The sequence below is a fragment of the Leopardus geoffroyi genome, chromosome A2, assembly GCF_018350155.1.
Source record: "Leopardus geoffroyi isolate Oge1 chromosome A2, O.geoffroyi_Oge1_pat1.0, whole genome shotgun sequence".
Lineage (NCBI taxonomy): Eukaryota > Metazoa > Chordata > Mammalia > Carnivora > Felidae > Leopardus > Leopardus geoffroyi.
Genome location: NC_059331.1, coordinates 144,642,814 through 145,197,790, shown reverse-complemented (window position 1 = coordinate 145,197,790; position 554,977 = coordinate 144,642,814). Strand labels below are relative to the sequence as shown.

Below are 554,977 nucleotides of genomic sequence, written 5' to 3'. Positions count from 1 at the left end.
GCGATAAAAAAGTGAGTTCCAGAGTGATAGGTTCAGTGTGATACCACTTATGGAAATTAAGAAGCACTCCAAACCTTGCTAGGTGTCATGTATGAGTAATTCATATGTGATAAAGTATGAACATATGTACGAGAAGAATATCCATCAATTTTAGGATAGCTCCTGCATCTTTGGAGGAAGGAAAAGGGAGACAAAGGGGACTGTACCATGTTCGTAAGGTTGTATTTTTTTTTTTTTTTTTAAAGAAGCCGACATGAACGTGGCCCTAAGTTCACATTTGCTATTTCTGGTGGTGGGTGCAAGGCTTTTGTTATACTACTCCTTATACTTTTCTGTATGTTTGAAATATTTCAAAATTGGAAAAAGGAAAGAAATTTCCCATGGCATTTTGCACACATTTACATGAGCAGTAGCGGATATGGTGCTGTGATTTTCCATTTTCTGTGTCAGAATTTCCCTTCTTTGTATCTCCAACAGACTGCTTGTAAATGTCTTCTTAGTTGCAGAAATATCATCCGGAGGGGCATTTTTCCAGCCAATTATTCCATGCTCTCCTGATCTCGTGACTCAGAGCAATCGATTAGTTGGTCTCCCTCATCCAGATATCTGGAAAAACCAGAGCATTCAAAGTAGGCTTCCCCCAGACCTCCCCAGCACCTCTTCCCGGCGCGGGGGCTGGAGGGCTCACCTCTGTCCCGGAGGGCCTCCTGCCAAATGTCAGCTGCCCTTTTGCCCGGAGGGAAGGCCCAGTGTCTGGTTTACTTTCTTCTTTCTTTACCTACCCCCAAAGTTTCCCTTGCAAAACCTTACTCCTTGGCTACTTTGATATCTCCAGCCTTTTTTATTCCCAACCTCTAGATTCCTCCAGTCTCTCTCATGATCCCACCAGCGCTAACCATTGGCACCGGGGCCTGAGAATGTACATTTCTTTTTTTTTTTTTTTATGTTTATTTATTTATTTTTGAGAGAGAAAGAGAGAACAGGGGAGGGGCAGAGAGAGAGAGAGAGGGAGACAGAATCCCAAGCAGGCTCCACACTGTCCGCGTAGAGCCTGACGCGGGCCTCAAACCCACACACCGTGAGGTCCTGACCTGAGCTGAAATCAAGTCAGATACCCAACTGACTGAGCCACCCAGGTGCCCAGAAAATGTGCATTTCTAATAAGATCCCAGGTAATGCTGAAGCTCCTGGTACCGGGACCACACTTCTAGACCTGCTGTCCTACAAGGCTGAGCACAGGAGTATGGGGTTTGGGAAGGGATTCCTGCATTGTGCGAACTGTGCAACCTTGACCTTAAAAATCCCACTTCCTTCAAAGGAGTCCAGAAGATTTCCTGCTCTAAGAGCAAACGTGGCTTTACATCCTGGGGACGGGCACGGGCTACGCTGTAGGTACGACAAGCCCAGGGTCCATCCTGAGGTGCTGTACTGGCCTGGATGTTCTGTCCCTATTCTGAAAGCCCCCTGCCCACCAACCACTAACCGTGCTGCTTCCAGCTCATGCAACGATCTGCTCCCCCTTCCCAGCCCCGAACCCTGCAGCTAAGGAGCATAGCCAGCAGGAGGAGTACCCACTACCCGTAGGGGCTCTCAAAGGGAAGAACCATGTCTGAGGGTATCCTTGGCAGAACAAGGCCTAGCTGCTGGGAAAGAAGAGACGGGGAAGGAGGAGTGGGAGAAGGAAAGGATAGAGTGGGAGGGTGGCGGAGAAGGGAGGGGCTGGTGGTCGGGCCTAGCAGCTTCCAGGGGACTAGGTCACACCCCAGATTGGGCAAAAATGAAAGCGCCAAGTGACAACTGTCCATGCCCCTGCTACTGACACAAGAGCTCCATTCTGGGAGCACGTTGGTCCTCCCGCTGCGACTACACAGGCCCCATCGGCATGAAGCCACCTCTGGGAAGAACAAAGGAGGCTCTGTAGGCCCCGTGGGATGCGCAAGCTCACGGTGGAGAAAGGCAGGATTAATGCACGGCCGTATTGCCATACACGCTCGGGATATTATCACGTTGGTATATCGGACTGTATGTCATTAGGATTCCAGGGTGCACTTGACATTTCTATTCAAATGGTATTTTGGAGAAACTTATAGGTTTTCATTACTAATAATTTCTCTGACTCCTTCCCAGAGCCTGGCGTTCACGCTCAGCCTGCCCCCACCCTCGGCCGGCACACCCTCCGGTGCCCTCAACGGCTCCCCCTCTCAAGGACCGCTGCTGGGCCCCCATCCTCGCCTGCCGGGGAGGTGGCCTGGGAGGGGAGGAGATGGCTGAGGGGACGAATCCAGCACTTTGTCTCATTTTACAGGTGCAGAAGTAGCAGCCCAGAGCAGGAAGTGGACCCGTGCAAGGTCACTCCGGCAGGGTGGCCCAGCGTGGATCAGAAGGATGCCTCACCGGGTGCTGCTGGGGGACACCAGCCACCTGGAGAGACTTCCCATGTCGTCGCGCGCTCTCCCCCTCTCTTCTGTTCCTTTCTTGACTTTCTTTTGCCCTTTCCAGGCCACTTCCCCCTCTCCTTCCTCCCTCTCCCAAAGGCTCAGCCTTTTAGCAGACTTACTCCTCCACCCCCACATCCTTGTTGACTTACTTCAACCCTCAGGCTTTCAGCACACCTCCCATCTGCTTGGGTGGGTTAGGTAGGGGGCACGCAACCATGGCTGGTTTCAGTCAAACAATGTATTGCCAGATGGACACATACGCACAAATGCAGAGGCGTCACAATGCACAGGCAGCAAGCCGGTGCCTCCCCAGAGCTGACACTCCTAGGCTCAGTCGGGGGCCTGCCTTTCTAGGGCGGTGACCACTCCTTGTGGCCACTCTCTCTTCTCTCCACCATCCCTCTCAGCCGCTACAGCTCTCAGGACTGCTTCTCAAAGAAACTCTGGTTCTGTGGGAAAATCTGTAGACCTTGCCCTCCTAGAGCAGAGTCCAGCCCAGGGTCTCGCTGGTGGAGCGACCTAGAAGCGGAGCACTTTGGAGGCTGTGGGGTGCACTACCTCACTATGACCACACGATGCCACCCTTGAGCTGCACACACATTCCCCACCAGGCATGTTGGGGGGCAGGTGGCCAAGCCAGGCCCAGCCAGCAGCTGGGTGGGAATGGGAGGTCAGGGTAGCACCAGGGGAGGGAGTTTCACAGTCGCAGGCATTGGTCAGCCCTGCAGCCTTTGTCACCATCCTGCCTTCTCCCACTCACGTCTGGCTGCATCTAGGGGGGTCTCAGGTCCCCATACACCCAGCCTTTCTTCCTGAATCCCCACAGTGAACCCACAGCCCCACTTAGGATCCTTCAGCACCTTTGAATTCAGTGTGGGCCACGCACCAGTTCATGTGTTGGTGTTGGCTTAGACTTGCCTCTTGGCGGCTTCTGCATAAGGAAGGAAACTTCCTGCTGCCTTGTTTCTCGCAGGTTGTGGCTGTGGTGTGACCTGTAGCAGGTAGCAGGTCTGGGGAGGCCTCAGATCGTGTCCCCCACCTTGGGCTGCCCAGGCACAGTAGCTCCCCAGGGCTGGGTAGAAGGATTCCAGATAAGGAAATCCCCAGATAAAGAAAGCAAAGACCCTGTGTTCCTTTATTTTAAACTTCTCTACATCGTGTAGGTCCTGCTCTGTCCATCCCAATGTTGTTCTCCCCTTTGGGAATGTTTCCTTGGGCCCTAACCCAGGCCTTGTATGTGGTCCTCGCCCTCTGCTCTGTCCCCTGTCCCCTAGGAGCGTCTGCTCTGTCCCCTGTCCCCTAGGGGCTGACGCCGTGTGAGCCTCCCCAGGGATGGTAACAAGCCCCCAGGCCAGCCGCCCCCCCTCCCCTTTTCCGGGGTAAGCAATCCCACCTCTTGCCCCTAGAGGTCTCTGTATCCCGAAGCAAGCAACAATATTGACTGCTTAACTAAAGCCATGAGGATTTTATTGGAAGGATTTGGGGGTGGTTCGCCAGATTCAGGAGGGGGGCACTTGAAGGTCCAGGCTAAGAAAGGGCGGACGCTAGGCAGTTCAGGGGACGCAGAAGGCCCAAGCTCAGTCTTCTCTTTAGCACAGCTGCCGGGATCAGTTTGTTCCCCGTCTTGCGTCCCTCCATCCAGGATTCCAATTCCCAGGCCTGTCTTGGGTCTCCTATCAGAGGGGGCAGGACAAGGCAAGGTGCTCTGAGTGACAATCTCACCAGGTGTGCCCATGGGGTGGGAGAGGCAATTCCCCAAAAGGAGCCCAGAGGGAGATAGATGGTCTACCAATAGGAGACAGCAGGCTGGGAGCTAAGCCACCAACACAGTGTCCACACCTTTAACCGAGCCACTCTTGTTTTTTCCTTACCTGATGGAACCTCCCACTAGACACTGTGCACAGATAAATGATTAAATGTGTAGCAGAGCAGTGAGGCACAGAGAGGCTCAGCGTTTTTCCTGAGGCCAACCAGCAGCTCTAAGGGAAAGCTAGGTTGATGACTCCCACTTGTTGCTGTCCCTCGTCTGTGACACACCTGGACCCTTTGGGGGGGCATCACCCCTGTAGACAAGGTCTCCCGCAGATACTTTTTGGGGTAAGGGCTTCCTGACTACTGTTGAGAGGAACAGCAAGCCCAGACCGCAAAAAGATCCAAAGGAGACTGCAGCTCTCCTCCGGCAGGAGAGCAGGGGGGGAAGGTGGGTGCACCCCTCCAGGGCTCAGCTGGCTGGATCCCTGGATCCGTGGGGAGGCAGAGCCAGGACCTGAAGGGAGGAGAGGGAAGAAGGGAGCTGAGAGCCCCAGGAAGCAGGTGGGAAGCAGAAATCCCATCGTAATCCCTCCCTCCACCCACCCAAGGTCACAACCTGGTTCTTACCTGGGGTTTGTAGGGGGCCTCCCCTTGAAGATCTGGGATTGCAGTGCACTCCCAGGCAAGGGACTGCTTGAACCTGCACCGGCTCCCCTTCAGGGCCCAAGCCTCCCCGGATTCTCTTTGACCTTGGAGCATTTTAGCCTCCTGCTGTGACTGAGGTGCAGTCAGATAGTCAATCTGACACGGGGTCCTTATGAAGCCTCCATGCTTGCTGAGGGGCGGGCCCATACGGACCAAAGCACCGTCCTTGGTCCACAGCATCAGTGCGCCCAGCTCCCACTGGGGACTCCCCAAGAGTCACAAAACACCAGTCCCGAGAAGATGTCATCTTAGATGAGACCTCTGGGGACAGACCACTTTGAACTTGCAGGCATGGGCCTTCAGTCTGTTCTGACAATGCCTTCTGCTTTCAGCAGATGCTGTTGTTACCGGGAAAGCAGGGCTTGGAGGCAGTTCAAGCTGGCTTAGCCTGATGAAACATCCCCGGCCCCTGTTCAAATGAGTAGCTCCACAAAGGTGGCAGACAAGCCCCTTCCCCCCATCTCAGTGCCCTCCTGCTTCCATAATAAGGGAAGTCAGCGAAACTTCCCAGAAGTCCCTGAGCCAGCCTGGCTTGGTACTTACCTGTCTTACCTGGAGGACCCCCCAGGGGCCGCAGTCACCCAGGCGTGGAGGAAGTCCTAGCACACTGAACCTTGTAGGTCCACAGAATGGGTGGCTTTGCCTGTGGGTCCACTGCAGAGCTCAGGATGGGATGGTTTGTGCTGGGCTTTTCCTGAAGGAGCCGAGGAGGCATTGGGTCCTGCCAGAGAAAGTGGGCCTCATGCCCTCCCAGACTTCCAACCCAGGCTTGTAAACAGAGGCCACCTGGAGACACCGGGCCTGCTCTGCAGGCCGGTCCAGGAGAGAGACCAAAATGTGAGACCGGTGGCCATAGATGAGAGCCTGTGGCCATGAGAGCCTGTGGCCACAGGGCAGTCTGTAGGGGAGAGCACTGCACGGCCAAGGCTCTGAGAGTGTCCTACCTGGACAGGTATCCATGCTGCTGCTGCACGGGTAGGCCTGAGCTTCAGAGAGGCTGGGACTCGAGCTGGCTCTCAGGAGGAAGAGAAGGAGGCTCTTTCCTGCCCAGGGAGCAGGCCTCCCCTTCCTCACTGCTGAGCCACTGGCCTGGGGATTCCAGACTTGGCGGTGACTCCAGGTGGCAGGCAGCTATATCTCGAGGACAGGGCCAGCTGTCTGCTTCGGGGGTCTTCATACGGGGAGAAGACGCCCCCCCCTCCCCACCCCAGCCAGCTTTGAGCTTGGGCTTCTCCGGGGGCTCTCCGCCTCTGCCCCTCTCCCAGCAGGGTTCCCTCGGGATCTCTCTGGGGACTCCACTCCCTCCTGCCCCTCCTGCCCCACTTCCCCAGCTGCAGCCTATGCCAGAACCAGCAAGAGAACAACACTGAGGTGGGGGAGGCACACTTGGTGGGTTGGAGCAGAACCACGCAGGCCTTGGTGACTGGACCACACGCAGGCCCACAGGGAGTAAGCCCAGGCCCTCCCCACTTGCACAGGGCTCCTCCACCCTCTGCCCACCGCCCACCGCATCCTAGGGTGCTCGGTCTTTGGCATCACTGAAGGCCCCCTCCTCCAAGGCTCCGCTGATGCCTGCGTTTAAGGCTGCTCCCTTGTTTCTCACGGTGACCTGAGGAAGTAGATGCAGGTAACACCCCCTTCCAGGGGAGGGAGCTGAGACTGACCTGTTTAACTGCAGCTAGTGAGTGGCTGAGACCCAGCTTCAACTGGACCCTCGGACCTTAAAGCCCATGCAGCTCTTTCTGCCCTTTGCCTCCAGGATACAGCCCAGCTAGACCACTGTGATGGTCCCTCCCATCCCTTCCTTCCCAGTCTCTCCCCTCCTCCCACTAGGGCAGTTTCTGCTGCCTTCCAGTCTCAGGGCAAGCTCTGTACCTCAGTTTCCCCACCTCTAAAGTGGGCATAACACCCTGTGTCTGGGTCAAATGGAAACGTCTCATGCTCCTGCTACCAAATCTTTCTACCTGCTTCCACCTGCCCCCACCCGTGACCCTTGACCTCCTCCCCTTCTGATCTATGGTGAGCCACCTGCTCCTGCCTAACTACTCGCTCCCCTACACCTGAATCCCGCCCCTCGGACCGCCCCATGGATGTCAGCGGGCTATCACCTGCTCCCTACTGGATGGTCAGTGCTCCCCTCCCAGGTATCGCCACCCTACAACAGCCCTCCCGTGGCTGCACAGTTGGAGAGGCTCTAGCTACTGCCCACCTTGAAGGCAAAACTCTTCGGAGTGTATTTGCTACTCCACCGCCCCCCCAACCCTGCACTCTCTCCTGAACCCCTTGCGACCACTTTTGTCTCCAGACCACTCCTGTCAAGGTCATGTGATGCCCACACTGCTAGGCCCTGTGGTTGATTCTCAGAGCTCATCTCACTGACCTACGGACAGCCTTGGACACAGTCGGTCACTCTGTCCTCCTGGAAACACCTTCTTCCTAGGCTCCAGGAATGCCCTCCCTGCACCTACTGCCCCACTGGCCACTCCTTTCTGGTTGCATCCTGAGTGTTGACCGCTCCTCATCTCTCTGCCCCCCCAGTTCCAGAGCATCCTGGGGGCCTGGCGGGCAGCCCTGTGTCTCTGCTCTCCCTCTACACTCAGCCCTAAGTGAGCTCGTCCGAGGCAACTGTGCCTCCCCACCGTGCGCCCCATTTCCAGTCAGTCCCAGGCTCTGCCTCCAAAAGTGTCTCTGAGCGTGCACGCCGACCCCCAACACCAAGACTGGCCGAGATTTCTGATCCCGGCGCCTCACCCCTCTGGCAATAAGCTGTGTACGTTGCTGAGATTCTCACCTTCCCAGGGTCCCTGTTTGGATCTGGAGAGCATGAAGAATGAGATGGCTCAGAGGAAGAGGGTTTCGGCTTCTCCCTCCTGCTCCTGCTTGTGTCATGCAGGCTGTTGGACCAGCTCCTCTGAAATGCTTTGCTTGGGCCTCTCTCCTGCTGAAGGGAGAGGGTGAAACCCACCAGCAGGGTGGGGGTGGGGAGGCTGGAGCTCCTGCTGTCCTGCCGGCCCCTCTGCCTGGCACACTGCCGAGACAGGACCGACCCTTCGCTCAGATTCCTCAATCCCTTTCCTGAATCCCCCAGCACAGGCCTCGGGCCATTGATTTGCCCCTCACTTGTTTACTTGGCAGATGTCAACTGAGTGCGTGCAGGGATGAGCCAACCTGAGCCAACCGTGGACTCTGCCCTCTGGGAGCTCCCAGCCCAGAAAGGAAATACAGATGTGGCCTCCTGGATGCCCTGAGTCCCTCAAACAAAACTCAGCCTGCACCGAGCTCATCGGCCTCCCTGGGAGCCCCATCTCCTTCCTGGGACACCTCTGCCAAGGGCACCGGCGCAGACGGTGTTGGGCAAGGTGGGCAGCGATGGGTGCCTGGGGAGGGTTCCAGGGCTGCGGGGGTGCCTGGGCTGGGTGGGGGTGAGGACAAGGAGCCTGGGAGGCTTCATCACAGAAGCCTTGTGGGAGCAGTGCTGGGGAGAAAGGCCAAAAGTTGTCTTCAGGCTGAGGAGCTGGCAATGCTCCAGCAGGCTGTGGGCAGCCCCTGAGGTTTTGAGTAGAAAAAAATCTGCGAAATGATGGAGCAGGGGGAGGCACGGGGGGGGGGGGGGGTCGGGTAGTCAGAGGCTTTACAACAATTCTGCTGAGAGATAATGGGGACCCCACCCGAAAGGTGGGGGGCTGAGGCAGCAGATTCACCACAACATAATAGGTTGTCTGGGAGGCTGGGAGAGGGGTCTCAGCCACGAGGACGGAGGGGCCAACAGGGAATGCGAGGCGGTTGGATCACTTATAACACACGGTCCGACTTAATAAACAGGTGTGGAAGCCCCACCACATTCAGGGTCACCTTCGACTCTCAAGGTGTACGAGTTGACAGTGACCGTGATATGTGAAGGGCAGAAGGGACAGAGGGAGGCGGAAATAGAAGCTGGAGGACACCCAGAGAGGAGAAACAAAGTGGGGGGAAGGGAGGGGTGCAGGCAGACACCTCTGGCATGCTCTAGTTTGGTGTGTGGAGGCCGCCAGGACACAGGTCCTGCAGCCCCGGCTGGGCCGAGGGGGTCAGCAGGAGTGCAACCTTGCCCGGCAGCTCCGAGGGCAGGAGGGGCATCCGGCCCGGGGAGGGGGCGGGGGAGGCAGCACAGTGCCCTGGGGTAGGGCGGGGTCTTCCCATTTGACAGGTTGGCTGTGGGAGTGTCACTGCGCCCCTCTCAAAGGTCAGCACTAGCGCCCCTTAAACAGGAGAGTTTCAGACACACAAGGGATCCTCACGCAGGCACCTCCACTTCCTCACCCCTCATTTCAACCAGGTCTCAATTTCAAACTGCGAAATGCATTTTGAATCCACCCATGCCCTGCCCCCGTGACCTTGTGGACCACAGTAGCCTCCCACCTACGCACTCCACACCCACTCGCCTCTCCGCAGCTACAGTAATCTTATTTAAATGTAAATTTCAAGTCCCTCCCCTGCTGAAAAAATATCCTTAAGTGGTTTCTTGCCACCCGTTAAAACTCCATCACCTGCCCCTCCCTAGCCCCCAGGGCTCCTCCTGCATCAGTCTGTCCCTCTCCCCACACTGGCTTTCTTCCAGCTCCTTGAACCGCCGAACTTGCCTCGGGACCTTGCCCTTGTCTGTCCCCTCTGCCGGGAGCGCCCGCCCTGCTGCTCCGCCTGGAGGACCCCCGCTCAGCCTGTCGCGCGGAGCCTCGTTATCTCTCCCTCTAACCGACCTTCCCTGAGCCCCCAAGTGAAATCCACTGTGGGGTCTGTTGCATAGCACCCCGAACTTCTTTCCAGCACTTCATGTCCTTTTGTAAATATATATTTATGAGCGTGATTTGTTGTTTGCTTGCTTAATGTCTGCCTGTCCCACTGGACTGTCAACCCCTGAGGACAGACGTCTTGTCTGTCTTGTTGGCTGTTGTATGCCCAGCACCCACAGTCAGCGTTGATGGAATACAGCAAGGAAGAAACGAGGGAGGGAGGGAGGGCTGTGTTTTCCTGCGACAGCTGTCACCACCCCAGATGACCCCCGCTTCCCAGAGAGTTCCAGGAGATGGCATCCTCACATACGCATCCGATCTATACCCACGCCAAGAACTCCGGCTAAACGTGAGGCATTTTTACATTGTGACTTCCTCACCTGCTGAACCACCTTTCATATGTCTTGTTTCATTTTATCTTCATATTTCTATTTTTTATTTTAATTTTATTTATTTTTTTATTTTGGAGAGAGAGAGAGAGAGAGCATGAGTGGGGGAGAGGGGCAGAGGGAGAGAGAGAGAGAGAGAGAGAGAGAGAGAGAGAATCCTAAGTAGGCTCCATGCTGAGTGTGGACCCCGATGTGGGGCTTGATCCCAGGACCCTGTGATCCTGACCTGAGCTGAAATCAAGAGTCAGACGCTCAACCGACTGAGCCCCCCCCCAGCGCCCCTTAGCTTCATACTTCTTGATTTGTCACCTGCTTGGTAACGAGCTGTCCCTTGTCATTCTCCCCCTTTAATATTCACATTTTCCTCTCTCATGTTAGAATAGAAATATTTCTTATTCAAGTTTTACTCATTAATTTATGGACCATTCTTTTTTTTATCAGCGCAGTAATAATATTTTCTGGTCGATTGTAAGTTCTTATTGTCCTCATAGTTTCATTAACCATAAAATGAAACTAAATAGAGTAACAGTTGTTTAACATCTGAGTCTTATTCTCATTCAGGAAATAATTTAGATAAAAATAACTATTGTATACCCTGAATAGTGCATGAATTGAGGTGCTGCAGTTTATAGAATTTCATTCTATAAATAATCTTAGAGTTTCCTGATTTGTTTCTTTCTGATGCTAATAGAAATCCAACCTCCTACACCCACTCCAACCATCTGAATTCTGTCTCCGGGAACCTGGACCCTGAGGACAGGGCCTCAAAATCTGAAAGCCGTCACACCGGGGCTCTCCAGGATCTGACCGCAAGGAGAAAGAACGTTTCTCCAAAGGTCAGATGTCCACGTGTGCAAAGAGATCCCTCTCCTTTGCATTTCCAGGTGGAGACCAGGCCCGGGAGCATCGCCCTCTGAACTTAGCGGGAGTTAAGAAGCAACATAAAATGGCACAGGTGGGAATATGCGGCTCCCTAGGAGGGGTCCGGGAAGTTGTGCTATTCGGCCTGCCTGGAGAGGCCCTTGGAGATGGACTGGGGCTCGGAACTGAGGGCGCTGATGTGTCCAAGTAACTGGGAGCTGTTGGTCAGTAAGTAGAAAAGCTAGTCTGGAGGGAATCTGGAGGCAGGGAAATGGGAACAAGCTCAGGCCAGTTTTCCGGCTCCTGAGGGAGGAGGCCTGCTTCCGGAAGAGGGAGGGCCCATCCCCTCCCTCTGGCTCCGGACCCCGTCACCACACTGTGATCTCCTTCCAGGCTGCCAGGAAGTCTTCTGGTGACCAGCACAGCCTCCTGGGCTGCGGTTCTTGACTCGGCAGTGGGCGGTTGCCACACAAGAGTATGTCAGGCCCTGGAAAATTACTGCCGACCCCTCTCCACCCACGGTCAGGGAATAAACCTGCCTTTGGGTCTTCTCTACTATTAGTGAGCTGGGACCCCCGGCCCCTATGCTGCCTGGGAGGCTGGATCGTGTTTCTTACTCTGCTAAGGTCATACCCAGACTCGGGGCCCAAAGCATAGGCCCATGTGAAGCCCTGAAGAAAAGCCAGCCACTGCCCTGGTCCCCTGTCCCTCTCCCTCGCTTCCCTTCCCTCCTCCCCCCCCCCCCCACCTCACTTGCCTTCTGGTGGAAGATCTCTAGGCCTTTGTCTTCCCCCTTCTGTCCTCACCTCTCTTTTTCTCTGCCTGTCTCCCCATCAAGACTACCTCCCGTGGGAATTTGATTTTCTTCTTCCTCAGGCAGCAAATAAAGGCAAGGGAGGAAAAGGCAGTGAGGAAAATGAAAGGGAAGGTATTTGCCACCTGGTCCCCATCTCAGGTCTACAGGGTGAGCAGACCAGGGCAGCACTGGGAGGGACACTTGGAGCCAGCAAGGCCAAAGTTCACTTGCCATCTGCTGACAGCCACAGCCTGACTGTGGTGTGAGGGAAGGAAGACCGGACCCTCACAGGTGTGGGTGAGGGAAGTGTTTGGCGTGGAGAGTAATGCTGACCCCTGACCTGGGGCAGAGAAGGGGGAAAGCTGGCCTTGGACTTCCGCTGGCAGCACGAGGGAGTCTCTAGGACTGGACTTACCCTCCTGAATTCAACAATGAAACACATGAAGCCACTGCTTTCAGTCACTGGGTGACAGGCAGCACAGGACTGTCCTTGTTGACAAAAAAGACATACATGAGGGGCGCCTGGGTGGCTCAGGCGGTTAAGCATCCAACTTCGGCTCAGGTCCGAATCTCACGGTTTGTGAGTTCGAGCCCCGCATCGGGCTCGGTGCTGACAGCTCAGAGCCTGGAGCCTGCTTCGGATTCTGTGTCTCCCTCTCTCTCTGCCCCTCCCCAACTTGTGCTCTCTCTCTCTCTTTCAAAAATAGATAAGCAGTTAAGCAGTTTAAAAAAAAAAGGAAGAGGAAATTTGGATACACAGAGATACCTTGCTCTGGTATTTCCAGTCTCCATAACTGTAAGCAGTAACTTTCTGTCAAGCCAGCCTGTGGTACTTTGTTATGGAAGCCTTAGCAGAGGAAAACGACACATAGAGAGGGTCCTGGACAGAGAGCGTGGCATCTACGGGGGCTCCCCCCGGAGCTCGGTTGAGGACTGGGCTGCTCGGCACAGGGCGGGACTCCACAAAGCCCAGCAGGGTGGCTGCTGTCCTGAGCTACTATGGGTCCTGCAGGGCTTATGCACGGGGGTTCCAGTCCAGCAAAAACCAGAGAGATCTCAGGAAGTACTTGATCATTCGGGTGTGATTCCAGAAAGGGACCGCCTTAGGGCTAACAAGCACGCCATACTCTAAGACAAAAGCCCCCCCCCCCCCCAAAAAAAAAAAAAACAACACCACGGGAAAGAAAAGTACCAGCCTGGTAGGACCAAGAGGATCCATCTATAATGTCCACTAGGACAAAACTCAACACTCTTTAAAGGAAGAAAACACAAACTAGGCCACCTACAGCGTCTCATCCGTAACGTCCAGCAAACAATAAAAAAAACCATTTTAGATGGGGGAAGAAACAGAGAGCGAGCAGATCCGAATGCCAGCTGGGCTTTGGGGAAGAGTGGACCTCCCGAGGCGAGCCACCTGAGGGGAAGGAAACTTCAGAGCCCACAGAGAGCTGAGGGGGCTGTGGGGAAGGGCAGAGGGGAGAGCAGAGAGGCGCAGGTATTTACCCATATTGGTTAGGAGTTTACAGGTCAAGGGAAGGGATACGGAAGGACTGTAGCAGCCGAAGAGGATGGTGGGTGAAGGCGCTGCTGGGTGGAATGCACTTCTGCTTCTGGAAGATGGAGAAGCAATCCCTGCTCTGCCCACTACCAAGCACCGCCGGGAGAGCGGGGTGGGAAGGCCCCTTGCGAGTGCTTGAGGAGCTTGGGGTTCTCACCCATCAGGAGTTTTCTCAGGAGCTCCGGAGCAAGGGAACCTGCTGAGGGCTCCAGCCTCTACTCGGGGACTGCGGATGGGGGTCCCAGGGTGGGGAGCCCTTGGGTTTAAACCATACAGGTTTTGAGCCATCATCCAGTTATGCTCAGACGTGCTAGGAGAGGCAGATAGGGAAAGGGAGAGTATGATTGAATCTCGGAAAGAAAACGATTTTCGTCGTGTGAATTACTCTTTTCCATGTGCTATGCAGGGCGCGTCCCTAAGCCACCTCATTCGATTCATCTTCAGAATGTAGTTAGCATGTAGGTATAATTATTCCCATTGCACAGGTGAGGAAACTAAGGCTCACAGAGGTCAAGAATCTTGCTCGAGGCCACATAGATGGTGAGTGGCAGGATTAGGGTTCATATCCAGATGTTTTACACCGAGGTCCACACCCATTTCAGGCTCCCTCCCGGCCTCTTAGGTTAGGACTGGCGCGGTGGTTACAGGATTGGACGAGAGGGCTCAGAGGGCCAGGGTATTAGCGGTCTAGAAGGGGCTTCCCAGACATGACCAGCTGGGGAAAAGCAGACTGTGGAGTGAGAAGGTGAAGGAAGCCCCATTCTCCACTTGGAACGAGACCCTGAAGTAATGGTTTTTAAAAATTGGGATCACAGAGCCCTCTGGGAAGATAGAAACCAGACTGTCACCTCAGAAAGGGTGTCTCAGCTTTTCACGATAGTCAGGGGTTCATGGCTCCCCCCAGTCAACCGATCCACGTGGGGGCTGAGCCCAGGACTGGATTTACCGCTGAAGGACTTCTTTTCCCAGCTGCTGCCACCCTGACAGTCCCCATCCTTCTTCCAGAATTGTCCTTGACTGAAGAGCGTTCACCTTGCCTAGTCCTGTCTCCTTCCCAAGGCAAACCGCATCAGCTCCTGACTCGGGACAGCTCTGAAGGGCCCTCCCCTCCCGGGTGTGGATCTGAGAGCACTCCCTAATAAACCTCCCAGGATCAGCTTCCTGCAGAACTCGGCGGGGGGGGGGGGGGGGGGGGGGGGGGGGGGGGGGGGGGGAGCTCCGCCAGTGACACATAGACTCTTTTTTTTTTTTTCCCGCACGTAAGAAATCTGGAAATAGACAGTCACTTGCCCAATGGTACGCTCGGGATTTGAACCCAGTCCGTCAGAAGCCAATCCCATACCTACTATACCCCTCTTTCATTTGTGAGGGGGCAGCCCCCAAAGAACATGCCAGGAAGGAGAGACAGGGCTTGAACCATTATGAAACGGAGACAGAGCTCCTTGGTCCTACCTGGAAGGGTGTTCCATCCCTGTGCAAGGCCACATTCAAGTGTGGACACTTTACCAAGCCACCCAGAGGCTGCCTTCAGCAGGGAGGGCAGAGGGAGGCCCCTGGGCTCAGCGCTTGCAAAATGGGGAAGGCGGTGCCTACAGGTCACGCCCTCTCTGGAAGGCAGGCTGCTGTCCCTCTGGGGACCTGGGTGTATGTATACCCCAACCCTGACGGCATCAGCTGGGGCCCCACTCGGCTTCATTCTCCTCAGGAGGGCATGTCAGGCTCAGTCACAGGGCTCAGGGTGAGTCGGCGTTCTCCTCCCTCCCCACTGCAGCCTTCACACACCCCATTCCTCCTCTGCAGGGTGGCCTTCCAGCCCACCACCCCCCTCCTCGGTGCTGCCACCCCCAGCTCCCTGCACACTCCCCGCACTCGCTGAGACCTCCGTCCCAGCTCCCTGTCTCCCCGTCCACTCCGGCCCCGGCTTCATTTGGGGTGTCCTCAGTTTCCTTGCGGCAGGCTCATTCATCAGGCCAGCCTCCTGGGCTTGGACATGCTCATCCGCCGGCCTTTCACCCCCGGCTCCCCTTGGGCACTCATACCCTCGGCTGGCCCCCAGCTGCCCTGTCCCCACCAGTCCCCCGGCTCCGGGTCACCAGGCCAGCAGCTTCACTGCCCTGCCTGGCCAGGCCTGCTTGCCAGGCCACCTGAACCTCTCCCTGACAGCCCCCGTGTGGGGAGCAGGGGCTCGGGTGCCCTCCCCCATCCCCATGTTCCCCCCACATCAGAACATACTCCCTGTGGTCCCAACATCATGTCCCAACGGCACAGACTTTTTGTAACTGTCAAAAACGTGGCAGAGCATGAAATCAGTTACGTAAGTTATCTGGCTCTAGCCATGCTGCATTCTGTTTGTTTGCGACAGGGCAAAAGTGGAAATTTTTGCCTCAAGGTGGAGACCAAAACAAAGACAAATGATATGGGCCATCTCAGGGAGGGCCCAACTTGTGTATGTCCTCCCAGCTCCTTCCTGTCACCACTGCTGACTTGGGGGACCTGCTCAGCTCTGTGGCCCCGTCTTCTGCTTCCACAGTCACCCCTCAAGAGCCCAGCCTTGTGTGGGCCCCACAATCCTATTCTGCCCGCTCAGAGCTCCTAGAAAAAATAACTACATAATCTTGCAAACTGATGCCACAAAAAATCCAGGTCTTTAACCTCAGGGGGCCTAGGCATCTCACGACGATCCTTTGATTTGCCTGTTTCTCTCAGCGACTGTTCTGGGCTTTCACGATCTGCCTTCAGCCCTCACCCACCAACACGGGAAGACAACCTCACTTCCTTAACCCCCATGACAACTGAGGCCCCCAACCATAACCTGCTCCGTCTGATTTGGCCCTACCTCACCTGCCCTGCCTTCTTTCCCAGCAGCCTCTGCGGGGGCTGCCCCTCTCCCTGCTCCCAGCCGCCTGGCCCCTGGTGTGTTGACCCTGCTGCCTGTGTTCTCCGCCCAAACCTATGGGCCAGTCACATCCTCTTTCTCTTAACTCCTCAAGTTCTTCCTCTCCCCTGGCTGTGTCCCCAAAGCCCAGTAATATGCTCAAAACACAGAGTTCCTTATTTCTGAGTCTCTTGTGCTTCTGTTCTCTTTCCTCCCCTTCTCAGCTAAGCTTTTCGAAAGAGTAATCTGCTGCCTCGCATACCAACTTTAACGGGAAAAAATATTACAAATAGAATCCAGCAGAAGAGTAATAAAAATAGTATAAATGACAAAGTGAAGTTTATTCCAGGAATTTGAAGATGGTCATTAAGAAATCTATTAATGCAGCTTATCTCATGAGTAGATTAAAGGAGAAACTCGTATTATCATTTGGTGGATGCCCAAAGGCATTTGACAAAATATCATATATATATATATATATATGTATACGATACATATACATATACATATATATTTTTTCAGAACCCTCTTAACAAACTAGGAATAGAGGGGTAATTCCAAAGTGGGATAAAAAACAAATCTATACCAGCAACTAATGTCATGCTTAAAGATGAAACACTACCCCACGACTACACAAGGATGTCCTTGATTACAGCTATCACGAAAAACTGTGTGTAAGTTCTAGTCAACTGCAAGGAAAAAAGAAAACCAAGCGATAGAATTATTGGAAAGAGAGAGTCAAAAACCTGATGGACTCTGTAGAAAACTTGAGGATCAGGTGAAAATTATTTTTTAATTATTAATTAATTCTTTTCATGTATTTTAGAGAGAGAGAGAGCTTGGTGGGGGGGGGGAGGGACAGAGAGAGAGAGAGAGAGAGGGAGAGAGAGAATCTTAAGGAGGCTCCATGCTGAGCATAGAGCTCCATTCCATAACCCTGGGATCATGACCCGAGCCGAAATCAAAAGCCAGATAGATGCTCAACTGACTGACTGAGCCACCCAGGCACCCCTCAAGCGAAAATTATTATAATTAATTTTTTAAAAAAAATTTTAATGTTTATTATTTTTGAGAGAGAGAAAGACAGAGCATCAGAAGGGGAGGGGCAGAGAGAGGGAGACACAGAACCTGAAGCAGGCTCCAGGCTCCGAGCTGTCAGCACAGAGCCCGATGCAGGGCTTGAACTCACAAACCGCGAGATCATGACCTGAGCCGAAGTCGGACGCTCAACTGACTGAGCCCCAAATTATGATAATTAATAAGAGAGCTTAATAAGGCAGGTAATTACAAAAGAAATATAGAACAATTTATTGGCTTTTTATATAGCAGTAACAACCAGTTAGAAAATATAATGGGGAAAAGGGTTGCATTCACAATAGCAACCAAAATGTAAAGTATTAGGGAGGAATCTTAACAAGAAGAGTGCAGGACTTTCATGAAGGAAAGCTCTCACACTTTACTCAACAATTCAAATAAACAGGGGGCCATACTTGGCTTCAAGATAAGAAGACTCGATACCGTAAAAGTGTCAATCTTCCTCAAACTCGTCTGTACATTTCCATAATTGTAATCAAAATCTCAATTGTGTTTTTGAATAGAAGTTGATAAAATAAATTTCACATTAATTTGGATGAACACATGTGAGGAGATACATAAGAAAATTTGAAGAAAAACAAGCCTGAATGTGAGCGTCCCCTGACACTTGTCATATCAAACACGAACAAATACATCTCAAAGCTATGTAATTGCAGCAGTAAGGTATTAGTGTCAGAAAGAACAGGCAGATGAAAGGAATGGAACGGAAAATCCGGTTGGTATTCCTAGTTGGTGGGGGAAAGAATGTGCAATTCAAGAAATGGTGCTGGGATTTCATGAAGACTGTTTTCTGAGTGGATGTGACTTACTCAAACGTTAAAAATGTCCATATGTCAAAGACACTAAGTAATTAAAATATTTACAGATGACATTATATGATGACTGGGATTTGTTTCAAAATAATGGGAGGGGGAGTGGGAAGGATACAGATGAATCAAAACCAGCTGAATGTTGATAATGGTTGAAGCTGGGTGATGGCTATGCAGAGGTGCACTTTACTATAAGGCTCTTTTTTTTTTTTTAAGTTTATTTATTTATTTTGAGAGAGAGAGAGAGTGAGTGAGTGAGCCAGCACGTTAGTGGGGGAGGCCAGAGAGAGAGAGGGAGAGAGAGAGAATCTCAAGCAGGCTCCACACTCACCACCGAGCCCCACACGGGGCTTGATCCCACGAATGGTGAGATCACGACCTGAGTTGAAATCAAGAGTTGGATGTTTAACCGACTGATCCACCCAGGTGCCCCTCAGCCTTCTTTTATATATGTCTGAAAATTTCCAAAAGAAAAAGTTTTAAACATTATACACATTCAAATAAAAATTTCAAATAAAAAAATATTTGCAATATGACACACAAATTTCCTAAATATGTAAATTGCTCTTAGAAAGGAATACAAATGCTGACCGTCCCAGTAGGAGAATAAGCAAGGTTTATAAATCAGCAATGACTGCATAAAAGATGTTCAATTCCACTGATAATCAAAGAAATGCAATTCTTTTTTTTTTTTTTAGAAATGAGGTTTGCAGGGTGCCTGGGTGGCTCAGTCGGTCAAGCGTCCGACTTCGGCCCACGTCTGGATCTCACAGTTTGTGAGTTGGAGCCCAGCATCGGGCTCTGTGCTGACAGCTCAGAGCCTGGAGCCTGCTTCTGATTCTGTGTCTCCCTCTCTCTCTGCCCCTCCCCTGCTTGTGCTGTCTCTCTCAAAAATAAACATTAAAAAAATTTTTTAGAAATGAGATTTGCTTTTCCACCTATAACAATAGCAAAGATTTAAAAGATTGTTAGTGCTTAAGGCAGGGTGAGGAGGCCTCTCCCATATGGGGTAGAGGGTGGACTGTTCCAAGCACTCTGGGGGCAATTTGACGAGAGGCCTTTAAAATATGCTTATACGTTACTCAACAATTCAATTTTGAAAGAATTTTTCTTATAGATAGACATATTCACGTTCACAAAAATGTTCATACATGGCTGTTTATCACATTATTGCCTACAGCCATAAAACATTGGAAATGTCCCAAATATTGGTTAATAGTTAGCTTACATGAGTTATGAGACATCCACACATTCAAAATGATGATGTATTCATGATGTCAATATCAGGTTTAATGTTATGTAAATATCATTGTGATACAAATACCACGTTTAATGATATGAAAAGAGATGCTATTGAGTGAGAAAAATCAGATTAAAAATAATGCACAAAGTAGAATACCATTTCCAAAAAAATGTGTCAGAAAAAATGTCTGCAAGAACTTATACCAACTGTTCATTATGATTTCAGAGTGGTAAGACTGAAGGTGCTCTCATGGTTTTTTGACCTCTTTCTGTATTTTCTAATTCTTTTTTTGCGAGAAGCAAATATTACTTTTATAATTGGAAGAATACAATTATTTCTGTTTAAAAAAAATTTTTTTTTACATTTACTTATTTTTGAGAGACAGAGAAACGGAGCACACGTGGGGAGGGGCAGAGAGAGAAGGAGACAGAATCCAAAGCAGGGTCCAGGCTCTGCGCTGTCAGCACAGAGCCGGACGCGGGGCTCAAACTCACAAACCGTGAGTCATGACCTGAGCCAAAGTCGGATGCTTAACCGACTGAGCCACCCAGGTGCCACACTTTATTTCTGTTTTTTAAAAAAGGAAGGAAAGAGGAAAGGTAGATAGGAAAGAAGGAAGGAAGGAGGAAAGGAAGGAGAGAAAGGAGGGAAGGAAAGAAAGAAGGGAGGAAGGAAGGAAGGAAGGAAGGAAGGAAGGAAGGAAGGAAACATGTGTCTTGTGTGTTCTTCCAAAGCTGCTTTGTGTCTATACAAAATATATGTGTTTATCTTTTTAAATGCAAATGGCAGACAGCATGCTTTACAAATTGTCCTGCCCTTGCTTTTTCCCCTTGTCCATACATCCTGGTTACACCAACCCAGGCTCTCATCAATACACATGAGTGGTCCCCCGTCCTTGCCAAGACAACGATGCTATTTTTGATCTTTGCTGAGTTTTAATGGGTAAATAAATGTGATTTTAACTTGCATTTTCCTTATTATAAGTGAGGTTGAACATCTCACATGTATAAGACCAATGAATTTTGCTTTATGAAACTTTACTCTTATCCTTTGCCCATTTTTTCTAAATTTTTCATTTTTATATTGATGGATAGTGACTCTTTCTGCAGAAAAAGTAAGCATCTGTCTGCCATATATGTTTGCAGATGTCTTTTTGGAATTTGTCATTTGTCGTTTGATCATGCTGGTATGTGATTTTTCCATGCAGATGTATCTTACTTTTGCATAGTTGATTTACTATGTAACAGATGTGAGATAGTCTTTTGTCGTATAAGTTCTCTCCCTCCTCCAAGGTATTTATTTGTGTATATATATAATTACATAATACTTTGTGATGCTCCCTATTTTATTCTAGTGGCTTCATGCCTTCAGGTTTTTTTTTTAATTTTTTAAAATCTTTTTTGTTTTTGAAAGAGAGAGTGTGTGAGCAGGGAAGGGGCAGGGAGAGAGGGAGACACAGTCCGAAGCAGGCTCCAGGCTCTGAGCTGTCAGCACAGAGCTTGACCCGGGGCTCGAACTCATGAACGGTGAGACCATGACCTGAGCCGAAGTCAGATGCTTAACCGATTGAATCACCCAGGCGACCTTCATGCCTGTTTTAACTTGTACACATTTGCTGCATTATTTTGATGTAAAGAGTGAAGTAGGAATCAACTTTTACTCATTGAACCGTCTGTCTTTTCCCTTCTAATATGAAATGTTATTTTCTGTTATTCTAAATTCTCACATAACTTTGCGCCTGTGTCTGACCCCTTTATTCTGCTCTATTGATCTGACTGAATACTCTCCAATACCTTTCCATTTTAATTATGTTTACACATGAGGTTGAGCTGATCTCTTCTCAAGGCTCCTGTTTATGAGAATTTCCTGGCCACTTGTGTATGTTTATTGTTCCATATGAATATGAGAATAAGCTTGTCTGGCTTTAAGAAAAAAAATCATCTAGATATTTAAAAATGCAGCATAATTTAGGAAGAATTAACATCTTTAGAATGCTTAAGATCAACATTTCCAATTCAAGAAGGAGGTTTTTCACTCTATTTGGTAAGTTCTCTCATTGTATTCCCCAAAAATGTTTTAAAATTCTTCATATGGACCTGTCCTTTTATTGCTATTACAACTGGTTTTCCCTTCCATTATATTTTTTAACTCCTGGTTGTTTTATATAGGAATGTTATTAACTTACCATTTTATTTATTTATTTATTTGAGAGGGAGAGAGTGGGGGGTGGGGTAGGTAAGAGGGAGAGAGAGAGAATCCCAACCAGGCTCCATGCTGTCAGCATAGAGTCCAAGGTGGGGCTCGAACTCACTAACCAAGAGATCATGACTGAGTGGAAACCAAGAGTTGGACGCTTAACCAACTGAGCCAACAAGTGCCCCTAACTCACCATTTTAATTTTGCATCAGCAATCCCATAGAATTCTTACAATTTGCACTTTTTTGCATTGATTCTCCTGGGTTTTCAAGTTATGTAATCACATCATTTTACGTTACTGATACAATTTTATTTCCTGTTTTCTAATTTGGTGCTTCAGTTCCTTCTCTTATTTAACTGCTTTAGTTAACACTTAATCTAACTGCTCCTTGGTCTAATGGGAATCTTTCTATAGTTTTATCATTAAGCTAGATGATGGATTTGCTTTGAAATAAATAGGAAAATGATCAAGACACAAAATAGGTATATCACAGAAGAGGAAGTAAAAATGGTTCATGAATATATGAAAAGATGCTCAACTTATCCAGGGCATTATCAGCATGGCCTTAAAATGCTAACATCTAGATTTTTGTTCTTGGTCCCCTGCTTTTCTGACTGGATGCTTTCTTTGGACCACCGCCCCAACTGTCCACCACAAGCTGATGTCTCCCAAGTCCATGGCTCCAGGATTGACCTTTCCCCAGAGCATCTATTTGTATATCCAACAGCTTCCTAGACATTCCCATTGGGTTTCCTGCAAGCCCCTCAGCTCGGCACATTCAAAACTGAATCAATCGTCTCTACGACCAAACTTCTGTCCCGTCTTAGGGACATGTGCCACCATCCACCCACCTCTCCCTCCTCCCTCTTCCTCATCCCACCCTTCAGTCAGTTAAGTTCTGCCACAAATTTACCTTCTAAATATTTGTCTTAGTTTGCCTCCCTCCACCCCCTCTGTTGTCCTGATTCAGCGCCTCATAGACTTTTCACCTGGGTTATGTCAATCGCCTCTTATGTGGACCTTCCTTCTCCATGCCTGACCCTTCTAGACCCAGCTTCCAGAATTATTGCTATCAAGGTGTATTTCCAAAACACAAAGTCAAACATGTCATTTTCCTTCTTAAAATGAGTGGCTCCCCCCTGACACCAGGATGAAGTCCAAGCTCCTGACAGGGTCTACAGGGCTTTCGTGGCCTGTCTGGCCCCACTCAGCCATCTCCGATTTCCCCACAGCCCATTTTGGACTCTGCTCTAATAATACCTAAGCCTGTGCCAGCGATCCTAACGACCGCCAACCTCCGGGCCTACCGTGTGTGTATCTTCACTCGGAGCGCGTTGCTCACCACTTACGACATCTTGATTGGAGGGTTTTGAATGAATGAGTGTGTGTGTGTGTGTGTGTGTGTGTGTGTTCAACCAATACATGCATATGGTTAAAAAATCAAATTGCATCAAAAGGCTGATAATGAGTAGAAGACATCACCACAGGGCCACCTCTCCCAAGCCCCCATCCCATTTCCTGAAGGCAAACACTTTTATTAACTCTTGAAGCCATTTCTTTGGCTATTTACTGTCTTATCTCTATATACACATTTATAAAGTTATGTCTTGATTCGTCAAATGCATACATCATTTTACCTTTTTTTTTTTTTTTTCAACGTTTATTTATTTTTGGGACAGAGAGAGACAGAGCATGAACGGGGGAGGGGCAGAGAGAGAGGGAGACACAGAATCGGAAACAGGCTCCAGTCTCTGAGCCATCAGCCCAGAGCCTGACGCGGGGCTCGAACTCACGGACTGCGAGATCGTGACCTGGCTGAAGTCGGACGCTTAACCGACTGCGCCACCCAGGCGCCCCACATTTTACCTTTTATATAAAAGACGAGGGCTCAGTTCTATTATACTGCCCACACGTGGCCTCTCCCATTCTATCTATTCTAACCACCTTTGGTTAAATAGTGTTTACATTACTGCGGCCACATAAACATGGCGATTGCAGACTCCATTAGGATACAAAGATTAAATTTTATTTGGGTGTGTAGATTTTTGTTTTTCTAGGAATTTCTGGCTGTCCTTATTTAATTTTTGTCATGATCCCTGGTAAGAATTTTCCATGCTTTCTTCAGAAATTCTGGCACCCCAGGTAGTTTCCGGAACCTCCCTTTTACCAGGAGACCCCTGCCATGAGCCCCCTGTCCTGAGGCTCCAAGCTGGACACAGCTCCCTGGGCTCACTGCATAGCCACCAGCCTGGGGTTTCTTCTGACTGCTCTCCAGATTGGAGCCACTGTTTCTCTATTTTTCTTTCTGCCTTTCTTGCCTCATTCCCTTTTTTGTGGAGCACATTATTAGTAACTTCCTTAAATGGGTGCTGAGCTCTTATATTTGTGAAAAATGTTTTTGTTTTACCCTGACACTGGACAATTTGTCTGATAGTTGAAACTTGGATTAAAATTACTTTTTCTCTGGGTGCCGGTGTGGCTCAGTCTGTTGTTGAGAGTCTGACTCTTGATTTCTGCTCAGGTCACGATCTCACCGTTGTTGGGATCGAGCCCCTCACTGGGCTCCTCGTTCACAGTGCTGAACCTACTTGGGATTCTCTCTCTCCCTCTCTCTCTGCCCCTCCCCCACTTGTGTGTGTGCATGTGTGCTCTCTCTTGCTCTCTCTCTCTCAAAATAAATAAATAAACTTAAAAAAATTACTTTCTTAATTTTGAAGGTCTGGTTCCTCTGCATTCTGGCATCCAGTGTTGCCATTTGGAATTCTCATGCCAATGAAACATTTGCTGAGATTTTGTATTTTCACTCTGAAGATTTTTGGTTATTCTCTTCATCCCCAATACACTGAAATTTAAAGTGGACATACACTGCTGTGGGTCTGTTTTTATTCTGTGCTCTGGAATGGACTCGGTGAACTCTGTAGAGACCTCTACACTTTTAGGTTGAGAATTTTCCTATATTATTGATCTGAGTTTTCTGCCCTCAGTGTTCTCTATTCTCTCTTTCTGGAACTCCTATTAGTCCAATTCGAATGGCCAGATCGATTCTCTTTTCATTGCTATCATGTTTTCCATCAGTCTTGTTAGTCTGCTTCCTGGGACATTTCCTCAAATTTATCTGCCAGATCTACTGAATTTTCATCTTCCACTTTCCAGAAGGTTTCCTTCATCTTAGCTCCTATTCAATATTTTGTTTTGGCAGCCATTTTCAAAACGTTTTTATTTCCAAGCACTCTTTCTTTGTCCTCCGAGTTTTCCTCTTTGTTCCTGTCTCTGTGGACGTTAATTAGAGGTTGTGTTTGTTTTTAGTTTCTTATGGTTTTCCCATTTCCTCAGGGGTCTTCTCTTTCTCTGTGTTCCCCTCAGTTTCATTCTGCTGGAGATCTCCTTGGAGTGGATTATCTTTATCCATTCATATATTTAAGAACAAGACATTGAAATGTCATTTGGGAGCGGTGCATGCACGCAAAATCAGCCATTTTTCTCAGTGGCTGATTTTGGTTTTGGGTTCCTAGTTAGATCTGGTTGTTATGTGGGGACCCTCATGTGCTTGTTTTCTGAGATCACTCAACTTTCCTGAGAAGAAGCCTCCAGTGCCCTGGCTGTAAATATTCTGGTGTCAGGGGTCAACTGTAATATAAAGAGACTTTCAGTGAATCTCCCTATTGTGGTACCAGATCTCATTCTTGCCTTTTGCTGCACCTGGTCCTTTGGGGACCAGTTCTCAGGGGTTCTCTAGGGGCAAATAAGCCCCTTCTGTTCCACATCCCCTTCCTTGAGCTCTGTAAGCTCAGGCTTTCTCCACTTCTCTTCTGCGCCATTCCATACCTTCACCAACTCTTAATCTTCTAGAATTTTGTGGAAACCTCTCATCTGCTGATGGTCTCTCATCATTGTCTGTTAATATTTTTTAAAGAAACCTTCTCCCGGGGCACCTGGGTGGCGCAGTCGGTTAAGCGTCCGACTTCAGCCAGGTCACGATCTCGCGGTCCGTGAGTTCGAGCCCCGCGTCGGGCTCTGGGCTGATGGCTCAGAGCCTGGAGCCTGTTTCCGATTCTGTGTCTCCCTCTTTCTGACCCTCCCCCGTTCATGCTCTGTCTCTCTCTGTCCCAAAAAATAAATAAACGTTGAAAAAAAAAATTTTTTTTTAAAGAAACCTTCTCCCTTTAAGTCTAGAGGGGTCTTGAGAGAGAAAGGAGACAGAACACGTTCAATCTGCCATTTCATGTGACTGTTTCACCACTGGCTGAGCTCCTAGGGACAACAGCTGTTTCCCAATCATCTCTGTGTCCCCAGAGCTGAGCACAGTGAATGGCATCGGTCAACCGTCTGTAAAATATCTGTGAACAGAAGGGAACCTACTGATCTCTCTGAACCCCTCATGCTTAGTACGCTTGGCCAGGGTAACAAAGTACACAAAAATCATGTCACACACAGAACAGTGAGGTGTTACAAACGTTCTGTCCGGAAAAGAAGAGATGATGGGGGCTTGCAATAGGGGGTTGTGCATCCTACACCCACAAATATCAGAAAGATCTCATATAGAAGGACACTTTCAATGTGGCTTCAGAGGACATGAGTAGGACAAGTGAGAGGGTGTAAGACACTCAATGACAGGTTCAGCTCCTTACATGCAATCACTTTTTTCACCTCCCAGCTCAGCCATCTTTCTGATGATGAGATGGGTTACCTGGAGAGGTCATGGGCTCCCTGACCTGGAAATGTTCAAGCAGATCTGGACAACCCGCAGTTAGAGTTGCTGTAGAGAGAATTCAACTCACTGGTCAAGAGATAAGGCTAGATTTTTAAAAATTCTGCTAGAGTTAAAAACACCCGCTTTTATAGCAAATATTTGATAACAGTCTTTTTACTATGCTGAAATAAAGTAACAGAGAGTAACACCTACTTAAAAACACATGTGTTTGAAAAATCTATACAACTCCCTAATTGAAATACGAAAATAAAAAGGACACACACAATACAGGAATATGTGTTTCAACACATAAACGCTCAGGCATGATGATGCATAATGGAAGGAGACAGTGAGATGTTTGCATCTATATGTAGAATAATCGTGAATGCAACTGATGCCAATGCACACTGACACAGGTGTGTCGTTTCAATGCTCAATTACTGCGGGAGCTTTGCCTTCAGAGATTTGATTTTCCAAACTCACACACGACTCTTGGTGAAGTTCCGAAGCACAATCTCTCCTTGATTTATATACAGAGACCTTCTTAGCAAATTCAACTGTGTTTATATGTAAACCAGAGTTCAAAGATAATTATGATCAGGTTTCTACTGCTTAGCAAGGCATTTGAAAGCCATGGGAGATGTGAGACAAGCCTCTTCTGTGCAGGACTGTCTCTCACGTTGCAAGAGGACAGGCATCTCTGGCCTCCACCCACTTAGTGTCAGTGTGTGCCTCTAATCATTGTGACAATCAGAAATGCCCTCCCTGTGTTTGCAAAATGGCCCCAAGGGTCACCGCTTCTGAACCGCTGGACTAGATCATTGCTAAGCTTCTTTCCAACCCTCTGATCCTCTGATCCCTTCAGGAGCTAGAGGGAGGGCAGGGGACTCAGGCATTCCCTAGTCTCTAGAGCCACCTGGGCTGGTGGATATAGAGCAGCCACTGCTTCTGGCATCCGTGGGGGCTTCCTCTTTGTAAATAGAACTGGCTGAGCCAAGATATCAGCAGCTCCATTAGTCCCCACCCCCATGTAAGAGGTTCACTGAATGGGTGGGACTGACTGCCCCTGCACTTGACCTTCCTGAGAAGGGCAGGAAAACTTGACCCTCAAAATGATGGTGTCAACGCTGTTCTCCACGGTACTCTTGATGCCCTTCCTTACTTGCCCTTCAGCCTAATGAATCCTCAAACTTGAAGGAAACCAGCCATCTCTAGTCTCTCACCCAACTGGGCTACTATGGCTGGGAAATATGCAAAGCAGTGCAGGCTGCTGGGACTACTGCAGATGTGGGTCTCCCCCCGGTTGGTTCTGCCTCTTCTCTCCTGCTCCCCAGAACCTCTGGTGTCCCCGAGGCTGCCCAGGATACTACTTTGTCCTGGCTGTCAGGGGATGACCGGCCCCTGGTCAGAGAACATAGAGAACATTACTGGGAACCACTTGAGTGTCCCTCTTCTCTCACCAAGATGAATTCCTCTCTCTGTTCTGAATCATGTCTCCCCAGGGCCTCTAAGATCCTTCTGGTGATCTTCTCTCCCTCTGCATCTTTCACCACTTTTAGCTCTTTCCTCTCAGCTCAGAAACTGCCTCATCTTTTCCAACCTAAGCAGGAGACAAAAGCCCCTTTGTCCTACTTCTCTTCTAAGCCACCAATCTGTCTCCCCCTCTCTTCCCACTGATGCTGGAGATTAATCTACACTTCCTGTGACTTCCTGCTCAGTACCCTTGACCCACTGCAGTCTGGTCCTTGTCATCACCCTGCCACTGGACCACAGGGTCTCCAATGACCTAATTATCAACTCCTATTTTCAGTCTTCATCTCCTAAATTCTCTGTAGCCTTTTACTCCATGAACCACGTGCTCTTTTTCCTGAATGTCTGTTTTTATTTCTAGGCATCCTCTTAGTGTTCTTTTTCCCTTTCTGATCCATTCTTTCAAGTCTGTCTTTGCTGGATCTTTCCCACATCTCTACCCTCCTTCCCCTTTTCTTTCTTCCTCCTCCTATCTTCCCGTAAGGAGTATGGCCCCGGTGTTCCGTGTATCCCCCTCCTCTCCCTTTCCAACACCAAATGATCTCCCGCTTATGGCTTCAACAACCCTTGGATGCTGTTGACTCCCAGATGTGCAGCCAGCCTCGACTCCTCTCCTTAGCTCCACTGTCAAATGCACAGCTGCCTCTCAGCCTGTCCAAACATGCTTGGCCTCCTGTGTTCTTTATCCCACTCAGTGGTGCCACCTCCCCCGAGCTCCACAAACAGCACACCTGAGGGTCATGATCAACTTTGCTCCCTCCCACTTCGTATGCAATCAGCCCCTGAATCCTGTGGATCCTCTTTCAGAACAATCTCTCAAACCCGGCCCTCCTCTCCACCCTGTTTTAGACTCTTCGGTGTCTTTCTAACAGTCCCATTTGGTCTCCGTGGCCACCAGATTCCCTCTAGTCTAGTTTTCCCACTTATTTTTCTAAAGTTCTCTTTAGAAAACCAGTCTGAACCATGACATTCTATTCCTTCTTACCTAAAGCCTCCACAGGCACCTCCTCGTCCACAGCTAAAGCTGAGGCTCCTCTTAAGGGCACAGAACACTCTTCTCCGTCCTGCACGGCAGCCTCTGAACACGCCTGCCCTACGAGATGAGTCCTTTGCTTCTCAGACAGTGAAGGGCATCCTTTCTTATATGCTTGCGCAGCGTGCCCTTTATGCTTACACGTACCCTCGTGTGCTGACAGCTATGTTCTTGCCTCACCCCTAGCCTCCTTATTTATCTTTGAATGAGAGGTGCCCGGCAGTTGCTAACACATAGCAAGTGCTCTGTGATTACCAGTAAATGGCCGAACAAATGAAGGAGCGGACGGTTTGATTAAAAAAATTATACCCTCATCTGCCTCTTCCTCACATCACTCCTCAGGCCGAATTTGAATGTGCATCCAAATTACTTGTTAAAATGCAGATTCCGACTCAATAGGTCCAGAGTGGGGCCTGAGGCTCTGCAGTTCCAACACGCTCTCACGTGGTCTCGAGACGCTGCCGGTCTGCAGACCACACTCGGAAAAGCAAGGCAATATCCTACACCAATGGTTCCCAAACTTGGCTATTAGAATCACCCAGAGAGCTTCAAAAAATATCCCGATGCCCAGGGTGCACGATATATTACATCATAATATCTAGGGGAGGGAGCCAGGTGGCCATATTTTAAAGATTCTCAGCTGATTCCAGTGCACAGTAAATCGGGGAGCCCCTACCCTATGCCATCTCTCACTTCCTCGGTGCCGAATCTCAACCCCGGATGCTCATTAGAATCACCTGGGGAGCTTTAAACACCTGGCGATGCCCGGGCCCCACCCTCACCAGAATCACTAGGGTTTGCACCTGTGTGTTTTAAAGCTCCCAGGTGACCCTAAATAGGCAGCCAGAGTTGAGAGCCATTGTTCTCACGCTCTGCCTCCAAGGAATGGCTGCGGAGTTGAGGGATCATGAGTCCGGGATACAGAGTAGGTGTGAAGTCAGATCCCAGGCCTGGCTCTCCAGTTATGTACTGTATCATCTTGAAGAAGTTAATCGAGCTTCATCTCTAAGATGAGATTACAAGTACATGCCCTCCCTAACCCCAATTGTAGTGGAGACGCCCCGAACGGAATTGGGAAAAGTGCCCTCGGGCGCCTGTCTTCACCTCTCTGATGCGTGGTGCCCACTTGGTTCCCCACCTATCAGGTTGGCTTCAGAGGCCCCTCGCCAGGAGAAATCTCTGTCACGCATGAGCTCCCAGCTGCAGGCCCAGCTAGGAAGCAGATGGTTCCGTAGCAGCCCAGGCCGCCAGAGGGGACGTCACGAGGGCTCGCACTCACAGGCCGACCGAGAGGTGGAATCGAACACAACCCCTGCAAAGCGGCCTGGCCTGCAGCCTGGATGCCGCATGGTGGGCTGGTCGGCGCTGTGCGGGGACAGGGCCCACCCGCTGTCTTCTGCACGCACTGCAGCGCGGCCACCTGACCCACGGCAAGAAGCCTGCAGGCTCGTGCCAGACTCCTCTCTTCCGAGCTGTCTCTGCAAGTCTATGCTCGTGCTGTGGGAAAGGCACAAAACGAACGCCAAAAAATGGAGGTTCGGGGCGCCTGGGTGGCTCAGTTGGCTGAGTGGCCGATTCTTGGTTTCGACCCAGGTCATGATCTCAGGGTCGTGGGATGGGGCCCGTGGTTGGACGCTGCACTGAATATGAATCCTGCTTGGGACTGTCTCTCTCTCCCTCTGCCTCTCTCGCCCACTGTCACTCATGCTTTCTCTCTCTCTCAAATAAAAAAATAAAGTATACCAAAAATGTAGGTTCAAGTCCAGCCTGCCACCTCCAGCTGCATGAGCTTGGGCTCCGTTTCCTTAGCTGCTGTTATTATTATTATTATCTGTTTTATCAGCACCATAAATGCATATACAAAGGCCCCAGACCAAGGTAACACACTCCTGTCCCTGGAGGCAGCGGAGACCCAGGGCCTCAAGGCTGGGGGCAGGTTCTCTGTACCAGGGAAGCCTTGAGCACACTTATATTGAGTTATAGTTACATTTTTTTCTGTATTTATCTGAACTTAAAATGTAACCGGGCAGCCTGCATATGTATTTGCTGAATCCAGCAAGCCTCCAGGAGAAGAAGGAAGGTGTTAAAAGGAATAACAAGTGTTCCTTGGGGGGAGACGGGCATAAAGCAGGAGGCCACCACTGCTCTGGTGAGGGCCTGCCTGGCTGAGCTGAGCCTGGGCTGGGGGCTTCAGGGCTCCCAGATGGCAAAATTACACCAATTTTTGTGTCCCCGGAGCATCTTCTGGAAATAGGCTTGGGCCAGCAAAGCTCATCAATTCCCTGGGACAGGTAAGCTGGGGATCAGGGGCTGGGGGAGGGCCTTGATTCACACTCCCAGCGTCCCACCATCTAGTCACCCCAAGGAACTAAATCCACGTGACTCTCCCTGGCTCTACAGGAACAAAACTGCTTTCCTGTCACCTGCTTCAAATGCCTCTATCTGCGTGGATGGAGCTTTGTATCCCTACAGAGTCCTTGAGGTTCACAGCACAACAAAGCTGAAAGAGCCTTGGCGTTCAACCAACCCCCTCTGGGTACTGCTGAGAAGTCTGAGCCCAGAGAAGGATGAATTTACCCAAAGCCACACAGTGATTAAGGAGCTGGGCTGGAAGCCAGTTTTCCCCCACCAGTCTGGTCAGCTCAACCCATGCCTCGTCCTCACCTTCACCATCAGAATGGAAACGCCAATGACTTAATATGCAAATCCGCCCGCCGGCTCCACCGTCCAGAATCTAGAAGACCCGAAGCGGGCCTTAGGTTCTCTCTAGTTACAACCCAATTAGAGGCGAAGCTGCAGAGAATCCTGCCCTGAAGAGGGAAAAGGCTTTCTCGGGGCATCTGGAGATGGCCAGATTGCCCGGGGCCAGCCCCACTCACTGTGCCTTCTTTTGAGAAGCAGCTGCAGTTTGTGGGTGTTCTCACGGACAGACAGCACAGAGAGGGCATGAGCTGTGGAGCCAGGAGGCACCGGCACCCAGCCTGATCTGATGGGTTGTGGCTTATTACCCGGCCTCCATCTCCTCATCTGTGAAATGTAACTATCTCACAGGGTGTCACGAAGGTGAATTGCGATCAGGCACAGGACCCGAGACGTTGTATTATAAAGTCTAAAATGCCAAGAACTTCGGGTCCCAAAGGCCTAACTGTGAGTTTCTCTGCTGTCTCTAGATGCTCCCCGCTCAGGCAGAAAGCCTCTCCGCTCAGCTTAGCGCCCCTAGCTGCACGCCACCCACTCTTCAACCTGATGGGTTTCACCTCCCTGCCAGTCCAAGAAATTACCCAAACAAGCCCATCACGACCTCATGCAAGAATCAGGGGCCATAACAGAGCCCGGCTGGCTCACTGCTCCCAAGTGCAGCTCCCGAGGGCGACCCTCATGTGGTCGTGCATGGCATATGGTGTCCTCCCCTGTGCTGTGACCGTGTGTGACGATTGAACTGCTGCCCGTCTCAGCTGTGCATCATCAGTGTTGTATATTCAACCATCTCATACCGTTCAGGACAGGGAGCCTCTCCTTCCCCAATAGGTGAATAGGAAGTGGCCAGAACAGGGGGTGCTTAGTAAGACTGTGGGTCCTATTGCTTTATACTCTAAATCCCTATTCTGGGGGGAGGGTCCTCCTTGTATTCCTGAATGGTGGTGCTGGACTTCCAGGCACAGGGTATGAATGAGACCCTGACAACAGAACTTGGCCAGACAGCATTTGGGGAGATGGCATCCTGGGGTCTTCTCAGGCTCTCAGGGTCAGTAATCTCCTACCCACTCACCCCCTACACTTGTCTTCGCAGTATCTTGTCAGACTAACTCCTGTGAGGGGCCGTGACAGGTGCTTTATCTCTGTTCTCATGCTGTGCAGAGAAATGACCAGTCCAAGGTCACACAGACAGGAGGGATAGGGCTGGGTCAACGCTCTCCCAAACCCACTGTCAGCACCAACCCTGTGCTCCGGGAAGAAGAAGCCCTGCCCATGGGGATTGCTCCCCTGTGCTGAGGCAAAGCCCTCCTAGTCTCACCTCTGTAAGGGCTGCGAAACCCAAAGATTGGCCTTGGCGTGAGCTCCATGCCCCCTGGGAAGCTTCTCATAGAGAAGAGAACACAGTAACCTTGTCCCAGTTCACTTGGATCTTGTCTCAGTCCAAGCTGGGCCCAGGGGTCCCACTGTTGGACAGTGAGGTGATCAGGGGGCCTCCACAAGATTCCTTGTAGGTGCGAATACTCTGAGCTTCTTGGCCTTAAGAGTAAACTTTAGGACTATTTCCATTTGACTCTCCTTTTGTTTGGGAGAATGGGGCTTCTAGCTCCAGCCCTAAGCTGGGTATTAGAGCTGTGTGATTTTGGGCAGCCCAGAGCTATTCTTCACACACGCTTCCCATGGGCACTTCTCTAATAGCAGTGAGTCCCTGATTCCTGAATGATGAGGCTTGGGCTTCTCCCCACAGGGAGAGGCTGAGACTGTGGCCTGTAAAGTTACCCTTGGACCTAGAATCATCCTCTCCCATTCCCCAAGGCATGCTGAGACTCTCAGGAACCCATATATTTTAGGAGCCAGCTCTTTAGGAGTTATCTCTGATTTCAGGTGCTCATGCAAGAGTCAGGCATGCTCAGAACAAGTCTACTTTCAGTGGGGACCATCTTTGCTTCAGTTAATCCCCATCATTCAGATGGAGAGAATAAGGCGCATCATAAGGACTTGCTTAAGAATCAGCATGGGGCTGACAGGAGAATTTGGTCTCTTGTCTTAGGAGAGGTGCTGAGTTAGTCCAGCTCCCTGCTGAGCATCTGACCCTGGTGAGTGGGACCAGAAGCTCCTCTGGCCCATGATGCCTGCAGTCAGGCAAGGACAACCTCAGAGACCTGGGATCTCCCCAATGCCCAGTGCAATGTCAGGTGCAGGCTTCCGGCCGGGTGGGGCCACTCACCTTTCCCAGCTCTCCTCCCTAGGTCCTGGCTCCACACAACTGGAGGAGAAGCCAGGCTCAGATCTACAGGGTAAACACCTCTCTATCTGCCTGACCTTGGCCAGCCTTCCCCTGAGACCACAGCCAGATGTTACCCAGCTGAGCACAGAAGGAGGCCAGGGAGCCAGGGAAGCTTGGAAAGTAGCCAGGCGTGGGGCTAGGCAGATGGTGGGAGTTTGCTGCCTCCCAGAGGAACAAATTTTGGCTGCAGAGACTCTGGGGTGTGAGGGGAAGGGTGTGGGGCAGTGGGCACTGTCCTTCGGTGGTAGGCATGTCCCCTGGCTGTTTGCATAGTTCGCCCATGCTGCCACCTCCTTAACCGAGTCACACACAGCTCTATCATGAAAATTAATTCCTTTGGGAAAACAGCTGTTTCCTGACCCCCCTTTGAGACCCATGGAAACTGAAGATGTCATAGGATCTCTTCTTAGGCTTCTACCCTGTAAGAAGGAAGTGCCACTGGATTGGGATGGCTGCCTCTCCTTCCCTTGTCCCTAGACTGTGTTTTGTTTTTTGTTTTCTGTGTTTTTTTCCCCCCCTCTCCTCACTCTGATAGCTTAGCAGCAAGCAGAACAATGCCTTCTTCAGAGAAAAGGCCATTTCCTGCTGACAGTGTGTATGCCTCCCTCCAGGTCCCAGAGCTTCTGTAAAGAGGCACCCTCCCCCCGCAAGCCCAGACCTCCTCTAGTGCTCTGGGCTCAGTAGGAGAAAGACAACATCTGCCCCTGGGTCAGATATGACAAGGTTGGCCTAATCTCTGCTGCCTGAGAGAGGAGAATATCTAGGGGGGAGGAGAGTGTTCTGATTCTCATGGAGAGAAAGGGGGTCAGAGTCTCCAACTTGCCAAAGGTCTCTGAAACAGGGTGGGGCAGGACGGAAAGAGAGGACTTCTCCTTGGCTTCCTTCATCCATCCCTAAATCAGCTGGGGCATGACAAAGACCCTGTCTGCTCTGCCTGGAGGAGTTGGGATGACAGTAAGACAATACCTGAGCAAGGGGGAGAGAGGTGTCTGGGACATCTTTGGTGCTTTCATCAGCCAAAGGAATCCAGGGATGGAGAGCCACAAGTAGATTTGCTGTGTCCTAGATTCCACTTGGGGGAGAGTGTGGGGTGGGGGCTATTCCAGAGGTTTCTGTGTGGCCACAGCCCAGCAAGTGTGGTCTACACAGAACTGTGTCACCACAAAAACGCCTTTTGGGGCTTCTCTGACAGTCCAGTGAGAACTCACATAGACATCACCCTATCCAGAGCCCCCAAAGCCACAACATTAGCCGAATACTCTCTGACTGCTGGGGGAAGTAGAGAGGTGGGCAGGATTCATCCCTACCCCCCTCCACCAGGTGAGGCCTGGATTTAGGAAAAGAGGAATGGGCAGGGCTGTGAGACTGTCTGGAAGGTGATATCAGGGGCCACTAATTGTGTTTAAGGAATCTAGAAAATCCTGGACCTCACCAGCACCTTCTGAAAGCTGGCTCCTCTTTTGGGGGAACGAATCTGCCCTTATTTATTTATTTTAATGAACTGAGGTAGGAAGGGGAGCTTGTAGCACCCCTTGGAAGCCTCTGATCCGAGTCACTACCCTTGAAGGAAACCAGGCCCCAGGCAACATGGTGATGCCTGCCAGTCAGCTTCAGAGATTTTGCAGGATGGTTTTGCCCCTTCAAGCACCCGGGCACAGGTCAGAGATCGGGATGGGGAGGCAAGGACCAGACTTGTGTACGTTGGGGGCGGGGAGAGATCAGAAAGGCCAGAGCAAAGGGTGCTCATTCCTAGGCCCTGAGCTCTGCCCTGATGAGGAAAGAGGTGGCGCTGGGGAGGGCGTGGAGCTGTCCGGACCCTGGTGCTGAAAACAGAGCGCGGCGGGCCGCCAAGCGGGGCGGAGAGCAGTCAGTGTAGCCAGAGCCTTTCACCCCAGGTGAGAAGGGGCGGATAGAAAGGGATTTCCTCCTCTTCCACTGACGCTCCAAGGAGGCAAGGGTACAAGTGAGGTGGGGCAAGAAGGCAGGTTGAGCTTTGAGAAGTCTGCAGTAGCCCGAAGCTGTAGCCAGTGAGGTGAAAGCCGGCCACCGCCCAGCTGGGGGTAGGGTGCAATCTGGGACAACTGTGGGAGATGAGCAGGGAAAAGACCCTGGACCTGAGTTGGCCCCTCCCTGGCTCCCTACACCCCGGGCAGGTGCCCCGGCTGCAGGCCAAGGAGAGGTGTGGGATGTGTTCTCACACGTATGGCACTGGCAAGCACACACAGCAGACTTCTGTGAGTGCGCACATATACACCCCATGGACACACAGGGTGCGATCCCAGACCAGGCACAGACCAAGCAAGCAGTCCCATACATGCACCTTGCACACGGGCAATACCCGCCCCCCTCCAGGCTACCGAGGCTCCCATTCCTGTCTCCGATCCCCACAGCCCGTCTGGCCTGGACGTCCTTCCCATTTAGCTCCCTGGCCTCACATGGCGCCTCCAAGAGAGGCATAGCCAGTGGGGAGCCCCAGTTCTAGCCTTGGACCTGCGAAGGTACTGGAGAGGAGCAGTCAGTCAGCTCCTACGCCCAGAAAGAGTGGGGGAACACAGGCGAAGGGGGTAGGTCTCAGACACCACTTGTCCTTCCACTGAACTCCCAGTTATGGTCCAGAACACGAGAGGAATGTGGACAGGAGTGAATGTGAAGGTCTCCCTCCCCATGCTGGGGACACCCTGAGGACCTGAGCGTACCTGTGCGTGGGAGGCCCGACGTGGAGCCCCCTCAGCGAGTCCGGACCTGCTGGCTCCTCTGGCTCCCCCTGGATAAAGGTAGGGTGGGAGTGGGGGTTACCCCGCTTGCCCTCCACGCCGCCTCATGTCCGTGGGCAAAGGAGAAACTCCGTCCCGGGTTGCGGGAAGTTACCCGGGTCCGGGCGCTGGGAGGGGGCGCCCTCTGGTCCCTGGGCCTGGCCGGGGTTCCCGCGCCCCCGCGCCCGCCGCCCTCGCCACCTCGCCGGCGCCCTCCCGCCAGTAGACTGCGCCGAGCCTGAAAGCCGGGAGCCCGCCCGCCCTCCCGGAGAGTCTGCTGCTGACCTGCATTGACGTCATTGCGTCATTAGGTTTCCCCTGGAAACACTGGCGCGCCCAAAATAGTAACACATTAATTCAGGCCGGGGGAGCAGGGAGAGACTGTTTGTAACCCTGCAGCTAACTCCGGCGCGCGAGAGCGAGCGCGCAACGGCCCCCACCCCTTCTCTGGGCAGCGCGGTCCGCGCTAGCCTACTATTTCGAGAACAAAGGAAGGGAAAATATAGAATCCCTGAGAGAGGGTGCGGGGTACGCGGAGACCCTCTCGCCTTGCACGCGCGCACACTAACAGATAGACACACACACACACACGCACACGCACACCACACCTAGGTCTATCTACCTTCTGGCAGGCTCTCCCTGCGTTCCGGCGCTTCCAGGGACCTGCTGGGGTGTGTGTACCCAAATCCCCAGGGTAAAAGGACAGGTCAAGGCCTCCTGCCTTGCTGAGGTTCAAGGACGAATTCCCTCCACCCCCCACCCCCCACCCCGGGCCCTTCCGACCCCGCAAGGCTGCCCCGCCGGGCGCCCTCCCTCCACGCGCCTATCCTCACCCACACATGCGGACCAGAGAGGAAGGTGTTTCGCCCAAGAGGCAGGTGCACCCCCTGCGCTTTCTCCTCTGGCCGCACACAGACCCCTCGAGGTGGGGGCTGCAGGGACACAGCAGCCTCCAGCGCCCCCAACACCCGTCCCCACCCCCCACCCCCCACCCCCCCACCCCCACCCCCCGGCTGGGAGTGGGCCAGGTCACACTTTGGCGCCACGGTACTCTAGCATCTGGGGAGGAGGACTGATTTAGGACAAAACGACTGGGGGCCAGGGTTGTTGTCACAGGCTCCAAAATCGTTTGGGCTGGGGTGCGACCGACTTTTCTGAGCGATATCCCTCTCCCGCCTTCGGCAGGGCTCGGCACTCAGAAAGGAGATGTGCCCGAAACATGAGCACCGGGCTTCAGAGGCTCTTTATTAATTCTCCCACCTCCCCTTACTGGGCCCTTGACTCAGCCTCTCCGAGGGTGAGGAGAGCGCTGCTCTGGATCGAAATAGCAAGCGCTTAGCCTTGGGCTGTCGGAGGAGGCGGGGAGGCGGCGAGCAGAGGCGCTCTTCTCCGAGCGCGAAGGCCGCGCGCGCGCGCGCGCGCGCGCGCTGGGGTGGGGGGTGGTGCTCGCAGGCTCCCTCGCGAACCTGAGTGTAGGTCGGGCAGCAGGGAGTGTTATTTGAGAGGGCACAGCCTTCCCCTGCTTCCCAGACACCATTCAGGAATCTAATAAGGGGTGCAGAGGGGTCTCCGGTTCATTACGCCCTCGGCTTGTCTCGCCTTTGCTCTTTCTTGGCTGGGGGACGTGGGCGAGAGGGTGTGCCTGGGATTTAGGGACACGTTCCCCAAGGACGCTGTCTCTGCGCGTGTGCGCAGCGCTCACGACAGTGACTTGGTTCACACAGCTCCCAAGCCCCTTCCCACAGCAAGGGTGGGGGTGATGCTTCTCATACAGATACACACCCACGTCCCCTCCTCTTGGCCTTTTCTCCTCTTGGCTACAGAGGTGATGAACAGGCGACCATGCACTGACCTTCGTGGACAAATCCAGCTGTCCCCATCCAGTAGGAACCAAAGAACAAGGTTTGGAGAGGACAGGCCTGGCCCTAACCTTTGTGAGCTGTGTGTCCCCCCCTCTGCATGTGACTTTCCCTCTCTGAGCTGCAGTAGCCTCATCTGTAAAACGGGGTCATGAAGCCCACTCCATAGGCTGTTGAGATGACAAGAGATGGTATCTGGAATGTGCTGGAGAAATGGCATTCCCTATTCCTGCCCCTGCCCTGCTGTGGGTGGTTCTCTTAGCAGGGAACAAACCCACACTCCCTAACATATACACACTCCTTAGTGACATCTTTGGGGAGAACTCATCAAGGGACACTGGGAAAATAGTGGCATGAAGTGCCCTAGCCTCAAAAAGGTTGTGCTCTTTTCCTTCACATTATCAGCCTCTGACCAAAACCTCAGTGCAGGTTTCTAGTGCCTTCTAGTTCAATCAAGTAGGGTGGCAGGGTCTGGCTCTGTCTCCTTGTCTCTAGGCTTATTTCCTAGGGGGACACGCACTAGGGCTGTCTGGTCGGTTCTCCCCCCACCCCTGCCCTCTCTCACACAGCTCCTGTCTCACTGAGCTGCGGCCCCCATCTACCTGTCCAGCTCCCTTCTGGACCATGACAGGGACCATGTGGCACTCTGTTCCCCCAGCAGCTCCTGGCACAGTGCCTGGCACAGCAGCTAATATTCATTGTGGGTAAACCAAAGATTGATAGTCCCTCTTTTGGAGCCTCCTGCCCCGGTCCCACTATTTCCATCTATCTCTCCACAAAGAGTCAAAGGCCACATGGTTCCCAAGGCCTGGGTCAAATGCCAGCTCCTCTATGCAGGCTCCTCTAATCCCTGGGGGTATGAACTCACCCATCCTTAGTCCCTGGATCCCCTGGAGGAGCTCTCATGGCATCGGTCGTATTCTGTCCTGAATTACCGTTCTCTGTAAGCCACACATCTCCCTGCTGGGCTGTAACTTCTCAGAGCCAAAACTGGGTCTTGCCCACCTCCGTGTGCCCCACATAGCCCAGCCGTGCCCAGCCCAGCCCCACAGAACGTGCTGAACTGAACTCGGCAGGTCTGCTCGTCATCTCTCAGCCGAGGGCCTGGCCTGAGATGGACAATGATGCTGACGGGGATCTCTCTGTTGGTCAGGGCTGAGAGACCTCAGAAATGTCAGTGTGAAGACGCCCCATTCCACTCCACCCTCAGGAGGGAGGCCCTGGGAGAGCATCTTTCTCACTTTCCTTCTACTCTGGGGGAAAGAGCAGAGTATGTTTGGCAACCTGGGAGGATGAGGGGGAAGTGAGGGAAGGAAGAGACCCATGGGGGCAAAGCCGAAATCTGCCCAATCAGCTGTTTGGCAGGAAAGCCCATGTCTTGCAATGACAGGACAGGCCCTAGTCTCATCTGGGCCCCCAGCAGCATGTTAGTGAACAACAATAAACTGGACCCTCAGAGTGAGGCAGGGGCTCTGTCCCCGCCAGGGAAAATGTGGCAGCTACCAGCCCCCTTCACACACATGCAGGCCTGTGACTCTCTCATTCTTGGCCCAGCTCCACCCTGGCCGCTTTGCTTCCAGAGACTGTCTCGGCTGTGCATCCCAGGCTGGTGGGCATATCTCTTTTTTCAGACTGTAAGTCCCCACGGGCCTGCCAGATCCCCTAATGTAGCACTCCCTCTCCTCCAAGGTGGGGACTGGAGGGGTTCTCGCAGAGAGGAGCAACAGCACCCTACTCTGCCCTCCAGATGCACTTCTGCACAAGTGCGTCTCTGCTGCCATTGCAGCATTGGTGATGGGGACTCACTCCTGCTGCCACAGGTAACCGGCCAGGTTGTGAAGAGACGTGCGTGGGTAAGGCAGTAAGGATATTCTGGCTATGTTCAGAAGTGGCGGACAATGGGACGCAAGGGGGACCTGGAGGGCTGTTTGGGATCCAGGGGGGCTCTGTTGACTGCCTGGGCTGTCTCGCAGCCCCAAAAGCATCAGGAGCTGTAAGATCCCGTGTTGGCGTGCTGCCTGGAAGACTGCTCAGCAACTCGCTTGTCACTGGCTTCGTTCTGGCTTTCTCTCCAAGCTCCAGTTCAAATTACTAACAAGGGGAGAATCTGAGGACCCAAGTGAATACCAAGGTTCCTGGCTAGCCCAGGTTGACCCAGTCCACCTCTAGGTTCCTGGGATGTGCAGAGATCTACAACCCTTGGGTCGGACATCCCCCACTGGTCTGGTCAGCTGGGCTGGGGGAGGCCCCAGTAGGGGTGGGGGGTTGCTTGAACTTAAGTGGTCATGACTTCCCCCAGCAGAGCTGTAGGAATGGCACGTTCCTTGGAAAGATTCCACTGATATGTTGACCACTTTGGCCTTTCCCATACAATTACACTTTGGAATAGACTTTGTCTTCCTCTACCCCAAGGCTGGGAAGATCAAGATATTGTTTGTCATGTGGGCAGCGGGTTTCATTGCAGAGCTGATCTTCATGCCAGGCTTCCCACGGGGCCCCGAAAGCAGTGGCTGACCTTACTGTGTCATGTTAATGGCAATGGGACCAGAAAGCCAGTGATCTAGGGAGGAACCTGCCAGCTGTCTCCCCAGAGGCTGCTGTGTTACACTCAGCTTCCACTTCATTTGCAGGAACAGGTTCAGTCAGAGAAGACCCGGGACTTCCTGCTGAACACAGAGAGGCTGGGAGGAGAGACCTCCAGTCTCCCACTGGAGGCCTTGTTCTGAGCCCTGCAAAGGCAAAGTGACTAACTTGGCCACAGAGTCAAGAAGAAAGAGCACTGGGCTGGGAATTAAGAGAATTGGCTTCGGGGTGCCTGGGTGGCTCAGTCGGTTAAGAGTCCGACTTCGGCTCAGGTCATGATCTCACAGCTCATGAGTCTGAGCCCCGCGTCAGGCTCTGTGCTGATGGCTCAGAACCTGGAGCTTGTTTCAGATCTGTGTCTCCCTCTCTCTCTGTCCCTCCCCTGCTCATACTCTGTCTGTCTTTCTCTCAAAAATAAAATAAAAACATTTTTAAAAATTAAAAAAAAAAAAAAAAAGAAAAGAAAATTGACTTCAAATCCCAGTTTGGCCATTGAGTCATCATGTAACTCATGACACGTGATGCCCCCTCCCTAAGACTCTTTTCTTCACCTGCTTCATGGTGGAATGGAATAATCAAGCAGGGTTGTCAGCACAGATATGGAGACCTGGCCATACTCTTGTCTTCACTAAAAATTGGCCCAGCCAACCGAAGCCCCAAGATCCTTGAACCTGGGGGCTGTAGGTGGGCAAGTGGCAGAGTGGGCAGCTCTTTTTGGATTTGACCTCTGGCTGGCTGGACCTCTATTGGCCACGGGTCCTTTCCTCCCCATCCAGCCCTCCATCTCATGTCTTCCTAGCCTCTCTTGTCTGGCAGCCTCCTGTACTAAGCAAGGATGCCATAGCCCCTAAATTCTTCCAGTAACACAAGTGAAAATCCATTCATTCAGTTTTTCAACAACTTTAATTGGTCACATGACCCTTTTACTCAAATTAGCTTCTCAGTTCCTATTCCTTGACCATCAAATATTACCCCAGGCCCTGCCCAGGCTTTGCTCTCAACATTACCCAGTGCACGAGTCCAACGTGTTCTCTAGAGGCATCATCAGCCCCATCATCATTTTGCCAACCTCCACATCTGAACCTGAGAGTCCTGGAAAACCCTTGTCCACATTTGTCTCCTCCACTGTGCTGGTCCTCCTTCCACTTAACCACAGTCTATTTCCCCGTATCTTCCTGGCTTCCAGTTGCAGAGAGGGGAGCGCTTAGCCAAGGCTATGACTTTGCAGGCACCTAAGTTCAGGTCTTGCTTCTGATAGAGGAACAATTGTGCTTGCTGCTCTTTGGGGCAGAGGTGGGGGTAGCTGAGCAGCAAATGATTAAATTTGGGAAACCTGCCAAGAATCCAGTGGCATGAAACCAAGGGCTGGATTCAAACCGAGAGGTAGCAGAGGTGCCAGCTCAGCTGGCGTGGACAAGTTTTGCAACCAACATTCAGAAAAGGGATCACTCAGGCTGGAGAAAGCTGGCTAGCTACACACTGACACTTGGACTGAACTCCGAAAGGTAAGTAGGGCCTGGAGTGGAGGGAGGGCATGAAAGGAAGACAGGTAGATGAGAGCGACTGTATAAAGCAGCGGGTCTCAACTCCGGCTGCACCTTAGAATCACCTTGGGAGAAATCTGAAGATGATATAAACATATTCAGACCCCACTCCCAAGAAATTCAGATTCTGCTGGTCTCGGGTGAGGACCAGACATTTGTAGTTTTTAAATGTTCATTTGTACTTTGTGATTTATTGGCAAATAATCATGTTCCGTGCTATTAGAAACTATTTTTAATTTGTAATTATCTGTAATATAGTACAAAAGACTATCCAGGAGTTTAGAGGGTGTAGAGGGAAGTCCTTTCTGTTGAAATCCTGGCTCCTGACTCGCTGGCCATCTGACCAGGAATGATGTCGTGAACTTCCTAAGTTTCTTGTTTTCTCTTCCGTAGAATGGTGAGAGTACCTGCCTCCAGTGGAGCTGCTCTGTGGCTCACAGGAGAGAACACCTTCATGTATTGAGAGCTAACATGTTGGGCGCTAGTCGTGTTCAATGGCTCTTGATGATTCTAATGTGCCACCAGGGCTGAGGATCTCCAGCACAAAGTAAAGGACAAAATGGGCTGTCTGGGGGACTCTCTGGATGTTGAGGAGATCTGTATGGGAGGAAGGAGAAGCTGAAAGTGTTGAGACTGTACCATCAGAACTGTTTAATGACAGGGTGAAATGTTGGGTCTTCATCCTATGAAGCACAACAGGAACCCAGGTTTTAGGGTTTAAGGACGGGGAGTGACATGATGAATATGATCCCTGAGGAATCTGGGGGTTTTGCAGCCTTGCTTGGAGGGAGAGAGATGGAATCAGGAGAAGAGGCTGGGATCAGAACATGCGGTGGAAATTGAAAAGAAAGGATGAGTGTGAGGTGAAGCGCAAAGGAAGAATCAACAGGATTTAGGACCTTGGTGGGCACAAGAGATTAGAGGCTTGAGGGAAGAAAAATAAATTTAAGTTTTCAAGTCTAGTGGGACTGAAGAAATAACCCCTGTGTTGGTTAGGATTATATTTAACTCTGAGTATCGGACACTCAAATCAACAATGGCTTAAACAAAAGCCATTTTTTTTTTTTTAATTTTTTTTTTTCAACGTTTATTTATTTTTGGGACAGAGAGAGACAGAGCATGAACGGGGGAGGGGCAGAGAGAGAGGGAGACACAGAATCGGAAACAGGCTCCAGGCTCTGAGCCATCAGCCCAGAGCCTGACGCGGGGCTCGAACTCACGGGCCGCGAGATCGTGACCTGGCTGAAGTCGGACGCTTAACCGACTGCGCCACCCAGGCGCCCCAAAAGCCATTGTTTTTCTTTATTTCTCTACCTGTTGTAGGTCCAGAGGCCTGCAGTTCAAAGCTGGGAGGGCAACTCTGTTCCACAAAGTTCTTGGAGACCAAGGCTTCTGAAAACTCACTCATCTGCCATCCTGGGGCGTGGTCTTTATTCTCATGGTACCAGGTGGTGGCCCCTGAGTTCCAGTATCCACATGGAGAAAGGAATGAAGAACTGGCAAAAGCCAAGAGCTAGGGTCACTTGAGGAGGATTCCTTATAGCTGCCACTCATCACTTCCACTTATATTCCATTGTGCAGAAATTCGTCTTATGGTCACACCTGGTTGCAAGAGATGCTAAGAAGTGTGGTCTCTGTTTTCTTTTCTTTTTTAAGTTTATTTATTTTGAGAGAGAGAGAGAGAGAGAGAGAGAGTGCAAGGCAGAGAGAGGGAGAGAGAGGAAATGCCAAGCAGGCTCTGCACCATCAGCACAGAGCCTGACTCAGGGCTCGAACTCACAAACCGCGAGATCATCACCTGAGCTGAAATCAAGAGTCGGATGGTTAACCAACTGAGCCACCCAGGTACCCCGTGGTCTTTGCTTTCTAAGCGGCCTTTTCTAACTACCCAGCTAAAAATGCCGTGATATCAGCTATGGTGGAAGCAGATTCTGTTTCTATAAAAGACGAGGGATTTAGAGCTAACAGTCTGTGTCATTGCCTCATTTCCTTAAATGGTGAAGTTGAAACATGGAGTCAGTTTAGGAGAGCATTCGTCTCCAAGAATGTTGAGTTTGAAATAGGGGCAGCAGGGTACAGCACTAGGGGCTGGGAGGTAGAATTCCAAGATGGCCCCGAGATTTGTGACCCTCTGGTGCACGCACCCTGTATAGACCCCTCCCCGTGGGTGGGCTATGTGAATACAGTAGAAGCATTTAGAGTGGCCAGATGGGACGCAAGTCAAACTATGGCAAGTTAGCGAGGAAATGGCTGATGAGGAAGGGGAGGCAGCCATCGACAAGGAAAAGCCTTAGCAACAGCACACAAAACCCTCCATGAGTTGGCCACTATTTCCCTCTGCAGACTCTTGTATCAGTCTTTTCCCTTCACATCCTTTCAGAGGATGGCTCCCAGGCTTCTGATTTGAGAAACTAGGTGGATACAGTAGAAAACACTGGCAACAGCACGGGTTTGAGGAAGAAGACCAGGAGGTTGGTTTTGGTTGAGTTTGAGGTTTCTCTGAGAATAGCAAGTGGAGCGATGGCAGAAACAATTGGAATAGTCAGAGGGATGGGAAGAGATGAATGTCGATGGCTTGAAGGATCATTTCCCTCTTTTTTTGTAAATTAGCAATTTGATGGCTTAGCGGGTCTGAATCAAGCTCACGAGGAGAACGAGAGGAACGAAGAACGGCTCAGCCCAGCACTGAGCTCCGAGGTGCTATTTCCTTGACCAGGGAGCTGCCAGTGTCGCAGGGCTGCGTGGATGTGTCTGTTCCTCTGTCTCTATAAATAGGTAGAGTTAAGGGAACAGAGTCCCTCTCAACCAAATGGTTCCAGCCTCATCTTTAGATGTCGCCATCAATATCTGTGAAACAGACTCTAGGAAAAAGACTAAAAAAGCTATCTTTATTTAGCCTGGAGAAGAGAGGGAGGGAGAGCTGTGAATTTGCTAGGAATAAACGGCTGCTTTTATCTTTTTGTCCTCAAGGAGGCCAGAAGAGGTCGACTTGGGATACAGTGTCGGAGAGTTAATTCTCCAGGGGGCGGGGAGTGAAGATTTTTGTCCCCCTCCCCCCACCAGGGGTCATTTGGCAATGTCTGGAGACATTTTTAGTTATCGTGACTGGCAGGGGGTGGGCGGGCAGTGCTACAGGCACCCAGCGCATAGAAGCCAAAGATGCTGCAATGCACAGGTCAGCCCCACAACAAAGAATCATCTAGCACCAAATGCCAATGGTGCCAAGTTGAGAGACCCCGAATTGGAGGAATTTTAGTTACTTAATATCTTTCGAAGCAAAGAACAGTCACTCAGTCCACCTTCAGGGAAAGGGTACTTTAGCTGCATGTTTGTTTAAGGATCTATGGCTGGGAACGGGGATTTGAACCGGCGCAGGGGTCAGGAACACCGGCCTCTCTTGTTTCCATTGGTCTGCTCCGGCTCTCCTCTCACTGCTGATTGGCCGGACCTTTTCAAATCCCAGGGAAGGCAGACTGCTAGGCTTAGCCAATCGCCTCTGCTCCTTCAAAGACTCAGTAGAGTCTTCTAGGCAGCCCGCCGCCGGGAGCGTAGCCCTTGGTCAGCAGTCCGCCCCCCATTCAATGAGAGGCCACTCACATAAGGAACAGTCTGGACATCTTCCCCGGATAAGAGATCTGAAGCAAGGCAGTGTGAGTCAGAAGGAGGTATTGGAATCAAACACACCACGACCGGCTTTCGCATTGGTCTTCCTGGCCCAGTGCTATCTTTTTCTTGGCAAAGCAAAGATAAGGCTGAATACAAGCTGCAGGGGTTTTTTTTTTTCTTCCCGAAAGCTGTGCTGTACAATACAGTGGACACTAGTCACGTGGAATATTTATTCAATCTTAAACTCCTCGACATTAAGTATACTTCAAAACTCAGCCCTTTGGTCTCATTAGCCACATTGCCAGTGCTCAATAGCCACATCTGGCTGGCGGCTAGGCTACCCTACTGGACAGTGCGGGTGCGGAACATTTCCATCGTTGCAGAAAGTTCTGGTGAACCACACTGCTCCAAAAGAAGTTCCCCACCGAGCTGGAAGGGTTGGACGTCAGTGGAAAACACGGTTTAGGGTCAGCCCGAAAGAGAAACCAGAGGCGTCCTTTACTGATCCGCCGTCGTTACTGGTAGGTGTGTGTGAAACGCTGTCAGCCCCTGTGCCTGTTCCTGAGTTCATGCCTTGGTGTCGTGGGTTGCCCAGGGATTATATGCTGTTGCTCACCGAAGCCAGAGCTTGGAGAATAATTTTACCCAAGGAGGATTGCTGTGACTCACCCATTTGGAAGGGTGCTATACATGTGTAAGAGTCAAGAGTAGTTGAAGACTAGGGCATACGCAGCTTTTCAAACACCGTGACAATAGATGACACACAGAAATTTACAGCCCAGGTGAACAAACAAGTGTGACCGGAGTGCTGGGCTGACTGGCAGGCCCGTGGGAGCCTCTGAGGCCTTTCTTCTCACCTCCTACCTTCCTTGCCCTCCCTTCCCCTTCCCTGGTCTTATTTTTCCTCTAAAGAGAACAAATTTTCTTCGCCCTGTGTGGTTGTGGTTACTGCTGTTCATCAAATACTCCCAACCCTCTGCCTTCCAGGCACAGGATGGGATTGCTCTCCTGTCCCTCGTGAATGGGACTAGCTCTGGCTGATGAGCGGAAGCGCTCTGCCCTTGTCCGTCAGAGCATTTGAAGGTCTCTTTTTGGCACAGAAATGGCCAACATTCAAGATGGCGGCTGTTCTGCTATCTTGGGTTCCCGGGTTCCATGTTTGAAGGTCTCTGCCAACCCAGGATGGAAATGTAACGTGAGAAAGAAATGGAGTTGTGTTGTTTTCAGACAGCGAGCTTTGGGGATTGGGTTTTTTTTTCTTCCTTTTTAAATTTTTTTACGTCAAATCTGGTTAGTTAAGATACAGTGAGATATTGGTTGCAGGCGTGCAGATTATTATTTTTTTGTGTGGGATAATCTCGCGAATCTACCCTGGCCACCGTGCCTTCCACATATACATACCCCAGTCTGCCTATGACATTGCAATTTTCTGGGTCCATTGGCTGAGGCTGCTTTCTGTTACTTAGAAGTGAGTTGAAACTTTTTATGTTTGTGCCAGTCGCTAAATGCGAATGTTTCCATGACTAATCTTTTTTATGGATTGGGGCTCTTTTTTTTTTAAATATTTTTTAACGTTTATTTATTTTTAAGAGACAGAGAGAGACAGAGCACAAGTGGGGGAGAAGCAGAGAGAGAGAGAGAGAGATACAGGATTTGAAGCAGGCTCCAGGCTCTGAGCTGTCAGCACAGAGACCAATGCAGGGCTCAAACCCACAAACTGCGAGATCATGACTTGAGCCCAAGTCGGACGCTCGATCGACTGAGCCGCCCAGGCATCCCTGGGGCCCTTGATGATAAAAGAAGGAACCTTTTCACCTGTTGAGAAAGGGAAACATTCCTTCCTTAAACTGGTTAAGTACCCACCGTCTCCTTGGTTCTTGCAGAATGACCTTGAGGCTAACAACTTCTTTGGAAAAGAAATTCACAGGGCGCCTGGGTGGCTCAGTCAGTTAAGGGTCTGCTTTGGCTCAGGTCATGATCTCAGGGTTTGTGGATCCGAGCCCTGTTGGGCTCTCTGGTGACAGAATGGAGCCTGCTTTAGATCCTCGGTCTCCCTCTCTCTGCCCCTCCCCTGCTCACGCTCTGTCTCTGTCTCTGTCTCTCTCTCAAAAATAAACATTAAAATTAAAAATAAATAAATAAATACAAGAAAGTCATGGTGGTTAATAACAGCAGTGGGGCCAAGAGGAGAAAAAAAACACTAAGGAGGAGCTGGTGGGAATATGTCCATCTATGAGACAGAGGCCACCCTGCTCGGGAAACGGGCACACAGCTCCTGGGCCAAGAAAGGCTTCACGTTCATACATACATTCATTCATTCATTTTTAGCCAACAATCATCGGGCATCTAATATGTGCTCTGCCCAGATGGAGCTTGTGTCCTGGTGCAGGGGACAGGAAATAAGCAAGGAGGCAAAAGTGCAATGAAGGAAATAAGCAGGGAACGAGATGCAGTAACAGGGACGGGGCCGGAGTGGACAAGGAAGGCCTCTCTGAAGAAGCCACACGGAAGTGGACACCTGGAGAAAAATGAGTCAGTCCTGGAAAGAGCACAGGAGCACTGCGACAGAGAAACGGCGCTTCGGAGGAGGAAAGGTTCTAGAGTGCACAGTGAATGGGGAGAGGGGACCCAGCATGACGAAGTGTGATAGTGGGGGAGACACAGGACAGGAGATGAGTCAGAGAGGTGGGTGGGGGCCTTTGGGACTGCAGATCTCCCTCTGAGAGGAAGAAGAGGCCCACTGAAGAGACTGGAGAAGGGGTGATGCCAGCAGACATTTTCTGTAAAGGCCCTGGTAGTGAAGGTTTTAGACTTCGCCGGCCGACTGATCTCCGTGGCGACTATTCAGCTCTGCGGAAGCAGCGGCGGGCGATATAGAAACATATGAGTGTGACTGTGTTCCAATAAAATGTACTGAGGGACAATAGACCCTGAATTTCGTATTCTCATGTGTCACAAAGTATTACTCTTGGCAGTTTTTTCCCGACCATTTAATAACGTAAAAATCACTTTTAGCTCATGGACCAGATTTGGCCTGCGGGCTGTAGCTGGCCAACCCCTGACTTAGCTCACTCAGGCTGGAGGACAGTTGAAGCAAAGAAACTATGGGGGGGGCTCCTGGCTGGCTCAGGTGGTAGAGCATGGGCCTCTTGATGTTGGAGCTGTGGGTTTGAGTCCCATGTTGGGGGTAGAGTTTACTTTAAAAAATAAAACTGTTTAGGGGCACCTGGGTGGCTCAGTCGGTTAAGCGTCTGACTTGGGCTCAGGTCACCATCTCACGGTCTGCGGGTTCGAGCCCCACGGCGGGCGCTGTGCTGACAGCTCAGAGCCTGGAGCCTGCTTCCGATTCTGTGTCTCCCTCGCTCTCTGCCCCTACCCCCCCCCCTCAAAAATAAATAAAACATTAAAAAAACTGTTTAGGAGGCTTTTGCAAAATAATCCATCAGGAGGTGATGAGGTTTGACTGGGGTGGTTATGGTGGAGGTGATGAGAAGGGTTTAAGATGCCTTGAGGCACAGGACACCCTGATTCACAAGATGTGGGGATGAGAGCAGGACACAAGTGGAGGGTGACTTGGGGGTGGCTCTGTTCCCTGGGGGATCCCCAGGAAGGGGTAGAGCTGGATTAAGCAGGCATTCCCTCTGGGCCCCTTTGAGTTTGTTTCTGTTTGTGTGTTGTTTTTTCTTAAAAAATTTTTTTTAAATATTTATTTATTTTCGAAAGAGAAAGAGAGAGTGTGAGCAGGGGAGGGGCAGACAGAGAGGGAGATCCAGAATCTGAAGCAGGCTCTGGACTCCAAGCTGTCTGCACAGAGCCAGACGTGGGGCTCAAACCCACAGACCACGAGATCATGACCTGAGCCGAAGTTCGATGCTTAACTGACTGAGCCACCCAGTGGTCCCTGTCTTGTTTTTTCTTACAGTTTATTTATCTATATTTAGAGAGTGCAGGGGTGGGGTGGGATGGGGGGGTGAGGGGCAGAGACAGAGGGAAGGAGAGAGAATCCCAAGCAGGCTCCGCACTATCTGAGCCCTGACCTGGGGCTCGAACTCATGAACCATGAGATCATGACCTGAGCCGAAATCAAGAGTCAGATGCTTGATCCACTGAGCCACCCAGGCTCCCCGACTCCAGTTTTGTCTTGACAGACTCAGCCAGACATGAGCCCAGGGAGCAGTGCGTTCCAAACCTGCATTTTCCCAGAGCCTGTTGCCTACATGCTGTGTGACCTTGGATAAGTCCCTTCGGTTCGATCTCTTCTCTGCCCTCAGACATGGAGACGTTACCTCCTGCCCAGGCAGTGGTGGTGATCAGCTGAGATTCCATTTGAACCCAAATCAGTACCTCAGCATGCCCTTCCCAGCCAAATCCAACTCTAAACAAATTGATGGGTGATTCTTTAGATTTGGGGGGAAATGGAGGAGCCATACCACTCACTGCACACCTAAAATCCCCTTTAATCTTCCCTGTTCTTTCCACAAAGTTCTTCTCGCACTGCAGCTGCCTCAGAGGACGAAACACTCACTGCTTCTTCTTCCCGCTCAACACTTTCGGACACCAAATTTGGTGGGGGGAGCAGCTTATCCACGATGAAGCATTCTCCAGCTCTCTGGTCGCAACTGGGTGTTCCAGAATTCAACTCTGACCCTAACTGCCTGGAGTTACCACTGACCCCGCTGAGGGCTCAGCCCCACCAGACTGTTCCCCTCTCAGACACCCATCACAAGTAGTAGGTCCCAGGTTTCTCCCACTTCTGTCCAACTTGGCTACAAACTGAGGGTTCCCGTAACCTTTCCTCACGTTCGATACCTTGTTATGTCAGCCTAGGATGCAGGAAACACTTGCTTATGTTTGCTGGTTTGTTACAAAGGAAATGATGGGGGATACGGATAACAATCAGAAGAAGAGGTCCTCAGGTGGGGTGCAGAAGAGTCCCAAATGTAGGAGATTCTGTCCCTATGGAGTTGGAGTATGTCACTCTCCCAGCAAGAGGATGTGTTCACGAACCTGGAGGCTCTCCGAACCCCATACTTCAGGGAGTTTGTGGAGGCTTCATCCTTTAGGCCAGATCAGTGACTCACCTAATCGCCAACCCTTCTCCCTTCTCTGGAGGATGGGAGATGGGTGGAAAGTCCTAAGCTTTTAATCGTGGCTTGGTTTCCTTTACGGCCAGCCCCTACCCAAGAGCCCACCAAGAGTCTCATTAGAATAAGAAAACACTCTTATCGTGATGATTACAGCTTTGTAGTAGAGGCTAAAGTCTGGGATTGTGATGCCTCCTGCTTTTGTCTTCTTCTTCAAAATTATTTTGGTTATTTGGGGCCTTTTGTGGTTCCATACGAATTTTAGGATTGCTTGTTCTAGTTTCGAGAAGAATGCTGGTGCAATTTTGATTGGGATTGCATTGAATGTGTAGATAGCTTTGGGTAGTATTGACATTTTGACAATATTTATTCTTCCAATCCATGAGCAGGGAATGTCTTTCCATTTCTTTATATCTTCTTCAATTACCTTCATAAGCTTTCTATAGTTTTCAGCATACAGATCTTTTACATCTTTGGTTAGATTTATTCCTAGGTATTTTATGCTTCTTGGTGCAATTGTGAATGGGATCAGTTTCTTTATTTGTCTTTCTGTTGCTTCATTATTAGTGTATAAGAATGCAACTGATTTCTGTACATTGATTTTGTATCCTGCAACTTTGCTGAATTCATGTATCAGTTCTACAAAGCTGTAATCATCAAGACGCATGGTATTGGCACAAAAACAGACACATAGACCAATGGAATAGAATAGAAACCCCAGAACTAGACCCACAAACGTATGGCCAACTCATCTTTGACAAAGCAGGAAAGAATACCCAATGGAAAAAAGACAGTCTCTTTAACAAATGGTGCTGGGAGAACTGGACAGCAACATGCAGAAGGTTGAAACTGGACCACTTTCTCACACCATTCACAAAAACAAACTCAAAATGGATAAAGGACCTGAATGTGAGACAGGAAACCATCAAAACCCTAGAGGAGAAAGCAGGAAAAGACCTCTCTGACCTCAGCCGTAGCAATCTCTTACTCGACACATCCCCAAAGGCAAGGGAATTAAAAGCAAAAATGAATTACTGGGACCTTATGAAGATAAAAAGCTTCTGCACAGCAAAGGAAACAACCAACAAAACTAAAAGGCAACCAACGGAATGGTAAAAGATATTTGCAAATGACATATCGGACAAAGGGCTAGTATCCAAAATCTATAAAGAGCTCACCAAACTCCACACCCGAAAAACAAATAACCCAGTGAAGAAATGGGCAGAAAACATGAATAGACACTTCTCTAAAGAAGACATCCGGATGGCCAACAGGCACATGAAAAGATGCTCAATGTTGCTCCTCATCAGGGAAATACAAATCAAAACCACACTCAGATATCACCTCACACCAGTCAGAGTGGCCAAAATGAACAAATCAGGAGACTATAGATGCTGGAGAGGATGTGGAGAAACGGGAACCCTCTTACACTGTTGGTGGGAATGCAAATTGGTGCAGCCACTCTGGAAAGCAGTGTGGAGGTTCCTCAGAAAATTAAAAATAGACCTACCCTATGACCCAGCAATAGCACTGCTAGGAATTTACCCAAGGGATACAGGAGTCCTGATGCATAGGGGCACTTGTACACCAATGTTTATAGCAACACTCTCAACAATAGCCAAATTATGGAAAGAGCCTAAATGTCCATCAACTGATGAATGGATAAAGAAATTGTGGTTTATATACACAATGGAGTACTACGTGGCAACGAGAAAGAATGAAATATGGCCCTTTGTAGCAACGTGGATGGAACTGGAGAGTGTGATGCTAAGTGAAATAAGCCATACAGAGAAAGACAGATACCATATGTTTTCACTCTATGTGGATCCTGAGAAACTTAACAGAAACCCATGGGGGAGGGGAAGGAAAAAAAAAAGAGGTTAGAGTGGGAGAGAGCCAAAGCATAAGAGACTCTTAAAAACTGAGAACAAACTGAGGGTTGATGGGGGGGTGGGAGGGAGAGGAGGGTGGGTTATGGGTCTTGAGAAGGGCACCTTTTGGGATGAGCACTGGGTGTTGTGTTGTATGGAAACCAATTTGACAATAAATTTCATATGTTGAAAAAAAAAAAAAAAGAAAAGAAACACTCTTATCACCCAGGATATTCTTAGGGCTATAGGAGCTCTAGGTCAAATACCAAATGTTAGAAAAAAAGACGCTCTTAGCATTCCTATCTCTTAGGAAGTTACAAGGGTTTTAGGAGCTCTGTGCCAGGAATCAGGGCAGAGATCAAACGCATATTTCTTTTTCTTTTTTTTTTTTTTTTTTTAATTTAAAAAAAAAAATTTTTTTTTTTCAACGTTTATTTATTTTTGGGACAGAGAGAGACAGAGCATGAACGGGGGAGGGGCAGAGAGAGAGGGAGACACAGAATCGGAAACAGGCTCCAGGCTCTGAGCCATCAGCCCAGAGCCCGACGCGGGGCTCGAACTCACGGACCGCGAGATCGTGACCTGGCTGAAGTCGGATGCTTAACCGACTGCGCCACCCAGGTGCCCCTCAAACGCATATTTCTTATTTTGTCATACTAGGTCCTGTCCTTTTTTTTTTTGCCTCCCTCTCCTTAATCTGTCACACGAAACACTCAAAACCCCTGACTGGAGGTGTGAGAGAAGGGGATCCTTATGGGGATAGATCTGTTCTCTGGGGATAGATAGACTGTTGTGGTAGATACACAAAGCTACACACGTGATGTGTAACTAAACACACACACACACACACACACACACAGGTACATGTAAAACTGGGAAAATTACAGCATCAGTAGATTGTATCAAAGTCACTTTCCTGGTTTGGATTTTGGGCTATAGTTTGCTAAGATGTTACCACTGTAGGAAACTGAGTAAAGGGCACGTGAGATCTCTCTGGATCATCTCCACAGGTGCCTATGAACCTACAGTTATCTCAAAATAAAAAGTTTAATTAAAAAAAGGTCTTGGGGGCCCCTGGGTGGCTCAGTCGGTTAAGTGTCCAACTCTTGATCTCGGCCCAGGTCATGATCACATGTTTTGTGGGATCGAGGCCTGCATCAGGATTCTCTCCCCGCTCTCTCTGCCCCTCCCCTGCTCTCGTACTCTCTGTTTCTCTCTCAAAATAAATGGATGAACATTTTTTTTAAATCTTGGCTTATAAGTCCCACTCAACAAGTTAGAAGCTGACCTAATCTTGTGAGCAAAATCCCATCACTGGGTTCATCAAACAATTTCCTCTACTTTTATCTATGTCTGAAATTTTTCATTAAATAAATGGTTTTTTTTTTAAATTTTTTTTTTACATTTTTGTAATTTATTTATTTTTTTATTTTATTTTTTTTTTTTTCAACGTTTATTTATTTTTGGGACAGAGAGAGACAGAGCATGAACGGGGGAGGGGCAGAGAGAGAGGGAGACACAGAATCGGAAACAGGCTCCAGGCTCTGAGCCATCAGCCCAGAGCCCGACGCGGGGCTCGAACTCACGGGCCGCGAGATCGTGACCTGGCTGAAGTCGGACGCTTAACCGACTGCGCCACCCAGGCGCCCCTGTAATTTATTTTTGAGAGAGAGAGAGAGAGAGACAGAGACAGAGCACAAGTGGGGGAGGGGCAGAGAGAGAGGGAGACACAGAATCTGAAGCAGGCTCCAGGCTCTGAGCCGTCAGCACAGACCCCAACGCGGGGCTCAAACCCACAAACCGTGAGATCATGACCCGAGCCGAAGTCAGTTGCTTAACCGACTGAGCCACCCAGGTGCCCCTCATTAAATAAATGTTGAAAAATATATCCCCCCACCTAGCCAAATGCAATCATCTATTTTTCAAATCTTTAGAAACTTTCATCTATCTCACCCTAGAAATAAGAAAATTCCTTAAAAACTAGGCCCAGGTAGGGATGGACGCCTGGGTGGCTCAGTTGGTTAGGCGTCCAACACTAGATCTCTGCTCAGGTCTTGAATTCGGGGTCCTGAGATCATGACCTGGAGTACTGGGCTCTGCGCTGGGCATTAGGCCTACATGAAAGAAAGCAAAACAAAACAACAAAACAAAACAAACACCAAAACTATGCCCCGGTAAAGAACTCTACTCTGATTAAAACAACATGTGCTGAGCACCTACTTTGCACCAGGCCCTGTATTTGCCAGCTAGAGATTCAGGGGGGAATGCATGAGGCCGTGGGGTGCTCAGACAGGTGGGGAGAGGGAGGCGAAGGTGGTGTGGCCTGAAGAAGTTCTCCAGATGATTCAAATATGGAAGCCCCGCCTTGTCCCCTCCCTCCACGATTAATAATCACCCATCCATCCCAAGATGATGGAATTGGGAGCTTGGGCCTGGTGGCCCCCCAACTGTCAGCCACAGTCTGAAAGCCCAGGCTTCATAAGGCAAAGAATGATCATCACAATTGCTGTAATCCGATTGCATCACCTATTTCTGACATGGTGTTTGGGACTCAACGTCCACGAGACACTTAGCATGTACTCCTTGGACCAGAGCCCCACGGTGCAGAAGTTAAGGGAAGAGCGTGCAGTCCTTTTGTGTAAAATCCTCCTTGGGAACCCACAAGGAGCAGTAGAATTTAAAGATTCAGGCAAATCGCTCAAGCGACCTGTTTAACTTTGTTTAAATCAGCAGTTCTTCAATGTGTGGGGTTCTTATTAATATCACTTGCTTACCCAGTGTTTGGAGAAAGGCACTTTGGCTACAATAACGTGGTGGGCACCTGCCACCTGCCAGGCGTCGCCCGGTCTCAGTTCCCTTTGCTGCAGGGGTGAGAGTTCAGGCTTTCTTCCCTTTGCCTGCCCTTCTTTTGCTGCTCCGGAAGGGGAGGGGGCTTATACCTTCCCAGAGAGGGAACTAGCTCTAGGTTGATGAGCCATCAAGTGTTATTCTGAAAGGAAAGAGGAGGAAGGAGGCTTTTCCTGCAAGTAGTTTCCTAAGAAGAGGAGGAGCCTTACCTGAAAAGGAAGGGCTCAAGGGGTAGACTCGGCCAAACCCACTACAGGGAGGGTTATTTGAAACACTGGCACCCAGCGGGGGCTGAGTCATTGCCTGGGAGCACCTCTCCTCCATTCTGATAATTACACCCACGTGCACCCACACCCACCACATCACTGCCCTTTCCACCAGCATTCACCCTGGGCTGATGGCCACCAGCAGAGGCAATGCTTTACAGGATTCGCCTTTTGGCTTTCCTGCCTCAATGCTATGCCGTGCAGCCCCTCCCTGCCCCCCTCCCCCCCCCCCCCCCCCCCCCACGTTTCCATACCCTTTTCAAGCCCCAGAAAAAGGGGACAGGATTCTGAACCCTTAATGGGGGTGGGTATTTGCAGGACAGAACTAAACAAGTTTAAGATTTCCAGAGCTGGCTCAGTGATTACTAGCACCTTTGCAAAGTAAGCATTATTACCCCCACTTGACAGCTGAGGAAACTGAGGCTCGGACAGCTTAAGTCATGTGCCTGAAATGTATACAGCCACTTAGAGGCAGAGTAAGAAATTGAACCCAAGCGAGTCTTACTCAAAAGCCTGGGTTCTTGACAACAATCAACCCCACTCCCATCCTGCTGAGTTGCCAGCACCCCCCTTCACCCACACACCCGTGCCTCCGTCCCCAGCACAGCAGAAGAGTCCGCTTTCCGCTCTTCGCTACCTCCAAACCAGCAAATATGTATTGGGACTGAATTATTATAACACACCTTTGCTTACGGACAAACTGTCCTACATGCAATACTTTATTTGCTCTTCCTCACCTCCCTGAATGGCAAACAGTTCAAATCTTTTATGAAAATAATACCCAACAAATGCAAGGAAAAAGATGTCATTGTCTATACTCTGGCCCCCAAGAAATGACCTCTGTAAAACATCTTGGCATTATTGCTTTTCTTTCTTGCATTTTATGTTTACACCTTTAAAACGTATATAAATAACATACGAAGACAGTGTCCTTTCCTGAGACAATGTAGCATAACAAATAAAGCTAATGTCTCTCCTGACGTCCACATCCACCCCATTCTAATCTCCTCCCACCACCAGGAGGAACACTGTGATGAATTTGGTGAGTTCCTTCCAATTGTTAAAAATGCATTTTATGTACATAACTGTGTTCACAGAAAATATGTAACTGTTTTGCAGTTTTTATTTACATAAACCGCTGTTATGCTGCACATATCATTAGGCATCTTGTTTTTTTTTTTCGCTAAACACTGTTTGAGATCTACTCATATTGGTATATATTGATCTCATTTTTTTTTTTTTAACCATAGGAGAAGTTTTTAGAACTCAAAGTGAAGAGAATCTTTTAAAGTACAAAAGAAAACCTAAACGCCATAAAAGAAAAGATTGATGGGGGCACCTGGCTGGCTCCGTGGGTAGAGCGTGACTGTCGACCTTGGGGTCTTGAGTTCAAGCTCCATGTTGGGCATAGAGATTACTTAATTTAAAAAAAAAAAAAGATTGATAGATTCGGCTATGTAGAAACTTTTTAAAAGTCTGTAAGGCAAAGGCCACCACAAGAAGAGTCAGATGACAAATGACTATACATGCGTATTCGCATTTCCGTATCATGGGAAAATGGATAATTTCCCTCTCTTTAGCTTTATTGAAAGGCATCAGCAAATAAAATTAAAAGATATTTAAGGCATACATTGTGATGATTTGATATATGTATACATTGTGAACGGAGTCCTCCCATCTAGTTAATTAACACACCCATCACCACACACACACACACACACACACACACACACACATATATATATATATTAGATTTTATTTTTTTAAGTAATCTCTACACCCAATGTGGGGCTCAAACTCATGATCCCGGGATCAAGAGTCACATGCTCTACTGACTGAGCCAGCCAGGTGCCCCTGCTTATTTTCTTTTTTACAATAACATGTAAAGTCTGCTCTCAGCAAACTTCAATTATACAATTCAGTGTTATCAGCTATAGTGACTATGTTATACATTGGATCCTTCGGCCTCATTCATCTTATGGCTGAAAGTTTGTATCTTTTACTCTCCCTGCTTCCCCTCCCCCGGGCCCCTGGCAACTTACTTTTCTCCTCTCTGTTTCTATGAATTTGACCTTTTTAATTTGAGATTCCGCAAAAAAGTGATACCATGCAGTATTTGTCTTTCTCCGTCTGACTTATTTCACCTAGCATAGTGCCCTCAAGGCCATCTACGTGGTTGCAAATTTGAACACTATGCCACTGTATATATATATTTATGTATTCACAGCTTTTTTATCCGTTTACCTGTTGGTGAACACATAGGTTGTCTCCATGTCTTGGCTATTGTGAATAGTGTTGCAAGGGATACGGGAGTGCAGATATCTCTTTGATACCCTGTTTTCATTTCCTTTGAAAATAAACCCAGAAGTGGGGCGCCTGGGTGGCGCAGTCGGTTAGGCGTCCGACTTCAGCCAGGTCACGATCTCGCGGTCCGGGAGTTCGAGCCCCGCGTCAGGCTCTGGGCTGATGGCTCAGAGCCTGGAGCCTGTTTCCGATTCTGTGTCTCCCTCTCTCTCTGCCCCTCCTCCGTTCATGCTCTGTCTCTCTCTGTCCCAAAAATGAATAAACGTTGAAAAAAAAAAAATTTAAAAAAAAAAAAAAAAAAAAAAAGAAAAGAAAATAAACCCAGAAGTGTGATTGCTGGATCATACGGAGTTCTATGTGTAATTTTTTGAAAACCCTCCATACTGCTTTCCGCAGTGGCTGCACCATTTGCATTCCCACCAACAGTGGACAAGGGTTCTCTTTCCCCACATGCCCCCTAACACCTACCTCTTGTCTTTTTTTATGGTAGCCATTGTAATAGGTGTGAGGTCATACCTCTTTGCATACCTCATGCTCACACCTCATTGCAGTTTTGATTAGCGTTTCCCTGATGACCAGTGATGTTGAGCACCTTTTCATGCACTTGTTGGCCATCTGTGTGTCTTCTTTGGGAAAATGTCTATTCAGTTCCTCTGCCCATTTTTTAATTGGGCTTTTTGTTTTTGTTTTTGTTTGCTATTGAGTTCTACGAGTTCTTCGTATATTTTGAGTATTAACCCCTTATCGGATATATGATGTACAAATATCTTCTCCCGTGCTGTAGGTTGCTTCTCATTCTGTTGATGGTTTCTTTTGCTGTGCAGAAGCTTTTTAGTTAAGCTTCTCAAGATTTCAAGGGATTAGTCTGGCAAAGACCTAAAATAGGTATGATAGGGTTCCACACAGACTGCTTATCCATCCGCCTTTGGTGGCACACGGGGATGGCTGCCACACTGAAGGTCCTCGCGTGGGTCCCCCTGCACATGGGTTTGAACAGCAGTGGAATTACGACCGGATTGCCAACAAAACCACTGAATGGATTTATACCCAGGCCAGCGCTGTGCTACCTTAGGGGCAACCCTTGAAATTGTCCGACTTTAACATTTTTACCTAGCCTCCCCATCCACATAGTGTTCAAGACAAAACAAAACAAAGCAAAAACATAGCCACGTCCACAGGGAAATATCTAAATCCCACCTTCTGTCCCCATCTCTCCACACCCCTCCCCCAGCCACCTGCCACCTCTCCCTCCCCCACTGCCAAAGCCACCAACGGGGCCTTGCCCCTCTTGAATCCGTCCCCCACCCCCAGCTATGGAGTGCTCTTTTTATTTCAAAAATAAGTATTTCATGGGGCACCTGGGTGGCGCAGTCGGTTAGGCCTCCGGCTTCAGCCAGGTCACGATCTCACGGTCCGTGAGTTCGAGCCCCGCGTCGGGCTCTGGGCTGATGGCTCAGAGCCTGGAGCCTGTTTCCGATTCTGTGTCTCCCTCTCTCTCTGCCCCTCCCCCGTTCATGCTCTGTCTCTCTCTGTCCCCAAAGTGAATAGACGTTGAAAAAAAAAAAATTAAAAATAAATAAATAAATAAATATTTCAAAAACCGAGACAAGTGAAGAGAATGCTATAATGAAATACCCATGCGCCCACTTCATCAAATACTCAGCTTTATCAATTTTTAACATTTTTTTGTATTGACTTCCCATCCATGTTTTTATACTTTTCCCACAAGTTTATGTAGTAACCATAACCATAAACCATATGCACGCTAGTTTTGCATATTCTGGAACTTTTTATAAACGGCATCAGACAGCGTGCATTTTTCTATAATTTGCTTGATTGAGACGCTGGTTTTAGAGGCAGCCACGTCGATATACGTAGCTCTTGCATTTACTGTAAAAGTGGCTCTGTATTCGGTTATCCATCCTCACGTGATTCCAGTTTTTCATTATTACAAACAGTGCTGGGGTGAGCATTTCTGTTTGCGGTCTCCTTACGCACATGCATAATGACGCACATGCATAATGATTTTCCTAGGAGTTACGCCCAGGGGGAGGATTGCTGGGTGTAAGGACATAGCCCTCAGCATCGCTAGATTTTCCCAAATTGCTCTTGAAAGTGATTATACCGGCTTGCACCCTTAAAAGTGTAAACACGGGGCGCCTGGGTGGGTCAGTAGGTTGAGCATCCGATTTCAGCCCAGGTCAGGAACTCGCGGTTTGTGAGTTCGAGCCCCGCGTCGGGTTCTGTGCTGACAGCTCAGAGCCTGGAGCCTGCTTCAGATTCTGTGTCTTCCTCTCTCTCTGCCCTTCCCCTGCTCATGCTCTCTCTCTGTCTCTCAAAAATAAATAAAATGTTAAAAAAAATGTTTTTAAGTGTAAACATGTATTAATACTAGATGTTTAATATCTGAGGATGTCTTGGCATATATTTAATGTGCAATTTTCTGATTACTTTTGATGTCAAGAAGTTTTTCAGGTTGGCTTATTGACCATCTGGGCCCCTACGATTTGATTGTTTTTTTTAATGTTTATTTATCTTTGAGAGAGAGAGAGAGAGAGACAGAATCTGAAGCAGGCTCCAGGCTCTGAGCTGTCAGCACAGTGCCTGATGCGGGGCTCGAACTCATGAACCGCAAGATCATGACCTGAACTGAATTCAGACGCCTAACAGACTGAGCCACCCAGGCGCCACAGGGACCTTACAATTTGAAATGCCTATTTGCATCATTTGCCATTTTTTTATTGTGACTTTTTATTTATTTATTTTTAATCTTGATTTTTGAAAGGCAGAGAGAGAGAGAGCTCGAGCAGGGGAGGGGCAGAGAGACAAGGAAGCGGAGGGGACCAGAAGAGCAGGCTCTGTGCTGACAGTGGAGAGCCGGATGTGACACTCGTACTCACAAGCTGTGAGATCATGACCTGAGCCGAAGTTCCATGGACCCTTAACCGAGTGAGCACCCAGGCGCCCCTGTGTCTTTTAAAAGAACAACTTGTAAGTGGCCCCCCCGGTGGCTCAATTGGTAGTGACTGACTTTGGCTCTGGACATGATCTTCTGGTCCATGCCTTTGAGCTCCCCTCCTCCACCCCACCGAGCCCTGCACTGACAGTGTGGAGCCTGCTTGGGATCTCTCTCTCCCTCTCTCTGCCCCTCCCCCACTCATTCTCTCTCTCAAAATAAATAAATAAACTTCAAAACAAAACTTGTAGGACTTTTTAATATATTCTGGATGCTAACTCATTGCTGGTTATTTGCATTGCAAAAAATTTCTCTGGGAATGCAAGCTGGTGCAGCCACTCTGGAAAACAGTATGGAGGTTCCTCAAAAAACTAAAAATAGAACTACCTTACTACCCAGCAATTACACTACTAGGTATTTATCCAAGAGATACAGGTATGCTGTTTTGAAGGGGCACATGCACCCCCATGTTTACAGCAGCACTATCAACAGTAGCCAAAGTATGGAAAGAGCCCAAATGTCCATCGATGGATGAATGGATAAAGATGTGGTATATATATACAATGGAGAATTACTCGGCAATCAAAAAGAATGAAATCTTGCCATTTGCAACTACGTGGATGGAACTGGAGGGTATTACGCTAAGTGAAATGAGTCAGTCAGAGAAAGACAAAAATCGTATGACTTCACTCATTTGAGGACTTTAAGAGACAAAACAGATGAGCATAAGGGAAGGGAAATGAAAATAATATAAAACCAGGGAGGGGGACAAAACAGAAGAGACTCATAAATATGAAGAACAAACTGAGGGTTATGGGAGGGGTTGTGGGAGGGGGGATGGGCTAAATGGGTAAAGGGCACTAAGGAATCTACTCCTGAAATCATTGTTGCACTATATGCTAATTTGTATGTAAATTTTAAAAAATTAGAAAGACAGTTAAAAAAAAAAGAAAATACCCTTCTTCTACCTATAGTGAGGGCACAGTTGACCCCCAGTAACTATGAAATGACAAAAATTAAAATCATTCCAGCAGAGAGGGAAAAAGAAATTTCTCCAATTTGTGTTTTGTCTTTAACTGCGTTCATAGTATCTTTTGTTGTACAAGAGTTTTTAAATTTAATGAGGTCGGGGCGCCTGGGTGGCTCAGTCGGTTAAGCGGCTGACTTCAGCTCAGGTCACGATCTCGCGGTCCGTGAGTTCAAGCCCCGCGTCGGGCTCTGTGCTGACAGCTCAGAGCCTGGAGCCTGTTTCGGATTCTGTGTCTCCCTCTGTCTCTGCCCCTCCCCCATTCATGCTGTGTCTCTGTCTCAAAAATAAATAAACGTTAAAAAAAAATTAAAAAAAAATTAATAAATTTAATGAGGTCAAATTTATCAATCATTTTCTATAATTGGGAGGTTTCGTGTCTTAAGATATCCTTCTCTTCCCAACCTGAAATCACGAAGATATTCTACTCTGCTTTCTTCTAAGAATTACAAAGTTTTGTTTTTCACATTAAAGTCTTCAATCTACAAAGAGTTTCTGTATGGTATCTACGATGACTGATTATCCAATAAAGATCATCATTTGTGCCAGCCTCATTTATTAAATAGTCCTTCTTTTCCCTGCTAATGTAATGCAGCCTCTTTCATATATCAGGTTTCCAAATATGAGTGAGTTTATTTTCTGGACTCTAGTCAATTTGCATCCGTGGAGCTACTTTTCGGTCCCTGTGTTAATACCGCAATGTCTTAGTACGACTTTATAATAAATCTTCATATCTTGTATGGAAACTTCCCCCCTTCCCGCCCCCACCCTTGTTACACCCCTTCACAATTATCTTAGCTTTCCTTTTTCTCTTTCTTTTTTTTTTTTTTTTTTTTGGTCTTCCATATTAATATTTAAAAAAGCTTGTCAAGCACCACAAAAAATTTCACAGGAATTTTCATTTGTACCGTATGGGATTTATAGATTAAATTCAGAAGAGCTGACATCTTTATGATAGTATCTTCCAACCCATGAATATTGCCTATGAACATTTAAAAATCTCCATTTATTCAGATCTTCTTTTATGTTCTTCAGTGATATTTTGTGATTTTTCTCCATAAAGGTCTCGCATATCTTTTGTTAGATTTATTCCTAAGTATCTTAAAGTTTATTGCAATTGTGAATGACTTTTTTTTCTGTTATATTTTCTAATTGGTTATTACTTGTGTATAGAAATATTATGGGTTTTTTTTTTTTATGTCAAACTCAGCAACTTCGCTGAGTTCTTTTGTTCTGTTTTTTTTTCTTCTGGATATTTTCGTAGTAAATAATTCCTAGGACGTTCACTTCTGGAAGTAGCAGAAGGAGGGTATTACACCTGCCATGTCTTGTTGCCACCATCATATCTATCCTGCAAGAGTAAGTGAAATCTCCAGGGGACCACGGGAGCTGAAACCAAAGTGTGACATTATAAGCGTATGGGACAGATGGGATCACCCTGAGTGCAAATGTCCATGCTTGGAAGTGATGCACGATAACGTTTTGGCCAGCACCAAAGACGACCTAAACTCAAAACACCTACAATAAGCGGGGACCCTCAAAGATGGCTCAGGTGACTACGGCCTTGGTTCAGTACATCCCTCGGCATGCTAGACAAAGCAAACGCAAACCTTCTCTGGAGAAATTCATCCTCAGGTAGGGCCCAAAGATCCCCACAGATTAATATCTTTAATATCTATCCATGAGAGCTCATAATAAAAAAATCTCCAGGGGAGCCTGGCTGGCTCTGTTGGGGGAGCATGTGACACTTGATCTTGAGGCTGTGGGTTGAAGGCTCACATTGGGTGTAGACGTTACTTAAAAATAAAATCTGTAAAAAAAATTCCAAAGAGAGCAAATTCTCATGGGTGAGGGTCAGGAGTAACAGCCAACAAGAGGGTTAGGTCCCTCAGGATATCAAGTACTGGAATCATTAGAGGAGACAGATTAACTATGTAGTGAGTATAAAGAAACGAGAGCCTGGGGCGCGTGGGTGGCGCAGTCGGTTAAGCGTCCGACTTCAGCCAGGTCACGATCTCGCGGTCCGTGAGTTCGAGCCCCGCGTCAGGCTCTGGGCTGATGGCTCAGAGCCTGGAGCCTGTTTCCGATTCTGTGTCTCCCTCTCTCTCTGCCCCTCCCCCGTTCATGCTCTGTCTCTCTCTGTCCCCAAAATAAATAAACGTTGAAAAAAAAAAAGAAAAGAAAAAAAGAAACGAGAGCCTGAATGACAAAACTGGGCTACCAGTGGAAGATTATCAAAACTTGGGGGGAGCTGACCAACACTGACACACACGCAGTACTTTGAGAAATGAAAGATATCATTTAAAAAAAATTTTTTTTTCAACATTTATTTATTTTTGGGACAGAGAGAGACAGAGCATGAACGGGGGAGGTGCAGAGAGAGAGGGAGACACAGAATCGGAAACAGGCTCCAGGCTCTGAGCCATCAGCCCAGAGCCCGACGCGGGGCTCGAACTCACGGACCGCGAGATCGTGACCTGGCTGAAGTCGGACGCTTAACCGACTGCGCCACCCAGGCGCCCCGAAAGATATTTTAAAATAAAAAGTTCAGGGCTGACTAGCAGATTGGACCCAACTGAAGACAGTTGAGAGGCTAGTGAACTGGAGGATCCGGATGAGGAATCGCCAATAATCTAGGACAGACGAGGGCACAGAAACTGGAAAAAGGGTTAAAAGATGTCACAAGGTAATCTGGTCGATGTCTGACAAGAGTCCAAGAGGAGAAAATAGAGAATGGGAGCGATTACAGCTGAGAATTTTCTAAAATTGATGGAAGTCATCAATCTTCGTTCATCCCACGCGTTGAGGACGCATTGAGAAGAAAAATCCGCCCCCAGTGTGGTGGATAGAGTAGCCGTAATTCTTGGACGCTTCTCCCTTCAAAAAAAAATTTTAATGTTTGTTTATTTTTGAGAGAAAGAGACAGAGTGTGAGCAGGGGAGAGGTAGAGAGAGAGACACACACACACACACACACACACACACAGAATCCGAAGCAGGCTCCAGGCTCTGAGCTGTCAGCACAGAGCCTGACGTGGGACTGGAACCCACGAGATCATGACCTGAGCTGAAGTTGGATGCTTAACCACCTGAGCCACCCAGGCACCTCTCTATTTTCTTTTTTAAAGTTTATGTATTTATTCTGAGAGAGAGAGAGAGACAGAGAGAGAGAGAGCATGTGAGTGGGGGGGGTGGGTAAATAGAGAGGGAGAGAGAGAATCCCAAAAAGGCTCCATGCTGTCAGCACAGAGCCCAATGAGGGGCTCGAACCCATGAAACAGGAGATCATGACCTGAGCCCACATCAAGAGTGGGACGTTTGGGGCACCTCTGTGGCTCAGTCAGTTGAGCGTCTGACTTCGGTTCAGGTCATGATCACACAGCTTGTGAGTTTGAGCCCTGCGTGGGGCTCTATGCTGACGGCTCAGAGCCTGAAGCCTGCTTTGGATTCTGTGTGTGTGTGTGTGTGTGTGTGTGTGCCTCTCCCCTACTCATGTGCTATCTCTCTCTCTCTCTCTCAAAAATAAATAAAAACATGATAAAAATTAAAAAAAAAAAAAAGAGTGGGACACTTAACTGACTCTTCTCCTCTCTTCTCTATTTTCTATTTCTTTGTCCTTTCCATCTTCCTTCTTGAGGATTTCCTCAGCCCGACCCTCCAATTCACTCTTCAGCCTGTAAAAACCCTGGCTATTCTGTTATCTCAACTCTTATATTTCCCGTGTCTAATATTATATTTTAGCTGTTACATTTTTCATCCCCAATTCTGTGTTTCTGCTTGGTTCTTTCTTGTTTTCTTATTTTGTTTCATGTTACTAATATCTTCCTTTATCTTTCTATGTTTATGAGGCTAATTAGAAAATTTGGCCCATCTGTTCTAATATTTATGCTTCTGATGGAATCTGAAATCCAATATGTTGTTTTTCTTTTGAAATATTTGTTCTTCTCGGTGTTCGTTTTCCCCTGGGGTTCTGGCTACTCTGTCAGGCACAGAGGACACCCAGACTTTTGTGCTTGTCAGTCCCCATTAGCTCTGTGGGCGGGGGTGGGTGTGGGGCAGATGAGACTTTGGGTGGAGAGCCGCAGACATCAGAAAACCTCAGCGCTCACCCTGCAAAGCAACTTCTTATATCAGGGACACACACACTCACACGCACATGCACACACGCGCGCGCACACACACACACACACACACACACACACACGCCCTTCTTCCCAGGGAAAGCAGCCTTAGGAGGTGATACTTCTTAGATCATAATTTACCAGCTCTGGGGTTTGCAGAGTGAGGGGCGGGGCGAAGACCACCCAGGAATAATCCGTCTCTATTTTTCTCAGCTGCTCACAGGTGGAGGCCTTCCATTTCACTCCCGCCGACCCCTGGACCAGAAAGGTCTGAGTCACAGCATCTATGCACAGAGCAGACACCATTTATCCCCAAGTGATGGCAGGGGAGAAGCAAGACAGCAAGTCCAGTGGCCCCCAGGGGTCCTCAGAGCCTTCTTGGTGTTCTCCCCATAAAGTTTCTCTGGCACCGATTTCTACAGAAGGAGCCAGAAGCTGTGCCAGTTCAGCACCTTGGTAAGAAACGGAACTGCCTCCTGTTCTCATTTCATGGACGCGAAACCTCTTTTGCCTCCAAGGGTATTTCTGATAGCTCTATTATTTTTGTCTTCTGATTTCCTAGTCTGTTTGTGCCGGCTGCTTTGTAATGCTGTTTTGGCCCCTTTCACGTTGGAGGCTTTCTTCAGATGCTGACGATCCTTGCTTGTGTGTTTACGACCAAGAGCCAGAGCCACAAAGCTGTCTGGAAGCCCTGAGCCCACGGGCCCTCTGGATGGACCTTCGGGTGTAGGCCCAGTGTGACACCTTTTCACTCTTTCTTCTTGGGGAGCTTGTGGGGAAGAAGGCAAGGCAGTTTCTGCATGCATAAAGCATATATTAACTGAATTCCTTTTTCCTTGGATTCAGTCTTCATCCCTCCTACCTGGTTTTCTCCATCCCAAAGTAATCCCCCAGACCTCTGCCGGCGTGGGAGTGGGCTCGGCCCAGCAGTTGGAGCGTGGAGTGGGGGGCATGGGGGTGGGCTGAGATCCAGGGGTCTAGCTGGTTCCCAAAGAGCTTTCAACCACTTACCCCTGTTTACCCCCACCCGTCACACCCAGTCTCAGCTGTGTGGGGGCTGCTAGTTCCTGAGTCCTTTGAGGAAGCCAGGGGCTGGATCAGCCGCTGCCCACCCCCCACCACTGTCAGTTTGTGGTGTGGCCTTTTGGGACCTGCTGAGTCGGCAACTTCCTGTCCGGCCCTGTTTTTACTGTCCTTTTAGCGTTTAAGTTTCACCTTTTTAATTTTTAAGATGATTTTTATTTTTTTTAATTTTTTTAAATTTTTCTTATTTTTGAGAGAGAGACAGAGACAGAGCATTAGGAGGGCAGGGGCAGAGAGCGAGGGAGACGCAGAATCCTAAGCAGGCGCCAGGCTCTGACATGTCAGCACAGAGCCTGACGTGGGGCTCGAACTCATGAGCCGAAGTTGGACCCTTAACTGACTGAGCCACCCAGGCGCCCCACTTTTTTTAAGTTTATTTATTTATTTTGAGAGAGAGAGAGAGAGAGAGAGAGAGAGAGAGAGGCAGGAAGGGGCAGAGAAAGAAGGAGAGGGAGAGAGAACCCTAAGCCGGCTCCCCACTGTCAGAGCAGAGCCTGATGCAGGGCTCGAACTCAGGAGCTGCAAGACCACGACCTGAGCAAGAATTGGACGCCCAACCGACTGAGTCACCCAGGAGCCCCAAGTTTCACCTCTTTAAAATCACAAAACCTTTCTTTTTGAAGTTGGCAGTTCATTGAATTTACTAACATATTTGATCCACGTCCGTGCTGTCTGTTGTTTATGGTGCCCCATGTCTTCCTCTGGGTTCGTGTCTCGCTGAGTCGCTCTTTCTTTGTGAGGTACATCCCATGGGAGGTAAATTCTCTGTGTCTTGCTATGTCTGAAAATATCTTCATTCTGTCTTTGTTCCTGCATGACTATTTAGCTGCACATAAGTTCGGGGCTTTAAACATACTACTCCATGGTCTTCCGGCAGATATCGCTGCTAATGGGAAAGTCAGCTAAGAGTCTAATGGATGGGCCTATAGGTGTATTTTATCTTTCCGTTATAAAAGCTGCTCTGGTCTGAAAGTTTGTATCAATTCAGATGTTGGAATTCTATCCGCCGCCTCCCCCCCCCCCCCCCATCAGCATGCACTGAGCCTGGCACCGGGTGCAGGAAACTGCCCCCTGCCCTGGAAGAGCCTGGGTCCGCTGAGGAAGAAATGACCACCTGCTCTACAACAAGGAAAAGGTACAAACGGCACAGTCCTGTTCTAAGGATTTAATAGAACGACTCGTTTCATCCTCAAGCTACTCACGTGGTAGTGCCTTCAGTAATCCCATTTCTCGGTGTAAATGGGAGGAAAAAGAGGTTTGAAAGATGAAGTAATGCTAAAAAAGAAAAAAACAAAAACAAAAAAACAAGCCCAAATTGGAGCCCTATGCACCCCACAACAGCACACCAAGACTACAAGCCACAACTACAGTTTCAAACTATTCCAGGAATGTGACCTTTTATTTTTTTTATCAGTAAAAGGACTTGGGCTCAGGTCATGATCTCATGGTTCCTGAGTTTGGAGCCCCCGAGTCGAGCTCTGTGCGAACAGCAGCCTGGAGCCTGCTTCAGATTCTGTGTCTCCCTCTCTCTGCCCTTCCCCCGCTCACGCTCTTTCTCTCGCTCTCGAAAATAAATAAACATTAAGACAAATTAAAATAAAAAAAATAAATAAAAGTCAATCTTAGTTTTCTGATCAGCCCTAGTGAAATAATCTGCATGATAAAAGTCCTGCCCATCCCTTCCCCCCAGAAGGAAGTCCTAGCCTGAAACAATCCTTTCTTTTCTTTTTCCAATAACTTCTTAACCCCACCCTCCTTCCTATAAAAACCTATTTTGTACGACTCCTCTTCGGAACATCTCTCTACTTGCTAGAGGAGATGCTGACCTATTCAGGAATCTCTTAATAAAGCCAATTAGACGTTCAGATTTACTCGGTTGGATTTTGTTTTTTTAACAGTAACCTGCCACACATCACCCAGCTGGTTAACAAGGATTTGAACTTGGGTCTACAGAACTACAAGCTCTGCTCTGCCATCACAACAACGGAGGGGCATCAGGGGGAGCTCTTTAAGGAGGCCTCTTGGAGAAGAAACGCCCCAGACAGGGAGGGTTGAACAGCCACAACCAACCTGTGTCTGAACCAGGGGTAGGGGGTAAGGGAAGGAGAGTCCTTGGGGAGGGGAGGTGTTGAAGCAATTTACCCTGCCCAGGTGACACCTCACCTTCCCTCTGGCCCTGAGGTGTTGTCATTAACCTGGAACACACTGGTTCAGGGTAAGGAAATTCCCTGGGGCCTGGGGCCATCCTAGCTGCACCTTTGAGTAGAGACGGTTAACACGGGGCCAGTAGGACCTGATCGCTGCTCCCACCACCCACGCCATCCTTCGGACGCTTCTTCTCCGAAGAGAGAGCACAAAGCTCTGAGCGAGAATTGCTGTCTTCCAGAGTCTTCTTTTAAGATGTAAAGATCTGGGGATGGAATAGGGTGGGGGTATAAGTTAAACCTCGAATTTTTCAGTGTAACTGAGTTTATAATGCATTCATTCAATCAACAAAAACTTGTTAGGGCTCTGCTGTGTTTCTCAACTAAAGCTTATCCTCTTGAGGGCCATGGCTTGCCGGGACCCGCCGGGCCGGTAGCGGGTCGCCCCCTCGGTCCTTCGGCAGCCCCGCGCCTGCCTCCACCGCAGGCGCTGAGCTCGGGCGCCCTCTCGTGGGGCCTCCAGCTACTGCGCGGTGCGTCCTGGCCCCAGCGACCCCGAGCAGGCGGGAGGCTCACTCAGCCTGGGTAGGAGGACTGAGGGTCCCTGCAAAGCCAGGGTAGAACCGGGGGCGACGGCCTGGCCGAGTCCTCTGGCCCCCTTTGGTCCCCAAGGCCCGGTTCCACGATCCAGACGCCTTGCCCCTTCAGCCCATCCTGGAAGCTGGTGGCAAATCCCTAGCTGCCTGCAAAGGGGTCCCTTCCTCCTTCATGCCTGGCCCCCAGCTCACCCTCTTTGGGGGTTTTTGCCCCAGCAGAAAATGAGTGACTCGGGAACAATCCACTCTCAACCAGACTATGAAAATTCTTTTCGTCAAACTTGTTCAAGGTCTTCACCAATTCGTAGTAATTTTCTTCTTGAAAATTGCACCAAGCTTCCAGTGCAAGACATCAGACGCAACACTTCTCTCTGCCCCACCTTGGCTCCCTTAGTATGATGAAAAGCTGATAAAAGAAATCAAACAAGACCCAAATACTTGGGGAGACATACTGTGTTCATAGATTGGAAGACTCAACACAGTGAAGATGTCAGTTCTCGACAAATTGATCTATAGGTTTATTGCAATTTCTATTAAGATCCCAGCAAGATTTTTTTGCAGAAACAGACAAGCTTATTCTAAAGTTTATATGGAATGCAAAAGTCCCTCTAGGAGCTAAAATAATCTTGAAAAAGAATAATAAGGGTGGGAGGAATCATCCTACCCGACATTAAGGCTTAGTATATAGGTAAAGTAAGTAATACTGTGTAATATTGCCAAAGGGCTAGACATATAGATCAACGGAACAGAATAGAGAGCCCCCAGATAGACCCGACACAAAGATGGTAGTCTGTAGACACTTTTACAGAAGTGCAAAATCAATTCAATGAGGAGAGATTGCCCTTTCTACAAATGCTGAAGCAACACGCATAGGCCAAGAAATGAACCTTGAGCTGGGTCTCACACCTTAAATGGAAAGTAACTCAAGACGAATCACATGCCTCCTTGTGACATGTAAAAACTATAAAAATTTTAGGAAAAATATGGGAGAAAACCTTCAGGATCTGGGGCTAAGCCAAAAGTTCTTAGGCTTAACACCAAAAGGAGGACCTAGAAAAGGAACAATTGACAAATTAGATTTCATTGAAACTGAAAACTCTAAGGGTGCCTGGGTGGCTCAGTTGGTGAAGCGTCGGACTCTGGATTTCCAAATAAAAAAGAAACTGAAAACTGTAGTTCGGAGAGAAACCGCTTTGAAAGGATGAAGTCGAGCTACAGATTGGGAGACAATATTTGCAGATCAAAGCTCTGACCCTCAAAGAGAGCTCACTAATTCCTGGCATTCCTTCTACATTTCCCTGCTCCAGCCACTCTCCTCACCTTCGGCTGAGATGCCCTTGCTTCATGTTTCACTGAGGACACGTAATCACTTGGGAGAGGATTCCCGCTTCCCACTGCGCAGCTGCCTCCCACAGTCTGCCTTCCTCCCTAAGGGGACACGGAGATGGGCAGCACTCCCTCCCAATCAGAATATTCCAGACCCTCTGCCAACCCAAAGGTTTTCCACTGCAATTATCCCCTCTCTCTTCCATTGTACATCAAAATTTTCTCTCTATTGGATCTTTCCTATTAGCATACAAATATGCCATAATAACAGTAATTTTTAAAGAAAAAAAATACTCCCTTGACCTCATAGCCCACCTCCAGGCATGGCCTCATTTCTCCGACATCTTCTGCAGCAGAACTCCTCAAAAGATCCATCTACACTGGCTAGCTTCGCTTTCTGGTTCTGCATTGATTTTTATTATGAAACAGGTTTTAGTTTGAAGAATTAAGTATTCACCAAAGCGAGAGAATGGTCTAATAAAATCCCATCTGCCTGCTGTAAATTGCCTGGTGTCCCTGCCCCCCTCCCAAATTCATATGTTGGAGCCCTAACCCCCAATCCTTCAGGATGTGACCATATTTGGAGGTAACTAAGGTAAAAGGAGGTCATATGGGTGGTCCCAAACTCAATAGGACTAGTGTCCTCAGAAGGAGAGGTGATGAGGACACAGACAGCACAGACCAAGGATGACTGTGTGAGGACCAGCAAGGAGGCTGCACCCGCAAGCCCAGCAGAGAGGCCCCAGAAGAACCAAACTTGCCAACACCTTGATCTTGGACTTCTAGCCTCCACAACTGTGAGGAAATAAATTTCTGTTGTGTAAGGCTGTGGTATTTTGTTGTGGCAGCCCGCGCTGCCTAATATAATACCCACCACCCAGATTCAACAATTATCCAAAGTTTCTCTCCACTGGATTGTTCTGTCTCCTTTTTCTGAAGTATTTTATTTTATTTTTGAAATTTTTTATTAAATTTTAAGTAATCTCTACACTCAGTGTGGGCCTCGAACTTACAACCCCGAGATCAAGAGTCAACATGCTCTACCAACTGAGCCAGGCAGGTGCCCCTTTTCCTGGAGTATTTTTTTTTTTTTCAACGTTTATTTATTTTGGGGACAGAGAGAGACAGAGCATGAACGGGGGAGGGGCAGAGAGAGAGGGAGACACAGAATCGGAAACAGGCTCCAGGCTCTGAGCCATCAGCCCAGAGCCTGACGCGGGGCTCGAACTCACGGACCGCGAGATCGTGCCCTGGCTGAAGTCGGACGCTTAACCGACTGCGCCACCCAGGCGCCCCCCTGGAGTATTTTAAAGCCAACCCCAGGGCTCGTTATTTTGCTTCCATGTGCTCGAATGTGCATCTAGGGGGAGAAAGCACATTTTCTCACGTAATCCCAATGGCTTTTCACATTTTAAATATTAGCAAGAATTACTTAGTAATATGTAATAGTCCTTGTTCAGATTTCCCTGAGTGACTTTAAAGTGTCTTTTTTACAGCTCTTTGGTTGGAATCAGATCCACACTGGTTTATTGTGTCTCTTATAACCCTTTTGCCTAGCTTAGCCCCTCCTCCTGAATCCTGCCCTTTTTCATCTCACTGACATACTGAGGAAACCTCGTCAGTTGTACCATACAATGGCCCACTATTTTTTTTTTTTTTTTTTTTTTTTAATTTTAGAGAGAGCGAGGGTGGAGGGAGGAGCAGAGAGAAAGAATTTTAAGCAGGCTTTCAGCTCAGCCCATGCAGGGTTCAGTCTCACAACTGTGCGATCATGACTTGAGCCGAAATCAAGAGTCGGATGCTGGGGCGCCTGGGTGGCTCAGTCGGTTAAGTGGCCGACTTCGGCTCAGGTCACGATCTCACACTCCGTGAGTTCGAGCCCCGCGTCGGGCTCTGTGCGGACTGCTCAGAACCTGGAGCCTGTTTCAGATTCTGTGTCTCCCTCTCTCTCTGACCCTCCCGCGTTCATGCTCTGTCTCTCTCTGTCTCAAAAATAAATAAACGTTAAAAAAAAAAATTAAAAAAAAAAAAAAAGAGTCGGATGCTTAAACAACTCAGCCACCCAGGCACCCCTACAATGGTCCACTGTCTTGATTTGTCTGCTGGCTTTCTCATCCATGCATTCTTTCATGTGCCTTTTTTTTTTTTTTTAATGCTTATTTATTTGTTTTCAGAGAGAGAGAGAGAGTGCAAGTGAGCAGAGAAGGGCAGAGAGAAAGAGGGAGAGAGAGAATCCCAAGCAGGCTCCACACTGTTGCAGAGCCTGATGCAGGGCTCCATCCAATGAACCATAAGATCGCGACCTGAGCCGAGACCAGGAGTCAGATACTTAACAGACTGAGCTACCCAGGTGCCCCCTTTCGTTGTCTTTGTTATTTTCTTTTCCCTTTTGTTTTCAAGTATTTCAAGCATAAAGAAAAAGTGCAAGAACAGTACGATGAACTTTCTTTTTCTTGAACTCCTTGAATATAAGTTGCTGACCTGATGCCCATCAGCCAAGAATACTTCAGTGAACATTTCCTACAGACAAGGACATTCTCCTACATCCACCAGCAAAATGAAATTTACATGGATACCTCACCGCCACCTAATTTGCACATTTCATTCAAGTTTCACTGATTGTCTCAATAATGTCTTTTCTATCAAAACGATCCAATCCAGAATTGTGTGTGTCACTTAGTTGCAATGACTCCTTCAGTCTAGAATAGTTCCTTACCTACAGGACCTTGACAGTTAAAACAATTTTTTTTAATGTTTATTTACTTTTGAGAGGGGGGGGAGGCGAGGCAGAGAGAGAGGGAGACACAGAATCTGAAGCAGGCTCCAGGCCCTGAGCTGTCAGCACAAGAGCCCAGTGCGGGGCTCGAACCCACGAACTGTGAGGTCATGACCTGAGCCGAAGTCAGACGCTTATCTGACTGAACCATCCAGGTGCCCCTGGACCTTGACAGTGTTGAAGATAACAGCCCAGCTATTTTGTACAGCATACCTCGATTGGGATTTGGTCAATATCTCCTCACAATTAGATTCAGGTTACGCATCTTTGGTAGGAGTAGCTCAGAGGTGATTCTGCATCCTTCGCCTTGAGTCCTGGCAGGTGTTACGTGATTTCCATTTGTGCCATCGCTGATGATGTTAACCTTGATTAGTTGACTGAGGTAGTGACTGCTAGGTTTCTGCATTGAAAGCTGTTCTTTTCTTCTTGGTAATCAATACGTATTTTGAAGCTCTGTAACGTCCTCTTCAAACTTTCACTCACAAGTTTTAGCATCCATTGACATTTCCTGGTTGAGTTCATTATTATTATGAGAGTTGCCAATTTTTCTGATTCCATCATTCCTTCCATATGTTTTAGTTGGCATTTGATTATAACGAAGAGCTGTGTCATTGTCCCCCACCCTGCTTCTTTCTATCAGTATAGGCTCATGGAATCCTACTTTATTCACTGGGTTATAATCCACTGTTATTATTATTTAATTTGATGCTCCAATAGCCCCAGACTTGATGAGTGAGAGTTCATCCAGCTGGCTTCTGCGTCCCTTTGACATGTTTTGAGAACTTCTTTACTTTCTGGTACAAGATGTTCGAGGCTTATCTTGTGCTGTTCCTACTCCAGTCTTGGAATCAGCCATTTCTCCAAGCAACTCTGGTTCCTTTTAGGGGACAGTGGTATTTAGAAACCAAGATCTGGCACTCAGTGTGCTCTTTGATTTTGGATGGTACTGCTCCCAGGCCCTCTCAGTGGAGAGAATTAGGAAATCTTTCCACACAGATTTTCATCTATCTTTGTTTCTACATCTAATAGGATTCTTTCTAATTTTATCCTTTTTATATTTATAACTTTTTGCCACCTGTGAGAACCCTGAATCCCATTACCCCATTGCTTGTTTGATGAATCCTCATACCTAACCAATCTTCTTCTTTTAAAAAAAAAAAAAAAAAGTTTATTTTTTGGGGTGCCTGGGTGGCTCAGTTGGTTAAGGATTCAACTTCGGCTCAAGTCACGATTTCACTGTTTGTGAGTTTGAGCCCCACACTGGGCTCTCTGCAGTCGGCACGGAGCCCGTTTCAGACTCTCTGACCCTGTCTCTCTCTGCCCCTCTTTTGCTCGCTCTCTGTCTCTCAAATGTTAAAAAAAAAAAAAAAAAGGTTATTTATTTATTTTGAGAGAGAGAGACAGAGAGGGAGAGAGGGAGAGAGAATCCCAAGCAGGCTCCATGCTGTCAGCGCAGAGCCCAATGTGGGGCTTGATCCCAGGATCCACGAGATCATGACCTGAGCCGAAATCAAAAGCTGGATGCTCAACCGACCGAGCCACCAGGCGCCCCATTCGTAACCGATCTTGTATTGATGCTACCAGCCCAGCTCCCCCACCCCCACAGATGCCCTCACCATCCCTCTCAGGTTCTTACACCCTGTGCCAGGCTGGCTCCCTCCACCCCCAACCATGGATACCTACCTGGTCCAGCTGTACCTGATGGCTTTTGGACCGGATTATTCAGGAAGGGAGGGAAGGAGGGAAGAAAGAGCAAAGAGGATGGATCCATTCATTCTTCCATCTAATCAGGAAATAATACGAGGTCATCAGCTACTTCCCGTGGTGACGTCCCAGTCCTGGGATTCGTTGTCCCCCGGCAGTAAGCCACACAGCTGTTTACCCCTCCTGACTCTCTTCACCAGCTGCTCCTTTGCAGACTTCTGGGCTGGATCCTCCTCAGTGACCTGTAAATGCTGGAGGGCTCCAAGGCTCCTGCTCAGACTTCTTCTCTCTCCCCCCGTCATTTTCCAAGTGATTTCTTCCAGTCCCAAGACTTTAAAAACCGTATGCTGAGGCCTTCCAAATCTTTATCTCAAGCCCCAACCTCTCCTCTACCTCCAGATTCAAATACCCAATTGCCTCTTCTGATGGCACGTCTAATAGAAATCCCAAGTTAACACACCCCAAAGCAAATTCCCAGAGCTGTCTCTCCGATTCTATATCAAATCCAACAGCAAATTCTGTCAGTGATACCTTCAAAATATATCCCCAAATCAATACTTCTAGCAATTTCCATCTCTACCCTTCGTTCCAAGTCGCCTCATTTCCAAATAGGTCATCTGCAAGTCTCCTGACCGGCCTCCAGCTTCCTGCCTAATTCCCAATGCTCCAGCCTCCCCGCCTCCCACCAGGGCAGCCACAGCAATCCTGCTAAAATGTAAATCCCACTCCAGTTCCCAGAATAGAAAAGACAAAACGATTTCCGAATTTAGGACTAAAGAACAAGGAGCGCAAAAGACAATAGACACTGTATAAATGAGAAAAAGAAAGCAAAATAAAGTGGAAATAAAGAAAGTGATTTTAAACATTGGAGAGAAAATGACAGATATGTAAGTCAGGCAACAGCAGTTCAACGTCATGTGATCGCAGTCCCCAGAGGAGGAAACCAAAACAATGGAACAGAGAAAGTTATTTAAGAAATAAAGAAAGCTTTTCCCTGAAATAAGAGAAGACTTAAATCTATATATTGAAAGGACAAATTGACTAAAAACGGTTAACTAGAAAACATGTCTTAGAATGTCTCTTAAAGCACCAGAAGGAGCCTCATGACCAGAGGAGGCAAATCCTGGGAGCAAAAAGAACCAGGGACAACTGGTGATTGGCTGAAGCTTCCAGACGCACACTCAGGTGCACACACACATGGGCACACGCATGCACGTGCACGCACAAGCACAACACTTTGGGTCTGGCAGCAATGATCTAGGTATTCGTCTCAGGTGGAGCCATGAGTGTGAGAGCTTAGGCTGTAAAATAGGGCTGTTGGGTGGGAGAAACAGGAAGGGAGCACTGCAAAGGAAGAAAACAACCCAGAAACCCTTTTCTGATTGTGTATGTTCCCCTGCCCTCCCCACTCATTGAAAACAATTGTTTCCTGCCCCTTTCTCAAGGCTGGAGATTCATACAGATCCAGAAGCTTCCTGCAAACATTTGAGGAAAGCCATACCTGGTGACTACAACAACAAATGGAAGAATGATACCCAAGGAAGCAGTTAATAGAACGGGCAGGAGAGAATTTTATTTTATTTATTTATTGATTTTATTATTTAAAAAAATTTTTTTAATGTTTATTCATCTTTGAGAGAGAGAGAGACAGAATGAGAGTGGGTTAGGGGCAGAGAGAGAGGGAGACACAGAATCCGAAGCAGGCTCCAGGCTCCGAGCTGTCAGCACAGAACCCGATGCGGGGCTCGAACCCATGAGCTGTGAGATCATGACCTGAACCAAAGTCGGACGCTCAACCGACGGAGCCATCCAGGTACCCTCAGAAGAGAATTTTAAAATAAGTATTGAATGGGGCACCTGGGTGTCTCAGTCGGTTAAGCGGCCGACTTCGGCTCAGGTCATGATCTCGCGGTCTGTGGGTTCGAGCCCCGCGTCGGGCTCTGTGCTGACTGCTCAGAGCCTGGAGCCTGTTTCGGATTCTGTGTCTCCCTCTCTCTCTGACCCTCCCCATTCATGCTCTGTCTCTCTCTGTCTCAAAAATAAATAAACGTTAAAAAAATAAATAAATAAAATAAATATTGAAGATATTTTCAAAGGAACAAAAAGATAAGGCATCCATGAAATAAAAAGTCTATTTTGAACAATATTTAATAGGCTATTACATAAATTAAAAATATAAATTAAAAAATATATTGAAGGGGAACCTGGCTGGCCCAGTCAGTGGAACGTGCAACTTGATCTCAGGGTCATGAGTTTAAGCCCCATGTTGGGTGTAGAGATTATAAATAAACCTTAAAAATAAAAAGAAAAAACATATATATACATATATATATATAATAAATTCAGTAAGTGGAAATAACAGAAGGGACTCAGTTGAAAAGCAAATCAGTGAGCTCGAAGATGGAGACAAAGAATTCTTCCAGAATGTGGTAGAAGGTATAAAGCTATGTAAATCATAAGAGAAAAGATGCAAATCATGGAGAACAAATCCGGAATTCCAACATCCACTTACTAGGTATTCAGAAAACAAAAAAAGTGATTAGAGGGAAGGTTATATTTAATGGAGTACAGAGTAGAAATACAGATATGAAATTTCCCAAAACTTAAGGAAAATATTAGTTTCAGGTTGAAAGGGCCCACTGTTACAACTTCATAACCTGACACATCTTTGTATAATTTAAGAACAAGAATAAAGAGAAAAGCCTAAGAAACTTCTATGAGAAAAAATTATATTATCTATAAATGTATATGGTCAGATTGATAATAATAAGATCTATTAAAAACTAACAATATTAGGGCGCCTGGGTGGCGCAGTCGGTTGAGTGTCCGACTTCAGCCAGGTCACGATCTTGCGGTCCATGAGTTCGAGCCCCGCGTCGGGCTCTGGGCTGATGGCTCAGAGCCTGGAGCCTGTTTCCGATTCTGTGTCTCCCTCTCTCTCTGCCCCTCCCCCGTTCATGCTCTGTCTCTCTCTGTCCCAAAAATAAATAAACGTTGAAAAAAAAAATAAAAATAAAAATAAAAACTAACAATATTAATATCAACCAAAATATATTTCAAGGTGCAAGCATTTATGACATCTAAATAAGTTAACAAAACAGAAACAAAACAGAAAATCCAAAGTTATAAACTATTTATAACTGAACAATATGAGAGACTATAAAACTTGTGGTATATAGCCAAGTCATGCTTAGAGGAAAAGTTATAGTCTTTTTTTTTTTTAAACGTTTATTTATTTTTGAGACAGAGAGAGACAGAGCATGAACGGGGGAGGGTCAGAGAGAAAGGGAGACACAGAATCGGAAACAGGCTCCAGGCTCTGAGCTGTCCGCACAGAGCCCAACGCGGAGCCCGAACTCACGGACCTCGAGATCGTGACCTGAGCCGAAGTCGGCCGCTCAACCGACTGAGCCACCCAGGCGCCCCGAAAAGTTATAGTCTTAATACATTTGTTTGAGGGGTGCCTGGGTGGCTCAGTCGGTTAAGTGTCCTACTTCTGCTCAGGTCATGATCTCACAGTTAATGAGTTCCAGCCCCACATCGGGCTCTGTGCTGACAGCTCAGAGTCTGGAGTGTACTTTGGATTCTGTGTCTTCCTCACTCTCTGCCCCTCCCCTGCTAGTGCTCTGTCTCTCTCTGTCTCTCAGAAATGAATAAATGTTAAAAAAAGTTTTTAATACATTTTTTTGATAGTAAGAAAGTAAAAAATAAATGAATTGTGCTTTCAAATTAAGAATCTGGGGGGGGATAACAAAAATAATGCAAATAAAGTAAAAGAATTAACAATGATAAAAAAAGATTCAAGGAAAGAGAAAAACAGTACAGGAATTGTTCAACAAATATAAAACATGGCTCTTTAAAATCATTATTAATACAGACAAACTTTAGGCAAGTGCTACTTTAGCCAAGCAGAGAAAAAAGTAAAAACCTTGAACAAACAGCATTAAGAGTGAAAAAAAATGGATATAAGTACAGAAAGAAGTGATTTTAAAAATGTAAAAAAAAAAAAATACAATATTTCACTAATAAATGTGAAAAACTATGCAAAAATAATGACAAATATAGGCCCAAGAACAAGTGAAATACCCAAATAGACCAATTAAACAGAGAAAAAATAGAAATGGTTCAGGGACCAAATTCAAAAAGTACTAGACCCAGATGGTATTTGAGGAGTTCAACCAAACCTTCTAATTATTAAAGAATATTCCATCTTGTATAAACTTTCCAGAGTCCAGAAGGCGATGGGAGTCTCAATCTCGTTTTCTGAGATCAACCTGACCCTAGACCTAGACACAGAAAGCACATGGGAAAGCCAGAGGTCCCTCCCACTTGTAAACACACATACAAAAATATTAATCACTCAATGATCAAGTAGGGTCGTTCCAAAAGAATGTGCAAGAAAAGAGCTGAACAAATAAAAGCTATACCATGTTCATGGGTGGGAAGATTCCATATGGGTCTTGGATGTTTGTTATTAGGTTTTTCCTAGTTCATTAGTTTGCCTGGCTATTAAGATGACATGCCTAGGGTACAGCACATCCTGGGTGCAACAGCATAAAAGCCACACACCAATAAAAGTAGAGAAGAAAAGAAGAAAGCTCGATGTCTTGTTGACATCATGGGCATCTCTGTACCAGTTTTGGTCTTCATTCTGTGGATTTACTAAATATGCAACACTAACAATTTTATTTCTTTTTTTACTTTTTCAATGTTTTTATTTTGGGGGGGGGTGAGCAGGGACAGGACAGAGGGAGGAAGAGAATCTTAAGCAGGCTCTGGGCTCAGTGCAGAGCCTGACACAGGGCTTGATCCCAAGATCCTGGGATCATAACCTGAGCTGAAATCAAGAGCTGGCCACTCAACGACTGAGTCACTCAGGTGGCCACAATTTTATTATTTAAAATGTATCTATGTCCGTTGCTCAAAGTTGATACAAATCCTAGTTAAACTTCCGAAGACATTTTTCTGCGCAACTTGACAAACTAATTCTGAAATTCTTGTGACCAAAACAACACACCCACATTCCAGGCAGTGAAAGAAAGAAGTGAGAAAGAGAAAAGGGCAATGTCTGTGGCAGGAAAGTAAACCTTCCCCCCAAATCCTCACAGACTGCTTGCTTCTTGCTTCCCACTCCACCACCAGAGCTAGGTTCCATGGGAGCCCCTAGCTGCAAAGGAGACTGGGAAATGTAGTTCTTTTTCTTTTTTTTTTTTTAAGTTTATTTATTTTCGAGAGAAAGAGAAAGAGAGAGAGCATGAGTACTCCAGTGGGGGAGGGTCAGAGAGAAGGGAGACGGAGAATCTCGAGCAGGCTCCGCAGCTGTCAGTGCAGAGCCGAATTTGGGGCTAAACTCACAAACCTTGAGATCATGACCTCAAACGAAATCGAGAGTTGGATGTCAACCGACTGAGCCACACAGGCACCCCTGGGAAATGTAGTTCTGAGTATAGCATGGCGATTAAAAAACACTCCAGATGAATTGGGGCGCCTGGGTGGCGCAGTCGGTTGAGCGTCCGACTTCAGCTCGGGTCACGATCTCACGGTCCGTGAGTTCGAGCCCCGCGTCGGGCTCTGGGCTGATGGCTCAGAGCCTGGAGCCTGTTTCTGATTCTGTGTCTCCCTCTCTCTCTGCCCCTCCCCCGTTCATGCTGTGTCTCTCTCTGTCTCAAAAATAAATAAACGTTAAAAAAAAAAAATTAAAAAAAAAATACTCCAGATGAATTAAAGACTTAAATGTAGAAGACGACTTTAAAAATATTAGAATAAATTATAAAAGACCATCTTTTTTTACTTTCCAGTAAGGAAGGCTTATTTAAACAAGACACAAAGTCTACAAACCAAATCATAAGGGAGATTTTTACATAAAGGAAACTTGACAAATCAAAATAAAAAATTTTGGTACAAAATACCATAAACACACTTAAAAGGCAATCCACACACTGATGACAAACATTTTAAATATATAGAAAAGGAATGAAAATCTAGCATTTGTAGAACATTTAAAAATCAGCAGGGAAAAAGAAAAACCACCTGATAGAAAAAAATGAACAATGGATCGAAGTATGCAATTCACAAAAGAGAAAATATAAATGACTGATAAACAAAAGATGCTTAACCCCAGGAGTGATCAAGGAAATGTGAATCAGAACTCCACTGTTTTTCATCAGCAGCTTGGCATAAAAAAAATCTTGTTTTATAATACCAAGTGCTAGTGAGGGAGTATGAAAGGGGTGCGCTCAGGAGGGGCTGAACTGGTACAGCCACTTGGGAGAGTGGCTTGATGGGGTCTGCTCAAAGTGGGATATGTGCACATCCTATAACCTAGTCATTCTGTGTGTCGGCCCTGGTGAGTGTGCACACGCGTGTGCGCTGAGGTATGTGCAAGAATGATCACTGAGGTATTTTTAAAATAGCAAAATAGTGGTAGAGAGCAATACCATGTGCTGTATTCTTAGGACCGAAGATGACCCTGCAGCCAAAAAGAATGAAGGAGGTTTAAATGTATCAATGGATACAGATGCGAAAAGTATCAGTGGGTGGGAAGCCTGGCCCAGTCCTTGCTGTCCGTGCAGAGACTGCTTGGGATTGATTCTCTGTCTTCCTCTCTCTCTGCTCTCTCTCCCATGCTCTCTCTCTCAAAAATAAATAAAGAAACCTAAACAAACAAACTTAAAATACATACGTAACAGTGAGTGAAGGGTGCCCGGGTGGCTCAGTTGGTTGAGCATCCGACTTTGGCTCGGGTCATGATCTCGCGGTCTGTGGGTTTGAGCCCCGTGTCGGGCTCTGTGCTGACAGCTCAGAGCCTGGAGCCTGCTTCAGATTCTGTGTTTCCCTCTCTCTCTGTGCTTCCCTCACTTGTGCTCTGTCTCTCTCTCTCAACAATGAACATTAAAAAAATTTATATATATATATATATACATATATATATATATATATATATATATGTATATATATATATATATATAAACAGTGAGTGAAAAAGTCAGTTGCAGAATATGTCACCCTATCATATGCCACTTTGGCATATTGATTATTTTGAATTACAGGTACTTGAGGGGCGCCTGGGTGGCGCAGTCGGTTAAGCGTCCGACTTCAGCCAGGTCACGATCTCGCGGTCCGTGAGTTCGAGCCCCGCGTCGGGCTCTGGGCTGATGGCTCAGAGCCTGGAGCCTGTTTCCGATTCTGTGTCTCCCTCTCTCTCTGCCCCTCCCCCGTTCATGCTCTGTCTCTCTCTGTCTCAAAAATAAATAAACGTTAAAAAAAAAATTGAATTACAGGTACTTGAAAAACAGCTTTTGCAAGAGAAACACTCTGACCCTCCTTTGTCCCTCTGGAAGCAGGAAGTAAATGACCCACGTGAAAGGTGCTCACCCTGTACAGGAAGGTGGGAGGCATCCTTCTCACCAGAGAGGATTTAGGGCCGAGAGGGTGGATAAATAAACCTTGCTACTTGTTTACCACTACACTTCCCCCGGCCGAACACCTTTGTCTTTTCCATTCCTCACAAATGTATTGTTTCTTCGTCTGAAAGATATAAAAGTTTCCTGCTCAGTTCACTTCTTTGAGTCTTGTATCCTTGTGGGACTCTGGACCTAAATAATTAAATTTGGTTTTCTCCTCTTTTTTTGTTTTTTTAATGTTTATGTATTTTTGAGAGGGTGAGAGAGAGAGAGAGAGAGAAAGTCAGAGCGCTAGGGGGGAGGGGCAGAGAGACAGAGAGACACAGAATCCGACACAGAATCAGAACAGAGGGACACAGAATCTGAGCTGTCGGCACAGAGCCCGACGTGGGCCTCAAGCCCACGCACGAAGCGCAAGATCTCGACCAGAGCCTAAGTCGGATGCTTAACCAACTGAGCCACCCAGCCACCCTAGGTTTTCTCCTCTTCATCTCTTACAGAAGGGTCTCAGCCAAGAACCTAGAAGGATAGAAGGAAAATTATTTTTCCTTCCCTATACAGAATATATATGATACAATTTATATTTTTTAAAAGCACATGCCCAAAGCAATACTATATATATATGTGTGTGTATATACATATATGTATATGTGTCTATATATATGTATATATGTGTGTGTGTGTGTGTATACACACACATAGTTGGTCTATCTAATAGATTTAAAAATACATATTTTTTCAATCTGAAGCATCCACACCAAAATCATGATAGTGGCTCCCATTGGAGATGGGGAGGGACAAGTTTTGTCAATGGATACTTTAGATTTATTTTTTACATAATCTCTAAAATGAACAGATTCATGTATTGAAGCAAACTCAAACTCCAAATCATGAGAAAGAGAAATCTCTATCAGAATGGTTCGTATACTGTCCATTGGTTTTTGTGCATAATGTGGTAACTGACAGCAAACCATATATGGCTCTCGTGCAGGGCGCTTTCGGGGAATCCTTTTGCTGTCTTTACAGAAAGCTCCCTTCAGCTCTCCCTCCACAGAAGAGCTGGGCCTGTCAGATCCCAGAGTAGACAGAGCCAGGAAGCAGGGTCCTTAGACACCTTAATGTGACAAGGCGAGTTCTAAGGGGTGACACAGCCCCGGGGTGCCTGGTGGGGTCTTGCTTTCCTGAGTGGTCCTGACTACCACGACTCACATCCCTGGGTCCCAGACAGAGCCCTCCAGTGTCACCTGCTGTGTCCGGCAGCTGAGAAAGTGGAGCCCCATTTGTAAGTGTGGGAGCTGGAGGCCCTGCCTGGATGGCCAGGATCAATATTCTCAGTCCCCTGGGTTCCCATTCCCCTGCTGTCTGTTTTGTCCCAAACACCCTAACTCTGTGGCAGTTCCTTCCTGCTGCTGCTTCCATAGAGAGGGCTCCGGGCAGGCTTGGGAGCAGACCTCACGGGCTGGGGGCCCACATGGTGATGGCTGTGCTGCCTGGCAGGGAGCCCCCCGCCCCCAAACACCCAGGATTCCCAGAAAGGTTACAGCTGTTCATCCCAGCCAGAGCATGGGCCATCCAAGTATCACGGTCCCAATCTCATCCCAATCGGACCAGGGAGCGCTGAGTGGGGTGGACCACGCCTGCACCCTTCACTTATCTCCAGCTCCAGGTCAGGCCTGACACACCCTGGATGTATTTGTTGATGAAATGACTGCTCTCTGTCTCTTGCTCCTAATTATCCCCACTACTCAGAGAGGTAAACTGAGAGCAGGAGGCCTTCCCTGAGTGAGAATCAGAGACTGGAGCTGGGCACCCTCTCCTGTCCTTATTCCTGCTCATTCTCTGCCTCCCCTGTAGGCTTGGGCTAGCCTGAAGGGAACCCGGATCCCCAGGCTCTCCCCACATAGTGCAGCCCCTTGCCTCCTCCTCCCTCCTGAGCCCATCCCTGGCAGGCTTAATTAACTTCCAGAGACACTTGATAGCCCCGGGTGATGGGAGCTATAAAATTGCAAAGTCTGATTAAAAATAATAATGAGAATGCCTATAGTCGATTAGCCTGTGCCTGGTCCCTTAACGAGGGTTAATTAATTAATCAGCCTCCTTGCAGCTTGGGGAGGGGACAAGGGTTATTTGCACCCTTTTAGAAGTTGTGGGTGGGGGCAGTGGGAGGAAAGGCTTTGCTTGCCTCCCCCTGGACCTTTCTAGCTGCTGGAGGACTCTCTCCCTCAGAGGACTCACCCCTCAGAACTCTCCTTCTCGGCTGGATACTAGCCGTGTGGCTTGCAGAGATGGATCCCCCTCCCCGGGCCTCAGTTTCCTCATCTGTAAAATTCAGGGATTGGAATGGTTGCTTTCCAGAGGTCCCTCCGGCCCCAATGTTGGGGGCGACCCAGGTGGCCAGAGGTCTTATCTATTGCCACCTCTTTAGGGAACAGGACGGGGACAGGGTCTTCTTTTTTTTTTTTTTAATGTTTATATTATTTATTTTGAGAGACAGAGAGCCAGCGAGCAGGGGAGGGGCAGAGAGAGAGGGAGAGAGAGGATCTCAAGCAGCCTCTGCACTGTCAGTGCCAAGCCCGAGGTGGGCCTCGAAGTCACGAACTGTGAGATCAAGACCCAAACCAAGATCAAGAATGAGCCACCCAGGCGTCCCTAGGGGCAGGTGCTTTAGGGAAAGGAGGGTCAGCCCCTTGCCCCTGAATCTGCCCCTGTTCCTGCCTTGCAGTAAAACTCTGGCTTGTTAACCTCTCTGACCCTGGATGCCTTCATTTTTGTTTAATTGTGGTAAAACCTAGGTAACATACACTTTAACATGGTAACCATTATTGTGTGTACAGAACAGCTGTATGAAGGACATTCACATTGTTGTGCCATCCATCTCCAGAATGTTCTCAATTTGCAAATCTGACACTGTGTATCCATGAAACAATAACGCCCCCTCCCCTGTCCCTGGCAAGCACCATTCTACTTTTCTGTCTCTCTATGAATTCGACTAGCCTAAGTATCTCATGTGAGTGGAATCTTGTCAGCGTTCGTCCTTTTGTAACTGGCTTACTTCACTTAGCATAATGTCCTTGGCTCATCCATGTTGCAAATGCCCTTGGTTTTGACTCTGGGATTTTTCCCACCTTCTAGGATTCCAGCCTGGGGAGGGTGAGTTTGGGGGTGAAGACGGACTGTGAGGCTGGTTCCCACACAGGAAGATTCAGGATCAAGGGGCACAGCCTCTGGCCATGTCAGTCTTACTCATTGGTAAACACTGTAAAACATTATACATTAAAATAAACACGAATACGTTACGAGACAGAATGCAAAATGCACGTGCATTTTTCACTCAAAAGTGGTCCTTGAAAGAAATTCTGTGCTTGTGGCAAATTTTTCTCCACTCTTGGACCCTGAGGGGCTTTGATGGTAAGCTGAAGGAACGCCTGCCCCTGTACCCGACCTGGAGTCTGGTCTGCTTTGGCCTGAAGCGCCGGGGGGGCCACTGGGAGGGAAGGGGGGGCGAGGGGCGCGTGCCCCGCGGGGCAGAGCACCGCAGTATCATTTAGGCCTCAGAACCCCAAGGGATAGAGTGGATGCTCTAAACCCCACTGCTGCCAACCGGACACGCACCGTCCAGCCCAGGGACCTGCGGCTGGGGATCGGCTGTCTCGGATTCAAGTCTCCGCTCTGCTGGGATCCGCGGCGGGAGCTGGCGGGATGAATGGGCGAGGGGCGTGGCCGGCTTGCTCCCCCAGCGCCGCCCTCGGCCGGGAGCCGAGGCCGCAGCCGCGGAGGGGGCGGGCGGGTTGCTGAGGGCCGCCCTGCACCTCTGGCCTCCAGGCAGCCGCCCGGAAAGCTCCAGAACCCGCTACCGGGGCGGGCTCCTCTGTGGCCAGAGTGCCTCACAATAATTTGGCCTGAGAGATGAAGCGCCGGAGAGTTGCCCATTTAATGTAATTTATTTCAATTTAATTTTAATTTAAGCTATTCCACATTTGCTCCCCCAGCTATCTCTTTTTCACTCCCGAGGTTGTTAAACTATTGCAGCTCGTGAAGAAAGGGAAGATGGAAAGTGATCAGAGAGCCCGGAGGAGCCCAGCCCCAAACCGGAGACCCCCTGCCGCCAGCACGCGCCCTTGTGCTTCCCCTTGGGACCCGGGGCGGCCAAACTGAGTGGGAGTGACCGCCGCCTCTGATAGACCCTGAGCCCACTTTCTCATCCGCAGGGCGAGAGCAGTTATAATACTGACAATCTATGGAGCGTCTGTCCTGTGCCGGGTCCTCTTACCTCGCTGGCCTTCCACCACACCGGCCTGGGAAGTGGGCGTATTCCCATTTCCCAGTGGGCCACCTGAGGATTTGAGGGCCAGTCATTTGGCCAAAGACACGCAGCCTCTCAGTGCAAAGAGGATAGGGAGGAGGGACTGGTCATGTGGCCCTGGGCATGGGAATTGCCCTCTCTGAAAGTCAGTTCCCAAATTGCAAAAGGGGGGTGATAACCATCATTCTTCAAAGGGTTTCACAGGTATAGTGGCCTCAACAAAAAAAAAAAAAAAAAAAAAAGGAGTAAGTACATAGAGGTTACTAGAAAGACCGGACGTCAAATGTGGGAATATTGGAAAGGTGTTCTTTTCAGATTAAAAGCCAATCTGTCACGGAGGATAGAAACCTGGGTTTGTCTGTCTTTGGGACCAGCCCTCTCTTTGTCCTGAAAGGAGCCCTTTGGGAAGCTGTTGAGTTCGTGTGGGGTGAGACACGGGCCTGCTGCCCCTTGAGGGGTTGCAGTGGGCAGACACCTGCTGACCTAAAGACTTGACCCCAAAGCAGAGGCTTGGTCTAGGCTGTTTGGTCCTCCCTTTGCCCATCTCTGGAAGAACCTGCCCTTGCAGAGGTAGAGATGTATATATTCAAGTCTCAAACCTAGAAGATCTTTGGTTTTGTCCCAAACCTCAGGGCCTTTGCACTGGCAGCTCCCTCTGCCCAGAACACCCTTCCCCAGATATTCACTTGGCTGCCGTGCTGTGAAGAGACCACACAGGAAGGCCACATGGAGCTGTTCATCCAAGATTCCAGCCTCAGCCAGCATCAACTGCCAGACAGGGGAGTGAGTGAGCCGCAGGGGAGTGGCGGGGGTGGGGGGGTGGCCAGTCCCCATCATCCCTGTCTGGTGAGTCCAGGATGCAAAGAGACAGGATGTGGTGTGTGGTCGGTCCCTGATGCTGCCCTGCCTCCCCCCACCCAGTCCTCCTCCCTGCCAGCCCGGCACTGCAGGTGTGAGAGCAACGCTCACATCCTTGGCAGAGAGTCCCTTCATGAGTGACAGACGAAGCCCCCACGTCTGATACCGCAAGTCCCCCAGCCTGCGTGCTTTCCCTCAAGGTTGGTGGAGCCTCGGTGAGAGCCGACACCCAGATACGTGAGCCAAGGAGAGGGCCCGGGCCTCTGAGGGGTGGCTGCGCCCTGCTGGAGCCTGTTTGCCGCTTCCTGTCTGTCTCTCCAGGGCCCTTCTCTTTCCTTCCCTCAAAATACTCTCAGGAGCACCTTCCGGTCCCCTCTCTGGCTTCTCGTTTGCTCTTAGTTCCTCGTGCATCTCTTTGTGTCAGTCCATTTAGTGTGCCTGTCTTTCTCATCCCTGCTCCCCACCCTGTCCTTGCCCCAAGTTACTCTGGGCGATTCGAATGAGCACCACACAGAGAAAACTGCTTCCTGGCACACGTGGGGCCTTGCTTTGTCTCAGTCTTTCCAGTTCTGGGCGAGAGAGTTGTTCTGAGGGTCCCGGGGTTTACTGAGGAGCAGAGGCAGCATAAGAGAGGGGTTATAATCACGGCCAGGTCCAAATCTGACCTTGTCTCTCACTAGCTGTGTGACCTTGGGCGAGTGACTCAGCCTCTCTGAGCTTCAGCTTCCACATCTGCAAAATAGGGTGTGACGGTAAATGGGTAGATGGATAGGAAGCATTTAGAGCAAGGCTTAGCACATGGTGAATGCTGCGTGTTTGCTGTTATTATTAGTATGCTGGCCTCACTGCTGCCAGTTGTGGAGGGTACAGATGGGTCTAGAGAGATGCTGCTTCCCCCTGGGAAGGGCTGTGTGCCTGGAAACCTTTCTAGAAGAGGAGGAAGCTACCCTGCATTAACATCTGCCTGCTCCCCCATCCTGACCTTCTGCTGCATTTCCAGGTGTTTCTTTTTCATTGCCGGGGCGCAGCTGGGGAAGGGAAGATGGTGGTGTCCTCACTTTCCCCGCAGGGCAGTGGCCGGCTCCGGGTCAGCCGGTTAGGTCGGCTCGGGCCCGAACACTCTCTGGCCAGTATTCTTCCAGCCCATCTTTCTGCTGACACCCCATCTCATGCTGTGGCCACGGTGGGGGTCGGGATTTGGGGGAGTCCTGTTCACACGAGCACCAGCGCCTGGAGACGCCCGATGTCTACGGGACTCGGGTCCTCCTCCGTCTCCTATGTCTGGCTTTGGGGTCCCAGGAGACCTGGCGAATGGCAGCCCGTAGTGGGGGAGGGGGGTCTCTCTGGGAATCATCCCCGGCTTAACCCAGAAGGAGGTTGCTGGTGAGGCCCGGCCCCTCCTGGAAGAGTCTGCGAGGGGACAGCTGCTGTGGCGGTAATGAGCCAGTCCCAGCTTTCTGCACAGGGTGAGTCCTGGGGTGCCCAGGATGCCTCTGTCTGCCCTCATCTCCACTTATTCAAGCCCTGGCCATCCTTCCAGCCCCTCTCAGATGTTGCCTCAAAGTTCAAGAGAAACCATGAAAAACGACAGAGGAAAATTGCCTCCCTCCCTGGAGCTGCTCTTGATGGACGGAACAGAGGGGGGAGGGGGGCGGGACCGCCGGACCAGGGAAGGAGGGGCAGATGAGGATCAATCACAATTAGTCATAATCGTTAACAGCGACCACTCGTGGAGCCCTTGCTGCGCGCCAGGCACTGGCTTGTTGTCGTTCGGCCCAGCAGCCCCATGAGACAGAGACTTTTATTACTACCCCTATTTTATAGATGAGGAAAGTGAGTCACTTGCCCAGAGACACACACACGGCAGCAAGGGGCAGAACCAGGGCTTGAAGCTGGGCAGTCTCACCCCACTGAGATCACCCTTACGCCCCACCCAACATTGGCTCCCAGCACCCACCCTGCCTGTGGACTAGTTTTGTGCTAGTCCTGTACACTCAGTCCCAAACACTCCACTCTCCATGTACTGACCCATGTGTCTCAGTCAGCTCTCGGCACAGTAGTGCTGTGTAACAAGGCACCCTAAAAAACCCTCGGCAGCTTGTTGCAAAAAACATCTATATCGTGGGTCTGCAGGTCAACTATGGCTTGGCTGCATTTCTTAGACACCTATCGTGTGCCAGGCACTGTTGTCAGTCAGGCCCCTCAGGATCCAGCCAGCCAGCGGGGGCGATACACAAGCCAGGGCTTGTAATTGGAAACAGAGGCACTGTGATAGAAGCTGTGGGACACAAAGAGAGGGAGTGACTGATTTTTCTTTGGGATGAATTGGGGATAGAAGATGACATGGGAACTTGGCTTTGAAAGATTAGTAGGGATTCAAGAGATAGCAAACGCAGAGTGGGGTGTTCTAGAAAGTGAGAACTGCAAAGGCAGAATGGGATGAAAAGATGGGGTGCTAGTCAGGCCAAGCAGTTTGGGCACCCCTTGACATTTTTTTAAGCTGGAGAAGGGACTTAAGGGGGACAGGGTTGAAGACAGGAAGATGTCAGAGGGATTTGCCAGTCCTCCAGGTAAAGACATGCTGGGAACCCGTGGCCAGCTGGAGCCAGCGGTGGGCAGGGGTGTGCACGATCCTGAGGTGGGAGGAGACAGACGTGTGAGGAAAAGGCACCATTAGGAACATCTCTGTGGGACTCACATTCTCACTGTTTCAAAGGAGGCATCACCGAACTGTGTGTTTCAGCCATAGCAGCATAACTGAGAGAAGTCTGCGTCTCGCCTCCTGGCCCCAGGGGAATGTTTTCCAGAACCCCCACTCACCCAATTCCTCACTAAAATTTTTCATCCTTTGTCTGAAAATTAAAAAAGAAAAACTTCAGTCTTTAGAGGCGCGGGCATTCACGCTGGGCACCACTAAAGGCTCTTGGAAGAGCCAGCAGCCCAGTGCCCACTGGGGTCTCCTTTCTGTGGGTCACGGGCGGTGTTCAAAGAGAGCCAGAGGGAAAAGAAAAACAAACAAAACCCAAACAGCCAAGCAAACAAAACCCAGAAGAGAGTCAGAGAAGGGGGGGGGGGGGTTCTACACGTACTTCCCCACCAAGTGCAGACACGTGGACCCCAGGGGCTTTCTCTTCAGGCTCCGTAGGTGCCCAGCTTCATCATGCTGCTCAGAAAGTGTCTTTCACCAGTGGCTGGATGCTCAGAGCTGACAGGAAGCAGCCTGGGGCCAGATGACCCGGCCAAAGTCCCACAGGGAGCCCCCTGGAGCCAGAGGAACCTCCTGCCCTTCCCCTCCTGCTCTCTTTGCCAGTGCTGGTGGACTCGGGCGCCCCAGCCAGGGCGGCTGTGCGGCAGACAGACACCTGCCCGGACAGGGACAGGAGAAACCAGAGCCACGGGGAAAGGAGGGCATACTGCTTATTTTTAGCCCGCTTATTGGCTGGGGCTTTGCAGGCCAAGACGCAGCTCTGGCTCCTTGCTGATGCTGTTATTTCTCCCCACCAGGCCTGGGGACTGGTTTATGTTGCAGGCAGCCGCCTCAGCATGGCCCGCTGCAGCGGCAGGCCCCGGGCAGGCTGCTGTGTGTCTATTATTTTTGATTGCCCATCTTATGGAGCATGAAATCACCACGGGGCACATGGGCTGCGCACTGCCCTCGTCTTCCGAGGGCAAGGCAGAGGGGAGAGGGGGTGTGGGGGGGTGCGGCGGAGGGGGGCAGCCAGGGGTCCTGGCTCAGGGGTGCTCCCACACTGCTCTGTGCTCCTTGCCCTCTGGCCCCAGACAGAGCATTGGGGAGGGCTGGCATCGTGAAGGAGGAGGAGGGCATCAGCTGGGAGGCAGGAGCCTGGCTGCCGCCCCGTCTATGCCCTGTCAGGTGCGCCTGTGGGCCTGGCCCTTCATGCCCAAGGAGAGCAGAGGTGGCTCTGGTGCCTCAGTTTCCCTTTTCTGTCAAATCAGCAGGGCCCTGCTCTCCGTAGGGGAAAGCTCTAGGGGAGAATTCCTTGCCTCTTCTAGTCTGGGGGCCTCTGGTCCTTGGCTTGTGCTGGCACAGCTCTGATCTCTCCCTCTCTGCCTGCTGAGGGTGGCAGAATCCAAAATACGATTGTCGGAGCTCAGGACCTGCCACCCCGAAATATGCTGCTTTGGCATATCGATTATTTTGAGCTGCAGGCACTTGAAAATGGCAAATGCAGGGAGAGGCTTTCTCATCCGCGTAAACATACACCCTCCAGAAGACACTCAACACTAATCCTCTTTCTGGGGGATCATCAGGGGAGAGTGACTCTCACCCAAACAGACTTTGTCACAAACTAGCATACTCTCCTCTTGTTTTCTAAGGGCCCCTCTGTCTAGTCTCCCCTGGGAGGCCGGCCTCCCCCTGCCCTTTTCCCCCTTTTAGGATGGTATTTAATCCCGAATTCTAAGGCACTTTGGGAGTTAATCAGTTTCCCCTGCGTCTCTCCCGTGTAAATGCATGTCAGTAAACTTGTGTTTGTTTCTCTCTTGTTCATCTGTCTTTTATTACAGGGGGCTCGGCTAAGAACCCAGAGGGACGGACGGAGAGGGATTTTTCTCTTCCGCACTGTCTTCTTCACATGGCTTTCTCTGTCTCACATCTCCCTCTCCTTTCTCTTACAAGACACCAGGCACTGGATTCAGGGCCCACCCTGAGACCAGGAGGATCTCATCCTGAGAGCCTTCCTTCGTTCAAGTACAAATCTAATCCTATCTGCAAAGGCCCATTTCCCTATCAGGTCACATTCATGGGGACCAGGGGTCAGGACTTGGACATACCCTTTGGGGGAGCACTATTCCACTGCAGCCAGGCACTCGTGGAGGTGCTGCTTCTCCTCCCTGCTTCTCTTCCCTGGCTATAGGTCGTCAAAGTCAGAGGGCACGAGGTTCCTGGAAGAAGCTGTTTGCCCCAGAGCTGCTTCTGTGCTGAGCTGCTCACTCACCTCCCAGGGCAGGTGCAGATGAGAAGAAGCGTGGCCACGTCCGAGCCCTGAGCACAGAGGAAAGACTTCCAGTAAGCTCTTCTCCTCCCACTGGCCAGGAAGCCAGAAAAAAGGAAGAACTAGGCAGAAAGAGGATTAAAATCAAAGATGTCTCAGCCTTCTGGAATGTGTGGCCCCCCCCCCCCCCCCCCCCCCCCCCCCCCCCGGGCAGAGAAGGGAGGGAATAAACAGCGGCGGCAGGGGCGGAGAAGTCCGGGCAGAAGCTCGCGGAGGTGCAAAGCTGCAGACGAGGACGGCCCCTACCGTACTCAGGAGCCAAGTGTAAGCTGACGCCTCAGGGCCCCCGAAGCTCCTTGGCAAAACTCATGCTTGTCATCACCTCTCCTGCTTCCGTGTGGGACACTTTTCGAACCGAGGAACCTTCCTTGGAGAGCCCAAGCCCCCTGTTCTAGTACCCTACCCACCTCGAGTGGTCCTCCTTGACGCTCACTCTTTTCTCCATCGAAGTGTATCAGGCTCGCCACTCAGCCCTCAGGCCTCTTTTTTCAGCTTTTCAGGTGATAGGAAGCTGATCCTATAGACAAATTCAAACCAGCGCGGGAGTTCATGACTGAACCTGTTAATGACTGCTGACAGCAAAATGGGCTGGTGGGAGGGGGGCATATTTTGCATTTTAGTGGAGAAGAGGCTTTACGAAAGGAACGGTGGCTTGTCGGTCCTGTGCCAGGCCAGGCGGTGAGACCTATTTTTGCGTTGAGGGCCTTTGTCACCGCTCTGGTCAACCCCGATGTGTGTTGACTCCACGGGCCGCCTCCTGCATGGTGGGAACCCCCGTGGCCCACCCCCAATCAGCATCTGGTCTCATAAAGATGCCTTGGGATCTATTTGTTACTGTTTCCTTTAAAGATGAGGCAGCGGAGCGCATGCCAAGGTCATATAGCAAAGCTGCTCTGATTGAATCCATGAAGTCTTCTCTCTGCTCCGGGTGTTATTTACCCGCGTTCACTGCCGGTCCCCTTCTCCACCTCTCGTCTGAAAGCTAGCCATTCAAAAGTGTTGGGTTTGTAAAAGCGCTTGCAAAATGTTTGTGTGCGCGTGTGCGCGTGTTTTTAATCTTATCTGCGTGCTTCAGAATTATGGATCGCATTCTTTCTGCTCTTCCTCAACACCGCTTTGAGGACCACGACTCCTTGCTGTTTGCAGAGTGCCAGCCATTTGCTTCCAGCGCAGTTTACCCGGCCAGCCTCCCAGGGAGGGGCCCTCCACCTGTCACCACCGCAAGGGATACTGCCTGGCCCCTTCTGAGACTGTGCGTGAGGATTTCTTTGACGCCCATGCCGGGAGCAGAAACGCTGGACCTCAGGGTAGGCAGAGCCCACATTTCCTCGGGACCGTCACTTCACTCGCCATAAAGCCCACGTCTGTCTACACCCCATCGACACTACTGTGTGAATTCTTTCCCACCATGTCACACAGGTTCCCCGGTCGTGAAACCGTGCATGATGTCAGATAAGACTGCTGAGGCTCCCACTGAGGATGGGCTCTGGGGAACCAAAAATGTGAGAGGAGAAAATCTACCAAGTTTCAACTGCATAGAAATATTAGTCACAGTCATTGGTTTCCTGCTACATTTTTGCCAGATTATCAGACTGTCCAGTGAGTGCCACTCTTTGCTAGTGCTGGTTGTCTTCTGTTTGCAAGTGGATCTGTTTCCAGATCTGCTCTCCACCCCACTCTCTGCCCTGAGGCGGGTCTGTCTGGGAAGCACCAGCCAGCATCCCTGATGGCTGGCTTCAGGTTGGGGGCGACCATGGGAGACTGGAAGCCCGGGTTAGGGTTAGGGTTAAAGAGTGAAGCAGGGTTTTCCCCTGGCTCCCCACTTCCGTCAAAGCCTGCCTCATTCCCTTCGGCCTTCTTTTTTTCATCTTTTCAGGTGAAAGCGACTCTTGTCACCTGTCTGGTGGCCTTCTTCATTCAGCTACTGCCCCCGCTCCTTATCCTCCTCTGGGGTGGTGACGGATCCTTTCTCTTGCCAGCCCTGGGATCCTGCTTCATTTCTTGTTGATTTCCCTAAACTCGACTCATTCACCTTCATGTATGCATATGCCTTTTTTCTTTTCTTTTTTTTGTTAAAAATTTTTTTAATGTTTAAAAAAAATTTTTTTAATGTTTTTATTTATTTTTGAGACAGAGAGAGACAGAGCATGAGCAGGGGAGGGGCAGAGAGAGAGGGAGACACAGAATCCGAAACAGGCTCCAGGCTCTGAGCTGTCAGCACAGAGCCCGACGCGGGGCTCGAACTCACGGACCACGAGATCATGACCTGAGCCGAAGTCGGACGCTTAACCGACTGAGCCACCCAGGTGCCCACATGATATGCCTTTCTTGAATGAAATGTGTTACCTGACAGACGATACAGTGTCTGATATCTTATTTTTTATTTATTTTTTTAGTATTTTATTTTATTTTGTTTTTTCAATATATGAAGTTTATTGTCAAATTGGTTTCCATACAACACCCAGTGCTCATCCCAAAAGGTGCCCTCCTCAATACCCATCACCCGCACTCCCCTCCCTCCCACCCCCAGTATTTTATTTTAGAGAGAGAGAGAAACACCTGGGGGAGGGACAGAGAGAAAGGGAGAGAGAGACTCTGAAGTAGGCTCCATGCTCAGTGGCGTGGAGCCCGATGTAGGGCTCGATCTCAGGACTCTGAGATCATGACCTGAGCCAAAATCAAGAGTCAGATGCTTAACTGACTGAGTCCCCGGGCACCTCCAGGGTCTGATTTTTTTTTTTAATTTTTTTTTTTTAACATTTATTTATTTTTGAGACAGAGAGAGACAGCATGAACGGGGGAGGGTCAGAGAGAGAGGGAGACACAGAATCCAAAACAGGCTCCAGGCTCTGAGCTGTCAGCACAGAGCCCGACGCGGGGCTCTAACTCACGGACCTTGAGATCATGACTTGAGCCAAAGTTGGACGCTCAACTGACTGAGCCACCCAGGCGCCCCAGTGATATTTTAAAAGAATACATCAAATGCTGGCTTAGACTAGGTGACAGTGAAGGTCAGTTGTGGCATTCTGCATGTGAGGACGGCTACTCTTCCCTCTCCTGTGCCTGCCCCCGTGTCCCACTGGAGATACCCCTGGCCTGGGGCCTGCCCTCTCCGACACACTTATCTTCATACCTTCCTATCTCACTCGCCCCCTCTCCAATGGAGGCCTCGGATTCAGCGCCACACTTTACCCCACCCCACCCCAAGCTCCTCTGCGCCTCTTTGGCTCCCTGGGTTTACCTGTCACAACCTCCATCCCCTTGCCCACAGCATGACTGCCACCAGATTGCAAGCTCTTCAAGCCAGGCAGACCCCAAACCTGGGGTCGCAGCTTCCTAGGTTCTTAGCCCGGTGACTGGCCGGTAGCAGACCTTCAGTGTCTGTGGAGTGCTTGCTGGCCCTGGGTGGGGGTGGGGGGCACTTAGGTTCCTCTAAGCCCTGGGATCCTTTCTGGCCCAATGGGACAGTGATCCGCCACCCTGTTCTGGACCCGGGGGCTGTGCCATCTTTGGGGGAAGAGTCAATAACAGAAGTTGGAAGATGCCTTGGGAGATATGGGGGCCAGAGGGCTGACACTTTAATTGCATAATTATTTCCTCAATACTGATGGTTCTGGGGAAGATGAGGCCTGCTGCCTGCAGGATGGATGGTGTGGGGATGGGTGAGTTATATTTTCCCAGATAAAAGCACCAATTGCCTATAAACTCTGATTCTGCCTGATGTAAAAGCCACTTTATTGCACATCCAGAAATTACTACCCGTATAAAAGCACATTATTGTGATGTAAAAATAGATTTTTATATAATTTTTTCATGCCACCACCTTGTAATTCCTCATTTCCAAGCACCCTGAGATTGCACTGAGGTTTATTTTTCTCTTTTAATTGTTTGCCATGGCATGCCAATTTATGATGAGATATTTTCCCTGAGATCAGAGCGGGGCCGAGGCATAAATAACAGCCATCACTTCATGGCAGGCAGGGTTCTGGGGCACCCAAAATGCCATCAAACAACATTAGGCTCCGCGTGATGCCATAATTTGGAGCGGGGTGGGGTGTGGCTTCATCCCTGTTTGAAGTCCTCTTCAAGGCCGGACACAGGATTCCCATCCCCTTCCACCCGGCCAGAGGGAGGGTGCGATGTATCCCCACCTCTCTGGTGTCCTGCCTACCAGAATGCAGCCAAGGGAAACTGACTCTGGGTTGTTGTTAAGCCCCACTGGCCTGACCCACGTAGCTTAGGATTCCTCGTTCCCTCCACTTAAAGTTTCCCCTTCAGAACTTTGACCTTTTCCACATTGAATCCCTTGGCCCGGGTTCCTTCTCAGGTGGACAGCCCATGGGAGTGCTTACTTTTGGGAGATGAATGACTGCCACCACCCCCCCCCACCCCCCCCACCCCCCCCCCCCCCCCCCCCCCCCCCGCCCTCAGACCACCTCCTCTCTGTTAGGGGCAAGACTCCTGAGGCTCCATAGACTATCCTTGCTTGTCAGATGCAGAGAGTCTCACTTCCCCACCCCTACAGCTTAGATGCTGGGTGCTGTGAGTGCAGAAGGCAAACCCAGGGGGCTTCTCCTATACCCTGTCCCAGAGGAACCCTTAGCAGCCATTCACTTTCCTCCTGGCCTGGACCTGGGGCCTCCTTCCCGACTCCTGATTCCCTGGTTTGCACTGTCTCCCATCCCAAAGCTATTGACAGCATCTCCGCATGGACAGCTGGTGGGGCACCTTGGGGCTTCAGGGGGCTCCTTCTCCACTGGCCGAACTGCAAAAGTCTGGTGGTGAATGAATAAACGAATGCACGTTTAGATCAGCGGCTCTCAGACTTGGGTGTGCATCACAGCCACCGGCTGGGCTCCACACAGTATTTGTGTTTCAGCAGGTCTGAGGTGGAGCCTGAGAGTTTGCATCTGTAACAAGTTCCCAAATGATGCTGATGCTGCCGATCCGGGAACCGTATTTTTAGAACCGTTGGGATTATTTGTGTCTCTGTAACCCTGATGAGCGGGAGGGATTATTGACAGTCGAGAGTGGGGAATGGGGGGAAATTAGGTGCCTGCATCACAGTTCCTGGGACAGGAATGGAGAACGTGAGGCGGGGATGGGGAGGAGGAAGAGGGGAGAGCAAGGACAATTTTAGAAAGCGTCCAGAGACCTCAGGGAGAGGGACTGGTAGAGAAACCAGGAGACGGTGGGTTTCTCTGGGGCTGGGGTCGAGGGTCCCTCGGCCGCCCCAGAGAGCGCCGGTTTCCTGCGCGCCCGCGGCTGCCGTCTGGGCCTCCGGGCCCCCCCCCCCGCATCTCGAGCGGCCAGGCGGGGCGCGCGCGCAGCGAAGGGCCAGGTGGTTCGGAGCGGCAGCTGCCCTCGGTTGCGCGGGTCGGGCCCCACCGCGAGGGGGCAGCATCCAGGACGCACCCGGCGGGGAGGCTCCAGGCCGCCGCAGACCCCGCACCCGGACCTGCCGCCCGACCCGAGGTGGGGCCCGGGGCGTCCGCGAGGGCGAAGCGTCCAGGCTGGCCTGGCGCGCCCCACGCCCCGCCGAGCCGCTACTGGTTCGACTCCGTCTGCGGAGGGGGACGGGGGACCGGCGAGGAGGAGGCGGCGGGCCGGGGACTCCGATGCCGGGAGCCGGACCGGGCCCCCCACCCCCACCCCGGCCCGGCTCCCAATTAGTTCTGCTAATTCATCTGTAAAATGGGGGGGATGATGATTTCCGGTTCTGAGGCTCTACGGAATTGTGATGTGGAAGGCACAGAAGAGCCCCTGCAAAAACCAGGCCAGTGATCCCCTAAGCTTTGCTCGCACGCCAGCAGCGAGTGTCCTCGGAAGCACGGTTTTTCATAGCCTCCCTCCTGGGTCGCTGACCACAACAGGGCGCGGACTGCCAGCCCTCGGTGGCACCCGGCTGCCCACCTCCAAGTCTGGTCTCCCCACCGCTTCGTCCTGTCCCCTAGGGGGCGCTGTTTCTCGAGTATGGGCGTGGTCGCCGGAGTTAGCGGTCCACCTCAGTCTGCGACCTTGGGCCAACGTACGACCTTGGACCACAGGAACGTGGCTGTGGGAAGCAGGCATGTGATGTGCTTGGCACAGAGCCTGGCACAAGGGAAGAGGTCCATATTTCAGGCAATTTGGATAATGAGAGCCTGACTAGCCCTAAACTTTGCCAGGTGCTGCCCTGCCTGCCTCAGCACAGTGGACCCGGGTTTAGAAATTAACAAAAAGAACTAGGGAATCATCAACCCGGTACAATGAGGCTTAGGGATTTCTCCTTGTCCAACAAGTAAAGTCTGGCCACAGGTTCCTAACCTGACCTGTTCCGATGGAGTCCTGCCAGGCCTGGTGGGAAGGTAAGGGGTGGTGGGGGGGGGGGGGGTGGTGTGGAATTCTGAGGGCTCCAGCCTTGTTTCCCATTCTCTCTCTGGCCCTGGTTCCAATGCAATACCCTCTGCCTGGGCTGAGCTGCACTTTAGTCATTCATTCATTCATAAATCATTTATTGACTACATACTGCTGACAAATACTGTGCCAGGGTTAGGGATACATAAATTGGTTAACACATGGCCCGTCTTCTGGAGATTATCTGTAAAATGGGGCAAAAAGTCCTTCTCTTATAAGGCTACCTATTAGTACTTAGGCCAGTGCGCAGTTGTTAGCTGTCGCTGTCATGATGACAACGGGGCTTGCAGACTGGAGACCCTACACTCCATCTTGTAGGTCTGCTGCTCTCACTGTTGTGCCTAGCACTCCTAGAGGAGAGACTTCAACCCGCCTGGAGAGCCAAGTCAGTATCTGGTTCGTTCCCTCCGATTTCTGGCTCTGTGGAGCATGAATCGTTTTCTCTGCCTGTCTCCAAACTCAGGCCTTAGTCTGAGTCGGCCTCACCACACCCTCTCTGGGGGCCGGGTAGCTTCTCTGCCTACCTCCTCCCAGTAGGCTCGGAAAAGGGGAGTGGGGAGGGCTTGCTCCCACTGCCTGAACACCTTTCAGGGAGCTTGTTAGAGATGCAGACTCCTGGCCTTACCCAGGCCTACTGGATGCAAACCTGTGTTTTATAAGACCCCCAGATGAGTTATAAGCATGTTAAAGTTTAAGAAGCACTGTTCCAGGGCCTGCTGACCTGAAAGTCCTGCCTCCTCCGGAGGAAAATGGAAGGCCGATCTTCAGGAAATTCCCAAGGCCCAAGGGGCTCAGATACTTTCAGGTTTAGGGTCTCAACTCTTCCTGCTGTTGGGGAACTCCCCGTCTTTCCTTTAGGTGCCTCTCCCTCCCAAAGAAAATCAGTCCTACTAAAGTTGACGAGAGTCAGATATTCTCAGAGGATACCCACTGACAGGGCAGGGGACTTGACTGGCCCAGTTGTGGGTCTTTTGTGCCCAGGAGAGTAGTTGCTCAGCTCATGTTTGTTAAACCGCAACACATTCTTCACGACTGGAACACGGCTCAGGAACAGGGTAAGAACCAACTAGGTGGGGCACCATTGCCTTGAGAAGGAGTTTCCAGTCCTCTCTTCAAGCAGAAGCTAATGCCTGCTGTCAGGGATGTGAAGGAAGTGAGCCCTGCTTTGATGAGGTCAGAGGATTCCTGAATCCCTTTCCCGTAAAGCGCCAAGACAAGGATAGCAAATATATGGGACACACATGATGACCCCTCTTTTCCACTCTCTTGGTACGTATCAGTAATTGATTATAGTGGACTTTCTGGCATGACCTCAGAATCCTTTTCTACATAGCACCCCAGGGAGTCACTATCAATCGATCTCCTGGTACTATTTGAGATCTTTGCCTCAGGTCTTACCCTCGGAGCTGCCCTCTACAGATCGGGCAAGATGAGGCCAGGCCAGTTCCTAGTGATGACTGCTGCTCCCGCCCTCCCACTGAACCTCCCTGAGTGGGTGTGCTGTGGCCCCTTGGGGCCTGCCCTCCCCAGATGTTCACAGCCGGAGGGATGGAATCCAGCCCCAGACCTGACTTGCCAACACGGGCCTCTCTCTCCTTAGGGGGCTAGGAGACCACATAACTGGCCACCATGGTGGGTCTCCGTGAGGCTTCCGATGCTCTCATGTCCTTTATGGTTCTGGATCAGACCATGACCTCTCCTGGTCTCTGCTACCCTGCCAAACGGGAATGCCCCAACAGTCACGCATTGTGGCGTCCTGGAGTGTGCTCCTCTGACCCCAGGCTTTTGGTGGACGTGAGGGGGGCGTCTAGAAGTACCTACACATAGGTGTTCTTATTTCCTACCTGGCATGGTGCCCTGGTAACCCCGAGCACTGGGATTCCTGCCACGAGCTCCCCTGACCCCACTCTCTGCCCGCCACCCCTCCCCATGTCAGTGGGAGTTATTTTCTGTGGCATGTTATCAGGTCTGCTAATCAGATCGGCTGCTAAGAGACACCTACACGCACAGCCAACCTCTACCACCATCTTTTCCTTCTGCCTACCAGGTCCAGAGTTTAGCTCTGAGGCAAGGTGTCCGTGTGTAACTTTCGGCTGGTTGCGGTCTCCCCATGCCCAGAGGAGTACGGACACCTGTCCTCGTTCGTCCGTGGAGCCCGGGCCTCTGTTCTGTTGTTGTGTCTTCGGCGCATTGCACGCGCTCAGCACACGTGGGCTGACTCAGCTGCAGGCCCAGCCCAGGCCGCCAGATCCGGTGTACGTGACTCCCACCCCCAACCCTCTGCCCCTGGAGCAGGGAGGGTTAGGGCCCCGCCGGAGACAGGACTCGGCCAAGTGACCTCAGCTCCCGGGCCCTCCTCCCACACCCTGGCTCCCGTCTGGCCAGAACCCCACGGTGCTCTCATGACAGAAGGGGGCCTCTTGGTCTCTGGGTTTGGTAGCATCTTTGCTAGTTCATTTCACCAAACAGTTCTGGGCTCTCCCAACTCCCGGCTGAGTGCCAGGTTCAGGCCACGCAGACGCAGGTGGGCTGCCCGCACCGGGTTCTCCCTGAGCTGTAACAGCAGCCATCACTGAACACCGGGTCTGTGCTGGGCCCTGAGCAACAGGCTTTACAAAATACACCTCACTGAATTCTGACAGTGACTGTAAAGCCAGGAACTTCTTTTTATCTTCAGTTTTCAGGTGAGAAAACAGCCTCAGAGGGTTAATGAGCTTGCCCAAGGGCAGTCCACAAGTAGTAGGCAAGCCAGGGCAGACTCTCCAGCCTGTCCGCCCTTAAAGCCGGGTCCTCATCCACGATGGTGTACTGACTCCTTGAGGTAAATCTCATTTCCACGTTCTCTACCGGCATCAACTCAGCCTAGTAATTACTAATCTGGTTGACATCTCTCTAGCGACTCCATCTTTGAATGCAGCCTGAGGCTCAGCAAGGAATTCTCTGAAACCCAAACTCTGAACCAAGCGCAGCAGGACGGGCTGGAGAATGTGCAGCCTGCCGGGGCAGCTGCCTGCGGCGGACGGGAGGGAGGACCACTGGGCACCCTGCCCCATCGACGCCACTGCCTCCTGGGAGGCGTCTGAGGCTCAGACCCGGCTGACCGTGGTGGGCTGAGGGTGCGAACAGGTACTGCTGACGGTGGGGTGACCGCAGCTTTGGCTTCTCCTGCTTCCACGCAGACAGCTGGGAACACGAAATGTTAATGCCTCGGGTTCTGTGCCCGAGCCACACTCACCTGGCCTGAACCGGCACTTGGGTGGTTGCAGAAGAGCACCGGAGATCTGCCCCAGTGTAGAGGGCGAGCTGACGTCCTAGGCCCAGGCTCCCAGATGACGGCTATGGATTGGGGCCGCCTGCTCACTGAACCGCATCAATGTCACCCACTCCCAGGACACAGCGGCAGGGCCCAGGGCAGAGAACGACTCCATCGAGCTGGGATGATGGATCTGTGCTGCCAGGGTGGCAGCAGCCAATGCCCTCAGGCAGCAGGGACAGGGACTGTGGCCTCCTGCTGGCCTTGTCCAAGGTCCTGAGGCAGCCGTGGTGGAGCTGGGAGGCTGCCATCCTTCCCGGTGTCCTTCTAGTCCCAGGTTAGGTGCTTTCAAAAAGGTCCCTGGAGACTGTTGTGGCCCCTTCACATCCCCAGGACTGTTCTTGGAAAAAATGTCTTTTGAAAGACCCTGGGACCAAGAGCAGCCAAAACTATGGTGACATAGTTCTGTTATTACATTTTTTGTGTGTGTAGGTGGGGAGGCAGAAGAGAGGGGCCATCAAGGAGCCTTCTGGGATGCTGATGTTCTACAGTGTGATCTGAGTGGTTCCAGGGAAGTTTAAATTTATAACCCCCCACAAACTGTACTCTTAAGATTTGTGTACCTTAAAATTACACAACAACTTGAAAAATGATCTGGGAGCCCTGAAGTGTCTTCTGCAGGCCTTCCCCACCTACACTGGCTGCTTTTTCCCAAAGAGGTGGCAGGACCTCAGCTGGTCAGCACCCAGGGCTGGTGAGGACAGGCCTGAGCTCTTGTCATTGTGGTGCATGGTCACACGCTACACTGGAACCCAGGCAGGCAGTCTTAAGAGTTCTACCAGTCAGGAGAAAGCTTTGCCCAGTGTGTCCCCTCAACTAGACCCATTCGACATCTGGTAACCGACTGAGTCACCTTGTCCTTGAAAAACCTTCCATAACTTTCCTCAGTGGACTGAAGTGCTCCTATTTGAGGTTTCTCTAACTGTAACTCCTAGGAAAAAATGTTTTCTCCTTCAAGCTCCCACACCACCTTATTAATTAATAATGTAATAAACATCTATGGGCCAACTTCCCAGACCAAGAGCTGGAACATTCCTAGTAACTTACGTCTCCTGACTTCCTTCCTTGGCCCACCTGGGGAGGATCACCATCCAGACTTTTGTGTTTTATCATCCCTTTACTTTTTGGTTTGTACTTCATTACATATTTCAAAGGTGTCCATGTGTCCCAGTTTGCTCAAAAAAGTGCCAGTTTGTGGCCCAAATGTAAGGATTTGTGCCCCTTTATACTCTCAAACACATCCCATTAGTTACATGATCACTCAGTATACATGTGTATGTAAGCAGGGTATTGCTTGGTTTTGAACTTTATAATAATGGCATCGTATGGTATGAAGTCGTCAGAGATGTACCTAATTGTTTCTAAGATTTATCCATGTGGTTCTGTGTGGCCATAATTCATTTTCGTTGAATAATCTACCCTTGTAAGTATATACACCTTGCAGTGTCTGTGGTGCTGTTTTTGTTAGTAGAAACAGAACTGCAGTGAACATTCCGGCATGGGACTTCTGGCGATGGTGGTGGTGGTGGTTCTCCCACGTGCAAGTAGCCCTTGGCCGCAGAACCAGGAGGGAAGTGCTGGCTCACGGGGCACGCACAGTCAACTTGACAAGCTAATGCCACTGCATGTGTACATAGCTAACTGTGTAAAGTTAAAGTCAGTAAGGCTAACTGGGCTTTTCTACCACCAGTATCTGCTGTCCTCAGTAGACTGCAAACGCATGATGCGAGGGCGGATTCCTCTCTTTATCTTAGCACTTAGAACAGTGCCTCGAGCTAGTAGGAAGGAGCTCAGTAAATGCTAAGTGCCTGACTGTTCAGGGGGCTGCGGGCTCAGGGCAGACCCATTGCTACGGAGGAAACAACTGAAGGATGTTGCTGATGGCAGGACAGCAGGAGCAGTGGCATTCTGCATGTGCTGGTCCCTGCATTGGCTCTGCACGAAGCAACGTCGTAAGTGTTCTGCTTGCTGGAGGGGTCGCCCGCCTGCACCCAGGCAAGGCACTCTCGCTTCCTTCAACTGAACCAGGTCCTTGGCTCCTCCCTCAGATCTCTGGGGGCCAGGCCCACTGAGACAGACACCCACCAAGGTGAAGGCCATGATGTAGAGAACATAGGCCAGGGACCCATCTTCTATTCCTGGCCCTGCCACAAAGAAGCTGGATGACGTTGGGCAAGTCACTAGGTCTCCTTCCTTATCTTGTAAAATGAGTTTGGACAGTGATAGCCAATTCTTGGAACTTGAGCAATCCTCAGAATCACCTAGGAAGCTTGTTCACAGGGCAGATTCCCAGGCCCTGGACCACCAGAATTGAGGGAGTGGCTCTGGAATGGGAAGTGATACATACATATTTACCTGATAATGAGAAGAATCAGAAATGCTCACCTACGGTGAAAGAACTGGTACACAGGGAGTTATAATAAGCACTCCAAGTCCCAGCTGTCACCTACAGGCAACCGCTTTTAATCATCTATTTTAGATTTTCTGTTGGATTTTTTATTGCTAAACAATAGGCCAGTTCTTGTTTTATCAACTCCACACACATTACCCGTTGTCCTCCCGCTGTGATGGATGGTCTAGTCACACCCCCTCTCCCAGTGGGTCCTGGCACTTTTTTGGCGGCTGCATTTTAACAAGCATTCCAGGTGATTCTGAGCAAGCTGGTCTACCAGCCACACTTTGAGAAGCACTGGCCTAGAGAGGTTTCTTGGTAGATACTGAAGTTCCCTCAGGTCATCTCTTAAGCCCCTGGTTCGTCTGCTTGGCTTCTAGAACTTGCTGACAGACCCTTCCCCCACCTCTGGGAGCTCTGAGAGACTGGGCATGGGAGCCACACTGGCAACCACACGATTCCATGTTTGTAGTGGGTGGAACTGCCCTGCCCTGTCATCTTGCTACCCCATCTCATCTAGTTTCACCTCCTGTCCCCCTGACGCATAATTAGGATGAGCAGATTTCTCCTTTAGGGACTGGCACAGCTCTGGCTCTAGCAGATTGTTGAGCATCTGACTTCTTCCTAACAACCAAGAAGTGGTGTATTCAGACAATAGAACATACAGAACAAGAATGCACACACCAAAACGAAGCTAACAAGGACACAGCCCACACACGTATTGAATGAGAGAAGGCAGGCACATAATACATCCCGCAGGACTCCACCTTTGAAAGATTTAAAACCAGGCAAAATTGAAAAATAAAACGCAACAAATAAAACAGACGAAACATCTACTGGGATAAAGGTCAAGAGAGGGGCTGCCTTTGAGGGTGACAGTGACTGAGGAGCAAGCTTAGGAGGGGCTGGCGATGTTCTGTTTTTTGATTGGTGTGTTTACATAGGGTATGTTCACTTTGTGAAAACCGGAGCGGTACCCTTGTAATTCGGACCCTTTGCTGAATGTGTACATCCTTCTAAGTGTTACCAGTAAAAAGAGGAGGAAAAACTAAGCAGCTCTTTCCTCCTGCCTGAACAAGCCCTTCCCCAGGATGGGTCCAGGCAGGCAGGGGCAGCCAGATGGGGCCCTCATCTGCATGGCTCGGCCTGGGGTGGGAAGGAAGGCTGGTGTCACAGTCAGAGTCACCATGTTATTTCAGGGCTCCAGCCTGGAACCCCACAGAGCAGAGCAGCCTGCTGGGTCAAGGAAGTGGCTGGAGATGAGGCCCAAGCATATTCTCTGGGAAGGATGACAAGATACTAGCCAACCAAGACTTGTACGCCATCTTCCCCACCTGCTAGCAGCCAAGCTGTCTGGGGGGAGGGTGACGTATGGGCCCCCAGCCCGCCTCCCCAGGCTGCTAGCCAACCCAGTGTAAATATTATTATACTCCTACGCATCTGAAGGACGTTAATTATTAAAACACATGCCACCCAGGGTAGTGCACTGTAATTAGGTTCAAATTAAATTAGCATCCTCTTGTAATTAGGACATCAATAACCACTCTTGAGGCACTAGCTCTCTGGCCCCTCCCTGTTGCTTCCCAACACGGGCTACTTCAAGAAAAGGGGTGCATCGGCTCTTCCTGGAATGCAGACATAATCAAAACCATAAATAAAGTAGAGGCAGTTGCACAAACCCTTCCCTCCACCCCCTACTCCACCTCCCCTACTGGCCCAGACCAGGGAGGGTCTTGGGTGGCAATCTTTCCCTGGTGGCTAGCCTAAACCCTGGGCTCTGATGCATCAGCCCTCAGAGACGGGAAACTTCCAGAGCCTGCCCAGGTTAGCAATGCTGCTCTCCTGTCACCTGTGAGCTTCGACTCTGCCCTCCTCTGTGACATCCTCCTGGTCACCGGGCCGGGGCCTCAGCCCCTGTCCCAGAGTACTGCCCACTGCTCCACAGCGGTCGTGCATGCCCCTTGGGCCCGTGGAGACAGGTTGGCACCCACTGGACCCAGTGTTATGCCGGTAGCTGGCTCTTAAGCCAGGCTTGGCGGGTGGGTGGACAGATGGATAATAGGTGCTCAAGAGGTTTTGGTGTTCAAGTGAGAGGTGGATGGGGGAACATGTTTTGTAACTCCAGCAGGGGAAGGAACTCTGAGGGGGGTTTTTGGTGCTACTTGTGCAAGTGCTGATGCTGACTGGTCTCGACTACAGGCAAAAGGCAAAGCCTCCAAGGCGCCCGCACACTCTGAGTGCCCCCCGAGATTGGGCATGCTGGGTGCCTGGCTCGCCTCGCCTCAGTCCCACCCCGCCACGACAGACCCCAGGAACTCAACAGACACTGAGAGGAAGTGGCAGCAGCGTCCTCAGGCCTGGTGAATGGTTTGACCTTTGTCTAAACCAGCTTTGCAAGAGAAAGAAAAGAAGTGGGAAGGTTCGGGCATCATTTCAATTGCAGAACCATGGAGGGTTTATCCTTGGGCACAGATGTAACCAAGGCAACTGTGGAGACAGTGAGATGATTTCAGACCCTTTTACAAAAGGGCGGGCTGGCATCTCACCCCTCTGCTGATCGTGCTCCCGGGTAACACATGCCGACCCAGCTCTTGACTGTACCAGGAGATAGAGAAATGGGTGACATGGGCATTGTCTTCTCCATGACAGACCTCCATGATGCAGGAGAAGGAAACGTGGCACCACGGGGAGTGGGCTTACCTGCTGGGGCAGGACAGCTTCTCCAGGAGTGGGGACAGACGGGGACATTCACACTCCTGCTGACTTCTCACGCCCCATCACGGACTGTACAAAGTCATGGGAAACAGCTGGTAGGGGTGACCTCCCCGTCACACCGCTTTCTGTCCCTGGCACTCCCTGAGCAGCATAACAGGCTCCTCACTGCACACCACAGGGGCTGCTCTCAAGCCTCCCTCCTCCCTCAGGGGCTAGGAGCAGCCTGGGTCTTCTGAGCTCTGCGGCCAGCTCCACCTGGGGGACAACCTCATTAAGTCAAACAGAGCAAGCGCTAATAACCTCGAGACCCGGGATCTCCTCAGCGGACACCCATGACTCCTCTTGGACCCAACCTGGTCTTCCAGCTCCATTTGCCAATGAACACACTGTGGAGGGAGCTGGGCAGGCACCGGGCCCCCACTCTTACCCCTTGTTGTGCCAGCCTGTGTGGCGTTAGCCTTTACCCCAGCCACAGCAGGAGAGGGGAAGAGTCCCCTCTGGCTCCCGCTGGGGCTCTGGCAGAACTTGGCAAAGCACAGGACTAGTGACTCTCTGCAGGGGACCGGTTAAGACTGAGCCTGGCCTTCCATGTGTGGCCGGTCCGGGGCACTGCTTGCCAAGCTGCTCTAAATCTCCATGGTCCTTGGGGGCAGCCATGTGCAGCGGGGGGCCTGGACTGATGCATTAAAATAGGAGATCTCCAGCCTTCTGCATGATGGTCATGGTGCCATCATGCCTCCTGGGCCCCAGGAGTTGCCCATGACTCTGAAGAATGGCTCTGCTTTCCGGGCTGGCTGTGATTCCAGAGCTGTGGCCAGGGATGTGGATGACTACGTCGGGGGTCGTTCACGTGCCCAAGTCTCCTCCTGTGGGGGCTGCCGAGATTCCAGGCTCTGGGCTCCACCATGACCAATAAGGACTGCCGACAGCAGGTACTATTTTATTGGGCCTCAAAAGCTTTAAATACAGAAGTGGGGAGGGCTGATAGGGGGCAGATGTAGACAGGCTGGCATTTGAGAATGGACGTATCAGAGGAATCACATATTCAACAGCCGGACAGAGAACTGGGAAGAAGGGCCATCTGGGACGGAAGTGGGGTACCAGCAGGCAGCTGGCCTTGGGTGTCAGGGTCACGCCCTATGTTAGGACAAAGTCTTTCATGTTTCTTCCTGATTTGCGGACAACTTTTTAAAAAAAACAAACCTCCGAATAAAAACACAAAATCAGCTGGGGGAGACTGTGGATGGCAGTGCCTGTCATCTCAGAAGACAATGGCCTGCCTCCTGAAAGCCTCGGGTTCACCCACCCCACCCCCAGCCCAGATGCCGCCCCACGAGACATTTCCATACACTGAAGCAAAGCTGGACCCAATCTACACCCCTGATCTGGGGTCTGGAGCTGAAAACACCCTCCCTGCAGAGGAGGAGGTACTGGTGTGAGCGGGGCTGAGGGCCAGACCCAATTCCCTCTTTAGCGGCTGTAGCCAAACTCATCAGCGTCATCGGCCCGGAAGTCCCCATAGCGCCACAGGTTCAGCTGTGAGAAGACAGAAAGCGACTGTCAGGGAGGTGGGCCCTGCTAAGCTGCTTTCCTCAGCTCCCCCCTGGAGCCCCAGAGGCAAAAACTCACCCTAGCACTCTTGGCTGACTCCTGGGCGTTCAGGTACTCTGTGATCTGGAGGGACAAGGGAAGAAAGGGAGGTCACAAAGTGGGTATTTGCAACTGAGCAGCAAGAATGACCCTGGAGACTGCCCAGGTCTGGTCTGCACCACTCTCCTGCTCAGTGGATCACCAGCTCCCTGAGAATAAGATTCAAAGTGCACCATCACACTGGCCTCCTTGCTGTTCCTTGACTCTGTGCTGGCTGTTCCGTCTGCCTGAAATGCTCTTCCCCTCAGGTCTCCTTGGCTACCTATCCTGCTCCTTCAGGTCTTTGGTAAAGCATCACCTTCTTTTTTTTTTTTTTTTTCAACGTTTATTTATTTTTGGGACAGAGAGAGACAGAGCATGAACGGGGGAGGGGCAGAGAGAGAGGGAGACACAGAATCGGAAACAGGCTCCAGGCTCTGAGCCATCAGCCCAGAGCCCAACGCGGGGCTGGAACTCACGGACCGCGAGATCGTGACCTGGCTGAAGTCGGACGCTTAACCGACTGCGCCACCCAGGCGCCCCAAAGCATCACCTTCTTAATGAAGCCTCAATGAAAGCCTAATGAAATGACCCCACTGGAAATTCCAATCACCTCTTCCCGCACACTCCTGATATCCTTTATTTCTATCTTCTCTTTTTCCATTGCATTTATCTCCTAACATTCAATTTCATTCATCTAGTATATATGTTGCTGGTTTTGTCAACTCATGCTTGAATGGAGGCTCCACAGGGCAGAAATGGTGCCTCTTGTTCATGGAGATATGTCGGCCCTCCATAAATGCTTGTTGAATGAATGAATGAATGAGTGAACACACGTAGAGTGTTTATCTCAGATGCTGGGCAAAGGAATGTTCTAGACACCAGAGACATTATGGGTAGCTTCACCGGGGAGACAGGGAGATCTCAAAATTCTATAGGGAAACTTACGCTAACTCCCAGGGCAATCTCAAGACACCGGGAGTCTCTAGTGAGAGGACTAAGGGTGTCACACTTCTGTCCACAGACATGGTAGCAATTCACACTGGGGTCTTGTTCCAAATGAGTTACAGCCCTGTATCACCAGTGCCATGGACTCAGAGGGGGAGAAAAAGAGGCCTGGGAAAAGGCGAAGCAATGGGCACAACGGAGAGGGAACGCTCGTTTGAGCGCCACCGGCTCTCATCCCTCCTCTCAGCTGGGCGCTGCACGAGGGCACACGCTTCCCACCAGCCCATCCTGACTTGAGAGGTGCCCTTCCCAACTCCCAGCAAGTGCAGGTAGTTCCTAGGTGCCCACCAGCCCCTCATGGTTTGCCCCGTGAAGCCAGCATGGCTGGGGGGGCTCAACTCATCTCATGATCAGAGGTCTCAGGCCGGGCTCCTAGCCCCGGGGGCTGTTCAGACTGGCTGGAGGGCTGGAGGGGCAGAGTCCCTCAGGGCCCCATCCCAGCCGAGCCTGGCTTCAGGTGGCCCTGTGTGCAAGGAGCTGGCTACGGACCCGGCAGGGTATGGGAGAGGGAAGTGAGAAAGGGAGAGGCAGTGACAGGCTATGGACCTCTCCGACCACCCTTGGCAAGGCATTCCAGCCTGCCCCCTAGGGGCACATGCACAGGGACACCCCCTCCCCCCCCCCCCCCCCCCCCCCGCCCAAATTTTCCGCTGCATTCTCAGCCAAGCCTGCAGCCAATTAATTTGGGATGTAATTAGCTTTTTTTTTTTTTTTTTTAAACCCCAACAAACCCAAATCCATTATCTTTCCCCAGCAGGAGCAGCAAGATGGAGGGTTCCCTGCTCCCTCACTGGCTGTTGGTGCAGCCCCCAGCCCCTCTGTGACGGCAGTGGGGAGGCATTAGGAGCCTGCCCCTACCCTGGTAGCCCACCTCCATATCACGTACCACTTTCTGGAACTGTTTCTCCTTGCGCACCTCCACCATGACCAGTCCCTCCTTCACCAAGCCCAGCCCCACATCCCCCTTGGAATCAGCAAACTGCAGGGTGACGTGAGGGCAGCCAGCGCTCAGGTGTTCCACGTTGAGCAGGCACTGAGTGTTCTGGATATCCCGCACCACACTGTCCACGGCGTCTGTTCGAGCGTCCTCCTGGGGCAGAGTTGCATGCAGATAAATGGGAGAGAGAAGTGCAAACTTGAAAGATAGCCACGTGGACCCCAGGTCCTGCTCATGGACCTCCTCCAAGCAAGTGTCCGGCAGGTGCCAGCATCTCATTCCCTGCTCAGATCCTAACAAGGAAGGAAACAGCCTTGGGATACAAAGTGCCCCCTCTCCTGATCTTGTCCTTTCCCTCCCTGCCATGCCTCCTGCATACATCCCATCCCTATCCCCCACCCCAGTACCGTGCCCACCTGCCTTGTGTCTCGGAGAAAAAGTGGCTTTTGACCATCCGCAACTAACCTCCACTGGCCGCCCTGGCTCCCGTCATCCCCCACCTCTGCAGGGCTGTGCTCCAGCATACTAACCCCACACAGTCCCTGCTCTGGTGCATTCACTGGCCTCTCAGGCTCTCTCCACACTCACATCTCCCTCCCCCCAGAGACTGCCCCTTGACCTATTTTGTCACCCTCTTCTCCTACTGTTTCTCTTCTGCCCTTCAGCAAATTTCATGAAAAGGCAGAAAATGTTCTATGGCGCAAATTCCTGACTCTACCGTTTGCCCCTCAGCACCCTGCATCTGGCGGCAGCTCCAACCAGGCTTTCAGACTGCTCGCTCTGAGCACCAGGGACCTCCCTCGGTGCCAGAGCCAAGGGTACCCGCCGAGCCTGAGCCTGACCTCCCTGGGGAGCTGGACACTGCAGACCAGCTCCCTGCTTCTGGGAACTGGGTGGCTCTTGACTCTGAGCACATGTTCTCCTCTCTGGATGCACATTCTGCCTCAGCTTCTTCGTCCCTGGATTGCTGAAGGCTAGCACTTGCCAAGCCTCGCTCTCCTCCCCATCCTGTCTTCCACACGCTCACCTTGTAGGTGCCCATGCTTTTAGCTATGAATCCGGATTCCAGGGCTTCTCACTTTCCAAACTGAACACTATCAAGACGCCCGGAGCTCCTACAGCTCCTAACTTACTCCTTCTCGTCCCCACATCTTGGCCAACAGCAACACAGCCACACATAAGAAATCCAGTCACCTTCTGTTCCTCGTTTCCCGCATCCCATCCACAGAGGGCACTGAGACCTGGCCCCTACGGGCGTGGCCCCGGTTTGGCTGTCACTGTCTCTAGCCTGGACTTCCAAGTTGCTTCCCGCTACTCCATCCAGTCTGACAACGCCCCCTGAAGGAACTTTCAGAACCAGATTTGACCACGTCACACCTCTGCTGAAAACCCTTCCCCAACCCCCAGGCCTTTCCCTTCTCACGTCTTGCCACTGCCCACAAGGTCCCTGACTTCCGACTGTGTGGACCAGTCTTTGCCCAAAGTGCCCTGGCCCACCGGGCCCATCCATCTGAAGAACCAGTTCAGACGCTCTGATGCCCCGTCCTCTGTGGCAACTTCCCTCAACTTCCTTGGTCGCTCTCGTCTCTCGAGTCCCGTCGCTAACAGACCATTCGCGTCACTGTTTCCACCTTCTCCTGTCAGTCTGTGAGGGCCGCATCAGTGGCTGAGTGCCACTGGACCCGTCCTTTGGAAGCAAGGAAGGAAAGAAGGAAGGAAGATGTGTAGACTCACGTCCTGGGGCACCTGGATGAAGGCGAAGGCATACTCTGTGGCTTGAGCAGGCAGCACACGAGTGCTGAAGGCAGGTGGCAGGGTACCCAGGCGGGTGGATGGCAGGATCTCTCTCTGTAGAGGACACATCAGGCCAAGAACATCACACACTCGATGCCCCCTTGGCTCTCACAGGACAACTCTGGTGGCTGGGCCTCTGAGAGTTCTAACTCAGGTCCTCCCACCATGACTTGCTTCCACTCAGCCCTGTGCACAGGCTTGCCCAGTCAGTGACGTCTTGGGGGAACATGTCCCGCTCGCCCCTGCAGTAGGCGGTTGGCCGTGACTCACACCTTCTCACCCTGGGCCCGGTGTTGGCACACCTGGTGGCTCTACAAAAATAATCAGTTTGATAACTGGTATCTAACTAACGTCTACCTCTGTTTTTTTCCAACGCCTTCCCTCTGGGACATGGGTTCCTTGAATATGTTTCCACTGGCCAGGGGGCGCTCTGCTGGGAAAGCACACCAAGACAAGGGGCCCTAGAGTCCTGCGACCTGGCAGGACCTCTTCTTTTGTGTATCCCCGGGTGGCAGGTTGGGAGCATGGCCCAACTCTGGGCTGCTGCTAATCGACCCTCAACCTTAGTCCCGGAGGAAAGCAGATGACCATCGTCACGCCTCGGGAGTGGCATGGTTCTGAACTACAACCTTCTCTCCTACTTGCTTTTCCCCAGAGGGAATCCCCCAGAACTGTCGACAGACTCCCAGGTGCAGCCACTTTGTGACTCCCTTCCCAGAAAGCCTTGGTTTGGGGATGTCCTGGGAATCGGCACACAAGCACCTAGTCAAGCCTGAGGACCAGGAACCGTGGGGTGTGGAGGGCCTCCACCGGCCCTTTCTTCAGAGAGGTTGGGCAGAAGATGAGGAACCGTGGGTGTGGCTGGGCACTCATCTGTGGGGCCTGGAAAGGAGACTTCTCAGATCTCAAAAACCTCTGACCAGAGACATCAGTTTTGCCCAGTCGCTCAGGGGTCAGTGACTTGTTACACGAACAGTAGAGATGCCCACATGCTCACTGTTCTATCAGCAAGTGGTTTCACAGCTTCGAGGGACCTTTGAGAGGTCAGAGGGACTTGACCTAGGAGACTACTGTGCTGAATGGCCCTTGGCAGCCACCTGGCGCCCCTCCCTTGCCTACTCATCCACCTCCCGGTCTCCCACACTCACATTGCCATAGTCAATGTAGAAGACGTGCACTCTGGCAGGAGACTCGACTTTCTCCACTCGGGCGCGGTACCTGCAATGGCATCGTGGGAAGAGCTCAAGGGAGAGCCCTGAAGAGTCTGGCCTCCCTGGAGCCTCAGTGATAGCAGGGCTGGGATACACCATTTCCCTGCCCAGGGTTCAGAGTGAACACCCAAGGGTGTCACAGAGGACAGTTCTCAGACTCCACTAAGGCCTAGGCTCGCGGCGCTGTGGCCACCATCTAATGGAATCAGAGCATAGCTGGGAGCAGAGGGAGGGAGAAGGGAGCATGTGAAGCAGATTAATGTGTCCTTGGGGCATAAAGCAACAAGACTAATGACTAGATTGATGTCTGCTGTTTAAACCCAGCACACTAAACAGCAGCTGTAATTAGCCGGCAGATCTGTCTGGGAGGCCGCAGCAGGGAACACATCCAAGTCACTTCGTCACCCAGGGAAAGCCACGGGCCCTACTCTTGGTAGATCAGACGTGAGTGACCTTCCTGCAGCCTGTGAGTGCGCCTGCTCATGTCCCAGACAGCCAGGGTGGAGGGTGGGGTGGCTGATCTGGGCTCACTGAGAACCAGCCTCTGCCCTCACCACCCCACGTGACATCATTTCTCCTGTGTGGGGTAAGGAGAGTGTCAGTCCCAGCCAGCCAACCAGGGCTCCCCCGACAGGGTTTCCCAGGATTGAGGAGAGACACCACTTCTATACTCCAGAGGCTTGACTGGGCTGCAGGAAAATCACAGGCCCCAGATGGGCTGCAGGCAATGAAGAGGCCCACACTGGAGAGCTGGCCAAGGTCAACAACCACCGCCCAGTGAAACCAGGTGGCTAAGGCAAATGCCTGAAGTCTACCCGGTAGCTCTGTAGGCCTGTGCCCTGAGGACAGACCTGCAACTGCTCCTGCTTAAGACTCTTTGCTCTGCTCAGGTACAAGTGGCTTACCATTCTCCATCTACAAACTTGGCAATACAGAATTCTCCCCGGCGGGGGGCATAGGAGCCTTCGACAGGAGGGTGGCTGGCGATGTCGTTTCGCATGTTCTCCATCAGCTTCTCTAGCTGGGTGCCTGTAGGGGAGAAAGAGGTAGTGAGCCCTGGGCGCCATGTTCTCTAGATGGGGTCGGGGAGCAGGCAGCATGTGGAATTCTGTAGGTCGCCTGTGGCACTGGCTTGCCCCATTCCGTAGGGAAGTCCTCTGTGGCATCTGCTCAAGAGGTTCATGTGGTCTTCAAAAGTGGAACAGGGGCTTGCTGACACCTCAGAGGCACACAGTCTTCCTTCCAACCTCGGCTCTCCAACCTACTGGCCGTGGCAGTGGCAGCCCTCGGGAATGTTCCTTGGGTTCTGCTTAAGGAGGTGGAGAAAGCACGGGGGTGTGAAGCAAAGCCAACCAGCCTCGTTCTGGGTGGAAGCAGCCCAGCTTAATTCCTACAAGGGCTGGCCCCGGCCTGGGTCACAGAGGCGGTGACTGACAGCAGCCACTCTTTGCTATGTTTCCCAGGGGGAAACACGGAAATGAGGGATGGCCCCCACCCAACCCTGGACAAGGAAAGGGCCTCAGGCTACTCTGACCTCGCTCACCCTGTGAAGTACATGCAAAAGCAAACTTTGGTATTTCCAGGCTGGGGTTCCAAGCTCTCAGCCCAAACCCGGGGCCCTCTTCGACTAGGGGAGACAGTCTCCTTCCCTGCCTATCTTACTGAATCCCTTGCTCTTTCCTGCTGGTCCTTCCCAAATCCTGAGTCCCTGCCGCTCGTCAGCTGGTCATCACCAGGTTTGGCAACACCTAGGGTCCTCTCAGGTTCCCTCCTTGCTCCTTCCTGTTGTGTCCCCACCCCCCATGCCGCTAAGCACCAGTCCCCAGTGGCTTTACCCTTCCATCCCTCTTGGCCCTGATTCTAGCTCTGCATCAAGCCCCGCCGTGCCCCCTTTGCTCTCTGAGGTGAGGGTAGCTGGGTTCGTGTGGTGTGGGTACAGGATTCTTCTCTCCACCTCCAGGGCCCGAAGCCACACTGTAACAGGTGCCTAACACATGTTGGCTTTTGGTACACTTGTCACAGTTGGCCTTATACGTTCCCTGTCTGGGTTTATGTTTCTGCCACTACACTGTGAGCTCCTTCAGGGCACAGACCATTGCTCACTTGGTTCTGTTTACTCTTGCAAGGTCTAGTAAATCTGTCGCATGGAGGGTGCTTAAGAATTCAACTGTATCGAGGATGCACTCTGCGTAGGCACACAAGGACGTGTCCACTCGTGGGCCTCTGCATAGCCCACTGTCCCAGCATTCATGAGCCTCGGTTTCAGAACACAGACTTTTGTGAAGAAGCAGTTGCCCTTCCCCCACCCAGCAGTACACCCTCTACACAGACAAATTTCTTCTATACGTGGTCTATTTTTATTTTTTATTTTTTTGCTCCAAGGCAACAGAAGCAGACTTTGGCTCCCGCAAACAGGTCCTTGCACAGAGTCTGGCTGGTCATTTACAGCTAATGGCAATGCTTTCATCATTTCATTAGATCCTTCCTGAAGGCAGGCTTTAATTAAGAGAAGAGAGACAGGGCAAGAGGATGTCCCCTAAGAGAGGATGAAAGGTTTCAGAAGAGGGAGGCTGTACATGCTGAAGTTTATTTTCATGGATTTTATGGAACCAACTGAGGTCAGGGTTTTCTCTGGAGCCCACTGCAGCCCTCCAGGTGGCGTGCCAACAAGCGCCTCACTCCCTTCTCCAATGTTCCAAGAATACATGGTTTCCCCTTGTTTCCTTTGTTCCGTATTTTCTGCCTTGGCCCCCACTTGCTACAGGGTCCTGGCTCCCTACAGCTGCGGAGACAGCTGGCAGGGTACAGGGCATGCACAGGAAGCCTCTGAAATTACAGAGACTATGTGGCCGAAGGCCTTGAACCCTCAAGTTTTGTCCCCTTGAGACTTCAGGACCTGGTCTTATCCAAGGTGGGTCCTACCTCACAGGATGCAGAGGCCAGGTAGAGCCGGCCAGGGAGCTGCTGTCCCTTGGGCAGGGCCTTCTTTGAGTTCCCTTTCCCCTGACCTTCCTGAGGGCCATCCTTTCTGGCTCCTGTGCTCAGAAACCGATCTCCTTCCTGCCCAGGCCACCACTGAAAGACTCCTTTCCTCGTCATACTACCCGGACCTGGCAATGCCAGGCCACTGTGCAGCAGGACTGCAGCTGACCTCAAGGGGAACCTAATCCTGAAGGCTCATCAGCCCATCTCTCCACCTGCTAGCTTTTCCCCCTCCCAAGTACAGCCAGACGAGGGCTTGGAAAGGTTGGTTTTCCTTGGTGAAATAACATCGCCACAAAAGCAGCTGCCTGGGAAATATCATTAGAGGGGAAGTGGCTGGCATGAGGCTGATGATCTGGAGTGGGCCTGGCAGGGGGCACAGGAGGCCAGGCAGAGCCGCACCCTGCCACCCACGGGACTGCCTTGGGTGCCAGCGACATCTTCGGGCCCCTCTGCTTTGCAAGGATCTGGCTCCTTGGACGCAGAGGCAGCTCTAAAAAGCCTTTTCCTTTGCCCTCAACTAAAATGGTTCCCTGCACAGGGTGTCAATGAGAGGAGGGAGGTCAGGGTAGACAGAGCAAATGCAGTGGGGGTAGGAAGTCCATCTAGAGGGGTCACAGGGCCACCACCGTGAGAGTGACCTCTACCGTCCTCTCTGCTCCAGAAGCCTGAGGTCTCTGCAGAGAAGGCCCTGGCCACAGTGTACATCACTTGAAGGCAGGAGGAAGGAGGATGGAGAGAGAGGGTCCTTCAGAAAGATTGCCCGGGGATGACTTCCCTAGAGCGCCGCCTGTTTCCATGGCAACTGACTACCACTCAGGGCTATGGTAACCTCTAGAGAAGGAGAAGCCCCAGAGAAAAAAAGCCCAGGCTCCTCTCCTCCTGCTGCCTTCCCAAGGAAGCTGAGGGGGAGGAGGGCCAAGTGAAGCTGGTTTGTGCTTCCTGACCACACATAGAGACAATCTGTTCTTTGCTTCCTGATACACTCCGAGGGCTACAAATCCCACGCCCAGCCCAGCCAGGAGTGTCCAAGAGCAAAACAATTTCCCGAGCATCTCCAAATACCACCTAGACAAGACAGGCTACCTCACCAGCCCTCAGAGGACCTGCTTGGCCTTGCCCATGCCAGGGCTCACTGGCAGTGCATGTAATGAGCCCCAGAGCAGCGCACGGGGCCCGGGGGATGGGGAGCAGCCACAGACTGGGAGAGGTCCCCGGAACGTGTGGGCTGTGCCCCTCCCTCCCACTGAGCAGAGTGGGTTCTGGAGGTAGCATACTCACCGGTCTCCACATCCTGCACGTAGAAATGCAGGTCGTCAGTGATCTCCGTCACAAACACGGGCTTGTAGCTGGCCGAGCGCTCCTTCTCCTCTAGCACGGGCGCTACCTCCTCCACGGGCTGCTCCTCATAGTGGGCCCAGACCTGCATGTGCAGGCAGCAAAGGGTGGGGGGTGGGAGGTTTAGAAGTGAAGCCAGAAAAAAACGCAGGAAAAGGTCTTTGGGCAAGTGGGGTCACCCCTGGGGTGAAGGAGTGCGGAGGTCATCACAGGGCACTCACGTCACACTGGCCTGAGCCCCTAGACCTCTCGTATGTCTGAGTGGGTAAGGAGAGTACTCTGAAATTCTTCTGAGTGATCAGCTCTCAAATTCTGGCAGGTGTCAGAAGCAACTGGGGAGTAAAAATGCTGGTCCCTGGGTCCCGACGCAGGTATGTCAAGTTAGGGTCTCTTGTAACTGCACCCAGAGAAAGTGAAGCAAACCAAAGCAGACTCCCAGGCAATCCTCATGCAAACCAGAGCATGAGAACCTTGGTGTCGCAGCGGTTCTGGGACCCCACTTCCCTCTCTGACATCACTCAGTAGGGGTCACTCTGAACTCTTGAGGCCTTCACACCGCCCAGGGCCATGGCACTCCGGAAGCTCTCCAAGTGACAGCCCCGGGCCACGGAGGGGAGGGCTTGTCACTGTTCAGGAATGCCTTGCCTCAGCAACTTCTGTGTCCTCACCTCAAGCAGGTTGCTCTGACCCCAGCTCAGAAGCTGGGCCACTCCCCTCCACCCTCGCCTTTCTCCTCCTCCCCTGGCCCTGCACTGTCAGGGCTGCAGCGGCTCAGAAGCTGATTCGATGTGACGGGGCATCAAGTCCGATCCCGCGGCCAGGAGATTATCCCGGTAGTGAAGGCTGTCAGAGCAGGAGAGGGCAGGGCTGTCCAGTTGAGCAGCAAGAAGGGGGTGAGGGACTGGACCACACACGGAGTCCCACAGTCACACAAGAACAGGGGGTAATAAAAGTATTAGCCAAAACATACATGCTTACTAGGTGTCAGGCGCCATTCTAAACATTCTCCAAGTATTAATTCCTTTAATCCGTACGACAACCCTTTGAGTAAGTATTAACATTACCCTGTTTTATAAAGGAGGGACCAGAGGCACCCAGGCTTGCTAGAAGTAGCAGGACCAGGATCTGAACCTGGACACCCAGGTGCTAGAGATCTTCAAGCTTCAAGGTCCTCAAGGGGACATTTTGGCATTGACGGGGCCTCTAGACACAGAGGGAAAGGTTGTAGGTGGGAGATGTGGGCTCTTGTCCTTCAATTTGCTGTTTGACTTCAGTCAAGCCACAGACCTCCTGCATCTCCTTTTCTTCCTTGCAAAAGGGAAGAGGCCCCTGGAACCTGTGGGCTGTGCCACATGACCGCAGAATCACTCAGCTGACCTGCGGATCCCTGGATGGCACGAGGAAGCAGCCCAAGGACAGGGATGTCTGAATTACTGAACCTTCTTGGGTCCCACCTGCAGAGGCTACGCTCCTGCCTTTCATGCGGTGTGAGCACTCTTCCACTGGAAGGGGACACTGAGGACCAGGGCCCTGAGAACTGGAATGAGCAACAGGGGCTGAGCCCGAGGGAGGCTGCCAGGGAACGGCCGAGGGGGATGGGAGAGACGTCACCAGGGCCCAAACCTCGGCCAGCCACACGCAGTAGTGCCCTTGCCTTCTGCCATCTGAGGTCAGACTCTAACCCAAACAGGTCTCCCCTCTCACTCTCTCCCAGCACCAGTCCCGGCGCAGCTGCCCCCTTAATCCCTGGCGTCTGGACACCTCTACTTTCCAAGTGCAGAGGACTGGTGGCCAGGGGAAAGGAGGCAGAGAGCAGGACTTCAACTCAGTCAGATCAGAGACTCCTGGCTCAAGGGCGTCTCTAGCCTTCGGACTTCCCTGTGAAAGGGCCTCTCCCATTGGAGGCCACGGCACAGACTGCTGGGAGCACTCTGGGGGACTACCCACGGTTACTTCCGGTTCCAAGGCCCACATCCTGTTGAGGGAGACTTTCTCTCTGGGCCCTGCTAGGGGAAGTTCCCCAGGGGGGTGACGACTCAGTCAGTCCTAGCCTCTCTGGGACCTCTGCAGCTTGAGGACCGACGGGACTCTCACTGAGACACAGGACTGTCAGCACTGCCTCAACTGAGCTGAAGCCAAGTGCCGCCTCCCCCCACCAGCCAGTACCTCCCCTCCCTCCAACCCCTCAGCCTTCCTTCTGCCCCACCCCCAGGCAGTGGGCCCTTCTCCCATCTACCTCGCTCTTCTGGCTCCCTCCCAGGTGCAGCCAGCACAGCTCAGACGTTGGCCTGGAGTGGGCCTGAGGCTCAGAGCCGTTCTGGGTTCCATCCTAACCCTGCCCTGCTTCCCTCGGCTGTGGGGGCTGTGGGGAAGGAGTCTCCTCAGCGGTGGTGATGAATTGGGAACAGACTGACAGCGGGGGAGAAGGAACTGCTAATGACTCCTCAAGTAAATGCGCCTTGGGCGACAGCATCAGGTTTCCTCCTTGGGGAGAAGGGTGGAGCTCCTCTGCAGGCAGGCTCAGGTGGGCAGCAAGCTGGAGGTCACGGATGATGCAAACAAAAGCCTCAGGGACGGCCTGCAGGCCTCTTGCTCCCGCAAGGAGTGTGGCAGTGGGGCCAGTCCAGTGACAAGGTCCCACAGCTCACTGGTAGGAGGGGCACAGCAGGGTGTACCCCCCGCTGCCTGCCAAGGTGAAAAGACACCAGAAGCATGAGATTGCCAAAGGGTAGGACAGGGAGAGCTGCTCCTCAGATAAAGGAACTCCATTTCTAAGAGGGAGCTGGCTTGGCCCCTTGAATAGTGGAGCCCTGCAGGTTTCCCTCAGGAGACGGAGGTGACCATCTGTTCCCTGGGACCTAGCCACCAGCAAGCTGGTAAACGTAGCCCGGCTAGGTGGCTTCTTGGTGGGAAGGAGACAGTCAGCTGAGAGCTTGGCCCACCCTTAGAACAAGGGCACGTTTTGCCCATAATGGCTTATGTTGCCTTTCTGCAAACTGGGGCAGAGGGGACAGACACACTGGCAGGCACCTGCCAGACGGGTGCCACTTCCCTACAGCCATCCCTAGCCCTCTCACAGTTCAGATCCCTGCCAAGGAGCCTGTTTTGGGGAATTCCCAGGAGGGATGCTCCTCATCCTGGACCCATGGGGCGATGACAAAGAAGACCCAAAGACCCCTTCCAGAGAGAACAGTAATTGTGTGTGCACAGAATCAGTGCCTTATGGCCCTCCCTCCAGGCTCTGGGCAGAGGGAAGAGCTGGGGAAGGACCTGCGTGGCCAAGATGCCGACCAGAGGATGGGACGCTGAAGCTGGGAATGCTCTTGGCCTTTGGTGCAGGCAAGCCTGAACTGGGTCTAAGCAGCAGGGCCTAGGCATGCTGGGAGACCCACCCAAGAGGGCTCTGCTTTGCTCTGGGAAAACCTCCGGACTGCATTAATGTGGAAAGGCCTTTCCCAGCTCCTCTGATTCGTGGTAGGGTTTGTGGTCAGGCTGGGGGCCAGGATGGCACTGTGTCCTGAGGCGGGGCCCCTTGGTAACCCCTCCATGACCCTGGCCTTAGACCTAGGTGGGGGAATGGGCAAGGGAGGCGGCTCCTTCCTCCCTTCTCTGTTCTATTGCTGCTCTGTCATGCCAGTTCCTGTCTACATTGTGGGGCCAGGTCAGGGGCATAGGCTCTCTCCTCCTGTCCTCACCCGTCCCTGGCCCTCCCTCTTTCCTGTACACCCTCCCCAGGGAGTCCCAGATCCTCTTTCTGGCAGGAGACGGGGGATGTGAACTGAGGCTCCACTGGCTGGAGGCCTTCCTTTCTAAATCCTATTTAATATCTCCGCTCAATAGGCTCCAAGGGTGGGGCTGGCTCGGGGCCAGGGTTGTGGAGGCCTTCAAGATCTCAGTGGGGAAGACAAGCTCAATAAAAGGCGATCAATGGCCAACCCAGCCCTGTCCAGGGCTCTGCTGGGGCAGAAGGGGGGGGGGGCCGGGGAGGGAGGGCAGTTCTGGTGCCTGCCATCTGTGTTTCCCTCTTTGGTCCACAGACCCACCCAGGATTCCTGGAGGAGGAGGGGGTAACCTGGCATTAGCTTCCTGTAGAGGAAGAGGAGGGCCCAACCAGCATCTTCATGAGGAGAGAAGTCTGCAGGGCACAGGGAGGAATCAGGCCCAGCAGGGAGGCAGCTAAGTTCTCATGGAAGGGAAGCTAGCATTGCCAGGTTCCCTCAGACCCGCTAACAAATGTGCACGCACATAATCACATTCCCCAAAGACTTCTGTATGCTCTTAGTCTCACAAAATCTCTCAGCATTACCTTTCCTTGGTTAGCTCACAGGTACCACCATGATCCCTTAGCCACATGTGCCTGTCTCCGGACAGCTAAGGCAGCCCTCATGGGGTCACAAGTGAGGCAAGGTTGGAGATCCTTGCCTCCATCCTGGGAATACCTCAGATATGCAGCAACTACCAAATTCTCTCATCCGAGTCCAGCCAACTCTGAGGGGGCTGCAGTGCTCCACACACACACACACACACACACACACACACACACACACACACACACACACCGCTCCTGGGAACCAACCCCACCGGAAGAGGCGAGGCATACTAGGTTCTGCCACGACCCCTGAAGAGGATGGGATGTGCGGGACAGGGACCCAGCAGGCAGGCAGGCCCTTGCACTGAGTAGCGCACTGCATTTTAATTGGACTGGAACAAAACCACGCAGCCTGTGGAAGTAATTAATCACTGGTAATTACTCCTCAACATCATCATGTGGCAAGAGTGAAATGATGACCTGGGCTCTTTCAGACAAATCCACTGCGTAGGAAATAGTGGTGCCCAGTACAACACCCAGCAAGGTACCCATTCCTCCACCTCAGGCCAGATTCCCTTCTGTCTTCTCTTGGGTCCCTTTGGGGTCTCTAATCTCAGAGAACAGAGGGTCACTCAGACCCGAAGAAGCTCGTGTGCTGAGTGACTAAGGGAGCAGGGCCTGGGGGCAGAGACGCTTTCAGAATCTGGGCTTTAGAGGCCGGTGCTTGCCACGCTGACCCCCTGCTGCTAATTCTTTGGTGAAGGTTCAGCCCTTTGCACACAAGGCCCCAGCACCACGTCTCATCTCAGCCTTTCCCTTCAGTAGGCACAGGACACGGGGCTGGCAGTCTTAAGTTCAGCTCTCACTAACAGGAAAGCCAAGAGGAAGCTCCTTTGCAGTAGGGGCTAAGGTTGCCTGCTTCCCCATCACTCTAGGAAGACGGGGTTTACCCTGAGCAGAATTGGGACAAGGAAGGGTGGAAGTGTCCTCAGAGGCCTCATGGTGGCCTATTCCTCCAAGACATGGACAGTCCCTCTCACCTGTCCCAAGATTTGTGGGTCACCACTCCCTACAGTTCTTCCACTCTCATTAGGGTTGGTCACCTGTCCCAATCCCCAGGGGACGGGAAGAAAAGACAGAGAGATCTAGGCAGGAGTCCCTGGGCCAGTGCCTGAAGGAAGACAGCTGGGAAGGACCCAGTGAGGAGGTGGCTGCTCTGGGCTGAAGAGAATGAGGAGCCTCTGGGCCCTGATGCCCCCTACTCCCTTTGGCAGGTGTCTGGGCCTTGACTTTGGGAGGCGAGTTGCAAGCCAGATGGCTGCCCCATGGGGAAGGAAACGTTTATTCCTGGAACAAATTTATGGCTCAGCACGGCTGTCCCATGAAATCCTCCTCAAGCTCAGAGAAGCCCTGACAAATTGGTGGCCGGCTGATTTATCCCCATTATCAGGGCTGGACTATAAGTCAGTGGCGACAGGCTGAGTCGGGGGGTGCCAAGCCCAGCTCCCACCACCAAACCACTGGGTTCCTTAATCGTCCATTTGTTTCCAAAAGCTGCTTTCCGACCCACCCCCCTTGTCTCTTCAATGCAGTGTCTGCAGAGACTGATGGGCTATAAATCTGCTGTCCTAACAGCTTTATGCATCTCCTGGGGTAGCTTCCAAAATGGGCTTCCCTGCAGGGCGATGCGAAGGAAATTCAGAAGTGGGCTGCGGGTCGCCCAGCTGCTCCGAGGGCAGCAAAGAAGGGTCGGGGCTGGCGAAGGGAGGACTCCCCAGTCTCCTGCTCACAAGGGGCTCTCCCAGGCACTCCTCTCATGGCTCCAAGGTCACCTTCCAGACAGCGTTCTCCTCCACCAGGTCCACCAGAGGAGGCCTGTGGCTGAGGAAGCCTAAGCTGGCAGCCTCTCCCTCGGTCACGTGTGGCTCCTGACGTGGGGTCTGAGACCAACACCAAGCGGGGTCCCTCAGGAGGGGGATAACAGCTCTGTCTGTTGTGTGGAGGCAGTGGTGTTGGGAGGGGTGGGAAGGCGGCAAGTCTGAGCTCTGGGGTGGCGCCCACCTCCTCCCCGGCCAGGCCCGATTCCACACCCGTACCTTTTCTTTCTTCTGCTTGGCGGCCTCCTCAGCAGACAGCAGGGATTTGTAGTAGGAGCTGCGCTCAGCGGTGAAGTGGACCTTGGAGAGTGAGTGCTCCACCAGCAAGACGGACAGGTTGGCGCCATCGATGTGCAGCCAGCCGATGAAGTTGCCGGCCTTGTCCATGCTCTCCACCTCCACCTCTACCTGGGGAACAGAGAAAGGGGGTGTCAGCCTGCAGGGGGAGGCCCTGGCCAGCTGCCAGGGCGTTCACACCACAGGACAGGAGCGCATCAGGCACACGAGCAAGAGCTCACTGGAGCTCCAGCACTGCTGACCCTCTTAGAACCCTTCGCTTCAGTTGTGAGTGGGACCTACGCGTTCTAGCCTCTCACACCCCAGAATCATCCTTACAGATACGTCACTGACCAAGCAACTTCAAAACTCCCTTCTTCTCAGATCTTTTGGCAGACAGCTCCTAGGGTAAACTCGGCTCCCCTTAGCTTAAGCAAGGGAGTCTGCGTTAGCCGTGTGCGTGTGAGTGCAGCCTGGGGATCGGGAGTGAGACAAGCAGCAGACATAGCTCCGGGAACATCCCACTCTTCTTTAGCGCCCACCCACCCCCGGCTCTTCTAGGAAGACAGGCAGGCCCTGGGGAAGCAAGACAATCCCTGGGGAGAGGGGTGTACAGCTGAAGGAATTAATGCTTAACAGAGGTGATGAAAATGGCTGGATGAGAGCCAGGCGAGGAGAGGAGGGAAGGGGGCAGGTGGGCAGAAGGATGCGAACAGGAAGTTTACTAACACACGAGGGCATTTGTGGGGTGACCACAGCAGGGGGCTGCTCCTGACAGAAAGCGACTAGAATGGTGTAGTCACTACCATCAGGCCAGTCTTTGGGGCCTTATGCTGTGGCAGAACCTCAGAACCCTCAGGGATCCCTGCAGGGCTCGGGGGCATCTGAGCCTCCTCCACTGAGGGCCTCCCCAAGACCCCAAACCCCAGTACTGACTCTGCTCCTCCAAGAGGGTGGCCTTGATGCCTTGGCCCTTGTGGTAGCTGATCTGCTTCCACCTCATGAAGGCAATGGCCCAGGGTGAATTTCTTCTTTGATTCTCTCCCAACCTCCTCCTGTCTCTGCTAAAAGGGGCTTGTAAAAGTCTTTGCTGCCAAATATGAAAACTTGTATTAATTTAAACAGCTTCAAGCTCGATTAAGCAATAAAATGAATGTCTAAATACCTGGGAATTCTTTGAAGCCTGGGCTGGAGCCAGCAGCAGCAGCCCAGGGCAGAGGGTTAGAGAGGAGAGCGGAGGGAAGGAGAGGGAAGAGAGCAGGGAGAGATGTGGGGGACATGGCACCCTGTAAGTAGACAGAGGTGACTTGGGCATGCAGACAGAAGGCAATGGGGAGAAGAAGGGGTAGGACCAGGAAGGCAGGACCCTGGCTTTTCCCTTTTCTTGAACACCCTCTTCCTACTTAAGGCTTATGGTTAACCCTTCAAGTGGAAATGCAAATTCAACGATGCCTGAGGTTGGGGTCTGGCCCAGAAGCAGATATGAAGAGTTTATTAGAGCTAGGAAAAAAAAAAAAAAAAAAGATACTATATAGATCCATTCCAAGCTGACTCTGTAGGTGGGTAGGTAGGTCCCCTATTCCTGGACCTCTGGTCTTTTACCATGTTAGTAGCCAAGTGTTGTTTTCCTAAAACTGAGGACAGCTGCCCTGCTTGAGCACACGGCCTCTTTCCAGTTCTGAGAAGCCTGTGGTGGGCCAGTGTGGTGGTGACAAGAAGCTTGATGCTCCCTGGCATAATTCCTCTTGGCACCCGATTGCTAGAATGGAGGCAAGAACCCCAGAGACGGGTTGATGAGATACCCAGGCAGGTACAATCCTTCTCATCCTATAAGGTGCCCACACTTAGACCTCACTCCACACAGCAAACCCCAAATTCACACCTCACCTCTGATGCTGCAAACCAGACGATGGCCTCTCAAGGGCTCACACTAGCAACAGACACAGTGACTGGGAGCCACTCCTGGGGTCAACACTACCAACCCTGTTGGCTGACTTCACACTTACCAGCCTCTCCCTGCCTGCAATCAATATGCTAACTTGGGCTTGACAAGTCCCTGGGCCCAGCCAGGCACAGAGGAAAGAAATCTCTAGCCTTGGGCACTGTCCTCTCACCGAATCCATCTTGGGTTACAGAGGGAGATAAAACTGTAGCCTGTGGGTCTCTGCTTCCCCTTTCATTATGGCTGCTGCAACCAAGGTAATTTCTCCATCAAAGGCATTCAGGGGAAGGTGGGCTGGGCTCAGTGGAGGGATGGGGCTACTCCCAAGTATCTTGACTTGTGACCTCTCTAGCCAAGCCCTGTGCCGTATCTATCCTTCTGGGTACAAAGAATTCAATAGGAAGACCAAAGTCTTAACCCTTCTCTAGTCCTGGGAGAGTTCCACGGGGAGCAAGCACAGGGTTAAGCATGGTGGTCCTAGGTTGGTATAAGTGTTCACTGTTCATCATGTTTCTCTCAGATCGATTGCCAGGAATTTGTAGCCTGACTATAACATTTCATGGACCAATGTCTGTATATGCTCTATTTTTCTGATCAACTTTAAGACTCAGGTTTTTGATACTTTCTCTTAGTTAAAAAGTACATATAAACCACACATACATATGGAGATATACAGATACAGCTGATTCTCAGTGTTTGTGGTACTTACGTTCTATAAAGGCACCATGAACACTGAAGTAGTGAATCCTGAACCATTGCTCCCAGGGGAAACACAGGATTAGATTCCTGCAGGACTCTCATCACATTTTTATCAACTTACCAATACATAACCTTCTTCTGTGCACGTTTCTGTTTAAAGACACCTTATTTAATATATACTGATGATTCATTAACATTGAAACCACAGCCAATAGCACTATCACTCATGCCTGAATAAAGCTTATCTAACACATGTATTTTCTCCTTAAGGCATATCACAGTCTTCTTGCACTTGGGAACACTAGACAGCACTTCAGCACTCTGCTTGGAGGCCATTTTAAACTACAAAATCACCAAGAGAAAGCACACACACAAAAAGGAAAAATGCAGGACCACTTGTGTGTGGTGTGACAACTGAATAAGAAGGCTGTGCAGCACCTTTTTCAGCCTCAGGTGGGAGATGTGCTCACCAGCAGACTTGAAATTTTCACTACAGTGCACATCCACAAATGATCAAAAAAGTCCCATGGGGCACCTGGGTGGCTCAGTCGGTTGAGCATCCGACTTTGGCTCAGGTCGTGATCTCACAGTTCGTGAGTTCAAGCCCCGCGTCGGGCTCTGTGCTGACAGCTCGGAGCCTGGGGCCTGCTTCAGATTCTGTCTCCCTCTTTCTCTGCCCCTCCCCCACTCGCGCTGTTTCTCTCTCAAAAATAAATAAAACATTAAAAAATTAAAAAAAAAAAAAAAGTCCCACGAGCACTGATTTTGGGTTACAAGTAAATTTTAGCAAGTGAATTTGCAAAAACGGAATCACACAGAATGAGGATTGACTATCTAGAGGTATACGGAGAGCTATTTCCTACAAGTTTCTTTCTTTTTTTTTTAAAAAAAAATTTTTTTTTTAAGTTTATTTTTTATTTATTTTTGAGACAGGGAGAGACAGAGCATGAACGGGGGAGGGTCAGAGAGAGAGGGAGACACAGAATCGGAAGCAGGCTCCAGGCTCTGAGCCATCAGCCCAGAGTCCGACGCGGGGCTTGAACTCACGGACCGCGAGATCGTGACCTGAGCTGAAGTCGGACGCTCAACCGACTGAGCCACCCAGGCGCCCCCCTACAAGTTTCTTTCAAACTGAAGACAGGAGTTAGGGGAGGCTCACTCATGTCAAATACACAGGAAGCCTCTTCCGGTTTCTTTCTGGCTATTATAATCAAGTGTTGTGTAAACCGGAAAGTGCTATACAATATTGCTACTTGTCTCTTCAGCATCTTGTGGAGTGTTTCAGGGAGAGATTTGGACTCAACAGCTTCCCTTGGGAGGCCTCCTACAATGGCCATGTGACATCAGGAGTTCAAGACTTGGGTGATGACCGTGGGCTGCTGGAGTGTTTCATTTGTGCGTGGGCATTCGGTGTGGACACACGTGAGCTGATCCGGCCTTTAGGGTACCACAGAGTACGTGTCCACATGGACACAGGCGGTGTCAGCAGGGAACAGATGGAGGCTCTTCTCTTCATTCCCCTCTTCAATGCTCATATTGAAGCTAAGGCCTAGGAAAACAGAGCTGAGGGGAGGAGGCCTCCTGAGAGATCATGAGGGGGGCCATGGCATCCCACTGAGGAAGCAGCTGGGCGAGAACGAGGAAGAGGGCGGCCGAGACGCCTGAGGTCGGACCTGCTCCTCAGGCGCCGAAGGACATCGTGCTGCTGCCTCACTGGGCACCCCGGCTGGTCTGGCCACCTGCCAGCATCTCTTGCCCCGTGCTCTTGAGGCAGGCAGAGCGGGTGTGGATCTTTGGTCCGAACTAGGCCCTGTGAGCTGAGCTCTTCCGGCTTCAGTAGCAGCTTCCTGTGAAGGCTTCCCGAACCCATCCCCAAGCGAACCACTCTGTGGACACCTATAGGCTCACCCACCCAGTGGCATTTAGAGGGCAGTGTACAGCACAGAGGTCAAGAGCGCAGCCTGTGGAGCTAGACTGCCTCAGTTCAAATCCACCTCCCACCTACGTGACCTTTGGCAAGTCACTTAACCTTCTGTGTCCTTGTTTTTTTTTTTTTAACGTTTACTTATTTATTTATTCATTTATTTTATTATTTTTGAGACAGAGAGAGACAGAGCATGAACAGGGGAGGGTCAGAGAGAGGGAGACACAGAATCTGAAACAGGCTCCAGGCTCTGAGCTGTCAGCACAGAGCCTGACGCGGGGCTCGAACTCATGGACCGCGAGATCATGACCTGAGCCGAAGTCGGCCGCTTAACCGACTGAGCCACCCAGGCGCCCCTGTGTCCTTGTTTACTGTAAAACTGGCATTGCAATATTCCCTATCTCAAAGGATTTGTTATGATTAAATGAGCTAATACATACACTTAGCATGTAGAAGATTACTGGACACATAAGTGCTTCATCATCATCAGCAGCAGCAGCAGCAGCATCAACTTTTTACTTCATAGTAGGGCCAGTTATTTTATTTCCAAATATCTTTATTCTTCAACTAGGTTGTTTGCTCCAAGGGGGACCAAAGCTTTTTCTCCACCCCGCGTCTTCCCCAGAGCTGGGTGTACTGACCGGGCAATGAGATGGCAGGAAGAGCATGGATCACAGAGTCAGACAGACTTGGACTCAAATCCTAGCTCTGGCTGGGGATTTTTGGGAAGTCCCACAAACTCTCCTCTCCTAGCCAGTTTTCTTGTCCGTAAAAGGAGAAGCGGATCCTATGTACTCAAGGAAGTAACATAAAACTGCTTCCTCTTCCCTTCAGCTAATACGGGCCAGCAGCAGCCCTGCTCGGGCTGAGCTCCATCCCCTTAGCTTTCCCTCCATCTAGAAGGTTTGGGTTTCTTACACCCAGGGGGCCTCATGCAAAATACAGAGTGGAGGGAAGGCAAGTGTGGGCTGATGGGAAGAGCTAATGTGTGATTGTCCTCACACCCAGCTGAATAACCAGGTGCTGTTCTGCTCAGTCGAGGCGGGGGGGGGGGGGGGGGGGGGGGCGTCTCTCTCTGCCACAGGGCCAAGGGGAGGGGACACGGCCCGGCCAGCCGCACCCAGCGGGAGAGCAGCTGGACACACTGGACTCAGCCTGTCCGTGGGCTGGGGCAGCCGGCGGGCCCGCTGCCTCACAGTGGGACACGTTCTCCTGCTCCCAAGCACATTAATGTGTCACTAATGAAATTGTTCTGGCTTATTTACCAAATTAATACAAACGGCACAGGCTGTTAATTTGCATGTCTCCTAATTACTGAGGAAGAGCTCCCGTGCCCAGGCAGCACACACACCTCAGTGCCCACCCAGCCGGGCTGTGGTCTCACCCTTCCCAGCTGCGGGTGCATGAGGAAGGGGAGAAGGGAAAGGAGGAAAGGGGAGAACTGGAGCGGCTCTGGCTTGCTCTCTGTGGCTGAGAACAAGTGAAGAGAGAAGCTGTGGTGGCCATGAATTTGTTTCATTGCCTATAGTTCTTTCCTTAGTGGCTGGAGTGCCTTGGCCTCCAGAAATATACTCGGTCCCTGTCCTGTTCCCCTCTTCCACACTGCCCCTCCTTTCCCTTGTTTGGATTCTGTCCAGCTTCTTAGGAACTACTCCATCAGGCAGGCAGTGGGGTCTGAGTCATCTTTCTCTCTAGGCAGTGTGGCACATTCTGGGCCTGGGGTGCAGTGCAGGGTTAGAACGGTGCACGGGGTCACAGGAAGGGAAGTGAAAGCCACGCAGGGGCTGAGGCTCTTATGGATACTACTCCTCTTTCTCAACTTGTCCTGCTCCTTCCCAGCCACTAAGCCTTCAGATTCTGAAACCTTATGTAAAGTATATGTGTATGGGGGGGGGGGGGGGGGGGGGGGGAGGGAGAGGGAGAGGGAGGGAGGGAGGGAGGGAGGGAGGGAGAGAGAGAGATATTGGTCACTTCAGAGCTCACCATAAGACCACAGAGGAAATTCTGACTGCCCAGGGGGTTCATGTAGCTGTCCTACCTCTCCTGCTCCAGGAACCATATTGGATGACTAGTGGTCCCAAGTCTGGGGCAAGGCTGAAAAGACACAGGTCCTCCTGCAGCCTCCTTTGGGTGTTGGTGAGGTTTGGGCCAGGGGAGGGAGAAGGCACTGGAGGCTGCCTCCATGAAAAGCAAACTTGAACAAGGCAGCTAGGGGCGCTCAGGGCAAAGAAACTCTGAAGTGTTGAGCAGAGGAGGAGACACAGCAGGGGGCTGCACGCTCCACTGGGGACTCAGGGCAGCCAAAGGAGGTACAGCACAGAGGCGACTGGCAATGGGGGAGGGCAGGGAGATCCCATACTTATGTACCCACCTTCCTTTTTTGTGTGTCAAGAGGATGGAGAAAAGGTATGATCTCCCCAAGTGTGCCAGCCCCGCCTCTAGGCACAGTGCCTGAGCGCGGGAGAGGACTGTTCTTTAGCCAGCCTCTTCGGTTGGGAGGCTGCGGAATGCCTGGAAAATAGCGAGGGGATGCTCTCTCCTCCAGGGGAGGTGGGCCGCCTCCGGCAGGACAGCTGAAGCCAGGTAGACAAGAGCAGCGGCACAGGACACCCCTGCCCTGGGGTCCTTGGAAAGGAAGACTTCCCGCACAGGTGACGGCGATGGAGGTTATACAGGCTGCGAGTTCCTCTAGAAGGCAGAGAGCAGACTGCTCAGGGCTGCCTCTGGGGAGGTGACATCAGGGGCCTTAATGACAGGCAGAAGCCTCTATCCTTCCCACATGCTGTCTGGCCACAGGCCTGCTTTCAACACCCCCAAAGCCACCAGCAACAAGTATGGGAAAAAGCCTGAAACTAGGAACACGGCAGGAAGGAAGATCGGATGACAAGGCACCGAGGAACAAAGAAAAAGCACCGGACTGGCTGGAACTGTGATCTGGGCCGGGGGGGGGGGGGGGGGGCGCGGGTCATGTCCCCTCCAGGCTCAGTCTCCTCACACACAAATGAGAGCAGAACCAAGGTTTTAGGGTGCTCTCGGCTGTGAACTAGCTGAGCGGACAGTCGGGGCTGGGTGGTGGCACTGGTGGTGTACCAGTACGACTGGGGGCTGAGGAGACAGAAGGGCAAGCAGAGAAGCCCCCTGCGAACCCTCGGGCCCCGCAGGAAAACTTGCAGAGAGGCACAAAGGGCACTCCAGCCTCTTCCGAACCCACGCCTCCCACCACTTTTCTGCCAGAATGTGAGCAGTGATCCAGAGCAACCAGACTGCACCGGAGACTCCTTGCCTGTTACACAGAGGTAGCCGCATCGCCGCAGAGCTGGTTTTCCACCATCACTGATGCTGCATGAAGGCTGTAACGTGCTGCCACAGCTAGAGCTGTGAACTTGAACAGACACCTCACCTTAATATAGTAGCAGCTTAACACAGCCAACGTGTGCCCGCCACTCACAGGCACGCGCAGACACAGCAACGTCTCTCAGAGACGACGAACATTACCACACTGCAATTAATAATGTAACGCTCTGGGAGCTGGAGAGGCAGTGCCCATGAAATGCCTCCTGGGTCTCATTACCGGCAGCTGCCGGCAGGGAGTGGGCAGAGGAGAGGCAGGCAGCAGTAGAAATCTCCCCTATGCTGGAGAAGCAGCGCTCTGGTCCCCATCAGCGCCCCTGCTCCTAACCCCGCGGCACCTCCAGATCAGATGACTCTTTCAAGTCCAACCCACAGTGCCAACTGTTCTCCAGAAAACCTCCCTCGGACATCCATGTGCTGGCCCAAGCCAAAGCCCTAGGAGTGCCTGGAAATCAGGCCCGAGTCGGCACGGTGGCCGGAGGGGTCAAGAAGCTCCTGGAAATTGATGGAAGGCCTGAGCACAGAACAAGATGGCTCAGCTAGAAGTTCATGGCTTCTTCCTCTCCCAGAATACCTCAGGGATGAGGGGTGGGATGAGTAGGGGTGGGGGCGGGGGCGGGGCAGCTCCTGGTCCTGCCTGAGGCAGAGAGGCGGCAGCCAAAGTGATCAGCATCGTCGTCGGAGTCTGCCGGGAAATGCAAACCTGCTGACTCCAGGCCTTTGCAGGCGGTAACACAGTTTATAAACTGACGCAATCTGTTCCTTTGGTGCAGACAATGAGGAAAGTAGATTGTTCATCTTCTCAGGAAAACCCAGGGCTAAAGGCTGGAAGGAGATTTAACTCTCTCTTCTCTGAGATTCATGCAGGAATGACCCTGAATCAGGAAGCCCTCATTCTGCACCCCTGTCCAGGGCACCCCTGGTGGCACCCTTTCCCACAGGTTTCCTGAGACCGAGCCAAGCTTTGGAACTCCTTCAGACCGTGGGGCACACCGAATGGCCCAGCTCCTCTCATCCTCCTTGGCTGACATGGAGAAGAGCAGCGCCAGCCCAAAAGAGCAGCGAAGACAAGACTGCTGTTCATCAGGTGCCCCCACGCAGTTCTTCATCCCAAACCTTGGTGTGGGCCACGGAGGCAGCCCCGGTGGTGTTTTCCAAAGCCCAGCCAGAGTACCTTAGGCTGTACCCGAGCCCTGTGGGGACCGAGCTAGCGGCGAGAGGAACGTTGGACTCTTGTCAGGGCAAATCAGTGTATGTACGACACGGAATAACTACATGTGGCTATCAAATGTCTGACCTGGTCTCAAAGTAATCGAATATTGTTCAATCAGGTCGAGTTAAAATGCCACTTCCCCCTTTATGAGGACCCGTGTGTCTCCCTGATCCCGAGGCCCACTCTGGACAGGCGCACTCTGCTTTGCTGACTCCAGCTCTCCGGCTTCTTTACCTGAACTGCTGTGGGTTTCTATGGGGACCCGCATCTTGCTTTTAAAAAGCTCCTATGTTGTCATTCATAATTACTTCTTTCCTTCCCACCCCAGAGAAAAAGAAACCTAACTCTAGATCACACCCTCTTTGGCTTCCTCGGACACCTACCAGTCACCTCTCACATACGGTCACCATTCCAATCCCCTCTCCCATCCACCTCTCTGCCTATGAATATCTTGCCCATCCGAGAAAACCTTGCCTTGACCTCCTATCCCACCCAGTCAACCTATTTCTCCTTACCCAGAATATTTCCTCAACTCTCTTTTTCTTCCCCATCCATTGCGATGGTTCACCGCTATCAATACTGCAATGGAACTGCGACTTCTAAGTCACTCAAGACCTCTCAACTGTAATTTTAACAATTTCTTCTCACATGTCATCGATTTTGACCTTTTGAATGATCTAACCAAGCTAAGAAGCCCTCTTCCACTTTAAACTTTTTTTTTTTTTTTTTTTAGGCCTCTGTGATTCTCAATCGTGGCTTCTTCTCCCTGCTCTTAGTTTCAATCGTGAATTCTTTCCCAACAACATGCCCCTTGAACACGGATATTTACCAGGGAGCCATTTTAAGCTGTACAGCCCCCATTTTTCACTGCTCTCGGAGTTATAGGACACCATGACTTTTATTTCCAGTCCGGACCTCTCTTCAGAATTCAACTCCAACCTGACAAATTTCAAATGTAACGAGTCTAATTCTGAATCTACTATCGTCACTATAAAACCTGTGCCTCCACCTGCATTTCTTATCCCAGTCAGCAGCACGAGAAGCTCGGGAGTCATCCTTGGCTCCCTTATATATTCACACTCAATCTCCAGATCACACTAATTCTACTTCATAAATGTCGCTTGAATTCTTCCTCTCTTCTTTATCCTCACTGCCACTCCTTGAGTTCAGGTCCTACCTTTGGGGGACAGTCCCCTTCACTGGTATCCCTGCCACCAGTGTCCCTAATGGCCCCTCCGCAATGCTGCAGTGAGGCTTATCACAGGCAGTGCAGCACGATGGTCAGAGACAGGCTGGGGAGCCAGACCACCTGGAGTCAAGCCTTGCTCAACTACTTACTAGCTGTGGGACCCTAAGTGGTCAAATGGGCATAATAATGGTGCCTACTTCAATGATTTTTACTAAAGAATAAATAAACTGATTCTAGTTAAATACTCAGGAAGAGTTTGGTAGATAGTAAGCACACAGTTACTGTGCGTTTGGGTTACTTAACCAGAAAATCCAAACCTGATCCCTTCTGCTGCTGTTGAGACCCTTCCCTGCTCTCTGCTGAAGTCCAAATTCCTCAGCACAGCAGAGTATAAGCTTTTTACCACTGGGTTCTTACCGGTCTCACCTTCCACCATTTTGGCCCTCATCACTTTGCTCTGGTCATGCCAAACCAACGCCAGCTCCACACACATGATGCATCGTTTCAGGCCTCTGTACACACTCCTCCCCGTGGCTAGAACGCTCCTTCTATTACTGCACCTGTGAACTCCTACCCAGCCCATGAAGATGCTGCACTGATGGGATTTCACTCAAACTATTACATTATTTACTTAGTAATGCTTTCCCCCACATACCACTACTAATGACAGTATCATAACGGGCACTTACTAATGCTTGTTACTGGCACACGGGAGGCATTCAGTGAGCAGATGATGAAAGGGAAGAGGTCTTAGCTTCTCCAGATTACTGGCAGTCAACTTGGAGAAGGAAAGTTCCTGGGATAGAAAACGGTCTTTGGGGAAATCCAGTGGCGCTGAACAAATTGGGAGAAGGCCTGTTTCGAGAACCTCTCTAAGGTGACAGGGATGTTCCCACAGATGCCCCTGTCAAAGCAGGTCTGCTCATAGGAGCCCGGAGGGGCAGAAACTGGCTTTTGGTCAGTGCAGCCAGCACTGATGACTCAGAGGCTCCCAGACGTCACGAGCAGAAGGGGCTGTTTCGCACTTGGCTTTGCCTGTACTGAATATAACTGGAGCGAGGATGGATTCCTCTATTTATCTAGGCATGAACACAGGCAGCAGCTGTGTATGCCTCCCTCTGGTCTCCTACACATCCACCACTCCTGGCCACCATCCCTCAGCAAGGAAGGGGTGAAGAGCAAAAGCAGACACGAGACAGCCAGAGGAAGAGCTAAGAGGACAGGACAGGACCCCAGACCCTGTCTGCTAAGTCCTCCAAGCCAGGGGGTAGGTGTCGCAGTTAGGACTCAGTCGCCTGAGGGAACATCTGAGCACAGGGCTAAGAAAGCCTCAAGCTACAAGTCACTTGCCAGTGTGGGCAGGTCTCAGGTCCTTCTAGGAGATCAGGGAAATCTTTGGGGAAAGGCCACTGCTGTTAGGTTTAAGGGAATCTGGAGCTCGGCCAAGCTCAGTCACTTCAGAGTTCTCAGAACTGGGCTGTGGCCACGGGGGCCACTAAAATGCTGTCAGGTTGCGGCAGGGATGTCCTATGCTAGGGGAAAGGGGATGTGGAGCTCCTTCTCTTTCATTATCACCTGTTCTCTTGGAATAGGTACATGGACACCAATCCCTCTTGCAGGCCAGAGAAAGGCACAAGAGAAAAGAATTTGGAACAGATAAAAAATCCTACACTTGCAGCTAGGAGCCAGGCAATTTATTTCCCCCTGCCCCTGTGTTCATCTGTATTCTTCCTTAAAATCCAGCTGCCTTCACATGCCAGTAGGAAGCTGGCCCTGGGCCTGCTGTCCTCGGCAGGCACCCCTTTCCGATTCACAGGAAGGCAAAGCGGTGGGGCCGGCACAAGTCCTGTGATCCACACTCCCGGACAGGCCACAGAGAAAGCCCCCTGCTCCCCTCTCACCACACTCGGGCTGCTCTCTTAGCCCAGTGGAGAGGAGATCTGGGCCTCTTCAGGGACTCTGCCTGTGTTTCATGCACGTTCCCAAAGTCTGTCTCAAACCTATGTCAACACAGTAAGGAAAACAAAAAAATCCTTTCAGATGATACAGTCGTCCTGTTCGAGCAGTGCCAGGGGGCGAGGGCTGTTGTGTGCTCACCCTCCAGTCATGTGGGCAAACGAGGCCCTTGCTCAGTATGACCTGGAGGGCCTGTGATCTCTGTGGCCTCTTCGTAATACAAAGAAGGGCCTGTGGGTAGAAGCCACCCATTATACGGTCTGAGCACACATAGCCCAGATTGGGATAAGTGCGGTATGCCAGAGGCCAGATCGCCTGGTCAATGACCCTGGTCCCGGCCCCTGCCCTCTTCTGGGGGTCGAGGCTGGGCTTCCTCACTGCTCATTTATTGCTAATGACAATGAAACTATGGCACTGCTTGTACCGTCTGAGTGGAGCTCTCAGAGGTCATAAGCCCTCCCAAACCTCTCTGTGGTCTGCAGCTGGTCTGGGCCACCTCTGCCCAGGAAAAGACTAGGAATGAAGGGCTTGGGCCTGCAAGGGCGTATTGACTCCACTGCTTCTCCACACTGAGGCTGCATTCCCTCTTCTTCCCTGTCTTTCCCCAACTCCCTGGGCCATGGACTCCTCATGCTGTTTTGGGCTACATTTGTAGTTACCTCCTGAAAGTACCCAAAGCCACTAGAGTGACAGCAAAAGCAAGAGAGGGAAAAGTATTAGTGGTAGGAAAGGACAATACATAGGATGGGTCAGCAGCTTAGCTGTTGACATGACTCTCTGCCCATCCTCTTGACAGGACTCAAAGCGCCATTAATCACAATTATTTCTCTCTCCCCCATTTCAACCAAATGTGCCGAATACAACTCAGCTTAATGAGGTCCCAGGAGCTAATGGGTGGCCCCTCAGCCCTACTATTTGCTCAGGCTGATCTTGTCCTGTTCTCAGGCAGGGAGCAGCTATCCTGTGTTCCTCCGAATGGGGTCAGGGTGGCCTCATTTGCCCTGCTCCACCCTCCAGTTTGGTTACACTAAGCAGAATTCCACTGACACCTGCTCTCTGCTCCACACGGGGAGTGCTCCCAACGTAGGTGTGCTCTGAAGTGGAGACAGGAAATGAAGATGCTCAGCATCTTTGGCTAAGATTTCTGGAAGGCACAATTAAGCTTTTAAGACAATACCTTTGGTTTTGGAGGAAGCGTGGTGAGCCTAACGCTTTCCTAGGCCGAGGTGCCTGCTCCAGGCTCTTCAAACAGAAGACAGTGTGGCTGCAGCCACTGCTGTCAATGCAGCTTCTCCCGCCACAGACTTTCTGCCAGTGTCCTCGGGGGGGGGGGGGGGGGAAGCTTTGAGATCCCTGCCCCCACCCTGACACTCGACGTAAACATTATTTAAGCAATTGGATTTCTTTTAATGCTATTTGAAGATGCTCTCAATTGCTCACTGCTCCTGAGCTGCTGCCTGGAGCCAGTGGGCAGGAAAACAGACAGTGGGAAGGTCAAGAGTAGAAAAAAAAAAAAAAAAAAGAAAAAAAAAGGAAAGGCCAGCACCATCCTCTGTCTTAGGTAGTAAAAGGGATGCCGTAAGGAGCATGAAAAGAAAAACAAGGGCTATGAGGAGAGATTCTCAGTACCGTGAATCTTCTCGAAGTACACCATACTCCCCTTCTCACCAACTTCATTTCCTCTAATCCAGCCCCCCTTGCTCTGGCTCAGCCGATCTGCTTGCCGAGTGAGCTGCCCAACCCGCCTCCTGTAGCCCGGCTGGTCCCTGAGGCCACAACCCTACATCACAGCCGGAAAAGTCAGACATGCAGCAGCCCCCGCACCGCCAAGGGAGGAGCAGAGGTGCAGAGCACACTCAGAGAGATGTCTGGCCGTTTACCGGTAAGGGATTGCCGAGAGAACCCCCACTTCAGGAAGTTTCTGCCCAGGAGTGCCGAGAGAAAACGCGTGAAGATGCGTCCAAGGGGCAACTCCCCCACACCACTTAGATCTTCCAGGAAGCCTTCCCTAATTCACTCTTTCTAACAACTCCACCTTTAGTGCTCACGTTAAGTCCTGAATCAGCTAGACTGCTCTTGTAATCCATGAGCTTTTACATTATGCCCTCCAAGTGAGGCTGTTGCCTGTTTCTTTTGCACCCACACCTAGTCCCCACGTCATTGCCCGAGCATCAGGATTCTAGGCAGTGCTAGAAGGGGCTTGATGGAGGGGGCTCCTGGGCTCCTGGGCGACTGTGCTTGGCAGGGCTCTTTTGTTTCTGGGCAACACCTTCCACATGGCTACGTTCCTGGTTGCTGTCCAGAGCTTCCCTAACAAAGACAGCTTCCAAGGCCAGGCAAGCAGCAGAAAGTGCAGGTTACAGTTATAATAGAGTACAATGTACCCTGCAAGGGGAGATCATTGTGGTTCAGCCTTGCATCTCTGGAAAGATACAGCAGGGCTGGAGAAGGACCAGGGATGCCCAGTTGAGCTGATTAAAGAGAAGAGAACATCCAAAAATGATTAGGATTCTTCAAAATGGAAAGACAGATGTTGAAGGAACTGCAATGTATAAAAATCATTAAAGATGTGTAAAGAGACCTAGGACTCTATTGTAATCAACCAACCGAGAAATAGCTATTTGGCATCTCCTAAGTAGAAAAGCACTGCATTAGGCATTGCAATAGATGCAAACGGAGAAAAAAATAACTTCTGTCTTCAGAGAGCTTCAGTTGAGAAGACACAACGAAGCTGCCTCATGTCGACTAGCGACAAAATGCCACGTAAAACCCATGACCACCGAATGGTGGCACAGACGGCAGGCACTGGAGGGGTTCACAGGAGCACGCCAACTCTGAGGGCTAGACAGTGGGGATACTTCAGGGAGGGGCCAGGCAGGACATCACAGGTGGGGCCAGTCAAACACGCTCTAGCATGTGGAATGACCTGGATCATACTTCAGAAATAGTCATGGATGGTAGAGTGAAAGCAGGAGTGAGGTAGAATTTCAGGACAAAAAGGGAGGCCGAAGTCAGTGGAGGTATAAGCAGATACTGAGGGAGAGGGAAGGTGGCAGAGACAGCAGAGGCCAGGAAGAGGTGCAGTCTGCTCAGAAGAAAAGCTCAGGAGGGTGACCTTGAGGGATAGGGTGATGGGATGGGTCAGAGCCCAGCCCCTTCTAATACAGATCTGGGACAGATGGATCGGGGGTGGGTTCTGTACATCCTTAGGAAGGCAGGAAGGGAAGGATGGGAACCTAAACAAGATGCACAGAAGTCCTGGTACAGTGACAATAGTTGGGACGCAGGAATGAGAAGAAACAGACAAGTGTAGTGTAGTTGGTCAATGGATCATGCTGACTGGAGTCAGAAAACAAAGAGGGGAGAAGACAAAGGAGTCAGAAAGAGAAGAAGAGCCTTTACTGGGCAGGGTCCCCTAGCATGACTTTCACTTATTCCCTGCATAACAGACAGGCACGGTGCTTTGTGTCTGGTCCTACCTCCACCTGCCTGTCTCCATTCCGACATTTCCTCCTGACTTGGGGCACCTCATCCATTGGCAGAACTGCATGATGGTTACTCTGAAGCCAGACTTTCTGGATTCAAACTTGGCCTCTACTGTTTAGTAACCTGGCCGAGTTATTTTAAGCCTGTGCTTCAGATTCGAAGTTTAACACGGGAGCAGTGAAAATGAATACCTCCCTCCTAAGGAAAATGTGAGGTTTAAATGAGTTATTATACACAAAGTTCTCAGGAGAATGTCCGGTAGAGAATGTTGGTGCTTCTTCCTGGGTTAAGCACAGATGGTGAGAACAGAAACGTATTTTGAGGGCACCTCGGTTATAGAGTGACCAAACTTTGGTTCTCTCAGGGAAAAATCATAGGCCTTTGGCTAATATACAGATGATACAGTCTTCCTGTTCCAGCAGTGCCAGGGGGCGAGGGCTGTGTGTGCTCACCCTCCTGTCACACTGGCAAACTGAGTCCTTGCTCTGTATGACCTGTGATCTTTGTGGCCTCTCCACAATACAAAGAAGGGCCTGTGGGTAAAAGCCACCCATTATACGGTCTGAGCACACATAGCCCAGATTGGGATAAGTGCGGTATGCCAGAGGCCAGATCGCCTGGTCAATGACCCTGGTCCCGGCCCCTGCCCTCTTCTGGGGGTCAAGGCTGGGCTTCCTCACTGCTCATTTATTGCTACTGACAGTGAAACTATGGCACTGCTTGTACCGTCTGAGTGGAGCTCTCAGAGGTCATAAGCCCTCCCAAACCTCTCTGTGGTCTGCAGCTGGTCCGGGCCACCTCTGCCCAGGAAAAGACCAGGAATGAAGGGCGTGGGCCGGCACAGGTGTGTTGACTCCTCTGCTTCTCGGCACCGAGGCCACATTCCCTCTTCTTCCCTGTCTTTCCCCAACTCCCTGGGCCATGGGCTCCTCACACTGTTTTGGGCTTTGCAGTTACCTCCTGAAAGTACCCAAAGCCACTGGAGTGACAGCAAAAGCGAGAGGGAAAAGTATTAGTGGCAGGAAAGGAACGAGGCAGAATGAACTAGGTGTTTCCTAAACAGATCCTGAAATGTCATGTCACACGGGCTCTGTGGCACAGACCTCCCAGTTTCCATTCTTTTCTTCTTAATAACAGGTATCCTTTTAGTCCAGGTATTGGTGTGGCCAGCTAAAAGTCTGTCCCTCTCTCATTGGTCACACCGCTGAGATTTAGCTGATATTTTTGAGTGGGACTTCTGAAAGCATTTGCCACCATGGGCTTCCCCCTTTTCTTTCGGCGTCCTAACTGGAAGGAAGGTGTGAATAGGTGGGGCCCCGCAGGCTCCCTGGACCTTGAGAATGGAATTCATGCGTGCTAAGAAATGGATTTGGATCCATTCCTCCAGAAGGAGGAGGGGATGTGGATCCCTTTTGACACTGAGGTCACTGTACCAGTCCAAGACTGTCTATCTCTGGACGTTTTTCATGACAAAGAAGTAAACTTTAATCTTGTGTAAGCAACTGCTGTTTCTGAACTGTTTTCAGCAATTGAATGTAATTCCAAACTGATGCGTTACTATCTCTCTGGAATGCATGTCCTTCTACCCTTGGTTTGGCTGATGCCTACTCACTGTTAACAGTTTGGCCTAAGTGATACTTCCTCCAGGAAATCTTTCCTGAACTCTTAGTTGTGCCCCGAGGGAATCCTGTGAGTCCCAGAACATGTATCACCCTGTACTCTGGGTTCCTGATGAGCTCTTGAGCCTGCCATCCAACTCCTTGATGGCAGAAAACATAGCCACATGGCACTTGACTTTGTGGTCCCAAGTCCTGGCATGGCACCTGACATACAGGTCATTACATGTTTGTTAAATGGACTGAATGAAAAGACCCAGATGCCAATCACTGGCACTTATCTACTGATTTGTCTTCGCTTTTAAGAATGCTTGCTTCAAAGAACATAAAGGGAAGATAATCTCAGAGAGAAACAAAGCTTTTCTTCTATTACTGATCCAAACACAGTCCCTGGCATACAGTACCGGGACAAAGCCCTGCTCCGAGGGCCCACCACGTTAGGGCTAGACCCTTCCAGCTACTGCCCTGAACACAGCCTCTGTCAGACAGCCAGGCCGGGCATTGGGTAGATCATGAACACTCCAGGCAAGAAGGTTCTGCAGTTCCCACTGCCACATCTGAAGGGAAGACCAGCAGCTCCTCACTATAGGGAAGAGGGAAGGGAATTAGCATTTATTGAGTACCTGCTGTATACCACACAACGAATTAGGTTCCCAGACAAGCATGTTGCCTTAGTTAATCCTCATTGCCTTTTTGTGAAGTCGTTATTTTTAGTCTCACTTTACTGACAAGGAGACAGGGGCTCAGAGGCTAAAGAATGTATCCAAGGTCATTGGTAAGGAGAGAAGCCAGGATTTGAACATAATCCTTCCTGATTTCAGAGCCCGACTCTTGTCACTACTCAGTGGGCAGAACGATTCACTGACATCCAGGAGAGTCACAGTCCTAGGTTCTGGGAGTTCCTGAAGCTCTGACCCAGGGAGTAGGAGGCTATCAGGAGCTGGGAGCAGGGGAGGAAGGCATGCTGAGAAAGGCCAGGAAGTGGACCTAAGGAGAGTCATCTGTCTTCCCACTGGCCCCGGCTGCTCTGCTCTTGGGCAGAGAGGTAATATGTCAGTATAAAGGAAGAAAGTCATTAGGAAAGCCTTGATTCCCCTCTGCACAGATTTGCCTGAGCTTGTTTCCCCAATGATCCCATGCTGAGTACTCCAGTTAGCCGCGTTCTAGGCTCATTACCCTCTGGGACTCGTTGCAGCTACTCTCCGCTGGTTGCTCAGCATGAACCCAGCCCTGGGAACTCATCACCAGGTCCCTGCCTGCCTGGGAGAGCTGCAGGCTGCGAGCCCTTCTCTTGGGCCTGCATCTGGAGGTGGCCAGGCTAGGGCATCCCCTTGCCAGCCCCTCGCAATCCGAACGCTAGCGCAGACACCCGCAGCGGGGCTCTAACCTCTGAAGGCCCAGGGGCTCCTTTAGATCCCCGCGGTGGAACATGAGCCACGCAGAGACGATAAGCACAGGGAAACTGTGGTCCGACAGAGGTGCCGGGGGAGGAATGCAGGCAGCAGAGAAGCTGCAGATGAAGGATGAGCCACGCCGGGTACACCTGCCTGCCTCCCAACCTGACCGGATCTGCCTTTTTAACCCTTTGACCCAAACAAAATCCCTTCCGGCTGCCCCACTGAAAACTAAGTTTACAATTGAAAAGCCCAGAGAATTTATTGCTGGGTAGATGAGAAAATTTTACACTCATAACCACCCCACAGGCCAATGGATCAGGCAGATATCCATCCTCTTAGAATTACTCTACACTGCAGATATCCATCCTATTAAGCTAAATGGTTAAGAAAAGCCTTTCCCCACATCACAGAGATGCTGGATGGTTTTCTGCTCACCTTTCTGAGTACATTCATCAGCCCATTTTGTTTCCTCTGTTGAAAGCGGCCTCAGAATTACAAACTGCTGCGCGGCAGCAGAAGTTTTAAATTAAGCATTCATGGGCGTAGGTGAGCTCGGGAAATGATGGTGGGTCGGAAGGCAGGCAGGCAAGATTTAGTGCCTCGTGTGTGGGGGAAAAGCTGAGGCTCATCAACAAGTCTGGATCAAGCCGGGGATGGAGGAGCCAGGGAGACGGGGAGAAGAAAGGGCCAGGGAGGAGGAATTTAAAAGCTCTCTGGTCAAAGGGCCAGATACGCCGTGTGACAAAATGAAAATTACTAGAGACTTTGAACCACTGCTAACGCCACCGTCCGTGCAAGGCATAAATATCTGCTGTGCAGAACAATGCACATGCGAGGTGGGGACCCCGGGAGGACGGTCAGCCAGGTGCTTGTGCCTCCCTCCACCACCCTTGGGGCACTTGTAGGTCCACGACTTCCCCTCCTGCAGCTAGTTCTGTGTTACCGGGCACTTACCCCAGGTATAGACAGCAGAGGCTGTTATAAAGGCTTGTCTTGAGGTCATCTCAGGGCAGAACTCCTTTCCTCCCTACCCCGGCTTGCCTCAGGAGGTGAAATTCCCCGTCTTACTGCCCGGAGGAGGAGGCGGCCCCAAGGCCTGCGGTCTACGGCGCACTGAACAAGGACGTTCGTGTACAGCTGCTGTGGCTCCTACGACTGACCACTGCGTGGGGTCACTCGCTCAGCCCTGGAAAGGAGGCCCAGGGGACGGCGGATGCCTTACTGACAGCCGCCTTAATGGTGATCAGTGGCGCTGAGAAGAGGGGCAGCAACGGGCTCAGCTCTCTGGGGGGCCGCCCCCTGCACCAGCCATTCCCATTACCTTGGTTTATTTTATTTTATTGCAGAGCGGCTCCTGTGTGTGGGTAATAAAGCTTCGACTGCTGTGCTCCGCAGGCCTGGGGTGGGAGAGCTGCGCTTGCTCAAGTAGGGCAGTGTGGGGCAAGGAGGCCCAGGTGGGGGGCTGATTCCCTTGGGCACGCCCCCAGGGGAAGCAATGTCAGAGAATCCTTCCCGAGCCTGAAAGGCCCTTTGAGGACCAGCAGCAGCAGCAAGAGGCCACCCCGAAACTCTGGCTTCTCCTCAGTCTCCCATTCGTCCAGGATCCCCACCCTCTGCTTGCTGGTTTGACGACCCCCCCGCCCCCCAAAACACCTCATTTTTCTCAGCTGCTGTGTTCCACCCTCCTGCTCCTGGGCTGACTGACCTCCTTCCCTCACCACCCAGACATCCCATTTTTGTCTTTTGAACGATTTTGTGTTCCAGTCTTCTAGCTGGTGGAAAAAAAAAAAAATTCCCTTCCAGAGTGATTGGCCTCCTGCAACATTTTTCTTTGACACCTGCGAGCCATTCAGACCCCTGATGGGAGGGCAGGCGAAGGGGAGAGAACTACCTGCTACAGCGGCTGCCAGAGGTGGGCAACAGGAGAGTTCCTCTGTTAAGAGCCGGCGGCCTTGGGAAATGCCAGCGCTGGCGCGGCTGGGGGTTAGAGAGGGTCTTCGTGAAGGTTCAGGTACAGGCTTGTATGGGATAAAGAGGCTTCGGGGAGAGGAAAGAGCAGCAGCTAGCTGGCTTACTGCCAAGACACAGGGTGACAGAGATTCTCACAGCCCCAAATGGTTTACAAACACGGAACCTTTGCCAACACTTGTCCTTGTCAATTTGAAAGCCTTAAAACCTCATAATTGCCTCTCTAATGAGACCTTCTACAGAGACCCTTGTCTACCATGGGCTGTGTCTAGAATGCCAGTCTTATATCCCACATACCATTCAATCTGGTCATGCCCTACTCAAAATACATCTGCAAAATTTTAAATCAAATCCAATTTATGCTCTATTTTATACCAATCAATTCAAGATAACTCTGTGTATTTATTAGACCTGTACTGTCCGTACAGTAGCCACTAGCTCTAAACTGGATGTCCCTAAAGGGTAGAGGCTGGGATTGGTATCTTCGCCTCATTTTATTGACCGTAATTCTCCTGCCCCAGGAGGCCCATCAATGTAACACTGAAATCCAGGGGGAATGATTTTCAGGGCACAAAGTAGGGTGGGATAGAAGAATGGCATTCCAGACACAGCCCATCGGGCCAGGCTTTGGACAAGGAGATGGATTTCGTCTGATTTCCCTTGACGGACGCGTTGTGTTCAGCAAACAGCCCGGCGTGCGGCTGTCACTCTGATGCTCACTTCTGACAGGCATCGATCAGGCTGCGGCGTGAGCATGCAGATACGCGCACAGGCCTCGTCGACATCCCTGGCTCGGAAGACAATCCTGTCTGGGGTGGGGATGGCGGTACCCCCCTTGCTGGATGCTGCCGCAAAAGAGGCTGCACAGATGGGGAAAAGGAGACAGGAGGGAGCCTCTTCAAAATGCCCATTCCTGGGTAGGAAGACAAGCTGTGACGACGGAGTCAGAAAGGGGAGGAGGGCAGGTTCTGGCCCTTACAGAGGGGCTGCCAGGAAGAGACCCTGTTTGGGTTCTGAGACTAGCAAACGGGGGCACTGGGTAAAGGCTGGCGTAAGCGGCCTGTAATCTGTGAGCCCAGGCAGAAGAAGGGGCGCTGGCCGTTCTAGCCTTGCCCCGTCCCCACCTAGCAGTTCTCCTGTGCCCGATGCTGCCCTCAGAGAGCCTGAGGGAATTCCAGAACACCCCATCTGAACCAAAAATCATCGTGATCTCCCCCTACCCCCGCAGTGTGGATGGATGTCCTCCTCACAACTCTGGGAGATGATGAGCTTCTATCAAAGTATTCCACACCAGGGGGTGCTCCACTTAAGAATCCATTCTGCTTTAGAAAAGTCCTCTTTCAAGTTGAAACCCACCAACCTGTATTTGCCCCTACTGGCCAAAGTTTTATAGTATGGAGCCACTTGGAACAAAATCTGAGCCCCTTTTCTTATTTACCCAGGAAATAAGACCTTCTCTAAGCCCAAATGCCTCTCAGCTCCGAGGACCGCCTTGAGGATTACATGAGAATTATGAGCGTGACTAGCACAGTGTTTAGCAATATCAAGTGCACAAAAAGTGCCCGTTCCCTGCCTCCGTCTGTGAAACCACCATTCCTATTATTTATGTTAGCTTCGTCCCTTCTTTCCATCTCCAGTGGTTTCCATTACTCCTCGAACCTGGATCCCACTCACTACACCACCCGGTCCTTTCCCAGGAATGCTATCAAGAACTCTATAAAATTGCAAAGCTCAGAGCTGAACACAATGTCCCAGATGTTACTTAAGCAAAGCAGAATAATTGCCTCCTTCGATCTATACTATTTCTGTATTAATGCAATTTTTATCAGTCACTTCGCACTGTTGTTAGTGTACAGTTTGTAGTAAACAAACCCCCCTGGGGTAATTTTCAAATGAACGGTTGTCAAGCTAGGTCACCTTCATCTTGTAATTGTGTAACCGATTTTCTGAACTTAAGCACAGGACTTGGCATTTGTCACAACTGGTAAATTACATTTCACGTTGTAACTTGCAGCCCATCTCTCTCCATACTTGTAAGAAATTTTGAACCTTGATTTTCTAACACAACACAATCTTATTCATCTCAAATGTGATAAGCATGCCTTCTGGGCCTCTGCCCAAGTTTTAGAAAGGGCAGAGAGACCCAGGGGCAGAAACTTAAACTTGTACTATGCCAGTGTGTAAGGATTTGGCGAGTGCTTTTGAGAAGGAAAGCCCTATCTATGGTGAGAGCCTGGGGGAAGCTCTTGAGGCAGGGCAGATCCAGAGAAGGACGAGGTCTGAATTCTCCCTTCTGGAAACCCAGACCCCTCCTCCTTCATATCTGCTGGACCCAAGGCTTCCAGAAAAGCAAAGCTACTGCCATTTACATGCACTCACAGATGGATATGGGGTTAAGAGTCTATGTTAAATATGGAGACAAGGCAGAGAAGAGCTTAGAAATATCTAGGAAATGACGTTCTCCCTCTGCCTGGGAGGGCTGACTCGGCTGTGTCCTCCCGGAGCCCCTCAACTCGGCAGCTCTGCCTATCTTCTTGGAACAATGGTTCTCTCAAGTAATTATAGAAACTCTCTGGGGAAGGCGGGCTGGGTCACAGGTAGATGGCTGTGGGAATGCAGAGAAGGATCTTGGCAGCAGCACAGAAAGTGGATTTGCGGGCGACGTGATAAATGGAAGAGGGATTTGGGCCCAAAGACCAGGGGAAAATGGTGTGAGGGAGGACCAAAAAAAAATCAGCTAGGAACCTGAGGCCAAAGTGAGCTTTCTTCCTAGACTGCTCTGACGGCAAAACCCCTGGACATCTCAAGGGCACATGGGACTTGCTTGGGGTCCAACTCCCCAGGTTTTATATAGCAGTAAGGTCTTCTGGCTGGATGGCTGGGCACCAATGATCTCCCCAAAATGGCACAGTAACTGAATTGCTCAAGTTGGTGAAGGCAAAACTTAGGCTCTCTTTCCTTGGTGTGAGAGTGCAGGCTCTAGGGGTACGTTGTTTGGGGAAGGGGGTCAGCAGGGGAACGATGAGGTGTGGGGATTCTTCAGGACCTGCAGGGTCACGCTGACTCAATCGGCCTATAAATGATATACAAATGGAGGTAAGATCACCAGAAAACAGTGGTTTGTGCATAAATTCTTCATGTCCATAGGGGTATTCAAACAATTTTCCACATGCCAAAAAGAAAAAGGAGAGCAGGAAAAGGGTGAACTCAGTAAACATCTCCTTCTGTTCACTGGTCTTACACACACACACACACACGCACACGTGTGTGTACCAGCTCTTGGTTCAGCTTCCTTATGAAAAGTGGATGGCACCAATCATATGGTACCTGAGCCATCTGCCGGGGGGCAGAAGGTGTCCTCACTACAGAACGCAGTGCTCTCTGGGAAACCTTTTCTCTGCGTATGTTTACCCTGGCCTCCCTGGATCCGGCCAAGCTTTCACTGGATGAACCGACGACATCATTTCAGAACATCCTTCACGTTCACATCCCTACCAGAGACCCACTGCTCCCCTGACCTCACCATGCTATCCCTTCCTACACCTAGGGCTCTCTGGCGACTTTCCTCCCATAATTCTACTTACTAATTATACCCCCATTTTATATGGAGGACACTGAAGGTTAAAGAGGTTCAGAGCCTTAGGTCTAAGGCCATGCAGCCAGTGAGTGGCAGGGCTGGAACTGAAAAGCAGGTGTGATTCCTGAGTCCCTGTTGCTAACCCTCAGGCTATCCTGCTGCACAGACATGTCATTAGTCTCAAAGCTTCTCAGGTCTTCTGGTCTTATCCGCGAGTTGAGGGGTGGTGTGTGGTTAGAACCCTGGTGGGCCCAAGAGGAGAGAGAAGGAAGAGGGGGCTGCTGGGCCTTGTGTCAGGGTGGCACCTAAAGAGAAAGCTGTCCTCCGTGGGAGGCCCTGAAGGAACAGGGGTAGCGTGGGGAAATGAGGAAGGGCTGGAGGATAAAAGCAGGGAGTAGCCACACCTTCTTTCTGTTACCCAGAGTGGAGAGAGGAAACCTTCTGGGGGTCACGGCAGAGTGACAGATCAATCACCGAGCCCTCCACAGTACTTTATGCAGAAGACCTGGATGGAAAGGGAAGAATGATCAATTCTAGGGTTTGTAATGATGCTGGATTTGCTCCTGTTAGGGTAGCAAAAAAGAAAGACCGGAGAGGGAGCAGATCAGGGGTGAGGTTCCGGCCCCACGTCTACTCCCAGGAATGACTACAGGGGCAAGGTATCTGAGGTTGCTTCGAAGCTCTGAAAGGCTCTGCAGTCCTGCTTAGCTTCCCCAAATGTCCTGTTCTCTGGGAGGCAGCAAGACAGACACCCATGCCAACAGCTGGAATAAGGTTCTGCAAACCAGAGAGACCATTCTCCACTAACGGCAAGGGTGCGGCCCCAAGCTGGTGGGGTGAGGCGGTACGCGGCTGAGCGATGAATAGTTTCTGTGGGGACGCCGAGATCTCTTACAGCAGCAGGGATGATACACATCCACTCCGCATTGCTCGAGAACTCCACGCTACCCCTCTCCCGATAGCTTTCTGCTTTCTTGACCTCCAAACAAAAATTGATCATGGCAGCTCTGCCCCAAAGCCATGGCGTGGGCCAGGCTCCCCCGGAAGCAGTGTTCAGCGCCAACACCCCTCCCTCCTTCCCTCCGTTCATTCCCCTGGCTGTTAACAAACAGGCTGCATGTTTCCCCAGTTCATCCCACTCTTTCCAATCAGCGCTAATTGAAACACTTAACTCAAAGACAATAACATTTGTGCTTCAAACCATTAAGAAAAGCGCTCAGTTGGGGCGTTATGCATGTGAGACCTGCTTGGGGATGGCAGTGCACACGCATACAAGCATGCCCACAAGACATACTCTACTCGTAAACATGCACACGACTAGCAGCACCAGGAGAAATTCTGCACGAGTATGGTCAGCAAGTGTCAGCCTGTCTTTCTCAACAGGGTTTCCTAAATTTAAAAAAAAAAAAAAAAAAAAAAAATCACTACCATCTCTAGCTTAGGCCCTGGAAATCGCAGCTGTGTGCTCATCCTTCCCCAACCAAGAGCGTCTGTCTACCTCTTGTGTTCTCTCTGAGGTCCAGAAAAGAACAGGAAAGAAGACGAATGCAGACCTCAGATCCCACCACACCTGTCAGCTAGAACCTTGATGGGAGGAGGTAAGAGAGCAGAGAAAGAAGTGCTCACCCCTGCACTTGGGGTTTCCTTCCCACCTCCCCTGTCTTAAGGGCTGCCTGTAGGCAAAAAGAATTGCATAAACGAGAGGTCTGGGTCCTCTCTGTCAGCTTCAACACAAGTCCTAGAAGGTCCCAGAAATGAGAGGGCTTGAGTGCTGCTCCACCGTCAGGAGCATGGGGAAATTGAGGAAGAAGGGGTGAGGCAGTGACAAGTGAGGAAGGGAAGGTGGGACCGTGACCCCAGACCAATTTTAACACTGGGCAGAAGGACATGAGTCTTAAGATAATGAGTGGAAATAGCCCCTGGGTCCTGATCTTAGCTCTGCCATTACTTTATAGCAGTGTGACTGTCACGTTAGCCACTTAACTTCTCTGAGCTTGTGTTTCCTCATGGGATGAGACTAGATCTGAACTTCCTTCTAGCCCTCAAACACCTGAACTCCAACCCTTGGCTCTGAACCTTGAAGTTGCATGCTCCGCCCCAGCCCCTCTCTTGCACGCACATCGCTCACCGGGACCAGGGCCCAGCACCGCTGTGGAGCAGCAGTCTGACTTTTAGGGCCTTTGCTCATCTAGTTCACCTCTCTTTGAGCTTTGGGGCTCTTCTGCTTCTCCTGCCATGGGGTTCCAAGACTGATGCTTTCCCCCTTAAAGTCCCATTGCATAACAGCAAGCCTAATCAGTTAACCAAAAGTTGCCGGATTACAGTCCATACGCTTTCAGGATCACAGAGAAGGGATGCTGGCAGCGAGGAGACAGGCAAATGCTAGTCTGACCTTTGAAAAGGGGAAAAAGGATCAGGGCAAAGAAAAGGAAAAACGGTGAATTCAAGAACCACAGGTAACAAAGCTTACAGTCTGTCCTGGACCAAATCCCAGAACCAGTTGTTGAGATGTGGCTTGTGAGCTCTTAAAAAGCACTGATCTTTAAGAGATGACACGTTCAGAAACATAAGTGATACTAACCTCATAAGATGAGGGGTCTATCATAAGCCTGCTTTTCCCAGGGAACTGAATTATTTTAAGTGGGTGACAGGGCATAAAACAATAACCGGTTATTCCTCAACTCTTCTGATTAAATTAAGGAGAAAGTTTTGGTTTAGTGCTAACCTTTTTTTTTTTTTTTTAATTCTTTTTTTTTTTTTTTTTCAACGTTTATTTATTTTTGGGACAGAGAGAGACAGAGCATGAACGGGGGAGGGGCAGAGAGAGAGGGAGACACAGAATCGGAAACAGGCTCCAGGCTCTGAGCCATCAGCCCAGAGCCCGACGCGGGGCTCGAACTCACGGACCGCGAGATCGTGACCTGGCTGAAGTCGGACGCTTAACCGACTGCGCCACCCAGGCGCCCCATAACCTGTCTTTAACAAAAAGAGGGCACACCTCAGGCTCAGAGCCAGGCGGGCACATAGGCTTTAGCCAGAATTCAGTAACACTGTTCTGTGTTCTTACTCTTTGTATGTATGTTTAAGGTTTCCTTTCATCTATGGTAAGTGACACATTTCCATTTAAGGAGGTTTCCTTTAAAATGACTAATACCAGAAAAAAATAAAGAGATTTAAAGAAAAGTATTAAGGAAATAATAGTAGGGGGGTACCTGGATTTCGTGACATGACACAAATGGTATAAAAATACCTGAAGTTTGGGAGACACTGTTGTGAAATGAATATAGGTAGGCAATACCAGGGAAGGAACCACTCAGTGGCATTAGGGCTGCTCACTGATTGCCCATCCAGTGGTCATTTCCCCTTCTCCTTGCTGGCAACTAACTGCCTTATCATTTTTTTCTTGTGACATCTGTAGGTGACTCGGGAAAATGCTGAATCTAAGTTATTTTTTTATGGCCATGGACTTCTCTGGCCAGGGAGGGAGGGAAGTCTATGGACCCCTTCAAAGAATAGATTCCAATATTCAGGATTGGAAAGGAAGACAATTATACCAAAAGTTATTAAAATATTTTTTAAAAGCTACCAAAATCAGGATATAGTAAATACATGTGCTTTATTAACACACTAAATAACAAGATCAAACAAAAGGTCTAAAAATTATAATATCTATCTTTCTATCTACCTACCTACCTATTTTCTATTTTAGATAGAAAGAGTGCAAGCAGGGGAAAGTGGCAGAGGTGGGGAGAGAGACTCTTAAGCAGGCTCTAAGCCCAGCATGGAGCCTGACGCAAGGCTTGATCCCACAATGCCAGGATCGTGACCTGAGCAGAAATCCAGCGTTGGATGCTCAACCGATTGAGGCACTCAGGTGCCCCTAAAAATTGTAATTTTAAAGCAACGATAAGAGTGAACAATATTTTGGAATTCCTGCTACTATTATGATGTGATAGGATAATATCTGATTTCCATTGGTGATAAAGTCATAGATACACTAGCTTTACTATGACTTGTTGCTTACGTTCATGTTGAAAGGAAATGCTAAGTTTGAGGTAGAGGTTAATAATAAAGATGTAATTTTCTTCCCATCCAAATTCACGGACCCCATGGGAGTATACCTCAGTGGTAGAGCATCTGACTGCAAATTCATGGACACTATGTATGCCTGGTCTCAGCCAATCACACAAGGGTTTAGAAGTGTCATCCAGGCCCCTGGGTGGCTCTGGGTTAAGCATCTGACTTTGACTCAGGTCATGATCTCAGTTTGTGAGTAATAGCCCTGCACTGGGCTTACTGCTCTCAGCTCAGAGCCCGCTTCAGATCCTCTGTCCCCCTCTCCCTCTACCCCTCCCCCGCTTGTGCACGCACACACACACACACACACACACACACACACACTCTCTCTCTCTCTCTCTCTCTCTCTCAAAATAAATAAATAAATAAATAAATAAATAAATAAATAAATATTTTTTAAAGATTAAAAACACTAAAAAGAAGTGTCATCCAAATCTGGATAATAAAAGAAGTCAGGTGGGGAAGGATGTTTTGTTTTAAAAAAAAATTTTTTTTTTCAACGTTTATTTATTTTTGGGACAGAGAGAGACAGAGCATGAACAGGGGAGGGTCAGAGAGAGAGGGAGACACAGAATCGGAAACAGGCTCCAGGCTCTGAGCCATCAGCCCAGAGCCCGACGCGGGGCTCGAACTCAGGGACGGTGAGATCGTGACCTGGCTGAAGTCGGACGCTTAACCGACTGCGCCACCCAGGCGCCCCTGATGTTTTGTTTTTAAAAAGAGGAGGAATAAAATAAAAACCTGTGTTTCTCTTGCCTTTGGAGATTGGTATGTGAGCATGTAACGCCTGGAGCTATGGCAACCATTTTGTAGCCAAGAAAGAAACTTGCGGTCATGCTGACAGAACGGCACATCAGAAAAGATGGAAAGAACCAAGGTGTCCATTCTGACCTGGGGCCACGTCTCAGTCAAACCTACCCTGGAGCTGCCCTACTTTGGGATCGACTTTTTATTTAAGATAATAAATCTCCTCCCTGGATGTTCTATTACTTGCAGCATAAACCATCTACAGCCTAAATACCATGAGCCTTTTCCACGGTGACATGTCTTTTTTACAGCTTTCACAGCAAAACTAGGTAGCTGCATCCCCTAATATGTCTGAGTCACAGGGCCTGCTCCGTATCCCAAGCCCATCTCTCTTTTTTTCAGCCTCTTGGGCTCCTCAGTGGAGAGCAGGAGAGCGATGTAATGTGCACTGACAAGATCAAGGCCACAGGAACTGCTGATGACAGGACAGCTCTTAGTAAAGGAAGTCACCCGGAGCCTTGGCTTAGAGCTTTATTCTGGAATCAACGACTCGGGTGGCCAGGGTTCAGGAAGTCTGTCTAGAAAAGAGGGCACAGGTGATCCAACATAGCTGTGAAGGGACAATTAGCAAGTCTAGGTTTCTAGGTTCTTAAGTGATTCTGATCCAAATATCAGGGACGTTCCCACTCCAGTTCTTTACGAGAGATTCTTTCTCTTGTTTCCCCCAGCAGTCTATAAGTCTGTATCTGCCTCTAGTTTCCAATTTATCATTGCATGAATTTCTCAATGCGTAGCCATAAATCTGATAGAAAGCTTGGAGAAGACATCAGACAGACCCTATAATCTCTGCTAATCCTGTAATCGGGAGCTAAACCCAAGACACAAGTGGATTTGCAAAATAAGGATTTCAGAAACTCAAATGGCATTAGCAGGCCACAGACACAAAAGTACCCAATAACTGAAGGAGACCCATCAATGCACAAACAGGCACACTCCTTCTACTCCATGTGAACTATGTGGAAAAAGGACTGAATGGGGGAAAGGCTGAGGATGAGAGCAAAGCCGTCCTTTCTTGAAGGTTCTCTTAACTCTAAGTTTTGGGAATAGGATTGAGAGAAGGAATAAAAGGTGGGGCAACAGAGGAGAAAGGGAAGACAAGCCTCCTTCTTTACTCTAAATGCTTTTATTACCTTTTGGGGGCAAAAACAATGAGTGACTTCAGCAAGGTGAGAGAAAGGAAGGAAAAGTTTTTAAAAATAAGCATGTTGCATATACACGGGGCCCACGCAGAGAATTCCTTGGTCACCGGCTTTCATAATTTCTGCTCATCTGACCTGAGGGGGGGAGGGGAGAGAACAAAGGGCTCTAGGAGAGAGGCAGGGCTGCATTTGTCTCCAAAGCCCATTTCTTCAAAAGCTTCCTTGTCCCTTTGCGGATGGGGCTTCAATAATCTTCCTGTGCTACACATCAGGGCGGCAAAGCTCCTGGACCGCACTGAGCGGAGAAGTGGATAACACACAAGCCACAGGTGCCACTGGCTCAAGTGTGGGAGCAGAGCACTGGAGATGGGAGCTGGGTTTGGGAAAAATGCTCCTCCCGCTGAACGGAGGTATCTCCCCGGGTTTACTTCTCCGAGTATCCACATAAGATGGTACCGAGTCCGTGGGTGAGGACTTGAGTGGGGCAACGCCTGCTCCTTTTGGGGGGCAAACATTCCTCAGGGGAGGCTAAGTACAGGCCAGTGCAGGACACGCTACTCTGCTGGTTTTTGGGCCCCAGACACAGTCTTTCTCAGCTCCACAGCCCTTCTAGATGCTTTTAAAAACAAAAAAGGATTTATCTGGTTACACCGCCCTATCTAATGGACACTCTTTACAAAGTATTGGAATGTTTAGTACAGGTACATAATTTACAATAGACTAAAAAATGGGCAACTATTTTTCATATCTTTGTCCAAAGAGTTGGACCTTGGGCCCTTGATTGATATACTTGAAATAATTAGGGCAAATGAGATATAAAGGGGGCTTTAGCCTTGGCAAAGGAGACAGGGACAGAGGAACCCAGCAGGGCCGAAATGAGGGGGCAGGGAGAACTGGGGTCACCTCTGAGATGGGCTACATGAGCCAAAATTCAGCCAATCTCTTGGCTTCTCTAAGACGCAGCTTAACATGGAGAAGTTTCGGGGGTCAAAGACTAAGACATTCCTCCTCTGCCTCCCCTGCCAGCGCTACTGTGCTCCAGGCTCACATGTGAGGCTTTAGAAAAATTCAATACTTACTTAATTCTTCCTCTTCCTAGAAAACAGTATTTAATGAGAACGGTCTCGTTCACCTAAGCAAGTGAGTCAAGGTTATGTGTCTGGAAGACTCATTAATAACAAATAACATTCTTAAAGAGGCAGAATCGGGTGGAGGCAGGAGCTGGCGGGGAGCCAACTCCCTGAGCAGCACTGAAAATGGGGTGAGGTTGTTGACGGTGGTGCTGAAGGCCAGAGAGGGGCCTGGCCTATCAGAGTAGGAGCCCGTCTTGGTCTCAAGTTGGTAAAGAAGTCTACCCTGCAGCTGCCAGATACACGGGAGCAGAGGGTCTTATTCCTGCCCCTGTGCAGACATAGGAGCAGAAGACCGCTTTCGTCGGCTAGGAAATTGAGAAGGCTCAGGCCAACAAAGCATCCTGCTGGCTGAGAGACGGACGGACCAGGGCAGCATGGTGGTGGACAGTCTGTATCTTCCTATCTGAGGTTTCCGCCAGAGAATTCGAATGCCCCCAATTTGCTGGTTGCGTGGTCTTGTCACATTCGTCTCTCTTTCACGTACTGTCTTGTGGGCACACGCGTGGCTTGAATAGATCCCATGGATTGGAATGTGGAGGCAGACTGCCAGAAGCCACGGCACGAGGGGCGAAGGTGAAGTTGCTCCGTGTACCTGTGACGCCAAGATGGCCTCCTCTTGGGGAGGGATCCCACAGGCTGGGTGCCAACTCCAAAGCACCACCAAGTTGCTAGGCCAGAGAGGCCAGTGGGGGGTGGGGTGGGGCAGGCAGCCCTTCTCCAGCCCAGAGACGACTCACTTACACAAAGAATCCTTTCAGAGTTACTGGCTGGCCGGGCTCCTAACAGACTCTTCTCCCCCCGTGGCTTGTGCGCCGAATACAGATCCAGCAGCCTCGCCGGACCGCCACACAGACTGGCCCTAGTCACCAAGAAAGTGACATAGAATGAGGGCTCCTCCTAGCAAGGTGCCAGTGTCCCACATATCACGACAGGAGGCTTCCAGATCCTAAGCTGGCAGCCCCACCAAAGTTGCCCTCATCAGAAGCAGCGCTATTTCAGTCTCGTGTCCTTCAGAGAAGTAGTTTAAAGTAGACCAACGCGACAGGTTCCTGAGAGCACACTGCCTGGCACTCCTGGCTGGTGGCGAGGCAAAACCTGAAAGGTGGGGATTCGTGGCCAGGGGGTGATATTCTGGCATCACGAAGCTTAAGTTTCAAGGGAGTCATGTTGCTTCTGTGTATAAACAGACAAATCTACCTATCAGTTCCGGCCAGATCCAGAACAGAGAGAGACAACAAGTGTAAGAGAGAGAATGTGAATGTGAGAGGGCCAGCTGACCAACCAACCGAGGAATTCTAACTCTTTCTAAATTTGTGAGAGGAGTGGAGGGTGCTAGGATCCGTACTTCATGTTCATCTACCCCCAATTCCTCTAGACATAAAGGTGACTCCCACTGGAGACACGGGCACATAGGACGCCATTTAAAAACATGGACCAAGAACAGGCTGGGGGCTGGGGAGACCTAACTCCTGGAGAGGCTTGCATCAGAATGAGAGAGGGATGCAGCGTCCAGGAACCTGGGTGTCAGCCAACCCCCCATTAGTCGTTTGATGACTCACGGGGAAGCCAGGGGCGTGAGCTCCCGGCTGGTCTCCTGGTGCTCCCAGTCTGCACTCCCCTCCACTTCTGCGGATAAAGAGCCTGTCCTGCTCAGGGATCTGGTGGGGTGAGGACGGTCACAACGGCAACTGAGGGACAAAAGCCCATATTTCCATTAGGGTCCCTCCAATTCTATCTCTGAAGCTCCTTAGATGAGATCAAATGAACCCACGTTACTAGGCCAGTACTGGACGGTGAACCAGTAAGCCACACCAACCAGAACCGGGAAAACTCTAGCCATAGCTGAAGCTGGCAGCACGGAACTGAAAACAATGAACAAGTTGCGCGAGGCAGCTTGACGGCTGCAGATGCTGACCCACAAAGAAACCGAACGACAGATGGAGCGGGCCGGCAGAGAGGAGGCAGTGGCAAAATGGCACCGCTCTGCAAACCGAGGGGATCATCACAGTGGCTTGGAGACCACACAAGGGACTCAAGAAAGTGCTGAAAAGGACACAACAGGTTTTAAGCTAAACTGAACAGATTAAGACACAGGAAAAGTTCCAACCTGAGCTTTTCCAATTCTCTAATTCCGTTCTCAAATTCAGTCAGAAATTCCATCGGGTGAGCATCAAGAAGTATATTCTTCTCTTGTTCACACTTTCTGAACTTTAAGTTTTCCCCCTCACGGAGCAGTGAGCGGCTCCGTCAGGGGCTCTAGAATATTCCCAGGAGGATAGCTCAAAGCCACGGGACCATAAAAAAACCCCTCTGTGACACACCCATAGTTGAGGAAAATGGAGTCACGACAGGAAGAAATATGTTCCCTCAGGGCCAAAGGGAAAGGAAGTCAGCCACAAAGCTGGAGAGGGACCCAGGTGGCTGAGGCTCCCCGTCAGACTCCCCACACAGCTGTTTGCTTTGTCTTCGCCCTGAGCGTTTTAAATTAAGAGTTTGTTGATGGAATCGCTCGTTCTTTAGTCATGCAGAATTTGGGGACTGACAGCTAATAGAGATGAGGACCCTGGACAGAAGCGCTGGGCTCCTCTCATTGCCCAGCTGGATGCCTCCCGACTGTGCTCTAGCTCAGGCACTCAGTGGGATATTTATAGCTGCCTTTAAATTTACCCAGCTCTCCATAAAGCGAGGTAATGGGGCGCCCTTTACTGCTGCTAGTGGTGATTGTCCTAACATTCTTTAATTAGCAAAAAGCGTTGGCACAGCCACTTTCAAAGCATTTGATCTTACTGTCCTGGTGTTCCCTATTTCAGGCTCAACAGCCCCCACTCCCTTTGGAGAAAATGCACTTTAGCAAATTTGAAAGTGACAGGCATATGCGTGCCTGAGCACAGTGAAGTGTATCTGTGCACCTATACTCACTCTTCGGCTCAGTCCTCATGTACCACAACTGCCAAGAAAACTCTCACTCTCAGCTCTTATTCACGTGGGCCAAAGAATATTCCTGTTTCCTCTGAAATAATGTACCACTATGACGGAGGTAGAAGATGGGAAGGGCCTCTGCTTTCATGGGGATGTGTAATAAACAAGCGAACAAACACGTAAACAAGGTGATTCCAGATCAGGTCAAACAAGATAAGAATATAAAACCAGTAACGTGACTGTGAGTGGTAGGACTAGGTTAGAGAAGGTAGTCATGGAAAGTCTCTCAGAAGAAACGTGCTCTGGAAGGAGTTAACCACCTAAAGAATAGGGGAAGAACATTCCAGGTAGAGGAGAGAGAGAGAGAGAGCAAACACCCTAAAGGAGAGAACCAGCTTAGCCTATTCCAAGGGAAGAATGAAGAGCTGTACAGCTGAAGTGTAGGGAATGAGGAAGATGATAAACATGAGGGTAGAGGTGCAGGCAAGGCAATGATGGTGTAGGGCCTGGGGTCTACGGTAAGCAGTTTGGTTATCATTTGAATTAGGAAGGGAAGACCCGGGGCCTTTTCAGCAAATCGGTAACAATTTGATAGGCTGTCACAAAGATCAATTTGGCACCTACGGAGAATACACTGGAGAAGGCAAGAGGAAAAAATCTATGCCTTTAATAGGTTCATTTCTTAGATCTGAAGGAATGTTCTGTGGTCATATGTTTACATTAGGGGAAACCAAGTAGAGGGTACACCAGAACTATTTTTGACCTGTAAATCAAAAAACTATCTCCAAGTTAAAAGAAAAAATTAACTGGTAAAAACAACAAAAATCATCTTATTATCTTTCATGTAGAATTACAAGGTCTAAATAAGATCTGATACCAAGAACAGGTAAGTCCTGGAGGGCGGGGGAGAAAAAAAAGGACTGTCTCAATAACCGACTTTGGATACAATATTTTGTTTCTACGCTAGTTTCCATGTTGGAAAATAATAGCTGCTGCTGTTACAGTGAGCTAAGATGGACTGTTTGCCCTTACTTCCTTCTTGTCCAATAATACCACACAGTAAATGTAGTTATGAATCCCACCCTACATATGAAGAATCTGAGCCTCAAGGAAGCAACTTCTATACGCAGTGTGCAAGAGGCAGAACAGGATTTGAACCCAGGCCTCTCACTCCAGAATACTTTCACAACCATCACTACAATGCCCACTAGCACACGCACAAGCACACACACATCCGCCGCCTCCCCCCATGCCCTAATGTACCTTGTGGGATTCAGTTTGGGAGAAAAAATTGTTTGGGCTTCTCGCAACCAAAATATGAATAAATGCATACACCCATGGCGCGTTTGTCTGTGGAAAGGTTAACTGCAGGCATGGACCTGATGAAGGATCAAATTTATGGCAGCAATACTCGAAAGGCCATTCTGCATATAGTTCCCAGTCCCATGTCTGTATCTGCGGGACTCCGATCTGGTCTCTTAATCTCCAATGAGCAGGAAGCTCAAGATTACAGGTGAAACAAATTTTTGTAATAATGTCAAAAGGTACTTCCACCATTACTGGTAAATGCTTAAATTCGTTCTAAGATCTTTGGGATAAAATCTAGAGGCCGTGTAAAGGAAGAGTGAGCAAATTACCAAGAAAAGGAATCATGAGAAGCAAAAAGAACGTAACAGGATGCAGACTCCTCAGGTTTGTCTAGTCAGCCTGCCCCCTCCAGTTGGCTCATGTGTTATGTCCTAACTGTTGAGCTGACTGAGGGGGGGGACTCCCTCCCTTCCCAGTGGCTGTACAGATCGTAGTCTGCTCCTCTGTCCCTCAAGCACAGGTATGTGGAGGAGTCACCTGCTGGTTGTCAGACGTGCCCTTCCCTTTCTCTTCCTCTTTTTAAAAAAAATATTCATTTATTTTGAGACAGAGAGAAAGAGAGAGCCCGCACGCAAGCAGGGGAGGGAGAGAGCGGGATCCCAAGCAGGCCCCTCACCATCAGCGCCGAGCCTGAGGTAGGGTTCAATCTCTCGAACTGTGAGATCATGACCTGAGCTGAAATCAAGAGTCAGACGCTTAAGCCACTGAGCCACTCAGGCACCCCTACCTTTCTCTTCCTCTCAAGTGGCACATGGCAGTGATTTAGAATTTGGGCACTAGACAGATCTGAGATTGAAACCTGGCTCTGTCACGATAGTAAGCTGGATAAGCCTCAGAAAGAGATATCCACATCCTAACCCCCGGACTTGCGAGTATCACCCTATTTGGAAAAAGGGTCTTTGCAGATATGATTAAGTTAAGGATCCTGTGATGAGATCACCCTGGATTACCTAGATCGGCTGTAAATCCAACAAGTGTCCTTGTAAGTCACAAAGAGGAGACCGACGGAAGAGGAGTCAACGACGGAAGAGGAGTCAACATGACCACACAGGCAGAGATTGAAGTGATGCGGCCACAAGTCAAGGAATGCGACAGTCACCAGAAGCTGGAAGAGGCAAGGAACAGATTCTCCCCTAGGGCCCTTGGAGGGATCATGGCCTTGCCAGATTTTGCAATTTTAGCCTCTAGAACTGCGAGAGAATAAATTTCTGATGTTAAGCCACCGAATGTGTGGTAATTTGTTATGACAGCCTCAAGAAACTGCTACACTTACTAGTTCTGTGATCCTAAGAAAGCTTCTTAAATTCATCGGCAAAATAGAGAACACAATGGCACCCACCACACCTTACGTGTGAGGATTAAATGTGTGAGAACAGTGCCAAGTACCTACGAACTCCCAAGGAGATGCTGCTGACATCATTACGCTTACCGCTATCCAAAGGGAATTAAACAGAAGGACAGAACACAAGAGCCTATCATGGGCCAGTGTACCTGCAGAGGTGAACATTTCTAAGGCTTCTGGTCTGTTTGAACACACAGGAGACTGTGGCTAAAATCGGCACCAAACCACCTTCTCTAAAAGAGGAGGCCATGGGGGGCGTGGGGAGGGGGGGCGTTGGGAGGTTTCTCCCTTCACTCAGGCCTGGCAGCCCACAAAGAAATCGTAAGCCCCGGTAAACTAGCCTCTGGAGAGGGAAAGTCCCTACTATTTTATAGTTTCTTCTGCCCTTCTCATTAAGCATCTTGTTCTTTGCTCAGGTTTTTGCAAATTGCTCTGGATGGGACCTGTAGAGAAAGTGCTTTTCTGTGCACTTCCTTCTTATTTCCTTAAGGAACAGAGTTCTTGGGGGAAAAGAACAGTGGATTCTGAGGGCATCTGGAAGAGTAGGTAATTCTAGAACAACTGTGTCACCTTGAATCACTGGGCTCAAGGAATAAAATCCATTTCCGTCACAACTATGGGTAGTAATAGCATACTCACAGCTTCACTGAAGGAGCAGTCGAGAAAAACATTATTATTATTATTATTATTATTTATTATTACTATCACAACGGTGACTTTATCCACTAAACAGAAATTTCATGACCTACTGACCCTGAAGGGGTATTTGCATACACGGGTGGGAGTGAGAGATGCAAACGCAGGAGGGCGCGGGTAGACAACATGTGTTCGTTGCCTTGGGTAGGAGGAGGTGACTATTTTCCATACAGACTGTTTCTTACACTATTTTGTTATTGCTGATTCACCAATCAACTGATGTCTTTCCTTCCCTTTGTGGAGGATGATTTCCATGCTATTTTTTTTCTTTTCCTTTCTTCTTGTTTCCCAAATACCTTCTCCTCCTCTGTCTGCTCTTGCTCGGTTCCTCACTCACATGGAAGAATAAAAAGTATAAACATGGAAAAAGTGCTTAAGTAGGGTTGGCAGCCCAACAGTAGTGAAAACAGGAACCAGGGTTTCAGAGCATATGTGATCTTTCTACCACTGAGGGACCTACCTTAAGGGGCCCAAAAGCCTATCGGGGGCCAAAGTAGTACCCTGCCAAAGACTGCTCACTCCTGGCAAACCCTATGAGGCATTATGGACATCTAGTGGCTGTTCAAGATAATGCCTCAGGGATCCATGTCAGGGTGGGGAGTAGTCTGCTCTGGGATTTACCAGGAGCCCAATTATCCTGGCTGAGTGAGGTAGTCCAGGGTCCTCTTAGAGTCAGTCCCCTGGATGACCATTTCTTTCATTTCTTATTAGGATTCCAAAGTCACTCAGAATGGCAGACTGGCTCTAGTGAAGACCTATCTTTGTCCCAGTCCAACAAGGTCTAAGGATACCACCTGCACACAAGACGACAGAAGACAGGTGTTCGGAAAAATCTTCAAGCCCCAGGCTTAAATGCGAAAACACTGTCGTCCTGATTGAGGGAAGGAGCTCAGAAATGACAGACTCTGGTACTAGTCGTGTGGCTTTACGTAAGTCACTAAGCTTCTCTGAACTTGATTAATGATATTAGTGGGAGGTTGAGTCCAGCTGATCTCCAAGGTATCTTTAATATTCTGTGATCTATGAGCCTTTTCAGTAGCTGGGAAGACAAAGTGCGATCTACTCTGCTCTGGCAATGTAGATCTCTACGTTAAACTAAAGGAAGCGTTCTCTTCAACTTTGTGGCTCATTTCCAAGACTTGGCTACTATCCCAATGGATCAACTTTCTCCACAGAGCTACGTATCTGAGAAGAGGTGGGAATCAGGGACTATGAGAGCCGGAAAGAGCTGGAAGGAACATTCTAGTCTATTTTCTTAAACTGTTTAGAGCTGTTTTAAGATCTGTCACATTGTCTAGTCAGTGGCAGAAAAACCAGAACTCAGGTCTCCCAATCTCAGGGCACGTACCACGTTGCTGACAAGGGCCTTGCCTCATCACTTCATGACACCAGTCTCTCTCTGAAACCACAAGTGGAAACATTCTCAACTCAGTGTTTCTTCTTTCTCTTCCTCTCACAGTTTAAGCACTCTTCTTCTCTTCGTTTCCTGGTTGCACCATTCCAAATCAAGGAAGCTGTCGGAACCAGGGCCACGAAGAGCAACAGGCGACGGCTAAATGATACGCAGGTCACAGGATTAGAGGTTTCAGCGCCACTCACAGTTCAGAAGGGCCGTGTGCTGCCATGGCCCCACAGCCTCCTCAGTCTAGTCTGTAGCTTCTACGGTGCTCGCTCAGCTCAGCGGGCCTACAGAGGGCAAAGCAGCCCCGTCTAGAACTCCAACACCAAGCCTGGCGTGTTCGTGTTCATCCATCACTCGCAAATATTTCCTGGGAGACAACCTCCTTACTCAGTACTGGTTTGATCCGAGGTAGCCCACCCTTCCATCCACCTACACAGTATGGGGGCATAACCTTTCATTTGCAGTGCCCGGAGTGAACAGATGGGGTCTGAGTTTGCCTACACTGGCAGGAAACCAGTCTGGGCAGACCCCTCTTTTGCCTGAGGAGGTAGGGGCAGCCATGTACTCCAGGGTGCTATCAGACTGTGGCCAGGGTGTCCTCTGGCATGCTACCGGCTCAATGCCAGCTGTGGCCAGGAGAGGAACCTCCCACCAGTAAGCTTCTGATTCTCCTCCACAGATCCCTATCAGGATAGGTTTACATTCCCTGGATCTCTAAGGGGGGAGGCCCTGTTTGAAGCTGATGACGTACAGATGAAGCTTTAGTAAAGAGAGCAAAAGGAGCCACTCAAGAGCCCAGATAAAGCTTGGTATCAGGGTTGATCTACCTCCATTTCTCTCATTCTTTCTCTTGATTAGTTATTGTGAGTAAACAAGTTAAAGAATGTATTTTCTCAGCCCCTCCTCTCCCACCCTTCGTTCTATTTCTCTCATATAGCCTTGACTGAACTTTTTAATACAGTCTTTCCCCCAACTTTGCTTCTGCCATTTACTCTCTGCAGTGCAGACACAACGGACATTTCCGTTAGCGATGAAAACACTGGGCTCAGGGTAAGGAGACCAGACTGAAATGTTGGCTCTGTTGCTTTGTGGACGTACCACCTTGAACGTGTTATTTGCCCGCCTGTGCTCAGCACCTCCATCTGTAAAATGGAGACAACTCTGGCAATTGCTTCACTTGATAAACAAAGACTGAACGAGGACAGATCCAGATAGACATCTTTATGTCTATAGCCATCCATCCAAGCATCTATGCTTAGTATGGTAGAGCAGTAGTAGATAAGCATCCTAGTAAATGACTTTTGAAGTACATGAGTGAAACCTGAATTCTCATCCACTGGGAGCAAACTGGGGAATCACTTCCATGCTCAAGTTCCTACACATCTGCCCTCTCCCAGGGTTCACATCTTGGCTCCGCCATTTACTACGTAATTTTAAGGCAGCATATGAACGACTAAAGTTGTTATCTGACTGCAAATGCATGATCAAAAGGTCTTGGTAAACAATGGGGAATCCAGCTTTCCTACAACAGAACTGTTTCCAGGAATTCAAGAACTCCTTGCCCAGGTTACTGGGTAGCAGGCAATCCCGAGATATGAGCGTGGTTGAACTCAGAGCTGAGAAATCCAGGACCTCCTCATTCTTCAGGATTAGCCCACAAGCAGGTGATAGGGGTTTAACAAGCAAGCTTGCCCAGGTGGAGGGGTGGGGGCACACGGAGAAGAGTCTGGAGGCAGCGCCTGAAAAGAAGCAATAACTGAGCCAATGCCATATTCTACGGGCTTCCCAGGGCTTAGCCACAGATGGCTCCACCCCCACAAAGCAGAGAAAAGGGCAGTCTTTTTCGGGGGTGGGAAAAGGCTGACCTAGTCCTGTTCTCCTACACTGGGCTGTCAGATGCCCCAGGGTCTCTTCTTCGCCACAAGGCGAAGCAGGTTGCTACGCAGTTCTCACTGAGACCCAGCAACACAGAACAGCTAGCGAAGCCCGAAGCCCTCGGGCGGAAGGTTTAAGACCCACCTTTCTCAAGGCTTGGGGAAGAGAAAAGGCGACACTGGGCTGCGAAGAGTGAGAAGCGGTGGCTGCCGCTCGTGAATGAACGGGTTCTCCCCTGGTTTCTGGTAGTTCACCTCAATCTTGCCTGCCGGCTGCTGTGCTGTCCCGGGTCGTCATTCCCCGGGGTCCCCCCACTTGGCCTTTCCTTCCACCATTTGCCCTCCCTGCAGCCCTCATTAAGAAAACTACCATTTAAAAGTTAAAACCGAGGAAGGGTGAGAAAATTTGCGAGGGCGGGGGGCGGGGGGGAGCGCAGGACGAATGTGCATCTGTGCGGCAGCGCGGGGCGGCCCGCGGAGCCCAGGCTCTGTCTTCTGGCAACAAGAGGCCCCAGCCGCCCCCGCGTCCCCACCGTGCATCTCCGAACTCCGCGTATGCTGCCCGGGCCGCGCGCGGCCAGGCGCCCCGTCAGCAGTCGGCGGGGGTGAGGATGACGCGGACCGGGCGGGAGGCCGGCCAACTGCAGCAACCCCGCCGCGCCACCCGCTTCCCGGCCCCGGAGCCCACCGCGTCCGGAGCCGGAGGGGGCCCGGCGCCCGGGGGCGGGGCGGGGCACGGACCGCGGTCTCTCCCGCAGCAGCCCCGCCGCTCCAGCCTATCAGCGGCCACCCGGCGGCTCCCTCGGCTGGACCAAAATAGCTGCGAACGCCTGCGACTTGCGCGCGGCCCCTCACTTGACGCTCACTCCGGCTCGTTCGCCCGCTCCGCTCCCCTCGCCTAAAGGGGGCGGGGAGGAAGCGCCGGGGAGGGGGGTGGGGGGTGGGGGAGAGAGAGGAAGGAGGAAGGAAGGAAGGAAGGGAGGAAGGAAGGAAGGAAGGAAGGAAGGAAGGAAGGAAGGGAGGGAGGGAGGGAGTCGGACGGAGGCGCGGAGCTCGGGGCTGCGCGGCGCGGCGCTGGAAGGCGCCGGCGTTAACCCCTCGAGGGCAGGCAGCGGAGGGGGAGCGGTGTTAATACATAAGAGCACTGCATCACGCTAATCTTCTCCCCAGAACAGTATGCGTCAGCAGTACATTCACGTTCTGACTGAAGGACAAAAGGATGAGAGAGCAGTCTGCGTGGCTGCTGCCTGCAACACCGCGAGCCCGGCGCGAGGAGGAGACGGTGGGCGCCGAGCGCAGGGGCCCCGCTGCTGCTGCCGCTGCTGCTGCTGCCGCCGCCGCCGCCGCTAGCCAGCGCGGACCATGTTCTCGGGCTCCGGAGCGTTCCCCGCAGCCGCGACCCCCGCTGCTCACGCCACCGCCGGCGCTCGGGCCGCTGCAGCAGTCCGCGGGCGGCGCAGCCACTGAAGGCGCCGCGAGCCAAAGCCCGGAACTCGCTCCCTCCGCACAAAGCCAGAGCCGGCGGCGCGCCGGGGGCCCGGCTGCGGCGGGCGGCGGCGGGCGGTTGCGCGCCACCGGGGGCTGCGGCCGCCGCCGCCGCCGCCGGACCCGCGCCCGCCCCCGGACTCCCTGAAGGGGCCTGCGGTGCGGGCGCGACCCGGCCGCCGCGCGCTTCTCCGGCCGGCGGACCTGGTCCCGGCGCTGCCTCCACGCCGCTGACCCTCAGGGGGCTGGACGGACTGCTGCTCCTCGCGCCGGCAGACGGCGGGCTGGGAAACTAAGCCCAGTTTTGGTCTTTTTAACCCTTGAGAGAAGAGGCGAGCAAAGAAGGGGGTGTGTGTCTGGGGAGGGCGAAGGAGCCGCGAACACCTCCTCTTAACTCTCGCAGCCCCGCGGGCGAACGACTGCATCAGCTGCCTCCGGCCGGAACCGCCGACACAAGGAGAGGGGGCAGCGCAGCAGCGAGCGAGCGAGCGCGGCCTGGGAGGCTTCGGGGCGCCCCCTCACCCCCGCCGGGTGGCAGCCGCGGGAGCGGGCTGGGGGCGCCGGAGGCACGCTCCGGCGATGAAGCGGCTTCCCCCGTGGCTGGTGCGAGCCGGTGCCAGGGTCCAAGGACAAAGCAGGGAAGCGCTGGTGGCGCCGCTCCTCGCGCTGAGGGGGGGGCATGCACCTGCATAGCCCGCCGGGCCTCGGCTCTCCCCGGCGCGCCTCAACTCCGCTGCTTCGCCGTAGCCTGCTCCGGATTTACTAGAAGCCATTTTGTCTCCCCCACCCCTCCCCTCCCCTCCCCTCCCCTCCGCCCTCCCCGCCCCCTCCACTCCCCCCCTCCCCCCGTTTTGTTAATTAAAACTAAGAAGTAAGAATGGCAACGACGTGGCCGGCTCCCGTGGAGAACGCTTAAGGACACCACGCCAATTCCTTCCTTCCGAGGTAGGTGACAGCGACTCACTGGGTGGGGATGGTTGCCGCGGGGGAGAGAAAGTCTCGGCTTTCCGAGGGCTTGCCTTGAGGGGGGCTGGAGACAGGGGCCACGCTTTAGTTGGGCATGCTTTTATTCCGCCGGTCCGCTCCGTCTCTCTAATCGCCCCCTCCCCACCTCCTTCTCCAGATGGAAAGAGGAGCTCCTAGCTCATTTAAGCCGGGGTAGGGCTGGTTCTCCTTTCCGAGCCAAAATCCCAGGCGATGGTGAATTATGAACGTGCCACACCATGAAGCTCTTGTGGCAGGTAACTGTGCACCACACCTGGAATGCCGTCCTGCTCCCCGTCGTCTACCTCACGGCGCAAGTGTGGATTCTGTGTGCAGCCATCGCCGCTGCCGCCTCCGCCGGGCCCCAGAACTGCCCATCCGTTTGCTCGTGCAGTAACCAGTTCAGCAAGGTGGTGTGCACCCGTCGGGGCCTCTCCGAGGTCCCTCAGGGTATTCCCTCCAACACCCGGTACCTCAACCTCATGGAAAACAATATCCAGATGATCCAGGCCGACACCTTTCGCCACCTCCACCACCTGGAGGTCCTGCAGCTGGGCAGGAACTCCATCCGGCAGATCGAGGTGGGGGCCTTCAACGGCCTGGCCAGCCTCAACACCCTGGAGCTGTTTGACAACTGGCTGACAGTCATCCCCAGTGGGGCCTTTGAGTACCTGTCCAAGCTGCGGGAGCTCTGGCTTCGCAACAACCCCATAGAAAGCATCCCCTCTTATGCCTTCAACCGGGTGCCCTCCCTCATGCGCTTGGACTTGGGGGAGCTCAAGAAGCTGGAGTACATCTCTGAGGGCGCTTTTGAGGGACTGTTCAACCTCAAGTACCTGAACCTGGGCATGTGCAACATTAAAGATATGCCCAATCTGACCCCCCTGGTGGGGCTGGAGGAGCTGGAGATGTCAGGGAACCACTTCCCTGAGATCAGGCCTGGCTCCTTCCACGGCCTCAGCTCCCTCAAGAAGCTATGGGTCATGAACTCACAGGTCAGCCTGATTGAGCGGAACGCTTTTGATGGGCTGGCCTCACTTGTGGAACTCAACCTGGCCCACAATAACCTCTCTTCTTTGCCCCATGACCTCTTCACCCCACTGAGGTACCTTGTGGAGTTGCACCTACACCACAATCCCTGGAACTGCGATTGTGACATTCTGTGGCTAGCCTGGTGGCTTCGGGAGTACATACCCACCAATTCTACCTGCTGCGGCCGCTGTCATGCTCCCCTGCACATGCGTGGCCGCTACCTGGTGGAGGTGGACCAGGCCTCCTTCCAGTGCTCTGCCCCCTTCATCATGGATGCCCCTCGGGATCTCAACATCTCCGAGGGTCGGATGGCGGAACTTAAGTGTCGGACTCCCCCAATGTCCTCCGTGAAGTGGCTGCTGCCCAATGGGACAGTGCTCAGCCACGCCTCCCGCCACCCGAGGATCTCTGTCCTCAACGACGGCACCTTGAACTTTTCCCACGTGCTGCTCTCAGACACCGGGGTGTACACTTGCATGGTGACCAACGTGGCAGGCAACTCCAACGCCTCGGCCTACCTCAACGTGAGCACGGCCGAGCTCAACACCTCCAACTACAGCTTCTTCACCACAGTCACAGTGGAGACCACTGAGATCTCACCTGAGGATACGACGCGCAAGTACAAGCCTGTTCCTACGACGTCCACTGGTTATCAGCCGGCATATACCACCTCCACCACGGTGCTCATTCAGACCACCCGTGTGCCCAAGCAGGTACCCGCGACAGACACCAATGATAAGATGCAGACCAGCCTGGATGAAGTCATGAAGACCACCAAGATCATCATTGGCTGCTTTGTGGCAGTGACTCTGCTAGCTGCCGCCATGTTGATTGTCTTCTACAAACTTCGTAAGCGGCACCAGCAGAGGAGTACAGTCACAGCCGCCCGGACAGTTGAGATCATCCAGGTGGACGAAGACATCCCAGCGGCGGCGTCTGCGGCAGCAACAGCAGCTCCGTCCGGTGTATCAGGTGAGGGGGCAGTAGTGCTGCCCACAATTCATGACCATATTAACTACAACACCTACAAACCAGCACATGGGGCCCACTGGACAGAAAACAGCCTGGGGAACTCTCTGCACCCCGCAGTCACCACAATCTCTGAACCTTATATAATTCAGACCCATACCAAGGACAAGGTACAGGAAACTCAAATATGACTCCCCTCCCCCCAAAAACTTACAAAATGCAATAGAATGCACACACACACACACACACACACACATACATACACACACACACACACACACACACACAAGACAGCAACTTTTGTACAGAGTGGGGAGAGACTTTTTCTTGTATATGCTTCTATATTAAATCTACGGGCTGGTAAAAGAAACAGATTATATTAAAATTTAAAAACAAAAATTCAAAACAAAACTATTTTCTAACTTGTAAGTTCTATTTAAAGGGGGGAGTGGGGTTCTTGGGAACGTTGTGGGGTAGAAGCCACAAGTCAACTTGCTATGATGCCAGAAGGGATTTCTGATACAAGGCTGAAACTGCTAAGATAAACTAAAACAACAACAAATATCCCTAAAGAGGTAGGGTGTGGGCTGCTGAGGGGTGGGGTGGGGGTGGGGGTAGACTGTCATTTTTTAGAAGATGCTTCACAGCATACAGGAATACCCATTTCTATAGACACCTTTCTTAAGCTGAGAGCTGTCTTTGCAAATTTATTTTAAAAAGAAATACAAAAAAAGCACCGAGAATTTGTACTGTGCTGAAGTGTCGAGAGGCAATAATTTTTTTTTTCTTCAGAGGCCAAGGGGAAGATAGATCTGTAAATGTATTCTAAACAGGAAAACCACCAAAATTTAAATGACTCCTTAAAGGGGCTCGGTCTTTCCGTCTGTCCATGTGCACAAGGCTCCTTGGTTTGTGCACCGGGACACGCGCGTGCCCCGCCTGACAGCGCGCCTTGGGAAGCAGAGAAGGAAGGGGGCTGGCGTAGCTCTCAGTCAAATGCTTTCACATTGCACCAGATTCCTGCAGATGGGTTTAACCCACTCTCTGCAGGGCATGTGTCTATTCAGGGTTTCCCTTGAGGGGGAGGAGGCCCCCCCCAAGGGGGTGCGGCCACAGAGGGGGGGTGGGAAGGGAGAGCAGAAGCAGAGCGAATGTATTCACAGGAGGCCATAAATTAGCATGGTGCCATGTCCACCTGTTGTTCCTGGTATCTGACAAATGATTGTAGACAATGATGGCATTTTATGATTTTTTATAAAGGTTTTGTTTGTTTTAAGGTGGAGAAGGAGGAGAGGCTGGGATTGGGGAGCTTGGGGGAGTGGAAGCTTTTCTCATGCTTGTGATTTGGTGACTATTCTAAATGCTGATTCATTAGGGATTATTACAGCTGATGTCAACTGGTTGTGGTGATGGGGTGGGGGCAGAACATGAGTGGAGAGAGAAAAAGGGCACAGGCTCATTTCAAGTACAATGAAGCCTTTACTAAACAGGATGGTTCACAAAAAAGATGTGAATCCACAGTTAAAACAAAAGTGATATACATGCACACAAGAAGTGAGTTCTGCAAGGAGTCCTGTGGAACGTGGCACAGTGGGGGGAAGGCTTCCCTCTCCCAGGCCGACCTCAGGAGGAGGTGGAGGAGAAAGGGTGGGCGTGGGCGGGGAAGGCAGAGATCTCTGTTATTCTGGTCCATTTAATGCTGTAACTTCTTTCATTTATTATTTTAGCTTTAAAAAGAAATAAAGGGTTCAGATTTGAAAGGGGTGGGATGGGTGGGTGGGGGGGAATGCCAACAAAAGAACACTGATTGTAATGTGAGAAAAGTGTATTTTTGTATTTTAATAAATATTGTTCAATTTTTAATCCAATGTCCCCAAAGGGTTAAATTGAATAAGGTCCTATAGATCCTTATAAGCATTAACCAAGTCATTTCTATTTAAAGAAAAAAAGGCAAAGGGAGGGGAGACGTAAGGTGGGAGGGGAAGACAATGTTAAATTTCTTTCAAGTATGGGAAAATGCTAAAGCTGTCAACAGTCTTTCCTTAGCTTAAATAAAAAGCACCCCAATTCTAGTGCACCTTCCAAAAGCTAAGTGTGTTAGTCCCTGGCTTTGTTGGGGGTAGAACCAAATTCCTGATGCCCTGGAAAAGCAGGGGAAATGGGTCAGCCTCAGCTCTTGGGACCAGGCCAGAAGTTAAATGCCACCTCAGCAGAAGCTGCTGGTCAGGCAGCACCAGCTCTATCTACCCAGAGACCCTGGGGGACCTGGATTTAAGAGGTCTGCAATAATGCTGTTTGGCTTAAACTTCCCACAGGCAGTGTTCCTTCTGTTCTCTGGGTGCTGAATAGTCAAACATGTCTCGGTGGTGGTGGGTGTCTGTCTCCTGATGCTTACCGAGTACTGACGTCCAGGGAGGCTGCATGAACCGGGACCCTGCGTCTCCTCAGCGTTTTTATACTAATGCAGGGAATCGGGACTGAGTGGGTGTGATCTCCCTGGCACTGAACAGGGAGAGAGGCAGGCAGCACTTTGCAGCAGTTGGCTAAGAAAAGGGCCAATTCTTAATCCCCTGGGTAGATTATGTGTCCTTTCTGGGTCTCAGTGTTTGTGGTAGCATGCGTGCATGCATGGCACACCTTTAGAAACTGTCACTCACATTTCCAGGCTCCAAACACACGTTCCCTTTGGCTCTCCTTTTACCGCCGTAGCTACCCCCGATAACACGAGAAAACTGCAGCAGAGTAAAGGGTGGGACTTGGCCAGGACCAGCTGAAAAAGCAAGAAATTATCCCTTTCCCAGCACCACAAGACAACTCAGGCTGTTCAGAACAGCTTCCTGGGTACACATTCAGAGGCAACTGTGGACAAAGCGGCTGCTTCAGAAACAGAGGATGTGGGGCCAGGTTTCCTAACCTTTTTTGGCAGCTATTTGGATAGTTAGGGATTGTACAGTCGCTTTGGAATGATGAAGGGTCTGTGGCTGAACCAGAGGTCTGAGGGGAGGGGTACAGAAATGGTCCTAAAACATTCCCGGGGAAGAGTCCTAAGAACAAACATTGTCCTGGGGGCTGAGTGTGTTGCCATCTTGGGATCTGAGGGAGAAGTGCTTTCCAGAAGAAACCTGAAAGGAGGTGGGGGAGACTGAGATCTGGTTCTTGGGTTTAAGTGTCCTTAGGGCTGCAAGGGTAGCTCCTTTCTGCTCTGGGCCCACTCTTTGAGCTGGGCACCGTTTCAGCTTTTACAGCAGCAAACCTCCATTGCCGTAATGGTGGGTATTGCCTCCTTCGTAGCAGGCACCTGGGACAGCTTTTCAGAGAGGAGTCCCATGAGCACCGAAAGTGCAGGCTTTCATGCTGTGTTGGTGACTCATCCTCAGGCCTGACGGCCAAGCTGTGGGACATGGGTTGGTAGCTCTTCAGGGGAGTAGTTTGTAGCAACACATTAGAGGGAAAGACTGCTGCTGATTATATGGAGTTAAAGAATTTTCTAAGGGCCATGAAAGATCATTTAGTCTCATCTTTTTACATTGTATGGTCAAGGAAACAGCCCCAGAGAAACTGAAAGATATCTCCAAGGTCACACTGCTAGTCAGTGGAAGAGGTGGGACTGAAACCAAGATCTCTGGACTCCCAAGTCAAATGTGCCTTCTTCACTCAGGCTCTTCTGGGCTATCAAGAACCTATTTCTTTCCCTGCCACCGTGCAGTAAAAATGGGACCTTCCTCCAGATATCGCTGTATTCTCTTCTCCTTTTTGGGGTGCTCAATCTCCTTCAGAACTGGCTGTACTGCCCCCCAAGGTCTGACCAGAATTCTGACCACAGGGGGCCCCACAGCTGGCCAAAGGGCCACGTGTGCTCACTAAGGGGTTAGATCCTCAGGACTGTACATAACAGCTTCCAATTCGGAGGTTCAGTGGCAGACGGCTGCTGGAGAAAGGGTGACGTTAGACCAGGCAGGGTGTTCACAAAGGGAAAGGTAGCTTGGCCTTCTCCCATCCTCAGCCTTGGAAGCTCTGCAGAGTTGAGGATTGACAGAGGTCTTAAAGCACCTACCAGAGCAAGTTCTCCACAGTGGAATGGTTTCTGCTTATTTGGCTCAACAATGAGACTGTCGGGGGGGTGGGGGTGGGGTCCTTAACGTCTCTCCTCCACTGTACCTACCCCAGCCCCAGCTCTGTAAGTGCCATGCTGTGGCTGCCACTCCCATAATCTGCTCCAGGCCTTTTAATGCTCTTCGGTGTTCCGCTGCATCTTATTATCAAAGAAGGGAGAGTAGACAGGACAGTTTCTAAGGTCTAGAGACACTGGCTTTATCAGGGCTGTTTAACATGTATTGAGGCCAAGAACTTGCTGGGTGCTGGGTAGAACAATGTAGTAAAGAGTCCCTGGCAAAACAATTCCTGTTATTGGTGGGGAAGAGGTCCAGAGTCCATGGCCATTGACAGTGGAGAGTTCTGGCTTCCTTCTGTGGAGATGGACAGAGACTAGGACAGGGCTAAGGGGGGCCTTACACAGCCCAGACTACTACGTCAGGGGGCAAGAGCCCACAATTAAGGCCCTAACATTTTACTGCAACAAAGCGGCAGGGGATTAAAATTAGAGAAGAAGAAGAAGAAGAGAGAGAGAACATTTATATCCAAACATATGTCTGATTTTATCTCCTCTGCTGGCGCTCAGCACTACATGCCATCGGCTAATGCGGGCACTGTTCACGCCATTTCTAAATCCTGCCTCAGCTAAACCGCAAGGCAGTTTTTGGCTCAAAAGCACCTCTCCTGGTCTTCATGCATTCAGAAAACACCCTTTACCCCTGAAGGGGTGAGAAGGGTTTGGGCAGTGAATTAAGGTTGTTTTCATCTTTGCGTTAAATTTCAAATGAAGCAAACTGCTTCTTGAAGCAGCGACAAATGCTTCAGGAACCACATCAGTGAAATGTACATATCTATAAAGCAATATAGCATAGTGCTTACAAGTATAGACTTTGGATCTGGTCTTCCTGGGTTGAATCTCAGCTCCATCGCTTACTACCTGTGTGACTTTGGATAAATACTCAGTTTATTCATATGTAAAATTGACATATTAGTATCTACGATCTCACGGCTTCACAGGTTGTTGTGAAAACTGAAATTATATGTATAAAGTCATACTTAAGAGTGGTGACTGGCATCACGTAGTAACGCTGTATTGTTGGTAGTTATCTGATGACAAACATAAGGGCCAACTGACCAGCCCCCAGTCACTATCACCTCGATTCTAGAACCTCATCTGTGCCCAGAGAGAACATTATTGAGCTATTCCAGAGAGGAACGATGCTTACTCAGAAGTTGGGGACAGGGGGACAGTACCATGTAACCAAGGCCAGGCCCAGAGGGAAAGAGGGGTTGTACTTTTCCCTCCAGGAAACCAGTGCCTTGTGCTCTGTTCCCTAATCCAGCTCTCCAGCTGGCCCAAAGTGCCGTTTCCGTCCCAGAAGAGATTACCTTTCCTTGCGCTAAGCCAGAAGAAAGGAAAGGTGCTGCTGTTGGTGGCGATGCACAAGCTGAGGGCTGGGCCAGGAATCCTTTACCTAAGAAACCTTGTTCCTTTCCTAAGAGGATAAGCTTCCTGGAGGCTTTTCCACCTATCCCTGTTTTTCTGTCAGGGTGCCTTACCAAGGGTAGGGCAGGGGAGGGCTGAGGCACCTGGAGGGAGAAGGCAGGACAGAGAGGAGCTACTGGGGCTTCAAAGCAGAATTAAAGGGCAGAAAAGAAGACCAGAATTTGAGCAAGTGAGAGCAGAATGGAGCTATATGGCAGATAGACAGGCTAAGGGTCTGCAATGCAGTTAAGGAGGAAAGCCAGGGAGATTCCGCTGTCCTAGCAAGCAAGAGGCTGGCTGGACCCTGGATGGGGGAGGACCAGTCCGATATTCGTGGCATGGGACAGAGGAGAAGAAAAGCAGGGAGATCAACTTTCCAAGAGAAGTCTAAGAGAGAAAGCATTCTGATTTCCTAATGAGTGGCTAGAATTCGATTTTCGGACGATCACAGGTTTTGTGCTCCGGTACATGCCAGCTCTGCTGTCAGTACTTGGGCCAAACCACCCACAACAGTCCTGTTCTCTATCCTGCAGGCTGGCCAACTGCCAGGGGGAAACAGCCCAGTCCTTAGGACCGTAACCTAATCTGGACCCTGACCGGCTCACTCAGGGGTCTGCACTGAACCTGGTTCCTCATTTCTATGAGGGCAAAGACAGGGAGAGAGAAGTGGGTGCAAGTCACTGCGGATCCACGAAGAGTATTACTCCAGAGGGAGGGTATTACATAAATTGTGTTTTTCCATAAAAATGAGGACATGGACCCTGGCAGTGAGTCAGAGAGATTAGGCTGAGGCCTATGGGGGCCATCTCTGGGAGAAGCTCTCCTGTCAAACAGTGTTAGCATTTGAGACGACGGGGTCTTCCCTAACTTACCCCATCAAGATTTCTGACCCTCCAGTAGGGAAGCATGGAAAGGAAAGGCTGCTCTATTGCCAGGTGTGGGGACTAGATGGAGCAGAGTAGTAGTTAGCCTTTCATGGTCATTCATTCTGTGCACCTAGGAACAATACTAGAACAATTACTAGAGATTTTATTACCAAATGCCAAAGGAACAGTCCTTGGTCCACTAGTTTCTTTCATACTCACTCACCTCCTTATAACCCCACTAGTAAGTAGCACCCTCCAGTAACATTTTTTTAATGTTTATTTATTTTTGAGAGAGAGAGAGACAGAGTGTGAGTGGGGGAAGGGCAGAGAGGGAATGAGACACAGAATCCGAACCAGGCTCCAGGCTCTGAGCTGTCAGCACAGAGCCTGACACAGGGCTTGAACTCACAAACTGTGAGATCATGACCTGAGCCGAAGTCAGATACTCAACCATCTGAGCCACCCAGGTGCCCCAATAACTCTTATATCAGGGTGTTTCCCTCTATAATCCCCATCTGAGTACAGTCATCTGCCATGATAGGACCTAGGCCATCTTTGCCAGATCGTTCCACTCTAGAAGATTGATGGCTCTTTCTTCCGACAGGCCTCATGCGTTTCCTCTTCCAAGGCAACTCCTTCATCTATAGTCTCTGAAAGTTCCTTTAAGGTCTCACCTCTGGTTTCCCCATGTCTGCACTGGTGCTGATGTAGTCACTAGATTAAATCACTCGACCTGCTCAATGAGTCAGCACGGATGACTGAGAAGAGCTTTCACACACTAACTGTTCCCTATGCAAAGTTTGGTTTCTTGGCCTCCGGCTACTTCTTCCTAGAGTCTTCAAGGGTCTGGCTCCTTCCCTTCTCCTATCTACTCGTCCAGGTTCATTAAGACCATTCAGGCAGCTTCTCCCACTCAGATTCCGCCCTGTAGGTGAACTGAATGAGTTACAGACAGCTCTCCGCAGAGGCAGTTCCTTGCACGGATAGGGCAGCAGTGTTTGCAGGAATGCTCAGTGTGTCCCTCACAAAAGGCCCAGCACAGGCCCAGAAATGGAGCTGAGGCCTCAGATACACACAGCCTGTTCCTGCAGCCTACCAGCTGCAGTGGTTACAAGTTATAATCTATTACCATTGCAAGAAGACTTAATTTCTGGACTTAAGGGAAGTCGGATAATACTTTATCCTATTAGCTCTGCTGTGAGACTTGACAATGGCTTCCTTCTGACATGACAGCATATTCTTCCAATTCATCTCTTTAAGGGGATGGAGTGGGAGAGTCGGGAATAAGAAAGGAGGGAGGGCCAAGGAAGAGACTGCTAAAGGAATCAGGGAATTCTAATTTTTTAATTAGAAATGAGGAGGGGGCTTGGAGACACATGACAAGGCTGAGATATCTCGAAGCATGTTTGCATTTCATTTTGTTACTCTGATGAGGGAAGTGACTACACCTACTGGGTGTATCGTATGCATGTGTGTCAGAAGAAGGCTCTGAAGCTACAGAGAAGCCTGAAAACAAGAAGAGTAAGGAACTGGCCTATTCCATACTCTTCTTGTTTCAGCCCGCTGTGCCTGCAGGGTAGCTTTCCCTTTCCTTAGTCCCTATGCCACATTCCTGTTGTAAGTCCACATCTCTTCTGACCAGTGGTATCATGTCCGTTGAGGGCACCTTCACATCCTGGGGGTGTCATCAAGGCTGGCCAACCTTGGGGTGGCAAGACACTGAGGACAGAGTGATGGTTTATAGCTTCAAAATTCAGAGATGTGGAAACAGGGAAGGGAATTTCCAAGTTAACTCAGAGAATCTAATTGAACCCCCTTATTTTACTTATGAGGAAAATGAAGTCCAGGGGACTTTCCTAGGTGTCACATAGCTGGTGATTTAGAGACCAGATCTCTGGTGTCTGGGTTCTCAACCCAGCACTGCTGAACACCAGCAGCACCACAGTGACTGACAAATCTGGCGGGTGCCATTTATAGAAACCACAAAGTGATTAGTGCCCCTGGAGTTTGCAATTTGGTATGATCCCTTACAGTTTGCTTCCAGGGAGGGAAGGGGAAGGCCTTTCACACCAGTACCTTATCTGTGCTTAATGCTCTGAGATGGTGACCACTCATGACTTCATTCAAACAGCTAGCGCTGAGGAATCAGGCAACTTTTCCTTTCTCTTCAACCACAGATGTTCCAAGGCATGTGAGTTCTGATGGCAGCCCAAACGGGTAATACATTAAAAGGAACATTTGTTGCTTATGCCATTCCCCCTTCCCTCACAAGAGCAAAAAAAAAGCTGTGAGGTAAAGAACTCGTATCCCTGTGCAGGGAAGGCATACAGAAGCTAAATCATGTTAGAGGTCTGTTCAAGGTCAAGATGACCACTGACAAGCGGAGAAGTCTGGAGTCCTGCTTCCACGTCGCTTGCCTTCCCCAGTACTGTGTAAGCGAGGGGACCCTTGCAGGGAAAGCTTAGACAGCCCAGGTTGACTCGGAGCCTTCCCTGAAACAGAGTCTAAGAGGCTACTAAATGTCTCCTCTTCCCCCATATCAACAAATCCTCTGTTGGGAAATGGAGTGGTCCTGGCTATAATTTTATCGCATACATTTAATTAGAATCTGTCTCCTTCGTGATGGTTTTAAGCCAAGTCCCAGTAGAAACATTCTAAAAGAACAGCCGCTTTCAACCAAGGATCTTTTAACCAAGTTAATTTAGCAGAAATTTGCCATCTTGGATGGGATAGCGTTACCTCTCTTTTTTGACTTCAAAGCTGGGAAGAGAAGGGAGGTGGAGAACGCAGAGAAATAAAGAGGAGGGTGGGGGCTTAAAGCAAATGAGTTTTTGTCTATTAAGAAGTGGTAATTTCTGCTAGCTCCCCTAGAGACTGGTCCCCTCCAATAATGGCCTGACTCTAATGATTCCCACTCCTAAGCAACAGCCTGTGTTCTGCTGGTGTTGAGACAAACTGTGCCAGAGAAATTCCCTTTCTCTCGGAGGTGCTATCATTACGCAGGAGAGATTAGCCAGCCAGGAGGATGTGCTCTTGGTAGAGAGCGAGAAAGAGAAGGAGAAAGAATGCTCTTTTCCAGCAGGCACGGTACTGCTGACCTAGGATATGAAAGGCTGAGTAAGAGGTTAGAGGTTAGTGATAAGAGGAGAAGGGCGGGAACTCTGGACAAAAGGGAAAAGTGAAAGTGAAAGCTTTGGTGCCTCTTGAGGAGTGATGGACTCAATGCAAGACAAGCCCTGGCTGGTTGGAAAGCAGGGGGAGGTCTTGGGGTGTGGACTGTGGGGGTGGGTTGAGCTCAGACACCTTGGACAAAAACTGACGAGCATTTGAGATGTGAAACATGGTGAGAAGTTCACTGGAATCAGTTCCGGCCCCTAAATATGGATCATTTCCAGGGCAGAAGTACAAGGATGTGGGCTGACGTGGAAATCGGGGTGACAGCCATTACCGAGGCTGTGGTGCCCTCCCGTTCTGCCCTCTCCCTTCTCAGACACTGAATCAGTGGGGAAAGCTAATACTGCGGCCCTAGTTTTTGCTGAGGCTGCTGCCGGCGGTCTTGAGTAGGGGGTGGGGAGTCCCCTTGTTTTGCCCCCGGTGGCTTCCTTGTGATGGAGACGGAGTGCTTCCAGAGGCTGCCTTGCCAGATGTGCCAGCAGGCAGCCCGGCCAGAGAGCCTGCGGTGCAGACAGATGCCCTGGGCCGTATTCAGGATGGCGAGACCCTTTATGGTCCTGCGGCTGGGCTCTGGGGCAGTGCCAGAGCGGCAGGGTAATGTTCCTCAGCCAGATTCATTTCCCCCCAAACCTCTTCAAATATGTGGGCCATGGAGGGAGGCAAATTTAATTAAATTACTATGTCACGGGCCGCCCTTCCCGGGCAAGGGCTAAAAATGGGCTCCCGCTGACATGCAGACCCATTTGTGTACACAGAGCATGCGTTTCTTTGTGCTTGGGCTGTCAGCAGCTGGATGGGGCTGGCAGTGCCCGGTGCTGGCCCCTTTGCTGCGGCAAGGCAGAGTCAACGATAATCCAACCCAGGCCCCGTACGGCTCTGATGACCTTTTCCTTTCTACTTAAAAGATGACTGAGCGGCACTCCCCCTTCCTGCATCGGTTCATTTCTCCTCATATGCCTCTCTTGCTGACACCCAGGACTTTCCCGTAAGGCGGCGCAGTGTGCTGAGCTGGGGAAGGAGGAACGAAGCTGCGGAGAGGTGTGATTCAGAGTGTTGCACGGGCAGGGTTTGTTTGGCTTGGCAGGAGATAGAGGGGTCTCCCTGGTGATTCTCCGGAGTGCTACTTCAGCAGTTCCCCATTGGCAACTCCGTGCTGCCTGGAGAACCATTTTCAGGTGCCAGCAAAAGCAAAGCTTTCTCTCCCCCGTCCCCGCACGAATGCCACGGTTGATACGGAACCCGACCATCACACAGAGGCAAGGGAGTTCAGTAGCAACCAGAACCATTTCGCATGTGGAAATCAACAACCCAAATAAATGCTGGCTGTGCTGTACCTGTCACCCCCACGAGGTCATTCCATCTCCTTTCCATTCTGGAAGTTGAGGCCTTACTGCTCCAGTTTACAGAATGCCACGGGGGTGAGGATTTTGCCCATGAGTAGTGCTGCTGCCGTGAAATGGCCCGAGGTGGAATCAATCAGGTGTGCTGCGTAGAGTAGGAGACACCAAGAGTGTGGCGGTGGGTTTTTCCATTTGGGATTAAGACCCCGGAAATGTCCGCTGGGGAGTCTTTTCCCCATTTGTCCCCTGGGAGAATGAAGCCATCTCTCAGGTCTAAAACTTTAGTAAATGCTACACATGGAGGCTGAGAGGTAGCCCTGTACTGAGACAACAGGAAAAATCTTCCTGAGCACTTAGCAGTCATCCTTACGCACCCTCTCAGGTCCAGGGCATCGTGGCATCGAGCGGACACCCAGGTGACAGAGGCAGCACGAGCAGGTCTGGGAGCTGTGGCAGGTTTACAGGCAGGCAGTGCCACAGTGAGTACAGAGGGCAGAAGATGGGGGCAGAAGCTTCCTATCCCAATCTCCAAGCCTCTGAACTTGCTCTTATGTTACGAGGGACCCAGCAGGAAGGAAAGGCGGCACCCCCCTCTGGAGCTCTGCTGTCTCCCTGACTGGAGTTGGGCAACTCCAGGGCCGTCCTCGTTCATATAATTGGGGATGGGGTGGCGTTGCATCTGCCATAGGTTTCTGGCTACAAACCTGATGGTTACTTTCAAATACTGTCAATTTGGGTCCTTGGGACCCAACTCAAGAACCTGGACTTGAGAACCTGACTCATGAGAGTGCCCATGAGTCATTCTCAGTCCAGCAGTGTTAACTGACTAGAATTTGTGGATCAAAAACAGAAGCAGGCCTGTCACTAAGATGCGGTCATAGTAGACAACAAGAGATCCAAAAGAGTAGATTTCTTGTGGCTAGGAGGTTAAGCAGCAACGGTAGCAGAAAGCTAGAGCAACATATAATGCTACAGGGAAGCCATGAAGAACATGAAATTGACCAGCTTGGTGATACCTATCACGTGGCATCAGAGAAACAAAAAGGTTCCTGGGTAAGTGACTATGCCGAAGGATCTTTTCTTCCTTACCTGACAAGTGGGGCAGAAGAGAACCGACTCCATCCCTAGGTTGTAGGTAGCCATGACATTTGGAGTGGAATAAGGCCCCTTGATCCCATTTCACCCACATGGCCCCAGTGTTCGCTACGACAGAGAGCACTCACCAAATGCCTGGCCTGGAACTATGGAGATAAAAGCAGATACCTCTTCAAGTAGCCTCTGTTTTCTTTAGTCAGTATGTTATTGGTTGTTGGGTGCCAGCAGAGATGTTTTATCATTATTAAGGATTAAAAACATCCTTACCTTGAAGAAAACACCCCAGGGGATAATATATCTCAGGTCTGATATTCCCCTATAAAAACAGTTGGCTTTGGGGGCTTATGTTCCTGTGTAAGCAGCCTAGGATAGGGGCAGTTTTCTCCATAGGAAAAAAAAAAAAAGCCTTGAAATAATGTTAACAGCTAAGTAAGCCTCAGGATGAATCATGTAGATATTAGTACTGCTAAACCAATGGCATTCCAAAGCTGCTGGGGTCCCTTAGGTTTACACACGACGGAAATAAGCTGGTTTATTTGCTTTGTGTGCCCCCTCCCAAACCACACAGGTGGAGTAGTGCTCCCTCCCTGCTGCCGGCTGTTGCTAGAGGGTATGGGTGTGGGTCTCTCTCAGAGAGAACCTACTAGATGGAACACCCTGTGCCTTGCCCACGGGCTCAGCAGTGAGCTACCGTGGGGAAAGGCAGAGTGAGGCCCCAGGGCTACTTCAGCACAGCGTTCTTCTGTACAAGGTCACCCACAACCCCTCTCACATTTGTTCCCCGTCACTTCATTTCTCTTGGAGAGGGACAAGGAGAAGGAAACGGATTGATAACAATGGTGTATCACAGGGCACCACCTTTCAGCACCTTGAACTGGACTGCAGAGCTGAGAGGTGGCTCACCAAGAGGTTGTCAAGTCTACATTTAAGGGAGGAAAGGGAAGGAAAAGAAGGAAAGGTGCTATCTGGCACCATCGCTCCCCTCTGTCTCTCTCAGCTCCCAGTAATACTCAGGAAGCAGAGTGGGTGGAACTAAGCGTATTTGCAAAAACAGATTAGTTCTGAGGCAGGCTGAAAAGTATTTTCTACACAACGTGAACTCAGACCCTGCCGCACCCTTGTCTTATGTGCTTCAGGTAAAGTTGTTGTCATGTTTCCTAGGTTAATATGCCAGAGCACGAGCTAAGAGTGGTCTTCAGCTGAGCCCCAGGTTGACCTGCGGGCAAGGCATGGCCCAGCCCCTTCGTCTAGGGGAAAGCGGGACAGGAGAGGGATGGGAGTGGCAGACGTCGCTGGATGAGGCTGGGGCCATCTGCACTACTGTGAATCAAGGTTGGCTCAGACAGAAGGCGCGAGGGAGGAGGTGCAGCTGCTGATGGCCCAGACAGCTTGGACCTGTCCAGGCAAACAAGCCGCTCAAGTGCAAGAACAGCCAGCCAAGTAGGCAGAGCACAAATGAGGCCTTAAAGCTTGAAATATCTGACAAGATATGGAAGGAGGGTAGGAAGCTGTCTGGGATTTCAACTGGTGTCTGGCCTTGCTTCTCACTGCTAATGCACACTCTTCTTCTCCTGAAGGATGGGGTGTGATATTTGGGAGCCGGTGGGCAAGCATTCTTTGAGCTAAAATCTTAAGAGAAATATTCATCTTCGATTGCACAGACAGTTCTGGATTGTTCTCCCTCACTAATGCCCTCTGAAACAAAATCGAACCACTGTCCCCAGATATTTATCTCTGCTCTGGTCACCTGCCCAAGGTTAAGAGCGGCGGGCCGAGTGAGAGAGAGTGTGAGCGGTGAGGGCGGGGCACGCGGCAGCACTGCGCCATCAATTGCACAGCCTGGGAACGGGGTCTCAGAATCAGCTAAGGAAGGCGACGGGGTGCGCAGAAAAGGCAAACACATGCTCTTCTCTTCCACCCTCCTTGGTGGTGGGGGGGCTAGAATGTTCAAGTGCTGTTACAGCCCCTACTAGTGAAGACTCTCTGAGACAGTGGTTCTCGGTCCCAAGTATATACTGCCAGCACCGAGGAGCTGTTAAGAAATACCAACGTTCTGACTCTAGATCAAATACAGCAGCATCTCTAGGGGTAGGGACAGGATTTTGATATTTTAAAAATACATCCAGGTGATTAAAGGGCAGGCCCAGGATTAGAGCCTCTGCTCTACAGTCTGGAAGGAGCAGGGGACGACTCAGTGGTCACACTGGTTTCTGACAGGGAGGACAGTCCTGTCACTAACTACAGAAGCACTTCTTATACATAGTTTTGCTTTAGCTGAGCTAGTGCCCCTGAGGTTTCATTAAGGTTCAGAAGGAGTAACTTCCACGAGAGCTGGCCAAGTATCAATTGACTAACTGCCCTGGAAAAACAAAGGGAAACCCTCCTACAAACATGCCACCCTCCTTGGAGCCCCAGGTGGGAGAGAGAGGGGACAGATTGCTCAGAGGCCCATGAATATCAAATGGGAGAAACCAAGGCGCAGGTAGACTACCATTTATTCCAAAGGAAAGTGGAAAGAGAACCGAATAGTGTGTTTCTCTCTAGCCACTACCCGTCAGAAACCTTCCCTGGTCACACAGGCTGCTCTGCAAGCTAACTCAGGCAGGGCTCAGATCGCCACACGGTTCAGGTTCATAAGCTCAAATGAATGAGAAACAACTTTTGAAAATGCTAGGTTTCTGACCCTTGGCCTACTGGCATTCCCTGCCATAACCCTCCTTTGGTTCACTTACTCATCTATATGCTTATTTAGAGCCAGTACGGTGACTGGCACTGTGCCAGGTGCTGAGGAACAATGGAGATGAGAGACTTGGTCCCTGCCCTTGAAGAGTCCCCTGTAGCGGGGCAAATAATATGATGGATAGCCCAAGGGTGGCAGCAACGGGAGATCCGTACCAGGAGGCAATGAGAGCAACAGGGAACGCTCTGCCTCCTCCCATCCAAACAGTCCAGTGAAGGCCACATGGCTTGGAGTTTTCAATTTTAGTGCCTCTGAGGCTACTTGTTCTTACGAGCGGGCAGAGGAAGAAACTCCCTGTTTGAATTCTGGATGTAGGCACTTGACAGTGGTAGGACCAATAGTGACTCAGACCCTGGGGAAAGACAGATGCTCTGGGCCCTCCTACAGAGGCGCAGGGGGTGACTTCTGCACCTCTCTCAAGCTGGCATTTCCTGAAAGGACTGTTCAAGTCTTCCCCAGGGAGGAGGAAGAAGGGCACCCAGACTTTCAGTAAATACTATTGGTAGCAAAGCTTTGGGGTGGCTGAGTGACCCTGGGGTGCCTGTAGCTTTCCCTCGGCTTCAGCTTCACACGGCAACACACAGACTTGTTTACAGGTATAAATCCCAAAGCCCCCTGAATAAAGAAGGGCGGCCAGCAGCTTGCTCACGAATGGGGAGGTGCTAAGTCAGGACGCTAAGCCAGGCTGTGGTATTTCAACGTAGCATGGAAACTCCCAGCCTGAGCTCCCGAGCACCATTTAGTTTGGCTGCAGCAAGCTTCTGTTTACCCCACCTGCTGAGCGGCCAGAGCAAAATACTGCTTGGGAGTTGGGACAGGCACCTGAGGACACAGAAGAGCCTTCACACACTTGCATGCAGAACTGACAGCACGTGCACTCCTGGGAAGGGCAGGGAGGTGCAATTTCAGCCGCCTCTCCCCCCACCCCGGCTTTAGCAAAATCCCACTTGGTGAAGTGCTGAACACTGCAGAAATCAGGGCCCTCCTTCCTGTGCATGTATCACAACGTAGCTGTCTTTTATATCCCTGGTGTGAGGACAGAGGTCTTCGGGGTGGTGTGCAGGGGTGCTGGCAAGGTACGAGGCAGGTAAACCACAAAGCACAACAGCTTTCAGGGCTGGGTGACACCGAAGTCCCTCAGTAGAACAGACAAACCTGTTTAGTCTTCCACTCTGAAGTCTGATTCTAGACACGGGTGTAATTTGTTCCTTGTGCCCATCCCGTTTCTCACCTACTTGAGAGTTGACGGTCCAGATTACTTATGGGAACTTACCCTGAAAGGTCACTCTTAAGGTTATCCAAAGCCCCAAATCAGAGCTGACCTAGGGTGTGGGGATCCAAATTTAATCTTTGAAGCCACTGGTTTTCAACCTTAGCTGAACACTACAATCACCTGGAGAGATTCTAAGTTTTTTAAAAAACATGTTTTACTAAAAAAAACCTTTGATTTGTAAAGTTTGAAACACTGAAATTAGAGAATAGTAATGAACTCCCATATATCAACATCCAGATTCAGCAATCATTGAAACAGTCATATCTGCCTAATCTATCCCCCTTTTTTCTTTGCTGATGTATTTTAAAGTATTATCCCAGACATGATGTCATTTCACCTTTCCATACTTCAGTATGCATCTCTAAAAAACACAGCCATTTTCTTACATAACCACAAAGCCATTATCACACCCAATAACATCAACAAACTATTCCTTGGTATCACCTAATATACCTGGGGAATCTTAACATAAAAAGCTGGTGCTTGATGAAGCCGGAATCTTTGAAGGGAGGCTCAGGTAGGAGTATCCTTCCTAAACCTCACATACTCCATGATTTCAGTGTGCAGCCAGGGTTGAGAACCACTGCCCCCTCAATCCAGGATCCTGCTAAGGGGTCTGATGCAAGTTCCTTGAATGTCTTTTAGCCCCTGATCACATGGTATCTAATAAAAAAGCCAAGGAAAAGGTGACAAGTCACAGAACAGGATAAAGAGAAGGACCACAAAAGCACTAAGTCAGCAAGGTACAGAACTGGACCCACTGCATAACCTAAGGAGTTGAGGCCCGCTCACTTGATCCCTAAGATCCATCAAAGGTCTAAGAGGCCTGCAAAGAGTTGTTCCCAGCTGCCCAGGCCGCTCAGAAGGCCCTCCGCACCTCGCACCAGGCCAGCCTGCATTATGCCTCCTCTCTATTTCTAGCTCTTCTCCCTTCTGTACACCCTGTCTCTCTGGCCTAATATTCTGGCAAACTCAGAGCTTCAGCACCTGGTCTTAGACAGGATTAATTAGGCCTGTGGTGAGGGAGTATGCCAAAACTTCTTGGGCGTTGGCACTAGGGTTTGGGACCACAGCCTTCAATTTTACTTATTTATTTTATTAAAAAAAAAAAATAACTAAACAAAACATCCAGCAGAAAAGATGAGGCTGTATCACTGCAGCTAAAAATACCTCTACTGAGGGCGTCCGCTCACCAGCTCTTCAATTAGAGATGCTACAGGCCCTCTGTGAGCTGTGCAGAGCAGGCGGCTCCACAGGGGCTCTGGGCCGCGGGGACAGTCCCCGGAGCAGTAACTAGTGATGGCTGGGTGGAGGGGGGCTGGCAAACAACCGGCCAGCCAGGATGACTGGCACACACAGGTAACTCCCCAACCCCTCTTTTTCTTTACGGACCCACTGCCCAAGCCAAGAAACCTCTTGCTTTCTTTCCACAAAGGGCCAAAATGCCAACTCTGAGGATGACTCAAAGTAATTTGGGGGACTGTCTGGGACTCCTAGAGGCTCACGTGAGTGCGATAACAACCACAGGAGGTGATGGCTGGCTCAGGGTGTGTCTGTGCTACTGGACAACTTCCAAGTCTGAGTCAGTGCTAACTAGACACAGGTGAGGCATCCTGGAGGACTCAGGAAAGGGGGTGCTTGAAATGCAGGCTTGACATTGGACAGGGGAAACTGAGCGGAGACACAGACTTCGCGGCAATTAGGGTGTCTTTCTCCGGATCTCTTTTCTAGGTCCGCTCAGTCCTAGAGGTCATTTAATCTGGCACGCTTATTTTTATGTGGGAAGATGAAGCCTCAGGAGGTTAAATGATTTTTGTCAAGGTCGCGGATTTAGTAAATGGAGGAGCCAGGACTTACACATGGGATGTTTTATTACAAGTACAGTGCTTTGTTTGACTACACTAGCTATGTCATTCCAATGAATGGATCTATTCTAAGCGTTCAACAAGTGTTTCAAAAGCTACTGGAAGAGGTATTTTCAGTTTAGGTGCCAAAGGACTAAAGAATGTCAGGTTTGAGTTTCCTGGATGACCTGGGAATTTTACAGTCCCCTAGTTCTGGAGAATGCAAGGGTCAGACTCAGCAACTGAATCAGATGTTCAGTGGGAACAGTGATAGCACCACAGATCTGTGATCTTCATTTAGCCAGAGATCCAGAACCACTCCCTTCTTTTGTCTGGGGGAGTGAGAAACACCTACTCTTAGCTTGACTGGGGGATGCCAGGAGAGAAGGGTACAAGGATAAGGCCATGGCTGTCTGGTCTGATGCAGGCACTGGCCTTTCTCATTTCTTGGTATTGTGTGTGGCCCTTATCAAAGAATCTAGAAGCTAAAGTTGAGAGTATGGGAGGATTGGGTATAAAAAAAACCCAAAAAACATTACACATTCAGGGGTCTGGGGGGGGGGGGGAAGGTGGAGGTTGTTTCAGGAAGAAGAGTGCAGTGCACATCACTCGCTGCCTGAGTATTTACTGTGGGCGAGGACTGTCTAGAGTCCTGTGTTGTCCAGTATGGTAGCCACTGGCCACATGTGGCTATTTAAATTAAAATTTTATTAAAGATCCTGTGCCTGAGTTGCACCAACCACATTTCAAGTGCTCAATATCCACAAGTGGCTAGTGGTTACTCTACTGAACAACGCAGATAAGGAACGTTTCCATCACTGCAGAAGGTCCTACTGGATGGTGGGGGTAGACTCTGGTTGTCTTCTCACGTTTCTTGCTGCCACAATGAGTTGTTTTTGAGACCCCTTTGGGGAAGAATTGAGTGGGGGGAAGCTAGAGGGTACCATTATGCACTGTCCGGCAAACCTACTAAATAAACCGAGGAACTCAAAGCAGCTCCGAGCAACAGGAAGTGTGAGCGCCCCAGTATACTAGACTCAGCAGGCCCTAACCCCTCTCCCTCAAGGCCTTGTCTGCTCATTCACAGCCACTCTGACCTTTGCAGATTTTATTTGGTTTCTATTTTACGCTGTTTTAATTGATGTTTAATATAGCTTAACTCTGCGTGGTGTTCCAAGCCCCTCACTAGGGGGCCGCTCACAGGCAGAAGCACAATTAATAGCAATCCCCGGAAAATTATGCCCTGTATCAAAGTTGTCATTGCATCATATAAATGCTTATTATTACTATTGAATTCTCTAGCCCTGACACCTCCCTGTGTTTACTAGGTAGCAGATAAACCTCTGTTTGTGCCTTCCCTACTCTACCACACCATCAGGACTAAATATAGCCCTCATGTGTATGTTTAGCTCCATTTAGCTGTGCTTTGGACAAGGGGGGGAAAAATCAGAGTTAATAAAATTAAATTGCCGGAAAATGTGATTTGTTCCTCCCCCACTTGACAAGCCCTTGAAAGACATACAGACGTCACTGCTAACGAAACGGGTAACCAGTCTCAGCTACAGGGTGGGGGCAAGGCCCAGAGCCTGCTAACATGTCATGGCTTTTGGATCTGCCTCCTGAGAGAATGAGGGAGCAGGCCTAACAGCACAGGACACTGGGCACAAGGGATGATGCCCAGGGGCCCACTCTGTGTCCTGGCAGAAAGTGACCAGGAAACAGTGCCTGAGCTGGAGTCCTGCCCAAGGAGTTAGTGGGCAGTAAGTTTCATCACTGCCCTGCAACTCTCAGTTGGGGGGGGGGGGCAGCAAAACAATAAGCCTCCCCACCCCCAAGGAAAAAGCAAGCCCCTCAACTTAAAATGGTTTAGTACTCCTTGGTTGTTTCTTTGGGGGTTTTTTGAAGCTCAGATTTTGGCATGAAAAGATAACAGCTTTTCTATGATCGCTGATCAGGAAAAGCAATGGAAAATTCCAGGCTTGTCAGACACCTGTACTCCTCCCTCTCTGGCATGGCTTCTCATCCTGTGTGCGTTCTCTCTGCACCCCTGTCTAGTAAGAGTCCTCTTTACAGAATGCTGAGGCCCTGGGTAACTTCCTCCTCTGACTTAGCCTTGCGTCCTTTTCTCACCAAAATAATACAATTTAGAGAATGCACGTGTTCACCTCTCCTGTCCGCCTCTGTCAGATACACCCCACTCCCTTTTTATATGCCACTGTCACAGCCTTCTATTATTACCTATACTGCCGGTGGATGAACAGGTGGCTGTCTGGGAGGCTGGTGGGAGGGTACAGGTAAGATCAATACAATGGAAACGTGGAGATGTTAACTCTCCCACGACTTACTCTGTGAATGTGTCCAACTAATTACCTTCTTCATGCCTTAGTTTTCTCAACTACTGGGCACTGTTTCGATTGGACTGTGTAACCTGTAGAGCCCTGATAGCTATCAAAGGCTCTAGTTCAGTATTCTGAAGGCTGTATACTCAAGTCCTTGGAAACTGCATGGGTCATGTTTATTTCTATTTATAATCCATTTTTAATATCTGCACTCAATGCTCTATGGAGAAATGTATATTCTAAATTCTTCTAACCAAAGGAAAAGCTCTACTTTAGGTTGTTTGACAGGAAACTATTTCTAACTACATTGGGTTTCCCATATTATATTTGCTTTGTCTTCTTCCACCTTTGCCTAAAAAGGAAGTTTCTAAAACACCGCAAGTGCTTTCTGTGCTCAGGCATAGCAGGAACGGGGCTGCCTTGGCTGACAGAAGAAGATGGCGCCAATCTTGGGCCCCAGTGGGGCAGGGCTGTTTGCCACCTGCTGCCCTAGCTGCCTCGTCTCCAAATCAGGTCCGGCTTGTAGTTTGCTGCAAATATTAGGAGCCGAGGCACTAGCACTTCCCACCCATGGCAGGCCTTGAACTCTTTGTACTCTGGCTGCCAAGACAATCTGAAAGCCGGGGGCCACTTTCCATCTTAGAGGAGAAAAACGTGTGCATTACATGGAAACAGATTTTTCTTTCCCCTGCCTCTCCTCATTCCCAGCCATTTTGAATACTTTAGACTGAAAGGGAGGAAGACCTGTCCAACAAAGCCGAAGAAGGTGACGGAATTGTCAGAGACTTCCCCTGCCCCATCCACGCAGGCCAGAATGCTTTATTAATGATCCATGGGAAAAGAACAATCATCCTGCTGGCAGCTTCACATGTAATTAACCAGCTTCACAGAGAGCTGGCTGCCTTCTCCAGGTCTGGCATCTGCAGACTGCAGAGCTACCTGACATAGTGACACTGGGTTTCTAGCGAAATCTCCCTACTGGGAGAGGGGCATCCAAAATAGTGACCTAAACCCACCGGGCACTCAGGAGACAGGACTGCGATGGCAGTGCTCTTCTGGAAGCTTGGCTGTGTACTTGGGCTGACGCAAAAGACTGCAAGCTCCCTGATGGCAATGACCAGCTCTGGGGAACTGCAGGTCCCGCTCGTCACCATTAACTGCCCACTCAGGTGAGTGGCTTCCTTTGCTGGGTGGAGGTCATGGAACAGGGTAAGCTTCCAGGTGGCCCCCCAGTGTACTTCCCCCTCAGCCAAAATGCTGCAGACAGCAGTTTCTGGGAGTTGGTTCATGCTGAGCCAGGCAGCAGACTCCTGCTCTCCCAGCCCCTCCACGGCGCTGAGCGACCTTGCTGGGTGTGGTGGGCAGCAGCTGCTTCTGTGTGCGTATGCGTCAGAGAACCAACAAAATTCAAACTATGGTACATAAAGAGAAAAGCAGCTAAGTTAATTGAGTTTTGCCCTTGTGGTCAGCGCTAACTTCCCTTTTAAGAGCCCTATACCACCAGGTGAGTGAAGCAAGAAGTATGCCATTTGAGACACAGCTTTAAAAATGAGCTCTTTAGTGCATGGCACCTGAAATGTCATGGGTTGTGTCTCTATCACCTTTCTCAACAGAGAGTCAGAGGGTATTTCCATTGAGGGAGAACAGAACACCACCACCACCACACACACAACACCACCACCACCACCACCACCACCACCACCACCACCACACACACACACACACACACACACACACACACACACACACTCTCTTCCCGTGCTTGTTTCTGGAGTTGAGAAGTGGTTAAGAACTGTCTGCATTCTCCATCCCTTGGTAGACGCAGACCCTTCTTCCTAAGTAGAAGAACCAACCCTTCCTTCACCCCTGACTCAAGCGCAACCCCAGGCACCCCATATTCCCCCAGGGTGAGCCATAGTTAACTACCTGAAGTCTCAGAGGGAATGACAAACCTCTGCACGTTCAGCAAAAATGGAACTACTTCACAGGCATCACGGACTTCTCACGCACCACACTCAGTTTACATTGTGTAGGATAATAAAGGAAGGCGGTGCCCTTTGGAAGAACAGGGGAGAGGCAGTGATGTCCATCATCCGCTCTCAGGCTGCCTCTTCCTGAGAGTATAGCACGTGTGGTGAACCTCTCAAATAAAGCCACGAAGTTGAAGAACGGGTTCCACAGTCATTTTCTTATTCATTACCTGCAGTCTCCTTCCTCACTCAGCTTTGATTGTAGGAGCCAAAGACAGTGGTTCTCTCATTCCCATTAAAGCAGCCTAGAAACCAGTGCAATCTCAGCTGTGGCTCAGCAACTAACAGGCAGAGAGGTCACTGGTGGCCTGGTAGGAAATGGCCAGCTCATGATGAATGAATTGGTAGTGCCTGCCATTTTTACTTGCCATCACTTTAATCAATAAGGGAAAAGGTGAATTGCTATTGATCTCTTCAACACCTCTCAACGATACTGTACAAATTACACAAACACAACCGGGAGGGTGAAAGCCATCAGGGAGGAAGGACAGATGAAAAGAAGTGTGGGCAGGGTGAGAAGGCTGCATGTTCCCCGAGCTGGTCTCCCCGTCACTGGGTGTTAGGCATGCTTGGGTGCATGTGTGAATGTGTCATGAAGAGCCCTTCCTCACACCTTGAAGGGCTGGCCACCGAGAGCAGTCCCAGGGCCTTCCCTCTGCGCTTCATGGTGCTGTGCCTCATCAGGGCAACAGGGCATGTGAAACCATATGGCTTCCCTTGATGCAAGGCTAGAAGTCTGTATGTTGAGAGGGACTATGGGTCCCAGGGCCTCATGAATTTTTGAAGTTGTCGTACTTGAGTGGTGTCTAGCTGGGCTAGCTCAACAACGGACTATAATTCTGGATGGGGAAACAAGAATCAAAAGCTTCAAGGGCAAACTCCAGCTTTGCCACACTGACCCTCAGCCCTGGGTCGAATGCCAAAAAACGCGAGGCGGGAAGCTGATAAAGTAGAACTGTCTGGCATCATACTTGATAATAACAAAGATCATGGCTTCTGGGGTTTCAAGCCTATCCTCTGAAACACCCTGGGTGGAAAGACCTCTCATAAAGATCAGAGGCCGGGGCCAAAATGTGAGAGGTCTGACCCGAAGCCTGGGACGATGACCACCCACAAACAGGCAAGATGACAAACTGTATGTAAATCAATCTCACCCAGAGAACCAGTCCACACTGTTACAACAGATAGGCACAAGAACTCGTAACAGGAAGATACGCGTTTTGTGTCTGATTTTGAGGGCTTAGTCCAACCAGCTGGCTACAAGGAAGACTGTGAGAACCACTCAGTGCTTTGGGATGGCTTCTGTTTAGGGCATACCGCTTATCAGAACCAAAGTCATGTCAAGAAAAGGGCAACGTAACAGACAGATTTTATGGCAGACAGATTTTATGGCAGCGCGAAAAGGGAAAACCGATGAGAGCTAAGCCCATGAGGTAAACAGTGGTCAGATCTCAGGCTCTAGGACCACAGGTTTCCTGTTCAGATGCAGGCGAGGAGAACAACAAAGCAACCACGGGACCCTCCGCCCGTGTGTGCTTATTCACCGTCTGTGTGAGCGGGACAATCCTGTGCTCCGTGCCTTAGTAATTACCTTTCAGCTCTCTCCAGGTAGAACAGGGCTGAGCCCTCCCATTCTGCAGATGCTGAAATCAAGTAGGTAGTCATGTATCAAATATGAAAGAGAACCCAACCTTTAAAACCCACATGTGACCACAGTGAGAGCCCTTCAGGACGCTCTTGGCACTCTTGCTTAAATGATTCTCCAGAGACAATGACTCAGGGTGTAATTGTGTAATTCTGAAATCTGCGACAACACATTTTGCCGGTCCCCTCACCTTCCTCCCACAAATAACCTGAAGGGCCAAAACGTAGAGCAAAATAAAGTGCAAGTTACAAAGCTGCTGATGTGTTTAGAGTGGAAGTGCTGATATTAGAAGGAGGAAGTGGTTAAGTGCACCCTGGGCGTTTGGAAATGGCCACGTCTGCAGCCCTGTAAACTGATGAAGGATGAGCTGTGGCTGTCTCTGCCAAGCAGACAGAGAGACTGGCCCTACACTCGGGAGGTGGGAGCATGGTGGTGAGAAGGCACGAAGATAAGAAACACTATTTAGCAAACACCAGCACCCTCCTACAAGGAATCTTCCAATTCCGAAAGTGACCCTATTCTAAAATTACCGAGTGGCAAGTGGCCAGGCCAAAAATCCATATCCAATCAGCGGTAATGGACTATTTGTTGCATTTCCTCATATAGGGTTGCAGCATTGCTATAAAAATCCTGGGTCGGTAGTTTTAGATTTATTTAACCAGAGGTAATAGCATCCAGCACCAACCACCAGCACTGTAGAGACATGTGAAGTGAAGTGGCTTATACAGGGTACTGGTAGTGGTGGAGGCACCTGTTGGGTTTTACCTGCAAAATCTCCACTTCTAGCTGTGCATTCAATGCCAAGACCATCTTCTGGTACCACTAGATAGGATTCCACTGCATCGAGAGAAGGCAAAGGGAGAAGAGGGAGGCATTATGCTAACCTGGAAAGAAAAATGGCACAGTGAAGCTGTTTCCTTTCAACTCTTCATTCCTGGCTCAATAGACAGCTTTTGTTCTTGCTGCAGTGACTGTCCCAAGGGATTCATCTTGGGTCCTTTTCTGGTCCTTTTCAATCCTGGTTAACACCTAGATCTCTCTTTAGAGCTCCTGCCTGGCACTCCACTATCCTCCAACTCTCCAATTTAATACAGATCAAAGATAAACCTATGGCAATTGTAGACTGCTGTGGCCACGGTAAGGGGACAAAAAAGAGCAAATGCTATTCCATCAGAGGGCAGGGAAGCCTGGGCCAGCTAGGATCTAGAGAGGTCATCCCTATATTCCTTATTTTCAGGTCACAGTGACATCAGGAAATGAGCAAGGTCAGAAGTCCTGTGTAAGTCACAGAGAGCCCTGAGTATTGGCAGAACATCCTCTAAATACCCGTATGGCAGTTCAACTGCATGGCAAAGATACTTAAGCCGTTATTTCTTAGATATCTGTGAGGTATGTGTAGAATCTTGGCTTCCTGGCTCTTGGTGATGTTTGGCCTTATCTGTCCATAGCTAAGTCTAGAAGAGGCTCTGTGCATAGGTTAGGACTCTGTCGGCATTACCTCCAGACCTTTACTTTTCCACTCAATGTGACACTGCCTAGAAAGAAGAGCTTCCCATGTGTAGGACCAGGCAGAAGCAGAGGCAAAAGACCCTGTTTCCTCAATCTTCATAGAAAAATGACCGGCTAACCCCAGATCGTATTTATTTATTTTAAAAACTTTTTTTTTTTTCATGTTTATTTATTTTGAGAGAGCGAGCAAGTGCAGGAAGGATAGGGAGAGGGAGGGAGGGAGAGGAAGAGGGAGAGAGAGAATCCCAAGTAGGCTCCATGCTGCCAGTGCAGAGCCTGATGCCAGGCTTGATCTCACGAATGGCAAGATCACAACCTGAGCTGTAATCAAGAGTTGGACACTTAACTGACTGAGCCAACCAGCCCCACCCTCCCCCCACCCAACCCCCGATGGTATTCAGACAATTTTTGAGAGCTTAGAACAAGAATGGCCAATAGGTACCGGTGCGAGTACCAAATCCACTCAACTGGTAGTAGCTCCTAGGAACCCTGTTTTGAGCAGATTCTGAGCCCTGAGCCAGAGCAGCCCTGTGACCAGAAACATCTGCCATGGGTGCTAGACGGGGGGAGCATGTTTACGTGCCACTACTAGCTTAAATACATGGGACTGGAGTGTAAAGAGCACTGGAGAAGACTAACCTTTGTTCTTTGCTGATTCTAATATGAATGCTGTTCCCAACACACATGCCTGTGACCTGCCTACCTCCCTACTCTTCATATCGTGGTTTATCCACACACGCTGAAGTTCTAATCCTAGATTTTAGCTAAACTCCGAGAGAAGAATTTTCATTCATGATAAAAATGATGACAAGCTGTTGTTAACCAAGTATTTACTATTCACCAGGGCACCAGTGTTGGGAATTTCACATGTATACATTATTTCTACAATCACCCTACAGAGAAGGTACCTTTGTTGTAGGTGAGGCAGCTGGGTTAGCAGGACTGTTGAACAACCCAAGGGGCACCATTCTGTTGAATTCTATTATGCACTGAGATTGCCCTGGATTTAGAGAAGCTAAGGATCATGTCCAAGGTCATTCAGTAAATGGTGAGGTTGGAACAAGAACGCAGGTCTGATTTTGCACGTTACTGACAAGAGTTTTTAAGTGACCAGAAAAGGAAAGATGTCCTTAAATGTTCTGCATATGGGTCTAAGAATGAACTTATCTTTCCTGAGTAAGTGACACATGTTGTTTAGACCAGGTTAGGGTATCTGCTGTTAATTCTCAAGCTTGTTCATAATCTTATTTCATGCACCACAGCATTTCCTAACAGACCATTGGTCACTTTCATTTTCAAAATCCATTTAAGTTCAGCTGACCAGAAACTGTCACAGGTGGAGTGGCAAGAGGGAAGTTCATCAATAAAGCCAGATTTGGAACACAGAAGATCTCGTCTAGTCCTTGGCAACAGACACAAGAGGTGGGCGTGCTAAGGATAAGAAGAGGGCAGGGTTAAGGTTGGCTCATCCACTAGAACAGTCACCGCTGTGTCCTTGGAGGAGTCACACGTGAGACACCAGGGAGTTACTATTACCTGGAGAGCAAATGAAATGTACAATCTGCTTACTCCTTGCTCGCAGCTTTGACAGCCCAGCTATTGTATAGTAAGGGCTGTGTTCTAAAAAGATTATCAGTTGCATTATATAATTCCAAGGAGAAGATAGTAACGGTCAGGCAGTGGGTGTGTCTGAGAACGGTTAGGACTGAAAAGGGAGACATGATGCCTGAAGATCCCCAAACATGCCAGCATGAAAGCTCACATTCAAGTCCACGTGGGTGCTGGCCAATGTGTTGGGGTCCCATGTGAAGTTCTTCTGGAAACAGAGAGTGAGCAGGTCTGCATGAGGTCATCTTTAGTGTGGAAAGTAAATATGATCTGCTAGTCAGAAGACAGAATTATTTTCCAAATTAGGCTCCCAGAAGGAAATGGACAGACTTCATAAATAAGGGATTTCATCTGAAAAACAAAAATTTGGAGCTGTTCTTCTTCAGCCTTTGTCATTATACTAAGAATATTAGCTTCCTTTTTTTTCTTTTTTAAAGAGAACCCTTGCTAAAGCTCAAGAAGCAGTGAAAATTCAGGATGATTGAAGAGGTAAGACAAACCAGGAGTTATTACTAGGGGCATATGATACATCCAAATTAAAATAAATGGCACCCAGCTCTCCTAGCATAATCCACCTATGAGGAGTCCAGAAATCTCTTCCCTCCTGACAGAATTTTTCCATTTGTTCTGGGTCACAGGCTCTACATAGCTATACAGAAGGTAGACCAGGATGTGCCTGGCAATAGCTGTCATCCACAGGGATGGCTCATAAAGAATTTTATGTCAGATAGGCAGATAGTATTGAATACCATAGGTGGCAGGAGCTTAGCGAAGCTCGGTTTGAAGGATTTTCATGACCTTGTGTTTGTAATGATAATCTTGTAGCGAACCAATAAATATACTCTCCAGTGGCAATCAGTGCCCACTATACTCACTTCCAGGTTCAATTTAGATGAAGTTCAAAGTAAGTACTGGGGACCATTCTAGTGGAAAGATGTAAGAGGAAGTCACGTTTGAGCCTTTTACAAAATCTTTACTCTCAGAGTGATGGGGGTTAGAAGTAAAGTAAAGGTGCCTTGGCAATGACAAGGCACTTGCTTCTGGGGGAAACAGAGTCTGTCAGGTCTAAGGGCTATACTTCCTATTTCCTTTTACTGGTAAGAACAAATTGAACTGGCAGAGGAAACATCAAAATCTCTTAAGGAAGAGTATAGTAGTTAGTAAGGACCAATTAATTCCCCGGGGAAAGGAAGAATCCCTCCACTGAAAAGGATTTTCTTCTCTGAGATGGAATTCTATCCTTGAGATGTTCCTACATGTCCCAAGGAGGCCAAATCTCTTGTGGCCCTAAATCTGACTCCATTTTGTTCTCTCCCCACTCCCAACAGCCAGGCTGGGATGTGAACACTGGTCTCGGGAGGGCAGTGAGGCCTGCAAACTTTGCCAGTCAGCCTGTATGACATAATTACAGGTAATAGGATCTTGGCCAAGCCAATGAAAAATTAGGCCCAGCAGCTATTTCAGAAGAATGGATGCAATTCTATGCTTGACTGGCTATGAAAGTTCTAAGCAGAAGAATAGGGAAACAGACAACAGCCCAGCTGAGCCAGCAGCTCTGCAGAGAGGAATCCCACCGGAGCCAGCACACTGCTGGCACCTATCAGCACATGCTGCTGAGCTAGCTTCGGAAGGCTACTGGTGACCGGCTACCCGACGGGTAGAAAAGCTGATAGGGGAGACCTAGCAGCCAGGGAAGGGAAAAACAGGGCAATGTGACAGGATCCCCCATTCTTCATTTTTCCCTCATCTCTTCTCATTGTGATGCAATTTTCATTTAGGGGCTGGAATGGGAATCGAGGGCTTTCCTTCTACGGCTTTTAGAAATACCTGGCAAGGGCCATGAGCCCAGAAATGAAGAGGCTGTAAGTGGGCAGGTAACAGCCTGGTATTCACATGGTGCTTACAGCATATCACTGAACAGGAATTTGTTGACTGGAACTTCAAAATAAACCCATCATCTCACTTAATAGTTTGATCCACAAAAGCAAAGGATGGGAAATATACAGGGAGGGGAAGAGACGAGTAGCCTCCTGGGAGAATGATACAGGGGCACTAATGACTTCAATTTGAACACTGGACGTTTTTCAAAACATTCGCACATCATTATCTCATTACCTTTAAGTATCCTGGTGGGACTGCCAGGGAGACCAAGGAATGTCAGGGTCCCCTCATAAGCAGAGTCAGGCTTGGCAATGCACTTTTTCAATGAGAAGCTCCTGAATTAGCAGCTATGTGTCCAGCCTTAATACTCAAGGCTTCCTCCCTGACCCACAAATGGTGACCTTAAAGAGCTTTCCCAAAGAACTATAAAGGACAACATATATAATAGTTGACTTAATGAATCTATTAAGTATCTCTTGTACGCCAGGCAAAGTACAAAGAACACAAAGACAAAAGCATGGATCCTGTCCTTGAGAAGCTTAGAATCTAGTGTGGAGACTTAACACACAGGCAGATCCTTTCAACAACATCGGTCAGTGCAGGACAGATGTGTGCACAGGATGCTGTGGGGACCAAAGGAAGGGCATCTCAGCCAGTCTGGGAGACCAAGGCAAAGCTTCCCAGAGAAGGTTTATCTTGAAGGACAGGTAGGTATGAACAAGAAATCAAAGAAGGAGGATGGTTGATCCACAGGGTGGGGAGCTTGGGTCTATCCAAAGAATGTGAGAGATGAAACGGGAAGGTGTATACCGGGAACTGTGAATACAGGAAGGTCAGTGAAACGAGTAGTGGTGAGACATGGAGCTGGGGAGGTAATCAAGGCTATATGTCAACTAAGGAAATGAGACTTTATCCCAGAGGCAGTGGGGAAGCATAGATTTATAAGTGAGGGGCTTACTTAGATCTGTGTTTTAAGAGAGATTAGAAATAGGAATATGGATTATATATGATCCAGCAGAAATGGAGCAAGATACACCAGAGAGGAATCATTATTTAAAAAAGGAAGGCCCGCAGAAGTCAAACAACAGATGAAGCAGGATCAGGCAACCAAAAGCTGTAAAAACTGTGACAAGAAGAGAATAAATATTTTGGGAAGGTGTGGCCACAGCAAATCCCTCAGATCCCTCTGGAGTCTTGTGAGCATCCAGAATCAGACTCAGTGGTTCTTTACTGAAGATGAACTCTTAGTTTAACTGCTGGACCTTTAGGGAAGTCCTTCATAAATTAATTAGCTTCAGATATTTGAGGGTTGAGAAATGATATAATACTGGTAAAAGAATGACCACATTCTAATAGAAAAATTGGCAAAATCTGGGGAAGAAAAAGCACCCGATTTGGAATGCAGACATTTGGGTGTTGGTATGTGCTCTACAACAAGCTCTGTGAATAGAGGCAGATCACTGTGCATGTCAGTTTCCTGAACTGGGAAACTGAGATAATATTTCTCATGTAGGTTTGCTTTGAGATTAAAATGAAACATTGCATGTGTAAGCACTTTTACACTAGAAAATACTATATAAATGGAAAACCTGATCATTATTAAGACAGGAGGTCGTTACCTGAGCCCTCTTCAGAGAAAATAGCCTTAAACGGAAAACAAACTGAAAGAACACTGGTGGGTGATGAACCATTAAGAGTGTGTGGGGAGGGAAAAGTAAAGCCTTAGCTTCCAACAGCCTTTAACACCTCACAGGGAAGAGAGCAGTTTAGAAAGGTGACCTTACTGCATTCCTTCTTCCCTGGGCAGTGGCAGACATCATCTAGAATAGGGTGTCCTTTGCAAGTAAGTGAAACGTTGGTAGACAGCTGGCTCACCTTCCCAGCAGGTGACTAGTCGTGGCTCAGTGAGAGTTACGGGACCCAGGGAGAGTCTGTGAGCAGTGTTTCATGGCCTTACCTGCACCAGGTGTCCTTCGCCCTTCTGGGTTTCCCCGTGGCTTGAACTAACCTTAGTGCTTTGATCCAGAGATCTAACTTTGCTACTGTTCCCCCTCCCGTGTGTCTCCTGGCCAGGAAGGGACCCGCACTGACAGACGGGAACAGGAAGGGTGCGAGCATATACCACAGCACTGTGAGGGAAATGTGCAGAAACAGTTTCAATCAACGGGAAACTGCTTAGACCAATTATTATCTTTCTCAGACAAGATGCAGCACATTTGGCACTAAAAACAAAAAAACAAGAAATCATTTTCCTTTTATTCTAAGTTTTCTCTCCCAGACGCACATCTCTCCATAAATACGCACCAATATTCACTGCCAAGTCCACATTCCTCTGAAATGTAAATACATGTTCTTCGGACAGCACCAGTTGCTTGTGAGGCTTTTGTGCATCTTTGTTTACAAAAAAGCAGGGGGGGTAGTGGGAGAGAGGGGATCTAGGACTACGCCCTGGCCACTGCAAGCTGCAGCAGGAGCTCCCCAGGGGGGCATCCTCCCTTTCGATGCCAGCAGGAAGAAGGGAAATAGGTCAGGGAATCAGCCAGTTTTCGGCTCAGGCTGTCCAGCATGAGGACATTTTCCAGGCAGCAGCAAAGGGTAATTTCTGAGATCTCAGGAGGACAAAGGGGTCACTGAGAAAGGTCTTGGAAATGATCACCAAACCTCTATACATCCCACATCCTGCCCCAGGGAAATGTACCTCTTATAGCCTGGAACCGTGAAGAGGGTTAACTTGTGGCACTGATCTCTTTTAATACCTCAGAGCCCCTTCTCTAAGAGCGCAGGTTTTCCTGACAGCGACCACGTTACTGTACAGGCAGCGGCTGGTCAGTGAGTGAATGCTGGCTAGCTGGCCTTCTGGCGAGGTGTGAAGAGATCCCAGATGACTATTTATTCACAGGAAGGGTCTCAAAGGGAAGACGAAGGCTTTGGATTGTGAGATCAGTGTTTTAGACAGGAATACCAAGGCAGGAAAGAACCACTTTCCCAGAACCACATGATACTTGGAGTGCAGAAACAGGAAATTGAAGCCAGTTATCTACCCATTCCCTAACGCTCTCTCTCACCACTACTTCTGGGAAGATGCTAGCGATGGGCACAATTCACCAGATCTTCCTGTCCTTGGCAGGGTGGCAGGGAATTGCCTGAAAGAGGCAGCTGTATGGGCGGGGCACAAAGGGTATCACCAGCTCATGCCATGCAGTGGGACACAGCCCTCATATAGATCACAGTCACAACTACAGCAAGGGACACGATGACCTCACGTTGGGTGGCCCAGAAGTAGCCCAGCCTCAAAGGCAGGGGATGTTGAGAGTAAATTGTCATTTTCAGGCTACAACAAGCTAAAAAACCAACCAACTCAGCATACTCTGTACAGCAAGGGTCAGCACACTTCTTGTGCTAAAAAGACAGATAAGTAAATATTTAAGATTTTGTGAGCCACGTGGCCTCTGTCGTAACTACTCAACTCCGCTGTTAGAGTATGAGAGGAGCCACAGTGTGGCAATGTTTCAGTAAAACTTTATTCATGAAAACTGGCAGTGGGCCGACTTTGCCCACCCCTGCTATATACTAACTGAGTCAGGCTGAGGAAGAACTGTTGAGCTACCTGGATTTCCTCTAAGTGTGACGTGCTTTCAGAGTTCCTTGGCTGCTTTGGCCACAAAAAGTCCAGTAACAAGCTGGTGTCTAAACTGCTCTTCTTCTTGCCCGGGAGCAAGAATGTCAGAACACCCAGACCGCTGACCTGGAACAGTCCTCCCAGACTCCTAGCTCAGGGGAAGGAACAAAAGACAATGGGAGCCAATGGGAGCCAATGGGAGCCAATGGGAGCTAAGGAGAAGGAGCACGTAGAAAAATGGGGAAAAAAAAGAAGAAATACAATGAAAGGTGACCGGAAAGATAGGAAGATGGAGCTGAGTGGTGGCCAGGAATGTCAGTAGCTCTGTGCTACCTGGTGTTACCGTAAAACACACTAAAGGAAAGCACAGCTATCGGGTGTCCAGACAATGGGGGCCATCTGAAATGTAGAGAAGAGACTCGTGTGAGACTCTGGCAAGCTCCACATGAGGCTATGGGACAGAAAGACTACAACTCTCTCTTCCCCCCTAACGGAGAGGCACGTAGCAATTTGTGCTCTGGCCACCCAAAGCCAAGACAATGTATTTCATAAGCAGGGAGTCAGGCACCTGCACCTCAGCTTTCTGTCTGCTCCCTGGCAGGTGGGCTGACCTAGGGGCGTGCCCGTTATAGTCTCTCCCCCACTACACGTCCTTCTCCAGTCAGTTTACAGGTTTATGCATGTGAGTCTAACTCGACGGACATGCCGTTGCGGGGGCCTGGGATGTGCTGTGAAATCATGAAATCTGTGTGTTTCTCCCTTCCTATTGGATTCTGCCAGTTTATAGTAACTGGGAAAACGAGGCAGAGGGTAGAGAGATCCCGGTCAAAACTAAGATAAGAAAAAGAAAAACATAAAGGGGAGGGATGGGGCAGGGTCAAGGACGATCACATCATCGCCAATACCTGATTACCTGACCAAGTCTGATTACCAAGGGGATTGGCACAAGGTACCAAAAGCCTGTCCAACCGCGGCCATCACAACAGCGGCTCGGCCCCCGAAGAGCACTTGGAGTGGAATGGGGTGCTGTGGAGGCTGCCCTGAAGGTAAGAGCCACGTGAGGTGAGAGGCTGTGAACGCACACTCAGGCATCCGTGCAGCGGCACGGTGCTTCCTCCTCAGGGCGGGAGGGATCTCCGCATCCAGGAATGCCAATCCATCAGGCTTTCCTAGATCCAAGTGGGGTGGAAGGAAGAGGCGAAGAGACATGTGCCCAGGACAATGTATGGAATAAAAATACAGGTAAAAGCGACTTAGAACAGAACAAAAACCACTCTTCACTCCTACACTGTCAAGAAAACTGTTTACATGTATGATATGAAGGGAAATGCCCAGGGGAACAGGTTAAAACCGGTTCCTTTAGTTAAAACTTCAAGCTGTCCTGAGTTTAAGCCATACTCCTCTTCCCTCTGAAAAGACCTTTCAAAACAATCAGGCCGGGCAATCATATAAGCAGCTAAGAAAACGCAGAAAGTTTCTTTATCAAGAGACTCCCGACTTAGGGCTCTGCAAAATTGGGGTGCTACAACCAAGAAAGCCACATAGCAAATCTGGATTAGACCAAGATCTGCAAACTCACACGCCAGGGGCATCAAAGAAGATGGGGGAAAATTTATCTTTTTTCAACAAATACCAGCAAATGTACAAAGGTAAGGTCACGATACTAAGAGAGTAAAAGAGCTTTCGGCCCACTCACTCCACTTAGTGGCCAGTATTCTCTCTGACCCCTTGTGCTCTTTGGATGGCACCAGCGGGACAGAAAGTGGGATCAGAAGAAAAGTGGCTGGGGAAATGAGAGTTGAAAAAGAAAGGGAAAGAAACTTCAGGAGCCGTGAAACAACAGGGGAGGACAACGGTGACCAATGGGGAGGGCGACACAGAAATGTGGCGCAGCTAGGAAGTGACGAGGACGTTACTAACGAAAAGTCTCAGAGAACCCCACGAGGGCCTTTCCTCACTCCGTCCAAAGCACGACCACCGGATGTCTGTCTCGGCTACTTCTGTGATGACTTTAAGTCGCAGACCTTGGGTGGACCTGTTTTTCCCGTCACAGAGCTGCTCTGTAGGTCATTCCCCAAAGGTCCACACAGAGGAAATTCCAAAATATTTGCCCCGTCTACCTAATTACTGTGCTCCAAATTGCAACAGCTTCTGACAGACAACTGGACTATTTGGATTTTTAAAATACTTTTCCTGCAGGGGCTTATCTTTAACCGACAAGAATTCAAACTACGCTGGGCAGTTATAAAATAGAGGGGAAGGGGGAAGGCACTCTGCATGAGGATTTCTTCTTCACAAACATGAATGCATCTCAGCACAAGTAAACAGGGGTCAGTGTGAGACTGAGGAGGCATGAAGGGGTCCAGCACTCCTGCCCCCGCCCCACTATACAGACGGCCAGCACAGCCTATGCAATGCCCAGGTTGTTGCAGTTCATTTTGGGAAATGGAACCCATCTATCTTGAACTAAGAATTCAGGATTCCTTTTGCCACCCCATTTTCTTTCACAAAATGGAAAGGTAAGTGCTAAAAAAAAAATCCCCAAGAGGTGGCAACCAAAAGCAAATAGTGTCGTTCAGCCAGAAGTCAAAGAGGTGGTTTTCCACAGGTCCGGGCAGTCCCACACAGCATCCTGGGCTAGCCTGCTCTCTTGTGCCTCTAGTACCCAATATACTCACTGGCGATTCAAATCAAAATGAGAAACATCCCCAAGCCCACACGTCTGATCTCAAGGATCTACAAAGCCCCACGAGCGAGCTAACCTCTAGGACCCCATAATCTTTTAGCTCTTGCATATCATGATATTGCATGAAAGCTAACGGGACCCTATGGGTTTGATTGTAAAAGAAATGAGGACAAAGGCAGATCTGAAATCCTCAGCCTGAGCCCAGCACACTCCCCCACTGTTCCTTTCTTGTGCCCACCTAGCAGGATGAATGACTGCAATACTCCTGGAAAGAAGATGTATCAGTTGACTATGACTTGATAAAAATTAGCAGGTAGATGGACACCGCAGCAGCTGAGAAGCCTAACTCCTGCCTGCAAGAGCCAGGCCAACGGGCAGAAACAGAAATACAATTAAATTAAGTCAGAAAACCCGCTACATAAAATGCAATTACTCAAAGATACAAATAAACGTTCAAAGAAAATTGGCCCCTGACAGGGTTAGTCAAGCTTCTAAATCCAGCTGGAGGCAGGCAGCGCGGGCTGATTCGCCAAGGAGCAGGGCTACAGAGCCGTAAGCCCTCTGCCTCAGGATGCTGCCTAGGCCGGCTTGGTGTTTCAGCACACAATCCCAGGACACCGGTGGCGGGGGGCTGTCTGGGGGTGGCTGGCCAATGACGCAGGGCTCAAGGAAGCAGGATGTGGGCAGACACAGAATGGATGGTGGATGAGGAAGGCCGAGCACCAGAAAAATGTCAGACTCATCTCTGACGTGGCAGGAAAGCACGAGACCAAGGGAGCCCCGTTTTCTCACCCCTCTTCACACAAGAAGCAACCGTAAGATGTCCCACCTCTCGCTGCAGCACCAGCTCCTTGGTGAAAAGTGTGGCTTCCTCACTGAAAGGCTCTCCCTCTTGCACCAAGCCTGGGAGGTTTCGGGCTCCTCTGGGGCATTCGATGCCTGTGTCAGGAGAAAAGGAGAATCTGTGATGAAAAGGGGCCTGGTCGGCCTAGTGTCCAGCAAGGATGGGACACCGCCCTGACACTTTCAACAGGGCAGGACTTAGATCAGAATGCCATCACATCAGAGATAAGTTGCTGTAGAGGGAAAACCCAACCATCACCAGGGCAGCGGTGATTAGAGGGGGCAGGGGAGGTGAGCTCCCGGTCATAGCATCTGAGAATCAGCAAGAGACCTGGGGAGTTCCAAATAAGACATGTGGGGAGCACAGGCACACCCGGATGTGGGATGCACCCCCTTACAGTCCCAAGGTCTCACCGGCTTCACCATCGCTTATCTAAATGGCTCTCTCACCTAAATCATACTGCTGTCCCCAGCTACTCTGCCTTCTGAGAGTCATTCCAGTGGACTCCTAGACGTTTTCTCTTTACTATCTGGCTTTCACGTCAAATTCACAAGTGTTAACGCGGTGTCATTTTTCTCTTCATAAGCTTCCCCTGCTGTCCTCTGGCTATATTCTGGACAATAGCACCATCAGTTTTTCATTCAGAATGAGTAACAGAAAAAACAGAATACTGATGAAGAATTAGGTGTCTGGAACCAGACAGACCTGGATTCACATCCTAATTCTATCACGTATTCGCTTTGTGACCTTAGCCAAGCTGCTGAACCACTCAAAGCCTCAGTTGTTCTATTTGTAAAACTGGTAGAATAATGTATCTGCCTCACATGGTTGTTGTGTGAACTAGGAGAGATTATGTATGTAAAAACATGTAGTGGCACAATGCCTGGCCTATGGAGAAGTAGAATACATTTTAACTCTTATGGTTTTACCATTATTATTATTATTATTATTATTATTATTATTATTACTATTTATAGCAATCACCACGCTCATAACCTCAGCGTCTTTCACTCCATACCTAGCCTATAAGATCCCTGAGGATCCCATTCTTCACACTTCTTTATATCCAAAGATGGTCTTTTATACAACACAGGTGCTCACTAACCAACTCAGATTGCCTTTTCATTCTCTCTTTGATTCAGTCATTCATTTTGCAACAGTGATCATCAGTGTTAGATCACTGACAGTGGTCATCAGTGACAGACCATGAGATACGTCACATTTAGATATCTGAGTTACTTACACAGTATTTCCAAAAAAATTCGTACTGCAACTGTAATTGTGAGACAAAACGTTGAAGTAGGCTAGAGACACAATAAAAGGAAATGATCAAAATATGGGGGAGGATGCATCTATGCCCAGGTCTCTGAATCACTGCTGGTCTCTCCTGCTGCAATAAGGCAGAATTGGGAGGCGTTACCTCCCAAGGCATTTTCCAAATGGCCTTGGGTGCCGGTACAAGAGATTTGGCACAGGAGGCAAAGAAGCAAGGTGTCTAGGCAACTGCACACACTTGCCAGGAAGCCTTTGGGCAAAGGGGCCCCCACTGCTGGGACAGAACATGCGTCTCTTATGGACAAAGCCAGGTGGCGGCTCATGTTTCTGGCCACAGTACAGATTCAAGGTCATGAAGCTCAGAGGAAAGGGAATAGTTTATACCTCGGGTTTTCAGAAGCTCAAGAACAGAGCTTTCCCTCCAAGCCTTGAGGCCTCACAAAAGGAATACATCACATCAAAGGAAACACCAGAGAGGGAGAGCAGCAGAAGGATAGCAACCGCAGCAGGACAACGGCTTGGGCTGGTGGCCAGGCCACTCGCCCAGCTGTGCAAGGATGGGACAGCTGAAGGCCCTATCCGAGCATCCCATGGGTGAGATCTCTAGGGCTGCCTCGTTCTGGGCACTTCAGTGCCAGGCTGTGTGGGAGAAGTGGAACTGATTTTTGGTAAAAGAGACCAATAAACTCAGAGCCAAAGAGCCTGAGACGTAACCCAGAAGGGAGAGATGGGGCTAGAGTAAAACTGAATGAAAGTCAGCCCATGGTTTCTACAGCATCAACAGCCAAAATCACTTTTCATTTTCTATCTGCAAATTAATCAAGAACAGAATTGTCAGAGAGAGAAATAAACAATTCTATTGAACTTTCTGGCCACAGACCCATTGATAAGGCTTTGCTGCAGAACAGGAATAATGCTAAAATACGTTTCCAGTATGCTTCTGACCCTTAGCAGCCATTTGGGTGGGGCTGAGCTGGGTGCTATTGGTGGGGTGGTTATGAACTGGGGACCAGAACCGGGAGGAGGCTGGGACACTTACTGGGTGGCAGGAATTGGGGGAAAGACTGCGCGAAAAAGGCACAGAAGATTTCCTGGTCTCACTGTTTGAGCAGATGTACCTACTCTACTCTGATGTCACGACCTTGGTATTCAGAAATCTCAAGAAATCTAGAGATCCCAGTAGTCCTCTCTGAATTCTGGGAGACCACCAAGTGATTAAATCCAGAAAACAAGATGGCTTAACAAGCCTTCAAGTCGAGCAGAAATGGAGTCAAAATGTCTTTCAGGAGACAGAGACCCTTGGGCCTGTGGTGACCAAAACTCAGCCACTCCAAGCAGATTCAGAGGCAAAGAAGGGCATTTCTCATCTGTTCCCCCAGCTGCCAGCAGCCTGGCTCCACCCAGTTCTTCAAGAGGAAGAGGCAGAAGTAGGTGGTCTCCCTACACCTTGTTAGGTGGGGAAAAAGTAAACACATCAATGCACATTAATTCCCATCGGGCAGGTAGGTAAAAGAAAGGAGGCAACAGAAAAGTTGCCTGAGAACAAGAGTATTATCTCTGCTTTTATCATTGATTTCCTTTTCTTCTGGGCGTTCTCCCACTTCTCTCTGACTGGTCTCCTCTGAAGTAACCCCTTCTCAGTCAAAACCCGTCTCAGCTCGGTCACATCTCAGCTCAGGATGGACAGGGAGACATTGTATCTTAAAAACATATCCAATGGAAGGGGGAACCTAGGTATGAGAGCTAAGAGGAAAGAGAGGTGTTAAATGAATATTTTACTGAGTACCTGCTATCTGTGAATAGACCTAAGGCCTGAAATCACTACAGCCTGAGAGCTACTAAGTGGTTATATGAACCCCGAACTGGCAGATGCTAAACTATCGAGACAAAGCCCAGTTTTGGAGTTCACTACCACTGTAACTAGAGAGCATTACAACCTGTCGTGGAGACTAGGCAGGAGTCTGGGGCCTGGGGTCCTCCATTTCTTTCTTTCTTTCTTTCTTTCTTTCTTTCTTTCTTTCTTTCTTTCTTTCTTTCTTTCTTTCTTTCTTTTTTTTTTAATGTTTTTTAACGTTTATTCACTTTTGAGAGACAGAGAATGAACAGGGAAGGGGGCAGAGAGAGGGAGACACAGAATCCGAAGCAGGCTCCAGGCTCTGAGCTGTCAGCACAGAGCCGGACGCGGGGCTCGAACTCACAAACCGCGAGATCATGACCCGAGCCGAAGTCGGACGCTCAACCGACTGAGCCACCCAGGTGCCCCTGGTGTCCTCCATTTCTTGTTGAGCAGGTGAGCAGGGTCAGGAAGTCCAGGCACAGCTGGTGTCTGGACGTAAGGCAGAGGGGTGCTTGGCACCGGGGCCGCCATAGTAGAGGCTTCCACACTCAGGGGCAGGGGAATTGCTAGATTTGGGGGGATGGAGGGGGTGGTTAGGAAGGATGTCACAACAGGGACTGAGAAGGGAGAGGCAGAATCTACTTCTGCTTGTAAAGAACTGTGCAGCTGAGTGTTTTCTAGCTTTTAATTTTATTAGGGCCCATATATACATTTACATATGGGTATATACACTTTTATATAACAAAGTTTCCACAAAACAATGGTCTTTCTGTTCTGTTTCATTAAAGAGAAAAATGATAGTTATGACATTGAATTAAGCCTCTAGTGGGTCAGGGCCCTCAGCAAGAGTTCAAAGGCTATGCTGAATGTTAATTTATCAGTTTCTGGACTTGCTTTTGTGTCCTAAGGGAAAAAGGAATAGGGCAAAAAATATGCTATCCACCAACAGAGAGGAAACCAAACAAGTGTTAATATTCTAAACCCAGAAAGACAGCTGTTGCTGCTGAATACCAGGTAAAGACACGCTGCCAGCAGGAAGCGCTCTGCCTGGCCCTCTTTTCCTAAGAGCCTGGCCAATAAGTAAACCCCGTCCATGCTGCACCTTTATTCAAACAAAGATTGCATGACGGGGCTGGTGTACCTGGTATTCCTCTGTTACCAATACGGTGGGGAGGGAGGGAAGGAAGGGAGGGGGGGAGAAGAAGAGAGAAAAAGGAAGGAAAAGGGAAAGAAAGAAAAGAAGGAAAAAGAATTAAAGAAAACAGATCAAGGGAAGGAAAGTCGGGTTCTCGGAAGGCAAACCCCGGGCTGCAGCCGCTGAGCCACGCAGCAATGGAGAGCTCCCAAGACTGTATGTATGAAATGAGATATCACTGGAGTTCCAGAACCTCTCCCCAGCCAGGTGAGAAAGTGCCCGTAATTCTGGATTGTGCATAGTACTGCTGATAGCTGCTTTTTCTGACAATGCACTGGTGCAGTGCTGCCTGCCTGCTGATAAGAACATATAAACTTTGCTGTGCTTCAAATGCCGCTGGTACAGGTTAACTGCCAAACTGACTCCTGACACTTACAAGTCATTCAAAAAACAAAAATATTTGGTTTAAAAAAAAAAAACAAAAAGATATGAAAAAATTCCCAAACATTCTTAAAACATTTTCTTTGCCGACAATGGGGTGTGCCAGAATGAAGAGATACTGTACCCTGTGGGGCTTTTTGGCTGATGTCCGTGAAGGAGAGATAAAACACACACCCTCCTTATCCATATGGCTCCTTGACCTCTTTTAAGCCCCACAGACCTATCTGCCTATAGCTAAAAACCCATTATTTTTCATATCTTTTTTAAGCTTTCTGGGATATGATGGTTGCCCAAGACTATTTAAAATAAAAAAGAGGATGTGCCTGATTTTGTATGGTTTAGGAAGATAAAATGCATCACTAGCTATGAGCATACCATGGTTCTGGTTTCTGCTCTGCCAGTGACGAAGTATGAAACCTTTTGGGGCCTCATGGTCTCTATGAAATAAAGGAGCTCTGAGGTCTCCCCTGGCGATGAAATCCCGCAATTTTGACTGAGCCCTTCTGAGATTCCTCACCCGAGACTTGACTTCTGGAGTTCAGGATGCCCCCTTTCAAATGTAAAATGCCGGGCTATAGAGCATTCTATTAAAAAGAAATTATACATTCAGAGACATTGACTAACTAGGTCAATTAACACAAACACTTTGGTCAGTCAGCTTTGGAACAAGAAGTACAAATTCTTGTTAGTGATACAATAATGGCTATATAAGAGATTCTATTGATGGCTATGAGAGTCATGTATCGCTCTGAATATTTAACATTGTAGGTGAGTTTTATGACAATTAAGCTCTGGGCTCAAAGTGTGTTTGCTTTTACCTTTATTGGGAGCTAAAGGGAAGTGTGTGGCAATCTGCCTTGGCTAGAAGTGACAGCTTCCCAATGGCACTTTGTCCAGCAAACAAGAGACCAGGGATTAGCTAAAGGAAACAAAACTCTAGAGGAAACAATAACCAATTGGAAGGATTAGTCAATGGTGCTCACTGCTGCACCGGACGTTACTGAGGGAGGGCTCCAGAGGCACGCAGACATACTCTTTCCCGTCCGCCTATTTACGATACTTAAAAACGCCACAGTTCACTCAGCAGATGGTCCCTCCTTCCATTTCACAAATACGTACCAGTGCCTGCGCTGGGCTAGGCACTGTGCTGGAAGCAGAGGGCTCAATGATGAAAAAGACAGACTTTGGGCCAATCATGCTTAATTACCAGCACGAAAACATTGTATTTGTCTATCATCGTGCAAGGTATGTTACTGGTGACTGAATTTCCTATTAAACCTACCAGGCTACATACTGTTAAGAAACAACATGTGGTAACTGGACTGTGCTAGGCAGACACATGTGTGTCTGGGAGACTGTTGGTAGAATGTGCTGGACAAGCCGATCGCGGGGCTCACCATGTCAAGTCCCTTGCTAAGGCATCAGGCAACTACGTTTCCTAGTCCTTGTTCCGGGCGTCTGTCCCCTCCCCTCACTGCAAATTGGGGATGGAGGTCAGAGCTGAGAGTGGGGGACTGACAGGGGGCTGGGGGGAGAAAAGAGTTGCTGCTGTACACGATTCAGGGGTGGCCAATCTACAGTCAGGTTGGCAGAGGAAAAAAGGCTCTGTCCAAATAGAAATGGGAGCTATAGGTGAGCCAATAAGGTTCTCTTTCTGGAATTTGAATCCAGCAGTGTGCACAACACAGGCCCATCAGGAGCCAGAGGAAGGAGGCGATCTATGCAGAGGGGACACCGGAGCACTACCACTGGAGAGCTACTGTTGAGTGCCTGGGGCAACCTCACACCCACAGTCACCTTCCAGATTCCAGGATCTGACAGGATCCTGGGCCTTAGCTTACATCCCGTTAGATTTTCACAGATATTCCCAGAAATCTGCTCTCCCTTTACTGCAACCATGAGCAAGCCTACGTGAGAACCTGGTATTGGCAACCCGAATAAAACTAAAACTAAATCGCTTCTTAGACTGGGTACTGTTGTCATTCAGATTTTATTCTTTCCCGCATCCAATACACCAGCTATAGCACACAGTGGCACTGGAGATCCTCAGCAAATGTTGACTAAATGAATATTAGTGAAAACACTCCTGAAAAAAAAGCAAATACACAGAAAAGGAAATGGCTAGTGAACTGGCAGGGTTAATGTAGACATTATACAAATACCAGGAGAAGGGCCGAAGGAATCCCTGACTGCATACATCCCACTTTCCCAAGGTTACATAACACTTCGAGGAAAAAAGGCAAGCACAGCTACACGCATCTACCCTGCTGGTCTTTGGATTGGCACACTTGGGACGCAGCTGAAACAGAGGAGGTCAGCGCGGACCGGCAATGCCAGCGAGACTTGAGGATGGGGCACCGCAAAGATGTTCACTTTCCGATACAACAAAGGAGGGAAACATCCCCACTGATAACCCCACGTTCAGCCGGAGGAAGCTCTGTGGCCACATGGAAATACAGAAAACTGGAGCACATTTCAAGGGAGCAGTGGAAAATGACTCAGGGGCGGGGAGGCCTGCCTTTAAAGGGAAGATAAAAGGTGCTAAATCTGTACAGTTCAGCTAAGTGGTGACTAAGAGGGTGACAGGATAACAATCTGCAAATATTTGAAAGGTGTAAACACGAGAAAGGAGGGAAAATGCTTAATTTGAGGACGGGGGGTGTAATTATTAGGAGAAAGAGAAATCTGGACAAAATATCAGAAAAACCAAGCGTGGGGATGACTAGTGGGTTATAAATAAGTTTCCCAATTGAAATGGAAATGCTGTTATTTGACCCTGAAACTGAAATGTGGCTACTAAACCCATCCTTCTACTTATGAGAAAGCAGCCCAGCCCAGGGAACTGTTATTTTATTTTGTATATTTTGGGAATGATTTCTTGAATAATATTCAAATTTAAATATCTCTGCTTTAAATGCTGTTCCCTGAAATTAAATTTTTTTTAAATGTTTATTTTTGAGAGAGAGAGAGAGAGAGAGAAAAGAGAAAGCAGGGGAGGGGCAGAGAGCAAGGGAGACACAGAATCTGAAGCAGGCTCCAGGCTCTGAGCTGTCAGCATAGAGCATGATGTGGGCCTCGAACCCATGAACTCTGAGATCATGACCCGAGCCAAAGTTGGATGTTCAACCGACTGAGCCACCCAGGCACCCCTCCCTGAAATTCCAACACATTTTCTTTTGTTGATCAAACCTGATAAAATGGTTGTCCTGGTGGGACTTTCAGAACAAAAACTGGCTTTATCTGCTAGCATGTGCCACCTGCCTGGCTGATAGCTTAAGTGGAGCTGAGTACAGAGCCAGGTGACAGACAGGTGGCAAAGGGACAGAAGACTACACTATCTCATCTAGCAGGACACCTTCATCCTTCACCTTTAAGACCCTAGGTAAGAATGCTGTAAAAGTTTCCCAGATGGAAACTGTAGACACGTCTCCCTTTTTAAATACACAGTCCCCTGGAGTAAACATCAAGGACAAGGCAAGGCACAGAAAGAACACCAAAATAAGCTTCCTGTCACACTGACTGCACTCCAATACCTTTGCCTGAGTTCCTGCTGCTGCAGCTAGCCAATTTATAATTCACAGACTCTCAGTAGAGATTTTTACCCCCGGATTCAATTAGTTCCATTTCTATACTTTGCCCTGCCAGCCTTCCCCGCCCCCACCAAAAACCAAAACACAAATTAAAAAACCCCACTATGTACAGAGAATAAGGCTCCTTATATAGCCTGAGAAAAGGAACACTTAACTATGTTCAAGTCAATTTCAAAACCAAACCAAACCAAACCAAATATTCTTTGGTGTTAACAAAGTTTAGACAGCTGTTTCTTCCCTAAGCATCAAGAACAAAATCCAGAACTCTCACACCAATGGCACAAAATGCTGAGGCAGACAGGCCATCTGCCTAATTTTAAGGAACGTGGTTATCACCTGCATATACGTATAAAACCAAATTAGCACACCACATTGTTAGTTCTCAGAAATGTAACACATCTCATGCACCAGAAGCTTATCTGAGTTCTCTCTCATAAGGTTTAAATCAGAATTAATTTGGAGACCTCAAACTGCAAATGCTGTCCACGAATCAGTTAACAACTGAGAACTGCAAACCATCCCATTAGGGCCAGCTGGTCCTCCATTTCCTAAAATGGCCCCAAAGCAAGGCAAATCGTAGACCAGTTCCTAAGAGTTAGTTCTACATGATAGGAGGCCTCGATTTGTATTGAAAGGGTCAGAAATAAAACAAGGATTTTGTATTGTCTCATACTCTTTCTTCTCTCCCTTGTTCTCTAAACTGCTATGTTATTACCTCCGGGGAGGCAGCATCTTGTGGGCCAATTTTGGAATATGTCACTGCTAAAGCTCTTTCAGTGATCAGAATAAAGGGATAAAAGAAGAATGAAGGGATCCTAATTAAAGAGATCCAACTCCTCAGATAATTGTAGTCAGGGACTCAGAACCGGGTAAGACCTGAGACTGAAGCTGTTTTTAGTTCATAATTCCGACTGTTAAGGTAGACTTTTATTGGGCTGTTCCGATTTGGTAATGTTTGATGCATTTGTTGAAAGACGAGAAACTGAAGTTAATTGGGAAGAGAAGCAATATGACCCAGTCTTCATAAGGCAATGGGAACTGCGACTTCCTTTGAAGAAAGGAAGGGGGTAAAGGAGAGGCACCTGCAGAAAAGAGGTACAGTAGTCTCCCCACCACCTGGTTCCACTTTCTGTGGTTCCAGTTACCCGTGGTCCAGTGCAGCCCAGAAGCAGGTGACCCCACTTCTGCGGTACTGTCAGGTCACCAGTAGCCTAAGGTTACGTCACAGTGCCTGCATCATTCACCCTAATTCATCTTACCGTGTAGGCATTTTATCATCTCGCATCATCACAAGTGTGAGTATAGTACAATAAGGTATTCTGAGACTATATGCACATAACTTTTATTATAGAATATTGTTATAATTGTTCTTTTATTGCTGTTGTAAATCTCCTACTGTGCCTAATTTACATACTAAAGTTTACCATAGATATGTATGTAAAGGAAAAAAACATAGTATATATAGAGTTTGGTTCGACCAGCGTTTTTCAAGCATCTACTGGGGGTTGTGGAACAATTCCTCTGTGGATAAAGAGGGACTATTGTACAGTGCTTGGCTTTAAACGTGCCTTAAATTTCTCTGATACAAGTCATGGGTATGATACCACAAGGACAGGGCTGACTTCTGAGGTCTCATCTCTAGCTGTTGTTAGCCTGTTAATGGTGGATCCCCACTCAACGATTATTTGAGGTATGGTAAATGCCACTTCTCTGTGTATACCCAGAATCTGGAATAGAGTAGATACTCAATAACTGTTTTGCTAAATGAATGCCAAACAGGTTAAACCTAACAGAAATAGATACCACAAACCTGTTATAACAATGTCCTATGCAGAACACTTGGTGAGTTCATAAGGAAATCGAATATCATTTCTAGGATTTTAAGGCGAATGAGTGTTAAATGCTAACCCACTGCCCACTTCCAAGGAGGAGACAAGGAACAGGTGGCTTAGAGGCCTTCTATTGGATTTCTGGTGCTCAGTCCATGGTGAACTGGCTTCACCAAGCTTTATTTATCATTAAGTTTAGACACCAAAGAACTACTTCCAAAAGGAAAAAAAAAAAAAATTCAGACGGAGCTCGTGCAGTAGATAACAATTTGGCCAGCATCAGAATAACCTTTCAGAATTCTTCCCATTGCAGAGCAGGATCTGAAAATAATGATTTCTAAAGGGAGGAAGAACTCTCACTGGTTAACAAGGCCTTTCCCTCCCCGGGGCATCCCAAGAGCATGGCTGTCAGCAATCTAGCCAGGCTGTCTCTGGGGGTGTTTGGAAAGGGGGGGGGCGGCAGGTTGGAGATGGCAGGCTGTCTGCTTCCCAATACACATATTTGTTTTGGGTTTGCTATAAGCAGTAGCTGCAATAATATTGCCATCATCAACTCAGAAAGCAATGAAACAAGCGGGCGTAGGAAAGAACTGTGCCGACCCCCAACTGTCCCCTTGAGTTTCTCATCAGTATCCATATCAACACAACAGCCTCATATGGACATTACAAAGAAAAAACACTGGAGGTCAAAAGCAAGGGCCACGATGGTCTTTCCGATGACAAGAAATCAACATGGCTCAAGCTTTTATGTAACACCGTGGCACCATGGAGACAGCACCCAATGAGCATAAACCCCATGTCTGAGCAACGAGGAGGAGTTGGTTTCTATGAGAACCTTAACTTTTGCTTTTTCTGACTTATTTTAAACATGTATCTTTATCTTTGAATCAAATAAAACTTAGATGTATTTTTTCCCCCTTTCATTTTTGGCACTGAAGAATTCTAATCTTGGTCTCTTAAATTCCATGTTAATACCTAAAGAAGAGAATTTGAATGTACTGTCCAGGCTGACAGAGAATAGCTTCAGGGTGGGGAGAAAGCCACAGGAAATACCCACGTGGATCTTGCAAGTACAAGCTTCCAGAAGGTATCCTGACACACACCTGGCAGCCAAATGTAAAAGCTACTTACTTGAATAAATTTAGAGTGACTTTCTAAACTAAGTTGTGTTGTGTTATTTGAACAAAATGCTTCTGAGAATGTGTGGAGTGTGCTTCCAAACTATTGCCCTTCTTGAGCCTTCACTCACAGAAAATTGTTCTGAGCTTCTCCTCCTGAGGCAAGTGAAATCCAAATGTCTAGAGGTTAGTATACTCAGCTAGCAGAACTGGAGAAAAAGAAATCAGCTAGTGTCAGGAATACTAAGACCCCCAGACCAATGAGAATGAATAAAACTCTTGAGAGCAGAGAATCTCTAAGAGCCCTTGACCTTACCGAGGTAAGGTAAAAATAAATAAAAAGAAGCAAAAAGGAAAAGGAATTCTGAAAGATCAAGATTCTTCAAGAGCATAGGCTGATCCTGACAAACAAATACATTCTATCCAGAAAAGTATCTTAAATTCCAGGCTGTGGGTGAAGAATGGTTTTTGTTGTTGTTGTTGTTTTTGGTTAGTATAACATAAAAGAGGTCAGCAGACAACTTCCTGTAGACTAAATCCAGCCCGCTGCCTACTTTTGTACAACTCATGAGCTTAAGAATGGTTTCTACATTTTTTGAATGGTTAAAAAAAAATTGTGACATGTGAAAATTACATGAAATTTAAATTTCAGTCTCCATAAATGAAATTTTACTGGAACATGGCCACGCTCATTTGTTGTCTATGGCTTCTTTCATGGTACAACAGTGAGTTGAATATTTGTGAGAGAGACTATCTGGCCCAGAAAGCCTAAAACATTTACTACATGGCCCTTTATGGAGAAAGTCTGCCAATTCCTGCTTAAAGGGAAGCTGTATGCTGGTTAAAAGAAAATCTACCCAATGCAGAGATCAACTTCCCAGAACTAGAACATCAGTGTAGGTGACAGTGAAAGAATACCCTAAGTAATAAAAACAATACCTAACAAAGCCTATGGTCATGCAACAGAGAAGGCAAAAGGAAAGGAAACGTGGCTCAAAGGAGAGTGGCTGAGGCAGGTGGCATTAACCACAGGTGTAGGCCCTCAATCTTCCTTTCCTGCACCTCATTCTAGGAATGCCCCACTCCTGTACGTGAGATCTTTCCTCTTTATTCCCACTCTCCTCCCCCAGACTCAGATTTCCCCATTCAAAACATAACACCCCATAAGCACAAAACTTGGAATTTCCAGACTTGCCATTCTTTGTTCCTTCCCACAATGGCTTCTCTCTCCACTCGCTGACAATATACTTGCACTATTACACTCCTTGTACAGAAAGCCTTCGCTCCTATGATTTTGTACTCAGACTTTATCTTTCTACTAAAACTACTTGGAAAAGTAACCTCCTCACTCACAAATCTAAAAATCTCTTCTCGGTGGGAGCCCTACTAGATCTCTACATGGCATTCAACACCGTGCAATGGTCCTGTAGTGCAACTCTTTCCTGGCTTTGCTTCTCTCGACTGGTGTCCTAGCTCTCTGGGCTGCCTGTCTTGTCTTCTGCTGTCCCTTCTTTTTATGCTCTGCACTATCTCTTGGAAGGCCCATCTATTTTCACGTTCTCCATCATTGTGATCCTGCAGAACCCACGAATTATCCTCTAAGCCACAGACCCAATCCCAAATGTTTCACAGACATGTTCCCTGGGAGGGTCCTGCCAATATCTGGAATTCAGCATGTCTAAAACCAAACCCCTCTTCCTCTTCTCCCCTTGTCCCCTTCTGGTTTTGTTACTATTGTCCTCCTGTTCTAAAAACCTCACCTATCTTAGATTTGTCCCTACTTTCACCATATAACTCAGCAACTGCTACCTCTTGGCAATTCCATGAACTTCACCCCCAAGGTTGTTGTTCAGTCCAAGGAACCTTCTCGATCGTCAACGTAACTCTGCTCGTTCAGGCTCCTGTCACTTCCAGGCAAGAATCTTCTGATCTGTCTGCCTGCTTTCCATTTTGCCCTACACAGACTCTTCCTACACATAGCTAGCAAATCACTCTTCCTAAAGCATAATATGCTGCTCAGAACTCTGCCAGTGGCTTCCTGTAGTATATTATAAAATCAGAACTCCACAATCTTGACATTCCAGGCCTTCTAAAATCTGGCCCAATTCCTTGGGACCACAGAAAACATCCATGACCCAACTCAACAGCCCCTCAAATATGTGAAGACAATACTTCTAGTTCCTCTGTCTTATTTCCTCCAGGCTAAACACTGCAAGGTCCTCACAAGACATGGGTTTTGATTTCCCACCCTTCTACTCACTTCCCTCTTTTAATCCAGGTAATATTAAGGGTGTGGTCAAACAGGAAATGTCTTTCTAGGTGACTTAATTAAAATTTTGACGGGGTGGTGGGGCACGTGCGGTGGGGATGTCTCTTCTTACACGCTCTCGAGAGCCACCTTTGGAGTGTGACCTCTGCCTTTGTGGGATTGACTGGGGAGGGGCGTGGACAGCCCACGTACCAGCCCTGCCTCCCCGTGAGCAGGCAGAGGTGGACTTTTGCTCCGGGCAGGACTCTGCAGCAGTGCCGACAGCTCCATTGGTGCGGGAGGAATCCCTGGGCTGAGGGAGAAGGGAAGCCCTCGAGGGACCGTGTGGGAGAGGTGGAGCCTGGCCCGTGGAAGGCCGCCTGCCGCCACGGCCTCCATTCCAGCCCATTTCCATTCTCTGTCTCTCAGCAGCAGCCCCAGGCGCTGTGGAGACCCTGGTGGTATTGTGACAAGCAGTCTATTCATTTCCTTCTCTCATTCACCGGGCTCTCGGGGATAAAAAGGAACAGCAGATCCAAACCACTGCCTAGAATCCACTTTGCCGAATTCAGGGAGAGTGTCCTACTGAAGTGATTATTTTCCCTGTTTGGGAGACCCAAGGGAAAGAACAGGATTTCTGCATCCTTTACTTCCCACTGATGCGACGCTGCAGAAATGACTCTTTCGGTCATCACCGTGGCCAGTGGGACGGTGAATGCACGACTTGCATTTAATTGAGGCTTTTCAGCTCCCGTCTCAGTGTGGCAACAGGACACCAAAGCACCAGGATTTGAACTGGGATGCTGGATGCAAAGCTTCAGTTGAAAAGCGGGCGAGAAGGGAGGGCAGCGAGAGGGAAAACCAGGTACCCGACAAGCTTCCTGATCTGTTGCAGCCGAATGGGAGATAGTAACCTGCCTCATCAGGCTGTGCCCGTCTTCAAGGGAGAAGAGAGCTGCTGTGGTGTGCTGCTTACTGCACAACTGAAGGGCCGCACAGGTCCCTGGACGAGAAGCTTGCCAAACGTCGTGATTGGCAGTAAGGGCGTGACAGGTGAGGAAGGCGGGGTCGAGTGCTGAGGGAGGGACGGGGCGCTAAACTTCCCGGACACTGCTGGCAGTCAAGCACATTGCCCGATGGTGACTCCCGGTGCCGCCACAACCCAGGGCGCGCGTCTGTGCCGTGTGTGTGCACTCGCGTGTGCTCACTGGCTCACGGAAAGAGGGCAGGGGGTGGGGCTGGAAAGGGGGAGAGGAGGAAGGCAGACTGAGGGGGTAGCAGTGAAGAAACAGCAGGGGCCGTCTCCGAGGGCTGAGCGCACGTGTCCGAGCCTATGGCAGGAGAGAGCATCTGTTGTGACGGGGCCCAGATCAGAAACTGGTCTTTGTGGGGAGAAGGACACTGGGGCTGCACCCACCAACGGGCACACGTACACTCAGGGGGAGTGTCTTCTGTGGCAGAGCTCAGAGACAGGAATGGGTGGAGCCCTCAGCACAGCACACAGGAGAATGCAGTTTCACTCCCAGGAATAAGGAGAGAGGAGCCCCCCTTCCGCCTCATGGCCTGCACGTCTCATCCAAAGCGCTAGGCTGCTTGCCAGCTCCCTTTCACCAACCTGAAAACTTCACCAGGTGCTGGCTTATTCGTGCCTCCTCACTTGTTTCTTGTTCCTCTCCACCACACCCCAGCCCCATTCCCCGCCAGGCTGGTCTCGTCCAGCATCACAAGAGGAAGGAGACGCCATCAGCTGAAGTCTTATGGTTACTGGCTCCTTGGGGGAGCGGATCTCTCCTTTCCCGCCCCCACCCCCACCCCAGCTGCAAGTAGTGCCCCCCTCCACATCTTCCCATTGTGCCCAGTGCTGGGGTAGATCAGACTTGCGGTGAGGTACCTAAGTCAAAAGAAATATGTCAAGGTGCACGTCTTTGTAGAGAATTTTGTGGACTCTGGGAAGCTGTATACTTTGTGATCGCCACTTATGTAACTATACTTTTTCGTTTCCATAGTTTTTGTCATTAAAGTAATTGTATGTCTTCTAAAAATATAAAACAAAGTGGACAGTTATGGATAGGGTTCTTTCTTTCTGGGGACTCTCTGCGGTCTAGCAAGGGCCTAGATGTCCTCCAGCCCAAATGGATCCCACTGGGTCAGAAGGCAATTAGATTTCCCAGTGCAAGGAATTCTTTGGCTCTACAACTGTGGATGCAGTGGGGGAAAGAAGGCTCTTTCCATCTCAGATAGCCATCCTAGGGAGACACCAGCTCCTGAATGGCAAAGAGGACAGTTGTCAATAAAAGGGTGGGGCGCGATGAGGCAAATTTCACAGAATAGGCAAGAGAAAAAAACAGGTAAGTGTTTCATATGGAGGCTGTCACTAAGCTGGAAAATTCTATGTTCTGTTCTTCACCCACCCTTAGCAGACAGCTGTTCATCCCTGAGTCAGGAGAAAAGGTGAGTGCTTTTGGAAGGGGAAGGAGGGATTTCTCCCAGCCAGCCTGGAACCACAAGAAAGAAGCTCAATCACCTAAATGACGTTGTAATTTGGGCTGCCACAAAGAAAGTGGGCTCACTTCTCTCTTAGAAAACCAACTTGCTCCCTATACGGTGGAGGAGAGCACAATCAGACTGCAGATCCAAAGTGAGCCCAGGCCGACCCCACAGGAGGAAACCTGCCCAACTCCTGTCTTCAGGGAGGACAAGGTCAAAGAAGTATGGGGGAATCTCGAGACACCAAGTTCTGTCCAAATGCCTGCAGTCACCTTGTGTATACTGGGAGAACTGGCACTTAACAATTTGATAGGGCCCTAGCATTCTTATTTCCCTGTTACCGGAGTGCTGGCTGAGACTCTGTAATGTATTAATCTCTGTAGATGAGTGATGCGGTTTAAAATACTGCAGGGTTTGGCTGCCATTCCCTCCCCTGGGGTCTCAAAATAACTCCACACAAATCATTTCTGCTAAACACTCACTCAGGCAGCTCTTCCCTGCCAGAACACACACATCTTATGTAACCAAAGGAGCCACGTAGCTTGCTGGAAGAGGAGGGCGTTCCCAGAGAGCGACACTGCTCACTGCCCTGAAGCCTCTGCAGAGCTGGGCTTTAAACCCGTCTCTGTCCCCTGCCAAAAGGCAGGCACACAACTCAGCCTGGCTGCTGTGCCCACACTCCCTCAGCAAGACAGTCCCCAAGGAGATGCAGGCGGTCAGATCAGGGAAGGTCATCCAATTCAAGGCTGTCTTAGACACAAGTGCAACCTGGACATTTAATGACCACTTACTAGGTACGAGGTCTACCCTGGTAGATTTTGGAGTCATGAGGAATGGAAAGAACATGGCCCCTCTCCCTTGAAATCCACATAGTTCAGTGCAGACAGGCATCTATACAGACACCATACAAAGCTACAGGAGGGGCAGGAAGAGAGGTGCTATAGAACACTTGACCTTAAGTACCTTCAAAGCCTCCTCTTCCCAAATCTAAGGACTCTGTGACATGGACGTTGCCCTTGGCTTGGCTTCTTTGTTAACCCTTCCTCCTGGTGCTCTCCTGCTTCTCCAAGCCTCTGCTGTTGGACCCTCTTCTCCTGACCCTTCCTTAAGCCTTGCAACTTCACGGTGGTCTGTTTTTAGCGGTTTCCTACTCTAAACCCAACTCCTAGGCAATTAAATTCACTCCTTGGGCTTAAAAATCCACTATAAACTGATGACTCTTAAAATTTTCATCTCTAATTCTGACCTTTCTATTAATTCATCTGGATCTGCAAAAATCCAAAGGCAACTAATATTCAAGGTATCAAAACTGACCTAGTAATGAAGGTTACCTACAAATGTTCTATTATTTGCAAACCAGAAAACTGTCCTCTTTCTTCTCCATCCTCTATTATCAAGTAACCAACAAAACTGTATAGATTAGAACCCTCCTAAAGAGTTCTCAGATCTGTTCTTCCATCTTCATTCCCACCTTGCAGCCTAGTTCAGGTTCCCATATGTCTTAGGAGGTCAATGGCAATTGCCTCCTAGCCACACTTGTTGACCTAAGTTTGGATCCTCTCTAATCTAAGTCTTGATACTGTGGTAAAACTGACTGCTTAAAAATACTGCAATGAAAAAGGAAAGACACCACATTTAACAACAAGGATGAATCTCACAGACAATTAGCTGGGTAAAGTAGGATTAGGATTCCAGGTATAAAGTCCAAAACAGGTAAAAACTAATCTTTGGTGAAAAAAGCCAGAATAGTGGTTATCTTGGAGAGAATGGCCATGAAAGAGCATGCTGGGGTGCTAGAAGTATTTTTTTTCTAAAGTTTATTTATTTATTTTGAGATAGACAATGCAAGCAGGGGAGGGGGCGGGGGGGGGGTGTGTGTGCAGAGGATCCGAAGCTGGCTTTGTGCTGACAGCAGAGAGCCTGATGCAGGGCTCCAATTCATGAATCGTGAGATCATGACCCGAGCCGAAGTCAGATGCTTAACTGACTGAGCCATCCATGTGCCCAGGTGCTAGGATTATTCTATATTTTGATGTGCATAGAGGTTACCTGACTTTGGGTTATATGTATATTTTTATACACATACAATTAATTAGGCTGGGGGTGCCTAGGTGGCTCAGTCGGTTGAGCTCGGTCAACTCTTGATTTTGGCTCAGATCATGATCTCATCATGGTCCTGTGTTGGGCTCGGTGCTGGGAATAGAGCCTGCTTAAGACTCTCTCCCTCCCACCCCCAACCTCTCTGCCCCTCTCCTGCTCATGTTCTCTCTCTCAAAAAAATTAATCAAGGTATATACTTGTGTGTGCCTTACTGCGTAATAGTCATACCTAAAATTTTTTAAATGACAATGCATTACCCACCATTCATTTCTTCCTAGATCTTACCTCAGGAGTTCCCAACCTGGGGTGGGGAGGGGGGAGGGGTGGCGGGTGGTCAATGATGGGCTTGGGGGAGAGGCTAGTGTTTGTGAATCTAATGAAATTGTAGGAGATCTGTGCGTGCACATATTTTCTGAAGAGAAGACAGTCTTCTTCGGATTCAAATTCAGTAAGAATGGCCGTGACTCAAAGTTGTCAACAACTTATCTCTGAGGTACAATGTAAGCAATCTTGCAGATACAGGGCCCTTCAAAAGACTGGGGTATCTGACTTTTCCAACTAGCCTTTAATGTCCCTCTTCCAGCAGACATGCAGGCCATTTAAAACCATTTCTCCTTTCGAATAACAGTGCTTTTTCAAGGCCTTCTTTTTCCTTAGCTGGGCACACCCTTTCTTCTCTCCTCACATATGAGGCATTTTTGAGAGAGAAGGCCTGTAGTTTTCTTAGATGTGTAGAAAGCTCGAGACCACCCCAAAAAAGCAAGGAAACTGAGCTACAGGGTAAGGTGACATCTGAACAACTCAGAGCTGAATTCCAGCAAAATGAGTGCCTGCAAAGGGTGGCCTGGGCATGGGCAAAAGCTCCATCAAGGCTGTTGAAGGAATGAAGGAATGTTAAGTACTTGAGTTCATTGTCCCTGTGGTCCTGTGAAAATGATCAAGTGATGATAGTGTACCCTAGGGCCTAATCAGGATATTTATTCACAAATGAGGTGAAGATACTGAAGATCTACTTACTTCATATAAATCAGATGAGAAAAATTTAAGAAACAAAACAGATGAGAATAGGGGAGGGGAAGGGAAGGAAAAAGAAGAGGAAAAACAGAGGGGGAGGCAAACCACAGGAGACTCTTAAATACAGAGGACGAACTGAGGGTTGCTGGATGGGAGGTGGGTGGGGAGTGGGGCTAAATGGGTGATGGGCATTAACGAGGGCACTCGTCGGAATGAGCACCAGCTTTTATATGTAAGTGATGAGTCACTAAATTCTACTCCTGAAATCATTATTGCACTATATGTTAACCAACTTGGATCTAAATAAAATTAAAAAAAAAAAAAAAGGATTAGCAAAGTAGGAAAAAAAAAATACTCAAATAGGCAAGAATCCGGAGTCAATGTTAAAATACCAGAAAGGGTTAACACCCAGTGCTCCACAGAAGATGGGGGGTGGGGTGGGTGACTTAGATAGCTAGGCTTACATATAGTTTTTTCGATGTATATCAAGAGAATATGGACTCATCACAAAGAAATGAATACAGCAGCGACAGCTACCATAACAATGTGTTAACTTCTGTTGTTGGGCACCAGACAGTACTTTAATTTACAGATGAGATAACTAAGGCAAAGAGAGGCTGAATACCTTGTCCTTGGCCACAGGGTTTATAAATGGAAGATCCAGACTTTGGGCCATTACAAACCCACATTTGTCATGAATACAGTAAAGTGTCTTCCTCGAAAAGGGATGTATCACAGAATTCCCAAAGCGGGAGTTAAGAGACCCCGAGATTATCTTTGTCCACCACTCTGGTTTTATATATGAGGGAGTGGAACCAGGATCAGACACTGAGTGTCCCATCTGCTAGATCATTTACTCTTTCCTATGCCCCACCTCCCACATGAGTTTGCAGGTTCTGCTTGCTTGGAGATCTGGTAGAAGACAAAAAAAAAGCTCAGCCCAACCTCCTGCCCTGGTTTAAGGTGCTCACAGTGACTGACTAGAGACAGGGACACTCCACAATGACCTTTTTCCTTAGGACAGGGTGGTTGGTTAGGCTGACCAACAGATCACCAACCTACTGAGTCTCTACGAGGTCCCAGGTATCAAAACGCCAGACAAAGAAACAATTACTAGGCAATGCAACGACAATACACTTAGAAGGATCATGCGATGACACAGGCAGCAGGGGACACCATGAGGACTTGTAGAGGGGTCAACCTTGGCATTTTTACTCTTTTTTTTTTTTTTTTTTTTAACATTTATTTATTTTTGAGACAGAGAGACAGAGCATGAACGGGGGAGGGGCAGAGAGAGAGGGAGACACAGAATTGGAAGCAGGCTCCAGGCTCTGAGCCATCAGCCCAGAGCCTGACGCGGGGCTCGAACTCACGGACCGTGAGATCGTGACCTGAGCCGAAGTCGGACGCTCAACCGACTGAGCCACCCAGGCGCCCCGGCATTTTTACTCTTATAATTCCTTAAGAATATTAAGAATAATAACTGGCCAGAGGAACATACATCAAGGAAATCTGTGGGGGTGGTAGTAAACTCCCAGTGTTTAAAATGGCAGAAAGGTGCTGTGGCATTTGGGAGGAGGAACAAGAACAAAGTCTGCATGTGTGTCCTGGGAAGGCACACGAGTCCCTTCTAGGAACCCCAGACCAGGTCAGGCTGTATGAGAGCCGATCCCCGGAAAAGCACAAATCTTCCTCCCACAACTCACCTCTGAGTCAGAAAAGGAACAACTGGCTTAGTAGGACACAACTAACTGCCTCCTATGCATTCTTTGTCCCAACAAATTTTGTTACCATTTCATAAAATCAAAACAGATAATAATTATTCAAACACTCTGTATGTATAACTAATATGTAAACATAGCTTTTCATGTTATCAGATTTCTTTTTAATTAAAATTATGATCTATTTGAGAACCATTATCATAACTTAAACTTCCCTGTGTCAACGTCTAGTTATCAAACCTTTGCAGAGAAATCCAAAGGAGGCTGAAAGAGTAGAAAGGGGCCTTGTTTTAGAATTCATCTGCAGTTTCCAAAATGTGTTAACTTCCTACTCCTATGGAAATGGCTTTTCCCCACATTACATACATACATCAGGCAACACGCACTGCAGGCCTCTGTTACTGAGACAACTTTCAAAACCACAAGTAGAGTGGGTTAAAGAGGGACAGATATATTTGATTGACAGGAGGTCACAATTCGTTGGCAGCAGAATAAAGAACTTGTCTCAATGGAAGATCGGAATTGAAAAGCTTAAAATATTCTTTTAAAAAAAGAAACATTGTTCTGACATCCAAAGAGGACAAATCAAATTGGTCTCCTCCCTCAGTCTCTGAAAAGGAGAGGGAGGAAATAGTGGAGGAGTAAGTGCCAGTTCCATCCTTAATTAAGCTGTGTGACCTTGGCCAAGAAACAACTTTTCTGAGTCTCCATGTTTTTTCACTTGTTACATAGTGACAACTGCCCTCCCTACCTCAGAGTACTGTGATAAACATCTGGGGGGGGGGGGGGGGAAGAATGGGAAAACACCCAGAAAGTACGTATTATTACACAAGTGGATACTTCTAGAGGATAATGGTCTTGATAAATTTTAGCATATTTAACCATGGTCTAAACCACTGCTTAAAAACAGCCATACTTGCCTAGGTGGCTCAGTCAGTCCACTGAATGACTTTGGCTCAGGACGTGATCTCAGGGTTGTGAGACTGAGTCCTGCACTGGACTCCACACCCAATGTGGAGCCTGCTTGAGATTTTCTCTTTCTCTCTCTCTCTCTCTCTCTCTCTCTCTCTGCCCTTGCCCCACTTGTGCTCTTAAAAAAAAAAAGAAGCCACACTGCTGACAGAGATCAAATAACACCCAAAATACCTGTTGGCCCTCTTAGAAACATTTTTAAGAAATTTAGTTAATGCAGACTAAACTGCATCTAATGGAAAAGCATGTTTAGTGCAGATAAACATAATTTGAGGATACTGTTGACTCTGACAAGCATGACAGGAGTAATGATCAGCCAGGAGGGGCAGGGTGCTACATGGGAAGAAAGGGCCTGCATCTCCTCGATGCCAGGACTTGTTTCTGACTGAGGTTTGTGAAGCATGAAGAACAGACAACAGCTGGGAATTCAGGAAGAGAGTAAATCAAGCTGCCGTTATTCAGGCTCCCAGAAAGCTACAGCACAGATAGCAACAAGTGATAGTTACATGAAAACAGAAATTACATTCCTTACGGATTTTTTCCCCATCGCGATTTCAGCAAACATTTTTTTCATCACTCCCATTCTTGCCACTAACTTGTACATGAGGCATCAGGGTGGCACGGGGGTGCGCTCTCTGGATGTCACGGTCAGTAAACACTGATCCTACTGAAAAGGATACTGCAAGGTCCTGAATCAGGACAGTGAATTTGCAGTGTTCCCTCAGTTTCTACCTTTCGCCTTCTCCACCCGTGGTACCAAACAACAGATTTCTCACTGGGGACCGTGCAACATCCTCTGGGAGCTCTTGCTGTGGGACTGCTCGGTCTACTGATGTGCTCAGTGCTCGCGCTGGCAGAGGGTGCTGTGGTATTTCTGGGGGGAGGATAAGATGTTCAACATCCTGCAATTCATGGCAAGTCCAGACAAGGAGTAAACATTCCACCCAAGATGCCTCTCTGGCTCCCCCATTGAGAAATACACAGCTCCAGTCTTACCCACCAGTACTCCCTCACTCACCATCTACACTCATCCCAAGACAATGACTTGCTGTACCCTATTCATGCTTTGCATTTCACAGTTTCAAATCCAGCTGCCCCAATCTCCTTGTTCAGGTCAGAACATAATGATTTTGGCCTAAGGCTGTTGAACAACTTAGAGAAAAATAGATCAAATAGAATGCAATCATCAGAATAAGCTATAAAGTAATTGTTGATTTGACTTGAGGTTCTAAGAAGGAAAATATGCTCTACTCCCAAGTTTTCTATAGACTCCAAGAGATCACAGTATCATTTGAACTGCTGCTTAAAGTAGCTTTGGCTCTGAGTTGGAAGCAATCTGTTCAAAAAAGGTTTTAAGTTAGGAAATGTGTTACTGCAGAACGCAAGCTGTAGAGTTACAAGTCCATGGGATGAAACCCCCGCTGTATTACAAAGAGTTTGTGACCATGACAATGCCATTCCATTTCTTTGTGCCTCTGTTTCCTCCTCTGTAAAATGAGAAGCTGGACGGTTTTTAGTACTTTCTCCAGAAAGGCTGACAGAAGTTGCCTGCATGATGGGCCTGATCAAACACACCGGGCTTGATCACTGTGACCCACACCAGGACTTGATCTTTCAGGTTGATATATGCTAGCCAGAACAATGTTAAGAAATAAAACTCACATATTAAAAACAATAAACAAACACAGGAAATCTGGGGATCCTTAAAGCCAGAAAAACCATACAGAAAAAAAGTCCAATCTACTCTTTGCCAACAGGCTTATCTACATTTGACAAAGATTACTCTTTGCTATCCGGGGAAATCTGCTCTGCAGTTTTCTTCTTCACGGATGGCGGATACTTTTTGCCAAAGCGATCTGGGACTGCAGACTTTGCACATGTCAAGAGAAATATACACATATGTACAAAGAGGCTGGTTTCGTTCAGCCTCAACTAAGATCACATATTCTTCAGCAAACACTTCTCTGTTTGATTTGTAGTCAGCTTGCTTACACAGCACTATCTGGGTTTCGAGGCTTAATTTATTTGACTATATTCATTCCCTTTCCCCATCTTCCTCCTAGCACAGCAATTCCAAGTAGTAGGAGAATCCATCATACTCCTTTACGTTAAAAGTACTACGGCTTTACATTAGAACTCTCTGGAATTATTTTTCTTTTTAATCACAATGAGAAAAGGAATACATTACGCACAATGTAGTTATCCTACCTTTATACTCTCTTAATTTCTTTAAAAAATTTTTTTTTAAATTTATTTTGAGACAGCGAGTGGGGGAGGGGCAGGGAGAGAGAGAGAGAGAGAGAGAGAGAGAGAGAGAGAGAGAGAGAGAGAATTCCAAGAGAATCCTTGCTGTTAGCACAGACCCTGATGCAGGGCTTGAACTCACAAACTGTGAGATCATGACCTGAGCTGAAACCAAAAGTCGGATGCTTAACCAACTGAGCCACTCAGGCGCCTCTATACTCTCTTAATTTCTAAAAGTTATGCAAAATGATCTTAATAAGCTTACAGGATCAGATCCCTGCAGCTCATAGGTTATGTGCTGAGAACGAGCAGGCCAATCAGCTATCAGTGGTGCTGGTATGATGCCCTGCTGTCCCCAAAGGGGAACAGTGTTGCTGCAGGAGGGTATTCTGGGTTAAATCTGCTTGTTGATTTCACTGAGCTTGATAAGATATACCCTTTTTCTTCCAAGGAGGTCTCAGAGGCCTGGCAAGAGAGCAGACACTGGCATTTGTGTTGATTTATTTTGGTTGAGAATGGGCCCACAGGAAATGGTAGAGAAGCTTGTTCCAACCCAGGGAATCTTTCTGCTTTCATAAGCCCATAAAGATACTAAAAATGAAGCATCAGAACAAACAGAAGCTGATGATGTCAATAGAAGAAAATGAGGCTGATTAGACAATTTCACGTGGCAAAAGTGGTATTTAAACTTTGGTTGTTTTGGTTTTAGGTTTTGCTTTTTTTCCTTTCTTGAAAACGAGTACTTTTTGCACGTGTTTGTTACAGCGGCAAAGGATTTAATTTTATTTGTTATCATCCTAAACTTTCTTCTATTTTCTTACTTCAGCTTGCTTTTCATGCAGCTCAGAATGAAGATACCTGAATCTAGACCTCATCATCATGTAGCTCCATTTGTAAAAAAGAGAAAAAATATTTGTAAGTAAACACCATTTGTAGTTAGTGTCTGAAAAAAACTGCCACTGATTGTAACAAGATTTTAGAAGTATATTCAGTAATACGTTCAAACTTCACGCTCCTTAATTACCTAATCCTGCAAAGCAGGTTAAGTATATATTTCTCATTATATCCAATAACTATCTGGATAAAATGCTCTGACTGTGGGAAACCTAGAGAGGGCCCACGTGTGTGTGGGTTTACATGGTTTGAAGGGATGAGGATGCATTTAATGAATGCTTCTCTGGACAGAAAAAAGGGAAATTGACTGAGGCACCTCTGACAAGGACCTCTCTATGCCCCCAAGTCCATCCCGGGACTATCGCCTCTTGGGATTCCCCTAAACTCCATTCCAGGATGTTCGTGGGCAACTGGCAGCCTAGTATCGAGCCTCTCAGAAGTTGAGCCTTCGTTCCAATTTCACTGTAACACTGCGGCATCTGATATAATCCTTTAAAGGCTCTCAGAGTCTGGCCCTAATCTCCCTCCTAAAATATAACTCCGAGAAGATGTGAATATAGATGGCAACCTGGTCCATTTTGCTGCACAGATTAACACAAAAGGATCATGGTGAATACAGATTTAATGTCTATTTTCTCAGCAAGTGATGCCCCTAGGGCTGTAGAGCATAGCTGAATGGGATAAGTCCTATAACCAGGCTGATTTGACTTCATTATTAATTCATCTTTATTTAACCTCAGCCAGGGCCTCAAAAAAAAAAAAAAAAAAAAAAAAAAAAAAAAAAAAAAAGTATGATGCTCAGCAAAACTTCTGTAACCCCACCTCATTTTCTAGATATATTTTCTTTCTTCTTCACCTCGTGATTAGTGGGTCTTAGAAGCAGTATCAGCTCCAAAGGGAGTCTGAATATCTGTAGGGGACATTTTTGGTTGCTGCAATGGCTGGAAGGAGGGGAGCTGCTAATGGCATTTAGTGACAAAGACCAGTAATGCCTATCCAGGCGATCCCACACAGTAAACTGTCTTAGGTAAAGTCTATGCCTCCAGTATGGCTAGGAATCAGTAATGAGGATCCATTCTAGAAAGGTGAGAAAAACAGGGTGTCTCAGCCAGCAGCTGTAATACTGGCCCAGATACTGCCATGTGGGACTGGGAAAGGAGAAAGTGACAGAAACAAAGGCACTGTTGGCCCTTATCTCCCCACCAGTCAGCTCCAGAGCACAAATGGGCAGCAGCTTGAGAAGCAGGTCTATTTCTACCTCTCTCTCCAACTGATGAGGATAGATGGCAGGCTTCTGGGGAAGAAGGGGTTGGGGGAGGGAGGCAGAACACGAAGGGACTTTTCCGTTGGTTGGTGTTTGCAAAGTACTGAGGATGAAGTGAAAATCTACACTTGCCACATGACTGCCAACACAGCTTTCTAGATCTCCCCATCATGGGGGAGCACTGTGGCTAGTCAGAATTTGTTCATTCAACAAATATTTACCAAGCACCTATCACATGCCAAGCATAATTGCACATGTTGGGAATACATACACTAGGGGGGTGGGGGGGGGGGGTAGATGGGCCATACTTGGAGGCCACAATAAAAACTCTGGTTTTTACTTTGAGTGAAATGGAGAGTCACTGTTAGAATGGCATCCAGGATGAATAAATATACTAACAGCTATATGTGTAGGAATGTGTATATAAAAACGATGGCAACATAGTGTGCCAAGGGAACAACTCCTAAGTGGCACCCCCATGACAACGAAGGTCTGGCCAGCATCCTGTGGAGTCCAAAAGGCCACTGCCAGCTGATGTGCAGATACAGCTTACCCCATTGCCTCACAGAATAAGAGCACAGGGCATGTGGAAATGCCCGAGGAAGCTCTGGAGGGAATCACCCCCACCTTCTCCTGAACTCGTGGGCTGCTGCTATTACAATCGCTACCATTCTAGGATGGTGTTAAATTAGCCAATTTACCAACAACAACAAAAAGCCCCACACAAACGTAGTTTCCAATGGCATATTCATTTTTATTAATTGGCTAATTCAACACTGCCTTAGATCTGTAATAACAGTGGCAATCAGCGAACATGCCAGCGTGCTACGTGCTCTCTATCCCTCTACCCTCAACTCACACCTGCAGTCACATTTCCTGTGTGTGCAGACACACACCAGGCGGCCAAGAAGTCACTGGTTCTAGTCTGGCACTCATGCTTGATGCCTCCAGAATGTGGACCCACAGTTTACTCTCCCCACAGCTCCTCACCTATGCATTCTTTTTTTTTTTTTTTTTTTAAATGTTTATTTATTTTTGAGAGAGACAGAGACAGAATGCGAGTGGGTTAGGGGCAGAGAGACAGGGAGACACAGAATCCAAAGCAGGCTCCAGGCTCCGAGCTGTCAGCACAGAGCCCGATGTGGGGCTCGAACTCACGAGCTGCAAGATCATGACCTGAGCCGAAGTCGGATGCTCTGCTGACTGAGCCACCCGGCACCCCTCGCACCCATGCATTCTGCACAGACCTGAGGGAAGGCATGAAAGGCGACTGGTGCTTCAGGAAAGGGCCACTTGCCTGTTTTAAAGTGGAACAGACACAGTTCCACAGAGAAGAAGCAAGCACTCTGGATACATAAGAATGGATGAAAATGACATAAAATAGTCTCTTTAAAACGACGTGTTCAGAAGGAACCCGAACTCTGGTCTTACAGGACTCTTGTCAGTAACCTGCCTGCCAACTATGACACTCAAAGTAGTTCAGGGTTAGCCCTAGTTGTGCCTCTCAGGGCCCCCATGCATGGCTGTGCCTGCAAGGCCCCAATTCATTCCAGGGGTGCCATTTACACAGCCAACTGGTATCAGTTTCTTTACCTATGAAAGAGATAAAAGTCGAAATGCATTATAGGGTTATTATACATATTAAATCAGATAAGCTACTATTTATGCAGCATTTAACAATGTTGGGGGAAAAGTAAGTGCCTACTAAAGTAATTCAGAAGAGAAAACCACTTTATCCTAAACCCCTCTGCAGCAAGGACCGGGTGATTTGATAGGGAGGAAGCTTCCCATAGGTGACCTGACTCTTGAATATGGACAGGCCTTGTACTACTGGACTTCACGTAGATTCAGCTGGGGCCTGCTGGTCCACATGGTTCCCCATGCATCCTCCTGCCCCCTAGCCTTCAACACAGAGCCCTGCACTGGTGAAGCAGCAGCCAAACGCCGCTGATCACAACAGTTACCTGCCGCCATTATTCTCACCCCACCCTTCTTACTCTCAGAATCGTGAGCAATCCTGCTCTCGACGACCCACCACCTCTACCATACAGCCAAGACTAGCGAGGACAAGCCCATAATTTTGTTGCTGTTTAAAAAGTACATACCAAAAGGAATGGAAACTACAGCTTTCCAAGGAACACAATGAATGGCCAGAAACAGAAAATTTAGGAGGTCATATTCTCTGTCTCTGTTTTAAGTCAACAAGATGCAGGTGTGGCATCAGAAGAACGAGATAAGGGAATGAGTTTCAATTCCGTACAGGCATTTTCACAATGAGATGGCCATTTAATTGGCCACCACCTGCAGGGACAGCACATGAGAAGGGCTGGGCTTCCAGCAGGGCAAGTTCCAGACAGGAGGCCGAGAACCTCTGCAGGAGAGGAAACTAGTTAGCAAATTACCGTTGGTTCCAAACACGGTGCTGATGTGGTCCCAACACCATCGCCTCTCTATTCCCATGGCTCAGAAGTGGTGGGTTTAACATGGCAAGACAACTTTGAAGAAAAACTGAACTTAGACTTATTTTCTTGGGGAGCTGGGAACAGAACTTCAGGAGTATGCATTTTCATGATCTCCAGTTCCCCTGGCCACAGAACAATGAGTAGCAGACTGGTAAATGCTCGTTTTCTATACGGTCTCCTATCCTATCCTCCCTTTTTTAGGGAAAAGGTTTCTATTGATTCAAGACCCACTATGGACTAGGCGATGTCCTAGGTGTTAGGTTTCCCTCTATGGTGGTGAATGGAGAGAAAGGAATTCCTGCTTTCATGGAGGAAAAAGATAATAAACAAGCAAATTGTATAATGTGACAGATGAGGAGTGACGTACGGTAAAGTAAGGGAGGTGGGGCCTCCAGGGAGAAGACAGCAAAAATTGCACACACGCAGGGGTGCATGTGCATACACATGTAGCACCAAACCCAGAGTGCCCAGGCCTAGGATGACAAGTTGACTTGCCCTCAACTGTGGTTCATTTCTGTCCTTCGAACTCCGTAATCATGACTGGTAGACCAGGCAACAGCCCTCAGGTCTCTGCTGAGCCTCCAGGCGCTCCACGGAGCTTTCCCTCACTGTGTCTTCTCACATGAACTTCCATTCTGTAACCTCATCCTTGCCTCGTTTCCTCACCAATTTAAACGGATTTCACATGTATGCTATCTTTGCCAACACAAACTTGTCACTCCTTTGGATGCCATCTGAAATATCTTCCACGGTTTTACTGCACATAGTGGAGAAACTGAAAGAAGTGGGGTGCCTGGGCTCTGGATTTCATGGAGCACCCACAGTCCCAGAGGAAGCAAACGGTAGCAGAGACCTGGCAGGCGATTACCGTATGAAAATCGAGCACTGTTCCATTCATTCAGCATACATGGGACGCATTCCTCCTATTCCTCCTCCAGGCCAGGCACTGGGCTAAGGGCTGGGCATATGTTCATACAGAAGAGATGAACAAGGAACATACAGGTTAGAGCAACAGACAGACATGTGCACGGATAGTCAGGATGTTAAACTAAGCTTTCCCGGAAAGCACACACCTGAGCCAGACTCCTGGGGGTGAAGGGGTGATGACGGAAGGAGAGAAGACACCAGACACTCCAACCTGAGCGAGCAGAATGTGTACAGCGCCGAGGTCAGCATGGCTGGTTCTGGATACTTCAAGTGCCTCTGCTCAGGAAGAGGTCTGGTGGGGGTGAAGGGTGGCAAAGCTCTAAAGGTGAGCAGGGCTCAGGTCCCAGACGGCCATAAATGCCTTATTTTGAAGGCAAAGAAACTTCCGAGAAGTCACAAGCAGGGGAATGACAGGAGCAGATGTACATTTTAGAAAGGTCTCTCTGGTACATGGAAGGCAGATCAGGAGGGTCATGAGAACAGAAGCAGAAAGACTCACAAGAGACTAGAATCCTGTCTGGAAGAAAGATTAGAATAAACTGATTCTATACACTAAGGATCCCTGATAATATGTCCAAGAAATGGGGTGGCTGTTGGTCCTTAAAAGGCTGGGTCTCAAAAGTTCAAAAGGAGCCCTAAATTTCTGCTCAACCACAAATTCCAAGGGCCAGGACCAAGGACAATATAACAACAGGACTCAGCCTGGCTTCTATCCAATTCTCTATTCAGTTTTCTGTTTTTAATCTCCTTTAAGTTTACCAATCCTATATTTTCAGGGCACAGAAACAGACAAGTTAATCCAAGCTACTGAGGGCCTGTGCATCAGATCTGGAGATCAAACCAAGTCTTTCTTGGCTCTCAGAGAAGGCAGGGAATAGGCTGAGAACACAATGGGAAAGTACTTACACACAAATGGTGGAGACTGGTATGTCTCCATATCAGTGTTTACCATGTGTTTGTTCATTTTTAATTTTTCTATTTCCCACATGTTCATTAGTTACCACGTATTTCCTAAGAACAAAAACACAGCAAAGAAAAGAAATCGCTCAAACTTTTCTTTAAAACCAACCCAAATCTATATGGCTAAACACAGAGAAGGAAGAGCGTGCCGGGAAGCAGGTCAAAACAGGCCACCCTGAGGAGAGCTTATTTGGAGCGATGTTTCCCTCTCTTGCGCTTTTAAACCCTAGATAATTTTTCACCAAAGTCTCCCTTGTAAGTATGACTGTGTGCCCCTCCCCCCGCCCCCAGCAGGTGGGTGAAGTGGTTTCCAACACTGATGGCCGCAGAGCATGGCAGGATGAGTTACGGGCGTGCTCTTACAGCTCCCTCTCAAGATAAGGTGCCGCTCTCCATGGGAGCCGCAGGCAGTTATATATCAGTGCCCCAACCAACAGAGATAAATGTCATAACTCCAGCCCCTGTCCATAAATACACAGCGGCAGGAACAACCTTAAACAGCCCACTGTGCCCAGAAGAGGCAGGATTTAGTGGGCTTCCTTACTTGCTCATGTGCTGAAAAGCGCTTTTAGGAGGGTGTTAAATAGGCACGTTACGCAAGCTCATGGGCCCAAAATAAATAAGGCGCTCTCGTTATGTGGACGTCGCCCACACCGAGAGGCTGTATGTGCTCTTCCCGACAAGAAAGAAGAGAGACTTTACAGAGCTGCTGCTCGGAGCCAGTACCCTTCAAGTCAGCGCCAGCTGTGGCAGCAGGAGGGCCGGGGGGGGGGGGGGGTGTCCGGATCAAGCAACCCCAGTGCAGATACTAGAGACGCCGCTTCTAGGCAAGAGAACTACCTCTTCTTATCACCTCCTGGAGATTTACATTTCTTTCTTTTCTTTTTTAAGCATTTATTCAGTTTTTGTTGGGAGACAGAGACAGAGAGCGTGAGTGTGAACGAGGGAGGAACAGAGAGAGAGGGAGACACAGAATCTGAAGCAGGCTCCAGGCACTGAGCTGTCAGCATAGAGCCCGACATGGGGCTCGAACTCACGAACTGTGAGATCATGACCTGAGTTGAAGCTGGGGGCTTAACTGACTCAGCCACCCAGGCACCCCCAAGAGATTTACATTTCTTGAGTGTAACCAGTGGGCTCCTTCCTGGTACAACACCCTTTATGGTGAAGGCGGTTAACCTCTAACCATCTGCCAGTATCTGCTCCCGCTTTCACGTCCAGGCTATTAATTTGGCTTTTCACACAAAGCTCTGCTCCTAAACAAGCAACTGGCTCATCTCTCCAAATCAGTGAAGCTCTCCAGCTCCCTAGAGAGGGATATATTAAGTATCAATCACGCGTATTATTTTACAATATAATTACTTTGGCAATTAATCCATAAGAAGTATTGCTCTCCAGATCCTAACTTCTGCCAACACAAACACAACGCTCTTGGAGAGTGGTCACATGGATGGAGACTGAGCTTCCAGGGGAAGAGGGACAAAATTGAAGACATAAGAGATTAGAGGATGAAATAAGTCTCCCCAGGGTCTCTCTCAACCCTTGCTTCAAGTATCCAGCAGCGCCACTGTTTAATCACACAGAAGAAATCCAGCAGAAACGAAGGAAAGACTGACAATCTTACTTGAGAAGGTAATAACAAAGGCTCCTGCTCTCAGGAGGATCGTGTGCTGCATTGTGGCGGGAAGGAAGATACGCAGTTCCATAGGTCAGATCGTCAGTACTGCAACGCCATACAAAAACCCACCATCAGCGCCATGGAGGTGGGCTTTTGTCCTGTTCACTGCTGTGTCCCTGGAACACAGTGCACATTCAGTAAATACCTGTGTGAAGGAAGGAAAGAAGGGAGGAAGGGAGGGAGGGAGGGAGGGAGGAAGGGAGGAAGGGAGGGAAGGGAGGAAGGAAGGAAGGAAGGAAGACAGGTTCTCCAGGTTCATTACATCGGGTGGCACTCTTCTAGTTGCCCCTTGTAACTTCTCGTCTACATCAATCAGTCAATCCATGTCTGCCCACAAAACCAATAGATACTTATAAGACAGTGAATCTGAGAAAGTCAATCCAATTTCCTGAACCTAACTGTTGTCAGTTTTTACATATTGCCTCAGAAAAATCTAATTAAAAATAAGGAGCAACATTTACTGTTTAAATTTTCTTTCCTTTCCCCTCTCCTTCCCTATGGTGGAGGAGGAACAGTGAAAAGGCTAAGATAAGAGTAGCAGCAGGAGAGTGCAGAGAAGGAAGTGATAATTGCCAAATTGGATAAGCAGCCTCTGAATAAATGAAAATTAACAAGACTTGCTTTCCAATAGCTTCAGATGTAAGTGAAAAGGATTCACTGATGGTATGAGGGAAAAAATTTCATTTGATTCAAAGCATATAAAACTTTTCCTTGATTTCTTTTACTATCCCCCAAACTATCATTGTGACAGTAAATTAAATAAAGGGCAGATTGACAAAGTTAAGGGAGATTAAATGAACAATCCATGTAAAAGCACTGAGCGCATAGGCACTAGTTCACAAGCCACGCAAAAGAAAGGTTTCCTTCTTAGAAGCAAGTGGGAGAGAAAAAAAACTAGGGGCAGGAAAAAGAAAAATAACTGAGGTAAATAAAGAAGAAATGGGATTGAAACTACAAAAGATTGGAAGAGGAATCTCTGAATGAGAAGTTTGCGTGGGTGGTAAAGTTGGAGGGAAGAAAAGTTCAATGGGAAGGAAGAGAACATTCTAGCACATGGCCCCTGAACAGCGGAGGGAGAGGAAACTGCTGAGTAAGTCAATCACTTTAATCACAGATGCTTTCTTCTCTTTTAACTGTACGCTCTTCTTATTTGCGTTACAATCACCCATACTAGGAAAAAAGGTCAAGATTATATTGATAAAGATGTTTTACAGGCGTCTACATAAATAAAAATGTTCTAGTTAATTACTGGCCTCAAAATATTGGGTATCTGACACTTTCAATTTTGATAGGCAACTTCAGAAAAAATCTGGATTGTTGTTGTTGTCGTGTAGCATGGAAAGCTAAAGCAAAAAGCGATAAAATCCAACAGAGCTGCTTTCCTCCCTGCCTGATGGATCTGCTCAGGAATCTCCAGGGGTCACAAAGGCTATAGGGTCTGAAAAATGCCAGAAAGCTACGAGTTCTGAGGTTTTAGCCTACAGCTAGTAGTTTCTAAGTGAAGTTTGCTTTCTCCTGTTCCCTGAGCTTACTCCATCATGTTGCACCCTCTGTGGCTGATGCCTGCTCTTTGGAAATCAGTGATGATTTTTACTCATGTACAGTCCCAGTTCCTGGAGGCAGGATATGCTCCCAAGAGCATTACAAATGCACGTTGGTGCCACAAATACAACTACCGAACAAAACTCCACAAGTATCTTGGAAATGATATCCAACAGAAATGAGCATCAAAGCTGCTATATGATGAGGCTGTATATAAGAATATGCATCACTTTCTTGCTCTCTGTTTTCCACTGAAGAATGCAGGGCTCCAGAAGTAGATGAAGTTTCCACTTGACTCAACACGTATTTATTGAGTGCCTGCTATGTGCCAGGCACCACAGTGTTAAGCACCAGGAACACAAGAGATGAGCAACACAAAGACTCAGGAAGCTTAGCATCTATTAGAGAAGGCTTGCATAAAAACATAAGGAAGGGAACTACAGGGAACTTTAGGAACACCTAAGAAGGAATGGCTTACTCTAGTCCAGGAGTCAGCAAAGTTCTCTGGGAAAAAATGAGAAGCTGAGAAGTGAAGGACGAATAGAAGCCAGCTACACTTCAACGTGGCAAATGTGGATTTTCCAACATGCAGGCCCAAATAAGAACCAAGGAATCTTCTCCTAGAAAAAGTCCCCCGCCACCCCATAATTCAAGAGGACACCTGAGGACATTTGCTGAGGTTCCTACACTCACTACTAAGGAAGGGACCAGGATGTGTGAAAGGCCCTATGATCTTGGGCATGCCTTTCAACCATTTCAGCCCCACATTTCCATCTTCTACTTTTAACCATCACATTTTGTCCTGAATAAATCAATGTTATTCTCTAGAAAGAATTCCTTTGCAGACACAGAACCTCTATTGTTAGAGAGTGTATAACCTTACATATTTGAGATTCAATCGGCAACTACCACTGCTACTGAAAACAATGCTTGGGTATCCTTCATGGAGGGCTAACTTCCCCATTTTGCTGTTCCACACAGAGAATTTTAATATAGGTATCAAGGCAGGAAACATCCATTACAGCTCCAGAAGATGAGGCCACAACGACTGACCAGCTTAGGATGCTGCACTAAGGGCCCCACACCTCTTAACAAGCAAGGGCTGGGGCGCCTGGGTGGCTCAGTTGGTTAAGCTTCCCACTCTTGATATCAGCTCAGGTCATGATCTCACAGTTAGGGGTCTGCGGTGACAGTACAGAGCCTGCTTGGGCTCTCCCCACCGTCCCCTGCTTGAGTTCTCTCTCTCTCAAAATAAAGAAACTTTAAACACCAACAGCAAAATAAACAAGGACTAATGTGAAGAGGAGGAAAGGAACATAACATTAAGAACACAGTTCTACATTCATGGATGAGAGGGGAAGCCAAGTATGGCCCTGGTTCAAGTACAGGACTGCCCTCAGATATCACAAGGATAAGGTGCCCCAGATGGCATTTCTGTGAACAGAATTCAAATCATGCATCAAGTATGGGTGCAAAATGGCCACATAGTGTTTTGCTGATCCCTGGATAAGAAGTACCACGAATGATTTGTTGATTACACAGTAACACCATTTCATCCCCTACTTCTTAAATGGGGAAACAGAGTTTCAAATATCTAGCAAGTGGGGAGCCTAAGACTAGATGGGGACTGGCTCTAAAACCTGACCTCTTAGCCACTAAGGTTTTGTGTGTGCAATTGATATTTCCTAATATCCAAGTCCAAGGAAAAACAAAACAGGAAGAGAGTCTAGACCATTTCCATTCAATAGTGGTCTGCAAATTAGCAGCAATGACATCGCCAGGAACCTTGATAGACAAGCACACTCTCTGGCCCTGCATCAGACCTACTGAACAAATTTGAGAAGCTCTATGCTAGAACTCACTGGGACTGATGAGCTTTCGAGCTATATCTGGAAGTGCCAGGGAACCATCCTGGGACTCTGAGGGCACATTACTACTCACACCAACAAGTGGTCAGTACAGCCAGTTCCCATTGGATGCTGACTACAGGCCCTCCTATAAAGCTCCTGCTCCAAAATGCAAACCAAGAATGTCCACCCTAGCATTATAATCCTTTTTCAGGTGCAAGGAGAGGACAAGGAATGAGAGGAAGGAGGAGGGATAACTAAGCACTCTTTATCTTCTATCTTCTTCTATTCAGCATAAAACCAGGCCCACCAAATAACAAGGGAAAGAAAAAACAAAGTGATAGAGCACTAAAGACAGCTGGCGATTAGCGCTGACAAAGGCTGAGGAAGCACCTTTTCCTTCTTTAGAGACTCTAACCCACACTTCACCCTGAGGAGGGGAGGGAGCTGGGAAGGAAGAGAAGGAGCTTGGTCTGGAACCAGAATTTCTTTCTCAGCTGAAGTCCAAAACAAGGAAAGAGGACTTCTGAGCTACTTGAGTGGGTTTTTTTTTTTTTTTTTTTAATTCAAGATTCCACACATAGGCACATGCTATAGATGAGATGCTTTTTTGCCCCCCAAAAATAAAACAACAACAACAAAAAGAAACCCACGCAGTTTTTTGTTGTTGTTGTTCTTAAATGCTGCTGGGAGAGTGATTCAGTTTCAAATATAATAGATAAGGCTGCAAACTTTCTCACTGTGTACAGGCATCTCATCTCCTTCCAAACATTAAGAGATTAAAATCCACCTCCTCTAAACGTAGCTCATTAAAGGCAATCTTCCTGCTAAGTATTGAACTTGAACTGTTTTGAAGCTCAATGCAAATAAAGGTCAAACTATTTTACTTCCTTCTTAAAGATTTAGGGAAAACAAACTACCACAAGGGCAGGAGGCGGAAGAACTGAATGATCACTGAGAACTTACCACTCAAAATGATTCAAGAAAGAACAGCTTCATTTATTTGCCAGCTCCGGGTCTTATAATCTCCCCCCCCCACTTCAAATCTCTTCACATTTGCATTGTTCATGTAAAGTGAGTCAGGGAATGCAAAACTGAAGGTTCTCATAGCAACTGTTAACAATCCCACACCGCACATAAGCGGTATTGGCAATTACTAATTGGGTTGTTGCTAAAGGTGAACCCTTAATATACCTCATGTGTGAAGTGGGCGAACCAGCATTCTAATGGAATTTTACCCGTAAGTATTTCTCAGCTTAAGTGTTGAAATCTGTAGCTTTAAAAAATGGGCACGTGAAGAAGAAAAACAAATTCCAGATAAAGCCAATGCTCAGGCACAGTGAATGTATAATCCCACCAAGAAGAGAATGAGAAATATAAGGCAGCTGGGCCATGTCGGGGCCTACGTCCTACATGAATACAGGGGAGATGTGTGAGCAAAGGGTGCATCCCAAACAAGCGGCTTGCCTTCAAGGAAGCTGGTAAGGCAGCTTCTCAACTTCTCTCTGGTGCTATCCCAGAAACCCTTGGTCCTCATCTCATTAGGGTCCTAATTGCTCTTCTGAGAACTGGATCGATGGCATTAGCATTAGCCTTTGGCTAGCTCACCTTTAAGCCCAGGATACTTTAAAACTGAGGTCTGTCATCCAGTTAGAGTGTTTATCTGATGAACTGAGAGAAGACACTGGCTGTCTTCGACGTTGTCAACTCCTACTCACATAGATTACATTTATATCAAGGTGAAAACTTTGTCAACTCAATTTACTGGCCAGCTGACTTGATTTCAAACTCAAAATGCAAGAGGGCTCATAAGGGCCCCTGAAAGAAGGGCCCTTGAAAGTTTTAGGGCTTGAAAGAATGTCAGCTATCATTTAACAGAATCCAAGGCCACAGAGCTGGGACAATGTCTTGGGGTTAGTAACAGTGGGACAGAGCCTATAAAAGTACAGCCAATGGGAGTCGTAGAAGTAGGGGCAGACACCTGTGTGAACCCTGTTACAAGCAATCCAGTGAGCAGTAAAGTCTGGATGAGAACCAGGTGTTCCAATTCTCTGTCCGGTGAACTTTCTATTATCAACTTTCCTTTAAAGTATTGCAATCTCACCTTTCATCTATTTTATTCCCATATAATTAGGCTTCCTATCTCAACCCTCCTAAGCCAAATAACGTCCTGCTGTACCAAAAGGTGACAATCTCGCTGAAGTCCCCTGCAGGATCATGGCAACCAACGGGGGCTAAATGCTTGACTACGATGAACAAATGCTATTAACACTGGCATCACTATTATGACACTTCTTGCTGTTAAAAAATCAAGGCCATTCACCAATGAATGAAAAAACCACAGCCTAGTGCAATTGAAAGAGACACAATCAGCGAGGACGAGTACACATACCAACATGGCTTTCATTTTGGTGAAAATTCCGGAAGAGTGGATGCAGAAGAGCAAATATGATAAGAATGTGCAAAGTTGAAAGCGAAGAGAAAAGAGACCTTTAAAATGTTGTGCTATGAAACATGAGACAGGGTCCTCGAATAGGAGTTATCATGCTTTTGAGCGGGCACGTTGGGAAGCATCAGCCTTGAGATTCCTTTCTGTGGTGTCCTGCAGCTCGCAGCAGCTTGGAATGCAGATAAATGCAAACTTCATCAAGAAATCACTGACATTTGAAGAGCACCTTTAAAAAATCGAACCCAAACATGCTTGGCAGTATATACGGAGGAATCATTTTGCTTTAATCTGATCCGTTATTTAGAGAAATCAGAAGGGAAGTCAGATCGTAAAGCCCCTATCATTTCTAGGGGCAGCACGAAAAGCTCAAGACAGCAAGCATGCAGAGATACGAGGGGGTGCTGGCTCCCAGTGGCGCACAGACAGGGCTAACTACCTGACGGATGTGCTCCTTCTGTTCGCTCATCCCTGGAAACAGCTGAACCTGACAGGGCCCAAAGCTGCTATAAGGATATCTTTTGAACCAGAAAGACCCACTGACCTGACACTAGGCCTGAACTTTGACCACAGCGCTTGAAAGCAAGAGTTTCCCTGGGAAAGCCAGGATCTACAATTGCCGCAGCCCACCTTCCAAACTGGGGCAATACCATGGTTGTGGCAAGGGAGCAAGTAAGGTGACACACAAGCTTTTTTTTCTTTTTTAAAGTGTGTTCTGTATGGAATGGAAGCAATTATTTTATGCTGTTTAACAGACAGGAGAGGCAATCTGGCAAAAATCTTCTGATTCTAAAAATACACTGATAGCAAATGGGACAAGTAAATGGAAGATCTCTGTATTACTGTCTAATTTTTCTATAAATTTGAAGTTACACCAAAATAAAGTCACAGGAATTATCATTATTTTTTTTTTTAAATCCCAACAACTTGTGATGCTTAAATGTTGGATTATCCTGGGGCACTGAATCACCAGAGTCAAGACACTGTGAAGGGTGCATCGGGTCAGTCCAGGGAACCTAAGCAGGCATTTCCTCAGAGGAAAGCTCTTTGTTAGTCTACAATGTTAACATTTCAACACCAGTTTCATGTATTATCTTGTATTATCTCTCAAAAGTCTGCTACTCCAAGTAGCCCATTTAACCTTTTCATCTCCAAGTTAGAAAGGAGGGTTCCCCAATGGTCAGCAAATATTCTCTCCCTCTAACCTGTTCTAAGCTGTGCTTAAGTACCACCAGGACTAGGCTTCATTAGGAAAGCAGCTGAATAATTTATAAGGGTTGCATAGGACCCATTAGAAGTGCCAGAGCAGTAATAACTGGCTTAGGGCTTTGCTTACTCAGGGCTAAAGTTTAATTTGTCCATAAATGCCCCAGCTCATAAACCCATCCCACAGGTCTGACCTGCCTGCTGCTCCACAATCACATGTCGCCTCCATGCTCTCATCTCAGATGGGATCCTACTGGTGTCATCTGGAGGGCCGGAAAACAAATTCAAACTCCGAAACAACTAAAATACCATAACCTCATTACTACATTTTCTAAAGAGAGCCACTACCAATGTCCCCTTAACCTTTCTTTGGGTAACCCCCAACAAGAGAACATAGGCAGATGCGATAAAATTATGCAGGGAAGATGGGAGAAACAGACGAGGTTAAGACCTTGGGAACAATATGTTCAATGTCAATTTGGGCACTGCATTTAAACGACAGCATATACAACATGATCCAGAAAATGTGCACTGCTTATTTAGCAACGTAATGAACTTCTCTAGGCCTCAGTTTCTCATTTATGAAATGGAGATGGTAATGGTATCCACCAAATATGGCTGTGGTAAGGATTAAATGAATTAACCCATAGCATAAATTTCCAATAAGTTGAAGCTATTATTATTAGTGATTCAGACCTGCTATGAACCCTAAAGAAACATAATCCACTCCCTCAACTCAGTGAAAAAACCCAAGGCCCAGAGAGGCTATGGGACTGTGGGGACAGTTCTAAGTCTTAATCTAGTTCTCCACACAGACATCCAGTTCGGTGCTCTCTTTGCTATTTTAGGGCTGTTGTGGCTCTAGTGCTCATTCTCTAAGGGAAAGAAGGTATTTTGTTTTCTGAATTTTCAAATAAGCTAAGTATTAGCCCAGAAACTTCAGTGTTTTGTTCATTCATTCATCCAAGAACTGTCTACTGAGTGCTACCTGTGGGTCAGGCACTGTTTTAGGAACCGCTACAGGGTTTCAACAGCTATAAGGTGAGACAAGGTCCCTGCCTTCAAGTATCTTGCATTCTGGTGATATAATGAGTCAACAAAAAAGCAAATGAATAAACCAGTAGTTCCAGGTAATGGCAACTGCTATGAAATAAAAAGGTGACATGAGAGGGAGACTGGAAGTTAGGAGGGTGGAGGTCTCTTATGGAGGCCTTTCGTGCTGATGTTTTTGCAGTTTAATCTCTACGAAGATGACATTCTAACACTGGTTTCGGCATATGCATATATAAATATGCATAAGTACACGTGATAAGAAGAAATTAGACAAAATGGCACCACCCTCTAAAAATTTCACTGTTGGGCAATCCTATCAGAAATAAACACACTAGCGGTTAACGACTTCATCACAATAAACTTCTGGTCTTTGGTCTTACCTCTCTGGCTATGCTAGCACAGAAAGGCAGGTTAAGGCAAAAGACACCGGAGTAATCAAAACGAAGTTCACATCATACTCTTTCAGGTGAAGTTCATTTCTCTACCCTCTGGAGGTTAGATTCTTAGCCCTTGGCATCTGTGCTATGGTGCCATGAAAATTCCTGCCCCAAGAACCAGTTCAAGGGATCAAAGAGCTATTATTAATGTCTCAGTTGAGGCCAATTGAGGGAGGGAATGGCGGCAGAGGCAGGCCACTCACCCCTTCATTCAGCCGCCCTCCTCCACAACGGGGCCATTGAGCAGGCGCCACAATAGATGGCTGAGAAGAAAAGTCCGAAGGAAAGCATACAGAGTCCCCTCGCACAGACTCGGTCATTCATCACCAGGCAAGTGCCAATATCTGGGAACAGCAATCTCAATTTCTGCAAATCCTCCAACCTGCAACAGCTGCTAGTGACTCTGGTGGGCGGCTTTGCTGCTTACGCGAGTTTCCAATCCCAAGCCCTGGACCGGAGCCAAGTCGACATTACTTAGGTTAGAGACACTCTGGCTGCAGAGAGCAGCAACAATGGACTTCACAGCTTATAAAGCAGCTTACAAAGGGCTCCCGTGTATTTCAAAAAGCACTTCAGATAGCTGGTGAGAGAAGCTATCTTGCACAAACGCATTCAAGCAGTTTATTCCTAACCCATTTAATTCAAGGTTTCTGTCAGAAGCCAACGACGTAGTGGAGGAAGGTGCAGAGAAGCACGAGAGGGACGGATGGCTAGGCAGCTGGGGGAGCACAGGCAGCCCCAGCCCTCCCCTCGGAAGCGCCAGCTCAGCAGGACAAGGAGTGACTGGCAGCAATCAGCCCTTCACCTGGATAACACATGCAATGAAAACACAAAAGACAGTGTGTGGGAACTCCTCAGTTCTTTACTGAGTGGTTTGTCTCAACTGCCTCCAACAGCATCACTAGGCAGCATTTACAAATGCTACCGAAAGAACCCTCTAGATGCCTGCCACCAACAACCAAATGCACCGTCATCTGACTGCACAGGTGGCTCCAGCCTTACCACTCGCCAGTCTCCAGGGATGCCCCCATCTCCTCCATGCTACTTGTGCACACCCTGTTAGGCCCAACTTCGTTCATGGAGAGCAGTTTTGCCAGGTAAAAGGCACAGAGACTAAAAGACACTAAAGGCTAGAAGAAAACACTGAGGCGCAGAGGCCCGTGGATTTGGAGTCCAGAGCTCATGGAAGCCACTAAAGTACACAGCAAACAATGGATGTGCCGAACAGGGACCACCTCTATGAAAAAAAGGAATACAGACTAGGTAAGAATTCTTTGTTAACATTGTCTTGTCCATGAGCTTTCCCAAAGGACTTCACATGTCTTTGGTTTTTGGGAAAGGAACCAATGTAAAGTTGTGAGGGAGAACTGTCCCTGAACTCTTACATGTTTAAATGGAAGGACCCCTCACAGGCCTATGGGGCCCTCAAGACAACAAAGCCCATTTGGAGATCTGATTGCAATGTTTGTAGTGGTTGGTCTGAGTTTCCTGGAGAACACTGAATCAGCAGATTTCTAGGTAAGAATTTATTACAAGGCTAATTAACAGAATCAAGGAAAAATATACAGAGCTGTATCAAATGTGAAGTAGGATTTGGAACTGGAAAAAAGTTATTAAGCACTCATTCATAGGGTAACCCTATTTGCTAAGGGAATAAGGAGTAAATGTGACGTGGCAGTTTTTACCATGAGGCCAGTCTCATAGCATGAAATGGGTCAACAGGAGAGTAGGCTTAAAATGTCATTACCACGTGGGGCGCCTGGGTGGCTCAGTAGGTTGAGCGCCCAACATTGGCTCAGGTCATGATCTTGTGATCTTTGAGTTCGAGTCCCGTGTTGAGCTCTGTGCTGACAGCTCAGAGCCTGGAGCCTGCTTTGGATTCTGTGCCTGTCTCTCTCTCTCTCTCTCTCTCTCTCTCTCTCTCTCTCTCTTTCTGTGCCCCTTCCCTGCTCATGCTCTGTCTCCCTCTCTCTCTCAAAAATAAACAAACATTTAAAATAAAAATGCCATTACAATGCAGTTTCTTTTATTATTGTATGAAATGCCATGTGTGACAATGACACACCTTAGTGGGATCAGGTTCTAAACTAACACATCTGTACTTGGATCACGAACTTCATGTTTTGGTTATTCCAGCAGCTACTTTGCAGAATGATGACTACATGAGAGGAGATCTTCAGTGAGAAGGACGGTGGGGAAGGAGGGAACAGAAATTGTTTATATTAGTTGGAAAATTTTTTGCTTGCTTACCCAGAATGCACAACTTCCCATATGACTTCCCGGGACTTTTCATGATGTTTTAAGTTAGATTTCACCAAATGGAAGGGTCCCTGTGACAGAACTCAAGAGAACCAAACTTGAAGACCACAAAGAAACAGCACGATGGCATGAACACAGACCTACGTACCAGAGTTCTGCCCCTCTAATCTCCTGCCAGAAACCAGCCAAACACTAGCTTAAGCTAATCTGGGCATGCCTAAGCCTAGGAAGGTTCCACTCCCAGGTCCATGATCCATGGCTGTGCATTTCTTTCTTTTTTTAAATTTTTTTATTTTTTGGGGGTAATGTTTATTAATTTTTGAAAGAGAGAGAGAGAGACAGAATGCAAGAAGGGGAGGGGAAGAAGGAGAAGGAGACACAGAATCTGAAACAGGCTCCTGGCTGAGCAGTCAGCACAGAGCCTGACATGGGGCTTAAACCCACAAACCGTGAGATCATGACCTGAGTCGGAGTCGGATGCGTAACTGACTGAGCCACCCGGGCGCCCCCATGTGTGGGCATTTCTGATTTGGTTCTTGTGCCCGAGGTGCTGAAGTCACCATGTGCCAATAGCAACAGTTCCCCCAGGAGGACTGAACTTAAACTTAAAAAGGCCACCTCTAACCTGGTCTCATACTATTAAAGTATGTGCTGTCCTTAGTGCAATCTAAATGTGCTTCTTGTCAAAAATAAGCTCCGTGAAGGCATACAGTTTCCCTTTCTTCCCCATGCAGCACCATGCAATAATAGGTTTAACAAATAACCGTGGACTAATCAACTATAAAAAGGAGGGATCTGAGCATGAATACAAGCAAGAACAAGTGCCCTTTACCATGTCTTCTCGCCCACCAAACGGTGGAGGAGAAAATTCCCTCCTTTCTAATCAAAGCGCACTGCTTACCAGGAGCACAATGCGAAAGGGAAAGGTGGCCACTCTGTGCAATATGCCTATTTTGATACAAAGGGTTGGGTTGTCATTAGCACTTCCCAATCAGTAGCACTCACAAATAGGTCTAAACTTAGAACAGAATTAAAAAAATCCCTATCAAACAATGAGAATCAAGAGTGAAAAAGAAATAGCTGAAAGAGACTAAAATACATCAGGGCCCTAGAGGAGTTATTTCTGAATTCCCTGCACATACGACATCATTCATGAAGAAGGCAATGGTACAAATATAGCATAAATGTCGTCTGCTCTAGCTTGTAATTTAAAATGCAAATGCTAATGAGTGAACTGGTGTATCAGTAGAGTTAATAACCGCATGCCTAGCACAGGGGCTGCATCCAAAACACACACAGAGAAGAGACAGACACCATGTTCCAATTTAAAAATAAAAACACCCAAATTAACCCTAGAAAAATCACTAGCAGATGTACAAGCTCAGGAGAAGGAGGCACACCAGGGCAGGGAAACGGGAACTTCTCTACCCATTGTAGACGAAGTAGTCAATTTAAGTAACTTCCTACATATAGTGAAGGTAAGCACGGGAGTTACTAGGGTTTAGTCAGGACTACTGTTGCAAAGCACGGATATAATAAGGAAAAACTACAGGGAATCCAGAAAGCTTAAACAAAGTTTCTCCAGAGCCCACTTAGAAGCCTATAAGCCAACCGTGAAGGGAGCCATATGTCCAGGACTCAAAGGCTACTGAACAGAGATGTAGACTTCATTTACTTTATCCTAGGCAAAGGGTGGTTAAAAAAGCAAAAACAAAACACACACGTGTGCGCGCGCGCACACACACACACACACACACACAACCAAACTTAATAGTCTGGGTTAACACGGTAATTTAAATAAATGGGGGAAAGTGCAAATGGCGAAAGAACACGACAGAGAATGCAGTTGTGTCTCAGATGTCTCTCAGATATGAAAGGAACTTCTGTGAATTGTTCTTGCTCCTACAAGTTCTGTGCTTGGCAGCCCTACATCAGAATCCAGGACCAATCCCATGGCAGTGAGACTAAGGGCAGATCTCTGGGCTTCCTTGGAGCCCCACATACATGAGGCCTGAGGATATGTATCATGGGGCCAGTGGTTCTACCCAGCTCCTTGAGTAAACACCTGTGGCGTCCACTCGGGGCAACACAAGGGTGTGCTAGGGCCAGCTACCCACACCGGGCACCTAGTGTGTTCTAATTCTCATGTCAGTGTTAGTGCCGTTCATTCAAATTTTATACCAAGGGCCAGGCACAGAGTGGCACAGACAGTCCACCAGGTTGGGGAAGCCTCAGGAAAATTTTCTGAAAGGAATCCAAGGTGAGCAATGATCTAGGGTTTGGGGGCAAAGATAGTTTTTCATGATGAGGAACTATGTTTTTTTTAAACCCAGTCATAGCTCTGCTTGAAAAGGGGATGTGAGAGGTGGTTCCCATAGCAACCAGGATGAAGTCTTATAGGCAGTGTGTACTGTTCACCCCGGGGCTGCCCATTACCAGATTTCAAAGCATTTCCCTTTAATTTCAAATTACCACACCATTTATACTCCCTCTCTTGCATCCAGGTCCTGCCATTTTCTACTATTAGGCTGGCCAAATAGACACCCCACAGGGCAGGGGGAGTGGAGAGTAGCCCAACCCTGGATGTTGCTGCTTACCACCACTTCTACTAAATGGCTGCTGGCAAATGCCAACAGGCTAACAAGATGACAATGAAAAACCCACACTGACATGTACTTTTCTGGTAAACACAAGGACGGAGTTAGAACGGAGGTATCTGGGCACAACCAGAGACAGGTGCTGGTACTGGAAACGCTCCAGCAGAGAGCAGCTTCCCAGTCCCTCCCCACCAGGCCCACCAGGCCCACCAGGCCCACCAGGCCCACCAGGCCCACCAGGCCCACCAGGCCGAAGGCAGCCTACATAACTGTAACCGACCCAGAAAGAACGGTCAAGGGGGGTGGGGGGGTGGGGAGAAGGAACAGAAAAGGAACCCTGAAGGAAAAGCTCCCAGGTCTGACCCTTTTGTACCACTCTACTAGCTCTTATTAGCTTTGCATGGAATCAGTCCAATTCCCATCCAGGATATTTTTTCTCTTGTCTCAACTATTATTAAAACTCAAAAGCATCAAGAGTAAAAAGCAACAGTAGAAGGCAAAAGTCCAAAGACTTGGGAGGAAAGGATTCTTTTCTCTTAATTTTGACCCATCCATCCAGAGGGAGTGAATGAGCCCATCCCGTAACAGCTGAGGATAAATCAACATCTTTCTCTTCTTGGCACAGAAAACCCAACCGAGAGGGCGAGGGCTAAGCATCCCAGTTAGGAGGCTGCGCCACCCTCGGCAGTCTGCTGGGCTCCACAGAAGGTTGTGCACCGCTAACAGGCTTCCCTTCGGTTGCTGGTCTCTAGACAGGCTGGCACAGAACTGCCATGTGGGCCTTGCTGTCTCCCTCACCTCCAGGTCCCAGCATCATACTAAGATAAGCAGACCAGTCGGATGGAAATAATTAACCAGGAAGCAGGAGAGAAGAGCAAGAATTTGTCTTTAAGAGTTTTAGCTCCCAGGTCTGTGACTGCCATTAAACCATGCTGAACAAATCTTATTTTTATTGATGTCTTTATTTATTACTGACTCCAAAAAAAAAAAAAAAAAAAAATTGAAATGGCTACCGAATAGACTAAATCTCTGCCTCTGGACCCTGAAATACCCATTACATCCTGGGAGTCTCCTCTGATACCTACGACTAGTCCTCAGGTCCTGGCATTTCTAGGTCTCTTACCGTCCTGCTCACTCTCCTCTGATCCTTCTGCAATCTGCTGACATCCTTCCTAAAAAGGTGGTCCTTGGATGGAGTATCACACCCTAGGCCTCCCCTGCCCTGCGCTGAACCAGCACTCAGCTCCACCCCTCTTCGGATGTTGTACTGCTGGGCTGTAAACCAGGATTGCCTTAGCCTTCCTGACAGTATCACAATGTACATGATTATTTTAGAAAAATCAGGAGCGGTTTTCATTTGTATAGTTTTTAAAGCATGCTTCCCCTACTCTTAGCCTTCTTAAGCATGTATTTTTTTCTTCATGTCTATACATTCTTTACTTCAGTAGACACAACTACTTTGCTTGAAGGCTGGAACTTATGTATTTCTAAATTCCTAGCCAATGCAAAGTGGAAATAAATTATTAAATAGCCATGCCATTGAATGACCCACAAACATGATGAGGCTCATTCTGGGGATGACTCATGATCTAAAGATGGGAGATAATCAGGCTATCTTGGTAGGCCTGCACGTTCATCCACGTGACATGACCAGGGCTGGTGGTATCGTATACGTGGAGAGGCCAGCAGCCGCGGGGAGAGCACTCACTGAACGCTCAATGGCAGGAGGGCAGTGAAGGAGGTTTACGCGCCTGTGCAAAACCACTTCTTTCAGGCTACTCTTCCTGAGAACTAATAATATAGGCTAAGTCGTTTTGCCTAGATCAATCACACCTAGCTTGCCAAAAGAAATGCTCCCGATCTTGGATGTTCAAATGCCACCTCTCTTGTGAAGTCTCTGCCATTCCCCAATTAATTGTTTTTTTCCTTTCCATAAGTATGTTGCCTATGCTTTTCACAACTCCTTTTTATTTTTCCTTGTTCAAGTTTTGCACATAGCTGTCTACACTATTAGACTAAAAGCTATTCAGGGAAGCAGAAACTGTCATATTAATTTATGCATCGCCCATAATCTACCTATCAAAGACTGCTTTTTCTTATAGTGGGCTTACAAAATCTTGGCCTCATTAAAAAAGGCTCCCCTAACCCGTTTATTGCGCTAATGTTTTCCTCACGAGTGGCCCTCCAGGACATCCTGACATGAACATAATTCATAAAATTCATACAATGGTATCTTTAAGAGTGAAGAACTATTGCAACTCCAGAAATGGGCATGTCAAGCGGCCCATTTCCGGTACTGGGACCCAACTGAAAGCAAGTAGGCGGTGGAGACAGAACCAAACTGGCCAAGTCCCAAGAGAGAGAATACCCCACTTTACAAATACCCATTAAGCTGCAATTCAATTAAAGCATCTGAAAGGAATTCATAAGTATCAGCAGACCCCGTAATTGCTTAATTAAGGATAGAAGCCCAGCAAACACAACCACGTAACAGCCTGATTCATTAGCACCTCTGTGATAGCAGAATGGGATTTCTCACTCAAACATACATCGGTTTTAATTGTGTAATTTGGTGAGGCACTGGTAATCAATGGGGATCCACCATTCCTGGGGCCAGGAGATGGGGATGATATTCCTGTTCACCTTCCCTTTTCTCCCTCATTTGAAGTTTTTGGTCTACTGAGAAACAGACAGTTGTTATTCCTATTAGAACTGGTTGTGGAGAAGAGGCGTTAAAAAGAAAGGACATGAGCTACTTTACTGAAAGACATTCAGGGTGGAAGGACACACGGTCGAACCTTTAGTTCACCCACCATGCACATCAAAATTTATCAAACCCTAGATATCTAGAACCTTTTTTCACTGCCTTCCTTGTCATAATGCAGCTGCACTGGGACGTTGTAATCAGAGAGAGAGAGAGAGAGAGAGAGAGAGAGAGAGAAATTGAAAAATAAATGCCAAAGGGCAGGCAAAGGGAAGTCTCATTTTCTAGTCTTGTTTCGTATGACTAGGTAACTGGTTAATTAAAAGTCACCTACTGTGATCTACATGGGAACCCCCTGCCAGGTGGCTGCTGCCTTCTAGGTGATTTGTACCATGAGTTCCAACCAAGATGACTGGCATCCACACTCCAAACCTACCCGAGTCCACAATTCCTCATACATATTGCTGTCCTAGCTTCAGGAACAAGGAAATGCAAACGGGGTGAGCTCAGTGAGTTAGTGAAAGATACCAAATAACCTGATATAAGACTACCTGGATTACTTTGCACTGCAACCTCAAATTATTCTTCTTTTATAATTCAGGCATTTGTTTCCAGCACTACCTGGATACTTGCTCTGCTTAGCCAACAGGACTACATGCCTTTAGCATGACCCAGATACCCCAGAGCTAAGAAAATCATTCAAAATGAGGCAATGTACTATAAAGGTCATAGCAATGACACACTCTCCATGCCCACTGGTGCCATTAAATAAAAATGTGAATCAAAGGCTAAGTGATCTGCAAATACGTGCACTTCACTTGTCCCTTCAGACAAGGAAACTAAAATGTGAAACACATGACAAGTGAAAAGAAATGAAAACCAAAGAGTGGGGGTAAACTGCTTTTGTTCTAATGGAAGGAAAAGCACGGAGTGCACTAAATGCTGGATAGGAAAAAGGATGCTCTTAAACAAATGCAGGCTGCCCAGGCATCTTGGCTTCTCTGCGAACTCAAGACAAGACCTGACTGTGATCGCCTCCGTGAAAGAAATAAGTATGCACAGGAGGAGGCCACAGCAGCAAGCAGAGGGACCGTCAACAGTCTTCGTTCTGATGGTGTGAGGTCACCTGCTCACCGACCAAACCTAAGCCAGGTGCTCAAAGGACTAAAGGGCGATAGCTATCAGGAGGCACTGACCTGTTAGCTACAGCTGACTTTGCCCAGCCCCACCTGCCATCCCATCTGACCAAGCAACCATTCCGCATACAGGGGTGCAGGAACCGTGACAGAGAGGCCAGCTGGCTTGGGCCAAATGCCACTCCCTATCAAGCTGCGGGGCCGTCTGCCCAAAAAAGGCCACATGAAAATGGAAAGTATCCAGCCCACCTTGAAGTCCAGAGGGCTCTCTGAAAAGGCTGGGATTAATGAGAGCAGCACATATGGGATTGCTGAACAATTCCCTTGACTTTCCCCTTGAGAATCACAGCGCAAACTCCCTCCTGGCTGCAGAGAGACATTGTTTCCAGCAGAAAGCCATTTTTCCATGATGTAGGGCACATCCACCCTCACCTGCAAAGCCACATCCACCCTCACCTGCAAAGCCGTGCAACGAGGTTCACTGAACCAGGTGAACTGCCCCACAGTGTGAATGTTGCATCTGTGTCTACACCCACGTTCAGTGTTCTTTGTAGTTGGTGTCTCAGGGGACCAAGGGTCCCCTCCTCTAAGGACACTCCCTCCTCCCTGTTCTCTATCTATCTCATTCCTTCGGTCTCCTTTAGGTCATTGCTCTGCTAATAATTTCCTTGCAGCCTTTCTTCATTTCTTGTCCTCAGAATTCAGACCAGTGCATCTCATGCTCCCTATGATATTTTCTCATCCATGCTTTTCATATCCTCATTTGCCAAGAAGATTTTGTTAAGTTTTACCTTCTGTAATTGGTGTTATGAAAACCACCCGGGGGGTGCCTGGGTGGCTCAGTCAGTTAAGCATCCAACTTTGGCTCAGGTCATGATCTCACAGTTCGTGAGTTCAAGCCCCGCATCGGGGTCTCTGCTGTCAGCACGGAGCCTGCTGCAGATCCTCTGTCCCCCTCTCTCCCTGTCCCTCCCCTGCTCACAGTCTCTCTCCAAATGAATAATAAACATTAAGAAAGAAAGAAAGAAAGAAAGAAAGAAAGAAAGAAAGAAAGAAAGAAAACAACAGATATACTGAATAGCTTTTCCAACTATAAGCCAGGTTCTGTTCTAGTCTTGAGAAAGAATTATGGTTATAAAAGCATTCAAGTCGCTGACATCCTTAGGTTGTTACTGTGACCCTTTAGCTTTCATTTTTATGCGTTCCTTTTGCATTCTCTGTGAGAATTTTGTAACGAGCACTCTATTTTTGATTTTGTTCATTTCCCACATTTACACCCTAATCGCCTGTAATCTGACTTTAGCTGAATCAAGTCTGATGAAATCGCACCGACAAAGGTCATCTGTGACTTACTAATTGATAAACAGTATAAAACTGCTTCAAAGTTTTTACCGACTTGATATTTTAGGTAAAATCTGACACTGCTGACTCCTTGGAATTCTTTCCTCTCTTGGCTTCCTGAACATTATTCCCAGGATTCTCCGCCTAATCCTCTGACCACCAATTATCTGTTCCTAAAACCAATTCTTACTTTTGTGTTGCCCGTGCTGGTGGACATCCCAATGTGCCCAAACACTCGAGCCTTGGACGAGTTACTTCCCTCCTACCCTCAATGACACCCCCATTTCTGACCCCCCCCCAAATCCAGTCCTTCCCTGAATTACCAAGTCTTTCTCCTAAATATTATTCCGACCTCTCCTCTTCTTCACTGCCAGATTTTAGGCCTCTACCCACCCCTCTTGCTTCTTAACTGCTTTCTCAGCCTCCAGCCTCATTTACTCCAATGTATTCACCAAAATAAACTTCCTTTAACACAGGTGTGAGCATGTCACTCTCTTGCTCAATATCCTGAGTGACTCTGCAGGTCCACGGTATATCCCGTCTGCATTCGCACCCGCATCCCACCCGAACCCCTCAACTCTTCATACTCCACCAAGACCAAAGGGGTCACAGTTGTCTGACACACCGAGATATATCAAACCTCTACACCTTTGTATTTAGAACGTGGCTCTTCCTCCTTTGCCCCTCCTGTGCCAGCACTGCAAACTCTCATTTGTCCTTCAAAACACAGCTCAGGTATCAGCTGCTCAGGGAGGCCATCTCTGATCTCTGTCTACGTAACCACTTATTCCCTCCTCTGTATTACTTGTGTGCCTTGTAAATACTTCTCTCACCTAGTGCCCAATACTGCAGTTTGTCTGCATGTCTGTCTTCCCTCTAGAGTGTCCCGACACCCAGGACCACGTCTTACCAGGATGTAGAGTTGCTTGCTCTAAACTCAAAGGGAAAAAGCCAGGGGCCTTTCCTTCAGTGAGCTTTCTGCTCATCCAGCAGGAGGCTAGAACAGTAACTTTCCTTGATTTATTTCCATTTCGGGTAGGTCAGCGTCCCCACGGTAGAGCCAGAGCCCTGTGCACTCGCACTGTACAAGTATACCATTCCATGTAAGAGTTAAGAAAAGCTCTACTTGTGAATGAATTCACCAAGTCTTTGTGAGAGGAAGGGGAAGGAAACATATTTATGGGATAATCCACTTTATGACAGGCTTGTTCTGAACTCTCTGTACATGTCATTAAACCCTCACAAAAATCCCAAGAGGCAACAAACACTCTCTAGTTAACTGAAGTGTAAACTAAGGCTTCAAGAGAGTAAAAACCTCCCTGAAGTCACCTGCTTGTGCAGATTCAAACCGAGGCTTGCATGCTCTTACAACTTTTCACCGTCCTGTATCCTTGCTAGGTTTCTAAAGAAACCAGAAGATGCGGAATATAACCGCATATAGTATGGCAGGAGAAAACTGTAAAAGCTTCTATTTTATCATGTATTTGCCTTGGTAATCTATCTTTCAAAATATATGTTAATGCAGGCACTGTCTTTTGAATTGCTAAGCTTAGAATAATGCCAAGTCCACACAGGAACTGGCTGCTGCAGAGGCGAGTGACCGGGCTGCATGAGTCTGGGTTTCAGTGGGTTGGAAACTGCCCCAGTGAACACTCAAGCAACACATATTCTACTATACATATATAGCAGGACAATGCCTTTCTGGCAGGTGGCTAAAGTCCAGAACAGTCAAGCAAGACAAATGCTCCATGGGAAAGAAAGTACAACCAGAAGGGTTCTGCGGAAAAAATCCAGCCAGGATAGGTCTAAGCTCTGAGCTGGCTCCATTCAGGTCGTTTTGAGTTTAGAAGCCAGAACTTCAATGTTTTCTTTCCCCTATAAACCTGTGGCCAAGCTTCCCAGAAAGAATGATCCTTTTTCTCTTGTTCACCTCACGGATAAAGCTCCACACTGCCAAAGAGGACACTTTTGTTTTGCAGGTACAGACCAAAGGAGAAGCCGAATATATACTTCAAACTCTGTAACAACAAGAATTCACTGATGAGAAACTTCTCCGCTCCGGAAATCTTAAGCAAAGGGCACAGATGGCCTCCCTCACACACTGCCACACTAGCCCTCGGTGTACCCCTGCCACACTCACAAGAGCACAGCCCTCCAGTGTGGTATGGGTTTGGTCTGGTCCTTCCTTCCTGCAGCTGCCTCTGAGCTTCATGTCGTACTTCAATTAGCCCCTTCAGAAAGCCTGCAGAGCTGTGCAGTGATCATTACCTTCTAAAGAGTATGAGAGAGAGCCTCAGCCAGAAGTGGCGGCCCAGCAGCAGCAGTGAGCGTCACGGCCATGTGTTTGGTGAGTGATTTATCTCACATAACAACCCATTTAGTGAGGGCCTGGGGGAGGCCCTTATCCAGAGAAGAAACTCTCGGTGCCTTCTAGGAAAAGGAGGCTGAGGCAATCTGGCAGGGGACAGCAAGTGTGGCTCCCATTTCTCTTCCCCCGTGGCAAATTCTACTCAAGAATCCAACAGAAGGAGTGCTGAGGGAACAGAGTAGCAACAGAAAAGGCGACGTGCACCAAGAGGACACGGCGGAATATGTCCTTTGTGAGTGAGCGAATGCTTGTGTGTACAGGAGTGGAGTGTGGGGTGTTGAAGTAAAATGACACTTTCTCTCAAAGAGCACAGTCTCTGCGAAGTACTGACTAGAAATAAATAACTTTATTATCTGCCATCAGGGAAGAAATAAAGCAGTCTGCTCCTTGAATGCATAAATGTAAATTGCTCGAAGAGCACAGTTGATACAGAGTCTTACTGGGTTGTGAAATATTAAGCTACTAGAAGAAAAGATAGGGTAAGAGAGATGCACGTTCAGTCAGCAAAGAAAGGGTGGCTTGCCCTTGCGTGTCAAACTTAGTGCAACAGAGAAATACTATAGATGCAGGAGTCTGTGAAGGTAATGTCATGTCTGAGTTTTCACAAAAGATTTGGATCCTAATGACACCTGAAAAGAATAAAAGAGAGACAAAGGGCACTGCCTAGGGAGATACGAGGGGAGGGTATGTCAGCCCTTTGGGTGATTGCACACGACTAACATGACAGGCGTTGTCTACCCCAGATGGGAAATAACCACTGTGAGAATTCCATCAAGATTTTCCTTTGTCTGGAATTCCCTTCACTCAGGCTGTGCAAGGATACATTTTTAAGCTACTTTTAAGCTACTCTACTCTTCTATCCTGTGGTTGGTAGAAATGAGGAACAGGGAGAGGGCAGTGCTGGGTCTGCCGTAACAGAGGGGTCAAATCTACAAATTTTGTGTTCACGTCTCAATTACAGACTAAAACACCTAGATGGGTTCAAGGTCCTATCCACAACACAAGGGAAAGGAAGGCACATGACCTCCATGCAGGACTTCTGAGCTCCAGGAAGAATTATCAGGACACAGAACACACAAGACTTACCCGCAAGCAAGAATGTGATAAGGCAAGTTTCCTTTGGCAAATACAGCTTGAGACGAGAACCACTGAAGACATATTCCACCACAGCTTCCGAACGACCTGCCCGCTGAAGGAAGGGCAGAAACTGCTTTGCTTTTTGGGTATCCTGGTGGATAAAAGAAAAGAATCGTTAGAAAAAAGTAATAGAATCTGAGCAAATGATTCTTTCTCTCTGTTCTAGGGCAAAAAGTCTGGCAGACCACAGGAAGCTCGTCGGCAAATAACCCTAGAAGATCAGACTATTCTGAAACTATGACATAGGCAAGATACCCATGTGATGTTGACAGAAGAAATATAGTTAATCAGAGGCTTCCAGAACATTCCGTGTGCTTTCCTCGATTCTGTTCCTATGCACTCAACGGATATACAAGTTAGGAAAGTGCTTTTAAATGAAAATGTCACTCCTCACAGGATGGAAAAAAGGGCTTTTCTCCCTTCAACATAAATTGAAGGGAGAAGACCAATACTAACGTTCCTTGGAGGTTAATTTAACCTTTAATTATCATTAAAAAAAAAAAAAAAAAAAAGTGACTCCCAGGCTGTGTTACCAAAAGCCCCTTCCCAAGAAACTCAAAGTAGTTCGCCTTTAATCTTCAGTAGGTTATGTTGATTCAGAGCTCACTGTTTTTGAACGTGAAGAGTGCAGCCTTCTTTGGGTGCCTGTACAGCAAGCCTTATTCTACAAGCTTTTCAGGGGTGAGCTGGGACCTGGGCACACTGTTCCTGTTCCCAGCCTGGGAAATCTCTAACAGTAGGACATGTTCATGGGGACCTATATCACATCAAGTCAGCATGAATAATTACAGAAACAAGAAAAACACACAAAACTGCATAGCACTTTAAAACTTCTTTCATGCACAAAACACAAAGTGCATGCACTCTACTGTCAAGGGTAGTCAAGAGTAACCAAATCACGGACATTTTGAACCTCAGAGCTATCAGCTACAGAACTCAGCTTTCATTCTCTCTCAAGCTAATTAGACAAATGATAGAGTAAGCAAGAATCAAAACATCACACTGCATGTGCTGGGGGAATAGTCCGCGGATGTCAGAATTTCCAAGGTTTCCAGCCCAGCCAGCAGAACTGGCAACTCCTTCTGAGGACAGCAAGCTCTGCACACTTTCCTGACTCCTGCGACATAAGCAGTCTGCACTCGCCAAGCTCTTCCTTTCTAACTCTGCTCCTAGCAACAGAGCTATTGTATCTAAATTAATGCACATTAGATAATGAAAATTTAACAAGCCATCAAGTATTTGAGAGCTTTCACAGCAGCCAAAGGGGGCTCCTCTCATTCAGAAGCAGTGAGGTAGGCTGCGATGAAAACAATATTTATAGTAATGAGATTCATCCTTCCCTTCAAACGGATTCTCAGAGAAAAGGAGAGACAGTCATCATTCTCGGTGTCTCTAATGGCACACTGGTAAAAGGTAAGGTAACAATGAGCTTTAGTGGGCTGGGAACTCCCCCAGTGAACACTTAAGCAACACATATTCTACTATATATATACAGCGGGACAATGCCTTTCTGGCAGTTGGCGGAAGTCCAGAACAGTCAAGCAAGACAAATGCTCCATGAGAAAGAAAGCACTACCTGATTAAAATCCTTTTGCCACACTAGTCTAAATCTGGGACATTATTCATGAGCTGAGCCAGTAAGTCAACAACAATTATCAAATTGATTATCGCAAATCACGAGGCAACTTAATGTCTCTGAAGAGAGGGCCTTTCCCCTCAAAACTGCAGTCATCTATATTTTTCAGAAACAGACTTTTGCTCATTGTCTTACGGATGTATTTATCTGGAGGGAAAGAAAGGTGCTTATAGGAATAACAGCCACACACACACACACACACACACACACACACACACACACACACACATTAATACAAAAGAAAGCTGGAGCAGACTCTCACCCTATTTTGCTAGAGGATTACCTACTTTATCAAGAGAGATAATTTCTCAGACTGGGAACCAAGGAGAAACAAAAGGTACCTGACTATCAGCCATGTAATAAAACAAAATACATGTTCCTGACTCCTCTTAAGTTTCAATGTACAATTTAAGTCCTAATCCAGAGACAACATATGGGAAGATGGCAAAGAGAATGTGACATGCCACTGATTATGACAAAGATTAGAAGTGAAAGCCCAAGACGACAACTGAAGGCATGAAAACAAATTTTAAAAGCCTACCACAACTGTCCGTATTTACTTCCAGAGGCCAAACTGCAAGACAAGACACGGAGCTCCCTTATCCTCTCGAGGCAAGTGTTCCAAAGGCTTGAAGATGATATGCCTATGAACCACCCGTTAAGGGAAAAGATGGAAATTTTATTCAAGTTCATAGATTTTTAAGAATAAAAAATTCTTATAAAGTCAATTAAACTGAATGTAAGCACCGGAGGATGTCAGCTCTTTCAAATCCCCATCCCAGGCAGACAATGGTGTCTGTCTTTCCTTGTCATCTCGACTGCTTCCTTTGCTTGGCATGTTCCTTTTCAATACAAAAATTCTTAAAAACCTGAAAATTTGTTTCAGTGGCTCAAATGAAAAGACTGGTAAGTCAGATTGACAAGTTCCCTCAGGTGATGTAGCCATAAACCATTCCCTGCTAATTTAGCTACGGGATTTATTTATTTTAGAAGTTCTGACTGTTATCACCATAAAATTGACTGAACGTGGCTAAACTCTGGCTTTCCAAAGAGCCCGTGCAAGTACGTACAGCCATGTGCTTTTCAGTCTTTCACACTCCTTTCTAAGGTTTCAACACTAGGTAAGTAAGAGAAACTAGATTATGAGGAACAGTAAAATAAAGAGCAGTTTAGGTCCCACTGAGGAGTTGAAGATGCCAGGTGGACCTTAAGGACAGTAAAGTGAGAAAGTTCAAATGACACCATTAACATGACATTTGATAGTCTCCAATAATCCTGAAGGAGGATCTAGTGAGATTTAGTGAAACCAAAGGTTTCTTTATAACATTGTACTCCAAAATGTATTTTTAAATTTAAAAATTATAGGCCTCAGATTTAAAGAGATAACAACGTTCAGACTTCTGGCACAGAAGGCTCGTTTCGAGGTAAGAATATTCGGTATTAAATACTTCTGTTTTGAAGTCTGGTTGCAGAGACTCTCATCCTCAGGTTTTCCATGTTGTGACTCATGTACACGAGGCCTGGGAATCTACTTGCCATAGTTACCTGGCCTGACACTGGCTCAAGGCTTTGAGAATCCAAGCAGATAAATTAGCTATAGTTTTCTGTACCAATATTCCCCTCCACTGGTGTAAATAATCAAGAAGCAACTGTACTTCTGAGCAGGTGAGTCTTTTTTTGTTGCACTGCTAGTTGCCACATTACCTGTGCTCCAAAACAAAACATACATAAGCATTTTCCTGTAATCCTAGAAAAGCTAATTTTAGGTTGCATTAGCTACATTTAACTTGCTATCGTGGATGGCATCTCTTTAAGGAATGTTTCTGCCTCCTCAATAAACCTTGAAATTGAGAAAGTAATGATGCAACAAATGTGCCTGGGGTGACTTCATTTCAAAGGATGTTGATAGGAATGGGGTTTGGAATGACCCCAAAGAAAGGCAGGATGACCCTGAGGGAGAGGGAAAGGTTATAAAGACACCATCATTATATACTCCTAGGCTGTCCTCACTTCCGGCCCGTTAGGCTGAACCTCTTCCAAATGCAGGCACATATGTCAATGCCTGTAAGAAACTCCCTTCAGCAGTTAGATTGCAACTGGTCTCTACAAAGTACCTGCGCTGTGTAAGCAAACACATTTAAGATCATTTAGTACAATGAATTATCAAGTTTGGGAGAGCGGACAGGCTGGGAGCAGAAGAGGGCAGGGGCAAGGCAGGGGCAAGGCAGAGGCGTGGCAGGCATAGGACAGCTCCACGGTACACTACTCAGACACCCGTGGCCTCTGCATCCTAGAAGAGCACAATTTACATAGGTCAAAGTTCTGTGAATTCTAGAACAGGGTTGAGGCTGTCAGATTGTACTAGAAGTTTAGCAAAGTGAATTCTAGGATTTTTCCACTGAAAATATCCACAGAGTAGGCATTAACGGTAACAGTTACTGGCGAGAAGCAAACATCCCAACACACAAAACAGTGCAGGGAAATGGGAATCAGAGTAAACCTATTAGTTAACCGTTAATCAGGATTATCGTGAGCAGGTCTCAAAAGGGAACTGCTAATTGGTTTTCATCATTGCAGTCGCTCTTAGATTAACATCACAGCAAAAAGAACTAAAAACAAACACGTGTAGAGCTTATTAGGGTACCGAGGGGGTGCTCCACTAGCGATTGAGCAACTCAATTTGAAAGAAGCCCACCAACCTGACGGAAGCTGCCTGGCTTTCGCCCCCTCCAGCAAAGGAGGACCCTGCGGGCCCTGACCCGAGGCTAAAGGGCCCCAGAGCACAATGCTTTTTGGGTGCAACCAATCATAATACTGAAGTGGCAGAATCTGTGTATACAAAAGAACAGGTAACAGATACGGAGGGGAAAAAAGAACGGGGAGATCAGAATAGCTAAGGACAGGATCCAAACACACTCACGTTTTAAGGCATATTGTGACAACTCATCGCCATAGTTATAGAACTTTTCAGGGCTCCTCACACCAGGAGGATTTTTCCTGCAGCTGTGTGGAAGACAAAAAAGTAGTACATCCCCTACTAGAAGGGCAAGAAAGTCACCCATCACTCCACACTCTTCCTCTTTCTCACAACCTGGGCTCTATGGCCCCAGTTGACGTTTCAATTCACAGAATGAGGCTATGGTTCTCCGTGAGGAAGCAGCTGTGCGTACAGAGCGATAATCTCTAGACAAAAATGGGGCCCCGGGGGAGATACTGGGGAGTGCCATCCAGCTCCAACATTACAACAAAGCACTTAAAAATTTGCAACCAACCTTCCCTGGTTGGTTATTGATGTTTCTTGGTGAGGTGTGTATGAGGGAACCGGGGGCAGAAACATCAGTGAGGTGCAAGTTTAACAGGAATGAAGTGAACATAGCAGAGAACCTAGAGAAAAACACTTTGACTACAACACAAAATGATAAGGAAACAAGAAAAAAAAAAGGCGCTAGAGCCAGGCCATCAATAATCTTTCATTAAGTGCTGTCTGTAGTTTATAGTTTCTCACACTATTTACCTCCTTGGCACTAAACCTCACTCAGGCCTCCAACATGGCAGAGCGCAGGAGAAACAATGTCTTGTGCTCTGGGCTCCACTCCTGGGAGCATGAAGCAAGAGGACAACTGCAGGAGCACTGAACTGGAAGACAGCTTTGAGCTCAGGAGGCTGGCGCTCCAATGGGTGGCACCCTCAACGGAGAACACAACCTTCCGTTTCCCTCCCTGACTTTACCCCTCTACCAATTATTACGTTAGGACGACCCGGCTAAGCAAAGCTTCCAAACTTGCAAACCAAGGACAGATCAAAGGGCAGAAGGAACTTCTCAAACTGTACAAAAGCCGCAGAGCATGTCAGCGCAAGTGTGGCTTCATGTCCCAAATATGGAGGAAAAGATATTTCTCTGCAATCAGACTTGAAACTTTAAGGATGTGCCTGTCGCCCTCAGGAACCCTGCAAAGGACAGGTGTCCATAAATATTTCTATTTGCTTGGTCTTGTCTACCACCTATTTTTTTTCCCAAAAGGTCCAATACTGATAAAAGAAAGCAGCTCTTGGTGATGTGCTTGGTGATGAGAAGACACTGCCTGTGCTTAGAAGAAAAATGGGCAAAGCAGCATTCTGATGGACAATCATGGCAGCCTAACTAAGAAAAAAGTCGAGTCGCATTACAGAAATAGATTAGGGAGCCCCAGAATATTGTCTGGACTTCATCCGTAATCACCTCAAACTGCAAATAGCTTTTAAACTCCCTCAACAGGGGATGGAGAAACCAGCTGCAGCCCACTCACACAACGGAATGCTACTCTGCAGTAACAAGGATGTAGGCAACAACATGGACGGATCTCAAACGCATGATTCCCTTTATGTGACACGTCACGAAGTTAAGCTGTAAGGACAGAAAGTAGATCAGTGGCCACCAGGGACTAGGGGAAGGGCTACAGGTTGACTCCCAGGGGCCAGAAGATTTTTCTGGGATGATGCAATAGTTCCATTGTCTTGACTATGGTGATGATTACATGTATTCATTGGTTCTCAAAATGTACGTTTATCAAAACTCATAGAATTAGATACTACACATGATACATTTCAGGTATATAAATTATACCCAAATTTTAAAAATGAAAAAATTGGCCTAGACTATGAAATATTTTAATTTTTAACTTAAGAAAACTTTTTTCCCTAGCCAACGAATATGTAAGTAGCTCAGGGTAACCAGTTCAAAGTGAAACACTTGTTATGCTTCAGATAAACTACTTTATCTAACTATTCAATGAATTAAAGTATTTTTAAAAATTCAAGCAGAAAATAGTTTAGATGAGACAAATCATGGGGTTACAGGAAGGAAAAAAAAGTCTTATCGGTCTCCCAAAAGCAGCATAAGTATTAATTCTTGGGTAATGGCTAAAGGAAAGCCTGAGGTCATCCTCAATTGGCTATACAGAGGAAATGTTTTGTTCAAATAAAGTACTACTAAGTACATATCTCCATTGACATTTTTTTCCTACCTTGAAATAAAATCATGTGATATGGCTTACTGTGAATAAAATAATATCCAATTCTCTATCACATGAGAATTCTATACTGGCTCAGAGATTATTCTTTTACTGAATGACTTTCAATTTCCCAAATTTAACCAGCTAAAATTATACTGTGATAACCATTCAATTTAACCTTTAGAAATGAAGTCATTGCCTAGTGGAAAAATCTGCATTTTTATCATCAATAGAAAATACAACGCCCTTGGCTTATTCTACAGGACTTTTTTCTTTTATGGACTGTAAGTTTAGCATAGAAAGAGCAGATGGTGGGAGAAGTAACTATTTACACAATTAGAATAAACTATCAACAACCCAAGGTTGCTTTTATCTGACCTTCAATCCACTTTCTCTAACTTGGATGAGGTGTGGAGCCCATGGAGGCAGCGTGCCAAGGAACGTCCTTCCTCAAGTCTGCCGGTCCACAGAACTATCTCAAACTTATGATTTGGAATTTGTGAGGTCCAGAAAAGTTTCTAAAATAAACCCCACCTTCTTTCCCCCATCCCGAACAACCCCTTTTCCCACTTCTCCACATTCTAACTTCCCAACAAATTATTACGATTTTTCTTAAATCGATATTCAGTGTTCATTAAGACTTTGTTACATTACAGCCCCCCCACCCCAGAATGCTCCCCTCCTTCCTCCTGCTGACTTCTGCAAGGTGGCTTGTGGGGCCTGCGGCACAATGGATGGCCTGGGTCTTCTCTTCACCGAGACCCTGGAAATTCCCTTCACATCCTATCCTGGGTTGTATTTTCTAGATCCACAACTTCCTCTTTCTTGGTTTACTTCCTTTCTATTAAAATAATAATAATAATAAAAATTGTATTTCATAAAAATGTCTTCACTCTCTGAGGTCAGGTAAGTAAATATAGTATTGCTTTTGAAACACTATTCTCTTCATAAGTACTCTGAGTCAACAGATAAATTCCTTTCATTATCCATCAGCATAGTAATAAGGTATCTAGAGGAGCTTAACACACTGGAAGACTTATCTTCCAATTATTTTCAGGTTAAATATTTCTCAAAAAAACATGTTATTTATCCGAATTGTAGACATCTAATTTGTAATAAATAAAGTATTAAATTGATTTAAAAATATAAAGGTGCCATTTCTATTTTAAACTGGTAAAAATAAGCACAACCAATGATAACAGAAAAAGACCATTTACATTAAAAAAACACTGTGCTGTTACTTTTCTAAGAATGAAGTGATGACTCTTTTTATAGGAAAACCACAGTAGACATCCTGAACATTTTTGGAAAAAGGACATGCAACTGATCTAAAAACACAGCTTACACATGGTTAGTGACAATGAGAATCTAGAACAAAGCACACCAACCAGTCTACTGTTCTGGATGTCAATTATAAGACCACGACTAAAAACAAAGACTAACAGGGGCATCTGGGTGGCTCAATTGGTTAAGTGTCCGACTTTGGCTCAGCTCATGATCTTATAGTCTGTGAGTTGGAGCCCTGCATCGGGCTCTTTGCTGACAGCCTGGAGCCTGCTTCAGATTCTGTGTCTCCCTCTCCCTCCGCCCCTCCCTCGCTCACACGTGGTCTCTCTCTGTCACAAAGAATAAACATTGAAAAAAAATGACTAACAGGTTTGAAATGTATTTTTCTTTAAAAGTTTCAGATCAATTTTTGTCACTTCCAAAGTCTCTATAGGCAAGAGGTAAGAATTTATTACAGAAGCAGAAAATGGCTTGAGAGATAATTAAAATACTATGTGCAGAGTAAAGAATTTAAAAGACAGTCTAATGAAGCACAGGTTTCATTTCATGGGCAAATCAAGAACTCAGGGGTAAGGAAATTAATGGCATGCTAAACTCTACCCCACCTGAGATAAGAACCTCAGAAAAAAATAGGGGAAAGAAAAAAATCAGCAACCTGTGACATAAAATTTAAAATCAAAAGAAATATAAAAAATTAGAGGACTAAAATTGAACATTTCTGCCTGGAGACATACCAATTTAGATCCAGTGACTCTTAAAGTTTTTTTATTAGGTCTAATTTGTTTTCTTGAAACCCACATTTTAAAAGAGTTAACAAAAATAGATAATTTTTAAATGTGGAAGAGAAAGTTCTAGTTTTTGAGACACAGAGAGAAATGGCAACTAATTTGTTTATTAGTTGTTTGTAAAAGTTTATTACTTTTTGAAATGTTTGTTTATTCTGAGTGAGAGAGGCAGAGAAAGGGAGAGAGAGAATCCCAAGGAGGCTCAGCGCTCTGTGCAGAGCCTGAAGCAGGCCTTGATCTCAAAAACCGTGACATCATCACCTGAGCCGAAATCAAGAGTTAGACACTCACCTGACTGTGCATTCAGGTGCCCTAGTAAACATTTATTAATAATTAAGACAGGTGATCAGTGTTTTGAAGAAGAATGTATCAAACCAAAAACCTACCATTTTACTCAAAAAAGATTTACAGATGCTGATGTTTAAAAAAAACTATACGCTCTCCTTTTGCTTAAGTTTCTAATTGATGGGATTGTTCTAAGAAAATAATTACAGACTATAAATTAGCTAAAGGAATCAAATGTTTATGAAAGGAAAAAACAATCCAAATAAACTAAATATCCAAGAATCTTAAGCTGATTAAATAAATTATAGTGTATCAAGAAGACATAACACCAGGTAGACATTATAAGCATGGTTCAAGGGGCACCTGGGTGGCTCAGTCAGTCAAATGTCCTACTTTGGCTCAGGTCATGATCTGCAGTTCATGAGCTCGAGTCCCACTCTGGGCTCACTTCTGTCAGTGTAGAGCCTGCTTCACATCCTCCACCCTCCTCTCTCTGACCCTCCCCTGCTAGCACTCTCCCCAAAATAAATAAATTAATTAATTAAAAATATGTTCAAAAAGACATTCATTTGGAAAAATGTAATTTACTGGAAAAAGTAATTAAGCACCTACTATGTGGCAGGCACTGTTCAAGGCACTAAAGTTTCTCTCCTAAAAACAGCTTACATCATTTAAAAAAGGGGCAAAGTGGGCAGAAAAAAAAATTTTAGGGGCCCCTGGGTGGCTCAGTTGGTTAAGCATAGAACTTCAGCTCAGGTCACGATCTCATGGTTGGTGAGTTCAAGCCCTGCTTAGGACTCTGTGCAGACAACTGAGAGCCTGAGGTCTGCTTCGGATTCTGTGTCTCCCCCTCTCTCTCTGACCTTCCCCTGCTTGCACACACATTCTCTCTCAAAAGTAAATACACATTTTAAAAAATTAAAAAAAAAAACTACGAATAAAACAAAGAAATTTTAACATAAACCCACATTTTGGTAAATAGATGTATTTTTATTGAAAATTTTCTATTTTTAGAGTAGTGGTACAGGTCATTTTCTTCTTTTGGCTTATTTATATTTGCTGCATTTAATTTTTTTTTTTTTTAACGTTTATTTATTATTGAGAGACAGAGAGAGACAGAGCGTGAGCAGGGGAGCGGCAGAGAGACAGGGAGACACAGAATCTGAAGCAGGTTCCAGGCTCTGAGCGGTCAGGACAGAGCCCGACGCAGGGCTCGAACTCACAAACTGCAAGATCATGACCTGAGCCGAAGTCAGACACTTAACCGACTGAGCCACCCAGGCACCCCAATATATTTGCTGCATTTAAAGCCAAAAATTTTGACACATAACTTGTGGTATAAAAATGTGTAAGTTTTTGTTTTCAAAAGAAAATAAATTAACATTCAGTGCTGATTGTGAGTTTATCTGGGCAGAGCTGAATCAGATCAGATAACTGTCTCTCCAGTTTTTGAGCCAAATTCAACATTTTTCTCAAGTGATAAAAGGCTTAAGTCATAGTGAAACTACTCTTTTAGAAAAGGGTAGTTAGAAACATAGTGTTTTGGGGCACCTGGGTTGCTTAATCAGTTAAGCATCCAACTTCAGCTCAGGCCATGATCTTGCGGTTCGTGAGTTCGAGCCCTGCATCAGGCTGTGTGCTGAAAGCTCGGATTCTGGAGCCTACTTCGGATTCTGTGTCTTCCTCTCTCTCTGCCTCTCCCCCACTCATGCTCTGTCTCTCTTACAAATAAATAAACATTAAGGAAAAAAAATTAAAAAAAAAAAAAAAGAAATGTAGTGTTTTGAGTGTACTGAAGAATTCTAATACTTCCCAAAGAAAATTACAGATTTAACCCTGCCTAACCTAGTGACTATGCAATCCTGGTATGACGTAATCACATGTGGATGTTGTATCGAGATTCTAGAAGTAAGACTCTGAGGATCTAACCTACCAATGGAAACGATGTACCCCAGAACGCATGGGTGATGGCAGAGAATTCAAAGAGTTTTGATCAAGATACCAGAAGAAATTTGGAGGACCTCACATCACTGTCCTGTCTTTCTCTATGAGAGCATATGTAATTATGAATGCTTTGCGTTTCTCACTGATTGAAAGCTACACAGACACCATCGTTATACACATTTATCTATTTACTATTCCTAGGAAACTCCTAAAAGTGAAAGCATAGAGCTGTAAGACCTTGTTCCTGGGGATAGTCCAGTTAAGAGGACATCAGCTCTTATTCCCTATGCCCATTCATTTCACGGAAACTGCTCTAAAATCACCAGTAACTGGTGTTATTAAATCCACTGGACAGTTCTCAACCTTCATCTTTCTCGACCTTGAAGCAGCACAATCAAGTCTTGTGTTGTAAGGCTCTCTCCTCTCAGTTTCTAGGAGTTTCCTCTGACAGCTCAGGAACCACCTTTTCAAGTTTCTCTGGCAGGTAATGCCCCCCGCCTCCCCCCACCATGTATGATCTTTAAATTTTGGAAACAAGGGGCTTGGCCTAGGGACTCTTCTCTTAATATTCTCTGGGAATTGTGTGTGTGTGTGTGTGTGTGTGTGTGTGTGTGTGTGTGTGTGTATCCCCAACAGTTTTAAGTTCATGCATGAAGAGCAGGCCAATTTTCGGGGATCTGGACCATGTGAATGGCTCATGGGTACCGCAACTTTAACATGTCCAGAAATTCTTAATTTCCCCCCCCAAATCTGCACCATCAATGTTTACCACATGGGAAAGCAGCACCACCGATCACCAGTTATTTGTACTCAGAGCATTTAGGGTGCTCACACATGACACCCAGTTTCACTGCCCTGATGCAAGCAATGGTCAAGTTCTACCAGTTCTACCGCCAAACTGGATCTCAAATTTTATCTCTCCTCAACCACTGTCTTTGTGACACCCAGTTGTTTACCCCTGGTAACCAGCATCCTAACACCACTCTTGGTTCAAGTCTATCTCCACAGAGCAGCTAAGGTGAGGGCAGTGGGGTGGGGGAGGGGAAGATATATAATTATAAAATGCTGACCTAATTACTCCACTCCATTGTCAATGATTTCTTGTGATTCTTCAGAGAAATTTCAAAATTTTTCCTCAAGGATCATAAACTGTAAATGTTTCAATCATTTATCACCTTAATCCTCACATTTCAGCAATAATGGCCTTGCCTTTTGAACCCAAGCAACTTCCTAGCTCAGGACCTTCCCGTACATAGTTTCTTCATTCTTTAGCTCTGAACAAGATCTTTGAAAAACTCCTTCTTTAGGCCTCATTCATTTTTAGAGTTTGTTTATTAATTTTGAGAGGGGGGAGGGGCAGAGAGAGAGAGAGAGAGAGAGAGAGAGAGAGATGGAGAGAGAATCCCAAGCAGGCTCCACGCTCGGCGTGCAGAGTCCAATGTGGGGCTCGATCCCATGAGATCATGACCTGAGCCAAACCAAGAGTCAGATGCTCAACTGACTGAGCCACCCAGACACCCCATTTTTAAATCACTTAAAAGGCCTCATTTTTAAATCACTTGAAAGATTTTTTCTGACCACACTAAATAAGCTATGGCCCTGAGCACACATACTCACTACTAGCACAACTGTAATTATAGAAAGAATCATGTACATCTTATAAGGACTGTAACTGTCTTGTTCAATGTTATGTCCTCAACACCCAGCATTGTGTCTGACACATAAGAAGCACTCAATATAATACTTATTGTTTGATCACTCATTCACTGACTCAACATGACAAATGCACTTAAAAAACAGGCCAGATGGCATATGTTAAATGTCTCAAAAGATAAAGAGGCGGTAAAAGAACTCAGAAGAGGGAGGGCTATGATCTGGGACTTGAACTGGATAAGGGTTTAGAATACAACTGATGATGATGATGGTAGTTATCTTCTATAGAGGACTTTCTATAGGCTCAACAGCATGCTCAACAATTTAATAATAATCACCACCACCATGTGAACCACTGCCCTCTGCTGAGCTCTCATTGCGTCAACTGCTGTAAGTACTCTGCACGGGTTAACACATTCAATCACACGGTGACCTACTGAGGTAAGGGCATTATTCACTTTACAGTGGAAAAACCACAGCATGGAGGGGTTAAATAACTTCCTCAAGGTGGCAAAGTAATAAGAACGGAGCCAGGATTTGAGCTTGGGCGATCAGATATTGGACCCATGCTACTGCTCGTGACTCCATAGCGTCACTATATTCTAATAAATCTGTACTCTTGCTACTAGCCTGTCTAGGTACTAACCACCACAGTTAACCTTATACTAAGTAGCCAGGGTCACATATTTTTCCCAAAACAGTATCATACTGCCTTAGGTCACTGCTTGGCAAATCAAATCTAAACTAGGCTCTGTGAAGAGATGCAAAAAAGATCTCCCTTCTTAGGAGTTTAGAAACGAGTGAGGAAAACCACTGCACGCGTCAGGTTGAGAATAGTTAACAATCGATACACCAACAAACACAATATCATGGTAATGAGTGATTATGGAAATGCTAAAGAAAGGCATGATCAGAAGGCAGTGAGGATAAAAAGGGGAAACTGCCTGGGAGAAAAGAGATACCGTGGAAGAGGAGAAAGGCATGGTCAGGAGAAGAGAAGAGACAGCACTCCCAGAAGAAGAAATGCTGTTCAAGAAATGCCAATTAATAACAAAGTCAGTCGGAATGGAGAAACTGAAACAGGGATAGACTGCATATGACGTAAAAGAAAATAAACGGTCTCTACAGTGGGTAAAGTATCTGGACATGCTGCAGTAATGTATTATCAACAGAACGACAAATTCAGAACCTTGGTAATAGCTTATATTCTCAGACACCTCCCAGAGCTGATACCGTATTAGGAATTTTTATCATTTCTTCCTGAAAACACCATTTCCTAAAGAACTGAGGCACAAAATTACTAGGTAATTTCAAGCCGACCCTGAGCCCTGATTCAAGGATATTTATCCGGACGTCAACACTGCAAAGAGTGTCCGAAATTCTGTACAACATATTCTCTAGGGAATATGTTAGAAGCGTGCTAAATAAAGCCTTAAAATACGAGTAAGCACAATGTCTATGTTAGTAAAAATGACTTACTTTGAGATGTTTATATAAGCAACAGCCACAGGGCAAAATGAGTTCAATCTAGGGCTAAGTAGTGTTATGATGGTGAAGTGGAGAGTGAAGCCAGGGCTGGGCAGAAACATTTCAGGATCTATCACATCACTCAGCAGCCATGGGGACAGAGGAGACAACCCAACCACACACCTGAACCTGTGAAGCAAAAATTCTATCAACTGCCTTCAAAATACGCGAACATTCATTTAGCCGAGCCTGTAATGGGCTCATTTAACCACTTTGGATCCATGAAATAGAATCAAAGAACAAGATCCACATGCACCCAACGAATGGGAAAACTCGAGAGCATGAACCAGTGAGAGCCAAATCTAGGCTCCAGGCCACCCCCTTTGGAAAGAGAAGTCATTTTGTTTGGAAAAAAGTGCTCCTGAACTTCCTCAATTCCCTTTCTCCTTCTGTTGAACAAAGGAAGAAAGTAAAAAGTCATTATTATAGTTCAGGACACTTGATTGAAGGCTAGGACCCTGTTTCTAAGAGGCTCAGTTGCATGCATTCCTCTGTGTTAAGTCATAAGTTAAATAAGGAATCAGACGGGAACTAGAAAAATCTGTGGCAGAAAACTTCCTGAAAACAGAATTCAGTGCAGTGACATATCAAGTGTGATTATTTTGGAAAGAAGAAACTTTACTCTCAGAAGCAACAAATAAAGAATGACTGTCTTTGACAGTGTTCCACCTCTGGGCAAGTCACTTGATCAAACATTTCTTCAGAGGTGTTGAATTGCACAGCTGGGACACACTCAGCAAATGTCAAACTGTGCCCTGTCTTCAATGTCCAATCTCTACACCTCAATTGGCTATGGTGCCTGAAATTTCTATAAGAAAAGCCTACTGGTGAACCAAATGGTAGGCCAAGTAAGGTACAGGCATGGAACCAGGCATTCTGTAGATGAAAGAGACATTCACTTTAGAACTTTTTAAAACAAATTACTTTCACAACCAAAGGACACTTCACATTTCTAGGTATACAGCAGGTAATAAAACAAAGACTTTTCAAAGCACATAATTGATCTCTTAATGCCCAATTTATAAATTGTTTTTTTTTTTATTTCTCTCGTTTCTACAACTGCTTCCCCTCTTGAAAGAATAATTTTCAAAAAGGGGAAATCATGACTTTAATACAAATATACAATGAAAACATCAAGTATTTTATTTTTACCCACTAATTAATGAGGGAACCAATAAGACATTACAACTTACTCAAAAGAGAATCTGAGGACTGGATAAACATATGCAACTAGGATGTCGAGATTAATTTTCTAAAGACTCAAAACTGTAGAGTGAAAGACCACAGGGTGAAAATGTAACATTTGAAACCATTTCTCTTACAGGGTAGAAATCAATTGTGTCATATGTACAGGACCACATCTGTACAAGAATGAAATCATTTGCATTACATCAGGCCTTCACAAGTTACATTCTCTCTCCGCAGAGGTACAAAACAGCCCAGCTACAAAGGAGCAGATCTGACAGAATCAGATAACCTCAAAGGAATTACCAGGCAGAACTCAGCATTCCAGTGAAAGAATACTGAGTAATCGTTGTGCCTGTCCCAAAGTCTTTAACAATCTCTCCTGACACTCTCAACTAAAGGAGGTGAGATACTACGTCCTAAATTTAGTGCCCTATGGTGCAAAACAAACAAACAAACAAACAAACAAAAAACGAAAAAAACTTATCGCCACTAACAAAACCATGGATGCACACATAAAAGGAACAGAACTCAGTGAGAGGTGGATTAAATTGGTCAAAGGAGGTGCCTTAAACATAACATCACAAACTGCTAAATGCTGAAATACAGTCTTGAAACAATTCCAGCATTTCTTTCCAGGCTTTTATTGAGAAACTTGTTCAATTTGAGAAAGGCTTCTCTCCGATGCCCAATGCTTTCGAATTTCATTAGAAGGAGAAGGGGACACCCCTGCAGTTCTGGGGAGTTTGAATAGAGAGCTTCAAAAAACCTGAAGTGGCCACACAGGACTATGGCTGAAAGGGACAATGGACAAAAGACAATGAAGCGATGCCCTCAACTGTTAGGGAGAGCAGCTAGCTGAAGCCAACTACCCTGACACAATCAAGGTCACCTTAACAACATCCATCTCTGGAGGGGAGGAGAGGAAAAAGGCGAAGAGAAAAGAAAAGACCCTTCGCTTCCTTAGTAGCTGAGACACTTCTAGAGTAGCTGCCACTCTGGCATCACAGGTACCTTGTGCTGTGGAGGCTGCGGTACAGGTTTCTGTGCTGCGAGAATCCAAGTCAGTGAGCAGCATACTGCAGTCCACTTGAAGTTCAAGAACCTTGAATGGGAATAGAGGAAGAAGGGGACAGAGGAGTGGTGCCTTCCCCTAAACTGGCAACAACTTGAGCTTCCAAATATACAGGAGAGATGCGAGAAAACAATTGTGGGAACCCACCGCCAGGACTAATCATGGCTTCCCCACAAGGGGCCATCATGTTTACGGAGCGTATCATGCTTGCTCTAGAGAACAAGTTCAGCAGACAGGGAGGGTATCTATGGGATTTCCCCAGGGTGGCAAATGCAGAGCCCAGCTGTGGGGCCATGGCTACGGTGTGAATAGAGCTCTAGTGCTAAGCAACCCTCCAGGTCACAGAAGCCCACGGGGCAGAACCATAGGCCTTGGCCTTGTGTGGTTGGTATAAAAGGGACATCAGAATGAAATTTGAGGCTAAGGGAGAGTAAAAGCGGGAAGGGCTATGGAAACAAAAAACAAACAAGAAATGAGCAATGGTGCCATTAAGGTACAGTGATGAGACAGAACAGAAAGGTAGCTGTAAAAGACTGGAATAGGGGGGCGCCTGGGTGGCGCAGTCGGTTAAGCGTCTGACTTCAGCCAGGTCACGATCTTGCGGTCCGTGGGTTCGAGCCCCGCGTCAGGCTCTGGGCTGATGGCTCAGAGCCTGGAGCCTGTTTCAGATTCTGTGTCTCCCTCTCTCTCTGCCCCTCCCCTGTTCATGCTCTGTCTCTCTCTGTCCCAAAAATAAATAAACGTTGGAAAAAAATTAAAAAAAAAAAAAAAAAAAAAAAAGACTGGAATAATACAAGAATACCATCTAAACAACGTGGGCCAGTAAGACATGAAAGGGAAACTAATTTAACACAGACCTAACTAACAAAGTCTCTGGGTGATGGGAGCGGCTTTCACCTTCTTAGTGGACAAACCAGTTTTAACTTCTCTTTAGCCAAAAAGAATATTATTATTTACCTCTTCCACTGATGCCCAACTCTATGGGTAGTTAGGGAAAGATTACTTCTTTAAAGAGACCCTAGTGGTTTACAAAAGGAGGATAGCTTAAATACCCCAAGGGAAAGAGGACAGTGCTATTCAAGTACAAAAAGGCACTGAAAAACTAGGAGCTGATGGGAAAGGTCAGGAGGAGATGCTGGAAAAAAATCCGATTTATTTATTTTAAAGGAACACTTTGATCCTTTATATTTGCAAGTTAGAATCTCATTGGTCAATTCCCCAAGTGTTCATTTCACGATATACTACAGCAAGAGGGACCCCAAAATTTCACACTCTATCTCCTACCCCCAGAGCTAGTCTTTGGATCATTCCAGGCCCCTGCTTTAAGGAAATTCTTATCATTCATACTATGCACGTCCAACGAAATCATCATGGAGAGACGAGGTTATAAGAAAGTGCGTGTGTAACATGAGCAAGGAACCAAAGTCCAAGTGAACACAGCAGCAGCTAACAGAAAAAAAAGACACAGGGGTTTACTGAAGGCAAGGAAGGAGAGCAAACAACAGCCACATGAACAGAGGACTTGCCATGACCCCGTATCATGAAGAGGCAGAGACATTCAGAGAAGGGAAACTCTATCCCAGGGACCTGCAGAAGTACAACTGGAGAGGACAGGAGGCTGGCCCAGGCTCTGTCATCTCGCACTGCTGTCAACAGAGTTCCAGACTCCTCACACACCAGAGAGGAAAAGAACAGACACGGCAGGAAATGGAGGAAGAGGAAACAGACAGTGTGACTCACTGAATACTGGTCCCGCACAAACGGAAAAGGAGATGGGGGGGGGGGGGGGGTGGTGCGCAGGAAGAAGTAGTGTGCTGGCTGCAACCTGAGGAGTGGGGAGCTCCTCAGAACTGTAATTGATTTGTCTGATTTACCAGAACAACAGTAAGCCACGCACCAGCCCCATTTTATTGCCTGTTTTACATTCTGTATCTGCAGGAGATCGTATTTATTACAGAGCAGGCTACAAGCAAAAACAGTAACAAACCTAAGATAAGAAACAGCCTTATATTCCACTGACACGCACATCCCAACTTTTGTCTGCCGGTGAGGGAGGGAGTGGAGATGGGATCAAGGAAAAACAAACCCCTCGAAGAATAAAAACGCGAACCTACAAAGTGAAATAACCACCACGTAACCATCCTCCAAATCAAATCAGATCTAGTGCCAAGTCTGTCAAATTCTTAGTTGGTTTCAAATTCATAGGAACATCCTGGCCTCGAGGGAAACCAGAGGATTACAGAAAGGACAACAATGACTTAAAATACCACACTTCCTTCATCTTGAAAAATGAGAAATAAAGGAAACTAGTAATTTCTTCAGGATCCAAATTACCAGACTGGCCGTATTTTTTACCTTAGTGGTTACCCTGAAACCAGATGCAAATGATGCAGAAAAGCCAAGTTTAACAAACCCCTGTCCAAAAGGTGGGGTTCACTCAGTTGGTGGTATCCACAGATGCGTGTACCTTGTGGAAAATACAGCACTCCGCTGACATTAATGGCAAGAATCCCCTGTATTAACAAGAAAACAACAGAGAAAAGAACTACCCAAAAGTTGGGAGCTAACAACATTTTACAAAAATCAAAAAACCATAACAAGGTCACAATATGGGAATTGGTACAAGAGGCTCTAATGGTGGAGCACAACACAAAGTTGAAAAACGTGTCAAGTGGCCACTAGGCAGGCATCCAGTCCAGCCCCGGAAGGAGCAGATACGAAAAGTACTCCTGGCTTCATTGCCCAGAGGCCAGTGTCTCTCTGCCCAAAGCAGACACTCTTCTTCCCACTCCTGTGCTGATTACTCCCTTCCCACCACAGGAAGTCAGCCAAGTGGCTTTACACGTGCTGAGTCTTCATACAAGGCCTGTTAAGATACTCTCTGGACTTTTGCACGATGAAACCATCTCTGAAAATGTAAGAGAAGAGGTATGGACAATGGGAGAAACTCAATGCTAAAAGCTGGAGACCATGAAGCCTAGAACAAATTTAATCATGACGCAACATCTTCTGTATAGCACATTTCTTGGGTGTGTTTAGGAGACAAAATGTGATGAGCTTATATATGTCTTTTGTTTTCATTCCAAGGATGTGTACTGGGATGAGAAGAGGCATTATGCATACATATCGGATCATACTAAGCTATTTTGGCAGTATATTGCATGTCTGATCACCTCAACAAACACTTCCATTTATCATGACCCGCAACTAAGAGGGGGAGCAATGAAAGGTAAAGAGACCCAGTTAAAAAGAAAAAAGAAAAAAAAAAAGATTCAGAAACTCTTACAAAACCATTATACACACGTGTATTTCATTGCCCTTATTGGGGGTGTTTTGTCTTGATCCACCTGTAAGCTATCTGCCTGTCTGACCCTATGCACTCACCTGTCGGTTGGACAGTAACGTGGCCAACGTGCTTCAGGAAGCTGAAAAGCCATTCATCTCACTTAAAGGGCACAAGGGAACCCAACACACACACATACTTAACACGGTAGCGGAAAGAAGGGGAGGTTAGAAACAGAGAGAAAAACTCCTCTATTACAGAGGGCACTAAAAAAAAAAAAAAAAAAAAAAAAAAAAAAAGCCTGTATTCAGAGCTGAATCATGTGTGATGGAGGCAGACAAGGTCATTCTGACATCTATTTAAATGGAACAGCCTTTTCACTTTCTCCCACTTGTTCAAGCTTTCTCTCTTTTTTTTTATTTATGCAGTAACTGAGGGAGATACAACTCACATGTATTTTTAAATAACGTAAGAACAAACAAATTCTCCAATATCAATACAGAAAAGAAAATAAAGATATGTATAAAAATGAGCTATAGTTGGGAAGGGGGGAGCGAAAAAATAGGAAGAAAAAAAATGAAGACAAGTTTCATTAAGACCGTTGCTGCAAAAAGGAAAACACAAGAAAACACCAAAACACAACAAGGTATAAACATGAGATTTAAAGATGGCAATAAAGATCATCAGGACACCACGCTGGCAGGTGCCAAAAGCACAGCCCTGAAGCAAATGTGCCTCCGTCTCAAATACCTGCCGAGGACTTTACCTCACTGCCAGTGGGAAATCTGAGCAAGAACATGAACTCCACAGGCCAAAAGGGAACAATATCCCCAAGGTTTAATTCATCTTCCAGAAAGCCTCGAAGTGTAGAGCTGACATAAGTTTTTGGATGGGCACATCTGGCCCGGGTATAAAGGAGTCACCACTGTGTTTTCCAAAACAATTATTTATAACTTCTTTCTCCCTGCAGTTGAACAGCCAAAAAATTGCCCTTTGATTACTCCAACATCTTCAACAAAAGAATATTAAGGAAAATATTGTTGAGAATGCCACAAGAGACACATGCAGCAATTATTACATATGCCAACAATAACTCAGCAAGGTAAGCCACAGGGAAAACAGGCCTAATACCAGCACGCCAGGAATCACACCTGTTAAGAAGGAGCCTTAGCAGATACACCTTAGCCACCAGGTTTCTGGGCTTCAGAGGAATCTTAGCTACGAAGAACGTTATCAACATACCTCACTCATTAAGCAGAGGCACAACTTTTTAACAAAAGTCTACTCAACACAGGGAACACTATTTACTCTGTAGTCTGCAGTGACTGGTTACAGAGTAAGAAAAGCTCAACGGAATACCAATGCTTAAAATGAACGTGGTACTGCTATACCTAGGCAAGGGACTGCTGGCCAGACACATTTATAATACACAATCACAAGGAACAACAAGCAAAGTCTCAGCCAGGCTTGGGAACACAACATAACAAGAAGATAATACACTCTAATCCATCACTGCTGTGGGCTAGGCTGTGATCTAGAAGCTTGTTTATAGGAGTATTTTCTTCTGGGTGCCCAAGGCAAGCTCCCTGAGAATGCAAGCTAAGATTTACTAGCTGCTCCTCTGTCATCTCCCCTGGGCGATGTGATGCCCCCTACACATGACCTGGATCCCCTCCTTAACTGTTAAGTTACTGTGGAGTTGAAATGGATGGTGTGTGTCCCAAGAGCAGAAGGTGAAGTGATGAGCCAACGAACTTTCCCTGGGCACCTGATGAAATCCACACCTGAGCCATTCACTCTTCCCTTACCCAGTTCTGTTTCTCTTCATTGCTGCTACCTGACACTGCTGTTTCCCTTCCCCACTTGCAGGTAAGGACTTTTATCAGTTCTGTTCATTGTTACATCCTTAAGTGCTCAGAGCAGTTCAGACACAGCAGGTATTCAAATACTTGTTGAATAAATGAATAAACCCTCTCAACTAACAAAGGTATCTTCTTCAGTCAAGAGATCCTAAACGTGCAAGGGTAAAGTCCTATTCACTGAGTAGTCATTTGGACACAGCCCTTTGGGAGCTCAAAAGTATTCGTGCCTTCCATCCTTCTGTGTCATCTGTGTGTATTAGCTCACAGGAAGCACACACCTTCCTCCCATTTCGAAGCAACCGGAGGGAAAAGAAGCCATAAGGAGATGACAACTAATTTTTAAGGTTGTCCTAAAATCTACACTTGACCTTTTCCCAGTAAGACTTTCCAGTCATCTGGGGAATTAAACAGGGATTTAAAAAGGAGGCAATTTTTTTTTTTTACTACAATTGGGAAGAAATATCTTCTAATATCTCCTAATCATTAAAACAAAATGGAAAAGCAACACAGTACCAATTCAGGTGAAGAGATAGACGGAGGTTTTATGCCCTAGTTTGAATTCTGCCTTTTCAGAATATAAAACAGGATCTCCATAGATGATAAGCAGCAGCCCTGGAAAAATTCACATTCTGTGTCTAAAAACAAATGAGCTACAGAAAACACATAAGCTGAAGTCCTTTGGTGAGTAAGCAGCCAAGCTCTTGGCGCCTCTGAGCCACACAGCTCTATTCAGGGACACAACTCACCCCAGATATGTCTGCGACACGGTGGATAGGCACTTCCTTCTTGCTATGCAGTCCTTTGCCATTCTTAATAGCTCTGTAAAGGAATTAGAGACAACCCGATTAATATACAAATCACATCAGGAAGGGGTAGGAGGGCGGGAAAAACGGGTGAGAAGAGAGGTCATTCACATGGAGGGTCTATCACCACACAAGTCACACTGCACACTGCTGAGGAGCCAGTCTCCACAGGAGCGTTTGGTGGAGGGGAGAAGACAAGCCTGCTCTGCTAAGCCCAGTTACAAGTAGTTGGCGGCTAGTTTCAGCTAACGGTGTGACTGGCAATCAGAAAGAGCTCCTGAACTTGTTTCCAAATTAAAGGCATTGTTCCAGGCACAAAAGAAGAATCAGTTGGAAGAGCACACTCCTAAGAAACAGAAGTAATAATGTTTCTCTCTGCGTTTAATCACATGAAACATTTTAAATGCAAAATATGCAGCTAGTGTTCCAATTCTAATGGAAATAAGTTCCTCCCAGGTAAAAAGATAAGTTGCCCTGAATGAAGAAACACTGTACAGAAGTCATTTCTAACGGTGGGGGAAAATTAGCAAAGGCTACATAATTGACATTAAGCCTCATTTTAAATCAGTTACAGGTTATAATCACCGGATTTAGCAGGGGACTCTGTCACACATCTGACCACTGGTTGGTTTGCTGCAATCTCTCATCTTTTACCTCCTAATCCCTTGAGTGGTAGCTTCAGAGACAGAAGCCTAAGCATCACTGGGTGTGATCACTCATGTAACAGTGAAGGACCAGGGAACAAGACCGCGCTACACTATTAGATAAGACCTATCTCTCTACTGCCAGACTCCAGGCCAAAGCAAGTAACATTTTTGAGTTTAGAGAATAAAAAGTAGAGATTCGGGGGGTGTATCCACTCTGCAGACTAGCCTTTTTAGAATTTTTGAATTCCAAAGTGCAGAGAAAACTGCCCAGACCAGGACAAGTATGTTGGACCTTCACACTACACACCAGCAACCACAGTGGACCTTCCCCCACTCAGGTTGTCACTTATTAATGACAAGAAGCAAAGGCCAGTACTCAGCAGGGGTTACTTTTAGGTCCTAACTTTTAAATCACACTAATCAAATGGGGTGGCTGTTTCTCTGTGCGAAGTGGCATTGTCTTAGTTCTTATATACTTGAGCTGTTACCATCTACCACTTGCCCCATCCTCCAACCCTGGGGATCTCCCATTCAACTAATCTGAAATGCCTTCTATTCCGAAAGAACAATGGTTTCCTTACCGTCTATACTTTCTATTCCATGAAGAGGGTAAGAAATGAAAGTACAGATGTTGAACAGGAAAAGCAAAGCAGAACAGTCACTCTGACCTGCGCTGCTAACTGAATGAAAGCGCTTCATTGTTCCCCTGAATTCCCAAGGCTCTTCTTGAACTTGAATCCAGGGCTTCAGCCTTAGAAATTGCAAATGGGTCAGAATTTTCCATTTGCAAATTAGTCCAGTAATTTATAGTTCAGGGAATGTGTTAAGTGACCACAACGGGGCTGGTTTTCAAGCTATGCTTCTAGAACCTTGGGATTTGCAATCTAATGGCTGAGGACAGGAGGATGGTTATATGGAAAATCAGTGGCTTCAAGCCAGCAACAAATGTGACTCTTCTACCCCACAAAGCCCAGCATACAGCCTCTGCCCCCAACAGACTTTCCTCATTTTGCTACCATACACTCAAAGGAGCAGCCTTAAGAACAAGAAGCCTCAGTGAGGCGAGGCAAGCTCAGGCAAGCCCTGATTATAACTCACCTTCCTTTAAGGCGAGGCCTGCTAAGCCTTTTGCAAGTCCTCTGGGGCCACAAAATGCCTACAGCCTTATCCTCTTCTAACAACAAGGACAACCAAAATAAATGGACCTGCCCTATAAACAGACGGGTTCATGTGACAGCACGGCTGAACCTGTGGCCTTTCAAGGGGGCTGGAGAGCATTTCATAAACTACAAGGAAAAAAGAACATGGCCTGGGCAGTAAGTTAGAAAACAAAGGTTCTCGAGGCAAAAGCAGTGAGGTGATAAACCAAACATTCTGTTTTCCTTTAGTGACCCCAAAGTAGTTTTGTGCCCAAAGCAGAAATCCAGGACTTAACCAAGATTCACCATGCTTGAGGGAGAAAAAATAGTACCCTAAAGCCAGAACACATGAATAATAGTGTACATGTGACATTTAAAAACCAAAATTCTTGGGCCGCCTGGGTGGCTCAGTTAAGTGTCAGACTTTGGCTCAGGTCATCAACTCACAATCCATGAGTTCAAGCTCCGCATCGGGCTCTGTGCTGGCAACTCAGAGCCTGGAGCCTGCTTTGGATTCTGTGTCTCCATTTTCTCTCTCTGCTCCAAAGCTCATGCTTTGTCTCTCTCTCTCTCAAAAATTAAACATTAAAAAACAAAAACAAAAACAAAAACAAAATTCTTTAGAATTAAGTATTAATAAAAATTTTTGAAAAAAAGAAAAACTTTATGTTCTACCTATCAGATATTTATTTGCATTTAGACATTGATTTTGGAAAAATCTTCAAAGGCTTAATCTTACCAGATTTATGAGTGCTAAATTAGATCAGTTTCAGGCACATTCAAGAGGCAGCAAGAAAGCAGTATTTTAACATCATCATATATAAACTGAGCAACAGTTCTGTTAGCTCTTAAGAAAACAGTGGCAAAATGAAAGTTAAGAATTTGTAAACACTGAGTCAAATAATGCCCACCTAGGAAGCACTCTAAAGCGGATGTGGTGCACCGGACCCAGGCTGCAAAGTACGAGGGTTCTCTGAGAAATTAGCTACATGGTCTAATTCAGCTTGGGTCTCCTCCCCTGTGCTGAGGCTGCTTTGGCTCCTGTTCTCAAACTGCTCCAGAAATGACCTGGGAGGCATCCCTGCAGACAAGCCTGATGCCACAGCAAGAGCTTCTCAGGAGAGCATCCGGGGAAAGTGCCCAGTGTAGAAATTCATGTATGCGCCTCAAAGAGGAAAAGAGCAAACACCAAGAGTAGCGGGCTTGCCACGGTTCTTTGCCGAAGGACATAGAACATACATCTTGTTACAGGATTCTAAGGACAGTGACATGACTGCCTGTTAACCACTGCATAAATGGTAAATGAAGGGGAGATTCAGCTTCCACTGCTCTGTCACTACCTCTCAGTGGGGCCTCCCTGCATCTCATGTGACCAGGTTTCCCTGGGATAGGTTTGGGAAGCTTGGTCTTTGAGACCTGGGACGGTAGTGAAATAGCAGGTTTGCTTCCACTGAAACCTACTCCACAGAGCACACACCTGACTCCCCTCCCCACACTCCCACTCCCTCTCCCTCTCCCTGCAGGCTGCAACCACAGCTCAACATCCCTTTTCATTAGGCAAGGAATGAAAACTCCTGACTTCTAAACTTTCTCCTGCTGTGTCTGCTTAATAGCTGCTTTCTCACAAAAGCAAGCTGGTGCTCCGGCCAGCCAGGAGAAAGGAAGCAGTGGGGCAGAACACAGCCTGCTCCTCGCAGAAGCTTTCGTCTCCAAGAAGCAGCAGTACAAATATGGCAAAGCCAACCAGTGTTGATAATGGACAGAAATCATCACCAGACAGGAAAAGGGAGTATATGTCCACATACATACAAAGGGGTAACAGGGCAGAAGAGGGATGAAAACTCAGCTTTCTAGGGTGCTTCTAGAAGCCACAGTATTGGAGAGGAATCCCATTCCAGTCACTGGAAAACATTTTTCTTTTCTTTTTTTTCTTTCTTCCTTTTTATTTTATTTTATTTTTTAGTTTGTTTATATATTTGAGAGAGACAGAGACAGCATGAGTTGGGGGAGGGGCAAAGAGAGAAGGAGAGAGAATCCCAAGCAAACTCCACGCTGCCAGTGCAGAGCCTGACCTGGGATTTGAACTCTTGAAACCGTGAGATCATAACCTGAGCTGAAACCAAGAATCAGATGCTTAACCGACTGAGCCACCCAGGTGCCCCAACACTTTCCTTTCTTTAAACAGCAAAGTTTGAAAATCTCATGTATGAGATGCTACTATCTCCCTACTAGAAGTAAAAACATGAACTTTGCAAAGACAGGTGAGAACACTGAGATTACCTCCACTGCCTCAACACCACAGGATTAGAATCTTAGCACTCTTTTTTTTTTTTTTTTTTTTAAATATTTGTTTATTTTTGAGAGAGAGAGGCAGAGTATGAGCAGGGGAGGGGCAGAGAGAGAAGGAGACACAGAATCTGAAGCAGGCTCCAGGCTCTGAGCTGTCAGCACAGAACCCAACGTGGGGCTCGAGCTCACGAACTGTGAGATCATGATCCAAGCCAAAGTCGGACACTTAACTGACTGAGCCATCCAGGCACCCCAGAGAATATCATCACTCTTGATGCAAAGGAACAGAGTTTGCTCTAAGGTTTTGGGATTCCATGTTCAGGCAGAAAAACCTAGGGCCCAAACCTCTCCAAGGCAGTTATGACATGTAACAGTTCATCCTGTGCCATAAACGGACCACAGTCTTAATTCCAAATCAATGGTGGTAGACTGTTATTTTGAATGTATATTTTTGAGTGATTACAAAGAAAGTCAAGGCTTTACAGTTAGACTCAACCTGACCCAATCATAAAACAGTTGTCTCATCAGAAATTCTTAAGTTGGGGTGGGGGGGTGCCTGGGTGGCTCAGTTGGTTAAGCATCCAACTCTTGGTTTTGGCTCAGGTCATGATCTCACAGTTTCATGGGTTCGAGCCCCACAATGGGCTCTGTGCTGACAGTGTGGAGCCTGCTTGGGATTCTCTCTCTCCCGCCCTCTCTGCCCCTCCCCCACTCGCTCACTAGCTCGCTCTCAAAATAAATAAATAAACTTTAAAAAAAAAAAGGAATTCTTTTTTTTTTTTTAATTTTTTTTTCAACGTTTATTTATTTTTGGGACAGAGAGAGACAGAGCATGAACGGGGGAGGGGCAGAGAGAGAGGAAGACACAGAATCAGAAACAGGCTCCAGGCTCTGAGCCATCAGCCCAGAGCCCGACGCGGGGCTCGAACTCACGGACCGCGAGATCGTGACCTGGCTGAAGTCGGACGCTTAACCAACTGCGCCACCCAGGCGCCCAAAAAAGAAGGAATTCTTAAGTGGGGGACTTAAATGAGCCTCATACTTAGGATGGGACTATCTATAAACTACCCTGAAATGGTAGAATTACACACGTGAATTTTTCTGGGGAACAGGAACTTCCCACACAGTTTCATAACAACTGCTTTCATACATAAAAGAGATCTAAAGAAAACAAAGTGGTGGATTATAGAAATGGCATACAGCAGAGAGGTAGCAGGGGGATGATGAGGCAAGGGAGGTTGTAGAAGTGAGAGAGATCAGGAGTTCCTGAACCCACAATTTCCCTTTAACAACACTTTCTCGGTAACTAGGAACCAAAATGTTTCTTAATTGCTTCGGCTTCATCACCTACACCCAATACTTCCTTCCTTCCTTCCCTCTTTTTTTTTTTTTTTGGTTTATTTCTTTATTTTGAGAGAGAGAGAGATTGTGCACAGGGGAGGGGCAGAAAGAGAGGAAGAGAGAATCTCAAGCGGACCGCGTGCTCTGGCTCCATCTCACGAACCGTGCAATCTTAACCTGAGCCCAAATCAAGAGTCACATGCTCACCCGACTGAGCCACCAAGGCACCCCTCTTCCGTCCTAACTGAACTCACTTGGCCCTTTTGTAACCCTAGTGTGCCAGGTCCTCAGCAATTTATTCCAAGATAACATCAGGAAAATTAAACAGGTTTTTTTTTGTTTTGTTTTCAATATTTATTTTGAGAGAGAGGGAGAGAACATGTGTACACAAGCCGGGGGAGGAGCTGAGAGGGAAAGAGGGAGAGGGGTGAATCCCAAAGCAGGCTCTGTGCTGCCAGCATGGAGCCAGCTCTCACAAATCGTGCGAGCATAACCTGTGCCAAAATCAAGAGCTGGACGCTTAACTGACAGAGCCACTCAGGCGCCCCAACATCAGGAAACTTTTCACTGGCTCAATCCCTTTTGATACTGCACGTCACGCTGATTTGACTGCACACACTGCTGCACGACTTCCCCAGAAAAATCCATTTCGCCATTCTGCTGCCTTCCTTTTACACCCAAAACAAAGACCACCGGCCTGTGATGTCCAGTGAGAAATACAATGCTTGGTTTTTGTGGGCCTCTACCATACATTCGCAGTTTATGTCTTCACATGCTTCCCGTGTTACTCCTTCCCATCCAAGTAGGCCCACTGTCTTCAGGCCTCATGAGTGAAAGTTATTCATTACATGTGCCCAGGCAGGTCTGAACTACAGAATGAAGAGAGTTATATTGCATCCGTAGCAACAAGCTCGCCCCAAGCATTAATCAGTTACCACATCAGTGATACTTAACCTGGGGTCCTAGGTAAGCTGCACTTTGTATGCTGGGCGTCTCTATGAAAGGATGGTAGAATCGTACTCAAATATATATAGTCATTACATTTTATCAATGTGAGTGCGCGTGTCACTCGGGTCAGCACGCCATCATGGAAGGTAACACGTACTTTCAAAGTTCACCATGTGCTCCTCTTCATTTCTTATAGGTAGACTTCCGGCCCTTTGAGGGTTAGGAGTCTGTCCGTAAGATTTGTGATGGTATTTGACACAGAGGCTATGTTCACATCGTTATAAACTCAGGGTCATCTAGTTCCGTTATTGTTTGCCAAGTAAAGCTGAACAAATGACTGGTAACTGACTAATGCAGAATGTTGAAAATATTTCAAATTGGAGACCAGGATAATGCCCAAGTGACTGTAGGGCAAAAGAGTGAGGCTTGCTGACTCTCTTGGATACAGTTTCATGATCTATGCTCCCATTCTTAGGCATATTGGTTTTGCTCCCTGGAATGGTTCAGGCAGAGGAGCTTACAGCCTGGCCTCTGAACAGAAGCAGAAGTACGTCGAGGACTAGAGGAGATGGGCAGTGAAGTGAGAGCAAAGCTCTGATCACCATAAACAATGAAACAGAACAAAGTGGCAGGGTTGTATGAAATTCCTACCAGACAATACCGGATAGATGACTGAAAGGAAAAGAAAACAATTCCAACAGAAAAGGTTAAAAAGCAGAACAAAGAGTAAATAACTTGCTAAACTTCTAAAGCACCTCTCACTGTGCTTGAGGTCACATTGGTGAATACAGTGTTTCAGCATGAACCAAATATAGATATCAATCAAACGCAGCAGCGATAAACAATTCCTTTGGCCTTTCTACAATTCCTTTGGCCTTTCTACTGGTTCCTTGGCAGGTGGAGAAAACAACAGGGTCCTGACACTCAGGAAATAAGATACAGAGCAGGCACAGGTGCACAATGGTAGGTGGGAGTGCTAAGATTATGCAGCTGGATTTTCAACGAAATCAGAATTACTGATAAGAGAGACAGAAAAGATGGAGAGCACACAGACTGGAAATGAGAAAACTGAATCCTATGGTCAAGGGGAGGCAGGCAGACTAATGAGTCAGTAGGTATTATGAGGCATTAAAGCAAATAACAAAGAACTCTTAGCCATCATCTCATCTAAAACTAATATAAGAAGAAACCAAGACACACGCTATTGTGCCAGGCGTGACAACAGATCTGCAGAGCTTAGGTAAGGGGGGTAGGGGAGGGAGGCAGATGGTGAGCTCCATGTCAGCCGACTATCAGAGAAGAGGCATCCCAGTGCTAGACTGCCGGGGAACACAAGCAAACTCTGTTGTCCTAGATTAGGACCAAAGGACTGAGAGAGCCGGGTAGAAATGGTCAATATCAGTCTAAAGTCTTTTTGAAAGGACAAGGCCACAAAAAAAGGTCAGATCAGAAGCAATGACAGCTCAAAACTGCCCCAACGATAACTACTTTTAAAACTTTCTTGATCACAAAGGCAATACGTGGCCATTAGAAATAAAAACTGGTGAAACGATCCATAATTTTATTCCAAGATGGAAGCACCACTGACATAGTTTCTAAGTGCTGATATACACACCCATCCACTTATACTTCAAGAAAATTGCAGAATAGGGGCACCTGGGTGGCTCAGCCAGTTAAGCGTCTGACTTCAGCTCAGGTCATGATCTCGTGGTCTGTGAGTTCGAGCCCCACATCCAGCTCTGTGCTGACAGTTCAGAACCTGGAGCCTGCTTTGGATTCTATGTCTCTCTCTTCTCTCTGCCCCTCCCCCACTCATGCTCTGTCTCTCAAAACTAACATTAAAAAAGAAAGAAAATTGCGGAATAGTTTTGTAGTCTCTTTTTTCTGCTAGAAATGATAACGAAATGAATACTTCCTTATGTTACTTTTTACATCATTTTAATCGCTGAAGATAAATTCATCACATGGATGCAAACTCCATAATTTAATTGATCACCTATTGCTAGCTGCTTATGTGAATATAATATTATAAATGATGTCATGAGAAATAACTTTTCCTTAAAATTAAAAAAATTTTTTTTCTTTTCATTTTTGAGAGAGAGAGAGAGAGAGAGAGAGAGAGAGCGAGTGAGCATAAGCAGGGGAGGGGCAGAAGAGAGGGGGACACAGAATCTGAAGCAGGCTCCGGGCTCTCAGCTGTCAGCACAGAGCCTGACACAGGGCTCGAACTCATAAGCTGTGAGATCATGACCTGAGAAGTCGGAGGCTCAACGACTGAGCCACCCAGGTGCCCCAGGAATAACTTAAATAACCTGTTGGGTGCTTGCCCAATCATTCTTTAGGATAAATTCATACAAGTGGACACATACACTGTGTCATTAGGCAACAAATATTGATAGTGGTTTCCATCTCCTTTTGCCAAGGTGAACCAGCATCACATGCCTCACCTCATGGACTCAGGGGATAAGACCTCTTTGATTTAGGTGCTTCTTCCCTATGCCTCCCAGATACCTACCTTATCTCCACTCTTACAACTATATTTGTAATGATTTAATTGCTCATCCAGATCCCCACGAAACCATGTGTTTGTTTTTATCCCCAATGTACTTGATGAAATATTTGTCACTGTAACATGAAAAAAAAAAAATCAGAGAAAGTTTTAATGTGTCTTTTGACTGAGTGAAAAGCAACAGACTCACTGTTTAGAAAATGGTTTTTCCAATGTGAGCTACATTTACTGGGACCTACTAGGAAAGATTCATTGCTGTTCCACTAGAGATCTGGCTCTCTGAACCTGACGCAGAAGCAAGAGGAATGGGAAGTAATTCTTCTGAACTTCTGTGCCCAAAGCTGGAGGGGGAGAGTCAGGGGCAGCCTAAGATAAAACAAAAGTGCACAAGAGAGTTTATAAGAAATTTAGATGCAAAGAATCCTGCAAAGAAAACTATGAAGCAGATTTCCTCTTCACAAACAGCTATAAAATTCTTCACATTGATGTATCAGTGATTAATTATTCCAACTACAGTCATCCTGAGAGATTTCCAAGGATTAGAGCAAAAGTAGGATAGGGATGTTGGTAATAGAGACTCAGCTCTCCAACCCACTCAACCACCTGACATTGCAGATGAGCCAAATCAAGCAAAGCACAGCAACCCTCAAGATGACTTCACATTAAATTAGCCAAGAGCTGGTGGAGGCTACCCTGAAGGAATCAAATTAAGGAGCCATGAATGCAGAGTATGAAGAAGGGGACAGAGACAAGAGTCGAAGGGAATAGGCAGCTGTTTACCTGGCTTGACAGAGAACAAGTACGGCTGTGATCACAGAGAAGGCCCTATGAGGCAGCGGAATCCAAAGGAATCCAAAGCTTCTCCATTCCCTGGCTTGTTCTCTATTACTGAGAACCATGATCTTAATTCCAATTATAATAAAGATTATTAATCTTCCATAAAAGGACACCTATTTCGACTTATTTTACAGTGGTCAGGAACTGGGCAGTGCTTCTCAAATTTTAGTGTGTACCATAATCACCCAAGGTGTATGTTCTAAGAGATTGCTGGGACTCAACTCCAGAGTTTCTGATTCAATAGGTCTGGGGTGGGGGAAATTTTGGGGAAGTCTGTAAATTCACCTTTATAAAAAGTTTCTAAGTGAGCATGGCATTGCAGGTCGGAAGATCATACTTTGAGAACCAGTGGGTTAGGGAGTCAACTTGTAAGGCATTCGAAAGAGTCAAGGGTCAATGTCAAGTGTTCTCACTTTACTGTTACAATTCATTTTGGATTAAAATTACATTTCCAATAAGATAATCTTCAAATTTTTTTTGAAATATGTCTGAAACATATTTTGAAACCACATATTTAGGTGTTGTGTGAAAGGAGCACGAGCCTCTTAGCCAAGAGGACAGTGAGAAGGTAAGCCACTCTGTGGTATGTGCAGACAAATCAGATTACCTAGAAAGATAACTCCAGAACTTCCTCTGAATGAATATAACCAGAGCACACCAATGATTACAGCCAAGACTGGGCGAGGAAGATTTATTATGAGTTCATTATTTGACCCTGACCTGTAGAACCAGCCTGGGCTTTGTGTATAACATAGCAAAAAAAAACCCTAATGGGTTCCAACCGTCCCCAACCCCTCACAGTGGTCATCAAGATATCTCACAGCTTGAGTTCTACCAGAAGGAACTGGGGGCAGGGAGAGAAGAGAAGGATACAATAAAGAGGCTGAGCAGATCCTCCTAATATCCTGAGGGAGAAAACTATCTGGAAACACAGCTCTCTCGAAGTAGCCATTTGTGTTGCTTTAAATGCAGATTGATTACTGCTATTTGGATGTTGAGTGCATCATCTTCTCTGAAGAAAGGGAAAAGCTAAATTTCCCCACATTCAGCTGGATCGTCAAATCACTTCCCCACACCAGTTCTTTTCATGCATTTTCCGTTACGGCATCTACTTGTAATAGCAAGTCTACCCTATTCCCCAACAGTGAACCACCCCCCAACTGACATGTGCTGAATCCCACGAACAACCTCATAACCATGACACCTAACTGCAAAGACAACATGTAGTCGGGTGTATACTTCCAGGGTCAAAAAAAGAAAGGACGCCGCTAGGATACTGAGGAGAAAGAACAGCCCCTTCCTCTGTGCTGGCCTCCAACCTGCACAGGCATGACGTAGTGCAGCTGAGTGGGGAGTACAGATCATTCACCTGGCTCCAGCTTTCTAGGATACTCGGGCTAAAAACCCACCGACACCCCGATTACACAATTCTACGATTAAACAGTAAAGGAAAGAAGAAAACTTTCAATCAAAGCTCTGTTTCTAACAATATTCAGTAGGACCTAGTTTTATTCAACGAGAAATTTTCATTTGTTGAGGTCATTAGATTGAAAGTGAGAAATCTTGGTTTATTTAAAGCTGTACCATTAAACTATCAAAAAGATAAGAACAGAGGCTGGATAGAAGAGATGAATTTCAGGGAAATGTTCTCATGGGAAAATTTAATAGAAATGAGAGATAGAATAAAAGAAGATGTAAGGCAGGCAGTGTTAATAACGGACAGGGAGAAAAGAGGAGGGGCTAAGAAAACAGGAGGAAAAGAGAAGAAATAGGAAAATCGCAATATCCAGAGGTATTATTAAAGTTATTTAATGTCGGTCCCTCTGAGATTACATGCTTTGTAAGGCTTGAGTCTATTATCTTTTTTCTTCATTACTATTATCCCCAATGCCTGGGACCCAGGATATACTCAAGAAAATGAGAATGGAGAGAAGAAATGAATGCAAAGCCATCACATCCAAGATAAACCTGCCTTGAACAACTATTCCCAGGAGAGGAATGATTTGTTTTCTTCGAGAACTGGTTAACTCATATAATCTATACACTGTGATAGGATTTATTAGTTTTAAAATTTCAAAACATACAACTCAACATCAATTTTCTCACTGGATTGGTATAGAGATGAAACTTGATTTTTATTAAGAGATTTAGCAAATCGGAACTGTGTCAAACCAGCAGTGCTGAGCTCTTCCATTTCAGAATCCTAAAGCCAGAGGTTTTAACATAGCAATGGAAAGTGCTGGTGAGTTAAGTCTTCACATTTCATTCAGAACCAATACTGTAAATGCCAGTTAAATTAAACATACAGAGAGAAGGGACCTTGTCCAAAAGTTTTGTATTTTTTCCAAGAAACAGCTGAAAATTTCTTTTTTTCACCTATCAAAATTTTGGGGAAAAACTCCTGTAAGTCAGGGAAAAAGTGGAGCTGCTACGGTTAAATCAGGAGTAGGAGACCTGCAGCTCCTGTGGTACCTGCGGTTCTTGTCAGTGGTACCGAAAGCCCTTCAGTGGAGATGCACGGACATTAGTAAGCCCCTCTCAGCCCCCAGTAACTGCATCACCCAGAGAGAATGTTACTTCAGTTTCTCTCTGAAATGGCTAATTGATATTGGCCCAGGGAAGAGCAAGTTCTAGCCTTCTGACCGGTCTGTGATGGCAATGCCAGCACAGATTTCCTAGAGGTTCAAGGAGAGAGAAGTCTGCAACAGGGAGGGAGCTGTCAACCATACTAGGTAAACACAAAAGCTATTCGATAGGATTTTAATCGAGGGCTGGTGTTTATGGGGTTTGGAGATTAGACGTGCAAAAGTCAGCAAGGCAGGAGCACTAGCTGTTTTGTTTTCATTTTTGAGGCAAGGGCATGTTGCAAGGTTTGTTCAATGAGAAAAATGAGTCCGTGTGGAGACTGGGGAGACAAGGAGCCCCGGCGGAGCTGCAGCAGGGGCAGGCTGTGCTCGCCTTTCAACGACGGGGACAGCGCCAGGTTTCTAAGTCTGCAGTGTGCCGGGTGAGACAGAGAATACACACCAAAAGATAAGGGAGAGCCTGCCCTTTTTTTTTCTCCCGAGATAACCCTAACCTCATTATGTATGTCCAGAATGAATCTAAATTCATTTAAGTCTGCTCAGACACTAGACTGTTCGATGCAATTGCTTTCCAACAGTCAAGCCAGGGCATCAATTTCTTTTCTGAATATATACATCCTTATGTTGAAATTACAAAATCTTAGAAGTAAAAGGTGCCTTAAAGGAATAAAGTCCCAACACTGAGCTAACATAACTTCTGTGTTTTCCTGCAACAAGCTGCAGATTCTAACAGTTTCTAGGAAATTTTAAAATATTACATTTTTAAATAAAGTTACTGGTAACTTTAGGAGAATGTACACAGATGATATCCTCCGGGTCTGGACATCCAAGGAAAACAAGGCACACAGCCAGGCTTTGATGCGACTCCAAGCATTACCAGCTCATCTTCAGTGCCCATAACAAGCTCAGCAAAACCCCACTTGGAAGACCTCTTAGAACACTAAGGAAATTCACATTCTGGCCCACTTCAAATTAAACTGGATGTGTCATATCAAATACACAAGCTAGAATAGGAGACAAAATGAGAAGGGTCCCAATAATGACTCAGTATCTTGGAAATACCTCAAAAGGATACTAGACAGATTCTCTGAAGGAGTCAAAAGTCCCACCTTAAGTTTAGAACACCCATCAAGCCAAGTAATTCAGGCAGCCAGCTGAGTGAGAAATACTGAAATAAAATGGGAACAGAAAATGTTGGAAAGTCAATATGGGGATGAAAAATTAGGATGGTGCTGAAAAGAAATGATGCATCAGACTCTCAAAGGAGCCCATACGAGGACCCTAATAGGGGGAACCAAGTACAGGAGTGTCAACACAAAGTGTGGGTCAGCTGTATATAAGGTTGTTTTTTTTGTTTGTTTTTTAATTAAAAACACGAAGCACACACACTGGAGCTCTTAGAACTCTGGGGGAAAAAATCAACAATTTTTCAATGGAGTCCACGAGAGAAGAGAGGTGGGAGAGTACCAGCAAAATGCCAAAACCTTATCTTGCCAGGACACAAGGTAATGAGGGAGGAGGCAGCCGATGACAGACAACTAAAGTGGAAAGGAAGGTGCCTATTGGGATTAGGGGTTTATTCATCCTTTCAACAAAAAAGATGTGCTTTCCTCCAAATATGCCAGGGATTTGAGACATAATGAGGGTTTCCCAAAGGCTGAGAGGCATGTGAACGAAGGGGCCTCAAAGGGTCGGCACATTGAACACAGTTGCCTAAGTGGTGTGAGCCTGTTTCTGGCAGGCAGGTGGACAGGTTTGAAAGCGACAGGCAAACTTCAAACTCTTCTTCCTCTCTCTCTTTCCTGGCTTCCCAGGACGCACATAACACATCACTCCCTGAGCTCCAATCAGATGGTCTGAGGAAGGACGGCAGAATATACCCCCTTGCGGGGGAAGCAGTGGCTGCAGAGCCCCGAGAAAGCTCATCAACTCCTGCGCTGCGCTGACCCAAGGAGTCCGCTGAGTTAGCAGGCTGCCCTTTCCCCAAAGCTTACGCTTCTCTAAAAGGATTAATGACCAAGCAGTGCCGTGGAAAGCAAAGTCCAAGGAAGAGCACTGTGCACCACTGCCAATACCACTAGTGACAGCCCCGGGGACAGGACGCCAGGGGTCAGGGACAAAGTAATCTGTTGGAGTCAACACCCTGGTGGGGAAGGGCTAACATAAAGTACTGGCCTTGCTTCGTTACCTTCGCCCACATATTATTTACCCAACGAGTTCCAGGATGAAAGACTGATAGGAATATAGCAGATGTTACTAATTTGGCCTTTGCTAAAGCATTAGATACAGTACCTCAAGAAATTGGACTTGGGAAATTAATTCAAATTGGCTGGGTTCAGCAGACAATCACCAAAGACTAAAAAAAGTAGCTGAAGGGTGATAATCAAAAGACAGTTAAGTGACAGGCCATACGGTGAGAGACTCGAGGTCAACACCGAAGCCATTCTTGTTTAGGGGTTCTATTCAGGGCCCAGGAAAGGAGTAAACATCTCACTAATGAGATCTGCAGAGGACACTAAGCAGGGAGGTGGAGGATCTGCATAGACAGGGGCATAAAATTATAAGGCAGAGTTCAACTGGAAAAACAGCTAATCTATCTAGGGGAAAATAACCCTACCCACAGATAATATTCAATGGACAGGCAGGATAAGGGGCAGCAGAAGCATGTAAAACGAGCTCTGACATGCTGTATCGTGACAGAGCCAAGTAAGAACTCGAAGGCAACATGGGGAGAGTATCATGGGGGAAGGGAGTGCTGCAAAGTGAAAGCAAACTAAAATAAAGCGGAGTGCCAGAAAACAGCGGGGTCAACTCTACCACTAAAAAGGGGGGAAGGTACGTTCTGCACTGAAACTATTTTTTAATAGCTACAAAACCCCCATTCCCATCTGGCAGGTGTTCCAGTCTTTCTCGGATCTTCATTCACCTCGCTGGGAGTCAGTGTCTAGAAGATGGCACAGAGCCGCCCTCCTGGGGCTCACTAACAATACGGCTTTAAAGGAAGACTCACAGTTCACGCTGGCCATTTCTCCTAATTTTTTATGAGGTCTGTACTGCCTTATGGCAGTGCCTCACAGGTTTGGGGAAGTGGTTAATTCCTCTCTGTTTACTCAACCTGCAACACTGCAATGACCCCGAAGCCAGTTTTTCTACCATCAGTCTGAAAGCAATGGCTCAACACAATTATCTCTAGGCTGCTCACTGCTTTAGCAGACAAGCATGTTGTTACATTGATTCTGCTTAAAATGAGTGCTAAAGAGGCTGTTTTCTTCTTAAAACCTCAAAGTTAAAAAATTTCACTATCCTCAACACCCAAGAAACAAACAATCCAATTAAAAAATGGGCAGGGTCACGAATAGACATTTCTCCAAAGAAGGCATACACATGGTCAACAGATACATGAAAAGATGCTCAACATTACTTATCATCAGGGAAATGTAAATCAAAACAACAAACAGAGATCATCTTGCACCTGTCAGAATGGCTAAAATCAACAACACAAGAAACAACGGGTATTGGTGAGGGTGTGGAGAAAGGGGAATCCTCTTGCACTGTTGGCGGGAATGCAAACTGGTGCAGCCATCCTGGGAAACAGAATGGAGGGTTCCTCAAAAAGTTAAAAACAGAACTACCCTATAATCCAGCAATTACACTACTAGGTATTTACCCAAAGAATACAAAAATACTAGTTCAAAGGGATACATGCACTCTGATGTTTAGAGCAGCATTATCTACAACAGCCAAGTTATGGAAACAGCCCAAGTGTCCAATGATTGATGAATGAAGAAGTGATGTACAAATACACGATGTAATATTCCTCAGCCATAAAAAAGAATGAAACCTTCCCACTTGCAATGACACGGCGAGAGCTAGAGAGTATTATGCTAAGCGAAATTGGTCAGAGAAAGACAAATACCATAGGATTTTACTCATATGTTGAATTTAAGAAACAAAATAAATGAGCAAAGGGGTGGGGGAAAGAGGGAGGCAAACAAAAAAACAGACTCTTAACTACAGAGACCAAACTGATGGTGAGCAGAGTGGGTGGGTGGGAGGGTGTGTTAAATAGGTGACGGGGATTAAAGAGTACACTTGTGACAAGCACCAGGTGATGTATGGAAATGTTGAATCACTATATTGTACACTTGAAACTAATATTATACTGTATGTTAACTGAAATTTAAATAAAAACTGAAAATATTTACAACATAATCTGTACAAATGTCACCATCTATACGTACTCATTAAACTAGCATGACATAGCTATTTCCAACAGCGTAAGAAAGCTTGTTAGGGCAGCTGGCTAGCTTAGTTGGTAGAGCATGCGACTCTTGATCTCAGAATTGTGAGTTTAAGCCCCCACATTGGGTATGTATAGCTTACTTTCAAAAAAAAAAAAAAAAAAAAGTGAAAAGAAACAGAAAGCCTCTTGTGGACTCCCTTTCCAGAGCATCTATGCAAATTATTTTCATGTCTATCTATCTGCCTGTCACAAATATTCACTAGTGGCAGAGTGACCCAGGGGCAGAAAACAGGAGTCTAGATCCTACTGTGTTGCTTAGTGCTCTTGCTATGCTGGGAATTCATAAACCTATTTTTCAAGTTACCACTAGGCCTGGCTGAGCCCACCCATAGGCTGAGCACAGACTCACCCTCCGAGTCCCACCAAAGTACAGTGTAATTACTGTCCATTTCCTAGAAGAGCTAGGTTATCAAATAGTACTCAGAGATATGAAGCCACATTTCCCCCTATGGGTTCTTTCAGCCAGGCTGCCTTAGTGATAATATAGGCAGGTCAAGGAGGAGGAAGTGAGGAAGGATTAAGAGAAACACCAATTATGGACCATATATCATGTTATTTTATGCTGGCCATTAAAGTACCTTAAATAACAAGATATCGGTGTTTTCACTGAACTCTTTGTGTTCATGAATCAGATTTTAGACAGGGCCTATTGGGAAAAGCCCACAAGAAAGAATCCAAAAAGCCACAACAGTCTGACAGACTGATTTCTTAGCTGACATTGTGTGTGACATTCGACAGATGCTCTATCCATCAGGATGTGACACAGTGTTAGAGGTAAATGTCACATATCAGGGCAATGTTCTGGGCCAAAGAGCAAAAGAAGTGATCTCAATGACGAAGTCTGAAGTATAGATAACATGTGCCCAAACCCATTCCCCCTCAAACTGTAGAGCACAGCCTGGTAACTACCAAACTTCTAGAACTAAGTAAGTGGCTGAGTGCGGCATGCACCTCTTTGAAATATGGGCTATATTTTGTTTGAGACCAAACAGTCTGCTGAACTACCCAAGTCAGTTCACCAAGAGAAGCTCGTTTTTTTTTTTTTTTTTTAATTTTTTTAACGTTTATTTATTTTTGAGACAGAGAGACAGAGCATGAACAGGGGAGGGGCAGAGAGAGAGGGAGACACAGAATCTGAAACAGGCTCCAGGCTCTGAGCTGTCAGCACAGAGCCCGACACGGGGCTCGAACTCACGGACCGTGAGATCATGACCTGAGCCGAAGTCGGACGCTTAACCGACCAAGCCACCCAGGCGCCCCAAGAAGCTCGTTTTTTGCTCTTTCCTGGGAAATCTGGGAATCACTAAACTACCAGCACCACCCAGTGACAGAAGTCTCTGTGAGTAAGAGCCATAAGCAATGTCACTGGTAAGAAATAACTCTGAGCAGTACGCATGTCCTTGGGGCAACCGGCCACAGGGATCAAGGACAAGAGTAAAATGTCACAAGGCTTCTCAAGTGCTCTCCTGCCAGCTGTCAGAAGTGTGAAACCAAAACTCATTTCCTAATAAATGTTTTCATTTCCTTTGTACATGACAAAAGGTTGAGAGGTGATAAATGGGAGGGGCTGGGGAGCAGAGGTCTCTGGAGGTAAGAACCTGAGGCAAATGTCCTGCACACAGAGGCGGAGATTCATTGTTAGTCCCAGGGAATGACAGGATGGTGGTGGTAAAAATATCTTATACAATTATGTTCTCACCTAGGAGTCATTTTACATCTAAATAAGATCATATCTGATATATGCTTATTTTGCAGATTTAAAAACAACGGAGGCCCAAGCAGTACTTCATCAAGGTTACACAGCACATTTCGAGGGTGCCCCTTTTCTTCTGATGGGGAAAAACTGGGATAAAAGCATACTATAAGCTTTCCCAGCATATTGCTTGCCATTACATTCTGCTCAGGGATGGGCAGGATAGTGGGAAAGAAAAAAGTGGGGCTGTGGGTCCCACTGTGTTCACTTTAATAATTACTCATCTCACCTGGCCTCTGCAGCAAGCAGTTCATCGTAGTGCGAGGACCGCTGGTCATCATCCTGCCGGTATCGGATCACTGTGGCTAGGCCTTTGCTGACGAGGGCCTCAGCAATGTTTCTGCAACAGAAAAGATAGGTCAGTGAGCACTAGAGGTACACATGGGGCTCAGTCAACAGAAATAATAACAGTTAGCACCTGGAGGTCTTAACGCATCCTGACACGGGGAGGGAGAAGCCAAGGATTTCAAGACCAGTGAGTTGTTAAGGCTAGAAATCCAAATGAAAGGTAGAATAACAAAGTTCCCTAGCTCAGCATCTTTCTGGTTACTACAGTCAGATGCTATATCAATCCATACATAAGAACCAGCAGAAAATATCTGTAAAAAGCCCACATTAGACAGGGCTATTTACAGAATGTTATAAACAAGCCACTACCCTCAAGAAAAGTCTGCTCTAAAATATCAAGCGCACAGATAAAAAACAGAACACATAAAAGCATGACCTAAATTTCTTAAAATCTCCTTTCTAGCCTATAGAATAACTAGAAAATGCCTTATTCCAGCTTGGCAATGTTAGAAAAGTTAGTTTAACATAACACCCCCAGTAATTCTCTTCTCCTCAGAACTCCTGACAGTGGTTCTCCCACTAAAGGGGGCTTCTAGAAGGTAAGGCTATGAATGGACTTGGGAGGGAGGGTTACTGTGGTGGAATGAGAGTCCATTATGAAGAAATGGCACGAGATGGGGGAACAAATAAAGCAAAACATGTAAAATCTGAGATGAGCAGCTTTGGAGCAATACTCCAGATAACAGTCCTTTTAGGACTACAGGAATATTCTAAGTAGACTCCTGCTTCAAGCAATTCTCGAATGTGTTGAATCCTCTTTTCTTCAGTAGAATACGAGGTGTCACGTGGTTCGTACTCTAACTAGAGCGTACATTGGACATGACGCTCAGACAACTAATGTGGCAGATCCGCCTGGTTCCTCCCCAAGCTGGAAAGGAACCTTTGATGTGAAGCAAAAACAAGCTGCAAACTGCAAAACCGAATTTTCAAAAATTACCTGTAGCCAGCACTGGAAGACAAGAGGCATGATACTGCTGGGGGAGAGTGGTGGTTATATCTTCCTTTGTGCCTGTCATAGTTACACCAAAGGCCCCACTCAAACCATCTGGTTGACTGCCCTTCAGGAAGGAGGTAGGGTAAGCAATAGGCTACCGTACCATATGCTAGGATTTAGTGTTGTTTGGAAACGTAGTTAACTCTTAACACACCGGTGTTCTTAGAACCTCAGACTCGAGATGCTGGTGACTGGACTAACCACCCTATGTGCATATTTAAGCCACTGAAGGGCTCTCTTCATCGAAACCCAGGAAATTACTTTTTTAAAAGAAGAAGAACAGAATATGTGAGGGTAGAGAAAATAGGAAAAGATGCTATGGCTGATTCTCTCTCATTATGTGCCCCTCTGCTGCCTGTTTATCTACTGCCAGCACGATATTAATATCTCCAAACCGCCGCGGAATTAGCACTTCTCAAAATCCACTCCCACAAAGAGGCTGCTTTGCTGGCCACCCTGTCTCCTGAGTCACTGCAGAAGCGTGCTGGCAAACACTGTCATTATCACAGAGTGGGGTTTGGCTGCATGGAGAATGCCAACAGCCCGGAGTCAGCAGCTGTAGGTATTGCTATATGCTGAGAATTAATTGAGGGTGTTACCAGAAAGCCCCCAGAAGGGCAGGAGGGTGGCTCCACCCACCCACAGGCCAGAAAGGAGAACGGGGACACCCCCACCTGTGGGAGGTTGAGAGGTCTTGGGGATTTGAAATGCCTGAAGAACAAACACCTATTTGTTACTGCATTTTGAACTACAGCACATTCACATTTTATAGTCAACACACAGGGTTTGGAGAAGAAAGCTGGAATGACTGAACAGGCAAGAAGAGATTCACACAAATACACTTCTACATGAAGAGATAGAGAAACAAAGCAAAACAGTACAAATGTTTAATGATCCACTCGTGTTACTGCTGTTCAAATCAATTTACAGAACTGAACTTGAGGACCTGCACAGCCAGCAGAGAACCAAGGGCACAAACCTTCCCTTCTGCAACCTATCAGCTAACAGACATTCTTAGATGAACCAGGTAAGGCCTCAGATTCCCACTCCACAACCTGCCCACGACCAGCCTTTCCCTTCTCTCCACAGCTTAGAGGATTAGTACCTACATTCTGTTCACTTCTTATCCCTAATTACAGATTTCTCCTGAAGGGACAGTGGTGCTGGTGCTTAGTGAGCAGCAAGGAGAGTAAAAGCACATGAAATAATAACAGCTGTCATTGTTGGGTATTTACTACAAGCCAAGCATGTGAAAATAACATCAAATGTATTTTTTTCTTGGTGTGTGCTCCCTTGTGAGAATTCATTACACCATCTTACAATTATAAATTGACTGTCTATCTTCCTTTCTAAATTAGGAGGTCTGAGAGGGCAAGGGCTGCATATTTCTGTATCCAAGTGTCTAGTACAATACTTGGCATAAAGTAGGCAGTAAATATTTCCTGAATGAACTTAGTTTACTTAGGATAACTTTTTATTTATTTGTTTTTTTTATCTTTTATTTATTTTTGAGAGACAGAGTAGGAGCAGGGAAGGGGCAGAGAGAGGCAGACACAGAATCCGAAGCAGGCTCCAGGCTCTGAGCTGCCAGCGCAGAGCCTGAAGCAGGCTTTGAACCCACAGGCTGCGAGATCATGACCTGAGCCGAAGTCGGGTGCTTAACTGACTAAGCCACAAAGGCACCCCAGGATAACTTCTTAAATGTGGCAAAATCACATATAATTTTATTTTAATACCTCCTGAAAATGTTGAGATACCATTTGGATTATCAGAAAAACACCTCATCACTTTGGAAATATAGCCCTGGAAAATTATTACCCTAAGCATCTATTAGCCACGCTTGCCCTGCATAGAGTTAAGGACAAAAGCTTTCTACGTGCCTTACTAGCTTTTGTCTTTCTCCTCCCCATTATCTAAAATTTGAAATTAAAGAGAATGAGAGGGAGAGAGACAAAAAAAATGGAATTAGCCTAGATCCATGTACTTGATGCTCTCATTCACTTCTTTTGGCCACTAATGAAAGGTCCGGAGATTTTCCCCTTGGCCAACGATGGCTCATAACCTGACACTGGTGTATTCATCAGTTGCCCAGTGGAAAAAAGAGAACATTAAATTGTGTGCTATGGCATTAGGCTGCTTTAGACAAATTTATAAGTTCTGCTTTCTTGAGTGTATCAGTAATTCTACTCCAATTACACATGTCTGGCTCGAATGGATAATTCACAATCAGCATACAAAAAGGGACCTAACAGCCTTGGAAGTCTAACAGGAAATCATCTCTCTGTATCAGCTAGAAATACAAGGAATTAGTGCTGGGACTGAAACGCTTCTCCAAACTAAAAGATACATTTATATTCTGGTAATAGTGAACCATCTCCATCAGGCATGATCGGGTGTTCCTGATACAAACACAAGCAACATAGGCCTCACATACAGGCTTTCTCAAAAGGTCCCCAGGTAGTTGACATCTTCCCTACCCGCTTGTTTCCACAGTAAGCAGGTTGCAAAAAGCTCACGCTTTCCCATTATAAGATACATTTGAAACCACGGGGTACTATATTCTGCCAACATGGTGAACAGGTGTTCTAGGCCTACACATGAGAAGAGGATTCTTCAAAAGCAGATTTGAATTACAGTAGTTTATAATTGATCACATTTTGCCTAGCCCCTACCCCAAGACACTGATAAGTCAGATAATTGTTTAAGAAGGTCCCAACTTAGCAGTGTTTATGTGTGTAATTTTGAAACAAACTTACAGAAAAGTTGAACTCGCTGTAACAAAGAAATGCCCTCCTTTGATCCATTTGAGAGTAACCAACCTGTTATACCCTCACCCTCAAAACTTTTAGTGTGCACTTCCTACAAACCAGGATATTTTCCTACAAAGTCAAAACATGAAATGAAAAGAAGGACACATCACTGCCACCTAATCCACAAACTCTACTCAAATGTTGCCAATTATTCCAATGGAAGACTTAGTGGGGGGAAAGATCCATGTCTCCTTAGTCTAGAACAGTTCCTTAATCTTTCTTAGGCTACCCCAAGGCCTTAACACTTTTAAAGAGTATAGGTCAGTGATTTTGGTGTGTCCAATATTTCTTTGTGATCAGATACAAGTGATGCAGTTTTGGCAGGAATACCACAGAAGTGATGGATGTACTGTTCCCTTGGCCTCCTATGAAATGTATAATTTACTGACAACGTTCACTTTGATCACTCAATTAGGGTACTGTCTATCAGGTTTTGCCACTGTAGTTACTCATTTTCTCTTTATAATTGATAGGTATTTTTTGAGGAGACCCTTTGAATTATGTAATTTTCATCCCTCAAACTCCCAAGTTACTCATTTGTTTAATTATATCAATACAATGTCATGGAATATCATTTCATTTAAAGTCATAATCCATTACTATCATTATTTGTTGTAATGTTGAAATTATTTCCAATTTGGCCAGTGGGGGCCATGTCAAGCTGGTTTCTGTTTCCTATGGACATGCCTCCACCCCCATCATTCCTTGAGTACTTCCTTGCTTTCTGGTAGAACAACATATTCCAGGCTTATCTTGTACGGTTTTCTGCAGCTCTGAAATTAGCCATTTATCTAAATAGCCTACATTCACATCTTTATTTCTATACATTTATTTCTATATCAATCTATAACTACTGAAAACCATGTGCAGCAGTCATGAAAATGTGCCTCTCGGATCTCTAACTGCAGGAAGTGTAATTGACTGACAGTCCCAGCTGCTGTGCTCTGAAATCCATCACTGTTTCAGCCAAGGCTATGCTTCCCACCAGCTGCTCCTAGACTGAGCACAGCAGATACCAAGGCAGGCCTATTGCTGAGAGATGTGGGACTCTTCTGATGGCAACTCTGGCTTGAGGACTCCTTGTTGGCTTTATGGTAACTCTCTTAGAACTTGGCCAATTAGACTTTTCCAATTCAACCTTCCTTTCCTCGCACCCTTTGCCACAGAGATTAGACCTGCGCTGCAGTCTGATGGCACTCCCAGCCTCTTTCAGCTCCCTTCCCATTTTCCCTCAAAAGGGTCTTCCCCAATTAACCTCTTTTATGTCTAATTCTGTCTTGGCATCAGCTTTTTAGAGAACCTGAACTAATATACCAGGAGTTTACAAAGATACCAACAATCCTACCCCTAACACTACAGCATTCATTTTCATTTTCTTCCTTTTCTTCTGACAGCAAGAAACCTGTATTCCATTATCCTTAACAGTTTTACTTATATGAATAACCTTTGCTATATACATACATACATACACTGTCTCACACATTCTGTGACTTCCAGGATTTGGTCCTAACAGAACTAATTTAAAGGGAATGTATCACTTGATAAAACAGAACCTGGGTGGGGCACCTGAGTGGCTCAGTGGGTTAAGCACCTGCTCTTGATTTGGGCTCAGGCCATGATCCCAGGATCATGGCATTGAGCCCTACATCGGGCTCTGTGCTGAGCGTGGAGCCTGCTTGGGATTCTCTCTCTCTCTCTCTCTCTCTCTCTCTCTCTCTCTCTCTCTCCCTCTCCCTCTCCCTCTCCCTCTCCCTCCCTCTCTTCCTCTCTCCCTCCCCCCTCCATTCTCAGCTCCTTTCCCCCACTCATGCTTTCTCTCTAAAATAAGTTAAAAAATAATTTTCTTAATGAATAAAACAAAACAAAATCCCCCAAAACAGAACCTGGGTTTACATGGGTAAGTACTTCAAGAGTGGGCATGGACAGTAATACCACATCTGAACAGGAATAACAGATAACTCTCAATGGCTCTGGCTCACAGATCTTCATCTAGCTGTTGGAGCTTAACATTTACCACTTAGAAAACATCTACATTTTATCAGTCACTGAGCTGTCCATGGCGATTGCAAAAGTGGAATATTTTCCTCAAAGCAAACATACACGTGGACGCATATCCAGAATAATGTAAGCCTATAAAGAAATGGCTCTACACTATATTCTAGTCAAGGCTAAACAAAGGGTTGAAAGATAATCAACAGCTCAATTCATTTACAAAAGTCACAATGTTGTCAGAGGTTCATATTTCACACACAGACACACACACACATACACACACACAAACACATACACACACACACACACACACACACTTTCCATACAATGTTTACAGTAACTTCAAGGCCCTGTAGTCAAATTTCATAAACTGAGCACAGCATGCACCCCATGGCTATTCATTGTGAGAACATGGATGCAACAAGACATCAGGCATGTCGCCTGGCCCCCTGTCACCCATGACCCCTCAAAGAGTCCAATGTCTTAAAGCCAAAAAACTGCCTTCACATTCTTTTCATATTGGCTGTACCTCTGCCATAAAGACAGGCTTTCTCGTAAGTGCTGGGATGGAGATCCCCGGCTGACAGGGTTCCAATATTGATTTCTAACATACCAGATGGCACATCTCACTTTTTCTCAGCTACATAGGGATGTTCTACTGTGGGGCTGAACCACGGAGAAGTTAAAGGGTGCTGACGTCTTTCTTTGCAAATAGGTAAGAGAAAAGAGGAAGGAGGGAGAGGTCACCACAGTATTTAACACGTAGGCAGAAAGCAGCAAGGATGAGAAATCTGTTTTCTTCAGAATATTAGGTCCACCTTTAATCCTATGGTTGGCTCTCCACTCTAAAAGATAGTGCAGAAGTGGGGAAAATGATTAATGGCTAACAGGCCCAAAAGCCAGGCTCCCTTTAGATCTTCTTTACAAGTTCACACTAAGACCTCTAATATCTATGCCCTTTGAGGCAGGAACCTGACAATTTCAGGCTTGAGATAGACTTAGTTTTTATAGGCTGACAAAATAAGGCTATAAAGGGCAAGAGTGAAATTCTAGATGAGAGGCATCTGCAGACAATGGGCAATGAATAGGTCTCTTCTATCATGTTACTGTTTTTCAACCAGGCCTCAAACTAGGAAAAAGTCTTACAGAGCAACAAGTAGCTTCTGAAAACTCGTAAGTAAGTCTCCAATGGATCACACATTGCCCCTTGCACCCACAGTCCTTCATCCTCCAATCTCCAATGACTGAGGTCCCATGAATCTGGAACAATGATGCACCCCACATCCACATTTTTCTTAAAATACATCCAGGAGGCACTTCCCACATAACCAAGCAGCATATGTAGACAGGAGATTCTGTTTTAGAAGCATCAATAATTAGAAACATCTGAGGTGACACAACATCCTTTATAGATTTACCAAATCTCTCTCCTACCATATTCCCTATTTTTTCACTCCCCCTTTGAACTAACGTAATTCTAAAAATAACTAAAATAGATTTTTTAATCATTTTACTCTCAAAGGCTCCTTTTTCTGTTTAAAAAGTCCTGTTACCAGGATGACCACCAAAGGACCTGAAGAGTGGCTAGAGACTTTCTCAGAATTCGTGACACAAATTGAAAACAAAGAGGAAGATTCAAATGCCTCGATGTCCCTAGACAGGCTTAGCCAGAGATGAGGGCGAAATGAGGAGAAAAGCTGTGGTTATCATGGGCTATATTAAGGTACCTGGAGTCTTAAGACATGACATCCTTGGTCCAGACTCTGAGATCCACCTACCCAGCTTTGGTTATGTGAAACATAAGACACAGCGTGACCCACAGAGAAGCAAGCCAGACTCAAGCACGACCAACTATGGAATGGGACTGACCTGAACACCCTAGAAGCAAATGAAGGAAAACAACTCACTCTTCTGAACAAAACTCTCTGATAAGTTTTAGTTCACATTTAATGAGCATTCAGATTATGTACAGGTTCTAAACACAACTGTTCTGCCGATGAGAGCATTTTCTAAAGACTAGAGTTGAGATATGAAAATCAAGAACTCTTGGGAACGACTGTCTTTTCTTTATACTTTAATGAATCCTAATCATTCTTCCTCAGGGGGAGGAGGATGCAGAAGGAAAGAGTGAACCTGATAGAGACGTACTTCAGTTTGAAGAATTCAAAAGGATACACAATTCAAATGAAACCAAAGAAGGCCCATAAACAAGGCTGGCAGAAAGGAAGAAAGAAAGACAGGAAAGGAAGGAGGGAGGGAGGGAGAGAAGGAGAAAGGGAAGACGGAGGGGAAAGAAAAAGAACAAAGATCATTCCATGAATAAATTACTGTTTTGTAGACAGATAAGTCCTTGAATGCCCACAGCACACATCCATCAAAACTTCATTACTAATAACAGGCTTACTCCTGAGTACTGACAAAGCCTCTCTAGCTTCAGAGGGGCCTCTCAGAGCTTCAGCCATGTCTCAATGAGCAACCAACAGTAAGTACTCTTCGATTTAGGAAGAAAAATAGAAGCAAAGCTATCTAGGGACCAGGGTTTCAAAAGTGGGGGATGAAGAGATGTCACTTCATATTCAACCTGTCAAGAATAGGTAATTCTCTACTTCAACGTGTCTCTGAGCCTTATCACGCCCATTGCCTTATTTGCACTCATGCCCTACACAAGATCATACCTAGTCTCGATCTCCTGAAAGAATAACTAACAGATAGGAAAATACAACAGAAATATACTTGGAAGCAGTAGAATTAAACATGTAACCCACTTTGTAACTCTGGCTAGTGGAGAGAAGAGTGTTGAAAAATACGGGTCAAAGTGATTTAGAAAAGGAGGGGGAAGAAGCATAACATCAAATAGTTACATAAAATAGTTATGCTTACTAAATAGACAATTTTATTCTGCGCCGCCCCCCCCCCCCCCCCGGATTTCTTCAGTACTGTCATCTTATTGCCACCTCTTACGTGATAGTTTCATTTACTCAGCAATATCATGGTTACGGCTTTATAAGACAAGGAAAACTGGTATTATACTCTATTATGCCAGCTCCTCTGAGTATCGCTGCGCTTACCAGTCATATCTGAGGAAGTTAGGACAATGATGAACCTTGGATGACGTATGAGGGGCATATTAAGTATAAGTTAAAATAAAATGATGTCCATCATTAAATATCTAATATTTTCCCCACTCTACAACCCTCAAAATAAGACAAGAAAAACAGTGAAGAAAAAAAATGTCTGTTTAATAGACAGAAACTGCATGCATGGACTTTTCTGAATCTCCCTTATACTATAGGACAGAACATGGAGTATGTACCCAAAGTTACACTCCCTCTATGAGACAAGCATGCTTCTTTCCCAAGAGATAAACAGATCCTTCAAAAACAATTAAGCAATTAAATATTGGATCTAGCTTGAAGAAAATAAACTAACAAATATGTACTCGCAGTCCAGCCAAACTGGTCCCCTCAATGCTAAATATGCCATGCAGTTACATTTCCAACTATCCATAGGACATGTGAATTCATATGATTCATCACCATGTAAAACTCAGCATTTCAAAAATAACACTCCCTTCCCCAGATTAAGCTTCTCTAAAATCTACTAAATCAGCTCATTCTCCTAACGTCTCCAACTGTAGGGCCATCATACTCCCAGTCCCCTTGGCCTGATGTCTTTTACTTCCACATAAAATTAGTTGTCAAAACTGAACTCAAGTCTCCAAAGTTTCTCTCATGAATGCTTTCTTTCCTTTCTTTCTACCCCAGTTGCGGGTCCCACTGCCTCTCACCTGGGCTTCTTACATCACCGCCCCCTCCCTGCCACCCTTGCAGTGCCCACCAGTTCCAAACACTGTGCGCTGAGGCCTCTAAAAGCATAGGTCTGGAGAATAATCCTCATTCTCAAGCCCACCACAATCGTAAGAGAGCTTTTGTTTGAAAATATCCAATACGGAGAAATATTAAGTTATCATATATGAAACAATGATAATGGAGGGGAAGGAGAAAAGGGGGACACAAAGAGAGAGAGAAGGAAAGAGGAGGAGAGGGTTAGGAGAAAGAAAATGGTTAGAGGGAAAGAGGGGAGACTGGCTCTGTTTTTAGTACTATTCTAAGACACTTGACACATTTATTAAAACCACTTAATGGTCACAAAATCCTGATGGGTTAGGAACTCTCATCATCCCTATTTTGCAGATGAGAAACATGAGGCACAGAAAGTTTATAAAGGTCATAAGCGACAAGTTGTAACCAAGAAAGGCTATGCACAGAGACTTGGCATTTCAGTGATGAAAAGGATCTTGCTAACCACCTTACCCAGACCTCATGCTAGAAGCATCAGATGACAGAACTATTTCTTTGATTTTCACTCAAAAGATAATTTCGGATTTAATGAACATCTACTGGGAGTTTACTATAGGATAGGCCTTTAACGCACGTTAACCTACTCCTGCTTGCAATGCAGAGATGATATGTATAAACAGTAAACAGTTTCAGACTTACCACAAACAATCCTGTTTCTACATGTCAGAGCCATGACTAGAAGCCAGATTTTTTGTTCCAATTCGTTTTCCTTTGACTAAACAGTGCCACAAATTCGAGTCACAGACTATTAAAGGCATTCTGCAACAGAGCCCTCGTATATCTCTCTACACCTATTCCATTAAATGCCTTTCAATCTTCCGCTCAATCGTCTTAGCTACCAAGAGTCTTGCATTCTCCCCGTCTATATGCTGTTGGCTGCACCACTCATTTTGCACTCATCTTTGCACTGCTGTATCTTATTTTATTCCTTTGTGTATGAATCTGGTCTTCCTAACTAGATCATATTCCTTACCAGTCCAAAATGTGCCACTTAGTAGACACTTAATAAATATTTATTGGCTAGCTGACTGATTTCACTCTTGAGTTCCCAGGGGGTTCTGTGGGCATTAGATGAAAACAAAGTAATAACTGAGTCATAGAATTTTTGAGCAAAAAAATGTCCAGAGAGATAAACCAATCCAAAACCCACCAAAAACAGATAAAGACAGACCCAGAGAGAAACTGAATATTTTTAAATGGGTTGTCTAAAGAAATGCAGAGAGTGATGCCACCACTACGGGCATCTAAGATCCTTCGGATTCTCAGTCTATTTCCAAAATTTAGCCGAACGTTAAAAAAAAAATCTAGCCACATATTATAAATTGACCACTCTATTACTAACATTAGCTAAAATACATACTAAACATTTAATTATAATAATTAAGTACAATTATGATAATAATTGTCTTCTAGGCATTCAGAGGACTTTTTTGGGGGGACAGGGAGAAATGATTCAAAATGTCTGATGACTTTTCCCTCAATATATATTCCAACATAAGGTAAAAATGCACATTGTAAACCTAAGTATGCTTTCTTCATCTCCTATTTTCTATGCTCCCCTTTCCCTTAAGAATTGAACATTTTGCAAAAGAGCCGTGTGGGAGGCATGGACAGAGGTGTATGGTGCGAATGTCCTCAAACTTCACTCCCTCGGTAATAGTGGGGGGCATTAACTGAATTTGTATAGTCACTCAGGGGGCTCTTTCCCCTACCACTGTCCTGGACTCATGAATTAATTCACTGACCCAGAAGAGGTCCTGCTACAAACGATGATCGCAGCCATTCCATACTTTTGTGCGTGGTCTTTATACATGTTTGAAAGACAAATATTCACACATTAGACAATTGCCATCCCCTTTTAACAGAAAGCAATATACCGTTGTTGGAACTTTGTACCATGGAAGATGAAAATCATCAGATGCCTACTCTGTCCCTAGCAGCCAGTGCATGAAAACATTGACAATGGCTCTGTCAATTACAGACTCTTGCCTCGGGAGTGATGTGAAGGAGAGGAGGCAGTCAGAATTCATTTACAATGGTGTCTTGCCCCTGGGGCAGCATCCCATGCAGGTGGTGATGGTGTTCGAGCCACACTGCACCAAAGTAAAGACTACACTGTTTCTTGGTTCTTGACCCTTTGGAGCTGCCCTGATCCCCATTTATTATCCAAGTCTGATGCTCTGGCCTTCGGTCAATTTTCTTAGCTCCTCATAACTTCCCAACCTATCATCTTCTTTTTTAGGACAACTTATTGCTGTTCCTTGCAACCAAGAGCATCTTAATGGATTTAACTGACAGCATGAAGTTGCATTCCCAAGAGTTTAAAGACAAAGTCCCTAAGCATGGGTTACACAGGTCACAGTGTCCTCTAAACAAGGAAACCTGGGAGCCAAAGCCTAGGGTGAAAGGTAGGTGCTGTACTAAGGCCTGCAGACGTCTGTAGGCCCAACAAAGGCCACACAAGGGTGCTCTCTTCCCGGAGTCCCACTGTATCATCCAAATGTCACCCCTTCACAGATTCCAAGGCAGGTGGTGGGGCAGCACTAATCTTTAACCTTTTGCTTAGGTACTCAGGGAGGGAGGACGACTCTATCTTGCCTGCACTATTAGCTGGGTAAGGACTTACTGGTGTGATCTGAACCTGAATACTAAATTCAGGTTCCCCAACCAACCTGTAACCCAACAGTTCCAGTCACCTTGCTAAAGAAAAGGAGAAGTGCAGGAGGAGATGAGAAGCTAGGTATGGATGGAATAAGGATACAGCCACTGGGAGAGGAAATAAAAGTTAGTTTGGAATGTTCATAAACATATTAAAGCATGTAATATATGAAAGGTGAATATTTTAAAGTCAAGAAAACATGTATCTATGCTGTTATAAAGATATTACTACATTTAGGTGTAAGGATCAATTGTAAGTGCTTCTAACAATGAATGAACATGGGTAGATGTAAAGTAGGTCTGCTGTTAGTGAAAGAGATACTCTACCAGTTACTTCACTTGAGTTTCTAAACAAAAATGATGTCCCAACTACATTCATTTTAATGAAAACAAACAAACAAACAAACAAACGAACAAACAAACAAAAACCAAATTAGAGGTGGTAAAATGCTTAACAGGTCCAAAACTTATCATTAGGAACTATAACCATTCCATTTTAGCTTAGTTTATTTGGTCTGTTTGCTTTCCAAAATGCACACATGAGGAAACCGACTTTCTAAAAAAGACATTGACAGTGTGGCTGAGTTTCTCTTTTTTTTTTTTTTTAAAAGGAGGGTCTAACACAAGGCATTATCTCATATCAACACTTTCATGGGGCAAAAGGATCTTCATCTAAATTATAAAAAATGAGTGAAGAGACAGGATAACACAGTACAAAAAATCATCTAAATTATAAAAAATGAGTGAAGAGACAGGATAACACAGTAAAACAGATGAATATGGTAAAAAAAGAAATGTTAAGAATAAATGTTGATCAATTCTCTGAGAGAAGTTACACACAGCATTTTTATTTATTCTTCAATAGTGAAAGCCACTTAATGTTTCTCACTTCCTCCAGCCCTTTGTGGCCATAGAGAGCAATTATGAGCTTGTTTCATAAAGAACACATGGCACAGAGCAGTGATTCAGGGCAGAGGATCTCGGTTCTTACCCCAGCTCTCCGGCTGTTTAAACTCTTGTAAAGGAGCTAAGCCTGTACCAGTTTCTGTATCTATAAAAAAAGGGAGGAGATGAGACTAGATAGAATGTATGCGAGCTAGACATAATTTAAAAATGAACTACCACTTACTGATCAACAGTCATACATATTCTATAACAGCTTCACATTTCTACCAGTATTTTTATATAGCACTAGCTGATAATATTCAAGGCAACGTAGATTGTGTATCATTTTAGTAAATATAGAAACATGAAGATATGTTTATATACATTTCTGGTTGTGGTTTGTAGAGCACTGTAGCAGCAGGCACAATTTCTTCCAATATTTCTATGAGGGTCTGGAAGAGCCCTATCCTTTCTGTGCACACAGTGGTGGTAAAGGATGGGAAGTCAGGCTGCTTGACAAATTTATTTATGCTCGACAAATATTTACTTACTCTTGACAAATATTATTCTGTTCAACTCTTTAATGTCCACTATTTCTTTAAGATATAATAGGTTACCGGGGCGCCTAGGTGGCTTGGTTAAGCGTCCGACTTTGGCTTGGGTCATGATTTCACAGTTCGTGGGTTCGAGCCCTGCGTCCAGCTCTATGCTGACAGCTCAGAGCCTAGAGCCTGCTTTGTATTCTTTGTCTCCCTCTCTACCCCTCTCCTGCTTGTGCGTTCACTCTCTCAAAAATAAACATTAAAAAAAAAAAAGATATAATGTTACCCAAATGTTCAGGAATATTAAAAGAGGGAAATTAAAAAAGGGATGAGCAAATAAAAGATATATGGTAGATTTTCTTTCTTTTTTTTAATGTTTGTTTATTTTTGAGAGAGACAGAGTATGAGAGGGGGAGGGGCAGAAAGAGAGGGAGACACAGAATCTGAAGGAGCTCCAGGCTCTGAGCTGTCACCACAGAATCTGACGTGGGGCTCGAACTCACGAACAGTGAGATCATGACCTGAGCTAAGGCTGGACACTTAGCCGACTGAGCCACTCAGGAGCCCCTATGTGGTAGATTTTCTATCAAGGAAACCAAAGTCCAAACTTCTGGATTCTTCACTGGCTAGTTCCTTTTACTTCAGTTAAGTACTTTTTTCAGTGGCAAGAAACTGACTTAACTCATTAATAGAAATGTGTTCAAAGAACTGATTCAAGAGTAGAGCTGTCATGTAACAGGAATTTATTACATTTCTTGCACCTCTGTGGCTCACTAGATTATGCAGAGTAGGTTTACTACTGATCTTATCACTGAACACAGTGGGAAAAAAAAAAAAAAAATCAGAGTCACCTTTACATTTTCATAGTTTGCCAGGTACTATTTTGACCTATCAGGCTTACACTTGAGTAATGTAAGTAGCAGCAGCACGTCAATACAGCAATTATGAGATGTTTCTTTATTAGCCCTTTTGAGATTATAGAAGATTATTGCACAGTAAATATTAACAAAAGAGGTAGACTTCATTACTATAGACTATAAGGACATATCAGAAATACTTCATTCATTATAATTACAGAGTTTAGAGCTAAAAGGGTCTTAGTGTTCTACTCCAAGTCCCTCATTTTAAGACTGCTAATGTGAGATTCAGAGATATTATAAACTATTTAGTGAGTGACCTGGACTAGAACTCAGGTCTCAAGTCATAAAACAGGTATTCTTCCACCATGACAACCTGCCCCCAGTTTCATATAAAGATTAGAAAAACTGAAAAATTAAAAAAAAAGGGGGGGGGGACACCTGGGTGGCTTAGTCAGGTGAGCGTCCGACTTCAGCTCAGGTCATGATCTTGCGGTCTGTGGGTTTGAGCCCCGCGTCGGGCTCTGTGCTGACAGCTCAGAGCCTGGAGCCCGCTTCGGATTCTGTGTCTCCCTCTCTCTCTGCCCCTCCCCCGCTCATGTTCTGTCTGTCTGTCTCTCTCTCTCTCTGTCAAAAATAAATAAACATTAAAAAAATTAAAAAAAAAAAGATTGGAAAAACTACTGCTACACACAACTCGGATGGATCTCAAGGGCATTATGCTAAATGAAAAAGGTCAACCTCAATGGATCACCCACTGTATGATTCCATTTCTATAATGTTCTTGAAATGACAAAGAGATGGAAACTGGAATACTGGCTGTCACGGATGTTGGGAGGGGAAAGGCATGGTGGCAGAACAAGGGAGATCCTTCGATGACTGAACAGTTTTGGGTCTTGATTGTGGATGGTGGGCACATGGATCTACACACGTGATAAAAGGCCAGAGATCTACACACACACACAGCACCGATGCCTGGCTTTGGTACTTCCCTCTAATTATGAAAGATATAACCTTTGCAGGGGGCCTGCTGGCTGAAGGGTCCATGGGATGGACCTGTGTACTGCTGCTGCAGCTTCTGTGAATACATAATTACCTCAAAATAGAAGTTAAAGAAAAAGTCAACAGAACTTAAACTTACTACAAAGAAAAGCACCAAAGACTCAAAGTTCCATTCTCAATCAGAATAATTTTCATCCAGAATCGTATTTGAAGGGATACATCCTTTGAAGATTAAAGTCAACAAAACTTGCCATCACTCCTCTGTTCAAGACTTCACAATGGCTTCTATCTCATTCAGTGTAAAAGCCAAATACTCGTAGTGGCTACATGGTCAGCTATGCCCTTCTTTATCTTGCTGACCTCATCTCTCACTGCTCCCACCTTCGCTCCCTCTGCTCCAGCCACAATGCATTCTTTCTAACCAGGCACACTTCCACCACAAGACCTTTTGTCCCTGGGGTTCTCTTTGCCGTCCTAGCACTTGCTCCTTCACCTCATTCAGCTCTTTGCTCCTGTCATCTATCAGTGAGGCCTGAGTACCTTACTGAAAATCTGCCTCCTTCCAACCCCGGAGTACCTACCTCCTCTACCCTGCTCTAGCTTTATTTTTTGTATAGCACTTAAAAAAAAAAAAAAAAGTTTATTTATTTTGAGAGAGAAAGAGCGAGAGAGAGCGAGCGAGCATGCACGAGCAGGGGAGGGGCAGAGACAGAAGGAGAGAGAGAATGCTAAGTAAGCTCTACACTCTGAGCACAGCCCAATGTAAGGCTAGATCCCATGAACCACGAGATCATGACCTGAGCTGAAATCAAGAGTCAGTCACTTAACTGACTGAGCCAGCCAGGCGCCCCTATTTTCTGTATAGTTCTAATGACCACCTACGTATTTCTACATATTCTATATATTTGCTTGCCACCACTGAAATATAAGTTCCTGCCCCCCCCCCCCCCCAAAGCCAGATTTCTCTTCACAGTATTCACTACTTTATTTCCAGTGCCAGGTGTACCTGGCACATCAATGTACTCAAGAATGAATCTGCTGAATAGACCACAAAGAAAAAAGGAAAAAAGAAAAAGAAACATAAACCAAAGCAGAAAAGTAAAACGAACATGTTACGTTCATGTGGCCTACTAAATGAAAAGGTACAATTTAGGGATTACATATAAACGAAGTTGAGTTTCACTTAGATTGCAATCATGAGACCTTGGTTTCAATTCTTGCTTTAATTAGAAGAAACCTCAGAAAAGATGTTTACCTTTTAAGTCCTATTTTTCTGTTCTATCATACCAAGGGGACTAAATTGAAGAACCTCTAGGGTCCTAGACAAAGCTAAAAATCTAAATGGTTCCCCATGAGGCAGAGAACATCTGCATTTCAGGTCTACCCAGGTGAGTCTAGAAAGGAGATAACCCGTAGGGAGCCATGGAAGGTATTTAAACATGTGTTCAAAGACCCGGTATGTGGCAAAAATTACAGTATGTACTAGGAATAAAAAAGAGAGGGAGAGAGAGACACTGATGACCTAGGGTTGTAAGCACCACGAACATTACAACAGGTAAGCACAGGGTGCTGAGGAAGCACATAGGCAGATGCCCAGTTAGGATGTGGTTCTGGCAGGGTACCTAAGGTAAAGCCTCCCTAAGAAGTGACACGCTGAAGGAGGAGAAGGAGCTGGCTAGGAGAAACGTATGTTCCAGGCACGGAGAGCAGAATGATTTCAAGAACAGTCAGTTTAAGCTGTGTTTCTTTTCCACAAAAATGATGGATGAGAGCCAGGGAATGTTAAATATAAACATGGAGAGGTAAGCAAGGGCCAGATCACGGGTTTGTATTAATCCTAAAGGCCGTGGATGATTAATGAAGACTTTTAAGCAGGAGAATAACAATCAGATTTGTGGAACACAAAGCCAATTGCAGCAGTAGTGTGGAAAATGGATCAGAAAAGAGTAAGACTAGAAACAGGAAGGTCAGTATGGAGACAGCATAAAACAGGCAGTGAGGAGGAAAAGGCTGGAACGAACCTGATATACGTCAGTAGATAATCAGGTATGCAGATTGAGAGAGAGGGATATAAAGATGACACTTTGATTAGTGGAACACAAGACTGACTAAGCGGTGGCACCATCAATCAAGATGTGGGATCATGCAAGTAAAGGAATAGCTTTTAAAGGGGAGGACATGAGCTCAGTTTTAGCCACACCGGGTTTTGGTTTCTAAGCAGTGAGGTGCAGTAAGTAGTTGGATATACTGGTGGGGGGATCCAGGTGACAAGAACTGGGCTAGAGACCTAGGTTTGGGAATCAGCAGTATCTACGTGAAAACTGAAGCAATGGGATGAATGAGATCACCTGTGGAGGCTGCAGTGGGGTTAAGAAGACTGACAGGAAGGGAAGCCTGGAAAGCACAAATATTTAAGGAGTACTCAAAAGTGGGCCAAAGAGAAGTAATCAGAGTCACAGAGAGAATCCAATCAAATATGCTGTACTAAAAAATTTTTTAAAAGATTGTGATAAGTTTTAAGTACTGCGGAGATCAAGTACAAGCAAGGATTAAGAAGTATCCTTGAGGGAAACTTTGGTCTCCTAGGTCAGCTCAGTTTCAATGATTTGGAAGGGTCAAAGCAGATGGTAAAGGAATGAAGAGCAAATGGAAGCAGTATTAAAATTTCTTTTAACTCTTTTAATTAACTTGGCTATGAAGAAAAGGAGAAAATTTGCTATAATAAAGACAGAGAATTGGAGGATACTTTTTAAAAATTAGTTAAAAAGAAAGGGGCTAGTAACTGATGGCACAAAATCCCTAAGGAGACCAAAAGAGAGAATTGAGAGCATGTATGCAGAAAACTTCGTTTGGGAAGAAAGAGGCTGAAATCTTGCATGGAGATGGGAAGGCAGGAGATAAGAAAGCAAGCAGGGGGAAGACAAGTTTGCAGCTGCGAGAACAAGTTTAAGGCATTTTCCAGATAAGCCCATGTTTTCTCCATACTGTAGGAGATGAGGCTGTCTGCTGAGAATGAGGGGCGAGAGAAGAGAGTAGGGGGCTTGACTGAAGATAGCTGTGAAATCTAAAATAGCTATTGTGGTGAACTAACACGAAAACAGCATTTATGTTAAATTAAGCCAGCAGCATTATGCAGGAAGAAATGGAGATGGGAAAACCTGCAGTTAGAAAAGGCTTATCAAGAAGGCCACTGAATTGATTTAGGTCTGAGTTGTTGAGTACAAGGAGTGGAACGAGGGCAAAAGTAAATAGGAAAGAACTGAATAGGAAAGGGAATTTGTTAACAAATAAAGGAATCCACCACACCTTCCTAATTAAACCGCTTCTACCAAGTCCCCAAAAGTCACCAAGGCAGGATCAAACATCCTCAGTTATTTCAGCTCCGGTGAGAACTAAAGCTATGGATGGCTTGTCCCTGCCTTGCCCCGACTTTTAGGCATCCCAGTCCAAAATGTTCACACCCCTTTTTGAACAAAGGCGCATAATCCAATTTACCAACCCATTAACCCTCAATACCATGCCTATGTAAAGTACATCTGGAACTACACCCTGTATGAGCAGTGATCAATTCTGACAGCTGACCAATCAACCTGGACAATTCTTCACAATGATCCTAGTCTAGATTCTTGGCTTCTGTCCAAGCTCACTACGTCACAGACTGATATGAAAGGAAATAAAATCAGCTGAAAGACGACGGTACTTTAGGGAGCAAAACATAAGCTGGGTCTGCTCCACTGCCTGGGGTGCTTTTTAAAAAATAAGCTACACAGGTGATTCTGGGGCACACAAGTTTGAAAGCCACCATTTTTAATCAGCATTAGTATTAAACATAATAGTTTTGAAATGAGAGTAGGACATACAAATGGTAATGGAAAGCAGGTATATGGTAAGTTAGGAGGAGGGATAAGCAAAGAGAAATAAAGTTGATAATGATTGAAGCTCTGCATAACAAAATACTGAAGGGAAATCATTTACAGAGGGAAAAAACAGCATGATCAAGATGGACTCTTAGAGAATGTGAAGCCAAAGGACTTAATTATGTCTTTTAAATGCATATATATCAAAGGCAAAGTACGGTACTCAGAAAGAGCACATTCATTTTCCTGCTTCTCATTTCACCTCCGAAGTTCATTTCTAAAGACTGACAATCAGCACTGTTTTCGATAGCTGTATGGCATCTTTTCTCTGAAAGAAATATGCAATATGCTAACACTTTGAGCCACATTTACCTAACCTACTTCTAATCCTGATCTTCTTAAATTAACCAAATGGAGAGAAACCACCTCCAATCCTTTATAGATAGGAGCAAAGAGGTCTGGTAACTTAGAAAGGGCAATGGGCAAGGGTAAGTAAACTACAGGGAAATTCAAGAAAGCAAGCATATGTGCGGATGTCCTTTGAGGGACACACTAATGTAATCACCAGTAGTGTTCATCTCTCAATGGAATTCCTGCCTGACTGCTGATCTGGGTGCAAGCTAATTTCCCCCATGGTGAATACTGCCGTTGAGATGCAGAACTCTCCACCATCTGTTACCCAGAATTAGCATAATGACAGATTATCTAATCCCTTACATTGAGCAGATACAAATGGCGCTCTTATAACACCAGTTCGGTCATATCCTTATTCGCGTGGTCTATCTCCACCCCATAAAAATTGATCCTCCCACCCTGCTGGTGATGGATCTGATCTGGAGTTTACCCCCAATCTCGCTTAAGAGTCCAGGTGCTTTACCATGAGTCGCTTTCCTAAAATATTTTATTCAGGAACGGGAATACAGCTGTTATTCCAGATGCATCTGAAAAGGGGCATGCTGAACAAAAAGAAAATCTGTCTCTAGGATGCTGGCAAAACTACTATGCAGGGCAGTGTTTCCTTGAACTAGATTAGGCTGAAAATTTCAAGAGGGAAGACATATGGTTAAGTCAGGGCTGGTCTGGGGACAGTGACAAAAGGGAGAAAGGCAAAAAGAAAGAAATCATAAAATTAAATGGGAGGCAATTAATACAACACTAACAGGAAAGACGCTGCTGTTTTACAAACTCGGGTGTTCTAGACAGACCCAAGGTAGCATTATACAAAAAATGGGAATCAGACACCTAGAAAAACAAGGACATGCTCCTAGGACCAAGTAACTGGAAAAACACAATCAATTAGAAGTAGAATGGATACTGTGCCACCAAACAGAGGAAGTGAATTGTTCTATCGCCAGTGACCTGTGTAGAGACAGTTCAATTAGAAGGAAGTGAAAAACCATCAGATTATACTAGAGACAATCTCCAAAACCAACATTTCCTCAGAAAGTGAGCTTCTGGTAGGGGTCAAGAGAAAACATCACAAGAGATGTAGTGGCACATAAAGGGACACCAGGTTTCCTGGCGGGGGGGAAGGTGGGAAGAGTTTCTTGTTCATTTTGAATATATAACTCTTTGGATATAAGTGAAATCATCGAATATTTATTTAAAACATTTATTAATCTAGAAGTACTGTTTAAAACACATTTCAAAAATATTTGTCCTCAAGCTATACTCCCTACAAATGTATTCAACAAAGAATGTTGCATCATTAGAGCCACTTTTGGAGAGAGATTTCTTTCAATTTCTCCTCCATCTTAAAATTTTTACGCGTAACAGTTTTGGCATTGGCATGTGATGCTGCTATACAGAAATACCTTCCTTAAGTCACGAGGATTCATTTTCACTAACATTTGGATACCTGGTCTAATCACTTGTTCTATAGGCATCTATTCATTCTTCCATAGCATGAGTCCCTAGAACAAGGCCTGCAGACTCATAGTGTGTTTTTAATTAAAGTTTTATTGGAACATAGCCACACCCATTTGTTTGCATATTGTCTGTGGTTGCTTTTGCACTGCAAAGGCAGAGTCGAAGAGTTATAACACAGACCACGTGGCTTTTAAAGCTAAAACATTTACTATCTGGTCCTGTACAGAAAAGGTTTGTCACTCCCGCCTTAGGGTACTGCTTTTTAAGGAGAACTATTTTTTTTTAATAGGCTCCATGCTGGGCCCACACAGGGCTTGAACTCACAATCCCAAGATCAAGATAAGCTGAGACCAAGAGTTGAACACTCAACCAACTAAGCCACCCATGTGCCCCCTTTTAAGGAGACCTTTATTATTTTTTTTAAGTTTATTTATTTATTTTGAGAGAGAGAGAGAGGGAGGAGGGGGAGAAAGAGAGAGAGACAGAGAGAGAGAGAGAGAGAGAAAGAGAGAGAGAGAGAAAGAGACAGAAAGAGAGAGAGAAAGAGACAGAAAGAGAGAGAGAGAGAGAGAGAGAGAGAGAGAGAGAGAGAGAGAAGGACGAACAGAGAGGGAGAGAAAGAAAGAATCCCAAGCAGGCTCTGTGTTGTCTGTTGCAGAGCCCAACTGAGGGCTCGAACTCAAGAACTGTGAGATCATGACCTGAGCCGAGATCAAGCGTTGGATGCTTAACCAACTGCACCACCCAGGTGTGCCCAGGAGAACTTTAAAAGGTCATTTGCTGGGGCACCTGGCTGGCTCAGTAAGTACAGCATGCAACTTTTGATCTCAGGGTTGTGAATTCAAACCCCACGTTGGACGTGGAGCCTATTTAAAAAAATAATAATAATAAAGGTCACTTCCTATGACACCCAGCACATGCAGTTAAAGGGGACATGCTCACCAGAGTTAAGTGTTACACAGTGCAAAAATATTTAGCTCCTTTTTAATAATCCTTCCATGTGATCTTCATGCGGCACTGACTGAAGTTTTATCAAGCTCATCAATGTGTTCAAGATAAACTGACGAGGCACTTGGTAACACATGAGCCTCTGTGAAGTTTAAAGTACATGACTTTCTCTCTCCTCAGCACTGGCGTAGGGGGGGTGGTGGGTGCACACCTGACATATACTTAGGGTATTACACTGCAACCCCAAGACTACTAGTACATAAATGAGCCCCCCTCTTCCAGGAAACATTCACAACGCTACCATGAAGAGCAAGGAAAGCAACCAACACTGTCCTCTCTGCAGCAGGAGTAGCAGCAAGCAGCAAGAGAAACGTTATACGTAAGCTGGACTGACAGCACCATGAACGTCACCTCATGAAGTTGTTGTGAGAACAAAACAAAATCTATTTTACTAGGAGAAAAAAAGTGTTCTAAGTTGCATACATTAAGACACACATTCTCAAAGCAAGGATCTTTCAGGAAATAGCTGAAAGGGTGAGCCTGACTTCACAAGTCGAGAGACCTGTCCAGCAGATGAAGCTATCAGAGCAGACTCCTACTTGCAGTCCAGCGGTCCTGGGAAGAGGTCACCCTGAGCCGATAAAGACATCGTGCTCACCGCTTCAGCAGCAGCGCCTGGCCTGGGAGAGCAGCCATCCATCCGTGGCACTCCCAATCACACATGCCACCGCAGAGGCAAGATTCATGGCTCCAGCGGCAACAGTCCAGTGTTATCCAATATGCATGAAATCAAAGTTTTCATCATTTCCACTGGTCAAAGGCCAGTGAATGATAAATCCCAGAATACCAGGATTAATGAAGGAGTCATTAAAACCCAGCATTAAATCACTTCTGTAGCCAATGCTGAGAGTGATGTCTGTAATACATTACAAGGCTGATTAGAAAGAAACAAGTTCCAATTTAGAAATGAATTACCTGATTTTTTTTTTTAAACTGACTGGTTGGCTATCACAGCAATTTTGTTATTATAGGAGAAAGAGAGAGTGGGTAACATATACATTCTGTCAAGAATAGGAAATTATCATCTCAAAATCTCAGGGAACAGAATCGAGAGGTGAATAACTTCCTAAAGACAAGACGGAGAAGTAAGTCCTGACGCTAGCCGAATTTATTTTTTTATTTTGGCTGCGGGGTGTGTATGTGTGTTGGGGGAGAGGTGCCGTTAACACTTTATTGCCCAGGAAAGAGGTTTAATCTAGAAAAATTTTAGAATAAGCACATTCTGATTACAGTCCCACTATCCCTGCCAGACACAAGGAAAAGTGAACTCATTCTTCAGCTCATGCTTTTTGGAGCTGCCATAAATAAAGCATCCTTTCCAGAAAAAGACTAGTCAGATATTAAGATGGAAGGTAAACTGGGGAGTGCTGCATGAGGGGGAAGAGGGTAGGATGTGAGAGGACACCAATGAACTATCTCCTCATCCACAATGAGTACTATCTTATTGCTGGACATAATCTACCAGTGTGAAAAATAAAAGCCCTCAACGAATACTCCAAGATAAAGCATGGTGAAAAACATGGAGCTGGCTCAGGTGGGCAAGGTTCTGACCTACCTGGACCTACTCAGTTTCCGAATGGGAAAAACACAGCCTGCAGAGGCTTCTACTCACTAGTCAAGGTTCTACCCTGGGGCGGTGCACTGGTTAGAAAAACAAATGTTGCCAAGGAGATGCTGGGCCTGAAAGTTACAGGCAAAGATTTTCAACCACACGCTCTCAACACACAAGCTCATCAATGAAGGTAAGGTAAGGAAAATAGCTCCAATTCAAACAATCCAAACCAAAATAGGAATACTTCTTGTTCCAGACCCTCCGCCTCTCTGCCAACCTACTGTAAGTCAAGATTGACGTCTCTCCCTGAAAACAAGTCTTGAAGAATTCTCTAAGACCGGGGGATATAATGCAAATTCTTATGTGTTATAATCAGGTAATATTCAAAATGTTTAACATTATGGCACTGGCTAGTTTGTTACACCTGTGTATACCAGATTAACATTATTTATAAAAATAGAAAGGCATGTAAGAAAACAGCCAGGGTCAAAAATGTGTTGTTTCTAGAAGGGCGTCAGCATAAAACAGCAAATCACTTGAGGTAAATATTAGTTTAAACTAAAGGCTGCCACATAATTATGCCTCAATCACCAAAACATACATCATTAATTTCAGACGCATCAATCTGCACCCCAAAACAAAAACAATGAACTCCAGGACTTCTTAAATATTTACCTATTGGCTTGAGTCTTTAATAAACCCCACAACTGGCATTTATTGTGTCTACCAAATGGACAGATTATACTTGAATTTCCTTGGTTCCCAAAAGCATTTAAAAATACAGTTTGGGTTAGTTAGCAACAAACTACCAACACGAACAAAGACATTAACACTTTATACTGCCAAAGACTTCCTCTTAAGGAGAAAATTAAAAAACAAAACAATACAAAAACAGTTGCCAACTAGAGGAAATTCTATGAATTTGATAATTACAAACAGAGGTAAAAAACAGAATATTAGGTCTAAATTCAAAGCTCTCTCCAATGATGTATGTTGTTACCTCAGGTAAACATTTTCATTTGAGGTCATGCCAGCGGCTAATGGCAAAGAGGCCACTGACTCAACTGGCAGTGATCACTAAGAGTTAACTATCTGGGTCAAGTCTGATTCTGCAAATCCACGGACTTTGAAGTAAACTAAGCACTTATCATCAAAATCCTGGGGAGGGGAAAATCCATGGCTAGCTCTTTCACAGCCAATGCTGAGAGTGATGGGCATATCGAGACAACGGGCACAAGCACCACAAAACCAGAGCAAGAGAAAGCCCTACCATAAGAAAAGGAAGTATGAGTTGGGACACCTGCTGCCAGGACCAAGATCGGCCAGGCCACATACACACAGTGCAGGCTCGGGGAGGCAGGAAGAAGTGCGATGCCTTGAGGCTGAACGTGGGGAACTTTTCCCGGGGCTCCAAGTGTTGCAGGGGGAAAACAAGGAACGCAAGCCACCGATAAGCAAGCCACCGATAAACCGGTCAGCACCAAAACCCCAGAGAAGACAGCACACCCTACTGACAGTGGTACGAGTCCCACTAGGCGCTGTCCCTCGGCCGTGAGAAGGGGGCCGAGCTGACTATCGTGGAGGAAGAGATTTTAAACAAAACACGATCAAACAAAATTCAGAAGAAATATGATGAAAGGAAAGAGAATGTCAAAAGCAGCAGTCTTGTGGAGGAGCAGTTCCAGCAGGGCATGCATCTTCCCTGCATCACTTCAAGACCAGGCCAGTGTAGCTGAGCCGACGGCTATGTGCTAGAGGCCAAGGACTCAGAGCTCTATCTGAGGAAAAGCAAAGTCCTGAAGGGCAAATAAATCCTTCTCCCTTCTATCCTTGGTCATGTAATAAAGGTGTTTATTGCTCTGGAAAACACAAAAATCCATGGCTAGACTTTAAAGCCAATGGGAAAACTTGCGGCTTCACTGTTGCTGGTACTCTCACCCCTGATCACATCCCTAGTCACACCCCTAGTCAAAGTTCTCTTTCTTAAGAGCCTGGGAAGAGGTTTAAAGAAACTTAGATTACTCAAAAGAGATCCTAAGAGATTAAGAAAGAATATTAGCAATACTGTTTATGCCACTTTCTCTCTCAAAAAAGGTCAGATAAGGACCTGAGGCAAAGAGGGTGAATGAATGACTTCCCAAGGTCATTCTACATGCTGAAGGCAGAGCTAGAAATAACCATTAGCCCTTCAGCCCCTACACTGCTCTGCCACTCTGTACTTTATTCTAAGCAGAGTTGGTACAGGAGAAATTAGTGGAGGTAAAAAAGGCTCTGCTTAGGGACCAAACTGATCTGAGAAAATGTACATTTACAAAGTTTCTCTTATTCTTCCTATTATCCACATCTATACTTACCTGAGAATAGAGAAGAATGTTGGTTTTGGAACCTCCTATTTCTTCTAGACTTCCTTTCATAGTGCTTATTAATACTGGCTGCACATTAGAATCACTATTCAAAACACCAATGCCAGGCCCTATGCCAGGCCAATAAACCCAGAACCTCTAGGGGTGAAGAATAGCAATTTTAGAAGAACAAATATGGGTACCTAGATTTTAAATATGGGGCACCATTACTTTTTTTAAGTGCCCCAGGTGATTCTCTCATATAGTTTTGAGAAAAACTTCCCAGAAAGGAAAGTTCATTTAATATATTCTTTTTCCAAATTTCAAGGGACCAAGAATGACCTAGCACAACTTAAAGCCCCGAGAATCATAAATGTGATGAAGAACCCAGCACTCCCTGAAGAATGAGAACCTAAGAACTATGGGCAAGCATAGACCAATTTTTGGAATTGGTTTAGGAACAGCAAATTCATCCCTATTGGTTCAACTTAGGTCACAGGAAGACGAGTAATGGGTCGTGAGAGCAACCAGAAAGAAGATTCCTCAGATTCCTCATCTTTGTCTCTTCAGACTAGAACTGCCCGTTGGCATGCAGGATTTTCTAGGCAGCTGAGATGACCAGAGGCCCCTCTAAAATGTAGGCATCACTTGGGGAGGGGGCAGTTTTCCGCCTTTCAGGGGAACAGGGACAAATAAGCAAACTCGTGGCCATTATGACAAAACCAGGCCTACGTACCCAGTTTATTATTAGCCTGACATTAAACACCACTTAAAAACAAAACAAAACCACCTGCCCACACAAACACATACCCCAAGACAGAAAATTACATAATGGCATCTGGAATGATCTGCTCTGACAGTGAAGGTCGAACCAGCCAAATCACAGAGGTCTAGTAAAGACCAAAGTGAGGATAGGGTAGCCCCAGAGAGTCATTTTCAAGTCCTCGGTAGTTCATGCGAATGTTGTGATACATAAACATTGCTTTGTTTACAGGAAGAAGTTCAAAAGAATACTGTAGGGTCTGGAAGGTTGTCATTCTGCTCTGAGAAATACGAAGTGACTAAAAGCAAAAGAGTAACTCTATGTTCTTTTACAAAGCCCAATCAATCTAAAGAAGTTAGAAAAAACTATCTTCGCATAGGTTGCTTCCTAGGGTGGAAGCTCAAGAGAAGTTTTGTCATATGGGTCAGAAGGCAAAAAAGGGCCCAGTAAAGAATTCCATTACCTGTCCCGTTATGGTTTATAGTCTACAACCCAGCCAGCTGGCACCACGGGAAAAGGCGAGTGGCGTTCTTGTTCCCCAGAATCCATTAGCAACAGGACCAGGCCCAATGTCAGTGTGGCTACAGTTTAGAACACAGTAACTGCTTGAGACTTTCACTGCATAAATAAAGCTTAGGACTTCTGCAAGTAAAAGTTCTAGAAATGAGTCTCTGCTTAGAAAACTGAGTCAAAACCAAATTGTCTTCTGGTGGTCAACATTTTCCTCTCAGGATTAGAAGACATAATACTTTTTCACTAGATGATTCTTAGCTCTAGTATAAGCAACAAATGAGCCCCACAAAAAAGCTAACGGGTTTGAAATTTCTTCTCTCCTACCCTTCAGGGAGGGCAGGGTTATTCTGGTTCTTGGCTTTGAAATACACGAAGCCACCACAAAGCCTTTGTGGTCAACCCTCACTCAAGGGTCTGATCTCGCCACAGCCACAGCCTGCTAAGTGACAAACGGAAGAACAATTTCAGAGGGAGGTTTTTGAGAAAGTGGTGACAAGAATAAATGCTCTGCATAGTTGCTTCTTAAAAGAAAAAGTGATTTTGCAAACAATGCTGAGATGATGGGGGGAGGGGTGCGGGGGAAAGAAGAGACGGTCTAAGAACCTTAATATAATTCCCCTTGCTGCTGACCTGATATGTGATGGTTTATAAATCACACTTTTAACACAATAGAAGCTCCCATTAAAGCAGTGGTCTGCTGAGTCACAGTTGATATGTAAGCAGATATATCAGAGATCTAAAAAAGCTGCATGTAAAAGCCACAATGGAAACTTGACAGAAGGCAGTCCCAACTTTCCTTAACCTGTTGTGAAGTTCATGCTGTTATTAAACATCTCCTAGCTATCATACACATTGACTTCAAAGATTCAGCTATTTCCTAATGCTCTCCAAGTTGTACTTGTTGTCAACATGTTTTTACTGATGGTACAAAAATTCACAAGGGCGTCACAACAGAGAGGGTCATTCAGTAAGTTCCACACAATATATAAAGTTCAGGAGAACTGTTCAGATGGGGGTATAGAATAGCACTTCCTAAAACACTTAGGGTTAGTAGCCCTCTGCCTTTTCAATCACTTCAGATATGCAGATCGGCAGATCACTACCTAGAGGACAGTACCCAGGTAGGTTGCTTGCTAGCACACCTCCTGATTTGAACAGCATTCTCTCTCTCTCTCTCTTTCTTTTTCTTCCTTCCTTCCTTCCTTCCTTCCTTCCTTCCTTCCTTCCTTCCTTCCTTCCTTCCTTCCTCCCTCCCTCCCTCCCTTCCTTCCTTCCCTCGTTCCTTCCTTCCTTCCTTTAATGTTTATTTACTTATTTTTGAGAGAGAGTGAACATGAGGGGGAGAGACAGAGAAGGAGACAGAATCCAAGTCAGGCAGGCTCCAGGCTCTGAGCTGTCAACACAGAGCCCAACACAAGTCTTGAACCCACAAACCGTGAGATCATGACCTGAGACGAAGTCAGTCGCTTAAATCACTGAGCCACCAAGGAGCCCCGAAAGACATTTTCAATAAATTACCTTTACTAAAGGATAAATTGTATCTGTTTTAAACTTCTTGAAACATTAAAACTTACTTACTCACGAGTGCCTGGGTGGCTCACTTGTTAAACATCTGACTTCGGCTCAGGTCATGATCTCACAGTTTGTGAGCTTGAGTCCCACCCACATGGGGTGAGCACAAGCCCCACTTTGGGCGAGCCCTACTTCTCTCTCTTCCCCTCCCTCTGCCATCTGGGATTCTCTCTCTCTCTCTGCCCCCCGTTCACTCCCCCCCACCCCCGCTCTCTCTCAAAAAAATAAAAATAAAAATAAAGCAAACAAACAAAAAACTTACTCGTGAATACCACTTCTATGTTTATGGAAGTACTTATCAATCATTACTGGGTTAACATAACACACATTTAAGATTTAGAGGAAAAATGGATGTAAGTTAGCCACCATGACAATTTAAAAAGTGACAAAAGAGATAAATCCGACCAAGTGAGAGAAGAGATAAATCCAACCCAAGGGCCTGCCGTGGAACAATAAAAATGGACTACTACAAAAGCTAAGGCATAATCCAATGAGGCCTTTTGTTTCGGCATTTCCTATATCTTCTTTCACCTACTACGTAGAACATTCTGTGAAGTAGCAGTGTTATAAGTGGATGAGCTTGGCCAGGAAGAGTTGTAAAGACTAAGAAGAGGACGGAATATAAACGCTCAAGAAAAATCCTTAAGAAAGAAGTTTAAATGAAAACAAATGGCCAGAAGTGTGCAAGAAAGCACAAAGAGAGAGAAAGGAAAGGTGGTGCCTGGTTGGCTCGGTTGGCAGAGCACGCGAATCTTGACCTCAGGGTCATGAGTTCAAGCCCCGTGTTGGGTGTAGAGATTATTCAAACACATACTAAATAGAGGTGCCTGGGTGGTTCAGTTGGTTGAGTGTCTGACTTAGTTTTGGCTCAGATCATGATCCCAGGGTGGTGGGGTCAAGCTCTGTGTCAGGCTCCATGCTGAGTGTGGAGCTTGCTTAAGAGTCTCTCTTCCCCTCTGCCCAACCCCTGCTCACACACATGCTTTCTCTCTAAAATAACTAACTAACTAACTAACTAACTAACTAACTTACTTACTTACTTACTTTTAAAAAGAGAGAAAGGGCAGAAGCCACTAGATACAAAATTGGATCAATAGTGACCAGTCCACTCTAGAAGCTTGGGCTGATGTGAGAACTGGTAAGTCTTAGTAAATACACTGAGCATTTTAAATGCATTAGTACATTTAATCCTCACAACTACCCCATGACGTGTGAGATTATTATATCTAAATTATATAATAAAAAGCTAAGGCCCAACACTGGACAGCTATCCAGGAGCAGAGCTGAGGTTTTACTTCACATCTGTTCATCTCCAAAGCCTACTTTTATCACTTGCCTTAGACTTCTTGTCAGCACTAGGCAAAGTAGTCAATTTACCTGTTCCTACACTAAATTCTTAAAAAATAACCAGCACTCAAAAGGAGTAACCCCCACACAATAACTATTATATTAGCATAACTAAATAATGGGTAATTTCCCTTCATTTTCTAAACTTTTAGAAAGGTTACAATATTTTATTATTAAAAAAAAAAAAATCACTCAGAATGAACTGGAGCAAATCGCTGTTAAGCAGCATCACTACCGGGAGAGAGAAGAAATCTATAAAAAATCCAGTCCTATTTACCTTATCACTTTGTACTATGCTGGCCACGGGAATTATAAAGAGAAAGGTGCTAAAAAATGGCATATGAAAGACACAGGATCTTTGCTTATTGGTAACCATGTCAAATGTCCCCTCTCCTTATCACATCAATTGCATTATCTGAAAGAATAAAGAATGCTTGAGGGAGGTCAGAATGGCAGACTGAGAACTTATGTCCACATGACATTCTTTACAAGGTCCCACTGAAATGACAGAAAAGACAGATATGGACAAGAATAGAGCTCTACCGGTGCTAGAAAACAAGAAAGTGTGTTAACAGCATATCAGAAAGTTTGCACAAATCCTGAAAGACAGAAAGCAGATGGGATCTGATTGGTGGAGAACTGGCAGCACCCCAAGGGCCTTTATTGACAAAGTACAAAGCACCACAGCGAGGAGACTTTGGGGACATCATCTGAGCAATTAATCAGGACCTTCATTCAAAAGAGTTGGATCAGCCAGCCTCTTTCCTGTCCCTATGATGCCCACAAAGTTATTAAGAGCAGAGGGTTCTGACCCTTGGCAAATACCCAAGAAATAATCTACCGGCAAGTAGAGGCATTTCTTATATCACTACTTTTATGTGTGTTCCTGAATAGTTCACAATCCAGGAAACCACCCAAAACTCCTCGACAAACAGGGCTTAAGAAGAAAAACTGGATTATGGGCAGACTACTTAAACCCGGTGGAACTTTCTAGTCCAAGTACTAGCAAAAACAACTCTAATATAAACAGGGCTACAGTTAAATATCTAATGGCAGAGTAGCCTTAAACCCCAGGGCTCTCCATCTAGAGGGGCTTTGTTTCCAATAGACACCATTATAATCACAATATAAAATCTGAATCAAGCTGTAGACTTCATTAATCCACTGTCAAAGACTGGAAGAAGAGTCTTCACAGCTTTTCCAACTACCCTTGCAGGGTGCTATCAAGGTTAACCAAGCAGAAAGCCTAAAGGTTTCTGAAGACACTAAAGCAGTCATGACTTACACTAAAGGAAAACACTGCTGTAGATTTCTCAACTTCACATTCTGAGATTTTTCTTTGTATAAGTCTCTGTATTGCTAAAGCTCTCACTTTAAATGTGAGAAGGCTTACCCCTTATAGATTCAATATTTTAAACTATATGAGAATATTGTTTCTACACCAACACAATTTCAACATTATGCCAGTAAGAGTCCCCAGATTACCAAGGTCATGTATAGGACAAGTCACTTCACAGAAACACAGGTTCTAGAACAGAAGGTAGGTGACTTAACTGGCAAAGGACCTCTGCTGGAGGTTGTAGCCTTAAGAAGTGCAGAGGCACAGCATCTGACACTGTCAGACAAGTACATCACATCCCCTTCTCACCCCACCCAGTCAAGTACACGTAAGCTCTTTACCAGCCAAGGAACCCAGCGTTTGCTTTGACAATTTTAGCGGGGTCTGAAAATTGCCTGTTTCTTCTACGTTCCAGGTCCAAACACTTTCAGGCACCCCAAAGGAGGGCTGCCTCTGATACTTCCTTCTCACCTATGCCCTTTCATAAAGAGATGCCTTGGGGAAGCAGGTAAATACACCTACAGAGGGACACCATGCCAACTCCCATCTGGTCCTTCCTGCATACATATAAATCAAGGCTCCCCAAATATTTGAGGATTTGTGAGAGAAATGGAACAAAATAAACAGAACATTTAGTCATGGGGGATAATTCAATGGAAGAGGGTTTTTAAAAATTGTTTAAATGTTCATTTATTTTGAGAGGGGTGAGGGGCAGAGGGAGGGAGAGAAAGAGAATCCCAAGCAGACTGAGTTATTAGTATACAGACGGACATGGGGATTGATCCCACAAACTGTGAGATCATGACCTGGGCCGAAATCAAGAGTCAGACGCTTAACTGACTGAATCACCCAGGTGCCCCAGTTTTTAAATTTTGAAATACTACTCTCAGAGACAGAGAAAGTATTATATTCATGGACTAAGAACAGGCTGCTATTAAAACACTTCACAAAAAATTTTAATATGAATGCTGAAATAAACAATTAAAATAAGCTAGGTTAAGAGAACAAGTCTCTGTAAATTTCATAGCAGAAGACATCATTTCAGTTTTAGAACTACCAATACATTCCTGATATTTAACACAGTACTTAGTACATACCAAGCATTTTATAACTGCTTGATAAATAAACTAATGAGTAAGTAAATGAATGAGATGAATAAATTAAGGGTGTGTGTGAGGGAAAATATGCATGGCTGGTTGGTTAAGCAATCCAAAAGATAACACTGAAGACAGTTCCTTCTATATAGAACAAAATGCAAAGGAGGTCTTTAAAAAACGAAAGAAAATTTACACATATATGAAGCATAAGATACAATACTGATAGAATTTCCAGAGTCAGTGGCAAAAGAGAGAGAAAGAAAATAATTCAAGAAAGAATAGGAAAAAAATCTCCAAGTTGAAGGAAGACATGAGTGTTTTTGGCCCACTGAGTATGCAGGAAAAAGGACACACTAGAAATGTTTTAATAAATTTTCAGAAAACCAAAGATAAACAGAAAATTGTAAAAGCTTCCAGAGACTGGAAAAAAAAAAGTTGAAGAAATGGAGATTTAAAGGAATGGAAACTGAATTCTCATAAACACTGATAAAGCAATAGAACAACGTGCCTTCATAGATAGCTCTTGGGAAAATAGTTTTGAAACTAGAATTTCATACTGAAACTAGCAATCAGGAATATGGACAAAATTAAGACATTTTCAGACATGCAGAAATTCAGAAACTTTACCACCCACACATGTAAAATCAAGGTTCTTCACCAAATGAAAAGGGACTACAACAAAAAGAAGGAACTGAGATACAAGGGGCAGGTGCATATGAAGAAGCCCAAAATGGAGAAAGAGACGGACATACACACATCATAGACACACACACAGGGAATTCACTCATCATTTCCCTGGGGATATAATGACACAGGATTTCTTTGTGTGTGTGTGTCTTCTCACACTATCCTACTTGAACCAACTTAAAACTGCTATGCAGGGGTAGGTGGAGGGTAAAATTTTTGGATCAACTTACAAGCAAAGCTTAGAAGACAATTACACTGACAGAAGAGAAAACAATAAATGCAAACAAATCTGAAATAGAAAAACTTTTTTTATCTTCTTTTAGATGTTTTTTAACATTTATTTATTTTTGAGAGAGAGAGAGAGAGAGAGAGAGAGAGAGAGAGTGAGCAGGGGAGAGGCAGAGAGGGAGACACAGAATCTGAAGCAGGCTCCAGGCTCCGAGCTGTCTGCACAGAGCCCAACCTGGGGCTCGAACTCACAAACCGTGAGATCATGACCTAATCCAAAGTCCGACGCTTAACCGACTGAGCCACCCAAGGGTGCCCCTTGAAATAGAAAAACTTTTAAAAGGAACGAGGAGTCAGAAAAAGGTAGCATTCTAACTCTGTAATCTTTCAGAGGGGGAAATACTCTGTAAAGTTAATCAGAAACAGTAACTGAACTTTATAAAGTTCACTAATGGCAAAACTTAAATAATATAACAAAATTGGGGGTTCAAGGATGGAAGTAACAGTGCATTCAAAAATATTCATCTTTTAGGTAAGGAAGTAAATACATATGGCTTAAACTCAAACATTTTTTCATTGAAAGTTATAAGGATAACTGTTCCAAGAGTGAAAAGCAGACACTGCAAAGAAGTTAGCATCTATACTTCTACACAAGCATCTCTGGGAGGCAGTGGGGAAAGTCAGTGGTGCTTTAAGCCCCAAAGTGAACATGCAGCAGGATGGGAACCACAGGGGAGCTGTCAGCATTCACAGAGCTGTACGTACACTGAATGAGCCAGGAACTATAATGTGAGGAGGAAAAGGGCAGATGGGTGCCAGTGAGTAGTCACTCTAGCATCTCATTTTGTCTATTGACAAAATGACTTACTGATTCATCTAAAAATAAAGATATAAAGAGGAACTATGTTTCATTTTATTTTATCCTATTTCTGAGCAGTAAAGTCTCTACAAGTCCCTGGCAAAACTGAACAGAAAACAACATTTTCAGGCACTGTTTAAATAAAGTCACTTGTGTTCCTTAACGCAAAACTCTACATAAACAAGGTTCTGAGGGCAGCAAAGCCAGTGAATACCCACAAGGATGCTTGAGGCTGCACGAATCAGTGCCAAGAAATCCCAAGAAAGAAGAGCATTTGGGAGAACCTCATCGGGTGCAACTGTTTGTTGCTTCATTCGTTGCTATATTCCCAGTGCCTGGCACCCAGTAGGTGTTCAAATATTCCTTGAATGAATAAACACAAATCTACTGTTCTTGGTAGACAGGTACAGGGAAAACACAGAGCTGAGCAATGGATTCTGCTGATTCAGATGATCCAAGGATTCTCTCACGAAAAGCTTAACTGAACTTCCATATAGAGATGAAGATAATACAGTAAACTGAAACCAAGAGGTCTTTAAAGAAATAACATTTGGCAGCATGAAATTTCCATAGATAGCCACAAAACATATGAGAGAGCGATCTGTCTGAAACTGAGTATTTTCCTGATTCCCACCCTACCCCCATTGCAATAGCTAAGGTCCTTCTTAAAGTGCTTTTATGAACCAGTCTCTTAAAATGATCACTATACCTGACTGAGCTAGCAGGAGACAGACCCAGTTATTCAACGATTTCTTTCCATGGTATTCTAAACTAAATGCCACAGAAGCTTCCAGTGTCTTCAGGATGGTGGATAGGCATACTTCTACCAAACACAGCAGAAGCAATTACCCAAATCAAACAGCCTATGAGCTCCAGTAAACAATCTAACATATTTTTAATTGGGGGCGGGGGAGGTTAGGTGTTTCTAATTAAAGGCCCAGGGGGACCCTTTTTCTGATGTGTCCCTTTTCCTTCATAGCAGGAAAAAATGGGGGGTAAAAAGCCCCCAATAAATCTGATAAAGTATAAGGAATAAATCTTGAGAAAAGGGCTGGCAACCAGCCAGTTTCTACCTCATGGCCCAGTCAGTGACATGAATAAGGTCTCCGTACTTCTTCAGGCGCTAAAAGAGTGCCTTCGGGATGGTGCAGGCAACTCTTAAGTCAAAACCCTAGTCCTGAAAATAGGGTTTCAAGAGGCCACTTTCTTCCTATGTTTAGCCTGAAAGTCAGATATTAGTCTGTTTTAAGATTTGAAAACTCGAGAGAGAGGAGGTTTGGTCTGATTGTGAAAGCCTTAAAGCTACAGAACTCAAGCCAGAAACGGTGGGGATTATAGGACACTTAATTCTACTGTGGCCGAGGAAAACCAAACTAGGATTAGAAAAGGATTATTCTAGAAGAAGGACAAGACCTGACTTCAAGCTTCAGTCACTTAATAGAACACTTGAAGAAAGAAGTATTCCTGCGAACCAGAACCAAAGCCATAGAAAACCAGAAGCAGAAGTCTCATTCGCTACAAGTCTGACTGTCTGGTTTATAGAAATCTAATAACAGACGAGCTCTATCTAGGAAGAATCCAAAGAGACACAAAAAAAGTTCACAGGATGGCTTTGAGGCTGCTGGATGATAGTCACTAGAACAAAGTGGTAACTAAGATGTCCCAAGCCCAAAAGATCTTCGACAATACCTCTGGCAGCAAGGCCTCATACTTGTGTGGACATCAAGGGAGCAGTGCCTATGCAAGATTCAAAGACAGCACAAAGGCAGTGCAGGAAAGCGGTAGAGGGAAACATGGTTTCAAAAAGAATGTCAGGAAAAAAATCACCCCCCCCCCCCCCCCCGCCGCCAAAATGACATTGTACAAAAACAGGCATTTTCCAACTATTCCTATTGTACGCTTCCATCCATATGCCATTCTTTACTTTCCAAAAACAGGTCATGTCCACGGTCTCCTACCATTGTGAAATACTTCACATAATGGAAACCACTGGGAAGTATCTTAGTGGTACTGCATTTGCTGGACCTGTTACAATTTTCCAGGGTTGGAGTGGTGATAACTATTCATGTGAGTATGTGAGGTTTAATCCCTTAAGTTATATATTTTAGGTGCCCCCTTATAAACGTGAAAAATTTTTAAGACCTTTCTTTGAAAAGGTGACATGCAGAAAGAGGTGAGCAACTAGTTAATAGATTCTCATATGCGTTCGCCAAATTGGAGCTCCAAGTAATTGGGAAGTCCAGCACAAGAAAAGGTCACCCCAGAAAAATCTCACTCTTCAAGAAGGCTCTGACAATAAAGAAAGAATGAGATTTTAATCACTGAAGCTAATTACATAGAAGACTAAATCACAAGAAGAGTTATTTAAGTGTCTTAAATACAATAAAAAGTAATTAACAGGAAGCGCCATCTTGACAGCTTCATGTCACAAACCAGGCCTAAAAGGCTCAGCTAATTCCCAGCCCGGGAGCCGGGGAATGAGAAACAACTCGAAGTTTGATCTTTTTATTTTTTATTTAAACTGTTTTGATTAACAGATAACAACTCTTGCCAACTCTACAGTGACGTTAATCAAGAAAAAAATGTTAATCTATTAGAGGAATGATGAACCTCGTTTCCATTGATTCTCTAGAGGGCAAGAGATGGGAGCAGAAGACTGTCACACCAGAGGTGCCTCACAGAGATCCTGTGACTCAACCTCCTCTCATACACCAAAAAGAAAAAGAGAAGGACTAGACCGAACCCTGTTGAGGATACAGACAATTCACACACTTTAGCATGTGAAATACACTTAAAAATCTGCTTTGAAATAACTGAGAGCAACTCCATCTCATCTGCCTCCTTCTCCTCATTACCCTACGATCAGCAGCTTGAGAGAAGCTCTTCTACAACCAGAGCCCAGCTGATCTCTTGAATAACAGGAAAGCCTCTAGATGTTAAGAAAGCCCACATGTAGGTGTATAAGCCTACAGAGGATAATTCTACATTGTTACAAGTTTGAACAAAGACTGTCTTTCCCAGACAGCATTACTACAGGAGCTCCCCTAACCTTCCCTGAACTAACCCACAAATTCTAGGATTTTAGCTGATGCCAAACAGAATGACTGAGGACCACTCAGACACCTGTGCACTTCTGTCCCAACCTGTTGAGCCATTTGTTTCTGTCCACAAAACTATATATACTGGTTATGCTTGTTATTTTTAATTATGTACTTCATCAAATATTTTGTTAATTGAAATATGAGTACACAAAAAACATGTGTTTATGAAAACAGCTGAATACTTTGAAAAGGTTCAATAAGATGAACGGCTTTAAAATGGTTGCAAAATAAATGAGGGGGATGTAAATCACAAAAATCTAGGGTTTGATAATCAGTGTTTTCAAGTACTCCTTTTTTATTAATGTTTATTTATTTTTGAGAGAGAGAGAGAGTGCAAGCAGGGAAGGGGGGCACACGGAGAGGGAGACACAGGATCTGAAGCAGGCTCCAGGCTCTTAGCTGTCAGCACAGAGCCCAATGTGGGGCTCGAACTCATGAACTGCGAGATCATGACCTGAGCCAAAGTCGAACGCCTGACCTACTGAGCCACCCAGGCACCCCTCAAGTACTCCTTCTAAAGAGGAAACTGTGCAATTTTTCGTGTTATCAAATAGTTGATCTACTCTTCCCATGTATCAAAGATTCAGAAATATATACACATTTTAATGTTTAAAATGAAATGAAAGTATTTTAGATTAAAAAAAAAATTCCTTCTCAGGGCACTTGGGTGGCTCAGTTGGTTAAGTGTCACTCTCTTAATTTTGACTCAGGTCATGATCTCATGGTTGGTGAGATCGAGCTCCACATTGAGCTCTGCGCTGACAGTGTGGAGCCTACTTGGGATTCTCTCCCTCTCTCCCTGCCCCTCCCTTGCTCATGCCTTCTCTATCAAAATAAATAAATAAACTGAAAAAAAAAAATCCCTTCTCTAGCCAATGTTTTTGAATTGTTAACCATTACACTCAGAAGACTGTTAGTATACCTAAATTCTGAATAGAAGCTGAGTATTTGAACATTATTATTTATTCATACAACTTTTGTACAATTTTATTTGGATTGACTGCCAAAGTACAGAAAATTCAGAAAAATAATAAAACACAATCAAGGCAAAGGGAAAATAAAGAGAAGCTATGAGTACAACTGAAACATAAAAAGCATAAGAAGCATTAAAATGTTCATTTTCCAGACATGACCTATCTTTAAGCAATGATGTCCCAATAACCAAACAAAAAATGAAAACTATCTAATATAACTTTTCCAGTACTGATTACGTAACAACAAACTCAGGGCTCAACAGAAATAAGTGTCCCAGGTAATGAGACATCTAAGTATTCCTGTTATGCTTCATAAAGGGACACTCTGCAATACAATAAATAATTCAAAAATTTATTGAAACTCCTACCATATGCTGAATACTAAGACTACAAAAGGGAATGTAAATGACAAAAATCCCTATCTTCAGGGAGCTTACTGTCTAGTGAGAGTTTCTCTCCAAAGTATCAGTAAATCTCAGTTATTTCCCCTGAATGCTCCCCTGAATGCTTCACAAAGTCTACTCAGTAGAAACAACTCTATAGAGTAACTCATAATGCTTCCCAGGCACCCTGCTTAGGGTGATCTTATCCAAGGAGACAATTAAGGGACCCAGAAGAATCAACACACTGGTCAATACTTTGGTAAATCATACAAAAATAGTACTTTTTATATTCCAGTTATAAGAACTGAGAGGTAAAGTCAAGGTTATCATCTCTGCCAAGAACCTGAAGTACAGACAATCTTTCCTGTCAATTAAGACCAATCAACTTGTGGGGGCACCTGGGTGGCTCAGTCAGTTGAGTGTCTGACTTGGGCTCAGGTCATGATCTCACAGTTAGTGAGTTCAAGCCCCACATCAGGCTCTCCACTGTCAGCATGGAGCCTGCTTCCAATTCTCCGTCCCCTCCTCTCTCTGCCCTCCCCAACCTGTGCGCGTGCGCATGCTTTCTCTCTCCCTCAAAAAATAAACTTAAAAAAAAAGAAAGAAAAAAAAAAGACAATCAACCTGTGTTGACCAACCAAATCGAAAAAAAGGCTGATAACTTCTTATGAAGGCTTAATTACAGACCAAAACCTTGGCTAGAACAGTCACTTAGCCTTTGCAGAGAGGCATGTTAGCCTGAAGGAGTAATCTCCAACAAAGTCAAGATCAACACAGTTGAAACCTCAAGGTGTCCTGGCATGGAGCATGCCCATAATACCCTACTATGGAATTTTTAAACTAGCTGTTTCAAACTGTCCTGTATTAAAAAAAAATCCCCATAACACACTCAGAATATGTAAATTTTTGAAAGAGGGTGCATGCACATGGAGGGGCAGAGGCAGAGAGAGAATCTTAAGCAGGCTCCACAACAGCAAAGAGCCTGACACAAGGCCCGATCTCTTGACCCTGAGATGATGACCTGAGTCAAAATCAAGAGTCAGACGCTTAACCGACAGAGCCACCACCCAGGCATCCCCAGAATATGTAATATTTAAGCAGTGTAAATTTACTTTAAAAATACACCTCAGTGGTAACTAAATGAAATAATCCACTTTAATGGATTGCTAAAATGAATGGAAACCATCTACCAAAAATAAAGGTGTGCATTTCTACAGCAGTGATGCTGTTGTTTTTACCAGTAATTAGATAATAAGAGCTGTTATCTGCTGAGGTGATTCCTCGTGACAGTTAAAATTTTAACATATAAGAATACTAACTTTCCAGCTCTCCATAGTAGAGTAGCATGCACGTAACTCCTAAGAAGTGGTGACAAAGTGGCAATCATTACTGCAAGTTAAACAGGCAGAAAAATGACCAAACTATGTCCTAGTCTCTCCCATTTCAAAATCATCTTATTTGTCAAGATTCTGCTAACAAAACATGTCACTTGTGATGGTGTTAAGTTAATGACAACAAAATCCTATACTGAGTTCCTCTCCACGAAGTCTCTGATGGTTGTGTGAACAGTAATGTTTACATAAATACAGGAGTGATAACAATGGCTAAAAAATAGTTATTTTTTTTTTAATTTTTTTTTTCAACGTTTATTTATTTTTGGGACAGAGAGAGACAGAGCATGAACAGGGGAGGGGCAGAGAGAGAGGGAGACACAGAATCGGAAACAGGCTCCAGGCTCTGAGCCATCAGCCCAGAGCCCGACGCGGGGCTTGAACTCACGGACCGCAAGATCGTGACCTGGCTGAAGTCGGACGCCCAACCGACTGCGCCACCCAGGCGCCCCAAAAATAGTTATTTTCAAGCGTGACAGCACGAATGAGCAGAGAAGGCTCCTATTTGGTAGGAGAGTTTCTAGAAGGTAAATTAGCTACAAGGTCCTCTCTTTCAGAAGAATGCCGTGGCTTAGAGGTGTTTCCCCTAATGGGCTCCATTGTACTTTCAATAAGACAATCCCCGTTTTGAGAAGAAACCTATTCTTTTCTTCTCCTCCACTATACCCCTGTAAAAGAGAAGAAAAATACCAGTTTGGTAACAAACAGCATTTAAGATTGTTAACTAGAGATGGAAACAATTATCATGCTGGTGTATTTTATGCAGAGTAAGAATTACTACTGGGGACTGACTGTTTTAATATTTATTGTGCAAGCATGGCCCAGCAGGCTGCAGGCTTCCTTCTTCCCCCATCAGATACCTCCCTTTAAAAACTGTTCATCAACCAAGTTCCCAAGAGACTCTGGAATATAACAGGATACAGCCAGCACAGAAGAGAAAGAAAGTCCCCATCATCTACCGATTACAGACATCTATATAAAGAAAATGCCCAATGAACTCTTCTTTTTCTTCTTCTTCCCCTCTCCACCCCTCTTTTCTGGTCCATAATTGAACTTCCTAAACTAATGTGCAGATAATTCTTCTACCTAATGTCAGATAGTACCTAGGGCCTGACTGACACTCAATAAATGGCATTATTAATAGTAATAATATATGCTACATAGTGCCAAGCACACAGAGCCCAATAAATCTTAAATGACAATAATGAAAGAATATGATTAGCTAATGAATGATTATAAAATGCTTTGCAAATGTAAAGTGCTACACAGACATAACAATTATAAACCACTGTGTTAAGAGCAACAGAAAGGAAATGAGGGAGAATAGGAAGGAGACACTTAAATGAGCACAACTCGTAGCTGTGGTTGAGCCCCTGCCAGTTACAACACTCACATTCCTCCAATGGTAACGGTGGCACATGTCCGCTCTGAAAAGGCAGGCACCGTCTCTGTGGCTGGGCTGGCTGGTCTAATGTAGTCCACAGTCACATTGACCTGAAAATAGAGAAGCAAGGGAGTTAAGGTTGAGAGTTTGCAACACAGCTCACTAGCAGTCAGCTGGGCCTGCCTAGTTGTCAAGGATCACCTCACTCAGTTTTTCTGGGATTAACATTTTAAAAAATCACAATTAAAAGATAGCTGAACCACAGGCTGGGAGAAAATATCTGCAAAAGTCTTTATCTGACAGAGGACTGTGAAACAAGATATGCAAAGAAGTCTTAAAATTCAACAGTGAGAAAATGGAACAACCTGATTTAAAAATGGGCCTAAGACCTGGATATCTCACCAAAGACCTTCAGAAGGCAATGATGCTCTACATCACCTATCACTCAGGGAATACAAATCACAACACTGAAGAGCTAGAGCTACATTAGGACTGCCAAAATCCGAACACTGACAACAAATGCTGGTGTGGCTGTGGAGGAGCAGAAGTTCTCATTCATGGTTAATGGGGATGCGAAACAGCACAGCTACTTTGAAAGGCAGTTTGGTGGTTTCTCACAAAACTAAACATATTTTACCATATGTTCCAACTATCACATGCCTTGGTATTTATCCAAATAAGCTGCAACTTATGTTCATGAAAAAACCTGCATAAGCATGTTTATAGCATCTTTACTCATAACTGCCAAAATGTGGAAGCAACTAACGTGTCCTTCAGTAGATGAATATATAAATTAACTGTGGTACATCCAGATAAAGGAGTATTATTCGGCACTAAACAGAAAGGAGCTATCATGGTATGAAAAGACATAGTGGAATCTTAAATGCATATTACTAAGAGAAAGAAGCTAACCTGAAAAAAGCTACATATCATATGGTTCCAACTATGTGACATTCTGGAAAAGGCAAAATGATAAAGACAGTGAGATCAGAGGTTGCCAGAGGATAGAGGGAAGAGACAGGGAAAAACAGGAAAGGCACAAGGGGATTTTTAGGGCAGTGAAACTATTCTGCATCATACAATAATGATAGATACATACCATTATACCTTTCTCAAAATCCATGGAAGGTAGAATACTGAGAGTGAACCCTAAAGTTAAAATACGGTCTTTAGGTGATGATGTATCAATGTAGGTTCATCAGTGGTAACAAATGTACCACTTTGGTGGGGGATAATGATAGTGGGGAAGGCTGTGTAGAGGTAGGGCATATATGGGAATGCTCTGTACCTTCTATTTTGCTATGAACTTAAAACTGCTCTAAAAATTAAAAAAAAAAAAAAAAAAAAAAGGTTAATACCAAAAGAGAAAGTCAAATGGCAAAACATTTAAGGTCCCACGGAAGTTACACTTGACAGAGAAGAGGTTGGCCATATTCCTGCAGGACTCCTAGATAACATTATGTAAAACAGTTCTTTAACCTTTTCAACACCCCTGATGATCTGCTTTTTTTTTTAAATATGAAATGTCTCTACAGAAAAACTGCACATAATTTCAGCCTACCATAACTACTCTAGAACCAAGTTAAGAAACATTAAGGAGGGCAAACAAGATGACAATCACAAGGATGCTTGGGATGGGTATCACTGCATATAAATAAAATGACACAGCTAACTACACTCAGTACCAAGAGCTGCAGTTAGGAAGTTTTGAGGGGGAAGGCTTGAAGGGACCAGAAAATTTTTTTAATTTTGAAAAAAAGATATGCATACAAAAGTTTAGGGTGGCCCCACATTCCATCCGACACCTCTACCTTCAGCCGGGCATGGCACCTAAGACCACAATGTCAGGACCCAACAGGGAGCTGGGAGCGCCAGTGGAAGCAGGTGCAGAAGGTGAGGACAATGGCTTCAGGGAAGCAGAAATATGCTGCCATTAACTCCACCCTGGACCAGATCCAACTCCTGTCTGGACCACCTGGAGGAGAAGGACCACCTCCACAGCTGCCTCCAGAAGCTACCTGAGTCCATCTGGCAGACACGCCCTGAGTTCCAGACACAACTCGGGTAGGCTCCTAGCAATGTCAGTCCCTCGGCCCTGGGAGCCCCCACCCAAACCCAGCCCTGCCTCCTTGGACTAAGCTCTGGCCTGGGCACTCACCACCTGGCTTAGTTATTCCTTTAAGGGCTTTCAGGCCCGCTGGTGGGTCTACCTGCCTGAGCCACTCCCCACCACCTGACATCCCTTCCTGGGGTCAGGTGTGGGCCTGCTACCCACATGCCTTGCCTGCCTGCCTGACCAATTCCAGGGCACTCCCCACTCTGTCCAGGCCAGGTCTTGAGTGTCCTCATTAAATGAGTCTCCAACACCAAAAAAGTGAACAAACACAACAAAGAGATTAGGAAGCTAGGAACCTAAAATGAGAAAGTTGTTTAAATATATGGATACAGACATACCGAGCAATGATCTTTCTTTATGAAAACTTTTAAGAAGAAGAAACAAGTATGTGGTGTCCTTTAACAAACATACAGGGTCTGGTTTATAGAATTAAGATATATATACCTGGTTTTGGCCATGGCCAAGGTTTATACATCTGCACTGAAAATGCATTGGATCAAGTATCCTGAAGTCATCCTCACAGTCAGAAAGTCCAGAATCTTGTTTTCTAACCATGTCTTTAGTTCTCACTGATCAGCTTGAAGACAGCATATTGCATAGACCTCAAGTTCAGCTCAGTGCTGGTGAGCACCATTAAAATCCTTTCAATCTGTCTGTTCCTCAAAAACTCATTTTAAAAATGAATACGGAAATTTTGAAAAGGACAGCTGCCTCAAAATTCAGACTGTCAGATCACTCACTTGAATGCTCCATCTAATAACGGTTTAAAAGCAACAGGGAGCCCTACTGGAGAGAAAGCCAATTAAGGGCTGAAGGTAAGGTAAATCTTTCTTATGAGAAGTGCTGTCATAATACAACAACAGAGACAAGAAGAAGATATATAGAAGACTCCTAAAGTCAGTTGTATACACTGGAATTACCTCTAGGTCTCATCAACTTGTCGAAAGCTAAAGAGACAGGTAAATGTGAGGGATATGATCAGACGGGGGCAGGGCAGGATGGGTTCTAACAACTAGTACCTCCAACAAAGAGGGGTTTTTTTGTTTTTTGTTTTTCCCAATAAAGAGGTTTTAATAGTTTCCCTGTATGCAGCTGGTGAGAGTTAATACAGGCCAAGGACAGGCCAGGAATGAGAGGGGCTACAAAAATTCATCCAGAAGGCCATATGAGTAATGCTGATAATGTTGGGGGAGGGGGGTGATGGTAATGATAATAAACAAAAACGAACACCTGACCATCTTCCAATTCAGAAGGCCAAAAGGCACCCTATCCCAAAATTAGTCTTTCAGGAAAATTAAGTGGGAAGACCAAACAAAACTTTAATCCTCAATAACCTAAAGAATTAATAATTATATTCATCTCCCAATTTTTTCCTTTATCTAGAAAAAGAACTGAAAATATGAGATTAAAGAGCTCATTGGGGAGGCAACATTATTAAAGTAAATCTCAAATACAAATGAAGCCCTGAGAACAGCCCACAGCCAAGACACATACCTGCAGGCAGCTATGACAAACCAAGATTTAAAGTCAATGTGTAATTAGCATTTATGTCCCTCTCCTGTGGATACCGAGATCTATTTCTCTACCTTGGAGCCATCTCTAGATACTCATCACTGACTTGTCAATCACTTGAAAAAAGAGCCACAATTTCAACAGTTTCAATTAAAATTGTAAATCTTAGCAAGGTCTTTAACTGAATAAAAGATAACCTGAGTTTTGTGCTTGTGGGTTGAGTACATACGGAACGGCAGGAGTTAAAAAGTAGCAGGTTAATGCAGACAGGTTCCTCATTTTTCAAGCAAAGGTACTCCTAGAATGTTTAGTGTACAAGTATTTTACATGTTCCTAACACAAAGGGCCTGATCTCTGATCTTGGAGCAATGACTCCAAGGAGCCCTAGGCTCTTGCTTGGTTCTCTTATAAAAGAGTCCCATCCCATCTTTGGGTCTCCCTTTTTCACCTGGAAAATTAAACCACTGGGTTAGAACTCTAGAGTATCACTCAACTCTCGGATTTCAAAAGATAACTTAGCCAGTTATGGTGTATACTATGGTGTTTTCTTGGACCTTTGTAATTCCTACCTTACCTTTACTACAGTAAACTGGAACACATAGATTGTAAGCTCCAGGAGAAGGCAGGCCATGCCTTATACTATAACTGTTGTTACAGGGCCTGTACAGTGGCTGGAGGGTATACTGTAAACAAACATCTGTTGTGTGAATGGATATATGTAGTCAGGAGCCCTTTCAGACATAAAATTCTAAAGAACACGTTTGAAATGAGAAGGTTCAGTTTTGAGGATCACTTTGTCAAGTTGCTGACCTTTCTGGGGTTTTATATAACAAATTGCCTGGGTGGCTCAGTCGGTTAAGTGTTCGACTTCGGCTCAAGTCATGATCTCATGGTTTGTGGGTTCGAGCCCCGCATCTGGTTCTGTGCTGACAACTCAGAGCCTGGGGCCTGCTTTGTATTCTGTGCCCCCTCTTTCTCTCTGCTTCTTCCCCACTCGTGCTCTGCCTTTCGCCCCCTCTCAAAAATAAACATTAAAAAAATTTTTTTAATAAAAAAACAAAACATGGGGGAGAAGAGTATTTTGAAATTGGGATGAAGCTTTAATCACAGCCCCTCCTCTAACAGGTTAAGTAAGCAAAATACATGTAGTTTCCCATATTATTGGTTTCTCAAAGATGTTTTCAAAGAAAAGCAGGTAATCTAATTTGATTCATCCTTAGTCCATTAGATTGTGGAATTTTCCTTCAAAGGAATTTCAAGGACCTTTCAGAGGAATGAAGATGAAAACTTAAGACCAAATTTAAATCACAATCTTATAAAGTATGGAAGTAATTTAGTTCAACAGAATAGCTTTGGGCCACACCTAAAGAATTCTGAGGATCTATGGATGCGTATTCTTCATACATCTATCTCTAAAAAAATCAAATTACCAAAGACCTTCACAGGCCTTATGATGGTGATAATGAAATGACAAAATGACAAAATCTGAACTATGTATAAAGGATAAAGAAGGGAGAAAAACAACTGCATATCTACAACATTTCGAGGTCACAGCCTGAGTTTAGTATTAATATAAGGCTGTTATATAAGGCTCTTTTGCATAATTACCATATAATCCCGCCCACTATTCCATACAGCCAATCATAAATTCACAAAGAGCCATAATAAATACCCTGCCTCTGGAAATAAGCTCTTAAATGACCCATCACTCTCATGACAGAATTTCCAGGTAGTTATGAAAAGCTTCTATGAACCCCAGAAAAGACAGTATCATCATCTGGGCAAGTCCAGCTGATGCACCTGGGAGAGAAAAGTAAGTAGAACACTATTTTATACAGCTTAAATAGGAGCATGGACTCTGGAGTCACCAGGCTGCAAAGGTTTGGTTCCCAGCAATTCTACATAAGAGCTGTGTGAATTAAGATAAGTTACCTAACTTCTCTGTGCTTCAGTTTAACATGGATAACTCTGCCTACCTCACAGTTACAGGAAGAAATGCATTCGTATACACAAGGCATTTAGAACACGGCCAGATTCCGAGTAAGCTCTATGTGTCAGTTATTTTCAGATAAACACGTACTGATTTTCTTAGAGGAGAGCCTGGCACAAAGTAAGTGCTAAATAAGTGTATGTGAGATAAATAAATACATGAATACATACATATATGCATAAATAAGATGCATGTTGACTGAAATCATTAGACTACTGAAATCATTAGGTAGAAAGGCTCAATTAAATATACTTTTCTCCTTAAGGAGCCACAGCAAACAAGAATATGTACTTCATACATATTCATCCCAACTTAGAGATAAGTAGGGCTTATTTTAAAGAATGATACACTATTTTGTATTTATTTACACATTTTCCAGATTAATTTTGCAGGTACCAGTTATTGGAGATTTTATTTACCAAAGATAATTAAAGCAGAGTGTGGGGAATAATCTCAATTAATTAATAGGTTAACTAGAAGTATTTTGAGAGGATACTCCTTGCCTTACTAAATTAGGAAGACAATGAACACAGAGATCAGTCTCCCTTTGCTCTGTATAAAACAGGACCTTCCACAACACTCATCAATATTTATATATTCTTAATCTTCTTTCCCTGCTAAAAACCACCTTATGTATTTATTGTAAAAATCTGATACACATATATTTTTAATTTTGAAACAAATTTTAATCACCCATTCACCTCAATATAGGATGAGCTTGAAAACAAATTGCTAAGGAGTCTCTAGGTCCTGCTTCTGGGCATGCTCTCGGCCTCCCCCCACCACCCCACCCCCAACCCCCAGCCAAGCTACTCAGAGACAAGTGCTTGTGGAGCCACTCAATCCTCATAAGAGGACATCAAACTAACCTCGTCCTAGACAGCACGAGGTCACAAAAAAAACAGTGAATCACAAATGAGAGCAACATATACACGTTCACATTTTCTAGTTAGCAACATCGAAAAAAGGAAAAATAGATGAAATTATTTTTAATATTTAACTAACACTGTACAAAACATCCTGTCAACAAATAACCAATATGAAAAAGATATTGATATCATGTTCTTTCTTTGATATGAAGTCTTTGGAATCTGCTGTGTATTTTGCAGGTCCAGCACATCTCAATCAGGACCAGGTCCATTCAAGTGCTCGAGAGCCACCCAAGGCTGTTAAGTCGCTACACGGGACTGTGTGAGCCTATACTCTCCCTGAAGGCACAGCAGTCTTAAAGAGGCTAAGGCCTCGTTCCTCTATTATATAATCCTACCTTTTGTGATTCTTTCTCAATTTTCTCCTGTGAGCTTCTGTTATATTTTATGAATCCCTGTAAACACTCTTAAACCAAATACGAACAAACATGGCATGAAAAACCAGATATAAAAATAAAATGTTTATTCTTCGTTTTCTTTTAAAACTGTTACCCGACTAAACTAGAAAGCTTTAGAACTTTCAGTTCCTAAAAAAAATTTCAGGTGGGAGGATAAATTTGTAGAAAGGAAAAAAAAAATCCTTTAATTTATGACTATCTGTTCTGTATTTGATGAGGGTACTTTCCAGCAACTTCTATCAATTCAATGGCTGAATTTTATTTATCCTTGATTTGCTGACATAATTCTAGAATTCTTTACCCTAAGAGGTTGGAATTTATTCTAATGGATGGATGGTGCCTAGAAACTCAGGTTAAGGCAATAATCTACTTTTGTGATTAGTATTTCTGCTGAGTATTGATTACTAGAAAGAAAATGATCACTTGGTAGATGAGAACTATTTATTTTTATAACCACAATAAAAAGACTGAAATTTAGGTCTCATTAGGACATCACTGAGCTCTGATCTCTTTTAAAACAATTTTTACAAAATGCCAAACTGGGAAACCTAAACAATTTACAGATATAATGACAAAAAATTATACATCTACACTGCAAAGATAAGGAAACAACAACCCTCCCTTCCTACCTCTCCAATCCAGCCTAGATGTACTGTGTAACACCCCCCTTTGAAATCACTGTAATTAGGTGTTAAGGCTGGTTGTTTATTCACATACATTCACGTGGCTCTCCTCCATCTACAATTACTCTTCCCAACTCCCCCCCACACACCCAGAGTCAGAACTATTGTGAGCATATTCCATTTTCATCAATGGAATGTTAACCTACAGTGCTTACAAACCTCTGTAAGCACAGAGTTGAGGAGCATTCTTATTTGATGTATTTCTGACAAAATGAACTCCTTACCCCCTACCACCTTGCTGGATGGGCAGATGCTTTTATCTATTCTGAGAGGAAAGGTAGAAATCCAGCTTAATACAGGGCCTGTGGAGAGGCTGAGAGTCTCTCCCGACATCAGGCATTCATTTAAGTGGACATCACTGCTTCCTGATAAACATTCAGTTTGGCAAATATTTAATTAAAAGCATACACAGGCATGAGATCCACATGTACATGTGAAAACAATACATATAAGGACCCATTAGAGACTGGCAAAGATTACTAGAAGTAGTGATAACAACTTGACAACCATAGTATTAAAATGGTCTCAAAATATTCCTTAGTTTATGTGTGAGGTAAATAATGGGCACATATAAAAATCAGGAAAGTACATTTTGACAACTGAAAGTATTTCAAGTAAAACTGATGAGGATCACGGAGAAAAACAGAGAGACCACTATATGAATCGCACAGCTGCTAGTATTTTCATTAGTCCTCTGAATCTTCGGTCCTTACAAGCAGGCAATATATGTAAAAAGTGTAATCAGTGTTTGCGCACACGCTCCATCCTCTTACTCATTACCGTATCATCATATAACTCACCCCCATACCTAACAATAATGCCATCATATCCCTAACAAAGAACGCTAGGGCCCTAGAAGCAATACTGGAAACTGAACCTCGTGTCTCCGTATGGCTCTTCTCACTCCTCATCAGAGCTACCATCTCCCACTGCTTTCGTCTGGAGGATGGAAGTCATGTGAGGGTCTCTTTCCTCCCCTGCACAAGCGTCAGTCACAGGCATTGGTGTCCAAAATTTCCAAGGTCAGCAGCAGTCAGGGAAAATTAAATCATTTTGTCCAGAATTCTCCCTGGAGGAGTTCCAGCCACACAAGCAGCACAAATATACAGAGATATGTATGCCTTTGTGTAGAATACACACAGTGTCACAGTGTCACTCAGTCTTTAAAACAAGAGCAGTACTAAAACCGAGAGGCTCAGGGATATGAAGAAAGAGGATTTGCTTAATGGCATCTGAGAAGAATTACTGGGGGAAAAGAGGATATTATTAAGACATGGATAAAAACAAAAGGTTACATTTTCTCTGCAAATATACGCCAGTCAATGAAGAAAATGTCTCCACTCACCAAAAGGCCGAACTGGAGAACCTAAGCAATAAAAGTGGAGGCTAACATATTCACTCTGTCAAGACTTCCAATAAATCCCTATTGTTCTGGAGGCTGGGTGTTGCTTGGGTGAGCAAAGTCAGTACAGAAAAGCCATCCTGCGTTCACTACAGTTCAAAGCACACCCGTTTCTCCGGCATACCCATGAGCTGGCATTTAGGAGTCACTCAGACAAAGGGAAGACATATTCAGGTAAATTAACTAAAGCCCAAAGTTAGAATGGTGAATTGGACTAAAAGAAGCAAGTCATGACCTCCAAGGAGAATTATGAAGAAAAATATAATAATTCTTAAGGAATGCCTGCCAATGGCACAAAGAAAAATAGCCAAAGGATCCAGCTCTTCTGTATTTATATAAATTATTCTTGGTTTTGATGCTAAGAAAAGATTCCAAGATAGAAGTTAACATTCTAGGTCTTTTTCCTTTAGACACACCACCCTCTCCCTGTATTTCACAGAGAAAATAGAGGCCTACTAAATGAAACAAAGTTTCTTGATCAAAGGCACAGCGTGCACAGAGCAATAACAACTAAGGTCAATGCCCGAAACTACACACACAGTGATCACAGACCATCCCGCATGGCGTCTGTGTCCACCTCCAAATTCAGGTCTCTCGATTTGTATTGTAGTCACTGTTTAAAAAAAAAACAAACAAAACAGTTTATATGCACACAGCCAACTCCCCAGCCCACAAACACGAATACATATTTAGAAACCAGGTGAACATAACAATGAATGATAAACCTAGGTTAAATGCATCATTTGCACACCTGACAGCCTAAATTCACGAAGCTAAGCTCTAGGCAGCTGTATAGACAAAGAAACCTCTGAGACTTCTATTTCCTCAGTCTCCACTGCTAACCTATCAAGAGACACGAGGGGCGCCTGGGTGGCGCAGTCGGTTAAGCGTCCGACTTCAGCCAGGTCACGATCTCGCGGTCCCTGAGTTCGAGCCCCGCGTCGGGCTCTGGGCTGATGGCTCAGAGCCTGGAGCCTGTTTCCGATTCTGTGTCTCCCTCTCTCTCTGCCCCTCCCCCGTTCATGCTCTGTCTCTCTCTGTCCCAAAAATAAAAAATAAACGTTGAAAAAAAAAAAATTTAAAAAAAAAAAAAAAGAGACACGAAGGAGAAATATTGCTCAGGTGCCTCAAAAAATTAAAAACAGAGTTACCATAAGAACCAGCAGTTCTACTTCCGGGTATATTCAATCAAAAAGAATTCAAAGCAGGGTCTCGGAGATATTTCTCTCCCATGTTCACAGCAGCATTATTCACAATAACCAAAAAGCGGAAGCAACCAAAATGTCCACTGACGACTGAGTGGATTAACGAAATGTGGTACATACGTACAATGGGATATTATTCAGCCTTAAAAAGGAAGGGAATTCTGACACATGCTATTATTACTTGGAGGAACCTCAAGGACATTATGCTAAGTGAAAAAAGTCAGTCACAAAAAGAAATATTGTGTGGTTCCATTTAAATGGGATATGTAGAGTAGTCAAACTCAAAGAAACAAAGTAGAATGGTGGTTGCTAGGTCTAGAGGCAGAGGGGGATGGGGAAGTGTTGTTAAATGGGTACATAGTTTCAGCTTTGCATGATGAAAAGGTTCTGGAATTTGGTAGTGTTGAGTATTGTCATGCAACCAAACAGTACACTTAAAAATGGTTACAATGATAATTTTTTTGTAATGTGCATTTTACCACAATTAAATGCGTATGGGGGGTGGTGTGGGGTGGGAGGGGGCTTAGGATTTTCTACTCAAACACATTCCATTAGACCGTAATTTAGCAGCATAAGCCAGGCAAAGGTCAGACAACTCCTATCTCAGATTTAGCTAACTCCAGAATCTCATTTCACATTCCCAGAAAACAGATGTTTACCCAAAGGCAATAATAATGAGAAGTTGTGTCCAATAATCCATTTAAATAAAGGAGAAGTCTCAGGTAGTCACGGACGACAAATTATTCCATGCTTCTTAGGACATAAAATACCTTTATGTATTTTCCTATTTTCTAAAAAGAAGAGCCAATTCAAGCTGCATGTCTAGGTACCACAAGTCTAACTAAATGTTACCTGCTTCACCATTTCTCAGAGGCAGTCACAGAGTAAGACAGAGTAATCTACAGCTCATTGACTTCCTATAAAATTGTCAAATAATTTTGGATGTGTTGTGCTTGGACACATTTCCTCCAGAAGGAATAGACCTCCCTTGGAGAACTGTCAAGTGTGCATCTAGACTTTCAGGGAATTTCCAATGTGCCCCACAATTTTTCTACCTCTGTCTAGTTCACCGGCTGAATCTAATCACTATTGCCCACGCTTTTATCTAATGAATCTTCAATTTTCATGTGCTTCACTAAGCGGTATTTTCCAACTACTGGCAGAAACCTAAATTGGTATATAACATCTTTGGAGGTCAAACTGACAACTGTACTAACACGTATTACAGAGATGTCCTTTGACCCAGCAATTCCACTTTTCGGAATTTAGTCTACAGTAACAAAGATGTATATACAAGTGCTCTGTCCTTTACATTCATGGTAGTTTAGCACAAACACATACTTAAAAGTTATGATCTAACCCTCACAGCAGCCCACCAGTTCCAAGTTGGTAGTGGCCATGGCTATTTTTTCCCTCAGTGTATTACCAGCACTTCTCAATAAATTTCCTATAGCTGTTGAAAACAAGGGAGATCTACATATTCTGCTTTGCAAACATGTCCAAATGAAAAAGCAAATGCTCACTGGAACATATAATACAATCCCATTTGGGGGAATTCAAGACACAGAAACAGAATCTGGAGGAATATACCTAACAAAGGTATAATGATAGGGTACTCCAGATTTTCACAGCACGAATGTCTAAGGTTGAAATTTGTAAGGTACATTTGGAAGAGAAAAAAGAATATTAAATTTAAGAAAGCAAATGGCTAGTTGCAATTAAATATACAAAAGAAAATATGTACCTTTATTAACAGAAACAAACAACAAACTGGCCTGCTCACAACCAGATACACTTCAATGCTGAATATCTATTACATCACACTAGTTCCCAGGCTGAGGCCAGAGTCACCGTTCAGTAGCGTCTGCCAACCAATAAGAATTATACAGGGCAGGCTAAACACTATTAGGAGGACACAATCATGAGGGCTTCCGGGTGCCCAGTGGTGTCCTGTTTCCATGGCAGGTGGGCATCACTATCTGCAAATGAACTGCCAACCTCACTGTGAGCTGATAATGATGCTGCAGCCACCACCTGCCTGCCATATGCTTTCTCTACTTGTCACGTAACAAGAAACTGCATTTGGGCATGCTGATCACTGACAAGTCTGATACTACTGGTTGATATCATACCTAACTGCCGCCCTCCATATAGCTGAGGAATAGTGGATGAAAGATACAAAATCGTACTCTGCCAACTGACCATTCACTAAGCCCCAGTATTTTGCAGAAGGCTAACCTGCTATTCTTTCTTCAGTTCTAAGGCCAAGAGCTACTTCTGTCTGAACGGCTATGCCCCATCCCCAATTCACGTCCTAATCCTATTTCCCATTGGTAAAGCAGACAAGGAGCACAGACTTCCCACTGCAACAAACTGAATTCATTTCCTAAATCGTCACAGTACCGTCAATGAAAATTGATGTCAGCCCATGGGGTTTCCTGTTTTACTATAATGTCTTGCATAGATTAGTGAAGGCTGTGACATCATGAGCCAACAATTGGTGATAATGGAACACCGTCTCATAGCAGCAAATAATCTGAAGATAATAAAATATGGTAAAATATGTTCAGTATACCAATAAACTGCCTCTAGTCACTGCCCTAATATACCTTTAACTCCTACATTCATGTCTATTATCTAACAGAAAATCTCAAAGTATAAAGCTTGTTATCTACACCTAGGCAACAATCTAGTAACTAGTCTCCAAAAAGGAGAGCCAGAGATTTTCAAAACCAAGTTTAGCTGAAAGATAGTGAACATACCAAAATGAATGGAATCAATCACACATTAACCAAATGTCGAACTTAAAAGTGATTATCCAACAGCACTTTCCATGAATTATCAAGTCATTGCACAAGTATATATTTCCATTAATGAGGGGACTCCTCATACATTTCAGCTGCCTCCCTTACCATCCATCCACTACTTAACTCATTGTATAAAATGCCAACCAGCAAGAGCATCAAGAAACAAACACCAAGTGCTCCTTGTCATTCGTTCATCAGCCATTCCAACATGCAGAGGTACCTTCTCATCTTTGAGACAGTATACCGATGTAGTGGGTTTTAGTATATTCACAACGCTATGCAGCCATCACCATTATCTAACTCCAGAACACTTTCATCACCAAAAAAGAAACCCTTTATCCATTAAGCAGCCACTCCCAATTCACTCCTTTCCTCTAGCTCCTGGGAACCATTAATCTACGGTCTCCTTGAGTTTGTCTTTTCTGGACATTTCATATAAATGGAAAACGTACAGTAAACGGTCTTCTGTGTCTTACTTCTTTCACATGGTATGATGCTTTTAATGATTATCCAGGTTGTTCTCTGTCAGTACTTGATGTCTTTTTATGACAGAGTGGATGTACTGTGTGTGTATACCAATTTTGTTTGTCCATGAAGATACACATTTGAGACTGCAGCTATAAAAACAGAAAGTGCATTAAGAACCACTCTAGTAAGATTTTATTATGATAGCAATAATCTTAGTTTTTATACCACCATGAAATGGCTTGAGAATCAGTTGAGAGACTGAGGGCATTAGCAGAAGACTTATCATTAACCAAAACAGCTAAGGCATCAGAATCAAAACATGTAAGAGAACTATTTTAATTTCCTAACCCATTCACTTCAGAACCTCAACCAAATCCATCTTTTAAAAAAAAGCCACTCTTTCATCAGGGCGCTTGGGTGGCTCAATTTAGTGTCGGACTCTTGATATCAGTTCAGGTTGTGATCTCACCGTTTGCAAGATCAAGTCCTGTGTCAGGCTCTGTGCTGACAGTGTGGAGCCTGCTTGGGATTCTCTCTCCCTCTCTGTGACCCTCCCCTGCATGCTCTTTCTCTTTCAAAATAAACAAACACTTTTTAAAAAGGAAAAAAAAAAAAGAAATCTTTTGGTGACTAAGTCTCAGGGGATGGTCCAAATGATCAACCAATCAAACAGCCACTTCAGAGGAAAGCAAACTTCCTCACAACAGGTCATTTGCTCAGGACAAACAGTATAACACCACTGTTTAGGATGCCAAAAATGATACAACATATGGAAAGATTCTTCCAAAAATTATAATCCCTACAGCTTTTACCCTCTCACCAGCTGCATGTGCTTCTAGTTTCCTTGCATACACTCAACTCACTTGAAATGAACTGGACTATAATTCAGGATTCAGGACTCTTACATTTTCATTATTTAGCCTGTTTGCCCACATCCTTGGTATACATAGCAATGCAGTTCTCCCTGATGTGTCACGTGTGGCAAATTCTAAATGATGCTCTTCCTATCAGCTGACCCAATGCCTCTCCTGCCTCTACCTCTAAGAGTGCACAGCGGAAAAACTAATAACAAATTCTTCCATAGCATAGTAGTACAGGAATAAACAGAAAGACCCAATGAACTCTCCTCCATAGTTTAGTATGGGAAGACTTTTTGTTCTTGTGCTACTGAAGAAGTCTCTGGGAATGCAAGCTGGTGCAGCCACTCTGGAAAACAGTATGGAGGTTCCTCAAAAAACTAAAAATAGAACTACCCTACGACCCAGCAATTGCACTACTAGGCATTTATCCATGGGATACAGGTGTGCTGTTTCGAAGGGACACATGCACCCCCATGTTTATAGCAGCACTATCAACAACAGCCAAAGTATGGAAAGAGCCCAAATGTCCATCGATGGATGAATGGATAAAGAAAATGTGGTTTATATATACAATGGAGTATTACTCGGCAATAAAAAAGAATGAAATCTTGCCATTTGCAACTACGTGGATGGAACGGGAGGGTATTATGCTAAGTGAGATTAGTTAGTCAGAGAAAGACAAACATCATATGACTTCACTCATATGAGGACATTAAGAGACAAAACAGATGAACACAAGGGAAGGGAAGCAAAACTAATATGAAAACAGGGAGGGGGACAAAACATAAGAGACTCATAAATATGGAGAACTGAGGGTTGCTGGAGGGGTTGTGGGAGGGGGGATGGGCTAAATGGGTAAAGGGCACTAAGGAATCTACTCCTGAAATCATTGTTGCACTATATGCTAACTAATTTGAATGTAAATTAAAAAAAAATTAAAATAAAATAAAAAGAAAAGTCTCTATCTCTCCGCCCATGAGATGTCATCCCAAGAACAGGACAGTTGGTTTACTCATTAGACAATTTTTTGAGCTATAAATTAATCTGATCATTGAAAGACCAGCCTAAGAAGGCAGTGATATTTTAAAATATGCTGCCAAATAAAGAATTACCACATAAATTATAGACAACTCCATGGGAAATAAGAGCAAAGCCAAAACTTTGAGCCACTCCTGACGGAACCACCAAGATGACAGAGCAATACCAACCTCCAAACACTAGAAAACCAGCAATTGAAGTTTCCACTTATCAACAAGACTTGACTGCAACCACTGGCCAAGACCTTCGTGCAAACTAACCTACAGGGAGACTTTTCAAACAATCTCAAAACGATCATCTAAAGTCCAATCACTTAAAGTGTACTTTTGAACAACCAATAGGTGTAGGAAAAAGAAATCAAACTTACTATATTAGAAAAAGAGCAAGTGAAACTCCTACATATATTTTCATGTGTGTACACAAGCATATACATACACACGAACTCAAACCAAAGAGAAATGCATTAAATAGATTAAAGAACAACACTAAAATTTCAGATTAACTAAGTGCTGAAATAGAGAGGAATGGTCCATAGTATGCTGTCTCTATTTTCTCTGTAAAAGATAAACCAATATGCATAGGCCTGTTTAAATTAAGTGATTCATTTGCAAGTAGAATCTGCATTTAAAAAAAAGAGTTATAATTGATAGAAGGCTATAAATTGAGATGCTGTCTCATACCAAATAAAATGAGTATTCTTAGTGACATCTGCTAAAATTCCTGCAAGTAATCATCACGATAGACATGATACAGCAATTAAATTGATAAAATATTCAATGATAACTATGGGGTACAAAAACAAAAAAAAAAATCCCAGAGTTAGTAAGAAATAGTAGGCACATTTGAGATACTCTGATCTGGAGCAAACAGAAAGCAGAACAGAGAAGAATTAACTGAAGTTGATCTAATAAGCAACTCCCAAATCTAAAAAGAATGAATAAAACCAACTTTTAATAATTCCACTATATATTAGTGATCAATTGACACCTATAACTGAGAACCACTCCCCCTTCACTTTTGCTTCCCTTGAACATTGGGAGAATATTTTGTCCAACTGCTCAGAGGAGGTTGGACAGTAGAGCAGGAGGAAGCTACAGTAACATCAACAACAATGACAATTACTCAGGTTAAATAACATGTCCCCAAATCATGCAAGGGCAGCTTTCTACAATACACAACGGCCAAAGCAGGGGCCTGGCTGGCTCAGTTGGTGGTGCATGTAACTCTTGATCTTGGGGTTGTGAGTTCGAGCCCCAAGTTGGGTGTAGAGATTACTTAAAAATAAAATCTTCCCCTGGCCAAAGAAATCAAAATAGCGAAGTCATACAAACGGGAATTAGGCTAGCTTACGGAGAGTGGAAATAGAACATTATCTGTATAATAAGTTACTTTTAAAAAAATTATTAAGATTAATGTTATATAAAGATTTCATTTTTAAATTCTAACAATTAGTTGATTGAGATTTGAAGGGATAAAGTAAATGAATGCCATTTAAAATCATTTAAAATCAGAATGAAAGGGACTGCACTATCCCCTAGGGCAAACACATACCACTATACAAGAGAAAGCAGATTCAGTGGACTTATGTGAATCCCCCACATTTTTTTTTTTTTTTAATTTTTTTTTTCAACGTTTATTTATTTTTGGGACAGAGAGAGAGCATGAATGGGGGAGGGTCAGAGAGAGAGGGAGACACAGAATCGGAAACAGGCTCCAGGCTCTGAGCCATCAGCCCAGAGCCCGACGCGGGGCTCGAACTCACGGACCGCGAGATCGTGACCTGGCTGAAGTCGGACGCTTAACCAACTGCACCACCCAGGCGCCCCGTGAATCCCCCACATTTGAACAGCAATTCAATGCAAGAGTTATGACTAGATCCTAAATATCAGAGCAAATAAAATCTGAACGTATAAGACCAGTAATCCACAGGAAAATGAAGTCATTTCAGTAAATTAAGTCTTATATGCCTAGAGAGAATTACAGTCTAGGAGAGCTAGCCCAAAAATCTTCCAAGTCCGAGTCATTTAAGAAGCTACTCTTAAAATAAATGGATGATACAATGCAGGTGGCTGAAAGGTAGTTCATGAGATGGCTGAGAGAGGCCTCCAGCTTGTTACTGACTCTGGCTCTTCCAATACCACCCATTTACAGCTATTCCCACTAATCTATAATACAAGCCAATCAAAAATAAAACTACAAGATCACTTTGTTGCTATGTTATTTTTAAATAATGAAGAGGATAATGGAAGGTCAAAAAATTGAGCAAGGTTAAAAGAAATCCAAGGAAAAAAGGGACTAAAATTCATATTTACCATTAGAGAATTAAAGTCTCGGGAAACATACAAGGTTGAATTTCTGAATGAGATAAAATGCACAGGGCTGAAGGGGTGGGAAGCTATTACACTTGTTAAATGACCAAATCCTATCTAAAAATAGCACCTACCACCATGGATTAACAGAATGGAATAACTCTTTTAAACTTTAGATACTCCCAGATGAGGAAGTCTGTGAATCTGTAAGCTCAGTGAATCTATTTAATTCTACCATATGGTATGACCTATTTATTAAAACAAAATAAAAATCATACTGTCATAGGTAAAAATAAATAAATAAACAAATAAATAAATAAATAAATAAGATGAACAAATTGGTGTAATAAATTATCATACAACCATGGAATAAAATGACAGTCATTGAAATTATTACATTAAAAGTTCATTGAAGGATGTGGGGAGATGTTCAGGTTACAGTGTAAATTGAAAAAGAATGAGGCCATATAGTTTGATTCTGGTAGAAACAGAAGTTAAAGAAAAAATACCCCAAAATGTTAACAGTAATTTGAAATGATTTTATTTTTCCTTCATATTTCCCAAATTTATAATGAACATATACTGCTTTTATAACCAGGAAAAAAAAAATAACCAGAGAAGAAAAACAAGAAATCATCATAAAGTATAATCTAAGGTAGCATTAGGGACATTCCTGAAAGTAGTAACCTGTGTGTCACTGATAACGGAGGAGACTAAATTCGCTGTCTCTACGTAAGTCTTCGCAAGGCTTGTAATCAACTGACCAATTTTTATTACTGACCAAGTTTTATTCAGCACTCATATGCTCCTACTTCCTTATTTTCAAAAATAACTTACAAATCAATGGTAACTGTATAACGTTCCTCCCAAACACAGGTAAAAAATCTGGCAAATCACAACTGAAGATGGAAGTCACTGGGGTTATTCACAAAAAAGTTCAAGATTAGAGGTTTGCAAAGCTTTCAAAGTTGAGAACTAAAGGAACAGGATGATAAACAGTAGCAAGATGTCAGAACCACCCAAAATGAAGACACTCCATTCCGCCATCATTTTTTAATGCAAACTTAAATAAAAATGGTGGCGCCTGGGTGGCTCAGTTGGTTAAGCATCTGACTTCCACTCAGGTCATGATCTCACAGTTTTTTGAGTTCGAGCCCTGTGTCGGGCTCTGTGCTGACAGCTCGGAGCCTGGAGCCTGCTTCAGATTCTGTGTCTCCCTCTCTCTCTGCTCCTCCCCTGCTGGCACCTGGTCTGTCTGTCTCTCTCTCTCTCACTCAAAAAATAAACATGAAAGAAAGAAAGAAAGAAAGAAAGAAAGAAAGAAAGAAAGAAAGAAAGAAAGAAAGAAAGAAAGAAAGAGAAAGAAAGGATGAAAGATACAAAGAAAAGAAAAGAAAAGAAAAGAAAAGAAAAGAAAAGAAAAGAAAAAAGAAGGAAGGAAGGAAGGAAGGAAGGAAGGAAGGAAGGAAGGAAGGAAGGGATTTGTATCTGTGGAAACTGCAAAGGAATCCTTCCTCTTTTCCTAGCAGTGGGAATGCTAGCTCTACCACAATGACGACAAAAACAGATGAAGTGATTAACACAGTGAAAATGAATGAAATCAGAATTCACATTCCAGGCTATCTGGCCAAAGGGACTCAATCCTAAACCTAAGTTGGTTTAGCCCTTAAAATAGGCTTATGAAGTTTCAGGTAACACGAAGGCAATCACTGAGGTGGCCTCGGACACTTGTTCTGTGTCCAATGACCAAGGAGAGAAACAGATTTAATTACGTGAGGGAATTTGGCTTAGATGTTTACAAAAACAAAATAAAACCTCACTACTTTTTTTAATGAAGTTTTCTTATAACTGCCTTTCTATGACAGATTCAAAATGTCAATTTTCCTGCAATGATAAATGACAACAGGGCTGAGGATGTATAGAAGATCTGGTCATTTATTTCAATCAAACGTTTGGTTATTATGCACTAAACAGTAAAAAAGGACACCATTTAGAATCAATGGAAACGAAAGTAACAGTATGGAAAAATTACACTATGACACTGTATCTGTATAGCCAGTTTGCCTACATTTAAAAAAATAATAAAATAAAGCAGCATTTGTACTTCATTTTCCATACGTAGCACCAGTAAATCCTCAGTTGCTTAAGTGTTGACTAAAGATATGCACGACCAGGGGTGCCTGGGTGGCTCAGTCGGTTGGGCGTCCGACTTCGGCTCAGGTCATGATCTCGCGGTCTGTGAGTTCGAGCCCCGTGTCGGGCTCTGTGCTGACAGCCCAGAGCCTGGAGCCTGTTTCAGATTCTGTGTCTCCCTCTCTCTCTGACCTTCCCCCATTCATGCTCTGTCTCTCTCTGTCTCAAAGATGAATAAACGTTAAAAAAAAATAAAAATAAAGAAAGATATGCACGACCAAAAATCATCGCTCTATAATATAAATCTTAAGAGAACTCTCACTTGAAGCATCAGGTGCGGTACTTTAAACAAAATGTACTGCCTATGGAATTAGAAATAAATGCTTCACAGCATTACTTCAAATTTAATGAGTATCTGAATTAACTACTCTTCAACTTAACAGTCCAGCTTTTAAAAGAAAAAGTGTCAAATCTTTTAAAAGAAAAAGTGTCAAATAAATAATATTTTGAAATACTGAATTAATTAATTGAGCTTTCGTTTGGAGAGCGGAAAGGCAGGGTATCCAACATTTAGTTCTAATGATCAAACGGTATGGTTGAATAGGTAAGTTTAGAAGGAGACTTCTCAATTTTTAGCTTCAAGTGTGGGATTTCAGAAAGAAGGGGGTGGGGGAATTGCTGGATGGGGCATACTTGTCTCTTTATTTCCCTTCCTTTGGGTCACAGTAAATTAAATTCTCATCAGAGCTCCTGCCAGTTCCCATGGGAACTCTATCAGGCTGTGAAAAACATACCAGAATTCTCAGAAAAGAAGGAAACAGCATGTAAAGTTCTCTCCAAGCTCTTGCTTACCCACGCCCACTCCCACTTCCTCACTAAGTCAGGCACCCAAGTCAGGGCCAACCCAGTCAAGGGCCAAAGAGCACCTAGGCTCAAAAAGACAATCTTAAGAAGAAGGGCAAGCAACAGACTTTAAACTTGTTAGACTGGCTTTGAAGGCAACAGGGCCTAAGCAGAAGAGAATGCTGGCTGCTGTTTCTCATAAAAATTCACTCTCTATTCCTCCCCACTTTCCCACGTGTTGCCTTTTCGCTTGCCCCTCTCTCTAGCTCTCAACCAACCTTATCAAGACAGAGACTAGAATCAGTTTGTTGTGGTCGTCATATTATATGCTGCTCCCTGTTCTTAATTTTCCTAAGCCCTGACTCAGTAGTTTGCAATTATCGATTGAGTTCTGATGATATGCCAAACATTGTACCTAATGCTTAACATATAGTACCTCACTTAATGCTCATGACAGGTCTGTGTTAGGCAATGCTACCCCAGAGATTCAAACCCATGTCTGTTTGGTTCCAAAGTCCATATGCTAAACCACTACAAATAGCCAACATTAAGATATCGATTAAACATTCACTTGATATTAAATGACAAAAGTATCTCAGGTAGAAGTCTAAGGACACAGGGAAACCATCATAGTGAAGGTTACAAAACAGTAAGTACCATACAATTACAAGCTAAGTTGAAAATTATGCAAATACCCAAATATATAAAAAGAAGATTGGAATATATACACTCAAGTATTAATAGATACTACCCCTGGGTAGTAGTTTCCTTTTGCTTTAATTTCTTTCTTTCTTTCTTCTTTTTTTTAAATATATTTTTAGAAGAGACAATCAGTGTTGCTTTTGTGACTGACAAAATAGGCAGTAAATGTTATTTGTAACACAACACCAAAAACAAAATACAGTATCATAACCAAAATAGAATGGACAATATCACCAATATTAGCAGAATGCATAATTACATTTTCAAGTAGGAAAATTATGGCCGCAAAGAAAACTAGGCTGAAATTTTGTAGGAAGATTCTAAGCTTTCCCTAAATTGTGCAGATCAACAACAACCATTTAGTACTTTTAAGCACATAAATACAAATGCAAGGATACTATTTCTGGTTATCTGTACAAAATTTTAACTGTATTTATGATGCTAGCATTTGTGTTAAAAGGGAGAAGAATATCCACCCACCCACAAACATCTGCCTATATAGGCCTAAAATATCTCTGGAAAGATTCACAAGGAAATAGTAATAATGGTTGTTTGAGAAGGTAAAACTGAATTAGCAAAGGACCAGGGGAGGGTAGAAGGGAGCTCTCCCAACTGTATACCCTTTATTATCATTTGAGTTTTGAAATCAAATGAAACAAATTACCTACTCAAAATAATCAATATAAGAGGTGAACACCATACCAAAAAGAAAAGGGAAAAACTTAAATCAATGTTATTGGTTTCCTAGTAAATAAAAGTGTCTAAAAAATAAAAGATATGTTAACTAATTTAAATGTCTGCCTATTTTATACAATAGTCTGTCAAAAAATATCCTAGGTTTCCGCACTGGCTATCTTGCCAAATGACTTCCAAATTTCTATTTCAGCAAATGAAGCAACCAAAAGCATTTAGTTTCTTGATTTGACTATGAAAATCTTTAGGAGGAAATAAAAAAAGAATCACTACTTTATCCATATATGTGCTTTCTAAAACTGATATCTACATCTATTTTTTTTTTTTAAAGTAAAGAACTTGCTATGTCAAATAAAACCACAAAAACGTTTTGAATTCTGTCTTCCTGGCTGTTTAAAAATTAAATTTAAAAAATCCTATAAGGAAAAGTATCTTTGCCTTGTCATGGAAATCACACCAACACAAAGCGTCTCTGAAGGAAGGGAAAAAGCAAGACCCAGAGCCATCAACTCTGCACTGCTACTCATCACCCTGGACACACACGATTTGGAGGACAGGGATGATGACATGCAGCCAAGGAAGAAACAAACGTGAATGTGAATTCCAGGAAGTTAAGCCACGCAACCAGCTTCCCAAGGCTTCTTGAGCCATCCAAATAGTTTCTCTTTTCCTGTGGATACAATTCTCAAGCCCCTCACTCATACTTGTACTTGGGGCAGCACCAAGCAGAGGTGGCATTAGAACGTCTAGCAAGGACACACATACCCTGGCCCATCAACTAGAAACCCTGTGGGAAGGGAAATCAGACTGAAAAAAGTGACTGGCAAATGCTTCCTCATTCGTGTCTTCCCTTTTCCCAAAACACTAAGAAATGACAATTAAAGCACTCAAGAGTTTTGAATGTACCACAATTATTATCTAGCCTGGAAATTTTCATGTTCGTCCAAGAGGACCCAAGCCCAAAGAGAACCTGGAACCATCAAGCGAACTAAGTGGACCTTGTTCAGAGAAGCAAATGCTCCAGCAACTCTGGTACTGAACCAAGTTTCATGCTGCTGAGAGGAAGAACAGAAACAAGAAAAAATGACATTTAGCAAATCACTTTTTTCCTCGTAAGGCCAGAAAGGTCCCAGGGATCCACTGCCACAGCCAAGTCAGACAGTACGGCAGATGGGGTGTGTGTACTGGAAGATGAGAGCAACTACAGGCTATGAATTTTGAAGTTGCTCGTGTTGAAGGTCTACGCACCTTTGAGGAGGGGGATGGAAAATGGAAGGCAGAGAAATGGGAGGGGAAAGGAAGACTAAATCGAGGGAGGAAGGAAAACAACAAGGAGGTTAGAGAGAAAAGGAAAAGCAGAGGAACTTTGTGTCCGTAAAGGAAGGGATAAAGAGACTATCAACACCACTTTCATTCTCCACTGGTAGAGAAAATAGCATTTAAGTATAATACATTTTGCGATCCCATTACGATTTTCCCTTTGGAAAGTTATGATTAGTGACCACCAAACCGGAAGAGCAACAACACGATTCGTCTTTGTCTTTCATCTTCAACAACTTCACACATGGAGAGTTCAAACCACGTGCTACCTTTCTTCCACACAACTGGCGGCACCGCTGGCCACGAGAGAACCTGGTGGACAGTGTGGAAGTGCGGAAACAGTGCCAGACCGAGACGTCAGAGAATCAATCATTCTGATGGATTTGGCTTCTAAAGCCATCATTTCAAAATTTAGTGAATTGATGAATGATGGAAGGAAACAAACACCAGCTCTCAAAAGGGAGAAAATCATTTGAAGACACAGGTCCTAAAAAAGGAGAAAAGAGGCCCTTGCCCCACTGGTAAACCAGACTGTAACCCGAACCATAACCATTCAGACCCAACATTTCAGATGAAAAGACATAAAAGATGCTCTAACTATAACTCAGTAACATAAGCACAAACAGGAAAAGAATGAATTCAATTTCCTAGCCTTCTCTTGGGGAGGGAGAGAGCTGGTGGGTAAAAGCTAATTAGAGCTGCTTCATAGAGGCGGTAGGTAAAGATTTATATGGCAGCTCGCCAACAGTCTCCTGACATTCACTGCTCTTAGTATAAAGAATCACCCAGTGGTCACAAGACTCAGGTGTGTGTGTCTTACACACATAACCTCCTTAATCTTATCATTTTGTCTACCACAGATATTCACATTCATTGATATTTAAAATAAACCTTTGGTAGCAAAAGATGAAACTTACAGAAATATAAAAGCATCAGGTAGGTCAATCAGTGCTAGCAGGACAAAAAAAAAAAATCTTCACTACTGGGTTTAGGAACAGATCTTTGGGATTGGCAGTTCACTCCCCTTTCACGATAAGGAAACTAAGAGCTAATATAAAAGAACACATCCAAGGTCATGGAGTTAGGATAAGATGCACTTCAGGTCTGGGGCTCCAGGTGCCCAAGCTTTTCTACCTTCAGCCCATCCTGTGAAGTGAAGCCAGCTCAGGCCATGGAAACCTGCCAGCTTCTCTGTGGTGCTCCCCCCGGCCCAGAGTCTCTACTAGGAAAAATACACATTTATCAGTAAATGTGGTTATACCAGAGTCTGATTGGATATACTACGATGACTAATTGAGCCTTTCTGGATTTTTTTAGTAAGATCATCTTTTTAGAGGGTGTATTTTCCATCCGTTCCATTCCTTCGCATCTCACAATTTAAGCAAATAAGGCACACTGAAAGAAAGGAATTCGTGTGTAGCGTAAGAATATGAACATACACAAACTTTAGCTGCCGTGTCTTCCTGCCTCTGAGATGACAGAAATGTCCTACCTCTTCACTGTAATGTGGGCTGATAAGCTGTAGAAAAGGCTGGAGGCCTGCTTTTCAGATACTAGTTTGTATTTCCATCCCGAGGAACTTAAAACAGTTTCTTTCTGTCCTGTCCAAAAGTTACTCCTACTACAGCTCTGCTACCGTTCCCTCCCTACACTAGTGCACCTAAGAAATCACAGCTGTCAAAATATCCTGTCCAATTTACAAATGAAGAAACAGAGGCTTTGTGAACACTCAGACCATACACTTAAGATTACATCTCTTAGGGGCGCCTGGGTGGCTTGGTCGGTTAAGCGTCCGACTTCGGCTCAGGTCATGATCTCGCGGTCTGTGAGTTCGAGCCCCGCGTCGGGCTCTGTGCTGACAGCTCAGAGCCTGGAGCCTGTTTCAGATTCTGTGTCTCCCTCTCTCTCTGCCTCTCCCCCGTTCATGCTCTGTCTCTCTCTGTCCCAAAAAAATAAATAAACGTTGAAAAAAAAAAAAAAGATTACATCTCTTAGCTGTTGAGAGTCAATAAAAAAACAAGAACTTCACCAGCTGCCATGTGGTAGGTACCATTTCACCAAAACTTGTTCACCTAATTTCTAACCAGTGATCAAGTCACTTCTGGGATTTTCTTCCTTTCTTTCTTCTAATTCCGTATTTTCTTCCCTTCCCCGCCATTTGTTTTTGTTTTGTTTTGTTTTTTTTTTTAAATATAAAGAAGGGCCAGAGGTTTAGAAGTGGCAGAAACCTGGCTTAGCAGGGAGAAGTCAGATGCTCTAACTGGTCTCTCCTTTCTCAGCCCTCTACCATCAAAGTTTGAGCCTGCCAGGCTCCGAGGAGCTGGGCTCAGCAGGAAACTGCCAGGCTAAAAGGTACCCCATATACTGCAGAAATGGCAAGGTGGAGCAAGTCAGCAACTTACTTTCAATTCATTCAAACTATTATTGGAGACTAGGGACATTATGAACCCCAAGTCGGGGAGGATGGGAAGAGCAGGGAGTAGTCAGGGGCCACCAAGTTTTAAAATAATGGAGACTCAAATAAAAAAAATATTAATTTTGCCCACTAAATCCCTGTCAAATCAATTTAAAAGAGAACAAATTACAAATACTGCACACTTCTGACTATGAAGTAAAGTCACAGAAACAGCCCCAGACCAGACCTCTAGCACCCAGGAAGGCCTGCTCAGGCAGCAGCACAAAAACGTCAAAGAGCAGCCTGGCAGTGAGGGGCAGGCCGCACTAGGCACCGAACCAGGCGGGGAGGTGAGTTCACAAACATAATTCATTTCTCTTTTTCAAGAGAAAAAGCATATACTTATTCTACATATTTTTAATGCCTTTGTCTCTCAGACAACACCATGCCTAGAGTTTCACTGAAGCCAGGCTCAAAGTCTCTCAGGATGAGGAAATTAAAGAAAGCAGGCGACAAGGAAACCAGTTCCCTGGCTTAGAACTACAATGTGAGCTCTCTGCATCCCTTCTCTGTATATCCACATATCCCCAACCTTTCTTGTTTTTAAATGTTTAAGTCCAAGTTAGTTAACATATAGCATAACGATTTCAGGAACAGAATTTAGTGATTCATCATTTACATACAATGCCCAGTGCTCATCCCAACAAGTGCCCTCCTTAATGCCCATCGCCCATTTAGCCTGGCCCTCCACCCACTACCCCACCAGCAACCCTCAGTTTGTTCTCCGCATTTAAGAGTCTCTTATGGAGTGTCTGCCTCTCTGTTTTTATCTTATTTTTGCTTCCCTTCTCCCCAGTCTTTAAGACCTTCTAGATACAGGACAAATCCAACCTCCTCTGTGAAGACTTGACGGGGATCAAACCAGATTCCCGACGTCAGGGACTGCGAGCTGAACAAAAAGTAACGTAAGCTCTTTGCCCTGTAGGGCTGGGAGAGGGAGGTCAGACTGGGAAAATGCTCCAGGAGAAGTGGGCACAGAAGTATGCAAGGAGGCTGGAGAGCCCAAACTTCACACGGGGAGCCTGGAATACAGGACATTGGGAAGATGCTTAAAGAGAAACAAGTGCGAAGACAGGAGGGTGTGAAAGGGCTGGGCCGTGTCCACAGAATGGTGAGAAATTCTTTGTGACACACTCTATGAATGTACAATAGGAAGACTGGAAATGGCATCACGGTATTTTATACACAACCGCCTTTGATTTTACGTTCACTTAAGGAATTAGATGTTTTACTGGAGGCATCTGGAGATCCCCAGAGTTCGTGAAAGGATCAGGAGTGTGCATACAGAAGGCAGTCTGACAGTAACACGAAAGTGTGCAAAGACCAGAAGGAGCAGGTCAACCACCTAAGGTGGAGCTGCAATAATTAAATTGAGATATAATATAAGGAGCAAAGAGACTAACAGTCACTGGAAGTATTGTGAAAAGGAGGATTTGAAAAAGATAACTGTGGCAGAATCAGGCGAACTTAGGATAAGGACATCACAGACTCTAAAGTTCAGGACAATGGACAGGGGAGACATTATTTAAGACCAACAGCAAAGGTAATCAAGACAGTTTGTGGGCAGGGATGAAAAATCATATGGAGGCCATGAGCTACATTTTGGATGTAATAGATGTCACCTATTTACTGGAATCTGTATTTGAGTAACCAGTGGTCAGCAGCTGGAAACATCTGTAGGAGGAGAAAGAAGTTACGAGTGGAAATATTCACATGCGAGTGTCAGCAGTACATGTGGTAGTGGAAACCTGTAAGTGGATAAGGTCACACAGCAGGTTAAGACCTCTCCTGCTTCTGACAGACAACTATCGTCTGTATAATTCATATTAGTATTAAGCTAATACCGCCAAGAGACACATTTCTGCTATCTCGCCAGTTCTTCAAATACATTCCTATTCAACTTCACCCGTTTTGACATAATCTTGTCCCAGTTAGGCTGTAAGCAACTGGTGACACAGATGATATTTTATTCATCTTGACTTTACCTCCATGAAGGTACCTAATAATCATATGTACCTTTTCTAAAACTCCACGAGAACAGGAGTTTGTAAGGCTCTACCCCAAATGCCTAGAATAAGGTACGCCACATAGTAGTTGCTCAAAAAAATATCCGGTAAATGAATAAAAATGAATTGATTTCACTAGGCTACCACTCCTGGCCTTCTTAACATATCAAGCAATTAGGCATCACCGAAGTTTCAGGGACTGAGTCCTCAAAGAGAGTAAGTCGACTTGACCTTTGTCTTCAGAAGATGACTAACTGCTCATCTGCCCAGCACAGCCCAATCCAAACACTTGTTGAAACCAGAAGAAGAGAAAAGGCAAAGTTGCAGAAAAAAATACCTGGCTCAAAAAGGCCTGGCTGAAGACAAAACCTGAGATTCCTATCGTTACAGAAAGAAATTCATGCATAGCTCTGCAGGCAAAACGTTAGACATGGTGCTCCAGAATACAGACTTGTAATTATTCCTAATGTCCTATTCATCACCCTTGAATGGGATGAGCATGGTTCATCAAAAGCTATTGCCAGGAATGATTCCTCCCAGAGCACGCCATATTTCAAAATGCTGCTAATTACTGAAGTAGAAGCCACAGAGGCCCTGGCTATGGAAGCCTTCTTAAGTGGACAGCAGCATTCATCCTCCAAGGAAGGGAAACGGGACAAGTGTCAGGGTGAGCCTACTGACAAAACTAGAAACGTGCTCTCAAGTATCAATTATTCTACAGCAAATGCATAAACCAAGGTGAGTAATGACAAAAGAATAAATGCAAAGATAAAAAAGCAAGACAACACAGGCAGGGAGGGGACGAGAGGTGAAAAGAACATTCAGACCCTTTCCTTTGGATTAATTTTGCAGAGGAGGTCATTACCAAGGTACAAACCCAGGAATGAGAACCCTAACCAAGAGCCAAGTGGTCAGACACATGAAGAAGCTAAACTATTTTCCTTGTGAATATTTCAGGTTTGAAATCAATGTGTTGACAGGGCCATGCTCCGCCTTTGAAGGCTGCAGGGAAGAATCCTCCCTTGCCTCTTCCCAGCTCCTGGTGGCTCCTGGCCATCCTTGGCGTTTCTTGACTCGCAACTACCTCACTTCAATCTCCACGTCCGCTATCACATGGCTTTCTGTTGGCCTCCGTGTCCCATCCTCTTCTGATAAGGGCACCAGTCATTGAGTGTAGGGCCCACACAAATCCAGTATGATCTCATTTCAACTTCAATTACATCTGCAAGGAACTATTTCCACATAAGATCACATTCTGAGGTTCCAAATGGACATGAACCGGGGGGGGCAGCAAACTACAGAGCCCACTACACCTATCACCATGAAAGTACCAGGAAAGACTGCCCAAGCCAGCAATCCTCATGAAATAACATTGCAAAACTTTAGGCATACCTGAAAACTTGCCAGAGAAAAGTTAACTAGCAAGCGAAAACAAGAAGGCAGTTCCAGGTATCAATAAATGAACTTGTTTCAGATAAGAGCAAAAGACTTCACTCAGACTTTAAACACATTAAAACAAGGAGCTTACAACTACACGACCCTAATTATGAAGATATAGTCCGAAAACACCATTTCTATCATCCGGGTGTGAGGAGTTGACGAAACCTCCACCTTAGAACCAACAGACACTGTATACACTGCCTTCTTGTACATACACAGGTTGGTTACACCCTTGGCAAAGAAACATGCAAGTAACCAGAATTATTAGCCTAACTCTCCGAACGTAAAAAACACAAACAAATCAACAAGCGAGGTCACAGGGAAGGAAACCCTGGAAAGTCAGTGCTTAAAAATGGAATTCACCGATTCTCAATGATGTATTATTTTGCAAACATGTACAGGATGTTTTCTTTAAGAATTTTTTGTTATTAGAAAAGTTACATGCACTATCTCTCTATAGGTCCTTTTAAGATGAAACTATTGGAGAAAATAATATTGAGAAAGATAGCAAGAGTCGAGTTTCTTTTCCAGTTGAGTACATCTATACCCCATCCCACTTTACGCTCGTCTACAACATGAGATATTCTGTACACTGTCACAGAGCGCAAGTGCAAAAGAATCTAGTCTCTGTAAACCAGGAGGTATAGAACGTTCGAAGATTTGCAATTCAGCACATTTTGTAAGGTTTTTGGCACATAAGGGTTATTTTTAAAGAGGGAAAAAAAGGCTGTCCTCTCCCTACCCCCAAACACAGCTGAGCTGATTCAGCACAAATCTCCCCCTAAAATAAAATCCTAGTTTGCAGAGAATAAGCATGGAAAGTTCCAGCCCCAAGGACGACATTTCAGAAACCTAGCCAAAAAGATCTGGAGTGGGTGGCTTAAGAGAGACTGACCACAAATCATGTTCTAAACAGAAGAACTTTCACCAGAAAACTGTGAGCAACTTGGGAGTCCAGGGAAGAGTCTTTAATAATAAGCAGAACAACATAAGAGTATTACCCAGATCGGAGAATCTCGAGGATTCTGGTAGCTAATGAATCATTTCCCACAGGTGAGCATACAGAAATTTCCAGGAATGCAGTTGAAGGTTTTAGTTTTTTTCATTTAACTTTCAATCCTTTAACTTTTTTAATCCATTTAACTTTTCAATCCTTTTTGAAGAGGATATTACAATATACCTCATACAAATACCACACTTTCACCAAGAAGCAATGTGCTCAGCTACACACCCTGACGGCCCTGAAAGCGCAGAGGTACTTTTCAAAAGCCGCACATAAAACATTCAAGAACTCATTACTTAAAAGGCATTTAGGTGGCAGCAGGTAGAAAGCTACCTTGCCGAGAACGGCCAAATTTTCAGAAACAGACAACTCTACAGTTTTGTTAATTACTTTCACTAGGTAAGTGAGCTAACGAATCAAGGATCATTCCCAAAGTCCATAAGGTAAAGGGCATGTAGATGACCCTTGGTCTCCAATGCATCCTGACACATTGCCTTCATGTCTAAGTGGGAGAAGTCTTACTAGAAAAAAGCAGTCAGAAATTATAAGTCATTCAAGTCATCTCTGGATTTGGTGAATATCTACAGTCATTTATTCAAAAAATTTACAGCCACATTGATGGTAACAGCTGGCCCAGAGAAGGCAAGGACAAGCAACCTCGTATAAACCTGTCAATTTAAATCACAACTCATTCACAACCTCAGGGCCTGTTTTGATCACTAATGTAAAGGACTTTTCCATATCATGAGTGAATCAAATTAATACGAAGTGGAAAATGAGGAGATGACAAAGGAAATGTTTATAAAAACCAAACTAAAATACATCGCAGGTAATTAAGAACAAAAATCCGCTGACTTCCAGCTTTACACTCAACACAGCTGATTAAGTAACACACTGCAAAAGACAGAACTTAGAAGTGTTTTTAAGGAAAAGGATGGCCCTGTTAAATAACAAGCAAGGAGTGAAGGAGTTCCTCCTCAAGAAAGCTCCAGGTCCTTGAAGAGCTTCCAAAAGTTGAGTGAAAAACTGCTTCTGCTAAAGAATGTTCCTCCAGGTACCTTCAGAGATCTGTCCTTGCACAGGGGAAGGAGCACTGAGTGTGCCTCAACTACTCCCTGGCTTTGGGCCAAAATGAAAAAGCAACCTGACCTTTCCTTTCTCCCAGATGCTCCCAAGTCACACCTATGCCAAGAGATCAAAGAGAAAAGGAAATCAAGCCTCAACATTGGCTTAGCAATGTTACCTATGACCTCACATTGTCTGTGTAACTAGCAGAAGAACATGTAATCTGACATAGGTTTCTCTGAAGAACAATTTGATGAAACATCACTTCACAGGGACATCTCAAAGACTAATGAGATCATGTCTAGAGGGCTGAAGGCATTCAAAGGTCTGATCTATGGTGCTCTTATCACCTGCTGAGATCTGTAGACTAGGATCCTACAGCTACAGAAATCAACTTCTTGTAGTATGCCAGGTATGTGTTATATACAAGAACTGATGTTATCCCAAAGAGGACCATGACCCTATGTATCTACAATATTCAGTAATACAACATGGTGGTGGGCCTTTCTAGACCTTTAATTTAGCACAGCAATGAAATGCATAGACACCTAGATAAAACACTTAATTTCTATGAGCTTTAGTTTCTTTACCTGTAAAAATAGGAATGATACATCTTGGGATGGAGTAAAATTAAGTAAATTAAGTAAAATTAAATACTCAGTGCTTACCACAAAGGACAATGAATGACAGCTCTGACCCTGTTAAGCTTGAATGAGCGTTATGTAAAGTGTCCCAAGAAGTCTGTCTAGTTCACAGTACAAATTGGAACAGCATGAAAATCATACGTAAGTATTCACCAAATTGCGAACAAGCCACATCTTCATCTATAGTTGGCATCCTAAGGAAATAAGGCTATTAACAGTAGTTGGGTCACCAACCGGTTCTCAAAGCACATTAACCCAGAAATAGAGGGAAGATCATTTATATGTAGTATCAACCATTTCCAGGTTGACTCGAGAGTCCTGACACGAAGAGATAATCTCGTGCCACGTCTTCCACATCTGGCTAACCCTAGGCAAATCAGGTAGGGCCAGTTCCTACCACCCTTAATATATTCATATCTGGATCCACACAGCCTTCATCCCATTGCTCCCATTTTCCCCTAAAGTTAATCAATTTGGAAGAAATTTATTGAGCACCTACTGTGCATCATAAACTGCATGTACTGAGCAAAACAGATGTGGGCCCCAGTTGGCCTAATATAATGAATCTAACAAGAGAGAGATAGTAACAGAGAATCTCTCAAATACATTAAGATGTGAAAAACTGTGAAGAAAATATTAGAAAAGGGGGGTCGACTTTCTCCACAAAGTCAAGTTTAAATTAAATCTGAAGGATAATTGTGAGATTAATAAGGAAGGGGAAAGGAGGACAAAGTGGGTATCCCGAACAGAACAAATTCCAAGTGCAAAAGCCCTGAAGTGAGAGGGAGCATAATGTAGTTCAGAAACCTAATGGAATGCCAGAAAGGGGGCCAGGAGGTGGATAAGAAAAGGGGTAGGAGCTTCTTTCTGGGAAGCAGGATGGAACCACATTATGCAGGACCTAGTAAGCCAAAGGAAGCAATGAGAAGCCAAAGCCTTAGGCAATGGCAGAGCACAATGTTACTGTCATTGGTGAAGCTCCCAGTAGCTGCAGGTGGAGAATGGACTGCAATGGGAAAGAGTGGCTATGGGAAAAGCACTAAAAAAGTTCCAGGAGCCTCAGTGAGAGGAGATCTAAGACAAGACAGCAGCAGTACAATGGAAGGAAGAGGAAATGCACATATCTACACAGCAGGAGTTGGTGAGGGACTGGAATAAGGTGGTTAAGGAAGAGAGGGTGTCAAAGATGTCTCCAACAGCAACAGAGAGGCATGACTTCCAGAACACGGGAGGAGCCTCAATTTTCTAACAGGATATCACAACTTTGGTTTTGGACATGACGGATTTGTGAGTCTGGTGCACATGAAGACCGTTTCCATCTACCCCAAGGAGTTCCATGCCCCCAAAAGTACGAACTTCAGGAAGAAAAGTACTAACTTTCCAAAAGAGAAGAATCATCTAAAGCAATATGAATTTGAAATAACTCCTGGTATTATTTATATCCCAGTAACTTTCCAAGTGTCTGCATTTATCAAGAAAAATGCTCAATTTTCAGTGGAGATAGGAGAGCCTGGACTGAGCATATAATGCCAGGGCCGAAGCTTCCATGCACTCTTGCTTCTTGCGATTCCATCTCTTCCACCTGTCCATTTTTGACCCCTCAACTGTCCAAACAAGTTACAAGTCTGAATGCAACAGTTCCCATGGTGATGGAAACTGTGCAATTAAGGGACAGGAGTTACAGTGATTTAAAAGTCATCTGTAAATGCTGTATTACATAGACTTAAAATATTTTGAGATTCTACTTTCGAGATTCTATGAGGTAGCTGGGAGAAAATTCCCAGTGAAGATCCCAGTTACCATTACCTTCTTCCACTGAGAACAAAATGACTTAGGCACCCACACTCTTCCTTTCAATAGACTGACCTTCTCTAAGGAAGAAAAATATATATACACAGAAAGACACTGCTCCCGCTGCTAGAAGAAGGCTGCAGCCCTGGTTATTTTTGGAGGACATCATTCTCACCATCTTATACACACCTAGGATATCACACCACAAAACTGAAAGACGTGTGGAAGTTACCATGGATTCCATTTCTCCACTATATTGGGGCCATGAAGAACCCCAGAAGAAAGTAACAAGACAGTTCTTCACCATGCATATTCCTTAGTCAAGATTTCAGTGAAAGCAGATGGCAGATGGTAAACAGAGGATGGGGAGGGAATTCTACCAGGCAGTATGGCAAGTCAGACAGCTTCTGAAACACTTCCAAGATACACACGTATCCGTCTACGTCCCTCTCATCCAGAGAACACACACACAAACATACACTTTACACAACACATACACACTTTACACATACACAAATGCCCGAGCAGGCAATCATTTTGTGGAAGTTGGAAACTTGACACCACATCCAACCAATATTACTCAAATCTGTGCAATGGGCTGGGGGCGCCTGGGTGGCTCAGTCAGTTAAGCATCCGACTTTGGCTCAGGTCATGATCTCGTGGTTTGTGAGTTCGAGCCCCACGTCGGGCTCTGTGCTGACAGCTCAGAGCCTGGAGCCTGCTTCGGATTCTGTGTCTCCCCCTCTCTCTGACCCTCCCATGCTTGTTCTCTGTCTCTGAATAATAAATAAATGTTTAAAATAATAATAATAAATATTTAAAAAGAGAGATAATCTAAAAAGAAAAATCTGTGCAATGGGCTGATGGCAGTCAAATTAGTTGCACACTGATTCACATCTCTTGACCTCAGAGCCAGTTAAAAAAAATTTGATAACTGAAAAGGGGAGGCTGTGCTAGATTCTATAAGAAGCAGCATTATTAAACACAACACCACAACAGACTGGCATGTGGAAAAATATGAAAGGCTAATATCCTAGATTCTGGTAACAATCCCACGAGACAGGGGAAGGCAAATAATATTCCTAGTTCACAAGTGATGAAACCAAGGCTCGGAGAGGTGCGTGGTTCCATTAATTAAGGCACTTAGCCAGAATTACACCTTGGGAATGAATTGAAGTGAATTTCCATAACTGAAATGGAGACCACTGAACCCAACAAAGCACCTCAGCAGTTTACCTTCAATCTTATTTCTCTACATTCTAGAAACTCCTCAAAACTGTCATATTATAGACTCTCTGGGATGGTCAAATAATAGTCTGGGCAGAAAAGATGATTTTACCTCCATTATCTTGCTTAAGCTGTGACAGGCTGCCCTAATCAGCTTTCGTGCACAGAGGCACATAGGCACACATGCTCCCTCTCAGTGCCTCTTAATCACCATGTGCCATGCTGAACAGCTGCAGAGGTCTGAAGGGAATTGGCAGAAATGTGCAATGATGTGCTAGCCACCCCCCTGAGGCAGCAACTGCCCTGCCTGCTCCCAGACTCGAGAGTAAACATGGGTGTTCGCTGTCGCAACGGATGGGCCCAGAAGACAGGCAAGTGGTTTCAGGTGGTGAGTCAGGAAAAGCAGTTTGCATCAGGAATGTTCCAGCCCAGCAGAGCTGAGCGGCATCCTACTCCCCACGCAGGGATACGGTATTCATCATTTATACAATGTCACCGTGGGGGACAAAACTTGGGCTCAGCACAAATAGAATCCAATCACTCTTATGCAGAAGAACCAGTAAACAACGCTTCTCTCACCAAGAAGGAACCTAATTGCTTAAGAATTGCCATCATATCTGACACTTGAGGTCGGTCCTTCTATCCACAGAGGTCTTTACAGAGGCCTGGACAGGTTCTGAGAGCAGAACCTTGGGCTAACCTTCTAGGACCACTCAGCATTGGCTGCAATAGCTGTGATCGATGCTCCCACGGATGAAACAGAATCAGGCAAGGGCACTATTAAAGAAACCAGGTGGATGTCAGAACACACGCCACGCAAACAGCTGCACAGGAATCAAATATGCGCCACCACTCCTTTCGAGGTGATTTTGGATGGATTTCAATAGAAATCCACACTTTTGAGGGAATTCCTTGTTTGCCTCTATGCTATTGTTTATGAGCCAGTAAATGAATGATAGGATATACACTTGGTGAAATAGAGATGTCGACATTAGATCAGATAACAGGAGATCTAGAAATTGAAAGAGGCTTAAAGCCATCATTCGCACTACACTTCATGAATGAATACAGCATTCTGTCAAGTTTTATACAATGACAAATGAGCCTATTCTCTGGAGGAATCTGAGGAGATTTAACGTTCGTTTTAGGAAATCCAGTTTAGTTTCTGTTTCAAAATTAGCAATTTCATCTCATGCCAACTTCAAAATCTCTTTGTTATAATTTATATTTCTAGTGACTATGGTATACAATAAAAATTGCTTATGTTTATGAAAGACTACTTTGGCATTGGTTCAAAAGCCAGAGCCTTATCAAACCTGTCACATCATTAAAAATCTGCATTTAGGTAAAGAATGCTAATGTGGCATTAATGTGTTAAGGCCAGATATACAGCAGAATGGCCTTATCTTTCTGAAGATATAGGAAAAATCAACCCAAAACAAGGTATTTTCCAGAACAACCCTCACTGAAGCAAAGTACAGAAAAGACAAATCACAGTCTCTCCTTGAACAGATTTCCATCAATTGCCATCAAAGGAACGACGCCATTCATTTCCTTTGTTCATCAAGGACACAGACACCTGCCCAGAATATTGACGGTGGGGAGGGCAGGGAAAATAAGGGAATGCTCAGAGGCTCACTCTCAGCCTCCCAGAATGGCAAGTTCTGCAGCTGGTCATAATTATGCTCTAAGAACACAAGGAAATGCACTCTTAGGGTCTCTAAGCTGTTGCACTAGACTAGAAAGTCAATGTGCTGCACCAAAGGCTTCACAGGAACTCCTGGGAAACCACACAAGGCTCCCCTCACACTTGCAGCAGAAGCTCCAGGAAATATGACAAAAGCCGAAGAAGTGGAGGAGGCATATGCACCACAGTTCACTTCAGGAAGCACGCTCCCAATCCAGGAGAGCCCCTCTTCTCAACAGCCAACCTATCCCTCAGAAGTAAGGGAGGCAGAAAAAAATAGGAAACTTTCCTTCAATAGCATATCCCGCAGCACCGACTTTTAATGGAGGTGGCTGAAGGGAACGAGAGAGCCAAGTAAATGAAGCTCAGGGCAATATGCAATTATTGAAACTGGAATTGAGCCTGGACCCTGGAAAGAGCATGCTGTGAGGGCTTTGGCAATCACACTGTGGTCAGGGCCCCAATTTTCAATTTCTCCCATGGGATACCACTTCCTGATACACAGACACGCCCCTCTTCGTATCGAAAGTAATTCCGCTTGACTTGGTGGACGAGCGTCATCTGCAGGTCTCTGGGATTCCATGACGAGGGCCCAGCTTACGATGATCCCCAACAATTTGCAAATATGTTTCTGTCATCCTTTACCTTTTTCCCAATAAGCTTCTTTCGAAGAAATTCCCGAGCTTCAAACATGTAGGGGATGTCATATAGGGGACGTAGTTTCTTGTTCTTATCCTAAAAGAAAAACAAAGTATCACATCAGGAATGAAAAACAAAAAACAAAAAACAGGCAAATGAACACAGCCAATAAAACCAGACACTGGAATACATCTGAAATATGCTACGTTGGAAATATACTGCCTCCTCATATCACAGATACTAAGTGCTAGATACACCGTAAATAATTAATAAATATTTGGATGAAGTATTTTATAGGGAATAAGATTATCTTTTTCACATGATAGACTCAAAAATAACTAATGGAGGGGCTCCTGGGTGACTCAGCAGGTTAAGCATCTGACTTCAGCTCAGGTCATGATCTTATGGTCCATGAGTTCTAGCCCCGCGTGGGGCTCTGTGTTGACACCTCAGAGCTTGGAGCCTGCTTTGGATTCTGTCTCTCCCTCTCCCTCCCTCCCTCTCTCTCTCTTTCTCTCTCTCTCTCTCTCTGCCCCTCAAAAATAAATAAACATTAAAAAAAATTTTTTTAATAAATAAATAATAACTAATGGAATGTTTATAGTTACCCAACCTGGAAACAACCTAAGTGGTCATCACCTGTATTAACTGTGGTACAGAAGAAGCTCAGTAAGTATTAGGGCCCTCCAAATATTCATAGATACACTATGAATCTAGTTCCATTATTCTGTAAGCCGTTATTAAGCACCTATCAACCAACAGACCCATACAAAGCTCTCTGTAAATACAGGTTATAATCCTAGATTCAAAATATTTGCAACCTAACAGAGTAACACAAGAAAAGATACGAAATGGCAACACAAAGCAGTTTTGAGTAAGTGCTAAACTGTGATATAGACTAGGGACTAAGTGCTATCAGAGTTCAGGGAAGTGGAAAGAAAGAAGTAATCAGGAAATGTTTCACTGACAAGGTGACAAGGTTTCACTGAATTAATGTGAGTTTACAGGGTAAGAAAAAACTAGGAAGAAAATTAGAGTTTAAAAAACAGAACAAGCTAAAGGAGGCAGGAATAAATAGTATTTCAACATAACACTCACATGCATGAATATCGACATACACAATTCTTTCATTATCTCACAGGCCCCAGACTTCTCCCCAAAAGGGTTACTATTCTAAGCATAGAACTTGGGGAATATGAGAGAAAGTTCTAGAGGAACTTGACAGAAGAGGGAATGGGTAGGAAACTGAAGAGATATGAGAAGCATTTTAAGAAATGAATTAACAGAATGGATAGAGCGGATAAAAAAAGAATCCAATATTCTAACTCATGGTGACACATACATGGAGTCTAGAAAAGTTTGCCTTTTGATGCGGAGAATGGAGGGGTGGAGGATGTTAAAAGAAACAGGGAGATGCTAGCTAGATCACTTGCTATGATTACTTTAATGTCTCTCCCCAGCTAACCCAGAAGTTCCAAAAGAACACAAATCCCATCCACTTCTGTTATTCTGTGACCCTAGAGCCAAGTACAGTACCTCCCTTCATACTCAAGTAATGGCTGGATGAACTAAATACAAAAGAAATATGAAAAATGACATATGTATATATGTGTATATATATATATATATAGAGAGAGAGAGAGAGAGAGATACACACACACACACACACACACACACACACACACACAACACACAACACACAAAACGCAACCAAGCTAGAAGAAGACTATGTACAGATTTCAGAATCTCCTGGACCATTAATGCTGGAGGGAAAATTCACAAATAAAGAAGAAAATCAAGGACGAACTCCTGACCCAGAAGTGTGCTGTTGCTTACCATCCTGTACAGTTAGCTCACCCGGCCTTACCTTTACCATCTATTACACCTCTGACAAAACAAGATCTCTTTATAATCCATTCCACACTCAAAGAAGCATTCAAATTATTTCTTCTCATAAATAGCCAACTCCTCCTAAATAAAAAATCTTTATCATTTTAATACCCCATATTTAAACTAATCCTAATGATAAGATTGAGGTCAAGGGAACTGAAATAGGTGTTTCCTCTTAGACCCTGATCAAGCTTTGGTGTCCAGAACACGTTATTTAAACATTTCAATTCATTGATATCGCCATGATAAACCTCTTATGAGAATACACATAATTTGAGTGTGAGCTTCACATTCGTCATCTAACTGCCTTCTAATTCTTCTGGTTCAAACAACAGTGACCAAAAGGCAGCAGCAGCATTATGGTACTCTTCTTGGAAGTTAAGGAGGCACATTCAGAAATGAACCCAAGTTTCTATTCCTTCTTGGATGTGTGAGCCTCCACATGCTCTTAAGAGGAACATCGATGGCCATACCCTGACCAAAGCCCTGGGGTGTCACGATCACTGCCTAATAAGTGAGGTATGGCTCTGAATATGAAAATCTTTCTAAAGAAACAGTAACACCGAACTGAACTTTTTCTTACAGGAAAAAGAAAAGGGGAAATGGAATACATGAGAGTTGCCCAGGTAGAGGGAGTTCTGGGTAATACAGGGCAGATATACAGGGTTACGGATATTTTATAAATATCCAGGAAGTCCAATCAAAATTTTGAGTCACGACGAAGGTGCCAAGTATAATATATAAGCCATAAAACAGAGCTTATGATGACACTCAATGATACAGAAAGAATGCCGGCTAGACAGAAGATTCTAGGTGCCAATAATGAACAGGATTTTTCATACAGACAAAATCAATGGTTATCAAAATAAGCCCTCGGGAATAAAGAAGTGCCAGCATATTCATATTTACCACACAATAGAGGACAACCTATTTACAGAGAGTAGCTCTATAATTACACAAGCCTAAGTGAACAGTATTTTAAAAAGTGAACTGAACAAAGTATGGACATTTACCTTGCATAGTCTCATGATCTGTCACAGAACCTGAATGTATGAACCTTACTCTACTTTTTCTGAAACACCAAAGAGATCACAAGGCAGTATCACTTGATTGGAACTCCAAAACAATGAACAAAAGCTAAGAGATACGGTTTTATCAAGAATTCAGATGAAGGTCACGAGATGAGGTACACCTAAATGAATGAAAATGGCTGTCTGGGGACGCCTGGGTGGCTCAGTCGGTTAAGCATCCAACTCTTTGATTTTGACTCAGGTCATGATCTCATGGTTCAGGAGATCAATCAGGGCTCTACGCTGACAGCGTGGGGCCTGCTTGAGTTTCTCTCTCTCTTTCTCTTTCTCTCTCTCTCTCCCCACTTTCCCTGCTCATGGTTCCACTCTCCCTCTCTTGCTCTCAAAATAAATACACAAACATTGAAAGAAAAGCAAGAAAAGGAAAGGAAAGGAAAGGAAAGGAAAGGAAAGGAAAGGAAAGGAAAGGAAAGAAAATGGCTGTCTGAATAAGAAAGACTCAACAGGACTGACCCAAGACAAAATGCTCTCAAAGAATGAAGGAAAAGTAAATACTATACCAACAAATATCCCAATCAAAAAACGGTCAACTTCAGAGTCTGATTACATGTCTCTCATGAAGCTGGGAAAGAACTAATAGCACAAGCAGAAAACAAGGTATCAGAAGTGAAAATAGAATGATCTTGTTACTCTAACCCTTCAGAGCTAGTAGCTATTGACATCTGCAAACATCTTACAAGAGAGATATTAGAAGTCCCTAGGAAACCACAAAATAAAAGCAATTCCTCCAAATTACCAGGTACATAAAAGCCTCTGAAATCTCTAGGAGGCAATTGAGGTATGGAATGTATTCTGAGAAAACAGGACTTTAGCAGAATCTTGCCTGATAAAAAGGACTGTCTAGTTTAGAATCTAATTTACACAGAAATATTTTTAAAAAAATTAAAATAGAAGAGAATTCTTGCTTTATCTGGTGGACAGATAATACACAAACCAGTATGTACTGTAATCACTGTTCATCCTGAGAAAGGACATGGTACATATAGACCCTGAAATGACTCCTACATTAGAGATAACTAATTATCTATACCTCTCACTGGTTTGGAAAGGGAGGCCCAACACCCAAATCTTAGCATCTAAAGACACACCTCGCATTTTTACAGGAGTTGTTTGGCTTACTGCCAAAACGTCGTTCAGTGCTAACTTAGAGGGAATGAAAGAGACCTCCGATCAAGGCCTTATATTCAACCCCCTAGTTTTGGGCCTCAACCTGAAACCAAATTTTATCTAGCTCATCCTGTAGCTCAAATATCTAGGGATGCTCCAGGATTTCTTAAACAAGACCTGAAAAAATACAAACCAGGGCACCTAGGTGGCTCAGTCAGTTGACTCTTGATTTAGGCTCAGGTCGTGATCTCCCAGTCGTGGCATCGAGCCCCATATCGGGATCCACACTGAGCTGGGTATAGAGTTTCCTTGGGATTCTCTCGCTCCCTCTCATACGCTCTCAAAAATAAGTGAATAAACTTTAAAATAAGGGGGTGGGGGGAGGAACCATGAGGCAAACAACAACAACAACAACAACAACAACTAATAAATGTGGTTCCATTAAAATTAAAGCAGTTCCTTAGTGAAAAGACTTCATGAACAAAGTGACAGGCCAAAGCACAAACACTTAGTAGCTGATAACTGAAACAGAAATAGAAAAAGCAGAGCAGGATGAGAGCGAGTTGGAGTGCAGAGCCACAGTTGTAATGTGATCAGGGTCTGTTAAAAACAAAGCCTCGAAGAAGGTATGGGGTTGAGCCATCTGGAGAAAGACGGGGAAAACAGCCAAAGCCAAGACCCTGAGTGGGTTCAAGGAACAGCGAAGACACCACTGCAGCTATGGCAGCATGCACAAGGGGAGAGCAATCAGAGTTGAAGACACACATCTGACTTAACATCTGTAAAGGTTACTCTGACCACTTTGTTGATAACAGACACTACAGCAAGAAAAGGGTAAAGCAAAAAGAGATCCATTAGGAGACTAGGACAGTAATCTGGGCAGCAAATGGTGGTAGATTACATCAAGGAGGGAGCAGCGAAGGAGGTAAGAAGGGATCAGAATCGGGAAATATTCTGACAGAAGGCATGAGAGGTGTGAAAGGGAGGAGCCAAGGATGACTACAAGGGTTTTTAGGTGAGCAAAAGGAAAAACAGGTGGGATCATCAGAGGAGATGATCAGGAGTTTAGTTCCTAACATGCTAGACTTCCAAGTCTACAGGCTGGATAAACAAGGGTGGAGTTGGGAGGAAAGCTCTGAACTGAAGGTACACATTTGGGAGTGACTGGCACATAGGTGGTGTTTAAAGCTATGAGTCTGAAAAGGACTTGAGGACTGAGCCTTGAGACATTATAACATTAAAAAGGGCTAAGAGAGGAATTTGTAAAAGGAGAGTGAGAAGGAGCACTCAGTGAGCTAGGTAGGAGGAAACTACCGGAGCATTAGGCCCTAGAAGCCAGAAAAAGAAAGTGAATTGAGAAGGAGGAAATGACCAATGGTGCCAAGTGCAGCAAACCAGGGCGGGGGCGGGGGGGGGGGGGGGGGGGGGGGGAGGGGAGGGCGACACTAAGATTTGCATGATGCATTAAGCTAAGTAGAGGTCATCCATCAGTAACTGGACAAGAAGAGTTCTGGGTGAGCAGCGGGGGTGGAAGGCTGACTGGAACCAGGAATGGGAAGTGAAGGACTGGAAAAAGCAAGCACATGCAATGCTTTTGAAAGCTGTGCCACAAAGGAGTCTGAAGGGATTATGTGGCAGCTGGCAGAGGAGGCAGGGCAAAGAGAAAGTACTTCCGTTTTCCATTTTCGATAAGAGAAAAGACAGGCAATGGTCCAGCAGAGAGCAAAAACCTGACAACGTAAACGAGAGAGGACAGAACTTCCAAAGCAATGTCCTTGAATAGGCAAGGTGGGAGCGGCTTTCTTTACACCGTAATTCAGCTCAGGTGTGTGCATGCAAATACTGTCAGGTCGGTAGATGTGGTGTAAGAATCACTGGATATTCTGATTACTCCAATTTGCTCTGTAAAGAAAGTAAGAATTGTAACAACTCAATAAGAAAAAAAGAGAAACAATCCAACAGAAGAACTGACGAAAAGTATAAACAGGCATTTCACGAAAAAACTCCAACTGGACACTAAATATATGAAAAAAGTAATTTTTAATTAATCATCAAGGAAATTAAGTAAATTATGATCCATTACATTGGCAAAAATTTTAAGGTGAGAACGTGGGGAAATGCAAATGCCCTGTTAACCACAGATGGGGAGTAAAAAATGGCTCAAATTCTATGGCATCTTGACATGGTGCTACTTGTCATCATTTGGTTAAAGTTGAAGATACGCACCTCTATAATTAGGAAATTCTACTTAGAGGTGGGCATATACCGTAGAAAAGTCTCATACATGCAAGCAAATATAACAAAACTCACAGTAACAATGTTTATGGTACGACCCCAGAGTCAAATACTACAGAGCTGTTATGCTAAATTAAAGCAACCCAACAAATGAGCAAATTTCAAAAAATATTGAGTAGGAAAAGCAAGTTGTAGAATGCTACAGTAAAATCCCACTTAAATACTGACTAAAACCACACGCAAGCAACATAGAGGCATATAAGCAACAAAAGTATAAAATGCAAAGAAATCAAAGACAGTGGTTACTGATGTGAGATGGGCAGTGGAAAAAAAAAGGAACAGAGGGAAAGAATGGGTTTGAGAATGAGTACATGGCACTTCCAACTATCTCTGTGAGGTTTTCTGTCTTTAAAAGAAAAAGAAAAAGAAAAAGAGAAAGAAAAAGGAAACAGAAAAAGAAAAAGGAAAACAGAAAAAGAAAGAAAAAGAAAAAAAAGAAAAAGAAAAAGAGAAAGAGAAAGAGAAAGAGAAAGAAAAAGAAAAAGAAAAAGAAAAAGAAAAAGAAAAAGAAAAAGAAAAAGAAAAAGAAAAAGAAAAAGAAAAAGAAAAAGAAAAAAAAGAGAGCCTGAAGCACATGTGGTATAATACCAAGGCCGAGAAAGGAATGCCTACTAGATTATTCAACAATGTTGGAATGTTTCTTAAGCAAAAAATGTTTAGGGATAGCAAACCCCAAACCTTGTTTGGTCAACATTTTCCCTTTGCTCAGGGAATACTTTACTGCACAGGAATAAAATATGAAACAAACAGCCATTCTTTTCCTCATAAAAAATGAATTAAATTCCATTTTGTCCCTCAAAAACAAAAAAAGTTCATAGATATATCCTTCCATGAGACAGAAGGGAAAAATTTAACTACAAATGTGCTCTCAAGTAACCAGGGTCAAAAAGAAGTTTGATTTTTGTTTTTAATAGGAGACCTGAACTATAATAATATTAATTAAAGTAGCCAAGCAGAACTGTACTCTATGAAGATTTTTAAAAAGTGACCGTTGAACTAAAATAAGAACAGACATGATCAGATTAAAATGGATAAAATTTCCAACAGTAAGTAATGGCCAGTCCCAGCTGCCCTGACACACATGCATTTTGATAAACAGAGGCTCCTATTTCCATTTGAATTATAGATTGGACATAGGAACATTACCACATGACCTGGGCATATTTACAATCAAGAACCTTTCAATTCCCTTGGCAGCCAGGAGACAGAATCCACATGGATATCCACTGTTTTATGGTCCTTAACACAGAGTAGCATATTTTTAGTAAACGTGGTCAGCTAACTTGAAAGCGACAGTCGGCACCTGGGGAAAGTTTCAAAACTTGGCCAAATGGAAGAGAGTTTGTACCATTCTACCTAAAGGACCATACAGAGAAAGTTTGTATATCCAAACATTTCTCCAGGAGTTGTTTCACAGAAAAAAAGGTGTTTAATTCCTAATTAGCTCCATTTCACCCTGCCAATCAAAGGTAAATAGGGTCTATTGAAGAGACATGGTCTGAGTTAAGTCCTAAATTCACAAGGCAATACATTTCATACATATCTCCATGAGGCAAAGAGGGGATGGTAAACAATAGAAATCAAATTAGAAAAAAAAAAAATGAAATTAGAAAATCAAATTAGAAAAAAAAGTGATTATAAAAATTCACAGGTATAAGATTAGAAGGGCTACACTTTCACCCCATGATTATGCCCCTGAAGTTCCACTGTTTTCATAGGACCCTCAATTTTTCTTAATTTTTCTGACAATTATATTTGACCTTGCTGATCTCATGTTTAAGGATCTAATAACATGTATAAAAACACTGGAATGTGGGGCACGTGGGTAGCTCAGTAGGTTAAGTGTCCTACTCTTCTTTTCGGCTCAGGTCATGCTCTCACAACTCATGGGTTCGAGCTCCACATCGGGCTCTGTGCTGACAATGCAGAGCCTGCTTGGGATTCTGTCTCCCTCTCTCTCTGCCCCTGCCCTGCTCTGTCTCTCCCTCTGACTCTCTCAAAAATAAATAAACATTAAAAAAAAAAACCCACCGGAATTTAAGGTATAATAATAAATACTATTGTTAATGATGGGGTTCAAGTAGAAGGAGTCTGAGAAAACAATAGAAATAGGAAGGTCATTTTGAACTTATCCCTATTCTTCTCACCTCCAACAGGTCATAAAACCTCATGGGGGAGATGCCGTCCTATATTCGGGGGAAGGAAAAGAGCATCCTTATTTCCAAAGAAAAGACGACATTGTGAAGAATCAAAACCAACAGGCCTTGACACTTCCCTCGTATTCTTTCACCCATCATATTTCTACCAGGCAATCCATTCTTCACTGACCCAGCATAAAAATACTCAGGTCTGTTTCTTAGCATCTTTATCTCCTTATGAAAGCTTCCATGTCACATAAGTCTTACATTAAATAAATCTGTATGTCTTTCTCCTTATGATCTATCTTTGTCAGTTTAATTTTCAGACCCACACAGGGACCCTAGAGGGGAAGGAAAACTTTCCTCCCCTACAATGACACCCTATGACACCTACAATAACAATCCTATCGAGCAGGCTGAATGCTGACAGCAGTGCTACCTGGATGGTGGCAAGGATCAGGATCCCAATTTTACAGCAAGGAACAGGAACATTCCCAGCTCATGTAACAGGTAACAGCAGAACCAGGACTGTGGACCCAGCTATCTCAGAGGCCCATGCTTACTGCTGGTGGGCAGGACACTGTACTCTTGGCTTGTTACTTCCAAAAAGCAATCACCACCTACCAGCGGTTGTCACATTTTGGTGTGCCTAAGTCTCCCCTGGGAGCTTGTAAACATGCAGACTGCCAGGCCCACACCAGATATTGTGATTCAGTAAGGCTGGTATGTGATTTCCTTAATTCTGTATTTTTAGAAAGTAGCAAGAAGGTCTGTGGACCACACTTTCGAGAAATGCTGCTGTATATATTTTGGAGCACCTAGCCCCACTTAAAACAATGGCAAGTAAAGGGAGGTTAAAGGTTTAAAAGTCAGAAGCAATACTGAAGTGTTCGATTAATGTCAAATGGTTAAACAAAATAAACAACTAAATAACTAGGGAATTCAGATGTATCTCTGTATATGTAGTTGGAGGTAACTCAATATACTTCTTGAACTTCTAAACAGATAAGGCAACTTGAAACATTCTAGTAATGGTGGCAAAACAAGATTTTCAAATATTCCTCAAGTCTGCTACAGGAAGACCAAATGTGGAATCTGAGAATCAAGAGAGAAAACCAACCTTCCCCTTGGCAGGGAACAGCAAAAGTCGGCATATCCTCTCTCCTGTCTGCCCCGTCCTCGGACACACAGTGGTCTAGACCTAGACTAGCCACGGTGACAGCAAAAGAGAGGAAGTGACAATTCCCCAAGACAGGCCCAGTTACGAATGTCTTCTGGCAACCTGCCAGGAAAACGGCTTCACAGTATCCAAAGAGGGAAAGCAGAGCATATTTAGGCAGCCTCATGTCCTTGAAGGGACTTACCCGTCATCTGCAGTGCACAGCATATGATTATGTTCCACAGGAACTTGCACATCCCCAAATTAAAGTACCATTTTCAAGACCATCATGAAAGGGGGAAAAATGTCTCTGGAGACTGTTCTTCTACTCAATTACATTAGCCAACTAGGAGCATTTTCAGAAGTACTTGCTATTTATTGCTCAGATGCAGTAAGGCCGAGAGAGGGAAAGGAGGGTGTATGGGGGGAGGCCAAATATCAGGTCCTTTTTTCCCCCAAGACCCTGTCAAGACTTTAAGAATAAATACGGTAAAGGCTCTAAGATGCTCCAAAACCATTATCCAAGCGGCAAACCATATGGGGTCCCTTCACTTAGCTACAAATACTTCTGCAGGCATAGGAGAGAGTGAAATAAAGGAACAGCACTACCCCTCACAGACCTCAACACCAGTGCTCACAAGGTGAGAACACCAGTGCTCACAAGGAAGAAGCTGTGTAACCCACAGCAGAGCTGGTCCCAGACCCGGGAAGAAAACTGAAAATAAAAAAGACTCTGGAGTCCTGCCCTGTCATCTTCTCCTCGCACAAGGACGGCTTCCAACAAGTAAGAGGGCAAAATCTTTTCCCCCACTCACCAACTGCTCTGAAAATAGAAGTCTGCTCCAAGGGGGAACTAGGTCTGTGCCACCTTTCCTAGAGGAATAGTGAGGATTCTGCTGATAAGACTTGGATAATGAGACAGAAAGGGCATCGGATCCTTGAAGAGAACAAAGCTCAAGTTCACTATTCCTGAAGTCAGAGACGAAAGGGCTGCCCTGGACCTTGAATTCAAACATTCCTCAAGCATTTGATGGCAAGAAATGATCAAGAGTAAGTGAGCAGCTTGCTGCTGATCAATAGAATAAAAAGCCGGGCTCTAAGCAATGATTCTGGCACCAGCAGCTCCTGGCTGCTCATCTGCCTCAGTTTCCTCCGAAGAATCAGCAATTTAAGAATTACCTGGCATTACGCAGGTGAAAAGAGGGAAAAGCAGGCAAAATTATTCCAAAACTCTGTAAAAATCATACAAGGGATAGATATATTAGTACAAATTGAAGCAACTCTAAGTTCACAATCAAGGAACATCTCAGGTAATATAAATTCCACGGGAAAACCGAATCTATACTTTCAGTGCTACAGAGAAGCAAAGCTACTTAGCTAAGTTAAGTTTTACAACATCTAACATGGATGTTAACAAGAGTTAAAATGTCAAGAGACAGAAGAGATAAGCCAAAGTTACAGCACTAATCACTTTCTGCCTTGTATTACCGTAATTTAATTACTCCATATAGGTCTTATCTTCCCTACCAGACCACATGAGGGAAGATCGCTATAAGAGAAAAAAGATCTTTATACTGCTCAGAAAGTGCCTAGCATAGTGCCATATTCCTAGAAACTTCAACATGCTGAGAGAATAAAATGGGGGAATAAAAGATTTATTTTTTTAAACTCAAACTACACTTCTTACAATATTTTTTATTTAAAAAAAATTTTTTAAATGTTTATTTATTATTGAGAGACAGAGACAGAGCATGAGTATGGGAGGGGCAGAGAGAGGAAGAGACACAGAATCCGAAGCAGGCTCCAGGCTCTGAGCTGTCAGCACAGAGCTCGACATGGGGCTTGAACTCACAAACCGCGAGATCATGACCTGAGCCAAGTCGAACACTTAACTGACTGAGCCGCTCAGGCGTCCCTACGGTTCTTGCAATTATAGGAATAAATGGAACTGGTTAATAAATATCAAAGTGAATTTACAAAGGGTAGGGGGGAGCAGGGCAATATCACTGTAGGTTCATACCGTTGTTAGCAGAATGAATGCCTCTCATAGAGCACTACTTGAATATGAGCTATTTCTAATGTCTCTACCTTCCGGCTAATATTACCAAGTAATATGCTATACTCCATAAATTCTATTACTGAATAATGATTAAAAATGTTCCAGGCCAGATATCTCACTGTACAAATATAAAATCTAGGCTCTCTGTGAGCAGTAATGCAAAAGTAATACTCTAATTCGCAGCATGTAATGTTAGAAAAAAACAAATATACAAAATCCAAAATCAGTCTGCCCTCTTTTGACTTGGCTAAGAATTTAAAGCATTCTTCTGTTCTCTCTGCATGTGTGACACAATGAATTCTATTACTTACAATCTTTGTGGGTAAAAGAATACACTTGATCATTAGCTAATGGTTACGAGAAATCAGAGCACACCTACAGTACCATTCAGAATTTAAGTAAAACTGAACTGATATTTTAAAAATATCAAGTGTGGCAGCTCAACACAAAAATAAATGATAGTAAACTTACAATATAAAAGCAGATTTCCTAATGTGGAATCGAAAGCACCAGTGTCCCGCCCCAAATTCATACATTTGAGATTAAACTTAAGCCTAGGCAAGGGCATGTGCTGGGTGGGCTTTGTGATGGTTGAGACAGAAGAAAAGAGAACGCCCAGGAAGACCGCAGGGCCCTTCCTGTGTTCTGGAGACTGATGTGCAACAATCCTAACAGGTGCAAAGTTATGCTGAATGACGCACTCTGTGTGCTGTTCAAATGAGCAAATGGAGCTGGGAGGAAATAAAAAATAATCAGTGACTCTCTAGCAGGGCCTCTTTCTACTGAGCTAGTAGTTCTGAAGATCGATTACAAACACGAATCAATGTTAACATGGGAAACCCCTTCAATGGAAGGAACACAAAACGTCTGCAAATAAGAAACCAGAGTTTAAAGGCAGAAGGGAAAATGGAGCAGGGAGAAAGAATCTTCAAGGACAAAAGCAGGCCTGGAGGTCTACGAGGTAATGGAAACCAGCAGGGACCGGTATATCACAACTGGCTCTTCCCTTCTGGAACTGCTTTCCTTTTCACTGGAAGCTCATAATTAACCAGTTGGCCCCAAATCATGTTTTCTAGTAATGGAGAAATCTTCTCCCACATTTCTTACCCTTCATCCCAGGCTAAAAATGGAGAGCCGATGCCCTCCGAAGAGACAACCCCGTTACTTAAAGTACAGGCTACATGCCAGATGAAACCCATCCAGCACGGTGATGTGCCACAAGCCCTCCCACAGTTCTAGAAGAGGAGGAAGAAAAAGGAGGAAAAGAGAATATATCTCTTACAATAGGAAACCAATTTTCTCTGTAACAGACCACACGATTAGGGAAGCCCAGTCAGAAGATAATTTTTTGTTAGAGAAAGGTTTCTTTGTGAATGCCTTTCCTTCTTCACCATATTAAAAAATAATTATTGAAGTTTCTTCCTGGAACAACACAGAGGGAAAATGATGCTGGATAGGACACCATTATTTAGCTAGTGCCAGTGGAACCTTCAATTGAGCCAGATTTCCAGTCAAATTTGTGCAATAAATTGCGGTGCATTTCAAAACCCCAGACTGAATTATGTAAGTGAGCAGCTTAAGGTCTCCCTTTAGACACTGAGTTTCTGACTTGCCAGTTGCATCACTCCAAGGTCTAAATCAGGCTGTCAGGTCTAGTGCCACATATTTTATCCACCAAATTCAAAGTACTCTCAGTCTGGGTTTCATTCACTAAAATGAGGCCGGTGACTTTTCAGGACAGATATCATTCTAACCCTACAGAACGAAGATGACTCTCTTTTACTCTCTGGTCTACCTGTCATCAATCAGAAAACTACAACATTTATCACCCACTACCACCATGGAGAAATATGGACAAATCAAGTTCCCAGCCCTACGAACAGCACAGACATGCATGTCCAGCCCCAAACTGGCAAGGCAATTTCTTTATGTAGACATTATACCTTGCCCTACCGCAGGAGGAGACCTTGACAAAATGGAATCCAGACCTCTAGAGGCTGCTGCTAGGAAAGAGACTGTATTTTCACCCAATCTGGAATTAACACAGTCAGGAAGGGGTTGAGGTTATTCTGTACCAGCCATTTGCACCTGATGAACAAACAGGCAAGTGACCAGATCCCCAGAAGAGTCAGGTAAAAGAGGGTGTGGGTGGGGAGCCTCCCACTCTGTCTGCAACAGTAGTTGTCATCCATGGCCATTTGTGTCGTGGATCCGAGGCTGGTATCTTGGTCACTGAGAATGCAGTTTAAGCTCCTGTATTATGTAATGTCACTCTAAATTGATAAATGAAACTTTAACTGTGCCTGTTTAACAACATTTTTATGTCAATCACATCACCATCCCATTGTGACCACCACATGCGGTTCCTAGTGCTGACCTTCTGACTTCACTCCCCAACACAAGGGGCTGGCTCCACTCCAGAATTTCTACAACACTTTGTTAAAAAGAAAAATAAACATCCCAAAGATGTGAGTGCCTACTGTGTGCTTGGTACTTTAAAACTCGTTTCCAATCCCCACAGCAACCAATTAAACTGGAATTACTAGCTTTGCTCAACTGAGAGGTTAGACACCCAGAGGAAAAACATGCCCAAGACAACACACGTCAGAGCAGAAGATCCCAAAAAAGAGCTGTCTGGCCCCAGAGCCCATACTACTTCCTCTCTTTCATCTGCCTCGATACCAGTGAGGTGGCAAGACTGACAGATTACCCACAGGCTTTTCGCTCCCATCTGGTTCCACACTCAATCCCCCACAGACCTGAAAAGGTCAATTAATTTCAACATGTACTGCATGCCCACCCAAAGCCACCAGCTCCTGGGAAGCTCATCGAGATTAAGGAAGTTGGATGCACTATTTGTGCCAGTTACGAACCTACTGTCACTCAGTTTTAAATCTAACCTTTTTTAAATTCCACTTTGTGATGCTGAGATGGGAAAACTGCCAAAGCACGTTTCTGCTTTGCCAGCTGGTTCCCTGTTAGGCTCTGCCAGTAGGGGATGTTAGCAGGAGAATGGACAGGAAGAAGGGACAAACTCTTTCCTATTCCTGTCGGCTACTCCAGAGCCACACTTCCTCCTCTCAGCAATGGTGGTCTGTTCCAGTGGCGGTAACTGATTCCAGCTTACAGTTTTCCCAATGCTCCCAGAAGAAGTCTCAGCACACCTCCTCACATTCTCCAGAACCGATCAACTGGCAGCCCCTCCTGGCAGAGCTGGGTCCCAGCTCCGTGGTGTTTCTCCTTCAAGTTTAGAGACACAAACCTCAGCTCAACAGAGGTCTGTGTCCCCCTTCCAATGGGTCCATCTTTCAAATTTCTAAGTTTTCATATTCTGGTCTCTTATTTGTCCTCCCAGCCCTACAGGTGGTAGGTGCATCTTATAATGAACACCAACTACTATGTGAGCCTTAGTGCTCTCTTTCTGCCATTTTAGTATTCTCATACCTGATTAATAATTTCTTATATCAGGTTTATCTGCTAAAATAACTGGTATGGTTTCCATCCCCTAAGACAATGGCCAAAAGCCTCTTCACTATATAACTGGACAAAGAAACGTGCAAACACCAGATAGTTCCAGTCTCTTTAACCAACACTTTCCCCAGAGAATACTGTCTCTGACCTGTTCTAGACTACTGGCACCCGGCAGTGCCCACATATCAGGACCATCTACAATGTAAAAAAACAAGAAAAATGGAAGGGGTGCACAAGAAAGGCTTCCATTGTTAAAACAGATGATAGAGAGAAATGCTTGAAAGATTTAGCTGGTAACACAAACAGTACACTAAAGAGATTTCTCAGCCAGTACATGCCTAATCCATGAAGTTAACATAAAATTTAAGCAATGAGAACAATGTACCCTAAACCTTTTTCTACCTGATATGTTGTTAAATGCTCTTCTGTATAGTGAATCCTCCTTTGATCTTAAAAAGCTCAACTACGGCAAGGCTACATTCATGGTTTCATGCGTTGGGATCATGGTAAGTAAAGATGGAAAAGTAAAAACCTTCAGTGTATCAAGGTGGTTGCTACAGCACAAAGAGGAATGGAATAAAGTGAGGGCTAGTAGGCATGGCCAGACTCACAGGCATAGAACACCAACAACATGTCATATTTCTATAGCAAGATGGAAGAATGAGAAAAATAACACCAGATTTGATATTATAGATTTTATCATAGAAGGTTACTGAATGGATTCTAGAAACTTCTCTCATGTCATCAGCCAAAAAAAAAAAAGTGGAGCTCACTGGTTACCAGGGACCTGAGGGGAAAGGGGGAAAATTATTTAATGAGCATAGAGCTTCAATTCTACAAAATTAATTTCTAGAGATCTGTCCCCCAACAATGTGAATATACTTAACGCTTCTGACTTGTACCCTTAAAAAATATAGAAGATGGTAAATTTTAAGTCAGGGGTTTTTTACCACAAGAAAAAACTAGAGCTCATTCAAGGCAACAGACTGATTTCTATAATCTGGGAGAAACATCAGCATGCTATCAAATTCCAAGTTAACATGGGAGTTTACATATGAATCCAGATCTCTGGTTAGGGGGACAAAAAAAAAAAAAAAAAAAAAAAAAGAGAGAGAGAGAGAGAGAGAGAGAGAGAGAGAGAGAGAGATTACTGGGTCACTATTTATGGGTATAATCAAACATGTTAGCCCAGTTCTCATCCCGACAACTATATCCCAAACTGTTTCCTTCCTGAACAAGAACCACAATGGAATCTTCTCTTCCTCTTCTTATATATTATATCCTCTGCCTGGACGGGACTGCTATCTCAGCACTAAAGAATCTGCTTACAGGGGCATCTGGGTGGCTCAGTTGGTTAAGCATCTGACTTCAGCTCAGGTCACAATCTCACAGTTCCTGAGTTCGAGCCCCACATCAGGCTCTGTGCTGACAGCCCAGAGCCTGGAACTTGCTTCAGATTCTGTCTCCCTCTCTCTCTACCCCTTCCCTGCTCACACTCTGTCTCTCAACAATAAATGAATATTTTAAAAAATTAAAATTAAAAAAATAAAGAATCTTACTAAAATGACAAAAATTCTGAAAGGCCATGTTCAAACGCCATCCACCCCTATCAGGAAACCTTTTCTGAGCTCTCTAACCAAATATTCTTTTTTTTTCATGGCACATCTCTCCCAAGTCAGTACATAGACTTCTTATATCTCATAGGTTATAACTCCAGGTTAAAACCGCATCATACTCACCTTTTTAAACCAACTGTATTTAATCCTCAAAAACAATTAATTCAACAGAGTAAGGGAATGAGGCTCAGTGTAATTTACACCCTAGGTCCCACCAGTAGAAAATGCCAGGGGCAAAAGCTGAACTCTGATTCCACAAAGCATAGCTACTGGATCCTATTACAAGGCATAAGGACCCCGTATGCTCCTCCTTCTGTAGGGAAGGAGAAAAAGCCATTTTCCTTCTTCCAACCACTAAGCATTTTGTCCTGTTAGAGTTCGTGTACAAAAAGAAGAGGGAAATCACAATTAGCCTGAGCATTCCCTACAAAGCACTCCCCCCGCCCCCCAACCTAGAGAGATATATGCAAGGTGACCTCCTCACCCAGAACTCCAGCTCGGCCTCACCACTCGGTGACAAGAATGCTGGGTGGCTCCTAACAAATGTTGCTGAATATGAGAAAACTACCCAGGGTCACCGCTAATGAGAAGCCAGAACATCTTGCCACTTAGCTACAGAATGTTCACCTAATAAATCTTTGAGATTTGAACACAACCCAAGACTAGAAGGTTACAGGAAAACAAAACAAAACAAAAAATTCAGAAACACCAACTTAAAGATCCATTTCACCTCCCTCCATACTTTCAAACTACAAGGAATAACCCATTGAGTTTATCAGTCCTAATCAGAAATAAAAGGCTGTAAGTAAAAACAAAAAACCATCTAATATTTCCTTCTCAACAGTTTAATTGTAATATATGATCCCTTATACTCCTGAGGAAATTCCACTTTTTACCTTGATTTAGCTTTATTGATCTAATTTTAATCAAGGACAAGCGTAGAGCAAAGGATGAAGGGTGAGCAACCCGAACGAAGTGGAGGAGCAAGAGAAAAATACTCTAACTCAGCAAATGGATCAGCTTGATAACAGGCCCAAAAGAACTATCATGGCCACATTAACAAGGCATTGGGGAAAATCAATCTGCATACTTTTTTTTTAAATTACAGTACACTATATTTCCTTAAGGACAGAAACTGTCCTTTGTAGGATGGAGTGCTGCCCAGGACAAATGTACCATAAATGTTTAGGTTATAATTACGTATGGAAAAAATACCATCATGTAGGATATTCTCAACCATAGTGAGAACTGGAAACACCCTTCTTTTAGCTGTAAAAAATTTCGTTTGTCTCACACTAATTATGAATGCAGATTTAATCAGACAGATGAAGGCTCAAGTTTATGCACGTATAATTTATGAATTTTTAAAAAAGGTTTGCCAATCGATTTGAGTGTAACTAAGGGTTGTGTTTAAGCTTCTTACTTAATATACTGGCAATTCATAAAACTATAAATCCACCATTAACAGAGAACCACCACAAGCTGTTTCCTGGCAGCAACACAGCTCATAGAGCCCAGCAGAGAGCTGGAAAGAGAAACAGAGGGACGGACTGCTGGAGAAGGGAGGGGTGGCCTGAGCCAGGGAGAAATCATTCTGCAATAAACTACATTTTTAAAAATCGTTATCACGTGCCAGTCTCTGGAGAAAATGGTCCCAGTTCTTGAGAAAAAAATCAAAGAAAACTTGGTATGCAAAGCGTAACATTACAGGATTGGGGAACAGGTGGTATGAAAAGAGATGGAAGTACCTAAAATCTTAAAAAGGTCAGACAGCTAGAATAACCTCTCCTCAAAAATCCTAACTCTTGAAGAATGAGCAGTTTCTAGAAGTTCTGCAAACATATGGCCCATTTGGGGAATAAGAAGTGGGCAGATGAAACTCTAAGGGAAATTAAAAAGGAAAAGAGGTAGGACAATCAGGGCATCAATAACCCAATGGAAAGTTTTAAGAAGATAGGACAATACATGCGTCAAGATAAAAACTAGACACGGCGATGACTTCAGCTGGAGTACTTTTGGTCAGATTTTAGGGGCTTGAATAAATGTAGATGGTTACTGTACGCTTAATCTTTCAAGAAACAGTGGGAGCTAAGCAGTATTGATGTCAAAGAGAGAATGCTGAACTTTGTTCTAAAAATAAATAAATGAAAATCTTTATTAAAGGATTTAATGAAAGTAGAAGAATGAACAGAAGGATGACATAATTTTTTTATCATATTAATATAGAAAGACTTGATTGAATATGAAGGATTCATAAATATTCTACTTCCTGACCTGCTAATTACAAACTGTATGATCTAAGCACTATGTATTTATCTCCAAGAGGGACTTACACTTACTCATCGCTGTAGCCCCCAGCACCTAGTACTGGGTCTAACATATGGTGCATGCTCAATTAATGTTTGTTGAATAAAATTACTTAATCTCTCTGGGCTTCAATTTCCTCCTCTGGGGCGGGGAAGTGGCTGGATCTAAATGATGTTCCTTCTAGCTATAAATGCCCATCAGTGTGTTAACTGTTAGATAAAATGGGTCAATTCCCTATGACTCCTTGAAAATATGCCATGATGTAACACTCCCATTTAAGCAAGGGCAAAACCCACACCCATTCACCTAATAATGACACTATATGGTACTCCTGAGATGGTCCTCTGAGGTGAAAATATCTTCATTAAATCAGGTCATGGAAGGAAACAGAAGACAGATTTGTTCAGAAAATGTTTTGAGGAGTGTAACTCCTTTGCCTTCCCCTCCTTCAGTCTGCAGAGATATGGGCACTACTTGGAAACTTAAAAAATGTAAAGGGAACCTTTAAAAAGCTAATTTTTAAAAATCCAAAGATAATAAATCTGCAACTGTGTAAATGTCTTCTGTCTTCCAGGCCTAGGCTGTTTAAGTTTTAATCCAAATTGGGAGCTAGGGAGGCAGGACAGGAAGAACAGAGAGAAAAGAAACAAATTTCAAAAGCAGAGATGCCTTCTTATCTGCAAGCAGATAAGAAACACTTGTAAGAAATTAAAATATCAACACTAATCAATAGTTTCTCAAAGAACTCAAATGAATAACCAATATCCCCCCTGTCAACAAAGCCATACACCCTTAAAAATCCAAAGTCAACTCTGTCCAATACTAGAAATACCAGAGAGAACCAGGCACTGATGAGGCAGTGACAGGAAACTGTGCCCCACCCCTCACCACAATCATTATCACCTACAACCTTAGTACCTCCACTGTCCCCTCAAATCTGTCCAACCTTTTCTAGAACTTCTATTCAAACTGCAAAATCAGAATTTAAATATAAAATAATAGGACCCCATCTACATGGATTTTGAACAGATGAGACACAATTTAGTGGGGCTTAATCCACAGGAAATATTTAAATTGTAGGTATTAGTGGGTTACCTGGGTGGTTTAACCTGTTAAGCATCCCACTTCGGCTCAAGTCACCATCTCACGGTTCCTCAGTTCCAACCCCACATCGGGCTCTCTGCTGTCAGCGCAGAGCCTGCTTTGGATTTTCTGTACCCCTTCTCTCTGTCCCTCCCCCACTGACGCTCTCTCAAAATAAAATAAAACATTAAAAAAATAATAATAAGATAAATTTAGGTTTTAGCAATAAAGTTTTTGCCTGGGATTATTTTCAAAGAACATAGACTGAATCTCCAAATAGTGATGTGTTCAAACTTAGTAAATCACATCACTTTGTCCTATTTTCTTTATCGATCCACAAACATTTAGTTGATAATCCAAACTGAAATCAAGTAGCACAGATTGAAATTTACAGGAGGAAAAAAAAAAAATAATATGTATATATATATATATATATATATATATATATAGCCCAACAGGGGGAAAAAATGCTACAGTGATTATTTGTATTATAAAAAGATTCTTCTCTCTACACAGAAACTTTAAAAATCATTTTACAAAGGTATTTTCCCATTGCTTCTAAAGCATAAATTGATTTACCAATAGTCATTTTTATTTGCAGTATTCCAGGAACATTACAGTGGGGAGCTACATACTTTCTCTCTTCCTACTTCTAATGCCTTTAAACTATATCCTCATACATTTAACAAATTATCATTACTTAATTTAGCACCAGTAAAAAAATTGTTCAAGAGGAGAGAGGATATAAGGGATTAAGAAAACAATGATGGCTTTGCTTCTTTTTCATCCCATTTCCTCAACAGGTTTATATAGTCTTCAATGCTACCAGATATTTTCCCTCCCCATTCCACACTGAGGTTATAATTTAAGAATTATGAGTGGCAAGGGCAGAGGAGTAAGTAGAAAGTGTTCCGATGAGCAGATGGATACATGGCAATGATGGGAAGCTTACACTGTGTATCACAGGCACCACCACAAGGATACAGTGGAGATCCTCTAAGCAAATATGGGCCTATCATAAAGGGGCTTCTTATTCAGACAACCCATATGGGTTATGTATAGGAATTCACATCCATTAAATCACTCCAAAATTCCCTGCAGTTTAACTCATGTGCTCACAGTTTTCTAAGAAAAAATAAACAGCTAAGAAACCTACAGCATTGGATGAAAGTGAAGCCAAAAACAGATCAAAGGAAAAACGAAAAGGAAAGAGATCCACAGTCTTTGTATTGAGAAGGGGCTGTTATCCACAAAACTAAACTTCATGGTTTACCTCCTGTGCAAAGTCCCAGTACCACAAACCAGCAGGATATATGGTTAACAAAGGGTAGAAAGAGAAATCATTCCAAATGAGATTTTAAGTGAGTCATGCTCAGTAACTCAGAAGATTTCATTTACTTATCTAATTGAAAAATGTATATTATCCAAGGAGTCATTAAGATGGCGTTGCATATGCCTAAAATACAGTAATCAATTTAAAACGAAATTCAAGATAAAATGTATAGGTATGAAACAAAATATCCTTTACAGCTGTAGATTTACCAAATAACTTCAAAATTTTAAGGTGAAACGCGATAAAACCTTTGGTCTTCAAGTATAACCAAGGAAGGCAAATATTAGAGAAACAAACAAACAAACCTGATGTCAACAAATCACAAAAAAAAACTGGTATGCCCCAGGCTTCAGGAAGCGTCCTGAAAATGTCCCTCACATTTTTTAAACATTTGTTCTAATGCAAGTAGATGTGAAGGTAGAAACCAGAATTGTTTTATTTTATTTTCTATATGCTTAGAAAGCAGAAAGGCAAAGGAAGATCCCGAAACTAAACAAACATGCTGCATAGCTTGGGCTATTAAGGCAGCCAGAGCTTCGGCAATCTCAGGACAACTTAAATTCAATGATCTGTGCCAAGAGTCAGATAATAGAAAAATTTAAGTATCCAAATACATATTGTCCTTAAACACTATCCTGTCAGCCACCATTAAATACCATTTCGCTAGCCTGTAAAATTGATATTTCATATCTAGGGAGTGTACAACGGATAGCTCTGGGAAAGCATTCAAGGCTTTGGACACACATTTGAGGTTTTGTAAATAAACATTAAAAATCAATTCAACAGCAAGAATGTTAACAAAATTTCACGACTATCGAACATCTAGCAATTTTAGTCACCCAGAAAGATACAGAATTGTTAAATTACTTTTAGGCCAAAAGGCTTATTAGATGGCTGAGTTCCCCAGGGTCGCCATGGAGGATATTTCTTAAAGGAATGTCATCTCACTACTAATAAACTTGTATAAAGAATTTTCTTTCTTTCCTCTTTGAATAGCTTGCACCAGAATTCACAAGATGAATCAATATCACTCTGTCTCGGTATAATCGGGAATCCACTCCAAGTAGTCATTAAACAATCCAGGAGGAGGGCTTCATGTCTCCCCCCTTTTTCCATGTGCTATTCATCTTCCAATTAATTTCTACTTTGACTAACCCATCCCTCCCTTCCACTGGTCAATTAAAATGCCTTCCTTTAGGTCGGCCTTCTTTTCATAATTACTAGCTTTCTTTTTTTCTTTTTGCTCTCACACTGCTCATGGCTTTCTCTAAAAACTATCCTCTCCCAATACTCTCCATTTCAATAAAAAGAACCTTTAAAAAAAAAAAAATTCCCTGCTTCATTCACATCCTCATATATCTGGCCTTTTTGCCAATTTTACTACATATACAAGAGGTTCGAAAACACAAGTCTGTGAACTAGGACCAGCCTGTGGTAAAGATTTCCCCAGTTTTCACAAAATCAAGGGTGGGGCGTGGGGGGATGTCTGGGCTCGAACAAATGTACTGTAAACTACTCCAGATTGAAGGCCTATCTACTATTCTTAAATTATATGTTGGGTTTTTTTGTTTGTTTGTTTGTTTGTCTGTTTTTTAACAGATTTTATTTTTAAGTAATCTCTATACCCAAGATTAAGAACTGCAAGCTCTACCAACTGGGCCAGCCAGGTGCCCTTGTTTGTTTAACTTCTGAGGAATGAGTTGTTTGTGCTAAGAAGCAATGATGTCAGAAGGAGGAGGGGCACTTTTTTTGTCCAGTTCTCCAGAGGGAGGGATAAGAGAAGCAATAGGAAGGATAAAGAGTTGAAAAAGGAAGTGATGCCGGACAAGGAGCCAAGGACAGATCACAGAGGGCCTAATGTTGTTTGCCAGATAGGTGTTAACCTGTGGAGTATAGAAACAAAGAAAACTTTTTGGGAAGAAGAATGATGGGATTTGAATTTCACAAAGACCAAATGAGCAACAGTGTGGAACAACAGACTGGAGAGTGACATTTGAAACAGGGAGCCCAAACACTTGTGCAACACGTGAAACAAAGGATGAAGGCTTCACCAGTGGGGGGAGGAAGAATTCTGAGATGATAATCTGAAGTTTAAATCAGTTAATATATATCAAGAGCCTGGGTCACCACAATATAACTCACATGTTGAAATTCAACCTAAGTCAGTTCTTTCTGTTTGCTTTGCTTTCTTTATACCTAGAAATACCCATCTAGATATGGTTGCATTAAGCCATAAACATCTACTAAGAATCCAAAGATTTCGATTTAACATGTTTCTTACCAGTATACAAAAATATCAAAGTAAAATAATGAGTATGTTCCCATTTTAACGAATAACTAGTTACCCAAATTCAAATTCCAATATTTTAAAACATGAGTAAAGTTACAACGAAATCTGTGAAAATTTAAGAAGTCTTCAATACTGCACAAAGATCCAGGTACAGTAGGTGCTCAATAAACACTTGATGATTGAAGAGAAGTTTCTTTCGTGAAATGTCACATGAAGTTAAAGAATAACAAAAGGATATACAATATAAAATTGAAAAGGATATGCAATATAAAAGAATAATAAAAAGAATAACTAAAGTCCAAGTGCAGCCACTACAAGAGTCCTGAGGAACATGCAAGTATGCTTGGCTTATCCCTTTAGTTTTGGCAACCTTAATATCAAGGTGTTAAGAGCACTCAACATCTTTCACAGTAAAGTGCAAGCATATAAAAGCTAAAACTAGAAGGAATTCTATCTATCTCCCTGTGACACCAAATGACTGTGCTATAGCACAAAGCTGCTGTTAGTCTGTTGCCACCAATACTCATCAGAGGAAAATGGGAATCACAGCATACTGTTAATCACTGTCTGCTGACCAGTATCTTGTCAATCACTGGGAATAGGAAGCCTGTTTCTTTGGGCAAAAATTGCTCATATCTAATAAGGCTTCAAAAGTCTAGAGTGGCTGAAATAGCAGAAAGATATTAAAGGTTAGGTTGCAGCTGTCAGACTTCACTTCTGTAATAGCAGGCACATCTGGTTCAACGTCTGCTGGGAAGAGTCACCATAGCAGTCCACACTCAAGTGAAAACGAGCACCACACTGGAAAGTGACTCACGTATGCCTCAGAAGGTGAAGTGATAACTACCCTTTAGAGAAAATATAGCCAGAATGAATTTCCCTCCCCAGTATTCTATAAGCAGATGCTTACCAGAAGTCCCCACTCTCCTGAAATATCATATCTCTGTTGAATTAAAGAGAAGATGACTGGCCAAAAACATTACTATGCCACCCCAATAGATCGCTCTCACATTTAGCAAAATAGGAAAATCTAAAGTCAAGAAGAAGAAGATAATGCCTCTGCTGGGCAGTTGTAGTCCTTGGCATTTCTATAGCAAATAAACGCAGAGCAGCTGTAAAAACTCATTCCAGGCCAATGAAATGGTCACTGACACTCCTCAGAGGTGGGACAGATACTTCTCCCTCCAGCTACACATGATGGTCAGAAGCTCCAGTGTGTACAAGCCACAACCACAAAAAGAAGTCTACAGACCTGTAGTTACAGAGGAGCAGTGGTCCAAGTGGGCTTTTAGTTACCTTTTCTTATTTTCATACAACTTTAAAGACCTAACAGTCTGATTGAATTATGACTCTCTTGCCAAATTAAAAATCATTATTTTGTACAGTAGCCAATTAAGTTCTATTTTCAGCAAACTAATAACCCAAAGGATTGTAACCTATGACAAATGAGGTTTAAATAGAAAAATAAGCTCCCCAAGCTGTTTAAAGGTGTCTTAATCTCAAAGGAACTACACATCTCATCTGAATTCCAGGTTATCTTATCAAAGTCCCTGGCAAAAAGCATGCAGGCTAATGTCAGAATGTAGGACCCTAGTACTGGTGTTCAAACTCATACACATATAATCATAGGAAATGCTATTCTGATTAAGATCTTTTAAAATTAACTTCCCTTTTCTCCCTGGAAAACAAATTAGACCTCAATGGTAATCATCCTCAACAACCACAAAGGAGGTCAGTGTGCTTAAATTAATCTCACTGGCCTGAGACAGGCAATCAAAAACCAACAGGAAATCAGACAGATAAATAGGTATTAGACTAAGAACAGTCACTGAGGATCCTGACAGGCAGGGCAGGAAACTATTGTCTGCCTTCCTTTATAAAAGATGTGCAGCTCTGAGTTGGATCACAGAACTACAGCTTGATCACAAAGATACCAAAAACAACCAAACAAACACCTGGTCAGAACTTAGATAACTAGTCTCTAAACCCCAGGTAACTTTTATGGGAACTCAGTATATAAGTAGAAAAAGGGAATCTGGTCTAGGTTCTATAAATAATTCCCTAATTTCAATATCATGGGGGTTTCTCCTGTATGAAATTACTGTGAATAATCAAAGCAATCATTCTCATGTATTTGAGATTACAAATCTGAACATGCTTTGGAATATTTTCACTATTACTGCAATGACATTTCATTATGATTGCTTTTACTTTAATGATTAATAACAGAAGAGAAAGCTCTATCAAATATATAAGCATCTGGCTAATTTGCTCTAAGGCTAGCCAAAAGTCATTCCTGGGATTAAAAAGTAGGACTTATAAATCAAACCAGTATATAAGGTTCAGACCCTGTCTTCTATTCCAAATGAAAATTCAAAGGAACAAAAAAATTTCCTCCTTCTTAAGTCCTAAGAGGCCCAAAACGCTGCTATTATCTTTGCTCCACCAACCTGGCATAACTGGACTTAGGAAATTCAGAATCATAGGCAATAAACCAGTTTCCATTTTTCTTGATGAATTCTATAATTCAATTATACTGATCAGTATAATGAACAAGGGGGAAAAAAACACCATTGTCATATGGTGAAGGCAAACTTCAACAAAAACCAGCTACCTCACTTGTAATGAACGAATGTAGGAAAAGATAGGTCAAATGTGTTGTTCCCATGGTAAAATCAATCAGTCTTGTCATTTTCATGAATTTATAAACCATAGAATCACAAGGTCCATGGGCTGAACAGAAACTCCAAAACTTACATCTAGCCTCCTGTCAAATCCCCTCCACACCATTCCTATTGTACGGTTATTCAACCCATGTGTAAATGCCTTCCGTGAAAAGAAACTTCCCGGCTGGAGGGCAGCCCACTCTCTTACTAAACACCTTGCTTAGAAAGTTGTTTTTTCATAGTAAACTTAAATATGTTTCCCTATAACTGGTCCTAGTTTTTTACTCTCTGATGTTCACCAGAACAAACTTAGTAAACTTTCTCACTGACTGTGCAATATTAGAGTTTCTCTGCAGGGCAGCCTAACAGAGAGGTCATAAAACCTGAGTTTTCTGAGTGCAGTAGGATTCTAAATGCTGCCAGAATCATAAAGAACTCACTTTTCCTCCACAGGGTGGCTTAGGCTACTAAATCCTGGTGCACTGTGAAACCCATTCCTCATGAACTACTTATAGCCTGTTGCTCTGATCGAAATGACCCAACTGGACAAAAAGGGATCTAAAATTAAGGATTTCTTCTTCTCATTGTCACTTAAAGCACTGAAACAATTCTAGCAAAAGAGATAAGAAAGACTAATGGTGTCATTATGATTAGTGAATTAAACCGTAAACAGAACACTGGGATTGGCTTTCATTATGTCAAGAAGAAAAATTACAAAGGAAGAGGCAGGTGATTTTAAGTACAAATTTCAGATTTTGAAGAAAACAAATACGACAATGCTGAAATTATTTCCACTGGGATTCATGGTGTTGCCTCACTGGGCCTAAAATGCTGTAACATTAGGAGCCTGGACACGTGCACATTAGAAGACTGACCATTTTGACACTGCATTATCCTAACCGGTGAAAGGACTTCTGACTCCATCATACTGCTTCCTTCAGAGAATATGATCCTACGCACTGAAAGATGAAACAATTTTCTAATTGTTTCATATGTTGGCAAGATCTCACAAGTAGAAGCTACCACACTTTAGTCAGTATGATCTGGGAATGATTATAAAACATACGAAACACGAGAAACCAAAACTACCACAAAATGCTTCAGCCCCTTTACTGGGGATTTTCAAGTAACTAGCAGCAATTCCGGGCAGGAGCAAAAGCCTTTATCTACCTAAGTAAAACAAGTGTCCATGACCTACAAGGAATCATGCTGCATATGCGGGGGATACAAGCATGAATCAAACATATAATCTATGTTCAAAAGGAGCTAGAAGTCTAGTAATAGAGATGAGGCAGGTACCTACAATGCAAAGTAGAAAATGGTACCATAAACCAAATTACTTTTATGTTTATGGATAAAATGCTATGGCAGCTCAGCATGAGAGATTACTTCTGACACAAAGGATCTGAAGAAGCTTTGTGGAGACGGTCCTATCTGTCTGAATATTGACGAGGGGGTAACACTGGCATACAGATGAGGGAAAAGAGTATTCCAGGCTGGAGGCACCTTAGGAAAAGTATAAAGAAAGCATGAAGCATGTACGGAAAACCACCATCTAGTCTGCCGAAACTGTGCCATACCGCTGCTCATTGAGTACACCACAGCCACTCCTAGGTCAAATCCTCAGTAAGTACTGTCCCATCTAGCACATTTAGCCCTCACCCACTAAAAATGCCGCCAATGACATACACAAAAAAACTGTCCATACATATTTCAAACTTCCCCCCATTAAAAGCTAGTCTAAAAACACACAGTATATAAAGAATATTATACCAAATAAGCTTAGAAGCTTAGGCCACATCATGGGACCTTAGAAGTTTGGCCCTTTTGTCCAGGAAAGTTTAGGACAAGGTGGGTGGTGGAATCAGAGGTATATTTCAGAAAGACTGATCTAGTAGTCATATATAGTACTGGATTAGAAGATGGACAACTGGAGGTAAGGAAGCCAGTTAGGCTGTTATCCTGGTGCAGAGAGATATAATTAGAACCAAAACTATTCAAAAGGTGTTCTGTTCAACAGCACACTGTCCAAACCAATTTTAAATGACTCCAACAACCATGTATTCCTAGCTTTCATGATTTACTCTAGTGGAATATGTCACTACCATTCATGTCCAAGAGAGAACAGATTTCTTTATGTGCTGCAATAATCCCCCCCAATGGTGCAAAGCTGAGCTAAGGGGTTTTTTTTTGCATAGAAATTGTGGTATGCAAGTACGCAGGTCGGTACCTTGCCTTATTACATATGGAGTAATTAGGAAGCACATTCATTATTTAAGGCATTAGCATAACAAATCAACTTAAAATGACACTTGAGAATAGGCCATTCAAAATATAAGCCAAGATTATTAATATAAGTCTTTCAACAGGGAAAAAAATCATCAGACCTAAGGGAAGCAGCCGGCAGCTCTCAGTTAGGGGAGGTGGATGTACAATAAATGAAAAGCCAGAAGCTGCTTTTAGGCACTTTCTTATTTAGGGACCCAAAGTGAGTCAGAGTTACTAAATAAGCGTGATGAACAAAAATAATTATTAGATAACTACATAATATCTGAATGCCTAATATGCACAGGCACTATGTATGACCCATTTAATATTCCAAAGACTAAGATTTCAACACTATGACTTTACAAATAAGGAAGGCAGAGCTCAAATATATTAAATAACTCATGCAAGGTTAGTCACTACTAAATCTACAGAAACAGACTTGAAACCCAGGTCAGTCTGACTAGGAATTGTCCTCTTTCTACATACAGCACTCAATTTAGAAATTACTGTTAACAATGACAAGGCAAATAATTTGAAGACACACATAAATGGGACAGGCAAGAGGGTAGACGCACATGACCAGTTAGGGTCAAGAAACCCTACCTGGAGGGTAAGGGGCAAAACTTAACATCAAATGCAAACTTCTGAGGAAGCTTGACAGAGCTACGAGCCACAAAGCCGAGCAATAGCAAGCAAATGCAAGGAATGAGGATACCTAATTGTAGGCAGGGTCTTTAGGAATACACATAATAAACCACCAAAACACAAGGTCTTTCTCCTCTCCCTCACGAAATGTATGAAGGTTCATTATGTGCTCTGCTACAGTCAAAAATTACTCTGCCATAAAATAAAAATCTCAAAGTCAACCAATTTTCTTGTGTAAGCTAACAAATACATTGAGCTTTCCCTTTCAAAACCCTAAAATGCATTCTACTCTACAGTATACTATGAATATGTGTTTTTGAAATCAAGAACGTAAAATCCAATCTCATGCATTACAGTAGCTAGCCTTTCACTACTGCCCATTCCTGGCTCTTTCCCCAAATACAGACAACCGAACTTGCTCTTGCATTCATCCTGGTAAGCAAGGGGAATGAACAACCAAGTCTGTGCTACAAGGCTAAAAGAATCTCAATCCCAAAGTAGCTTCTACTGAACCCTCCCCCTCAAGTTGAACGATTGTATCAACTCTTCCTGAGAGTTTTTCAATGTTTATTTCTGACAACTCCAAGATAGTATTTTGTATATCACAGTAAGGTATCAATCTAACAATAACATAGCTTTTTCCTAAATTCAATTCCTTCTGCCTTATGAAGGCCTCACTTCCTCTTCATAGGGATGGTTTTCCACTCATTATGGGGAAATAAGGAGGGCTTGATCATAAGACAAATCTACAACTCTGACTTTCTTCTTACCAAGCCGGGTGCCTGCATATAACAACTTAATAGTTATAAAATTCACTATCTGTGAACAAGGATAAAATGGGCCCTAGTAGTCTAAAAATTAGCAGGTGGATGTGAAGACTACAGAAGAAAGGTATTACAATTCTGTGGATGAGAATAGAAGAGGAATGTGCCTTCCCTGAATCCACAGATCCCAGAGGATAAAAGGTTATCACATTCTTAAAACTAAACTGTCCCTGAGCAGAAATTTCTTTTTTGAGTTGAAAGTTAAATGGAGCCTTGTTTTGCATAAGCACTAGCCTGGAAGAGTGAACACTACCCCAATATCCTTCACTCCTGTGGCTTGGCCATAAATGCCTGAACTGTTGGTTTTAAGAAATACCCACTGTTTCACACTATCCCCTGCACTTGGATGTCTAAAGAGCACAGTAACTGGAATATACACATACACATAAAGTCTCTCTCCTTATCCTCTTCACTACACCCATTTATACAGGTACTACCATTTTCACACATTTTACTTACCACTTATACTTACAGGCCTTTGCTACACTATCCCCAGGAAAAGTATGAACAGTAAGAGGAGAAGAATTAGTTCCTGGGTAATAGGAATATTTTATTAAAATTAATAAATATCTTTATTTATTCTTATTTTTTGCCCTGGAACCTGCACCCTACATGGTCTGGCCTCCAGGATACAAAATTTCAAACACATTTATCTTCCAATTTAAAGCATCACTGCCCCATGTATTTCCCATCTTCTTAAAACAACAACAAATCACTGAACCTTAAACAAGATAAATATAAACTTTAGTTTTAACAGATAATCAAAGTTGGTGCATAAAAATCAGGAGGAAAATTGGCATATCCTTTTATTAGAGCGATTTCAAATGCTATGCCGTGCATTAAAGGTCAACCCAAACAAATGAATTACTCAGATTCCACCAGGCTTTGCCCTAGAACAACCAGACAAGAGCCAATGAAATGAAGATTGTATGCTAGTTTGGCCACAGAATGAAAGAGTCGCTATAAATTCATGTGCTCATTAGAAAGTGGGAGTTAGACGTACCTGATCATTATATAGCCAGTAAGTTCCTCTTATGTAGAACAGTAAAATTCTATTAAAATGATACAGATTACTATCCTAACAACGTTTAGTTGCCTATTTAAAAAAAGTTCTAGTTTCAAAGAAAAAGCAAACTAGAACAGGCACATTTTGTATGGCACCATTTGAGCTTCACAGTGTATTTACAGCATCCTGCTCATACTCAGCAGTCAGTATGCTGAGTCTCACTTGGTCAGGAAACCTGTACTTTGTGACTGTGAACTTTTTTGACTTTTTTGGACCCTGACCAAATGTATGGTTTCTAACTATTCGTCCTTCTATTTTGTAATCCTATACTGCAGTCACACACTTAAAATGAAGTATAATGTCAGAGAATTAATTTTTCTTGCTTCAAACTTTACTAGCTGATACTTGTTTAGTGGCATTATCTTGGGCAAGTTTACTAAACTATCTGTGCCTCAGCTTCCTTATCTGTAACTGTTGAGCATAAATCCTTTCAAACACATACTGTTATTAGGATTAAATCTATAATATATGTCAAGTACTCAGAAGCAGTATCTGGTACCTTAGGAGCCACCCAAAAATGTTTGTTATGGCTACTCAACCCTAAGCCACTTGAGAGTTCCAAGTAGCAGCTAGCAATTTAAGGAAACGTGCACACATACTCTATATATACATATTCACAACACTCGGGGGGATTCTAGCCGTCTCACGCAATGGCCAATGTCCATGTGAAAGCCGATTTTCATTTTTAGGAGTGATTAAACTTCTGTGTTTCATCACTAGGGAGTAGGCTTCCAGAATATCTGTATGGCTGTTTCAGAGAAGCAGCTTGTGGAATAAAAAACCAGGGTTTCAACAAGCAGTTTTAAAAAGATGGTTTGAGCTGGGATGAAATGAACTGGGATACCAGTCACTTCTATGTCAAGAAAGTTGGTTTCTAACAAGAGCTTTGCTTGTTTCGAAAGGCACTGCAATAAGGTTCCAGTTGCATCACATAATTAATCACTAAAACAAATGAATGGAGGACAGGACGGAGAAAGATTTATTTTAATCCCAGCTATGGGAAGACAATGAATTTATGACATAAAATGATCAATACTCTAAAAAAGTTTTACAAAATGAAATGTATTGAAAAACAAAATATCCAAATATAGAAAAATAGCCATATAGCGAAACCCATCTGAAAGCTACACCAGAAAAATACATATAGTCAATAAAATAACTGTTCTGCTTTAAAAGTAATCAAGGGAGGGGCACCTGGGTGGTTCAGTCGGTTAAGCTCCTGACTTCGGCTCAGGTCATGATCTCACAGTTTGTGAGTTCGAGCCCCGCATCGGCTCTGTGCTGACAGCTCGGAGCCTGGAGCCTGCTTTGGATTCTGTGTCTCCCTCTCTCTCTGCCCCTCCCCTGCTCATGGTCTACCTCTCTCTGTCTCAAAAATAAATAAAACATTTAAAAAATTTAAAAAAAAAGTAATCAAGGGAGATAAAAAGTATACACAAAGGTAAATGAAATGTAAAACATAAAGTGTACATCCTTATTAGCAATATTATATGCAAATGAAAACAATTCTAAGGTCCTGCTAAGAAATCTAACAAAAATCATGACAAAACCAAATTACATGTACAACAGTTTAAGTATTTATGGGATGCTGTCTGAAAATTAGCTTATATATCCTTTGGCCTATTGACCCACTTTGAGAATATAGTTCTATATTGGCAAGGAGTGGAGAAAGGGGAACCCTACTGCACTGTTTGTGCGAATGCAAACTGGTGCAGCCACTCTGGAAAACAGTGTGGAGGTTCCTCAAAAAATTAATAGAACTACCCTACGACCCAGCAATTGCACTATTAGGAATTTATCCAAAGGATACAAAAATGCTGATTCAAAGGGGCACATGCACCCCAATGCATATAGTAGTGCTATCAACAACAGCCAAATTATGGAAAGAGCCCAAACAGCAATCAACTGATGAATGGATTAAGAAGATGTGGTGTATATATATGCAACGGAATACTACTTGGCGATGAAAAAGAATGAAATTGGGCCATTTGCAACAATGTGGATGGAACTGGGGGGTATTATGCTAAGCGAAATAAGTCAGTCAGAGAAGACAGATATCATATGATTTTACTCATATGTGGAATTTGAGAAACTTAACAGATGAACATAGGGGAACGGAAGGAAAAATAAGATAAAAACAGAGGAAGGCAATGTAAGAGACTCTTAAATACAGAGAACAAAACAGGGTTGATGAGGATGATGAGGTGGCAGGTTAAATGGGTGACGGGCCTTAAGAAGGACAGTCTTCAGGATGAGCACTGGGTGTCATATGTAAGAGATGAATCACTGGGTTCAACTCCTGAAGTCAAGACTACACTGTATGTTAATTAACTCTGAGTAAGTAAATAAATAAATAAGTATCCTAAATAGGATGAAAAGGTATACGTTTAGTACTATTAAGAAAAACCAGGGGCACCTGGGTGGCTTAGTCACCTGAGTTTCTGACTGCCTCAGGTCATGATCTAGCAGTTTGTGTGTTCGAGCGCTCTGTGCTAACAGCTTGGAGCCTAGAACTTACTTTAGATTCTGTGTGTGTGTGTGTGTGTGTGTGTGTGTGTGTGTGTGTGTGTGTGTGTGTCTGCCCCTCCCCTGCTCATTCTCTGTCTCTCTGTCTCTGTGCCAAAAATAAATATTAAAAACTAAAAACTAAAAAAAAAAAAAAAAGAAAGAAAGAAAGAAGGAAAGAAAAACTGAAATCTGGAACGAGGGAATAATTAGAAAATTAGATATGAGCATAATGGAATATGTGTATGTGCATTAAAATTTTAAAGTGCCTTAAATAAAGAAAAATGTGGAACTTCCATTTCCAACCAAGATGGAACAAGGATCAAATCTTTCCTCCTGCTTAAAACAGCCAAAAACACAAAAACATTCTGAAACATGGTTTTCAATAGGCTAAAAAACAGTCAACAAAGGACAACAATCCCTAAGAGACAGGACATAAATGAGCCCAACCATTGCTTACTGCCTAGAAAGAGGTTTGGCATGTTGGGGTGAGGGTGGGGGGTCTGGGAAGACCTAGACAGCTCGAGTATGATCATGGCACACATCAAGAGGGAGAAGAGAGCAGCACAGAGAACTGCTGAGATTCACACAGGGTCCCCCTTGAGCATACTACTGATTAGCACAGGAGTGTGCAGAAAGTATCAACCACCTGAGGACAGGGAAAGAACCATAAGAAAGCATTAGAAAGAATGATGCCTACCCCTACTGTAATGGTCCAACCACCCCACACTCCAGGCTATTTACCCATAAGATGAGAAGACATGTATCCAAAGGAAATCTATGGAAATCTATCCAAATGTTTATAGAAGCTTTATACGTAAATTGCGAAAAACTGGAAAACAAGCAGAAACAACCCAATGGCCAACAACAAGCAAAGAGATAAGCCATGGTACGGACCTACATCGGAATACTACTTAGCAATAAAAGGAATGAAATACTGACAGCACACCACAATACAGACGAATCACGAAGTATGCTGAGTGAAAGAAGTCAGATTTAAAAAAGAACAGATACTGTATGGTTTCATTTATACAAAACTCCGGAAAATGCAAATTATAGTAACAGAATGCAGATCAACGACTGGAGGGTATATGGGAAGAGATACAAAGGGGCATAAGAAAAACTGGGGTAGAATGAACATGTTCACTATCTTGATTGTAGCGATTTGATAGGTATACACGTTTCTCAAAATTTACCAAAATATGTACTTTAAATATGGGCAGTTTTCCTGACTATCCATTATATCCCAATTAAGCTGTTAGTAAAAACAGGGGAAAAAGTGGTTGCATGAACAGTTGTAAATATCAGAATATAAAGTAACATATATAAAGGTCACAATCATCTGAAGTTAAGAGAGAGATACGTAAAATTTGTTAAGGTCTTCTGAATTTTTACTTAACCCTTTAAAAACAATTACACCCACTAAGTTAATTTAATCTAAATGGCCATTCTTATTTTCTAGAAACAAGAGCTGGGAGACGGTTTGCCCATGACCATATGCAAAAGTCTCATGAGAGAAACAGACACCACACAACTCATAAGATGCCAACCTCTGTTCTACATTCATCACTCCCAACTAAATTCCACCAGTGCCAACACTCAGAATAACAAGAGGCTTGGAAATGAGACAGATGCTTTGGAAGAACTACAAGCAGAGAAGCTAGAAAAAAATGTTTCCTAATGTCACTAGGGTGACCAGGGTGCACCCAGAGGTGAAACATGAAGGGCCATCTTGTCCACAGGAGGGATAATAATATTTAGAAATTAGCCCTCACAATTTCCAGAATGCCAGTTAATTTAAAATGCCAGATTGACGAAAGCATTTCAAAGCAACACATTTTTAAATTCCAAATTAACACGCCTTGCCATACCTGATGTTCCCTGAAAAAAAAAAAAAAACCCACATGTTATGGTTTTGTTATAGAAGAAAAAAGAAAAGCCATTCTTACTTACAAGATATAGGATGTAAAAAAAAAAAAAAAAAAAGGGGGTGAGGAGAACCCATAGGCGTTTATCACATCTGGTGAGTTAAAACATGAATTTATTCTCTCACAGTTAAGAGCCTAAATTCCGAAATCAAAGTGTAGGCAGCAGGGTGAAGCTCCCTCCAAAATCTCTAGGGAAGAATCCTTCCTTCAATCCTCCAGATTCTGGTGGTTGCCAGCAGTGCTTGGGCTTATAGCCACATCACTCCCATCTCTGCCTCTGTGGTCACATGGCCTTCTTCCATCTGTGTGTGACTGGCCTTCTTATGAGTAGGATCCAGGGCCCAGCCTAATCTGGCATGACCTCATCTTAACTTGATTACATTTGCAAAGACCCTTTTTACAAATAATGTCGTATCCACAGATACTCAGTTATTAGAACTTTATCTTTTGGGAAAACACAGTTCAATACACAACAGGGGTGGCACAAACATCTAACATAGTACAGTTCTCTTCAAGGAGGCAGTAACAAGGGAGAATGAAATTTTAGTTAATGTAGCAAGAAATATTTTCCCGAAGCACACACTTGCAGCCATCTAGTTTTCAATCAAAAGAAATTCAATATGGCTAATGAAATCCTTTTTGTTCTTTTCTAATTTCCAAATTATGTTTGCAACAAATATCCCTGACCCTTATTCCATCCATCCTGCAAGGAATTAACAATTTTCATTCTCAAATACACTGCCTGAAGTTTAGGGGGTAAGAATCTACAAATCTTCCTCAATTTACAACAGGGTTACAACCTGATAAACCCCTCATAAACTGAAAATATAGTAAGACAAAAACACATTTAAAAGATCTAACCTACTGAATATCATAGTTGAGCCTAGCCTACCTTAAACATGCTCAGAACACTCATGTAATGTATTCAATACTGTACAGCAAGTGAAAACCAGAATGGCTGTATGAGTGCAGAACATTTGAATGTATATTGGTCATTTACCTCCGTGATTGAGTGGCTGACTGGGAGATGCAGCTCGCTGCCCAGCATCACCAGAGATTATTTTAGGGCATATCACTAGCCTGGGAAAAGATCAAAATTCCAAGTACAGTTTCTACCGGATCATTATAAAGTAGAAATTTTTTAAGTTCAGCCATCATAAGTCAGGGACTACATGTACTTTTGCAACCAGAAAGGGGGAAAAAAGTTTCATCTAAGTCAGAAGTGAATGCGCTTCTACAGGAATATTACTCTTGTCCTTCTGAGCCATCATTATTACAAAGGTGTTTCATGATCTTTAACATGTTTACATACACACTCAATTACACGTACGCGTAACACCACTTTTAGAATGTACTCTTGCATTCTTACAGGGCTAAGAATGAAGGATATCACCACAGCTCATTCTTCTCTTCCACGCAGTGTCTAGTGTATACCAATCAAATAAGCTTAGCATAATACAAACACACTAAAATGTGATTTCTATCCTCTAAATTTTCAAATACAAAAAAAAAAAAAAAAAAGATTTGTTAAATAGTGAAATACTTATTAACTGAAATTAAGTGATTAAACCCATTATGTCACTAAGGAAGAAACTGAAGGCCAAGACATAAATCACCAGATATTCAAATGACCTCTCAGATGCACAGATCACAGAGGATTCATTCTGCTATCAATACAAATGTATCAAATTTGAGTAATTTACCTGGTAATTAAAAAAATGGAAACTGTATGTTTCATAATTTATTTTTAGGCAGCCTGTAAACGACAGTGTCAAAATGGACCTCTAGCATACCTTTACATCTGTGAGCATGCTGGTGGCACAGATGAGAGACTGGGTGAATTTTTTTGCTGATTTATAACAATGTATAAAATGTGATTAATGTTTTAGGGCTGGATCTAGATATGGCATGAACAGAGATACTAGATCTAACACCATCCATTTCTTCTAATCCTAAAAATTACCATCCATAAGCAGGGCAGGGGACAAAAACATTACATCATGTTTTTTTTTTTTTTTTTAAGTTTTATCTATCTATCTATCTATCTATCCATCCATCTATCTGGCATCTCTTTAGAACTAAGGGCACAAAGTCCACTATCTGTGGTAAAATACCGCAAACATAGGAAAATAATCTTACAGAACTGGTGAGGAAATACTCAACCTTTGTTTATGTGGAAAAGGACCATTCATTAGAAGAACTTAAATCTAATTTTGACTTGTGAGAAAAGATATGTTCACAGTCTCCTTTAGGTCTCTGCCTCTCTGAGATTCAAGGACACAGCTACTACTCTTTATCTTGGTAAACAGCATTAAATCCAAATAAATTATCACTAAAATATACACTCCACTCCCCTCCTCTAATGTCCATCTGCACTGATTACATTTATGAAGACTACATTTCTGGAGTGTTTATATTAGCCAGCATCTTTTCCATCACATACAATTTTCAAATGCCACAAAAACTCTGAAGTATTAAAAAAAAGTATCCAGTGGGTAGGAAAGCACCCAATGATAAAAGTGAGAAACATATCTTTTGAACTAAACAGACAGGCCAGAACCAAAAGAACTCAGGTGTCGTGTCCCAAATCTACTAAGCAATTTACCAAGTCAACAGAAACCGAGATCACAGTGGAGGTTAGAACCAAGTAATGGTGAGCAGAGCTATCAAACTTAATCAAATTCAAGATTCCACTTGTGGTAAGATGCACTATTATTTTATAAGTCATTAAAAGCCATCAGTTACAACAATAAGTTTCATCCTTAAATCTGACATGTTAAATTAAAATGTGGACATATTTTTTAAGAATTAAGAAATGAGGTATATTTCCAATAAGGTCAAGAAGGCAGGATTACTTTATAAATGCAAAGCTTTATTTTTCATCTAACACAGTTAAAAAAATCTTATTGGCAAGTTCACTTCATAGCTATTCCCACCTTTATGTTCATTACATATCATTTATATCAAGTATAATCACTCTACCAGCAAGTGGACCTCAAATAGTTAAAACTATCTGTGCCAACCAGAAGGAAACTAAGAAGATAGAAAATACCTATCTAGTTTACAGCTTGGCCAAACATCATCCAAATCACTTATACCAATCTAGGGAAAATAAAGAAACTTAAATTTGGTCCTTTGGGAAACCAATAGTATGTATATGCCGAGAATGCGCCTGTGGCCCCAAGCTGATCATTTTCTTTGCATTAACTCAGAGTGAATAATGATCAGAAGGCAATTGCCAGAGACACACAGCCCCCAGCTCTGTTTGATGTATGATCCTATCACAACACGATTACCAAGACCCATTTCTCTTGCACCAAAATACTGAATCCAGACGTCAACCTGGTGCCTGGAAAAGATGCTACACAGTGACAGCTGTTTCATGCTTCGATCCTGAATATTTGCATTCTCACCAGACACATGCTTTAGCCAATGAGGGATCAGTGCATTCATAAAGAAAACATTACAAGAATTCTGGCCACCAAAATTTAAAGGTAGCACATACTCTTGCTTTTTTTTTTTTTTATTGGTTTAAGTCATAATAAATAAGGAGCAGTTTTGTAGAAAGATGATGAAGGGACTACTGCATTTTATGTAATTAAGCAATAAACATATAGAAGCAATTAAGTGTATAGCATGAAATAGCAATAAGCATTTAGCGCAACACAAATTACTCAACACATTCATTTCACCACACTTTTTTTAATTGAAAGAACTGGTGACCTAGATGAACACTGAATTGAAAAATCAAGAGAATTTAGTAGTCGTTGCAAGTACAACCCTTGATACAGGCCTGGATTCTACTCCTAAGTGTTTCCCTTAACAGTAGTTTGACCTTGCACAAGTAACGTGACCTTCCTTCCCTAGCCTCAGTTTTCCCACATGCCAAAAAAAAAAAAAAAAAAAAAAAAGATGATAAAACCTTCACCTCACAGGGCTCGGCTTTGTGTAGAATTAGATAGGGCAGGAAAACTCTTACCGAGTATCTGGCATAGCGGAGGAAATGCAAAATGGTACGTTCTATTTATCATTAGTACCAGCACTATCAAGCTATATACTTCCCAACCTTCAAACCTCTTTCTTGCTCTGATTTTCATTGGTTTGTTGCTTTTGTGCCTCTCCTAAAACACTGTTAATCTACTTTGCACTGTCTTTATTTGTATTTTATCTTGACTCACCCACATACCATCCCCCTGACTCTACTTTCAGAAACACCTTTGTATCCTCTCAACAACTAACATGGCATTGAGAAGTATTTAAGTTCTACAAAGCAACTAAAGAAATATCTGGGCAATGAAGCATGAATGACACCGGCCTACAGGTTTAAGACCTGGTATTCGCTGCCTGGCATCTTGCACTCTGGTGAAGGTGAGTGGAACAAAGCTGAAAGGCTAGGCAGCCCAGAGGCAGCAAGAGGTCCCAAAGCATTTCCATTTCCCTCCATTCAGAAGGATGCCTCTACATAAATGCTTCCACTTAAAGAAGACACTAATGTGCTTCTGTGGAATTCTGCCAGTCTGACCCATAAATACCCTTATCAGGAAGAGTCAAAAACTATTTAATTCATCACAGGCTGAGAGTTTAAAAAGCAAGAGAGGATTAAGCAACACACACTCCAGTAGTGGGCTACAAAAGGGCATTGTTCCAGTTAATACAGCCGCCTCTGTAACGCAAAAGGAATAGAAAAGACACAAGAAGATACCGACACACGGAATTCCATATGAGATAGGCGCACACATATACACACATACATATATATAAACTCTGCCAACATTATACCAGAAAAAGAAAGGACATTTTGACATATCTACTCAAGAACAAGATACATAGAATAGACCTAATAGAATAAACAAACGGACAAGGAATAGAACCTGGTCAGAATATACCTAACAAATGAGGAACCAGGAAGGGGCTGACAGAAAAATAAGCAGCTACAACTGGACATGCTGCTAGAGAGAAACCAAAACAGCCCTCAGAATTCAGCAATAACTCAACACCCTAGGTAGAAGTCACCCAGTAATGGCGCGAAGAATCCAACACAGATGGGCAAACACCTTTCCAGCCGGCCCTGGGCAAAGAACATACACCTGTCTGACCTGTGGCAAGACAGCACAGGCTTCTGATTAGCCACCATTCAGAGAGAGTTCAGTTGTTTAGCACTGGTGCTTCTTTTTTAGTATATGTGCTGCTGAAGCAAGTACAGCACTGGCACTTCTTCTTAAGAACACTCCACCTCATGTTTCTGGGCCTCTTGAAACAAGCCCAAGGCCTCACTCTGGACCACTGTTAATTGTGGGTCTGCAGCTGACACAATTTCACCAACAGCACCAAGACTTTATCTGTCCCTATTTCCTGCTCCTATACCTAACGTGAATCTTCTGGGATTTACTCCTTCAGGGGCAATTCCCTGTGAATTCCAGAGGCGCAAAGAAGACAAAGAATTTGCCATATATTTTATATGTTTATATATTGTTAGCTATCTAGCCAGCTGACACCGAGAGGGGGATGAAACAAACAAACAAACAAACAAAAACTTGATTTTAAACTGTTCCTGGTCCCACACAATGTATCTGACCTTCCTAAAGCACTCTCGTTTGTGCAAAATGACTATATAGAGATTTTTCATGGGTCATTTTTACTATACGCAACTTTTATCCCATACTCTGACCTTAGACCGCAGTTTCCAATGGGATACAACTCCACTGTAATTTGTCATTCTGATATTTAAATTTAAAAACCACAACTCCCCTATATTTAATTGGCTACAGAGAATATGAACATCATCTATTCAAGTTTGAAACCAGAGAAAAATGGCTCTTCCAACCACAGGAATGTTCACACAAAGTCAAGACGAATCACCTGCAAATCTTTAGTCAGTTTTATCATTTTATTAAAAAGTACGCTTCAAATATCAAGATTAGAGAAAACCTTTGTTCTCTGTTCTGTAATAGTCCCCATAGATTCTATTCAGATAGCTACACAGACAAGGCCACAATGTAAGGTAAGAGATTTTGGAATGCAAATCAAGAGGTCCCCAAAATCCAGATGCACCATCACCAAAAGGGGGGGGGGGGCCAGGGAGCAAGAAAAAAAAAGATTATGAATCTAAATAACAAAGCAAATTAGGAGAGCATTCTGAGTCAGGGGAGCATACTCAGGACAGTTATTTCCTTTGTATTGCCTTTATAATCCTGTCCTACTAGAGAGACATACTCTGCCTCACAAGTTCGTTATAAGGGAAAGTGATACAAAACAAACACCTAGGTCCTTTGGAAATGAGCAATGAACAAGGTAGAAAAATAGACAGTGAAAGGACAGACTTTTATTAAAATCAAAGAGAACAAAAACAAGGACCCTATTAAGGAAAATTGGGAGGGTGACAGGCTGTTAATGAGGTGCTGAGAGATAAATAGGGCAACCCATCTCTAACAACTGTTCTAGCTCAATACATGTATGTCCCAGATTATGCGATAGTATATTCACTTCTTCAACACAGTTTGACCAGAATATCCTCTTTCATGTTCCTCCTTGGGGCTATGTATGGAAGAAAGGGTTCGAAGACTAAAACACTTGTAGAAATTAGGTCTCAGATACAGCCTCATCTGCAATGAATTCCATAGCTCGGTTGTTCAGTCCTTCCCCTTCACACATCAAAACCACTGCTTCTAAGCCTCTAAACTGCAGCTTTGGAAGGCAATTTCAAACATAAACACTGATAAACTATATATGTATGACTTTAATCTAGGATGCACTCAGATTACAGAATTAAAGAAAATAAACACTGGGGCACCTGGGTGGCTCAGTCAGTTGGGCATCCAACTTCGACTCAGGTCATAATCTCATAGCTCATGAGTTTAAGCCCCACATCGGGCTCTGTGCTGACAGTTCACAGCCTGGAGCCTGCTTCAGATTCTGTGTCTCCCTCTCTCTTCTCTCTCTGCCCTTCCCCCACTCATACTCACTCTCTCTCTCTCTCAAAAATAAACATACATTAAAAAAATTAATAAAAGGAAGAAAGGAAGGAAACATGAACTCTTGTTGATTTCTTAGAATGAGGGAGAAAAGGAATCCTATACACCACTATCATCCAGAAATTGTGTCTTGGTCCCCAGCACTGATCACCAAAGATAGCTAAGAGATTTGCTAAAATCATGAGAACCTCAGAGTTATTAGATCCCCATCAGCAAAGTCCAATTACAGAGAGAAAACCAAGCTATTTTAGCTGAACATTCATACCAATGGAAAAAAATAGAGACTTCTTAATCACTTTCATTATCAAAACAGACTCCCTGCTGGAGCCTTTTAATTGGAAGTCTACCCATTTTAAAGGCATTTGCATTTTATCAAACTATATTGACAAGGCTAATAGAAATCACTTCTAGCTTCTAGCTTCTTCACATCTCCCAAATATGTGATGACACCTGTAGTGATCCACTGAAGAGAAAAACAGAAGACCAGGATAGGAAGCTGGGCCCCTAGCACACGAACATCTGGATGGAAAGCTCACCATGCTAGCAACCAGCCTTACCCCTCTTCATCTCTGCTATGTTAAAAGGGGGACAGAGTAGTGAGAAACCACAGCATCACAACCAATTTTTCTCCATTAAATGTCCCAAAGATCAAGGGATGTCATTTACTTACAAATGAACAAAACTTGGAATCAATACTGATGTGTGTGAGATGAACAGATTTGTATGCTAGACATTCTGTACCCAAGATACATATGTCTCTCTCTTCCTGTCTTTCTCTAAACATGTAGGGTGCCACAGTGTTACTGCCATGAGCTATATTTTGTTATTTATAGAGGCTATAAAAGTACACAACACTTTACAAACCACAGAACATAGGCACTAGAGCCTGGAGGAACTCAGACTAAATAGAAACAGAGAAAGGAATGGTGAGGAAAACAGGAAAATATTTCCTTGCACCAAATTCCAGGCAAGAACACTCCTGGGAGGCAGTAGAGAAAGGTACTAATTATTAAGGAGTGATCTGTAAAAGGAGGATTTACACAAACCAAAATCAACCCATCAGTAATTCACAGTCTTAACTCTTGAAGGCAAAGAGTTGATATCAGAGTGATTCTATGACAACTTCCACCTTTGACATAAAACATGAATTATGCTTTTCTAATCATATGATGACAAGTTCATCCAAGCAATACTAAGATGTGAATACTGAATATGCATCCAAATGTTTAAAAAAGGAACAAAAAACAGGTCCAAAAAATGACCTTAGAGACTGGAAGAGCTGCAAACCTGAAGTATATGAAGTTCAGCCCTTGCAAGTGACAGTTACACAATTTTCATCAACTCAGGGAGCCATCAAGTCCTTTATCCTCCTAGATAAACAAAAGATTTGAGCTTCAAAAACATCTGCAAAGTAAGTATTTCCAAGAGACAGAACTATCACATAAGAAATTTCACTGACAGAACGCACAAAGGTTATGTTCCCAGACATTCACGAGGTACCCCACCAATTCAATGAGCCATATCTCAGAAGGCCTCCGTCTCGAAATGGTTACTTTAAGGATTTAAGCCTGGTCCTTAATTTAGTGTTGTCTGTACTTTACTAGAGATTCACCACAATGGACAGATAGATGTTGTTAGTACAGAGTTTTATCAATTACAAAAAGCCCAATGTCACAAAATTTTGTGATTTACTATTATTCCCATTTTGCAGGGAGAGTAAAGGACTTTCTCAAATATACAGTGGGTACCTGTGAAAGACATAAGCCAGGCCATCAGGAAACCAATCACAAGTACTTTCTCGATGACCTCTATTTTAACATAATTACCATGAACAGTCAAAAACAGCCAGGTTCATTTTTCTAAATGCAAAGTGCTCAGTAGTTAACTAAACAGATATTAAAAATAATCTGGGGAATCCCTCCACCTCTGAGTTCACTGAAGGTATACACGACAATGTTTCTTGGTGCTACTTTTCTGTAATGCAAACTACTAGACATCCAATATTCTCATGGTATGTTCTCAGATTCATTTATAGTCAATATTGAAAAGAATTACCTAAATGATTCTAACGGTCTTTTCATAAATTTCTCTTTAGTTTCCAAAGACCATGTTACAAATTCATCACAAAGTCAGGCTTTAATCTCCTCTCATTCATCAACAGTGACACCAGCCCCCTTCTCCATTCAAGGGGGAAACCATCTGCAATAGTTCTGCCCGATTTCCCCAGGAATTTTAGCTTTGACTGCCTGGTTTCCGAACCCTCAGCAATGGGAGCAATTTACCTCGATCGACTTCGCCAGTCACTGTTGCAATTTAGCTAAGACATTTCCCAGGGGCCCATTAGAAAAGGTTCCAATTTGAAAAACTCACATCTGATCCTACAAACCAGTCCTAGAAACATCATTTGGTACCAACTTAAAAATTACTCTTTTTCTGATCCCAAATCTTTCACTTGACACAGAAATGCAAAAGGGAAATCAGGATAAGATTTCCGAATACCAGCTCAAATACACAAACATAGAAATACATTCTGATAAAAATCACAGAGTGCTACATGCGTGCCAAGGCTTGGTTTTGTCATCTGACTCTCCACCAAGCAAACTGAAGATGGCGGCCCAGGGCAGAGGAAGCCTTTGGCAGCAACCACCCTCCAGCAACATCAGAAACCTAGTGAGACTGTGGAGTTCCTTCCAGAGTTAAGGACCATGAAAAAGCCGAATCTCCCTATTCAAGTACCTCACGCATGCACACACACTGCACCTACTCAATGGAGCTAACCAAAGGAAATGCCAAAGGACCCATTATGTAGGACTGGGCAAAGCATAGGAGAGATGTCCTCTAGCAAAAGAAATGAAATTCTTCAATACCAACAGGGAAGGGGTGCCTGGGTGGCTCAGCTGTGAGTTTGAGTCCCGCATCGGGCCCTGTGCTGACAGCTCAGAGCCTGGAGCCTGCTTGGGATTCTGTGTCTCCCCCTCTCTCTCTGTCCCTCCCCTGCTCACACTCTCTCTCTCTCCCAAAAATGAATTATCTAAAAAAAATTTTTTTAAATAAAGTATCATTAGATTATTAAAAATATATATACCAACAAGGGAAAAGTCCATTGCGACGTTCAGATTACTGTTGCAAAAGCCCTAACATTCATACTGGAATTAAGTTCTACTCCATAGGTATATTAGTATTTGAAATTAGACTTAATAGGCCTTGACAACATTTCAGTAGCTTTTCTAGAATACTAGTGCTTCCAAAACAGAATACAGAAAAAGTGGCATAATCACTTCAAATAATGTTATCAAAAATTAAGTCAATAAATAGAATAGCTTCATTTGAGATTTTGTCCCTAAATTTTTCTTTAATAAACAAAGAGTATCTGCTATCAAACATCAAATGGCAATAAACCAATGCCCAATATCAAGTCATTATTACTACTATATTACATTAATTACTATTAACAGAATGCATATTCTGGTACACACATATGTTTGATTTTATATAACTCATGTATAATATATTTCCTACCTGGAGAATTACCCTGAACTAAAACGACAGCATTAAACATGTCCATATCCAGTGAGTTCTAGGAGTTTTGCCACCTGAACCATGTTTGGGAACCAGTGCTGTATTTATAAAACTTAATGGTGGCAGAGTCTCAAATGTTCAGAAAAACAGCTCATGTTAGACATTAAACAAGGGACTCACAGGATACACAATTATAGAGAGAGTATTGCTGTTCCCTGATAACGGTGGTAGGCTAACAATTCCAGGAATTTATCTTCCCTAAGTATAAATAGAGAGCATATTCGCTCTTTCAGGTGAATACTTTCATCTAAGTTTCAACTCCAAGTGAACAACTTAAGCAGACTGTCACAAGCTATTGATTTACAGATCGTACCTTTTCTTTATCAACAGTACCGCCCACAATCTATAGCCGACTTCAAGTCAAAAGCTTTCTACAAGGTTCAGGTGGTATATTCAGTGTGGCTGACAATGTCCCTTGGGAAATATCTCCCGTTGTTTTAGTGCAGCTCTCAAATGTGACCAAAACCCCCAGCTCCTCTCTCTTCCTCCCTTTCCAACTACTGATGTGTGTGAGGTTACAATTTTTCAAATGTTTCAACCAAATAACACATTGAAAGAGAGAAAATACAGAAGCACGTGAGAGTCCAGCAGTAATCTATTAAGCCACACATTAAGCAGATTTGCAAAATAAAAGTAAAGTCACTCTTCAATTTTTTTGGAAAATATTTTTCATAAAAACCTGTTAATGTGACAGGCTTATTACTGTTGTTTTTAATGAATTAAATATTTTTAAATGTCTCATTTTCTAAAACAGTAGGTATCAATAGAGATAATCAATCCATATGAATAAAAGTTCTTTGGGCTCTCAATAAATTTACTACACAAGAGTCCTCAAATCAAAGAGGTTGAGAACTACTGTTTCAGAGGAACTCAAAAGATACATTATAGTTACCCACAGCATGAGAGAGGCCCAATGCAGGAAAGCCTTAAGGTGACACTTCCTCATCAAAATTCATCTTTGAAATAGAGTCAGTTATACAGACAAATCCCGTTAAAAGAAAACCTTAAAGGAAATGAAAATGAAAAAAAAAAAATCATTCTACTTTTTATCCAAACACAACTGTTTAACTGTGCCCTAAAAACAGTTCCCCTTCAGTCCTACTCTAAGCTTATACTTTTGTACAATTATAATTGTAGCACAAATAGAATGATCTCTGCTTTTTTGATCCCTTAACACTGTATCCTAGTCTTCCCAGTAGACACATAATCTTTATCATTTTCATAGATACAGAATTGCAATGCATGGTTATACACAAATGTAAAAGTTCAACAAACTGTACCCGTAATGTTTCTACACTGTACTAAAAAAAAGTAATAATTCAATTTAAGAAAACCTTAATGGACCACTGATATTCCAGAATTTATTTAACCTAGCCCTTATTTCTAGCTATTTAGACTACTACTACTTTTCCTGAGAGATCATGCTACAGCGAACATTTTCAGATGCTACAGCGAACATTTTCAGATACAAAGTTTGACTCTTGCTTTAAAACCTTTCCTTAAACAGAGCTTAACAAGGGTGACTACTCTGATGAAGATTATGTACTTTTTGTGAAGCCACCCACATCTTTAGTGAGTTTGACTACTTGGTCCCAACAAAAGATAGGGTGTCACTGCACATCTCATTTTTTTCTCTATTATTCCTTAAAAATAAAGAGGATTTTACAAATCCTCATGAGTTCATGAGTTCATGACGACTTGAAATCGTCATGAGTTCAACTTAGAATTTACTTAAGAATGTCTAGCCTTCTGCAGATGAGAGTCAGCATGATGTGTCAAGCCTAACCTGGGACTCAGTCATAGCTGCAAACATAACATCTAACGTAAAGTCTTCTCTCTGCTGGACTCTAACCTGCCTGGTAAATTGAGGTTACTGTTATGACCTAAATTATAGCTACCCCAAATTCACATGCTAAACCCAATTCACATGCTAATGTGGCTATATTTGGAGATAGGACCTTTTAAGAGGTGATTAGGTTAAAATGAGGTCAGTAGGGTGAGCACTCGTCTGATGTGACTGGTGTCCTTATACGAAGAAGAGGTTAGGACACAGAGACACCAGGGTCACACATGCATAGATGGACGATTGTGTGAAAAGTGGGCAGCCACGTGCAAGCCAAGGAGAGAGGCCTCAGAAGAACTCAAATTCAACACCACCTTGATCGTCCGTGGACTTTCAGCGTCCGAAACTGTGAGAAAATAAATTTCTGTGGTTTAAGCTGCTTAGTCTGCGGTATGTTGTCACTGCAACCCCAGCAAACTAATAGTTACCAATCTGACCCCTGAGGACATTTCCATGCTCTTCCCAGTCGACTCCAAACCCTTCCATTTACAGATAAGGAAACCAAGCTCTTTGAGGTTAGGAGTTTTCCCCTGTGACTGCAGAATATCAAGGAAGGGTTACGTCTCTTCACACCAAAGCTCTTTACACCATAATATAAGGATAATCACAAACGAGAGTCCTCGATATTTCTAAGCATCAATACGAAAGACCCACAATTTAATCTTAAATCAATTAATTTCTGGAGCGCCTGGGTGGCTCAGTCAGTTAAGCTTCCAACTTTGGCTCAGGTCATGATGTCGCAGTTTGGAAGTTCAGGCCCCGCATCAGGCTCTGCGCTGACAGCACAGAACCTGAGGCCTGCTTCGGATTCTATGCCTCTATGTCTGTCTGTCTCTCTCTCTCTCTGCCCCTCCCCTGCTTGTGCTTCCCCTCTCTCTCTCTCTCTCTCAAAAATAAATAGACATTAAAAAAAATTTTTTTAATTTAAATCAATTAATTTCTGGGACACAATTCTTGAGGATACTCAAAAACAGCCAATAGTTTTGAACAACAATGTACCTAGGTACAAAGCTTTGGATATACCAAACACACCTGCTCTACAAAAGATGTGCCTTCAAAGAAAAACTGAAACAGGATAATTTAAAGACACAAGGGCTTTGAACAAATAAGAGGAAGAACTTGCTTCTAGCAGGGAGATGTAGCTAATTTTAACAGCTTTCAAGGAAACAGGGGTGTGGAGAATGAGGTCAAAGGATCAGTAGAACCAGATACATGCTAACTTTGAACCATGGATAAAGAAATTTCATCAAAACTAGAACTTTCAGGTTCGTAAGGCTGACGACTTCTAGAATGTAAGGATGGAAGAGATTGTTGAATGTTACAGAACAGTTTAAGTAGGACTATGTGTTTATTTTAAATATCTAGGTCTCTGTAAATCTTCTATCCTTGGCATATTAAGTACTTCTTTGTTTAGCTTTCTGCTCTTAGTTGACATTTCCTCAGCGAATCGAGGAGGTAAAGTACCCCAGTATACCAGGTGAGATGATGGCCACAGCTTACCCACCTTGAAATTCACCAAAACTAATCCACAAAACTGCAACTGGTCAAATGATAACTGTGGCCAGCATTAGTTATTAACCATTCAAGTCTGGGGATTTGCTTTCTATAGGAATTCACATGTAAATGGTAATAGCACTTTCCTCCCCCAAAACCTTCACCCCTCACAAAAAAAGAAATTTGTTTGGGTTTGGGACGATTAACTTAGTAGAAACTGAATTATAATTAGAGTCAGGCAGAATATTCAAAATTCTTCAGCAGGCTGATCTTATACTTGATGGCCAAAACGGTAGTGGTAGATGGCCTAGAAAACCATATGGAGACATGATGAAAACAGTGATTTCAAGAAGCCCTAGTTAAGGTATATATGGAGAGCAATAAACCACTTGGAATCTATTTCTGAAATCTTTTTGTACTTTTTAAATGTGCTCTAAAAATTGTATTGTGCTATAAACTGAAATTGCGATGACATACAAATTTGTCCAGAATATAGTTTGCAATTATAACGCAGTTTCTAGTTCATCAAGTCCATAATGTCACAATACCAGCAATTATTAAATGCCTGGACACACAGGGTCTCAATGCTTGAAGGTATGAAGAAACAACTAAAGAAGGGGAAGCTGTTGGACAAAAAGCTAGCACTTAAAAGAACCATCGGATATAGAGATAATTAGGTAAGAGTTTGCAGAAGCTTATCCCTCAATAATGGCAAAGGGAAGACAGAATGACAAACCATATAGCAGAGAGGTGCCTTTTGAGACTGACAAAGTTATACATTAACCTCTTGACTCATTTTTCCTATTGTCATGAATGCACAAAGATGACTGTCCCAGGCAAAGCTAGGAAAGTTCAAAATTATTAGTGTGTTAAAGTCAAACACTTTTACTTGCCTATCATCAGGTAATAAGATTTCCCTAAAAAGTAAACAAAACCAACAAAAAAAACGGGAACGTTTGTTACATGTCTCCTATGTATTATCTTAATTAAACCTCATTTACTACACAATAACTAAGAAAAGTCATCATTATAGCGTCCATTTTAGAGATTCAAAAACAGATTTTGTTATCCTTTTAATGCCTCAGAGCTAGTGGTAGGCTGGTTTCAGACATACACTAGTCCAGTTCTTTAAAATCCATTCCTTTGCCATTCATCATCCGGTATCCCAAGTAATAAATCAGCCAAACAGATTAATGAAGCTGCAAATTAAAAGAAAAAAAAAAAGCCTAAATCCATCCACATTCATCAGCCTTATGACCCAACAATACCATTCTGAGGTATGCACTAGGAGAAATAAATGTGCATATTCACCAAAACACATACAAGAATGCTCATTAGCATCTTTATCATAATAGATCCAAGCTGGAAACAATGCAACTGTCCATTAATAAGAGAATACATAAAGTACAGTTTATTTATACAATGGAATATTATACACAAAAGAACAACTACTGATACATGTAACAACATGCATAAATCTCAGAGGCATAATGTTCCCATGAAAACAGCCAAAATCAAAAGGGCACCTAATGCAGGATTCCATAAAGTTCAAGAATAGACACAACTAATTGGTGATGATAGAGAATCAGAACGATGGTTACCTTGTGGCACAGAAAAATACTGAGAATGGGAATGTTCTAGGATAGGAAAATATTCTATATCTATCTGGGTGCTGGATACATGGGTATATACACACCTAAAAATTCATCAAGCTATACGCTTAAGATTACTGCACTTAACACACAACTAGATGTTTAGTCTCAATTTAAAGAGTTTCTTTAAAAAAAGTTTTCAGAAAGTGGCAAAGATTGGCAGAGTAATACCATTTACACTTAGACAAAGAATAACTTTTATTAGCACTGGGAGTAGAATCTGGAAATTACTTAAAATTTCTACCACCAGGCAAATATATTGTTATTTCTGGTAGCAGCTGGCAGTTCCACCTCTTAAAAATGAAGCTGCATATAAATTTGTTTTGGAGCAAGTATTCGAGTTGGGGAAGCCCAGATTCTCTATTGCCACTTGGAGGGTAAGAATCTCAGAGGAATGGCTAGTGCAGCTGCTGGGTGGTAAGAAGAAACTGAAGACATGCACGAAAACACAAGGAGCAGGGGAAGGACACTGTAAGAGACAGAGGCTACGTATTCTGGGAACACAGCTTCTGCTTCAGAAGAATAAAGACAAAATAGGAATCACACTGACAACTATTCTCTAGTCTGTGAATTTTTTTTAGTTCTACAAAAGGCACTTACAGAACATACCTGTACTCCCTACTGCCCCCGATCTGCTTTAACAACAACACACAAGTCTGAAGTACAGCTGACTCTTGAACAATGTGGGGATCAGCGATGCTGACCACCCCACTGCAGTTGAAAAATCCATGTGTAAGTTTTGGCTCTCCAAAACTTAATAATAGCTTATTGTTGGCCAGAGCCGCTAATAACACTCAATTATCACATATGTTGTAGGCTATAAGTATTATGTGCTGTATTCTTACAATAAAGTAAGCTAGAAAAAAAAAGTGTTAAGAAAACCATACAAGAGGGGTGCCTGGGCTCAGGTCATGATACCACAGCGCCTGGGTTTAAGCCCTGAGTCAGGCTCTGTGCTGACAGCTCGGAGCCTAGAGCCTGCTTCGGATTGTGTCTCCCTCTCTCTCTGCCCCTCCCCCACTCACAGTGTGTGTGTGTGTGTGTGTGTGTGTGTGTGTGTGTGTGTGTGTGTGAAATAAACAAACATTGGGGCACCTGGATTGTGTCTCCCTCTCTCTCTGTCCCTCCCCCCACTCACAATGTGTGTGTGTGTGTGTGTGTGTGTGTGAAATAAACAAACATTGGGGCAGCTGGATTGTGTCTCCCTCTCTCTCTGCCCCTCCCCCACTCACAATGTGTGTGTGTGTGTGTGTGTGTGTGTGTGTGTGTGTGTGTGTGAAATAAACAAACATTGGGGCACCTGGGTGGCTCAGTCATCCAACTTTGGCTCAGGTTATAATCTCGTGGTCTGTGAATTTGAGCCCTGTGTTGGGCTCTGCGCCGACAGCTCAGAGCCTGGAGTCTGCTTCAGATTCTGTACCTCACTCTCTCTCTGCCCTCCCCCCTCACTCTCTGTCCCTGGCTCTCTCAAAAGTAAATAAATATTTTAAAAAATTTTAAATAGGGGTGCCTGGGTGGCTCAGTCGGTTGAACCTCCGACTTCGGCTCAGGTCATGATCTCACAGTTCATGAGTTCAAGCCCCGCGTCGGGCTCTGTGCTGACAGCTCAGAGCCTGGAGCCTGCTTCCGATTCTGTGTCTCCCTCCCTCCCTCCCTCCCCCCCCCTCTGCCCCTCCCTCACTCGTGCACGTGTGCTCTCTCTCTCAAAAATAAACATTAAAAAAATTTTTAATAAGTATTTAAAAATTTAAAAAAACATACAAGCTAAAATACATTTACAGTACTGTACTATATTTATTGAAAACAACCCTTGTGTAAGTGGACCTGTGTAGTAATTCAAACCCATGCTTTCAATGGTCAACTGTATATAAGCTGCTATTAAGCAGATGTTGTGAAGGAGGTGCAAGGAGAGAGGGAAGGAGGGCTAACAGGCAGTGACATCACAATGTTGGGGTGTAAACAGTGAATTATTCCAAAAGCCTCAATCTCTTGCTGCTTTAGATTTACTGGCTGGGGTTTTTTTTTAACTGACTTTTTGTTAATGCCAGTGTCCTAAATTCTTGATTGCCTGCCGCATCAACTTGGCACATTTTATAGCCTACACTCTCTAAATGTCTGCGTGTTGGTAGGCTACCCAAATGACAAGAGCCCGCTACTTTCTCTACCCAAAGTTCTGAAAGGAAAAGCCCACTGCTATGGTCTCTGAAGCTCTGTAATGTAACCACTCTTGCTGAAGTTATTATCCTACATTTGTGTACTCTTACAGATTCTGAAACTCCTTGGTTCTTATGCTAGATCATTTTCCATGCTGGGAACATTTTCTCTCAGAACCCAGAAATCGGCTTACACACAGTTCACAAGAAACCTCTTTCTTATCTACCTGGACCTACCCAGTTTCTCCTGGATGATGAATTCTTCTCATAAACAAGGTTAATCACTTCTAGTCAACAATCCAAGATTCAACTACCTCAAACTGTGGCATTCATATATAAGAACATTAGAGAATTTGAAATGAAAATATTGCAGATCAGAGGCCATAAAAATAGAATCCATCTCCCCAAAGGCCCCAGCACTTGCCCAACTGAAGACCAAACTCCAGATGGATTTAAGACAAAAGCTCCTGCAGTTGTAATTGGTTTGTAAAAACCAAAGTTTATCTACTGCCCACCGGCATTTATCAGCTCTAATACTTCAAAGGCTGACACAAGAGCTCATTTTATTTGAGCTTCACAAATCCCTGAACATTCATAAGTATTTTTCAATTCAAATTCAAATGAATATTATTTTATTGAGGACAAATGTTTTTTAAAAATTAATAAAACTATTCCATTACCAAACCCAGAATACAAGTATTTGTGGGGTAGCATACTCCCATATTTGTGGGTAAAACTCCTACATTCATATAGCGCTGCAATCCCATTATCCCCAGGCTTAAATTAATAAAATTGTTTGTCTTGTCAGCTTGTGTTACACGTTGTACAAACTTGTTAGATAATCAGCAGAGGCATGACAATTCATTATCCTACAGGGAGTCGGTCTGAATCCAGCAGCTTCCGCTCTCAGACAGCGCCAGAGCCACCACGTCAAACGAGAACAGCAACTGCCACACATTCTGAAGGGCACAGACACAGAAACTCAGCATCCATCCTCCTCCTCACCAGCATCAAGGGATTGTAAATTTCACTCCCAAGATATAAAGCACCTATGGCCACCTGGCATCAGCAGGGCTGTATTTTGAGAAGTCTCTGAAACAAGACAGATTCAACTTCTGATGCTCAGATTGGCTGGCAAGGGTAAAAGATGTGGTCAGATGAGATAGTGGGTTTTAACATCAGCACTTGGCTCATGTCAAACCACCAAACGTTATTCTTCTCCTGCAAAGATAGGGAATGAGGGGAAAGGTGGGGGTGGCGGGAGGGGGAACAACCCTTCCAAACAGAACTTCCTTTTGGTTCAGCTTCAATCAGATGTCTCCACACTACAACTGCACAGAGGTAGGCATTTAGTTGTTACTCTACTGGCTGTGGAAGAAGAAGATGTTAGTCCTCTTAGGATCCATGCTACCCCAAATAAACAATGGTACCCAATATAAACAATGCTGTACTAAATAAGTAAGCAGGAATCTACTCCAGTATTTTAGGTAACAGGAAGTAGTTATCAGTTAAAAAATATACTTCTTGGCATCATTCACCCAAAATACAAGTTGGTGGCAGATGGAAGATATTCCAATTGTTTTTGTTGGTTATGGAGATCACCCCTACAACTCGGCCCCAGAGCTAAGTACAGATATGCAAATCAGAACAAGTCCTTGGACCCAGAGGGATTTCTTCAGGTGTAAAACTGAACTTCTCTAAAAGTAAAAATGCTATTGAAAATTAGACCCACAACTTGAATAATATATTCCCTTAGGCTTTTAATGCTTATGATTACTGGCCCATCAGACCAGTGGGAATTTTTGCAGGCCAAAAGTAGTTGGACATTTCTCCCCAGAGCGAAGGTATATGGGTTGGTTCTCCATTTGGGGCTGGAGAAGTCTGGCCATCGATCAAGTCTGTGGTATTGTTTCAAAATATTGTGTGTGTGTGTCTCTCTCTCTGGGAGAGGATAATAATCTCCTACCTCACTGTCAAGTTTGGCCATGTAGCTTATAGAACGCTTCCCTGGGGAAGGATTATTCATCACTGTCCTGGTGAACTCAGGAATGGCCACTGAAATGAGACAGTCAGCTCCTGGTTGCCATGTCTGTCTTTCCCCCCACTAGGATACCGGTAAGAATGATCTATCAGCCTGAGTCCCAAAGTGAAAAGTACATGAGCAGAGCCACAGCTTACCTACCCTAGATATGTGAGTGTGAAATATACACCTCTACTTTTTACAAGCCCCAGAGCTTTGTTACTGCAACAGAACTTAGCTAAATAAATAAACCATCAAACTAAATAAATAAAGGCTACAGGAAATTTGGTCCCAGCATCCATACTAATGCTGCAGTGAAATGCAACAAAACATCCAGTCAGAGGCAGAATAGGATCTTCCAAAGAATGACAGCTCATGTTAGGAAAGCAGAATTCTTTTCTTCTACCTGACCTCCTCAACCTGAACCTTATTTTCACTCAAGAAGATAATCTATACAATTCCAACAGTGAAATCATTTTCTGTTCTCAAAACAGAAAAAAACCGTGATACATAATGACACACATACTCAGAAAGTCTAGTGTCTGTTTTATCTTTCTCTGCTTCCTATCTTGCTTTAAGGCTGCTAGATCCAATTCGCTTCTAATTGATAATCTACTTTGGGCTAAATGTGAATGAAATATGAATAAATAGTCTCTGAGGGTTCCAGGGGCCTCTACTAAAGGCAAATTTGGGGGAAGATATTTATTTTAGATCTTCAGGAGTCAAAATTCTACTTTTCTCATTGTGATCAGGATAGGTGAGATATAACAAAGGGAAGTAACCATTTTAGCAGGAATCAACTGTTACAAAATTTTATTAGCTATACAGGGTTCAGGAGACAAGATACATAAAGAGTTGAAATGCTTTTCATTGTCAGGAAAATTCTGAGTCCTAAGTAGGCAGGACACAACACACAGTACCTTAAGGAATGCAATATTGGGGGAAGGAAAATCTAGGAACCAGACTGTTACACATTTTGGATTTTCTTCCAAAGAATCAAAATATTTGTCAAAAATGAGGAGCAGGGGCACCTGGCACAGTTTGTGAGTTTGAGCCCCACGCTGGGCTCAGTACTGACAGCATGGAGCCTGCTTGGGATTCTCTCTTTCCCTCCCTCTCTGCCCCTCCCCGACTCGTGCTCCCTCTCGCGTGCTTGCTCGCTCTCTCAAAATAAACTTAAAAAAGAAAGAGAGAAATGAGGAGCACTATGCATCTAGTTACCCTAGGAGACTTTCCTGTCCTACACTTAGCACAGCCCTGTTATAGAACCAATAATTGTGAACAGAATAAAAAAGGATTTGGTTTGGGGCTCAGGACCAGGGAATGTGGGTAGAAGGGACTTTTTTTTTTTTTTTTTTAATTTTTTTTTTCAACGTTTATTTATTTTGGGGACAGAGAGAGACAGAGCATGAACGGGGGAGGGGCAGAGAGAGAGGGAGACACAGAATTGGAAGCAGGCTCCAGGCTCTGAGCCATCAGCCCAGAGCCCGACGCGGGGCTCGAACTCACGGACCGCGAGATCGTGACCTGGCTGAAGTCGGACGCTTAACCGACTGCGCCACCCAGGCGCCCCTAGAAGGGACTTTTTAAATAAAAAAAAAAAAAATTTTTTTTAAGAAAAAATCAACATCTCAATTTTCATGCCCAACACATCTACATACAACATCTGGCTTCCAGCATCCAAGGCTCCAATGAGCCTGTTGTGTACTACCTCTGCTCTTTGAGAGATTAAAGTCCACTGTTTCCTATTATCATTACGGCTGTTAGTAAAAATTTCCATCCAAATTACCTTCCCAAAAGCACAGCATTCTCCAGTAAGAATGTAAAACAGGTCGTTCTGAACCCAGGCTCTTCTACACCAAACTCTTGAGTTTAGACACCTGACAAGAATTCAATATCCAGGCGCAGGCACTGAACCTTTGGTCCTCGGAAGCCCTGAAGGGGGTTGCTATTTGTCCCTAAAAAAGCTGAGAGTGAGTTAAGATCACTGGGTCAATACCATGTTTATCTCGAAGCTGCCAAACCACACAAACAAGAGTGCAGGGGGAAAACAAAACCAAAAACTGAAACAAAAAACAGCTCCCGATCAATGCTAAGCCAGCTGTCTTCAAAGAGACACTCCTGAGAGAGCAACAGCGGGGGGAGGGGGGACGGCAGCAGGAAGGAGGCCAATGCCCAAAACCTTATACAGAGAGCTGGGCAGGCTCCTGCCCACTGGCCAGTTCTCACCATCTATTTTTGTATGGTATGTGAGCTGAAAATGTTTTTTACATGGAGGGTGGGTATGTGTCTGTGTGCAGGTGGGCGTTTCAAAGAATTGAGTAGTTGTGACATATTATATGGCCCACGAAGCTTAATATTTACTTAAACTATTTACCACGTAGCCCCTTATAGACAAAAGAAAATGTGCCAACCCCTTCTTCTCTCCAAATTCTTCTTCTGCTCCTGCTCCCACCCCCCATCCCAGAATAGAGTCCATAAGCCCACAGTTCACCAGTAGAACCACCGAGGAGCAAGCAGAGCAGCCTGTCCAGCCATGAGAGGCTGGCTGGTATCCTAGAGGAAAGTGGTCAGGTTCATCCTCAGATTTCCCATATCTGGTGTACAAGAGGTATTTAATAAAGTATGTCATTGGGTGGCTTGTGAATATAAGCATTCTGATGGCTCTACAACAAAACTCCACCCACAGGTTTACCAACATACCTACCCCCTCCAAATTTCTGCGCGCTCATTTTTAGAAACCACAAGACACCAGAGAGCAGAATGAAAACCACTCCTTCGACATATGGAGACCAGCACAACCGGTACAATTCCTGCTGTAATAAACTCTCCAGTTCTATCTGGAAGACAATATCTTAGGACATTGACAAAAAACAAGAACATGAGAAGGGGAAAGGCTAAAACGCTACATCTAACAACATGGCTGGCTTAGCTGGATCCCAGCCAACACACAGCCCCGTCGATCAGATATTCACAGAGCAGCAAGTAGAAAGGAAGGGGAGTGGGACAAGTGCCAGCCTTGCACTCGGATGCTACTTGTGATTCAGGCAACAGCTGCACACTGGGTAATGCTCCCGCGAGCAGTCAGCTGGGGAAGCGCTGTGCCTCGTCCTCACTAAGAGCTCGGGCTGCAAACCCGCTCACGCTATTTGGACAGCCAATTGCCCATGACTAGGCCAGTGTCCAGAGGGTGCTGAGGAACTAGGGAATGCAATAGGGTCATTTGTTCATAACAACAATCCTGGATAACTGCAAGGACACTTCTTATTTTCCAAAACCTGCCCTAGCCAAGGATTTGCCAGAGCAGGGATATTGCTGTGAGTCACACAGAACCCCACACCATTATCTTTCAAACAAATGAGGACATTGAGGCCAGTCTCTCTAGAAAGAATGTCCATAGGCCAAACGAAACCTATAACCTAAGGTTCCCTCCACCAAGTTCCTTCCCTCCCCCTCCCAAATCAGTAGCTTAGTCTGCCTTGGAAAACCTTCCCCATCTAATCCATCCCTCAAATAATACATAAAATCAGAGAAAACAGTGGGAATGGTACACAGTTTAACATGGGCAATGCACCGTCAGAAAGGCAAGCTTCCACTCCTCACCTGATATTCTCAACGATGCATACCACCTAGCTAATGGGCTAGGATACCAAATGTCTCAGCATCCAGAGCAAAAAGCAAAAATCTGTGAAAGCCATCCAGGGAAACTAAGAATGCTTCTTTTGAACCAAATCGGACCATCTACAAACTGCAATCTAGGTTGCTTTTTCCTCTTTCAACAAGAGGCTCGGACCAAAAAAAAAAAAAAAAAAAAAAAAAAAAAATGCTACCACAGAAATAAAACCCCAGCACCACTTAAAATGGATTTGTCTGCCTGTGTTTTCTAATTCTTTAGATTGGCTTCAGTAACATCAAAACACTTGGAATGGTCTGCCCTCAACAGAGCCATTGATAAGCTAGAAAAATTCTACTACCAACACATAGTACCATTATTACACACAGCTCAGCAGGAGGACACTTAAATGGAAGGGAAGAAGAGTATAGGGTGCAATGATAACTAGTACAAATTCATCCTTTTAAGGAAATTTCCCACATCATACCTTTCACTTTCTGCCAGTCTCTGGTTTAGGGGTTAAGAGGTACAGGTGGTGATGGTGACTGTCAAAGGTCAAAAAAAGCAGACTTTATGGCTACCAATTCACAATTCAGACTACAGGTTTAAATATCTCTTATCCACAATTTGACCTCCAAAAAGCTCTAAAAACCAAAAGACTGTAAAACTTAACCTAACTAGAACTGAGTTGCTGCAAAACCTAACCTGACAGATGCACGACTACTTTCAAGTCTTTAATCCCATTTAGTGTGAATATTCACATTTCACTGCAGATCTATTAACGTGTTTAATTATAGGGTTGCTACCCACAACTCCACCAAGGCTACTGTACAATTAACGTACCATACCTGTACCATATAATATAACCTTTCTCAAATCCAAAAACTTCGGAGTTCAGAAACATCAGACCCTTAAGGAGATTTCAGACAGAGGGCTGTGGGTTTATATTTCCTGAATCTTCCTCATCACTCGCACCAGTGGCCAGCTCTGAATCTTTCCACTCATGGGAACCAGCACACTGAGTGCCTCCAATCTCCAACCCAACCCCCAGGTCTTCTCAAGACTTATCTTCCAGCCCATCTGCAGCACGAGCATTGGGTTAACAATAAACCTCAACGCAGGTCAGTCAAAAAATGTTTGTTGCCACACATTTTACCAAGCTACCCCTCACTTATTTCTCACTCCACGTGTGAACACTCCCTCTTGTAGGTTGTGCTAACGTCTCCAAAGCTGAACTTCCTGTGGTTACCCAGTCTCTCAAACCAGCTCTACTTCTATTTATTACCTAATGTCACAGGTTAGGAGGAGGCACAGAATCCAAAGCAGGCTCCAGGCTCTGAGCTGTCGGCACAGAGCCTGACGCGGGTCTCGAATTCACAAACCATGAGATCATGACCTGAGCCCAAGTAGGACACTTAACCCACTGAGCCACCCAGGCGCCCCAATATCCATTACCTAAATTCTTACCTCCCAGCATCAAAATCTTACTTCTCTACTGACAAATCCATATCCACTGACATACAGCTTAACTATTCCCTCCCAAATTTAATGTGCCAACAAACTCTGCTGATTTTTCATAGCAAGAACATTCTTGCAGCATCCTTTCCTTGCCCGTGTCTACTACCTGATTCCGACTTTCCCTTCATCATTAATCCCACCAAAAGCCACCTCACTGACCCTCCACTGTAAGGTCTTCTTCGATCTAACCTGCATTCTGCCACAAGATGAATATTCCTAACCCCTCTCTTTGATCACAAATGCCTGCTCTAAAATCTTCAAAGGCCTCTCAGCCCACAGAACGAAGCCAAAACTACCCACAGTGTAGCTTTTGAGAACTTTCAATTTTGGTTCTAAGCAAAATTTCCAAGCTTACCTTCTTAAAGCTAGATATACATCTGAATCAACAGGGGGGAAATTTTTGATGCATATCCCTGTCTGTATATCTCCCCTCACCCTAGATATCTTGTTTTTAATTAAGGTGGGTGCTACACCAGACTGCTACTGTTGCTCTTTGTATTTTTTTAAGTCGCTCCATGATTCCCCTGGACATTCATGATTTGGGGGCCCCTGATGTAGAAAAACCTTTTTAGAGGTGCCTGGCTGGCACAAGCAGTAGAGCTTGCGACTCTTGATCTCAGGGTTGTGAGTTCGGGCCCCATGTTATGTATAGAGATTACTTAATATTAAAAAAAAAAAATCTTAAAAAAAGAAAAACCCACCTACCCTTCCAGTCCTACTAAAATGCCATTTCTTCTACTAAAGCCAACATGCTCTAACCCATTTGAAACACTCTCTTCTGTCTCTTAACTACAGCAATGTCTAACAACCCTATGTCCTATGAAATTTCTAACAACCCATACAGTCCTATGAAATCATTTTCTACAGAAATAAGAATACTTCATAAGACACTTCTTTTAAAAACTTTTTGTATGTTCGAGCTTGTTCAACTAGATTATAATTTAGAGAAAGAAAAACATATTTAAACTCTTCTATTCTTCACTGGGTACTTAGCTTAATTCTCCTGCATACTGTTAGGGTGTATTTTGAAAACTTATAAATTGATCTTAAAATTACTTCTGCCATATAGCCGTGGGTTAACAGACTTAATGGCTACCAGTTCACACAAATAACTGCCAGCATCCCCCTGACTGGCATGGTCATGGAGCAGTATACCTCCAGCAGGGTGGCAGTCAGTGCTCTGGAAGTATATAACTATGTGCGCCAGCTCTGCTCACGGGGGACATCCTAAGAAAAGATGCAGAGGCCTCGTCACAGAAATCATATTACCAAGTATTCATATCTGCTTGCATGGAATCAGAAGGGAGGAGACAACATGTCAACACAAAGATACAGGAACCCAGGTCAGGAAAGCAAAGGAATTATAGGCACAGTGCAGCCAAGATGGAATGACTCTCTTAAGTGCCAGGTTCTCACTTCAACATCCTGTTGTCATGTAAGCTTGTGTTTCCACTGGGCCATTAACAAGGTCAAAGGAACAAGGAACAAGTTAGCACAACAGTGACTTAGACAGCTGATAACCAAACATTTAAGATATAAAGGGCCAAGAAGTTTCCTAATCCAAAGCAATACAACACATACACAGAAAAGAGTAAGGAAGGAGGGCAGTACCTACATGTGGCCATCATCATACAAAAATATATTAATTCTACAATCAGCAAGGTACACTGTTATACCATCTACAACACACCGTTTCTTTCCAGATTAGTCAAATAAAAGATGAAAAAGGACAGAAAGCCCAACTAAGTGACAATACCATATGGTGACATTGATAATGGAAAGACATCAGTTGCCTTTAGCTAAAGCCCTGCTAAAAGTTATTACAGTGGCATGCCCTGAAAAATTCATCCTTGTAAGAAAACAACACGCTGTGGGACTACACAAGTAATAGTCATTTTCTCAAACCACTAATGTTCAGTATTGTCAAATATGTCAACCAGGCTCTGATAACTGCTGTCAGTTAGGAAAAAAAACTTTCTCAAAGATCTTCCAACCTAGACATGAAGTTTTGGGGTTACTAGACTTTTAATTTCCCTCCAAGACTGTAGCTAGAGAAATCATTCATGTCCAGAGAACAAATTCTCATAGAAACATCCCTCAATATCCAATGCCAATTCCTTGGAATATACCCTGTGAGTCTGGAAAAGAAACAGCGTGTCATAGTAATTGGCTGTGTTAGTACAAGTGTTGGTGATCTACAGGAGTAAAAAAACAGAAGAAAAATTATTTCAACTCCACAATTCCTCAGAGAGACAGGGCAGGAATTGCCACAGGCAATCTTACACTTAACAGAGCCCTCTCTACAGCCACATGCGCTATTTATATCCAAAGCATAGGGCACAGGGCCTTTGACAATTCATTTAATGATAGGGTATACCAGAATGTCTATAATTTTCAAAGGAACAGAGATGTTTGTCAATTTGAAGAACTTGGCCAACCTGGAAAGCAGCCTGCAAATCACATTTTCCCTTCATTTCTATAAAATTTAACGCTGCCACCCAAGCTACATCCTCCACATACACAATCAAAGGACATCTCATGTGTACTGAGTGCAAAACCATTCTTAAAGTGTTCATTCAATTATTCCAACAAAGGTTTTTAAAAAGTTATTTTAATACCAAAGATAATACAGAGCAAAATGTGCTAGCAAAGAAGTCCAGAGCACTTTACCTTCAAGTTTTAGTAGCTACTTGTAGTCAAACATTACCCACACAGGCTGACTACTCAGGAGCCAAGACTGCACGTTAGCTGCCTGTATTAGCCATTTCTGCAACTCACTAAAAGTGGCACGGACTGAAAGGAAAGACTGGACATCAACAAAGCTACACAAGCCAGATCATAAATGGGTATTTTTGTACTACCAAAGCCAGACTTCAGTTGTCTAGCCCAAAACATTACTGCATGCAAAGGATGAATGTTCACAGGATGAAAAGAATAGTAAAGAAAAGGCCAGCCACATAAAGCAATAAGAAGCATCTCCCAATGAAATAAGGCACAGAAAACTGGGAAGGAGGGAAACTTCCAATCTGCCAGCAGGATGTCTGTGTTTCCATTCTTCTTTTCCACCTCTCATGCCCTCCTCTGATGAGTCTGTGACATTACAAACAGATTTCTCATTTAAGCATTCATTGGTTCCTGCTATTCACTCCCACCTCAAATCACAATCCCTGGAGTTTGAGGCACAACAACCGGTTGTTATGGAAATGACTGTAAGACCACAAGGGCCAGGGCTCAAAAGCTAGTTGGGCTGGCAAGAAAGAGCTGAATGAAATGTGTAAGAAAATTAAATTAAGACCTCTACCTGATTCTGTAAAACGATGATATGGTCAAGCTATACATTTTTTAAAAGTATCTGTAAAATTACAAAGCATCACCCAACAGCAGGCAGAGACTAATGCCATCAAACAAAGAAAAAAAAAAATTCTGAAGACACACAATTCTTAACCCACGACCATCCCCTTTCAAGTAGTCCCTACTGTTTCCCCCCTGAGCTTATAAGTTACAACAGCAGCACACACAGTGCGCACACAATTGCAGCCTTCTCAGCAGATAAAGCGGAGTACTCCATCATGGCCTCAAAGCCTTCTCAATACCGGAGCTCATGCTAGGAGACCAGACAGACAGGAGCTGAAGTTAGGGGCTCTGCTGGAGGCCCCGGGGCCTGATACCTCTCCCAAACATTCAGACCCTTGAATGGCTGAGGCCATTCAGGTCTATCTTTGACAATCAGCATTTTATCAGACTATACAAGGTTTCATGAGTCGGAAGAGTCATCAGAGACTTAACTATTTATGTCCGTGAAGAAGCCACTCAGTAAGCAAAAGAAGATAAAATCACCATTACATAATCCGTGGCAGCCCTTGGAAGGCAAGCAGAAAGTGTGCACCAATTTTAACTGTACAGATAGTGAAAGATACCTAATCCCAATTTACTTCACCCTTGTGTTAAGAAGATGTCTCCCTCCACCATTACGAGTCATTGATGACAATGTTACAATCAATAAGCATACTACTCAGAAATTCTGGTAAACAAAGTAGTAAAATTCTGAAAATAAGATACAACAAGTCTTTTTTTTTTTTCTTTTAAGTTTATTTATTTATTCTGAAGGAGAGCGTACACAAGTGGGGGAGGGGCAGAGAGGACAGAGAGAGAAAATTGGAAGCAGGCTCCGAGCTGTCAGCTCTGAGCCTGAAGCAGGGCTTGATCCCATGAACCGTGAGATCATTACCTGAGCCAAAATCAAGAGTCAGCAGCTTAACCAACAGAGCCACCCAGGCACCCCAAAACAGCAACGGTCTTAAAGCTGCTACCAAAACAAAACAGTAAAAACAACAGAAAAAGAGTTGAACAAATGAAGTCCCTTGTTTCCATCCTTTTCCCAAATCTTCACACAGTTGAGTGAACACCTCATCTCATGAGTATCTTTCTACTTATCAAGGGTGTTTAAAGGATTAACAGTACTATTTTTACATAGTTGAAGGTTCTTGGAATTAATCTTCCTAAGTATCAGTTTATGAACATAATAGAAGTTTTAAAAAGGAAATCCTGCTCAGGGATTACATAATTTGCAAGATGCAAATGAGACCGAATTTTGAAAAAAAAATCAGCTACACATGTGGTCATCTTAGAATTTAAATGGACTCCAAGTGGCCACTTAAGCATTCAGGGAAGTTATGGGTATGTTTTTATAGACAGGAATATTTATTATCTCTCCCAATGCTCTCTTCCCACTATTTATTTTGTATTCTTTAGAAATCACTTCTCTTTCTGCACTTACACTTCTGCATTTTACAGGAATGAGACCAAGATTAGAAGTCATCATCAAGTACATTATTTTCTTAAACACAAAAAAGGGAAAAGATAATCACACAGAGATGGTTCCTTTGAGAGAGAACATAGGACAGCTAAGGGAAAATGAGCACATCATTATTTACATATTCACATGGGAACCTGAGTAGCCCAGTTCAAAATGTTCCACATGCAGGACAGGCCAAGAGACAGAAAAAAATGGGGGGGCCCCTATCAGGCACTAACATTTATGTTCACTGTACATGCAACAAATCTAACCTTGGCCACATATGGCTGTACAAAATAAACTGTGACTAACTTAGCAAGTGAGCGTTTCATCAGAGTACATGGATATTTTTTTTTAATATTATAAGTTCAGTACAAAAAGAACAAAATTAAAAGGACATTGAAGAATAGGAAAGAACAGAAACCTAAGTATATTTAGCACACCTTCAATATCTATTAATTATAAATACAGATCTTCCCTAAATCAGTGTTAATTGCAATGGGAATATTCATGATCACTTTGCTTAAATAAACAGATGTTTGACTAAACTTACAACTTAATCACCATCATGAAAGATATATTATAATCTACTATCATTAAAAATCACCACAGACAAACTTAATTTAAAAGGAGTTTTTACAGCAACTCTAGGTTCTTCATTAAAAGTAGCATCATCATTACACATTTGAAAAATATTTGTATCTATGTGCAATTTACATGACAGTCGATAAAGACAGGTGCAAGGCCTGGGAAATGAAACAGGGCAATAAGAGGTAAAGATCCTACCACTAAAACCACCATGATTGCCTTGGCTGATTTCAGTGAGACAGCTATTCAAGATCACAATATATTCTTGCTGTGAAATAATCCAAGAATGATAATCATACATGGCTTAAGTCAAACCCCCCACCCCCCAAAAATCAATGCTACTTTCTTCCATGAGCCAAAAATCATAAATCATGAACTTCCTCCTGAGGAACAAGGTGACCACCTCAAGCTCACAGTCAACATTAGAACCTTCAGATTTGCTGAAGCGACGCTCTTTAAAACATAGCTCCAGTGCTTTTTTCAAAAACAGCTTCCAGAAGGAACAGGTTATAAAGACGAGAGTGAGGACAGAGGAGACAAGAGAAGGAAAGAGAGGGTGCTGACCTTTAAGTGCAGAGTTACCAAAAGGCCGGGGGCTATTTTGCGAGAAAGTAAAAGCATCACCTTCCTCCCCGGCATCAGAGTGGTGACAGTCAATGCTTGCTGACATTCAGCAAAACGACAAGGGCTGCCTGAGGAGTGGCCTTCACAAAATGTCTAGGTAAAAGGCAGAGCTTCAAGAGAGAACACCTTGCAGACTCAAGTTCTTGTACACTGCAGAGACACCTCTTCAAAGCGAAAACATACAACTGATGACCAACACTTTGCAGTTTCTGGGGCTTTTGACGAGCTTGCGAGTCAGTTCCATCCCTGGTATCAAGCTCTCCATCAATCTTTGGAATCTATCTTTTTCTTTCCCCCAAGAGGAAAGTTAATAGCTGTTTGGATAGGAGGTTGGCTCCTGCAAAGCTGGATTTGACTTAAGGGTTTAAATGGAAAAAACAGACAGAAATCCCTGAGGCAGAATTCGAGTGTGGAGGTTTACAACATGTTACACCTCCACCACCCTGCCCAGTGAGAATCTGTGAATGGCCCATGTTTGGGTTTGTACCTCACGAGGGGTACAAGCAGGACCACCACCAGAATCCAAGCTGTAAAGAATAAGTCAAACGAGATTTCTCTCTTCTTTGAATCACCATAGCACTTGGGTTGTACCCTTCCCAGCCCTGCAGCATATACTACCTTAACATATGCTTCAGTTATTCCTGCTACCAAACTGCATTTGACCAGAGGGGCTTCACCTTGCAGATCTTTGCAGCCCTCCTCATCCCCAACACAATGCAACAATGCATTGCTCAAGGCAAGGACCAAGTAAGCACCTGAACAACTACACTGCTAGAAAATGATTAGACATGGAAAACGTTCCTATGAGCCATGTTTGTAAGGCACTTACATGCAAGAAAAAGTACATGGTGCTTGCCATACTCTCCCCACCGCCTCAATACCTTTGCTCTTTTAAGTGCGACAGATAGGAGTTAACGTGGACTTCTTACTATAGGTTAAAACAAAAAAGGCATCGCAGGCAAAACGAAGATGAGTAGGGTTCAGCAGAACTGGAATAACTCTAAACAAGCCCTCCAGAGAAGTTTCTTGCCTTTTCAGAAAGTGAAATGCTGGGTTACTACCCCTCATGACCCTCAAGGAGAATGACAGTTCAGAAGCTCAAAGCTGCTGAAAATGACACTAATTCAGCCCTTTGGTGACACCACAATGGAGAATGAGAAATACCCATTAATTTGAGGCAATTTAAACATCAGCCAGAGACACATCGTGGTGGCACATGTCCTCTGGTCTCACTGGTTCTGCCTTGGTGCCGTCCAGCCTTCACGCCCAATTTCACACACTCACCTTAACATCGGAACATCCTTCATCTATGACTATCCAAGACCAGCCAGCAGCTGCCCATCAACTAGATCTCTTCACCAAAGATTACAAAGAGTATCTTTCTGGAGGCCTTAGAGGACCTACCTTCGGGCTAAGGAAAACCTAGGTGGTAAATCTTACTGCTCAAATTACCAAAAAGGCAATCTGGGAACCTGTCCAGCCCAGTAGGGGTAGATTCAAGTTGAGAAAAATTGAGACCAAGATAGCAAGGCCCAGCAATTTCAGGGTATTATCTTTAACAAAAAAGAATCCCTTACTTGACTCTAGGGAAGGACTGTGAGGATTAATTATAAGGCTTTTAAAGAGACCTGAGCTCCCCGCCCCCCCCAAAAAACACTAAATAAGGTACAGAATTACCATTTATTAAAGGCAAAGTTCAAAGTAAAAGAGTCTATGGTGTTCCATCCTAACAAGAGGAGGGCCTTTTAAAATCACCTGCAGAAGAGAAATGATTAGGTCTCCCTCACGGGGCTATCACAAAAAAATAAATCTACCTGGAGATAATGTTAGAAAAACAGAGGAGGGAGGATGAAGGGCTGCTCAAGTGGCAGACCACCACGCAATACTCAAATAGCGGTTAGTGATCCTGTTTGAGAACTAGCATCGCCTGTGGTACAATGCCTGTGCTCCACAGCCAGAGACTTTGACTCACTGTTCTGGTGGGGGCCTGAGGGTTGGTCTTTTTCTTTTTTAAAGTTCCATAGGTAATTTTAATGTAATGCTCTAACTTAACAAAATATGTTACAAACGAGGAACAAACAAAAAATAAACTTTCATGAAAAGGGCATTTCAAGGACCTAGCTTATAAAAACAGTAAAAATAAAATCACATTCAAAATTTAAAAGAGTCATTTTAGGGGCACCTGGGTGGTTCAGTCAGTTAAGTGTCCAACTTCGACTTAGGTCATGATCTCACGGTTTGTGGGATCGAGTCCCACGTCAGGCTCTGTGCCGACACCTCGGAGCCTGGGGCCTGCTTCTGATTCTGTGTCTCCCTCTCTCTCTGCCCCTCCCCCACTTGCACTCTGTCTCTCTCTCTCTCAAAAATGAATAAACATTAAAACAAATTTTAAAGTCATTTTATTTCTTGAGGAAGTTCATTATACACAGAACAGGAGATGAAACACCCACCCAGGTATCTGTATAAGTTATGAGAATTACTAAGAAGAGTTAGTTTCCCAGATAAGTTTCTGCCAGTTCTTTTTTTAAATTTTTTTTTTCAACGTTGATTTATTTTTTTTGGGGACAGAGAGAGACAGAGCATGAACGGGGAAGGGGCAGAGAGAGAGGGAGACACAGAATTGGAAACAGGCTCCAGGCTCTGAGCCATCAGCCCAGAGCCCGACGCGGGGCTCGAACTCACGGACCGCGAGATCGTGACCTGGCTGAAGTCGGACGCTTAACCGACTGCGCCACCCAGGAGCCCCAGTTTCTGCCAGTTCTTAAGGCAACTACTAGCCCAAACCACGGAACACAAGAGTCAGACCATATTAACAAGGTTCATACCAATTCTTATGTAGAGGGAGGGGGGTGGCACCACACTAACAAGCAATTCTCTGAAACCAGCTGGGTGTCCTACAACTTAGCAATTTTGACAGACACAATCTACCTGGAAATAATGTCAGATTCCACAGATTAAGGGCTCCATACTCTCGCACTGCCCCCGGCTACCTTCAGATGCCAACTGCAAGTCTAGGTGGTTTACCTGTGCTTTTGACTGAACAGATGTAAACTGGAGCTTCCAACAACTCCCTCCTTCGGTTCAATTGATTTGCTGGAGCAGCGCACAGAACTCAGAGAAACACTTCCCTTCCTAGATTACCGGTTTATTATAAAAGATACAAACCTGGGAACCGCCAGATGGAGGAGGTATGGGAAAGAGCGAGGAGGTTCCATGCCCTAAGTGTACCACTCTCACCCAGCGTTCACCTGTTCACCAACCCAGATCCTCTCCAAACTCAATCCCTTAGAGTTTTTATGGAGGCTTCATCATATAGGCACAAGTGATTAGATCACTGGCTGCTCACCCCTCTCCCCTCTGTGGATGGGACTCCAAGTTCCAATACTCTGGAGGACATGTTCGTTCTCCGGGCAACCAGCCCCCATCCTCAAGTGCTTTCCCAAAGTCACCTCATTAACAATACAAATGACACCTGCATCGCTCTCACCACTTAGGAACTTCCAAGGGTTTTAATAGCTCTGTGCCAGGAATAGGGAGGAAGACCAAATATGTATTTCTTATTATAAATCACAATATCACAACTATGATGATGATTTTCTCTCCCTACCTCCAGAAGTGACAAGAATATGGAATAATGCTTTATAAGGGAATAGCTTTCCAGAAAGGAAATATTTAAACTTGTCATTTCGAAAATGAGTGACTATGACATCTTTATTATGGAATAAGCTAAAATTCCCCAATGTGTAGAAGAACAAGATTACTTTAAACAATTCGTAAGGTAAGTTTAACAAGATTTACATCTACACGATTTTATCTGGGCTAGATGCCATCACTTTTAATCTTAAGGCCTCACTCAGAATCAATCCCACTCAGATCTCCACTTCCACAGCCACCCAGGACACAGACAAAGGAGGTTCTCAACCGTAGTTGCTCATCAGGAGTATCTGAGAAAGGGGAAGAAAAAAGAAAAACACCAGCTGGACCCTACACACTTAAAAATTCTGATTCAGTAGACTTGAGGCACGTAGGATTTTTAAGAGATCCCTAGGTGATGCTGATGTGCAGCCAAGGTTTGAGAACCTCTGCATTAAAAGCATCGACACTAACATTTTCACTCTGCATTGCTCTGCTGATTGAGCCATGTTGCTAGAGTCAGACCCGAAGTAGGCAATAATCGGTTGTATCCAGGGTACACAGATGAGTTACTGTGATTCTTTGAGACTGTAATTTAGTGGAGTTGAGACACTGATGAGTTCATGGTTTTGTTTCCCATTAATCTTTTATTGGGTTCCAAGCTGTGTGTGCTTTTCATTCCATGATTCCAAATCAACACATAAAAAAGTTAATGTTCAAAAAATACCCAAGCTACTGTCTTTTTCTGTTAGCGTTTTGTATTCAAAAGATGCTTGATGAGTAAAAGATACCCCTCCCTCCCCACACACAGCCAGACATGTGTCCATTACCAACAAATGCAGCCAATTAGCCTTAGAGCAGGAAATACAGAAACCTGATTTGCCCTGAACCTTAAAACAACACCTGAGACCTGAGCTTGCAGGCAACAGTGAGAATTTAATTACGGAGAGCAACTTGAGCACGGGCTCACCAAGGAGGGATCTGCCAGGAAGGTACGTCACATGCTTTATGCTGGCAAACATGAAGGGCTGGGGGGATTAAGTGCATTGTGAAAAGTGTATCTCCCCACTCGGAGGCTCTCTTCTGACCAATCTTTTACCACCATGATTTTAGGATTTGGTCCCCAAGTTCTGTCATCTATTTCCAGAGCAACATCTCAGAAACCATCCTCATCAGCGATTGCCTGATTACCCAGACAGAGGCATGTGGTTAAGAATTTCTAAAGCACCTTGGGGGCGCCTGGGTGGCTCAGTGGGTTAAGCATCTGACTCTTGATTTCAGCTCAGGTCATGATCTCCCCGTATCAGGCTCTGCACTGACAGCAAGGAGCCCTGCTTGGAATTCATGCTCGCTCTCTCTCTCTCTCCCTCTCTGCCCCTCCCCAGCTCTCCCTCTCACTTGCTCAAAATAAATAAATAAACTTTTAAAAATTAAAAAAAAAATTTCTAAAGCACCTTGGCCAATGAACTAACCACGGCCCAACCACCCAGACCTAGGACAAGAAAGGCTCCCAGAGCAAGAGGTCCAAGTCCATTCTCACATGTGGCATCTCTTCCATGGTTTTCCCTAGGATCTGCGGGGGTAGAAAGAATGCGGAGTCTTATCTGCTGATCCGCTATATACCCTAAAATGAGTTACACTGTCCATTGGTGGAGGCATCTGGGGTGGATTTATCACCACCCACCTAGGGGAAGGGACAGCTAGAGGCTTCATCAAAGCCAGGAAAGCTAAAATCAGTTCCCTGCGGATACAGGCCAAGGGAGGGCAGAAGAAATCATGGTGGTTGTCTGGGTCTCAGAAAGCACCCAGCACGAGGGAGAGGCAAGTTATTAAAAAAGACAATAAAATAAATAAATCAGCCTTCTGGGTCCACATAAATATTTCACTAATCAGTTAAAGGACAGTAAAGGGAATGCAGAAAGAGTGCCTAACATTTAATGGGATTTGGGTAAAATATTACACTTTCCAGAAGTTACTCAAGTGTAGCAGGGTGTCTAGGAGTTAAAATTACTTTTTCCAATGACCAATATACTAATTTCTTCTTCAGAACCATGGGGAAGGGCCCATATGAATGACACAATATCACAAGATGATCACCAGCCCTGAACTCATTCTTTCCCTTCCTGAAATTGCAGACACTTCAGCACAAACCCAGCACTCCCAGTTTCATTGGAATCAAACCAGAGGGAGCCAATGCCACTCCAAGCTACACACCTGTGCACAAATTAAAATATCTCCACTCAACACAACTAACCCTGTAAGTGCCCTTCCAAAGCCCTCTACTGGCTCTTACAGCTGGCTCTGCAGAGCCAGTTGGAGGGGAACAGGGAGAGTTTATCAAGTAGAAGCAGGAAGGCAGCTGTGAAAAGACTGAAGACCACCCCTGGGGTCATACAGAGCACCTCCTACAGTCAGAGACCAGTGACTCAGCTCTTCTCCCTCCATTCTCCCTAGTCTCCTGGGGTCCCTAGACCACATTTATCTGAAGAGATGGTCCTCTCTGAAGGACAGATATGAAAAGGATCAGAGTTTAAAAAAACTGTAAATATATGTAACTTTCATTTGGGGCCCTCTAACCTTCTGCTGATGGAGTTCTCCCACACACACAGGTGATCCTTAAAGAAACAGCTTCATGTGCGGCCAGAGCTATACTGTCAGCTGCTGGGACAACACGCTGGGAGTAAGGAAACGTGCCAGTCCTCAGCTTGGGGGTGGGGGTCTGCCAACAGCAAGTACTAACCTTCAGAGAAAAGACAAAAAAATCATCAGAAAAAAGAATGCAAAATTGTGCATGTGAACAGTTTAGAGGCTCTGAGAGTGTCTTCTGATTATGCCATAAAGACGGTAGCCATACAAAGAGTTATTGTAACTTCTGGGTTGGTGTATCATAAGACGCTCTATGCTCCCAAGGCACCAAACCAGTTTTTAGCCAATAAAGAATGCAGCACTTCAATTGCTGAGTGACACGGAGCACAGATAGTTCACTGTACCTGCGTCTGCATTTGTCAATGGCTGCCTTTTTGCCTGAAAGAATATTTGTGATGCTGACTGTAGCTTACAGCCTCAACAATTTGAGCCCTAACTCCCTGTAAATACCATTCCACTTCTTGCGATCAAACAAGACTCTGTTGCCAGTGCTCAGGTTTCCCCACACAGACAGGCAGAAGGGTTGTGCAGAAATCCCATTTGACTCATTTCCTGCCAACCTTGAGCGGGCAGCATCCCCTCCTCAAGATGGGGCCTGGTATATTCCTTTAAATTAGCAATAGTGATTTTAGTATCTGCTGGACATCAGTGCTGTTGCTTTTTAATTAAATATAGCTGTTTTACATACACTTATTTGTGGGATAATTGTTTTTAATCACAATAGGGTGCAATGTAATTGTGCCAATACTCACAAGCACGTGGCACTGTGGAAGTCACTGACAGAGCAGCTCAGGGGATGAAACAAATACTGCAGGCTGCACTCACAAAGCTGCCATGGGAGCCTCTGTGTTCCCATTAAAGTGTCTCACCAGATCCCAGTCTGGGCAACAGAAAAGAGCAGTGGTCCCCGGGAGAAGATTTACCATCTACTCTACCCTTTATTTCAGATGCAGCAAGTTCAGCTGGGGGGAGAGAGCCATCCTGGCAACAAACACAAAGGGCCTGGATCACAGCCTGCTTCTAAATAACACAAATAGATAAGGAATTAGCTGATTAGAGAGTGTACTGCCAGTGGGGCTAAATATCAGCCCCTGTGGGAACATGTATCTTATATTGTACTACAGCACAACTTGCCCAAGAGCTACCTCCGATCTGAGCGGACCTTTTCATACTTTTCATTCTTTGAGGCATATTTCTCTTTTAAGAATGTAGATATAACAGCTGTAAAAATTCAAAATAATTCATACACAGAAAAATTAGTGGAAACAGATTTGGTACATCCACATTTTTAAAAACTGCACAGTCATTAAAAATCATGTTCTGGAGGGGCGCCTTGCTGGCTCAGTCAGTAGAGCATGAGACTCTGGATCTCAGGGTTGTGAGTTTGAGCCCACGTTGGGTGTGGAGGTTGCTTAATAACCTTGGAAATTTTTTAAAGGCCAACAGAAATGCTCAGTTACGAAGCTCGAACACAAAGAAGCAGGTGAGAAGGCCGTGATATTAACAGTGGTGATGCTGCCCCTAGATGGTAAGATTTAATTTGTATTTTCTTCTTTAAATTTCCCAAAACTTAGTAAATAAATGTATCACCTATAATAAGGAAAAAATATTTAAGGTGGAAAATTTAGATGAAATCAGAAGCCTAAGCCATCCATCTAATGGCTTTAATAAATGAACGTTAAATATTGAAAATAATGGGGGCACCTGGGTGGCTCAGTCAGTTAAGCGTCTGACTTCGGCTCAGGTCATGGTCTCACGGTTCGCGAGTTTGAGCCCCGCATCGGGCTCTATGCTGACAGCTCAGAGCCTGGAGCCTGCTTTGGATTCTGTGTCTCCCTCTCTCTGCCCCTCTCTCGCTCATGCTCTCTCTCTCTCTCTCAAAAATAAATAAACACTGAAAAAAAAAATTTTTAATAAAAAAATATTGAAAATAATGAAATATATACAAGCAAATGCTCACAGGGCTGTACAAAAAGGACTGGTGTTCAGAGTCCCTATTATCCAATCTCTTCTCTCTTCATAGGGATGGCCTGACCATTCTAAACAGCAAGATTACTGCCAGAAAAACTTCATACAGGAGACAAGAATATGGAGATATATTTTTCTGATGTTAAACACTCGTTCGAAGTATAAATTAGAATCTCCTGATATAAAGTATGGTACCTCCAAAATGGTTGCAGGAAATACTTTAATTTGTAAAAATACATTGAAATAAGAAAGCTAAACAAAGACAACCAGCTGCAGCTTCTGGCAGATGACAGAAATTCTGGAAAATGGGAGTGTACAGAGAAGTCCCCCTACCACAACAGTGTGTGAGGCGGAGGGTCACTAGCCTACCCCAGCAACATGAAAGTCCATGCAGCACATCTGGAGACAGGTAACACAGACCTCGGTTAGAATCCTGGTTCCTCCACTTACCAGAGAAAAAGCCTTGAGCAAACTCTGGTCTTCCCAAGCCTCAAGTTTCCTGACCTGACAGGGATGGAAATGGACCTGGGCCACACAGGCATCCAGGGCCCCTCAGCCTTCCTCAGTCTCCAGCAATCCCCTTCACTCCAATTCTGTAAACAATAAACCAACTTCCTCCACAAGAAAGAGAACACTTTCACCCATCAGAACATCCTGGTCTGTTTGGCAGTTGGACTTTGCATCATAAATTAATAAATCCACAAACGGACTTATAAATCACATCTTTGTGAGTTCCTTTAGCCGAAATCAGTTAACCAGTCTAACAGACAGCATTTCACAGCCTGTAAAGCTCAGAGGTAGCCCTAGAAAGCAGCTAAGCTGAGAAGACCTTCTGTAAGGCCTTAAAAAATGGACAAGCTTTCCTCCTCCCTCATCAGTCTTAATACAGAGTCATCATCGCCCAACACTACACCTGCACCATGCACTGCTGTGCACCTGTCACGACTCAGAAGGCACTCCAGGATTCTGCTGTGCTGTATCCTGAACAGCAGTCAGGCTCTGGCCCTCCGTATGTGCCATTACGTACCAGCCATTAGAGGGCTGCTTGCACATGCCCAAGGCAAGCACATTCTTTACCCTGCACCCTTTCCTCCGCGTACCAAGTTCAGTTAATTTGATGGCACGTGAGGTGTGAACCAGATCTAACAAGGCGCTTCATAAATCTTTTCATTATTTTGTCATGAAATTCACCCAGAAACTGTGAACAGGCCCCACCTAAACTTAACATTGGCTCAAATCGTATGTAATAAACCCCAAGAAACTCCACTATTCCCCGAAGAGCCCTGCTCTCTGACGCAGATAAATGTCTTCAGACAGAACTCTCCTATCTCCTTTCATCAGAATCCTCAGGAGATGTTCTAAGCTAAGAAGGGATATATCTGGTTTGCAGTTGGCTCTGGGACCTGGGGGGAAGAAAAGCTCACACAGGAAACAGCAGAGATGTTACCACATCTAAGTCTGCTTCTGGAAGAAAAATTATATTCTCAGTGACCAAAATCCTGGACAGCCAGCCTTGGTAAAGCTCCACCTTCCTACTGCTAGGAACACTAATCTAGAACAGTAGCCTCAAGTGGAAGTACAATGGAAACACCTGGCAAGTGTGAAAAATGAACCCACCAGGCTCTAACCACAGGGATTCTAACACAAGTAGCTTACAAACCATACCCTAGGAAAAACTGACTTAGCCTCTACTCTAGGAGAAATGCTCTCACTTGGATTTCATGGTGACTCAAAGGGGCACACATCTTTGTATCTGAGCTAGGGCGGGGCAGGGGAAGGGAAACAAGGAGGAGAGGGCAGGGGCAGAACCCTGTACACATTCCAAGGTTGCTATTCAATCAAAAGACATGGCATCAACAGGGATCCACTCAATCTCTGTCCTTGCTGGAATCTTCTGGCAAACCCAGAAAGACAGAGCTTGTTTGTAGCAAACGAGAAGCAACAGTGTTAGCAGCCATACTGTAAGTGAACTTAACAGTTAACAATCAAATGATGTGCCCCTTGTAGAACTTCCTATCAAGGGATACCTTAGAACCACACACACAAGCATCACTTTCCTAACAGGGAAGGGGACACAGGGAGAGAGAGATGTATCAGAGTCAAACGGCAGCCAAAAAGAGCAAGGGAGGAGTTCCTACTGCCCAGCTTCTGGACTCCAGGCACTTCAGTACCACCACGATGCTGTAAGATATGCAAGCACGAGGATGGGAGAGTCCAAAACTGCTTCCTTAGATTGCACATCCCCAAGTCTCCTGCAGCATCAAATTCAGGGACTCTACTATGATGCGGGGCTCTGCATCCCTGAACTAGCCATGGCAGGAGATTACAGCCGGGCAGAAAAGACATGGTCATTGTGGAGTTACGGTTAAAGGAAAAAAGGAAAATAAAACCATTTCCTTAGTTCTTTGCTCCCTATTACTCCTGGCCACCGCCAAAGATACTAATACTGAGGAGCAAGCTAGAGAGAGGGAAAAGTCTAAAGATGGCAGTGAAAGACGGAGCAAGAAAGCAGCTGGGGAAAGTATCCGAAGCTGCAATGGTCTAAAGCCTGTTTTCTCCCACAGGCACCAAGGAAGAGAACCTTACAGTCTCTCAAGAAGTGGACTTTCTGCCACTAGTTACAGATAGCAAGGGTAAAACTTGACATCACAAATGACAAAGATTCTCTCCTTGACCAAATTCTACTCAGGCTCCTCTGAACTACTCCCTTCTCAGCTAGGGCCCTGACTTTTGGGAACTCTGTTCATCTCTGCAATGTCCAATTCTGCCAAGAATCCTGCTAAGTCAGTTTAGCCCAATTTGCCCACCCTCAATATCTGATTACTCTCGATATCTAATTGGGTTCCTCATCCTCCACCACCCCCAACCCCACCCTGCTCCTTGATGACAAATTCCCACTTTTCCTTTTTGGACTCAGAACCCAAGCTCTTTCCCCACTGCCAAACCCCATGGTTGGCCCCTACACCTATCACAACGGTTACGAATTAGGTGTATCTTACTGTTCTCCAGCAAGTGTCATGAATAACATTTTAACACAAAGAAGCCAGAAGAAGGAAAACTCTGTCCTACTGCAAGCACACTGTACAGGCTCAAGCACTCATTAAAAGGCAAAGACTTGGGGCTCCTAGGAGGCTCAGTCAGTTGAGTATCTGACTTTAGCTCAGGTCATGATCTTACGGTTCACGGGTTCAAGCCCTGCATCGGGCTCTGTGCTGACAGCTCAGAGCCTGAAGCCTGCTTCAGATTCTGTCTCCCTCTCTTTCTGCCCCTCCACTGCTCGCGCGCGGTCTCAAAAATAAACATTAAAAAAAATTTTTTTTTTAATAAAATGAAGGCAAAGACTCTAAAGCAATCAGTGAGGCAACTTCTTCAAATCAATATCAATCAGCTATAGATTTAGGTATTTGACCAATGAAGGTATCAATTTATGTAAATTCTAGGAGCAGAAGGATATCGCCCTAGCTTAAATTGAGCAAATGCAGTTTCCTAGAACATAAAATTATATTTAATAAGCAATTAAATGTGGTTATCCAAGAAAACTAGAGCAATCCAGTTTGGCTGCTATCAATATTTTTATTGAATTCAGGTTAAAGGTGCCACTCCAAAGCAAGTGAACCCCAAAGCAAGGCAGCTAAGGGCAACAGTGAACTTCACCAATGGTAAGCATTCACTCGCAGGTTCATGCAGCATCCAAAATATAGCACAGAGATTGTCAGAGTAACACTGAAGAGCAGGGGGGCACAGGGAGCAGCCACAAGCTCCTGTGTGAGGAGTGCAGCAACAGGTAATGGAGTGACCAAACTGTGTGCGCCAGAAGCGACTTCTTCATCCAAACCAAAGTTTACAAACTCTCTCTCTGTACTTGAGGAGAGACAAAATGGGGGGATGGGAAGAACTATGGCGGGGGGGGGGGGGGCAGCGAGCTGGGGGTGGAGATTAACTGAAAGAAATCAGAATGAAAACTAAAGTAGCAGAGGCACAAATCAATACTCTTACCGTTCAGGTACTTCAGAAAGCTTTCCAAGTGAAAACACAAAAGTAAACAAAGAACAGGCACCGGCCTGTATTAAAACTGGAGAACCAAAGGTGGGGAAAATACTGTGCTTGAGGAGAAAGGAGCTGCATCAGGCCCAAGTCTGCAGGCAGCCAACTCTGAGGTGGGCACAGCAGCAAGGAGAGAGCATGTTTCCACCTGAGCACATTCGATTACATTCCAGGACAGAGATCTTCAACACCATCAGCTTCTGCCCTCAGAATTCATTTCTCGCTGGGTAATGAGGATAAGAAATGAAAGGCTGTAGGATTTTTACACTGAATTTTCAGTTTGTCAGGTTCCATCTACCATGTCAGATACCTGGGACCAATCTGTATCTTTTAGAGAGAGATGTCTCTATCCTAACAGAGCTCCAATGACTATCCCCTACCTGCTGTATTTTATGGATACCTAATAATAACATGGATAATAACATTTCCACCATGGAAATCAGTACAGAGATTCCTCAAAAAAATTAAAAATACAAGTGCCATATGATCCAGTAATTACACTACTGGGTATTTACCCAAAGAGAATAAAAACACTAATTCAAAAAGATACATGCACCCCTATGTTTACTGCAGCATTATTTACAATAGCCAAATAATGGGAGCAGCCCAAGTGTCCATCCAGAGATGAACGGATAAAGATGTGATACACACACACACACACACACACACACACACACACACAGAAGAATATTATCCAGCCATAAGAGCATGAAATCTTGCCATTTGCAACAACATGGATGAAGGAACTAGAGAAAATAATGTTAAGTGAAATAAGTAAGAGAAAGACAAATACCATATGATTTCACTGGAATTTAAGAAACAAAGGAAAAAAGAAAAAGAATAACAACAACAACAACAATACGAATGACTCTTATTACAGAGAACAAAGTGGTGGTTGCCAAATGGGAGGTGGGTGCGAGGATGGGAAAAAGAGAGAACGGGGCTTAAGGCTATACTTACCCTGATGAGCACTGAGCAATGTACAAAACTGTTGAATCATTATATTGTACACCTGGAACTATGTTAATTTTACTTGAAGAAAAAACAACAACAACAGGGAGCCCAAACGCTGGTACAAACTGAAAGCAGCTTAATGATTTTTCAATTGGGAAGCGGACATTTTTCTGAACTCTGCTATTACTGAGTATAAGCACCTCCAGAATAATTATAACTTGGTATGCAAACAGGAGTGTCTAGACTGAAAGAGCCATTCACTCCTCCAAGAGAAGAGGACTGGAAGGGGGTGGGGGTAGGCGGTGAAGCCAAAAAGCTTTAACAGTGAGGCGGCCGCACCACAACGCAATCTGCGAAGGCGAGACAGAGCCCGGCCCAAATGACAGGGAGGAACCCTGGATGTTTTCCTGAGGAAAACACTGAGCTGTTAGTTTAATACACACTCAAAGAATAGCAAAGGACTGGGATAACTTCTTTCTCCTCTATAAGAAATAAATAAAAGACGCTGCTTTGAGTGATGTCAAGTCTCCCTCTTCTTTTTTTTACATTTTACGTTTTTTTTTTTTCAAAAAAATTTTTTAACGTTTATTTAACTTTGAGACAGAGAAAGACAGAGCATGAATGGGGGAGGGTCAGAGAGAGGGAGACACAGAATCTGAAACAGGCTCCAGGCTCTGAGCTGTCAGCACAGAGCCCAACGTGGGGCTCGAACTCACGGACCGCGAGATCATGACCTGGGCCGAAGTCGGCCGCTTAACCGACTGAGCCACCCAGGCGCCCCCATTTTATTTATTTTTGAGAGAGAGAGAAAGAGAGAGGTACAGAGCACAAGTGGGAGAAGGGCAGAGAGAGAGGGAGACACAGAATCCAAAACAGGCTCCAGGCTCTGAGCTGTCAGCACAGAGCCCGACGCACAAACCGCAAGATCAAGACCTGAGCCGAAGTGAGACGCTTAACCGAATGAGCCACCCAGGGGCCCCAAGTCTCCCTCTTCTTAAAGAACAAACTGGTTTGATACTCCTGGCTGTCCCAGTGGCCAAAACCAGAAAACGGAGCCACCTGCCAGGTCCCCCATGCGGAATACAGTGCGCTTACGCACAGCAGCTGAGCTAAGAGGTAAAAAGGAAAAAGGGTCCGAGAAGAACAGGGCGGACAGTACAGACTGCATCCCACCCATAGGGACCAGCCTCCAGCCAGAGCCCGAGGGAGCAGGCAGGCTGCAAAGGGAGCCCAGGGCATGCAACACATCAGCAGCCCTTCCACAGAGATCCACCTACAGCTTTCTGCAAGGCAGTGTTTCTAAAACAAGCCCCTCCAGCTGGATAAGCAGATGCTAAAGGCAGCTCCATATGAATAAGAATGTGGCTTTCTCCTAATTCCAGGCCACCTTACAAAAGATAACTGCACAGAAAATCAAACAATCCTATCAGCCTCCCTAGTAAGGATGAGAAAAATGTCCTACCAATGGTAGAGCTACAGACTCCGAAAATCAAGTGTTGGTGTATTCTGCCCATACCCCATTCCCAAATTATGAACAAGGAGTGAAAAGACAGCCAGTGAGAATGAAATAAGCCACTATGCAACAAACATGTAAGTATCAACTATGTGCCAGGAAGTGAGCTAGCAATAGATGTGAAGAAATGAGGAATCTACCTGATGCAGAAAAACCAAACTGGAAAAACCTAGTAGGGAAGGGCGGGGAGGGAATGGGGAAGAGAAAAAGCATTTTACAAAGCAGAAACTAGAAATCACAGGCAGCCACTGTGTGGGTTATCCAGAATCAGCAGGACAGCAGAAGGAACCAAATTTTGGGACCAGCGTCTGAACACAAAGACGCAGCAGATGCCACATAAAGAGGAGATTTCCACTCAGCCTCACGAAGGACCCAATGCAGTGAAACACGGATAAGGGAGAGCATATCAACTGGCCTCTCTCTCTCTCTAGAGACCCTCCTGTGGGACAGCAATGTGCCAGGGTGGCCACCGCACAACAATGCACCAGGCAAAGGCATCTGCAGCCAAAACCAGACTAGATGGTGAAATGAAGGCCTCTGAAATGTGAACAACCCAGAAAGTGACCGGAGCTTTTCAAAGAAGGGCTGAAATAAAAAGTGACATCAAAAATATGCCTAAGCAATAGACCTGTCATTTACTAGGAAAAAAAGCAAGCATCTGTGTCCTTCAGCTTCCCCTTCTAGTTTCAGTTCTGAAAAGCCTTTTCCAAAGCAGTGACATGAAATGAGGCTTCTTCCTCCATAATCTATCATCTGGTCTGAAATCCACCTTGTGACCACAACATACACCAAATGGTCAAGATTAGAAATTCCGTTTCTAAAATTATCAACACTTCCCTAATAAAAATAACTTCCTAGATCCATAGCACCTATAAGACATGAGAATCTGAAATGTTTGGTTTTTGAACTAACTCAAATTTTCCAAGTAAAAAGCTAATTAGCCCACCAAGGAATGAAACCTACAGCCCTGGCCTGCAGAAGTCGAAAGCACTGATGACTGCACTAAACTTGCCTTGAATATAAATGTTATGCGGGGAAAAAAAAAAAAAAAAAGTAATTTATCTAAACACAGTGTAGGTAGCTCTGCAATCAGTATCTCATAAATAAAAAGAGAAAGATGAAGGGAAAGCTCTCTAATTGATTTTAAAATTAGTTCCAAGCAAAGAAATAATCTGACAACCAACAAGGTCGACAACAGTAAAAAAATATATAGCCTTTGGGGAAAAAGTGCACCTAAAAAACTCCAATGAATCAAGATACCTGGACTGCCACGAAGGAAAGATATCTGGGAAAGCCTGAATAAGGGTGGAGGTGTTAAAAGAAAGGCAATTGGGGACCAACTGCAAAATCACTTAAAATCCTGAGATTAGCCCCTCTGGTGGACTGAACCCAGTCCATACTATGCTAATGGAATGCCAGTATGAGGAAAACCAGGGCTCAGAAAGGGGCAGGGCTAGGCAATCCAAATGCATCAACTAGGTTGAAACCTGGGAGTGGGAAAGAGGAAGTGCCTACAGAAAAGGAAGCCATGGGTAACCTGGCTATCAAAACAAACAATCCAAGGGGCACCTGGGTGGATCAGTTGGTTAAGTGTCCGACTTTAGCTCAGGTCATGACCTCACGATTCATGGGTTCGAGCCCGCATCAGGCTCCGCACTGATAGCTCCTAGCCTGGAGCTTGCTTCACATTCTGTGTGTGTGTGTGTGTGTGTGTGTGTGTGTGTGTGTGTGTGTGCGCGCGCACACGCGCGCGCGCCTCCTTCACTTGTTGTGCACGTGCTCTCTCTCTCAAAAATAAACAAACATTAAAAAACAACAACAAGCAACCCAATTAGGAAGGAGAAAAAAACACTCCCTCCCAGGACCTTTCAACACCAGGAGATGCTGCCTCAAGTTGGAATGACTACAGGCAGCAGTCAAATGGATTGGATAACAATGATGCCACTCAAAAGCAATACATGCATTAGGTCTTAAGCCTCAGCATATATTTTTGATATAAACATTTACTAAACACCTGCTGCATTCACAGCACTCTGCAAGATTCTGAAAGAGAGGGGTATGAAGCTGAGAAAACCAGCTCCACTCTGGCTCACAGTGGAGTTTAGGCTTTGTAACCAAAAGCGGGCTGGACATAAGTAACAGAACAGGATGAGACAGAGGAGGGAAAGACTGTGGGTATGGAAATCTCTGGCCTAAAGGAGCTTTCAAGAACCAGGGCAAGAAAGACAGTTACCTCAGCACAGCAGCTATGGTAAATGGTCACAGGACAGTAAATATGATGGTGCTGCCAACTCTGGAAACAACAGAGAATTACTGCAGCTCACAGGACTGAAAAGAGGCAAGAAATATGAACACGCTAGCACTCGGAAGATTTAGATAAATTGAAAATATAGAACTGTGTAATAGTGATGATTAAATGGAGAGAGAAGAAAGAGAGGAAGATGGATTGAAAAAGGTAAATGCACATGTTTCAGGGAAGGATTAAGCACCAGGCCCCACGAGATTGTTCAAATCCTACAAAAATTATTGGAAGGGGATAGGCAAAATCATGAGAAAGGGGATGCATTAACTAAAGGAAACAAAAGAAAATTTAAGTAGTAATATGGAGAAGAAGGTAAATGAAAGGGAAACAGGCAATTGCTGTCTCTTTCCAGTTATAATTCACATTTTGAGGAACCCTGCTATCTACCCAGATAGCAAATGTCTTGACCTCAAGAAGAGTCAGGCTTGCCCCCAGTGCCCTCCCCAGCAGAGGAACAGGAATTAATCTTTTAAAAATGACAGAGTACGTACATCCTGAATCTTAAATAGATGAGCTAAGACCCACCCACAGTCTCCGAATGGTAATTTTTTTCAATCCTCTCACAAAGGAGGTTTCAAGTGTTCTTCTCAAAAACGCCCAGATCAAACAAATCGGAAACTGGTACAGAATGCCTCTGCCAGCGCTCTGACATATTCTACGTCTTTTGATCACATTGCTGCAGTCCCCAAGTCTCTCCATTGGAAACCGGTGAAATGCTATATCCATTTCAAAGAGCTTTTGCTTTTCTCCAAGGTCCTTAATGCCAAGCTGGAGTCCCGCTCTAATTTGCTATTTGCCTTATGCTCCCAGTCCCATGTGCGAGATCACAGTCAGTGGGTTTATTGGTTTGCCCTGGCTTCACTTAGGGACTGCGGCCCCACAGCTCTCTGTTGGTGTGCATCTCAGTGGCAGCATCGTCTGCTTTAGGGTCCAGAGGGACCAGTCATCTTGCTTTCAAAAATCTCAACTGAAGGGAATAGGTTGAGAACCGCTTTTAATCGTGTCTAAATGGCAAAGCACCCTGGGGCCCTGTACAACAAATGGAGTTATTAGCACCCGAAACTGCCCTGCCTCTGAGAAAACGCCCTTAGGAATCCCAGGGCATCACTAACGGGCCTACCTGCAGCTTGTCAACCATGAGTGCCTACAGAAGAGACCCCGTGGGGTCGGGCCTGGGAAACAAACACCCCCCAAAAAGGCAGCAAGGACACTGGGAGATTAGGCAGATTACTGCTTTAACAAAACTGATCCTCCGGTGCCCACGACTAAATATTTAGAGGCCTGCTGTGAAAGAACATTTATGTGGTAAATTCCACAGGGAGGAGGCTGAAAGATAAGGTGATAGAATCAAATACAAACTGAAAGCATAGGTTTGCGAGGTCAGGGGAAAGGCTCCACCTTCAGGTTTCCACACTTCCCAGAGGCCCAAGCTGAAGGTATATGTGTGTGTGTGTGTGTGTGTGTGTGTGTGTGTGTGTGTGTGTGTACACACGCATGTGTGAAAGAGGGAGAGAGAGACTCTATAGACAGAAGTTTGAGGAAAAAAAGCCTTGCAACTGAAAGCAAACTTTCTACACTTAACACCTGGGCGTTGGGTAAATCACGTACCTTTCTCGAGGTAAACTCCAGCTCTAGATCTTTGTCCACCACAACAGCACTACGCAGGCCAAACCAACTTTAAGGGGGAATAAGTCAGCTCCTTCATCAGATGCCAGAGGGGTATCTTTTGTCATTAACACTCCAAGTGTGACACAAAGCCATGGCAGCCCTGGGCACCAGGAGCATTATGTTTTCCAATGTCAGATCAAAGTCAAATGCTCTCTAGAAGTCCTGGGATTACACAGTGTGTTGTCTCCTCTAAGGCAGTAGCTCAGAAAAGCCACAGTCTTCCTCCAACACTTAGCACTTGTCTCTCTGCGGCAAACAACTGCATAAAACAAACTCCAGTATACGTTTAGAGAAACCCTGATACGTGTTTAGGTACTCGGGAACACCACACATCGGTGTCCAAAATGGCCCTCAGCCTGAAGGAGTTAAGATCGCAAAGAGTTGACACTGGATTCACCCTAAATAATCCAGAAGCATTAATGCCACAGCAATAGAATCAACAGCATCAGGCATCTATCTAACTGTAATCTTTGAGGAAAATATTACACATCCTTGCTTTTAACTCTCCTGACAAACTTTCCAGCAAAAAATTCAGTTTTAACCAAACTCTGGGAGTAATGGCTACCCGTGAATTCCTGGATATTACTGGAAAGCAGCTGCCTAGGATGAAAACAGGTCCTTTGATCATGCTGTTTTGTCCAGAGCCCTTCCTCTGGCTGCATTACAAAGTAACCCAAAAAAGGGGAGTGGAGTATACGGCTAGCCTTGGGCAAAACCTCCTTGCCTTCATGTATAATTTAAGAGAAATGAACTTATCTCTGTGTTCAAAAAAGGAAAATCCAATTTGCCCTACTATCCCCACGATGTATAGATAGATGTCTTGGAAGATCTATATTAAGTCGATGACAGGTTTTTAGAGTTGTTAGGGTTTGGGGAAGATAACCATTAAAAGAATCTCCCCTTCCTAACTTGAAGGGCAAGCCCCATTGGGTCGTCATCTGGGAGCTTGTAGGGAGGCCTAGCCCGCAGCAGGAGACACTGCCCGCCATCTGCCTGCCCTTGAGGAAGGTCATGCTAACACTTTCGCTTCCCTGTTCACCTACTCCTCCAGTTCCTTAACCTGCACCTTCTCCCACTCTGCTCTAATACCATACAACAGGCTCCAAAACCATAAACTGTAAGATTATCTTTTTCTCCATTTCAAAGTCAATCATCTTCGGAAAGTTTCCCCCAGATGAGGCAGAAGGCAATCTAAGTGTCTCATCTGAGGCCCTCTGCAGTCCATCCGTCGTCTCCGGACAATCCTCAAGCGTGCCGCATTTCTGCAACTACAAGACCATTTCAATTCCCCAAACATACTAACATTTTCACTGGAGATTCTAATCAGCCCTGTTCTAACTAGGACAGCCATATATTCTCGTGCACAAGGGCACTGGCCAAGGAGACAGAGGCTGAATGGGAGCTGAAATTCAACCGCCATTCTGCTTGCCAAGCCATGTGCCCTGACAAGGGGTGCCCTGGAAGAAGGGGGCACCCCTCTCTAATTTGCACAAGGGCACCATATGGGTTAACAGAGGTTCCAGCCCCAACATCTATGCCTTGAGTATTTGACTGAACTCCCTTGTAGCTACAAGAACAGATGGTATACAGTAAAGAATATTAAAAACCAAAGACTCCAAGCAGATGCCTGCTCTCCCAGTCATTACATACATGAAGTTATGGATTCACTGGGATCCCCGGGTGACTTATATTCCGATACCCACATTGTAAATCTCTGATAACTTTAAAGTAAGCACAGATCTGGGGAATTCTTTTAATAGAAAGGAAAGAAGTCTGAATCCTCCTGTATAGAAATTGCTAGAACAACTTCCACAAGTTCGTAGTCAGCACTCCATTTGCCCCCAGGGCCATGGTCAACTGGGGCTTAGCAAAAGAAACACCACAACTCCTTCCTACAGATGAGTTTTCATCTAGCATGATCTTCCCTTATAAATGCAAATTACTTTCATGTTTTGTAAATGCAAGCCACCAACGCAAGAGTACTCAAATCCAAACATGCCATTGCCTAGTTTAAAATTCTTCACACAAAAATCTAAAAGTATGGCACACGTTTTCAGCATGTGGCCCCTGCCTAACTCCCAAACCCATTTCTTACTACTCCCTAGCATTAACTACCCTCTATTCCAGTCATACAAAATACCCCACAGTCTCTGAGTATCCTGAGATGCTGACAGGACAAGTGTGATCTGGCCCTGCCTACACTTTGTACCACAGGCATCGTACCCCTCATGCACTATCCACAGTGCCTATTATTCCCTCTTCCCAAACTCACCCAACTCTTGTCATTACTGCCATTTCTGTCAGAAACTATCTTCTCCCCACATTTTACCTAGCTCAGTCCTAGTCACCCTTGAGGCTTTATACTTTACACATCACTTCCTCCAGGAAGCCTTCCCAGATTGTACATTCTTATAAATTCTAAACTTTTCTTTCATAGCATTTCACATAAATGGAATTACTTGTGTATCTCCCCTACTAGGTTTTAAATTAAAGTTCCACGAGGGTGATTCCATGAAAGTTTTTTCCCTGCTGCATTCCCATTGCATCTGCTGCAAAGCAGATACCTGGTAAATACTTATCAATGGCATTCATTTGAATTTCTCAATCTATGCTGTCCATTCTAAGAAGCCACTACCAACAGGTGGCTACTGAGCTCTAGAAATACACTAAAACAAACTGAAATATGTTCCAAGTATAAAACTATACCCCAGATTTCAAAGACTTACTAAATATCAAATTAAGTAAAATCTCTCATTAACTTTTTCCATTCATTAAGTGTTGAAATAATACTGTTTTGGATATATCAGGTAAAATAAAATGCATTAAAATTGATGGTTTTAATATAGCTACCAGATAATTTTAAATAACACATATAGTTCATTTGTGTGGCTTGCATTATAGATCTAGGGAGCAGTCGGTGTTGGTCTAGAGTGCCCTTTCTTCCATCCACTAACTTCTCATCCGTGAACACTCAAGAGAGGAACCCTAGTTGCTCCTGGGGAGACTCCCAAGTGCCCACTGTAACTGGGTTCTTCACGGCACCCTCCGCCAATGTACTCAGAGTGCATTATGTTAACTTATTTCTTACGTGACTGCCTCATTAAAATCTTTGAAAGGAATTTAATGAAGAAATAAGAAAAAGCATTCTTCACTTCATCTAAGCCGTATATTGTAGACTCTTACAGCTAAGCCTTACTTCAAACTTCCTTAAAATGGTGTAAGATCTCTGGAGTGAACAGAAGTTAAAAATAAAATTAAACACAAAGTGAGAAATAACCTTCCTTGGTAAAGAACAAGGAATTCTATAAACAGGACTCTGCCTAAACTAGGGAGTATATTCCAACAACTTCCCATTATCCAGTAGGCTAAGGGAAAAATCCATCCATTACCCCCTGAAGAGTTCCAAAGGCTCCTGGAAAAGCTAAAAATTCTCAGTAGTAGTTCCTACTCCTGAACACCTGCTATTACCTTACCTGAGCTATAACATCCCCACCCTCCTAAAACCTGCTTGAAATTCAGCTACACAGTCTACATTAACATAATGCTTTGGCCAATGAGGCAGGCACAAAAATTAACGTTCAAGAATTTCAAAGTTGTGGTTGCCGTGGGAACCTTAATTCCAACTGCATGGCACAGATGCGAATCGTGGAGTACTCCCAATACTGATAAAACTGGAGATGTCTATTTACTCTGTGCAATGAGGCACAGCTACAGTTACTGAGAGAACCTTATTTTGGCATTTCTAGACTTTCATGCATTTAAATTCTCAACCTTACCACAATACCATTTGCCGCATTAAATTGCCTCCTCTGTGGGGGGACTAAAAGAGAGAACGAACTGATTGGCCAGACATTCAAAGAACCCCTCCTGTATGTGTTTCTTACGCACAATCAGATTCAAAAGACAATCACGATATTTTTATTTTACTCTTATGGGCTGTCTGTAAACTCTCATGCAAATGAAAACAGGGCATGAATTTAAACTTGTAAATGCACCAAGACATGTATACGTGCAAAACATCAGAAAAGCAAATTTCTCCTCTTTAGAACTACAAAAGGGATAAATTAAAGCACAGAGCACTAACGTAAACCATGCTGTGTTTAATTTCCGAAAACTGTCCAAACACCTGCCTGTGGCACCAGCTCTCACAATGGACCCAGTTCTATAACCAGTTACACACTGTAGTTTCACGAAAAGGCAAAAATAAAAGTTGGAAAGTGGGGGGCGCCTGGGTGGCGCAGTCGGTTAAGCGTCCGACTTCAGCCAGGTCACGATCTCACGGTCCGGGAGTTCGAGCCCCGCGTCAGGCTCTGGGCTGATGGCTCAGAGCCTGGAGCCTGTTTCCGATTCTGTGTCTCCCTCTCTCTCTGCCCCTCCCCCGTTCATGCTCTGTCTCTCTCTGTCCCAAAAATAAATAAACGTTGAAAAAAAAAAAAAATTAAAAAAAAAAAAAAAAAAAAAAGTTGGAAAGTGGTCTGTAAAAACAAGATATCACCAAACAAGTAATTCAACAAAAACTTCAGTCTGTAACTCCAACTTCTCACCACTCGTAACAATGGAAAGAAAATGAGCAGAAAATTTACAGCAAAACTGCCTGCAGACTACCAACTTAATATTTTTCTTCCTAAGTATTTCTCAAAATTGATATACCCCAATCATACACATTGGTTAGGGAAGCACCTTTGCTGCCAAAAGATCCAACAAATAGCACAAAACAGTGTAACTAATAATTTCAGTTACCACTTGCAACAGATGAAGCAGGTGACCCCAGAGAATACATACACCAAGATTCATTTCTTCCTCGAACAAAAACATACAGAACTTTCAAATCAAAATGACCAGTAGAAACAGGACTTACATTCATGCACATGAGATACGGACCTTCTCTTCTCCTTATTCTCAAAGAAAATCTTGTTAACAAAACTTACTGCCACCTCATGTATCCTGGCCCTAACCCCTCTCAAGCCCCTTAGAGCAGAATGCCAGCAATGCCCACCCAAAACAAAGCAGATCAGTGAATGTGGTTCAGAAGAAACTGACACCTGCCCAGCCAGGCTGCAGATACTAGGAAATAATACTTTGGAGAATTAAAATATCGTCTGTGAGCATTCTCACACATATGTACCATATTTAAGTATTCTCCAGCTCCTTCCTTTTGATTTTTGAAAAGAGGCTCCACTCCTTCCCCATTCTCACCTGTGTATTCTCCCCTTCTAGCCTCGGTGGTCGAATGCTGGACAGATGGATGGTCTTGTAGTCACCAGAGTTCAGCTTCACAACAATGGCATCTGCATTCAGCACCTGCATCACCTGTGGGCAAGAAGCAAAAATGCTCAGACCTGCTCAGATGGCCCACCTCATAGCACACATGCTAAGGAGAAAGACCCACCACAGTCATAAGGAGAAAAGTCAGATCAATAGCCATTTGGGGCATTTCAATATCATCCTTCATGGTACAACAATGTTGGAGAGAACAATGCTATAATTATCAGTCCCCAAAGACCTTATTATGATTTCTCTATGAGGCAAAATCTGTATCGTTCACAAAGACGTGAAGTTAACTGACCAAGACGTGTAGTTAACTACAAAGCTTACAAACTGGAAATCTCGTCTCTACATGTTATTCATGATTTTCCTTGAAACAGATTCTAAAATCAAAATTCCTTACTCAGTGTGAATCTAGGAAACGAAGCAAGGGCTGGATAGAAGATATCAGCACTAGGTAAGAACCAAAACAGGATGCCCCAAAAGAGAGCAGAAAAATCAAAGGCAAGTGAAGGGCAAAAAGAATTGTCATCACAGCATGGTAAAGAAGAGGCTCAGCTGTTAATCTCAGGGCAGAAACATTAAATTGCTAATATATTACTTCAACTACTCTAAAAGTCAACTTTTCAGAGCACTACTATGGGCAACTTTGTTTTAGACCCCAGTATCAGAAACACTGGAGCCCACTCTCAGCTAAAAAAGATTAACTTCCACTCTTGGGTAACTTCCAAAGATACCTATTCAAAGTGCAAAAGCACAAATATTCCTCTGAGGAGATTATTAGAACATTCCACCAAGGTGTACAGAATAAAATCGCACTGAAACTGGCCTAGGATCACATCAGGGTTACAACTAGAACCCGTAATTCAGCTAGTGGTCTACAATTCACCTGATTATATTCAGAGCCTGTTGTTACAAGGCTATTCAGGGTTTTTTTGGGGTTTTTATTTTGTTTGTTTGTTTTTTTTTAAACCAGTAATACTTTTTTACAAGGTAGCTATTGACTACATATCACTGTCACCATCCACTTTGTCTGCAGAATCAAAACCAACTCTTCCAGGCTTCAATCAGGCCCCATCAGGAGCCAACAGGCAGCTGAACAAACTACAGGGTCAGCTGCCACAGTGAGGGCAGACTCGCAAAATTTCCCTCCTCTTTCAAGCAAGAAACAAAAGGAGCTAGACTCGCCTTTGCTATGATGGATATCACACTGATAAGTATCCTAAAAGAGCCCTCACTATTCTCTAGAAGGCTTCATATCTTTTAAAACAGAATACACCCATTTACTTGCAGACTCCTACCCCCCACCCCCAAAAAATGGCTGTTCCAAAGAACCAACCAACCACATACCAGAAAGAAAAGACTGATTTAACGAACAATCTGAACCAAGTGAGAAATTATACATGACAGGAAATAGCAGGAAAAAAGCACCACCAGACAGAATGAATGAAAAAAGGAAGATGACAGTTGGAATCAAGCTGTAGTCCATGGAAGGCTGACTATGACTGGCAGACGGGAAGGCATCCCCAGGTTCTACCATAAGTAATGAGCAGCAAGTGTAGGGAAAAACAGGCCAGTGATCAGAAGAGTAATGAAAGGTCTGAGAACCAGCAGTGTAGATTAGGAGAGAGGGTATTTTTAATTTTCAAGTACATAAGATTAACTTGCAAACCTCAATGTAGATTAGTTAGTTAGTTAGTAGGTTAGTTAGACTAGAAAAGCTAGTCTAAAATTGCCACAGCCATTCTGCTTTAACCTTTTTGATAGATCTGAGAATCGCAAAGGCTAAACACTAAAACCCAGACAGCCAGAACCCAAAACTCACCTGGCCAGAAAAAATTAGTCAAGTCCCCAGGCAATCAAAAGCATGAGCTGTGGTGGGTGACATGAGGACCACAAGGTCAGGGCTGGTTACCTGCGTATGGGTGGTACCAACGTCTATAGGACCCTCCAAATCAAAGAGCCCCTTACACCAGCCCAATCATGTAGGACTTAGAAAACAGCCAAAAATACAGATTCACTAACAGAAAGAAAAAACACACCTTCCCATTGCCATCTAGACATTAATGCCAAGCAAAAATGCCCATCACGATGGAATCTTCCTCCCACTCCCTAAAGGCACCAGTAGCAGCTTGGACAACTGCACAAAAGAGACAGACCACAGCTAATGATTTCTCTATTCTTCAAAATCCCACATTTGGGTAAAAGGAGAAGTATCATAAAATGGATGATAAAACATTCATGGGCCAAAGAATCCAAGATACATGCTATTCTGCTATCCTACCTTCAAACCAAAGAGAAGAAAAATTCCATAAAGCCACACCAAGCAAAGTAGCTAGTATAGCAAAAATCAACACTGCTCCTCCCTCAAAAGTACAGGACCACCATCTCCAATGCACACACCTCACAGTATTTGCTAAATCTCAATGATGGACAGAGCTACACATTCCTCTCCCACCAAAACTCTTATTAAATTATCAAGTGCCAAAAACATAGGGAAATTCCCATAATCAAGATGTGAGAAATATCTAGACATTCCCCACCCCCTAGTTGTGCTCAGAGAGGAATAAAACCAGGGAAAGCATCGTAGTGCTCACATCTTCACCCCGATTATAGAACGTGAAGATCTAAGCGTACCCCTGTGATAAGTTACTGGTATTCGTCACCCCTTATAATGTGTTAGCAGCAGCGGCAGCAAATGGATTCTTAGAGCTGTAAATTTCAGGCCTCGGCAACAGCCTCTCTGCTCGGCATCTCCCTGATTAGAAACCTCCTCTTCAGGAACTGCACGCTCTGATGCTGGCAACTGAACGAGGCCCGGCTTTTGGATTAAGAGGTGTGTGGTGAGTGCATGTGTGTGTGTGCCCATGTGTGTATAAGTGAGGCTTACGACTTTTTATTCCTCTTTAAATTGTGTCATTACTGTCCAGAGAACAAGCAGCTCCTGAGCAGAGACACGGAAGAAGCAATAAAATAGTGGTTACAGTCACGTACTGTGCAATAAGTAAAATGCAGAGTGGATTACTGTTCAAAGCCTACTCATCAGCACCGTTGCAGACCGCATTTATAACCGTGATATTTCTTACGGTGCTTTTCACCTGGATAAGTCCATGTATGTCTACATCGCTCACTCTCTCCACAAGCCAATAGATCCTTACTCAGCCCACCCCTATACGCACCTACCATACCACACACTCCAGGAGATAACCTAAGGGACAGGTGCAGAAGTCTGCACAAAGTCACTAGCTGGACTCGAAACACTAGACCTAAACCCAATGTCTCCATTTCTTGAAGTCCCAACTGTAAAAGGAAAAAATGAGTGGCTTAATGATGATGAGTGTAGGCTAAGGGCTGCCACAAGTCAAGAGAACTGCAGAGTTCTGTCAGGGGCAAGCGACATCCATTCCCATCTCTGGCCTGCTGCCACGCTCCCCATCTGCAGAGCCTGTCCACCGTGCTCACTGGGAGGCCAAGAAACTACTGTTCAGCTTCGTAAACCCCTGCAGCATATATAAAATGAGCAAAAAGAGCCAACAGTTTCCTGAGCTTCAGAGATCCTCAGAATAGCTCCCCAAACGCAACTACCAATACTCCCAAAGCTGCCTAAATTATCAGTGCTGGACAAAAATAAAAGGACCATCGGCGTACACTGGGGCTTCTATGGATGCCACCAAGGAATGGCTTTGACGGGGCCACTGAGAATGGGACACCAAATCTGAAATCATGACACTGGGCTGCTTCTCCTACTCCCTACGGCTGTATGCTAGGTCTCATCTCCCCAAAGCTAATCATGGAAACACAACTGAAGCAGCACCGGAAGCAACTAAAAGGAAGCGACTAAAAGTACGCCACAACTGTTACAGCAGTGGCCTGGAGCTGTTCCCCAGAAGGGTACAGCTGCCAGCCTGTACCCCTGACAAAATACTAAGCATGACAATGTCTTGATACAAATAATTCCAGGCACCTGAGCATGAGCAAGCAGACTAGTCAATAGCAAATACTTAAAAGGAAACCAGGCATCAGACAGATTCCAATAGATGGGGCACTCTTCAACATGTCCGCCCAGCACTTCTCAAAACTGTCACGGTCATCAAAAGCAAAAGAAGTCCAGGGCACCTGGGTGGCTCAGTTAGTTAAGCATCAGACTTGGGCTCAGGTCATGATCTCACAATTTGGGAGTTTGAGCCCCACATCGGGCTCTGTGCTTTCAGCACAGAAGCCTGCTTGAAGCTCTCTGCCCCTCCCTCGCTCGCTCTCTCTCTCTCTCTCTCTCAAAAATAAATAAACATTAAAAAAAAAAAAAAGGCAAGGGAAGTCCGAGAGACTGCCACATCCAAAAGGAGCCTAACAAGACATGACAACTAAATTGAGTGTGCCATGGTAGAGGAGATTCTGGAACAGAAAAACAGAGATTAGAGAAAAACTAAGGAAATCCGACTAAAGTATGGACCTCAGTTGATAATAACATACCAATACTGGTATGCTAATTATAATAACTGCACCATCCTCCTGTCAGGGAGCAGAGCAAACTGGGATGAGGGCAGGGGTAATGTGGGAACTCTGCCCCATCTGCTCGATTTTTCTGTGAATCTAAAACTTGTTCTAAAAAATAAAATTTTTTATTTTATTGAATTGAAAAGGCCAGGTAAGTATTTTTTACAAATCTTTTCTAATTCAATTTTTATTTTCTTATCAGCAAATCAGTTTACTAATGCAAGCTACAAACCAAGTCTTGATCTCTTTTTGGTGCAGAGGTCACCTTCCAAACCAAACCATCCCCAGAACTTCCTCTTCACCTGAAAGCCCTATGGCCGAAGCCCAGGAAATTCTCATCACGTTACCAAATGCAAACATAACAGAAGAGTCTAAATAATGCCAAAAATATTAAAAGGTATCTTTGCTTAAAAACCATCTCCGAGAGACATGACAGTGAACTCCATTCAGAGCTAGGACTAGAAGCACAGCAAAAAGCTATCAGGGCCACACCAAGTAAGTCCTAGAGTCCACTGTGTGCATCCATGCATAGCTTCAACCTGACCTCCAAAACTGCACATGGCCACAAGTCCAGACAGTTAACTACTTAGAGTAATCTCCCAGATGGAGCCCTAGAGGGCAAGCTCCTTGAAAGCAGGAACCACTTCTCATTCTTCTGCTTCTTCCCAAAGCAGAAGGGCTCTAAGCAATCACTTGGTAAGAGAACTGAGCAAGAGTCCTCTAACCAGGCAGGGCAGTGAGAAGACTCCACCTCCTGAAGACATGCTGTCACTCCCCAGCCCTGCCACCACCCCTGAGTGTTATTCAGGTCTATAAAATCAGCAAGGCCCAAGAATCCAGCAGCAGGGACAGGGAAGCCAAGCCACGTGCTCAGGGGACCATATGGCTACAAACAGCACAGATCAGCTAAAACGCCACAGGGAAGGCAGGCAGGAAACTGGCAAGCCACGACAGGCACAAAAGTCTCAAGCAGGCTCAGCTAATCGCTGTGAAGTGAACATGCTTCTCTGCTAACCTGGAGAGACAAGGAGAGCCCTCGCTTGCATTTCCTTCCCTAAAAAGTGACACAGTTTAAGCAGAGGATGGAACACATTCTTTCAGTAGACACCATGTATCAAGACAATACTTCGTTGAGTTTCAAGTTTCTCAGAAGTGAGACTCTTGGCCAGCACATCTCATCTACAGCATCAGTTCCCAAAATCACCTACAGGACCTGAGAGGCACCCAGTTCAAGAGTTCAGGTTACCTTTTGCAGGCTTTTCAGGCTATTTAGCTGCTCCCTATACAATTAACTTCTAGGGGACAGGGCAGGCAACTGCGAAAGAGAGAACCACGATTTGTTCAGGCCTTACAGTCACATGAGCCTCAGAGAAGTATCCTTTAGCAAAAACTTGTAGGACGGTCAGAGTGTTTGTGAAGTCCCAGGGCACCTTAGGACACCTCTAGGTTCTCTTGAAAAAGGAGCACAGTATTAACAGACATTTTAAATCAGGTATATGACTACAAAACCGCTGGATTCTAGGTTATGAAAAGAATTGCAAATCACTTTTTTTCCTACTGGCTATAAGGTAGTATCCCGTGCTCTACAACAGAGGATGGCAAACTATGGCCCAAGGGCCATCTAGCCCACTGCCTGCTGTTGAACATAAAGTTTTATTAGAACATAGCCAGGCCCATTCACTTACATACTACTGTCTCTAGCCTCTTTTCTCGCTATGGTAGCAAAGTCGCATAGTTTCAACAGAGACTACATGGCCCACCAAATGTAAAATATTTACTATATGGTCCTTTAAGAAAAAATTGGTCAACCTATGTTCTACAACATATCAGAAAATGAACACACATAGGGCAATACATGGTTAACATTCCTAGAAAACTATTTGGCAAATATGCTGCAAAACATTCTTATGGAAATAATTGCCATTTACATAGAGATTTATTCCATTTTCTAAATAATGGAAAAATTATACACTATATGAATATCGACCTATTGGGGACTGGTTACATAAATTATGCAGGCTCACAATGGAACATTATGAACCAACTAAAGCAAGCTCAAACATTTACTTTGGCGCCCTCCCTAAATACCTTTAAACAAAAATAAAGGGATTTTGTTGTTGTTGTTGGCCCTAAGTCCAATAGGACAAATATAATGGGAGAAAAGAATATGGCAACAAAACACTGGAAGCTAGAAAGCAGATGGATGAGTGGTAACAGACTTCACAGATTCACAAAAGCTAAATCCTGAGCCAGTGATAAGAAAACATAATAGCCAGCCTGATTTATACTGCAGACTTCCCCCACCCACCAAGACAAAGAAACTGTCAAATCAGGAATCTCAAGTAGAGATGAAAATGGGACCAAAACCTAGACTTGGTTTACGTAAGAAGCACTTGGATTTTAAGATATATACCATAAATCCCATATATAGGTTCACTAATTGTAGCCCAGTGTTTGAGACCTCATTCTTAAATAAGAAAGATAACCAAAGATCACCAGGCATCTAAGGAAAGCCTCTAATATGAAAAATAAGAGACCAAAATAACCGAAGAGAATTAAAAACAACATGGAAAATACAGACTATGCAAGGAAATTTTTCAAAAAATTATAATTAATTCCTCAGAAAGTTAATAGAAGGTATTTTATCTCTGGAAGAAGTGATATTACTATTAAAAAATAACAAGATAGACACATAAATCAACAGAATGGAATAAAGAGCCCCAAAATAAATTCATGCTTATGTGATCAATTAATCTACAACAAAGGAAAAAAGAATATAAAGATGGTCTCTTCAGTAAACAGTGTTGGAAAAACTGGTCAGCTACATGCAAAAAGAATGAAACTAAACCACTTCCTTACACTACACACAAAAACAAACTCAAAATAGATTAAAGACCTAAATGGAAGACCTGAAACCATAAAAGTCTAAAACACACACACACACACACACACACACACACACACACACACACACAAACAGTAATCTCTTGGACATCAACCTTAGCAGTATTTTTCTCTGGATCTGTCTCCTCAGGCATGGGAAACAAAAGCAAAACAAACTATTGGGACTACATCAAGTTAAAAAGCTTTTTACATAGCAAAGGAAATCATCAAGAAAATGAAAAGGCAAACTACCAAATAAGAGAAGGTATTTGCAAATAAAATATCTGATAAGGGATTAATATCCAAAATATATAAAGAACTCGATAGAATTCAACACCAAAAAATAATACAATTTAAAAATGGGCAGAGGACTTGAACAACATTTCTCCAAAGAAGACATACAGATGGCCAACAGACACATGAAAAGACGCCCAACATCACTCATCACCAGGAAAATGCCAATCAGAACTACAATGAGATATTACCTCACACCTGTCAGAATGGCTAGTATCAAAAAGACAAGGGGGGTGGGACGCCTGGATGGCTCAGTCGGTTGAGCGTCCGACTTCAGCTCAGGTCATGATCTCACGGTCTGTGAGTTCGGCTCTGTGCTGACAGCTCAGAGCCTGGAGCCTGCTTCGGATTCTGTCTCCCTCTCTCTCTGCCCCGTCCCCGCTCATGCTCTGTCTCTGTCTCTGTCTCTCTCTCTTTCTCTGTCACAAATAAGTAAACATTAAAAAAAAAAGGCAAGAAATAACAAATGTTGGAGAGGATGCAGAGGAAAGGGAACCCTCGTGCATTAGTGGTGGGAAAGTGAATTGGTGCCGCCACAGTGGAAAACAGTATGGCGGGTCCTCAAAAAAAAAAAATCAAAACTAGAAATACCATACAACCCAGTAATTCCATGTCTGGCTACTTACTCAAAGAAAATAAAAACACTAATTTGAAAAGATATATGCGCTCCTGCTTATTGCAGCTTTATAACAGCCAAGATACAGAAGCAACCTAAGTGCCCACTGATAGATGAAAGAATAAAAATGTGAGATATATATATACACATACACTATATATATGATGTGGAATATTACTGCACCATAAAAAGGAGTGAAATCTGGCCATTCACAACAACATGAATGGATCTAGAGGGTATCACGCTAAATGAAACAGTTAGAAAAATACAAGTACAATATGATTTCGCTTTTTAGATTGAATCTAAAAAGACAAACAAACAAAAAAAACCACAAGTGAACAAGCAAACAATCAAGACAGAAACAGACTCATAAATACAGAGAACAAGTTGGTGGTTGCCAGAGGGTAATGTAAGGGAAAGTAAGGGAAATGGTAAAGGCAAAATAGGTGAAAAGGATTAAGAGGTACAAACTTGAGGTTATAAAAGAAATAAATAATGAGGATAGAAAGTACAGCATAGGAAATATAGTCAATAATGTTGTAATAACTTCATATGATGATGGATGGTAACTACTCTTATCACAGTAAGCACTGATGTTATACAACTGTTGAATCACTATGTTATATACCTGAAACTAATAGAATACTGTATGCCAACTACATTTCAATAAAAATGAGAGCCATTCAGAGAAGCAAAGACCAGAAAGGTCTTAAAATACAGTATCATAAAGAAAACATTTGGTAGCAGGGCTAAAAGGTAAATACGAAGAAATTTAGGAAGAAGAAAAGACAAAGATGAAAACAGGAGGCAAAAATTAGAAGACCAGCCAACAAAGTCAAACATCCAAACAGGAGTACTAGAAAATAGCAGAGAAGCTAGTTGGAAATCAACAAAATAGTTAAAGTTCCCAGACCAGAAAGAGCTAAAACTAAAAAGAATACGCTCACACATGGATAAAACAGTGCACCACTGAGAAATTTCAGGATAAAAAAGCAAGTGCTAAGACCTTGTGGAAAGAAAAACCAAATCATCTGAGGAGGAGAAATCAGAATGGTTTCAGAGGCAAATGGTGAAGATATCCAAAGATGACAGCTCCAGAACAGTGAGAAGAAGAACAAAAGAACTAGTCCAGATTGGTATAGGTCACAAGGTTCCTGGAAAATGTAATTGAAAAAGATAAAATTAACAGGCTGAATCAATGTCTTTTAGAGAAGATTTAGGTAGAGTCTAGGGGTTGAATTAATAAGTTCATTAAAAAAAACAAACTTTTAAAATTATTAAATCCAGGGCAAACAAAAAGTTCTGCAGAAAATGAAAAGTAGCCACAATATGCTATAGGGCTCAGTAGTTATTAGCATTTGCAAAGTAAACATTGAACCAGAATTAGAATATAGTCCTACTGCAAGGATTAAGGAAAAATACATGCACACCCATGTGAATCCTCATCTTCCACGATATGAAGGAAAAGGGTTGTGCCTAAAACTGAAAAATTAAGAAGGCAACATAAACATTTTATTCAAAGATATGGACTAGCCAAGAACTGAAAATGGCTGCCTCAAGAAAAAGGAAAACAGACTAGTACATTTCTTAATAAGCCCACAGAGTTCTTTAAACTTTTATGCATTCAAAATAAAAGTATAAAAACTTAAAAATTATATACAAAAGAATATAGCTCAGTACTACTCAAAAGTGGTTGCCAGCCTGCAATGAGAGTAGGAGCTTGTACCGGAACATAAATCAACCACATCACTGAGGGGAACATTGCTGATATTTTTTCTGTAGCAAGCTTTTCTTGATGAAAGAAGCAATGCCTTGATTTACATTCTGGCTCAAGCACCTTATATCCTATCAAGGCATTACAAATAGGACTGGGAAAGATCAAGGGTCAGCACACTTTTCTGTACGGGGCCAGATATCAAATATTTTAGGCATTGCAGACGATTCTGGTCTCTGTCACAACTACTCACCTCTGCCACTGTATTACAAAAACAGCTACAGACAACATGGAAATGGACAGACATGGCTATGTTCCAATGTATTCATGTCACTGAAATTTAAATTTCATAAAATTTTCATGTGCCACAAAACATTTTTTTCGACGTAAAATCCACCCATACTTCACAGACCATACAAAAACAAGTGGAGGGCCAGGCTTGGCCCATGGGCCATCATCTGTCAACCGCTGGGATAAACAGTATAATCAACTTAAAAAAAAAAAGTCTGTGTGAGAGTAGTTTCATCTAGTATGAGTGTTTTTCCTTCTCCTTTTTATGCTTTCTATTTAAAAAAATAATAATAATGCTGAAGAATTTCTAAAACTCAATAAGTTTTGAAACCATTTACCTACCTACCTACCTACCTACCTACCTACCTACCTACATTTCTCTCTCTACTCTAGAAGCAGGCCTATATCCAAATGACCTAAATTTATATTAAAGATACTTACAGGAGAATGGCTATTCCCCTTAACCCTCAGATGGTTTTTAGAGGCAATTTCCTCTACTCGACATTTTAACAAATGAAACTTCACTGTAACGAAGAAAGCCTCACTCTGTTTTAAAACAAAACATATATACGTATCCTGGGATCCTAGATTAAAACAAATAAACAAACAAACAAAAACAAAAAATAAAACAAAAAAAAATAACCAGGAGAAAATGTGCCAGCTCTTCTCTAGTTACCAATAAAGCCATATTTAAGAAAAATACAAAGCTACTGACTCAATCATCTACTCTTTCAAATTTCTTTTTTCAGCAATGCATTAGTACCTTGACCAGCAAAGGCCTAAAACCCTGCAAAATTTTCTGGGTTTCTCTTATAAACTCAGTTTCTTTTTTGTTTTTTAATGTCTATTTATTTTTGAGAGACAGAGAGACAGAACACGAGCAGGGGAGGGACAGAGAGACAAGGAGACACAGAATCCAAAGCAGGCTCCAGACTCTGAGCTGTCAGCACAGAGCCTGACGTGGGGCTCGAACTCACGAACCATGAGATCATGACCTGAGCCAAAGTCTGATGCTTAACCGACTGAGCCACCCAGGCACCCCTCTATAAACTCAGTGTCAACTGAAGAGGGTCTAGCAGGGACAGTACAAGATACAGGGACCCTCCTAAGCCTCATCTATATCACAAATATCAGACCCTCTCAGAGTGACAATGATGAAAAACAGAAGACATGCCTCCCTTGCTGAGTGAATGATCGCCCTTTCACCGTGTAGCTACAGTCTTAGAACAGATGACAGGAAACATAAGCAAAACCAAGTAGTTCCAATTAGGTGGAACAGCCATGTCCAAGTTTCCAAGCTAGTGCGGTCCTCACACAGAAAGGAAGCAGGGGTTCATTCTGGTCTGTACCAAGACTTGGAAGATGCATGGGGGAGTATCCAACCAGGAACTTTTCCCTAAATAGGATAAAAGACCTAATTATGCTTAGGTCTCAAAGATCCAATTATGGTTAACCTGACAGCTGCCTGGAGACCACCTACGACAAGAAGGAAGGAAGCCACTTGAGCACTCTGTGACTTATCGCTTTGGGCATCATAAAAAAGAAAGTGAAGAAATTCAGCCAATTCCTCAGAGACTGTTAAAATTTGACCATTCTAAGAGAAACCAGACCTGGATTTTTTAGGCTGACAGTGCCACCTAGTGGTATTCCATCTTCAACTCATTTGGGACAGCCACCTCTCAGCAGATATAGATATGTTAATTAACTTCTTTTAGTTCAGGGAAACAAAGCTTAAAGCATCTCTTGCCAAAAGTAAAAATAGATTGGAAAACATGACAGCACTTTGGTAAAGTGAGGAAAACAGGTCTACCGCTCACGGTACCAAAGCCAGCAATGAAGAAAACACTCAGCACTGCTGATGGACCCAAACAACCTACTGAGTAGCACTAGTTCCTGTCAAAGGAATCCATCCCAGGACACTTCAGGAGAGCTCTCTGGAAAAAAACATCACATGAGAAAAAACTCAAAACCACGAGAGTCCCAAAACAGAAAGAAGAGAAACCTGAGGTCACACACACTTTGACATGGGAACTCTAAGAGAAAGCCATTTGCCAGGCAAATAGAAGCCCTACAATATGAGCGATCTTTCAAGGTGGCAATGTCCACAACTTTAACTCATGAACTCCTAATGAAGTTATGCAAATTTATGACAAGTTCTTATGGTTTCTAATTCCCCTGCAATAAACACATGCATGTACACAACCCTTACACACACAATCCACACACCACTGGCTTGCCTTAAAACAGAAATGCTTCCAGGCCTGGCTTGATGGTTCAGAGATCACTGTATTGTCACTAGCCTGACAATGTCCACAGTGCATCTCAAGACGCTGAGAATGACTCACCTTGGCAACAAACTGCTTGTCCTTTTGGTCCAAATTAGCAGTAGGAGCCACATAGTCTCTCCATATTCTCAGCCTGCGTTCCTTGGCAAACCTGGCAACAAAAACAAGGATGCACATCATTCAGACAGAATAGGTCAGCAAATGGAACCCACCATCACCATGGGAGCAAAGAGTACAGCATCCTTCTCTAACTCAGAGACACGACACCCAAGGGCAAGGCCACCAGTCAAACCAGAACAGAGTATGAAAGCAACAAGAAAGTGTACCGCAACTGGCATCCAAGACATACACGCCCCTGGCTGGCTGACCGGGATCTAGCTGTGCAGCCTTTCTAGCCCGGACAGTACAAGTCCACCTTGAATTAGCTCTTTAGCTTATCTAGCATCTCCTCAGTGACTAGTAAATGCCACGCACTGGAATGACAAACACAGAGCAACTGCTCTCAAGTGGGAAGAACACCCACATCCAAACAAACAAATGTGTTTTTTTAAAAAGCATAGGCCGGCTCAGTTTCCATTTGGATTTAAAAAAAGACTATCAGCTAACCAAATCACCTTTGTAGTACATCCAAAGAGTAAGAAAAGGGATAAAAATCCACTAGGAGTTCACTGACAAAAGTGCAAAAACTTGTTGGCAAAAATCTGTTTTATGGTACTAAAACCATCAGGCATTTTTTCAGTCAGGCTAAGAGAGGGAAATGGAATATGTGCAAAAATTTTTTAAAGCCAATGAACAGCTAGATTTACAAATAAGCTTTTTGTGTTTTGTAATGACAAGTCTTTACAAATAAACAGATACAGGTCAAAGGGAAAGGAATGATTATTTCTGAAAACAGTACTGCCACTTTTTAAAAGAAGCACTAGGGGCGCCTGGGTGGCAGAGTCGGTTAAGCGTCCGACTTCAGCCAGGTCACGATCTCGCGGTCCGTGAGTTCGAGCCCCGCGTCAGGCTCTGGGCTGATGGCTCAGAGCCTGGAGCCTGTTTCTGATTCTGTGTCTCCCTCTCTCTCTGCCCCTCCCCCATTCATGCTCTGTCTCTCTCTGTCCCAAAAATAAATAAACGTTGAAAAAAAATTATCTATAAAAAAAAATAAATAAATAAATAAATAAATAAATAAATAAAAGAAGCACTAAAAGGAGAAAAAGACAAAGTAGCATGTGGTAGCTGTAAAATACATAAAATACTCAGATAGAGATTTAACAATGCAAGCAAGTCAAATACAGCATGCAAAACAGCAGGCAAGTAATCACATATTATTGAAATATGATTTGCATTCCTTAGTCTAAACCTGTTTTTTAATGATGTGCCCTCTTAAAAATCCATAAAATCTACAGATGTTATAAAACATGTAGATACTACTGCCACTGTACTCACTTTCTTCAAAGAGAGGCAGGAACTTAATGCAAAAAAAAAATTATCAACAAAAATTGTATTTAGAATAATGGATTTACAGGGTTTTCTGAAAACAAAAAAAAAAAAATCTGAGCATCACAGAATAATTAGAGGTATTTGGAAAGCTGTATTTGTAAGAGTATTTTATCTTTTGAATTTAGCTGTGGAACGTAAAGACTAAAAAAATTTTATAGAACCATGGTGTTTTTAAATCAGATACGCCATATCGAATGGCCCAGATTAAAATCTACTTTTATAAAAAGTTACAAGTATTTCTGCTTATAGGCAAAGAAGGATATGAAAAGATCCAAGGGAAGAAAATTATGGTCATACAATTCATGTTCTTGCGTATCTCTGAGCTGTGTACCTCAAAGGCCAAAAATGTAAAGTTATAATTCTATGATTCTGAAACAAGCCATACAACACACCTCGAGAGTGAATCATTGGCATCAGTGGTTGGTGGTATTCTGCTTAAATGCACCCTGGGAGATGGTGGCCAGGACTTTCCCCAAATATCATCTCTATTCACCTACTCTTGCTACCTGCTTCATGGTCTTCCATTTACCCTGTCAAGTGAATGAAATTCACCTACGCCCAGAAATTCTTGACCTCAATACTTGAAACAGCCACCTAATCTTTGGAATATCGACTATTGTTTTCCTGGAAATAAGTTTCTTCTACATCTGCTTTAACCATGAGGCACCAAGCTGAAAACATGACAACAGTATCTCATAGTTGCATTAGCATTTTTAATTGACACGTGCTTCAATAAATGAGGGCATGAGGCTTCATAACAACACTGAACGGTCCTGTTTTAGGACCCACAGGCTCTATGTTTCCATCATACCCCTGGCTCCGGCCTGCCTGTTAGGTAGCAGCCAGTAAGTGACTGCATCATCTTCAAATGAGCCTCAAGCTATTTCATTCCAAATGCCTAAAATCCAGAATTTAAGTGAGATGCTTGGACAAAAAGTGACCCAAAAACATTAAAGCAGCAAATCTGGTGAAGAACAATTCCTAGGTGAAAATCTAGGCCCTCAATGTACAGCAGTGAATCAGACAACTAAAGACTTATAAGTAAACCACTCCTCTGTAAGATCCTACCCTTTTGTGGAATTTCCTTAATCCATTACTGAAATGTAACAAATACTGACATAGAGATAGGGGAGAAAAGACCACTAGATTTCTTTCCCTAAAAATCCTAAATAAGATCCCTGGGCTAGAAGGCTTCCCTAATAGACCTTACCTCTCAGCTGCCCTCAGCTTTTCTGCTCCCCGAGTATAAACTGCAATCGACCAATCCACACAGCGTGCAAAACCTTCCTTCAGGAGGAGCTCTGTGATGTTGCCATTCTGAAAAACAAGGCACATGAGAAGGCAGGCATAAGAGAATCCATTTCTCTAGACTTCTGAAATTAACAGCCACAATTTATACTGCAGTTCACTGAAGAAGGAAGGAAGGAAGGAAGGAAGGAAGGAAGGAAGGAAGGAAGGAAGGAAGGAAGGAAGGGAGAGGGTAGAGTTTCTCTCATTAGGAAACCAGCCCCAAGATGAGACACCCCACTCTGCGGCCCCTCCTAACAGCCTTGGCTTCCCATCCCCACAACACCCACAACACCTAACACAGTAACTCTCACTTAACAGGAGTAAGATAAATGTTAGTGGCATTGAATGGAATTGACGTTTCAATAGCTCTTCTTGTGGGCAGAGGAGGATGTTAATCTTTAGTAGAGATTACACCTCATTATTTCCTTCCCTAAGATCAGCACTTACTCCCCTTTTCATAAGGAGAGAGCTGAAGAACAGGCTGAGGAAAGGAATAACTTCAGCTACATTTTGCCCAATGAATTACAACTCCCATTCTACTGTGCCACAGAGCCATCTGGTAGGGCCCCGGCAGACAGCGAGTACTCCAGAAGAAACAGACATGACCCTGGCACACTCCAAACCAAGTGTCCCAGCCTTCCACAACGGCCATCATGAAAGAATTCTCCAGCCAAAGAATAAGAGTAACAGGAGTTTATTCTGTACTGGACATAGGGAACAATAATGAAAATGCATTTACACTTGGGTGTTATAAAACAAGGTCATTTCTTTTCCGGGAGAAATCCACCTACCAAAGTCTATGCCCAGGTAGAATGGATAATCACAACTAAAATAACATGAAGAACCTATTTCCGACTCAAAAGCAGAGTTAGGAGGTAACTGGATTAGGCCTGGGCACACAAAGTAATTTTTCCATAGAAAGGATTCCTCATCATAGTTCTACCAATACTTTAAAAAGCTACCTTCTAGACCTACATATAAACCTCAGCAGTCCTATTCCACACGTTTCAGTGCCACTTCTCACCTGTGTGGCAGCCTCGCAACTTTCTCTTCTCAACATCAAGGACCAACACTTGAGGAAATGTCAAGAGCTCCTCTTCTTACGAACTCATAAGTTGAGATCCACTTTCTAAAAGTGAGTAGTAGTTCAGCAGATTTGTCCAACTCTATCAGCTAACTAATATCTCCCTAGAAAATGTCTCAAAAATCAGAAGATAATCCTGCCAAGATCTTTAAATGGCTCTTAAATACAGAGAAAAAGAAGAGAAGCAAACCACAGGCCATCAAACACCAAATGCACACCCCACCCCCCCACCCCCATCCAACCCCACACAGCCCAGTCTGCATGGGCACACTCACTGGATGAAGGATGGTACCCAGGATGTTTTGGTTGTGGCAGCTCTCCAGAATGATCTGAACATCTCTCTGAAGTAGTCGAGACTCGGTGAAAAATTTGGCCTCTGCAGCAAAAGGCTCTGGTGTTTCACTGCCATCTGCTTCCCGTCGAAAAGTTGGGCACTAAAGCAAAGGTAAAGTAGGTGGGTAGTACAGCCTAAACGTGAGTGCCAGGCACTCTCACCCCACACCAAACCAGCCAAAACCACAAACTCCACAAAGCTAAACCAGGTAAGGTCTCAAATCAGGCCTTATAACCCCTTTTTTAAAACATATTGGTAAAAGTGACTAGAAATAGATCTTCTCAGACTTCTTGGTAAGGCAAATAAACTCAGGTCACTATCATGAGGAAATTTTAAATTATAGTTGAAAATGACCCCTTGCCAAGAAAAGATTCATCAATGCCTAGTTTTAAATTCCTGATTTTTTAAAAATCAAAAATGGATACCCCAAATTGAGACAAACCATTCTCAGCAAACATCAGAACCTCCCGTCTCTCTGGGAATCAACAACCTCTCCACACAGCCCACTCCAAACAGACACTGAGTACTTTAAAATAGTTTTTTAAAAATCTTTAAAATAATTTTCTAATCTTATTTGATCTAATGAGAACAGTCCCACTGCAAAGCTTACAGTATACAGTACTCTAGTCAGTGTTAATGGCCCATACTAGGAAGAGTCAATAAGTCCAAAATCCCAAAGTAGAAGAATCCACCTGTCACTGAACGCTTCTGCAAACCCTATATCCACCCCATAGCCCAGTGTATGGTCTGACCTTGATCCCTGACAGCATGACCGTAACCAGGTAGTAATCTGGGAGGAGCAGGGCCCTGACCACACTGCCGTCCCGCACATGCTCGATGATAGCTGTGTGACAGAAAAAATAGCTTAAGTCATTAGCAAAAGTCATGCCAGGAATGAACAATACCCAACCAAGCTGCATTTAACACAGTTCATCTCCCCAAAACCCTCAGAAAGCCTCCCTCTGAGAAGTGACAAAGCACTGGGAGATCACAAGTGTGCACACAACAGACTCTTCTACAAACTACTCCTGGGAATACAGATTAGACTGACTTCTCCATCTTCTGAACTTCCTGGGATCTCACGGCTCATCCCTGAGCTTTGTTATCCGTAAAGCTAGGATGCTTATCTGAGTACCAGGTGCCAGCAAAAAAATAATGGGTCAGATCTGTTAATAATTTTACTCAGTCTGTACTTAACCGGGTCTCAAAACTGAGCCAAGAACTATAGCGTGCGTGCATGCGTGTATGTGTGTGTGTGTGTGTGTGTGTGTGTGTGTGTGTGTGTGTTTACATCTTTACAGAATATACATTTCAGGGACGTTATTTAAGCGGCATCTTTTAGAAAACAGGAAGATCCCCAATGTGGAAAATTACCAGCAATTTACTACCCTGCACCAGCAAAGGACTAACTTCTGTCAAAATATACCTGATGTAACCTATGTAAACTGCATTCAAGTTACCTTCCAAAATACCATGGTGTTGTTGCACTCTTAACAATGCCTTTAGATACCAAGTAAAATAGTTTTGGTAAACCTCAAGAAACTTGAGAGCAAACAGAAATCACCCTGCATCATGTCGGTCTTTTCCCACTAGCCTCACCATTGACAGGCTTCTGATGGTGCGAGTCCACAAAGTGCCTTGGGTTCTCAATGGTGTACTTGAGGTCCCGAATAGTATGTGAACCGTTCCCCTCACTCCACATCCCTTTCTTAGCTGCCTTTGCTTGTTCCTCACATTCCGAAAGCCGGTTCTGCTCAGGACTAGGACGTGAAAAATAAACATGTGTGGGTTAGTGAGTTCACAACAAGAAGGAAAAAAAATCAGGCTCTTCTTTGAACTCTTTCTTCAGCATCTGCTCCCCTTGAAGATACCAAAGCACTCGTTTCAGATCTATGGCTGCAGACCCAAGCCTATAACCAGAAAATCACCACGAGTGCAATTTCCGGATTCCAGACTTGTTCCCTCAAACAACAGATTCGCTCGTAAGAGCATTTAATGAGAAGATACAAAGAACACACATCTCGGGACTGCCACCATCAGTGATTACAAGAGAACAAGTTGGTGGCTCACAGGGAAGCCACTCCAGGGGGTACAGCTTCATTTAACCATCCCAGAATCAGGAACTGGAATCCAGGCAGAGCTCAGCAGGACACAGCACAAAGAAAGGGACTAACAATCATCCTTACTGCTCTTGTCTACAGAACAGGGCTGGGGAATGCAGAGCAAATACTGTTATTATAGATGTCACCCCAAAACTACTTACACATTCAATAAGACCAGCTCAGCGAAAACAGTTTGAAAAACCTCCATTTTGAAAATGGAAGACTCCTTCTTCATGAAGCAAGAAACCAAATATATAGGAGAACAGCCAGAAAGCCAAAAGATAGACCAAAAAATAAAGTGCATGTTCTCGCTAGCTCGGTCGCGCGTGCACACGCACACGCTCTCTCTCTCTCTCTCTCTCTCTCTCTCACACACACACACACACACACACACACACACGAGATAAAGGAAACTGTGAACTGCAGGGCCTTTCCACAATCCCAATACCTTAATGGTGACATTAATGGCTGTATGCATAAATTCAGTCTCCCACGTTGAGCAGTAGGGATACTGGAAGAGGGATCCCTGACCTACAATTTCTCAAGCCAGAAGTCTTCAGTACTGTTGTAGCCCCCTTCCCCCCAAAAAGGACAGTCACATCGTTGGGGACCCAAGATTGCAAACAAAGTTCAATAAAAAATGTACTTCAGGGATAGAAAGAAGCAAACGTAGAAACCGAGAAAAGGAGAATTTAAGTAAAGACAGCTTCAGAGAAAAAAAGATTGGGACTCCAGGGGAGATTTCTTTATTGAGATGGTACAATATAGGTATGGGCTTCTTAAAAATTTTCATTCTAGTTGCAAACTGGATTCCTAAAAACTACTGCCAACAATAATCATGCCAACAGTCCTTAAGATATAACTCCAGCATGCTTCCAAAACACCACCTAAGACAAATGTTTTTATTCATTAAATTCCCACATGCTCACTCCCCAAGTATAGGCTCCAGCAAACGTTTTTCTGCAGTTAAAAAGGACCCTCAGAAGTGTATGGTGAAAGGGCTGGCCCCAAAGTTTATGAAGGCAGGAAGAATGCAAAAAGTACATTCTTGCCTTTGCTCATTCCCATCACTGGTACAGTTCATGCAAATATTTACCTAAGGCCTTTTATGCACCAACAACAGTCACATATAATATATCAAGGACTTAACGATTTAAACAGCATCTTTAACCTCCAAATTACTGATGTAACATACCGCTTTTCAGAGACTAAAGTGTTAATTAAAGCCAGCTGCAATCCATCCTACTGCAAGCCAATACTGGTGAACTTGAACACGATACATGTACTATAAAGCTTACATAACTAACACTCATTTCCATTAAGTTCACACTGCCATTAGCTAAACAAATACAGTTTTACCTATTACTTAACCATCTACAGATCTACGGACCAAAACAGACCTATAAGGCTTTGGAAAGAGACAGAATTTTCCCTGATTTTAAAAACAGAACCATTGAGCCCTTATCAGTTACCCTTGCTTCTTCTAAGCAGCAGCTTTTGCTTTGAATTCTATTTATTCATTTCACTCTATTTTTTATTGCACTTACTTCTTGTGCATGCTATATTGTATAATTTATTTGTTTATTGGGTTATTGTCTGTCTCCCCATTAAAATGTTAGCAGAAGCTATCTCTGTTCATGGCTATATTCTCAGTGCCCAGAACACAGCCTGGCACATAGTAAGTGCTCAATAAATCTTTTGGGATGGATGGATAAATACTCTGTAACTGAAGGTCAGTGGTATAAGAAATAGCCTATTGGCTCTTATGAATATAAAGAATGGAAGTATCTTGTCTCAAAGCCTACTTTTAAAGGCGTTATACATGTCAAATGCCACTAATGAATGCTGAGTTACTTCCTGGCTCAGAATAATCCACATTGGGGCAGGAATGTACCAAAAAGCAGGAGAGCAACAGAAGTTACCCACTGTATGCCAGGGGATAGGAAAGAAAATGCAGCACGCCACTGTAGAGCTGACTACCCACCCCACTTGAGTAACCCCAGCTCTCACAATGGAATAGAAGGGGACAGAAGAGTAATGAACACTTACTTATTAGCTCTCATGCCTTCTCTCCGGGTGGCCAAACCCTCCGCAACCAGAGACTCTGCAATGTTTTCCCCATTGGTATCTGAGGAGGAAAAAGGGAATTAAACACAAGATTCAAATCTCCCTCCAGCAGCAGCAGAGCTCAAATGGAACCACTTTAACCCTTAGCTCTTCAAGGAGAATGATGTTGCCAGAGAATTGGACAAGGCAGCAATACAGTGTTGGGTTTTTCAGAAAACCTCTTCTCCTAAAATGTCTACTCTCAAAGACCCAAAGGTCTATAAATCTTCTTAGGACTTTGTTTCCAATTTTCCTGTGTATCTCCCAGGAAAAAGGCAATCTTGGGGACTGAAGGAAAACAAGGCATGTACGGCAGCCCAGGAGAGTATAAAGAACGCTGACCTAAGGAGCAGAGGTCTGGGGCAGAATACAAATTCTGCCACTTGCTAGCTTAGACAAGGTCTCTCGGTATCTTAATTTATTCATCTATAAATAGGGAAGAGTACCTGCCACGTGGCTTTTTGTGAGAATTAAACCACAATGTCTGTAAATCTCTTAGCACAGTGCTCAGCACAACAGCAGGAATTAAAAACAAATCAAATGAGTCGTCACACCTGTACAATCATATGGCTTCGTTTAGGAATGTCTATCACGTTTTACACAGAAAGTCCAATTCCTCCCAGGATGCCCTATTATCTGCTCCAAGAGGACACCAAGACAAGCTACACCGTTTGTCAAAGACTTTCTCCTGCTCTGGGAGACACGGGGGCAGAGGTAATGTCTAGGTTTCTAATCTGTCATACAGCAGCAGGCAAGAAAAATGAAGTTAAACTTAAAACCCAATCTGATTAGGTTCTACCTGGGCACCTGAAACATTAATTGCATTTCCATGCTATTGAAAAAGGTTTCAGACTGTATATTCCCTTAAATCTCTACTTGTCAGACAAAGTGATAAAGGAATCGCCACATAAAAATCTTTAATATGGCAGAGAACAAGGTCCCAGATAAACAAACAAACACAGGAGTCTAGCTGATAGGTAATGTCAGCACAGAATGAAATTCTGTTGAGATTTATATTCGATACACTATATATCAACTTCTATAAGCACTAACAATATACACACCACCCCCGAACCCAGCCTAAATGCCTTGCCATTAGCATTGCCCAAATTTCTACAGAATCAAATTAAACCTCTTTTCCTACCATGGAAAGTTCAGAAGAATGATATTTCTACAAGGAATTCTCAGGTTCTGGAGCGCTTAGGTGACTCAGGCAGTCAAGCATCTGACTCTTGATTTCGGCTGAGGTCATGATCTCACAATTGAGATCAAGCCCTGCCATTAGGCTCTGTGATGCACCTGGACCCTGCTTAAGATTCTCTTTCTCCTTCTCCCTCTGCCCCTCCACCCGCCCCCCTCAAAAAAAAAAAAAAAAGAATTCTCAGCTTCTGAGGCTGAGCACGGATCATAAGAACCTTTCCACTGAGGTTATTGTTGAAGCCAGACACAGACACACAGAACTATCTGACATTAGCAAGTATTGCACTGGTTATTTCAAAGCAACAAGAATCCCAAAGAGCAAAAAGTCAAAAGGAAGGGTTTTTAAGGGTTTAACAATTAAAGGAAAAGTTGAGGGGTGCCTGGGTGGCTTAGTCGGTTAAGTGTCCAACTCTCAGTTTCCACGCAAGCCACGATCTCATGGTTCATGAGATCAAGCACCACGTTGGGCTCCAGGCTGACAGCACGAACCTACTTGGGATTCTCTCTCTCCCTCTCTCTCTACCCTTCCCCCCAATCACGCACACACACTCTCTCTCAAAATAAATAAACTTGAAAAAAAAAAAAAAGAAAGAAAGAAAGAAAGAAAAAGTTGAGCAGTTAGGTGCCAAGAGGTCAGAGGGGTGGAAAGCATGAAAAAGCCCAGGTACAAACATGATGTGTGGTCATAAAGCCAGCCAATTAGCTGCACACCAAACAGCTTTCAGTTTCCTGGCACAGAGCACGATGAAACGGCTGTTGGCTGACCCACTTCTAAAAAGTGAGTTCTGATTGCTCCTTCAAAAGGGAGAAAAATACATTTCCCTGGGCTGAACTCCCAAAGGAAGCAACAAAACATGGTGGATAGAATACTGAAATGGGGAATTTGTAGGCCAAGGATCTGACTTTTGCTTATTACTTATCAAATTATAAAACTGATCAAGTCACAATTGGGACGATATTCTGAGCAAGTGGACTGTATTTTCTCCAAATGTCAGAGGACTAATCTTTTTTTTTTTTTCCCAGTAAGTTCTAAATCAACCACAAATTCCCAAATTCTACCATTCTTCCACGACATAAAAAGAAGTGAGTAGGGCGCCTGGCTGGCTCAGTTGGTTGAGGGTCCAATTCTGGATTTTGGCTCAGGTCATGAGCCCAGGGTTGTGGGATTGAGTCCTATGTTGGGCTGTGCACAAGCATGCAGCCTGCTTAAGATCCTCTCCCTCCCCCCCTCCCTTCCTCTGCCACTCCTTCAAGCACACACAGGCACAAACACACTCTCGAAATTAAAAATAAAGAGTTAAACTTAAAAAATTAAAAAGGAGGGGCGCCTGGGTGGCTCAGTTGGTTAAGCGTCCAACTTTAGCTCAGGTCATGATCTCAAGGTTCATGGGTTCCAGCCCCGCATCAAGCTCTGGGTTGACAGCTCAGTCCCTGGATCCTGCTTCAGATTCTGTGTCTCCCTCTCTCTCTGCCCCTCCCCTGCTCGCACACTCTCTCTTTCTCAAAAATAAATAAAAACATTTAAGAAAAATCAAAATAAATAAATAAATAAACATTAAAAAAATTTAAAGGGAGAAACCATGAAATAGGATACACACAAGTATACTAATTATCTAAGCCACTGTTCCTTTCATTACAAATGGCATTGAGATTTCATTACATTTCATTACAAATGGCATTGAGATAAAAGAGTTGAGTGAAAATATTAAACTTTAAGTCATTTAAACCTTTAAAACTGAAAGATGTAAATAATTCCAAACATTCTTTCAGTATATATTTATTGATCACCTCCCACGTACCAGGTTTTATTTTAAACACTAGTACATTAGCATGCTACAGTATATCCAGTTTATAATTTGGGTCAGTTTTAAAAATAAACTTTCTAAAAACAAAGACTTTAAATGTCAATTTCCCTCAACATAAATACTTAGGCCGTTTTGGCTGAAGGCTGAGTTTACTTAAAAGAACTCTTAAAGGTGGTCCCTACAGAAATTACCTATGCCTGACATTTTCGGTAGTTTCAGTGAGGTCTCTGGCAGGGCAACAGAAGACTGACCAGCTGTTGTGGAATTGCAATTTTTTAGGTGATAAAATCCTTGAGTGATTGCATTTTGAAGACCGTGCACTTCTGTCTTCCGTTCTTTCTAACTGGTAGCCATCCAACAATAATGCTTAAGTGTTTTATATCCTACTATGTTATTTGAATTTTGGGTAAAAAGCAAATTTGTATCTTTCTGAAAAGATGACTAATTCTACAGTTTCCCATGCAATCGAGAAGCAGGTAGCCATCTGTCTGGGAGGGTGAAAAGGGTGTTTGTCTGTTGGACAAATCAAACAAGACAACTCCATGGTCATCCCTAACTCACTTTTCTAAGACCTCTACGCTTAGAATCTTAAGAGGATGCTGTTAGCCATGCCACATACCCTGTTTACTTATTTCCAACTACTTGCTACCCAAGTCAAAAGATTATCTAAAGCAGCTCAGTAGGAAGGTTACCACATCAAAGAATCACAGAATTGGGGAGCCTCGGTGACTCAGTAGGTTGGGCGTCTGACTTTGGCTCAGGTCATGCTCTCACAGTTCATGGTTCGAGCCTTGTGTCGGGCTCTGTGCTGACAGCTCAGAGCCCGGAGCCTGCTTCCAATTCTGTGTCTCCCTCTCTCTGGCCCTCCCCCACTCACAGTCTGTGTCACTCTCTCTCTCAAACATAAATAAACAATAAAAAAAAAATTAAAGAAAAAAAAAAAGAATCACAGAACTTAATCAAAGATTATAAAAAAACCAAACCAAACCAAACAAAACAAAACCCTATCTGCTCCCAAAATAACTCCCAAAATGGCTGCTTTACGGAGAATATCCTACCAATCAATCCTTTCAATGTCCGATTTCTGTTCAAACTCCATTCCACAATCATACTCTCCTCTCCCTCTACCTAATCCAAAAAAGATCAGAACACCTAATGTCCCATGAGCCATCTGGCCCAGTGAAACAATAGGTATATGTGTGCCCACGCACATACGCTGAGTACATACTCTGCTGTTTTGCATATACTATCTGTTTTACAACTGTTTTACATATACTATCTCTTTCAACTCTCTCAATAGCTTACAGATGAAACTAGAACTTACAAAGGTTAAGATTTAAGTAAGGGTACACGGTAACAGAAGCCAGAATTCTTTTTTTTATTTATTTATTTTTAATGTTTATTTATTTTTTTAGAGAGACAGAGTGTGAGCAGGGGAGGGGCAGAGAGAGAGGAACACACAGAATCCAAAGCAGGCTCCAGGCTCTGAACTGCCTGCCGGCAAAGAGCCCGACGTGGGGCTCGAACCCTCAAACTGCGATATCATAACCTGAGCTGAAGTCAGATGCCTAACCGACTGAGCCACCCAGGCACCCCAACAGAAGCCAGAATTCTAACCCACATCTACAAAACTCCAAAGCCTGTGTTCTTTCCATTTCATTACAAACCAAGTGGCTTGCAAAATCCCACAAGCCCCAAACAACTCTTCATTTCTTAAAAAGCCCCAGGAGAAGAAAAGCCACAAGACAGACAAAGGAAATAGAAGATGAATAGGAAATCTATAGGAATTCAATTAGCACTATGACCTAGAAGCACAGAGCCACGGAGTTCCACAGGCTGATGGCTAATATAAGGAAGAATGCTATGGTGTAGTACACACATTTAAACCAGGCCAGGAAAGCAGACACAGGAGTAAACAAGGAGCAGGAATCGGGAGCAATCCCCTGCACCTTTGCACCATGACCTCTGGTACTCAAAGGACTTTCAATTACACCTACAGCCAACTGTCCTAGAACTCCCGCCACCAGTACTCACATTGGCCTTCCACCAGATAAAATCAGATCTTTGGAGAAACTTTAGACATAGATAGAAAGGAGTCCTTTTCTCCTTGCTAACTCACCTTTTCCAAGGTAGATCATGCCATACTCTCGCCCCTGGGGAGTCTTGTTTTCTATTGTGAAACAGACTTCCTTCCCAATCAGCTTCTTCCGAAGGAACTCTCGGGCAGGAAATGCCCAGGGCTGAAAGACAAAACAAATGTGTCACGTAAGAACTGCCTAGTTCCCGACTATAATCAGCATTCAAGCAACTTCATTCCTTCAATACCCTGGCCCTATGCTAAGCCCTGAGGGGAATATAAAAATGAAATGCACACAACACAGATTGCACACTTAGGGGGCTCATAAAAAAGGAGAATCTAGCAGTTGACTTAACTAGCACAGGCCCTGAAAACAGGCCTCACAGCTTCCCAGATATTGGCAGTAGTACTTTCTCCTCCACCACTTTCTATTCAGATCTATAGTTTACTTCATGAATAATAATTGCCAATAATTTTACAGCACTTGCCATGAGCCAGCCACTACTCTAAATGCTTTGTATTTATCAGCCCACTCCTGAAAGGGAAGTCCAGGCTCCAGGAACTCACCTAGTCAAAGGGAAAACATAAAGAACAACCACCTCCATTTGTTTGTCTCTTTCCAGTTTGCAAAGTGCTTTCACAAATTATTAAACTAGCCTGAAAGCAGCTAAAGGCACTGTCAGAGTAAGTGCAAGGTTCTAGTGCTCCTATTTCCCAGAGTGAGTATCCTGCTCAAGAAACAGCTTTGCTGGCGCACCTGGGTGGTTTGGTCGGTTAAGCATCCGACTTCAGCTCAGATCATGATCCCACAGTACGTGGTTTCGGGCCCCATGTTGGGCTCTGTGCTGACGGCTCAGAGCCTGGAGCCTGCTTCAGATTCTGTGTCTCTCTGTCTCTCTGCCACCTCCCCTGCTCACGCTCTGTCTCTATCTCTCTAAAATAAACATTAAAAAAACTTAAAAAAAAAAAAAAAAGAAGAAGAAGAAAGAGCCTTGCTTATACCCAATCCCCCTACCTTTTTTAAGAACAGAGTTGAGAAGGGCAAGATCTATTCTCCCCAAAATGTCTCCTTTTCCTGCTGTAGTATGAGGCTGTGCCCGTGGGACCCAGGTCCCACAACCTTAGGGAAGACACCAGTAACACGCCCTGGTAAGGAGTCATCTTGACAACTGTGGTTCTTTCCTGTCACCCATCTAAGGCTCTGACACAGGAGGTGAGCCACATATCCACATAATGCCAAGGAGTCTCCATGTGACCTCCAGATCCCCACCCCATCACTTCTAGGATGGTACAAAGGGAGATGTCTCCTCTGAAGCAGTCCTGTGTCAGCAGCCACCCGCACTTGAATTTACAGTCTAGACCTAGCTCAGTGCCCCCAAGTTCCCTCAGAACAGAAATGAGGAAGGAGGGCGTATGAGTTCAAGGAATATATGATCTGCAGGAGCTCACGTGCAGGAAAAATGCAAAGTACAAAAAGGAAAAGTGTATACAACATGCGTATGCTGCCTGTTACAATCGCCTGGAGCCACAGGGCTGGGGCTACACATAGTAAAGGCAAACAGTACATGACTGGCCTGGGAAGGAAGCCTCTGCTAACCTTTTCAGGCCATTAAGATTATTCCATGGAGTTATCCAACAAGCTTTTCTAAAAGAAAACGCCCATATGACTTCCCAGAAACCAGAAGTCAATCAAAAGATGGCAGTTCACCAACCCGCCGGACTGGTGTTCACAAAACTAGTACTGTTGTATAACATCAGTTCTGAACGCTTCTAGGAAGAACTGATCCTGTGTAAGTGCTCTCAAAGACAGAAAATCAAGCTTATCCTCACTCATCTAATGCTCTCTCCTCAAAGCACCCAAGAGCAAAAGAGCCAATTACTCAATGGTCATAGAAAGTTCACCGCATTTTCATGTCCCATCTCTACCCCCTTAAAATGAAAACAGCCACCTGTCACCAAAAAGAGTCTTATAATTGAAAAATGAGCCCAATTATTAGCCACATCACAACAACAGTACTGAATAAACTAGCACAGCGTCCTCCATTTTTATTACCTTAGTGATCCACTTAAAAAACATCCTCGGCTACAGGTCTGATGTTCAGGATTCAGTTTTGAGTAGCACGCTAATAAATATCTAAAATTCAGTAATACACGCTTTGCCTAAAACTTGGATAAGCTCTGACAAAACAAGTAATCTTAACTTGATTAAAAACTCATTTATCACGGGTCAGTTCACAAGGAACTATGTAGCACCTATGAGGAAACCTCCAATTTCTGCCAACTAAACAAAATTACTAACAGATTTTAAGACTTGCTGAAGGAGCACCCTTTTCTTAGGACCTCATGTTTTACAGTTGGTCAGTCACTAGGCAATAAGAGAAAGCCATACTCTAGGTCTTGGAAAGGACATATACTTAATCCTATAAGAAAACTAATTTAATTTCTGTAATCTTGCTTTCTTAAACCAGCCTTCTCAAGTTGTGTTCCATCTAGGGTTGGGCAAATTCACTAACTGCAGAAGACTAGCTATGAAGAGAGGCAACAGGGACCCATGAGAGCTACTGATCAAACCACTCCTCACAAGGGCAACAGAGCATTCCAGGACAAATCTTTGCGCAAGTGTCCATACAGAGGACAGCCTGCAGACGGCTGTCTGCTAGAGAGGGCTATCCCAACACAGCCTCCCAGAACAACTCTAGGAACAAGAATGGGAAAGTTGCCCAAAGCATTTATCAAGGAAGCTCCAGAATGGCCTAATAGGAAGAACAGCTGTGGTCCTTTCATGATGTCTCAGAGCTCAATCTAAGAAGCAAATGGCTAGTAAGCAGTTGAGACTCAAAATTCCCTTTTTCCTTTAGAATGCCCAACGGCTGGCAATCTAGCAGCTTGCACTCTGCTCCCTGCCTCAAGCAAGGTCTGAGGTCTACCACGATGAAATGAGTTTTTTAATTCCCATCTTTTCTTCGAACCAGATGGACTGCTGAATTACTGTGAGAGTGTAAATCCTTAAAACTAGCTACTTTTGGCCATGGCCCAGTGCTCGATACGTCTTGTCCCACCTTCTTATCACCCCACCCACTGTGCCACATGTGTATGTAACTAATCCCTCAAGGCCCCACGACCCTACCACCCTAATTCTCAAAAGGCCCACTGAAAGCAGGACTGTTAACACTCATTTCTGTATTTCTCCTGAAACCAACACAGAGCTTCACACATAACAGAACTCAATAAATCTGTGGGAAATAAGTATGTAATTCCCACAATGCCCATCAATGCAGTATCTAGGCTGCCTAGAGTAGCTAGGCAACACTGGAGATTAGCCTGCAACAGGGCAGAGAGGCCTGGGAACATACAGTGGAGCCGCTTTTACTGCCACATGGCTTGGGAGAGCTGAGCCTCTTTGAAAGAAGATATGATGAGGGAAGTATGATGTGGGAAGGCAGAGAATAATCAACTAAATGATATTTGGGACAGTGATACAAAGGGAAGCAAATGAGCAATACCATCCTGGACTCTACCTGAATGTGAAAAAAATGGACAACCTGCTCCAAAACAGCAAAAAGCCAGAAAGAAAGGGTACTGCCACATTCCACAATCCACTGATCCCCCAAAGGAAACGCTCAGGTTTTTTACCCTCATTGTTCACATGTTGATTCACTGTGTATCAGTTTTGTGTTGGGCACTGACTGGGCACAAGAAGAGAGATGAGAGATAAGGTCCTTCCCCTAGACGAACTTACAGTGTTGCAGAGAAAGACATATAAGCAAGGAATGAATGTGAGAATAATATCTAGCAAGAAAAAAATGAAACTTTGTTTCAAAAAGATCTAGGAGCATACAGAGAAAGGGTTAGAGGGGAGGAGACTGAAGGCAGAAGCACCATTATTTCAGCATTCCGAGCACACTATCAGAGTGAAACAAAGAACAATAGGAGTAGTAATGAAGTTTCAAGGATGGAGAAGAGAGATCTTAAAGGAGGCAGACTCTCTAGGTCTTGATAAAGGCCTGGACGTCACAGGGCAAGGGGACAGCAAGGGAAATCAGGTTTCTGATTTGGGTTATCAGTGGGCATCACTGGTCCCTTGAGCCGGAGCAGCTTCAAAAGCACAGTAAGGGGAGAAAACCAGATCACAGCAGGGCAAAGAGAGACTAAATTATCAGGACAGAGAAGAAGGGACTGTGGCTAAGAAACGGTGAAATCTGTAGCCATCAAATACTTCATGTCTCAGGGACCTTTGAAGAGTTACCAGGAGAAACTTAGTGAGACAGGGTTGCTCTGGAAGAGGGGGAAGAAAAAAAAAAAAAAAAAAAGCACCACACTGTATAAATACATGAAGCTATAATAAGGGCTGGGATCAGATCACGGAGTATTCTCTCAGCTAGAAGAGTTCCTGTAAGATTTTATTGTACTGTTACATAGGATACAGTTAAAATATTTTAGAACAAGTTCCAACTGGCCTTGTGTTTCTCTGCCCTAGATTCCCATCCACGCAACAGGAAATTAAAACCCAACCCTTCTTTCTTAGAGACTACATTGCTTCTTTCTTCTGGGGCAATGAACTTGATCAGCCCTAGCCAGCCAGGGTCAACTCTTCTCCTCACAGGAGCACTCAAGCTGTTACACAACACACAACTGAAAGGTAAAGAACTATTGAAAATGCTGGTCAAGAAAAGCACTTATAGCATGCAAAATTTGAAAAGTGCTATGAGAGAATTAATCTTCAGGGATTAAGTCTAACAGTACTAGGAGAATTTATAACAAATTAACAAATAGCAGTAGAGATTACAAGTAACATTCATCAAGTACATTATAGACATGTGCTAAGTGCTTCACATGATCTTGTTTAAGTCTCCCAAACAATGTCTACACTATCACTATTCCCAACAGTTGTGGTCACTGACGGAGGACCAATGAAAAAGAATTTCTTTGATCTACTTTGTCATTATCCCAAGAATCTAACTGGATTACTGTTGACAGCAGAACTATGGGTAAGTTGTCTCTATCACTATTTTCTATAATATTGCTTCACTATTGTAATTCAAACAAAATGCCCCTTTTATTATAGATTCTTTAAAACACATGTTTTCCTTAAACAGAAGATCCACCATGAACCGCCTTTTTTTCTTTACTTCCACGTCACGAAACAGCAGAGGAAAGCTGAGCTACTAAACTTGCCCAACATCATCAAGTTGGGGAAAGGACAAGTAATTAGAACCCAGAAATTTCACTTCTAATGATAGCCAAAGCACTACTTAAGAAGAGACAAGAACCGAGGTTTCAAAGTATAGGAGTCAAGAAGACTAGACCATACCAAATTTGGACTCACAGCAGCTACTAGGAGATGGAAGAACTCAAGGAGTTCAAGGTAGACCACAGACAGAGGTAAAGTGATAGCACAAAGGAGGGGAAGGCAGGACAAGCTCGTAAGTCTCTCAAATCGCCATAACACAATGGTTCTTGACTACTGAGCCATAAGCTACCTTGAGAAACCAATTAAAAACTCCCTCCCCTGGGGCACCTGGGTGGCTCAGTCGGTTAAGCGTCCAACTTCAGCTCAGGTCATGATCTCGCGGTTCATGGGTTTGAGCCCCACCTCAGGCTCTGTGCTGACAGCTCAGAGCCTGGAGCCTGCTTCGGATTCTTTGTCTCCCCCTCTCTCTACTCCTCCCCCACTCACGCCCTGTCTCTCTCACTCAAAAATGAATGTTAAAAAATAAAAAATAAATCAAAAAACTCCCTCCCTTAACAATGCATGTTTACACAAAACTTTGCAAACAATTTCAAGGGGTTCACAGATGGATCCAAGATTAGGAATCTGTAATAAAGCACAGGCATTCAATACACTCCCATTTATGGAAGTGAGAATGTCTGCTTGGACAGGCGATAATGTCTCTCTGGAAGGAGACACAAGACACTAATGACATCAGTAGTCCCTGGAGAGAACTGGATTTTTCACTCCATATCCTTCTGAATTTTGAACGTGAATGAAGAATTCAAACACAAATTAATAAAAGAACGCTGCCATAACCAACGGCAGCCTCCAATGGCTGAGAGACTACCTTGGAAATATTCCAACCTATGTCCCATGAGAAGGAGTGACAATGCCGACAAGCGTGCAGAGGTGGGAAGGCTATGGGAAAAGGCAGGAAAGGCCGGAGAGACAGGCCGGGCCAGGGATTCACTGCTAGTGGTGTTGAGTGTGTGAACTCTGCCAGCCACACGGGTGCGTCCAGAGTCATCGTTCCTGTGACACAAAAATACTCAAAATACACAGGAAAACAAAGAGTACAAATGTGCATCAGTCAAAGACATTAGGCTAGAACCCGGGTCCGCAGCCTCAGGGAAGCCCCTGGAAGCACCCACCTCATCCGGTGTATCTTTTGCATCAGGCTGTGTGGCAGCTGCCCGGCGGGCAAGATTTCCAGCTCGAATGTTGCTAAGGTTGATCTGCCTCTCAGGAGGAGGCCCTCCACGGGGCTGTCCGCGGACAATGATAGCACACCCTGAGAGGACCTACGGAGGGGGAGAAAAAGAGAAAATTAGTGGTCTAGAGGTAATCTCACCATAATGTAAGGTGTTCCCTCACCATATCCCCAACATACTTGGCACCTTGGAGGCATTCAAATAAACGAATGGGATTGTTCTTAATTTCATTATGAGAAACACCCACAGGAAACGCTGGGCTACATTCTGAAATGACAGACCTAGAAATAGTAGTAGGAATTAAACAAACAACAGAAAAGTCATAAAAGAAATAGACTGTTCAGGATAAAGGGCATGTGAGACATGGAGATGAAGGACCTCTGAAATTTCATGCCAGCAAGCACCACCACCCATGCTCTTTTCAATTATTAAGAAGTTAATGTCTCCACCCACACATCCCGTTTAGGAGGGAAGCAAGCAACGGAAGGCCTAAGAAAAGGGGAAGCTGAAGGAAGAAGCCCCTACACTCCACCCACAAGAGGCCAAGTACACCCAATGCTACACGTCCCTTGCAGACAGCACTCAGTCTAGGCCAAGGGAGACACACAAAGTGATCCAGAAAATCCACGCTCTCTAGGATTAAAACCTTCTAGCTCTAAGAGGCACCTTATAGCTCCCAAGCACAGTAGCTCCTTTTATCTCTCTAATCAAAGGCATCAGGCATAGAACCCACTTGCAAAAGAGCTCTGAAGCTCACTAGGATTTAACTTAAAATATCTGCAGGGGAGAAGGGAGGATCTCAAGTGGGAGAACAGAAGAAAAGGCGTATAGAAAAAAATGACAAACGTCACCCAAGCTATTCAAGTTGTCTTTGCTCAGCAAGGCACAATTTAATGAACAGATGGACTGGAGCACTGGCTTCACTAGATCTAAAAGACTCCTAATCTCACGCTTCAGAACAAGGAATAGGTGCTGAAAAATTAGTGACAGGCTGGCGAGATCTGCCAACATAGAGCCCTTCGGTACACAGCACCGCAGAGTTCTCCGTAAAGGAACGATGCTTGGAAAGGAAGCCACCCCTATGTACATTTGCTTAGCTGACATTTCTCCCTCACCTCTCCATTTTAATTAATTCTTTAAATTATGAAATATTAATATAAATACAGAAGACATTTAAGCACCTATGTACACTTAAAAAAATGAGCAAACTGAATAACCACCACCCAAGTGAAGAACTAGAACATGCTAGATCCTAAGCTCCCTTCTGTGCCCCACTCTACTTGTAGCCCCTTCCCCGCCGCCATTATGACCACCCCTCCCTTACTTTCCTGTACAGTTTTACCATCTAGGTATACATCTCTACACAATGTAGCTTCATTTTTCCTATTTCCGAACTCTCTCTAAAGTGAGTCTACTGTGTGTGCCCATATGTCACTTGCTTCTTTTGCCCTTTGTTTTTTGTTTCTGTTTTGGGTTTTTGTTGATGTTGTTTTGGTGAAACTCATACATGTTGATGTAAAACACCTGTTTATTCACTTTCATGGCTATATATTTCATTGTATGAATAGAACATATTTATCCAATCTACTACCTTCTTACAGAACTCTGTCCAACAAATATACACATTCCAATTAAAAAAAAATAGCGTTCTGATGAATGCCTCAGTATCACCAATACCTGAAGCACATACCTTGGTCTAAATGGCTCTTCCTTGGCTATACCAGGACACATATAATAAATGATGGTCTTCTTTATATATGGCAAGTCCTGCTCTTCATGTATATCCTTTCTGATCAAGTGTCACCAGTCACCAGCAATTAAACTCTATAGCTTCCAACCAGACAGCCTTTCTAACTGCCTCTCCTGAGAACCCATGCCCTGGGCATCATCCCTGGGAACTGACACTCTAAAAGAGACAAGCTCTCAAAGTGAAGCCAGGAAAGAACAGGTATCCTAGAGCACAGGATGTCTGGGGTTCCTGAAATGAGAAGCACCAAAGGAAGTAAAGGAAAAGAGTCTGCATCTGATTCATGTATAGTCAATTCGTCATAATCAGGAGAATAGCACATTGCAGAGTACCTGTACTTGAAATCACTGACGCACAAATTCCAAATGGGGCTGAGGAGAGCCAAACTACATCCAGCATACAAACCAGAGCATCTGTCCCCAATGCCTGCACCTCAGTTTTAGTCAACTTTTCACGAAAAGTAATAAAGTACTCCCAGGAGACCTAGTGCTTCTCAGTAAGCCCAGCTGGAAAAGCTAAGGCCCACGTATGAGAAAACCCACCTTGGTTGATCAAGGTTAAACCCTGATGAGTGAGCAATGACCCACGCTAGGAAAAAAAAAAAAGTCCTGATTTCTCAAGTCTGACCAAAAACCAAACAAAATAAAAAAATAAAAAAATAAAACCAACAAAACAAAACAAAACAAACACACACCACACTGAAAAGCTCAAGAACAGAATGACTGATGAGAAGAACCCTCCTTTGTCCCCTAAATATCAGAAAGGTGCTATCTCTAATGCCTCTACTGAATAACCTAGGTCCCCGGGAGACAATAGGTCTATAACTATTACCCTGGCAAACAACTTGTGCATAGGAATTTTGCAAAACTTCCTTTGTACCTCTTCCCCTCTCCCTGAATGCTATTCTGAAGACTGCTGTCAGAACATCTCTGCATTATTGCACCAAATATGCCATTCAGACAATAGTCAATGCTTGGATCAATACTAGAGAGAGAAGACTTTTACTTTACAGGTTGCTTGACACCTTTTATACTCTGGGTATACAAATTCAAGCAGCAGGCACCAATTCAACCTCCTAAGCAACAAGAATAGATATTCATCGTGGGAGACATTGCCATTCCTATCCCCCCAGGAGGAAAAGGCTGACACGTGTACATCTCTCCAGTAAAACTTGCTCCCCCTCATTTAGGCATGGCCTTGGTAGAAAAGTAGGAAAAGACCATCTGCAGACCATTAAGAAAGAAGAGACCTATCTATAAGAGAGGAACTAGTTTCCTTCCTACTATTTATAGAACTGAAATAGTTCAACACACACTACACCTCCTTCTTGCTATCTCCATTTCTCCTTCTAAGAATTGTTAAACTCCTTTCACCTGCCTCATTTGCCAATAGTCTTTACTCAACTTCTTCCTCAATAAAAATATATTAATGGCCTTCTCTTATCCAACGTTCTTCACCAAATAAAGCCAAGGAGAAGTAGCTCCATTGGAAAAAAATTTAAAAAGACCAAGGTTTATATATCAAATTTAAACTGTATCTCCTATAGCACCAAAACAAGTCATTTTTTTCCTCTGTGAAAGACCTGACATCTAAGCGGATTAATTTTTAAAATTTTATTCATTGACTGATTCATTTATTCATTGGTTAATTCAATGCAAATATGAGTGCCTACTATGTGCCAGGTATCGTTCCAGGCTAGTGGCATACTCAGTGAAATATAACAGACCAAAAAATCTTCTCTTAGAGAGCGGACATCCTAGTAGGGGGAGACAAACAATAAACATAACAAGTAAGTAAAATACATTGTTAGTTTATCAGAATTTTAATTTCAGAAGAATAAGGTTAAGATTGAGAGGAAACTGTCACGGATAATTGTTCTGCCAAAGCTGTACTGATTCACGTTGCAAACTTTCATGGATGCAGTAATTATCCTTAATTGCTAATTTATAGGGCATAGAAAGCAAGTCATATGGTAACTGCTTTATCCAATTATATTAATAAAATGACATATTCTAGAAAAATGATCTTAGCCCTACCTGATACAGCAGGAGGTTTGTGAAAACAGCTGTCACAATGAATCAGTTTGATTGAGATAATGGATTAGACATTTCTCGGCTCTGCCAATAAAGGCTGCAAAGGGACGTGGTGTGATTCAGAGGACCTGGCTTCAGGGCATAAGTTGGACAGTGACAAAGGCTGAGACAAGCCAGCTGAGAAGGAAAATGGGAACTCAAACTGTTCACACCCACATACAGGTTTATTGGGAGAGTTACCTAACGTCAAACGCTTTATGGGCAGCCACTAACATGTTGCCCAGCAACAGAACACGACATTAAATCTTCACTAGACCCTGACAATTTGGCGCACATAAGTCTTAAACCCCCAGACCACAGACATGAGGAAGACAGAAAACTTATAGAAAACCCTAGTCATGCTACACTTAGCATGTATACTGGTTAAGAAGGTGATGGTACAGAAATCCATTTAAGTATATCAGTAAAGCCAGTATTTTTTCCATAGTACCAAGAATAAAAATCATCTTGGCCTGAGAATGGAATCTTATTAGCTGAGAGCATCTCATTAAGCTCTGCAAGAAGAACTAGCTTAACATATATATCTGCCTGTTAAGATTCAAGAGAAATATCTTAGCAACACCTGCCAATATGAAGACCTAATATAAAGAATAAGGGCAGCCACCTGATGAACACTAACATGTTCCCAAAAGGCCTGAAATAAACCCTGATGTTTACAGCCAAATGACTTTCAAAAAGGGTGCCAAGATAATTCAGTGGGAAAAGAATCTTTTCAACAAAAATGGGCTAGAAAACTGAATATCCACATACAAAATAATGAAGTTGGACCTCTACTTCATACCACATACAAAACTTAGCTCAGAAAGTATCCAACTTTAAGAGTTAAACTATAAAACCCTTAGAAGAAAATGCAGGTATAAATCTTCACGACCTTGGATTTGGTAATGATTTCTAAGATAAGACACCACCTTACAAAGCACAAGTAACCAAAAACAAGATAAAATGGCCGTCAAAATTAAAACAGTGACTCAGGGGCGCCTCGGTGGCTCAATCCATTAAGCGTCCAACTCTCGATATCGGCTCAGGTCAAGATCCCAGGGTCATGGAATCAAGCCCTGCAATGAGCTCTGTGCAGAGCATGATGAACCTGCTTGAGATTTTCTTTCTCTCTCTCTCTCTCTCTCTCTCTCTCTCTCTCTCTCCTGACTCACTCTCTCTTTCTCTCTCTCTCTCCCCCTCCCAATACCCCTCTCCACCGCTGGCATGCTCTTTAAAAAAAACACAAAAAACAGTGACTCAGGGACACTATAAAGACAGTGAAAAGACAACATTTACAAAACATGTCTGATAGGGGTCTAGTACCTAGAATAAGGAAATACTGTAACTCAATTTAAAAAACAAAGCAATTACGGGGCGCCTGGGTGGCGCAGTCGGTTAAGCGTCCGACTTCAGCCAGGTCACGATCTCGCGGTCCGTGAGTTCGAGCCCCGCGTCGGGCTCTGGGCTGATGGCTCAGAGCCTGGAGCCTGTTTCCGATTCTGTGTCTCCCTCTCTCTCTGCCCCTCCCCCGTTCATGCTCTGTCTCTCTCTGTCCCAAAAATAAATAAACGTTGAAAAAAAAAAAATTTTTTTTAAATAAAAAAAAAAACAAAGCAATTGGGACGCCTGGGTGGCTCAGTCGGCTAAGCATCCGACTTCGGCTCAGGTCATGATCTCACAGTCCGTGGGTTCGAGCCTCGCATCAGGTTCTGTGCTGACAGCTCAGAGCCTGGAGCCTGTTTCAGATTCTGTGTCTCCCTCTTTCTCTGACCCTCCCCTGCTCATGCTCTCTCTCTCTCTGTCTCAAAAATAAATAAACGTTAAAAAAATTTTTGTTTTTAAATAAATAAAAAAATAAATAAAAAACGACACAATTAAAAATGGGGAAGGGGTCGGGGCGCCTGGGTGGCGCAGTCGGTTAAGTATCCGACTTCAGCCAGGTCACGATCTCGCGGTCCGCAAGTTCGAGCCCCGCGTCGGGCTCTGGGCTGATGGCTCAGAGCCTGGAGCCTGTTTCCGATTCTGTGTCTCCCTCTCTCTCTGCCCCTCCCCCGTTCATGCTCTGTCTCTCTCTGTCCCAAAAATAAATAAACGTTGAAAAAAAAAAAATTTTTTTTAAATAAAAAAAAAACAAAGCAATTGGGACGCCTGGGTGGCTCAGTCGGCTAAGCATCCGACTTCGGCTCAGGTCATGATCTCACAGTCCGTGGGTTCGAGCCTCGCATCAGGTTCTGTGCTGACAGCTCAGAGCCTGGAGCCTGTTTCAGATTCTGTGTCTCCCTCTTTCTCTGACCCTCCCCTGCTCATGCTCTCTCTCTCTCTGTCTCAAAAATAAACGTTAAAAAAATTTTTGTTTTTAAATAAATAAAAAAATAAATAAAAAACGACACAATTAAAAATGGGGAAGGGGTCGGGGCGCCTGGGTGGCGCAGTCGGTTAAGCGTCCGACTTCAGCCAGGTCACGATCTCGCGGTCTGTGAGTTCGAGCCCCGCGTCGGGCTCTGGGCTGATGGCTCAGAGCCTGGAGCCTGTTTCCGATTCTGTGTCTCCCTCTCTCTCTGCCCCTCCCCCGTTCATGCTCTGTCTCTCTCTGTCCCAAAAATAAATAAACGTTGAAAAAAAAAAATTTTTTTTTAAATAAAAAAAAAACAAAGCAATTGGGACGCCTGGGTGGCTCAGTCGGCTAAGCATCCGACTTCGGCTCAGGTCATGATCTCACAGTCCGTGGGTTCGAGCCTCGCATCAGGTTCTGTGCTGACAGCTCAGAGCCTGGAGCCTGTTTCAGATTCTGTGTCTCCCTCTTTCTCTGACCCTCCCCTGCTCATGCTCTCTCTCTCTCTGTCTCAAAAATAAATAAACGTTAAAAAAATTTTTGTTTTTAAATAAATAAAAAAATAAATAAAAAACGACACAATTAAAAATGGGGAAGGGGTCGGGGCGCCTGGGTGGCGCAGTCGGTTAAGTATCCGACTTCAGCCAGGTCACGATCTCGCGGTCCGCAAGTTCGAGCCCCGCGTCGGGCTCTGGGCTGATGGCTCAGAGCCTGGAGCCTGTTTCCGATTCTGTGTCTCCCTCTCTCTCTGCCCCTCCCCCGTTCATGCTCTGTCTCTCTCTGTCCCAAAAATAAATAAACGTTAAAAAAAAAAAAAAAAATTAAAAAAAAAAAAATGGGGAAGGGGTGCCTGGGTGGCTCAGTCGGTTAAGTGTAGGACTCTTGATTTCAGCTCATGTCATGATCTCACAGTTCATGAGAGCCCCACATCAGGCTCCATGCAGAGCCTGCTTGGAGTTTTCTCTCTGCCTCTTTCTGCCCCTCCCCTGCTCACACTCTCTCGAACTTTAAAAAAAGTGGGGAAAAGATAGGAATATGTTTACCCAAAGATATACAAATGGCCAGTAAGTACATGGAAATGCAAATCAAAGCCACAATGACATATCACTTCACAGCCACTAGGAAAGCTATAAGCAATAAGAGAGACAATAGTAAGTGTTGGCAAGGATGTGGAGAAATTAGATCCCTCATACGTTGTTGGTGATGCAGTCATTTTGGAAAACAGCCTGGCAGTGCCTTAAAAGTTAAACAAAGCATTAGCACAGGACCCAGCAATTCCACTCCTAGGTATATACCCAAGAGAATAAAATATGTCCACACAAAAACTTGTACACAAATGTTCATTACAATGTTGTTCATAATAGCCAAGAAGAGTGGAAAATAACCCAAATGTTCATCAAGTGATGAACGGATAAATAAAATGTGGCCTATCCATAAAAATGGAGTATTATTTGGAAATAAGAAGTGAAGTACTGATTGATACTGCAACATGAATGAACCTTGAAAACATTACAATAAGTGAAAGAAGCCCGACGGAAACAGCTACACCCTTAATGATTTCATTTCTATGAAATGTCCAGAATAGGCAAATCCATAGGCAGAAAGTAGACTGGTGGTTCCCAAAGACTGGAGGGAGGGGAGCAGATGGGTTTAGGGTTTCTTTCTCTTTTCAGTACTGAAGAAAATGTTCTAGAATTAGACAATGGTGAACGTTGTATAAATACAGGAAAAGCCACTGAATTGTATGCTTTAAAAGGGTGAATTTTATGGTATGTGAATTTATTTCTAAAGAAAAAACTTTTTTAACATCCAACATGGAAGCACAAAAACTTGAGGATATAAAACATATACTTCACTACAGAGGATTGCCATATCTAGCAGGAAGGTTAGGTGCTTAGCTGAACAACCCTAACAAAAAAATGTTTTAAAAAAGGCAGTTGACTCAGTAGCAAAAGCCAGCCATGGTGACTCACCAAAGAATGGAGGGCCACTGTAAACTTTCCAGTCCTCTAGAAATAACAAGGTAGAAGTGACAGGAAGGAAGCAGGACTTCAGCAAAATCTACAAAGCTCAAAAATGATGAAAATGGCTGAAAACAATAGAAGCTTTTTCTGAGAAACCACACAGCAATGAGAATGCACTCCTTTCCCTCTGTGGCACAGAAAGAAGAATGAGGAAAGTCACTGGGCTGAAAGATCCACAGTGCCATCTGGAAGCATGCAACTGCCACAACCCAGGTTGCACGTGCAGGGGCTGTATGTCAGAGTGACAGAGAAGCAGGCCAGGGACCCTTCCCTGGACAAGAAATCTTCTCTACCTGAAAATACCATCAGGGGATCAAGAAGAAGCTGTTGTGGATGGGGTAGGAAAGCTTTTATTAAATACATTTTCATGAAGCAAAAAACTATTAAAAAAAAACAGGATTGGGGCGCCTGGGTGGTTCAGTCGGTTAGGCCGCCGACTTCGGCTCAGGTCATGATCTCGCGGTCCGTGAGTTCGAGCCCCGCGTCGGGCTCTGTGCTGACAGCTCAGAGCCTGGAGCCTGTTTCAGATTCTGTGTCTCCCTCTCTCTGACCCTCCCCTGTTCATGCTCTGTCTCTCCCTGTCTCAAAAATAAATAAACGGTAAAAAAAAATAAAATAAAAAAAAAAACAGGATTAAAGTAAGAGTAACTAAAGAGAAATTAAATTGTGGAAAATTTCGGAAAAAGTGTATCAGGAAAAAACTTCTTGGCAGCCAGCACCGTTGCCTCCACAAGAAGAATCATCTCTTGAAAATTAAAAAGTCATTGAGACAAAGAGCAAGCAATCCCAAAAGAACATAAGCTGTGTGGTCTGGGAGGTCTTTCCCAGAATACTCACCAACACAGCCAGCTTTTTCTTTCTTTTTCTGGCAACAGCAAGAGGCAAACCTAAATTAGAGGGCCAGCAATCAAACACAATGAACTGGAAGCCCCTGGACTCATGGCAGGCCATTTCAGTTGCTGCAGGCGCACCAGCTCATCCAGCAGAGATGAGTGTAAGTAAGCAGCTGCTCCAGGGGCCAGTTATACCACAAGGTCCTCAGTTTGAAATCTGGGGAGTTTAGATCTCAGAGGGACCAGAAGGGTCATCTACAGAGAGAGGGCCACTAAGAGAAGATCTCATCCAGGCCCTTTTATTTTAGAGGTGAAAATCTGCAAGCAAAACAAGTAAAATGACTTTTGCTTACAATAAAGTATTGACGGCCGAGCAAGGACTAGACATAAAGTCCCCCAATCCTGATGTTCCACCATGCTGCATGTAGAAACAAGCTTGGGGGGGGGGGGGCGGGGGGGCTGACGTCTATTAAAACGGTATCTGAAGTTACCTACTGGTTAGATCTTTTTCCCAAGTAAAAGCTCCATTTTTATGTGTCAGCAGAGCAGGTGTCAAAGACTAAGCAAGTAAAGCTTCCATGAGCTTACTGCTCCAAATCAAACCAACACTTGTTAAATACCACCATATGCAACGCAAGCAGAGACTTAAGAGTCTAATATTACAAAAGAACACCCAAAAAAGAAGCACAAAGGAAGAAAACTCCAGAATGATAAAAACAGGATTGGCAAACTACAGCCCACTGGCCAAATCCATCCCACTGCCTGCTTTTGTACAACCCAAGAGCTAAAAATGGTTTTTACATTTTTAAATGGCTGGGGGAAAAAAAATCAAAAGGGTATTATGTAACATATGAAAAGAGTATGAAATTCAAATTTCAGTGTCCATAAATAAAGTTTTATTGGAACATGGCCAAGATCATTTATTTACATAATTGTCTATGGCTGCTTTCACACTGGAACAGCAGAGTTGAGTAGCTTCAACAGAGACCGTATGGCCTGCAAAGCCTAAAATATTTACTACCTGGCCCTTTACAGAGTCACTTTGCCAACCTCTTATATATTATGACATGACAAGGAAAGGAGATAAAAACTAGTGTTATGGAAGTCTAAATAGCAAGTGCACAGCAAAAATAAATTCAGGACTACCACTTCAAGTTATACAAACTGCTCCTTTTTGAAATCAGAGAAGAACAGAGGTATATGACAATAAAAATTTAGTTTCAGAGTCAAAGCAGTGTCAGTGGTTAATTGGCTCTGTAAGCCTCAGTTTCCTCATTTATAAATGTTCACAAAACATGTAAGAATACCCACGAGAGTTGTTACGAAACCTAAACGAGAATAAAAGCACTGAGCACAGAGGCTGGTCAAAAGACCCAATACATAACGCCAATATTGTTATAAGAAATGGCTCAAGGGGCACCTGAATGGGTCATTCAGTTAAGTGGCAGACTCTTGATTTCGGCTCAGGTCATGATCTTGTGGCTCGTGAGATGGAGCCCCATACTGGGCTCCACGCTGACAGCTGACAACACGCAGAGCACCTGCTTCTGATTATCTCTCTCCCTCTCTCTCTCTGCTCCTCCCCAACTTGTGCCCACTCACTCTCAAAATAAACAAACAAAAAAGAGGGGAGCCTGGGTGGCTCAGTCAGTTAAGCATCAGACTCTTGATTTTGGCTCAGGTCATGATCTCACGGTTCATGGGTTGGGAGCCCACGTTGGGCTCTGCGCTGACAGTGAAGAGCCTGCTTGGGATTCTCTCTCTGCTCCTCCTGTGCATGCTCTCCCTCTCTCTCAAAATAAATAAACTTTTAAAAACATTATTTAAAAAAAAAAAGAAGAAGGGGCGCCTGGGTGGCGCAGTCGGTTAAGCGTCCGACTTCAGCCAGGTCACGATCTCGCGGTCCGTGAGTTCGAGCCCCGCGTCGGGCTCTGGGCTGATGGCTCAGGGCCTGGAGCCGGTTTCCGATTCTGTGTCTCCCTCTCTCTCTGACCCTCCCCCGTTCATGCTCTGTCTCTCTCTGTCCCAAAAATGAATAAATGTTGAAAAAAAAAAAATTAAAAAAAAAAAAAAAAAAAAAAAAAGAAGAAAACAGCTCAGACTGTAGTCACAAGTAAAGACTGTAAGAGTATGTACAATAGAAAAAGGTGGACATTTCCTCCAGGAGTATAAAAGGAGGTATCAAAATCATGGAAATTCTCCCACAACTGAATTCAGTCAAAAAGGATTAAATAGTGGCTACACTGAGACACAGGGGATGCTTCCACGACAGCAAGTTTATTGAAGTGGTGACAATGAGACCTGTAACACTTCCTGCTAGGCTCATGAAGCAGAGTGGAAGTAACAAAACTTTTCAATACCAGAAGGAACTAAAGAATAATAATTTTAGATCATTTGCCAAAATAGCAATCAATGTACTTCCTACAATTTTACTTCTAGGGCCATAAAGTAAAGGAACTGGATCACAAAGATTACAGGTGGGGTATATCTGAAGAACGTCCATATGCAAGTGGAGATCAAAGAAGCCGAACTGAAAGAACCCTGGGCTGACAGTGACAACCATGGATTGATTCTTTTCAAAAGGGCTATTTTGAAGATTATGATTCTGACTTTGGAGGAACTGCAGGGGTTGGCACTGGAAGGAATCACATGTAAAATTCCTTAAGTAATAATTTATTGACTTAAAGAAGTGAACAAGTCTGTGCTCAAAAACTTCCAATGTTATTACTATTAAATTCGTATTATTTATATGTTAAAAAAAGGATTAAATAACCCATAATCTACCTTCCCCATTTGCCAGCTAAGATACCCCCTCCCTAGAGAGGTAAATGTTATGTGTTCGTCAGAACTTTTGTCCTCAAAGGTAATGTTAAGTATCATATCTTATGTCTGCACTGAACTTAATCCCTGACAAAGAGTGGTGGCGATCAAAGCCTCAGGTGACCATGAACTGTGAAATCAGTCTTGAGTCTGAAAACAAATTCAAGTAAAAACCATTCCAAGCACTGTGATGTTCCCTCCTGTATAAATAAATGAGGGCAATACTATGACCACCGTCTTCTCTGGATTGTAAGGATTACTAAGTGAGACGCCTCACGGCACCTGACTCCTAGCAGGTACTCAGTAACGCTAAGGGCACATTGGTCTCTCTTCTCTTCCCTTGCCTTCCCTTGCCTTCCCTTGCCTTCCCTTGCCTTGCCTTCCCTTGCCTTCCCTTGCCTTCCCTTCCCTTCCCTTGCCTTCCCTTCCTTCCTATCCTCCACCCCCTCTGCATCCTCACAACCATGCTCTGAGGAAGCAGAGCAGGCACCATTCTCCTCACTTTCTGAGGAAATGGTGGCACTTATACGATGGCATCAGAGCTAGGACACACGTCTTCCCAGCACATTTCCAATAAACCCCAAATACTAAATATATGTGAAATGGGAGTCAAAAATTGGTGGCAGAGGGCAAAATAGGTGAAGAGAGTCAAAAGGTACAAACTTCTAATTATAAAACAAAGTAAGTCGTGGAGATGCAATGCACAGCACGGCAACTACTGTATTGCATATTTGAAAGGTGCAAAGACAGCTTAAAAGATCTCATCACAAGAAAAAAAAATCTGTAACTATGTACGGTGACAGATTCTAACTAGCCTTATTGTGAACATTTTATATATCCAACTGTTATGCCGTACAACCGAAACTAATATATATACTAATATATAGCTTACATAAAACACCAAGGTTGTAACTTCTGCACAAATAAAGCCTCACCATGAAGGAACTGACTCAATCTCCAGGAAGCCTGTACCAGGATGTACCCAGGATGATGGTCCTCTGCAGAGCCAAGTTCTCACTACTCAATGCTGAGCCCCGCTGTTGTCAAGGATCCAGAGATCGAGACACAGTTATGCAGAAATAAGAGAACTCAGGAAGAACTGTATGTCAGGCAAATGTGTCATTTCAGAGAAATCCATTTCAGTTGTCAAAAGAAAATCTCAAAGTGGGCAACAGTCACGTGCGAAAATTACCAAAGAAAGAAGCAAAAATTGACTTCAGAACATAAAAGATTATCACTTAAAGGATTCTGACCCCTCTACCAAATGCTTAAGGTCAAGTACTCACACTATATTAAAGATGAAAAATTACTGTAGTGAGCAGGGCTTTTTGTTGCAGATTTTGCTGTTTAAATTTATTTTTTCTTATTTTTATTTTGAGGGAGAGAGAGAGAGAGTGCACAAGCACGGAAGGGGCAGAGGGAGAGAGAAACCCAAGCAGGCTGCACACTCAGCACACAGCCCAACACGGGGCTCGATCCCACAAACCATGAGATCACGACCTGAGCTGAAATCAAGAGTCAGACGCTAACCCAACTGAGACACCCAGGCACCCCTAAAATGCTTTGGAATCACAGAATTGAAACCTTCTCTAAGCACACAGTTCAAAAAGGCTATCACACCCAAAAAGGATCTTGGGTTTTAAAGAGAGTCCCTCTTTCTTCCTATGCTAGTTATCTGGTGGGAATTTTAAAAATTTACATATGTGGTCTAATTAGGTTGTATAGTCAGGAAAGCCAGAAGCTCCTCAACGTCTCTAAAGTTTTAAGGAAAAACTGATGGAAGTTCAGTTACAATAATTAAGAACATTCTGTAAGAGAGGAGAGCACCATCCACATTTTTGGTTTCAGTGAAGCCTTGGAATCTTGGTTGTAATCTCTTTACCTCTCAGAGTTGGCCTTATCATCATAGAGGAATGGGATTATCAAAAACAATGCCTGAGCCCCCCCCTCTAATCTACAAGGAGTGGTTTTGGGAGATGCCAAAAGAAATTCTGTTAATTTGCAAGACACCGGATTTTCTTTCGTTCTTAACCGAATTCTAAAATTTCCTCCTCCCGTCCTCCATACCTTTGGCCTTCTCCACAATGTGGATTGTCCAGATCAAAATGTAGAGTAGTATTTTCAGCCAGCATGTGGAGGGGACAGGGAGAACAGTCTCTACTGCTAATCAACTATAGCTTGAAAGCACTGAACAGTTATGTCACTGCAGCCACCATGGCTACAGACTAGAGAGAAAAATGACTCAGTTGAGTCCCATCATCTTTCAACTGAAACAAAAGAATAAAAAAGGCAGAAGTGAGAAGGGTGCACAGAAAGCCTCTGAAAAAAATTACAGACCAGAAATCACGGGAGAGCCTGTTAGAAATGCAGACACACCACTTCCACCCAGGACCTACAGAAGCAGAACCTGCATTTCAATAAGATCCTTGAGTGATGGGTAGGCACAATAAAGTTATTAATTCCCTGCCTCTTTATCCCCACCCTAACTCCCTGGCTTAGAAACATGTTCTCCAGCAAATTCAGCTTAAACTATCTCCACAAAGAGGCCTTCCAAATCCCCGAACTGGGTCAGACAGCCTTGCTACGTGTGCTCTCTGACTACACCATACTTCTACTCATGGAATTCATCTCAACACTAAATAGTATAGTTGTTTAGTCCTGGCTTTCCTCTCTAAGCTACAAGATCTATAATGGCAAGGACCAGGTCTATGTTACTCACCCTGATAGCCCCCGAGCCCAAAACAAGACCAGAGACTAAGTCAGCATTCAATAAGTATTTTTTGAATAAATGAATGGCCCTACTGTGTAAAAAGCACAGTGCCAGATTCTGGAGAGAAGGGACAAGAACAATCAAGACATGGTCCTTGTCCTTAAACAACTCCTAGCTTAGTGGATTTTTGCCAAAGCTAACGAGAGCCAGGATCTCAAGAGCACGTGCCACACTCACAGCTGTTTTCCTATTTCTCTGCCAAATGACAACAGGTAGCCCAAATGTTCTCCAAGGCCTTCCACCCACCCCCTTGGCATGATCCACAGGCAGGCATGTCCTCACCCAGTCCGCTTCATCCCGTATTCTCCACTCCCGGAGTTCAGTCCCTTGTCCAGCCTTCTCTCTGCCCTCTATAACGCAGCTCCAAGTCCTCAGCATCATTCCATTCTCCCCTAGGAAGTCTGTGCTGCTGCTGAGAACATTTTCCTCAGCACCCCCTTCCCTCAGCAATCCTCTTATTACGTGATGTCGAATTTCCCTTGTTACCTCCTTCAAGAATGTCTTACCTGACTCCTTTCTAACCACTCAATTGATTGTTTCCTATGAGCTGTCAAGTCTACTCTATTCAACAGAAACCACTCAAATCTATATCCCAGACCACACTGGAGAACCTCCCAATTAACTGTTCAATATTCAATTGCCTTCCCACTTTCCTCAGTCATTTCCCATATCCCCCAAAGGGACACTAAGCAAATGCAGTAATTTCATCTATGATTATATTCTCCACGATTCTTATATTTATTCTTATTTAACAGACAAGCATCTCTCGGTAGATTTACACCCCAAAGTCTATATCCAAATACCTAAGGTAACAAAAACATATTTGAATTCCTTAACTGGTAGCAACGAAAGTAACACTATTTCCTTTTAATCATCAGAGAAGCAACTCACAGAGAAACGTAAGCAGACAGGAAAAGAACACACCATGACAGGGACGGAAGTGCTGAGAGAGGGCACCGGCAAGCTTAGGCCACCATCAAGCCAGCTCACAGCTGCTCACAGCTGTTGGCAACAGGCTCATAATCCACCCCCCCCCCACCCTTTCCCACCCTCCCCCCACCACCACCAGATCCCAGTTGGAGTCCAACGCAGCCACTAAAAACATCAAATTCTAGACTCTAGGACTCTGATGAAGCACTGTATTATAGATGTGTTCCTGTGCGGGTCACGGGCAGGGTTAACAATTCCAAGGCCTGTGCCTTCTGAATGTTTTCCACATCCCAACCTGTAACAGTGATTACCAAACAATGATGGACAGAGCCCTAATCCAAAGATTTGGTTGGGGACTACCAGAAATTTTAAAGCACTAAAAGCACTTTCAAAAGTTACTGATTTGTGGGGGCGCCTGGGTGGCTCAGTTGGCTGAGCATTCCAACTTCGGCTCAGGTCATGATCTCACGCTTCGTGGGTTTGAGCCCCACGTCGGGCTCTGTGCTGACAGCTCAGAGCCTGGAACCTGCTTCAGATTCTGTGTCTCCCTCTCTCTGCCCTTCCTCCACTTGCGCTCTGTTTCTTTCTCTCTCAAAAATAAATAAACATTAAAAAAAAATTTTTTAAGTTACAGATTTGTACTTTTTCTTTTTTTTAATTTTTTTTTTTCAACGTTTTTATTTATTTTTGGGACAGAGAGAGTCAGAGCATGAACGGGGGAGGGGCAGAGAGAGAGGGAGACACAGAACCAGAAACAGACTCCAGGCTCTGAGCCATCAGCCCAGAGCCCGATGCGGGGCTCGAACTCACGGACCGCGAGATCGTGACCTGGCTGAAGTCGGACGCTTAACCAACTGCGCCACCCAGGCGCCCCTGTACTTTTTCTTACATATTTCAAAATATACACTTCTAGGGTATCTGGCCTCAGCCTATCTTACGGGTTTCAATAACTGATGCAGTTTTTCTGCTTCCATACATTTCATATACATGCCCACTCTGCATTTCAGAACTACTGCATACGGATAGTCATATAAGAGGAGGGTTGAAGATCATATGCCTCTTGAACTTCTGTGTGTTCACCACAGGTAGTGGAGGCAACTCCCCAAAGACACAGGCTTCTTCTCTTAAGGAAACCCAAGAAAAAGTTGTTCCTGATCGCAAACAAGACCTCCCCTCCTCTGCGCAGTAACTGAGAGGTGAACCAGCAGTGGCCAAGGTAGGGTGGAGAAGCCTGGGAGTGCATTCCAGGAGCTACTCGGTTACTGGATCCATCCAGCCCTCATCCCCACTCTGACTCCTTCCTCCTCAGGACCAATGCTCAGAGGAAGGAAGGAAGTACCCCCATGATTCCTGATCCAAGGAGGCAGCAGCCAGAGGGCAGCTCCCATGGCTGCCATCCCTGACTTCTCACAGCACTGCTGGCATAGTGGCCCCTGAGTACAATAGGTCACATCATAGTCCAATGATAAGGAGGGTTAAGAGGGCTGACACTAGAAACAGCTAAATGAAAGCACACCAGAGATCCAGAAATACCCAAGAGAAATGAAGATTAGTACCTTGAGTATTTCTCAGGCTTGTTTCCACGAAGTCCTATGCATTTTTCCTCAGAATGAACTTACAGCAATAGGGATGCCAGCTTATAAAGCATAATACTCAGCACTATTCAGAGTGAATCATCTCTAAAGGACATCTAATACGTTTATTTTGATTTATATGCAGGACTGACTGCAGAACTTAGGATGCACTTCAATTTCTATGCTACCCATGAAAAACATTAATTTTCCCATTTTATTTTCCAGATTTGTTTGGAAACTTTTCCTATTTGAAACGTTCATGGTCAATTTTAGATGTCAAAATAAAGTACAAATCACAAATCTACCATAAACATTTCAGAGTCCTTTATTGCTAAATTAATGCACCATCCCAGGATTCTTATAATTAAAATCCTAGAAAAACTTTGATGGGGGATTAAAAATGGAAGTCTCCAGGGGCGCCTGGGTGGCGCAGTCGGTTAAGCGTCCGACTTCAGCCAGGTCACGATCTCGCGGTCCGTGAGTTCGAGCCCCGCGTCGGGCTCTGGGCTGATGGCTCAGAGCCTGGAGCCTGTTTCCGATTCTGTGTCTCCCTCTCTCTCTGCCCCTCCCCCGTTCATGCTTTGTCTCTCTCTGTCCCAAAAATAAAATAAACGTTAAAAAAAAAAAAAAAATTTTTAAAAAATGGAAGTCTCCAATCATCTAACACACCTGGAGATCACCTACTACCTGCTGGTGGCCCAGCCTAGCCCCTCCATCCTCCAGCACAAGGCACAGATTTGCATACCTCCTCAAGAAGCTAAACAGAAGGTATCTAGCCTATCTGGAATTTCCTTGCATTATCTTCACTGCAGGTACTGCCCCTCCATTTTTATTAAAAACATCCATAATATTCTACATATCCTATGCTAACCATGAAGTCCAGCTCTCTGATTCCCCTCACCTTTGGGGGAGCACACTCTCTAATGAATAACAAAATAAATACATTTCTTTTAACATATAAAGCATAGAAATTTCAAATCCAAGTTTACGGACAGCTCACAGACACAGAGCATCTTTACTTTCAGCATTACCATCAACCACTTTCAAAAACCAATTTTCTAAGTTCCTGTCCCTCAGATAATCTAAGTCCCAAGCTTCTTATTGTCCCTACATTGGCTTTCAGCTTCTCCTGTTGACAATCAAAGAAACGCATTTTCTACCACACAAGAGAGAGAGAGATACTCTCATTAAGAGCACTGATAAGGGAACACTTAAGAATTAAATGGAAACCAAGCAGTCGAGCCAACAGCCCTATAGCTGCCTGGCCACGTAAAGGAAAGTTATTCCTCCAGAGCTAGAATCTGATGACTGACACTGGGGCAGGGCAGGCTTACCCAGGCAGGAGCTGGGCCTGTGCCCCACAGAGAGCCTGCGGGAGGTCTCAGGAGATTCTAAAGCTCTCACAAGAGAGGAGTTTAACAAGATAACTGGGCTTTAAAGTAATAGAGGCAACCTCCTGGCCTCTGGGCTGTGAAAGGGCTCACCTGCCAGGAGTAATAACACAAGCAATTACTGCACACAGAATAATAGATCTCAGCAGGATTCCAGGACCCAGGCACTCCAGAGTCCCCCCTTCCACAGAGGGAAGGAAAGGGAGGTAGGGAAAGAATGCACCACTTTTCATGAAGACCTTGGAGAGTCCTATTAGGTAAGCAGATAAATTACACTTGGCATAGTAATTCACTGTTTTGGATTGTTACCAAAAATAAAAATGCCCCTGGTATTAAAGGCTATAAAACAATGGATTTTCCCTCTCCTGGAACAGAATTCATAAAGTTTAAAAGTTCACTAACCTCCCATTCCAGAGACTAGGAACAAAGACTCAGAGCCTCGCTTCTTGTTCCTTTCTCTACTACAAACTTCCAGCGACGCTTAGTCACTTTAGGCAAGTTGCCTTAACCTTACACATTGCATCCAGATTACTCACAGCTGCTTTCAAGACCATCTGAGTATTCCCACCTGTACTTAGCCATATCTCCTGCCTTTTATCTCATCCATTTTATTCCTCTGCCTCTGTCAAGACCTGTCACTTTCACCACCTTCCCAGAAAAGATTTTTAAAACAAATGGATATGAAAATATGACATTTGGGGGCGCCTGGGTGGCGCAGTCGGTTAAGCGTCCGACTTCAGCCAGGTCACGATCTCGCGGTCCGTGAGTTCGAGCCCCGCATCAGGCTCTGGGCTGATGGCTCAGAGCCTGGAGCCTGTTTCCGATTCTGTGTCTCCCTCTCTCTCTGCCCTTCCCCCGTTCATACTCTGTCTCTCTCTGTCCCAAAAATAAATAAACGTTGAAAAAAAAAATTAAAAAAAAAAAAAAAAAAAAGGGGCGCCTGGGTGGCGCAGTCGGTTAAGCGTCCGACTTCAGCCAGGTCACGATCTCGCGGTCCGGGAGTTCGAGCCCCGCGTCAGGCTCTGGGCTGATGGCTCAGAGCCTGGAGCCTGTTTCTGATTCTGTGTCTCCCTCTCTCTCTGCCCCTCCCCCGTTCATGCTCCGTGTCTCTCTCTGTCCCAAAAATAAATAAACGTTGAAAAAAAATTTAAAAAAAAAAAAAAAAAAAGAAAATATGACATTTGATTTTCCAATGCGTCCATTCTCCAAAAAACATCAATACTTAAATTCACAAGTTCCCCTTTCCACCATAAAACAAAGCTACCTACCTCTATTTAACAGCAACATTTTAATAAGACTGACAACTAAAATTTCATCAGACCAAAGCTCTTCCCAGAACCAAGCACATAACCTGAGGTCTCAAGCCTAGGCTGCCTACTCTCCATTAAAGGCTTTCCTTAGCCATGAGACCCTCTCCTCAGCCATCCTAGTTGCTAGATTTACAGAAACACCTACCTTCTCTTTATTTAGGTCTCTGCGAACTTTGTGACCCCACACTCTCCCAGATTTAACTGTTCTTACTAAGCACAGTAAACATCCATTTCATCACTGGAATCACATACTCTGAAGTGAAAAGAGGTGTTACTGATAATTATGCCAAGACAACAGGTGTGAACAGCAAGAGCCCAGGCAGACTGGGATGGAAGCTGCCCTGTCATTACAAAGGTGCCAAGGCCAGGTAAAGGAGCTGTTCCTTGCAAATAACTAATTTATGTTCTTGCTGGGAGACTGGAGGTTTAGGGAACTGGCATAGAGAACCAAAAAACCCCCAAACAAATTTGGATTATTTGGTTCCCCTGGGGGATAAAGAAAATAGAAAATGTTTTACATCGCAGTGAAAAACTGTTATATATACCAGAATGTAATATTTACACACACATAAGAACTGTCCCCTTTCCAATTCTCCTTCAGTCATTCCTATTAAATGAAGAAGAAAGTTCCAGTCTGGTGGCAAGAAGCCTTTAGCACATCTTCATCACTTGTTAAACTTTCTTCATAGCCTTCTGCAAAACACCATACCAAGCTAGAACACTTTGTTTTCATTGCGCATTTTTTAAGGTACTTTCTAGTTATGGCAAGTAACACTGGTTTCCCATTGTCAATAGTGAAATTAAGTTTGCTTTATTTTTTTTTTTTAACTTTTTTTTTATTTATTTTTGAGACAGAGAGAGACAGACCATGAACGGGGGAGGGGCAGAGAGAGAGGGAGACACAGAATCGGAAGCAGGCTCCAGGCTCTGAGCCATCAGCCCAGAGCCCGACGCGGGGCTTGAACTCACGGACCGCGAGATCGTGACCTGAGCTGAAGTCGGCCGTTTAACCGACTGAGCCACCCAGGCACCCCTTAAGTTTGCTTTAAAAATAATATTTCAGGAGCGCCCGGGTGGCTCAGTGATTTGAGCATCCGACTTCAGCTCAGGTCCTGATCTCACGGTTTCTGAGTTCGAGCCCTGCATCACATTCTGCTGTCAGAGCAGAACCCACTTCAGATCCTCTGTCTCTGTCTCTCTCAATCTCTGCACTTCCCCCGCCTTGTGCTCTCTCTCTCTCTCAAAAATAAACATTAAAAAGTTTCTTTAATAAAATAATACTCCAATTTTTAGAATAGTTGATTGCCAAAAGATTTTCAAACGAAATAGAAGCAGAGGCAGTGTTCCCATGCCAAAACCATGGTAGGAATACACACACATCTGAAGCCCAGCAAACCTGAGGTAACCCATAACACCAAGGTTGGGATCAGCACTTGACTGAGAGGCTGCCAACACTAACTCCCCTGGTTCAGTCTCTCCAAACAACTCTAAAAATGGCAGTTTCCCCATACAGGATGTGGTCATGCTTACCACCACCTCCCATCCCCACCTTCTCATCCGAGAAGAAAAAGGAGAAAAAGCTGTGTGCCAGGCTATAGGAAAGTCAAACCTCCCACATGACCTTGCCTCTCACCTCCTCATGTCATCTGTAGCTCAGTAGCTGCACACTTCCTTAGTCATGGAGCTCTCTAGAACCCAGAGAAAGCAGATGAGGCCAAAGGTCAAAGAGCCTACTCTCCTTTAAATAGCAGGACCTTGGGATGCTTGCATAGCTCAGTCGGTTAAGCATCCGACTTCGGTTCAGGTCATGATCCCGTGGTTCATGAGTTTGCGCCCCGCATCAGGCTCTGTGCTGATAGCTCAGAGCCTGGAGCCTGCTTCCCATTCTGTGCCTCCCTCTCTCTCTGCCCCTCCCCCACTCACACTCTGTGTGTGTCTCTCTCTCTCTCTCTCAAAAAAAAAATAAACATTTAAATAAATAAATAAACACCAGGACCTTGAAACAATTGAAGGTCTTCAAGCAAATAAAAAGGAGTTATTTAATGATCCCCAGGTGGTTAAGCCCTGCCCTCTGCCAAAGAGATAAAATGGTTTTCGAGGATACCCTGGAGAAACAGGACTACCAAACATGCAGTGATTAATGAATAATAAGATATTAAGCTGTATTTTGCCCTAAATTTTATCTAAGATGGTATTTGTAAGAAATAAACAGGTTAAGTTTAAGTAAAGCCCCCCTACAACCACCAAAACCATTAACTGACATTAAAGCGTACCAGCAACTGACTTCCAGGAATGTATCTTACAGAAATGCCAATAACAAGAACACAAAGATGTAAAAACAACATTCAGTCAGTGTAGCAATGTTTAGAATCATGAAAAACTTAAAACATACATCAGCAAAAAAGTGGGTAAGTAAATACACCCAAATGATGGAATACTCTGTAAACATTAAAGAATGAGGTAGGATCTATAATGAGATATAATAGATAGCCATGACAATTTTTTTTAAAGTTGCAGGAAACATGTATTATGACCCCATTTCTGTTTCTTAAAAAAAGAGGGAGCATGTATTACATTTCTGCATGAAAAGTTTGGAAACACATTTTCTTAGGGGAATGAGAATGAATGACAGAAAACCAAGAAGGTCAGAGGGAGATTTTTATATTTAATTTACATACTTCTATGCTATTTGAAATCTTATGAGCAGGTTTTAAGTCCAAAACTTAAATACTGGTAATTAATAAATAATTAATGCTAGTTGTCATTCACCTGAACATTCTGAAGGAATTCAGGGATGAACTAGGAAACTGCTGCTCAAAACAAGGAAAAGCCACAAAGGGAATTGTAGATGTAACCCTTAATCATAAGGACTTCAAAGACTTGAGAATTATAGAGAAAATTTTATTTCCATATTAGACAAACAAGTGGAATAAAAAATAAAAACTGAGACCACCAAAGAGGTCATTTGGGGTTTTACTGATGTTGTTAACAATGGGGCTTATAAACAAGAAACAGGATAGAGACAAACCAGAAGGCCTAAGTGTGTGGCTCCCAAGGATTACAAAAGCAGAAAGTGAGCAGCACAGAATCATGTTTGTAGAGGACACTAAAGACTTCCAGAGTAATAATGTGCCAAGTTATTGGCGCCAAATTATAGGAAGATCCTAGGAACCTAAGCAAATAAAAGGAAAAGTGGCAGATGAGTGTTAAAATGAGCATATGGCCTAAATCAGGCATAGAAAACAACAACTTCTCAGCTGTCAGTTATGACCCAAGAATATGATCTCGGAGTCACTGTAAACGGACCCCTGAGGATATCAGCCTAATACTGAAGTACAGATTAAAAGCAATGCAAAGTGTCCTGGCAGCCATCAAGATAAGTGCTAAAAAGAAAGCGAAACTAGTATCCTCCCCTCATTAAATTCTGATGTACCCGCCCCCCACACACTATGTTCCTTCTGTCATTTGTGTCCTGCCCCTTCAACTACATACAGAAAAGGAGTTAAACAAGATCAGTGGGTCTCAAATGCCAGTCCCCAGATCCATCTAAAAAACAACTCTTTTAGAAACACTTAGGAGAGGCTTTTAAAAAAAACAGATTCCCAGGCCACACTCACAGAGATTCTATTTCTGTGCCTCTGAAAGGCCCTTCTAGGTGGTCCTGAAGCATGGATCTGTTCAGGAAATCACTGGGAGGCTTCTCTCTAAATCTACTCTCAGAAAGGACTTAAGAAAGCGTACAATAAAAAATAAATTCAAAAGAAAAGAAACCATGTGAGGAACTACCAAGAACAGATTATGATTCCTATACTTGCACATTAAACAAAGTGGAAAAGATCTGCAAAAGACAATTAGGATCACCTACAGGAAGAAGTTTCAGCCTTGAAGTGTGAAAAAGCTAAGAACCCTACCAAGCCCCCCAAGATTCCTCCAATTAAGAGCAGGGCCAGAATAAACTCTCCCCATGAGCTACAGGTTCCCAGGGTGCCCTCCTCATCTCTACCCTTCTCAATTCAAGACTTATAGCCCCAGGAGAATGTCAGGGTGTTCCAATGCAGAGGTGAGACTGTGTGATTAAAACCCACCGCTGGCATGTTTCTCTAGGTCCCCAACAAGCACTCCCACTAGTCTATCCTGATACCAGTACTGAAGCCAGGAACCTCCCTAGCTCATTTCTATCCACCTTCAACCCACTCCACTATCCAATCACTTAGTCTAATTCAAATTTTAACTCTCGTCTTCCACACTACAAAAACCACATTACCACATTTCATATTTCATAATCTACTGTCTCAAAAAAAAAGAAAAAAAAAAAAAAAACAAGCAAGCAACAGGAACAGAAAACATGTTTCATGCAGAATAAGCAGTAACTCAAAGTGAAGCCTACCATAAGGTAGATTTCTCAGTTTGGGTTCATCATGCCTAAAAGACATGCATTGTAAGGTTTCTTATACAATCACAGCCTTTGGGACTGTTGGGAGCTTAGAGACAACAGGTTTACCACTGCGTTTAAAAAAGAAAGAGTCTGAGGGGCACCCAAGCGGCTCAGTCAGTTAAGCATCTGACTCTTGATTTCAGCTCAGGTAACGGATCTCAGTTTGTGGTTTGATCCCTGCGCGAGGCTCTGCACTGACAGCACAGAGCCTACTTGGGATCCTCTCTCTCCCTCTCTGCCCCTTACCCGCTTGCTCGCTCTCGCTCTCTCTTTTGAAATAAATAAGCTAGGAAGGAAAGGAGGGAGGACAGGAGGGAGACTGAGAGGTGAAATGTCTTACCCCACATCACCCAAGTGGAGAATAGCAGCATCTGGGCTAGAACTTGTATCCCCTGAATCCTAGGCCAACGATCTCTCTTCTCTGCCAGGTTGCTTCCCAGAGACAATGTTAAGAAATTAGTTAATAAATTAATGTTAATAAATTCATATTAATGTTAATAAATTAATAAAGCTTATTAACTTTAAGCACAGATTCTCCAGTCTCCTCAATTCCTCCCCTTACACAGGAGGTTGGTGTTACAAGCCCATCCCAAGGAGACTACTTCCCACACAGAGAGAACCCAAAGCACCTCAAAATGTGTCAAGGCATAAAGAGAGGAGATGGTGCCTTAAATCACTCGTCATAAGCTTGTAAACGGAGACAATGTGCCAAGTCCAGTTTATATCACTGACTGAACATCTCAAAAATGACATGTGAAAATGTCACCTAAATTTTCATATGATGTTCACCTAGAAGTTGTTTTCCTTCCTAATTTTCAAAAAATGCCAACAGAAACCACTGTTTTTTTTCCCCAAACATCAGAGCTAAGTGTAAAAAACATTAGTGTATCATATTGAGTCTCACTGAAAGTGAAATCCCACAACACTCCATCTGCATCAAATGTTCACAACCTGTGATTCTGCATTAATTTGTGCTGTAAAAACAAAAAGCATATGTCAGTCTCCCAAGAGAGGAATTAGCAACAGAAACTGGGTGTCTATCCATTTCCCAACAAGAAATAAGAGGAAAAGCTACATTAAGCCCCTTAAGAGTTGAATCCCTTCATTCCTTGTCCTGGATAAGACAAAGAATTTCCTACAATATTTATTAGCTATGCTGTTCCTGGGAGAAATGAAATAAAATAAATCCAAAGACCAGATTCCAAAGAATATCTACTGCACCCCCTGCCAGAACCACACCTGTCAGCTAGACCGCTAACCCACTGGAAAGTGGGTACACAAAAGGCCTTGGAACCTTCACTCATTTCCCAAATTTCACCCTCCAAGTAAACTGAGGCACAGACTCCACCAAATCATTTGCCCATTTAGGGGTGCCTGGGTGGCTCAGTCGGTTAAGCATCCGACTTCAGCTCAGGTCATGATCTCACAGTGCGTGGGTTCGAGCCCCGCATCAGGCTCTGTGCTAACAGCTTGCTCAGAGCCTGGAGCCTGCTTCAGATTCTGTGTCTCCTTCTCTCTCTGCCCCCTCCCCTGCTCACGCTTTGTCTTACTGTTTCTCAAAAATAAATAAATGTAAAAAAAAAAAAAAAAAATTTTTTTTTTAAATCATTTGCCCATTTATTACCAGCACCGATCACCACCAAACCTTAGGAGTCTTCCCTCATGATAATAAGCCACACTGTGCATGAGCTAGTTCCTTTCTGACCATTAGTTTGAGCTCTGAAGCACGCTACTCTGTGCTTCACCATCACTGTTCCTTATAGCTTGCTAGGTTAAAAGTGGTGCCAGAGGGGGGCAACTAGGTGGCTCAGTCGGTTAAATGTACGACTTCAGCGCGACTTCTCAGTTTGTGAGTTCGAGCCCTGCATTGGGCTCTGTGCTGACAGCTCAGAGCCTGCAGCCTGTTTCAGATTCTGTCTCTGATTCTCTCTGCCTCTCCCCCACTTGTGCTCTGTCTCTAAGATAAATAAACATTAAAAAATTTTTTTTAAAAAAGTACTGCCAGAGGCCAGAGCAGCAGACTATTCCATGTAGCAATAAAATGCTAACAGAAATATAAACAAGGACAAGTTCTGCATGCTATTTAACTCTCATTGAGCCTGCTCTTGGCATTTATCTTTTCAGCTAAGTACCTTTCGTTGAAAGATGGTAACCTTAGGAATACACAGGACTGGCTGACCGGAAGTCAAAAAAGCTTAGTCTTGGCCCCTTAAGAGACATGAATATGACCAACAGCAAATTTTTTTTTATCAGTTCTCCATTGTTTACGTGTATTTAGTGAAGTTAATGTCAGATACTGATCTCACCAAGGTACCAGAACAACCACCTGCGCTGCTTTTTTTGCCTTCTATTACCCTAAAACACAAATGAATAGCTCACGTTAAACCCATACCACTTATGTGGCACCCTGAACTTGAAGAAATTAAAGAGATACTATAAAAATACTGAAGATTAACATCCATGGGGACCCTACAGCTTTTGCACTTGCTGTTCTCTCTACCAAGAACACACTTCTCCTACGGTTGATTCTTTGTTGTCCATCAGATCTCAGCACAAATGCTGACGAACAGCATTTTTTTATCCTTTCCTAAACACCTTATCTAACGGAGCCACTCCCTCCCTTAGTCCCAACCACCCCGTCCCATTCCCCTACCTGAAATCACTATCTTATAATATCGTGCATTTCTTGTTTACTTGTTTATTGTCTGTCTCCTTCATAAACCATAAGGGCAGGAATCTGGTCTACTTTTTACTACTGTTTCTCCAATACCCACACAAAGCTAGACGCACAATTTGTTCAAGAAAGAAAGGAAGTATGATTGCTCATCATTCTGTATCATTAGTTAGTACATGGCAGCAGCCACTGTTAGCATGACTAGAACCAGATGGATGCTTCCTTTTCATACAGAAAAAAAATGACAGAAAACATTTAAGATACAGTAAAAACTTAGTACTCTTTTACTCGCAGTCTTGATTGGAAGCCACCATGCTCACTTGCTGAGATGTGGGCAATTTTAAGACTATAGGGAAAAGCCTGCCATCCTATTCTACCTAGTTCTTTGCAAATGGCTCTACTAAAATATTATTCAGTCACCTTGTCCCTTTGAGTAGCAGAATAAGACTATTTTAAGTAGCTTAAGAAAGATGTGGTTTTTTTTCTTTCAGTCTGCATGAGCTAAGTGCACGTAGGAAGGAGCAGATCAACGGACTACTACTTTTGTCCCCACTACACTCTGGAAAGACACATACTTCTTAGTTCAGAAACCTAAGATCTAAATTACAGACAGCATTTCCTACAAGCTGTACACTGGAGAAATTTCCACTAAGCTACTCACCAGGAAGCCTACATCCCACTTTAGAACAACCTGGCAGCACAATTCCCATTGAAGGAGGAAACTTGTGGCCATCTTCTCCTTTGGATGACCCTCTGCCTTAGTCGTCCAGTGAGAATCTTGGTTCTTAGCATAAAACCAAAGACTGGCAGAGGGATTCCTTTCTCCTTAAGGCAATTACATGCGGTGGGGTGAAATGCACTGAGCTTTTCGCACTGTCCTCTCTCTGGCCTTCTACACCATAAGCAGATGCAGATATGCTGCTTCCATAGCCACTTCTGCTAAGCACACAGCTTCAAGAACCATGGCAGACTCACTCTGCTGTCCTGAAAGCAATCCATGTGCTCCTGCTTGGAAAGACACACAAACACAAGTTAGATGGGAAAATTAGGGTGAAAAGACATAGAAAAGGGCTCTATCCTCAAAACAGAAAGTAAATCAGGTGCATAAAACCAGAGAAAACAGCCATCTCTAATAGCTGCTAAGTGTGGTGACCAAATTCTACACTAAGTACCCCAAGACTCTCTCAACCTCATCCACTTAACATGTGCTGAAAATAATCTGCTGAGATAACAGAAAGTCTAGCATATCATTCAAAGAAATCCAGAGTTAGAATCTTTCAGGATTTTGAGAAAACAGTATCTGATTTGACAAAGACATTTACTTTTCCAGGTTATATTTTGTCTGCCCACACACTTGCCAGTCTCATCCCAACTCAAGAAATATAAATCCACCTTCAGTTTTTCCATCATCCTCACTGCCTTTTCAGTAACAGAACAGCTCCAAAATGCTTGTGTCAACTTACTGCCCACTTCCTCCTTAAACACGTTCCAGAACCAACTCTGTTTCTGTCCCCTTGCTCCCACTCTCAGAGCAGACAGAGCCTCTACCTTGGCCATCGTTTTTAAAAACTGGTCAAATGCAAAGATTTTTTTTTACAACTTGATTCCCAAGTTCATTCTTCTTTTTTTTTTTTTCCAAGTTCATTCTTCTTTAACCTTAAAAAAGTAACAAAGGACTTACTAGAAACTTGCACCTTCCGTGGCCCTATAATCCGAGTTTTGCCCCCTCAAACAGAGGAAGGACTTTTCCTCTTCACTGCAGCAAAGCTCATCCCTAGACCATTTCAGACCTGCAACTCGGCCTGAGTCCAGACACATGTGGAGGGCTCACCCTGAAAAGCACACCTCTGGTTAGTCAGTGTTCCGGTTTCTACCCTTCTCCCAGTGGCAGTAACTACTATTTTCCAATTCTTCAAACTATTATTTCCTTCTCGCTTTCCTGTCACAGAGCTCCATCTTCCTTTCTGGACTTCTTACAAAGCAGTTCCTAGTACCACTGGAAATGATGACTCTCCAGGAAAATAAAACTTTGCTTAGCAGAAGAGCTTCACACAGAGCAATTTTCCAGTGGTCGATTTTTCATTCCAGAGAAGGCTTCTACACCTGGCATAAATCGGCCAGTCACTCTGCAGTTCATCCAGCTTCCCTCCCCTAATCCCTACTTCAACTCACCCACCCATCCCTGCAGTTTGGTCACAGACAAAAAAAAAAAAAAAACAGCAGTATAGACTACTCAATGGCTGAATTTTAAAAGCTTCCTCCCAAATAACTAAATAAATAAATAAAAATAAAAGCTTCCTCCCAGATTCAAATGTGTCTTCCACACTACTCTCCTAAGCACATAATGAAGCCTCTGACCACAATAACAGCTCAAGGATAAGGCAAGGAGTAACATCTAATCTTTCCTTAACTTGATTACAGTCAGCTTCACTTTCCTGCAATTTTGTGGTCATACATAACTGGCCCCACCCTCCACTTTATAAAGTCTTGCCCTGGAGGCAGAAGCAGCATAGCATGTCAAACAGTACATGCTTTGGTAGACAGGCCTGGGTTCAAGTCTCATCTCTGCCTCTTATTACCAATAAAGAGTCCCTGTCCTTGTGTGAACTAGTCTTTCTAAACCTCAGATTACACATATGTAAAATGCAGCCAAAAATGCTATCTACTTGTCAGGTGTTACAAATGAAATAATATAAACAGGACACTCAGCACAAGACGTGACCCTTAATAAACAAGTGATGTTGATATTCAGTATCCATGGGGGTAATCTGTCAGGCATGGTCACCTCATAGAATCCAGATACCCTAGAAGCCTCTAGCATTGGTAGAAGCAAAAACGTGTTCAGCCTCATTCCCACGCCACAAATGAGAGGGACCTTTAAGAAAAGTTCAAGCCTTAGCAAAGGAAAACACTCAGATCCACTCAATGCTGCCAATCGCACCACCAGACAGCCAAGCAATGCTGTGTCCTTATGGTGAAGGGAAAGATCAGTGCAAATGAAAAAGCTAATTTAAAAGGATCTACTCATGGGTCAGATCAATATTTCAAAGAAGGGAAAATATGTGAACCTTGGAAATTCCCTTCTCAATCAGTTTCTAATAAATTCTGACTCTCCAATTATGTATAAAGGGGGAAACAATACTGAAAACCTTGGAAATTTCAACTGGTGGCAGAATATCACCCAAGAAATGAACACATGAGAATCAGGCTGGGGAGAAAAATCTCAAAATCTAATTTTTACACACACACACACAAACACACACACACACGCAAGCTAAAGAACATTTTAACCCTGACAATGAGCCAAGAAAACAAAATTTTTTAAACTTCCTGCAACTACAAAAAACTGTGGAGCTTTGGGAGAAAATGTCACAAAGAATATCTGTTGTTCCAGAAGGAAGTCAGTATTGAAGTCTGAAATGAAATCTATTAGTCTGTGGTCATCACAAATGGAAAATCTGTTAACCAAGAAATGTCAAGTTCCTGGATTTGGGAGCATTTGGGAGAGAAAAGAGGAGACAAGTGATAATAAGAATTTATACTACAAAATTACCATGGAGTTGGCGGTAAATTTTTAAAAATGAGCCTTGCAGGGTTTCAAATTCAAAATTAAAGAATTTAGAGAGTAGAGTATATAAAAATCTGGCAGAATCAAGTGTTACCGCGGTGGACTGGGAATCCGAACACTTGGGACTCTGGTCCTGGCCCTAATCCAAGCCACCATCATGCGATGACCTTAGGCAAGTCACTGCCCTCTTCAAACCAGTCTCCTTAGGCGTAAGAGGTGGAGGAACAATAATGATCTCTAAGATTTCTACTGGCCTAACATTTAAGGGTCAAAAGGAGAGGGAACACAAATACTAAAAGCTCTTGGGATTGCACACTTGACACCAGAGGTGGAGAGAAAAAGACGGAATATGAGGGCCAAAGAGCCAGAAAACTTGGGAGTTAAGTGAGCGTCGGTGGAAACTGAAAATCTTCAAGATGGCCAAGTGCTTAGTTTCAGAGAAGAGCGGATGTCAGGATCTCGAAAAGCTGCAAACTGCTCAGCAGATGTCAAAACAAACAGAAGAACGGGGGGATGGGAGGGCAGATATCAATTTATTATCTCCGTTAATCAATTAAGTAATCGATCTGTCCTAGTAAACAGCAGATCTGAGTGCCGCGACCACGGAAATCACTGTGACCCCTGATGCCAGGGTGTCCGGGAAGCGAAGTACCAAGGGGAGACCGTGTCGGGTTCCGTCTAGGAAGGGAATTCCGAGAATGGGTGAAAAGTGAGAAAAGGGGTAGAGGAAGGGATTTAGAAGACCACGCAGACTGGCGGAAGGGGAAGAAGAGCCAGCGCCAAAACCCGCCCGGAGGCGGGCGGTGGGGTCAGTGTCCGGGTCCCCGCTCTCACCATCTTGACGATGCCCCGCTGCACGGTGGGGACCGCGGGTCCCCCGGAGGTGCCGCCGCTCTGCGCGGAGGAGGCCATGTGTAGAGATAGAAAGGCAGCAAGTAAGGCGGTGGGCCGGCTTGGAGGTGTCAATGTGGGTGTCGGTGTTGGTGGGAGGCCGCCGCGGCAGGGAGCTGGCAGGCGACGGGTTTCGGGCAATGGACGGCACGGACGCGGCAGGCGCTCACAAGAGCAGCAGCGGGACTGAGAGCGAAAGAGGGGACGCGTTCTCCGCCGCCGCCACACGTTCTACTCGCCGCGCAAGCGTGCCAGAGCGCCACCGCCCTCCAGCCAATTAGCATCCAGGGCCCGCCGGACCTCAAGCCAATAGGCACCCTGCTCTCGGAGCCCCGCCCCTCAGTCCCAAAACGGGTGGCAAGCTCCAGGAAGCGCTGAAAGAGCTGATTTGCGGTGACGGGTTATGTATGAGGCGGGACTTCCGGGGCAGCCGTAGTAGGTAGTGTCGGGAGGTGTAGTGGGAAGGAAAGGACACGTCAGCATCTGGCCGCGGGGCGCGGGGGGCCATGGGAGCCCCGGAGGCGGGGACAGCCTCTCCTTCCAGTCTAGTCCCGCCCATTGCGCCCCGCCCCGCGGGCCAGCGGGGAGCCCACGTGTACTGCTGAGTTCCAGGAGGGCGCACACGGATTGGGGAGCGCGGTTTGGGGAATCCGGAGCCAAGGAGGCGAGGACCTGAACAATCTCCGTACAGGCTGCACACCTAATTCCGACATTTTACGTCAGCTAAAAGTGTGGGGAGGACTTGGAAAAGTCTGAGCATCGTTAAATCTGCGGATGCTGGCGTTGACGGAACGCGGCCAGGCACCCTTCCTGTAGTTGGGAGTGTATCTCTCTCGTGTTTGTGTCGCCGGTGTCTGGCACTTGTAAGGCTCTCGATTAATGTTGGGGGGGGGGGAGGATAAATCTCTCTTAGGGGGTGATGTGCCCTGTGCACGGGAGAGAATGGCCCTCGTTTTCGGGCTCTTCTCAGCTTCTCCAATGAAGGTTAGGGAAAGCCATGGTACAAGCTCTCCCTGGGCCTAGAGGAGGCAGTCCCTTGATCGCTTGTGAAGAGCCATGCCGGTTCCAACCACCTGATCCCATCCCTTAACCTGGCCCTAGTCTCTTCTGAATAAAGAGATTGGGGGAGAGGCATGCGGAGCAAGGACATACAAATGTTTAAGTGAATGTTTAAAGGCAACTAATAATCCGTCAAGTGCTCACTATGTGGAGCCAAGGACCTTATGCCGTTTAATCTTAATCTTCAAACCTGGCTCCACCTTGAGGCTACCACTTCACCTGTAGCTCTTTTGAGAAGAGGTTGTCTATACTTCCACACTTCACATATCCCAGTGAAGTTTTGGGGCCACCAATCTTCCTAGATCCTTAGTGCTGCCCTTTCCATACCATTAACTTGCTACCCTCTCCAGAAAAACAACAACTTTGTGAAGGCTCATTCCACCAGATTTATACCACTCTTATCTCATTAAGGTTCTTGTCTTCTCTGCCTTAACTGCCACCTTGTCATTCGTTGAAATTAACACCTGGCGCACACTTCACCCGGTGATCCTGAATGATTTCAACATTTATGAGCCTGACTTGTCCAATACCCTGGCCTCTCAGCTCCTTTACCTCATCTTCAGTGAACTTCACCTCTGTACACCCCGTTTAGCCACCCTGTTCAGTACAGATAAAGTATGGCAATTGTTCCATAGCTGAAATTGTGAACTCCAGATACCCCATTCTCTGATCATAATTGCTGTCCTTTCTACTTTCTCACTTAGTTACTTCTCTTACACCTTGTCTTATCTATCGCTGCATAACAATTTACCCCAAAACTTAGGTATTAAACAATGATCATTTATAATCTCTGCGTGGCTTAGCTGAATACCTTTGCCTCGAGGTCTTTCACAAGGCGGTAATCAAGGTGTCATTGGGAGTTGGGTTCTCATGCAGGTCTGTTAGCTGACAGAGGCTCTACTTCCAAATTCATTCACATAGTCATTGGCAGGATTCAGTTCCTCAAGAGCGTTGGACTGAGGGCCTCAGTTCCTCGTTAGTGGGCCTCTCCATAGGGCAGCTCACCTGGTAGCTGGTTTCTATCAGAGCAGGCAAGTGAGAGAGCAAGAGAAGACAAGCAAGCCAGAGTCTTTTTGAACCTAATCTCAGAAGTAACATCCCATCGCTTTTGCTGCTTTTGCCGTATGCTGTTCCTTAGAAAAGTCATTTGGTTCAGCCTACTCTCAAGGGGAGAGGATTATCCAGGGGCATAAATACTAGGAGGCAGGATCACTGGGGATCATCTTAGAGGCTGCCGATCACACACTGTTATTTAATTTTACATACAATTCAAAGTCCCTGAATCTCTCTATCTTTGTAATCTGTTCCCTTTTGCTTTCTCCTGAATCCTTGGTTAGACTCTTGTCATTTTGCTCTCTCTTCTCAGTGTCCTCATCTCTAATTCCCATTGTCTTCCATCCGACCTACCTGTCAAAACTCCAATTCTAGATCCTTCTGCCTTCTCCAAACCTACCACTTAGCTACAGAAAACACACAAATGCGCACATGGGTGCCACAGTGAATTCATGGGCCCTCCCACGTTGCCTGGAGTTCTTCTGTTTCCTCAGTCACTTTGGTCGCTAGGTCTGGTTGCTGTTGTTGTGTAGTTTATTTTTTGAGAGCAGTTTTAGGTTTAAAGCAGTAGTAAGGGAAAGGCAGAGATTTCCCATATGCTCCCAGACCATACACATGCATAGCCTCTGCCATTATCAATACCCCTCACCGGAGTGGTGCACTTTCTACAGTTGATGAACCTATGCTGACACATAACAGTCACCCAGAGGACATAATTTACATTAGGGTTCACTCTTGATGTACATTCTGTGGGTTTGGACAAATGTATAATGACATATGGACTTTTATGATGTCATGCAGAGTAGTTTCACTGCCCTAAAAATCAGTGAGTCTGGAGGGAGAGGGAGGTTGCAAATATATATATATTAAAAAATAAAATAAGGGGCACCTGGATGGTTCAGTCAGTTAAGCGTCCGACTCTCGATTTTGGCTCAGGTCATGATCTCACAGTTCATGAGATTGAGCCCCACGTCGAGCTCTGTGCTGACAGTGCAGAGCCTGCTTGGGATTCTCTCTGAAAGTAAATAAATGAACTTAAAAATAAAATAAATACCAGTGAGTCTGTTTTAAACCTTCTCTATTTCCCTCTTAACTCCAACTCCACTGGCTCCCACCCTCTCAGATAGTGATAGGCCTTCTACTTGAGAGAGAATAAAAGCCATCAAGAACTGCCTCCATTTCCCACACCAAATCTGAAACCTTACCTTTTTTCTCATCCCTCTCCTTCCTCATTACAAAGAAAAACGTCCCCCTACTGCTTAGGCTAACCCCTCTATCTATGTTCTGGATCCACCCCCCTCCACCTTGTCAAGAACTCTCTTAAGAGATAATTCTCTCTCCTGTTTTTACAGCTTCTCAGTTTATCTGGATTCTTCTTATTAGCATTTAAATATTCTCCCAATTTCTTCCATAGTGAAAATAATTAAATAAATCTTCCCTTTCTCCACATCCCTCTTTCAATAGCTCTCCTCCTCCCTTCACAGACAAACCCCCTCTGTGAAATTCTTTGTTGCTTTCTATATCCTCACCCTGCATTCAATTGTCAGCACACTGCACTCTGACTATTGCTCTTATCAACTTACTGAAACTGTTCTCTCCAAGGTCAATGCTGACCTCCTCCTTCTCACACCTCACACCTCCTCCATAACATTTGACACTATTTGCTCCTCAAAATGCCTTTTTCCTTCCCACATTCCTTGTATTCCTCCCATCTATCTAGCTGCTCCTCCTCATCACATTGTGAATGATTTCTTTTGCTTCTACTTGATATTGATGTTCCTCTGGGTTCTTCTCAAAGCGTCTTCCTTTCTAATTTGAAACATTCTTGGGGCACCTGGGTGGCTTAGTTGGTTGAGCATCCAACTTCAGCTCAGGCCGTGACCTCATGGTTCGTGAGTTCAAGCCCTGCGTCAGGCTCTGGGCAGACAGCTCTGGGCAGATTTATGTCTCCCTCTCCATCTGCCCCTCCCCCATTCTCTCTCTCTCTCTCTCTCTCTCTCTCTCTCTTTCAAAAATAAACAATAATTGAAACATTCTTCCAAAGACATCTTAGCCACTCCCCTGGCTGCTTGCTAAGGATTCCTAAATATACGTATATAGCTCCTGTCTAAATCTCTTTCTTCAGCTGCAGATCCTATGTTCAATAATAATAACCTAGCACCTTGGGAATTCAAATTCAACATGTCTCACAAGAAACTCATTATCTTTCCTCTCAAACCTGCTCTTCCCTAGTACGTGTCACAACCCCAATAATGACACCAGAAGTTACCCAGTTGCAAACCAGAAATCTGGAGATCATCAGTGACACCTCCCCTTTCTCATTCCTCACTTCCTAGTCAGCCTCTGAAATGTTGGATCCACAGCGGCACAGTCAAGCACACAGGCCCCAGAAACCGACCACCTGGGTTCACATCCCAACATTGTATAACCTTGAGTAAGTTATACGTATCTCTGTTCGATGGCTGTCTCCTCTGTCAAATAAAGATGATAATAGGACCTTCCTCCTAGGGTTGTTCTGGTCTTGAAGATTATATGAATTAGTAAATGTTAAACACATAGAACACTGTCTGGATCATCTCTGTGTTAAACTTTTATGATGATTATTTAATATATCCTATTGCTTAAACTTGGCTTATTTTTACCTGAACGACTACTGCACCAGGCTTATACTAGAGATCCCCGATGCCAGTCTTCCCTACCTATAGCCCATCCATTCTTGCTATGGTAGTCAAAGTGGCATTTCTAAAATGCAGATCTGCTCATTTCTCTTCTCCTTGATTCCCTCATGTGATTTATTCACCCCAGATCTCCTGTCACAGCTCTACCCTTCAAACAGCTAACAGACCAAGTGAACTTGGTTTTGGTCTTTCAAGGAAACACTTGTCTCCAGGCCTTTGCACATACTTTTGTGTCTGCCTGGATCGCTCTTTCCACCCCTTTGTCCTCCTCTCCACCTTCTCACTCCACGTGACTACCACCTCCATATCCTTCAGCTTCCTACTTGGAAACCATTCTCCCCTTTCTCCCCTGAAAGGCATTGAGAAGATGACAGGTTTAGTTCTCTTGCCTCCTATTTTTGGTTTATCAAAGCACTTATCAGATTGGAACATAATTGTCTCTTTGCCCTCTAAAATGTCATCAGACTCAGTCTGATTTATTGACAGTGGAATCCCCAGCCCAATGTCTGGGAATTCAACATAGCTGGTCGGCCAATATTTGTTAATAAATGAATGAGACCAAAGTATTATCATGTTCATTTTACCTATAAGGAGCTAGAGCCTCATGGAGGATGTTTGTTGAAGGTCACAGAGCAAGTAAGTGGCAGAGAAGGGATTTGACACCAGTTCTTGTGACTCTAAATCTCACGCTCACTTTGCCTTTACAGGAAGGAAAGAGACTTTGATCTTCCTTAGAAGTAGATTCTGGTCACTTCTGTGCCTGGGCAGCATTAGACCAGAGGCAGTGGGTGAACACAGTACCAAGCAGGTGTAGAGGTGAGAAATCCTCACCTTCTCTCAAGAAAGTTGATAGAGCAGCATTTGCTTTTTTAGAAACATGGTAGAGATTGAATCTCTGGTTTCCCCTAGTGTAATATAGTGAGGCTCCTGGTCCTAACGGTGCACCCCAACCCCTTGCTTGGAACTAAGCCTGGGGCACCTGAGCCACCTCTCTCAGTCATGTAGCAGCTCCTTGAAAAAGGATCAAAAGTCAGATGCAAGCAGATGGGGTAAAAGGCCAGAGTACAAACTTCCTTCCGTCTAAAAGCCCCCATTTCCACCTCCCCGCAGAAACACCTGCTGTAAGATGTCTCTAGGTGGCCCTGTCCCCAGACAGGGGTCAGATTTTTTATATCATGGCTGCTCTGAATGTATTTTATTTTTTAAAGGATCTAGTATGTTTGTGAATTTTGTGTATACTGGCAAGATTTTGAAAAGGTATTTAATTTTGTAATGTTTACCAATGATTTATTTACAAGCTATTTACTCAAATAAGTGGAGCCACTTGCAAAAAAGAGAGAAAGAGACTTTGAAATCCTTAAAGGTAACTCCTGTGGGGTGCACGCGGCACACACACACACACACACACACACACACACAGAGTCTAGAGACAGACAAGACTCATTTAAACAAACAAACAAAACACCCTGCTTCCTGTATTCCTTTGAGAGCAAATTTAGGAAGTATATCCTGGTAGTAATATTAGCCAAAATATATTAAGCACTAAACATAAGCACCAGGCTTTATACTAGGGGAGGGGAAATAAATAAATAAATAAATAACAACAGACTTTGTGCTAAATGCTTTCATCTAGGGCACCTAGTTGGCTCAGTTGGTTAAACATCCAACTTCGGCTCAGGTCATGATCTCTCAGTTCGTGGGTCCAAGCCCCGCATCAGGCTCTGTGCTGACAGATCAGAGCCTAGAGCCTGCTTTGGACTCTATGTCTCTCTCTCTGCCCCCACCCCTTCCTCTGTGTCTCTCTGTCTCTCAAAAATAAACAAACATTGAAAATTTTTAAAAAATAAATAAATGCTTTTATCTGCCTCACATGTTTTAATCTGTAGACCAGCCCTTTGAAATGGATATGATCAATCTCTTTCTACAAAGGACATAATGCTTAGAAAAGGTAAGCAGCCAACTTTAGGTCAATAACAAATAAGGGATGGATCAAAATTTGAGCCCAGAACTTTCTGACCACAGTCTGCTGTTCACTATGTAACCAACCGACTTCTAAGGTGACCAAGCATGCCCTCCTCCTGCACTTGTAGGATCTGGAGGCTGGGCAAAGAAGGAGTTGTCAACTCTCCAGTAACCTTCCTTGAGGGAAACAGGAGAAATCTCAGCACTAGAGTAACCCTGCCTCCATTCTCCCTGATGCACCTCCAACTTCAACCCATCATCCACACTGTTACCTGGTATTCTTTCAAAACGCAAATCCCAGTGGCACTCGGGTGGCTCAGTGTCTGGGTTAAGTGTCCGACTTCAGGTCAGGTCATGATCTCGCAGTTCATGAGTTCAAGCCTCAAGTGTGAGCCCCGTGTTGGGTTCTGTGCTGACAGCTCAGAGCCTGGAGCCTGCTTCAGATTCTTTGTCTCCCTCCCTCTCTTCCCCTCCCCTGCTCGTGCTCTCTCTCTCTCAAAAATAAACATTAAAAATGAAAAATAAATGAAATAAAATGCAAATCCCAGTGACACAGAAACCCTCCTCAACACTGCAGTGGCTCCCTTTCTGTTTCAGGGTACTTTCAACCCCACAGCATAGCACATGAGGTCCTTACAATCTGGCCCTGATCTGCTTTTCTTCCTTCTCTTCCTTCTCTTCCTTTTCTCTGCCTCTTTGTTTTGTATGTTTATTGTGGAAGGAATTGTGTCTCACCCAGATTCATACGTTGAAGCCTAAACCCCTGGTGTGACTGAATTTGGAGATAGGGACTTTATGGAAGGAATTAATGTTAAATGAAGTCGAAAGATTAAGGCCCTCATCTCATAGCATTCGTGTCCTTTTAAGAAGAAAAAGAGACTAGAGGCCCCGGGGTAGCCCAGTGAGTTAAGTGTCTGACTTTAGCTCAGGTCATGATCTCATAGTTTGTGAGTTCAAGCCCTGCGTCGGGCTTTGTGCTTGGAGCCCGGAGACTACTTCAGATTCTGTGTCTCCCCCTCTCTCTCTACCCCTCCCCCACTCATATGCATGCGCTCTCTTTCTCAAAAATAAATAAATGTTAAAAAAAAAAAAGGAAGAAGAGGAAGAGACCAGATCTCTTTCTTTCTCCCTGCAGGCGCACAGAGAAAAGACCATTGGAGGGCACAGTGAGAAGATGGCCGTCTGCAAGCCAGAAGGAGACTTCTCACCAGACAACTCTGACACCTTAATCTTGGACTTCTAGCCTCCAGAGTTATGAGAACATGTTTCTGGTTTTTAAGCCACCCATTTTGTAGTATGTTGTTATGGCAGTCCAAACTGACCGGTACAAAGTTTCACTGTATGTTTACTTAAAAGAAAAGCCTCCAAACCCAAGTTGTCCAGAGCAGCCCTGATCAGAACTTTCTGTGATGATGGAAATATTCTGTATATGCTCTGCCCAACACAGTAGTCACCAGCTACACGTGGCTAATGAGCACTTGAAATTCAGCCAGTGCAGGGGCACCTGGGTGGCTCAGTCGGTTGAACGTCTGACTTCAGCTCAGGTCATGATCTCACAGTTTGAGCTCAAGCCCCACGTCGGGCTGTGTGCTGACAACTCAGAGCCTGGAGCCTGCTTCACATTCTGTGCCTCCCTCTCTCTGCCCCTCCCCCCGCTCACACTCCGTCTCTGTCTCTCTCTCAAAAATAAATAAACATTAAAAAAAAAAAGAAAGAAATTCAGTTAATGCAACTGAGGAGCTGAGTTTTTATTGTTATTTAAGTTTAATTAATTTAAGTTTAAATAACTCCATGAGGCTAGTGACTAATGTATTATTACACTGCACTAGTGTAGGTGATTGACCTTGAATCTTGATTACACTTGAATATCTGATGCCATAATTTTCTGTATAAGTTTTTAAATTAAGTGATTTCTATATTCCTTGTGTAGTCCAAACATGATTAAAATGTTTAAGGCACCCTTAAAAAAAAAAACTTAAGAAACAACAAAATAAGTTTATAACATTAAAAGTAGAACTTAAATCCTGTTTGAAAAAAGGAAGAAAGAAAGAAAGAAAGAAAGAGAAATTATCCTGTGCTTGAGACTTAGACATTATTTCCCAAACTTTATAAACCTTAGGACAAAATTCCTATCAACTTAAGAAAGATCATGTGTGCTTCCCAACTTGCCCTGTCTATATAGTAAGTCAATGTAAAGGATTTCAAAAGATGTAATACACATTTATGCAACTATATTAATTCTTTGGGCAAAAGTTACAAAATTTCAGTTAGTGCATGAACTTTGTACCCTGTTTTGTTGTCATGTAATGGCAAGACCAACCTTAATTCCATTTTCCCAAATGCCATTAATCAACGCCTCTGGGTTCTCAGCAGCCTTAGATAATTGTATATTGATTTTTCTCCTGCTACAGCCATCATTTTAACCACTGTTGAGTTTTGTCATCTTGGACCTCCCTGCCCTACTCAAACCTCTAAGAGAAAAAGCATAAGGAGAGCCCCAGAGGTGCCATCTTTATCACAGAGCAGCTTGCTGCTCTGAATCTGTCTCCTCTCTGCAACCTGAGATGGTCAAGCAGGGATGGAACCTAAGGATTCCTCTTCTCTGTCCTCAAGTCCTGGAGTCTCTGGCTAGCAAACTCAAGAGTTAGGAACATTCGAGCAAGTAATAGCAAACTAGAGGAACCATAGATTAAGCATATACTTTTTTCTTTCACAGATCAAGAGGTTGGAGGTATTTGTTTAGAGGCTCAACCATCTCAGGGTGGTATCTTTGTAATCTTGTTAGCTTTTCCCTTGTGGTTGCAAAATAGCTGCTTCAGGTCCAGACACTGTGAAAAGAAGGCAAGAAAGAGGAAAAAGACCAGTACCAAAAATACCTGCCCATTTTTATCAGGAAAGCAAAAGTCTTCCCAAAGTCTCTGGCCTAGGCTTCACGTTGCTCCAGGGGAGGCTGAGAAGGCCCTTAGACTGACAATGGAGAAGGATTCCAGAATGGATTCCAGAATGGGGCAGGCCCGAGCACTGGACATCTTCTTTGCTTCTGGCCCTGGTCTGCCCTCCCTAGAACTCTGGCCTATTTCTTTTTTTTTATTTTTTATTTTTTAATTTTTATTAAGAGAGTGAGAGGCGGGGAGGGGCAGAGAGACACACACAGAATCTGAAGCAGGCTGCAGGCTCTGAGCTGTCAGCACAGAGCCCGATGCGGGGCTCGAACTCACAAACCATGAGATCATGACCTGACCTGAGTCGGATGCTTAACTGACTGAACCACCCAGACGCCCCTGGCCTATTTCTAAGCCCCATTTCCTTCCTCAAGGAAGAATATTGTCCCTTCATGCTTTCCAGACTAAAAAAGCCAAAAGCAGAAAGCCTGTCTTTCATCTCTGCTGTCTCTGGACTGTAACCTCCTCTATGAAAGGCCCTGCCTCTGTGGAGGGGAGGGAATGTGGACTTCCTCCACTTGTCCACCTTCTCTGCCTATGGAAAAGCCTTCTAGTCACTGAGCCAGAACCACGTGTTGCACTGCCCTGTGTTGCTCACCGTGGCTGCAGCAGCTCTAGCAGCACTAGAAAACTCAGTCTAAATATACCCAGAGCCCAATTCCCTCCACTTGGATTGCCCTTCCATTCAGTGCAGACACAGCTTTTCCTATAAAATCTTCTGCGACACCTGCAATTAGAAGTGACTTCTACCGGGGCGCCTGGGTGGCGCAGTCGGTTGAGCGTCCGACTTCAGCCAGGTCACGATCTCCCGGTCCGGGAGTTCGAGCCCCGCGTCAGGCTCTGGGCTGATGGCTCGGAGCCTGGAGCCTGTTTCCGATTCTGTGTCTCCCTCTCTCTCTGCCCCTCCCCCGTTCATGCTCTGTTTCTCTCTGTCCCAAAAATAAATAAACGTTGAAAAAAAAAAAATTAAAAAAAAAAAAAAAAGAAATGACTTCTACCTCCCCTGTATCCCTAGGCCCCTCGGGTCATACCTTTCCAATTGTGTGTACTATACTCTTCCTGTGTCACAGTTATTTGTGCAACGTTTGTACTGGCCAGTGAGCCTTTTGATAACAGGCTCCTCTGCATCTTGTTAGTTTTTGTGTTCCCTACAGACCTGGCACAGCCTTGTAAAGAATAAGCACTCTTATTTAGTGAGCGTAGTGAGTGTATTTTGAATGAAATGGAAGTATTCAGTCTGTATGAATGACTGAGATACCTTATTTACCTTCTCTTTTCTTCCCATATTTCATCACATAGTTTTTTGTGTTTTCTTTTTTTTTTTAAGTTTGCATTATGACACTTCGCTTTAAAAAAAAAACTTTTTTGAAAGTTTTTTTAATTAATTAATTAATTTATTAAAAAACATTTTTTTAATGTTTATTCTTTTTGAGAGAGAGAGAGAGAGAGAGAGAGAGAGACAGAGAGCAAGCAGGGAAGAAGCAGAGAGAGAGGGAGACACAGAATTGGAAGCAGGCTCCAGGCTCTGAGCTGTCAGCACAGAGCCCGATGAGGGGCTTGAACTCACAGACCACAAGATCATGACCTGAGCTGTAGTCGGCCGCCCAACCAACTGAGCCACCCAGGCGCCCCTTTTTTTAAATTTATTTTTGAGATGGGGTGTCTGGGTGGCTCAGTCGGTTAAGCGTCCGACTTCAGCTCAGGTAACGATCTCACGGTTCATGAGTTCAAGCCCCGCATCGGGCTCTGTGCTAATAGCTCGGAGCCTGGAGCCTGCTTTGGATTCTGTGTCTCCCTCTCTCTCTGCCCCTCCTCTGCTTTCTCTTTCTCTCTCTCTGTCTCTATCTCTGCCTCTCAAATATGAACATTTAAAAAAATAAATAAATAAATAAATAAATAAATAAAATTTATTTTTGAGAGACAGCACGAACAGGGGTGGGGCAGAGAGAGAGAGAGACAGAGGATCCAAAGCAGGCTTTGTGCTGACAGCAGCGAGCCCGGTGTGGGGCTCAAACCCACAAACCATGAGATCATGACCTGCACTGAAGTCGGAAGCTCAACCGACTGAGCCACGCCGGTGCCCCTTTTTGTGTTTGCTAGAAATCGAAATTGAGAATGTTGGGGTGTTTAAGGTGGAAGTTGGGGATTATAGTGGGGGGTATTATCAGTGGACAAGTCCAGACACAAGGCAGTTCAACTGAGGTGTGAATCTGATTTAACTCCTGCCAGCAATCGTCTGTGTCTCCACCTCTTCTTGAACCCTGGCAACCACATATACCTTAACTTTAGTTTTCCCTCTGCTTAGGCAGGGTTGGCCAGCTGCAGAAGCAAAAGAAACAAGAATTATTCAGTGACTTAAATAATACAGAGGTGTAATTCTCTCTCACATAGCAGCCCAGCCGCACAGCCACCCAAAGGCCCTGGCTAGTTGCAGCTCTTCTGTCCATTAACAGGGACTCTAACAGAACTGTCCTTTAAAGTCAAGAGCAAAGGAAGAGGGATTATGTAATGATGCGGAAACATTTTGTGGAAGAGAAGAAAGACAATGAGGTGGTCGCATTGGATGTTCTCAATCTTCTACACAAAGTCAGGAGAACTTGGGAGACAGCAGACAGGATGCGTTCCTGTGGAAGCAGTGACTCCGGGATTGATGAGGAGACCCTTTCCAGGGAGGTCTGTGGCCTGGAATAGCCAGAAGTCCCCACCAGGACAGCCAGTGTCAACTTCCAGAGCTGAGGGGCCAGAATGACAAAGAGGCCCCACTTGCAAGGGGTTGGGATCTAGGGGAGAGATGATGGTGCGGAATGTAGGGGAAACATGAGGACTTGGGAACTGGGCCCTGGGCTTGGGGAACAGAGACAGGGCAACTGGAATGTGGGGGTTTTGGAGCTGCCAGCGTTAAGTGACCAGAGTCCAGGCAGGCTTGTCATCTGATGAGGGTGAAAGAGCAGGGGTGGAGCTAAGGCAAGAGGCCACGGTTCAGGTGGCAGCTTGAAGGGGCTCGAACTTCAGGACGATCCATGCATTTTTTTTTTTTTTTCAGGTACTCTGTTCGGGATTTCTCCCAGCTTAATTCACTCGAAAGAAAGCTATTTCAAGTCAAATAGTACAGTCACATTCCACAAAATTCCACAGGGACATTTTGATGTCAGAAAAATCACCTCACTTTCCTCTTCACCCAAGTCTTTGTTTCATGCATTCGAGAGTGGCATAAATTCCAATAAGAAATGATTTTATGAAAAGGCAAGATAGTTCTAAAATTATACTACACCCTGTTGTTCAGTGGAGAGCAGTTAATAGAGTTTGCTCTCTTAAGAGTACTTCAGAGGACAGGATGTTGCTTTATGCTGCAATTGAAACAGGCTAAACAACCATAAAGTTATGTGATGTTTACATGCCTTTTTTTTTTTCTCTCTCTCTCTTTTTCAGCGCAAGGCCTTTGAGCAGTTTCCCTCTGCCTGGAGCTCTTTCCCTGCAACAAGGAAGAAAAGGGACAAAATCTCTGCCTTCTGGGAGCTTACATTCTAATATTAGAATATTGGGATGGGATAATTATGATGGCTGAACTTTAAATTTGGATTAGAGGCATTTGCAACAAAGGCAAAAATTAAAAAAGACACATTAAGGTTATATGTGTCTCACTCTCTGACTAAAGGAAGCATATTATTTTGTGGGAAGAGACAAACTTTTCCCTTGACATTGCATTCTAGAAAGTTTTCATTACATGACTCGTATCTAAAGAGCAATCAATGAGTAATATGATGGGTGATGTTTTTAGCAGAGTTTTGAAAGAAATGCAGAAATGTGGCTCTTTCTTATAAAAAGTTCACATAAAACCTAAAGAAATACTATTGGTTAGTAATTCAGCAAGAGTTTGAAAGGAAGCTGCAATCATTATAAAGGAAAAAAATATGCTTGAAAAAAGAGGGCAAAATATCTAACTCCAGGTACTGACAGTCGAGCGAAACATGTAAGAAAGGGAAAACAAGACCTATAATATTCTAAGTGGGTCGAGTGTAGAGAATAATGTTAAATCATTCACCAGCACGTACCATTTTGCTAGGGGAAGATATATGCAGAGGCTGTATAATTGGATTCCCTAAACCTGACGTGACCCTGAACCTTCACTAAACTCTCCCAATGTCATTTTAAATTGGTTTGGAGTGTATGGAGAATAATCTGGAAGATGTATAAGAGCCTTCTAAAATTGCTTAAGACGTTTAACTTGGCAGTTCCACTTTGGGAAATCCCAAGGAAAAAAAGTGTTCCAGGTCAGGGTGGGAGGAGTCCAAATCAAGTGTTCTGACAAAGGGGTAGAGAGTAAGGGCGCTGGGATGTGATTGCCAGAGTATGAACTGTTTGCGAAACTCGTACTTTGCAAAATGTCTAAGTTGCTTAACCTCTTCAAGTCTCAGTTTCCTCATCTGTAAAATAGGAATAAAAATAGAACCTGTCTCATTAGGTTGTTGTGATATTAAATGAGACAATGAATAAAAAGTTCTACTTACAGTGCCTGGGATCTAGGGAGCTCTTAATAAGTTTGGTAAAAGTGATGACGATGATGATGATGATCTTGAAAATTTTAAGTCACTACAGCCCCAAAGATACGAAAATAGTTAAGAAAATATGTGGTATGTAAACACAATGAAATACTAGGCAGCTATTAAAATGACATGTGTGTAAATTATCTGCATAGTGCCCAGGACATGAAGGAGTTCTACATATTGATTATAACGAGACAAGAAGACATATTTACATTAAAAATAACCCAACAGGGGCACCTGGGGGGGCTCAGTTGGTTAAGCATCTGACTTTGGCTCAGATCACGATCTCACTGTTTGTGAGGCCAGGTCCTGCATCCGGCTCTGTGCTGACAGCTCAGAGCTTGGAGGCTGCCTCGGATTCTGTGTCTCCCTCTCTCTGCCCCTCCCCCACTTGTTCTCTCTCTCTCTCTCTCTCTCTCTCTCAAAAATAAACGTTAAAATATATATATATATATATATATATATATTAAAATAACCCAAAATAATTAAAAAAATTTTTAATGTTTATTTTTATTTTTGAGAGAGACAGAGCACGAGCAAGGGAGGGGTGGAGAGAGGGAGAGACACAGAATCCAAAGCAGGCTCCAGGCTCTGAGCTGTCAGCACAGAGCCCGATGCAGTGCTTGAACCCACAAACCATGAGATCATGACTTAAGCTGAAGTTGGACGCTCAACCGACTGAGCCACCCAGGCGCCCCCTCAACAGAATTTTTAATAGAGTTTAATGATGTGTCAGTTTTCTGGCTATTGTTTCTAACGTTCATAATGAATTCTTTTTCAAATAAACCTAGTTCTCAGTGCCAAGAGATTCATTTCTTATTTTGAAAGAATCACATATAATTATAGAAATCACTTTCTTATTTTATTATGAAATATAAGACACAGGAAAGTCCCCCAAACAAAAATGTACAACTTAATGATTTATCACAAAGTGAACACCAGTGTAATTAATTACCTACCACCCAAGCTGAGAAAATGACAGCAGCATCCCCGGAACCCTCTCTCCTAATTATTGCTCTCTCTGAGCATGGATCGCAAAACACCATGATTTTGCTCGTGTTTTTACAAATTTATAACTGAAATTAAACAATATGCATTCTTTTGTGTGGCTTTTTTTACTCAACATTACGTTTGTGGGATTCATCCCTGTCCTTTCATGTAGCTGGGGTTTGTTCATCTTCATTGTCATATGGTGTGCCATTGTAACAAATACACCACAATCTATCTATCCATTCTACTGTTGATGGACATTTGGCTTATGGCAGATTGTATTTTCCAAAGGATGGCCACAGACGTATCTCTCAACATACGCGGTCCTTTTACAAAGTGACCTTGACATTCCTCCCAGTAAGAGGTGGAATCTATGCCCCCTCCCTTGGAACTGGGTGAGCCTTTATTCTGCCTCTGCCCATAGACTATAGCAAAACTGATTTCTTTTTTTTTTTTTTTTTAATTTTTTTTTTCAACGTTTATTTATTTTTGGGACAGAGAGAGACAGAGCATGAACGGGGGAGGGGCAGAGAGAGAGGGAGACACAGAATCGGAAACAGGCTCCAGGCTCCGAGCCATCAGCCCAGAGCCTGACGCGGGGCTCGAACTCCCGGACCGCGAGATCGTGACCTGGCTGAAGCCGGACGCTTAACCGACTGCGCCACCCAGGCGCCCCGCAAAACTGATTTCTTAAGTCACTTCATAAAATATGCCCTGTACGTCCTCCACCTTGCTCTTTTGGGATGCTTGTACTCAGAACATAGCTACCATGCTGCGAGAAAGCACAGAGAAGCTGCGTTCAGGTGTTTTGGTCCCTAGCCCCAGCTGAATTCCTGTCAATAGCTGGCATCAACAGCCAGAACAGGGATGACTCAAGCCCCTCACCACTGAGTCACAGCCTCTGAGCCTCGCAGCAGAAGCCACGGACATTACAGAGCTGAGACAAGCGATCTTCTTTAGGTCCTTTCTTTCTGAACTTCGGACTTACAGAATCCATAAGCGTAACAAAATGGTGGGAGTTTTATGCCTCTAAGTTTGGATTGTTTGAAAACACAGAAACAGTGTCTAGAACAGTATTGTATATAATTCTTAGATATTATAAACAAAAATTCATGCACATGAATTTCTTTGGGGGAATAAGAGGGGGCCATAGGTTGTGAATATCTTTAACCCTGGTGAATAATGCCAAACTTTTTCCAAAGTGGTTGTACCAAGTTAGACTCCTACAATAGTATCTCATTATTGTCTTAATTTTCATTTCCCTAATTTCTAATGAGGGCTGGCATTTTAAATTATGTATATTTGGCATTTGGTCATGAAGATATTCTCCTGTATTCCAGGAGCTTTTTATTTTACCAATCACATCCATAGCAACAATTCCAGAGGTACTGTGAATCATTTCATTTGTCTCCCTTCAGCGCATCTTTTGGGATTGTAGCCATTTACATGCTGTCCTAATCCAAAATGAGATAGGAGGGTGAGAGATTTAACCTTGGGAAAATTCTCCTGCTCCCAGAGCTTAGAAATTCATAATTGTAAACCAACAGATAAAATACAAATCTTAAAAGAGTAAACTCTTTATTCTTCGAGTACCCTAGTCCAACTTAATCATTTGGGACCCAAACTCTAACAAGAGGTTAGCAAATCACTCTGTTCTCCCCGTCTCAGACCTCTGCTCCAAACCAAGTTGTACTTGAACCTGTGGCTTTCAACCTTTCTCACTGTGATAGCCAAACAAACATAAATGTTTCCATTCCCATCTAGAGCTTGTGGGCAGGACAAGGCCACTAACTCTTCTGAACTCTGGATTCTCAGATTTAGGGGCAAATGCGAGGATGTCAGTTCATTTTACCTGTAACTTTAGACACTTTACATCTGAGTGTTTGAGTTCCCCTGGAAAGATTAAGATGGCTTCTCTTCCCAGGAATTATTATCCGTGGGATTCCAGTGAGGTTAGATCTCCAGGCTGCTCTTCTCTAAGATGTGGGACAAACTTCTTCTTCCTAGCTATGACAGACCAGTGGGAAAATCTGTTCACTTACCCTAATGTTTACTGCTGCCCAGACACCCCTAATCATTCATTTCCCTTCCTTCCTCCCTTCCTCTCATTCATCTTTCTTCTTGCTTATGATTCCTTCATCCTTCTTCTTGCTTATGATTCCTTATGATTCCTTATGAGACTTTGTCTCTTTCCCCAAACTAAAAACAAACACATTGTAATCAGACGCCCCCAATACAAAAAGTCCACCCCCAAGCTTTTTTCTCTTAAGACTTTCAACCTAAAATATAAGAACTTTTTTAGGGCCAGGAAATGCAAGAGACAGAAAAAGAGTCAAAACATAGTGGGAGCAGGGGTGCCTGGGTGGCTCAGTTGGTTAAGTGTCCTCCTCTTGGTTTCAGCTCAGATCATGATCTCACGGTTTCATGGGTTCAAGCCCCATGTCAGGCTCTGTGCTGACAGTGCAGAGTCTGCTTGGGATTCTCTCTCTCCCTCTCTCTCTCTCTGCCCCTCCTGCACTCCTGGTGTCTCTGTCTCTCTCAAAATAAATAAATAAACTAAAAAAAATTATATAAAAAAAAACCATAGTGGGAGCATAATAAATGCTAAGAGAAAAGGGTTGTAATTGGTTAGGAGGTTAGGAGGTAGGTGGTACTGAAGAGTTTTTCTCCAACAAGGCAATGTTGAAGTGTTTGGGTGCTCACAGAGGACCTCACCTCCCTCCCACCCCCAGCCTCTGTAGGGAGAGCATTTTTAAGAGTCAGCACTCCTTTGGGGGGTGCCGGTTTATAATGCTATAGAAAAACCCAGAAATTCAGCCCTGATCACTCAGATAGTGTTGTGGCCACTCTGCAGGACTCAGTTGCACCAGCCCTGCCTACTGGCCAGCACAACCCAGAGTACACCATGGAAAAAGAGCAAATTGCTTCTCCCCAGTGGCAGCATGGTTGATAGTTACACCTTTCTAGCTTCTAGCTCAGCATTCACCCAGATGAGGGAGAACGAATAGGAGTGAGCCCCATGTGATTGTAAACCATCAGCCTAGAAAAACTGCAGAAGACTCTTTCCCACTTGAGCTATTTGTTTAGCCTGATTTTGTATGACATCACTTCAGTATGCCTGCGTAACCCACATGTTCATCATTTTTGGTAACAAAGAAGCTTCTTGTTGCCTTCTGTTGGTGCTTCTGTAAATTACAAACACTACCTTTTATTCAGTCTCTACAATGTAGCAGGCATAGTACTAGATATTT

The 554,977-nt window shown here is 45.1% G+C and overlaps 2 protein-coding genes, 3 long non-coding RNA genes, 1 other non-coding gene and 2 pseudogenes across 6 annotated transcripts; 6 read left to right on the top strand and 2 right to left on the bottom strand.

Moving 5' to 3' along the window:
* Nucleotides 1–3,888: 3,888 nt before the first annotated feature.
* On the bottom strand, nt 3,889–8,498 carry LOC123606816. Its single transcript, XR_006716509.1, has 2 exons — nt 7,687–8,498; nt 3,889–5,616 (listed from the first exon to the last, which is right to left on the bottom strand). It is a non-coding gene; the product is annotated as an uncharacterized LOC123606816 (long non-coding RNA).
* A 100,987-nt stretch (nt 8,499–109,485) lies between these two features.
* SND1 (staphylococcal nuclease and tudor domain containing 1) lies at nt 109,486–536,775 on the bottom strand. Its single transcript, XM_045495517.1, has 24 exons — nt 536,442–536,775; nt 505,068–505,217; nt 498,747–498,867; nt 493,566–493,644; nt 491,014–491,174; nt 490,167–490,258; nt 489,356–489,514; nt 487,917–488,023; nt 485,279–485,369; nt 472,573–472,686; nt 382,064–382,153; nt 344,702–344,802; nt 302,708–302,818; nt 284,071–284,143; nt 261,761–261,902; nt 207,528–207,637; nt 125,870–126,058; nt 119,408–119,549; nt 116,050–116,173; nt 115,082–115,151; nt 113,874–113,987; nt 112,089–112,292; nt 110,195–110,239; nt 109,486–110,101 (listed from the first exon to the last, which is right to left on the bottom strand). Exons 1-24 carry the CDS (start codon nt 536,517–536,519, stop codon nt 110,036–110,038), a joined length of 2,733 nt encoding a protein of 910 aa, XP_045351473.1. The 5' UTR covers nt 536,520–536,775; the 3' UTR covers nt 109,486–110,035.
* LRRC4 (leucine rich repeat containing 4) lies at nt 167,540–173,548 on the top strand. Its single transcript, XM_045495518.1, has 2 exons — nt 167,540–169,431; nt 169,610–173,548. The coding sequence occupies exon 2, from the start codon at nt 169,710–169,712 to the stop codon at nt 171,660–171,662; it is 1,953 nt and encodes a 650-aa protein (XP_045351474.1). The 5' UTR covers nt 167,540–169,431; nt 169,610–169,709; the 3' UTR covers nt 171,663–173,548.
* On the top strand, nt 232,376–246,471 carry LOC123606815. Its single transcript, XR_006716508.1, has 2 exons — nt 232,376–232,468; nt 245,262–246,471. It is a non-coding gene; the product is annotated as an uncharacterized LOC123606815 (long non-coding RNA).
* Nucleotides 327,843–328,931, top strand: LOC123606814 (annotated as a pseudogene).
* Nucleotides 346,534–346,862, top strand: LOC123604878 (annotated as a pseudogene).
* LOC123607788 lies at nt 516,335–516,447 on the top strand. The gene has a single exon (XR_006716926.1). It is a non-coding gene; the product is annotated as a small nucleolar RNA SNORA1 (small nucleolar RNA).
* Nucleotides 536,776–537,152: 377 nt separating the features above from the next.
* Nucleotides 537,153–541,111, top strand: LOC123607682. Its single transcript, XR_006716849.1, has 2 exons — nt 537,153–537,361; nt 540,843–541,111. It is a non-coding gene; the product is annotated as an uncharacterized LOC123607682 (long non-coding RNA).
* Nucleotides 541,112–554,977: the final 13,866 nt, after the last annotated feature.

Coding starts and splice junctions, on each gene's coding strand:
- LRRC4 (XM_045495518.1), top strand. CDS start 169,710: ATGAAGCTCTTGTGGCAGGTAACTGTGCACCACACCTGGAATGCCGTC.
- SND1 (XM_045495517.1), bottom strand. CDS start 536,519: ATGGCCTCCTCCGCGCAGAGCGGCGGCACCTCCGGGGGACCCGCGGTC. Junction 498,868..505,067: donor CAAAAGATACACCGGATGAG/GTGGGTGCTTCC, acceptor TTTGTCTTTCAG/CCCTGGGCATTTCCTGCCCG. Junction 344,803..382,063: donor AGAAGCTTATTGGGAAAAAG/GTAAAGGATGAC, acceptor CTCTATTTTCAG/GTCAATGTGACTGTGGACTA.